The sequence below is a fragment of the Rana temporaria genome, chromosome 7, assembly GCF_905171775.1.
Source record: "Rana temporaria chromosome 7, aRanTem1.1, whole genome shotgun sequence".
Classification (NCBI taxonomy): domain Eukaryota; kingdom Metazoa; phylum Chordata; class Amphibia; order Anura; family Ranidae; genus Rana; species Rana temporaria.
Genome location: NC_053495.1, coordinates 35,623,783 through 36,199,128, shown reverse-complemented (window position 1 = coordinate 36,199,128; position 575,346 = coordinate 35,623,783). Strand labels below are relative to the sequence as shown.

Genomic DNA, 575,346 nt, shown 5'->3' with positions numbered 1-575,346 from the left:
ACGTCTATTGACGTCCTTGGGTCCTCCGGCCACTGGGGGGCGCGCGCGCACGGCGCGTCCCCGAGATGCCGATGCGCGTGCCTGGCGGTCGCGATGTCCGCCAGGTACCCACGATCGGTAATGACAGAGCAGGGACTTGGAGCTCTGTGTATAAACACAGAGCTCCACGTCCTGTCAGGGAGAGAGGAGACCGATCTGTGTCCCTTGTACATAGGGACACAGCATCGGTCACCTCCCCCAGTCACCCCCCTCCCCCCACAGTTAGAACACAATACAGGTATACATTTAACCCCTTCCTCACCCCCTAGTGTTAACCCCTTCAATGCCAGTCACATTTATACAGTAATTAGTGCATATTTATAGCACTGATCGCTGTATAAATGTGAATGGCGCCAAAAATGTGTCAAAAGTGTCCGATGTGTCCGCCATAATGTCGCAGTCCCAATAAAAAAATCGCAGATCGCCGCCATTACTAGTAAAAAAAAAAAAAAATAATAATAATAATAATTCTGCCCCATATTTTGTAAGCGCTTATTGCGATTTTTTTTTTTTTTTTTTTTTACCAAAAAAATGTAGAACAGTACGTATCGATCTAAACGGAGAAAAATTTTTTTTTGGAAAAAAAAATTGGGCTATTTATTATAGCAACAAGTAAAAAATATTGAATTTTTTTGTTTATAGCGCAAAAAATAAAAACCGCAGAGGTGATCAAATACCACAAAAAGAAAGCTCTATTTGTGGGAGCCACGTCGCCTGACCGCGCAATCGTCAGTTAAAGCGACGCAGTGCCGGAAGCTGAAATTTCACCTGGGCAGGAGGGGGGTATATGTGCCCGGTAAGCAAGTGGTTAAAGGAAAATTGTACAAAAAAACAAGATTGGTTAAACCCACAAGTTTTTTTTTTTTACCACTATTATTCCTTTATATTGGCTTTTGATATTTACAAATGCAGCAATTTAGAAATCAGATGAATAGTTTAGCACTGGGAAACACATTTTTTTGAAGAATAAAAAATGCATTTTATAAACAACTATATAGACCAGACCAAAATGAGGGACAGATGAGGAGGAATGAGTGACAGAGGGACATTGCTCCAAATCAGGGACAGTCCCTAGAAATCGGGGACAGTTGGGAGCTTGAAATGGGTTTGAACATTCCCTTCTCCACCCAAATATTTTTTTTAATTTTTTTTGGCTTTACATATGTTTATATGGAAGGATACACTATCAATTTAAACAAGGGGTTGCTCTATTTTCACCGATTCTTCTGACCTATAGCATGCAGTCACCATCATTATCCAACCTATATATACAGACCCCATGCTGTTGACGGATCACATAGCTCTACAGGGCTAACTGAAAACGTATTCACTAGATTCAATTATACGGTAACACTAAACTGCATTAGCCAATGAATAAAGAATGAAATAAATAAAACAAAAACCCAGATAAATAAAACAATAACCTAAAAAAGGTAAGAGCTATATTAAGGTGTCACTGGCTATGTGGCTTGAGTGCTAGGGTTCTATGCGCAGCTCCTTCTAATGCCTCGTACATACGACCGTTTTTCTCGGCGGGATTCCTCTCAAGCCTGCCTTGCATACACACGTTCAGGGCCAAATACCGCGGTGACGTACAACACGTACGACGGGACTATAAAGGGGACGTTCCATTCAAACGTCGCCACCCTTTTGGCTGCTGATTTTGTGTTAGTAAAAGTTTAGTGAAAGACGATTCGCGCTTTTTAGTCTTCGTGCTTTTTAGTCCGTTACAGCGTGACGAATGTGCTATCTCCATTCCGAATGCTAGTTTTACCACAACGAGCGCTCCCGTCTCATACTTGATTCTGAGCAGGCGTGTTTTTTTTCTCCTCGGGAAAGCATACATACGACAGGTTTTCCCAACGGGAAAAAGTCAGCCGGCAATCCCGGCGGGAAAAAATAAAACATGTTTTCTTTTTTTTCCCCCGCAGTTTTCTCGTCGGGAAAACTGCGATGGAGCATACACACGGCCGGTTTTCCCGGCCAAAAGCTGTCATGGCAGTTTTCCTGACAAGAAAACCGGTCGTGTGTACGAGGCATAAGAAACAGTGGGCCATATTCAGAACGGAGATACGACGGCGTATCTCCGGATACGCCGTCGTATCTCTGAGTGTGCGTGGTCGTATCTATGCGCCTGATTCAGAGAATCAGTTACGCATAGATTTCCCTAAGTTCCGACCGGCGTAAGTGTTTTATACCGTCGTATCTTAGGCTGCATATTTACGCTGGCCGCTAGGTGGCGCTTCCGTATAGTTACGCGAGGAATATGCAAATTAGGTATTTACGCCGATTCAGAAACGAACGACCGCCTGGCGTTTTTTTTTATGTCTTTTTCGTTAGGCTTTTTCCGGCTAAAGTTACCCCTGCTATATGAGGGGTATGTGCGGCGTATCCTATGTTAAATATGGCCGTCGTTCCCGCGTCAAATTTAGTAAATTTTACGTCGTTTGCGTAAGTCGTTTGCGAATAGGGCTTTGCATAAGTTACGTTCACGTCGAAAGCAATGAGGCTTTGCGGCGTAATTTCGAGCATGCGCACTGGGATTCTTTCACGGCCGTTCACAAAAAACTTAAAATACGCAGGGTCAAGTGTAATTTAAATATAACACGCCCACAACATCCCCATTTGAATTACGCAGGCTTACGCCAGATGAGATACGTTACGCCGCCGTAACTAAGGGCGCAAGTCCTTTCTGAATAAGGGACTTGCGCCCAAAATAACGGCGGCGTAACGTATCGGAGACAGCCACACTCTGAAAAAATCGTAGCCTTTATTAAAAGAAGGACAGCACTAATCACAGCAACATAAAATAAAACCCGACCCCTGACGCGTTTCGCACTGAAACTAGTGCTTAGGGGTCAAAGAATTCAAAAAGTAGTAAAGCCAAAAAAGCACGACAGCCAAGCCTCTAGCATTTTCAAAAGGAGAATTTAGCAATGGCAGCCTACATGTTTTTCTGTGACTCAGAGGATGGCCAGGTTTAAAAATGAGCTGTGAGAAATTTGTATTCTTCTTCTTGAAGAATATAAAAAAAATCAGAATGGCAGCTACTGTAATTGCTTTTTTCCCCCCTCAATAAAGCTTTCTTCATTTTTTTTTATCCATATAAGAATCAGGGAAAACTTAAAAAATATTACATCTACTATTATGGTTTGTTTCAATGGTGTTGTATAGCTTTACAAGTCTTTTATATGTCTGGGTACCCTCATATTTTTTATTCAGTGCAATAAAAGAGGTCATCTGTTGTGCTATGACCTGTACACAGCAAGCCTTCTCATGTCTACAGAATACACCATGTACTGTAAAATAAGATTTCTGTCTCCAGAAAGGATGCGCAGGAATGAGAGTTTTAAAAATGTTGCCAGCTCACCTATGTTTTGTAATATGTGTCATATTCTGCCTTTTTTTCCGTCTGAATTCTGTTCAAGCTGTCTTGCAAATTCCGACGAGTCGAGAAAAATTAAAGTGGAGTTCCACCCATAAATATAACATTACATCAGTAGTTTTAAAAAAATTTCATTAGTCCTTTACGAATTTTTATTTTTATTTTTTTGATGCCTTCATAGTGTTGTTGCTAGGCAGAATAGTTAATCTTCCCACTTCCTGCACCTAGGTGCTTAAGCTTCCTAACCTACACCGCACAGACTCCTGGGAATGTAGTGGGTGTAACTTTCCAGGAGTCTGTGCACTCCCCAGTCTCAAAGAATCATGTGACTTGGACAGCACAGGTGCTGAAACCTGATCTGACACTGCTTGTGCAGCACTGAGCATACAGTCTGGCTTCATGATGCCCACACTTAAGATGGCCCCAGTCAATTTCTATTTTATAAAGTGTCTAAATGCTGTAACAACCTAACAAAACGGACCTTAGTTTACAGACTAACTTTACTAGAATACATTAAAGCGGGGGTTCACCCGTACATAATACTTTTTCCCCTTACATGGATGCTCGTTTTGTCTAGGGGAATCGGCTAGTTGTTTTAAAATATGAGTTGTACTTACCGTTTACGAGATGCATCTTCTCCGCCACTTCCGGGTATGGGCTGCGGGACTGGGCGTTCCTATTTTGATTGACAGTCTTCCGAGAGGCTTCCGACGGTCGCATCCATCGCGTCACAATTTTCCGAAAGAAGCCGAACGTCGGTGCGCAGGCGCAGTATAGAGCCGCACCGACGTTCGGCTTCGAGTGACGCGATGGATGCAACCGTCGGAAGCCTCTCGGAAGACTGTCAATCAAGAAGGAACGCTCAGTCCCGCAGCCCATACCCGGAAGCGACGGAGAAGATGCATCTCTAAAACGGTAAGTACGGCTCATATTTTAAAACAACTAGCCGATTCCCCTAGACAAAACGAGCATCCATCTAAGGGGATTCTTTGAAAAAATTGTTTTATGGGTGAACTCCCGCTTTAAGCTTGTGTATTACAGGGATATTTATATTTAAAAAGTGAAATTGTGGCCGGAACTCCGCTTTAAGTTCAATGCTTCTGAGCATGCGTCGACTTGATTCTGAGCATGCGTCTTTTTTTCTCCGTCGGAGTTCCACACAGACGATCAGAATTTCATAACATAAAACATGTTCCATTTCTAAACTAAGGTGGGAAAAAAAGTCCGAAGGGGCCCACACACGGTGGGAATAACCAATGAAAAAATTCCGTCTGACTTTTTTCATCGGAAATTAAGATTGTGTGTACAAGGCATTAGTTGTGTTATGGAAAAAAAGGACCCAGAGGTCCCTGTGGAAGGGCCAAGGTGGTAATTTTTACTAAGAAGTTGGTGATCTGTTTCTAAGAGTCAATATGTGGGCATTGCCACCAAATATGGGAAAGGGTACTGGTTACCAGTCCACATCTATGGCACACTAGAGAAACTATAGGGTCACTCCCAGGGCTTTTTTTCTCAAACTATAGGTGTTGGAACTCAACCACGACCCTTCCTAGAAGCCTCCACCATTTTGTATGAACCGGCCAGGCCGCATTTGACTTCTCGTGACAGACGCTATCAGCACCCCTGAGTCTTCAATGTACTGTCTCGTGGCTGTTACAACTTGTGAGTGTTACCGGACGGGTTGCCTTCCTGTTGGGTCTGTTGTGTATTGCTGGACTTCTGTTACAATATATTCCTGTTACTGCACTTGGACTCCGTGGGCCGGATTCAGATAGGAGATACGACGGCGTATCTCCTGATACCCCGTCGTATCTCTGAGTCCGGCCGTCGTATCTATGCGCCTGATTCAGAGAATCAGTTACGCATAGATATCCCTAAGATCCGACTGGTGTAAGTGTCTTACACCATCGTATCTTAGGCTGCATTATCACGCTGGCCGCTAGGTGGTGCTTCCGTATAGTTGCGCAAGTAATATGCAAATTAGGTAGTTACGCCGATTCAGAAACGTACGTCCGGCTGGCCGGCGCATTTTTTTACGTCGTTTACGTTAGGCATTTTTCGGCGTATAGTTACCCCTGCTATATGAGGCGTAGCTAATGTTAAGTATGGCCGTCGTTCCCACGTCGAGTTTTGAAAATTTTACGTCGTTTGCGTAAGTCGTTCGCTAATAGGGCTGGATGTAATTTACGTTCACGTCGAAAGCAACAACGTTTTGCGGCGGATTTTCAAGCATGCGCACATGGTTTTTTTCACGAACGGCGCATGCGCCGTTCAAAAAAAACTTGAAATACGTGGGGTCAACTCAAATTTAAATAAAACACGCCCCCAACATCCCAATTTGAATTAGGCGGGCTTACGCCGCCACACATACGTTACTTTTACCAACACGCAGTAACACGAGTTTAGCAAAAGCAGCCCCAAGGGTGGTGCCAATGGAATGGAACTCCCCCTTTATAGTGCTGTTGTCCGTGTTGTACGTCACCGCGTTTGAGAACGACGAGATTTTGTCTTGACAGTGTGTACGCAAAGAAAGCTTGACAAGATTCTCGACAAGCCTGACAAGAAACTCTTTGAGGAAAATGGCGTTTCATTTACGATGAGATTCTCGGTCGTGTGTACGAGGCCTTAAGCCTCGTACACACGACCGAGGAACTCGACGGGCGAAACACATCGTTTTCCTCGTCGAGTTCCTTGTGAAGCCGTCGAGAAACTCGACAAGCCAATTTTCTCCATTCCCGTCAAGGAAATAGAGAACATGCTTTCTTTTTGGCTCGTCGAGTTTCTCGACAGTTTCCTCAACGAAAATGTACACACGACCGGTTTCCTCGGCAAAAAAATATCTCCCAGCAAGTTTCTTGCTGGATTTTGCCGAGAAACTCGGTCGTGTGTACGAGGCCTTACAGAACAGAAGGAAAAATCTCCTGCTTCTCCTATTGTATTCTGACAGCCACCGTTGGCAGCTGTCAGAATGCCCAAACAGCAGCTACAGTTTGGGCATTCTTGATTATCTTCAATCAAAAGATATCCGGCAGGAGGGTGGCGACAGGGTCACTCCACTCACGGAGCAAATTTTGGATGGTTCATTTTTTTTTCTTCTACTTTTTCTTCTCTCCCCCTTAAAGATAGAAATTTATAGTAGTCACATGAATTAATTAAAAGATAAGAGATGGGATAAATATGCACGTTGCACCTAAATAATATAGTATGGGTGGGTATGGGGGTTTCCCCCCTTACCCCCCCCCCCCCCTTCGTTTTTTTTTCTTTTCTCACTTTAAATTAAATTTAGAGAAGTCACAGGAGTTAATTAAAGGATGAGAAGTACACAACGCACTTTAAATAATATAGTATGGGTGAGTAGCGGGGTTTTCCCCTTCTACTCCCCCCCCTTTTTTTTTGTCCTTCTCCTTTGAGAGAGGCATATAGGTAATGGGGCAAGAGTGTTACTCTTGTCCCCTCATAACAGAAAATGAAGGGCACAGCCACTAAAGGACAAGAAAGGGGAATTGGGCACATAGGGCCAGATTCACATACAATTGTGGTGGCGTAACGTATCGCATTTACGTTACACCGCCGCAAGTTTTACGGGCAAGTGCTTGATTCACAAAGCACTTGCCTGTAAACTTGTGGCGACGTAGCGTAAATCCGTCCGGTGCAAGCCCGCCTAATTCAAATGGGGCGTGTATCATTTAAATTAGGCGCGTTCCCGCGCCGAACGTACTGCGCATGCTCCGTTTTGAAATTTCCCGCCCCGAAATGATGTTGACGTAATTTTTTGAACGGCGACGTGCGTTACGTCCTTTCCTATTTCCGGACGACTTACGCAAAAAAAATAAAAAATTAAAATTCGACGCGGGAACGACGGCCATACTTTAGCATGGCAAGTCTAAATATAAGCCACGAAATAGCAGCTGTAACTTTACACCGGGAAAAGCCGACTAGCGACGACGTAAGAGAATGCGACGAACGCGCGTACCTTCGTGGATCGCCGTAAACAGCTAATTACCAGCGGGCACCGAAGTATTACATCTACGATCCGAAGGCGTACGAAGAGAGAGAAAGATTAGGAGGATGCAGGATTGACCCATATTGTTGTTATTTATGTAGTTGTTATTGTTGTTATTTATGTGTATGAAATGTTGAATTCATTTTAAATGTGAATCCTTTTGTACGCTTATTGGCAATGAAATGTAAATTATGGGCCATATTCTCAAACAAGTTACACCGGTGTATCTACTGATACACCGGCGTAAATCGAATTTCCCACCGGCGTATCATTGTTTTGTATTTACAAAATAAGATACGCCGGATTTAGGCTATTATCTGACTAGTGTAAGTCACTTACACTGTCGGATCCTAAATGTAATTCGCCGCCGGCCGCTAGATGGCGTTTACGTTCAGGTCTCATTTGTTTATGCAAATGAGACTGATACGCCGATTCCCGAACGAAATCGCGTCGCGTAACCGTCGCTTACGTCAACGGGTCCGCGTCGTCTTTTCCCGTCGGGTACATCGTTTTACTAAGTCATTCTTGAATACGACTTTACGGCGATGACGCACACGTCGGCGTCATTGACGTTTTCCGTCGAGAACTGGAGCATGCGCACTGGGCTATTTTAAGCCCGGCGCATGCGCAGTTCGAACGGCACGGGGGCACGCTTAATTTAAATACAAGCCGCCCCCTTGGAATTACGCGGGGATACGCCGGACCAATTACACTACGCCGCCCCAAACTACGAAGCAAGTGTTTGGGGAATACAGCACTTGCTCCTGTAAGTTGGGGCGGCGTAGTGTAAATGGCTTACGCGACGCTGCCGCAGGATCTACGAGAATATGGCCCCTATATCTGTGTTTTAAAAAGTTGAATAAAAACAAATTTAAAACAAAAAAAAAGAAACCAACCAAAATTTGCATAGTGTATGGCCAGCTTTAGTTCCTGCACTGTCGGATTTTAACTAAATTCCAAATAAATGCAGCCAAAAGGGCATATTGCTGCCCATGCTGGGCTTCAGTAATAACAAACAAACAAAAAAATCAACAAAGAGTTAAATGAAAACCAACACCACAACAGTAGCACCTCAATACTGCTAATAATAAACATGAAGCAAAAATGAGATCTTAAAAAAAAAATAAGACTGTTTTGCTGTAGAGGGAAAAAATCCGCTGCATAAAAAAAAATAAAAATAACCAGGCCACATCCGTTTATATAGTCAATTTTACGGTAAATTTTTCCTGATGTTGACAGCGAAATAGGGTCGTGTACCTTATTACCTGCGGGAAATAAAACAACGGTAAACCTTCCAACACCAAATCTTCACTTGGAGGTTACACAAAACCATTCGTTCTCAAGAATTAGGACTGCATTCAGATTTAAACAATATATAAAATGCCATCTACAACCTCTCCAGGGAGATATCTATAAAAGTCAATACGCTATTATATGTCAGCCTCGTTTCTGGGATGTATTTTGCAGGTTTTTGTGTCGTATTGCAGGCAATTCTTTGCATAGAGAAGAAATATGCCCGTTAGCTGGGGGAATTGTATTTTAAAAGAGTTTTATTTCCATGCTAATCTTCTTTCTCTTTTGATTGATATGGAGCGAAGACAAAAAAAAAGGCTTAGGCTGTGATTGTGCAGGGCCTGGGTTTGTTTATTAAAGCTAGCCAAAGATGTGACATTGTGATTGGATGTGCAGTTAGGATCTGACCACCAAAAATATTGTTATCTCAAATGTCGATTGCCTTAATGTGCATATTAATGTAGACTTATCATCAGATTTACCTGTATTCTTTTCCATGGTGAATGCACATAGATTTAAGGGACTATTTATAACAAATTTGCAGACATTTGTTCTTTGCATTTGTTCTGTGAGAATTCTGTCAAAATCAAATGTTCCAAGGCTATTTTCCCTCCAGGTCAAATGTTTTTCATCCAAAAGAATAGTGCCTATCCGAAAAATACTGCAATATGGCCAGTAGATGGAGCTGATGTTCATAGTGGATAAGTATTTAGGGCCAGATTCTCGTAGACTGGCGTATATTCGTGGCGGCGTAACGTATCTGATTTACGTTACGCCGCCGCAACTTAGGCCCCGTACACACGACCAGTTTCCTCGGCAGAATTCAGCTTCCGACCGAGTTTCTGGCTGAATTCTGCCGAGAAACCCTGGCCGAGGAACTCGATGTGTTTGGCACGTCGAGTTCCTCTGCCGTGTGTACGGGGCCTTACATGGGCAAGTGCTGTATTCTCAAAGCACTTGCTCCGTAAGTTGCACGGCGTAGCGTAAATCGGCCGGCGTACGCCCGCCTAATTCAAATGTGGAAGGGGGGCGTGTTTTATGTTAATCAACTGTGACCCGACGTGATTGACGTTTTTCACAAACGGCGCACGCGCCGTCCGTGGAAATCTCCCAGTGTGCATTGCTCCTAATACGCCGTAAGGACGTATTGGTTTTGACGTGGACGTAAATGACGTCCAGCCCTATTCACGGACGACTTACGCAAACGACGTAATTTTTTTAATTTTCGACGCGGGAACGACGGCCATACTTAACATTGGCTGCGCCTCATAGACCCAGGGGCAACTTTACGCCGGGAAAAGCCTAACGTAAACGTCGTAACTTTACTGTGTCGGCCGCGCGTATGTTCGGGAATTTCGCGTATCTAGCTAATTTGCATACTCAACGGGGAAATCGACGGAAGCGCCACCTAGCGGGCAAAAAAAAAATTGCAGTTAAGATCCAACGGCGTAAGAGACTGTCGGATCTACTGAATATCTATGCGTAACTGATTCTATGAATCAGTCGCATAGATACGACGGCGCTAGGCAGAGATACGACGGCGTATCTGGAGATGCGCCATCGTATCTCTTTTGTGAATCTGGGCCTTATTTCCTATGAACATCAGCTCCATCTAGTGGTCATAATTCATGCATGATAAACATTCAACCTTGAGAGAAAATAGCCTACAAACACGTCCTAGTCATTTTTGATTTTGCAAGCATTCGAACAGAGCGAATGTGCATGCCGTTTTGCGGGACAGATAGCCAAGCAATTTTTTTTTAAAACACACACCTAAGTAATATGAAAGGGTAACACTTTCAGGTACAGTAATACCTCGGATTTTGTGTAACGCGGTTAACGAGCGTTTCGCTATTATTTAAAAAAAATCCTGAACCAGTTTGCGAGCGTTGTCTTGCAAAACGAGCAGTACCGCATTTGACCAGAGGTGCGGGGCCACCGGTGACACTCGGAGCCATTCGGAGCCTTTCAGGGTCCCTCGAAAACAATCATAAATAATCAGAAACACTCCGTTCCCAAGTGTTTTTGAGCCTTTCCAAAGGTTTCCGAGTGCATCTGAAGCCTCGTACAGACGACCGAGAAACTCGACGAGCGAAACACATCGTTTTGCTCGTGGAGTTCCTTGTTAGGCTGTCGAGGATCTCGGCGAGCCAAATTTACCCATTCCCGTCGAGGAAAAAGAAGACATGCTCTCTTTTTGGCTCGACGAGATCCTCGACAGTTTCCTCATCTAAAAGTGTACACACGACCGGTTTCCTCGGCAAAAAAAAAGCAAGTTTCTTGCTGGTTTTTGCCGAGAAACTCGGTCGTGTGTACGAGGCCTGAGCGGTCTCTGAGTATTTCTGAGTCTCTCCAGTGCCCCCCCACCTCTGGCCACATGTGGTATTGCATACAATAGAAGTCAATGTGGAACAAATTATCTTTGTTTCCATTGACTTCTATGGGGTAACCTGCTTTGATATGCAAGTGCTTTGGATTACAATCATTCTCCTGGAACAGATTACGCTCGTAATCCGAGGTTCCACTGTATTTACTACCTCTCCAGAGCTCATAGTGCTCCCAAGACAATGGGGGATATTTACTAAATCTGGTGCACTCCGTATCTGGTCTCTGCATGGTAACCAATCAGCTTTCAATTTCAACTTGTTCAAATAAGCTTTGACAATAAAACCTGAAAGCTGATTGGTTTCTCTGCAGAGCTGCACCAGCTTTTGCACCATGCATTTTTAGTAAATATCCCCCAATGTCTTCATCTTCTTTTCTGCATTGAAGGATGCAGCCACCTGTAATCAGATATCAGTCAGAATCCTGAACCGACATACTGACTCAAGGGTGACACAATCATGTAAATCCTGGTGCTTGTGCTTCGCTTTGTTCACGAATGTCCGATGAAGATCGGTCCCTGATGCAGCTGCTCACCATGTGACTTGCGACAAAGTTAGAATGTAAAAGTTTGATGATCACCGACAGAGGAGACCTCCTCATGCCTGCAGCAGGCCAATGACATCATTTCAGCCAAATCATCATTACGTGGTGGAAAGATAGCCGTGTGCTTCTTCTCAGCAAGCCCCAGCTTGGACCTAGTCCAGAAATGTCAGGGTAATGGACCATGAGAGTAGCTTATGCAGTGGTTCAGACTCAAAAACACTGGCAACCAATAACTCAATGCATGAATCTATCTATGGTCACTGCTGACACCCTCTATTCAGGTGTCCGGCCCCTTTTCGGGCTCCGGGCACCTGAATTAAAGCGGCGGTGATTTTTGGAAGCGCCTGATTAGAGCCATAGGCTCTAATAGGCGCCCAAAAATGTCAACAGCGGGTGCCATGCTGAGCGTGTGTTAGCCAAGCAAAGGAATTTGCTTTGCTAACACTGAATCCGCCTCTTTGCCAATCAGGTTTGCCGGGTCTGTTACCAGACAGCTGATTGGCTGAAAAATCGGGCGCTGTGATTGGACGCCTGAGATAGGACGGAAGAAGACATGGAGGACGTGCAGGAGACCGCCGCTGACCCACTCCGAGACAGGTAAGTGCCAGGCAGCATCTGATGGGGCACAGTAGCGGCAATTGATGGGCACACTGGCATTATCTGATGGGGCACAGTAGCGGCAATTGATGGGCACACTGGCAGCATCTGATGGGGCACAGTAGTGGTTTTTGATGGGTACACTGGCAGCATCTGATGGGGCACAGTAGTGGCAATTGATGGGCACACTGGCAGCATTTGATGGGGAACATTGGCGGCAATTGATGGGCACAGTGTCAGCAATTGATGGGGCACAGTGGCTGCATTTGATGGCACAGTGGCGGCAATTTATGGGTACAGTGGCTGTGTTTGATGGCACAGTGGTTGCAATTTATGGGTACAGTGGCTGCGTTTTGATGGCACAGCAGCTGCGTTTGGCACAGTAGCTGCGTTTGATGGGCACAGTGGCTGCAATTGATGTTTTTTTTTTTTCAGTTTGTTTGCGCCCCCCCAAAAATTTTGAGCACCATGCGCCACTGGTCCCCTTTGACATTAGAAAGTCTGACAAGCGGGTGTAGCCCTGAGTTTTAAGGTGATTGAATTTCCCACTGTGAAGTGAATTCAGGGTTGCCCAGTATAGGAATCAAAGGCGGGGTAAGTGGAGAAACTGAGAAGCTTTGGAACTCTTCCCGTGAGACCTGTAGAGTGTATACAAAGCTCCCTAGGCTGCAGTCCAAGGCCAACTCGTGGCTGTACCCTGAGAGTCCTTCAATTCTATGGAAACCCATATTTTTTTCCTCACCGTGGCAGTGCCAGTCGACTATCCTTGTGAGATGGATGGCCCGATAATAAGCTTAAATATCCAGGAGAGCAAGGACCCCATGGCTCTTTAGCTAATAAAAGCTGAGGATCCCAAAAGGGAGAAGCAACGCAAGGAACCAGTCATTCCATCTGACATGAAGCATGCTGATAAGTGGAGGAAGCAGAGTGACAGGGAGATGAGTATATTTTGTGCTTCTTCTCCTTCACTGGCCGGGGGCGGGTCCTTGACAGCCAGGCCTTAGAGCGAGTGGGTTGCAGGATGCTGGCCGTCATGCAACCTGAAAGAATAAGGACATCTAGTGGCAGTAAATGTGTTCTACAGGGAGCAGCTCTAGATTAACCGGTTAACGCCCGCCGCATGTACATATACGTCCACAGAATGGCACGTACAGGCATATGGGCGTACATGTACGTCCCCGTCTTTCCGCGGGTCGGGGGTCCGATCAGGACCCCCCCGGTACATGCGGCGGTCGGTAACCCACGGGGAGCGATCCGGGATGAGGGCGCGGCTATTCGTTTCTAGCTGCCCCCTCGCGATCGCTCCCCGGAGCTGAAGAACGGGGAGAGCCGTATGTAAACACGGCTTCCCCGTGCTTCACTGTGGCGGCTGCATCGATCCAGTGATCCCTTTTATAGGGAGACTCGATCAATGACGTCAGACCTACAGCCACACCCCCCTGCAGTTGTAAACACACACTAGGTGAAGCATAACTCCTTCAGCGCCCCCTGTGGTTAACTCCCAAACTGCAACTGTCATTTTCACAATAAACAATGCAATTTAAATGCATTTTTTGCTGTGAAAATGACAATGGTCCCAAAAATGTGTCAAAATTGTCCGAAGTGTCCGCCATAATGTCGCAGTCACGAAAAAAATCGCTGATCGCCGCCATTAGTAGTAAAAAAATAAAAAAAAATAAAACTATCCCCTATTTTGTAAACGCTATAAATTTTGCGCAAACCAATCGATAAACGCTTATTGCGATTTTGTTTACCAAAAATAGGTAGAAGAATACGTATCGGCCTAAACTGAGGAAAAAAAATGTTATATATGTTTTTGGGGGATATTTATTATAGCAAAAAGTAAAAAATATTGTATTTTTTTCAAAATTGTCGCTCTATTTTTGTTTATAGCGCAAAAAATAAAAACCGCAAAGTTGATAAAATACCACCAAAAGAAAGCTCTATTTGTGGGGAAAAAAGGGCGCCAACTTTGTTTGGGAGCCACGTCGTACGACCGCGCAATTGTCTGTTAAAGCGTTTAGCTGCCTAAAGGTCCGGGGCTTAACCGGTTAAAGGGAAGTATTACAGACAAAAGGTACTTCTTTTATTTTATCTTTTAATGGGCGACTTGAGTTCGACTTGAGTTCTGTGTTAATCCTTATAGACAATCAGACATGATTGGTCGTTATGGCCAATGACTCTAGTTCAGTTCTCCTTTTCTCTTGGGTTCCTAAATAAGCTTTTATTGACATGTCACTGGGGATGAAGCACAGCTGAATAAGTGTTGCTGACTTAATCCGACATATTTGCTATGCGCTACGCTATTGTAGCCTGCCAGTGTGCCTGCCACTGGGCAGATGGCAAGGAAAATGGCCATAAAAAGCAAAATCATGAATGTGTTCTTTACCTCTCATCGAAAACCTGTACAGCCTAAGTATCTATTTGTTAAAGTGATGTATGTCCTCTTTATATCAATGAGAAACTGACGTTGCTAATGTTGCAGCTATTAATAGTGAAAATACAGCTGTTTGTTTCTTTAGCCGCGCAGCTTCTCTACGACAGTATGATCTGATCTGATATTTGATTGGAGGATTGTCATGGGCATCAGTCAATTTTAAGATCTTTACGCTCTCGGCATTGATCAGGCTGCCTCGGCGGTGCCAAAAGTTGATAGAATAATGAATTTTGGGGCCCGTGACTCGTTCTGTCTTCATCAATTTTCCTGGATGTGTCTTTTTGCCTGTTTTAGTCGGGGTGATATAAAATGTAAAACAAACAAGATCTTTGCCAAGAGAAAAAGAAAGCCGCCTGAGGACCGCGTTGCATTAATGCGTGTTGACAAAAGTGAAGGTGTGTTTTGTGAGCAAATACATTCGTATCCTTACAAAAAAAAAAAAGTTTCGGTAGTAGATTTATTTTTTTCCCCAAATGTGGGAATGAGGGCAGTATGCATGGGTTACAAAGCAACCTTTGACTCCCTAACTTCAACTGAACTTAGAGAACGAGAGGGGCTGATTTACTAAAGGCAAATGCTCCAGAGCTTAGTAAATAGGTGAAGCTCTGCTGAGTTCCATTATCCATTCATGCACAAGCAAAAAATGCTGTTCTTTTTTATTTTCTGATTGTGATCGGGCATTCTTTGCAAATTGCCAATTTACCTCATTTACTAAGTTCTGGAGCCACTACACTTGCAAAATGCACAGCCTATTTTCCTTTAGTAAATCAACCCCTTAACTGCTTAAAGCAGGGTTCCAACCACAATTAGCATTTTTAAATGTATGTCCTTTCCTCATGCGTTTTTATAATATAAATCCGGTCACTTACTATTTTACAATCCGTCGCCGCTCTGCATAGTTATTCAAAAAAGATAGTTTATAAAACTATGTCCACACCGTTGTCATTTTGCTTGTGGGCATTGTGAAGTCTGAATGCGTGCTCATAGGCACAGCATAACCCCTCAGGATTTTTAGGAGTGTCTTTTGTACAGCCGATCAGGGATGTGGCGCGGCGGCCACATTGTAATTCCCACATTCCGGAGCCTGCAGTGCCTATGATGGATATCACACTGGTCCAATTCCGGGACCACGGGACGTGTGACATCTACCATAGGCGCTGCAAGCTTCTGAAGACGGAAATTACAATACGGCCGTGTCACTACGAGAAGATCCCCACTTGGCGCTCGGGCGGGCTGCTCTCCTCTCCTGTCTCTGGCTGCTGTCTACTGGGATGGGCACGCCAGCGCTGTATACTACCGCTGAGCTGCAGGAGAAGCCAGAGTTCACGGTCACCTGAAGTGTGACGTCACGTGTAATGGTCAGGTAGGTCAGTGCATGTCAGTGTGTGTTAGGTAGGTTAGTGTGGATCTGGGTTAGTGTAATGGTCAGGTAGGTCGATGTGGGTCAGGTAGGTCAGTGTGGGTCTGGGTAGTGTAATGGTCAGTGTATGTAAGGTAGGTCAGTGTGCGTCAGGTGGGTCAGTGTAATGGTCAGTGTGGGTCAGGTAGGTCAGTGTGCATCATGTTGGTCAGTGTGGGACAGGTAGGTCAGTGTGGGTCTGGATCAGTGTATGTCAGGTAGGTCAGTGTGCGTCAGGTAGGTCAGTGTAATGGTCAGTGTGGGTCAGGTAGGTCAGTGTAATGGTCAGTGTGGGTCAGGTAGGCCAGTGTGCATCAGGTAGGTAAGTGCATGTTAGTGTTGGCCAGGTAGGTCAGTGTGAATCTGGGTCAGTGTAATGGTCAGGTAGGTCAGTGTATGTCAGGTAGGTCAGTGTGGGTCAGGTAGGTCAGTGTGGGTCTGGGTAGTGTAATCTCAGTGTAATCTCAGTGTGGGTCAGGTAGGTCAGTGTGGGTCAGGTAGGTCAGTGTGGGTCTGGGTCAATGTGCGTCAGGTAGGCTAGTGTACGTCAGGTGAGTCATTGTGGGTCTGGTAGGTCAGTGTAATGGTCAGTGTGGTTCAGGTAGGTCAGTTTTTAGCGGTCAGCATTGATGGGCACTGGTAAGCCAGGCAGTAACCTACAGGTAAGCTGCCCCCCGCGTCGGGCTCTGACTTCGGGCTGAAGCCCCGGGTCTTTTCCCCACCTAGCAACGCCCCTGTTCTTCAGTTTTTACCAATAAGCAGATGCATACATTGCTCTGTATTTGTAAAGGTCCTGGCATTGTTTGCGCACAATTTCACGTACACTTTGTGAATTCAGTCTCGGCATGATATGTTCTTTATCATGAAATGAAGCTCTCACTGCATCTGCTCAGAGATGTCAATAATAAAAGCATGGCTCCCCTTGCTGATATTTTTTTAATCTTTCTGTTGGATATTGCTTGACGTGCGAAATGATTTTAGCAGGAATCTATAATGTTCACACTCCGGACCTTACACGGCAAGAACTCCACCTGCGTACTCTCATTTATTTCTGCTGTGTTCAAAGCCCATTGAGAAGGGGACAGGATGTTCACTTCCTTTTATTTTTTTATTTTTCATTTTTTTTTCTTTGGCATATGTGTCTCATATCTATTTATCTGTTTAAATTGGCACAATCAATTTCAGCTGCTAAAAACTGGCTTGGTACGTTTTGGCACAGCACCAGAAATCTTTTCACACCTGTGGCAGAGTCTAGGCTAAAATGGCAGGCAAGGTGGTAGAAAGACCAATTTTATGGCCAAGAAAACATATTGGGGCTGTTGTGGCCTCCAGAAAAGCCTGATAAGGAAAAGAGATCAGTCTCTCTGATCAGAAAAATGTAATGCCGGGAGTTTGGGCTGCAGAAGAAATTGGGTGGGTCCGCAAATCAGCTGCTAAAGTACCTGGCTGGTTATGAAAAAGCTGGGAAGCCTCACAGGAGGGGGCTGTGCTTTGGATTTTGTTAATAGTGGACTGGCAGACTGTTTTCCTAAGCCAAAGCGCTTTGAGGATTCACCAGGTGCCTATTGTATCGATAACCAACGGTACAAACCCCAACCTATAACTAGCCTTAACATCAAGGAGCACATGGAAGGGCGACACATGTCAAACAACAACAAATAAAAATTCCCAGCTCAACCTACCAGCCATCCTACAACAAACTGGATTGTCCTGTTAAGGAGTGTGTCTATGGGAATGTTTGACCATTCTTCCAGAAGCACATTTGTGAGGTCAGGCACTGATGTGGACAAGAAGGTCAGGCTCGCAATCTCCACTCTAATTCGTCCCAAAGTTGTTTCTTTCGGGTTGAAGTCAAGACTCTGTGCAGGCCAGTCAAGTTCCTCCACCCCAAACTAGCTCCTCCATTTCTTTATGAACCTTGCTTTATGCACTGGTCCAAATCATTTGGTGGAGGAGGAATTATTATTTTTCAGGGATTGTTATTATTTTAAGTGGTTTGGCTTGGTCCCTTAGTTCCAGTGAAGAAAACTCTTAAAGCGTCGGCATGCCAAGACATTTTGGACAATTTCATGCTCCCAACTTTGTGGGAACAGTTTGGGAATGGCCCCTTCCTGTTCCAACATGACTGCACACTAGTGCACAAAACAAGACATGGATGAGCAAGTTTGGGGTGGAGAAACTTGACTGGCCTGCACAGAGTCCCAACCTCAACCCATTAGAACACCTTTGGGATGAATTAGAGTGGAGGCTAAGAGTCAGGCCTTCTCGTTCACATCAGTGCCTGACCTCAGAAATGCACTTCTGGAAGAATGGTCAAACCTTCCCATAGACACACTCCTAAACCTTGTGGACAGCCTTCCCAGAAGAGTTGAAGCTGTTTTAGTTGCAAAGGGTGGGCCAACTCAATACTGAACCCTACAGACTAAGGGGCAGATCCATAAAGAATGTACGCCGGCGTATCTAATGATACGCCGGTGTAATTTCAAAATTCCTGCGTCGTATCTTTGTTTTGAATCCTCAAAACAAGATATGACGGCATCTGGGTTAGATCCGACAGGCGTACGTCTTCGTACGCTTTCGAATCTTAGATGCAATTTTTCGGCATCCGCTAGGTGGCGTTCCCGTCGTAATCCACGTCGAGTATGCAAATTAGCTATTTCTGACGATCCACGAACGTACGAGCCGCCGTCGCATTTTTTTTTACGTCTTTTCCGTTCGGCTTTATCCGGCGTATAGTTAAAGCAGCTATCCGGTGGCGTACTCAATGTTAAGTATGGCCGTCGTTCCCGCATATAGGGCCAGATCCACAAAAACCTGACGTAACTTAAAAAATCCAATTTAAGTTACACTGCCTTAAAGTTTCTACCTAAGTGCCTGATCCACAAAGCACTTATCTAGAAATTTCAGGCTGTGTAACTAAAATTCCGCCGGCGCAAGGCGTTCCTATTCAAATGGGGCGAGTCCCATTTAAATGAGGCGCGCTCCCGCGCCGGCCGTACTGCGCATGCGCGCCGGCCGTACTGCGCATGCGCGAAGTTACGTTACGCCGAGTTTTGAGGATCGCGACGGCTTAAAGTTGCGTCGGGGATAAAAAAAATGACAGCGGCATGCATTCCTGAGGGAGAACTCCATGCCCATTTTCAAAGAAAAAAACGGCATGGGTTCCCCCCCCAGGAGCATACCAGGCCCTTAGGTCTGGCATGGGTTGTAAGGAGACCCCCCCACGCCGAAAAATTGACGTAGGGGGTCCCCCTACAATCCATACCAGACCCGTATCCAAAGCACGCTACCCGGCCGGCCAGGAAGGGAGTGGGGACGAGCGAGCGCCCCCCCCCCTCCTGAGCCGTGCCAGGCCGCGTGCCCTCAACATGGGGGGGTTGGGTGCTCTGGGGCAGGGGGGCGCACTGCGGGCCCCCCCACCTCAGAGCACCCTGTCCCCATGTTGATGAGGACAGGACCTCTTCCCGACAACCCTTGCCATTGGTTGTCGGGATCTGCGGGCGGAGGCTTATCGGAATCTGGGAGTCCCCTTTAATAAGGGGGCCCCCAGATACCGGCCCCCCACCCTAAGTGAATGGATATGGGGTACATCGTACCCCTACCCATTCACCTGGAGGCAAAAAGTAAAAGTTAATAAACACACAACACAAGGCTTTTTAAAATATTTTATTATTCTGCTCCGGACGCCCCCCCTGTCTTCGTTATTAGCTCAATTACCAGGGGGGGCTTCTTCTTCCGCTCTCCGGGGGTCTTCTCCGCTCTCCGGGGGGGGTTTCTTCTTCCGCTCTCCGGGGGGGGGCTTCTCCGGACTCCGGGGGTCTTCTTCCATCTTCTCCCCTCTTCCGCTCTTGACTCGGCGAACCCCGGTTCTTCTGCAGCTCTCCGGTGCCTTCTTCTTCAGCGCTGGCTGCCTGCTATGTTTGTGTGTTAGCTCGATTTCAAACAGGCAGCCAGCGCGGTCTTCTGTGGCGTCAGGGTCTTCTCTTCCTTTCTTCCGATGTTGCCTCGTCGCCTCTTGTCGCTGTAATGATGGAAGCGCGCCTTGCATCACATTTATATAGGCATCACCGTCCCATCATGCTCCGGTAGGTACCCACGTGGTGGGTGCACGTGGGTAGGCACCCACCACGTGGGTACCTGCCGGAGCATGATGGGACGGTGATGCCTATATAAATGTGATGCAAGGCGCGCTTCCATCATTACAGCGACAAGAGGCGACGAGGCAACATCGGAAGAAAGGAAGAGAAGACCCTGACGCCACAGAAGACCGCGCTGGCTGCCTGTTTGAAATCGAGCTAACACACAAACATAGCAGGCAGCCAGCGCTGAAGAAGAAGGCACCGGAGAGCTGCAGAAGAACCGGGGTTCGCCGAGTCAAGAGCGGAAGAGGGGAGAAGATGGAAGAAGACCCCCGGAGTCCGGAGAAGCCCCCCCCCGGAGAGCGGAAGAAGAAACCCCCCCCGGAGAGCGGAGAAGACCCCCGGAGAGCGGAAGAAGAAGCCCCCCCTGGTAATTGAGCTAATAACGAAGACAGGGGGGGCGTCCGGAGCAGAATAATAAAATATTTTAAAAAGCCTTGTGTTGTGTGTTTATTAACTTTTACTTTTTGCCTCCAGGTGAATGGGTAGGGGTACGATGTACCCATATCCATTCACTTAGGGTGGGGGGCCGGTATCTGGGGGCCCCCTTATTAAAGGGGACTCCCAGATTCCGATAAGCCTCCGCCCGCAGACCCCGACAACCAATGGCAAGGGTTGTCGGGAAGAGGTCCTGTCCTCATCAACATGGGGACAGGGTGCTCTGAGGTGGGGGGGCCCGCAGTGCGCCCCCCTGCCCCAGAGCACCCAACCCCCCCATGTTGAGGGCACGCGGCCTGGCACGGCTCAGGAGGGGGGGGGGCGCTCGCTCGTCCCCACTCCCTTCCTGACCGGCCGGGTAGCGTGCTTTGGATACGGGTCTGGTATGGATTGTAGGGGGACCCCCTACGTCAATTTTTCGGCGTGGGGGGGTCTCCTTACAACCCATGACAGACCTAAGGGCCTGGTATGCTCCTGGGGGGGAACCCATGCCGGTTTTGTTTTTTACAAATTGCCGTGGAGTTCTCCCTCGGGAAAGCATACCAAATGCCGTCGCTGGAATGGGCCTTTACAAGGTGTTACTAACTTTACACTTTGTAAAACGAGCCCTAATTTTACACTTGCAAAATAACACTTACGGCGCAAAAAGGAAGCTAGAAAGCTTTGTGGATCGCCTTAAGTGCTAATTTGCATACTAGCAACGGCATTTCGACTCAAAATGCCCCCAGCGGCGGATGCGGTACTGCATCCTAAAATTAGGCAGTGTAATTCAATTACACATGCCGGATCTTCTGTGTAACTTTGGAAAAAGCCTTTTGAGGATCGTTTCCAAAGTTACACACAGACTGAACAGCAGTTAAGTCGGAGTATCTCTTTTGAGGATAACCCCCATAATTTCGAAAATTTTACGTCGTTTGCGTAAGTCATCCGTGAATGGGGCTGGACGCCATTTACGTTCACGTCGAAAACAATGACGTCCTTGCGACGTCATTTGGAGCAATGCACCCTGGGAGTTTTGACGGACGGGGCATGCGCAGTTCGTTCGGCGCCCACGCATATGTATGTGGATCTGCCCCAAAGACTGGAATTTCATTAAAGTTCATGTGTGTGTTAAGACAGTTGTCCCAATACTTTTGGTAATTAAGTGTATGTGCTCCTACTATGGAGGCTCTCAAAACTTATAGAGTTAGGACTGCAGATAATACTGGGGTGCCTTGTTTTCTTCTAAGATTGCCCTGTATTTGGCTCCCTCCATCTTCCCATCAACTATAACCAGTTCCCCTGTCCCTGCTGAAGAAAAGCATCCCCATGTTTTATGGTGGAGATTGTGTGTTCAGGGCAGGGGCGGACTGACAACTCATGGGGCCCCCAGGCAATAGAAGATTATGGGGCCCCTGGGCTTACAGATGGCCACCACGCCAGGAGGCAGTGCAGAGGCGGGGAAGCTAAAATCTCAGGATTTTCACATCGAAAGCATGTCGGTTTCGGACATATCAGGGACAGATGTAAAAAAAAAACACAGATTTTTACATTCTGTCCCTGGTTTTACTGAGCCTGGCAACCCTGATGGGGCCCCCTAGTGGCATGGGGCCCTCGGGCAGTGCTCGAGTGACTCAATGGTCAGTCCGCCCCTGGTTCAGGGTGATATGCAGGGTTCGTTTTCTGTCACACAAAGCGTTTTATTTTTAAACCAAAAGTTCAATTTTGGTCTCATCTGACCAGAGCACCTGTTTACTGTGTCCCCCACATACTTCTCACAAACTGCAAATGGGACTTCCTAGGCATTCTTTCAACAATGGCTTTCTTCTTGCCAATCTTCCATAAAGGCCAGATTTGTGGAGAGCACCACTAGTAGTTGTCCTGTGGACAAATTTCCCCACCTGAGCTGTGGATCTCTGTGGCTGCTTCTCTGATTAATGCTCTCCTTGCCCGGCCTGTCAGTTTAGGTGGACGGCCATGTCTTGGTAGGTTTACAGTTGTGCCATACTCTTTAGATTTTCGTATGATAGATTGAACAGTGCTCTGTGAGATGTTCAAAGCTTGGGATATTTGTTTATAACCTAACTCTGCTTTAAACTTTACACAACTTTCACAACTTTATCCCTGACCTGCTGTTTGTTCACTAAGGTTCTCTAACAAACTTCTGAAGGCTTCACAGAACAGCTGTAGTTATACTGACACACAGGTGGACTCTATTTACTAATTAGATGACTTCTGAAGGCAATTGGTTCCATTAGATTTTAGTTAGGGGTGTCAGAGTAAAGGGGGATGAATACAAATGCACGCCACACTTTTCAGATATTTATTTGTAAAAAATGTTGAAAACCATTTATAATTTTCCTTTCACTTCACAATTATGTGCCACTTTGTGTTGGTCTATCACATAAAATCCCAATAAAATACATTTATGTTTTTGGTTGTAACATGACAAAATGTGGAAAATTTCAAGGGGTATACTTTTTTAAGGCACTGTATTTTCTCTAGGTAGGGAAAGGGGAAGGCCAATTCCTGGGGGGGGGGGGGGGGGGGGCACTTATCTTAAACATAGCTTCCATATGCTAAAATTCCCCCCTCCCTTGTAGACCCCCACTTCCACCAAGCCAGGGAGGAGGCAACAAAGCGTTTATCCTATCAATAAGGGGCAAGGCCTTCTAATATTGAGGGCATGGTATAGTTAAGGGGGGGAAGTATGCACCTTTCATTTCTGGCCAACCAGGCTGCATGCCTGGATAAAGGTCTAGTACGGGGATATCTAATTAGCGGACCTTCATCTGTTGCAGAACTACAATTACCATGAGGCATAGCAAGACTCTGACAGTCACAAGCATGGCACCCAGAGGCAGAGGCATGATGGGACTTGTAGTTTTGCAACAGCTGGAGGTCCACTAATTGCATATCCCTGGTCTAGTATATTTATTGCGGGGACCCCACATCAATTTTTGTGGTAAGTAGTAAATTTTTAAGAATCAAGACCAGACCCCTATCTAGGATAAGGGTATGGTATGGATACGTCATTTGTTTTTGTGCATGAGGCACCCCTTAAATATCCATACTAGACCCTTATCCAGACATGCAGACTATGTGGTCAGCAAAGAAAGGGGCAGCGAGCATGCACTCCCAACCTTCTGGAGTAGAAAAAAAGGTAAGCAGAAGAAGAATGCCTTGGAGTCCAACTCCAAAACCCATACCAGACCCTTATCCAGGCATGTAGCTTTACTGACCGGGAAATAGAAGGGCAGCAAAAAATGTACAATAAGTGCAGTGTGCTTTGACATTAATCTTCATTTCTTTGTTCTCTTCTTTCTATAGCTTATCTTCATTCTTATCTCTCTCTACCTCTTTCATATCTGTCTACTCTACTTGCATCAACACGAGAACAATGATACATCCTGCATTGTACAGAGACAAGGTAATTAATTCCAATACTAATGTTGTTTTTTTTCTCTTATGTATTACAATTTATCTATTGCCACTGATCATTTAGCTGTTTGCTGTATGACCAAGCCTTATATTACTAAACATTATATTGATTTATTTATAGAATTTATATAGCGCCAAGAATTTCTACAGCTCTTTACAAAATAAAGGGAGACAGAACAGTTGTAATACAAATCAATTCAGGAGGATTAGGAGGGCCATGCTCATAAGAATTTACAATCTGTAATGATTGGTACAATACATGTGTGCTAGGAATAGGTGTTGCTTTAAGGGCACATATAAAGGTTGTTACAAAAGTAGAATATTACCCATAGCGAATGATTAAATTTTTAAACATTTTCCCAGAAAATAAACAAAAGCAAGTGTTGACTAACCACCGTTGCACATTGTCTGCCTAAACTCATATGGGCTAGATTCACATAGATTTCGGCGGGCGTAGCGTATCTCAGATACACTACACCGCCGTAAGTTAGAGCAGCAGGTCCTGTATTCACAAAGAAGTTGCGCTCTAACTTACGGCGGCATAGTGTAACTGGGCCGGCGTAAGCCCGCCTAATTCAAAATAGGCTGGTTGGGGGCGTGTTCTATGCAAAATACTATTGACCCCACGTATTTGACGTTTCTAACGAACGGCGCATGCGCCATCCGTGGACGTATCCCAGCGCGCATGCTCCAAATTACGCCGCAAAGACTCATTGGTTTCGACGTGAACGTAACTTACGCCCAGCCCCATTCACGGACGACTTACGCAAACTACGTAAAACGTGAAAAATTTGACGCGGTTCCGATGTCCATACTTAACATTGGCTGCGCCATGTTTTTGGTGGTTTATCTTTATGCCTGAAAACGCATTATGTAAACGGCGTATCTTTACTGCGACGGCCGGGCGTACGTTCGTGAATAGGCGTATCTAGCTGATTTACATATTCAAGACGTAAATCAGCGTAAACGCTCCTAGTGGCCAGCGTAAATATGCAGTTAAGATACGACGGCGTAGGAGACTTACGCCGGCCGTATCTTAGTAACATTTAAGCGTATCTCAGTTTGAGCATACGCTTAAAGTTGCGACGTCGCGGATTCGGACTTACGACAGCGTATCTACTGGTAAGTCTTTATGAATCTGGCCCATAGTAACTGCATAGAAAAACCTGGGAAGATATTTATAAGGCAGTCAATGATTGATATAGGGATCGTTTGCCACTGTTTCTCTAAAAAAGGACTTTCTACATTTATAAAAAGTATTTTCAGGTTTCTTCACTTGCTTGTTTTCGGCGTCAAATCTTTTTTTGCCACCAATCATCCAAAATGTGGTATTCCTTTTCTTCAGTGGGAATTTTAAATGTAAGTAAAGGTTTAAGAGTCCAATTGGTTTTAAAGCTTATCTCCAAGATAACCCCCAAACTCCACTCAATTACCCCCCAACTCTCTTCTTGCTAAGTGATGGATTTGATTTTGAAAAGACCAAACCAAAAGACTTAAATTGCAGTCACATGACAGGTTGGTCCCCAGTTGTTCTTTCTTTCGGTCTACTCTGTGGGAGGGTCCTTCTTTCAGTGCCCTGATGATGTGGATATTTCCCATGGGCCATGTAGTGCTACCCCTGAAGGATCCGCCTGGTTAAAATAGGTCCCCTGTTCTTTGCCTCGACTTCCTCAAGGGCCTTAGCGCCTCTGACACACCAGATTGAGTATAAAAGCAAGTAAACACAGTGAAACATGGGAAATAATTCCTATCACTCGATATTTTTGCTATTTTGAAAGCAGGCACTTAAGCAGTTAGCAAAGATAAACTTAAGATATTATAAGGTAACATACTTCAGAATACAGAATGACAGTGGGGTGGGGGCTAAGCATAAATGGCATGAATGCATCAATGGCAACACCCAGATTTGCTTAAACAGTAGTAGTGCCCCCTAAAACGCAACAGTAAGAATTAATCAGACTTGATCTAACAATGCAGGAGATACAGTATACTGCCAGTGTGCACTAATTGTGGCTGTGGTAGACCTAAACCAACTGGGTAGGCACTGTCAGAACTGAGAGACATAAACAGTGAAGAGGAATGTGGGAGATTTGCAAGACTGATGATAGAGGCAGTGCTTAAAGTTGATCTTCTGCCGGCTAACTTTGGGGTACTTTACTTAAGAATCGGTGCACTTATGATAGTCTGCTAAACCTGCATGCAGTGTGATGGCAAAGGGGTGCAATACAGTTCAGTGAAAGGTGGAGTAGAAGTGGGTCAAAGATAGTAATCATGTGGTACAACTGTTGCTCAGAGTTGGTAATGGTGCGGTAGGAAATTAAGGGTAATGAGATACTGAATTGCTATAGGGGTGCAGGTTGGGTACTCTAATTATCCTGCTCTTAGCAGCTTCACAACTACTAACAGAACAGAGCACACCAGCTGCTCTCTCACCAACTCCTGGAGGTAGTAATAGGCTGTTGAGGTACAAGAGGCCCCTTTGGTCCTGTTCTGGTGCGGCTGCAATTCATATTGCTAGAGTGTTAACCAGGTGGACAGTGCTGCTGGATGTCTAAGGGACCTCACTGTCAACCTCAAGCTCTTTAGGGCTTGCTCTGTCTCCTGCTCACACAGGCAGGTTCTGTACACACGGACTCCTGCAGCGCCAAGAGTGGGCTTTTCCTGGGGTAGGAAATAAAAAGCTCATTGAAGCTCCTCCTGCTTATAGAGAGTTTATTGGGGGCCTGTAGTTCCAAGACTAGACTAGACTCACGAGTCAGTGACTGCAGTTTCAGACTAGACCTCCCAGGATTCCAGGTGCTCTGCATTGAAGTTTATGGGCTCGCTTGACTTGGATCTCCCCCTGCTGGTAGGAGGAGGGTCTTGAGTACAAGCTAAAGAAGTATCCTCTACTGACATTTACCTATAAGTCTTACCTATAAGTAGTGAAAATATCTCCTAAACATGTATTGTTTAGGAGATATTTTCATTACATCACTAGCTCATGCGCTCTGAAGGGAACGGCTATGGGTGCTATTCCTTCCGAGCCCTGTGCCGTGAATGGTGGCTTCCAGCCAATCACAGTACCGGAGCCCGCGATCATGGAAGAAACTCCGGGGAAAATGTCAGCCGTCTCAGTGGTGTTTGTTTTCATTTGTTTTTATTCAAAGTTTTTTAAGAAACACAGATATACTTTACATACATTTCCAAAAAACATACACAAAAAAGAATCACATTTAAAATACAAACAACATTACATATACATAAATAACAAGAATAATTACAATAACAACATTAACAACATGGGTCTATCCTATACCTCCTGATCTTTCATCTCTTTTTCCTTTTCCTTTCCCTTTATCTCATGTGGTTACCCCTCCCTTGCTTTGTCCTCTGACCCCCACCTTCCTCCCCGGAGAGAGAGAGGAAGCGAGAGGGAGAAGAGAGAGAGAAAAAAAGGGGGGGGGAGGGAACTAAACCCACCCCCCCTCCCCTGCTATATTATTAAAGTGCTCCGTGCACGTTTACCCCATGTCTTATCTTTTAAATATTCCCTGTGACTTCTAAGTGTTACTATTTTAGGGGGACAGAGAAATATCCCCCTTTACCTCAAAATCTCCTCGTAAAAAGAGGAAAAAAACAAAAAAACACCCCACCAAAGAAAGGGGAGGGGAGGGGACTAAGCCCTCCCTCCCTCACTATATTATTTAAAGTGTTTTGTGCACATTTTCCAATGTCTTATCCTTTAATTGTTTCTTATTTTAGGGGGGCATAAAAAATCCCCTTTTTGCCTCAAAATGTCCTCGTGGAAAAAAAAAACACCCCCCAAACCCCTCCCCCTGCCCCTTCCCCTTCTCCTCCTCTCCTCTCCCCCCCCCCCCCCCCGGGGAAGGGGGAACCCACTACTCCTGAGTTAAAATGGACAAGCCGAAATTCCCTGAGTATTATCTTCCCTACTCATGTAATCTACATAAACCAGGGATTGTCTAAACTCCGCCCAACCCCTCCAAGTCCCAACCTCTTCCTGGTTAGGTTCCCTATATTGGGATATTTCCTCCTCCATATTTCTTGTCCTTTCTACCTCCCTCAACCATTGCTGTATCGACAAGGCTTGCTTTTCCTTCCACCTTTTTGGGATCACTGTCTTCGCTCAGTGGTGTTTGGACGCTGTTGGAACAGCTTTGTTCTAAGGTAGGTATTTCATAATGAGTTAGTATGCGATACATACTAGCTCATTATGACTTGTCTTACAGGTTGTTTTTTTTTGCAAAGTTTACAACTCTTTAACAACACAAAAATAGAAAATAAGTAAATAAAGAGCAATGTCTGCTTCTCTATACCAGTGTTTTTCACCTTTTTTTTCAGTCAAGGCACCCTTTAAAAATGTGCACAATCTTGAGGCACCCTAATCTAAAATGTAAAAAAAACGAAACTAACAGTTTTACAAAGCATAGCAACATACACACACATAAGACATCCAATGTTATAGGTAATTTATTTTTCCAAATCAAGCACACCTTTGCACACTGGTACCCCTTCTCTCCCTTACTCAGCTAATATGACCCCAGTGCTGATGGAGAGGGGCAAACAAGGATGTTGTGCAGATGCTCAATGTCCTCCTTATCAAATGATGTATTTGGTTGTTAGAATGGTTGTACGGGTGCACAATGAAAACATGTGGCTTTGTATAACTAAATGCAATAAAGATCCACCAGTTGGCTTCTGTACAATTTTTGGGCATTTTACCAAGGCACCCCTATAGATACCTGAAGGCACCCTGGTTGAAAAAGGCTGCCCTATACTGTTGTAGCCCTGTACCTGGCTACAGCAGAAGAGTCCATCATGTGGGTCCTTAAAGGGCCATGAAGACTTTAATTGGCCATGTTATTTTACGATGTGAGAGTTCGGCAACAAGACTGGATGCAAATCTGTAGGCTTGGATGCAGTCTCCGATCACCAGTCACCCAAACTCTTAAGCCTTGTAAACACGACCGAGGAACTCGACGGGCGAAACACATCGAGGAGGTCGACAAGGCAAGTTTCTCCATTCCCGTTGAGGAAATAGAGTTTCTCGACAGTTTCCTCGGCGAAAATGTACAGACGACTGGTTTCCTCTGCAAAAAAACTATCTCCCAGCAAGTTTCTTTCTGGTTTTTGCCGAGAAACTCGGTCGTGTGTACGAGGCCTTAGGATTTTTTTTTTTTACAAAAAATGTGAATGGGGAGCAGCGGGTAGTGTGTAAGAGATTGGGTTTACTTTTTGCTTGAAGACGGGCTCTAAATGTTGGCTGCTTTCAGATGTGGAATTGATTAATAACTCACTACTGATTACTACAGAGGATCCGTTGCTTTTGACTACACTTGTTCATTGCTTCACACATTTGACCACATCTTCAACATCCTGCCAATAAGGCATTTAGCCCAAAATCCTTATTTGCATTCACCACCTTATCCCAGTAAGTTACTGTCCGGCACTGGGAGATGGTAAAACATTACAGTACAAGAATTTTGGCACTGAGATGATGATCCGCAACATTGGCCAGCTACACACTGTGCTGCCAAATTTTAAATCTGCTGTGAACAGCCGGACAAATGCTGACAAATGACGATGAATTTGTCAGTCAGCCTGCATCCGACCTGTCCGTAAAGCAACATCAACCCCTTATATCAGGAAATGTCTGCATTATCCATGCTGACGGTGACTGCATAACAGAGCCATTATGATGGGGTTAACAGCTTGTTCTAAATCTAATCTCTACGGATGTAGCTATATTTTTTCCCACTGTAATAGCAGTTTCTATAGACAACTGTATACGGTTTAAAATAGATTGATAGGGATTAGTGATAGAGGGAAATATCTGCTCTCACATGTACAGTATCAAGGCAGCTTAAAGGGGGATTTTCAATGTGTGGATCAAGTGAATAATTAATTGGCGGCTGGACATCTTATCAGGAATTACCTGCGAGATGACACAAAAGAGAAGGGTCTGGACTGACCCGCTGCAAGAAGGTCAGATGAAGAACAGATAAGGTTCTACCTTGACACTGAACTGGTACCCTACTGATTATGTTTACATGCATGACCGTTATTACGTCAGGTCTCAGCATCCATTGGTGCTACAGTTAACAACAAAAGTTGACATAGGAGGCACAACAACCTAATTACAGTAGCAAATTGTAAAATGTTTAATAGAGAGTAGCTTGCAAGAACTGGTGTAGTGTCTCAGCTTTTCATGAGCTTAAAGTGGTTCTAAAATCCGAAAGAATGCATTCTATGTATTAGGGTCAAAAAAAACTTCTTGGTGGAGTTCCCCCACCAGCCCCCCCCAATACTTATCTGAGTCCCAGCTCAATCCAGCGATGTGCATGAGAGCAGCAGCTCTCCCAGTTCTCTCTCCTTATTGGCTCACAAAGCAGTGGGAGCTATTGGGTCCTGCTGCTGTCAATCACAGGCAGTGAGCCAATGAGGAGAGAGTGGAGGCAGAGACGAACCACGCTTTCTGTGTGAATGGACAATATCTTGGGAGACGCTGCCCTCGTGCCCTCAAAACAAGAGGCTTGCTAGGGGGGAGGAGCCAGGACCACCAGCGGGGACCCAAAAAGAAGAGGATCAGGGCTGTTCTGTGCAAAAACCACAGAGAAGGTTAATATAACATGTTTGCTATTAAAAAGAAAAAAAAAACACTCTTTACAATCATTAAATTCAAGGCAGAAGCAAACAGTGAAAGGCCAGTTGACTTTTGATTAAAAAAATAGTCCTCTCTAGGTCAACTCAATGCATTCCATGGACTTTAAATTAGATGGAAGCCTAGTCATTAAATTCTCATTTAACCTTTAACATTTAATGTAATTTCAAAAGTTATTTTCCATCTTGTTTAATCTGCAGAGTTCAATAAAATAATACCTGGTGATCCTGAAATTAAGGTTCTTGTTCAGGCACTACTTGTTATAGGGTGAAAACTGTTTCCCAATTCTACTTCTGCATTGGCACCCTATTATATGCACCCATGGTGTAGGCTACAAGTGGATTTCGACAGACATTGCACACGCATGGTCCACTGTTTTCACTATCAGAAAGCTGGTCAAGAGCGATGATGTGCAGTCAGTGCTGGAACAAGTCAATGTAGACAGGAAGGGGCTGTAAAATATCAGTAGTACTTAGATGCAAAGAATATGAAAAAACAGAATGGAAAAACATAACATGACAATCGTTTATGATACACAGTGCTTTACAAACTAAGGGGCAGATCCACAGAGAGAGTACGCCGGCGTATCTATTGATACGCCGGCGTACTTTCAAAATTCCCGCGTCGTATCTTTGTTTTGAATCTTCAAAACAAAATACGACGGCATCTGGGTTAGATCCGACAGGCGTACGTCTTCGTACGCCTTCGGATCTTAGATGCAATTCTTCGGCATACACTAGGTGGCGTTCCCGTCGTAATCTGCGTCGAGTATGCAAATTAGCTATTTCCGACGATCCACGAATGTACGAGCGGTCGTCGCATTCTTTTACGTCGTTTCCGTTCGGCTTTTTCCGGCGTATAGTTAAAGCTGCTATCTGGTGGCGTACTCAATGTTAAGTATGGTCGTCGTTCCTGCGTATAATTTAGAACATTTTACGTCGTTTGCGTAAGTCGTCCGTGAATGGGGCTGGACGCCATTTACGTTCACGTCAAAAACAATGACGTCCCTGCGACGTCATTTGGAGCAATGCACCCTGGGAGTTTTGACGGACGGGGCATGTGCAGTTCGTTCGGCGCGGGGACGCGCTTCATTTAAATTAAACACGCCCCCTACTCGCCGCATTTGAATTCCGCGCCCTTACGCCGCGAGAGATACACTACACCACTGTTACTTACGGTGCAAATTCTTTCAGGATTCAAACCAAAGCCAGGTAAGTTACGGCGGCGTAGCGTATCTCAGATACGCTGTGCCGGTGCAGATCTTTGTTTATCTGCCCCTAAGGGTGCACTCATACTGGTAAACTGAATCATGCTCAAGTTTGATTGTCCCCCCTACCCTAAGGTGACCAGATTTTTTAAATAAAATCCGGGGACATATTTTTTTCTTACAAGTATTGATGACAATCAGTAACTCTCTGCCCGTCGCCGCCGCCCACCTCACAGCCTGTCAAATCTTACTCTCCGGGCCCCGGATACTACTGGGTGGGGAGCGGAGGAAGATCACTCCGCCAGGGAAGGCAAGGAGATAGACAGGCAGGCGGCTGGCCGGGACTTGAGCCAAGGCAGAACATGCGAGCAGAGCTGAATGGGCATGCACCCGAAAATGAAGAAATATTCCCTCTGCTCCGACCAGCACATGATCCTAGAAAGGGGCACAGATAATGACACAAAAAACACACCCCTAATTTAATAGGAGCGGCGAAGCGGGGGGTGTGTTATTCAGATTATTATTTTTTTTAATTCTGCACTGACTGTCTTTGAAATTGCCCCAGCCCCTGTTTAAATCCAATCCGAGGACAAAATTGGGGACAGACTTGGTCCGGGGACAGTGTCCACAATCTGGGGACTGTGCTTAGAAACCGGAGGATGTCTGGTCACCCTACCTTACCCACTCTCACACTGGGCTACTTCACTCACACTGGGCTATAAGCAAGTGTTCCAGGGCACACTTACATCATCACCTCTGCTAAGCAGACCACAACAACCTCTGCGTCTGCGCTCAGTGACCTATGTAGAGTTGTGTGCTCAGGCATGGTTTGTGCTCACACTAAAGTGAACTGTATAAGACACAAAAAAACATGTTGGGGATCACCTCGGCCAAGTGGTCCCAGGCCTGGTAATCTTAATCGTTCCTGGGCATGGTTCAAAGCACTCACACTACACAGACGAACTGGACCAGGTGGGTGTTCATTATGCTAGAACAGACATGCAGAACCCCATAGAATTCTATTAATGTTAGACCATTCACGTCTCAGCTACGGATAATGTCCCATGCTAATGAGCTTGTGTTGTTACCTGATTACCTGTATTGCAGAGATGCTCTTGTGATTTACCGTTATCTGTCTGTCACTTTATTCTCGTTTCCACTGCAAGACAATTTCTAGGCATTTCCCTTGGGTCTACACTCCAAGTTCACAGTCCACTTGTCACTAATAAATGTTGGATTTCATATTGTCTGCAACCAGTACTTGGTAAATTTATCTTCTGCCCAAAGAATGTTAAGGCCACAAGAATCATTAAGTGCCCCCATGGGATTGTGAACCCCTTGCACCCCTTTTAGTTTAACTTAAAGCCAGCAGCTACAAATACTGCAGCTGCTGACTTTTAAAAAATGGACACTTACCTGTCCAGCGCGCCCGCGATGTCGGCAGCCGAGCAATCGCCGCTATCCTCGGTGACGGAATCAGGAAGTGAAGCGTTGCAGCTTCACTGCCCGGTTCCCTACTGCGCATGTGTCAGTAGCTTGTCTAATCTAAACTTCATACTTAGCTGTTTGGCAAGAGAAAAGTCACTGATATGAGAACTCATTCTAGTTCTGCTAACAATGAGTTTCTTTAGGAGCAGCTGAAAAGTAATTATGCTAATGATGTGAAAAGGAGACTTTAGCTGTACCTGCTAGCTGGATATAAAACTGCATACTGTTAAAGTTCAATATTTCACATTTATCTCACATAACATTTTAACTTTCTTCATGTTTTTTTTTAAATCCTGACAATAAAAAAACTCCAAATATATGAAAAAAAGAAACGCTACACATTACCTGCCAATAATGTCATTGCTGCTCTTTGCACTATCCAGATAGACCAGAGAATATCCAGTCACAAACAGCTGGATGATGGCAGAGACATATAGATACTGTCTGCGTCCTCTATTGATTGCATTATGAAATGCTTTCAAAGTCCATGTTTCCTACAGCCAATAATATAGAGCAGTCCTCTCTGGGAAACAAAAACTTATATAAAAACGCTTGTTACATCACTCGAAGCACTTACAATGATATTGAAGTATTGCTATAATTCCACTGAGTCAGCACCGATCCAGACACTGTGACGTTTTGTTTGTATTGGTTACTTTTTAGAGGTATATGTATGGTAATATTATTCTGAAGATTGTGTACGTAAAATTTTAAAACATTTTCTATAGGTTGCTGCTACCACAGTGATAGACCAGGGGAAGACAACCCGGGAGACCTACCTGAACACCATGGAAGAGATCAACGATAACCAGGATACAGTGCACGTTTTTTTTTAGTTCAATTAATTTGTATTGCTTTTTCCCAGAATCAAAGTAAAAACAATGTAGTATAGACAGACGTAGCATTCATTGCTAAGTGTATGATACTCTAACATTTTATATTCCTGATATGTGTTTGTGGTACCATGTACTTGTATTAAAAGTATCTTGTTCTCCTTATATTGCTTCCTTTGTGCTAAATAACTGATGATATGCCAGTTCCGCTGCTTTCCTATTTCAAATTGACAGCGCTAGGCATTGAAACACATGCATCTTCTCAGTGTAGTCCATTTGATTCTTTGCATTATACAGTATTTGGGAGAACAGCCTACCTGTAGTCCAGTGGTCAGACTTGTGCTGGCACGCTCCCCGGGATAGTTAATAACTGGGAAGATCAATGTACTGCTGTTTCTCTGGCTTCTGCTGACATTCTCACCTCTCTACCTGCCTTATGCAGATAAGAACTATCACTTATGAAAAAAGAGAAAAGGCATTTACAATTTATAAAAATACAATTTATATAAATATATATCTATTTGCACTAATCTGTCTTACAAATTAATTAAAACCTACCCCAAATGGAACAGTTTGATACCTGCTGGTAAAGCACTTTGTTACTTTCATGACCGGCTCCCCACTGGCTCTATACCACCGACCAACAATTATGTGTACAAGTGGGCAGCAGGTTTTAATATTATGATAGAACTGGAAAAATTTGGAACATCGCTAAATCATGTTTTCAGAATGTTCTAGCCTTGGAAACTAATTATAAAGCTTTATACCAATCATATTTAGTACTTACTTGCCTTGCACATTTCATCCAAGGTTGCACAGGGAACTGTTTCCCGGGCTGCTTTAGAATCTAAAATCAGCGTACATATTTGGTGGACTTTCCTGATAGCTCAGTCTTTATGGAAGAAAATGTATTTTGTTAGCTCCTTTGATAGGCCCTCATATCTCCAGGCGTCCAGGTGAAAAACGAGATGGCCACTGGAAACATAAATTTAAATGTATATGTTAAAACTAGACTTCATTGGAAATCCTCCAATGAAAAGTTGACAGCTGAACTCTTTGATACGATGTCCAGATACAAAACAATCTGGGATCAGTTGGGTTTCACACTTCTTAATGGTGGATTTTCATTGTCGCCTAGTAGGTGTGTGGTGTTGGTATACTTTGCTCCCTCCCTGGGCCTGAAACAACTGACCTTGGCTCCAAGGCACTCCTTCTTTGCGTTTCCCTCCCTATTATTTTTTTTTTTTTGATGACACATTTGTCTGCTTAGGTTTATAATATTTCCAAGTTTTTGAGTCAGTTATGGGTTAGGTTCTCGCAATCACCCAGAATACTTATTCTTTTATTTATTAATAATTTCTACAACTTAGTGATCATGTTCCAAGGGCTGTAGATGTACTACTTTTTAGCAAGGATTTTTTTGACTTGGAAATTATTTCAAGGGTTTCTATATAGTAAAAAGCTTGTCAATTACTTCCATAAACAGTAAGGCATTTAATAAAGAAATTTCACTTGGGTTTGCAAGAATCGTCTTTTAATAATGAAGATGAGTCTTTGCAGGATGCTAACCAACTTAGCAAATGTGCCGAGTATAAAAAAGGCAGTTTTTTTATATATTCTCTTTTTACTTTTATGAATTCTTAAAAACAAATCCAAACAGTTACAAAGCAGATACACAAATTTGAGCTTCAGTTCATATTATTTCATATATATATATTCCCCCTCCAAAAAATAAATAAAAAATCACATAGATAAACTCGCTAACTGCAAAGGCTACAGAAAGTGAGGAAGTTCCTCTTACAGTCACCAGAATCTACAAAACCTTAGTATATTGTTATGGTGGCAACTTTACTACTGAGTCTGCCACCCACATTTAAGGACCAATTGTTAGATGGAGATAGGCCTACCCTTGACTTTCCTTTCCAAAGTAGGTATTTGCTTATCAAAAGTCTCATGGATTGTGGGGAGCATAAGAACACTTTGTAAAATATTGGCAGCCAGTGGTACTTTCTTTTTTATTACAGGGTACTTTTCTGGGAAAAAACCCAAATTTGGGATTTTCTTTTACTTTCAATGATAATGGTAAACAGGACAAATAGAGAGGGTGAATCTCCCTAATGGGGGTATCGATGGCAATAAAAACTGACTAACGTTTGAATACCTTTGCACTCTATCCAAAACTAATTTAAAAAATGTTGCCTTTAGTTATACTTTAATCTAAAATTATTCATATTTATTATATTAAAAACGTAGAACATGTTGCTTCAAAGTGAACCTGTACCCAGATTTTTCACACTAAAGTATTACAATTTTCAAAAACACGCAACAAAAACACTTTAAAGCAGGGCCTCATTCATCTCTGTAGCTATAGGCACTATGGAGAAATACATTTTCAAATTTCACTGAGACACTGAAAATTAAGCTCCTTTCCACTTTTTCTCTGGTAGCCTGCCGGCCCTCTATTTTATTTTTTGCGCTACAAACAAAAAAAGGCAGATAATTTAGAAAAATAAAAACAATATTTTTTAATTTCTGCTATAGAACACATCTAATAATTAAAAAATTTAGGCCAATGTGTATTCTGCGTATATTGATTGGTTTGCGCAAAAGTTATAGCGTCTACAAACTATGAGATATTTTTATGGATTTTTTTTTTTTTTTTTACTAGTAATGGCGGGGATCAGCGACTTATAGAGGGACTGCAACATTGTGGTGGACAAACATTGTGGTGGACAAATCGGACACTAATACTTATAATCAGGAAGAAACAGCAAGAGGACATAACCTGAGAAAATGATTAAACTCCTCAAGAGACAGGATGATTAAACTAATAGACAGGAATCATTTAATATACTGAAAGTGATATACATATATATATATATATATATATATATATATATATATATATATATATATATATATATATGTATATATATATATACACAATATATATATATATATATATATATATATATATACAGTATATATATATAAAAAAAAAATATATATATATATATATATACAGTATATATATATAAAAAAAATATATATATATATATATATATATATATATATATATATATATATATAGTATATATTACACACCAATGGGCCATAACATATCTTTACAGCACATATCTGCCATAACATTATGACCACAGAGAGGTAAAGTTAATAAAATTGATTATCTTGCTCCAATAACATGTGGAAATGGGTGGGATATATTAGACAGCAAGTCTGGGCAAGCATAGGGATTTGAAGGACTTTGACAAGGGACAAATTGTTATTCCTAGATGGCTACTGGGTCAGAGTATCTCCAGAATGGTTTGTTTTTTCAATCAAATAATAAACTGGTATACTTCTATGTTATGTTAGAACACACCGTGCATCACATATAGAGCTGTGTAGCCGCAGACTGGTCAGGGTGCCCATAATGACCTGTGACCACAGCTAAAAGTGTCTACAATGGGCATGTGAGCATCAGAACTGGGTATATACACTGTATACAGGTAGGTATATACAGTATGAGTAGGCTCTATGTACATAGTTTACAGGTAGGTATATGAGTAGGCTGTATATATACACAATAAACAGGTAGGTATACATAAAAATATAACTCTATATACACAGTATAGATGTAGGTATATATGAGTAGGCTCTATATACACAGTATACAGGTAGGCATAACAGAGTAATTTTTATATACATAGTGATCAGGAAGGTAGACATGTGGGGGCTCTATACACACAGTATACAAGTAGGTATATTTTAGGGCAGTGATGGCGAAACTTGGTACCCCAGATGTTTTGGAACTACATTTCCCATGATGCTCATACACTCTGCACAGTCGCTGAGCATCATAGGAAATGTAGTTCCAAAACATCTGGGGTGCCAAGGTTTGCCATCACTGTTTTAGGGTCTCTATACACAGTATACAGGTAGGTATATATATTTTAGGGGGCTCTATACACACACAGGGTTATGTAGTACACACAGGGATGACGTGTAAACACTGTTGCTATGGTTACCGGGTGACACTCAGCCCTCTCTCAGACATAGAAGGGCTTAATCACCACACAATATGAAAGCCAAGCCTGCCTGCGGACAGAAGTGACCCGTGTCCCCTCCATACACAGTACTACACTCACAGAACACAGATATGTACTGACTGGATCAACATTAAGCCCAACTCCATTCATAACCCACTTCCTGGTTCCCCTACAGCCCTCAGAACCCCACAATGGATCCCCAGTCTGTCATTTTCACTGCCTGTTGCCTTATATTATGAAATTGTCAAACCCCAGTGTTTATTAAAATACCATAATAAAGCTTTAATTGTTCAATAACAATGGTATAAGTTCAATTTAATTTGGGTACTGTGTTGTGTGAGCCAGTATATTTCAGGCAAAGGATCGGGGCAGCCAGTGTGAGAAGGTTGGCAGTTGGTCTCTCTGCACAGGTGCAGATGTTTGGGGTCCTGACAGGCAAACAGAGAAGAGGATCTCCACTGAGACGCATCTCTGAAGCCAGACTCCAGCGATTATCGCAATAAACGGCTATTATTCTCAATTTGTTTTGTTTTTCTTCTCCTTATAGTGTTGTATATTATTATTATTAGCATTAATAGTAATTATTTTTAGATAAACCTTCATTCACCTGCAATACCATCTAGTACCACCAAGATGCCGCGGCGTCCACGACCCAACAACCATGTAATACCACCACGGGACCCACCAGGTATGACAATTGTACCATATTGACCCCTTCATGACCACATAACACATATATGAGGCATCCAGGAAGTGGGCTTTAAACCTGGGTGCCCCATATATGTGTTCTTACAATACATACTATTGTTTCTTGGCTCTATTATGGGCACAAAGAACAAATCACACACACATATGGGGTATCGCTGCGATCATCAGGAACAGGAGAATTTGTTGTGCAGGTTTTTTTGGTGATGAAACATTGTAATGTCATAAAATATACAGCTAAATGTAACTACTTCCTGCCTGTAGGACATCCATAGAAGTCCTCAGGTTGAAGTAGTTATACCCGGATGATGTCTGCACCTACAGGCCTTATCCCGGTATGGATTTTTTTCAGCCAGTGATTCTGTTTATGGAAGAAGGGATTTGAGTGGCTAAATAGCCACTCAATCACTTCTGTGGGTGGAGGAAAGGGGGTCCCCCCTCCCTCCCTCCACCTTTCCTGGGTTCTAAGTAAAAAAAAAAAAAAATGTTGTATAAAATAAATAATAATAAATCCCATCTCACCGTGTTTACGCTCACAGGTGAACGAATACATTACTCCCGCACAAACATGTGAGGTATTGTCGCAAACATTAGAGTGAGAGCAATAATTCTAGCACCAGACCTCCTGTGTAACTCTAAACTGGTAACCTGTAAAGGCGATGAAAGCATTGACTATGGGGGATTTTAAACACTAGTTTTCCGCCATTCCATAGCCAGATGCAATTTTAAAGCATGACATATTGGGTATCTATTTACTTGGCTTAACATCATCTTTCATATGAAACAAACAAATTGGAGTAAATGTGTATTTATTTATTTATTTATTTATTAAAGTGTATTTTTCCCCCAAAAAATTGCGTTTTAAAAACCGCTGTGCAAATTTTGTGCAGACATAAAAAATTGCAGCAATCACTTTATTCTATAGGGCCTCTGCTAAAATATATATATATATATATATATATATATATATATATATATATATAATGTTTGGGGGTTCAAAGTCATTTTCTAGAAAATAAACGTCAATAAGTATACAGACGCTCGGGTTTCTCGGCAGGAAAACACTGCCGAGAATCACAATGAGAAAATAGAGAGCAGGTTCTCTATTTTTCTCGTCTACATTCTGGGCAGTTTTCTTGACGAGAAACCTCAAAGTCTCCTACACACGCACGGTATACTTGGCAAGAAAGCTCTGCCAGCAGTTTTCTTGCTGGTTCTTGCCGAGAAAACCGTGCGCGTCTACGAGGCTTTACCTGTTGCCCTTGGAAACCTGTGCATGCTCGAAATGACTTTGACGCATGTGTGGTAGCTTCCAAGGCATAGGTGGGGTGTAGCAAGATGGCGGCATCGAATGTGACGAGCGCATGCTCGTCGTAGTCGATTACGGCACCGCATTCGTGCCATTCAAAAGAACGGCAGTTCTTTTGAATGGAGTGTGTGTACACTCGGCCGGCAAGAGAATCTTGCCAATAATCTCGTCAGGAATTTTTTTTTTTCCTGGCGAGATTCTGGGCAGTGTGTACAGGGCTTAATAGTCACTTCACACCGAATGTGCTTGTGTATTTATGAACTACTTTTTAAGTACATTCAGTTAATAACTCACTAAGGTTTTAGTGTTGCATGTGTTAAATTCAATACTGATTTATATATTTACAAGGTTGATTACTTTGGATTTTTATTTATACTTTGCTGCACATATGACATACTGGTTTTTAAATGTCACTGTTAGACAGCGCACTATTTATGTTTCACAATTATTTTGGATCCTAGTACTCCAAGGATTTTCTGTACAGCAGTCCCTAGATTATGAGAAGCTGAGAGCAACCTTACATAACTAATAAATAGGGAAACTGTATATCACAAAGAATGCACTTTCCACCACCGGGACATTACAGGCGATACAAAGAGAATGCTGGTGCATTTAGTAAGAAAAAGAATGCAAACGCACTCTGGACCAAATAGAGGGTGTGTATCAAGTTATTGTAATCACCCATAAGGGCGGGCACATGGGAATAGACACAATACTTTAATAGCTGTAAAAAATATAATATAGAAACAGTATGAAACCAACCAAGTATATAGAGAGCCTCTGCCAATATCTTGAATGGCACGAGTATCAATTCTGCCATCTATGTAGACATAACTATGTGGTAAGTAGTAAAGTGTCAGATGTAATCTAAGTAATCAGTATATAGACATCCGGAAATCAATAAATATGCATGAAACCTTTATAGGAGACACAAAGGGTGTAGAGGTGCGAAGTAAGGTAGAGGGGGAAGAGGGAAGGGGGGAATAAATGGAGAAGGGGCATAGGGGTTGGGACTCGAGCGCTATGGAGGAATGAAGCTGGTGCATCTAATCGAGACTGGCAGACAGTAGAGCAACAAATTATACAGAAGAGGCAAACTTTGGAGAATATCCAAATTGATTCCAAACTGACCATGTGAGGGTATATACCTTGTGCCTTTAAAACCACTTTCTTAAAGAGGAGCTTCAATTTGGGCAAAAAATATTAAGTCAGCAGATACAAGTATATGCTGACTTTTAATATAAGGACATTTATCTGTCGAGGGATCCAGCGATGACCGCAACCGAGCTGATATTTTACAGCCGGTTTCCTACTGCGCATACACGAGACGCGCTGCGATCTTCAGGGACCTGAGTGTGTCCCAGAAGGCTGTGGGTGGGAGGGGGAGGGGTCAAAGATCCTTGTAGATCGCCATGGCCAAAAAGTTAAACCAGGTCAAAACCAGGTACCTGTCCCCCAAAAAGTGCCAAGTGTGGTTGTGGAGAGGGGGAGGGTGCAAAAAAGGGTACCTTTCCTCATTTGGGTGGAGCTCCGCTTTATCCACTTCATCCTCTGGCCAATTCTGACATTCCTCTCCTACATTTTTTTGAATTTTTTTGCTAGAAAACTACTTGGAACCTCCAAACATGATATATTTTTTAAAAGCAGGGGCCCTAGAGAATAAAATTGTGGGGGTTGCAATTTTTTTATGCCACACAGTATTTGCACAGCGGTTTTTCAAATGCAATTTTTTTTTGGGGGGGGGGATTCACATTTTAAAGCGTAAAAACACAATAGAATATCTAATTGTTTGGTAAAATATAAATGATAATGTTACGCATAGTAAATAAACACCTAACCTGTCACACTTTAAAATTGAGGATGCTCATGGAAGAACGACGAACAACGGTACACTTAAAGTGGAGTTCCACCCATAAATATAACATTACATCAGTAGTTTTAAAAAAATGTCATTAGTCCTTTAAGAAATTTTTTTTTTTTTTTTAGATGCCTTCAAAGTGTTGTTGCTAGGCAGAATAGTTAATCTTCCCAATTCTGGCACCTAGGTGCTTAAGCTTCCTAACCTACACCGCACAGACTCCTGGGAATGTAGTGGGTGTAACTTTCCAGGAGTCTGTGCACTCCCCAGTCTCGAAGAATCATGTGACTTGGACAGTACAGGTGCTGGAACCTGATCTGAAACCTATTACACTGCTTGTGCAGCACTGAGCATGTGCGGGATCTGCAAAGCTGAAATCCAGGAAGTCATACAGTCTGGCTTCATGATTCCCACACTTAAGATGGCCCCAGTCAATTTCTATTTTATAAAGTGTCTAAATGCTGTAACAACCTAACAAAACGGACCTTAGTTTACAGACTAACTTTACTAGAATACATTAAGCTTGTGTATTACAGGGGTATTTATATATAAAAAGTGAAATTGTGGCCGGAACTCCGCTTTAATTATCTGTAGACAACACTTTAAAAGCCTTTACAGGTTACTAGTTTAGAGTTACACAGGAGGTCTGGTACTAACATTATTGCTCTCACTATAACATTTGTGGCGATACCTCTCATGTGTGATGTGTGGAGGTAATGCCATTTTACATATGGGTGTGTGACCTACGTATGCGTTTGCCTTAGTGCATACGCATGGGGGGGGGGGGGACGGACAGGGGCACTTTAAAAATGTTTCTATTTGAATCATTTTTATTTATTTAAAAAAAAATGTACACTTTACAAATTTTTTTGCTCATGTTTATGGCTATCACAACAGATGAAAAATATCCCTTATGATAGCCAGAACAGTGACAGTTTTTCTTTATGGAGAGATCTGCGGATGTTCTGATCCTCAGTCATCTATATGTTCAGCTGGCAGAATGGCTGGCTTCAGTCCCGGGTTCCCCGGGTGGGACAGGAGAATCCGGGAAGACTGCGGCGGAGGGGGAGGGGTTTGCCTCGTCCGCTGCCTATAAAAGAGATCCAGCGGCTAATTCGCTATCACTAAAGTAGCTCCTAGGATCACTTTTACATTAAAGAGCATTGCTGGCTAAAAAAAAATAGATACTGGGATGATGCCTGTAGCTGTAGGGATCATTCCGGTATAACCACTTCAATCTGGCGATGTGTGGGTACATTGGGGAGGCTGAAGTCAATGAATTATCTCCTATTTTCATGTTTACCTATGAGACAGTCACCTGTCACACTTGAAATCTGTTAAAAATGAGACACTTGCCTTTGTCATTTAAGTTTAAAATTGTGATAGAAAGGGTTACATGACAGAAATGCTGAAATCTCTGCCATTGTCATTACAGGCATGGATTCACCCATTGCTCACCGAACACGAGCCGCTCTTCGGCAGCAGCGAGAGAACGCCAGGGCCCATCGTAGCCGATCTCCAAGGGACCGCATCGTTGCTGAGGACCAGCCTGCACCAGCCAGACCACCGGCCAGGGAGTATCAGGAGGTGCCCACCTGTTCCATCTGTTTGAGTGAAATGGATGTGGGAGAGGACAATACAACTCTACTCTGCTCCCACCTATTTCACTCGACCTGCATCAGAACATGGAGGGCTCAAAGCAATACATGCCCTATTTGCAGAGCTTTGATTGATTTTGTTCCCTTACAGGTTGGAAACAGAAGAGTGCCCCGGAGGATCGAGTTGTGGGAGGTACCCAACATTTCTCTAGAAGATTTCATCAACCTTCAGGTTGTATATGAAATGGATGAATTTGGTCATTACCGTGCTGCCCTCTATGTGTAACATCTTTTTGTTGTTGTTTCAGGTGTACAGCAGGATAGTGAAGAGTGTTGTTAAAAAAAACAAAAAACAAAAAAAAATAAAAAAAATAAAAACAAAAAAAAGATGTTATTGTTATGTATAAAATGTATATATATCTTTATATATGATCCAGTACTGTAGATTAGGGCAGGGTGATGCAGTTAAGGGCAGGGTGGAGCGGATTAGGGCAGACTGGAGTGAAATAGGGCAGGGTGGAGTGGATGGAGCAGTGGCGTACTAAGTGGGGGGTGGAGGGGGCGGGCCGTACCAGGGTGCCACACACTGGGGGGTGTCAGGCCGGCACCCCCCCGTGACTGAAGCGGTGACAGCGCCGCGGACCCTGGAGTGACTTTAGGCAGGCAGCGCCGAGCGCCGCGATACAAGAGGAGGGGGGGTTGCGGGGTGACCCCGCGGCACCATCCATCCTCTCCTCTCATGGCCACGGGCTGTTAGCGGTGCTTTGCACACAGGCACAGCCGAGTGAAGCCGCCTCCCCCTCCTCTCTGTTTATGTGTACAGAGGGGGAGGGGACATTCTGTCCATGCGCCGTCGCTGTGCTGATCTGAGGTACTGAATGGGGGGGGGGGGGGGGGTTTCACTGAGGGGGGTGTTTGCACTAAGGGGGTTTTTCACTGAGGTGGGGGTTTGCACTGAGGGGGAGGGTTGCACTAAGGGGGGGGATTGCACTAAGGGGGGTTTGCACTGGGGGGTTGCACTGGGGGGGTTTGCACTAAGGGGGGGTTTGCACTGAGGGGAGGTTTGCACTGAGGGTGTCTGCACTGAAGGGGGGTGTGAACTAAAGGGGGGTCTGCACTGAAGGGGGTCTGTGTAACATGCAGGGGGTCCAGAGCTGTGGGGGCTGTATAATGTAAAGGGGTCCAGAGGTGCAGCGTGCTGTGTAATGTAAAGGGGTCCAGAGGTGCAGGGTGCTGTGTAATGTAAAGGGGTGCAGGGTGCTGTGTAATGTAAAGGGGTCCAGTGATGCTGGGTGCTGTGTAATGTAAAGGGGTCCAGAGGTGTAGGGTGCTGTGTAATGTAAAGAGGTCCAGAGGTGCAGGGTGCTGTGTAATGTAAAGGGGTGCAGGGTGCTGTGTAATGTAAAAGGGTCCAGAGGTGCAGGGTGCTGTGTAATGTACAGGGGTCCAGAGTGCTGTGTAATGTAAAGGGGTCCAGAGTGCTGTGTAATGTAAAGGGGTCCAGTGATGCAGGGTGCTGTGTAATGTAAAGGGGTCCAGAGGTGCAGGGGCTGTGTAATGTAAAGGGGAACAGTGATGCAGGGTGCTGTGTAATGTAAAGGGGTCCAGAGGTGCAGGGGCTGTGTAATGTAAAGAGGCGCAGGGGGCTGTGTAATGTAAAAGGGTGCAGGGGGCTGTGTAATGTAAAAGGGTGCAGGGTGCTGTGTAATGTAAAGGGGTGCAGGGGGCTGTGTAATGTAAAGGGGTTCAGAGGGCTGTGTAGTGTAAAAGGGTCCAGTGATGCAGGGTGCTGTGTAATGTAAAAGGGTCCAGAGGTGCAGGGTGCTGTGTAATGTAAAAGGGTGCAGGGTGCAGGCTGGAGTGAGGCCCGTCAGGGGACAGGCTGAAGCGAGGCCCTTTGGGCCAAAGACTGGAGCGAGGCCCTTTTCGGCACAGGCTGTTGGGGCATAGGCTGGAGCGAGGCCCGTTGGGGCAAATTGGAACAAATTAGGGCAGGGCGGGGCAGGAAAAAAAAAAAAAAAAAATTATATTTGTTTATATGCATTAAATGTACATTTTTATATGATCTAGTACTGTAGATTCGGGCAGGGTGGAGTGGATTGGGGCAGGGTGGAGTGGATTAGGGGAGGGTGAAGGGGATTAGGGCAGAGTGGAGGGGATTTGGGAAGGGTGGAGTGGATTAGGGCAGGGTGGAGGGGATTAGGGCAGAGTGGAGGGGATTAGGGGAGGGTGGAGGGGATTAGGGCAAAGTGGAGTGGATTAGGGGAAGGTGGAGTGGATTAGGGCAGGGTGGAGGGGATTAGGGCAGAGTAGATTAGATTAGATAGTGTAATGTAGTGTAGTGTAGATTAGTATAGTGTAGTTAGGGCCTGGCCAGAAAGGGATTACTTTGACGCACTAAGGGGTTTTTTCACTGAGGTGGGGGTTTGCACTGAGGGGGAGGGTTGCACTAAGGGGGGGTTGCACTAAGGGGGTTTGCACTGGGGGGTTGCACTGGGGGGGTTTGCACTAAGGGGGGGGTTTGCACTGAGGGGAGGTTTGCACTGAGGGTGTCTGCACTGAAGGGGGGTGTGAACTGAAGGGGGGTCTGCACTGAAGGGGGTCTGTGTAACATGCAGGGGGTCCAGAGCTTTGGGGGCTGTATAATGTAAAGGGGTCCAGAGGTGCAGCGTGCTGTGTAATGTAAAGGGGTCCAGAGGTGCAGGGTGCTGTGTAATGTAAAGGGGTGCAGGGTGCTGTGTAATGTAAAGGGGTCCAGTGATGCTGGGTGCTGTGTAATGTAAAGGGGTCCAGAGGTGTAGGGTGCTGTGTAATGTAAAGAGGTCCAGAGGTGCAGGGTGCTGTGTAATGTAAAGGGGTGCAGGGTGCTGTGTAATGTAAAAGGGTCCAGAGGTGCAGGGTGCTGTGTAATGTAAAGGGGTCCAGAGTGCTGTGTAATGTAAAGGGGTCCAGAGTGCTGTGTAATGTAAAGGGGTCCAGTGATGCAGGGTGCTGTGTAATGTAAATGGGTCCAGAGGTGCAGGGGCTGTGTAATGTAAAAGGGCGCAGGGGGCTGTGTAATGTAAAAGGGTGCAGGGTGCTGTGTAATGTAAAGGGGTGCAGGGGGCTGTGTAATGTAAAGGGGTTCAGAGGGCTGTGTAGTGTAAAAGGGTCCAGTGATGCAGGGTGCTGTGTAATGTAAAAGGGTCCAGAGGTGCAGGGTGCTGTGTAATGTAAAAGGGTGCAGGGTGCAGGCTGGAGTGAGGCCCGTCAGGGGACAGGCTGGAACGAGGCCCTTTGGGCCAAGGACTGGAGCGAGGCCCTTTTCGGCACAGGCTGTTGGGGCATAGGCTGGAGCGAGGCCCGTTGGGGCAAAATGGAACAAATTAGGGCAGGGCGGGGCAGGAAAAAAAATAAAAAATTATATTTGTTTATATGCATTAAATGTACATTTTTATATGATCTAGTACTGTAAATTCGGGCAGGGTAGAGTGGATTAGGGCAGGGTGGAGTGGATTAGGGGAGGGTGAAGGGGATTAGGGCAGGGTGGAGGGGATTTGGGAAGGGTGGAGGGGATTAGGGCAGAGTGGAGGGGATTAGGGGAGGGTGAAGGGGATTAGGGCAGGGTGAAGGGGATTAGGGCAGGGTGGAGTGGATTAGGGCAGGGTGGAGGGGATTAGGGCAGAGTGGAGGGGATTAGGGGAGGGTGGAGGGGGTTAGGGCAAAGTGGAGTGGATTAGGGCAAAGTGGAGTGGATTAGGGCAGGGTGGAGTGGATTAGGGCAGAGTAGATTAGATTAGATAGTGTAATGTAGTGTAGTGTAGATTAGTATAGTGTAGTTAGGGCCTGGCCAGAAAGGGATTACTTTGCCGCAGTTGGCCAGCTTAAACATGCATTGCAATGCATGTGAACTAAAAATCCCTGTTGATAAGCAAAGTATACAAAGTTAGAAGAGTATATAGCAGTGTGCAGAGGGTCTTAACATGTGGTCACACCCCACAGTATCTGGGTATATACAGTATATGCATAAGATATTTAGATTTGAGCACAGGTATAGTTTATTTCTATGGAATATATCGGGGACTGAATAGTGTTGCTATTTCACAGGTACATGCAATTTTAAGGCTTGACACGTTGGGCATTTACTTACTCGTGCAACCTTATCTTTTAGATTTTTCCAAATAAATGTAAATTAGAATATTGGATTTGTATGCCCCAAAATTTGTGTTTTTTACTGACATTTTGCATTTCAGAAACCATTGTATTAATATCACATGACATCAAATATGAAACTATTTTATTCTAAAGGGTGTCTACTCTCAGAAAATACTTTGGGCCAGATTCTCGTACGATCGCGTAACTTTGTGCGGGCGTAACGTATTTGATTTATGTTATGCCTCCGCAACTTAGACGGGCAAGTGCTGTATTCTCAAAGCGTAGCGTAAATCGTCCGGCGTAAGCCCGCCTAATTCAAATTTGGATCAGGGGGCGTCTTTTATGTAAATCTTCTGTGACCCGACGTGATGCGCCGTCCGTGGAATTTCCCAGTGTGCATTGCTCCAAAGTACGCCGCAAGGACGCAATTGGTTTCGACGTGAACGTAAATGACGTCCAGCCCCATTCACGGACGACTTATGCAAACGACGTAACTTTTTCAAATTTTGACGCGGGAACGACGGCCATACTTAACATTGTTACGCCGCACTTACGCCACCATATAGCAGGGGTAACAATACGCCGAGAAAAGCCTAACGTAAACGGCGTAACTTTACTGCGTCGGCCGGGCGTACGTTCGGGAATTCGCGTATCTAGCTAATTTACATATTTCGAAGCGTAAATCAGCGTACACGCCCCTAGCGGCCAGCGTAAAAATGCAGTTACGATCCGACGCCGTAAGAGACTTACGCCTGTCGGATCAAACAGATATCTATGCGTAACTGATTCTAAGAATCAGGCGCATAGATACGACGGCACAACGCAGAGATACGACGGCGTATCTGGAGATACGCCTTCGTATCTCGGTTGTGAATCTGGGCATTTATGTTTTGGGGGATTTCGTGTAATCTTCAGGCAAAACTGCCTCTGGCTGTTCAAGGGTTAATACTATGATATTGGAATCTATATATATTTATTCTTTTCCCTATTGAAAAAAATGGTGTGGCTGAAAAACTCCCAGAGATGGCGTCCCCCATCCTGCCTTGTTACTTGGATGTTGATAAGCTGATCCCAGTTCATATCCCTGCACATGTAGACTCCCTCTTCCCTGTCACAGTAACTCTGGGCTCAGCGCTCCTGTGACTGAGGAGCAGGGGAGGGCTGGCAGGGGGGGCAGGGTGGAAATCTCCCCCCGGGCTGGTGACACTATGCACAGCCACCGGACGCCACTACCAAATGCTGTTTTTGCAGAGCAGGAATATGCCTGCTGGAGTTAACACAGGTCACGGCCGCTGCTCACCTCCCACTGTGCAACCGTGCCTGTGTCAGCTCCGAGGTAGATGGCTGCAGAGCTGACACTCGTCTCACACATAGCTCAGCCTCAGCACACACCAGTGCAGACATCCCCTTCTCTCTCTGCACAGACATGAGGACTCTGATGTAAGGGGAGGCTCTGTGCGGACTCTGATGTAAGGGGAGGCTCTGTGCGGACTCTAATGTAAGGGGGGCCTCTGGGCGGACTCTGATGTAAGGGGGGCCTCTGTGCGGACTCTGATGTAAGGGGGCCTCTGTGCGGACTCTAAAGTAAGGGGGGCCTCTGTGCGGACTCTGATGTAAGGGGGGCCTCTGTGCGGACTCTGATGTAAGGGGGGCCTCTGTGCGGACTCTAAAGTAAGGGGGGCCTCTGTGCGGACTCTGATGTAAGGGGGGCCTCTGTGCGGACTCTAAAGTAAGGGGGGCCTCTGTGCGGACTCTGATGTAAGGGGGGCCGCTGTGAGGACTCTGATGTAAGGGGGGCCTCTGTGCGGACACTGATGTAAGGGGGGCCTCTGTGCGGACTCTTGTGATCATGAAAAATCTTAGACTGTTTTCCTCGATCCATCACTTTTCCACGCTCTATGGGCCACTTGACTGGACTTGCCCCCCAGGCCTAAGGCTGCCAGCCCTCCCCTACTGAGGAGACAGCAAATGACACATGCACATGGATCATTCTAGCAATCTCTAATCAATGAGTCAAGAAGGGATCGCCATCTCTGAGAGTTTTTCCGACAGGCTCTGGGATGTAGATAAAAAGGGCCTACCCCCGCAGCAGGGGCATTACTTATCTTTGATCACAGTGTACAAATGGTTTCATCTATGGGTGCCCCTCACCTACTTAGAATTTGGGAAAGGCGAACTAACCTTTTAAATTATAACTAAAGGTAAAACTTTTTTTTTAGTTTTGGATGGGGTGGAGAGGGATTAGAACACCTGTTAGATTCTGATTGCTGTCTGTGCCCCCGTTAGGAAGATTCACCCTCTCTATGTGGCTTGGTGATCACTATCACTGAGAGTGAAAGAAAATCTCCACTTTCGAGCTCCTCACCAGAACAGGAATAAGGGAGAAATCTTCCAGTGTTAATTTAGTCTACTAAAATGACTAAAACATTTTGGTCGACTAAATGAATACTATATTAGTCGACTAAAATACAACTAAAACTGCATTTTAGTCAAAAGACAAAAATGGGACTAAAACTAAAATGCCATTTTAGTCAAAAGACTAATGCCGCGTACACACGATCGGGCATTCCGACATCAAAACCATGGATTTTTTTCTGACGGATTGTGCGCTCAAAATTGTCTTGCAAACACACTGTCACACAAATGTTGTTGGAAATTTCGAACGTCAAGAACGCGGTCACGTACAATACTACAACGAGCCGAGAAAAAATAAGTTCAATGATTCTGAGCATGCGTCGAATTGATTCTGAGCATGCGTAGAATTTTTGTGCGTCGGAATTGGCTACAGGCGATCGGAATTTCCGTCAAGAACTTTTGTTGTCGGAAAAATTGAGAAACAGCTCTCAAACATTTGTTGTCGGAAATTCCAACAGCAAATGTCCGATGGAGCCTACACACGGTTGGATTTTCCGACAACTAGCTCACATCGAACATTTGTTGGCGGAAATTCCGACCGTGTGTAAGACTAAAACTAAATTTAAATTTGGCTTCAAAATTAACATTGGTCTGTAGCGCATGTTCATACCTCAATACCATAAATAATAACATATTAGGTATTTCACTCCAGCAGTATATAATAAGTTTGGAAATTGTAGAGAAATGCATTACAATTTAATTACACCCGTTTGATTTTAGATGACTAAAATTAGTTTTAGTTGGTCTGATGAGATCAAGATAAACTTATTTTGTTCAGATGGTGTCAAGCGTATGTCACGGCAACCAGGTGAAGAGTACAAAGACAAGTGTGTCTTGCCTACAGACAAGCATGGTGGTGGGAGTGTCATGGTCTGGGGCTGCATGAGTGCTGCCGGCACTGAGGAGCTACAAGTCATTGAGGGAACCATGAATGCCAACATGTACTGTGACATACTGAATCAGAGAATGATCCCTGCCCTTTGGGGACTGGGCCGCAGGGCAGTATTCCAACATAATAACCACCCCAAACACACCTCCATGACGACCACTGCCTTGCTAAAGAAGCTGAGGGTAAAGGTGATGGACTGGGAAGCACGGGAAACAAGCGCTGCTTTACAGGCATACTATACACCCCCCTAGGTACGAAATTTAAAGGAATAAATGTACTTTTTTTGTTTCACTTTAAGCATTATTAAAATCACTGCTCCCGAAAAAAAATACATTTTTTTTTAAAACTTTTTTGCATTGATACATGTCCCCTGGGGCAGGACCCAGGTCCCCAAACACTTTTTATGACAATAACTTGCATATAAGCCTTTAACCAGTTAGCAACCGCCCTATAGACGAAATACGTCTACAAGGCGGTTGCTTAACTCTGGGAGGGCGTCAATGTACGTCCTCCCAGAGTCGCGCTCCCGCGCGCCCTGTGGGGCACGCACACGGGAGTCTCCGTGACCGCCGGGTCCTCCGGACCCGGCTGATCACGGATCACGGTAAATCGCCGCTGATAGCGGCGATTTACCACGTGATCGCTCCGTCCAATGACGGAGCGATCACTAGTAAACAAACCGGCGTCATGTGATGCTGCTGCTGCTGCTGCGGGCTGGATCTGTGACACATGTAGTCACAGATCCAGCCATCCATCCATCCCTCCCTGTGCAATACTCTGCAATGCCCCCATACCCTGCAATGCCCCCATACTCTACAATGCCCCCATACTCTGCAAAACCCCCATACTCTGCAATGCCCCCATACTCTGCAATGCCCCCATACTCTGCAATGCCCCCATACTCTGCAATGCCCCAAAATACTCTGCAATGCCCCAAAATACTCCGCAATGCCCCGCAATACTCTGCAATGCCCCGCAATACTCCGCAATGCCCCGCAATACCCCGCAATGCCCCACAATACCCCACAATACTCCGCAATACTCCGCAATACCCCGAAATACCCCGAAATACCCCGCAATACCCTGCAATACCCCGCAATACTCCACAATACCCCGCAATACTCCACAATACCCCGCAATACTCCGCAATACCCTGCAATACCACACAATACTCTACAATATCCCACAATACTCTACAATACCCCACAATACTCTACAATACCCCACAATACTCCGCAATACCCCACAATACTCCACAATACCCTGCAACGTCGTCTATGGGGATTTTTAAGTTGCAAAGTTTGGCGCCATTCCACAAGCGTGTGCAATTTTGAAGGGTGACATGTTGGGTATCTATTTACTCGGCGTAACTTCATCTTTCACATTTAAGCAAAAGAATGAAGAAAAAATACTAAATGTGCCAAATTTTATAACAGAAACAAAGAAAAATTATTATTTTTTACAGAATTTTCAGTCTTTTTTCTCTTATAGCGCAAAAAATAAAAAACCCAACGGTGATTAAATACCACCAAAAGAAAGCTCTATTTGTGTGAAAAAAAGGACGAAAATTTCATTTGGGTACAGTGTTGTTTGACTGAGTAATTGTCATTCAAATTGTGAGAGCACCGAAAGCTGAAAATTGGTCTGGTTATTAAGGGGGTTTACGTGCCCAGTGGTCAAGTGGTTAAAATTAGCACTTTAGATTTCTCCCATAGACTTTTCCAGGGTGTTCTGCGGATTTTCGAATTTGCCGTGAACACCTGAAATTGTTCGCTGTTCGACTTGAAAGAGAAGCTCATCCCTAGTCCTTAGTCTGCTTGTCTTCAGAAAACTGTTTGCAGGCATCATGTTTAGAAGAGGCTTCCTTCTGAGATGACAGCCATGCAGACAAATTTGATGCAGTGTGTGACGTATGGTCTGAGCACTGACAGGCTGACCCCCCACCCCTTCAACCTCTGTAGCAATCCTGGCAGCACTCATATGTCTATTTCCCAAACACAACCTCTGGATACGACGCTGAGCACGTGCACTCAACTTCTTTAGTCGACCATGACAAGACCTGTTCTGATGGGAACCTGTCCTGTTAAACGGCTGTATGATCTTGGCCACCGTGCTGCAGCTCAGTTTCTGTGTCTTGGCAATCTTATTATAGATTAGGCCATCTTTATATAGAGCAACAATTCTTTTTTCCAGATCCTCAGAGAGTTCTTCGCCATGAGGTGCCATGTTGAACTTCCAGTGACCAGTATGAGAGAGTGAGAGCGATAACACACAAATGTAACACACCTGCTCCCCATTCACACCTGAGACCTTGTAACACTAAAACGTCACATGACACCTGGGAGGGAAAATGGTCCAATTTGGAAATTTTTACTTAGGGGGATGTACTCAATTTTGTTGCCAGCAGTTTAGACATTAATGGCTGTGTGTTGAGTTATTTTGAGGGGACATTAAATTTACACTGTTATACAAGCTGTACACTCACTACTTTACATTGTAGAAAAGTGTAATTTCTTCAGTGTTGTCACATGAAAAGTTATAATAAAATATTTACAAAAATGTGAGGGGCATACTCACTTTTGTGAGATACTGTAAATATATACATATATTTATTTATATATATATATATATATATATATATATATATATATATATATATATATATATATATATATATATATTTAATAGTTTTATTTTAATATTATAGAATATTATTTTTATTGTGTCTGAATAGGTTCCCCATATGTGACACTTTTAGCGGTCAACTGCACTAATTTCCTTCCAATGGGTTCCCAATTTACAATGCCAGACCTGGTGCACGTCTAATTAATTTTGATCGGATTGATTTTGGCGTCCTTCTTTGCGAGCGCGCACAGATGGGCACTTTGGTAAACAATACACACTCAGGTTTAATGCGGCATTAAGTTGTGCCATTACAGATTTGTCACTGGATGAATTATAGCGCACAAGGGGCTGATTTACCAATGCTGTGGAGGTGAATAATGACGAAACAGATGCTGGAATGAGGCAATTGGACATAACGCCAACAGAAAGTAAGAAATAAGACTTTTACCAAACAAATAAAATTAAACGCTGCTTGATAGCCTCATTTTGCTGTGCTAAAATTGATGCTGATGAACATAAACAAGATAACTTGTAAATATCCTCTATATATAGATACCCTCTATCCTCTATCCGTTGACGGATGGAAGAAAACAGATAGACGGTCCATTCGCGTGAAAGGGGCCTTACACATATTCTACTGGCAAGTAGTCTTCACAGTAGTTGGGGCCTCCACTACTCTCAAAAGTGCAGATTAAAGGTGTGACTTCTATATTGTTGGATGCACCTATTATTTTCTCTTTAACAGTGGCGGCTGGTGCTCAAAATTTTTGGGGGGGCGCAAACAAAAAAAAAATTGCAGCCTCACTGTGCCCATCAAATGCAGCCACTGTGTCATCAATTGTCACCACTGTGCCATGCCATCAAACGCAGCCACTGTGCCATGCCATCAAACACAGCCACTGTGGCATCAATTGTCACCACTGTGCCATGCCATCAAACGCAGCCACTGTGCCATCAATTGTCACCACTGTGCCATGCCATCAAACGCACCCACTGTGCCATCAATTGTCACCACTGTACCATGCCATCAAACGCAGCCACTGTGCCATCAATTGTCACCACTGTGCCATGCCATCAAACGCAGCCAATGAGCCATCAATTGTCACCACTGTGCCATGCCATCAAACGCAGCCACTGTGCCATCAATTATCACCACTGTGCCATGCCATCAAATGCAGTCACTATGCCATCAATTCGCACCACTGTGCCATGCCATCAAACGCAGTCACTGTGCCATGCCATCAAATGCAGCCACTGTGCCATGCCATCAAACGCAGCCAATGAGCCATCAATTGTCACCACTGTGCCATGCCATTAAACACAGCCACTGTGCCATCAATTGTCACCACTGTGCCATGCCATCAAACGCAGCCACTGTGCCCCTCAATTGTCGCCACTGTGCCAATTGTCACCACTGTGCCCTTTAATTGTCGCCACTGTGCCCATTGTTGCCACTGTGCATGTCACTGTGCCCTTTAATTGTTGCCACTGTGCCCATTATCACCACTGTGCCCTTTGTCACCACTGTGCCCATTGTTGCCACTGTGCATGTCACTGTGCCCTTTAATTGATTCCACTGTGCCCTTTTTCACCACTGTGCCCTTTGTCACCACTGTGCCATTGATGCCACTGTGCCCTTTGTCGCCTCTGTGCCCATTGTCACCGCTGGCTCTGATAGGCACTTCTGCACAGCCAACCAGCTGCCGTTATTCAGGTAGCCGGCGCCCAAGGTCCGGCCATCTGAATAGACCAGCAGCAGCTGGCCACAATAACATACATTCATGCAATGCATGAATTTATGTTATTTGCGAGAGCCAGAGGGGGCGGTGCTGAAGTCAATATTAGTAAAAATTACATTCTTAAATTCTTAAAGGGTCCGTTTTTTTTTATGACTACAGGAGGGGGGGGGGGGGTGGGGGGTGGCGCCCGTGCGCCCCCTATGGACGGGCCACCACTGCTCTATAATATAGAAAACACATTAGAGGAGCGTGACACCATCATTTGGCTTTCTAATGAGCACAGTGGGAAGGTGGGAGGGCCCGGCCTTTGTATTGCACAATGGCCACCTTTCACTCTCCTCTTCACTACCTTCCTCACTTTCTTTTTATTTATTCCTTATACGTTTTGTATTTTTGTGTTTGTACACGTTTTTGCACGTGTGACTGGTTGGATGTAGGTCCTCGGGCCTGCCTTGAAAGTTTTGGGAGGGGGTGGACATGGCCTTTTGGCTTAGTTCGCCCTCTCTCATGGGGTCTCCCTTCGGGGGAGCCCCACCTAGTGCTTGGGTGAGTCTGGTTCGGCAGACCCTCTAGAGCAGGGATATGCAATTAGCGGACCTCCAGCTGTTGCAGAACTACAATTCCCATGAGGCATAGGAAGACTCTGACAGCCACAAGCATGACATCCAGAGGCAGAGGCATGATGGGACTTGTAGTGTTGCAACAGCTGGAGGTCCGCTAATTGCATATCCCTGCTCTAGAGAAAGAGGTCATCTAGTTTCGGGCAGATGGACCAAGTGTAACATACCCTTGTCCCTGTCTGGAGCTTAAAGCGGAGTTCCACCCAAAAGTGGAACTTCCGCTTAATCCACTCCTCGCCCCCTTACATGCCACTTTTGGCATGTTATTTTTTTGGGGGGGAGAGTGGGGACTTCAGGAGGAGTGGGACTTCCTGTCCCACTTCCTCCTTTCCGCTGAGGGGCTGCAAAGGCGAATAGTCTAATCGCCTTTTGGCAGCCCCTCCTGTAGGCGATCGCCTGGGACACGTGACAGGTCCCAGGCGATCGCCTGTCCAATCAGATGGCGCATGCGCAGTGAGTGCCCGGCCGTGAAGCCAAAAGCTGTCATGGCCGGGTGCCCACAGTTAGGATGGAGACGCCGGCGGGGAGGGGGGGAGAGGAGCGGAGCTCCGTGCAGCGCGGCGCTGGATGGTGGAGAAGGTAAGTGTATGTTTATTAAAAGCCAGCAGCTACACTTTTTGTAGCTGCTGACTTTTAATAAACATAAAAAATGAGTGGAACACCCCTTTAACGCCCGGGGGATTCAGGGCAAGGCCCTCTGATTTTAAAAGGCTTGTGTAGACCCGTTGCACGTTTTTGTGTCACCTCTTTATGTGTGTGCACATTTTTTTTGGCACCGGGTGAAGTTTTTGAGTGTGTTTCACACGCCATGGGCTTTAAAAACAAACAAAAAACATGGGTCTTCTAGTCTTTTCCAAATAAGAAATAGGTTTTCAGGCTGACCGGTTTTGGATGAGCGTCATTTGCCAAAATCCCATAAGCAGAGACCAAGTGACCCATCCCTCCTTTACTATGCTTGTTCTTTAACCACTTGAGACCCGCGCTATTGACAAAAGACGTCAACAGCGCGGCTTTCAAGTGCCAACTGGACGTCTATGGACGTCATTTTAAAAGCATTACCTCGCGCGCGCCACTGGGGGGCGCGCAGCGGGTAAACACTGTCCCGGCGCATCACTCGGGAGCCGATGCGTGTACCTGGCGGCCGCGATGTCCGCCGGGTACACGCGATCGTCGGTAAGACAGCAGGGACGTGGAGCTCTGTGTGTAAACACAGAGCTCCACGTGCTGTCAGAGGAGAGGAGACCGATCTGTGTCTCTTATACATAGAGACACAGCATAGGTCACCTCCCCCAGTCACCCCCCTCCCCCCACACAGTTAGAACACACCTAGGATACACATTTAACCCCTTCCTCACCCCCTAGTGTTAACCCCTTCACTGCCAGTCACATTTATACAGTAATTAGTGCATTTTTATAGCACTGATCGCTGTATAAATGTGAATGGCGCCAAATTTGTGTCAAAAGTGTCCGATGTGTCCGCCATATCGTTGCAGTCCCAATAAAAATCGCAGATCGCCGCCATTACTAGTAAAAAAAAAATAAAAAAAAAAATCATAATTCTGTCCCCTATTTTGTAGGCGCTTTAACTTTTGCGCAAACCAGTCGCTTATTGGGATTTTTTTTTTTTTATAAAAATACGTCGAAAAATACGTATCGGCCTTAACTGAGAAAAAAAATATATATATTTTTTTTTAAATTGGGATATTTATTATAGCAACAAGTAAAAAAAATATATATATATTTTAAATTGTCGCTCTTTTTTTGTTTATAGCGCAAAAAAAAACAAAAAACGCAGAGGTGATCAAATACCACCAAAATAAAGCTCTATTTGTGGGGAAAAAAAGGACGTCAATTTTGTTTGGGAGCCACGTCGCACGACCGCGCAAATGTCAGTTAAAGCGACGCAGTGCCGTAAGCTGAAATTTCGCCTGGGAACGAAGGGGGTTTATGTGCCCAGTAAGCAAGTGGTTAAATCAAGGTCAACAGGTCCAACTTGTGCACAGGTTGCCTCTGTCACTCCCCATTCAGTACAAGATGAACTCTCTTAGATAAAGGTCCCCTTTAAATCAACCCAGCAGAATGTACGAATGTAAGGAGTTAACCGGCTGATCATTAAGAAATCATGGAGATGTCCACAATCCTCTTGTAATGGCATAGCTGGCCGCAAGCCAACATAAACCACAGTCAGAACGTTTCCCCGAGGAAGACTTCACAGCGTTCATCTGAAAATGTTTTTCTCTTCCTGGCTGTCTGTGGATGTGATCTGTTGCAGACAGTACTGAGTCTCTTACCAGCGAACTCATGTGAGACCGGAAAAGTACACATAATCAGATTGGTGACTCTGTCTCCCGATTTTGATAAATATCATGTCATGAAGTAGATAACCCCTTCTAAAAAAATGGAACTTAAGGCAAAAAAAAAGCAAAAAAGTTTTCAAACTTACTTCTTAGCTGTAAAATATTTTTCATGCAACTAGTCTGCTTGTTTTCCCGGAACAGAAGAGCTGCTTAAAGGGAAACCAGAAAGTAATTTCGCTAAGGGCACGTTTTGAGTTTTTTTTTATACATTTATGGATGAGTAGACAGATTTTGAAGCTGCTTACATTGCATAGCTGCTTAATTTGTTAAAAGCTGATTTTCTTTTTTGTTTTTTTTTAAGTATTTGGTGTTTTAAGGTTAGTTTTGTTTGTTTAATCTAAAAGTTTTCTTTGTATTTGTGTTTTTCCATTTTCGATGTGTATTTTACAAGCATGGTGTTACACAGATTTTAAAGTTGTAAACCCAATTCATGAAATTTGAGCTGGGCACATATATATCTGAAATGTTTTGTTATCTCTCTTCAATGTCCCTTAGCTTTCTCCTGAACTGTTCCTCTATTATCAGCCTGATAACTCCTGCCAAATTCTTAGGCCCTGTACACACGGCCGAGGAACTCGACGTGCCAAACACATCGAGTTCCTCGGCCAGTTCAGCCCTGAAGCCGCCGAGGAGCTCGGCGGGCCGAGAGCTCCCATAGAACAACGAGGAAATAGAGAACATGTTCTCTATTTCCTCGTCGAGCTCCTCGTCGGCTTCCTCGGCGAAATTGTACACATGGCCGGGTTCCTCGGCAGAATTCAGCCAGAAACTCGGTCGGAAGCTGAATTCTGCCGAGGAAACTGGTCGTGTGTACGGGGCTTAAGACTTTTTACATAGGCGATTCAGTTCGCATGTGTTGCGCTATACAAGTTTTTCACTCACTCACTCACGTAAAAGCAGCCTGAATCTTCAGTCCAGGGAGGTTTCTAAAATAGATTAGCAGGGAACAGGTCCTACTACAAAACACCTCTCAGTGTCTATGCCTATGAGGAGAGGGGGTGTGTGTCTTTCCTCCTATCAGCAATGCTAGCTATCTTGGCTGTATGCCCAGACATCACACTCTGTGTTAACCAGGAAGAGAAAATCTCTTAACACAATCTGAACTTTCTAAACAGTATATAAATGTGAAGACAGCAGATATACATGTAAAACCTATGTAGGGAGATTGGTTTCATCTCTGTGTATCATCTGAGGCTGTTCACTTCACTGGGTGTATGGAGGGTTTACATCCACTTTAAGCTATAGAGATAAGGGGCCAGATTCACATAGGTTAGCGGATCTTTAGATCCGCGTAACCTATGTGATTTAAGATCCGCCGCCGCAAGTTTTTGAGGCAAGTGGTTATTTCACAAAGCACTTACCTCAAAACTTGTGGCGGCGTATCGTAAATCCCCCGGCGGAATTCAAATTCCGCGGCTAGGGGGAGTGTAGTATTTAAATCAGGCGCGTCCCCGCGCCGATTTAACTGCGCATGCGCCGTCCGCGAATTTTCCCGGCGTGCATTGCTCCCAATGACGTCGCTAGGACGTCATTGGTTTTGGCGTGAGCGTAACTTGCATCCAGCGCTTTTGTGAATCGACTTACGCAAACGACGTAAAATTTCAAAATTTGACGTGGGAACGACGGCCATACTTAACATTGGCTGCGCCTCATAGACCCAGGGGTAACTATACGCCGGGAAAAGCCGAACGATTTTACAACCCTTGGTGGAATTCTAACATTATAGCCTGACAGCCCAAGCCATTTTAACTTGGGCTGCAGCGTTTCACAGATGGCACTGCTTGTCAAAGTCACCCATTATGATCAATGGGGCTGCATCGCAAACGCAAGCCAAATGCTTGGCTCACAGTTGTGGTGAAGTCCCACTCCCACAATGGATAATTGCTATTCGTCAACAAAAACAAACACAAAAAAATAAGGAGGTGACAGTAGAGCGTCTTGAATGCCTCTCAGCTTCTGCTATACCACCCTTTGAAAAGCGACCCACAGCACTTTTCAGAGAGGATAGCATTACTGCCTGTCTAAAAGAGCCGTTAGATTTTCCCTTTAACTCTATTTGCAAGATTTATATAATTGGCTGCATGTCTTGCTTTGAGAACCGGCCTGCAATATCCCTGCAGGCCATTTCAGTTTTCAATGCTGTGATACTTACTGATAGTCACTCCATCATGCTACATTGTCCCCAAATGAATTTCATATAGTTTTGTAAGACAGATAGAACTTGCTTTTGTTTTGTTTTGTATAAAGAAAAAGACTATATAAAGAAAAAAGACCAAAAATCGTTTCCATTACAGTTAAACCTTGGTTTGAGAGTAACTTGGTTTGAGAGCGTTTTGCAAGACAAGCAACATTTTTAAATATATTTTGACTTGATATACATGCAATGTCTTGATATACAAGTAGCGTCATGTCACAACTGAGTATAAAGAGGCGCCTCTAAGTGTAGCATTATGGTTACATTTAATGAAGGTACAACATTTAGCAACATATTGCTACATGTCATGGATATGCAATAAAGTCTGGCAGCTTACCTGTCTCCATCTGTTCATTAGAGGCCTGACTCTGTTCTGGTTGCCTTTTTATCACCTCTCCTTCCTGTATGGCCCCACCCAGGCCATCCCAGGAAGTCTATATTAACTGTTGCACTACAGGTCTGCAGTGCTGTTCAACAGTGTTGTTAGCTTAAGTTCCTGTCTGCAGTGTGCTACGATTACCTTCCTGTGTACCGTTTTTGGCTCGTCCCTGACTTCTCCTGTTTGCCTGTGACCCTGACCTTTTGCCTGTCCCTCGGTTACCCTTGTCTGCCTGTTGCCCTGACCTCGGCTCACCCATCACTGTTGCTTGTCCTGCTTGCTGCTTCCCCTCACTCCCTGCGGAGCGTGACCTAGGGGATCCCAGGGGTCGCGACCTGGATCCAGCTGCGGCGAAGGCCATCCTCACCACTAGAGGCTCTGGTGAACACAAAGCTGGGTCTTAGACTCGGCGCCCTGGGAAATCTTGGGTTCACGCTTCCTCTCTGATAGCAGCAGTCGGCTATAGGGTTCACTACCCTGTGGTGCATCCCTGACCCCAACGGGGTGCACTTGTCACCTGGCCACAGGTGACCTGACACTATACTTAGAGCTGCCTCTCTTCTCTTATATACTCTATAGCTCCTGATGGATTTTGCTTCTAATGCCCTTGTGGAGGCTTCCATTTGTGGATGGACATTTTATGGTTACACAACCTGGTCACATTGCTATAATATTTTTATATGGACTATAAACTGAAGAACCTACGAGTAAATGGTTGCGGAACGAATCATCTGAAATTCCATTATTTCTTATGGGGAAATTTGCTTTGATATACAAGTGCTTTGGATTACAAGCATGTTTCGGGAATGAATTATGCTCACAATCCAAGGTTTTACTATATTTCTTTTAAACGTGGAGCTTGATAATGGTGCACCAGATACAGTGCATGGATTATATAAAGGTCATACACAGACGAAGGAGCAGCTGTTTCATAATGGCTCAGATCAAAACCATCAAGAGGTGCACTGGTCAACCATGTGTGTTTTCTGAAGTAACGTTTATAAACGGCACTCCAGAAATACATGTACATCTCCCAACATATTTTTACAATATGACGGTAGGGAGGTGAGGGGTTAATAAGGTCCCCTTTCTGAAGTCTATTAGGACATACTTGCAAGCAAGGCTGCTGGAAGAAATCCTGGAGCCCAGTAAAGCCTTCCTGAAGAGGGCCCCCCAAACACACCAACACAGGGGTGCAGCGGAACAGCGGCACTGACTTTATCCACCTATGCTCTGAAAGAGCACCTTCTGTGCCCCTCTTTTGACCTGATGGGGTCCAGGTAAACGTAATTTAGGCCCTGGTTAGCAAGTAGGAGTGGGGATATGATCTAGTAAAAATCCATTTATTAATTTATGCAAAAATAAACAATAAGGCTGCCCTGGGCCCCCCTATTCAGCTGATGGGGCCTGGACCCAGTAAAACAGGACCAGTTGTACTGCCTTATTGGCAGCTTGCAAGCAGGTGCAGCTTCCTGGCAGTTGTGTCTGAAACCTTAGTTGGTCTACCTGACCGTGGTTTGGTTTCAACAGAACCCCTCATTTTCCACGTATTTATTAGAGTTTGAACACTTCTGATTGGCATTCTTAACCACTTAAGGACCGCCTCATGTAAATATACGTCAGCAGAATGGCACGGACAGGCACATGCACGTACCTATACGTCCTCTGCTTGACGTGGGTCGGGGGTCCGATCGGGACCCCCCCGGTACATGCGGCGGTCCTTAAGCCTCGGGGAGCGATCCGGGACGACGGCGCGGCTATTCGTTTATAGCCGCCCCGTCGCGATCGCTCCCCGGAGCTGAAGAACGGGGAGAGCCGTATGTAAACACGGCTTCCCCGTGCTTCACTATGGCGGCGCATCGATCGAGTGATCCCTTTTATTAGGGGGACTCGATCGATGATGTCAGTCCTACAGCCACACCCCCCTACAGTTGTAAAGACACACAAAGTGAACACTAAATGTTACAGCGCCCCCTATGTTTAACTCCCAAACTGCAACTGTCATTTTCACAATAAAGAATGCAATTTAAATGCATTTTTTGCTGTGAAAATGACAATGGTCCCAAAAATGTGTCAAAATTGTCCGAAGTGTCCGCCATAATGTCGCAGTCACGAAAATAATTGCTGATCGCCGCCATTAGTAGTAAAAAAAATAAAAAAAATAAAAATGCAATAAAACTATCCCCTATTTTGTAAATGCTATAATTTTTGCGCAAACCAACCGATAAACGATTATTGCGATTTTTTTACCAAAAATAGGTAGAAGAATACGTATCGGCCTAAACTGAGGGAAAAAAAATGTTTATATATGTTTTTGGGGGATATTTATTATAGCAAAAAGTAAAAAATATTGCATTTTTTTCAAAATTGTCGCTCTATTTTTGTTTATAGCGCAAAAAATAAAAACCGCAGAGGTGATCAAATACCACCAAAAGAAAGCTCTATTTGTGGGGAAAAAAGGACGCCAATTTTGTTTGGGAGCCACGTCGCACGACCGCGCAATTGTCTGTTAAAGCGATGCAGTCCCGAACTGTAAAAACCCCTTGGGTCTTTAGGCAGCATATTGGTCCGGGGCTTAAGTGGTTAATTCCTTGGATATCTTTTTATATCCCTTTCCTGTTTAATACAGTTCTACTTCCCCTTCCCATTACTCAGAATCCAGAAACATCAGTGAGGCAGTGGATGAAAGATGCAAGGGTCTGTCAGGAGTCCAAAAACTCATTGACCTTTTATACACACACACACACACACACACAAGCAAAAAAGGTGAGGATGGTTACCTTTAATAGCCATTCAAACCCCTTTGTGTCAACTTGTGTGCATGTTATCAGGCCAAAATCACCAGGGTATGTAAACTTTTGATCGGGGTCATTTGGGTAGTTTCTGTTTTCATTATGATTTAAAAAGAAACACAGTTAATTGATAATAAATGGCTTCAGCCAAACACTAACCATGAGTGAAAGAAATGTTTTTGTGTTATCATTCGTATTCTCTGAAAAATGGCCAAGAAATCATAAATTCTGCCAGGGTATGTAAACTTATGGTTGCGAGTCACGACTGTACAATATATATGTATAAAATATCTGCACAGTTCTCTATATAAACAGCTTTATTGACACTGTTGTCAGAAGGGATTTTTTTTCCCTTTTTATTAGAGTGTGTTAAAAAACACAAGCAGCTTTTATTAAAAACAAAAAAACAAATATTGATTCCGTTCGGATCAGCCATGTGTACCTACCGACCAGTAGAGCAATATTTATAAAGTACGGTCATAAATCAAAGAGCCCGTGTATGGCATATATGTAGGGCTGAACGCTATAACTGCTGATATTGGCGTGCTTAGATTAATGTTAACTTAACCAGGGGAGTCAATACTTAGAAATGTAGGCCGTGTCATTTGAAAAGATCAATATGTTATGATGTTGCAGAAAAAAAGGCTAATTTTGGATCTGGAGTTTATGTTTCTATAGGACACACTTTGATCTTATAAGGCAGATCATAATGTGCTCTACAATTTCCCCTAACTACTGAGCTCATAAAAGATAATATACTCGGTGTATGCTGCCATTGCTAAGTAAACAGCAGTTGAAAATAAGCAGGATTGCTGACTTTAAAGTGATACTAAAGGCTTATTTATTTTTATTAAAAAAAAAGCTAATAACTTCCTGCTCTGTGCAACAATATTGCACAGAGAGGTTAGTTTCCTCCTCTTCTGTCAGCCCGGGCCCATGCTGTCAGCTCCCCCCTCCCTGAATACCTCCTTTAGCAAGCTGGGTGCTGAGGAGGCACCTGTGCATGCACACTCCCAAGCTGTGTGTGTCCATAAGGCCCCTTTCACACTGGGGCGGGAGGTGCAGTGGCGGTAAAGCGTAGCTATATTTCGCTGCACTTTACCGTCGGAATTGCGGCGGTATTCGGCTGCTAGCGGTGCGGTTTTAACCCCCCCGCTAGTGGCCGTAAAAGGGTTAATACCGCCCGCAATGTGCCTCGGTGTCTCGTTGGTTTCAATGGGAAGGAGCGGTGGAGGAGCGGTAAACACACCGCTCCTTCACTGCTCCAAAGATGCGGCTAGCAGGACTTTTGGAGCGGTCCTGCTAGCGCACCGCTCCAGTGTGAAAGCCCTCTGCGGCCGCTGTTTCAGGTCGGGTTGCAGGCGCTATTTTTAGCGCAATAGCCTGTGCAAACTGCCCCAGTGTGAAAGGGGTCTAATGCCGCGTACACACGGTCATTTTTTGTCTTGTAAAAAAACGTATTTTTTTCTCATGAAAAAAAACGACGTTTTTCAAACTTCATTTTAAAAAACGACGTTGCCTACACACCATCGTTTTTTCAAAATGCTCTAGCAAAGCGCGGTTACGTTCAGCACGTACGACGGCACTCTGTTCCATTCAAGCTCGCGTCATAACTTGCTTCTGGGCATGCGCGGGTTTAAAAACGTTGTTTTAAATGTCGTTTTACCCACACACTATCATTTTAAATGACACAAAAAACGACATTTTGAAAAACGACATTTTGAAAAACGACATAAAAAATTGAAGCATGTTCGAATTTTTTTTTTTGGTCGTTTTTCAGAAGACAAAAAACAACGTTTTCCCCACACACTGTCATTTTAAATGACGTTTTTTAAAACGTTGTTTTATTTCATCACAAAAAACGACCGTGTGTACGCGGCATAAGTGTTGTTGACACTGCAAGGGGAACAATATGTGAGTGGGGCAGGGATACAGATAACAAAAAATGCTTTGACCAGGTGGGTGAACAATGTTTGTGCTGGAGACTCGCCAAACTTTAGGTGGAGGCACATCGATCGAACAAACGAAAATCGAAATTTTCATTAAATTTAACATACGGTAATGTTGTTTAGGAATTTGTGGAGCGAAAGGCCAATATTTTTCCCATTGTTTTCAATATAGATCGAATTTTCTCTATTGGTTGCTTAATAAAGGTAAGTGATACCTTAAAGACACTTCCCAACTTTAAAAAGTTATAAATTCTTCTTCTGCAGTGCATCTGAACATTCATTCTGAGCACAATGACCAAGGATTTCAGAGCCAGGAGAAAAAATGAATTATCTGTCGTTATGCTGAGCATCATAGCTATGGAGCTGGAGAAAAGAGAAAAGGTGCAAGGACTGGCTTCTTCAGCATAAGAAAAAAAAAAGCGGATCTTCACTGCATCTGACCATAACAATCCAAAAATGCTATTTAATACATTTTTATTCATCAAAGCAAACTCCCTCACCCATCCGAGGGCTTTCACACTGGAGCGGTGCACTGGCAGGACGTTAAAAAAAGTCCTGCTAGCCGCATCTTTGAGGCACTGTAGGAGCGGTGGATACACTGCTCATAAACACCCCTGCCCATTGAGATCAATGGGCAGCACCACCAAACCGCCGCTGTGTGAAAGGGCTCTTACTGCATATGCACCCCTTTTTGGTCGCCAGTGGGTGTTAAAAGCGCCCCGCTAGCGACCGAATAGCGCCGAATAGCGCAGAGAAAAGAACAGTAAAGCGCCGCTGACACCCCCACCGCCCCAGTGTGCAAGGGCTCTTACTGCATATACACACTGATTTTACTGTTGTGGGTTTAGTAACACTTTAACCAATTCCAACTTCCACTCAAGGGCATAGCCCATTACGGAAACTTTTTCCCTGGGAAGGTCCACAAAACCACTGATAATGCTATGACAAACCACACATAGGGAGTGTGGACAGCTCTTAAGCCCCATACACACTATCAGTTTTCCTGCAGGTTTTTCTGTTCAGGTTTACCAAAACCATCTAATATGAGGTCAAACCTTAAGAGTTTCAATTCGTATGCAATCAGGCAGGCCCTTGCACCATGTGGTTTTGGTAAAGCGATTCCTACAAGGCAAGGATTTACCCCAGGAACAACTTTTAAAGGTAACCAATTTGTTGCCATGCCCCCAACAGTCAAGGCTCCCTTTCCCTCTTAGAGTCAAGCAGCCTTCATCTGCCCTTAGCCCCTTAGAAGACAGACCGCGGCTACGGAAGAGGCAGATTACGAACTTCCGCATAGCAACAGGTATTTCGGGTGAGTATAATTTTTTTTTTCACATTTTTCTTTAATTTTTTTTAAGATTTTTGGGCAAATGTTTTTTTCCTGGGTGGAACTCCACTTTAAATCACATTGCTATTTGCCTAGCGTACTTGTTTGTAGCCTAAATACTGAAATTTGCACCTAAAAATTTTATTTAGTAACTTTTGTGAAATGCCAGTAAAAACGTGGCTGCGCCAGTAAATTTCGGGTGTCGTGCCAGTAAATTTCAATCTGGTAGGTTGGCAACACTGGGTGGAAGATGTGCAACACAGCCGAGCTGGAACAGAGACCCATAATTTGGCATAAAATTCTAAACCAAACTACAGCTCAAATAACTCAATTTACAAATAGCGCCTACTCAACAGGAGCAGGGCGCTACACAAGCAAAAGTAGTGAGCAGGGAGCAGAAGGCCTCAACCAGAGGTGGAGGAACTGAGTTCCACCAAGTTCCAGCTGATTAAAAGTAGTTATCGTTGAATGGGAGAGTGAAGTTCCATTTTAACCACTTGACCACCAGGCATGTAAACCCACTTAATAATCAGACCAATTTTCAGCTTTCGGTGCTCTCACAATTTGAATGACAATTACTTAGTCATACAACATTGTACCCAAATGAAATTTTCGTCCTTTTTTTCACACAAATAGAGTTTTCTTTTGGTGGTATTTAATCACCGTTGTTTTTTTTGTTTTTTTGCGCTATAAGAGAAAAAATACTGAAAATTCTGTAAAAAAATGAATTTTTCTTTGTTTCTGTTATAAAATTTAGCAAATTTAGTATTTTTTCTTCATTCTTTTGCATAAATGTGAAAGATGAAGTTACGCCGAGTAAATAGATACCCAACATGTCACCCTTTAAAATTGCACAGGCTCGTGGAATGGCGCCAAACTTTGATACTTACAAAATCCCCATAGGCGATGTTGCAGGGTATTGTGGGGTATTGCAGAGTAGTGTGGGGTATTGCAGAGTAGTGTGGGGTATTGCAGAGTAGTGTGGAGTATTGCAGAGTAGTGTGGGGTATTGCAGAGTAGTGTGGGGTATTGCAGAGTAGTGTGGGGTATTGCAGAGTAGTGTGGGGTATTGCAGAGTATTGTGGGGTATTGCAGAGTATTGCACAGTCTTAGTATGGGGCAGGGATAGCTGAGCAGGGATGGATGGCTGGATCTGTGACTGCCGTTGTCACAGATCCAGCCCACCGCACTCGTGCTGCATCCGCTCTCTCCCCCCCCTCTCCTCTCACACTGTACCGTTCGGTACAGAAAGGGGAGGGAGGAACTGGCGTCATCACATGACGCCGATTTGTTTACAAGTGATCGCTCAGCCATTGGACGGAGCGATCACGTGGTAAACCGCCGATATCAGCAGCGATTTACCGTGATGCGCCGGGTCCTCGGGACCCGGCGGTCACGGACATTCCCATGTGCGCGCCCCAGAGGGCGTGCAGGAGCGCCATTCTGGGAGGATGTCCATGGACGTCCTCCCAGAGTTAAGCAACCGCCTTGTAGACGTATATCGTCTATAGGGCGGTGAGTAACTGGTTAAGAGAAGGCATGTGCTTTCCATCAAAATCCTTTCCTGGTAGCTGAATCCTCCAGCAATAAAAGAGAAAGCCACAATCCCTTTTTATACCTCACAAGTTGAAAGTCTGAGACTCTCGTGTGCTGCGAGCAGCTGGCCACAACTGATGGCGGCTGTTCCAGGCACTTAGCACTCCGGTAGGCTCCCCAGTGAAGCTAGGCGTTTTTTTCAATCGCAATTTTTTTTTTCTAATACATTTGCCCCAGAGACAATGTGAGTGGGGGTTATTATAAAAGGAAGGCAGAGGTTTTTGGCCTAAGGCCTAGCACCAGCCCTGCACAAGAAGAGATAGCTGACCCTGTCAGTTATTCCTTTCAGTAGATAAATTCCCCTTTTTGATCTCTTTGATATTTGTCTAATACATTCTGTTCAGGATTCCATACAAAGAGATGTTTGCATTCCAAAGCCACTTTGAAAGGAGTGATCCTTTTAAAGACTTGGCGTAACTATCTTTGAAACTGATGTGATAAATATTTTAATAGTTTTAAGTCTGAGGGAAAAAGCTTCGGGATGATTTATTGTTATAAACAAAATGTTTTGTGGGATTTAATGTGTGAAGATGGACAGTGTTGGCTTCGAAGCCCTTGAGAGGTATACTTTGCATGATACATCCACTGATGCCTTTCACATAAAAATACTTTCTCAATAACCGCAAATTCCTCCTGCGATTTGCCTTCTAGCTGCTGACAACAATGAACTGAGTGTAGCGCTGTGTTTCACATCCGCTTTCCCCATGTTCAGCCAGCCAGCCGACTATAAACAATTAATGTTAATGAGCTATTCGCAATATCTTTGACATTTCATTAGCATAGCCCCAGTCAAATAATCCCATACACCATTAAAGTACATGGCCCAGGTCTTATATTAATTTTGGCAACAAAAGACACAGTAGGGCTTATTTTCGAGGTAGGTCTTACCATGTAATGTGCTGTCTTCTCTCCCCCTCTCTCTCCCTGCCTGACAGGAATCCATAGTGTAAACTGAGTTAAAATGCTTGTAAAATCCTATAATCCACTCTATTACAGTAGTATATAATGTACAATGTGTGTGTTTCTGTAATATAATTGTGCCAAATACCTTCATTATAGCGCCTGTGACCCGCCGGAGCTTTCTTCCCCGCAATTATATTACAGAAACACACACATTGTACATTATATACTACTGTAATAGAGTGTATTATATAATGTTACAAACATTTTAAACTAGGGCTTATTTTCAGGGTAGGGCTTATATTGCAGTCCTCCTGGAAAATAACGCTAGGTCTTATTTTCGGGGTAGGTCTTATTTTCGGGGAAACACGGTATATGTGATTTTTTTTCACTTGCTAATGTTGTTCAGCTAGTCCTCTAAATTTTATTCAAATCCATGTCACAGTATGCAAATAGTACAGGGAAACTAACAAAAAATCATGGCAGTCCTACTACTTCCTGTGTCCCCAACCTACTTCTAGCCTGCCCGAAAAAACTATGAGCAAATATCATAACGCTGGCCAGGTTATTCATAGTTACATGCTTAGGTTTATTGAAGCAGAACTATACTGCATCTAAGCATCACAAACCAAAAACACTATTTAATCCCCTCCCGCCTGCGCTATAGCCGAAAGACGGCTACAGAATTGGCCTTAATTGCCGGGAGGGCGTCCATGTACGTTTTCCCAAGCATGCACTGTTTGGGTGCCCCCTGTGGGGCGTGCTCTGTGATCACTGAGTCAAGGAGACTCGGATTATCACAGATCGGAGTAAGGGGCCGATCCTAACTCTTTACCACGTGATCAGCTGTCAGCCAGGGGATTACGCGATGTAAACAGAAGATCAGTAATCTGCTTTTTTTCCCCTCATGCTAAGAGCGTGAGGAGAAAAAAAAAAGCAGATCACTGACTTCTGTCAGGCCTCGTACACACGTCCGAGGAACTCGACGGGCGAAACACATCGTTTTCCTCGTCGAGTTCCTTGTTAGGCTGTCGAGGAACTCGACAAGGCAAGTTTGTCCATTCCCGTTGAGGAAATAGAGAACTTGCTCTCTTTTTGGCTCGTCGAGTTTCTCGACAGTTTCCTCGACGAAAATGTACACACGACCGGTTTCCTCTGCAAAAAAATATCTCCCAGCAAGTTTCTTGCTGGTTTTTGCTGAGAAACTCGGTCATGTGTACGAGGCTTCAGAGGGACATCGGTCCCGAACACAGAGTTTTGCCAACGCCTCATCTGTGCTCATCAGTGCCACCTGCCAGTGCCCACCAGTGCCACCGATCAATGACCATCAGTGCTGCCAATCAGTGACCATCAGTGCCTCATCATCAGTGCTGCCTATCTGTGTTACCTACCAGTGCCAATAAGGGCCACCTATCAGTGCCACTTATCAATGCGACCGTCGGAAGCCTGTCGGAAGCCTGTCAATCAAATAGGAACGCCCAGTCCCGCAGCCAATACCTGGAAGCGGCGGAGAAGATCTATCTCTAAAACGGTAAGTACTGCTTCGATTTAAAAAAAAACACCCGATTCCCCTTGACAAAACGAGCCTCAATCTAATGTTAAAAATTAACTTTTTGGGTGAACCTCCACTTTAATATCATACAACTCTGAACAATCCTCAGAAATAGGTTAGGTGCACAGCAGCAAAGTCACTAAATCAAGCGAAAAATGCACGGACATCAGCACATCACAAAGTGATCAATAATGTAAGTTTACATGCACAGAATTAAAACCAATGGCATTCTGGGGGCAACACCAAACCATCAAGGTGAAAATTAGCAGCAGCATTGGGCATCAACCCACTGTGCACTCTTTCAACAAATGATTGCGTTGTCTACCTGGTAGATCTATTGGGCAGCCCAATTGCCAACTGAAGGATTTCACATGGAAGGCTGCCAATGCTGCTTATTGCATGGCATTGGTTTACAGGTGTCAGCCTAAAACAGGAAGTACTGGTACTGGCAGGATATTCAGGTAAGAAACTTTTGCAGTAGTTTCCCCCAAAAAATATTTGCTTAAGAAAACTGCATACAGTGCAGCATAAAACATATTTAAAAATAGACTTAATTTTAATGATTTTTAGTTGCCTACATAAATACATTAAGGCCCAGATTCACGTAGACGCGCCTATCTATAGGCGGGCGTAGTGTATCTCAGATACACTACACCGCCGTAACTTAGTGAGGCAGGTCCCGTATTCACAAAGAACTTGCGCCCAAAGTTACGGCGGCGTAGTGTAACTGTGCCGGCGTAAGCCCGCGTAATTCAAAGTAGGCTGGTGTGGGCGTGTTTTATGGTAATGAATAGTGACCCGACGTGATTGACGCTTTTAACGAATGGCGCATGCGCTGTCCGCGAACGTATTCGAGTGCGCATGCTCAAAATTACGCCGCAAATAGTCAATGCTTTCGACGTGAACGTAACTTACGTCCAGCCCCATTCACGGACGACTTACGCAAACGACATAAAATACAACACTGTTTGTACGTTTCCGACGTCCATACCTAACATGACTTACCTCTGCTTTATGAGGGGTAACTTTACGCCGGCGTATGTCTTACGTAAACGATGTATCTTGATACGCCGGGCGCACGTACGTTCGTGAATCGGCGTATCTAGCTAATTTGCATATTAGACGTGGAAATCTATGGAAGCGCCACCTAGCGGCCAGCGTAAATATGCAACTAAGATACGACGGCGTAGGAGACTTACGCCGCTCGTATCTAAGCCAAATTTATGCGTAACTGATTCTAAGAATCAGGCGCATAGATACAACGGACTTACGACGGCGTACATGGCGATACGCCGTCGTAAGTCCTTTGAGAATCTGGGCCTAACTGTTTGTCATCTCTGCCTAGAGTCCTCCTTTAAATACAAAGCGTACATGCCTTACTTTGCAGACTGAGGTATGCAAAGATTGGAATTCAGCAGGGAGGGGGATTATTACTAAAGGAGTACATTTTTACCATTAGCTCAGTGAAGCCATGTGCAGCAATTTCCTTTGCACATGATTGAATGATTGAAGTGAATATGGTCTTACTTTGACTTAGGTGAAAAATGACTCTACAAAGTAATTTAGTGAATATGACAAGTAGGAGCAAATGTGTTTGCTGAGTGGTAACTGACAGATGAAAGCGTTGCTACCCGTGAAGATTTGCTCTCCGTCAAGATGTTGGCACCTGCAAACCATTAGTAGTCTGTCAAAAGCCTTAAAAGAGAAACTGTAGTGTTTTTTGATCAATTGTATTTAAAGGTAGTTTCACACTTTTTTACTGGGGTGTGTTGCATTAACACATGGGGGTTAACACACCTTTTTTTTTGTGTTAATGTACATTGTGTCAGGTAGACAGTCCAAAATGAATGGGCGAACGCACCACAATATCTCAGAAAATGGACATGCACTACATGTACTTTTTTTGGCAGTGTACTGTACAGTACAATGCCAGTACAGTACAGTGCAAAGCCATGCCATCGCCATGGTGTGTTAGGGTTCCATTCAGAATGAAACGCTTTGCATTGCCCCTCTACAAGTAACATGCTTTGTTGCACAGGTTAACGCATGCCCATTGACAAGGTGCAGAATGAATGGCACTGCACAGAGGTGTTACTACAACCTTCAGGGCCCCAGTGCAAGAAACCATGAAGGGGGATCAGTGGCAGAGATGGTGGTGAGCGGGGTGGGATTAGTCCACTGACAGTGGTAGGGGTATGGAATCAGTGGCAGTGGTAGTGATGGGGATGGGATCAGTGGCAGTGGGGGTGGTGAGGGGGGTGGGATCAGTCCACTGATGGTGGTGGGGAGATGAGATGGGATAAGTGGCAGCGGTGGTGATGAGGGGACAGGATCAATCCTCTTCTATATAATTTGTTGCTCTACTGTCTGCCAGTCTCGATTAGATGCCTTGGCTTCATTCTTCCATAGTATTCAAGTATTCGAGTACAACCCCCCTCCTCCATTTTCTCCCCCTTCCCTCTTGCCCCTCTTTACCTTACCTCACACCTCTACACCCTTTCTCTCTCCTATAAAGGTTACTTGCATATTGATTGATTTGCAGATGTCTATATACCGATTACTTAGATTACATCTGCCACTTTACTACTTACCACATAGTTATGACCACATAGATGGCAGAATTGATACTCGTGCCATTCAAGGTATTGGAAGAGGCTCTCTATATACTTGGTTGGTTTCATACAGTTTCATTGTTTCAATATTGTATTTTTTACAGCTATTAAAGTATTGTGTCTATGCCCATGTGCCCGCCCTTATGGCTGACTACAATAACTTGGTACAAACCCTCTATTTAGTCCACAGTGCGTTCGCGTTCTTTTTCTTACTAAATGCACCAGCATTCTCTTTGTATCCCCTGTAATGTCCCGGTGGTGGAAAGTGCATTCTTTGTGATATACAGTTTCCCTATTTATTAGTTATGTAAGGTTGCTCTCAGCCTCTCATAATCTAGGGACTGCTGTACAGAAAATCCTTGGAGTACTAGGATCCAAAATAATTGTGAAACATAAATAGTGCGCTGTCTAATGCCTCGTACACACGACCGAACATGTCTGCTGAAACTGGTCCGCGGACCAGTTTCAGCAGACATGTTCGGTCGTGTGTACAGCCGACCGGACAGGTTTCCAGCGGACATTTGTCCACCCGACCGTTTTCGAGCGGACAAATGTTTCTTAGCATGCTAAGAAACATGTCCGCTGGAATCCTGTCCGTCGGACATGTTCGGTCGTCTGTACAGACCCACCGTACATGTCCGACCGGCCGCCATCCCTCGCATGCGTCGAATCACTTCGACGCATGCGTGGAAGCATTGACCTTCCAGCGTCGCGCACGTCGCCGCATCATCGTCGCGGCGACAGCGCGGACACGTCACCGCGCTGTCTGTCCGCGCGGATTTCTGTCTGATGGTGTGTACAACCATCAGACAGAAATCTCCGAGGGGACATGTCCGCTGAAAACGCTTTTCAGCGGACTGTCCCCTCGTCTGTACGAGGCCTAACAGTGAGGCCTCTTACACACGACCGAGGAACTCGTCATAAATGAAACATCGTTTTCCTCGACGAGTTCCTTGTCAGGCTTGTCGAGAATCTTGACAAGCTTTCTTTGCATACACACTGTCAAGACAGAATCTCGTCTTTCTCAAACGCGGTGACGTACATCACGTACGACGGCACTATAAAGGGGAAGTTTGATTCCGCTGGCGCCACCCTTGGGGCTGCTTTTGCTAATCTCATGTTACTGCGTGTTAAGTAAAAGTTTGGTGAGAGACGATTCGCGCTTTTCAGTCTGTTACAGCGTGACGAATGTGCTATCTCCATTACAAACCCTACTTTTACCTAAGGCACGCTCCCATCTCATACTTTATTCTGAGCATGTGCGGGTTTCTAAGCATACACACGAACGTGTTTCTCGTCGTAAACCAGCCCGATGAGGAACACAACGAGGAAATTGAGACTCCCGACGGGGAAAAAGATAACTTGTTCTCTTTTTTTCTCGTCGAGTTCCACGGCAGTTTTCTCGACGAAAAACATACACACGACCATTTTCCTCTGCAAAAAAGCTCTGCCACCAAGTTTCTTGATGGATTCTGTCGAGGAAAACGGTCGTGTGTACGAGGCCTGACATTCACAAAACAGTATGTCATATGTGCAGCAAAGTATAAATAAAAATCCAAAGTAATCAACCTTGTAAATATATAAATAAGTATTAAATTTAACACATGTAACACTAAAACCTTAGTGAGTAAATAACTGAATGTACTTAAAAAGTAGTTCATAAATACACAAGCACAGTCGGTGTGAAGTGACTATTATACTCAGAACCCCTATTAAAAGGGATTAGAAATAGAGGGACAAGATAGAAATAGAGGGACAAGCTTTTCATGGGGACACTAGTTCTAGAATCCCCCCCACTATGGAGGGGTTTCCTCTTACTTTCTGCTTCAACTATTGAACAGGAAGTGAAGGGAAATCTCCCCAATGTATAATGTCAAAAAAATCCGGACAACCACTGTTCCAATGCAATTAACCAACATTACTGTGCAATGTGGTGATGCATAACACCCCCCCCCCCCCCCAGCTCACAACAATAGTGTGAGCCAATCTAAAGCTGAACGCCAGCTAAAAAACATTAAATGGCAGTCCTGTAATGTCAGACATAAAAAAAAACCACTATACTATACTTTACAAAAATACACATCTTCAAACCTAAAATATCCCCCCAAAATACAAAGTTTTACATCATTTTCTTGGACAATCAACATCTGCTTTCATATATTTCTATGGTGATTTGATAAAGGTGACTGCCTTATCCGTGTTGCTTTAAGTGCTGTGAAAGGGTTCCTGACACTTATTAGGGCAGAGGAAGCTCTTTGGATTAGTAAAACATCTTCAACATTGCAGAACAAGTCCACTTGAATGCTTCTAGTGATATCATGATCTGGATAATGAGAACCTTGACAGACAGTGGGGACATTTACCATTTTTTGTTCTAGTGAACCCCCCTGTGACAACAGGACAAAAAAAATAAAGGATCAGGATTTACAGGAATAGCAAGGGATTACTTAGAGCAATAAAGGCTTTATGTGATTATAAACTTTTCTGACTAAGATATGACATGCAGAGAAATTTCCTCAATAGCGGCAGTAATAAGAAAAAACAGAGAGAAAGAGAGAGATTACACATCGCTGAATAACTTTGAGAAGCACACACGCCTTACTTTAGCAGAGTAAGAGCAGAAGTCCAGTCTAAAACAATCTAAGGCCTCGTACACACGACCGAGAATCTCGTTGTAAAAGAAACGTTCTTTTCCTCAACGAGGTTCTTGTCAGGCTTGTCGAGAATCTTGTCAAGCTTTCTTTGCATACACACTGTCAAGACAAAATCTCGTTGTTCTCAAATGCGGTGACGTACAACACGTACGACGGCACTATAAAGGGGAAGTTCGATTCCACTGGCGCCACCCTTGGGGCTGCTTTTGCTAATCTCATGTTACTGCGTGTTAAGTAAAAGTTTGGTGAGAGACGCTTTTCAGTCTGTTACAGCGTGACAAATGTCCTATCTCCATTACGAACGCTACTTTTACCGAAGGTGCTCTCCCGTCTCATACTTTATTCTGAGCATGCGCGGGTTTCTTAGCATACACACGAACGTGTTTCTCGTCGTAAACCAGCCCCGACGAGAAACACGAATAGGAAATTGAGACCCTCGACGAGAAAAAAGAGAGCATGTTCTCTTTTTTTCTCGTCGAGATCCACGACAATTTTCTCTACGAAAAACATACACACGACCATTTTTCTCTGCAAAAATGCTCTGCCAGCATTTTTCTTGATGGATTTTGCAGAGGAAAACGGTCACGTGTACGAGGCTTAAGCCTAAATCTGCTTATACCGCCAAACTCATGCCCCATACACATGTGCGGGAAATCCCGAGGGGAAAGCCGAGAACCTGCTCGGTCAGTCTTGCCCCCCACACGCGGCCGGTTTTCCCGACATGGAGCTTTGGCCGGAATTCCCGGCCGTGTGTATGCGCCATCACAGTTTTTCCCTTACAAAAACTGCAAAAAACACAGGTTTTCCCGGTGGGAAAAAAGAGAACTGGTCCTTCCGTACCAGAGCACTTTTTGCGATTCGGCACTGCGTCGCCTTAACTGACAATTGCGTGGTCATGCGACGTGGCTCCCAAACAAAATTGACGTCCTTTCTTTCCCACAAATAGAGCTTTCTTTTGGTGGTATTTGATCACCTCTGCATTTTTTTTTGCGCTATAAACAAAAATAGATCGACAATTTGGACTTTTTATTTTTACTATAATAAATATCCCTAAAAATCTATAAAAAAACAAAATTTTTCCACAGTTTAGGCCGATACGTATTCTTCTACATATTTTTGGAAAAAAATCGCAATAAGCGTATATTGATTGATTTGCGTTATAGAGTCAAGACAAAATAGGGGATAGATTTATTGCATTTTTATTTTTTTACTAGTAATGGTGGCGATCTGCGATTTTTATTGTGACCGTGACATTGCGACGAACATATCGGTCACTTTTGGCCCATTTTTGGGACCATTCACATTTATACAGCTATAAATATGCAATGATTACTGTATAAATGTGACTGGCAGGGAAGGGCTTAACACTAGGGGGCGCTGAAAGGGGTTAAATATGTTCCCTAGTGTGTCATTCTAACTGTAGGGGGAGGGGACTCCTCACCTCTGACAGGACGTGGATCTGTGTGTTTACACACACAGATCCACGGTCCTGCTGTGATTGAGAGCAATCGCGGGTGCCTGGTGGACAGCGCGGCCGCCAGGCACGCAAACCAGGTTCTGAGCGATGCCGCGGGCCGTGCGAAAGAGAGTGTAACAGACACTCTCAGCTTCGACAACTGCAGCCATCAAAAACCCTTCTGGGAAGCCATAGTCCAGTCTGAATAATGTGTCCAGGTTTCAGGAAGCCATAGTCCAGTCTGAAACCCGGACACAATATTCCAAACCCGAACTGTCCGGGTGAATGCCGGACAGGTGGCAACCCTACTGCCAGGTAGACAGAGCAAGGACTCAGAGATAGGAGTAATATGATCACTTGCACTAGATTTAGTCAGGATTCTGGAGGCTGAATTTTTGGACATACTGTAGTAGTCTGTACCAGAGCTGAGATTCCATGCCTTTCTTCATCACCCCAGTATGAAATGGTGCAGTCTCTACAGGAGTGGTGGCCATTTAAAGGAAGCTTCATTCTCTTGCTGAATCTTTCACATTATTTTGCATTGTGGAGAATGCAGCCAGTAAACATCAAGTGTTCTTTAAAGCTCTAATATTTTAAATTATGCTACATATATAACCTAAGTAATCATATGTATATCATGTGCAGGCTTGTTCTTCTCCTTGTGAAACTTATCCCTTAAGAGCCTATAAATATACCTTATAAATAGAAATATGTTTCAGCTAATGGTACAACAGCACTAGGTAGACAGGTGCTTGGAACACTGTGACCTTCATACTCTTAAAAGTTTATGTGGTGTAATATTCACTAATGGCCCGTTAAAAGGTTTGGTATCCTATATGGTAAATGCTATAAAATCAACAACAGCTATTACCACCATATCACTGTAAATCTGACAATATAGGGTTCAAATTGTAATCTATCTATCTATCTATCTATCTATCTATCTATCTATCTATCTATCTATCTATCTATCTATTATCTCATGCTAGAAGTTTTGACAAAGACTGACGCCATTCCTCAAGAAAACTGATATCTAAGTCTGGCAAGGTAAATAGCGTGCTCACATCTTATATGTTTTTCTCACCATAGTTTTATGTAATCTGTCGTTTTTTTTTATAAAGCCAAGTATTACAGTCCCTATATCCATCAGTGACAGGGGTGTACATACAGGCCCTGCTTCCCCCAGGCCCCTGTTGCTTTCCTGGCTCTTTCCGCCTCCCCCCTGCAGCGTTGCTAGGCTTCCCTCTATACTCTCCCCCCGACTGCTCCGGGGGATGTTTCAGGATGGAAAGCGAGGTAAGGGGCTGAAAAATATGTAATTTACCGGCACTTTCCTTTTCTGAAAGGACAGAGTCAGTCTCCCTATTGAGAATGTTAGTTATGACGAAACACGTCTGAGGAGGTACGTGCTGACGTCACCACGCTGTCTCGTTGAGGAGGATGGGAGTTTTTGTATTAGCCGGCCGGCTTTGAAATTGTATGCTACATTTTATCATTCGTTTGTAAGTGTAAACCTTTTTTTTAACTTTACTGTAATAAAACACGGTAATGTCACGATAAAAATCGCTGATCGCCGCCACTACTAGTAAAAAAAAAATATATATTAATAAAAATGCCATAAAACTAGCCCCTATTTTGTAGACTCTATAACTTTTGCGCAAACCAATCAATAAACTCTTATTGTGTTTTTTTTTTACCAAAAATATGTAGAAGAATACATATCAGCCTAAACTGAGGGAAAAAAAATCTTTTTTTTATACAGTACAGACCAAAAGTTTGGACACACCTTCTCATTCAAAGAGTTTTCTTTATTTTCATGACTTTTGAAAATGAAAATTGTAGATTCACACTGAAGGCATCAAAACTATGAATTAATGTGGAAATTATATATAACAAAAAAGTGTGAAACAACTGAAAATATATTTCATATTCTAGGTTCTTCAAAGTAGCCACCTTTTGCTTTGATTACTGCTTGGCACACTCTTGGCATTCTCTTGATGAGCTTCAAGAGGTAGTCACCTGGCGCAGCACCCCATCACTCTCCTTCTTGGTCAAATAGCCCTTACACAGCCTGGAGGTGTGTTTGGGGTCATTGTCCTGATGGATGGAATAGCATGCCGCTGCAAGATGCTGTGGTAGGCAGCCATGCTGGTTCAGTATGCCTTCAATTTTGATTAAATCCCCAACAGTGTCACCAGCAAAGCACCCCCACACCATCACACCTCCTCCTCCACGCTTCACGGTGGGAACCAGGCATGTAGAGTCCATCCGTTCACCTTTTCTGCGTCGCACAAAGACACGGGGGTTGGAACCAAAGATCTCAAGTTTGGACTCATCAGACCAAAGCACAGATTTCCACTGGTCTAATGTCCATTCCTTGTGTTCTTTACCCCAAACAAGTCTCTTCTGCTTGTTGCCTTTCTTTAGCAGTGGTTTCCTAGCAGATATTCTACCATGAAGGCCTGATTCACACAGTCTCCTCTTACCAGTTCTAGAGATGTGTCTGCTGCAAAAGGTGGCTACTTTGAAGAACCTAGAATATGAAATATATTTTCAGTTGTTTCACACTTTTTTGTTATGTATAATTACACATGTGTTAATTCATAGTTTTGATGCCTTCAGTGTGAATCTACAATGGTCATAGTCATGAAAATAAAGAAAACTCTTTGAATGAGAAGGTGTGTCCAAACTTTTGGTCTGTACTGTATATTTTTTGAGAATATTTATTATAACAAAAAGTAAAAAATATCGCTTTTTTTTTTAAATTGTTGCTCTATTTTTGATTATAGCACAACAAATTAAAACTGCAGAGGTGATCAAATACCAACAAAAGAAAGCTCTATTTGTGGGGAAAAAAGGGACGTCAATTTTGTTTGGGAGCCACGTCGCACGACAGCGCAATTGTCAGTTAAAGCAACGCAGTGCCAAATCGCAAAAAGTGGCCCCGTCATTGGGCAGCCAAATCCTCCGGGGCTGAAGTGGCTAATAAACCATTGCTCATGCACCCGAGACTCTTTGTCTAGGGGTACTTGTTTTGAGTACCATTCTCAGTGTTCAGAGCTGGTCCTTCGTTGTTATTTATTGGTCCCTGTGTTTGGTGGTGGCTACTATGTGAAACAGTGGCCAGTCTCTTTTTATCCCTTTTGAGATATTTAAATATAATTCTCACATATCTCGTAAAAAAATACTATGAAGCGGTTGTCATATCGCGGGTGGTGGAGTGGGCCAGGGCCAATAAAGAAAAAAGATGGGTTAGTTTGGAGAATGCACTATCCAAGGTGAGACTAGACACAATAATATGGAACCCCCCCCAATACAGAAAATTAAGCACGAAAATACATATGATAACAAAAAATGCACTTAAAATATGGGACACAGTAAACAAAAAGATGGAGAAAAAATGTAACTCACCCCTTATAGCGTTAAAAAATAATGAATACTTTGCACCAGGGAAAACACAAGTGGGAGGAAACTGGATAAAGGAAGACACGGCACAATTAAGAGATATAATTAAAGATGGACACTTGGTAACATTTTTGGAATTAAAAAAAAAATAAAGTTTGATGGAAATTAATAAATGGAGGTACCAACAACTCAGTCAGTTTGTCCAGAAATTACCACCCCCATTGAGATCAGAGGAACAGCTAGCAGAGATGGAAAAATTATGCTCAACGGAAAGCGCTAAAGGTACCATCTCAAAGGTATATAGGATCTTATTGGAAGTTGACGAGCGGGAGGTACCACCATTTATTGAAAAATGGGAAAGGGAACTCAAAACACAGCATGATAGGACCCAACTAAAGAAAATGTTGAAACTGACACACTCCTCAGCAGTAGATAGCCGAACGGCGGAAATGAATTACAAATGTATTGCCAGATGGTATATAACCCCAAACAAATTAAGTAAATTTAAAGAGGGTCAATCAGGAAACTGTTGGAGGGGATGCGAGACCCCAGGAACTATGGCCCACCTATGGTGGGAGTGCCCCAAAGTAAAGAAATACTGGGAGAAGATCTTAGAGTTCGTAGAAGAGATAAAAAAAAAAAAAATGGACTCATGGATGGTGCTATTCCACGGAGGTGATGTAGGGTTAAAAAGATATAAAGAATCAATGGTTCCACACGTATTGGATGCAGCTAAGTGGCTAATTCCCAGAAAATAGCAAGAGACAGAATGCCCCATGATCTGGGAATGGATCGACGCCGTGGAAGAGACATACACGATGGAAGAACTAAGGGAAGGACTAGAGGGCAATAATATGAGTCAAAATAAGAAATGGGATGATTGGAGGACTTTTAAGAGGTCATGGAGCTATGCTGAAAATCTGAGGGCCGACATCAGTGTTTCTGGAGGAAATCCATAAAGTGGCTATATTTGGTGGGGGGGGGGGGGGGGGGGGGGGTGGAGGGTATGGGAAATTTAAAATGGGTAGAAATAGGATAGCACATTTTGTATTCTTTCATAACTAAATTTATAAAACTTTGAATATAATAATTTACTCTAAATAACAAAAAAAAAAAAAAAAGTAATGAGTATAAAAGAGTAAAAAGTTTACCTTTACTAATGATGTGAAACCAAAATAGAGACGCTAGGTGGGCTGGCAAAAAAAAGCTGAGCACTCTAAAGAAACTCTACGAGGCGGAACCTGAAGTAAAGGTTGAAAAAAAAATAAAAAAAAATAATAATTCTCACATATCTTTGTAACACTGTATTGCCACCGTACTTTACCAAATCCCAAAATGAGCTGTTATTATAACGAGATTTTTTATAGATCCATTCCATCATGTAAGCCTCTACATCATTCTTGAAAATAATTAAGAGGTTCATGAATAATCACAGATCCCCAAAACTCGCAGCCTGAAAGGGTCAACTTGTACCGGACCAATTAGAGAAAGGAAACACATGGACACATTTGGAGCAGAAGAAAATGTCTTCACTTGATGAAATTGGTTTTTCTTTCAATTGACTTGTTTTAAACAAGGGTCTGCATTCCTCAAGAAAAGATGCAAGTTGCAATTCTAAAGTAACCAATTATACTTCATTAGCAACCACCCTTTGTTCTTCTTGATTTAGGTGACTTCTGTGATTTATGTTCCCAGCTATGCAAGAAATGTTCCCTTAGCTTCTACTAGGCAACAGTAATTATGAAGCAATGACCAAGCTATTTGCTACCTGAATGGTGTGAGAACATTGGATAGACATTCCTGTTGCACAGAATATTATTGTACCTTCTAGAAAAGGCCCAGAGGTTCAATAACTGCACCAATCAAGGTGCTTTTTAACCGCTTAAGCCCCGGACTATTTTGGTGGTCAAAGACCAGGCCACTTTTTGCGATTCGGCACTGCGTCGCTTTAACCACTTAACCCCCGGACCATATTGCTGCCCAAAGACCAGAGCACTTTTTGCGATTCGGGACTGGGCCGCTTTAACTGACAATTGCGCGGTCGTGCGACGTGGCTCCCAAACAAAATTGACGTCCTTTTTTCCCCACAAATAGAGCTTTCTTTTGGTGGTATTTGATCACCTCTGCGGTTTTTATTTTTTGCGCTATAAACAAAAATAGAGCGACAATTTTGAAAAAAATGAATATTTTTTACTTTTTGCTATAATAAATATCCCCCAAAAATATATAAAAAAACTTTTTTTTCCTCAGTTTAGGCCGATACGTATTCTTCTACATATTTTTCGTAAAAAAAAATTGCAATAAGCGTTTATTGATTGGTTTGCGCAAAAGTTATAGCGTTTACAAAATAGGGGGTATTTTTATGGCATTTTTATTATTATATTTTTTTTACTACTAATGGCGGCGATCAGCGATTTTTTTTCGTTACTGCGACATTATGGCTTCGGACACTTTTGACACATTTTTGGGACCATTGGCATTTTTATAGCGATCAGTGCTATAAAAATGCATTGGATTACTATAAAAATGCCACTGGCAGTGAAGGGGTTAACACTAGGGGGCGGGGAAGGGGTTAAGTATGTTCCCTGGGTGTGTTCTTACTGTGGGGGGGAGTGGCCTCACTAGGGGAAACACTGATCCTCTGTTCATACATTGTATGAACAGAAGATCAGCATTTCCCTTGCTGACAGGACCGAGAGCTGTGTGTTTACACACACAGCTCCTGGTCCTCGCTCTGTAACGAGCAATCGCGGGTGCCCGGCGGCGATCGAGCCCGCCGGGCACACGCACGCACGCCCCTAGTGGCCGCTCAAAGAGCCGACGTTATACTACGGGCTCTCGCCCAGGAGAGCCGACCTGCCGCCGTAGAATGACGGCGGCTGGTCGGCAAGTAGTTAAGTGGAAAAAGGAAATATGGACAGCCACACTCCAAAAAACCTTGATGGTTGTCTTTATTTAAAAAAAGGAAAGATGTGCTACAAATCACAGCACGCGACACAGGGATAAAACAGCTGACGTGTTTCGCACTTTTAACTAGTGCTTAATCATAGCTATGATGGTATTGATGCGCTATAAACAAAAAAAGAGCGACAATTTTAAAAAAAAATCAATATTTTTTACTTTTTTACTTTTTTTACTTTTTTTTTTTACTTTTTTCCTTTCTTTTACTTTTTAACTTTTTTTGCTATAATAAATATCCCCCAAAAATATCTAAAAACATTTTTTTCCCCACAGTTTAGGCCGATACTTTTGGTAAAAAAAAAAAAATCGCAATAAGCGTTTATTGATTGTTTGCGCAAAAGTTATAGCTTCTACAATACAGGGGACTGTTTTATGGTATTTTTATTCATATATTTTTTTTTACTAGTTCTGGCAGCGATCATCGACAGACCCGAGTAGAGGAGAGCCGATCGGCTGCTCTCCTGACGGGGGGGGGGGTCTGTGCTGATTGTTTATCAGTGCAGCCCCCCCTCGGATGCCCGCCCAAGACCACCAGGATGCTGCCAGGACCACAAGAGATGGCCACCCACACTGGACCACCAGGTATGCCACCCTAGACCACCAGGGATATGCCAATCAGTGCCAAGGCAGCTGCCAATCAATGCCCAGGCAGCTGCCAATCAGTGCCCATCCACAATGCCTGCCAGTGCCAGTGCCACCAGCGATGCCTATCAGTGCCATCTATCAGTGCCGCATATCAGTGCCCATCAGTGCCACGTATCAGTGCCCAGCAGTGCCGCTTATCAGTGCCACCCATAAGTACCAATCAGTGCAGTCTTTCAGTGCCCATCAGTGTCGCCTATCAGTGCACACCTGTGCCACCCATGAGTGTCCATCTATCAATGCCCATCAGTGTTGCCTACCAGTGCCCTTCAGTGCCACCTATTAGTGCCCATCAGTGCCACCTCATCGGTTCCAACCTTATCAGTGCCCATCAGTGAAGGAGAAAATTTATTTATTTACAAAATTTTATAACAGAAACAAAATAAATTATTTTATTTGTTTTCAAAATTTTCGGTCTTTTTTTATTTGTTTAGCAAAAAATAAAAACCACAGAGGTGATCAAATACCACCAAAAGAAAGTTCCAACAAAATGATAAAAATTATGTTTGGGTACAGTGTAGCATGACCGTGCAATTGTCATTCAAACAGCGCGGAAAGCTGAAAATTGGCTTGGGCAGGAAGGGGGTGTAAGTGCCTGGTATTGAAGTGGTTAAACAGGGGCCTAGTCAACTCACCATTACATCTAAAATATCAGTTTAGGGAGCACTGACCTGTTTGAAGTGTGTTTGGAAAAAGATGGCATGTAGAAGGTTAATGTATTTGGTACACACTGCCGTTTCAGTGACACGGACACAGAATTGCCTGTAAGACCTATTTATTATGAAAGGGAAACAAGGGGCACGGGAGAGCCGAACACGAAATCATACAGGTAGAGTGTAGTGCTTAATTACGGTACTCAGCAAAAGGTCACATTGAAAGCCTTCTGCTATTATCACTTCCACCTTGCTATGTTTTTCCAGCCAGGACCCCCACTGCTAGTTCAGAGCCTCAGAGCAGCCAGAGTCTCCCTTCCCTCCATCTCTCCTGTTCCCCCCCCATCTAATTCATCACAGAAAGAAAGTTTCTGTCAGCAAATGACCTTTATGTTTTCTAATGCTTCATCATACTTTCCTCTGACAATAATGAATGCCAGGGGCTTTAATTGGAGAAAATGCCTCCTTAGTGCAAGCCTGTTTTTACACGCTGTTCCAATGGTTTTGGTATGGGAAAAAATTTGACTAAGGCCTCGTACACACGACCGAGTTTCTCGGCAAAAACCAGCAAGAAACTTGATGTTCTTTTTTTTGTCGAGGAAACCGGTCGTGTGTACATTTTTCGATGAGGAAACTGTCGAGGAACTCGACGAGCCAAAAAGAGAGCATGTTCTCTTTTTACGGGAATGGAGAAAATTGGCTTGTCGAGTTCCTCGACAGACTAACAAGGAACTCGATGAGCAAAACGATGTGTTTCGCCCGTCGAGATCCTTGGTCGTGTGTACGAGGCTTTACAGTAGAATTCTGGCCCAAACCATAGACCCCTCATGCTGAGGCAGTTTTCAGGCACTTTAGCACTAGAAATGGCGCCAGTAAAGCGCCTGAAAACTGCCACCCATGCCGCCGAATGTGAAACCCTTATTCCATTTACACATGATTGGAAGTTCCGACAAGAAAAGTTCGATGTGAGCTTTTGGTCAGAAATTTTGCCCGTGTGTAGGCTCCATTGGACCTTTTCTGTCGGAATTTCCGACAGCAAAAATTTGACAGCTGGTTCTCAATTTTTCCGACAAGAAAAGTTCTTGTCGGAAATTCCGATCACCTGTATGCAATTTCGATGCGCAAAAAAACACGCATGCTCAGAATCATTGAATTTCATGTTTCTCGGCTCGTTGTAGTGTTGTACGTCACTGCGTTCTTGACAGTCTGAATTTTGTGTGACCGTGTGTATCATAGGCGTGCGCACAGGGTGTGCCAGGTGTGCCTAGGCACACCCTAATTACCCTGTGCAGCACAGATTTCCCCTACTGTCCAGGTTCCCCCCTCCTTCCCCCCACAGCGCCTCCGGCTTCCCTCCTCTGCTCTCCCGCCGGCTGTTGCTGCAGTAATGTTTTTGGATGAGTGAAGGAAGGGGCAGTAAATATGTAATTTACTGGCCCCTTCCCTTTCTGAATGAACATTGTAAGTGATCGGTAGTGTGTGTTTGAGCTTTGGGGTGCACACCCTAATGCAATAGGCTGCGCACACCTAGGGTATTTATGCAACACAAGTTTGAGCCAAAATTCCGTCAGAAAAAAATCCATGGTTTTCTTGTCAGAATATCCGATCATGTGTACACGGTATTGGACCCCTTTCACACTGGAGGCATTGTGAAGCCCGAGAGCTTGCACACTGAGGCGCTGTGCTGTCAGGGCGTAAAAAAAAGTCCCGCAAGCAGCATTTTAAGAGCGGTGAATACACCTGGTTGGTTCTCTATTTTCCCGCCGGGATTCCCGACTGTTTTACTGATGGGAAAACTGCAAGGAAGCATACACACGTCTGGTTTTCCAAAAGCTCTCCTGGTAGTTTTTCTTGTGTACAAGGCTTTACTCTTGACTAGTGTTGCTCACGAATATTCGCATTTCGAATATTCGTTACGAATATGGCATATTCGAATATTCGCGAATAACTCGAATTTTGCGACCAACATTCGCTATTCCGAATATTCGTATTTTTTCAAATTTATTTTTAAAACAGATCACATCCTATCGACGTCTAAAAGCATTGCTGGTATGATTAGAGACCCTGGGCCGAGTAGCTAAGCTGAGGCGATCCTTTTATGTTGCCGAATATTCACAATCGCGAATATTCGATTTCCGAATATTCGCGAATACTTTCTCCGCCCTTCTTTTGCATCAGAGCCAATCAGAGTTCTCCTACCACAGTTGTCAAAATCTCGCCATCAATTTCGCATTCGCATTAGCAAAATTTCGCAATTTTTTTATAAAATATCACGAATATTCGATTTTAGCGAATATTTCACGAATATTCGTCTATATATTCGTGATATATCGCGAAATCGAATATGGCGTATTCCGCTCAACACTACTCTTGACTTCAGGAAAAGCAAGGACTATGATAAGGAAAGAGGTTACCCGATCAGACAAACAACGACAAGAGTGGCAGGGCTGGAAAATTTTTCATAGTGAAACATTAGAATATTTAAATGAAAACAAGCCACGTACTAAACTAGTAGCTTCCTAAAGGAGAAGGTAAGGATGTTTTTCAGGAGCATTAAATGCCCTCTGAGATGAAATGTACATTGGGCAGTGGTAAGCGGAGCATTCTAGAGAATAGGCTGTAATATTGTTTACAATTGTGGGTACCGATTTTAGTATTACACTATGGAATGTTCTCTTATATTTTCTTTTGGAACATGTTTTTTTTGATGATTTTTTTGAAATTTTAAAGATCATGATGAGTGGTGTGAGACAGAGGAGTGTATTGTTCCAGCTACCTACCTGGAGAACCATGTTAAGCACTGCCCTGCCTCTTAAACTGTGGGGTCTACTGGATCTGGTATGCGGTTTGGATATGTAGGTGGAGGAAACACTGGATGGACAGTTCTCTAAGTTCATTGATTGTTTATTATTATCAGTTTATTACTGTTGTTAAGCACCAATTCACCATAACAAAAGGCAGGGGAGGGCTGGCAGGGGGGGCAGGGTGGAAATCTCCCCCCGGGCTGGTGACACTATGCACAGCCACCGGCCGCCACTACCAAATGCTGTTTTTGCAGAGCAGGAATATGCCTGCTGGAGCTCTGTTAACAGTTCACGTCCGCTGCTCACCTCCCACTGGTGAACTCTGATGTAAGGGGGGCCACTGTGCGGACTCTGATGTAAGAGGGGCCTCTGTGCGAACTCTGATGTAAGGGGGGCCACTGTGCGGACTCTGATGTAAGGGGGGCCACTGTGCGGACTCTGATGTAAGGGGGGCCACTGTGTGGACTCTGATGTAAGGGGGGCCACTGTGTGGACTCTGATGTAAGGGGGGCCACTGTGTGGACTCTGATGTAAGGGGGGCCACTGTGTGGACTCTGATGTAAGGGGGGCCACTGTGTGGACTCTGATGTAAGGGGGGCCACTGTGCGGACTGATGTAAGGGGGGCCACTGTGCGGACTCTGATGTAAGGGGGGCCTCTGTGTGGACTCTGATGTAAGGGGGCCCTATGTGCGGACTCTGATATAAGGGGGGCCTCTGTGCGGACTCTTGTGATCATGAAAAATCTTAGACTGTTTTCCTCGATCCATCACTTTTCCACGCTCTATGGGCCACTTGACTGGACTTGCCCCCCAGGCCTAAGGCTGCCAGCCCTCCCCTGACAAAAGGTATAGTGCAAAAGTTTTATTGCATATGCTTTTTATTGTGTGTGTTCAGGCAAAAGTGGGTGTGGCTGTTTCAATCTGTTTCAACCTTTTCAGCACAGTTTTTCTAGCGTTTGTAAATAGTCAAAGGTGCATTGGGAGTGGACTGACTCAGGGTTTGAGCTGAACAACTCCACTTGAAGGTGACCCAAGGTTATCAGTACGAGACATCTGGCAATTTGCTTCTAGACAAGCTTTACAAACAAAAGGATGCTTAGCATTGTTCAAAGTGCAAGAATCAAGAAAACTGACCCTTTTCAAGGAGGATCTTCTTTTTTTTTTCAAATTTGTTTTTTATTAAGGAAATACAAAGATACAAATATGAGACCATTGACATTAATGCAGATTTAAGGAAATATATTTGATCAACCAATAGGATTGAGCAATAATACCAAGTAGAATGCATTTCTTGATGTCTGCGAGTCACCCCTCTGCCCACTGCACCCCATATGGGAGCAAGCTGTGCCATGGGCAGACAGGCCCCTCAGCCTTAAACCATTAAACTACTAAGACAAGACAAGTGAAAGATGATAGGCCAGGTAGAAACTCAAAACTAAAACTGCATAGTAACATTGAAAAGTAATATAAGAGAGGGTTTGTTGCTAGTATTATATTAATGTCTGCCTGCAGAGGCTTGCCTAAGTACTAAGAGCAAGAATAGACAGGGGAGTTTTAGAGGAAAAGGAAAGAAAGAAGGAGCAGAGAGAGAGAGAGAGAGAGAGAGAGTGTGAGAGAGAGAGAGAGAGAGAGAGAGAGAATAGGGGGAGAGGGGGTGGTAGTGATGGCTACAAGGAGGACAGGAAGAGGGCTTGGAGCCCGATTGTTTTTGGGTCCCAAGTATTGCAGAAAGGCCTCAGGTCTGTAATAAGACCCCAATATAATGGGCCCAGGGTTCCCATACGCGTTTGAGTTTCTCCATGGCGTCGAGTATGGTATTGGAAATTCTCTCTTGAGACATAATCCAAGAGATTTTTTGCTTAGTCGTAAAGAATGAAACAAGCCTGTGCCATTGTGATCTTGGCTCCAAAGAAAATAAAATGAATTAGAATCTGGGTGGTTTGGGGAATTTTAGGAATATTGTGGTTGAGGAGGGCTATTGTCGGGTCTTGGTTGACCGCAATCCCTGTGGTCCTCCGAAGTGAAATACTTTATTCCAAAAGCCTCTAATTCGGGGGCATTGCCACCGTGTGTAGGACAGTGCCTAAGTGGCCACATCCCCTGAAGCAGAAAGGTATGGACTGCAGGTAATATTTTGCTAGGTGTGTGGGTGCCAGGTACCAGCGGGACATGACCTTCAGGTTGGCTTTGACTGAGAATATATTCAGCATCCCCTTAGGCGCTAGAGACGTGGGAGTGCCAAGTATCTAGGCCCCAGTCAATGTCAAGGTCACGCTCCAAGCTCAGCATGTAGGACACTTTCCCCGACGGCTCAGCTCAAGGAGGATCTTCTAAGCATTCAACAATGGGGATACCAATAAAAAGCATGATTTAAGCACCTGAAATATTTTGTTTCGGGAACTTCGTTTTCGTCCAAAAAATACATTTATTTAGTTACTCCCAAAATGTGTTTTTATTTATTTTGTTTCGTTAAAAAATGCATTTGTCCAAAAATCCAAATTAATTAAGGTCAAATCTGTCAATTGAAGGCTTATGGCGTCTGTCGAATGTTTCAAGAAGATTCGACGAAGCAGCTAAACTGTACGACGCCACAATCGTACATTTCCGGTCGAATGTTCCACCTACAAGCTATAATAGAATTCTAATGTTGTATGACTAGTAATAATTATATTTATTAATTATTATTACTAATCAACCAACATTAGAATTCTTCTATAGCCTATGGGCGGAGCATTTGACCATAAATGTCCGCTCACCGCGATCGTATGTTTTTAGCTGCTTTGTCGAATTTTCATGTCTCTATAATGTCAAATATTTTTTCTCTATGTCGAATAATCTTGGACTAATAGAGTTAGGTTAGACACATTTGACCGCAGGTTCGATAGACACAGCTTGCTATTGTCACCGTCATGTCGAATCTTCATGTCTCCATAATGTCGAATCTTTTCTCTCTATGTCGAATAATCTTGGACTAATAGAGTTCGATTAGGCACATTCAACCGCAAGTTCGATAGACACAGATCGCTATTGTCACCATCATGTCGAATCTTCTATCTATATTGAACTGTTGTTGCAACAAAATGAAAATAAAGCATTTTTTATATAAAGCACGTTCATTATCGCTTGTTAAAACGAACGCGAAAATCCCTGAAATTCGGACGAAAATGCATTCGGACGAAAACGAATGCACATGTCTATAGCCTACCAAGAAACACATCTGGATGAACAGAGAGCTCCCACTTGTAATAGTGGGGGTGCACCTTCATGCAGAATTCAGAATAGAGGGGTTGGAACACCTCTGGTTTGTGAGAGAAAGCTTGGACTGTTTATGTGTTACTATAACTGTAGTAGACGAAGGAGAAGGGGTTCATTGCACTCCGGCCAATGACCTCTTGCACTAACGCAGGGATACACTTCGACCGGCAGTGGCATTGCTAAGTCTAAAGAGCAGGTCTGAAGAGACAACTTCACTTGAAGGACTTCCAGGTTAGATGTTCCTTGGATATTTCATTGGTATCCAAGGCACAAAGCCAGAGTTTCCTAATCATGTGAACAAACATTAGTGCCATGCAAGAAACAAGCATAAAAACTGCCAACAGACTGTCACAGTCAAAATGCAAAGTTCCAGACATTTGCTCCAAAGGTTCAATTAAATGAGGGCCAACCTTGGTGATGCCAGTGTGCTATTTAAAGATGTTAACCCAAAGTGACACAGTTTCATAAATCAAAGTCACCGCCATTACAGGGCACAGAGTTATTCAAGCTAATCAAAACTGGTATCTAAGTAGGGAATTCAGCTGTCTGTCAGTGAAATCCCAAAAGGTGAGAACATCATCAAATTCAGTAGTAAGTTTGTTAAGGTGGAGTATTGGATCAGCTAAGCTAGGAAAAGACCACAAGGAATAACTTCCCTTTCAAAGAGAAAAAGCTCCTCCACATTCTCTGGACGGGCCCAGGATGCTACAGTGTGTTTGCAGTCCTACATTCCCAGCAGTAGTTAGAAGACCAATAAATGCATTTATATTTTCAATAAAATAACGAAATGTACTATTAAAGCTAGTGTATGTACCTGAATTTGACTCAATGCAATCCTATTGCAGTCCCTGTACACTTTCTCATACTTGTCATATTTACTAAATTACTTTGCAGAGTCATTTTTCACCTAACTCCGTGAGACCATATTCACTTCAATCATTCAATCATGTGTAAAGGAAATTCCTATTTCCTTAATGTTTCTACACGTGATTGGATGTTCAAAATGAACACAGGATCATTTGGCTGAATGAAAAATGTACTCCTTTAGTAGCAATCTCTCTTCCCAAAAGAGTCTTTCTACACAGACTTGCACAATTGTATTTAAAGTTTGATACGGTGCAGAAATAATAAACAACAATTAATGCAGTTATTGAGACATTACGTAGGCAAATTATTAAATGGGTTGTAAGGGTTAGAATTTTTTTTTTTAATAACACACCATACTTACCTCCACTGTGCAGTTCATTTTGCACAGAGTGGCCCCGATCCGCGTCTTCTGGGGTCCATCGGCGGCTGTCTCAGCTCTTCCCCGCAAGCTATAACCCCCTCCTGGGAAGCACTCTCCCAAGGGGGTTAGTTTGCCGTCGCGTTCCTGTGTGATACAGTGGCGGCCATAGCCGCCAAGTGTATCACTCGACCCTGCCCCCCTGGTGCGCTGCGTCATTGATTTGATTGACAGCATTTTTCATGCCTGGGAGCTATAGTACTATTTCCATGAATGGAGGAGGGGGTGGGGGGCAGGCATAGTTGGCACTCCTAATGGTTGCTGAAGACAGGTCCAAAAGCTCGGCTTAACCTCTGCAGCACTGGAAGATTACCGTTACATGATGTTGGGGGGGACACTTCTCATTCAATGTCAATACCATCTGCTGTGTTAATTCCTTTCAAATAAAAATAAGCATCTTCCCCCCAAAAATGATAAAAAACAAAAAACTGCGCTCGTGTATATACCCATGAAATGATAACGAAGGAACAATATTTAAGAACGTGGATACCCTGGAAGACCTGTACGGACTCCAGAGGAGAGGCTTAGGAAGAGTCTGGTCGAACGTTATAGAAGAAGACCGAGAATGTTAAAGTGGTATGTGTATGGCTATTTGGGAAAATACAGAATTGTAGAGAGGGGTTAGGGGAGAGGAAACTTTTGATTTTTAACCCTTTTCCTTTATTTTTTTTATTTTATTTTTATTTTATTTTTTTGTTTTGTGTGTTAGTGTTTTGTGTTGGTTTTGTTCTTCTGGGATGCCCCTCCCGGGAATCCGGGGGGGGGGGGGGGGGGAGAAAGATATGAATGAAAGAGATATATGCCTGACTTTGACCAAAAGGTAATAGGGGATGCACAATAATAGATAGGATTGTGATTGTTGGGTTGTATTATTGTTTTTGTATTATGTATTGTATTATTTTGCCCTATAAAAAAATAAGAGTTAATTAAAAAAAAAAATGATAACGATAACGAAAAAGCCACAGCTCTACTATGGGATACTTGTCATAGTAAATCAAAGATTACAAAATTTCAATATCAAGCTGCGCTAAAAGCCATTCTCCAACCCCAAGTGCATATTCATAATAATAAACAAATGTGCAAAATATACCCCTACATATGAAACATAGAAGAATCAACATTTAAAATATAAAAGTCCAAGTGGGATAAATCCTCTTCTTAGGTGCTCATAATCTCATATCATGTGCACGTCCGGACAACGTCTCATATGATGAAACGCATGGGGCGGAGCTACTTGCTGAGGTCATCGCGTTCACCCATTTCCGGGAAGAGTGGGTGGTCTACTGTTGATGCTGGCAGTAGTTTGTTGTATTGCACAATACTTATGTTTTGGAAGTAAGTGCAATTTTATTCTTTAATAAATGTCATAAGAAGGTTTTACACTTTTATTTATTGGAGTGTCTGTTTACATACTTTTATGTGAACAGGATGTCATGCAGAGGACCAATAGAAGGATTCCTTGGAAGAGTACCTATAGCCGGGTGGTGATCTTCAATCCAGTTGTTATCTATGAGCCCTTTATGACCTATCTTTAGGAAGAAGGTCATTTTCAGCTGGTAAGCACTTTTATCATTGAGGTGGCGGCTTTTGCACTAATCCTTTATTCATTGGTGATGGGCATTCACTTTGATGATATGAGTTTATGAGCACCTAAGGAAAGGTATTACCACACATGGGGGTTATTTACGAAAGGCAAATCCACTTTGCACTACAAAGGCAAACTACAAGTGCAAAGTGCACTTGAAATTGCATTGAAAGTGCACTTGGAAGTGCAGTCGCTGTAAATCTGAGGGGTAGATCTGAAATGAGGGGAAGCTCTGCTGATTTTATTATCCAATCATGTGCAAGATAAAATGCTGTTCTTTATTTTACTTGCATGTCCCCCTCGGATCTACAGCGACTGCACTTCCAAGTGCACTTTCAGAGCAATTTCAAGTGCACTTGTAGTGCAAAGTGGATTCGCCTTTAGTAAATAACCCCCTAGGACTTTTATATTTCAAACATTGATTTATTTATGTCTTCTATTTGCATGTTGCATATGTAGGGCTTTATTTTGCACATTTGTTTGTTATGAATATGCACTTGGAGTTTGAGAATTGCTGTTAGTGCAGCTTGATGATTTGTCATTTCTCTTTCCCTATTGACTTTAAATTCACCAAAAAGTCACTTGGTTTTCAAAAAGACTAGAAGGAAATGAAAACTCTGCATTTCACCCATCCCCTGTCAATAGTGTGTCCCTGTAGCTCCTAAAGCCTCGTACACACGACCGAGTTTCTCGGCAAAAACCAGCAAGAAACTTGCTGTTTTTTTTTGCAGAGGAAACCGGTCGTGTGTACACTTTTCGACGAGGAAACTCGAGGATCTCGTTGAGCCAAAAAGAGAGCCTGTCTTCTTTTTCCTCGACGGCAATGGAGAAATTTGGCTCGCCGAGATCCTCGACAGCCTAACAAGGAACTCGACGAGCAAAACGATGTGTTTCACCCGTCGAGTTTCTCGGTCGTGTGTACGAGGCTTTAGAGACACCATACCTCCCAACATTTTGAGATGAGAATGAGAGACACCTACTAACAAACGTATGCATCCCCTTAAAGGAGAATTAACCCAAAAAAAGGTTATTTAAATCCACAAGGGCTTTTTTTTTTTACCACTGCTATTCCTTTATTATGGCTTTTAAAATGTACAAATGCAGCAATTTAGAAATTGGACGAAAGGTTTAGCACTGGGAAACACTTTTTGAAAGATAAAAAGTGCATTTTATATACAACTATATGGATCAGACCAAAATGAGGAGGAATGAGGGAATGAGGGCTGCTTCAAATCATCGACAGTCCCTCGAAATCAGGGACAGTTGGGAGCTATGGCGACATACTGATGATGCAGTGGAAATGGAGGTGGGGGTTCGGAAGCCATAGTGGGGGAATCCAAACATCCAACAATGATGTGATGTTAAATTAATATCACTGTATTAAAGATAGCGGAAAAAAACAAAACAGAATCTGTGATTATTTTCATTACAGTGATTAGAAACTGCTTTTAATCAGACATAATCACCCCGTTAGGGCGTCCCTCTAGTCAATGTGATCTCTCAGACAGAAAGCTCCTAATCCTTGGTTAACACAGCGAGGAATGAAGAGGGAGCAGATGGGAGTTGATTAGTCTTAACTCTGCAAAGAGGGGAGGAAGCGGCTACTGGGATCTTAGGGAAAGGCGGGTTGTCGTATTTCTAGACCATGACATTCCCCACTTCACCAGACACATCGACGAGGAAGCGATGTTACACGCGTGCACAAACACACAAACTCATTTCCATGATCATTTCACCTGCCTGGATTACAGGCTTCACCCTCTGTGCTTCCAACGCACCAATGTCACCTACTCAGTCACTTCCGATGAATTATAAAGTGTTTGTTTGGGGATGTAAATTGCATCTCAGCAGTCTTTGCGGCTCATCGAGGGCCGGAGGCAGAGCTCTGAGTGTCTGGGGGCAATGCAGTGACAGAGCATATGTTTCCTGCTTTGAGGTAATTGTAATCATGTAGGCACCTAATCTTCCCTCTTTACGTCCGCCGCACTCAACTTTAATCTCTCTGACTCAGATATCTCCGCAGCTTGTCCTGCATGTGCTATTTTTTATCTTCTTCTAGTCTGAATGCCATGTCTGCAACAAAAAAAATGGCTTAAGTAAAATACACACGTCCTTGTGTTTATGTTTTCTATATGTCTGTTATGCTGATACTTAAAATGTAGAGAAAAGGAGCACTATTGGCGACATGAAGCCAATGCAACTAAGTGGTTAATTAATGTGGAACTATGGTCTTCAGATAGATAGATAGATAGATACATAGATACATAGATAGATTGATTAGATTAATACATAGATATATAGAGATAGATATAGATAGATAGATAGATAGATAGATAGATAGATAGATAGATAGATAGATAGATAGATAGATAGATAGATAGATAAAATAAATCATACATTTTAATATAAAAAATAACTATAAATCATTATAACAAATAATAATATAATAATAATAAAAATCAGTTGCAGAATTGTAGCTGTCATTACTTTCAGTGTTTGATGACGAATTTCCCCACAAATCGCTATCGCTCAATTCTGCAAGTGATTCTAATTTATTATCGCTGTTTTCTAGCTGGCCTAAAACCACTTTCGACATAAAGGGACAGTTTTTGGTTGCTATGGACAATCTCCAGTTTCCAGGTAGAAAAAACTGTGGCCCGGATTCACGTAGCTCTTACGCCGACGTATGTGTAGATACGCCGCGTAAGTGTACAGATGCACCGTCGTATCTATGCGCCGGATTCTTAATTCAAGATACGCCTGAATTTTGGCTTCATCCGACCGACGTAAGTTTCCTATGCCGTCGGAGCCTGGGCCGCAAGGGGCGCTTCCATTGATTTACGCGTAGAATATGCAAATGACCGAGATACGCCGATTCACGAACGTACTTGCGCCCGTCGCAGTAGTATACGCCGTTTACGTAAGGCGTACGTCCGGCGCAAAGTTATTCCTCCTATAGGAGGCGCATCCCATGCAAAGGTATGGACGACGGAACAGCCGTCGGATTTTACATCGTTTACGTAAGTCGTACGTGAATGGGGCTGGGCGTAGGTTACGTTCACGTCGTAGGCATTGAGCCGTCGTATCTTAGGGAGTAAATTCAACGTGATTCTGAGCATGCGCGCGCATGCGCCGTTCGTTCGGCCCATCATTTGCATGGGGTCAAGCTTCATTTAAATGGATCACGCCCACTTCCTTCCTACTTTGAATTAGGCGGGCTTACGCCGGCCAATTTACGTTACGCTGGCGCAACGTAGGGAGCGAGTGCTTTGTGAATACTGCTCTTGCCTCTCAGAGTTACGTCGACGTAGCGCATATGAGAGCACAAAGATGCAGGAATCTACCTGAATCCGGGCCTGTATTTATAATATAAAACTGCATGCAGGGCACTGGACAGACCACTAGGGACAAAGGGGGTGTGTCATTTTTGTATACAGTACTGTAAGTACTGTATGTGTATTGTGTTTTTACGTTTTTGATTTTAGCGCCAATCTCCGCCCCCGTGCGTCGCAACGTCGCAGGGAACAGAGCTCGGCGGCACTCGGGCACTGTGTGAATCGAGTGAGATGACAGCTCGCAGACACAGCAGGCGAGACATCACAGGATCCAGGGGACAAGGTAAGTTGCTTTGCCTGGATACTGCAATGCGATCCCGAGTCTGTCTCAGGGTTACCGCTAATGGTACTGAAATCTTACCCCGAGCCAGACTCGGGAATACTGCAAGGGAGGTTAACATAGCTCCCAACTGTCCCTGATTTGGAACAATGTCCCTCTGTCCTTCTTTCCTCCTCATTTGTCCCGAATTTAGATCTGATCTATATAGTTGTATATAAAATGCACTATTTTCCTTTCAAAAAGTGTTTCACAGCACTAAGCCTTTCATCCAATTTCTAAATTGCTGCATCTAAATTTCAAAAGCCAATATAAAGGAAAAGAAGTGGTAAAAATAAAAGCTAGTCATTTTTTTGTATACTTTTTCTTAAAGGAGGTGTGGTAGTGGGGTGTGCCCTATGCCTGCATACTTTTGCTAATAGGTGTCCCTCGTTCCCATCTCAAAAAGTTGAGAGGTATACCTTAGGCCAGTGAGGCGAACCTTGGCACCCCAGATGTTTTGGAACTACATTTCCCATGATGCTCAACTACACTGCAGAGTGCATGAACATCATGGGAAATGTAGTTCCAAAACATCTGTGGTGCCAAGGTTCGCCATCACTGCCTTAGGCCCTAGACAGGAAGTGACACAAAAAACAAAAACAAAATTGAAATCTTTTGTACAGAAAATTTCAACAAAATGGAAAATCTCTGTGAGCAATGATGAGATCAAATTTTTTCACCAACTAGGGTAACTCGAACCCATGCATTGTATTTGTCATTGGATTGGGAGTGCATTTGTCTTATTTATGTCCTCCTTAACATTCTAATAAAAACAAGATGGAGTCTTGTAACAAGAATAACTTATGTGACTTGAGAACAGTTACTCCAGCTGAAGTATCTTATATATCCAAAGAATTGTGGACACCTGACCATTAAACCTACATGAACTTGTTGACATTCCATTCCAAACTCATGAGCATTAATATTCAATTGTCCTTTCTTGTAATCTATAAGAGCCCCCACTCTTCTGGGAAGGCTGTCCACAAGATTCTGAAGTGTGTCTGTGGGAATTTGTGCCCTTTCATCCAAAATAGTTTTTGTGAGGTCAGATAATGGACAAGAAGACTTGGCTGGCATTCCAAGTCATCTCAAAGGTGTTCGGTAGAGATAAGGTCAGAGTTCTGTGCAGGCCACTTGAGTTTCTTCAAATCAAACTTGTCAAACCATGTCTTTAGGGAGCTGGCTTTGTGTATAGGGGGTACAGTCATATTGGAACATAAAAGGGTTTTCCCCAAACAGTTACTGCAAAGTTGTAAACGTACAATTGTCTATAATGTCTCTGTATGCTGTCAAATAAATAGTACCCTTCACTGGAAACATCTTAAAGTGTTACTAAAGGTTCGTTTTAAAAAATAAATAAATAAATAACAAACATGTCATACTTGCCTCCGCTGTGCAGCTTGTTTTGCACAGAGTTGCCCCGATCCACATCTTCTGGGGTCCCTCGGCGGTTGTCTCGGCTCCTCCCTGCATCAGCTAACCCCCTTGGAAAGCTCTTTCCCAAGGGGGTTACCTTGCGGGCGCCCTCCCGAGTCCAGCATTTGCGTCCATAGACACGAATACCAGACTTGGCCCCGCCCCCGGAGCCGGCGTCATTGGATTTGATTGACAGCAGCGCGAGTCAATGGCTGCGCTGCTATCAATCTATCCAATGAAGACCGGGCCAAAATCGAGCGCGTTCTCGACGTGGGACTTTCGAGGGCTCAGGTACAGTAAGTAAACGGGGGCTGCGGGGGGCCAGTAATCATCGGATGTTTTTTTACCTTAATGCATAGAATGCATTAAGGTGAAAAAAACAGAACTTTGACAACCCCTTTAACTCAAAGATTTGGAGGGTGGGCCACAAGTGCTTAGCCATATTGTAAGTGAGATGTTCAGGTGACCACAGCCTTTTGGCCATAAATTCTAACTATAAAAAGCATCTTTATTACCATCTGTTAGTAATGTATATAAGGTTGGAATTTTGCAAGATAGTAAAGGACCACTTTAATAACAGTACAAAGAAGTAGTAATGTACAGAAGTCCTAGAAATCATCTAGAAGCCAGGAAAGTTTAAAGCGAAAATCCAATCCATTTTGGAATCAAAAATCAACGAATTGACTACTCAGCTAGACCCTATCAAAGATTCACAAGAAATTATTGATTTTAATACTAGAATCAGTAAACGCCTTGAGAAGGTTGATAAGGACACTCAAAAAAAGAAAGTTAAAAAGTACCACAGAGACATGGGTGACTTTAAGACTAACACTATTTTTGCATGGCAACAAACGCTACCAGATAGCAATAATCTTATAGAAAAACCACAACCGATAAAGACATTACTTCCAGTTTCAATATTGAGGGAACAAATGAATGTGTATGGAAATGATGAGATCACTATAGACACACCTGAACATTTTTCAACACCAATACCTAGAGGACGAGGAAGAAACAGAGGAGGTAGCACTAGAGACAATCAACACCAGCACCCACAAAATATGGGATACCAGGTTCCTATTCAAAACAAGTTTTTATCGCTGAGGACCTACCAAGAAAATTATGAAAATGCCCCACCTCCGCGTCCTTTTTTAGGGAGGGGTGGAGGGGGAGCACAAAGAAGGGGTCGGGGCCATCCACCACGAAGGGGGAAACCGCAACAATACCCCCCATCTCAATACCCACCAGGACAACATCCCCCACCTTATTATCCTCCATCACAATACCCCCCAGGACCATACCAGGAACAGGAATGGAAAGGATCACAAACAACAAACCAATGGGGAAAGGACCGCTTCCCTTATCCGAAAAAGGACGAACCAGAGGGTGCAGGGCCGGATGGAGGACGCAGAAAAAGAAGAAGGCAGCAGGAATAGGTGGCATTTTTAATTTAAGTCCGGTCGAACTCACACACAAAGAGCTTAATATTCTAAACCTGGGTTTGAAATGTGGTATGAAGAAACCTGTCAATAAGTTTAACGTCTATATAGACATTCATAAATATATCCGCAAACTAAATATGAAAAAATATTTTGTTGGAATCACTCCTCGTATTGACAACACAGTTAACAACACAAAGACTGTTGTAAATAGTGGACTTAGGAATAAATCACTTTTCAACCCTCTCAATAACCCAAATCACCAAGTAGAGGTATTCAAAGGCTTAGTGTTGAGAGATTTGGACCACTTGAAACCCAAAAGACAAGTCAACATAAAACACATTCAGGAGGGTATCGATATGCTAGAGAAACGTAAAGATATCGTTATAAGACCTGCTGACAAAGGAGGTGGAGTGGTTATTTTAAGCAAGACTTTTTATCATAACCAGATTTCGGATATGTTGGCTGATAAATCCACATACAGCCAACTTGATCAGGACCCCACTAAACCTTACAGAAAACAACTACTAGCATTGGTGGAGAAGGGCTCCCGATTGGGTGTCCTGTCATCTAAAGAAAAAAATTATCTGACACCTGCTAGTAGTAAGGTCCCAACCATTTACACTCTACCAAAGATACACAAAGATCCCCTGAATCCTCCGGCAAGACCGATTGTTAATAGCATTAACTCCATTTCTTCCAGAATGGGACAGTATCTAGACACCTTTCTACAAAAGAGTGTAAAAATGACCAAGTCATATTTAAAAGATACTAAAGACCTGCTATTATCTCTTCAGGAAATCACCTTAGATGTGAATGCACCCATTTTACTGGTTACCGCAGATGTATCGTCTCTTTACTCTATTATACAACATGATGATGCATTACTGGCCCTAAATTGGGCACTGAGTCAAAGAGACGATTTACCACATAATCAAAAAGTTTTTATTGGAAATGCTTTAGATTTCTGCCTATCACATAACTTTTTTTGGTATAACAGTCATTTTTATTCACAAAAAAGAGGAGTTGCTATGGGCGCTAAGTTCGCACCAAGCATCGCGAATCTTTTTATGGCTGAATGGGAGGACAAGGTGATTTTTAAAGACAGACGGAGTGAACTATTGTTTTATAAACGATACATAGACAATTTGTTTTTTATTTGGGCAGGTACTACCGACTCCCTTTTAAACTTTTTAAATGTTTTAAATAACAATAGTAACAATATTAAGCTCACCTCTGAATCCAACAACACTGAAATTAACTTTTTAGATGTAACTATTTACCGACAAGGAACCAAGTTGGCCACTAAGGTATTTTTTAAACCAACTGATAGAAACAGTTATCTTCCTACCACCAGTGGCCACCATCCTCTATGGATTAAAAATATACCCAAAGGACAAATCATGAGGGTTAAAAGGAACTGTACGGAAGAAGAAAACTTTACTATACAGTCAAAAATTCTAACTGAAAGGTTTGAAGCCAGAGGTTATCACCCTGACACCATGAACAAACTGGTAGAAGAAATACGCATTATCCCCAGAGAATTATGTTTACAAACCAAACAGCTCAGCAACGAACCAGTGACAAACACTAAGGAGTGGGGTTTCCTGTCTCAATTCCACTCCCAGTACAAAGAGGTTGAAGAAATCTTCAATCAACACTGGCATATATTATTGCTGGACAAAAAACTGGGACCGCTTCTACCCCCCAAACCTCAGTTTATTTATAAAAAAGCCCCTAATCATGGTGATCGAGTGGTAAAAAAGGTACTTGACCCGCCCGCTAAACCAGAAACCTTTTGGAATCAAAATGGATTCTTTGCATGTAGAAAGTGTAAGCCATGCAGGGAAGTCACACAAACCATGAGGGGTCTGGAAAAATTCAGTTGTCCAACTAACAACACAGAATTTGATATAGACCAGTTTATTACGTGCAACACTGATCACGTTGTGTATGCACTGAAATGCCCTTGTGGCCTACTCTATATCGGAAGGACCAAGAGAAAAATGAGAATACGGGTGATGGAACACATTAATAACATCAAGATAGGATATAAAGACCATAATGTGTCCCTCCATTTTAAATTGAAGCACAACCAGGATCCAACCGGACTAAAATTTTGGGGAGTCCAACATGTAATGCAAAACTGGAGAGGAAGCCATAGAGTTCGCGAATTATCAAAATGTGAAACAAAATGGATTTACTTGACCGAATCGCTGGCCCCTAAAGGCATGAACATTGAACTGGACATTAACTGCTTTATAAGCGACACCTAAGATAATATCTAAAAACAACTGATTCTCTTTAATTCTTATATTATGATATTGAGCATATTAAGCTCTTTGACTAGTCACTCATGTCTCTCTGGATTGAACATAACATATATACGCTTATATGGACTGGGCACCCTTCAGACTGGGGGGTCCCTTGTCACAGTGCTGCCATGTATTTTAATATTTTAATAATGTACTATTATTTATTTATTTTTATATATTTTAAGGAGCCCCTTTTAATATACTGATTTTTATGCCTATATTGATTTTATAGATATATTTATATATACTTCTCTGTATCATAGATTCTATATTTTGCCTATGTTTTATGTGGGCTTTATATATTTATCTATTCTATTTTTGAGTGCGGCTTGTGTTAGTATTAATGTCTTGGTTTTATATATATTTGTGATCTTCATCAATTATTTATTTATGATCCAATGACACAATTACAGGGTGTCCACACTTCTATGTGGATCTCTCGCTATGGCTTATACATTATAATAAGCAAGCATCCATGTACAATAGTGCATTGAGAGATTTTGACACCACAAGCCTACTGGCTGATGTGACAAGGATGGGCGCGCCTGCAGTTCTCGGTGTCGAGATGCGCGCGCATCCTGGCTGTCACAGCATTGTGTTAATATGCCTGGACCCACTATGGGCAGTGGCTTCAATACACAATGTGCGGCTGCGCGGGACAACGAGCCATTGAGCTCACTTCCGCCCGCTTGTTGGCTCTGGTCTCACTGACGTCAGCACGTCTAAGTGAAACAAGCGTCACTATGCTGCATCGAATGCTCCGGGTCCGGATTGGACAAGGAATGAAAGCACACGCCCCACTTCCGCCCTTCGCCTGGCATAGACCTCGCGATGCCTGATACGCACGCGCGGGTCAGATGCCTTGACGGCGTCAAGGTGGGCGGTACTAAGGGACGTGCTCCATTATTTAACAGGTCGCCGAATGTTGCAGCCACACCCTCAGACGAAGTCAGCCAATGACGAAACGCGTCAGGGTGTGGCCAACATCAGACGACCCAGAGACTGTCAGCCTGGTGGATCAGGAACAGAGGAACGCGCTGGAGCGCCAAAAACTGTTTTCAACAGGCACAGTACATTTAATGCTTATGTTTCACTGCATTGTGGTACGCATATTTTATAAGGGGACCTGTGGGTTTATTAATAAACTTTTTAAACGGTAATACACTATCCAAAGTTTATTCCTTTTATATGTACACAAGCAAGACACACTTAAGCAGGAGTTGAGGACAGTGCAAGGCTGGTGGCAGAGGCTGATGTATCCAATGCTGATTTTTATTCTTGGTCTGGTGAGTGCAACCCCATAAGGGGATAGTATCCCCCCACGTGGTGAAACACAACCCCCCTGGTGATAAGAAGCACACATTGATGAAGACACTGTTTATTGCCGCTGTACACCTGCACCATTATTTGGGATACCTATGTCACCATAGAACTTTTGATTCAGAGTTCACACTCTGTCCGTAGCGCTGCTACAGTACATATTGAACTGTTTTGACTATACAGTCATTTATTCATTTCCTTTGTTTACTGTCATTTGCAAGAAAATCCAACTTTAACCTAACTAGCCTTAAAACTGTCTAAAACATATGCTAACTTAACTGTGTAAGAAAGATGTACTGTATGGGCCTGATCCACAGCCGCCGAGCGCAACTTAACTTTTCAGAGTTAAGTTACACTGCCACAAATCTCCCAAGTTAGGTGCCGATCCACAAAGCACTTACCTGGAAATTTGCGGCGGTGTAACTTAACTCAATCCGGCGCAAGGCGTTCCTAATACAAATGGGCGATTCCCATTTAAATTAGGCACGCTCCCGCGCCGGACGTACTGCGCATGCTCCGTCGGGTAACTTACCCGACGTGCATTGCGCTAACTGACGTCGCTCCGACGTCATTTGCTTAGACGTTAACGTAAATGGCGTCCAGCGCCATTCACGAACGTCTTACGCAAACGACGTAGAATTTCAATTTCGACGCGGGAACGACGGCCATACTTAACATGGCTTAAGAGAGCTAGGGCTGAGCCCTAGTTTTACGCGGCGTAACTTGACGTAAACAACGTAGAATTAGCGCGACGGGCCCGTCGGAACGTTCGTGGATCGCCGTAAGTGTTAATTTGCATATTCTAGGCCGGCCGCAATGGCCTCACCACCTAGCGGCCGGCCTAGAATTGCATCCTTAAGATCCGACAGTGTAATTCAATTACACATGCCGGAACTTCTCCCTAACTATGGAAAACTGATTCTGTGGATCAGTTCCATAGTTAGGACCAGGGATACGACGGAGTAACAGCAGTTACTCCGTCGTATCTCTTTTGAGGATTTGGCTCCATATACCTATTTTCAGGCTACTCCAGTCCAGTCACCTAATCTGGATCCCCTTTGTCAGTCAGATATGGCTGCAGGAGTGAGGTGGGGGTGCCAACAATGAATGCACAGCCTATTGGATTATGGTGTACACCCCAGAGCTCAAAACACACATGCATGTGTCTGTGTGTGTATATATACTTACATGTCAGTAGAGAAGTGGGCAGTATCAGTAGGGCAGAGATTGTTGTCAGTAGGGCAGTTGATAGTGTTAGTATTTTTTATTATTTTATTTTTTATTATTTTGTACAATTTGTTTTACACTTGTTTTAATTTGTTTTGCTTTTGTGAAATATCAGGGGTCTAAACAGGGGGAATGTGCGCCACATAGGGTGATTAGGGTGTGCCCAGGCACACCTGACACACCTTGTGCGCACGCCTATGGATGAGCCATTAAAAGTCTATGTCACCACTCTAGGCTTTACCAGCTGCTGTCGGAGCACTCTCTCCCCCTGCAGCTGCTGGTGGCTCACTCAGGGGGGATCGCAGGACCAGACCACAGTGGCCTAAGAATAGTTATATACTGTACATCTTTCTTATGCATGTTAATTAGCATAGGTGTTATGGGGGGGGGGGGGGGGACAGTTTTAAGGCTAGTTAGGTGTAACCTGGAATTCCACTTTAATATCCACTTAAAAACTGATTTCTAATTGAATGCTGTGGGTCACTGTGCTGAACTCTTCTCTGCAATGTGCTGTTAAATAAACCTACGTGTAGTGGAACCCAGAGGTAAAAAAGCATGGGCACACAAAGGTGAGGTCTGTGTTTGTTAAATGATGATATCCGATTTGCCCTTTGAAACGCGATCCAGAGCATTGAACATAAAAAATAAATGCAGGGCTCTCTTGGAGGCAAAATCTGACTCCTGCTACATTGTGGCTGCGTGTAACTCTGGTAACACAAGATGAATGAAATGCACCGAATGTGATACAATGAGAGCAGTGATCAGACCCCGGCACCGACAACACAAAGCCTCAAACTGATTGCTAATATCAGTGGAAGCAATGAAATCCATACTGCTTTTACTTTTGTTACTGATAACGCAACTGCAATGAATATCTAATGCATAAACTGGTTCTAAAGACCAAGGCTTACTACAGAGATAGACAATGTTCACCAGAGCTGTGGCTGGTTCCTCAGACAAAGTTCTTTTCATGAAAATTAGCAAAAGTTGTAAAAAATGCCCTTGAAAGAGTCTGGTAATATTGAAGTGATTCTTCCAGTAAATGTTTATGTATATTGTATATTATTGTTCAATCATCCTAAAGTGTAGAAAAAGGAAAAAGGGGGTACCAGAAAATGGGATGGTAACGGCTGCTAGTACCGTAAACCAAAAATAACTATCACCCGTTACTGATGACACAGATAGATACAGTAAAAAATTAATTTATTGTACATAAAAAAATATACAATTTAAAAACAGCTATGACAATCAATCTCACACTAGTTACAGCAGTGGTACATAAACGGAAATCCGTAAGGTATCTATGGTTGTGAGGTGAGGTCAAAAGGAGACTTCTACCGGTTTTGCGGATGACCGCTTCTTCAGGAGGTAATCTGTACAACAAATAACATCATATCATGAAAAGCAAAAAACACAAATGATAACAAAACAACATTATTATACTGTAAGAGGTCAAGTATGCAAATTGATGTAGATCTGCTTACCACCAGAGGGTCAAGGACTGACATGGAGCGTGCCGGATATAATGCCTCAACGGCGGACAAGGGGGAAAAAATGTATTCTCTGATAGAGTAATAATATTTAGAGGTAAGTGGTCTTAATTATTGTATAGAGAGGAGGGCACCACGTGAGTGGAGGAAGGTAGTGTGTCACGAGCAACACCAAGGAAAGGAAGGGAGGGGAGGAGGAAAGGGGGAGGGAGGAAGGGGGAGAGGAGAGAAGGAAAAAGGGGGAAGGAGAGAAGGGGGAAGGGTAGACGGGAAGGGGGGGTATGGAGGGACAAGGAAGGGAAAAGGTGAGGAGGAAGGAGTAAGAAAGAGGGGGGAAGGGGGGAGGGGGAGGAGGGAAGAAGGTGGGAAAGGGGGAGAAGGGGAAGGGAGAAGGAAAGGAAGGGGGAAAGGGGAGGGAAAGGAAAGTAGGAGGGAAGGGGAAGGAAGGGGGAGGTAAGGAAGAAGGGGAGAAGGGGGAGAGGAGGGGATTTGATAGAGGAGAGAGAAGAGGAAAGCAAGGAAAGGGGGGGGGGAGGCAGGGGGCGGAAAGGGGGGGGAGGGGAAGAGAAGAACAGTAGGGTGGGTGGGAGGGGGGGAGGGGGTGAGGCAGTGAAGGAAAAGGGGAGAAAACACCCAAGTACCAAGTTGTATTCAATAGGGATGGAGGCGTGTGTTTTTCATACGCCTCATTTAAAGTCCCAACCCCAGTTTTCTAAGTACCAACATAGCAACTGCTATTAACACCAGGTAGTGAGGTAATATAATACAAAAATAAATAAAACTCTGACATCTTACCAAGGCTGGTATCATCCTAAAGTGTATGGAAACCCAACAACTAAACTTGGACTTATCAATGCACATGTACCCTGCAATGCCTAATATCTTTAGAATTCTAATATCTTTAGAATTTTTTCTTTGTATTTGTTACATTTGTTAATAAAGCTTCATCCCTAGCACATCCTTTTTAAGGGTGACAATGCTCGGCCACCATCTTTAAACGCAGCCAAGTGCAGCTTCAGATTGGATTCCATATACAGGGTGTGCCTGCAAACCTGTTGCGAGAAGGAAGAAGGCGTTGGACACAGGGATTGGTGAGTGAAGTCACCAGAACTGATGCAGTCATGAGAAGTCTTGCCACTTCCTACTCCAGTAGATGCATCTATGGTAAGCTAGAAATCAGTCACATGACAATATTAATAAAGCATCAGATTTAATTATGTTCCATGCATTATCCCCAAGCATTTAAAAGTGATCTGCTTTGAACCTCAACACCACTATCTTATCTACCCCAAGTCCTTTGCCTCCCCATGGTCCAAGACTATTTTTGGTTTAGTCATGTGATGTGTGAGATCTATTCTCTCCTACTTTTTTCTGGAGGTGGGTTGTCTTGAAAGATGCATGACAGGTGCTCATTTAGTGGCGTGGCCACCATTGTGCCTTTTCCAATGCAAGTCTATAATCTGGTAGACATGTGCATTTGTTTTCGTCCGAATTTTGGGTATTTTCATTATCTTTTTAACAAACGAAAACGAATGCACAGAATCCGAAATCCGAAAGATTCAACATAAATGCTTTATTTTTGTTTTCGTTGCTACAGCAGTTCGATATAGATAGTAAATTCGACATAGCAATAGCAATGTGTGTCTATCGAATCTGCGGTCGAATGTGCCTAACCTTAACTCTATTAGGCCAAGATAATTCTTCATAGAGATGAAAGATTCGACATAGAGAGAAAAGATTTGACATTATAGAGACATGGTTGGGGTAGACCATTCGACATGAACCACAAAGATTTGACGAAGCAGCGAAAAACATACAAACGTCGAATCTGTCATTGAAGGCTTATGATGTCTGTCGTAAGTTCTAAGGAGATTCAACGGAGCAGCTAAACTGTACGACGCCTCAAAAATAAATTTCTGGTTAAATGCTCGGCCCATAGGCTATAGAAGAATTTAAATGTTGGTTGACTAGTAGTAATAATTTATAAATATAATTATTGCTAGTTACACAACATTAGAATTCTTCTATAGCTTGTAGGCGGGACATTCGACTGGAAATGTACGATTGCGGTGCCGTACGGTTTAGCTGCTCCGTCGAATCTTCTCCGAACATTCGACAGACACCATAAGCCTTCAATGACAGATTCAACCTGAATTAATTTGGATTTTCAGACGAATGCATTTTTTAACGAAACAAATAAAAATGAATTTCGGGAGTAACTAAAATAAATTTTTCGGACGAAAATGAAATTCCGAAACAAAATATTTAAGTGTGCACATGTCTATAATCTGGTGCAGCTGTACATGGCAGCCAACCAGCTTGCAACTTCAGCTTGCTTTGACAAAAAAATAAAAATAAATGGAAGCTGATTGGTTTCTATGCAGAGCTGTACTCTCCAGTAAATCAACTCCAATGTGTTGGCTGGCTTTCTAAAAACAATGCACTCCCTAGGTGGCTCATTATTATTATCTCAACAGTTGTTTTGAAAACCTGTAGTGAGAAAGTATAGAGCCCGCCATTGCCGACCTCTACTTGTGAATATGCCTGGCTCTTAGGCCTCGTACACACGACCGAGTTTCTCGGCAAAAACCAGCAAGAAACTTGCTGGGATTTTTTTTTTGCAGAGGAAATCGGTCGTGTGTACATTTTTCGACGAGGAAACTGTCGAGGATCCCGTCGAGCCAAAAAGAGAGCATGTCTTCTTTTTCCTCAATGGGAATGGAGAAACTTGCCTTGTCGAGTTCCTCGACAGCCTAACAAGGAACTCGACGAGGAAAACGATTTGTTTCGCCCGTCGAGTTCTTCGGTCGTGTATACGAGGCCTTATGGTTATGTAATAGCGAACTTTAGGAAATACTTGCCCAGAATAAGTATGTCAATTAGAAGATCCGACTTGACTCCAACTTTCCTAATCTCCATGCTTGCTATGGTTAAGTGACTCATTACATATTAAAGCCATTGGATGATCAGCAAGGCAGTTGACGTTTACAGAAGTAAGTAAAAATCAGTAGCCTCAGTTTTTCTCTCAATCTAGTTTTCTCTTTAAAGCCTCCCCATGTATATGGGAGATTCAATGTTCAGCTTCTCATTGCGGCTAAGTTCAGGAAGCGGGATCAGGTGTGCTCGCAGTGGGTTAAGCGCAATGTACCGCAATGCAGCACGGGCGCATTGATAAAAAAAAAAAGCTATTTGAGTATGTAAATGCTATAGGGACATTTATGAAACTCACGCAGGCTGAAAAGCAGGCAATTTCTGGGCTTTGCTTATTTTTTTCCAAAGTATATTTTATTTTGAAGTGCATATAATTTACAATGTAGTTTTACTATTTTGCAAGGTAAATAGCAAAACTGAATATTATTATCAGCACAGAAATTGCCCGGTTCTCAGTCTGCTAGAAAAGTCCCCAATGTTATTTTGTACGGTATCCATACAGTGGCCATGTACTGCAACTGCATCCAGATGGACCACAGACATTCAAAGGGTCTTAACCAGACAGGTTATGGTGTGGTGGGCTGAAAGGACCCAAAAAGCCCTCCACTGAAAAAGTGCAGCCTTATTAAAGCATAATAAAGAAAAATACTTTAATATGTCTCACTTCAATCACAAATCCCCCCCTACACACGCACACTCAAAAAGATAATTTATTCCTCATTTAAGGTAGTGGCCGAATCCATGCAAATTATTCCTTGTTTAGCCTTGACCAACATCCAGAATCACTGCCTTACAGCATAGATGCAACCTAATATTTTAAACCCATTTATTCCGAAAAGCATACAGCTTCAGGCTTTTTGGTCATCATCAGGTCATCATTTTTGGTCATCATGAGGGTCCATGTACTAGCATGGAAGCATTGGGTTTTATGTTCTTGAAGGGCAACCCTCTTCAAGAAACATCAGAAAGTGTAAAGCCTCGTACACACGACCGAGCTTCTCTGCAAAAACCAGCAAGAAACTTGCTGGGAGATTTTTTTTTGCAGAGGAAACCGGTCGTGTGTACATTTTCATTGAGGAAACTGTCAAGAAACTCGACGAGCCAAAAAGAGAGCATGTTCTCTATTTCCTTGACGGGAATGGAGAAAATTGGCTTGTCGAGTTCCTCTACAGCCTAACAAGGAACTCGACAAGGAAAACAATGTGTTTCGCCCGTCGAGTTCCTCGGTCGTGTGTACGAGGCCTGAGGCTGGCATTCAGGGCTGCTGTCCTTTAGAAAAACTGTGATTTTTTTTGGAAGGTTTATCTTGATGGACTTATGCCCTTTTTGCAGGCTAAACATCTGATATGCGCAGCTCATGGAGTTCCAACTTGACAGAGGTAATTCGGCAAGTCATTTGCAGCCAGGTGAGAGGCCCTTCACTGTCGGAACTAGCGTGCAGATTGCTGGACCAGAGCTTAACAACACCCAACTTCTCCATAAAGTGGAACCTTGGATTACGAGTATAATCCGTTCCAGGAGAATGCTCGTAATCCAAAGAACTCGCATATCAGAGCAAGTATTCCCACTGAAGTCTATGGAAACGAAAATAATTTGTTCCGCATTGACTTCTATGGCATGCAATACTGCATGTGAACAGAGGTGGGGGGCGCCAGAGAGCCTCGTAAACACTCGGAAAGGGCTGAGGACACCTTGGCTGAACTTGGAAAACCTCAAAAAGGCTTGAGAACAGTATTTCTGAGATTTTCCAAGCATTTCTGAACGTGCTCACCCACCTCAGGCCAAACACGGTATTGCACACTGCTATGGCTTGAATCCTGCTTGTTTTGCGAGACAACACTCGCAAACCGAGTCAGGATTTTTTTAAATACAGTGCTTGTATTGTGAAACCCTCGTTAGCTGCGTTACTCTTAATCAGAGGTTCCACTGTACTTGAGGTTCAGTGGGGTGGCTCCCCTGTGTCATTGGGCCTTGGATCCCTCCAGTTGTTCACCTGTATTAGTAGAGCTACCCTGGAATTTGATGAGAACAAGTAATTTGATGAACACAAGTAACTGTTTAATTTAGTGTCATTTTTACATTGATCAGAAAATGCTTATAGCACTTATCAGTGTAATAATGTCACTGGTCCCCAAAAAGTGTCATTTGGGGTCAAATGTGTCCACTACAATGTCACAGTCCCACTAAAAATTGCAGATCGCTGCCATTACTAGTAACAATAATAAAAAAATATATAAAAGTCCTAAATCTATCCCTTGGTTTGTAGACACGATAACTTTTACGCAAACCAATCAATATACCAGTGGCGGCTGGTGGTCCAAATTTTTGGGTGCACAAACAAATAGAAAAATTCTTAAAAAAAAAAAAACGAAGGAAGTGGCACCTGTGCACCCTTATGGACGCACCGCCACTGCAATATACGCCTATTAAGTTTTTTTTTTACCAAGAATATGTTAAAGAATATATATCGGCCTAAAATGACGATTAAGTGTGTTTAAAAATAAAATAAAAAATGTGGATATGTATTATAGAATAAAGTAAAAAAAAAAATGTGTTTTTCCAAAAAAGTCTCTCTTGTTTGTTTATAGCTCAAAAAATTAAAACCGCAGAAGTGATCAAATACCACCATGAGAATTTTGTGGGGAAAAAAGGACGTCAATTTTGTTTTTGTACAACATCGCACGACTGCGCAAATGTCAGTTAAAACAACACAGTGCCGTATCGCAAAACATGGCCTGGTCATTAAGGGGGCAAATTCTTCCGGGGCTTTTTTAACTCTCCTGTCTCCCTATTTTTTTCTCCATCCTTCTGTCTCCCTCTCCATTCTACTCTCTATCTCTTTCTGTTTCTCTTGCCTTCAACTATCGCTCCCTCTTACTTTCTCCTTTCTCTTGTATCTCTTTTGTTGTCTCTCCTTGTTACTAATCTCCTTCTTTCTTTCTTTTTTCCCTTTCCCCCTTCTGCCCCCTCTATACTCTACTGGTAATCTTTTTCTTTCTTCTCTCCCCTCTCTATACTGCTAATATTTCTTTCTTTCTTTCTTCTCTCCTCAGCTCTATACTGCTAATCTTTCTTTCTTTCTTTCTTTCTTTCTTTCTTTCTTTCTTTCTTTCTTTCTTTCTTTCTTTCTTTCTTTCTTCTCTCTCCCACTCTATATTGCTTATCTTTCTCTTTCTTTCTTTCTTTCTTTCTTTCTTTCTTTCTTTCTTTCTTTCTTTCTTTCTTTCTTTCTTTCTTTCTTTCTTTCTTTCTTTCTTTCTTCTCTCTCCCACTCTATAGTGCTAATCTTTCTCTTTCTTTCTTTCTTTCTTTCTTTCTTTATTTATTTCTTTCTTTCTTCTCTCTCCCACTCTATAGTGCTAATCTTTCTTTCTTTATTTCTTTCTTTCTTCTCTCTCTCACTCTATAGTGCTAATCTTTCTTTCTTTCTTTCTTTCTTTCTTTCTTTCTTTCTTTCTTTCTTCTCTCTCCCAATCTATAGTGCTAATCTTTCTTTCTTTCTTTCCCTTTTCTTTCTTTCTTTCTTTCTGTCTTTCTTTCTTTCTTTCTTTCTTTCTTTCTTTCTTTCTTTCTTTCTTTCTTTCTTTCTGTCTTTCTTTCTTTCTTCTCTCTCCCACTCTATAGTGCTAATCTTTCTCTTTCTTTCGTTCTTTCTTTCTTTCTTCTCTCTCTCACTCTATAGTGCTAATCAATCTTTCTTTCTTTCTTTCTTTCTTTCTTTCTTTCTTTCTTTCTTTCTTTCTTTCTTTCTTTCTTTCTTTCTTTCTTTCTTTCTTCTCTCTCTCACTCTATAGTGCTAATCTTTCTCTTTCTTTCGTTCTTTCTTTCTTTCTTTCTTTCTTTCTTTCTTTCTTTCTTTCTTTCTTCTCTCTCTCTCACTCTATAGTGCTAATCTTTCTTTCTTTCTTTCTTTCTTTCTTTCTTTCTTTCTTTCTTTCTTTCTTTCTTTCTTTCTTTCTTTCTTTCTTCTCTCTCTCACTCTATAGTGCTAATCTTTCTTTCTTTCTTTCTTTCTTTCTTTCTTTCTTTCTTTCTTTCTTTCTTTCTTTCTTTCTTTCTTTCCTACTAATTTGTTTGTTTGTTTTTTTTCTTTTTCTCTCTCTCTCTATCTCTTCATTTCTTTCTCTCTTTCCCCTTCCCTCTCCATTTGTCGTTCCCTCCACCCTCCTATTCTTTTTTTCTGTCCTCCTCTCCCCTTTCTTTCAAAGGAGGTAACTGACACAAAGCAATCTTGGCAAATCTCCTGAGAAATAATAAACTTTAGATAGAGGTTTTACCACTAGAAATAAAGGATATATTGTAAAATATCAATTATGAGATGATTCACCATTGCCCAGGTTTTATAGGCTGATCCCTGTAGGTAGCATCAATCCTCTAGCACCATGACATAAGCCGAGCATTGTGCTTCAGGCAACATTAGGAAGAAGATGTTATAAAGTCCTTACAGAGGGCACCGCCACCTGTCACTCTGCATTTACTGACCGCTTCTACAGGAAAACAGCCGCATGCAGGGTGAAGCTAGATGTTGCTGTGGAAATCTAACAAAGTGGTACGGGAAACGCTTTTAGACTGGAATGTTAGTGTTATCAGATTGCAGACTCTGCTGTCATTAATAAGAATTATGGTACAAAATAACAATAAAATGTTTTTATATAGAAAAACAATAGTTTGTTTTTAGTAAGCATTTATACTGAAGTGTTGTAAAATTTACTTTGACTTACATACTTGCTGTGCCATATTTGTCCCCCCCCCCTCCACTTCTGCTTCCTTATATATAAATATTTTTTAGCAGGGAATCTAGAGAATAAAATGGCGATTGTTGCAATATTTTTTGTCACATGGTATTTGTGCAGCGGTCTTTTAAAGCGGAGGTTCACCCTAAAAAACAAGTATATACCATTCAATTCAGCATACTGAATCCCGTGGGAGTGGGTGTTCCTATTCAGAGACTAAGTGATTGACGTATGACAAAAGCTTCACCCCCGGCGCAAAAGACGTGTCACCAGTTTCCTGAAAAAATAATTATTTCGGAAACTGGTGATGCGCATTATGCGCCAGGGGTGAAGCTTTTGTCATACGTTAATCACTTAGTCTCTGAATAGAAACGCCCACTCCCACGGGATTCACTACCCGGAAGCCAGGGGGGAAATACCTATTCTACGGTATGTAAACCGAAAAAAATAAAAAAACCAGCATACTGTACATGTCGGCAGTATGCTGGATTGAATGGTATATACTTGTTTTTAGGGTGAACCTCCACTTTAAATGCAACTTTTTGGGGAAAAATACACTTTCATGAATTGGTTAGCCCAATTTGTTTTGTATAATGTGAAAGATGATGTTACGCCGAGTAAATAGATATCAAACATGTCATACTTTAAAATTTCACGCAATTTGCACATTCATGGAATGGTGACAAACTATGGTACCTAAAAATTTCTATAGGCGACGCTTTAAAAAAAAATCATGGTTACCAGGTTAGAGTTACAGAGGAGGTCTAGTGCTAGAATTTTTTTGTCTCACTCTGACGATCATGTGTGATTTGAACACCGTTTACCTATAGGGCGCGACTTCCGTATGCGTTTTCTTTGCGGCGCAAGCTCGCGGGGACGGGGGCGCTTTAAAAAAAAATGTCTACTTTTTTTTTTACGTTGTGTTTTAAAATAAAAATACAAATTTTGATCACTTTTATTGCTGTCACAAGGAATGTAAACAACCCTTGTGACAGTAATAGGTGGTGACAGGTACTCTTTATGAAAGGGATCTTGGGTCCCTCCTTTGCACTTCAAAGTATTCAGATCGCTAAAAATGGCGATTCTGAATACTGTATTTAAAAAAAAAAATGCCGATATTGGCGGCCGAGTAAACCGGGAGTGACGTTGTGGCGTCGCTTCCATGTTTACAGAGAGAAGACTGGAACGCAGCCGTTTTTTGCAGCTTCGTGCCAGCCTCTCTCTAGCCGCCGGAAGTGGCGGATCGAGGATCGGGTCTCCCAGTGGCATGGGAGGCCCGGTAAGAGCGGCGGAAGGCGACAGGAGGGGGGGATGTCCCCTCCCGCTCCTTCGGGATAACAACCGAGTGGCTTTTAGCCGCATCGGTTGTTATCCCTGAAAAGCTGACCGCCCACTGCGGACATCATCCTGGTATAACCCCCTAAAGCCGAGGCCGCATATATGCGTATGCTTGGCAGGAAGGGGTTATACTCGATCCAGATTTTGCACTAAAGCAGGGGCTCTCTCCATTCTCTTCCTCTTCATTGGGCAGATTGATAGCAGTGGGAGCCATTGGTTCCTGCTGCTGTCAATTGACCGCACATACTGCCCCAGTGTGAAAGGGGCCAATAGCCTAAAGTAGTGTGCATGGACACAGAGGATAACACTATTTAGCTTTTAGACCCCTTTCACACTGGGGCGTTTTTTAAGTCGCTTTAGCGTTAAAAAAAGCGCCTGAAAAATGCCCCAAGGGGCCTTAGGAAAAAAAATGCTAATAACAGCTTCTAGGAGCTTAAAAATAAATGCTAGTGTGCATGGAGCCTTAATATAAAATGAAAAAAAATAATATATATATATATATATATATATATATATATATATATATACCTATCTATAGTACTATTTTATATCTATATTATTTTGCAAGTAAAGCTTGGCTGAGCACATACTAAAAGACACAGTCTCTTTTATAACATACTACATATACAAATATTGTCCCTTTTTGAACGGACTGCAAACCAGCTTTCTCCAGCCCAAAGTGTTCAATGTAATGCAATATGATTGTTAGCAGAAAACAGAATTATGAGATGGGAGAGACACGTTAAGTAGAATAATGAGAAAGGTTGCTTTCAACAAAAGAAGCAGCACATTTTTAACACATTACCCTGAACGATCTACATCTTCAGAGTCAACTTATCTCCTTGGCTGACGCTAATGAGTTTGAATCCCAGAAAGGTGAATTGATTTTAAAATGATGAAATTAATTAAAACAGCAGTATGTTATTAATATTGCATGGGTAATTGAATTATCAGAGGTAGTTTACACCTACATCAGAGTCAAATTGTGTAATTTGTATGCTTTTAGGTTCATCTTTTCAGCTCTCCAATAAAAAAATGTAAAGATGAGCAGATACTAATAATTTACATTATGCTTTTTTTTTATTGTACAGTTATTGTTAAAAGCTGTATATAGACATAAGGATTAAAAAATAACCACATATTGATTTATAGTAAGCTGTCACTTTCAAATGTATGTAATTAAAATAAAAGACTACAGGATCCATTAAATAACACTTTAGTTCCATTATATTTTATTCTTAAGTGTTAATAAAAAAATCTGAGATACATTTATTTTGTGGCTAACATTAGTACTATTGTCCTTTTATTAAACCCCCCCCCCCCACCTTCTCAGAGTGCAGCCTGCAGTGATCTTTGTAAAAAAAATCTCTGTGCGCTACCAAAAAAGCAAAAAAAAACCTGGAACTTCAGAGCTTAATGCCGGAATCGAGGGTTCAAGCACGCATGCGCGGAGATGACATCATCACGGCTTCGGTCAATCACATAGTCTGAGTGGGCGAACCTGGAAGAAAGATGTCAGCCCTCTCAGCAGTGACAATACAGGTTCCAAGGTAAGTATTTCATAATGTGCTAGTATGGGTTGCAAACTAGCACATAATGCCATTGCCTCACAGGTATTTATTTATTTATTTTTATTTTTACAACATCTGTGGTTTACAATCATTTTAACACCTTCCCTACCGAGTCATTGTAAAATGACGTCAGCAGGAACCCTTCCTCCTTCAGACTGGACGTCATATGATGTCCTTGCATTCCCAGGCGGCTAGGGGGCGCGCACTGCCAGCGCCCCCGCAGCATTACTCGGGAACCGCTGAGCATGCCTGGCGGCCGTGATGTTCGCCGGGCACCCGCGATTGCCCGCAATCACGGCAGGACCATGGATCTGTGTGTGTAAACACACAGATCCATGTCCTGTCAGCGGTGAGGAGACAGATGTGTGTTCCCAGAACAGAGGAACACATATCGGTCTCCTCCCCTTGTGAGTCCCCTCCCCCTACAGTTAGAACACACTTTAGGGAACATATTAACCCCTTCAGCGCCCCCTAGTGTTAACCCCTTCCCTGCCAGTCACATTTACACAGTAATCAGTGCAGTTTTATAGCACTAATCGCTGTATAAATGTGAATGGTCCCAAAAATATGTCAAAAGTGTCCAATATGCCCGCCGCCATTACTAGTAAAAAAAAAATAAAAAAAAAAATGCCATAATTATATTCCCTATTTTGTAGATGCTAAAACTTTTGCGCAAACCGATCAAATACGCTTATTGCGTTTTTTTACCAAAAATATGTAGAATAATACGTATCGGTCTAAACTGAGGAATTTTTTTTTTTTAATTATGATATTTATTAAATCAAAAAGTAAAAGATATTGTGTTTTTTTTTTTTCAAAATTGTCGCTCTTCTTTTGTTTATAGCGCAAAAAATAAAAACCGCAGATTTTTGATCAAATACCACCAAAAGAAAGCTCTATTTGTGAGAAAAAAAGGACGCCAATTTTGTTTGGGAGCCACGTCGCAGCGCTGTCGCATTGTCATTCAAAATTCGACAGCGCTGAAAACTAAAAATTGGTCTGGGCAGGAAGGGGGTGAAAATACCCTGTATTGAAGTGGTTAAGGTACCGTACTGACCCTGAGCAAGTATGCAGAAATCAGGGTTCACCATAACTTGCTATACTGCATGCTTCTCCCAGGTCACTGCCTGAGAAAGTACTGAAGTCAGGGAACTAGCATTTCTTGGGGGAGGTCAGCAGTGGCAGCCTATGCATTTCTGTCAATGCAGATTTCCCTTAACCACTTAAGACTCGGACCAAAATGCAAGTAAAAGACCAGGCCCCTTTTTGCGATTCGGCACTGCATCGCTTTAACTGAAAATTGCGCGGTCGTGCGACATGCGACGTGGCTCCCAAACAAAATTGGTATCCTTTTTTTTCCCCCCACAAATAGAGCTTTCTTTTGGTGGTATTTGATTATTTTTTGCGCTATAAACAAAAATAGAGCGACAATTCTGAAAATAATGCAATATTTTTTACTTTTTGCTATAATAAATATCCCCCAAAAATATATAAAAAAACGTTTTTTTCCTCAGTTTAGGCCAATACGTATTCTTCTACATATTTTTGGTAAAAAAAATCGCAATAAGCGTTTATCGGTTGGTTTGCGCACACTTTATAGCGTTTACAAAATAGGGGATAGTTTTATTGCATTTTTATAATTTTTTTTTTTTTTTACTACTAATGGCGGCGATCAGCGTTTTTTTTTGTGACTGCAATATTATGGCGGACACTTCGGACAATTTTGACAAATTTTTGGCACCATTGTCATTTTCACAGCAAAAAATGCATTTAAAATGCATTGTTTATTGTGAAAATGACAGTTGCAGTTTGGGAGTTAACCACAGGGGATGCTGAAGGGGTTATGTGTGACCTGAAGTGTGTTTACAACTGTAGGGGGGTGTGGCTGTAGGTGTGACGTCATCGATTGTGTCCCCCTATAAAAGGGATGACACGATCGATGCTGCCGCCACAGTGAAGAACGGGGAAGCCCCGTTCTTCAGCTCCAGGGACCAATCGCGGGACTCCAGCGGCGATCGGGTCCACGAGTCCTGCGGTCCAGGTCACGGAGCTTCGGACCGGGTCGCGGGAGCGCGCCACGGCCGTGCGTCCGCGACCTATGGCTGGGTAATAGTACAGGACGTACCTGTACGTGGATGTGCCCAGCCGTGCCATTCTGCCGACGAATATGTGCAGGAGGCGGTCCTTAAGTGGTTAATAAACATAGAATGCCAAAAGCTGCTTTCACCATTGTGTCCATGCCTCCCCCATGCCTCCCAACTTTTTGAGATGGGAATGAGGGACACCTATCAGCAAAAGTATGCAGGCATAAGACAGACCCCTTGCCACGCCCCCTTAAAAGAGACTTGTACAAAAAAACAAGATTGGTTGAACCCACAAGTGCTTTTTTTTCCACCACTACTATTCATTTATATTGGCTTTTGGAATTTACAAATCCAGTAATTTATGCCTTGTTTCCACTGAGCGGATCGGTTCGGTACGGTTCAGTATGGTACGCTATTTTGGGTGTTTCCATTATGAAAGTGTGCCATAAAACCGAACCGTACCGGACCATTCTGGGTCCTGCTTCAGATGTGGGGCCATAGAAAATGGAACGGTTCCATTAGGGCGGAGATGCAATACATTCCACTGATTGGTGGACGCGCTAGGCATTTTTTCTAAATCCTGTATGGTCCCTGACGATCCGATTTGCAGTGGAAACGCTCACGAGAATAGACCGGTCCATTCTAACCGTTTCAAATTTACTGACCCAAACCATTCCGTTTAGTGGAAACGAGGCATTAGAAATCAGATGAAAGGTTTAGCACTGCAAGACACTTTTTGATAAAAGGTGCATTTTATATACAGCTATATAGATCAGACCAAAAAGAGGGACAAATGAGGAGGAATGAGGGACAGAGGGACATTGCTCCAAATCAGGGACAGTCCCTCGAAATCAGGGACCGTTGGGAGCCATGCTCCCCATGTGTACAGAAGGTGCGATCTCTGCCAAGATTGACAGGTGCTGTGCGGCAACAAGGGCATTCTAAAATCACACATGTAGACAATGAATCAGCCCCAGTCTCCAAACTGCACTTTTTTCTTCTGGATCATTAATTTAATTGCATTAGCATGCCTGTTAAAAAAATAAACGAGACAGGGGACAGTAGACGTCCAGCAATAGTCTGTGGAATCCTTTTGATGGAGTGTTTGGTGGTACAAATGGTTTGCATCCCCCAGGAGCATGCATGCCAGCTCACAGGCACATCAGCACTGGCAAGAGGTTGTGTATCTGAGCCTGAGATAGTGAAAGGGGGGAACATGACACTGTGTAGAAAGGGAGGGCAGGAGGCTGCAAGGAGGAGCCCTAACAGCAGACTGATCTTTGTCTAGTCCAATCATTCCTATGTGCACAGCAGCCTTGTTAGTGTCACTCTGGATTCAAAGCAAAGCATCTGTCTGTGTCTCTCTCTGCTGCTGGTAACTGACATCTCTGCTCCAGGAGCACAGGGGCAGCTTGCCTGATCTGCACCACACACTGAGGACTGTGACCGCTTCACTGCAAGGCTCCTTCTTCTCTTACAGCACAGAAACTAGTTCACACCTGCCTGCTATACTTCTTGGTGATCATCATTTAACTTGTCTGCCTGTGCCTTCTATCTGGACGCTGCATGCTACACCTGGGCTATACACCTTTATCACTTTTTTATTATTAATATTATCATCAGTATTGGGGAATGGAGGGACCACTTTGGATGAGCCCAACTTTCTGATCCACCTACAGCATGGACACCCCGATTATCTTCAGGAGAATTAAAGCCGGCAAATGAATTTCAGCACCACCTGGATGCTGGACAGCTCCGCTGAACGAGACTGATAGCTGGACGGGCTGTGCATGGCTGAAGGCTGCCTTTGTTAGGGATGAGGAGCAAAGCTCAAGCCCTTCATTGGTGAGTTTTGGGGGTCCGCAGGGGTGTTACTAGACCCTGACACCAGGGCACCTGCCTACTGAGAGCTCCAGGTCTTCTTTGATGTATGGAGATTATATATTCTATACAATATCTACTTTTTAATCCATCTGTTATTTATGTTGAACAGTGTTAAAATCAAATCATATTTTTGTTAAGATCATATTAGTTTTAGATTTAATCCAAAGTAGTCATCATGGTATTCCCTCAATGCGTGCCCCTCTTTTTTGTTTGGTTCATGTCTTCTATTGAGTGCTCCAGGTCTCCTTTGAGATATGGGCATGATGCATTCTATGCATTATACCATTTTGAATCTATATACCTACTTTTTAATCTATTTGTTATTTATGTTGCAGTATTGTACAGTGTTAAAATCCAATCATATAATCATATTTTTGTTAAGATTATATTAGTTTTAGATTTAATCCAAAGTAGTCATCATGGTATTCCCTCAATGTGTGCCCCTCTTTTTTTTGGTTCATGTCTTCTATTTGTTATTTATGTTGCATCATATATCATTTTAAATTAATTCATATTTTTTTTAAGATTATATTAGTCTTAGATCTGATCCAAAGTAGTCACCGTGGTATTCCAACAGTCCTTCAGCATTTTAATCTGTATGCCCCTGCTCTCCAAGGACCCCAAAAATGTCCCTGGGGATCTGTATATACTAAGGTATCCATACACCATCTCTAGAAAGTCTGCAGGGAGTTAAGATAAGTTTTATATGTCTATAAAGGACAGCTTGTAAAATCCACTTAACTCCTTCACTTCTGTAGAAGCAGTGTGTTGTAGTTAGTCACAGTCAACTGGACTTGTTCTGTAGATGGAGGAGGCTTTGTCTCTCATTAATGAGTATCAGAAACATACCCCAGTGTTTATAGCAAAAGGGTATCATTTATTCTATAGTAGTAGTCTGCCAAGGCAGTATGGCAATGAAGTGTGACCAATATGTTAATATATAGATAAATAGATTTGTGTGTGCCTAGGTAGATGATTTTTTTAATTTTGGGAATGTTTATTTTTGTTTACTCATTACAGTTACCGTATTTATTGGCGTATAACACGCATAGGCATATAACACGCACAGGCGTATAACACCCACCGGCGTATAACACGCACCCCTAACTTTAAGAGGGAAGTTTCAGGAAAAAAACTTTCCACAGCCCCCTGCGTATAACACGCAGGCACAGTTTACCCCTTTATTTTCAGGGTAAAAAAGCGAGTGTTATACGCCAATAAATACAGTATTTAGCGCTAACAATTAACGCAGCGCTTAACATATATATTGTACATTCACATCAGTCCCTGCCTTCAAGGAGCTCACAATCTAAGGTCCCTATCTCCCATACATGCATACACATACTATGGCTAAATTAGACAGGAGCCAACTAACCTAGCAGCATGTCTTTGGAGTGTGGGAGGATGCACAAGCACAGGAAGAACATGCAAACTCCATGCGTATAGTGTCCTGGTTGGGATTCAAACCGAAGACCCTAGTGCTACAAGGCAGAGTACATGCTTTGTGAAGGTACTTTATATTTGTTGCTGACTTCCATGCCCTTAAGTTGGTTCCCTTGAATCACAGACAAGCATATATATTCCATAGCAGGTAGAAGGCTAAGTAACCGTCAAGCTGTTTATGCTTACAGTCTGTTTGATCTGTGTTGCCCTGGTGCACTTATTTTATAGAGAAATGTGAAAAGTATTCAAACCCATCACAAAGCATCTTTTTTTTGTGTAGTGTAAAATCTGCTTGGCTGCTATGTTTTACTACAGAACATCATTATTGCCTGCTGCAGTTCTATATTATTTCAGCATGTTATCTGCACATTATATTTTTTTTATGTATATAGCTAGCAGTGGTTTGCAATTAAGGAGCTTTGCACTAAAGTTTAATGGACTACTGCTTGCGGTAACTACATCAGGATTTATAGTGGAATAGGAGTTATTTAACCCATTGTATAAGTTTAGCAATATACAAGGTGATGCCCCTTTAACTTGGGCTGGAGGTTGCATCCTCAAGTGCTGGGACCAGCTGTACAGTCCCTAGGTTGATGAAATGGACGAGCTGCTTCCAGGACAGCTGACCGATTCTCTGCGTTCCCAAGGAAAGTGCCTCTAGGATCACTTTCATTATCCCTTTATAGATCAACTGTATCTGTGGCAGCCTTGCAAGGTGACAGGTCTACTCTGCTATTGAGTCAGCTGGATAAAAGGGAATCAGATGGCAAGGCATGCTCTCTCAGGTCAGCTGCGCTCTGTTCATTGTGTTCTGATTTGCACTCTAGTCTATAGAGGTAGATGAAGTGCTCAGAACAGCTGCTGGATGAGGAGATTATATCTGTTGGCTTTGATATCTATTGTAATGGAGTAAGTACTGTGAGGTTTGCAGTAGAAGTGTACAGTATGGTAGATTGAGATAGACTGGTCGCTGACCACTAGCTAGTGCTGAAAGTGGTCCATTGCTGCCTAGCATCGACACTCAAGTATTTCCCAAAGGCTTGTAATAATAGTAAACAAGTTTGATCTGTTTTTCTTCCTCTCTCACTGTATCAAATTTGCTCATCTTCATGTCTGCCCCCCTTTTCACATTGGCATCCTTTCTCTCTTTTTATCTTCTTTTTCCTTCTTTCACACTCTGATACTTTCTCTTTCTTATGTCTTCTGTCCCCATCTCACTTTGGAGCTGTTTCTTTCTGTTCCCTTCTGGTCCCATTTTACACTACAGTACCACTCTTTCCCGTCTGCCAGTCCCCTATCCTCTCTACCCCCCTCCCATATTGGCACTCTTTCTCTCTATTCCCTTTTATAGCCCTCCCTTCCTTTCATTCTCTCTTTCACACTGGCGCCCTTTCTTTCTATTCCCATCTGTCCTCTTCTCTCACTGGCACTTTATCTCTCTGCTCCCTTCTGCCCCCTCCCCTCTGTCTTCCCCATGTCCCCCCCTCAGCTCATAGACTCTTCTTTTAGACAGTTTGGTTAAAAAATATATATTTTGTATAAATCCAGTATATATTACATTTGATTTCCAGCCCTGATGAAGGAGGTGTTCTCTGAGCCCTGAAATGAGTTGGCTTTGTGATAACGTTTTTTATCTTACCTTGGAATAAAGCAAATTTTTGGTGTGACGCTTCAATCTGAGATTCCATCAGTTACAAACCAAAGAGACAGTTGAAGTCCTTTGGCACGGAGAATCTGCCAGTATTAAGAATGCAGACACCCTAGTCATATACACCTATACCCCCTTATAGTATTAGGATAATCATAAGGTTCCAGTGCTCCCTTCTGTCCCCTCTAACACAGGCACTCTTTCTTTCTACTCTCTTTTGTACCCCTTCTTCTTCTTGGTTCTCACTCTACCTCTGTCTTACTACTTCTCTCTTTTGTACCCCTTCTTCTTGGTTCTCACTCTATCTCTGTCTTACTACTTCTCTCTTTTGACTCTCTGCCTTGTGTTATCTCCTCACCTCTATCCAATTCTCTCTCTTTGCTTGTTCTCTGTCCTACTTCCATTATTATTTTCATTTTTCACTTTACTCTTCTTGCTCTCACCCTTTATCTTTCTTCTTCTTTCCATTTCTTGCCTTTCTATCACTCCCTTAGGCTGCCTACACACGGTCGATTCAAACCGATGAGAATGGTCCAACGGACCGTTTTTATCGGTTCACCGCTGAAGTGGCCTGATGGTCTGATGTGCGTACAAAAACCGATCGGGTCAGAACGCGGTGACGTAAAACACACGACGTGCTGAAAAAAACGAAGTTCAATGCTTCCAAGCATGCGTCGACTTGATTCTGAGCATGCACGGGTTTTAAACCGATGCTTTTGTGTACTAACCATCGGTTTGGACCTATCGGGCAGCGGTCCATCGGTTCGATTTTAAAGCAAGTTCTAAAATTTTTGACTGAAGGACAACGGACCGATGGGCCGTACACACGGTTGGTTTGGACCGATGAAACTAGACTTCAGGCCGTTTTCATCAGTTTGGACCGACCGTGTGTACGCGGCCTTAGTGTTATCCTCTTATTGCTCTTTATTTTTACCTCTATTATCTCCCTCTTTTACTACCTCTTTCTATACCATGTATCCCTTTGTCTCTTCTTCTCTCACTCTATCGGTCTCCTATTCTCTATCCCTCTCTTCCTCTCGTATCTTCCTCTCCATCTCCCCCATTATCCTCTCTCGCTTCATCTCGCTCTCTCCACTCATCTCTCTGTCATTGTCATCCACGCTAAAAGGGACCAGCATAAAAAAGCCCACAATAGACTAGGTACACTCTAATTATAATATTCAATTTTATCTATGTGTCATTATGTAAATACAGTTTTAAAAGCAGCATTAAAACACATCGTCACCTACCGGTACGTCATTAGCCCTTACAGTGAACAAGTAGCTTTTTCAAGTATGCCCCATCCTTAAGACTCAAGGTCTACATTCAGTTACAGTGTGCCAGCTGGAGTCCACTAAGTATGTCTTTTCCAATATATAACCAAGCAGTATCTTAGCAACTTTTTGTGATATTTTGTGCAATGTAATAAAGACAAAGTTGTAGACACTGTGCACACTTCGATTGTCTCAGGTACAAACACTGATTATGACAGATTATGTCATAAGCACACATGTTAGCTTGCTAGATTTCATAATTAAATCAGATCGGCGCAGTGATAGATTAATGGCTTCAGTTAACAGGCTGATTAAACATAATTAATATTTTTAAGGCTAGCTTCTGAATGTGTAAGTCAATATTTGAATATGTGCTTTAGACTGTATGTAGAACAGAGTTGCAGGCTATTTGTGTCCATCTTATTAAAAGTCATATATTGTATTTGACTATTATTTGCATTGCATTAACATTTATGCAGGCATGTACACTATGGTGTATCTAATGTGCATGAGTGTGTTTTTTTTTTTTTTTAAATACACACAAAAATAAACGAACAGTATGAATGACGATTATAAATTTAGCTCTTTTTACATGTGTGCATTACAAAAAAACTTACATGAAAGTTTGTGCATTAACATTTTATATATACATACATACACACAAAACACAGACCCACATATAGGTATAATAAGTATATTTATTATGTGAAAATATTTATGCATTTAAGCTATTATCTAAAGCACCACATGTATATAAATAGGCATGGCTAAATCTTATAAAAAAATATACGTAATACTAGTAATGAACATGTGCATTTATATACTATATCTATCCGATATTATCTATATATCTATCTATCTATCTATCTATCTATCTATTTATGTATTTGAGATCTATCTATCTATCTATCTATCTATCTATCTATCTATCTATCTATCTATCTATCTATCTCTCTCTCTCTCTCTCTCTCTCTCTCTCTCTCTATATATATATATATATATATATATATATATATATATATAAATATATATATATATATATATGTCGGTTTATCTATCTATCTACCTATCTATTTATATATTTTAGATCTATCTATCTATCTATCTATCTATCTATCTATTTATATATTTTAGATCTATCTATCTATTTATATATTTTAGATCTATCTATCTATTTATCTATCTATCTATTTGAGATCTATCTATCTATCTATCTATCTATCTATCTATCTATCTATCTATCTATCTATCTATCTATCTATTTGGGATCCATCTATCTATCTATCTATCTATACATCTATCTATTTGAGATCTATCTATCTATCTATCTATCTATCTATCTATCTATCTATCTGTCTATCTATTTTAGATCTATCTATCTATCTATCTATCTATCTATCTATCTATCTATCTATCTATCTATCTATCTATCTATCTATCTATCTATCTATCTATCTATCTATCTATCTATCTATCTATCTATCTATCTATCTATCTATCTATCTATCTATCTATCTATCTATCTTTCCCCACTAAGTCATACACTAATAATTATATGGCTATACTTATATACATGAGCACCATGCATAAACAAACAGAATCCTTGAACATATATTTTGAAAAGTAGGAGCACACCTCATTATTAAAAAGGAAACGTGTTTTCTAATAGTTGAGCATAATGGGAAGCATGCCATTGGAAAGGTCACTACATATTCATTTTCCAGCGTGACACAGGCTGCTTGTGCAAGGTATTCATTTTGCAGATGTGGGCCAATTTATATTTAGAATTCCTATTCTCTCGGAATGTGTTTTGTTTTGCGGCAGGGAAAAAGAAAAAAAAAAAATGAAGCTATTGTTTGATTGATGTGGTTCAAGTGTATGAGCGGTGAAGGCAGCGCAGAATAGACTTGCTGTCCTTGAGTTTTCAGTCATTGACCCAGTAGTTTATGGGAAAAAAAGTGTACAGAAAAGGGAAGAAAAGGTATATTTTTTATTGCCTTTCATCAAGGTTGTCTTATGTGAAAATACCAAAATGTGGATAGATTGACATTTCCAATGTTATGTTTGCTGTCGGCGACTAAATTGGTTTGTCTGGCTTTATAGTGAAATTTAATTATGTAATAATTGTCTAAGTGTAGGCAAATATTGTCAAATATAGGAATGTGATCATTTGAAAATAACTTGTATACCTCTGATCAATCCATTCCTAACTGGACATTCACATCCAATATTTAAGGCATTTCGGGAAATGCTACACAACTGGTTCAAATGTTCTGTCAAATTCCATTGGCTGACAATGTTGATCCTCTAATAAGATAATTTGCTAAATCATCTGTCTACAATTCATTGACATGTATGGCCATCCTTGGACAGGTGTCTCTATGATGAAAGGCAATGGGCAATCTGCTTCTCTAAGCTGAGAATGGTTTACCAATGGATCTACTGTAGCTTTCCTTTCTAAGGCCCGGATTCAGATACGAGTTACGACGGCGTATCTCCGGATACGCCGTTGTAACTCTGAGTTTGCGGGGTCGTATCTATGCGCCTGATTCTTAGAATCAGTTACGCATAGATTTCCCTAAGATCTGCCCGGCGTAAGTCTCTTACGCCGTCGTATCTTAGTTGCATATTTACGCTGGACGCTAGGTAGCGCTTCCGTAGATTTACGCAAGGAATATGCAAATTAGGTAGATACGCCGATTCAGAAACGTACTACCGCCCCGCGAATTTTTTTACGTCGTTTACGTAAGGCTTTTTCCGACGTAAAGTTACCCCTCATAAAGGAGGGGTAAGTCATGTTAGGTATGGACGTCGGAAACATACGAACAGCGTCGTATTTTACGTCGTTTACGTAAGTCGTTCGCGAATAGGGCTGTACGTAAGTTATGTTCACGTCGAAAGCATTGACAGTTTGCAGCGTAATTTGGAGCATGCGCACTTGGAAACGTCAATTACGTGGGGTCACAAGTAATTTAAATAAAACACGCCCACATCATCCACATTTGAATTAGGCGGGCTTACGCCGACACATTTACACTACGCCGCCGTAACTTAGGGCGCAAGTTCTTTCTGAATACGGAACTTGCGCCCTAAGTTACGGTGGCGTAGTGTATCTGAGATACGCTACGCCCGCCGATAGATACGATAATGTATCTGAAGCCGGGCCTAAGTCTTGATGGTGGTACATACTGTATATGGTTCTAGAAAAGGAGAAAAGGTAACTTTCCTAAATCAGTCCCTTTTACCACCATACAGAAAAACCTTACTGGTCGATCATAGACAAGTGGTGATTGCATCAGTCATACTGCTGAGAATATTGGTGTAAAGGTCACTCATTCATAGGGGCCCTCTGTACATATATTCTATTGTTTCCCTCTGTAGATATATTCTTTTGTTTCCTACATAACAAAGTGCATACGTAGACAGCAAAATACTATAGAACTATAGCTTACGATTTCTTTCGCTCCATCTCTCTGCTCTCTGTATGGTTTCAATAGACGTATCCTTGCACTTTCCTGGTCTGTTGAAGAATGACCTAAAATCCCCAACTAGCTTGGTTAACAATGATTCCAACAATTCCATTATCATACCTTTTCTCACACATATACACAGTCAAATGATTGCCTAAAACAGTCCTACAAGTCAACATTAATAGATCTTTCATGGCCTTGTGAAGCTCTTCATAGACTTGAGGTGGCAGTCACCTGATCCAGATGTTTTTGGACAGATTGGTTAATGGCCCCACACCAAAGGCTCCAGCAGATGTCCATTGGCCATGGGGGGGACTGACTGATCGCATAGATTAGAAAAACTGTTGCGATTATTATTTTTAACCCCTACCCTTCTAGCACCTGCAGCATCTGGTTTTCCCTCCCCTCTCCTATGTATGGGCATCAATATTAAAAAGAATTAAAGTTTATAATAATAAATAATTTATTGACTTAGCTTACCCTACAAAGAACCCAGCAATGTGATTTTTTTTGCAAAGTTCACGCTGGGATTTTTTTTTGTAGTTCTCTCTAGTATTGCTCACGAATATTCGCATTTCGAATATTCGTTACGAATATGGCATATTCGAATATTCGCAAATAACTCGAATTTCGCGGCCAATATTCGCTATTCCGAATATTCGTATTTTTTCAAATTTATTTTTAAAACAGATCACATCCTATCGACGTCTAAAAGCATTGCTGGTATGATTAGAGACCCTGGGCCGAGTAGCTAAGCTGAGGCGATCCTTTTATGTTGCCGAATATTTTCAATCGCGAATATTCGATTTCCGAATATTCGCGAATACTTTTTCCGCCCTTCTTTTGCATCAGAGCCAATCAGAGTTCTCCTACCACAGTTGTCAAAATCTCGCAATCAATTTCGCATTCGCATTAGCGAAATTTCGATAAAATATCACCAATATTCGATTTCTGAATATTCGCGAATACTTTCTCCGCCCTTCTTTTGCATCAGAGCCAATCAGAATTGTCAAAATCTCGCAATCAATTTCGCATTCGCATTAGCGAAATTTCGATAAAATATCACCAATATTCGATTTCCGAATATTCGCGAATACTTTCTCCGCCCTTCTTTTGCATCAGAGCCAATCAGAGTTGTCAAAATCTCGCAATCAATTTCGCATTCGCATTAGCGAAATTTCGATAAAATATCACCAATATTCGATTTCCGAATATTCGCGAATACTTTCTCCGCCCTTCTTTTGCATCAGAGCCAATCAGAGTTCTCCTACCACAGTTGTCAAAATTTCGCAATCAATTTCGCATTCGCATTAGCAAAATTTTGCAAATTTTTTTTTTTTATATAAAATATCACGAATATTCGATTTTAGCGAATATTTCACGAATATTCGGCTATATATTCGTGATATATCGCGAAATCGAATATGGCGTATTCCGCTCAACACTAGTTCTCTCTACAAAAGCTTTATTTTGCCCCTTGCTGTGATATATGCAAGACTGGGTCATAAGGCCAGCAGTGTATCGCTAGGAGATGTGCTCATCCAAGCCAGATAACCCAATCACAATTTTCAAGGAAAGAGGCCTGTAGTCCAGCTATCTGTGTGCTTGCATCGTCTATCAGCTAGATACTGCACAATCGCTGGATCCTGCTAGACATATAGGCAGAGTCATTGCCAATATTTGTCTCCCAGCAGTGTTCAGTGAAGATACAGATTGTAACCTAATTCGGTCATCTTTACTGACAGCACAAATGAGTGAGCCACTACCTACAATGGTAAGTGGGTAGCTGTCAACTCTGGTCAATATACACATGGCTTATAATTTATTTAAAGTTTGGAATCACTAAATGTAGAATTTTAAACTGGCACTGAAGCATTAACTGCTGGAGAATTCTCAGAGGGACACAATCACTTGTTATCTTTCAAACTGTTAATTGGTAAATCAATGTTAGTAAAAGTGATTTTTTTTTTTATGAAAAGAAAATGATTGTAGAACAGTTTTTACTTTTATATATGTATTATGTATATTCCATGATAGTCCTATTTAAAAATAAATGTAACAGCTGTTATATAAATGTCTATTTTTTGATAGCCACTATGGTAACTTGAATTGTGTTGGTGACAAAAGGAAATGCACTTAAAGTGATCATGCCTTTAAAAGTACCCAAGCTAACAATACTGCCAAGCATGCAAGTAACATGCAAGTACCTCCTTTAAAGTGGATGTAAACCCTCCATACACCCAGTGAAGTGAACAGCCTCAGATGATACACATGGATGAACCAAATCTCTCTACATATGTTTTACATGTACATCTGCTGTTTTCACAATTATATACTGTTTAGAAAGCGCAGATTGTGTTAGGAGATTTTGTCTTCCTGTTTAACACAGAGGCCCAGATTCACGTAGATGGGCGCAAACTTGTGCGGGTGTAACGTATCTCATTTCCGTTACGCCGCCGCAATTTTTTCAGGCAAGTGCTTTATTCACAAAGAACTTGCCTGTAAAGTTACGGCGGCGTAGCGTAAATCACCCGGCGGAATTCAAATTCGGCGTGTAGGGGGCGTGTTTCATTTAAATGAAGCGCGTCCCCGCGTCGAACGAACTGTGCATGCGCCGTCCCTAAAATATCCCAGCGTGCATTGCTCTAAATAACGTTGCAAGGACATCATTGGTTTTGACGTGGACGTAAATTACGTCCAGCACCATTCACGGACGACTTACGCAAACAACGTAATTTTATAAATTTTCGACACAGGAACGACGGCCATACTTAACATTGACTGTGCCTTCCCCGTTCGGGAATTCGCATATCTAGCTAATTTGCATACTCAACGCGGATTTCGACGGAAGCGCCACCTAGCGGGCCAAAAAAAAAATGCAGTTAAGATCCGACGGCGTAAGAGACTTACGCCTGTCGGATCTAATGGATATCTATGCGTAACTGATTCTAAGAATCAGGCGCATAGATATGACGGCTCAACTCAGAGATACGACGGCGTATCTGGAGATGCGCCGTCGTATCTCTTTTGAGAATCTGGGCCAGAGTGTGAATTCTGGGCATACAGCAAAAATAGTTAAAAATGCTTGAGACGGAATTATGAATAAAATCATGAGCAAGTCTCTTGCTGTGGTTAGTCTGAAGTGGCAAAAAAAAAAAAAAAAAAAATGCTTGATAAAGGACACCCCCCTTTCATCATAGGCAGAGACTTTTAGAGGTGTTTTGTAACAGGGCCAGCTCCCTGCTAATCTATTTTAGCCCCCTTCCCGGACAGAAATTTCAGGCTGCTTTTATCTGATGTGTCCAAAAATTTGTCAGAACTTATCAGGCTAATAACAGAGGAACGGATCAGGAGAGAGCTACGGGACTTAGCTCTTTGAAGAGAGATAACAAAATACTGCAGATATATGTACCCAGCTCAAATTTCATGAATCGGGTTTACATCCACTTTAATCTACAAATCAACATATGTGTCCTTGTGAGGCCGCCTTAGAACCTGAGCTCAGTCCGTGCATAGGGTCCTCTGTCCAAGGCCATACCAAGCTCCTGTAATGGCAGAGCTACTCCCAGCCACTGATGATCTGCTGTTTGACAGCTGAAAGTAAGAAGCTTTGGCTTAGTGCTGACTTGACCAGAAGTCAATACCTGATTAGGCCATGTCAGTTTCACTTTAAGTTCTCAGTATTTACTTTGTTCATGCTTTAACTGTCTCCTTTTATACATGAATTCCAGATCTAGTCCAAATCAATTAATATAGATCTGTGCTGTGCTATGCTGAAATAACCATTATCTTAACCAAAGTGGAACCTACAGAACCATTATTCTGATCCTGGCTTCAGTACATAGTGAATCATGGGCCAAATTCTCAAAAACGCTGCCTAACTTAACTTTCAGCAGTTAAGTTACACAGGCGTTAAATTTCTACCTAAGTGCCCGATCCACAAAGCACTTACCTAGAAATTACACGCCGTGTAACCTAAGTGCCTCCGTCGCAAGGCGGTCGTCTCCTCGAGGGGGCGATTCCTATTCAAATGAGGCGCGCTCCCGCGCCGGACGTTCGGCGCATGCGTGTGACGTCATTTTTCCCGACGTGCATCGCGCGAACGTACTTTATGCCAGGCTTTGTGGATCGCGACGGGACAATAAAGTTGCATCGGGAAAAAAAAAAAATACGCGCCGGGAAAAAAAATTCGAAATTTAAAAAAAAACGCGGCGATCGAAAAAAAGGTTTGTTTTTACATGGTGTACTAACTTTACACATTGTAAAACCAGCCCTAATTTTACGCGTGCAAATCGTAACTTACGCAGAAAACACAAAGCTTAAAAGCTTTGTGGATCTGCTTAAGTCCTCATTTGCATACGCAAAGCGGCATTTCGACTCGAAATGCCCCCAGCGGCGGATGCGGTACTGCATCCTAAGATCCGACAGTGTAAGGCCCCGTACACACGATAGAATCCATCCGCAGATAAATCCCAGCAAATGGGTTTCTGCGGATAGATCCTATGGTGTGTACACGCCAGCGGATCTGTTTCTGCGGAGAAATCTCCTCTGGGATGGATTCCAGCAGATCGAATATTTAACACACAAACACATGAAATTAGCAAAAGCAGCCCCAAGAGTTTAGCCAGTGGAATCGAACTTCCCCTGCCGTTGTATGTGTTGTATGTCACCGCGTTTGAGAACGAGGAGATTTTGGCTTGACTGTGTGTACGCAAAGCAAGCTTGTCGAGTTCCTCGACAAGCCTAACAAGGAACTCGACGAGGAACTCGATGTGTTTTGCCCATCGAGTTTCTCAGTCGTGTGTACGAGGCCTTACAGACATGGGGCATATACCTTTTAAAACAAGGTCAAGAATACTAGCACCTAGTAGTGGCACCTATGTTTCTCTTCTCACAGGTTTGCTAAGTGCATAAAGGCAAAAATAAGTTTTGAAATGCTTTGCTGCAGAATCTGGTGTTAAGGGCTCTCTGTGGTATTGGTCACATGAGCATATGCCAAGGCAACGATCACGTGACCTCTTTAGAAAGGGATTTGAGAGAATGACATTCAAGCACAGATAGCCAATAGGGTAACTTTTATTAAACTAAAGAATGGTATTATTGTTTTACGGTAGTTCTTAAAGCTGAACTTCAGGAAACCTAAATATTCTCCCTTGCAGTGGGGTTGTGCTGGTTTAGGGGGCATAGAAAATTAGATTTACTTACTCCAATCCTTCACTCCTGTATGCTGCTAGACAAGTCCCTGCAGTGTCTTCTTCCTCATGATCCAGTGGTCTATAGTCCTCCTGACGTCATCCAGACTAATGCAGGATCCACACTCAATGTGGATGGGGGAATCTTCCCTGCTGAGCTATCCTTTTTAGAAAGTGGGGAGACTTCCCCGCTGTCGAAATACACTAATCAGCATTGCTGATAATAGCACTGATCAAACAGGGAAAATCTGACAGGCGTCAGGATACCAAGACATTTTAGACAATTTCATGCTCCCAACTTTGTGGGAACAGTTTGGGGATGGCCCCTTCCTGTTCCAACATGACTGCGCACCAATGCACAAAGCAAGGTCCATAAAGACATGGATGAGCGAGTTTGGGGTGGAGGAACTTGACTGGCCTGCACAGAGTCTTGACCTCAACCTGATAGAAACACCCTTTGGGATGAATTAGAGCAGAGACTGCGAGCCAGGCCTTCTTGTCCAACATCAGGTCCTAACCTCACAAATGCGCTTCTGGAAGAATGGTCAAACATTCCCATAGACACACTCCTAAACCTTTTGGACAGCCTTCCCAAAAAAGTTGAAGCTGTTATAGCCAACTTAATATTGAATTGTACAGACTAAGACTGGGATGTCATTAAAGTTCGTGTAAAGGCAGGTGTCCTAATACGTTTGGTAATATAGTGTGTGTGTGTGTGTGTGTATATATATATATATATATATATATATATATATATACACACACACACACACATATATATATGTTTACAATATATATAGTTCCAAATACTGGGTAAGAATAATTGAGCTAACTCATAAGCCAGGGTTGCTATGGAGAGAAGTGGAGTCTTCAGTGTAACCAGTTGAAATGTATGCAAGTACTGTCAAAAAAGGTAGTGTGAAGCCTCGTACACACGACCAAGGAACTCGACGGGCGAAACACATAGTTTTCCTCGTCTAGTTCGTTGTTAGGCTGTCGAGGAACTCGACAAGGCAAGTTTCTCCATTCCCGTCAAGGAAATAGAGAACATGCTCTCTTTTTGGCTCGCCGGGATCCTCAACAGTTTCCTCGTCGATAAATGTACACACGACCGGTTTCCTTGGCAAAAAAAAAATTCCAGCAAGTTTCTTGCTGGTTTTTGCCGAGAAACTCGGTCGTGTGTACGAGGCCGTAGAATAAACCAAAAGTCAATGTTTTTTCAGAGGTCAGGAAATACCTCCTTCATAAGAGCTACAAGAATCCAAGACACAAACAACACTTTCATAATTATGGATCACTTTACTACGTTTGGGCTGCTATTGAAGTTGGCTTTATAACCACATTTTATGTTAGTAGCATCAACAAATTGAATTTATTTATAATTTTTCTAGTTCTTGCAGCCCCGGGGAAGTGAGCTTTCTTCTAACCCCAGAAAAGTGTTGGCTTATTCGAAAATCTGCCTTTTTAAATCTGATCCCTCTCCTGATATCTATTTTGGAGTTCCTTATATACAGTATATTCCATTTGACACCACCATACAAGAAGTAGAAGTGAAGGATTTTTTCTTTATTTTGGATAGAGAAAGGTGGTTTATAAAATGTCAGTTTTTGTTTTTTGCCATCTGTATCCTATTGGAAAGATTTCGAATGGCTTCCCTTCCCATCGCCATAACAGGAAGTAAGAGAAAATCCCCCCAAAGTAAGGGAATCCAGGGTCAACTGAGCGTCCCCATTGGATGATTTTCTTTCTATTTCTGTTCTGGAGACAATTCAAAATTTTGGATTTTCTTTCACCATTGGTGATAACGGAAAACAGGATAAATAGGGTGGCACAGACAGCAATAAAAACCCGACAGGTGTTCTAATTCCAAAACTAAAAAAAAAGTTTGGCCTTTAGTTATACAATTTCAGGTGGTGCAGCAATGCAGATTCCTGTGTTTCCAGCCTACTCACCGAACAAATAAAAATCAACGCCATCACCTCTGTTCAGCTAGTAAGAAAAAGATCCAGGAAGCATAAACCCATAGCTCCCAACTGTCCCTTATTCCGAGGGACTGTCCCTGATTTGGAACAATGTCCCTCTTTCCCCCTCATTTGTCCCTCATTTTGGTCTGATCTATATAGTTGTGTAAAAAATGCACTTTTTATCTTTCAAAAATTGTTTCCCAGTGCTAAACCTTTCATCCAATTTCTAAATTGCTGCATTTGTACATTTTAAAAGTCAATATAAAGGAAAAGTAGTGGTAAGAAAAAGCCTTTGTGGATTTAATAACCTTTTTCAGTTAGTTCTCACTTAAGGGGGTGTGACGGGGGCGTGTCATATGCCTACATACATTTGGTAGTAGGTGTCCCTCTTTTCCATCTCAAAATGTTGGGAGGTATGTAAAGGTGGAGGCAACGCTGTATCCTGGCCTAGGCCAACAAGGCCCAGGCCTAGGGCAGCATTTTGCAGGGTTTGCAGGGGGCAGCATGGAAAGAGACCCCGCCGGCTTGTGCTACACTGTTGGTGTAACGCAAACTGCTTCTAATTTTGACTGTCCTATCATCCTGGACCACAAACCTTCCTCACTGTGCTATATGTTTTCTGCTGCACCATTGGCATGGCTATATCTTCTTAGTCCTCTCCATAAAATGATCAGAAATTTGTGCTTAAAGTAGAACTATAGGCAACACTTTTTTTTTTCATTTTGGATAGAGTAAGGGAGGGTTATAGCCCCTGTCAGTTTTTTTTTTTTTACCATCCCTGTCCACTTGCAGAGATTTGGCTTCACTTCCTGCCCCATAGCCAAACAGGAAGTGAGAGGAAATCTATGCAAATTAAAGCGGAGGTTCACACAAAAAGTGAACCTCCCCTTTTTGAGACAGGTTTTTGCACCACTTCTGGGTCTGATCCCCACGGGGAATCCAGCCTGTGACGTCACTCCCCCCGCTGTCTTCTGGGAAACACTGTTCCCGGGAGAGAGCGGGGACCAGTGACGGCGCGCCGCGATCCTTGCGCATGCGCAGTAGGGAATCAGGCAGTGAAGCCGTCAGGTTTCACTGCCTGATTCCCTCACCGAGGATGGCGGCGGAAGCATCCGAGGACTGAGCGATTACTCAGCCTCGGCTGCTGACATCACGGGCGCGCTGGACAGGTAAGTGTCCATTTTTTAAAAGTCAGCAGCTGCCGTATTTGTAGCTGCTGACTTTAAAAAAAAAAATGGCGTAACCTCCGCTTTAAGGGAATATATTGCAGGAGATGGTCGGCAAGCGGTTAAAAGATAACAGCTGGTAGGGGGAAGACTGGAATGAAAAAAAATATTTCACACCAAGTTGGCTAAAGGTAACAGTTCTTGACACTAAAGGACACATTTATTAACAGTGTGCAAATTGTAGAAGAGTGGAATGGTGATAGAGACCATAGAAATCTCATCTTACATAGTGAGCCCAGGCTTGAGACTCAGAAACAAACAGAACGGCTTGGATTTGAGAACAATCTAAGATCAGTTTTACTCCAGACAGGTATTAAAGACACAAATGCAGCTCTGTATTCATTTATACATCATTAAAGGTATTGTATTTTTTATTTATTTTTTGCAAGCAAATAAATGCCTGAACTTGAGTTTAGCAGGGAAAGGGCCCAAGTAGCACAAGGAGCAAATGAGTTCTGCTGCAGAGAAAAGAGAATGCTGATAGAGGGAGAGAGAAGACTAAAGAGGAGATGAGTTCATCAGTCTACCACTTTTCCTTTCACTGTCCAGTCACAGGCTGCAGGGTGGGGAGGAGACCTATAAGTACTACTGAGCTAGAGCAGAGGAAAAATTAGGTCTCCCTCCCTGCTAGCCAGGACATTGCTGTGCGGCAGAGCTGTATGAATTGAAGAAGTAGATGGACAGAAATGCAAATACTTTGGCGGGTAAAACATATGCATTGCATATATGTATCTAGCTTTTTGCCTGTAGTTCAGCTTTCCTTACATGTTATGCTGGGTTGAGTTAAAAAAACACACTCACCTACCCAGCGGGTTCAGCATAGTCCTGTAGCAATCCACTGTTTCCGCCATCTTGGTTCTCTTTAACCATGTACCTCCTTCAGGTTCAGGTAGCCCGCCCCCGATAATGGCAGAGGCCCCCCAGCCCCCCCCCCTCAATACTGTGAATTTGCTCCTGCAGCCTCTGGGATATGTGCCGGGGTCCCCCAGGGGGCTGCTGGGAAAAGAAACAGAACAGAACCCCCCCCCCCCCTAAAAAAAATTACTCCTATCATTATTGCTGGGGTAGATAAAGGAAACAAACGTATGGAGCTAAATTTCATCTGCGGTGCGTGAAGTGCCAGGGAAACCTTACCCGTCTTTGCGCGTGTAAGGAAAATCACCTCAACCTGCAGATGTGCAGACGGGTTCTTCCAGGCCCCCCGAAGGCCTGGGGTACATTTGTACATGTGCCATAATGGTGGTGCCCATAGGTGTGCACAGCCTATTGCATTAGGGTGTGCATCCCAAAGCTCAAACACATTCTATATGCATGTGCATATATATATATATATGGTGTCATAAAGGCACAGATTGGTGTCAGTAGGGCAGTGGACGGTGTCTGTAGTTTTTATTTTTACAATTTATTTTTATTTTTTAGAAAAAATAAAATAAATGATTATATATATATATATATATATATATATATATATATATATATATATATATATATATATAATTATGTGGTAAAATATCAGGGGTCTAAACAGGGGAAATACAGGTGATTAGGGTGTGCCCAGGCTACCAACATCCCTTTTTATTACATATGCAGTTTTTGCACACCTTCTATTTGGTCATGGGATTATTTAAATAAAAACACTAAAGATAGAATGTGTTATTGAATGCAGTATTGTGTCTACCTTATCCTTTTCAAGTGTACAGGCCACCAAACAAAAGATAGGAGATATGATTACATTTTTCCCGAATTATAAAGTGTCTCCTGATTCCCATTAGCTTCCTTTGCACCCACTTTCTCCCACAGTTCACGTGCTGAATTTAGCCATGCATATCCGGATGTGACCAGAAGAGGGAGCCAACAAAAAGGAAAAAACGATTTGAATTTATAAATTTTGGGACTGTGCTGCTCCCTAAATTCCTAATGTTCTTTGCACTAGCCATTAAGTGTCATTATGGCATTGGTAACTAAATTTGAGATGCATTCACATCAGCTTGCATAGCGAAATAAAAGCAAAGCAATGAGACACATATCAAAAGCAACAATAAACACCACATTCACCTTTCCAGTTAGAAATTCAAATGCTGTGTTTCACATCAGTCAACAATGCCTCACAAATGAATGTTAAAACATAAAGACAAAGCCCTAACGATCATGTACAATCCAATAACCATCTAGATGAATCGCATTGAGTGAATTATTAAAACCTGCTTAAAAGCAGAACTCGTGCTCGTGCAAGCTCAAGGATATCTTCAATCAGTGTACAGTACACTCCGTATTCAATTTTTGCATTGTGCGTTTTATTTATAGCTGCCATTGTTAAAAAAAAAAAAAAAACTTGCAGATCTATTTTAAAAATCTGCCAAGCTTAACATCTGGTACTGGAGTCAAGTATTTTTTTCAATGACTTGAGTGAGTGGTTTGAATTATATATTTAACCACTTAACCCCCGGACCAGACCAGAGCACTTTTTGCGATTCTGCACTGCGTCGCTTTAACTGACAAATGCGTGGTCGTGTGACGCGGCTCCCAAACAAAATTGGCGTCCTTTGTTTTCCTCAAATAGAGCTTTCTTTTGGTGGTATTTGATTACCTCTGCGGTTTTTAGTTTTTGCGCTATTAACAAAAATAGAGCTACAATTATGAAAAAAAATAATATTTTTTCTTTTTGCTATAATAAATATCCCCAAAAATATATAAAAAATATTTTTTTCCTCAGTTTAGGCCGATGCGTATTCTTCTACATATTTTTCGTAAAAAAAAATCGCAATAAACGTTTATCGATTGGTTTGCGCAAAATTTATAGTGTTTAAAAAATAGGGGATAGTTTTATGGCATTTTTATTAATATTTATTTTTTACTAGTAATGGCGGCGATTAGCGATTTTTTTCCGGTACTGCGACATTATGGCGGACACTTCGGACACTTTTGACACATTTTTGGGACCATTGGCATTTTTATAGCGATCAGTGCTATAAAAATGCATTGATTACTATAAAAATGACACTGGCAGGGAAGGGGTTAACACTAGGGGCGGGAAAGGGGTTAAGTATGTTCCCTGGGTGTGTTCTAACTGTAGGGGGGGGGGTGGCCTCACTAGGGGAAATGACTGATCGCTGTTCATACATTGTATGAACAGACGGTCAGGCATTTCCCCCCTGACAGGACCGGGAGCTGTGTGTTTACACACACAGCTCCCGGTCCTCGCTCTGTAACGAGCAATCGCGGGTGCCCGGCGGCGCACGCGCCCCTAGTGGCCGCTTCAAGAGCCCAACGTATAGCTACGGGCTCTCGCGCAGGGGAGCCGACCTGCCGCCGTATAACTGCGGCGGCTGGTCGGCAAGCAGTTAACAAGAAAAAAAGAAAAAATATTAGTGAGTAATTACCTGTGCACCCTTGCTAAAAATATTACTATATAAGGTAGTGCAGACTTTATTCCTAGGGTTGGATTTTCACTGATACCCTCTGATACCCTCTATGTGATTTTATTTAGAGTTCAATTGAAGTCTTACTGTTTAATTCATTCAATATTTCAGGTTGCAGCAAAATAACAGCATTTTATTGTCTTAGCTGTCATACCTGTGTGCATAGGCGTGCACACAGGGTGTGCCAGGTGTGCCTAGGCACACCCCAATTACCCACAGTTGCTTTGCTGCTCAGTCCCTTTCTCTGTCTCAAAAGTGAGACATCAGGGGCCAGGGGTTTAAACCCCTGATATTTCACCAAAGCCCCCCAATGGGGCACCTAAAATAAAATAAACGTTTTTTATAAAGAATTTTTTTTATTTTTTTTTTATAAAAACAGTTTGTAAATATATATATATATTGTAAAAAAATAATCCAAAAATAAAATTGTAAAAAAGTAATAATAAAAAATAATAAGAATAAACTACTTTCACCAATCTCTGCCCCACAACATCGTCCACTGCTCTAATGACACCATCCACTACCGTACTGCCATAAATATATATTATATATTATAAATTGGCTGCGCACACCTATGCCTGTGTGCATATGCCACATTGCCACCATTACTGCCAGTCCCATACCAGCAGACTTTAGCTAAAGGCATTTACTTTGTATGTAGAAGCAGTGGTCTATCTGTAGCAGTCAGAACCTTGATGGGTCTGACCCAGGGCTGTCTTAATGAGAGGGCACACCTGTGCACTGCCCAGGGGCCCCAGCTGCATGGGGGGCCCCTGCACTTTCCTCAAAGCAGCTGGTCCTTGAGCCCACACTGCCCTAAAATTGGGGACCCCATGATGGCACTGAGAGTGATAGATGCAAAGGGGAGGCAGTCTACCTCCTACCTACTTAATGTCTGTTTACCTACACTGTCATTGTAGTGGCCCCAGAGCATTACTTTGCCCGGGGGCCCATTATGCGATTAAGATGGCCCTGGTCTGACCTATGGCTCTGCAATTAGCTAAGCTCATGCTACCTGCTGGTTGCAGAGCTGTGGGCCTGTCTTATCAGGAGGCCGGTCGGACCATTGCAGTGAGTTTGCTGCCTCTTTACAGAGCAGAGGTCCTGAGCCGCAGGCTACCGGCAAAGGGACTAGCAGTGCATCTGTACACAGGTAAAACAATTAGGCCTTGTTTAGACTTGTGGCTGGGGGTGGCAAAAATGTGCAGTTAAGCCGCCCCCCCCTGCTATAGACAGGGGAGGGGGATGTTTAGATGCCATGGCTGCTATGCTTCGTGCGTCAAGTCAATGGGGAAGCAACGCAAACACCTCGTAATCATTTTCAGTGCACATGATTGAGTGCGTTTGTCTGCAAAAAATGGGGTTAAAAGAGGCGGTGAGGAGGCATTGCATTGCTTACTCCTTGCCTGTGAGTAGCCACTGGAGTACGATTCAAATGCAGTTTGGGTTTTAGAGGAAAGGGAGATTTAGATGCACATCTAAATCTACCCTAAGGCATTGGAAAGCTGTGATTTTGTGCTGCACCCAGAAATTATAATACCTATCGCAGAAGCATTAGGTGGAAGCCATTCGTTTTTGATTCATACTAGCACAAGGGTGGAAACATTATTTTTAGCAAAGCTCAAAAGGAAAAGTATAACCAAAGCTCTACTGGTCATACTTCTGCTATGGGTCACAGGAGTGCACTTAGTTCTCACTAAAATCACCCGGAAGTGGGATAAAGCCCACAGAACCTGGGATCCATCCATATTCCTAACCGGCGGCTGGCTCAGCCTCTCAGCGCACCTCTGAGAGCCTGAGCCAGCCATTCCCACCCCCTCCTCAGTCTGTTGCTGCAGGGGAAGAGCACAGAGCGGCGACTGGCAGTCAATGCTCTGTGCTCAGAATGGACCACAGAACTGAGAGATCAGCAGTGTTTGATCACTCTCAGTGAATAGCCAGCAAGGGACAGCTGCAGCATTGGATCGATGCTTCATCTACATAGGTGAGTATGTATGTTTATATTTGTACAGTCCTGCACTTCTCTTTTAAAAGCATATTCCCCCTGTGCCAATATTGCAAAAGAGCAAAAGTGTGCATTTATTTTATTTTTTTGCATTGGAGCCTGCAAAGCATTCAACCTGTGAGGAGTGGATTGCCAGTACAATGCTCAGGCTCCTGCAGACAATTGCTCCAGCCCTAGGTGTGTGGGGAGATATGGACCTTCAGTTATGGAGTTGGAGGAATAAAACAATGGACTACAAGTGTGATGACGTCACTGCACTGGTGATCCAAGGAGAACTAAGAGACCCTCTGCCACAGGGGCAGAAGAGACCTGTAGGCCTCAAATCACAGATCCGTGTGTTTCTAGCCATGCAAAGGCTAACCAAATTCTAAAATAAACAGAAGCCCGCAGAGAAAAGTACCCCACAATTCACGTTAAAGGGGTTGTAAAGGTTTACAGTGGTAAATGTCACACTTACCTCCACTGTGCCACTCGTTTTGCACAAAGTGGCCCTGATCCTCGTCTTCTGGAGTCCCTCTGCGGCTGTTTTGGCTCCTCCCTGCAAGAGCTAACCCCCCTCTGGGAAGCGCTCTCCCAAGGGGGTTAGCTTGCAGGTGCGCTCCTGTGATACAGTCGGTGGCCATAGCCGCCGACTGTATCACTCGGCCCCGCCGGCTCACCGTGTTATTGATTTAATTTGACAGCAGCGGGAGCCAATGGCTTCGCTGTTATCAATCATCCAATGAAGAGCCGAGAAGTCCGGGCTGACGCAGGACTTTCGAGGGCTCAGGTAAGTGGGGGGCCCCTGTAAGTATAATTTTTTTCACCTTAGAGGATAGGATGCCATAAGGTGAAAAAACGCAAAGCTTTAAAACCCCCTTAAGGGGGAAGGGGCAGTTTGAGGTTGCAGGTCTGAAGGATGGCACCAAGTGTCATATTACACCCTTTATATGAATGTAACATGAAAAGATTTCTGAAAGGTGGAATTATTTTGTGAAGAGAACCAGCTAACTCCAAGTGGCGGGCACCTCATCTACAGCACACATGATTGTTTGGATCTCATTTGGAAACCCAGGTCTCTCTTTTATGGAAACCGCAACCATTTCCTGTGGTCAGCCCCTTTGGCCTGCTCCCTACCACCTCCTATACTTTGGCCTTACTAACTAATAATCAAATCCAAGAGGAAGGAGGGAATGACCAGATCCTGCAACCACAAAGGTTGTCTGTGGCTTCCATCACAAAGCAACCTGGGATTCTGCTGCCCTAGGAGATTCAGACACATACCTAGAGGTGTCCACAAGTTGTGGTAAGTGTCCCTTTGTTAGCCTTTTGGGAAATCACAGTTCTCTTTACAGTAATAGGCTCAGCTTCACTGGCCTGGAAACATTGTGGAGCTCTGTGCAGCTTCTTTCAGAGGCTTCTGAGACAGGTGTATATATTTTTTGGGGATTTATGTAAAAAGATGAAAAGAGTTTTTCTTCATTTAGAGTGTGTCATTTTTTTAAGGGGATGTATTTTTTTTATTTTTTTTTACGACTCCTCTTTTTTTTTCTTTTTTTTTTTTTTACAGGGATGTATTTATTTATATAATTTAATTTAGGGGTTTATTTATAAATGTTTTCACATAAGATTTACACAACTTTTACCCAAGAATTACACATTTTTCCAATTTGATTCAACTGTAAAAAAAAGTGTGAAGCCTGTATAAAAGGTGTGTGGAAACTTTTATGAAAAGACGCCTAGGGGTCTATTTATTTAAAAATATGCTGTGCGAATGAGAGAAATATTCACTCAGCTTCAAAGACAAACTACTGTATTTTGTGTAATGTGATTATTTCCGATGATTGTAAGAGCCATCTAGTGGCCACAACGCTGTATTTTTCTTGAAATAGCGCAATCAGGAAACTACTGTATTATGGTCACCAGAAGACACTACCAATCAGAGGAAAAAATTATTTTAGACAAAATATGGTGATTTTTTTGTTGCAGTTGTGCAAGTGGTTGTCACATTTGTACAGCCAGGGCTAGATTCACGTAGCCCGCCGTAAGTTTGTGCGGGCGTAGTGTATGTTATTTACGCTACGCCGCCGCAACTTAGACGGGCAAGTGCAGTATTCACAAAGCACTTGCGCTGTAAGTTGCGTCAGCGTACCGTAAATCAGCCGGTGTAAGCGCGCCGAATTCAAATTTGCAAGAGGTGGGCGTGTTTTATGCAAATAAAACATGACCCCACATAAATGACGTTTCTCACGAACGGCGCATGCGCTGGCCGTGAAAGAATCCCAGTGCACATGCTTGAAATTCCGCCGCAAATCGTCAATGCTTTAGACGTGAATGGAATTTACGCAAAGCCCTATTCGCGAACGACTTACGCAAACGACGTAAACGACGCAAAATTCGACGCTGGCCCGACGTCCATACTTAACATTGGTTGCTCCTCATATAGCAGGAGCAACGTTACGCAAACGACGTAAAAAAAATTCCGCCGGGCGCACGTGAATCGGCGTATTCAGCTCATTTGCATATTTTACGCTGAAATCGAAGAGACTTACGCCAGTCGGATCTTAGGCAAATTTCGGCATATCTTGCTTTCTGAATACAGAAAGAAGATACGCCGGCGCAGATTTGAATTTACGCGGCGTATAAATAGATACGCCGGCGTAAATTCTCTCTGAATTTAGCCCCAAGTTTTTATCAATAAATAGACCCCCTAACGTTCTTTGTATTTTTTTTTTTTTTTGCAGCTGATTTGTTGATAATTATTTATTGTAAAGGGGGGCAGGCTCAACTGGCAGTGGCAAGTGGCAACGGTAAACTATGCACAAGACATGGATACCCAGAAAGAATCCAAGCAGGTTTGTCCTGCACTTTTACACAAACACAGTTTTAATGCAGAAAGTCTTTGTTCAGCAGGTCCATACTCAAAAACAAAGAAAACATCTTCTCCTAGCTACTAATAAAGCTCAGGGCAGTTCCTGACTAACAGAAAGAAAAGCCCAGAGCAGGGGAACGCAGTGGACTCGGTGGAGGGCTGGCATGACTGACGTCACAGGGGACAGCAAATTAACGATTGGCTGTCAGGTCCCGGGGGGCGGGGGAAGGGAGTTTATTTAAGGTTTGGTCCCCGCCCTCCCGGCAACACACAGCGCGGAAGAAAGTTTAGTGAGGATGTCTGAGGTGCAGCTCATGCTGGATCAGCTGCAGGCGGAGGCGGCGGCGCACGGCCCTGAGTGGCTTCGGGACCAGCTGCGGCCTATTTTCGGTAGGTCGGCAGCTATTGAGGACGCGGGGGGGAGGGACGGAGGACGTGCCAGGCGATCTCGCCCGCCGGAGCGCTTTTCCCCAGACACATCCCCCAGGGCCCAAAGAAGACAAGGGAGCCCCCGTTCGCGGGCCCCTCCGGGCCCCCCCGCCAAGCGCGCAGCTCTGCCCACAAAGGGGGGGAACGGGAGGAATCCCACTCGAGGCCGTGGCGCGGCAGCTGGCCGTTCGGCCAGCCCTGGAGCAGCACCTGGGCCCGCGCGGCGTACAGATGGTGATTCGGCGGGCCCCGCCCCCCGCGCCACCGCGGGGGGTGCGGTGCCTCAGCGTGGGAGATCTAGAGGCCCGACTGCTGGGCTTCCCGTTTCCTCGGCCCACAGCCTTGCTGCGATGCGGATTGAAGGGGAGGGGACCACCGGCGACCTAGTTGGGGGCAGCAGGGATGGGGAGACCCCCCCAGGCCCACGGAAAGCGGCGCAGAAGTCGGTGAACGGGTCGGGCGCGCGGAGGAGTGACCAGGCGGACGCCAGGCCCACGGCAGCCAGGGATCCTTCCCCTGGGGTGCAATCAGCGGAAGAAGAGGATCCATCCACGTTACGGTCGGAAGGGGAGCTGACGGATTCGGAGGATGAACAACCATCCAGGACGATAGCAGCAGCGGTGGAGACGGGACGATCGGCTGGTGGGTCATCACCTAGGCAGCCCGGTAAGTCAATTTTATCTTTGCCTCGTACTGTGGGGAGGGGTGTGATGTCTGCTGGGGGCAGTGGGGGGGGGGGTGTCAGCTCGGGGGGGGCGGATACACGGGCAGGTGGCTCTCAGTCTGTGACACCGGGCGGGGGGGGTGTCCCTGGGGGGGGTGGTTTTGCGGGTTTTTTAGCAGGCATAAAAGAGCTGGTGGGCAGATTTGAGGGCTCAGATGGGGCGGCGGCGGGCCCGGTTGCGGCTTGGGTCCCCCCTGCGGTTCCGGTGGGGGGGGGGGGTGGTCGCTACTGTTAACACTCTGCCGGCGGTGGTGACGGCTGGGCCGGTGGTGGCATCCGCCCCCGCGGTGAGCGGGGGTTCGGGAGCAGCCGCGGCTCCGGCGGCAGCAGCAGTGGAAAAAGGGGCGGTGGCAAGTGAGGTTGCGCGACAGGAAATAATCCGCCTCGCTGACGCGGCAAAATGTGAGGTGTACTTATGCTATGAGGCGTCGCTGGGGACACATTTGAAGGCAGAGGTCCGGGAGAAGATATGGAAGGGTGAGTATGTGGAGATTTTCGCGTTACTCCCATTAGAGAAGTTTAACCTGGACAGGGGGAAGCCGGATGAATCCAAAAAGGAGGAGGAGGAACGGCGCAGGTACCGCTTGATTCCACGGACGTTTACGAATTGGCTGCAGGCGTTCAGTATCCTAGCGTGTGTGGTAGGGGAGAAAAAGCCGGAATGCTGCTCAGGGCTCTTCATATATCAGAATGCGATAGGGGAGGCACACAGGATCTACGGAGGATCCGCTTGGCTGCGATATGATGAACAATTCCGACAGCGGATGGCGGTGCGGCAGGACCTGCGCTGGAATCAAAAGGATATGAACCTTTGGCTGTGTTTGATGACGGCGGCGAGGGTTCCGGGGCAGTCCTTTCAAGGGGGGGCCGGGGGTCCATCGTCCCTTGGACAACCGGCCGGTCGGGCAAAAGGGGTGTGTTGGCAGTTTAGCTCCGGCACGTGCAAATTCGGAGGCACCTGCAGATACAAACACGAGTGCTCTGGTTGCGGAGGCTCCCACCCGTTGTCCAAGTGCTTCAAGCAGGGGAAGGGACGTTCCGGAGATTTTGCGAACAAGAGGGACGACACCGGTGATGGTGGAAAGGATGCGGCCGTTCCTCGGTAGGTATCCGGACAGGGGGGCGGCTCGGGCACTGGAAAAGGGTTTCTCAGAGGGTTTTCAAATACCGTGTGCGCTGGGGGTGGTACCTCCGGTCCCGCGCAACTTGCGGTCTGCGCTCCTACATCCGGAAGTGGTTTCGGAGAAGCTGCGGAAGGAGGTAGCTCTGGGGCGCATGGGAGGTCCTTTTTCGGCGGCACCCTGGGGGGATCTGGTAGTTTCTCCGCTAGGGGTGGTGCCCAAAAAGGAACAAAACAAGTTTAGGCTGATACACCACCTCTCCTTCCCAAAAGGGGGGTCGGTTAATGACGCTATAGACCAGGAGGCTTGCACAGTGAGCTACACGTCATTTGATGCGGCTGTCCATTGGGTGCGACATTATGGGCGGGGGTCCTTGATGGCAAAATCGGACATTGAAGCAGCTTTCCGCTTATTGCCAGTGCACCCGGACAGCTTTCGGCTGTTGGGGTGTCATTGGGGGGGGCAGTTTTATGTGGACAAGTGCTTGCCCATGGGGTGTTCCATTTCGTGTGCACTGTTCGAGATGTTCAGCTCATTCTTGGAATGGGTGGTTAGGGACGTGGCCGGGGTGAGTTCTATCATCCACTACCTGGATGACTTCCTGTGCGTTGGACCGGCGGCGTCACAGACCACGGCGATTCTGCTGGCAACGCTGGAACACATGGCGGAGCGATTCGGGGTCCCCTTGTCTCCCGAGAAGACGGAGGGCCCAAGCACGGAGATGACTTTCCTGGGCATAACATTGGATTCCATGGCAATGGAATGCCGCTTGCCGGAGGACAAACTTGAGGCGATGAAGGCAGAAATCAGGGGTATGCTGGGGGTCAGGAAAGTGAAGCTGAGAGCGCTACAGTCGTTGCTCGGTAAGCTTAATTTCGCGTGCCGTATTTTGCCCATGGGGCGGGTGTTTAGCCGACGGCTGTCGGCGGCGACCGCGGGCGTGATTTCCCCTAACCACTTTGTCACGCTCGGCAGGGTTCTTAGGGATGATCTGAGGGTGTGGCACTCCTTTTTGGAGTCATTCAACGGCCGGGCATTGTGGATGGCGGGACCGGTCAGTAACTTTGACTTGGAGCTGTACACGGATGCTGCGGGCTCCACAGGCTTTGGAGCATTCTTTCAAGGCAAGTGGTGTGCGGGTCCTTGGCCGCAAGACTGGGTGGACGCGGGTTTCACTAAGAATTTGGTGCTATTGGAATTGTTTCCGGTGGTACTGGCGGTTGAGTTGTGGGGCTCGGAGTTCAGGGATCGGAAGGTCAGGTTCCATGGGGACAACCTGGGAGTGGTTCAGGTCATCAACAGGGTATCGGCTTCATCACCGCCGGTGGTTCGGGTGTTGCAGCATCTGGTTCTACGGTGCCTACAGTTGAATATTTTTGTTCATGCAGTTCATTTGCCTGGGGTTGAGAATGTTATTGCTGACGCGCTGTCTCGATTTCAGTGGGACAGGTTCCGAGAGTTGGCACCGGAGGCGGACCGACACGGAGAGCCTTGTCCGGATTGGCTGTGGAGGGTTGCATTGGAGTGATATCAAAATGGCTCAGGAGGTCGGTGAGTGAGGCAACTTGGGGGGCGTATAGCAAGGTGTGGTTGGAATGGGAGGCTTTGGCAAGAATGGTGGCTGTGGACCCGTTCGGGTCGGAGACACGATGGCTGGTGTTGTACTTCGTGGCTAGGAACATGGAGGACGGCACGTCTGTGGCCACGCTGAACAAAAAGATGGCAGGTCTTGCGTTCCTTTTTAAATTACGGGGGTGCCAGGACTTCACGAAGGATTTCTGGGTGCGGCAGGCGCTGAGAGGTTATAGAAAGGCAGGAACGACAAGGGACTCCAGGCGCCCCGTGTCGTTTGCTCTACTGGAAGGGATGCTGAACAAATTACCGGTTATTTGTTCTTCGGAGTATGAGTTTTTGCTGTTCAGGGCGGCCTTCACGTTGGCTTTCTTCGGGGCTTTCAGGATCAGTGAGTTGGTCAGCCCGTCGACCAAATGTCAAGGGGGCTTGCGCTCTCAAGATGTGGCTTGTGGGCAGGACAGGGTATCTATTTGGCTGCCGAAGTCAAAGACGGACCAGGGGGGACGGGGCAAGTCCATACAAGTATTTACAATTACGGGTTCTCCTTTATGTCCGGTGCAGGCGGTGCGGGCCTTCGGGGCCGAACGGCCTGAGGCGACGGGGTCGTTTCTGGTACATAGGGACGGGTTGCCGTTGTCAAAATATCAGTTCGGGGCTGTTTTTAGGAAGTGTTTGTTAGCCATGGGGTTGGATGGCAAGGGTTTTTCGTCACACTCCTTTAGGATAGGGGCGGCCTCAGAGGCGGCCCGTTGGGGATTGGGTACGGAAGCCATACAGCGCATAGGCAGATGGGAATCTAGGAGATTTCAGAGTTATGTCCGTCCCCACCTATTGGATGTTTAGGACGGTAACGTCAAGTGACGGTGGGGAGGGGGTCTGGGGTGTGGTGTGATCTGTTTGAGTGTTGCTGGGTTCTGCGGTGGATTACCTGGTGCAATTGTCTTTTTTCTTTCAGGTGGGACCCCGGCACTAGTTTGGATAATGGGACATTCTTATGTCTTTTGGGGGGCAAAACGGGCTGAGCTTAGACATAGCGGTCGGCAGTTGGGTTTCCCGAGGGAAGAGGCAAGCGTGCACTGGTTAGGGATTCCGGGAATGCTCTGGGGTAGGGTGGTTCCGGAAGTGCATCGCTTTGCGCGGCTGGACAGGCCCCCCGACGTCTTACTATTGCACGTGGGGGGCAACGACCTAGGGGTCAGAGCAATGATGGACATCACTCGGGATATCAAGTTTGATATATTGAGACTTCGGATGGCCTTTCCGGATATGATCGTCGTGTGGTCCGACATTGTGGCTCGGACTGCATGGCGTATGGCTAGGTCGGTAGCGGGAATCAACAGGGCCCGGAGAAAAATTAATAGGGACGTGGCCAAGTTTGTAGTGAGGAACGGGGGGTTGGTGGTACGCCATATGGAATTAGAGGAAGAGACCTGGAGGTATCTGCGAGGAGATGGTGTCCACCTTAGCCCAGTTGGGATTGACATGTGGGTATTGGGGTTACAGGATGGGATTCAGAGGGCCATTAGGGTGTGGAGGGGCACCCAAGGGTAAGGTTTTACCTTTGGGTGCTGGTGGCGTTGGTTGGTCCCTGCGGGTAAGGAATAGACTTTGAGAAGGAAATTAATGACCTGTCGGTGACAGGCGATGATGAGGGTGATGCCAGTTAACGGAGGTTAGCTGGAAGAATGGAGTATGGAGCACTACGGTCGTGAGACGCCTTTGAGCCTGTTCGGCTTGAGGCCTGCAGAGGAATCCGAAGACCGCAGTGCAGCAAAAAGGGCATATATATATATGTTTATATATATATAGATATTTTATGGAAGGATAGAGGCTTTGCCTGCGGGGACCAACTTCAGGTAGTTTTAAGTTAGCAGATGTTCTTGCTTAGTTTGTGTTAAAATATATCATGTTAATAAATCAGGCTGCTACGGCCTATTTTTCCCCAACAAGCAATGGTGTGGTTTCAATTTAATGGGCAGAGGTTGGGGGGATACTAAGGGTTTGGTTAAGGTGGTAAGTAAGTGAAGTAGGACATCTGTTGTACTAAAGTCAAGAAAAGCCCAGAGCAGGGGAACGCAGTGGACTCGGTGGAGGGCTGGCATGACTGACGTCACAGGGGACAGCAAATTAACGATTGGCTGTCAGGTCCCGGGGGGCGGGGGAAGGGAGTTTATTTAAGGTTTGGTCCCCGCCCTCCCGGCAACACACAGCGCGGAAGAAAGTTTCCCGCCCACCCACCCCTTATTGTAGTGGTAGAACATCATGGGGGTTGTAGTATGTGTGATTTGTGGTGTGTGTTTGTTTTTCTTGATATTTTGTTACAGGTTCAAAAAATGGGTTGTCGTGGCAGCGTTGGTTGGTCCCTGCGGGTAAGGAATAGACTTTGAGAAGGAAATTAATGACCTGTCGGTGACAGGCGATGATGAGGGTGATGCCAGTTAACGGAGGTTAGCTGGAAGAATGGAGTATGGAGCACTACGGTCGTGAGACGCCTTTGAGCCTGTTCGGCTTGAGGCCTGCAGAGGAATCCGAAGACCGCAGTGCAGCAAAAAGGGCATATATATATATGTTTATATATATATAGATATTTTATGGAAGGATAGAGGCTTTGCCTGCGGGGACCAACTTCAGGTAGTTTTAAGTTAGCAGATGTTCTTGCTTAGTTTGTGTTAAAATATATCATGTTAATAAATCAGGCTGCTACGGCCTATTTTTCCCCAACAAGCAATGGTGTGGTTTCAATTTAATGGGCAGAGGTTGGGGGGATACTAAGGGTTTGGTTAAGGTGGTAAGTAAGTGAAGTAGGACATCTGTTGTACTAAAGTCATGTCTTCTTATTAGTTCTTCAAAACAAAGAGGCAACTTATGTACCTTTTTACTGCTGTGTCAGAACTCAGCCTTTTCACCCAGCAGCAGGCATCCACACCAAAGAAAGACAGTCCTCCTGAGCATCAGTTATCTCACATACATAAAGACCGTGGACAGCTAAGACTAAGGCCCCATACACACGATAGAATCCATCCGCAGATAAATCCCAGCAAATGGGTTTCTGCGGATAGATTCTATGGTGTGTACACGCCAGCGGATCTCTTTCCGCGGAGAAATCTCCTCTGGGATGGATTCCAGCAGATCGAATATTTGTTGTGCTGCACAACGAATCCATCTGCTGGAATCCATTCCAACGGATGGATCCGCTCGTCTGTACAGACTTACCGGATCCATCCGTCCAAAGGGATTCCCCGCACGCGTCGTAATGATTTGACGCATGCGTGGAATTCCTTATATGACAGCGTCGCGCCCGTCGCCGCGTCATAATCGCGGCGACGGCGCGACACGTCATCGCCAGAGGATTTCCGCGCGGATTTCAATGGGATGGTGTGTACACTCCAACCCATCGAAATCAGCGGATATCTTTGAGAGGATTTATCCGTGGAAACGGTCCGCTGGACCGTATTCGCGGATAAATTCTCCCGTGTGTATGGGGCCTAAGGCCTTGTACACACAATAGGTTAACCAGAGGACAACGGTCTGAAGGACCATTGTCATAGGTTAACCTATGAAGCTGACTGATGGTCCGTCTTGCCTACACACCATCAGTTAAAAAAACTATTGTGTCAGAACGCGGTGACGTAAAACACAACGCATGCTGAAAAAAACGAAGTTCAATGCTTCCAAGCATGCGTCGACTTGATTCTGAGCATGCGTGGATTGTTAACCGATGGACGTGCCTACTAACGATCTTTTTTTTCCCATCGGTTAGGAATCCATAGGTTCATTTTAAAGCAAGTTGGCTTTTTTTTAACCTAAGGTTAAATAACCTATGGGGCCCACACACGATCGGTTTGGACCGATGAAAACAGTCCTTTGGTTAACCTATTGTGTGTACAAGGCCTTATAATGAGCTTAGGGTAGCACTTAAGATGTAGGCCTTTCCCATCCAAAGCTCTACAAAGCCTCTGGGTCTCATTTCCAATAGAATTGACCCCTGTGCATTTAATAAAAATTTTAATTAAATCTTCTACATTTTTACCAACATTTTCAGGAAATGAAAATTTAAATTTGATTCAAACCAGCAAACATTTCAACGTACCATACTCAGATAGGCAAGAGAAAGTCTCTGATTTGCTGTAGTGTATTGCTCTGGCCTATTGAAGAAGTCTGTTTAGGGCTTAAACTCACTTCCCCACTGGCACCATCTTTTCCCATCTCCTTCCAGGTTTGTGATCTTTGGCCATAATTATTGGCTGCGCTATGATGGTGTTATGATGGTGTACCTCACGCACATACACAAGGGAGTTATTTTTTTCTGCACATGCACAGCACTTTGTCATTACATAGTTTTTAACTACTTAACCCCCGGACCATATTGCTGGTCAAAGACCAGAGCACTTTTTGCGATTCGACACTGCTTCGTTTTAACTGACAATTGCGCGGTCGTGCGACGTGGCTCCCAAACAAAATTGGCGTCCTTTTTTCCCCACAAATAGAGCTTTCTTTTGGTGGTATTTGATCACCTCTGCGGTTTTTAGTTTTTGCACTATAAACAAAAATAGAGTGACAATTTTGAAAAAAAATTATATTTTTTACTTTTTGCTATAATAAATATCCCCCAAAAATATATAAAAACCTTTTTTTCCCTCAGTTTAGGCCGATACGTATTCTTCTACCTATTTTTCAAAAAAAAAAATTGCAGTAAGCGTTTATTGATTGGTTTGCGCAAAAGTTATAGCGTTTACAAAATAGGAGGTATTTTTATGGCATTTTTATTAATATTTTTTTTTTTACTAGTAATGGCGGCGATTTTTCGGTACTGCGACATTATGGCGGACACTTCGGACACTTTTGACACATTTTTGGGACCAATGGCATTTTTATAGCGATCTTCTGTTCATACCTTGTATGAACAGAAGATCAGCATTTCTCCCCCTGACAGGACCGGGAGCTGTGTGTTTACACACACAGCTCCCGATCCCCGCTCTGTAACGAGCGATCGCGTGTGCCCTCATGACCCCACGTAAATAAAGTTTCTCACGAACGGCGCATGCGCCGGCTGTGAACGTATCCCAGTGCGCATGCTCCTAATCACGTCGCAAATAGTCAATGCTTTCGACGTGAACGTAATTTACGCAAAGCCCTATTCGCGAACGACGTAACATTTTAAAAATTTGACGCGGGAACGACTTCTATACTTAACATTGGCTATGCCTCATATAGCAGAAGTAAAATCCGCCGGGCGCACGTACGTTTCTGAATCGGCGTATCCAGCTTATTTGCATATTCTACGCTGAAATCAACGGAAACGCCACCTAGCGGCCAGCGTAAATATGCAACTAAGATACGACGGCGTAAGAGACTTATGCCAGTCGGATTTTAGCCTAATTTCGGCGTATCTTGCTTTCTGAATACAGAAAGAAGATACGCCGGCGCAGCTTTGAATTTACGCGGCGTATCAATAGATACGACGTCGTAAATTCTTGCTGAATCTAGCACATTACGTTTTTGGTTGTAACATGACAAAATGTGGAAAATGTCAAGGGGTATGAATACTTTTTCAAGGCACTGTATATGGGGGTAACAGGTCCTATGATCAACATTTTTCCTTTTTACAAAAAAAAAAGTAGTTAAATCTGTCAGATGGTAATAAATATTGAATTCAGAAGCTTCCTATTTTGAAACATTTCCTTAGACATCCTTTAAAAAAATAAATGATAGTGATAGGTTAGGGGTAGTTTGTGACTTGTGTTCAACCCAATGCCTGTTTTCCATCATCTACTTCGGAATTCCTCTGTTCTAGTCACACGTAGTCTATTCAATCTCAGATGGGCCAGAAAAAAAATATTTAAATGCAAATTGTAAGCAAGATTACCATCAGTAATTTGCACGGCGCAGACGTAAGCCCTTAAAAAAAAAAAATCATTATTCAAGTTCACAGCTGGTTGTTTTTTTTAAGGGACTTGACAAATAACCTACAGTACAGTGTACATGTTGTTTCCTTAGTATTAGAAACTGATTATTAACACATTTCTTGTGCACGGTAAGCGCCCTTTCACACTTCTTAAAAGGGCATACATTTTGTCACATACATTTTTCAGTGGATTTTCCCTTGCGTTACATTGTGTTTTATACATTCAGAGGTACGTATTTCCATGCATTTTTTGAATGGCATGTTCCAGAGGAAAGGAAACCCTCCTGCATTGTGCATATGGATTCAAGTAGAGTAAAACCTTGGTTTGCGAGCATAATTTGTTCCAGAAACAAGCTTGTAATCCAAAGCACTTGTATACCAAAGCATTTTTTTTTACAAGGTATAAAAGAGAAGAGAGGCACCTCCAAGTGTAGCAATAAGTTGCTAAATGTTGTACCTTTATTAACCACTTAAAGCGGAGGTTCACAGAAAAAGTGAACCTCCGCTTTTTGGATCCCTCCCCCCCTCCGGTGTCACATTTGACACCTTTGAGGGGGGTGCAGATACCTGTCTGAGACAGGTATTTGCACCACTTCCGGGTTCGGATCCCCACGGGGAATCCAGCCTGGCACATCATCCCCCCGCCATCTTCCGGCAAACACTGTTCCCAGGAGAGAGCGTGGACCAGTGACGTCGCGCCGCGATCCTCGCGCATGCACAGTAGGGAATCTGGCAGTGAAGCTGCAAGGCTTCACTTCCTGATTCCCTCACCGAGGATGGTGGTGGAAGCAGTCGAGGACTGAGCGATTGCTCAGCCTCGGCTGCTGACATCGCGGGCGCGCTGGACAGGTAAGTGTCCATTTTTTAAAAGTCAGCAGCTGCCGTATTTGTAGCTGCTGGATTTAAAAAAAAAAATCGTCCGTACCTTCGGTTTAAGGACCAACTCCAATAGATATACGTCAGCAGAATGGCACGGACAGGCAAAGGCACGTACAGGTACGTCGCCTTTAAGATGCCGCAGCGCGGCGGCGCACTCTCGTCCCTGCCGCCTTCCCTGTGAGTCAGACCGCGGGTCCCGCAGACTCGGTTCGCCGCAGGGATCCCCGCGATCGTCTCACGGAGGTATGGAGCTGGGAGATGCTTGTGTAAACAAGCATCTCCTTGCTCTGCTTAGTGACAATGACACACAGCCCATCCCTACAGTAAGAAACACTCAATAGGGAACACTTAACCCCTACAGCGGCACCTAGTGGTTAACCCCTTCACTGCCAGTGTCATTTTCACAGTAACCAGTGCATTTATATAGCACTGCTCGCTGTAAAAATTACAATGGTCCCAAAAATGTGCCAAAAGTGTCCGATGTGTCCGCCATAATCTCACAATCACAATAAAAATCGATGATCGCCGCCAGCGATTAGTAAAAAAAAATTATTAATAAAAATGCCATAAAGATATCCCCTATTTTGTAGACGCTATAACTTTTGCGCAAACCAATGAATAAACGCTTATTGCGATTTTTTTTACCAAAAATATGTAGATGAATACGTATTGGCCTAAACTGAGGAAAATGTGCAGTCCTCCTTCACTTACCTCATCCTTCTATTTTGCTTTTAAATTTTCTTATTTCTTCTGAGAAATCCTCACTTCCTGTTCTTCTGTCTGTAACTACACACAGTAATGCAAGGCTTTCTCCCTGGTGTGGAGAAAGCCTCTTCAGGGGGAGGGGGCGAGCAGGAGAGTCAGGCCACTCTCTGCTTTGCAGATAGAGAAAAGAGCTGTGTGTTAGTGGGCGTCCTGACCCTCCTGCTCGCCCCCCCCCCTCAAGAGGCTTTTTCCACACCAGGGAGAAAGCCTTGCATTACTGTGTGGAGTTACAGACAGAAGAACAGGAAGTGAGGATTTCTCAGAAGAAATAAGGACATTTCAAAGCAAAATGGAAGGATGAGGTAAGTGAAGGAGGACTGCACTAAGGTAAAGGAAGCTATTTAGGGATTTTTTTTTTTAACCTTTACAACCCCTTTAAATATGTATTCCCTCACTGTGTCCTAACTTTATGGGGATAGGACTGAGTAGGAGAGGAGACATATCGCTGTTCCTACTTACTAGGAACAAACGACATGTCTCCTCTTCTCTGACAGCACAGGGATTTATGTGTTTACACACACAAATGCCTGTGCTGGCGCTCGTGCACGCAACCGCCGGCCACGCGCATTGGGTCCCCCGCCGTTCAGCAGGCACGCGCACGTGCCCTCTGCCAGTTCATATATACATGGGATTTTTCCCTGGAGAGTTATTGTGCCGCAGTAAATATGCATGAGCCGGTCGGGAACCGGTTAAGCATGTACTGTACATGCCGGCCGACGCTATTTTTCTCTTTTGTACACACTGGACTATAAGACCACAATTTGTTCCTGTGCTTTCCAATTACTATTCTACCACCCCGAGTGGATAAGCGAAGATCTATGCGCTAGCACTGGGGGTGATAAAATTCGAAGCGCCCTGCTTGGTAATTAAATACACAAATTCAATAAGAAATTATCCATATTTACACCACAAGTTTATTGTTGTATTGACTGAGTTAATGAAGTGTATTTGTGGAACGTGAGGCTAATTTTAATTTTTTACAAAGCTGAGATAATGCTGATTAGGCAGAAGCTGGTATTCTCCTCGTTAAGGCGTTCTGCTTGTTGTGCAGTGTGTTATTGGCCTACCAGACTTTCAAGTTTTCCTTTTTGATTTTTAGTTCTAAACATCATTTTCTTTCTTTAATTTATAAATTAAATGATTGATTACCTTTGATTTGGGAAGAGCTGCTTGTTCGGTATTTTGTTATTGCAATATTTTCTTTTAAAGTGGACTAAACTCACCTAAACAACATTGTCTTCCTTTGTCTCTCCCTCTTCCATAAATGTTTGTTTAAGCAATTTTTCTTTTCTTTTTTTTGGTGAATTTTCCTGTACTACCATGTTTTCGGTATAGGCTGGGCCCTGCTGCCTCCTGGAATTGCTATGTCACAGCTATCCCAGGGGGCAGTGTGTTAGTAAGCCACATTTTGTGCATATGTATGCTGAAAGTCTGCCCATGAGTACAAATGCCATGGGGCACTGTATGCCCATCCATCAAAAGCTAGGGGCATTTGTGTGCAAGCGTGTCCAGTTTCTGTAAGTTCCCTAATGACTGGAAGAGACCGGTGGCACATCTGCACACATGCTGTTTTTTTTTTTTTAAAATAGCAGCGCCTGTCAGGGGCAGGGGGAGGTCATTTGGGAATTCCAGTTAAATTTCTCAAATGCATGTATTCTATTATTAAAGGCTCAGGCTTTGAGAGCGGTGTCTGTGCTGCCATCGCTAATCCCTTTATGAAGATGCTCGTTCCCTGCCTGTAATGCTCATCCCCACTGTTTGTCCTGTTTACCATTATCATCGAAAATTGAATGAAAATCTCAAATTTTGGGTTGTCCCCAGAACAGGAATAGAGGAAAAATCATTCAATGGGGACACTAGTTTTGGTGACAACCAGGGATTCCCTCACTTTGAATGGACCTTCTCTCATTTCCTGCTGTGCCATCGGGACAGGAAGTGAAAGGGAATCCCCCAAAGGAACACAGATTGACTGACCCCTGTACCCTGCTCTACAGACTCCCTGTCTTCTGTCCTGCTGACCCCTGTACCCTGCTCTACAGACCTCATGTCTTCTGTCCTGATGACCCCTGTACCCTGCCCTACAGACCCCCTGTCTTCTGTCTTGTTGACCCCTGTACCCTGCACTACAGACCCCCTGTCTTCTGTCCTGCTGACCCCTGCTCTTCAGGCCCCCTGTCTTCTGTCCTGCTGACCCCTGCTCTTCAGACCCCCTGTCTTCTGTCCTGCTGACCCCTGTACCCTGCTCTACAGACCCTCTGCCTTCTGTTCTGCTAACTCCTGTACCCTGCTCTACAGACCCCTGTCTTCTGTCCTGCTGACACCTGCACCCTGCTTTAGAGACTGCCTCCTGTCCTGCTGACCCCTGTACCCTGCCCTACTGACCCCCTGTGTTCTTTTCTGCTGACCCCTGTATCCTGCCCTACTGAAGCCCTGTCTTTCACCCTACTGACTCCATGTCTTCTGTCCCATTTACCCTGCCCTACTGACCCCCTTTCCTCTGTCCTGTCAACCCCTATACCCTGCCCTACTGACCCCCGGTGTTCTGTACTGCTGACCCCTGTACCTTGCTCTACTGACCCCCTGTCTTTAACCCTACTGACTCCCTGTCCTCTGTCCTTCTGACCCCTTTACCCTGCCCTACTGACCCCCCTTTCCTCTGTCATACTGACCTCTGTACCCTACCCTACTGACCCCTGTCTTCCATCCTGCTGACCCCTGTACCCTGCCCTACTGACCCCCTATCCTCTGTCCTCTGCCCTTGTGATACCTCTTCTCTGCCCCTGTACACTGCCCTGCAGACCCTCCTCTGCCATTTCAGTCCACCACACTCCTTAAGCCCCTTCCACTATTAAGAGTTGCCCACATCCTCCCTCAAGTGTCCCAATTTCCAAAGTTCAAAATTTGGGAGGTATGTAGGATGGTAAATTGGTAAAATTTAGATGGGCCCTGTATTGGTCAGATGATGAAGGTGACAGGGTCTTTCTAATAAAAGAAGTACATGGAGCCATTCATAGTGATTTACTTCCTCTTATTTCACTTTCTGATTGGAAGCATTCAACTTTCTGCAGTTTCTAATGATGTCAAAAACACACAATGCACCTGTTAGAGACCGTGTCAGCAAGTGACATGTAGCGCCCTGCTCCTGATGACCAGGCGCTATGTTAAATTTAGTGGGTGTCTGAGCTGATAATTAGCTCAGACTTTGTTAATTAAGGCTAAATCAGCCTCTGTTCCGGCTCTGGCTGTGCTTGGAGGGATTTCCCGTTGTTTGCCTGTGGGTGGCATTGCCAACATAGGCCAATGTTGGAACTCAAGCAAGCCAGGGTGTATTGGGTGTCTTACTCCGGGAACAGCCCAGTAGGAGTGGTCTCCCCACTGGGCATGCTGGGGAACGATACTTAGGGGCAGACACCATGTTTTGGGGTCCCTTTTCCCACCTTGTGGCCCTCCTGGCGCGAGGTATGTACTGCATGATTTTTCGTCTTGGGGCCATGTTGGCCGAGGCTGCGTTCCTGCCAGGTAGACCCAGTCGTCCTGACTGGGGCCTACGCTCGGAAGGTGATCCTGTGCTGTTTGTCCTGCGGGAGGAAGCCGCTCAATGGAGGAAACCAGGGAAGGACCTGTCCCGGAAAGGACCTAGTGGAAGGCTGGTACTTTGGGAGAGGCCTGGTAACCTTATTGGAGGATGCACCGTAGTCTATGAAAACCTTATAGTGTGGCAGGTTGGCTTAAAGGCTCTAATACTGTAAGGCTGGATTTCCGAGTACCAAATGCTGTGGCAGAGGATTCCGGAATCGTTCACTTAAAGGGGTTGTAAAGGTAAAAAAAAATTCCCTAAATAGCTTCCTTTACCTTAGTGCAGTCCTCCTTCACTTACCTCATCCTTCCATTTTGCTTTTAAATGTCCTTATTTCTTCTGAGAAATCCTCACTTCCTGTTCTTCTGTCTGTAACTCCACACAGTAATGCAGGGCTTTCTCCCTGGTGTGGAGAAAGCCTCTTGAGGGGGGAGGGGGCGAGCAGGCAAGTCAGGACACTCTCTATTTTGCAGATAGAGAAAGGAGCTGTGTGTTAGTAGGGGCCCTGACACTCCTGCTCGCCCCCTCCCCCCTCAAGAGGCTTTCTCCACACCAGGGAGAAAGCCTTGCATTACGGTGTGTAGTTACAAACAGCAGAACAGGAAGTGAGGATTTCTCAGAAGAAATAAGGACATTTAAAAGCAAAATGGAAGGATGAGGTAAGTGAAGGAGGACTGCACTAACGTAAAGGAAGCTATTTTATTTTTTTACCTTTACAACCCCTTTAAGCTTGCAGCCAGTCTGTGGCAGAGATTGTGACTGATCATTGTTCGTGCTTCATTCTGGCTGCTAGGCCAGGTGAGAGGGGCCTATCCGGATGAACAATACCCATTTGAGAGGAAGTGGTAAGTGTAGGGTGACCACATTTCCAAACTACCATTCAGGGACACCATCCCTTCCTAAAAATCAGCTTGTGCTGTAACGAATCACAGCACAGTGATTGGACACAAGAGGCAAGATTTCTCCAATCACAAGCAGGGGGCGGGGATTGTGCTCCTCCAGGCATTCCCATCCAGGACAAGTACTGTTAGTGCGTAAAGCAGTGATGTGGCAGCCTTTTTTGGGGGCATCAGATTGGCGCAGGGGGTGTCTTTGTCAGTTTCATTCCGGGACATTGTATTGTCCTGGAATGAATGTGCCCGGGACAGACGTGCAAAATCCGGGACATGTGGTCACCCTAGGTGAGTGACTTTTTGGAACTTGGAAGTTTTCCCCAGTGTTCTCTACTATGCGCCTGAACCTTCCCCTGCTCCTCCATCCGTCTACTTTCCTGCAAGTTATGAGAAAAAAATAAAACCTAACAGCTAAAGGTTTTACAACTTGTGTGGACATTGGAGTTCTTTACAGACGTTCTTCTCCTAGACAATGAATGTTGAGGTAACGTGCAAGGCTCAAATCGAATCCAGCAGCTCCTACGGGGGTAGTGCTACAGACATAATGGAGCTCAGATTGTTTTTTATTTCCTTTTAGGCAATAAAGAAGTAGTTTTATACTCAGAACTATACTAGTGTGCTTTAGTAATGCTCACCTGCCTTAATGATTTATGTGAAATGTGTTTTTTAATGAAAGGTCCACTAAAAAAAAAAAAAAAATCATTTAGCTAAAGTGTTTATGAACTGCATCAGTAACTTTTAAAAAATTAAAGTGGTTCAGAAGAGTTAATTGTTTTCTGCTTCTCATCACGGCAGTTGCAAACTTGTCCTTAAAGTGAGGAAAAAAATATATTCCCTTGCTTGAAGAAACTGACAAGTATGAAATCAGCCCTGGCTGCCAGGACTCTGGAGAGGCTGCCTTGGAATCTGAGATTAGTACAACTGTCACTGTTGTGATTTCTAAAAAAAAACTGAAATCTCCTTGGGCATTTCCTCCTCTTGTGGTTTTATTGATCCCAGCTCTTCTATCACAACGGGCAAAGCAAGCCCAGAAAGACCCTGCTCTTCCCAATTCCTCCACCAGAGGGAGCAAGGAGAGGAACGCTGCCTCGGATTAGGAGACAAGTGACCTTTTGGAAAATCTCATAATACGATTTCTCCGGATACATATATAATACATATATATTAAAGCTGTGTAGTGTGGCCATATCCTGGAACCAATAAAACATCCCATTAATTATTAACTGGTACACCTAAGGTGTAAGAAAATGGAGTGCGTTCACATGCAGAAACACATTACGGAGCATATTAATAAAAAGGCAAATGATCGATTCGCCACATTTGCAAAAATAATTCCGTGCGTTCGCCCGTGCGTTTAACAAATTGATCCACATTCACCGCCATTAGCCCCAACATCTGGTTTTCCCATTTTCTTCAAAGTGGAATTAATAATGCAAACAGTGCTATGATTGCTGGTCATTACGGCTTTTTTGCATTTGCAGCTATACAATGACCAGTCGTGATTTTATTCGTTTTTGCTCATTGATTCCATTGGTGACCCCAAATGCGGAATACCCCTTAGTTGTCTTAAGCTCGCCACACACGTTATAAACTGACTGTACAATCTCCTTTAGATCTACCAACAATTATGTACTTCAAGGGCTTTTCTGAATGTTTGTTTGAATAGTTTAGGTAGGTTCTGATATTACATAGATTCAGTGGGCCGGATTCAGAAACAAGATACGACGGCGTATCTCTGAGTCCGGCCGGTCGTATCTATGCGCCTGATTCAGAGAATCAGTTACACATAGATATCCCTAAGATCCGACTGGTGTAAGTGTCTTACACCGTCGTATACAATCAGCATACGAAATGCCAACTCACCAGAACAATTTGCTGTCTAGATTATAGGACAGCAAGGAACGTATTCAATGATCAATAATCTTCCTTATGAGGATGCATAAGATGATTTATGGATGTGGACGATCTTCCAACCATACTGGTAAAGCCATCAGGAAAAACTGCTTATTCTCTCGTCCGGCCAGAAAAGACAGAAAGATCCCCCACACTGGAAAAAAATGCTCATAGTGTAGAATTAATTTCAAAATGTTTAAAAACCTTATCAGCCCATATAACAGGGAATGGCGATGGGACTTTCAATGTCCAACAATGGATACTAGAAGTCTATATAAAGATGCATACAAAAACATGAGGGGGAAGATCCACAAAAGAATTACGCCGGCGTATCTATTGATACGCCACGTAATTTTAAAGTTCCCACGTCGTATCTTTGTTTAGTATCCACAAAACAAGATACAACGGCATCTCGGATCGATCCGACAGGAGTACGTCTTAGTACGCCGTCGGATCTTAGGTGCATTTTTTCAGTGGCCGCTAGGTGGCGTTTCCGTTGAATTCCGCGTCGAGTATGCAAATTAGCTAGTTACGGCGATCCACGAACGTACGTCCGGCCGGCGCATTTTTTTACGTCATTTGCGTTCGGCATTTTCCGGCGTATAGTTACCCCTGCTATATGGTGGCGTACTCAATGTTAAGTATGGCCGTCCTTCCCGCCTCGCATTTTGAATTTTTTATGTCGAATGGATGTGATGGGGGCGTGTTTTATGTAAATACGTTGTGACCAGACTTAAACAGCGTTTACATGCGCCGTCCGTGGGGGTATCCCAGTGCGCATGCTCGAAATTAAACCGGAACAAGCCAATGCTTACGACGGTGACGTCATTCTACGTAAATCCCTATTCGCGATGACTTCAAAATGCGAGGCGGGAAGGACGGCCATACTTAACATTGAGTACGCCATCGTCATCGCGAATAGGGATTTGCGTAGAATGACGTCACCGTCGTAAGCATTGGCTTGTTCCGGTTTAATTTCGAGCATGCGCACTGGGATACCCCCACTGACGGCGCATGCGGCGTTAAAAATAAACACTGTTTACGTCGGGTCACAACGTATTTACATAAAACACGCCCCCATCACATCCATTCGAATTCCGCGCCCTTACGCCGCCAAAGATACACTACGCCGCCGTAACTTACAGCGCAAATTCTTTGAGGATTAAAAAAAAAAATAAGTTACGGCGGCGTAGTGTATCTTAGATACGCTACGCCCGGCGGAAATATGCGCCGAGGTACGTGAATCTGCCCCGAGGTATATAAACTTACATAATGTACCGCCAAACTAAACACAGGATGTCGGAAGCACCTCTCGCATAAAAAAAAAACAAGCTGCTAGTGATCCATATAAAGTGCATTTAAGGACATGAGATGAATAAACTTACATAATACGCTGCCAAACTGAGCACAGAATGGTGGCAGGACCTCTGACATATCAGTCTACGTACGTTTCGTGCCACGCGCATCATTAGGAGCATGACTTAATTAACAACTCTAATTGTTTAAATATGAAGCCCTCATGCCCCGTACACACGAGCGGTTTTCCAATAAAAAAAAATAAAACGATGGTTTTCCCGACGGAATTCCTCTCAAGCCTGCCTTGCATACACACAGTCACACAAAAGTGTGGTAAACTTTTGACTGCCAAGAACGCGCGATGACGTAAAAGACTACGACGAAGTTCTATGTTCTATGAATTGTTTTCGAGCATGCACAGGTTTTTTTTTCGCTGGAAAAGCATACAGACGAACGGTTTTCACGCTAGGTTTTTTTCCTGACGGGAAAAACGAGATCCTGTTCTCTTTTTTTTTCTGGCAGTTTTCCCGTCGGAAAAACTGCGATGGAGCATGCACACGGTCAGAATTCCTGGCCAAAAGCTCTCATCGCAGTTTTTCCAATGGGAAAACCAGTCACGTGTACGAGGCATCACAGGAAGCGCAGATTCCAATGATTGGGGACAGTGTTGATCACAGAAAATCTTTTCCAGTCCTGGCGCCATTTTCCTGTGATCCATGATGTCATTTCCAGTGTCTGCTCCATTTTCTTATAGGCTAATATGCCAATTCCTGTCTGGCACTATAACTGAATAGATCAAAAGGACAGGAATTGGTACAGGCGACATTTTAAAGAAGACCAGGAAGGGAAATTTTATTTAAAAAAAAATGATTATCACTGGATGTTAACTAAAAAAAAAATATATATATATATACCCCTCTATATACAAAAAAGGGGTAAATATATGTCTAACAATATATATAAAAAAATAAAAATCTAAGTACTTGCATAACTGTAACATCGTTCACATCCATAGATCATCTTATGCCGCGTACACACGATCGTTTTTTCTGATGAAAGCGGTCTGATGGACCGTTATCATCATACTAACCGATCGTGTGTTGGCCCCATCGGTTATTTATCCATCGAGGGTTAACAACTAAATTTTTTTTTACTAATGATGGCGGCAATCAGCGACTCTCTGCCGTCACCCCCACCTCACAGCCTGTCACATCTTACTCTCTGGGCCCCCGGCTACTACTGTGTGGGGAGCGGACAGAATTGGTCCGGGGACAGTGTCCGCAATCCGGGGACAGACTTGGTCCGGGGACAGTGTCCTCAATCCGGGGACAGACTTGGTCCGGGGACAGTGTCCTCCATACGGGGACAGAATTGGTCTGGGGACAGTGTCCTCAATCCAGGGACAGAATTGGTCTGGGGACAGTGTCCTCAATCCAGGGACAGACTTGGTCCGGGGACAGTGTCCTCAATCCGGGGACAGACTTGGTCTAGGGACAGTGTCCTCAATCCGGGGACAGACCTGGTCCGGGGACAGTGTCCTCAGTCCGGGGACAGAATTGGTCCGGGGACAGACTTGGTCTGGGGACAGTGTCCTCAATCCGGGGACAGACTTGGTCCGGAGACAGTGTCCTCAATCCGGGTACTGTCCCCGGAAAACGGGGATGTCTGGTCAATCTAATGTACACCTCTGGCCGCTGCCTCAATGGCAAAGTGTTACCACCCCCATCCGCTAGTGTGAACAAGCCATAAATGAAAGCCCTCTAAGCATGGAGAATCAAGATGGGGAATGTTGATCTACCGGTTGAGGTCGACAAGAAAAAAAAAGCAAATCTGACACTAATAAATATATAAATAATGTCAGTGTACATTAGTTATAGTCATGTACACAGCTCTATGCACACTACAAATCCCATAGTCCTCGGAAATGAGCAAGAGAGGGCAGCCATGTTCCTACATACAGAGGGACCAAGGAGAACTAAAAAAAATTTTTAATTTTGTTTTGAATTTGGTGGAGGCTGAAATTAATAGGATTAAGAAGTTGAGAATACATACTGGAATGCAAATAAAAAAAGAAACCCACAACCCTCAAACAAAATCAGGCAAGACGTAGCCACAGAGAGCTCCTCAATGTCAAAAACATTCTTCTATGCCAAAAACATTTGAGAAAAAAAGTATGGGGTAAACCTAAAATTTGTATTTCGAATTAACCTTGTTATTTTATGTGCACATCATTGGCCATTGGTCCTCTTCGATGATGGAGGAATACGCAATGATGTTTGTTGTCAGAGAAAGCCTTTCTCCTGCGCTCCTCTCACTTCCTCGGTGCATTCTCTGAGTGGCCCCCATGGCACATTACAGCAGACCATGTTCTTATCTAAGTGTGGGATAGGAAACTATCTAGGCCACAAAGAGAAAGCTCTAATCGAAGACAATCCCAACACAGAGTGCTCTTCTATAAATACATTTGTTTTAATGGTCCATTTTCAACAAGGAGATTCAGAAATGTACTAACTGGCTGAAGACGGGAGATATATTGATACAATTACCTCATTAAAATCAATTTGCAGTACGAAGGAGGCCTAGAAAATGTGGTATTGATAGAGTTAAATTGCTTGGCATTATTCTGTCTCTCTCACAAACACATCTTAAAGGATACCTATAATGGATTTAGATAACTCTTATTGTAAATTTTTAACAACAGTATATAAATATATATATATATACTGTTGTTAAAAATGTTCAATATATATTTTTATATATATAATTTTTTTAAATATACTGTATGTATGTATATATATATATATATATATATATATATATATATATACACACACACACACACACACAGTATAGTTAAAACAATTATATATCAAAATATATATTGTAAATTTTTAACAACAGTATATATATATTGTGACAGGAAGTCAGGTAAATATGTGGGTGTTGTCACAAACGGGAGATACATTTCTGCCTTGTTTAGACAATACACCAATTGTTATTAGGCACCGGCTGCAAAAGTAGCCAGAAAAGGTATAAGGGCATTGGAAAACTTCAGCTGTTCAGAATGAGGCAATTAAGACCTCTATAAGTAATCCAGAGGATTACCACTGATTTGCTGCATCCTGAGGCTTTCTGAGTGAAGGAGAGCAGTAGCTGAAAGTCTTCTAAAGAGGTGAGGAGGTGATTTATTTTTCTGTGTGATAAAAATCAAAAAGAGACTATTGTTTTTCTGCTGTATGACCAGCAATGTCTGCCCAGCACTAGGCTGTTCCAGACTCCCTAGATAGGTTCCTGTGTGGTGAAGGTAGACGCCCCAAGTGGCCAGGGTTTAATTTATGTTTTATTTTGTTTATGCTGTTTGGATGCTTGCACTTGTTTCCAGCAAGATGGAAGAATAAACCAAAATCTTTGTTTTCAACCGTCTTTGACTACCTGTCTGTATAAATTCAGTGTGTGGTGAACCCATCCAGGGGGTCACACACCCCGCTACCGAGCTAACCCCTTACAATATATATATATTACAGGGCTTTTTTTCTCAGACAATAGGTGCAGGAACTCCCCCTTTCCAAGTCACCCCCTTTCTCCGCCCCCTACCCACCTCCCAGTACTCCCTTTTAGACAATATAGGACCAAGTATTATTTTGTGGTGCTAAGTAATTTGTATTGAATTTGGTAATGATATCAAGAAAAGCAGTAAAATAGATCCCCTGCAGCCAGCAACAATAGATGCCCTAATAACAATGGACCACCCACAACAAAATTTCCCCACCAGCAACAATAGACTCCCGGCAGCATCAACAGATCTCCACACAGCCATCATTAATAGACTCTCTGGCTGCCATCAACAATAGACCCCTCCCCAACAGTAGATCTCTTTCAGCAACAACTGACCTCCCCAGCAACAATAGGTCCCCCACCAGCAACAATAGACCTCCCCGGCAACATTAGACCCCCCTGCAAAAATAGATCCCCAGCAGTGAGCATCAATACCCTGCAGCACACCCCAGCACGCCTTGTCATTACATACAGTCAGTCCAGTAGGTGCCGGAACTGCGTTCCCCTGTTCCCGCTGAAAAAAGCACTGTATATACACATATATATATATATATATATATAATCAGGGATGTTCGGTGAGGTCAGTGGCTTGTGAGGCCCTGGCAGTGGCTAGTATCAGAGCCAGATACACACAGGTCACATATTCACAAGTTACTTATTTGATTCTCATTATGCAGGTGAATGCAGTTCTACTAGTTATATAAAGCAACTTCATTAACTTCTTGAGACCGGGGCCATAGTAAAAAGACAGCCACAAGGAGGCTCTATAGATCCGGGAGGCTGTCTGTTTATGGCCACCTGCGACGCAGGTGGGGCACGCGCAGGCTCGGCACGTCACTGAGATGCCGATGCGCATGCCTGGCGGCCGCAATGTCCTCCAGGTACCCGCGATCGTCAGTGACAGAGCAGGGATGTGGATCTCTGTGTGTAAACACAGAGATCCATGTCCTGTCAGGGAGAGGAGATGGTGCGTCCCTTGTATATAGGGACGCACAAAGAAAGGATGGTGGGACTTATGAAGCAGTTCACAGGTGGGGAGTAAAAATGAAAATAATCAAGTTTAATGTATATATAAAATATTGATGTATTAATGTATGAAAGGTGACATGTGCCAGTGCACACGGTACAACCTACATGAATATATACATATAACAATAGATATAATTCATTAAACAAGAAAAAGGATTATAATCATGAATTAAATACAGATGTAAATTCAGCAGTACATGACAACATGATGTAGAGGTATAAAAACTTATAAATCATAACAAGTATAAAAGTGTATCGTCTTGCTGAAGCAGGTAACTGCATCCTTGGTGTCCGACGCATTTCTGTGTTTCTGTGAAAACACTTCCTGCGGTTCACGCTGTGCTGGATTCCTCCCCAGCTTCTGGGAGAGACATATCCCCCCTGGTCCCGTTTCCCATACTGTACCCCGGTGTGGTATACATTGTAAGTACCTGAATTGACATATGGGGGGTTATTTACGAAAGGCTAATCCACTTTGCACTACAAGTGCACTTGGAAGTGCAGTCGCTGTAAATCTGAGGGGTAGATCTGAAATTAGGGGAAGCTCTGCTGATTTTATCATCCAATCATGTGCAAGCTAAAATGCTGTTGTTTTTTTTTACTTGCATGTCCCCCATCTACAGCGACTGTCCTTTCAGTGCACTTGTAGTGCAAAGTGGATTTTCCTTTAGTAAATGACCACCATTGCCTTTTCTGGTGCACTTAGTCAATACTTTGACGCAATCATACTCTAATATTTCAGATATCCCCAGCATCTGCCCCTAAGAAAGTGTTAAGTATGGCCGTCGTTCCCGCTTCGAAATTTGAAAATTCACGTCGTTTGCGTAAGTCGTCCGTGAATGGCGCTGGACTCCATTTACGTTAACGTCGAAACCAATGACGTCCTTGCGACGTCATTTAGCGCAATGCACGTCGGGTAATTTGCCGGACGGAGCATGCACAGTACGTTCGGCGCGGGAACGCGCCTAATTTAAATGGTGCCCGCCCCATTTGAATTAGGCGGGCTTGCGTCGAGCGGATTTACGCTACGCCGCCGCAAGTTTACAGGTAAGTGCTTTGTGAATCAGGCACTTACGCTGTAAACTTGCGGCGGTGTAACGTAAATGGGATACGTTACGCCGCCGCAGCGTAACGCTTTTCTCTGTGAATCTGGCCCTAAATACCACCTTCATTCTGCCTCCCCCTAACTCCTATACATTTAACCAAATCTGTTGATTTTTCACAGCAATTTTGGGGGAAATTAAACCTCTCAGAGACCATTTACATATGTGGGTGGCATTTATCGCACATGCGTTGATGAACATTATTTTGGAAGTTAACATTCATAGTGTTAGGGCCATTTATCCATTTGAATGGGCTGTCAAATAAACCAAAAATGCACAAATATAGGATGTCTGTTTAAACCAAAATAATTTTACTCTAAAGTACGCAGTAAAGCAATGTACTCCACACACAAAAAAAAAAGAAATGTACCGTGCAGCTTGCCAGTGACAAGGTTACCCAGAAATGGTTGTCCTTCTCCAGCCTTCCATATGACAGCTGCGGTGATTGTGACTGGCACAGGCTCTGTCACTTGTCTAACACTCCACATCTCTTCACAACATCGACAAATCTGCTTTCTAACATGCCGTTACTGTCCTTCCAGCTCTCAGCCCTGTTTGTCATTAGGGCTTAACAGCAGGCAATAAAATTTGGATAATTTCAGTGATGTTCTTGACAGTAATTTGAGCAACTGCACAATTTTTCCGGACTCTCCCGTTAACACATATATACGGTCCAAAATTGGAAGTGAAGTGGAATTGGAAATGGATTTTAACATGCAAATATTATTTGAAGTACACCATAAAATCTACGAGGGGATGGCTGAAAAAGAAGAAATGGAGGGTTAAAGACTGGCCTAGTCAAAGCCCCAAATTAAATCCCAATGAAATGCTGTGAAAAGATGGGCCATGTTAAAAAATTGTAATGGGGTGTGCTGACTTTCTCACTTGACTTTAGAGTAGTGCTGCAAAGTTGAAGTGGAACTGTAAATGTTAGGCCCAGAGTAAATAAAAAGTTCAAAAAAGTCTCGGCTGGTTGAACGGACTCGATGTCCCGTTGCCGAAGGGGCAGCTTGGCCCCTTTTGGGGTCAGGCACTTGTTTTGCCACCTTGGGATGGGTATGTTGACCACTGTGGAGGTCGGTCGGGGTTGTTGCATGCGGGGAGGTAAGATGGAGGTCTATGGAGGCCCCCCTTTCCTCGTGCACACTCGGCCGGCTTACCTTCTATTCTGCACACTATTTACTGTTCCAATTGTTGTCCAGTAGACTGGCCAGTTTGGCCTCTGGTTCTTGCCCCCCCTTCGGCGAGTACTCATTTTTATCAACTGATTAGAGTCTTGAGATGTGTCATCCCCACGCTTTATTTTCCAGTTTTTGTGTCTTATGCGGTGGGGAGGACACCACTTGCGGCTCGTTGCCCGGTCCTTGGGCCTCAGTCATACTAATTAGAGTACTGGGTCCCGATGTGTTTTTATGCATCTTTGTTTTCAATGTCTATTTTGTTTTTATGTTATGTTGAAAACTGAATGGCTTTTTGTTTGCTGCAATATGCTGCTGACAACATGTGCTGTGATGTACTATTATGCCGTTCACAAATAAAGATTTTACAACAAAAAAAAAAAAAAAAGTTCAAAAAGCCAATGAAATTCCCAAGCACCAACATTCAGTTCAAGTAGTCAAAGGGTATGAAAAATTAGATGGACTTTGAAGGTGTCAACAATACACTCAATATAAAATCGATAAGCTTTTATTCTTTCAATATGCATACAAGGGGTGGGCTCAACAATGTGGTCAAGGGTGTGAATTATCTCTCCCTCCTGCCCCCAGGGAGAGATATAAATGTGCTTGACCAGATTGTTGTGCCACCCCTTGTTTGGTGCCGGACCACTCTGGATTTGGTGAGCATATTTTGTAGTTGTGTTGTTATTGATTAGATTTGTATGTTTTTGCTTTGAATTGTTATATTCTAATTTCCTAGCTCCCCTTACCTCCCGAGGAAATGGGGTGTTTCCATGAAATGCGTTGAGAGACCAAGAGATCACTCTCTTATGAAAGACACCTTTTTATGGCTCACAGCAGGATTCCGGTGCATCCTGACTCACCGTTTCAGGTCCGATTTCAGCCCGGATTTTGGGCTGAATTCGGACCTGAAACGGACCAAAAAACACACAGGGCGCCTGTGCAAATCACACCTGATCCGCTGCGGAGATATGTGAACTGGCTCCATAGATAGCTGGTCACAATCTCCTGCTATTGCAAATTATAATGCGGGGAACCCAGCCTAAACCTTGTAGCGCAGGGTCACATCCATTGCTGAGGGTGAAATTTTACTTTACTTTGAACGTATTTCCTCTTGAGAAGAGGAGATTAAGGGGGGATATGATCAACATGTACAAATATATAAATATATATATAGTGAACTTGGTGTTGAGTTATTCACTTTAAAGCGGAGTTCCGGCCACAATTTCACTTTTTAAATATAAATACCCCTGTAATACACAAGCTTAATGTATTCTAGTAAAGTTAGTCTGTAAACTAAGGTCCGTTTTGTTAGGTTGTTACAGCATTTAGACACTTTATAAAATAGAAATTGACTGGGGCCATCTTAAGTGTGGGCATCATGAAGCCAGACTGTATGACTTCCTGGATTTCAGCCTTGCAGATCTCGAACATGCTCAGTGCTGCACAAGCAGTGTAATAGGTTTCAGATCAGGTTTCAGCACCTGTACTGTCCAAGTCACATGATTCTTCGAGACTGGGGAGTGCACTGACTCCTGGAAAGTTACACCCACTACATTCCCAGGAGTCTGTGCGGTGTAGGTTAGGAAGCTTAAGCACCTAGGTGCAGGAAGAGGTAAGATTAACTATTCTGCCTAGCAACAACACTTTGAAGGCATCTAAAAAAAAAAAAAAAATCTTAAAGGACTAATGACATTTTTTTAAAACTACTGATGTAATGTTATATTTATGGGTGGAACTCCACTTTAAGGTCACCACAGAGGACAAGGGGGCACTCTTTACATCTAGAGCAGTGGTCTCCAAACTGCACCTCGAGGGCCGGATGTGGCCCTTTGCTTGCCTTTATCTGGCCCATGGGGCACTATCCCTCCCACTGATACGAGACACTATTCGGCCATCTGACACAACTAATAGAGCACTATTCCTCCCTATGATACCAACAATGGGGCACTATTCCTCCCCCTAATACCAGATGTTTACTAACAATGATGCAATAAAAATTTCCACTCCCGCTGGCCAAAGTCTGGCCCTCCAAGAGTCTGAAGGACAATAAACCGGCCCTTTGTTTAGAATGTTTGGAGACCCCTGATCTAGAGGAAAAAAGATTTCATCTCCAAATACGGAAAGGTTTCTTCACAGTAAGAGCTGTGAAAATGTGGAATAGACTCCCTCCAGAGATTGCTCAGTAGATTGTACATAATATAACTGGATTCTAAGGCCCCGTACAGACGTCCAAGGAAATCGACGTGCCAAACACATCGAGTTCCTCGTCGAGTTCTGTGTTGAAGCCGTCGAGGATCTCGGCGAGCCAACTTTCCTCATTGAACAACGAGGAAATAGAGAACATGTTCTCTATTTGGCCCGACGAGTTCCTCGTCGGCTTCCTCGCTGAAAAGTGTACACGCGACCGAGTTTCTCGGCAGAATCCAGCTCCGATCGAGTTTCTGGCTGAATTCTGCCGAGAAACTCGGTCGTGTGTACGGGGCCTAACATTTATAAGTAAAGGTGATCCAGGGAAAATCCTTTTGTCTCTCGGGGGATCAGGAAGGAATTTTTCCCCTGCTATAGCAAATTGGATCATGCTCTGCTGGGGTTTTTCACCTTCCTTTGGATAAACTGTGGGTATAGGATTGTGTATATGGGATTGTATTTAAAACATTTTTTTGGTTGAACTGGATGGACTTGTGTCTTTTTTCAACCTGACTAACTATGTACAGTGGAACCTCGGATTGTGAGTAACGCAGTTAACGAGCGTTTCGCAACACGAGCACTGTATTTTTAAACATTGTGACTCGGTTTGCGAGTGTTGTCTTGCAAAACGAGCATGATTCAGGCCAAATTGGTGTGCAGTACCGCTTTTGGCTTGAGGTGGGGGGCGTTGGAGCCGAAATGCACAAAAAGGCTGACCTCGGCAAATCTCGGGTAGGAAGGTTTGCCGAGGTCAGCCGACGTGTCCTCAGGTCATGTGGCCAGAGGCTCTCCGGCTCCCCTCTGGCCACATGTGGTATTGCATCCCATTGAAGTCAATGCGGAACTAATTATTTTCGTTTCCATTGACTTCAATGGAGAAACTTGCTTTGATATGCGAGTACTTTGGATTACGAGCATTCTTCTGGAACGGATTATGCTCGTAATCCAAGGTTCCACTGTATGTACTTCTCCTGTAATTCAGGTTTGACCTGGGTGTTATCAAAACAGACATTTTTGGCTCAATCCATCATGACGCCACATAATGCAATGCAGAATCATAATCACTACATAGGAAAATCTAGCCTTGACTTCCGATATTAATGTGTTTTACAGACAGTGACAGGTTTGCTTTATTTTTTTATTTTACAAGGTTTAAAGTTTTCTGGATGGGCATCAAAAATTTTCGGGCAAATACTGGGTATTGGATTGCTCTGGGTTTATATTAGTATAACACACATAGTGTAATAGCTGGATTCAAAAAGACGCGCCTAACGTTAGGCAGGTGTAGCGTATCTCATATACGCTACGCCGCCGTAAGTTAGAGAGGCAAGTGCTGTATTCACAAAGCACTTGCGTCCTAAGTTACGGCAGCGTAGCGTAAATGTGCCGGCGTAAGCGCGCCTAATTCAAATTGTGAAGAGGTGGGCGTGTTTTATGTAAATAAAGCATGACCCCACGTAAATTACGTTTTAATCGAACGGCGCATGCGCCGCCCGTGGACGTATTCCAGTGCGCATGCTCCAAATTAAGCCGCAAAGACTCATTGGTTTCGACGTGAACGTAAATTACGCCCAGCCCCATTCACGGACGACTTACGCAAACGACGTAAAATTTTAAAAATTCGACGCGGGACCGACATCCATACTTAACATTGGCTGGGCCAGCGTTTTGGTGGACTAACTTTACACCTGAAAACGCCTTACGTAAACGGCGTATCTTTACTGCGACGGGCAAGCGTACGTTCGTGAATAGGCGTATCTCGCTGATTTACGAATTCTAGGCGTAAATCAGCGTACACGCCCCTAGCGGCCGGCCTAAATAGATAGCTAAGATACGACGGCGCCCGCTGTCGTATCTTAGCTAGATTTAAGTGTATCTCAATTTGAGAATACACTTAAATTTACGACGGCGCAGATTCAGAGTTACAACGGCGTATCTACTGATATGCCGGCGTAAACCTCTCTGAATCTGGCTATAAGTCTCTCTTTAAGCTGAAATACTATCTGAATTCGCTAACCTTTTAACCACTTGATACCCGCACGCCGTCATATGACGTCCAAAACGGGGACCTGTTATCCCGGGTGGACGTCATATGACGTCCTGGGCTTTGCGGGGGGATATCTCAATGATGCCTGCACCCGGAGGCATCATTAAGATATAATTTTTTAGCGGCGGCGATCCTGCGCACCGTAAGAACGATCATAGCGGCGGTTCCGCCGCTAGATCGTTCTTACAGGCGGCGGGAGGGGACATCCCCCCTCCCGCCGCCATCCGGTGCTTCTCCGGGCTCTCCCGTCCCACCGGGGGCCCGGAGAGATGATCGCCGTCCGCCGGATGTTTGCCATAGAGAAGACTGGTGACCAGACGGTCACCAGTCATCTCTATGACCGTCGGAGGCCCGGGCGCGATGTGATGACGTCACGCCTGGGTCCCCGTAAGTAAACAAACCGCAATTGTGGCTAGTTTGAATGAGATCTGTGAATTTTTTTTCACGATCTCATTCTTTCCAGCCTGGAGGAGAGATGTGGGGTCTTATTGACCCCGCATCTCTCCTTAAAGAGGACCTGTCATACACATTCCTATTACAAGGGATGTTTACATTCCTTGTAATAGGAATAAAAGCGATTGAAAGAAAAAAAATTGTAAAAAAAAGTGTAAAAAATAAAGAAATAAGTAAAATAAAAAATAAAAAATAATAATAAAACAATTAAAATGCCCCTGTCCCCGGTAGCTCGCGCTCAGAAGCGTACGCATACGTAAGTCCCGCCCACGTATGTAAACGTCGTTCAAACCACACATGTGCGTTAGAGCGTGTGCAACAATTCTAGCACTAGACCTCCTCTGTAACTCTAAACTGGCAACTTGTAAAAATTTTAAAGTGTCGCCTATGGAGATTTTTAAGTAACGAAGTTTGGCGCCATTCCATGAGTGTACGCAATTTTAAAGCGTGACATGTTAGGTATCTAGTTACTCGGCGTAACATCATCTTTCATATTTTACCAAAAAATTGGGCTAACGTTACTGTTTTGCTATTTTTTAATTTATGAAACCATTTTTTTTTACAAAAAAAAGACGTTTGAAAAATTATTGCGCAAATACGGTGCAAGATAAAAAGTTGCAATGACCGCCATTTTATTCCCTAGGGTGTCTGCTAAAAAAACATATATAATGTTTGGGGGTTCTGAGTAATTTTCTAGCAAAAGAATGACGATTTGTACATGTAGGAGAGAAGTGCCAGAATAGGCCCGGGAAGGAGGTGGGTTGTAAAGCCCGGTATTGAAGTGGTTAAATAATTTTCCCCACTGTGATCTTCTCTCCAAAAGAAAAGATACCATATATCCAAATGGTTCCTGTTGCTGTAATTGTGGTGAAAATGCTAATAAAAGTTTATCAGCGTTTGCCTTGGTCCATCAGCTCGGATGTGACATTTTTATCATTACAGATAAATAACGCAGAGAATTAGGTTTTCATCATGTGTGTGCATTTCTGTAGGCTTTTCTCTGAATGTGGTTTTTATCATCTGACACATTGGGGCTTGACGGTGGATGTGAAAAACCTTGAACACAAGGTCATGTAGCGTATGCAGAAATAGATGCAGTACTCCATGAATTAACACCGGCTGACATGCCTTCATTACCTCCTGCAAGACACGCTGCACTAATTACATCCCACCCCAAACCGCAGCTGCTGTGATCTCAGGTCTCCCTGCTCTATAGATTAACTGCTCTTCTCACATTCACTCCTCACCTACTCCATTCCATTCATTTCCTTTCTTCATTACTAATTCAAATGAATTTTACTTGTAATAAAAGTAATTTGCTTGGACCCATTGGTATTGTAGTCTTGTACGCCCTCTAGTGGATGAGAACAAAATGCAAATCTAAAATACCGGTACAGTAAAACCTTGGATTGCGAGCATAATTCGTTCCGGAAACATGCTTGTAATCCAAAGCACTTGTATTTCAAAACGAATTTCCCCATAAGAAATAATAGAAACTCAAATGATTTGTTTCACAACCATTTATTCATACATTCTTTGGTTTAAAGTCCATATAAAAAGACCATAGCAATGTGATAAATTGTATAACCATATAATGTCCATCCACAAATAGAAGCCTCCCCAATGGGATTAGAAGCAAAATCCAGCAGGAGATACAGAGTATAAAAGAGAAGAGAGGCGCCTCTAAGTGTAGCAATATGGTTACATTTAATGACGGTACAACATTTAGCAACTTACTAAATTTTGACTTAATATACAAGCAATGTCTTGATAAACAAGCGATGTCTTGATATAAGAGTAGCGTCATGTCACAACTGAGTATAAAAGAGAAGAAAGGCGACTCTAAGTATAGTAATATGGTCAGGGGCGTACCTAGTGCATTTGGCACCCGGGGCGGAACCTATATCTGGCACCCCACCTTAAAATGTAAAAATACCCCACTGTGCCCCCTGCATACCTCTGTATCCTTAAATATCTCTTTGTCACTATTGTGTACATTACACACACCTCTGGACCCCTTTACATTACACAGCACCCTGCACCTCTGGATCCCTTTACATTACACAGCACCTCTGAACCCCTTTACATTACACAGCACCTCTAGACCCCTTTAAATTACACAGCACCTCTAGACCCCTTTACATTACACAGCACACTGCACCTCTGGACCCCTTTACATTACACAGCACACTGCACCTCTTTACATTACACAGCACCCTGCACCTCTGGACCCCTTTACATTACACAGCACCCTGCACCTCTGGATCCTTTACATTACACAGCACCCTGCACCTCTGGACCCCTTTACATTACACAGCACACTGCACCTCTGGACCCCTTTACATTACACAGCACCCTGCACCTCTGGATCCTTTACATTACACAGCACCCTGCACCTCTGGACCCCTTTACATTACACAGCACCCTGCACCTCTGGATCCTTTACATTACACAGCACCCTGCACCTCTGGACCCCTTTACATTACACAGCACACTGCACCTCTGGACCCCTTTACATTACACAGCACCCTGCACCTCTGAACCCCTTTACATTACACAGCACCTCTAGACCCCTTTACATTACACAGCACCTCTGGACCCCTTTACATTACACAGCACCTCTGGACCCCTTTACATTACACAGCACATTGCACCCCTTTACATTACACAGCACCCTGCACCTCTGGACCCCTTTACATTACACAGCACACTGCACCTCTGGACCCCTTTACATTACACAGCACACTACACCTCTGGACCCCTTTACATTACACAGCACCCTGCACCTCTGGACCCCATTACACAGCACACTGCACCTCTGGACCCCTTTACATTACACTGCACCTCTGGACCCCTTTACATTACACAGCACCCTGCGCCTCTGGACCCCATTACACATCACACTGCACCTCTGGGCCCCTTTACATTACATTGCATCTCTGGACCCCTTTACATTACACAGCACCCTGCACCTCTGGACCCCTTTACATTACACAGCACCCTGCACCTCTGGACCCCTTTACATTACACAGCACACTTCACCTCTGGACCCATTTACATTACACAGCACACTGCACCCCTTTACATTACAAAGCACACTGCACCCCTTTACATTACACAGCACCCTGCACCTCTGGACCCCTTTACATTACACAGCACACTGCACCCCTTTACATTACACAGCACCCTGCACCTCTGGACCCCTTTACATTACACAGCACCCTGCACCTCTGGACCCCTTTACATTACACAGCACCCTGCACCTCTGGACCCCTTTACATTACACAGCACACTGCACCTCTGGACCCCTTTACATTACACAGCACACTGCACCTCTGGACCCCTTTACATTACACTGCACCTCTGGACCCCTTTACATTACACAGCACCCTGCACCTCTGGACCCCATCACACAGCACACTGCACCTCTGGACCCCTTTACATTACATTGCACCTCTGGACCCCTTTACATTACACAGCACACTTCACCTCTGGACCCCTTTACATTACACAGCACACTGCACCTCTGGACCCCTTTACATTACACTGCACCTCTGGACCCCTTTACATTACACAGCACCCTGCACCTCTGGACCCCATTACACAGCACACTGCACCTCTGGACCCCTTTACATTATACTGCACCTCTGGACCCCTTTACATCACACAGCACACTGCACCTCTGGACCCCTTTACATTACATTGCACCTCTGGACCCCTTTACATTACACAGCACCCTGCACCTCTAGACCCCTTTACATTACACAGCACCCTGCACCGCTAGACCCCTTTACATTACACAGCATCCTGCACCTCTGGACCCCTTTACATTACACAGCACCTCTAGACCCCTTTACATTACACAGCACCCTGCACCCCTTTACATTACACAGCACCCTGCACCTCTTTACATTACACAGCACCCTGCACCTCTGGACCCCTTTACATTACACAGCACCCTGCACCTCTTTACATTACACAGCACCCTGCACCTCTGGACCCCTTTACATTACACAGCACCCTGCACCTCTTTACATTACACAGACCCCCACAGCTCTGGACGCCTGTATGTTACACAGACACACCCCGTAACAGTTCTGGACCCCCTGCATGTTAATCAGACACAGACGAACATGACTGCAAGAATGTTGCCTTGTTCAAGCAACCAAGAATAAAGATGACCTAACAGGTTGCCGAACTCATTAAGCATGGGGTCAATACACTCTAAAGGAGTGTTTCCACTCAGCTTGTGAAAAGGGTTATTGAGCAGTCCTCTTCAGACTCTCCTAAAGGGAAGATACGGATAAATATGACTGCAAGAATGCTGCCTTGTTCATTCAACCTAGGATAAAGATGACGACACCTAGCAGGTTGTCCCATTCATTAACATGTGGTCAATACACTCTAAAGGAGTCGTTTCCACTCATCCTGTGAAGGGACAGGATCCAGGAAAGTGGCACATGTCTCCTACCTAGCTCGTATTAAGGAAGGGCTGTCCACCCTGCTCTGCTGGGATGTGGTCCCTGTGTTCACATGCTAAAGGCATAGTTCAGTGATGGCGAACCTTTTTGAGCCCGAGTGCCCAAACTGCAACACAAAACCTAATTTTTTTTTGAAGTGCCAACACTGCAATTAAACATGAATACCAAGGTTTTCGTTTAGAAAAATCAACTCGTACACTTGTCCAAACTAATTAACAGCTTTTGTTTTAAAAGAAAAACACAATAACAGAGCTTTCTATTAAACATTTTTTTTTTATTGAAAAAGATTCTCAACAACTGTACTTGTGCATGTATTTTTGGATAAGGATACATTTGCAGATCGCTGGTAAAGATGCCTTTGCTGATCGCTGGTAAGGATGCCTTTGCTAGGCATTTTCAAAGATGGCTTTGCTGGGCATTTCCAAAGATGGCTTTGCTGGGCATTTTCAAAGATGACTTTGCTGGCCATTTTCAAAGATGACTTTGCTGGGCATTTTCAAAGATGACTTTGCTGGGCATTTCCAAAGATGGCTTTGCTGGGCATTTCCAAAGATGGCTTTGCTGGGCATTTCCAAAGATGGCTTTGCTGGGCATTTCCAAAGATGGCTTTGCTGGGCATTTCCAAAGATGGCTTTGCTGGGCATTTCCAAAGATGGCTTTGCTGGGCATTTCCAAAGATGGCTTTGCTGGGCATTTCCAAAGATGGCTTTGCTGGGCATTTCCAAAGATGGCTTTGCTGGGCATTATTAAAGATGCCTTGGTAAGGCATCTTTAAAGATGCCATTGCTGGGCATTTTTAAAGATGCCTTGTCTGGGCATTGGTAAAGATTGGTAAAGATGCCTTGGCTGGGCATTAGATGCCTTGGCTGGGCATTGGTAAAGATGCATTTGCTTACACAAGGGATAGAGATCTACAATGCTGTGATGGGTACAGGCACAGTATACTTTGCATAGCTAAAAGACATTATTGAACATAAGCAGAGGATGAGTCTAATGATCTATTGCTGGGCATTATTAAAGATGCCTTGGCTGGGCATTGGTAAAGATGCCTTAGCTGGGCATTGGTAAAGATGCCATGGCTGGGCATTATTAAAGATGCCATGACTGGGCATTTTTAAAGATGCCTTGGCTGGGCATTGGTAAAGATGCCTTGCCTGGGCATTATTAAAGATGCCATTGCTGGGCATTTTTAAAGATGCCTTGGCTGGGCATTGGTAAAGATGCCTTGCCTGGGCATTATTAAAGATGCCATTGCTGGGCATTTTTAAAGATGCCTTGGCTGGGCATTGGTAAAGATGCCTTGCCTGGGCATTATTAAAGATGCCATTGCTGGGCATTTTTAAAGATGCCTTGGCTGGGCATTGGTAAAGATGCCTTGCCTGGGCATTATTAAAGATGCCATTGCTGGGCATTTTTAAAGATGCCTTGGCTGGGCATTGGTAAAGATGCCTTGCCTGGGCATTATTAAAGATGCCATTGCTGGGCATTTTTAAAGGTGCCTTGGCTGGGCATTGGTAAAGATGCCTTGCCTGGGCATTATTAAAGATGCCATTGCTGGGCATTTTTAAAGATGCCTTGGCTGGGCATTGGTAAAGATGCCTTGCCTGGGCATTATTAAAGATGCCATTGCTGGGCATTTTTAAAGATGCCTTGGCTGGGCATTGGTAAAGATGCCTTGCCTGGGCATTATTAAAGATGCCATTGCTGGGCATTTTTAAAGATGCCTTGGCTGGGCATTGGTAAAGATGCCTTGCCTGGGCATTATTAAAGATGCCATTGCTGGGCATTTTTAAAGATGCCTTGGCTGGGCATTGGTAAAGATGCCTTGCCTGGGCATTATTAAAGATGCCATTGCTGGGCATTTTTAAAGATGCCTTGGCTGGGCATTGGTAAAGATGCCTTGTCTGGGCATTGGTAAAGATGCCTTGGCTGGGCATTGGTAAAGATGCAATGACACATTTTTGTTTTTTTCATTTTAGCCCTTTGGATTCTTCTTTGCAATTCTTGTAGATTATAATCTACAGCAGCTTCCAGACCCAGCAGAGCAGTGGGCATTTTTAAAGATACCTTGGCTGGGCATTTTTAAAGATGCCTTGGCTGGGCATTGGTAAAGATGCCTTGCCTGGGCATTATTAAAGATGCCATTGCTGGGCATTTTTAAAGATGCCTTGGCTGGGCATTGGTAAAGATGCCTTGCCTGGGCATTATTAAAGATGCCATTGCTGGGCATTTTTAAAGATGCCTTGGCTGGGCATTGGTAAAGATGCCTTGCCTGGGCATTATTAAAGATGCCATTGCTGGGCATTTTTAAAGATGCCTTGGCTGGGCATTGGTAAAGATGCCTTGTCTGGGCATTGGTAAAGATGCCTTGGCTGGGCATTGGTAAAGATGCAATGACACATTTTTGTTTTTTTCATTTTAGCCCTTTGGATTCTTCTTTGCAATTCTTGTAGATTAGAATCTACAGCAGCTTCCAGACCCAGCAGAGCAGTGGGCATTTTTAAAGATACCTTGGCTGGGCATTTTTAAAGATGCCTTGGCTGGGCATTGGTAAAGATGCCTTGCCTGGGCATTATTAAAGATGCCATTGCTGGGCATTTTTAAAGATGCCTTGGCTGGGCATTGGTAAAGATGCCTTGTCTGGGCATTGGTAAAGATGTCTTGGCTGGGCATTGGTAAAGATGCCATTGCTGGGCATTTTTAAAGATACCTTGGCTGGGCATTTTTAAAGATGCCTTGGCTGGGCATTGGTAAAGATGCCTTGCCTGGGCATTATTAAAGATGCCATTGCTGGGCATTTTTAAAGATGCCTTGGCTGGGCATTGGTAAAGATGCCTTGCCTGGGCATTATTAAAGATGCCATTGCTGGGCATTTTTAAAGATGCCTTGGCTGGGCATTGGTAAAGATGCCTTGCCTGGGCATTATTAAAGATGCCATTGCAGGGCATTTTTAAAGATGCCTTGGCTGGGCATTGGTAAAGATGCCTTGTCTGGGCATTGGTAAAGATGCCTTGGCTGGGCATTGGTAAAGATGCAATGACACATTTTTGTTTTTTTCATTTTAGCCCTTTGGATTCTTCTTTGCAATTCTTGTAGATTAGAATCTACAGCAGCTTCCAGACCCAGCAGAGCAGTGGGCATTTTTAAAGATACCTTGGCTGGGCATTTTTAAAGATGCCTTGGCTGGGCATTGGTAAAGATGCCTTGCCTGGGCATTATTAAAGATGCCATTGCTGGGCATTTTTAAAGATGCCTTGGCTGGGCATTGGTAAAGATGCCTTGTCTGGGCATTGGTAAAGATGTCTTGGCTGGGCATTGGTAAAGATGCCATTGCTGGGCATTTTTAAAGATACCTTGGCTGGGCATTTTTAAAGATGCCTTGGCTGGGCATTGGTAAAGATGCCTTGCCTGGGCATTATTAAAGATGCCATTGCTGGGCATTTTTAAAGATGCCTTGGCTGGGCATTGGTAAAGATGCCTTGCCTGGGCATTATTAAAGATGCCATTGCTGGGCATTTTTAAAGATGCCTTGGCTGGGCATTGGTAAAGATGCCTTGTCTGGGCATTGGTAAAGATGCCTTGGCTGGGCATTGGTAAAGATGCAATGACACATTTTTGTTTTTTTCATTTTAGCCCTTTGGATTCTTCTTTGCAATTCTTGTAGATTAGAATCTACAGCAGCTTCCAGACCCAGCAGAGCAGTGGGCATTTTTAAAGATACCTTGGCTGGGCATTTTTAAAGATGCCTTGGCTGGGCATTGGTAAAGATGCCTTGCCTGGGCATTATTAAAGATGCCATTGCTGGGCATTTTTAAAGATGCCTTGGCTGGGCATTGGTAAAGATGCCTTGTCTGGGCATTGGTAAAGATGTCTTGGCTGGGCATTGGTAAAGATGCCATTGCTGGGCATTTTTAAAGATACCTTGGCTGGGCATTTTTAAAGATGCCTTGGCTGGGCATTGGTAAAGATGCCTTGCCTGGGCATTATTAAAGATGCCATTGCTGGGCATTTTTAAAGATGCCTTGGCTGGGCGTTGATAAAGATTTGGGATGCTTTTGCACAATTAATGTGATTTTTGCTGTTGTATGCATGCTGATAACTTGTCAAACCTTGGCTCATACTCCGTTAGTTTGAGAGCAACACATACAGCACTCAAATCATCTGTTAGTCTATTTCTGGCATCACATTTGATATAATTCAATGCTGAAAACAGCTGCTCACAAGCATAGGATGACCCAAACAAAGTAAGGAAAGCAATCCCAAGTGTTTTCATTGCCTTAAAATTATTTGGCAGAGAATTCCACACTTTAAGTATTTCATTTTCTGAACTAGCAACTGTGCTGTCTTTGGTCATCCCTTCACACTCCATCTTTTCAAGAGTGGCACGCAGGTCAGAGAATTTATTTTTCCAGATAGAGCTTTCTTGAAATTCCAGTAGCTCCATTTCCAAATTTTCTAAATCTAACCAGTGTAAGCAGGAAAGATCAAGTTCTTCAAATTTGGCTTTATCTGGAGAAGTAAGAAAACTCAGGGTTGTAGTCAGAATCTTCACCCGTAATACGTAGTGACCCCAACCACCAAGGCCTGTGGCGTGCCTTGGCCTAGCTGGACGGTACGCCTAAAAGAGGGCATACCCTGAATATGAGAAATGAATAACTAAGCCTATACCTGAAAAAGGGGACCGGGAGGGTGGGTAACAGGAACGGAGGCCGACGCTGGACCCGGCAGAGAAGGGAGGATAAGTACTCCCCCAGACTCCGCCTACAAACACAGGCCGGCCTCCGTCCAGCCTTCCAACTTGTAGTCAGAATCTTCACCCGTAATACGTAGTGACCCCAACCACCAAGGCCTGTGGCGTGCCTTGGCCTAGCTGGACGGTACGCCTAAAAGAGGGCAAAAGACACAAGATAGGTAATGAAGCTTTATTGAAAACAGAGTACATTAATCCAACAGGGTGGCAAACGCCCTACGCACCTCCAAGTGAGGTTCAGGGATATATCTACTATAGCAGGAGGAACTCCAGCGACCCATGTGCTTGATGATGTATGACGGGACCCCTTGCTTGGATGCTGCGGACGCTGCCCCAATTCTAAAGGAATGTCCGGAAAAGCGCCCTGGATTCAGATGCAGTTTGGCAAGAAGAATCCTGACGTGCCCAATGAATTGTTTGGCGGTGATAGGATGCGCAGGAAAGGGGAGCAACGGACTATCCCGGGGTGAGTTTGAGAATACCCTGCAGAGAGAGTCGAGCACCTCAACCGGGCACCAGCGATTGTGAGTCTGATAGTACTTTACCACAAACCCCTGACCAATCTGCCTGGTCTTGTTGTTTGGGAGCTGTAGCTCGTAATGCTCGGGAAACCTGGTCAGACTCCCTCTGAGCAAAACTGGAGCATGGCAGCTGGCTCTGGCCACCTCCCCGGGACGGAGGAACCCAAAGAAGCTGAGGTGGATGGCAGCTTTAAGGACCAAGCTGGGTCCCATACCAAAAGGGGAAGAGGACAGAATATCCGACAGGTCGCGGAAAATCTGCCCGGTAATGGGTTGCCGGGATAACCGTGAGGACCCCTGAGTTCTCTGGATACCCCTCAGCACGGCTTTTAGAGGGTGAGCAGCAAAAATGGACGGCCTGTCCGGCACTTGTAGGGACCTGAAATGCTGAACCCCTGCCAAATATGTCTTGATGGTTCTGGCCGATAAGGTTAGCTCACTATGGCAATAAGCAGAAAACGACATGAAGTATGAAGAATCTGTGGGACCCTCACACGGAAATAGAGACATGAATCTGAGAAAAACCCTCCAACCCGTGGTATATGCCTTCAGCGTGTTCCTGGACAACGACCTGTTGGCCAGCTCGACCGCCTGCGACCGGAAAAAACTTAATCCATGACCAACAGTGCAAAGGGGGGAATTGGCTGGCCCGTCCGATCTGCTGCCGGATGCTGAAAGAAAAATTGTGGCATGTTGAGCCGAGATAAGGCATCTGCTGCACCGTTCTGATCTCCCCTAATAAACTCCCCCTGGAAATGAAATTTATACGACAAGCCCAGCCAAGTCAGCTTGCGCATAAATGACATGATCAAAAGGGATCCTGACCTGCCTTTATTGATAATTCTGGCTGTAGCCAAATTATCCGTAAAGAATATGACTGACTTACCTGCCCAGCCAGGGCCCCAAGTGACTGCCGCCGCCAGGATTGGGTAAATCTCAAACAATGCAGAAGTGAGAGCAAATTTTGGCAGATGGGACACCTCTGGGGGCCAGCGACTAGCTAACCATTGCTGACCAAAGATGGCGGAAAACCCGACCGAAGCGGCAGCATCAGAAAAAACTCGAGGGGAATTCTCTGAAGGCTGCGGGATGAACATGGAGATACCATTCCAGCGACAGAGGAACTGATCCCACATGATCAAATCGGCTTGGGCATCCCTTGGCAACCTGACCGGGGAGTCCGAATCCTGACCCTGGGGAAGCACAGCCAGTAACCTGGACACAAACGCCCTACCCTGAGGAATGATCCTCATGGCATGGTTGAGCATCCCCAAAAGAGACTGCAAGTCCCTTTTTGAACATACCGGGGAACGGACAAACTGATGGATGACCTGACGAATCCTGGCCAGCTTCTCCAAGGGCAGGCTAGCGACCATAAGCTCAGAGTCCAGCGTGATCCCCAAGAAGGTGATGACCTTGGCTGGGCCCTCCATTTTATGAGCTGCTAGCGGGACGTCTAACCCTGAAAATAAACCCGTAAGCACCTGCAGATCCCTGGGTGGGCGCCCAGGGTCTTCCAACAACAGGAAGTCGTCAAGGTAGTGAATGACCCTTTGACAACTACCGTAGTCCTCCAGGATCCAATGCAATGCCCGGGCAAAGGTGTCAAACAAAAACGGACTGCTTTTTGAACCAAACGTTAATTTGGTAGCGAAAAAATACTGCCCTCGCCATTTGATACCATGCCACTGCCAGAGGGCCGGACTAATGGGAAGTAGTTTAAAGGCGTCAGTGATATCCGCTTTGGAAAGCCAAGCACCCCTACCCAACTGTAGGATGTGTTGGATAGCCAAGTCAACAGATGCATATTTTAGTGAAAATTCCTCGGAGGGGATGAGTGAGTTGAGGCTAGGAATATGAGAGGAATGAGGCGCAGACAAATCGTAAATTAAACGGAATTTATTAGAAAATTTGCCGGAGACCACCCCGATGGGGCTCACCCTCCACATGGAAAAGGGGGACGATGAAAAGGGGCCGATGAGGAACCCCTTGGCCAGCTCTGCTAGAAGCAACTCGTCGACCATCACTGGGTTGTTCTCTGCAGACCTTAAATTATTACACTCGAAAGTTTCTGTTGGCAGGGTGATGAGGCCAGTATGAAACCCTGCCGAAAACCCTTCCAGCAAAAACTGCCTGACTGCTGGTGCTGGGTGGTCCTCAAGGAGATCCCCAAGCAAAGAAACGTTGACTCGGCTTAGTCAGGCTGTGCTAATTGGCTTGATCAAGCAGGCGGACTTGGGGTGGGCCCTGAAGCAGTTAGCGCAGACATGCAACAATCTACACTGGTTGAAATTGCAACCTGCATAATTGTAGTTGTTACACAGCTGCGCTTTCCCAAGGTATCGTATGGGTCTACCCAACTTGTCCACCTGCCCCAGGGTTCCAGCAGACCCCCCTGCCACTTGCCTGGAGGGCCCTACCTGACTGGAGGCTTCCACATTGGAGCACCAGGCCGTGGTATGAGCCGAGGACTGGCAGCTGGTACATACCGGGGATTTTTGACCAGCAAAGTGTCTGCAAAATAGCTCCATGTCAACGGCCCCCCACCATGACACCACCTGGAACTGAGCCCAGGTAGCTGCCACCTTAGCCGCAAAGGATCGGTGGTAATCATAAAAAATTGTGCCACCGTATTTATGGGCCAGATCCACAACCTTGTGAAGATAAAGGTCCAACTCCTCCCTTCTACCTGGGCTAACAGCGCAGATGATATCCCTAAAAATACCAAAAGCCAGCACAAATTCCGGTACACTGAGTTTCCGACTCAGCCTGGGGTCTTTGGTCTTTAGAACTACAGATACCTCCCCACAAGAAAAAGATTTGTTCTCCGACACATCCTGAGCCGCTATGAGCAGGGAGGCCAAGTTAACATCTTTCCCCTCCAAGATGTCCTTTTTGATGTTGGCCGGGATGAAATGGGCTGGAGATACCACAGGTGGGGCAGCCGACGGAGATGGTACCGCTGAAGGGAAAGTAGCGACATTACCTGCGGCTGGGCTTGGGAGCGCTAACGCTGGGGATGCTGCATCCACCACGGTAGAGGCTGGTATTACTGTACTAGCCACGGCCCGGGCCTCCATCACCTCCATCCTTTCCTGCAACTGGACCATGGAGGTAGCCATTGTGTTTAGCAGCGCATGGACCTGTACCAATGCGTTATGCACCGTCGCATGCTCAGCGCTGGTGGCGGGAGATGATTGTGACAGGGGTGGGAAGCATAGCCTAAACAGTTCTGCTTTCCTAGCCGAAGAGGGGAAAGGAATGCCTTTGCGGCGGAGTTCAGCCATGAGTCTGGGTACGGTCCAACTTCTCAAGGACGGTGAACTTCCGAGCTCCGAACCCCCGCGAGGCGGTGTAGGCGGGACGAACGAGAAGTCCTCGCTATCAGCCACTTGAGACATACCGAAATCTAAAGAGACAAACTTCAAAGAATAACATGAAAGCCCTCGCCCCTCAGCCAGCCCAAATGCGTGACAGCCTAGGTGGCCGGAAATAGCGCGTGATCTACCAAGCGGGACCCCGACCCTGAAATGATGAAACGAAATGAGCGAAATGAGTGAGCCCGAGCGACCTGCAGCGCGACAACAGGTAATTAAAACGAACACTCAGGGCTACGATACCCACAGGAGCGTGGTGGGTATGTATGAATGAGAAATGATGGTGCCATACCAGACATGAGATGTACGGCGAGAAGATTGTGGTCCAACAATCAATTAATGACCCTCAGCCTGTACGGAACTGTAGACGTGACAGAACCAGAAAGCAATATGGACCTGGAAAAACTAACTATACCCCTAAAAGCGAGCAAATACGTACCAGCTGACACCGGGAAGACACTGTAATCCGACCTGAAAGAGTTAATACCATGTACCGATGGAGAAATGAGCGCAAGAAATGTATAACCAGACAACAGAAATGAATGAGGTAACGATGTGAAATTGCCGCCCTAAGCGACCGCATCCCCCACCCGAAATGCCCAGTGAGGTGGCAACTGCCCTCTTTGTAAGATTGAAGCAAACGCATGACCGATTGATCAATGAAAAAACCGCACGTCCGACACACTGAAGATGACCGACCTATCAGTGAAGTCGCATGACAATTTACCATTGACAGATCGCATGAGATTACCCAAACCTAACTTATGACACGTACTGACGATATGTCGCCTGACAATCCCTGAAGACTAAAGTATGATGATCTGCCAAGCCAAAACGCAAGACCGTCCTGACCAGACAAATCGCATGGTAGTTAGTTCATGGCAACCGTGCAGTTACCCCCCCTTCGCATGACCGTTTGTCAGATAAATCGCATGACCATTTCATCAGACAAATCGCCTGACCGTTTCAACAGACAAAATCGCATGACCGTTTCAACAGACAAAATCACATGACGTTTCATCAGACAAAATCGCATGACTGTTACCTCAGACAAAATCGCATGACTGTTACATCAGACAAAATCGCATGACTGTTACATCAAACAAAATCGCATGACTGTTACATCAGACAAAATCGCATGACTGTTACATCAGCATGACTGACCAATCGCATGATCGATACATCGGACAAATCGCATGACCGTTTCGTCAGACAGATCACATGACCGTTTTCCGACAAATCGCATGACTGTTTACCAAGAAAACATGACTGTTTTAACAAGACAAACGCATGACCATTTATAAGGAAAATCGCATGGCTGTAGTAAGATGAATCGCCTGGTCGTGCCAGATGCCCATGATGAATTCCCCCCACAACTGATGTGACAGATTTTTCCCCCCCCCCCCCCTCCCAAGACTGGCAAATCTGCATGGAAAATAACATGACACAGGGTAGTCAGTTTACCAATGATACCAATGATAAGCCAGATGAACATGACACCAGCATGCAGGCAGATACCAGGAAGCCCCCCCCCGACCTCTAGCCCCTCCAGCCAGATCTGGCGACATGCCTGACCCCCCCCCCCCTTTGAGTTTATCCCCCTGCGAGGCTCCCGAGGGTTTCCCCTGTGGATGCTGAAATGAGCGCCCGGCCCACCCCCCCCCCCCCGCTGCCACGAGGCGCACCTGCGGGCGAATGTAAGCGGCGGACGCAAGTCCCCAATGCTGGACGCGGCCCCCCCCCACGATACCTGACAGCCCTCGAGGCCTGGAGACACACTGGAGCCGCGATCTCAGCTCCCTCCACGCTAGTCGGCGCACAGCAATGACGTCGGCGGTCGCGGCGGAAGTGACGCACATCAACAGGAACGGAGGCCGACGCTGGACCCGGCAGAGAAGGGAGGATAAGTACTCCCCCAGACTCCGCCTACAAACACAGGCCGGCCTCCGTCCAGCCTTCCAACTTGTTTCCATCTTACGGAACTGTACAAATCTGTTGCCAAAATTCTCCTTTGCAACTGCTATAATGCTAGAAAATTCTTTGTAGATTTCATGATGGTTTGGATTGTCTGTAAATGTTGTAGAATTTTCCAAATGCATTTTTAGATTGGGAAAATATTTCAGCTGCCCACTTTCAAGGTCTCTTTCAAAAACCTGCAGTTTTCTCTCAAATGTTCTGATATCACAAAACATTCTTTCTGCTGTTTTCCCTAAACCTTGCAGTTTTTTGTTCAGGACATTGAAGTGTATTGTAAAATCAGTAAAAAACATGAGATTGGTGAGCCAGGTCATATCAGTGAGCTGTGGATATTCCTGCCCCTTGTCATTCATAAACAGCCTAATTTCATCCAAACAGGCTACAAATCTCTCCAAGACCCGTCCTCTGCTTAGCCATCGTACATTATTGTACATAAGTAAAGTATTATACTGTGCCTGTACCTCATCAAGAAGTGCTTGAAACTGTCGAAAATTAAGAGCACGAGCCATGATGTAATTCACCATTTTTGTGACATCCTTGAGGATATCGTCTAATATTTTGCTGCTTTCCTTGGCACAAAGAGCTTCTTGATGTATAATACAATGAAATTGAATGACTGGGTGCTTTGCTTCTTTGACAAAAAACTGTATGAAACCAGATGTTACCCCCACCATGGAAGGTGCCCCGTCACTAGTAACTGAAACCACTTTTTCTGGCCTTATGTCTTGTGAGACAAAAGCCTCCATCACAGCATTGTAGATATCTATCCCTTGTGTTCTTCCAGGCAAAGACAACAGTTTCATGAGCTCCTCTCTCATGGTGTCACCAACAGCATAACGCAAAATTACTGCTAGCCTTGCATGATTATTTATGTCTGTGCTTTCATCCAAGCACATGGAGTAACAGGCTGCCTTTTGTAAGTCAGTGGTGAGCTGCTGACTAACATCACTTGCCATACGCAGGACTCTATCTTTAACAGTATTTCTGCTAAGTGGCATTTCAGAGATTCGTTGCTTAATTTTGTCCTTGTTTGGAAATTCATGAAAAAGGGAATTACTCACAGCCAACATGGCCGTTTTGATAAAATCGCCATCAGAGAGGGGCTTTCCATGTTTTGCTATGCACAGTGAAATTTCAAAGCTGGCATTTGCCAGATAATTTGTTTTAGAAAGATAGTTGCAAAAACTACGATACTGGCAGTGATATCTCTTCAATTTCCCATCAAGAAACTCTTTTCTTTCAGCTACACCAAGTTCGGCAACACTTTTGTGGTTGGTATCAAAATGACGTTTGACACTAGATGTGCGAGATACCACACTTTCACTACACAGAACACATAACGCTTTCCCATTGCGTTCAATCACTCCAAATGACTGTGTCCAGGTCTCTTGGAATGATCTTCCACTATCTGTTTTTAATTTTGCTTTTTTTGATGTACTCATTTTTGGTTGTTCATGTCTACAAAAAACACAAAATGTATAAAATAAGGATGGATGAAGCACCCAATACAAATCTATCCCTACCTACCTATACCAAAAATATTATTGCAACATTTCACAAAAAAGGTAGAACAACTCACGGTTTTGTAGACAGATATACATCGTCCAATATCCTGTGAAACAAGAAGTCGCGCTGTGCCGCTGCTGACACCGCTATGCTGGGTCTGGAAGCTGCTGTAGATTCTGAATTGCAAAGAAGAATCCCAAAGAGAGGGCTGTAATGAAAAAAAAAATATGTTTTCATTGTTGTCCATAGGGACACAGGAAACTACCATAGCCCGGGGGCCAGATGTGACCCTTAGCAACTTACGTTTCTGTAATGTAGACAGATATAAGCTCAAATCGTCCAATGTCCTGTGAAACAACAAGGCGTGCTGTGCCGCTGCTGACACCGCTCTGCTGGGTCTGAAAGCTGCTGTACATTCTACAAGATTTGCAAAGTAGAATCCCGGAGAGAGGGCTGTAATGAAAAAAAAAATATGTTTTCATTGTTGTCCATAGGGACACAGGAAACTACCGTAGCCCGGGGGCCAGATGTGACCCTTAGCAACTTACTTTTTTTAATGTAGACAGATATAAGCTCAAATCGTCCAATGTCCTGTGAAACAAGAAGTCGCGCTGTGCCGCTGCTGACACCGCTCTGCTGGGTCTGGAAGCTGCTGTAGATTCTACAAGAATTGCAAAGAAGAATCCAAAGGGCTAAAATGAAAAAAAAAAAAAGTGTGTCATTGTTGTCCATAGGCCAGGACACAGGCCCAATAACAGCAATGATGGGGGTTATATGTTTGCAAATGACACCTATGCCCAATAACAGCAAACATATTACCTCCCTCATTGCTGTTTTTGGGCCTAGGTGTCATTTGCAAACATATTACCCCCCTCATTGCTGTTATTGGGCCTAGGTGTCATTTGCAAACATATTACCCCCCTCATTTGCAATGAGGGGGGTAATATGTTTGCAAAGGACACCTAGACCCAATAACAGCAATGAGGGGGGTAATATGTTTGCAAATGACACCTAGGCCCAATAACAGCAAACATATTACCCCCCTCATTGCTGTTATTGGGCCTGGGTGTAATTTGCAAACATATTACCCCCCTCATTGCTTTTATTGGGCCTAGGTGTCCTTTGCAAACATATTACCCCCCTCATTGCTGTTATTGGGCCTAGGTGTCATTTGCAAACATATTACCCCCCTCATTTGCAATGAGGGGGGTAATATGTTTGCAAAGGACACCTAGACCCAATAACAGCAATGAGGGGGGTAATATGTTTGCAAATGACACCTAGGCCCAATAACAGCAAACATATTACCCCCCTCATTGCTGTTATTGGGCCTGGGTGTCATTTGCAAACATATTACCCCCCTCATTGCTTTTATTGGGCCTAGGTGTCCTTTGCAAACATATTACCCCCCTCATTGCTGTTATTGGGCCTGGGTGTCATTTGCAAACATATTACCCCCCTCATTGCTTTTATTGGGCCTAGGTGTCCTTTGCAAACATATTACCCCCCTCATTGCTGTTATTGGGCCTGGGTGTCATTTGCAAACATATTACCCCCCTCATTGCTTTTATTGGGCCTAGGTGTCCTTTGCAAACATATTACCCCCCTCATTGCTGTTATTGGGCCTGGGTGTCATTTGCAAACATATTACCCCCCTCATTGCAAATGACACCTATGCCCAATAACAGCAATGAGGGAGGTAATATGTTTGCAAATGACACCTATGCCCAATAACAGCAAACATATTACCTCCCTCATTGCTGTTTTTGGGCCTAGGTGTCATTTGCAATGAGGGGGGTAATATGTTTGCAAAGGACAACTAGACCCAATAACAGCAATGAGGGGGGTAATATGTTTGCAGAACAAAGTTTCCCAAGTCAGTCAGCAACTGTCAGAACACCCACCAGCGAGATTAGCTAAAGTAATTGTTCAGCAAAATTTTACATTTTAGATTGGGTGATGTTAGCAGGGCAACCCATAAAACGACCCAGGTATCCCATGTCTAAATAGTATTCGAGTAATAAGTATTCTTACCTTTGTCTGCAGCTGAATCAAACTGCGCAATGAAGAAGATGGCTTCACGAGTCTTGCAGCTCTTTCCCGCCGTGCGTCTTCTCCTCATGCTCCCAGTCACGCCCAGCAGCACGTCAGGCAGTGGATGATCTGAGAGCTTTCATTGGGTAGCAAGCTAACACGTGACCTCCGGGCGCTCATTCTAAGTTACGCCCACTCGGACACGTCACCGCTAGCACAGGGTAGTGTGGGAAATGTAGTTTCTAGTTGCGGTTGACGATTTAATTTTTTTTTCTTTGACATTTCTGCATTGTCACCGCGTGCCCACCAAAACAGCTTGCCGTGCCGGGAGCGGCACGCGTGCCACGCGTTCGCCATCACTGGCATCACCAGCAGAGGCAATCCCTGATAAACTATGCCATAGTTTATCAGGGATTGCCTCTGCCGGTCTCTGGGGCGGCATATGAGGTGTAAATTACTCTCAATGGGGAAGCAGTGCAATATCACGGCTGGATTGGACACTTGCCTTAATATTGCGGAGCTGCTGAGCTTCCTTATGGATGAGGCACTGAGCTTCAGCTTAATAGTGATTGAACAAGCTCAATGGGCCAGATTCACATAGAATCCGGCTGCGCTGCGGCGGCGTAACGTATTCCATTTACGTTACACCGCCGCAAGTTTACAGCGTAAGTGCTTGATTCACAAAGCACTTGCCTGTTAACTTGCGGCGGCGTAGCGTAAATCCGCCCGGCGCAAGCCCGCCTAGTTCAAATGGGGCGGGCACCATTTAAATTAGGCGCGTTCCCGCGCCGAACTTACAGCGCATGCTCCGTCCCTAAAATTACCCGACGTGCATTGTGCTAAATGACGTCGCAAGGACGTCATTGGTTTTGACGTTAACGTAAATGGCGTCCAGCGCCATTCACGGATGACTTACGCAAACGACGTGAATTTTCAAATTTCGACGCGGGAACGACGGCCATACTTAACATTGGCTAGACCACCTAGGGGGCATGCCTATCTTTACGACGCGTATCTCGACGGAAACGACGTAAAGTTACAGCGACGGGCAAAGCGTACGTTCGTGAATCGGCGTAACTAGTCATTTGCATATTCTATGCCGACCGCAATGGAATCGCCACCTAGCGGCCGGCCTAGAATTGCAGCCTAAGATCCGACGGTGTAAGTCACTTACACCTGTCGTATCTTAGGGAGATCTATGCGTAACTGATTCTATGAATCAGGCGCATAGATACGACCCTCGTATCTCAGAGATACGACGGCGTATCAGGAGATACGCCGTCGTATCTCTTTTGTGAATCTGCCCCAATATTTTTTGCCTGCCTTCTGCAGAAAAACAAATGCCAACCCCAAATAAAGACCAGCGCTAACACAGAAGGTAGGGGGCAGTGCCCATCTGCTTTCTAGGCAAGCAGCCCTTTCAGACTCTTCCAGAGAGAGAGAGAGAGAGAGAGAGAGAGAGACGCGGGTGAACATGATTGAATGAATCCTGCCTTGTTCAAGCAGTCAGTGATGGAAATGACGCAGACCAAAAAGTTGTCATAAGGGGTTGTAAAGGTTCGGAGGGGTTGTAAAGGTTTTTCTTTTCTAAATTGGTTCCTTTAAGCTAGTGCATTGTTGGTTCACTTACCTTTTCCTCTGAATTCCCTTTTAAATGTTTTTTTTTCCTTTGTCTGAATATCTCACACTGGCCCAGATCCACAAAGATCTGCCTATCTTTAGGCAGGCGTAGCGTATCTCAGATACACTACGCCGTCGTAACTTAGAGCGTATTTTCCGTATCCATAAAGAATTTGCTAAGTAAGTTACGGCGGCGTAGTGTAAATGTGTCGGCGTAAGGGCGCGGAATTCAAATGGCTAAGATGTGGGCGTGTTTTATGTCAATACATCTTGACCCCACGTAAATTACGTTTTTTTGGAACGGCGCATGCGCCGTCCGTGGGGGTATCCCAGTGTGCATGCTTGAAATCACGTCGCAAATAGTCAATGCTTTCGACGTGAACTTAATTTACGCAAAGCCCTATTCGCGAACGTTTTACGCAAACAACGGAAAATTTTACGCTGTCCCGACGTCCATACTTAACATTGCATACGCCTCATAGACCCAGGGGTAATGTTACGCCGAAAAAAGCCTTACGTAAACGACGTAAAAAAATGCGACGGGCGGACGTACGTTTGAGCATCGCCGTATCTACCTAATTTGCATATTCCTTGTGTAAATCTACGGAAGCGCCACCTAGCGGCCAGCGTAAATATGCACCTAAGATCCGACGGCGTACTAAGATGTACGCCAGTCGGATCGAGCCCACATTCAGTCATATCTTGTTTTGTGGATACAAAACAAAGATACGACGGGGCATCTTAGAACTTACGCCGGCGTAAGTTCTTTGTGGATCTGGGCCGTCCCGTTTTTCCTCTGTAAGCTTGCCCCCATGTACTGGCTGGGGGTTAGTCATTCAGAACAGCTTACTGAGGAAGAACAGGAAGTGAGAAATTCAGACAAAGAAAACAAAGACATTTTTTTTTAGAAGGGAAATCGAAGGAAAAGGTAAGTGAACCAACAATGCACTAGCTTAAAGTAACCTATTTAGAAAATAAAAAACAAACCTTTACAACCCCTTTAAGCATGTGGTCAAAACACTCTAAATGAGTTGTTCGAACTCCCCTTGTACAAGAGTCATCTGTTCTGGCAAGGTCCAGTTTTCCTTCAAAAACTAGTAACTGATCTCAAGAGCTTTCTCAGGCAAACCAACTTTCTTCAGACTCTTCCAAATAATAAGATGCAAGTGAAGACGACTTTTATCCACTTGTTCCAGTGAGATGCCTCAAGATAGAAGGAAAGCAGGGGAAGTACTGTATTTTTCAAGTGCCTCCGAAGGCCACTTTGCAATTTTCCTATGGTGACTGAATTAATGGAGCAAACAAGCATGTTTTCACAGCAGATGTCAAAATGATGCCTTTGTGAAGAGAGAGGTGTCCAGCATTTGGAGTCACCCCTTTTGCTCAGGGTGTCCCTTATGGGTTTGACCAGATACATTACTTTACCATTAGAAGATGATGTGGCCTTCAAGGAAGAACTCATTCACTGAATTTGTTCATAGAAAATTAAGCTTCAATTGACGGCAAGGTTCTGTGATTGTGGACAGTCTGGCTTCCTGCCTCAAGATATATGTCTGTATAGGGTATAAAGAACCCTATACACTAAGTCCTTCCTGGCGGACAGCGTTATTCTCCTCCTTCACTTGCCTTATCCTTCCATTTTTCTTTTAAATGTCCTTATTTCTTATGAGAAATGCTCATTTCCTGTTCTTCTGTCTGTAACTACACACCGTAATGCAAGGCTTTCTTCTTGGTGTGGAGAAAGCCTCTTGAGGGGGGAGGGGGCAAGCAGGAGTGTCAGGACACCCACTAACACACAGCTCCTTTCTCTATCTGCAAAGTAGAGAGTGTCCTGACCCTCCTGCTCGCCCCCTCCCCCCTCAAGAGGCTTTCTCCACACCAGGGAGAAAGCCTCGCATTACTGTGTGGAGTTACAGACAGAAGAACAGGAAGTGAGGATTTCTCAGAAGAAATAAGGACGTTTTAAAGCAAAATGGAAGGATGAGGTAAGTGAAGGAGAACTGCACTAAGGTAAATGAAGCTATTTAGGGGGGGAAAAAATCCTTTACAACCCCTTTAAGGCAGAAAACAAGTACTGCACAAAAGATATGAGTTGCCGTCAAAGCTTTTATTTATCTTTTACAGATTTTTTTTTTTTTTGGTGATGTTCTGCTTTAAAGTACACTTGTGACCAGTCTAAGGACCTCAACATTTTTACATATTAATAACACTGCAAAATAAGCTTTTCCTGAACACACACTTTGTTTAAATTATTTCACCAACAGGATGTATATGTCTTGAAAAATGTGGAGAATCTCTTTAAACTAATGGGCATACAAATCATGAGCTGTAGATCACTAGATCACTTGTAAATAACCTAATGATGCAATATCACCTTAATTCCCTTGTCTCCAGTGCTGAGTCCCATTAGTGTGGACACTCTTAGCAGCAGGCCATTTATTATCCAGCCCTTATCCAGTACAAATTATACACAGCTGAATGGAAATCTGATGCAACAAAGAGAATTGCATCAGCCACAATTAGAAAATAAAGGCAAAGTGGTTAGGACAACTTCTCCTGGGCCTAAAGGAACTAGGAGCAATTTGCAAAGAAACCCACCATACCCCCAAAACTTCTTAGGGACTTGTGCAAACAGCAGTCCAAGGCAGGTATGCCTCCTAGTTTGGTTTTATTAAAAAATTTCGAACGAATTCCACATTTTCAGAATGATTAGAAATAGACCGATTTAAATTCTATGTGAAGAATAGCTGGTTGTTAGACCGCTTTCACACTGACTTTTTCAGGCCCTTTAGCGTTAAAAAGAGTGCATGTAAAGCGCCTGAAAGAAGCTGCATCTGCAATCCCAATGTGAAAGCCTGAGTGCTTTCACACTAAAGCGCCTAAAAAACGCCCCAGTATGAAAAGCGTTAAAAAAAATCGCCTGTAAAGTGCCGGAAAGAAGCCTCATCTGCAATCCCAATGTGAATGCCCAAGCACTTTCACACTGAGGCGCTGCGCTGGCAGGGCATCAAAAAAAAGTCCTGCAAGCAACCTTCCCATTGAGGTGCTTTTTTTAACGCCAAAGCGCCTGAATAATGCCCCAGTGTGAAAGGGGCCTTAGTGGAGCTTTACCAGCATTTTTCGGGCGCTGGCAGTGTGAAAGGGCTCTGAAAGCACTCGGGCTTTCACATTGGGATTGCAGATGAGGCTTCATTCAGATGCTTTACAGACACATTTTTTTTAACGCCAAAGTGCCTGAAAAACGCCCCAGTGTGAAAGTGGGCCTAAGGAACGGCCTGCGAAGCCATCTGCCATGTCCTTGACAAGCAATGAACTGTCCGCAGGCTTTCCTACCGCGTGCCTGGCTTTGCGGCAGCTATTGGGGAAAGGACTCCTGGACACCTTTCTTCAGGGGGTAGCGCTGCATAAGATTTAAAGCCTAGCTTCAACTCAAAGTGAAAAGTTTAGGTATGAGTTTTATAGCATAGTTACTATAGTCTAGCTTGGACCAATGTAAGTATGCATATTTAGCACTGTCATCATTCACAGAGCACCTTGAATTTTATTTCAATACATACAAGTCCAGACAAGGTGAAGTGGCAGGCAGTGATGGCACGATCTCAACCTCATTGAATCAGAAAGTGCCTTGTATTCATTAGGGAAAATACAAGATGTTCCATTGGTTCAGCCTGGACCAGTGTAAAGCCTTGTACACACGTCCGGTTTTCCCAACGGGAAAACTTTAAGGAGAGCTTTTGGCCGGGAATTCCGGCCGTGTGTATGCTCCTCTGAGTTTTTCCGACAGGAAAACTGCCCAAAAACCGCCGGAGAACCAGCTCTCTCCCCCCCCCCCCCCAGAAAACCGGTGGACTTTTGCCCGGCGTTTTTTGGCAGTTATCCTATGGGAAAAACTGCGATGGCGCATACACACGGCCGAGATTCCCGACCAAAGCTCCATCGCAGTTTTCCTGTCTGGAAGACCTCTCGTATGTAGGAGGAAAGACTGACCGAGCAGCTTCTTGGCTTTCCCCTCGGGATTTCCGACGGGAACTTTTCCCGTCGGAAATCCCGCACGTGTGTACGGGGCATTAGGGTATTTTCACACAGGACAGACTCTGGCTGTGATCCACTTGCTCAGCAGGGGGGACAGCCTAGTGTGACGTCATCGTGCTACCTGAAAGTCTGGGAGAAACTATTTTGTACATCTGCCGCAGTTTGTTTACAAAGCGCTTTTGATACATTTTAAATGTAAGTTTTATTCTACTCTTAATAAAAAGTTTCACAGGTATACACTATCTGGAGTTTTTCATTTATATTTCTATGACCACACTTTTATTTATGATCGCGGACTCTGTGGTACCCTTCATGAGGAGTGGAGTATTTCTAAGGATCCTGTTTGGAAAGATTTTTATGAGCCCTTTGGGGTTGATGTGCCTTCTGAACTTTCTGTTACCAGAAGGTCATGACTGTCTGGTAAGCCTATAAGATATTACTTGGTGGAGGACCTTTTAATTTTTCTTTGAGACACCTTCATCTCTTAACAGCTTACCTGGGTCGATGCTGCCACTTTCATCACGTTTTCTGTTGGACATCCATTTATTTAGCAGGGATCTGTTTTCTTATTCCCGCTGAGCTGGCGGAGGAAATGTCCGTGTCCACTCTGCTTATGAAGAGGGGACACAGACACAGCCCGCTCTACTCCATGGGTGGTCGGATTTAAACAGACTGCTTGTCCGTTTACACCTGACTGCCATCCGTTCCGATCCCAATCTGTCTGTTTTTTGGCAGATAGGATCAGTTTGGATGCAGGTGGGTGTAAATAAACACCTGTTGCTTCATAGAGAAAAGCAGGGGTTCTATTCAGGTCTGCCCTAAAAACGAACAGGCGGGCCCGATTAAAAACGTTCGTGTGAAAGGACCTGTATTATGCAATACAATTTATGCCTAAACTTCAGCTTTAAAATAAAAAATAGAAAATGTGAAAATAGTGCGCATACCAAATATAAATACAAATGAAAAATGCAGCAAACTCAAAAATGTTATACAAACATAAATATCATAAGCCAAAAAGTGGAGTTGCGCTACAAAAAGTGAATATGCCTTATTAAGGTCATGTATGAAAAATTGTGTGAATAGGTTCACACAATTTTTCATACATGACCTGAATAAGGCATATTCACTTTTTGTAGCGCAACTCCACTTTTTGGCTCAAAATAAAAAATACATTGTCCAACAGGAAAAACATCTTACAATGCAATACTCACCTTAATTCTGACACTGTAAGAAGACCTATGATGTAAAAAGACAGCAGATTTTTGGAAAAAAGGTATGTCAGGGGTTGAGGTATGTGTACTTGTTCATTCATGGCTGTTCTGCTTTATTGCTCTTTTCACACTTTAATAGACGGGTCAATAAAAATAGATTAAATATCTGCTACAAGTTTACACAATTGCCAGATTTTAGGACGTAGCGTGTTCTATTTTCCACCTTTTTTAATTTGTCCTTTTTACCCTGGCAAAGTGATGTATTGGCGCTCATTCAGTATTAATCTGGATAATCTGGTGATCTAAGGATGTAGAGGAGCCATCCTATGATTAAGTCTTGGTCACATGACGAAACGCGTCAGTGAGCGGGGCCACGTGATGTCATTGTGCTTGTCGTGTTTTCCGGCCAACTCCGGCATCCATCCAGGGATGCTCATCCTTAAGGGGACCTTCAATTTTAAAATTTTCGCTTTATGTGAATCACCTGGTGAACTAGATGTCCCTAGTGCACAACATTTGTCAGTATTTTAACCCTTTTTTAAATAAAAAATGACATCTTTAATACTGCACCATGATGGTCTCCCCATTTTCTCATGCATTTGTGGTGATGGGAGTCTCGCCATTATATCGATACAATATATAATAACAGTGGGTCTGAAGATACCTGTGGATTTATTCCCAATATTGGAAGAAGCGCTATTAGACCGTACCAGTGTGTAGGTCAAATTGTGTGGTAAGGGGCCAGAGTGTGAGGTGGTGGCACACTGTGGTGCAAGATATTGTTTGGCGCATTCTCTTCACGCAAGACTTTGTTGAAGTTTTTGGAGCACTGTTTTCATGCAAAATCATTTTTTGTATATTTCACTTCGAGAACCTATGCACAAAGGATACTTATTGTGATAGTGTACTTATATTTTTGCTTATTTAAATATTTTACATATGTTCATGGACTGTTTTCTTTTCAGTCTGTATCGGTATATATGCATATATTTTTCACATACATTTTTTATTTGGAGAATATTATTACTTTTTGCTTGATTTATTTATGGTATTGTAGTACGCTTGTGATTGTGCTGCACTTTATTTAAGTTTTTCATATTCAGCTTAATTGCTCTTTTCACACTTTAATAAACAGGTCATTAAAAATAGATTAGATAACTGCTACAAGTTCACACGATTGCCCCCTAAAAATATCAACACCGTACTTGAGATTTTAGGATACAGCATGTTCTGTTTTCCACCTTTTTTAATTTGTTCTCATCACCTGGGCAAAGTGATGTATTGACACTCGTTTAGTATAAATTTGGATAACCCGGTGATCTAAGGTTGTAGAGGAGCCACATGCCGGTGTGCCCTCTCTGGAGCTGGACTTGTATTGGTGATGAGTGGCTGAGGAACACACAGCAGTCAATATCAACCCTAAAAAAATGCTATTGGAAGAGATTTGTAAGTCCCTTTTGCCAAAACATATTTTTATTTGGAATTTTTTGTGTGTGTGTACACTGCACAGTTTAGTAATGGCCCATTCCAGGCATTTTGCACATGCATGGGGTTTACATTGGTGGACCAATGGCTCAAAAAAGAAGATGCCTCGCACAGGAGAAGTGGTCCATATTACCCTTCCCGCAGTTAGCCATTGAATCCTGCTCTAAGAGGACTGATTATCTACTGATTATCTACAGAAAGGCTGTGACCCGCCTCTTCTCTGCTGCTGCAGGTGCATTCCCCTGAGTGGCTGCCAATATACACAATATTGTCAAAAATTTGGGGACTCCTACCTTTACACGCACATGAACTTTAATGGCATCCCGGTCTTCGTTTGTAGGGTTCAATACTGTGTTGGCCCTCCCTTTGAAGCTAAAACAGCTTTAACTCTTCTGGGAAGGCCGGGATTTTTATCCCCTGGGATGGATTTCCAGCGGATAAAAATTTGAAGACATGCTTTCAAATCTATCCGCTTGAATCCATCCCAACGGATTGATCCGCTGGTCTGTACAGACTCACCGGATCAATCCGTCCGAATCAATCCCCCACATGCGTCGTAATGATTCGACGCATGCGCGTCATCATCGCGGCTGACGGCGCGACACGTCATCGCAATGGGATTTCGGCGCGGATTTCGATCCGATGGTAAGTACACTCCATCGGATCAAAATCCCAGGAAATCCTCGAGAGGATTTTTCCGCGGATACGGTCCTCTCGTGTGTATGGGGCCTCAGAGTTCCCTTCACTGGAACTAAGAGGCCAAGCCCAACCCCAGAAAAACAACCCCACACCATAATCCCTCCTTCACCAAATGATTTGGATCAGTGCACAAAGCAAGGTCTATAAAGACATGAATGAGCGAGTTTGGGGTGGAGGAACTTGACTGGCCTGCACAGATTATGACCTCAACCCGATAGAACACCTTTGGGATGAATTAGAGCGGAGACTGTGAGCCAGGCCTTCCTGTGCAACATCAGTGTCTGACCTCACAAATGCGCTTCTGGAAGAATAGTCAATCATTCCCATAGACACACTCCTAAACCTTGTGGACAGCCTTCCCAGAAGAGTTAAAGCTGTTATAGCTGCAAAGGGTGGGCAAACTCAATATTGAATCCTACAGACTAAGACTGGGATGCCATTAAAGTTCATGTGTGTGTAAAGGCAGGCGTCACAATACTTTTGAGAATATAGTGTGTATGGTAGAGTGAGGTGGCAACACCATATATTCAGGATTGGAGCTAATCACTTTCAAGCGTTATATGACTTCTCATTTTGAGGGTCATACTGTTCCAGGAAACCTCTGATTTGGGCACCGGTGTGGAGTGTGTGTTTTTTTCATCTGGAGGAGTCTTCTACATTTTTTATGTGGATATTAATATGAAGACAATTTCATTTAGAATTCACGGTGGAGTTATTTTGTTTGCATATACATTTTATTATAAATACACATACTGGACTGATATTAGGTTTGTTTTTGTTTTATTAGTGCTTTTTTGGATGTTGGTGTCACTATTGGGAAGATTCAGCCTCTTTTTTCTGCAACCATTTTTTTCTGAGAAGAAAGTGATGGATAATTTAAAATGTTAAGCAGTCCATAAATGAATATATATATTTTTTTTCATTCAACCATTGAACAAAAAAAGGAAATGATCCGATTCCCCCTTCCTCGTATTCAATGTGGATGCAGAAATCACTCCCACTGAGCTATTGTGTTCTGAGCGCAAGAAGCCTTCCCCGCTATCAGAACACACTGATCAGTGTTGTCAGCTATAGCAATGGCACCGATCGTTCAGGAAAAAACAGACAGGCTTGTTGTACAGAAGTTGATTAGTAGAACAAGTAGTACAACCATACATGTGTAGCACCTATGTACTTTACAGTACTGGTGCTAGTTAAATTTAAGGGTAGATCAGAGTGTAGTTAAACTCTGATCCAGATTGTTAGTAGCAAAATGCGGTCTCTGTCTCAGCTTGGTTGTGCTGCGGGCTCATTCTGCTGTACTGGGGTGTTCTTCCAGCCCAGGTGCTGCAGGTGGCAGCAGTGGAGTCACGGTTTGGGTGCTCTTTCCCAGCAGCCAATCACAAGGGTTTGTCCTCGCTGTGCATGCTGGGGAGGGGTATTTATGGGGCAGACGCCATTGGTTCTGGGTTCTTCTTTGTCCAGTGTGGGACCCACCTTTAGGGTGGTCACATCACGGCGCCCCAGCGTTATGGCCTACCTGGCCGGGGCGTGCGTGCCAAGTGGTGTTCCTGGTTTCGGCGCCATGCTGACCCGGAGCATCTGAACAGTGGCGGGGACCCAGTGATCGACTGGGTTCCCATTTGAAGATCCCAAGCTGTACTGCTGTTCGGTGGGGAGTCAGTCTGAGGAGCGCCATTGAGAGGCTGGAGGTCCAAAAGGCCCTGGACAAACCACCGGGGATCGAGGTAGCCGGACACCGAGGGATTGATCACCTGTCAGTCGGTACCTGGGCGACAAGTTGAAGGAGATCCAGACGTAACTCAATTAAGGAGGGATATCTCCAAGAATTCAACACAGAGGGGACCTGTGGCAGAGGTATATTTCTGAGGCTCATTGATGTTTTCGAACATGCTGCATTTTTTATTCTGAGCACTTTCTTGGAACGAGGATCCTACTTGGCTGGGGGGGGGGGGGGGGGGAGTAATGCCGCATACACACGATCATTTTTCGGCATGAAAAAAACGTTGTTTTTCAAAAACGTCATTTAAAATGATCGTGTGTGGGCTTCACATAATTTTTCAGGTTCTGAAAAACGACAAAAAAAAAATTCGACCATGCTGCATTTTTTAACGTCGTTTTAAACAATGTCGTTTTTCGGGTTGTGAAAAATGATCGCGTGTGGGCTAAAACTACGTAAAAAAACTGCGCATGCTCAGAAACAAGTTATGAGACGGGAGCAGTGGTGTATTTAGGTTTTGTGCTGCCCTAGGCCTGACTAAACAGCCCCTAATTTAAATATGACCCACCCCTTCCTGTCAAGGCCACACCCCTTGCTGTTTAAGACCGCCCTTCCCTAAAAAAAAGTGTTGCCTATAGTTCTACTTTAGGCACAAAATTCTGCAAATTTTATGGAGAGGACTAAGAAGATATAACCATGCCAATGGTGCAGCAGAAAATACATATCACAGTGAGGAAGGTTTGTGGTTCAGGATAATAGGACAGTCAAAATTAGAAGCTCCGCCCTCCCACAGTTGTGGAATGCTGGCCGAAAGCAGTGCGGCTGCTTTATGGGGGCACTAGACTAATTTGTCTCTCTGTCCAGTACGCCCCATAAGACAGGCGCTACAATAACAGTATAGCGTTGGGGACTCTTTCCATGCTGCCCCCCTGCAACGTGCTGCCCTAGGCCTGGGCCTTGTTGGCCTAGGCCAGGATACAGCCCTGGACGGGAGCGCTCGTTCTGGTAAAACTACCGTTCATAATGGGGTAAAGGACATTCATCATGCTGTAACAGACAGAAAAGCGCGAATCGTCTTTTACTAACACGGAATCAGCTAAAGCAGCCCCAAGGGTGGCGTCCTTTGCATGGAACTTCCCCTTTATAGTGCCGTCGTACGTGTTGTACGTCACCACGCTTTGCTAGAGCATTTTTTTAAAACGATGGTGTGTGGGCAACGTTGTTTTAATGACGAAGTTGGAAAAACAATGTTTTTTCTAAATGCCGAAAAACGCTGTTTTTTTTTCATGCCGAAAAATGATTGTGTGTACGCGGCATCAGGTTTAAAAATTTGTTTGCTGCTTGTACAATTCCCAGTATAATAACTGAACCAAAAACTGAGATAAAAAAAAAAATACGCACAGAAATGACTCAAATATTTTGTGACAATAGTTTTAATTGACTGGGTTGGAGAAAACAACATTAGGGAAATGGTGATCAGTGCGGAGATCTCGCTGTCATTGTACATAACTAGAAAGTCTTGTTACACCAACCCCCAGCCCGCCACCTACACGTCAATAACGCCATGTACAAACCACCGCTGAACTAAATATGACTAACACCGCTAATGTGAGATGCTACAAACTCTGAAATGTGAAATAATATCAGACGGGAAAATTGAAAATAGTATGAAAATTGGCGTTTACCCGCTATCTAATTGCCGCGCTCCAGGCATACCGGGATTATGTTACTAATGAGTGTGTGTTTTTTAAATGTCAAGACATTGCTCCCTTCAGTAAAATGATGCAGAAAATAATGATATTCGTAATGACAAAGGGAGCACATCCAGTGATTATCTTCCCAAGCTAGGGGGAAATATTGTCTGGTCTATTGCAGAACAAGTCCTGTTACCGGCGGAGGAGGTTAATGGAGCAGTGCCTGTACGGAAATCAGCGCTTTATAGGATGGTGAACGGTAAGTGGAGCAGGGCGAAAAGACAAAAGTGAACATTTATCATGCAAAGTTTTCATTTTCTTTCTATTTTTGACATTTCTTGTACACTTATGCCGCGTAGACAAACGGTCGGAATTTCCGACAACAAATGTTCGATGTGAGCTTGTAGTTGGAAAAGTTGTGTAGGCCCCATCGGACATTTGCTGTCGGAATCTCCGACAACAAATGTTTGAGAGCTGGTTCTCAATTTTTCCGACAACAAAAGTTCTTGTCGGAAATTCCGATTGTCTGTGTGCAAAAATCCTTCCCCTTCCCGGGAATCATTGAACGTCTCTTTTTTCGGCTCGTCGTAGTGTTGTACGTCACCGTGTTCTTGGCGTGCGGAATTTCCGACATCATTTGTGTGACCGTGTGTATGCAAGACAAGTTTGAGCCAACATTCTGTCGGAAAAAAATCCACGGTTTTGTTGTCGGAATGTGTGTAAGTGGCATTAGTATTATAGCATTGTGGATCCCAGGTCTTTAGGGGGACATAGTCAGGTTCTGTACACAAATGAAATGGGCCTTGGTTCACAAATGCCATTGGTTGGTTGTATGCCTGCGGGGAGGAATGGTATAGGTAAGAAGGACTGGCTCAGCCCAACAATGGTCTTGTCTTTTGCCCCTTCATTGCTTAACCCCTTCACGCCGACGTAACGCAAATATGCGACCTTAGGCTTGAAGGTATTGTGCCGTTTTTTAGAGCCGACGGTCGGCTTTCTTTTAATGACAACTGATGCAGCCGCTCAGCTGTTATTACAAGCAGAGGGAGGGGACGTTTCCCCCCCTCCCGCCATCTTTCGCGTCTCGCCCGGGCTTCTCCTGTCCAACCGGGAGGCTTGAGCAGCCATCCGGTTCGTCCACCAGCTGGCCAGAGGCCGGAATCGGCTTTGATCGGGTCTCGGATCTAGTATCCCGGAAGCGCTGCCATGACATCACTTCCGGTTTACTGCAGACCTAAAGGCGCCAAATAAAAAAAAGTATTCAAAACTGCCAAACTTGGCGTTTTGAATGTTTTTAAAGTGGAGTTCCACCCAAGAGTGAAGCTTCCGCTCATTCATCTCCTCCCCCCCTCCGGTGCCACATTTGTCACCTTTCAGGGGGGAATAGGGACCTGTTTTTTGACAGGTCCCCTTTCCTACTTTCAGGGACGGTGCCGCGGATGAAGCTCTGCCCCCTCCTCCATCTGCCTTCAGGCCAATTAAAAAGCGCAGCTCTCTTTGCGCATTTGCAGTAGGGAACCGGCTGTGAAGCAGAAAGACTTCACTCCTGGGTTCCCTTACCGGCAATGAAGGCGGCTGCACCCAACAGCTGATTTAAAGATTGGCTGGGGTGCCGACATCGTAGGCTCCCTGGACAGGTAAGTGTCCATATATATTAAAACTCAGCAGCTGCAGTATTTGTAGCTGCTGACTTTTAATTTTTCCTGGGGTGGGCAGAACTCCACTTTAAGTGCAAAGGAGGGATTTGGGATCTTATAGACCCCAGATCTTTCCATAAAGAGCACCTGTCACTGCCTATTACTGTCATAAGGGGTGTTTACATGTTACATTTCTTGTGACAGCAATAAATGTGATCAGAATTTTTTATAAGGTGATAGTGTTAAAAAAAAATGAACTAAAATAAATACTATTTTTTTTTTAAGTGCTCCATCCCTCTGTGCTTGCGTGTAGAAGCGAACAGAACAGTGTTCAAACCACACATGTGAGGTATTGCCATGATCGTTAGAGCGAGATCAATAATTCTAGTGCAAGATATTCTCTGTAAGTCTTAACAGGTAACCTGTAGACATTTTTAAAACGTCGAATTGTTGTATTACCTGTCAATTGTAAATAGGCACCACATCCTATGATTAAAGGATTAACATAAGGAAATTGAATGGGATTTGTAAGGTGCATGAAAAATACAAATGATTTATATCAAAAATAAATGTTATTATACAAAAATAGATAGAATAAAAAATACATCATACAATGAGTTTCAAATATGCTTACAGACAAATCTCTCAACATGTTTCGCCATTCGATTTGGCTTCTTCAGGAGTTTTTTTTGTCAAGCACTACTGAAACACAAAAAGGCAAAATCACACAATATATACACAGGAAGTAAATAAATGGAAAACACATTTTGTACACAAAATATAAAGAATGATGGCTAGATCATAGTCCATATCATAATCAGAATGGCTTGGGGTATGAAATAAAATAAAACCCATTTTTTTATCTGTAAATATTGATAAACCCGCCTAAAAATATATTTATTAGGACTGCATCAGGAGGAGAACCTTTTAAGGTAGAGTCATGTGGTGTACTATAGAGAGGGGGGGGATGCTCTATTCCAAGCACAAATGTATAGAAGCACATTTAGAAGATGCTGGAGGTAGGCTGAAGGACCATCTGGAGGGGCAAACAAGGATATTATATGTAAATAACTATATGTATTTTTAGGATCATACTGATATTGCCATATCCATAAAATGAGAGATAGGCAAATAAAAGAAAATTACCTGGCCTCTCATACAGGAAGCACTCATACGTTTCAGAGTCTGGACAATCTTATTATAGCCTAGGCCATCTTTATGTAGAGAACAATTCTTTTAGATCCTCACAGAGTTCTTTGCCATGAGGTGCCATGTTGAACTTCCAGTGACCAGTATGAGAGAGTGAGAGCGATAACACTAACGAGTCACATGCAGGGTCGGACGGACAACTCATGGGGCCCCTGGGCAAGAGGAGATTATGGGGCCCCCGGGCAATAGGAGATTATGGGGCCCCCAGGCAATAGATTATGGGGTCACACTGTATACACACACACACACACACAAATACAGTATACATACACAGTATTCACACACTGTATACATACAAACACAGAATACACATACAAACACTGAAAAGGTACTGGAGAGACGGGGCAGCTATAATCTTGGAATTTTTTTAAAAACACTGTCCCTGGTTTTACTGAGGCTGGCAACCCTGATGGGGCCCCCTGGTGGCATGGGGCCCTCGGGCAGTGCCTGAGTGCCTGAATGGTCAGTCTGCCCCTGGTCACATGACACCAGGGAGGGAAAATGGTGTCATGTGACTCCATTTTTTTTTTCACTTAGGGGTGTACTCACTTTTGTTGCCAGTGGTTTAGACATTAATGGCTGCGTGTTGAGTTATTTTGAGGGGACACCAAAGTTACACTGTTATACAAGCTGTACACTCACTACTTTACATTGTAGAAAAGTGTCATTTCTTCAGTGTTGTCACATAAAAAGATATAGTCAAATATTTACAAAAAATTTGAGGGGTGTGGTTTTAATTGAAGACAGAGGCGGTAGATCCACATAGAATTGGATCCGCGCAGCGTATCAGAGATACGCTACGCCGCCGTACCTTACCTGGCGTTCTTTCGAATCCTCAGAGATTTTGCGCCGTAAGTTACGGCGGCGTAGTGTATTTCTGGCGGCGGAATTCAAATCGGCGATTAGGGGGCGGGTTTCATTTAAATGAAGCGCGTCCCTGCGCCTATTAAACTGCGCATGCTTCGTTTAGAAATTTCCCCGCCGTGCTTTGCGCGAAATGACGTCGCAACAACGTAGTTTTTTTAACTTAGACGTGAATTAGGTCCATCCCTATTCACGGACGACTTACGCAAAAAAAAAAAAAATAATCAAATTTCGACACGGGAACGACGGCCATGCTTTAATATGGCAAGTCTATCTATACGCCGTAAAATAGCAGCTTTAACTATACGCCGGAAAAAGCCGACTAGAGACGACGTAAGAGAATGCGACGGCCGCACGTACGGTCGTGGATCGTCGGAAAAAGCTAATTTGCATACCCGACGCGGAAAACGACGCAAACTCCACCCAGCGGGCGCCGAAATATTGCACCTACGATCCGAAGGCGTACGCCTGTCGGATCGAACCCAGAAGCCGTCGTATCTTGGTTTTAGGATTCAAACTAAAGATACGACGCGGGTAATTTGAAAGTAAGCCGGCGTATCAGTAGATGCGCCGCGTACTTGCTCTGTGGATCTGGCCCACGATTTCTTTGTAAGTGGGCAAAAATATTTTTTTTCCCCACTGTATATAACACATTATTAATACCTCTTTTCCCATTTTTCTATAAGTGATCACATTCCCTCTGTTCTCAGAGTGTCAGCACAAGTCTAATCATCATTGGAGGAGAGCAGGCTGAGTTCCCAGCATAGCTATAAAACCATCCACGCTGTTCTCTTGTGCCTAGTGTGGTCAATTTTTAATAGGAAAGCAAAGGGGATGGCAGGAACACCAGGTACTTTTCACAAAAAAAGCAATATAAACAGAACAGAATGCTTTTTCATACAAGTACATGAATATGAAATGTTGGGTTTACATACTCTTAAAGAATAAACCTTATTAAGTGTTCTTCCAGGTCAGCCCCAGGTTAGACCCCACAACTATATCAGATAATTTTTATTTATTTTTTATTTATTTAAAGTGGTTGTAAACACAAAAAAAAAATCTCTTACCTAAATGCATTCTCTGCACAAAGGTAAAAAACCTTGCACTGTGCTCCCCCTGAAAATGTTCTCAATCAACATCAACTATTTTTAATTCTTATTCTGCTAGCCTTAGTAAATAGAAAGTAAGGCATATTATATGTTTTTGTTTTTAACCACTTCCTTACTGGGCACTTAAACTCCCTTCCTGCCCAGACCAATTTTCAGCTTTCAGCGCTGCCGCACTTTGAATGACAATTGCGCAGCCATACAACACTGTACCCAAATGATATTTTTATAATTTTTTTCTCACAAATAGAGCTTTCTTTTGGTGGTATTTGATCACCTCTGCGGTTTTTATTTTTTGCGCCATAAACAAAAAAAGACAGACAATTTTGAAAAAAACTAAAAAAAAATTACTTTTTGCTATAATAATATCCCATTTAAAAAAAAAAAAAAACTTTTTTTTTTCAGTTTAGGTCGATACGTATTCTTCTACATATTTTTGGTAAAAAAAATGCAATAAGCGTATATTGATTGGTTTGCACAAAAGTTATAGCGTCTACCAAATAGGGGATAGATTTATGACATTATTATTATTATTTTTTTTTACTAGTAATGGTGTCGATCTGCCATTTGTATCGGTACTGCGACATTATGACGGACACTTCTGACACATTTTTGGGACCATTGGCATTTTTATAACGATCAGTGCTATAAAAATGCATTGATTACTGTAAAAATGTCACTGGCAGGGAAGGGGTTAACACTAGGGGGCGAGGAAGGGGTTAATTATGTTCCCTGTGTGTGTTCTAACTGAAAGGGGGTGGGACTGACTAGGGGAAATGGCAGATCGCTGTTCATACATTGTATGAACATGCGATCAGTTATTTCTCCCCCTGACAGGACCCCCTGACAGGACACACACAGCTCCCGGTTCTCGCTCTGTGCCCGTCGGTGATCGCGCCCAACGGTGATCGCGCCCGCCGGGCACTCGCATCGGCACCAGGAGAGAGCAGGGGGCGCGCCCATAGTGGCTGCAATGCAAAATAACGTTATATTACGTGATTTTGCGCAGCCGACCTTAATTTGAATGCTGCTAGCCGTAGTAAATAAATAGTAGGGCATACTGTATTGTATTTTTTGTTGTTTTCAACTTTTTTTTAGTTACGTCATTACTTCACCAATTTCTGGTTTAGGTCAAAATTATGTCATACATCCCAGCAGTATTGATGGGCATTTTTTCTCTTTCATCTAGAAGAGGGGAGGAAGGGCTTTCTCAGCTAAGCACACCCTCCTGTCTGCCCGAGCTAAGGGCAGATGGATTCCAGGAAGTAAATGCTACAAGAATCATCTATTCTTAATTAAGATGGCCACGGGCTGAAAAGCTAGGGGGTGTTTTTTCAAATGATTTCTCAACAAAATAAAGCATAGAGACATGGATAGATGGATGGGTGACTTTGCTGTGAATTTTAAAAATAAATTAAATTATATTTTCATTTTGTGGTGATCAGATACAATTTAGTTCTACTTTAAATTACAAAACGACTTGTGTAGAAATATTTTTTGCTACAGTATATATTTTTTCCCCCTGGAAGTGGAATTCATCTTTAACCACTTGACGACCGGCTGACGCCGATATACTTTGGCAGAATGGCATGGCTACGCAAAGCAACGTACCTGTACGTTGCTTTGAATTTGCCGCCATGTGGGCGCGCGCCCGCCACAAGCTCCGTGACCATGCCCACGGGATCTGCGGACTCGATGTCCGCCGGGTGCCCGTGATCATCTCACGCAGCGGCAGAAAGGGGAGATGCCTATGTAAACAAGGCATTTCCCTGTTCTGCCTAGTGACATGGCAGGGACCTACTGCTCCCTGTGATCGGGAGCAGTGATCGCTGTCATGTCACCGGTAGCCGGTAGCCCACCCCCCCATAGTTAGAATCACTCCCTAAGACACACTTAACCCCTTCATCGCCCCCCTATTGTATAAACCCTTCCCTGCCAGTGTCATTTACACAGTAATCAGTGCATTTTTATAGCACTGATCGCTGTATAAATGACAATGGTCCAAAAATGGTGTCAAAAGTGTCCGCCATAATGTCGCAGTCATGATAAAAATCGCAGATCGCCGCCATTACTAATAAAAAAAATTGAAAAAAATGCCATAAATCTATCCCCTATTTTGTAGACGCTATCGGCCAGATTCACAGCTGAGATACGACGGCGTATCTCCTGATACGCCATTGTATCTCTGAGATACGCTTGTCGTATCTATGCGGCTGATTCATAGAATCAGTTACGCATAGTTAGCCATAAGATCCGACAGGTGTAATTGAATTACACCGTCGGATCTTAGGATGCAATTCTAGGCCGGCCGCTAGGTGGCGATTCCATTGCGCTCGGCGTAGAATATGCAAATCACTAGTTACAGCGATTCACGAACGTCCGCGTTACCCGTCGCTCTAACTTTACGTCGTTTCCGTCGAGATACGCCACGTAAAACTAGGGGTGCCCTCTAGGTGGAGTAACCCATGTTAAGTATGGCCATCGTTCCCGCGTCGAAATTTGAAAATTCACATCGTTTGCGTAAGTCGTCCGTGAATGGCGCTGGACGCCATTTACGTTAACGTCTAAGCAAATGACGTCCTTGCGACGTCATTTAGCGCAATGCACGTCGGGTCATTTTCCTGACGGAGCATGCGCAGTACGTTCAGCGCGGGAACGCGCCTAATTTAAATGGTGCCCGCTCCATTTGAATTAGGCGGGCTTGCGCCGAACGGATTTACGTTACACCGCCGCAAGTTTACAGGTAAGAGCTTTGTGAATCAGGCATTTACGCTGTAAACTTGCGGCGGTGTAACGTAAATGGGTTACGTTACGCCGCCGCTGCGTAACGCAAATATTTGTGAATCTGGCCCTATAAATTTTGCGCAAACCAATCAATATACGCTTATTGCGTTTTTTTTTTTTTTTACCTAAAATATGTAGAAGAATACATATCGGCCTAAACTGAGAAAGAAATTATTTTTTTTATATATTTTTTGGGGATATTTATTATAACAAAAAGTAAAAATTATTGCTTTTTTTTCCAAAATTGTCGCTCGTTTTTGTTTATAGCGTAAAAAATAAAAACCGCAGAGGTGATCACATACCACCAAAAGAAAGCTCCATTTGTGGGAAAATAAAGACGTCAATTTTGTTTGGGTGCCACGTCAGTCAATTGTCAGTTAAAGCGACGCAGTGCCGAATTGCAAAAAGTGCTCTGGTCAGGAAGGGGGTAAATTCTTTCGGGGCTGAAGTGGTTAAACGTTATTCAAGTCTAGAAAGTATCATAACCAGAAACAATTTTTTTTTTTTTTTTGCATATAACCCACTAAATTACTGTAAAAGCTAACCTGACGTGCAAGCCTCCCATAAACTCAACCGTCCACGGAGAGCCATGAAATTCAGTAATCGATTAGGTCATCTTGAACAATTCCTGGCCCAGCGTTGCTTTGCAAAAACGTTCATATTGAGACATAAAGCTGAGCTTGAAATGTAGTTTTAATATAACTGTGATTAGAGAAAGCACAACAAAAAAAAAAAAAAAAATCCCCCAGCATCTCATAAGCTTATTCTGCGATTGATAGTAGACCCACGTCTTCATTCCAAACTGGAATTAACAATTGATCAGCAATGTTAGAGCTGAGCGTGCTTTGGTTATTCATTACAGTGATTACATCTTACATCAAATCACCGATACCTCCAGAAACACTGGTGACAATCACAACATTAAGTTATTCAAATGTTTAATTTGTCTGTTACGCGGATAAAATAATCTTTCTGTTTAATACGCGGGATCTCTTTATCCATAAATAAATATCAATTCGGAGGGAGTGCAGCCAATTTAGTCGCTCCCCCTCTCTTACTTAAAATCTTTCATTCTTCGCAGATTAACAGGGGGGGTTACATTCAGTTGTAATCTAGCTAATTATGTTTGTTCCAGTGCTAACGAAATGAGTTGGCTGTTATCTTGCAGAAGGAGGTCTGTTTAAAAAGAAAAGCCTTGTATGAGGATTTAAAGGGAAATAGCATATTTTCACTAACCCTAGGTTCTCACCTATGTGTTTGTTTTTAGTGCATTTTGCATAAACACACTGCAGTCCATCTTACATGGTTTCCTACGGTACACATTTACGTCTATGTGTTTTTCAGCCGGTGTGTTTTTGGAAAGGGTCAGGTACAGTGGCGGCCAGGGATGGACTGGCCATTGAGACCACATGGAGTTTCCCGGTGGGCCGATGGCTCAGTGCGCCGGCTTCAGTGACAGCGGACTGCTGCCCCCTCCGCTCCTCTGTCTCTCCCTCCCTGCAGCGCTCACCTGGGGGGAACAAAGAAGCAGGGGGAGGACCAGAGGAGCAGGGGGGACGACAGAGGAGCATGGGGGAGGGGACAGACAGCTGACTCAACAGCTATGGCCTGGGAGACATGGAAAACATGGAAATCGATGGACAGCCGCACTCCGGATAAACTTGAGAAAGTTGTCTTTACTGATAAAAGTAAGACATGTACATCCAAAGATACAGTCACATAAGGGGACAGCCGACGCGTTTCGCACACAGTTAATGCTTAGTCATGGCTATTAGCTATGGCCTGGGAGTTTCTCACTTCTGCCTAATCTTGTCCCATAAGGGGGGCACCGAACTGATTCTTTGCCCCGGGTGAAATAATGTCTAGCTTCCCCACTGGTACTGCCTATAAGAGTACCAGTACCAGCCGTTCTACTCTAATAAAGTAGAACGGCTAGTGAAGGGGGAGAGGGGGCTTGGGTGGCCGGGGGGGGGGTGCGGGAGTTGTCCGGCTGCCATGGGAGAGACCTGTCAAAGTGGGCCAGTCTGGATGAAGTCCAGGGCCAAATTTTGGTCCCAGTCCATCCCTGGTGGCGGCTGGTGTTTTTTTGTATGGGGGGGGGCAGCAAACAACTGAACCCCCCTGCCACATGGCAACTCAAACCAACCCCCCCGCTGTCTGCCAATCGGTCTACCGGTACTAACCTCATCTAGGCAGCGGGCACTGGCCATCGGCGGTCATCCAAGGAGCAGCAGGGATCGGCAGCTAGGCATCGGTGGGGAGGATCAGAGTTCATTTGCTGTTGCAATACACCTGGATGGGCTCCGGTCGCACTCTCTGCATCCCAATCCCACCCTATTTTGAAGCCTATTAAAGCCTCTGGCTCTAATCAGGTGCTTAAAAAGAAACTGCCCACTGTAATTCATGCACCCCGTGCCCTGAAAGGGGCTGGACGCATGAATAGGGGTGGCCGTGGGGGCCATGGCTAGATTCATGCTAGGCATGAATCTATTCATTGTATATAGGGGGTGGCCTGGAGAGAGGTGCAGCTCCCGGGCACCCCCAATGGATGGGCCGTCCCTGTTTTTTTTCTGCAGCAGGTTGCATTTTGCGTGTAATAGACTTCAATGGAATGTTGCATTTTTTATTAGTTTTTTTTCTTTGATGAACTGTGATTTGCTGGTTATTAAGGAATGGCCCGGAGTTGCCAGCAAAAAATATATCGGTAAAAAAAATGGGGTCCCCCCCCCATCCATACCCCAGCATACAAAATATTTTTTACACTTTTTTTGGTGAATGAGTAAGGGTCAATATACCCCATTACTCTTTCTTTTTATTTAAATAGCCGAACCAGCAATTGCAACTGTGAGTCAATTTAAATGTGATTTGACTCGTTTTTTTTTTTCTTTTTATAAATTTTTGCTGCAGCAGGTTCTATACATGGTACAGATGCACCACTTTACAGGCAGACTAAGAGGTCCCCCCAGGCACTATACTTTTAATATTTTAAGGAATTTTTCATTTTTATTGTTAGGCCTCGTACAGACGAGGGGATCTCCGCTGGAAACGGTCCGCCGGACCGTTTCCAGCGGAGATTTCTCCTCCGGATTTTGATCCGATGGCTTGTACACACCATCGGATCAAAATCCGCGCGGAATACATCCGCGGTGACGTGTCGCGCCGTTGGAAGGTAAGTACTTCCACGCATGCGTCGAATCATTACGACGCATGCGAGGGAGGGGAGCGGACGGACTGATCCGGTGAGTCTGTACAGACGACCGGATCAGTCCGCTGGACTGGATACCAGCGGATACATTTCTTAGCATGCTAAGACATTTTTATCCGCTTGAAATCCGTCGGCTGGAGAAATCTCCGCCGAAAAATGTCCGCTAGGCCGTATACACGACCGGATTTGTCTGCTGGAACTGATCCACGTATCAATCCCAGCGGATAGATCCGGTCGTGTGTACGAGGCCTTACACTTTAAGTGGGGTTTCCGCTCGCTATTCCCCCCCTCTTTCCTGGCCTGGTATAGATGTTGGTGAGGACCCCACACAGTTTTTTTCCACAGAATATTCTGTTGCTGGCATTGTTTAGTTTACATTTCAGCTGGGGGAAGCCCGCTGACAGTTGATGAGTCATCGGTTGTTAAGGACGCGGCGGCTGGCTTCCAGGCCCGCTGCTTAACAACCAGCTATTCTTCACATCGGTCGATCATTTTTCGACTGATACGTATTCTAATCATTCTGAAAATTTGAAATTGGTTAGAAAAGTAATAAATTTAACAAATTTTAAAGAATTTCAATGAAATTCGTTACTATTTTATTCAGATAACCAAAAATTCATCCGAATTTGTATTCGGACCCGAAACTAATTGCACGTGTCTATTAGCTACCTACCTGCCAGTAGAGGAGATATATGTCAACATTATGCCAATCACCTTTGCATTGGCCTTCCTTACCCATATATGCATTTGGTACTGGCACTCAGGTTGTCACATAGATCTGAAATTTGCAGGAGATAATTGACATGTAATAAGAAGGAGTGCAGTTAACAAAGCAAGGCCTAGTAGCTGTTTAAAGAATATATATAGTTTTAGCCTATCGAACTGAAATTTTCCCTCTAGTCAGGGCCAAAGATCACCAAAAAAAAGTCCATAAGTGGAAAATACCAGCAGAAAAATTGAAGTTTTCCTTCAACATCGTCTTCTGCCCTAGAAAATAAATAAATTAAAAATCCCTTTCTCAGCACATCTTGACATCTATGAAGAAAAATCATGACATTTCCCAGTAAACAGGCTTAGTAATCGGACTTGTCGCTTGGCCAGAGAGCTCCTATTTTAATGAGGCCTCAGAGACATGGCGCATCCCTCAAGGTCTCCAGCCACATGTCCCGGGCTTATGATGTGGCTGGCTATTTGTGTATGTACATCTCAGGCTCCACGCTTCAAAAGGAACCCTGTGGGGTTTCATGAGTTTTTCTGCCTCGTCTCTTGCACGGATGTGGCTTATTCTGCACCAGATCAGGGGCACTAATGAACATCTTGTCTAAAATAATGTCACAGACGTACTTGTTGCCTGGACTAGGTTGTCCCCCCTGATTTAGAGAAATCTCACAAAATATTAAACACATAATACCATTGCAATATATTTTCTCTTTTTTCTTTTTCATTTTTTTGTGCCTCTCCACTGTGACTAGCAAGCATTTCTACAAAATAGCCAGCCTTACTAACAATTGTGCCTATCCTACCAATGGCCTAAAGTCAATACCATTTAGTGGAATAATAGTGCTGGACCCGAAGGGTTATCTCATTGGTATTGCTATCCCTAAAGTATTGATGTTGATGATTTGGTTCCCTGGCAGGCAGATTCTACATCCCAGAGGATTCCCACGCTTTCCTAGGCTTGTAATATAACAAAAATCGAAATAGAAGCACCACACCGCTGCTAAGAGCCGGTTCACACTGGGGCAACCTGGGATCCGACTTGACGTCTCCCCAAGTCGTCCCAAGTCGTGCAGTTGAGAAAATCAATGGAAGTGAATGGAGCCGTCTTAATGTACACTACTGAAGTCGCTCCGACTTCAGGACAGGTTCCTGTACTACTTCAATCCGACTTGTAGGCAACTTGTACCCATTGATTTCAATGGAAGTTGCCTCAGAAGTCGGATCACTGTCTTAATTGAAGCAACAATACAGGAAGATAACATACATTTCTCAGGCAAACCCCTCCCTCCCACAGAGCTGATTGTTGTTTGATTGGCCACTGGAAAGCCTCCTGTCCTGGAGGCAACTTGAAGTTGCCTTGTAAGTTGCCTGATGATTCATACTCAAGTCGTGTCCAAGTTGCCTCCCAAAGTCGTGTTGCCCCTGTGTGAACCAACTCTAAGAAATACAATTTATACAATATAACATTAAGGTCCAGTTCACTTCTACTCTTTTATTGAAATAACGTTGTATTTGGACCTTTTAGCGGTGGTGTGGCCAGGGCTTTTTTCCTCAAACAATAGGTGCTGGAACTCAACCATGACCCCCCAAAAGCCCCCCCCCCTACACACACCCTCCAAATCACATCAAATAGTGGGTGTGGTCAGTCAAATTTCATGAACAGTAGGAGAGTCATAAAGGGGCATTAAATATCAGGATTGCATTACATACAGAGTGCAGAATTCAGGGGGGGTTACACAGAGTGTAGAGCTGTCACTTGTAAACACAGAAACCAGACTTCTGTGTTTACAAGTGATTATGGTGAGCAGCCCCCTCCAAGGGTCTGAGACAGAGGTGGTGGAATGAGTTCCACCAAGTTCCCCCTACAAAAAATCCCTTGGTGTGGCACTTTAGTTTGCATTTAGGTTCTCTTGATAGGCTTCAATCCACCCACTGATATTAATCTTCTCCATACCTCTGCACTATTTTTATTCAGGTGCCCTAAGTCTAATGCCTCTGTAACTCGTTCGGTCTGCGTCGGATTATTGACCTCTTCTACAGGTGATGGTGTTTAGGGCTAGAAATTGGCCATTTAGGTCCAAGCCCCATCCTAAAGAACAGAGAAAAAGTTCTATGCTCCCCCATACCCTGAAAATTTCATTGAGCCCCATCAAATGAACAGATTGGCAGGGTAACGTGATAAAGGGAGTATTAGTAGGGTGTCTACGTGTTCTAAAGGAAGAAGGTGGTTTGCCCATTAAGGGCAAATCGTTAAAGTGGAGGTTCACCCGAAAAGTTAATTTTTAACATTAAATTGATGCTCGTTTTGTCAAGGGGAATCGGGTATTTTTTTTTAAATCGAAGCAGTACTTACCGTTTTAGAGAGAGCGATCTTCTCCGCCGCTTCCGGGTATGGGCTGCGGGACTGGGCGTTCCTATTTGATTGACAGGCTTCCGACAGGCTTCCGACGGTCGCATACATCGCGTCACGATTTTCCGAAAGTAGTCGAACGTCGGTGCGCAGGTGCCGTATAGAGCCGCACCGACGTTCGGCTTCTTTCGGCTACTCGTGACGCGATGTATGCGACCGCCGGAATCCTGTCAATCAAATAGGAACGCCCTGTCCCGAAGACCATACGGTAAGTACTGGTTCGATTTTAAAAAAACTACCCGATTCCCCTTGACAAAATGAGCATCAATCTAATCTTAAATTTTTTTTTTTCGGGTGAACTCCCGCTTTAAGTTGCTTTTTTCAAAGTAATGTACAGTAGGTACCCTTTTAATGCATGTGCTAAATGAGCATTAACTACGTCGTGCACTAAGCCTTCATCTCAGCTGTAACCACTCCTCATTCACCTTCTCTATTCTGTGCAAGAGGCAAGATGGTGCACTGAATGGGTGATTAACTGGGTCTCTGAGGACAGACGGGAGTCTGTGTTTACTGATTATGCACCAAGAAGTTTATAATTGTTTCTGAAAAACATTTGCAAAGAAAAGACTGCTTTTAAGTTCAACCTCACTAAACATTGAAATATCAGTTTAGCTAGACCCCATTGGCTCTTGTCATCTTTTCGATGAAGAATCCCTCAGGAATGCCTAATGCCATCCTTTGGCTTTGTAATGGCAATAGCAGTTTGATGGAGCTTGATGGAGATAGGAGTACACCTATCAGTTTGTATTGCTGTCTGTGCCCCCATTAAGGATAATCACCCTCTCTATTTGTTCTGTTTGCTATTATCATTGAAAGTGAAAGTAAAAATCCCAAATTTTGGGTTGTCCCCAGAAAAATAGAGGGAAAATCTTCCAATAGGGACACTAGTTCTGGTGAACTTGGGGTTCCCCAAGGAAATCCCTTATAATTATCAGGAATCTCCTCTCACTTCCTGTTTGGCTATGGGACAGGAAGTGAAGGGAAATCTCCGCAATGAGACACAAATGGCAAAAAAATGTAAACCTGATGATATATTAGAAAAAAAACGTTTTGCTTAAAGTACTACTTTAAATGTATTTAGCTAATATAAACTGAGGGCTTTAAACGTCATTGTACACTATGCTCGTTTAAAGGGTTGGTTCACCTTCATAACAAAATTGTTCATACATTCAGGAACAAGGAGTAGAAGTTGAGGAATGTGAAAAATACTAATAAGATCACCTTATGGGTCCTGAGCTATCTTAAAGTGGAAGTAAGCTGCCACTGAATTAAAAATGAGGTGGGCCCCCCTACAGGGTAAGTCACAATGTACCAGTATGCACCGCATACTAGTACATTATGACACATACCTGTGGAACCCTTCCACAAAGTGCTGTCATGGATCCCTGGTGCTGCCATCTTCACCTGGTCTTCCTTCTAGGTTTGCAGGCTCTGGCTGTATGAGTGGCTGGAGCCGTGGTGATGTCACTACCGTGCACGCGTGCAGGAGCCCTCGGCTCCGGCACAGAACTCTAAAGATGCGGCACGGGTATGCTGTCCCTTTAGAAATGCGCCACTGACGTCACCAACAGCATCGCTTGTGAATATCTTCTTAACAGTGCAAGATATTCACTGTACCTACAGGTAAGCCTTATTATAGGCTTACCTGTAGGTATAAGTTCAAAAGGGGCATTTACCTCCACTTTAAAGTGTTGATGTGGCTTTTTCTCCCCCCTCTTTTTTCTCCCTACTTTTTTCTCTTTTTTTTTACGCCCCCCCCCTCTTGGAGAGCCCACAATTAATCTGACAGTTCCCTCTCTTATTTGCAATGCTGCTGTTATTCTTGCACTATGTTTTGACACATGTAACTTTGCAATTATGTATTAACATTACTGCTTCTACTTATTTCTACTTATTCGCAGCCACGTTTTTACTGGCATTTCACAAAAGTTACTAAATTACATTTTTGGTGCAAATTTCGATAGGTGCGCTAGGCAAATGGCAATGTGATTTAAGGTAGATATTAAGGTAAAAAACATATTTTTGTTATTTTCGATATAATAAGGGCAAATTATTTAGTCTCATCACCCCCTGTCTCCATCCCCCTCTGCCACCAACACCCCCTGCCTTCACCCCCCTCTGCGGTGCCACAATCTTCCCCTGCCTCCAATAATCGTCCCCTGCCTCCATCCCCCTCTACGGTGCCACCAACAACCCCTGTCTCCATCCTCCACTCTCTGCCGTGCCACCATCCACCTCTGTGGTGCCACCAACACCCCCTGCCTCCAATTACCCCCTGCCACTAACACCCCCTGACTCCCATCACCCCCTGCCTCCAATCACCCCCTGCTTCCAATCACCATGCGCAGTTCCAAGCCGAACCGATCTCGGCTATTTTTACTGGCACATTCCAGCAACCACGGACATTTACGAACGGGGGGAAAAAGTGCCCGTTTTTACGAACTGTCCGTAAAAATACGGATGGTTGGCAACACTGTACCTGACACATACACTGACCTACCTGACCCACGAGAGAGAGAGAGTCCCAGGCGGCCGTTCTATTCTCCCATAAACACAGCAGCGTGACTCTGGAGGTGGAGGGAGAAGGGGGCGTCACCGTGACGGCTCCGTACAAGGAGAATCGAGCACCGCCGCCGTTCTCCTGATCTCCTGTTGCTTTCCACAGGCGGCATATCACTCCGCCAGGATGCAGTTGGTGGCGCCCCAATGGCCAAATTACACAGATGGTAAAATGCGGCTGCCGGCGTTGCTGTCTGTCCTTTCTCCCTTTCTGAGAAGCTGGACCCGCTTAGACACTCGGGGCTATTGAGCCCACATTCCGGGCTCCAGCCTCAATAGCCCCCCCTTAACGATGCCTATGCTTCCAAGTATGACATTGAAAGGAAGCTAGTTATTCAAACCTTAGCAGGGATTTTTAATGTTCTGGGGCACTGGAATGTATGGGAATTTTTCTAGTAACCTTTAAGTATTCTATTCACTTCCATTGGTTGGAATTTTCCAGCTTCAGCTCTTCTGTGTGTTGGGAAAATTAAGGTCACAACTGACACTTTATGAGCATATGGGAGTTGTGCCAGGATCACATTAATACTGCTGCCTGTTGGAGTTTTTGCCGTCACCTCAGTGTCAACAGGGACCAAGAGTTGGATCGATAGAAACAAAAGGGACATCTTTGGCGATCGTAGGGAGGGAGCCGCAGGCTAGCTTGACCCAGACCTCCTTGACATTATACCTTAAAATGGTAGACCGGGGGACTCAAATGTGATTGTTGTGTACACATTACACTCAGCTCCACCCTCTGAACGCCAGTTAGTCAACCTGCCCTTTAAAAGTTGACAAAGCTAAGCAGACAGTCCTGGCATTTAGCACACAGCTACCGGCGACAAAGAAAGAAGTGGTTAATGCTGGCTGTTGTGCAGCGATGACAGCGTAAAGTTTTCTGGAGACCGCGAGTCAAATCCCAGTACCCGCAACTTGTGAAAGCAGATAAATCACTTTCCTTGTCTGCATTCCTGGCTTAGAGATGTGCTATATAATAATAATAAAAGTGATCTTGACCTTGGCCTGTACCCCTGAGTTTCCAAGATGTCTCCTGCAGCTGGTTTTGTGGAATGCAAACTGTCTTTACTCCTGACATCGGTTATAGGAGATGTGTTGCTCCTTATTACTCTGCGCTGTCACATCTGTCCGTTATTGCAGAAAAACAATAACGTTCCAGTCATAAGCAGCAACAACGGCAATGGTGTCAAGAGAATCAACGGAAGCTGGCATAAAGTGACGCATATCGCCCTCTACAGGACCTAAGAGTGACACGTCTGAAGGGAATTATAACAGGCGTCCTTATATACCTAGGTATATTTTTTTCTTAACGTAATTATAAACCTTAACTGATTTACATTAAGTTTGCCAAAAGACAGACCTGCAATCAGGGACATGTGGTCACCCTATGTCGATCCTCTTTGGAGCCACTATATGTGTCCTTAGACTGCATAGCAGTGGCGGTTCGTCCATAAAGGGCGCTGGAGCGCCGCCCCCTCTGGCTCTCACCGCCACTGAGTCTAATAACATAGATTCATGCATTGCACGAATCTATGTTATTGTCACCGCTGCCGCTGTTCTATTCAGATGGCTGGATATGAGGTGTCGACCATCTAAATAACGGCAGCTGGTTGGCTGTACGGAAGTGCCTATCAGAGCCAGCGGGTCGAGTACAGCCTTCGGGTTCCCGGAAGCTTATCCTCGGAACGCACGGGGTGTGCGTTCTTTGGATAAGACTGACAGGCGTCTCAGCCAATCAGGTTGGCCGGTTCTGGCTACCGGTAACCTGATTGGCTGAAGCGTCATCGAGGGCAGGAGAAGACATCGAGGCGAGGGTCGAGGACGTGGATGGCTGACTCCAGTAAAGATAAGTGCCGGGCAGGGGGGGGGGGGGGGCACAGCGGCAACGAAGGGCACAGTGGGGACAATTGGCACAGCGGCATGAATGGGCACCGTGGCAACAATTAAAGGGCACAGTGGCAACAATTAAAGGGCAAAGTGGCAACAATTAAAGGGCAAAGTGGCAACAATTAAAGGGCACAGTGGTGACAATTGATGTTCGCACAGTGGTAACAATTGAGGGCATGGCACAGTGGCTGCGTTTGATGGCACAGTGGTGACAATTGATGGGCACAGTGGTGACAATTGATGGCACAGTGGCTGCGTTTGATGGCACAGTGGCTGCGTTTGGCATGGCACAGTGGATGTTCATGGTCAGATCACTATTCACTAACTCGTATTTTTAAGAAAGCTGCCGATTTAAAAAATATAAAAAAAATTACACTGATTAAAAATATAGCACCCTCTAGATAGGTGCTAGTGTACATACAGTAGCTATTAGTGTAGGAAAATTTTGTCTGGCTCAGAGGCAGGTCTGGGTTTAATATGGGTCAGGGTTGGGTGACTTAGAGAGGCTGGAAGACTCGGCAATCAGCACCTCTGGAACTTTGGAGAAGCTTCCAGAAGCAGAAGGTGAAATCTAGGAGCATCTGCTTGGAGTATTGATGAGGGGCCCCCTGCCAATCTCCAGCAAAATGGTCTGACCGGGGGCAGGCACTTCATAAATTCTCATGGCTCTTTACCATGTGATCAGTTGCGATCAGTCACAGCTGATCACAGCAGTAACCAGAAAGTGCTATTAATCGCCTTTCCTCGGTTTGCGCTGACGAAGTGCGAGCAAAGGAGAGACGATTATCGGCTTTCCTGACAGGGGGGGGATCTGCACTGATAAGCAGCGCATTGATTATCAGCGCAGCCCCCATCAGAGGTGCCCACCACAGATGCAAATCAGTTCCCATCACAGATTCTAATCAGTGGCCATAACAAATTGCAATTAGTGGCCATCAGTAATGCCTGTCAGTGCCTTCACAGATGCTAATCAGTGCCCCTCAGTAATGCCTGTCAGTACCTCCTCATTAGTGCTACCTATCAGTGTCATCTATCAGTGCCCATCAGTGCCGCCTGTCAGTGCCACCTATTAGTGCCACCTATCAATGCCCATCGATCCTGCATATCAGTGCCGCCTATCAGTGCCCATCAGTGCTGCATATCAATGCTGCATATTAGTGCCTCCTCATCAGTGTCCATCAGTACCCATCTGTGCTGCTTCTTCAGTGCCCGTCAGTGAAGGAGAAAACATACTTTTTTACAAAATGTTACAACATAAACAAAGAAAACTCTTTTTTAATTTGTTAATCAAAAAATTTAAAACTCACTGCTGATCAAATACCAACAAAAGAAAGCTCTATTTGTGGGGGAAAAAAATATCTTTTGGGTACAATGTTGCATGTCCACGCAATTGTCATTCAAAGTGTGACAGCCGCGAAAGCTGAAAATTGGTCTGGGCAGGAAGGGGGTGAAAGTGCTCAGTATTGAAGTGGTTAAAAAAAAAATTGCCTTTAATGTCACTTTAACCGGTTAACGCCCGCCGCATGTACATATACGTCCACAGAATGGCACGTACAGGCATATGGGCGTACATGTACGTCCCTGCCTTTCCGCGGGTCGGGGGTCCAATCGGGACCCCCCCGGTACATGCGGCGGTCAGAAACCCGCGGGGAGCGATCCGGGACGAGGGCGCGGCTATTCGTTTCTAGCCGCCCCCTCGCGATGGCTCCCGGAGCTGAAGAACGGGGAGAGCTGTATGTAAACACGGCTTCCCCGTTCTTCACTGTGGCGGCTGCATCGATCGTGTCATCCCTTTTATAGGGAGACTCGATCGATGACGTCAGACCTACAGCCACACCCCCCTACAGTTGTAAACACACACTAGGTGAACCCTAACTCCTTCAGCGCCCCCTGTGGTTAACTCCCAAACGGCAACTGTCATTTTCACAATAAACAATGCAATTTAAATGCATTTTTTGCTGTGAAAATGACAATGGTCCCAAAAATGTGTCAAAATTGTCCGAAGTGTCCGCCATAATGTCGCAGTCATGAAAAAAATCACTGATCGCCGACCATCAGTAGTAAAAAAAAAAAAAAGAATAAAACTATCCCCTATTTTGTAAACGCTCTAAATTTTGCGCAAACCAATCGATAAACGATTATTGCGATTTTTTTACCAAAAATAGGTAGAAGAATACGTATCGGCCTAAACTGAGGAAAAAAAATAATTTTATATATATTTTTGGGGGATATTTATTATAGAAAAAAGTAAAAAATATTGCATTTTTTCAAAATTGTCGCTCTATTTTTGTTTATAGCGCAAAAAATAAAAACCGCAGAGGTGATCAAATACCACCAAAAGAAAGCTCTATTTGTGGGGAAAAAAAGGACGTCAATTTTGTTTGGGTGCCACGTCGCACGACCGCGCAATTGTCTGTTAAAGCGACGCAGTGCTGAATCGCAAAACCTGGCCTGGGCATTTAGCTGCCGGGGCTTAAGTGGTTAAAATAAATTGTTTTCTATAGGACCTGTCTCCATTGCCAGGCTGATTTGCAATATCCTGTAAAGGACTTCTACATGCATTTTTTTAGTACATTGCCCTGCATAATTCCATTCAGTTATAAAAATTAACGCAAAGCCTGGCAGTGTGTAAGGCCCCGTACACACGACCGAGTTTCTCGGCAGAATTCAGCCAGAAACTCGGTTCAGAACTGAATTCTGCCGAGAAACCCGGCCGTGTGTACACTTTCGGCCGAGGAAGCCGACGAGGAGCTCGGCGAGGAAATAGAGAACATGTTCTCTATTTCCTCGTTGTTCTATGGGAGAACTCGGCCCGCTGAGCTCCTCGGCGGCTCCAGGACTGAACACGCCGAGGAACTCGATGTGTTTGGCACGTTGAGTTCCTCGGCCGTGTGTACGGGGCCTGATACTGCAATAAATGCTGCTGTAAGGGTTTCAGTGAACTGCTTTTTCTCAAATTCCTGTTATTGCTCTGTCACTGTGCACTAGATCATTGTGAAATGTCCAGTATGGGGGAGGATGCAACTCTCTTCTTCCCTTCGCAAAGCAGCACTGACTGCCTAAGCAAGCAATTATCAGGCCCCAGTGCTGTCACATAGGGGTGGGAAAAGTCACCAGACCTGTGAAAGCTCCAAACAGATTTACTTCTGTGTACTTCAATGTGTGGAGAGAGGAAGTGAAGCAAAGTCGGGTATAAACAACACGTTAGCAAAGTAAAGGATCACTTTTATTGGTTTACTAATGAGTAGCATGCTTGCAATACTGGGCTTTTTTTTTTTTGAAAGCCCAGTGTCCTCTGAGAACTAAGTGCTATAAATGAACCCTGCAAAATGTTTATTTTTTTAAATTGATCTTTATAATTTAAATGTACATAAACTTGTAACCTTTAAAAAAATGAATAAAAAGTGGTTGTAACCCCCTGCCATGAAATACAAACAAAGTATATCCTCTATAGTGTGAACTTGTTTCAATTCTGAGCACTGCCATTTCTCTCTGCTGCTTTGTTCCTTTGCTATCTGCATGAATCACTTCTGGCAAGTCTTCCTGGCACCAAGAGATAAAAAGATGACAGGGGAGGAAGCTCTAGCACACAGCCTGTGATTGACAGTATCAGCTCTGTTATTGTGTGCTGTGTGGAGGAGGTTGTGTCCCTTTCCTCCAATCAACTCTCACAGTACCCCTTACTGAACGTGAATTTATTCAAGTGTATTTGTTTTTTAATAATTGCGTTTGGAAGACCATTGCACAAATACAGTGTGACGTAAAATATTGCAATGACCACCATTTTATTCTCTAGGGCCTCTGCTAATATGTTTGTTTTTTTTTTGTTTATAGCGCAAAAAATAAAAACCGCAGAGGTGATCAACATGTTTTAAACACTGCCTGTTAGGAAGAGTCAGTTATATATATACTTCTATCTAAAGTATTTGGTTATATTAAGTTGCACAGTGTTGCTGTTAGTGAGAGCTGGGTGAGGCCTGGTGAAGAGGTGCTTCAGTATTGGACATATCTTACTGAAGGAATCCCTTTGCTGTGTGCTTACACAGGTCTATCTTAAGTGCAATAATCAAACCTGTATTTATTTATTATTACTAGGGCCCTGTAAGCAGTCCACTAACTGTTTTACTTTGTTCTTTTACTTTAATTGCTTACCAAGTAAAGTTTCATAACATATAACATGGTGGACATTTTTTCAACTTGTTGTAATGCAACATATAATTCAGAACCGGTCCAACTAAAATCAATGGGGCAGATCCTCAGAACCATTACGCCGGCGTATCTGTTGATACGCCGTGTAATTTCAAATTTTGCGCGTTGTATCTTTTGGTTGGTATCCACCAACCAGATAAGACGGCATCTGTCTTAGATCCGACAGGCGTATGCCTTAGTACGCCGTTGGATCTAAGATGCAATTTTCCGGCGGCCGCTGGGTGGCGTTTCAGTAGTTTTCCGCGTCGAGTATGCAAATTAGCTATTTCCGACGATCCACGAACGTACGATCGGCCGTCGCATTTTGTTACGTCGTTCCTAGTCGGCTTTTTCCGGCGTATAGTTAAAGCTGCAATTTGGTGGCGTACTCAATGTTAAGTATGGCCGTCGTTCCCGCGTATAATTTTAAATATTCTACGTTGTTTGCGTAAGTCATCCGTGAATGGGGCTGGACGCCATTTATGTTCACGTCAAACCAATGATGTCCTTGCGACGTCATTTAGCGCAATGCACGGCGGAAAATTTAGGGACGGCGCATGCGCAGTTCGTTCGACGCTGGGATGCGCTTCATTTAAATGAAACACGCCCCCTACCCGCGCCTCATTTGAATTCCGCGCCGTTACGCCGCGAGAGATACACTACGCCGCCGTAACTTATGGCGCAAATTCGTTGTGGATTCGAACCAAAGCCAGGTATGGTACGGCGGTGTAGCGTATCTCAGATACGCTGCGCCGGGGCAGATCTTTGTGGATCTGCCCCAATGTATTTTGGAAAACTACACAGACTTGACAAGGCAATGAAAATTAGCACGGACCCAACCCATGCTTGCTAAGGGCTACTGCACATTGCACACTGATTTTACTAAATGTACCAGTCTGTCTTCATCACCGTATATAAGAGGATATATAATGTGCCAACATGGAGGACCAGAAAGCAGCAAAAACATTTCCAGGGACTGGACAAGATTGCCAAATGTAATTTAGGGACAGTCTGCAGGTATAAAATATTCTGCCTTGCATCCTCTTCTTCATACAGATGTAGCACCCTGATGTTTAGGCAGGGCTGCTAGTAAATTTACCTGCCCTAATGATGCTGACTATCAGACTGAAGACATCTAGCGGTGGAAAAGAAATAAAGCGAGAGGTGCTGTGGAATGGTTGTAAATATTTAATCAAAAGCAGAAAAGACATTTAAAGTGTTACTAAAGTCACGACAGTAAAATCAGTCTGTATAATCAGTAAAGAATGCTTGTAAAAAACGGGCTGAAAAGCCAGTATGCACGCCAGGAAAAAAGCGGTGTTAAAAACTCAATTTTATCCGCGTTTTGCATTGAATTCAATGCACGTTTAGCCGTGCTGGCTTTCAGCCGCGTTTTGCTGTCTCTATTCAAAATCAATGGTTCCCTATGGGAGCACATTGATTTGAATAGAGGTCGCACCATAAGTCGGATCAAGAGGATCGGACTTGCGGTGCGACTTGTGTGCTGAGAATCTTGAGGGGGAACCTCGCAAAAATTTAAAAAGGAATTTGCGTGAGGTTCCTCCCTAAGATGATACCAAACCCTTCGGTCTGGTATGGATCTTAGGGGAACCCCCACACCAAAAAAATGGTGTGGGGGTCCCCCAAAGATCCATATCAGACCCTTATCCGAGCACGCAGTCCAGCAGGTCAGGAAAGTGGGGGCGAGCAGGCGCTGTAATGCCATGTGCGCGGTGCGCAATGACTTATATAGGCATGAGGCGGGTCACCGGGTGATGTCACCTGGTGACCCTGCCTCCTTATGACATCACCGTCCCATCATGCCCTAGGTGGTGACATCATAAGGGGGCAGGGTCACCAGATGACATCACCCGGTGACCCTGCCCCCTGCTTATATAAGTTGTTGCGCACCACGCACACAGCATTACAGCGCGAGAGAGCATTGAGTCAACATCGAAAGAAGAGCGGAGGGAAGAAGATGACGGAGAAGACCAGGCAAAAGCTAGCAAAAGAGCTGGCAAAAAAGCAAAAGATAGCGGAGGAGCCCAGCAGAAGACACCAGACAGCGGGAGAAGAGGCCGGAGAGAGCGGAGTCAAAAGAGACCCCCAAAGTCGTTAGAGACCCCCTGGAGTAGGAAGAGATCCCCGGAGCTGCCTAATAAATTACTTTAAAAACCTTTTTGTAGTGTGTTTTTTTATTGACACTTTTTCCTCCGGTGAATGGGTAGGGATACGATGTACCCCATACTCATTCACATAGGGTGGGGGGCCGGGATCTAGGGGCCCCCTTATTAAAGGCCAGGGTTGTCGGGAAGAGGACCTTGTCCTCATCAACATGGGAACAAGGTGCTTTGGGGTGACCTGCCAGGCTGCGTGCTTGGATAAGGGTCTGGTATGGATCTTTGGGGGATCCCCATGCCATTTTTTTTTAGTGTGGGGGTTCACCTTAGGATCCATACCAGACCGAAGGGTCTGGTATTGTCTTAGGGGAGAACCTCACATAATTTTTTTTTTTTAATTTTCGCTCATTTTCAAGATTCTCAGCACACAAGTCGGATCCTCTTGATCCGACTTCTGGTGCGACCTCTATTCAAATCAATGGGTTTCCATAGGGAACCATTGATTTTGAATAGAGACAGAAACGCCGGACGAGGCTTAACATAGCGTTAAACCTCGTTAAATCACGTTTAACACCTTTTGCCGGCGTCTGACGTTTTTACAGCTCTAGCGCTGAAGCCCCAGAACGCTCTGGTCCTGATTTTTTTTTTGCAGCTTAAAAACGGCGATGCCATTTACAGCTCAAAAATGCCATGGTGAGCAAAAAATGCTCATAAAAGCGGCTGTAAAAACATCCGTGGTCATGAGGTCTTATACTCACTGTAGAATCTAAGGGGTAATCAGTTTAAAGGGGCTGTTTGATCCTGTCTTCTCTGATCCTCCCCTTCTTTCAGAGTCCCCAATCCATCTCCTGATAGAATAGAGCCTTGGAGACACTCTGCACATGCTCAGTTTGATGTGTGTTGCTAGAGAGTTTTTTGGGGGGGAAGGGTACATGTGATTAGCACACGGCCAATCAGCACCATCCAGACAGGAAGTCAGGGGTCATGCAGCCTCATAGGACAGTCAGAGGAGAATGAAAACTCCTCCTTCAAGCTTCAACAAGTGCTTGGCCAGACACTGAAAGTCATGAGACTGCTCTAACTGTTGATGAGAAAAGTTTTTTTAGCAGTTTATATTTAATAAAATAATTGTACTTTCATGTTCTGTGTACAGTGGGAGATCAGATGTAGTGAACTAAACGTTGCAGCCAAGGGTGCTTATTTGTATTTTTTCTTTTAATGGGCTATTTCTGGGAAATGGGGTGGGATGAGACGAAAGTCTCATGAGACATGTGAATAACCTCTGTCCTTGGAAGGATCTACTGTGCTGTGAACTGGTTCAGTGGGGCATTCTGGTATCTCGAGTCCCTTGTCACAGGTTTCTGGATTAATATTTTCAAGTAGAAAATGGAATATAATAATAAAAAATATGAAACAACAATCAAATAATTCCAGGCAGCAAAAACTTTTATAATAATGGTATAATAATAGTTTATTCATAATAATGGTATAATAATAGTTTATTATGTATAGTTGCACTTTTTAAAATCCGCTTTCAGTGCGGTGAAGGAAAAAAATAAATTGCGGGTTCCTTCAGCTGCATTTCACCACAATTATTTTCTATACAAAATACTATGATTAAAAATATGCAACAGCAAACTAATAATCAGGGCAAAAGTTATTACGAATAATGTTATAATATCCATTCAGTCTTCATAGTTGCCCTATAAAATCAGCATTTATCGAGTTAATTATTTATTATTATTTTTTGTACTTTTTTAAATGTTGATATATATCACTTAATATATATATATATATATATATATATATATATATATATATATATATATATATATATATATATATATATATATATATATTGAGATATATCAATTAATATAAATGTATATATATATATATATATATATATATATATATATATATATATATATATAATATATATAAATATATATATATATTTTTTTGGAAAATTATTTTTATTAAAGTTTTTGCAACACTTATACAATACAAGGCCGCAACATGCGACCGACAATTACCGGTCAAAACACAAAAGCCGGTTTGAGAGGGGGAGAAGAAAAAAAAAAAAAAAAGGGGGGGGGGGACAGTAACAGTATATATCAAATTTACATACCCCAAATCAAAAGCAGTAAAATCTACTTTAGTCAAATCAAAGTAAGAACCTTCTGCCCAAGTGTGGTCTCAATGTTGGTATGATAAATCACGCTAATTTCTTTCTACACTCGAGGCCTCTACTGAACCTCGCTCAATCCGACACCATATCCACCGAGGCCATCCAACCTCCCCATACCTTATCAAATTTCTTCAAGGCCCCCCTACTCAGATAGGTAGCCTTGTAAAATGGAATGGCCTTATTGACCAGCATCTTCCAGGCCTCCACCGTTGGGGCCGAGGAGCTCTTCCAGGAAAGGATAATCCGCTTTTTAGCATAGAAAAAAAGAAGAATGAGGAGCGTTCTAATCGCCCTGGTGGTAGCCAGGGGTTCCACCAAATGTAGTAAACACACCTCTACATTGATGGGAACCGAAATGGAGGTGACCGACCGTATACAGTCCACCACCCCCTGCCAGTATGGCTGAACCTGGGGACATTCCCAAAAGATGTGCATAAAATTTACGGAGGGCATGGAACACCGCCAGCATACAGATCCCTGGTTCCCAAACATCTTAGCTAGCCTAGCAGGCGTCAGGTAAATCCTGTGTAAAAATTTGTAATGGATGAGTCTATCCCTGGTAGAGACCAAGGCCTGGAAAGCTGCTCCCCAAACATCATCCCAGTCATCTCTGTCTAAACCTGAGGTCACTGTCTCCCAGGCCCGTCTACATGGCGCCAGCAGTTTAGTAGTTTCCTGGAAAAGGTCCCTATATAGCACAGAAACCGCTTTAGACAGCGATTCTCCGCGAGCCAATAATTCCAAATCACTGAGTTTAAAGACAAGAGGACCCCCCCTGAATTGGGCCTGAAATGCGTGTCTTAGCTGCAGGTACCTAAAGAAGTGCGTGTTGGGTAGGCCATAACATGCTTTCAGGTCGTCAAATGGGATGAGAGTGCCATTGGCCACTATATGGCGCAGGAGTTTAATTCCAAAGTTAGTCCACACCACTGGATCTGGGTAATCAAGAAAATGTGACAGTTTGGGATTCCTCCACAGGGGAGTCTCAGGGGAGAAAGTGACACCATCCTGGGGTCTCAGCTCATGGGCCACAGACCATGCTCTGAGTACCGAGCGCATAGAGGACGTCAAGGGGTAGGGAGCCCTCGGCCCCCTATAGACCAGAAGTGAGAGTGCCTCATAGGAGCCCACACAGGCAGCCTCCAGAGAGACCGCGGCATCATCCGGAGCGGTAATCAACCAGCGATTAGCCACCGCCAGCTGGCCGGCCAAAAAGTATTTATGGAAGCTGGGTACTGCCAGTCCTCCCTCCCCCCATGGTTGCTGAAGAATGGCCAGTTTGAGGCGAGGGAGCTTCCCCTGCCACAGAAAAGAGGAGATCAAACTGTCTATGGACCTGAAGATCGACTTTGGTATCCACACCGGTGAATTCCTAAGGGTATAGAGTAGAAGGGGAAGAATCTTCATTTTAATTAAACTCACCTTCCCAATGAGGGACAAGGGGAGGTTTTTCCAGGAGTGGAGTTTTTTGGATACGGTGGCCAGTAAAGGAGTCACATTGAGACTAATGAAATCTGTCACTGAGTTCGTGATTTGTAACCCCAAGTATCTGATCTGAGTCACCCACTGTAAGGGATTGGAAGGGTCAACCCGCCCGGGCGTCCCATGGGAGCGTAGCGGAAGGATCTTTGACTTAGTCCAGTTGACCTTGAGACCAGAGACCTCAGTGAATCTACCCATCAGCGAGAGTGCTGCATGCAGGGAAGGGCCCGTGTCCCCAAGAAATAGAACCAGGTCATCAGCATAGAGGGCCACAGTCTCAGTCAGGGAGCCCACCTCAATCCCCCTAACCTGCAATGAGGAACGTAATGCAATCGCCAGGGGTTCCATAACCAGAGCAAATAAACCCGGGGACAGGGGGCATCCCTGCCTGGTGCCTCTGGATACCGGAAAAGTGTCAGATACCCCGCCGTTCAGGCGTATTGCCGCTACTGGGCGGTCATAGAGCATTGTTATCCATTTGAGGAACACAGGGCCGAAACCCATGCGCTCCAACACCTGGACCATGTATCCCCAGTCTATGGAGTCAAACGCCTTTTCCAGGTCAAAAAACACCAGGGCACCCCCATGGGACAGCTCCCCATCAATTTGCGTATGTGTATACACCCTGCGCAAATTAATATCGGTAGCCTTCTTGGGCATAAACCCCGTCATATATATATATTTAAATAATAATAAATATATATATATACAATATATATATATATAATATATATATATATATATTTAAATAATAACACATATATATATATACATATATACACACACATAATTGTTGTTATTTTTATTAATCTGAAAAAAAGCTTTTTATTTAACTTTGCATTTTTTTTAGATAAAAAAATAATAACAATTATACATATATATATATATATATATATATATATATATATATATATATATATATATATATATATATATGTATGTATGTATGTATATATATATATATATATATATCAACATTTAAAAGATTTCTTGTTACATTATTTTATTGTCGTACACATGTTAAAAAAAATTTTTTTTGCAGAACTAAGAATTTTTTTATTTTCTTTGCTATATAAGTAAAATATTTGCCTAGAGGTCCTCTTCATAAGCCATATGACTTTTGGCAGGCTCCTATATCTCAGCACGTCCCTCTATATACATACCTACATGCACCACTGACCACCCTTGACCTGGCCCTACTTGCAGCTCTGTTTACCATGAAAATAACACCCAGCAATTTATGGACTCCAACAGCTCCAAAAAAAAAAGAAGAAAAAAAAAATCCCTTTCTGGCGGCTTCTAGCGCGTTCCCTGCTGGTGGTTTTACACGTTTGAACTGAAGTGATAGAGATGACATTTTTTTTTCTTTTTTTGCATGGCAAAGTGTTAAGGTCACCCTGAGATGATGAGGAATAATAAAACAGGATCCCGAGGAAATCTGGGTTTGCAGAAGGAAATGCAAAGTTTACTCTGTTCAGTGTATCAGCAGAACAAAGACGCCGGTTCCCCAGTGTAAACTACAATTCAGTTCTGAAGTGCAAATATTTTAAAACTATATAAGATTTGACAGGCAGCAAAGCAATATAGTATGCAGCGGCGTTACGGATCAGCGATTTGCTGGTGAGTCCTTTAACTCGTTACATGCCAAGTAAAAGCTTTTTGTTAACGAGCAACTACATATAACATGTCATTTCAAGCAGGGGATTATTAATACTTTTTAGTAGACATTTAATTTTTCTTAAAGTGTATTTCCACTTCTGCAACCACACTGGGATAATACCTACTTTATATTTGTTAGTTTGCCAATGACATAGTCTAACGTAAAAACAATTGCTGGTTACCCATTTAAGTGCTTTTTACTTGCTCTTCCGTCTTTGTGACGTTAGGAGGGTACTATGAACTTTGGAATATTGCCAAAAGTATTTGGAACACCTGACTTTATACGCACATGAACTTTAATGGCATCCCAGTCTTAGTCCGGAGGGTTCAATATTGAGTTGGCCCACCCTTTGCTGCTATAACAGCTTTAACTTTTCTGGGAGGGCTGTCCACAAGGTTTAGGAGTGTTGGATGAGAAGGCCTGGCTTGCAGTCTCTACTCTAATTCATCCCAAAGGTGTTCTATTGGGTTGAGGTCTATTGGGTCTATTGGGTTGAGGTCAGGACTCTGTACAGACCAGTCAAGTTCCCCCACCCCAAACTTGCTCATCTATGTCTTTATGGACCTTGCCTTGTGCACTGGTCCAAATCATTTGGGTTATAATGTGGGGTGTTTTTTCAGGTGTTGGGGATCAGCATACCAAGACATTTTAGGCAATTTCATGCTCCCAACTTTGTGTGAACAGTTTGGGGATGTCCCCTTCCTGTTCCAGCATGACTGCACACCAGTGCACAAAGCAAGATCCATAAAGACATGGGTGGGTGAGTTTGAAAACTTGACTGGCCTACCCTCAGTCCTAAACTCAACCGATTGAACACCTTTGGGATGAATGGGGATGAATTTTTTTTATTTATTTATACAGGATTTATATAGCGCCAACAGTTTGCGCAGCGCTTTACATCAAATGGCAGAGACTACGAGCCAGGCCTTCTCATCACATTCCCATAGACACACTCCTAAACCCTGTGGACAGCCTTCCTAGAAGAGTTGAAGCTGTTATAGCTGCAAAGGGTGGGCCAACGCAATATTGAACTCTACAGACTAAGAGTGGGATGGCATTAAAGTTCATGTGCGTGTAAAGGCAGGTGTCCCAATACTTTTGGCAATAAACTGTGCATACAGTATATGTATATATATATATTGATATGTATCATGTAGTATTTTTAATGCAGCCATCATAAGAAAATCTACTATACATTTGCTAGTCAATGGATTTCTTTGTCAATAAGCTGTATAGTAAATGGGTAAAATAAGGACACGATGAGTGGCTCACCATATAGTATAACTAACCCTGTCTGTACTGTGTTCACAGTTCGTTATTAGCTGTAAACTAGATTTGAACACTGTCTGTCCTACGAAAGGGTTAAACATTATAAACTGCCCCCCTGCATAGTATGTTAATGAAGAATATCTCAGTCCCTGTGGGGGCAAAGACACTGTGAGACTGTCCAGACATTCTTCGAAACTTAAGCACCATACCACTAAAGAGGCCCAGATACAATTTTATTCCAATAAAAGTCAGGAAGACAGTTTGAAGAGTAGCCAATTTATTTTTTAGGGGTCCAAAAGCAACCCCTACATCACGGCTTGATTTAACACAATGAGGGTTATTTACAAAAGGCAAATCCACTTTCCACTACAGGTGTAAACTACAAGTGCAAAGTGCACTTAAAATTGCACTGAAAGTGCACTTGGAAGTGCAGTCGCTGTAAATCTGAGGGGGACATGCCAGGAAAATAAAAAAACAGCATTTTAGCTGGCACATGATTGGATGATAAAATCAGTAGAGCTTCCCCTCATTTCAGATCTACCACACCAGGTATTGGTACATTTGGCAGTGTGGGCAGGTGCCAAGTCCTGCTTGAAAATGAAATCAGCATCTCCATACAGCTGCTCAGCAAGTGGAGTAAAGCATGAAGTGCTCAGGAATTTCCTGGTAGATGGCTGCGCTGAATTTGGACTTGATAGAACTACTTTTGGGTGCCAGGGAAAACTAGAACTCTCAAGTGTCAGGGAGGACTAGTGCTACTCTCAGGTATCAGAGAGATCTAGCACCATTCTTATGTGTCAGGGAGAACTAGCACTACTCTAAGATGTCAGGGAGAACTAGCACTACTCTAAGATGTCAGGAAGAACTAGCACTACTCTAAAATGTCAGGGAGAACTGGCACTAATCTAAGATGTCAGGGCGAACTAGCACTACTCTAAGATATCAGGGAGAACTGGCACTACTCTAAGATGTCAGGGAGAACTAGCACTACTCTAAGATGTTAGGGAGAACTAGCACTATAAGATATCAGGGAGAACTGGCACTACTCTAAGATGTCAGGGAGAACTAGCACTACTCTAAGATGTCAGGGAGAACTAGCACTACTCTACGATGTCAGGAAGAACTAGCACTACTCTAAGATGTCAGGGAGAACTGGCACTACTCTAAGATGTCAGGAAGAACTGGCACTACTCTAAGATGTCAGGAAGAACTGGCACTACTCTAAGATGTCAGGGAGAACTAGCACTACTCTAAGATGTCAGGGAGAACTAGCACTACTCTAAGATGTCAGGGAGAACTATAACTACTCTAAGATGTCAGGGAGAACTATAACTACTCTAAGATGTCAGGGAGAACTAGCACTACTCTAAGATGTCAGGGAGAACTGGCACTACTCTAAGATGTCAGGGAGAACTGGCACTACTCTTAGGTGTCAAGGAGAATTAGAACTTCTCTGAGGTGTCAGTGGGAAGTAGAACTACTTTCAGGTGTCAAGAAGAACTAGAACTACTCTTAGGTATCAGAGAGAACAAGAATTACTTTCAGGTGTCAGGCAGAAATACAACTACTCTCAGGTGTTAGGGAGAACTAAAACTCAGGGCCGCCATCTGGAATTTTAGGGCCTCTTACACAGCTTCAGGCATGGGCCCCCTGGAGCAGAGAAATTGAGAAGCAGGGGGGTTGCTGCAAATTGAGAAGTAAGTGGGGGGGGGGTGCCGCGGATTGAGAATCGGGGGGCCGCAAATTGAGAAGCGCGGGGGGTGCGAATTGGGGTTCTGTCGCAGTGAATTGAGGTGGGAGGGGGGGGCTTGGGGACTTATATTTATAAAAAAGGGGGTATCCATCTGGGGACCATCGGGCACCTTACAGGTGTACTGCCTGTACCCTCCTGATGGCGGCCCTGCTAAAACTACTCTTAGTTGTCAAGGAGAACTAGGGCCATTCTCATGTGTCAGGCAGAACTAGTACTACTCTAAAGTGTCAGTGGGAATCAGAACTACGTTTGGGTGTCAAGAAGATCTAGAACTACTCTAAGGCCTTGTACTCACGAGCAGACATGTCTGATGAAACCGGTCCGCGGACCGTTTTCATCGGACATGTCTGCCCGGGGACTTCTGTTCGATGGCTGTACACACCATCGAACAGAGGTCCGCGCGTAAACAATACGCGGGGCGTGTCCGCGGTGACGCCGCGTCGATGACGCGGTGTCGCCGCGACAATGACGCAGCGACGTGGGCCTGCCTTTAAAATGCTTCCACGCATGCGTCAAAGTCATTCGACGCATGCGAGGGATGGCGGGCGGCAGGACATGTACGGTAGGTCTGTACAGACGATCCGCCAGAAAATGGTCCGCTCGGGCCTACACACGGCCAAACATGTCTGCTGAAACTGGTCTGCGGACCAGTTTCAGCAGACATGTTTGGTCGTGAGTACGGGGCCTTAGGTATTGAAGAGAACTAGAATTACTTTTAGGTGTCAGGCAGAACTAGAACTACTGTCAGGTGTCAGAAAGAAATAGTTAACTAGCACTTCTCTTAGGTGTCAGGGAAAACTAGCACTACTCTAAGGTGTCAAGGGTGACAAGAACTAATCTCGGGTATCAGGGAGAACAAGCACTACTCTAAGGTCTCAAAGGGAATTAAACATACTCTCAGGTGTCAGGGAGAACTATTGACAGGTGTCAGGCAATACTAGAACTACATTCAAATGTCAGGCAGAACTATCAATACTCTAGGGCGGGGATATGCAATTAGCGGACCTCCAGCTGTTGCAGAACTACAAATCCCATGAGGCATAGCAAGGCTCTGACAGCCACGAGCATGACACCCAGAGGCAGAGGCATGATGGGATTTGTAGTTTTGCAACATCTGGAGGTCCGCTAATTGCATATCCCTGCTCTAGGGTGTCAGATAGAATTAACACTACGTTTGGGTGGCAGGCAGAACTAGAACTACTACTAGTTGTCAGGCAGAACTAGCACTGCTCTCAGGTGTCAAGAACTGGCCTTACTCCCAAGTGTTGGGCAGAACTAGCAGTAGTCTCAGGTATCAGGCAGAAATAAAAAATACTTTCAGGTGTCAGGAAGGATTAGCACTACTCTCAGGTGTCAGGAAGGATTAGCACTACTCTCAGGTGTCAGGCAGTACTAGAACTACTCTTGGGTGTCATACAGAATTAGTAGTAGTCTCAAGTATTAGGCAGAACTAGCTCTACTCCCAGGTGTCAGGTAGAACTAAAACTACTCTCAGGTGTCATGTAGGACTGAAACTACTCTCAGGTGTCAGGTAGGACTAAAACTACTCGCAGGTGTCATGTAGGACTGAAACTACTCTCAGGTGTCAGGTAGGACTAAAACTACTCTCAGGTGTCATGTAGGACTGAAACTACTCTCAGGTGTCAGGTAGGACTAAAACTACTCTTAGGGGTCATGTAGGACTAAAATTACTCTCAGGTGTCAGGTAGGACTAAAACTACTGTCAGGTGTCATGTAGGACTAAAACTACTCTCAGGTGTCATGTAGGACTAAAACTACTCTTAGGGGTCATGTAGGACTAAAATTACTCTCAGGTGTCAGGTAGGACTAAAACTACTCTCAGGTGTCAGGTAGAACTAGCACTACGCTCGGATTGCATAGAGAGCTGGAATTACACTCAGGTGTCAGCCAGCAGCGACCCCCAGCACTAGTCGGGAGTATTAGCTGTTCCAGGTGACAGCTTTTATGACAACTATCATGGTAAGGAAGCTGCTCTTAGCTGGTAGTTGTGGGCACTGTTGGGAGACATGCCGCTCATTCAAATTAGTACAGACCCAGTTTCCTAACAATGGATTGTTCATTCGTAATAAAAATGAAAACTGACACACCACTTTGTCATAACAAGTCTAAGAGGAAAGCCTCATAGTCTGGCATGTAGGGGAGAGAACATTTGAGAGTAACATTTTATCACATGTGTATAGAACTGAATGCATCTGGCCCTATATAAATATAACCCACATCCATTTACTTGCCCATGACTTTTCACTTAAGCTGCAGTATCAGTTGTTTCCACAAGGTGGCAAACTTGGCACACCAAAGAGAATCCTTTCCAGTACATACCATACATCTCCTGAAGTCTAACTTTACGATTTGTCTACAAAACAGAGAAAAGGCCATAAATTCCAATAAAGATTCATAGAAAGGAAACCTTATTCCTCAGTTTTGCTGATAACCCCATTACTATTTTTAGATGCGCTGTTCCAAAAAGAAGAGAACAATACTGCTGGATGATGTCCGAAGCAGCTTCATGCTTTCTCTGCCTATCCTTGAGGCACTAATTACATGTGACTGGCGGTGACACCATGAGCCGGGCTGGGGACACTGGTGTGTGTGCCAGGATTAACTCCTTGTGGTCTGCAATGCTAGGGAAATAAAATGCAATCTATTTCTCCTTTCTGCAGACAAAGTAAATGTCACATTTCACAGAGGCCGGCGTATATGGAAGTGCCGGGGTTACGGCCCTCCGAGTCCCTCCGACAAACAGGACCGAAATTTCCTACAGCAATTTATCTGTTATAGTCTCTTTATACTTTGCAAAAGGAGCGTTGAGAGCACTGGTTGCAAATGGGAAAAGCATGTTTAACCGCTTAAGCCCCGGACCATTTTGGTGGCCACTTTTTGCGATTGAGCACTTTGTCGCTTTAACTGACAATTGCGCGGCCGTGCGAAGTGGCTCCCAAACAAAATCGACGTCCTTTTTTCCCCCACAAATAGAGCTTTCTTTTGGTGGTATTTGATCACCTCTGCGATTTTTATTTTTTGCGCTATAAACAAAAAAAAGAGCGACAATTAAAAAAAAAAAAATTATATTTTTTACTTTTTGCTATATTAAATATCCCCCAAAAATATTTAAAAAAATGTTTCTCCACAGTTTAGGCCGATACGTATTCTTCTACATATTTTTGGTACAAAAAAAGTTATAGCTTCCACAAAATAGGGGACTGTTTTATGGCATTTTTATTAATATCTTTTTTTACTAGTTATGGCATCGATTTTTATCGTGACTGCGACATTATGGCGGACACATCGAACAATTTTGACACCATTTTGGGACCATTGTCATTTATACAGCGATCATTGCTATAAAAATGCACTAATTACTGTAAAAATGACACTGGCAGTGAAGGGGTTAACCACTAGGTGGCGCTGCAGGGGTTAAGTGTTAGGAAGTGATTCTTACTTTTAGGGGGCGTGGCTACACATGACACGTCACTGATGACCTTCCCGATCACGGGGAACGGTCATCAGTGACAGTGTCACTAGGCAGAATAGGGGAATGCCTTGTTTACAAAGGCATTCACCCGTTCTGCTCTTGCCGACCGCAATCGCGGGACTCCCGGGAACATTGAGCTCCCGAGACCCGCGGTTGCACTTGAGAGGCACGTGGTGAGCGCGCGCGTGCGCCCCCGGGACGGCAGATTCAAATGGACGTACCTGTACACCAATCTGCCTGCCCGTGCCATTCTGTCAACGTAAATAGGCGTGCAGTGTTTGGCAAGTGGTTAATTGCCAACTCCAAAGAGGCACAGTTATGTAGGACAGTGGCATACCTCACAACTTTCTGAGATGGGAATGAGCGACACCTATCAGCAAAAGTATGCAGGCATAGGACACACCCCATTGCCACACCCCCTTAAAGGAGAATTGTACAAAAAAACAAGATTGGTTAAACCCACCAAGTGCTTTTTTTACCACTATTATTCCTTTATATTGGCTTTTGGAATTTACAAATGCAGCAATTTAGAGATTGTATAAAAGGTTTGGCACTGGGAAACACTTTTTAACAGATAAAAGTGAATTTTATATACAACTCTATAGATCAGACCAAAATGAGGGACAAATGAGGAGGAATGAGGGACAGAGGGACATTGCTCCAAATCAGGGACAGTCCCTCCAAATCAGGGACAGTTGGGAGGTATGGCGGTAGGGGCAGGAGGGAGAGGAGTAGATCGAGCCCTCTCTCCTCTCCCGTCTGTGTGTGTGTGGGGAGGAAAATTGTTAGTGCTGGGTTAGGGCAGTGTGAAAGAAAGTGTAACAGACACTCATGGCCAGTGGTGTATTTAGGTTTTGTGCTGCCCTAGGCCTGACTAAACTCGTGCACCCCATAATTTAAAAATGACCCACCCCTTTCTATCAAGGCTACACCCCTTGCTGTTTAAGACCCACCCTGACATTTTTGAGTGGGGACACTAGTTCTGAGGGCCCGGGGAGGGTTGGGAGGCAATGAATTTCCTTAATTTGCATAGATTTCCTCTCACTTCCTGTTTGGCTATGGGACAGGAAGTGAAGGGAAATCTCTGCAACAGGACAGGGATGGTTAAAAAATAAACTTACAGGGGCTATAACCCTCCCTTACTCTGTCCACAATGAAAAAAAAAGTGTTGCCTATAGTTCTACTTTAAGTACAAATTTCAGATAATTTTATGGAGAGGACTAAGAAGATATAACCATGCCAATGGTGCAGCAGAAAACATATAGCACAGTGAGCAAGGTTTGCGGTCCAGGTTGATTGCACAGTCAAAATTTGAAGCAGCCACCTCCCAGTTGCAGAATGCCAGCCATCCACATACTGGAAGCAGTGCGGCCACTTTATGGGGGCACTAGACTAGTTTGCCTCTCAGCCCAGTCCACCCCTTAAGACTGGCGCTACACTAAGAGGATCGATCCGCTGAAATTGATCCGCGGATCGATTTCAGCGGATAGATCCGCTGGTGTGTACGATCCAGCGGATATTTATCCGCGGATATATTTCGGGCCGACCGATTTCCAGCGGATACAAATTTCTTAGCATGCTAAGAAATCTATCCGCTGGAATCGGCTCCAGCGGATCGATCCGGTGGTCTGTACAGACTCACCGGATTGATCCGTCCGAACCCATCCCTCGCATGCGTCGTAATGATTCGACGCATGCGTGGATATCCTTATATGACAGCGTCGCGCACGGCGCCGCGTCATCATCGCGGCGACACATCACCGCGTTGTGAATTCGGCGCGGATTTCCATCCGATGGTGAGTACACTCCAGCGGATCGAAATCCTCAGAGGATTTATCCGCGGAAACGGTCCGGAGGACCGTATCCGCGGATAAATCCTCTCGTGTGTACCCGGCATAACAGTTTTGGGAATTTATCTTAGATAAAATAGCTGTCCAAAATACTAAGCCATTGACTCTGATTTAAAGCACCTGTGCAAGATAAAGGGAAACCTGCAAACATGGCCTGTTGGGGATACTTGAGGACTGAGGTTGAACCACTGATGTAGGGTATACCTGTGCTTCCTTGGAATATCTAAGCAACATGTAAAAGGATGAGAGTGCCGCAGGTTAGTGCAAGTCCTGTAACAGTTGATACTGGGCTTTATCTTGATAAAAGCTCAAAAGACAAGGCCAACGCATTTCAGAGGCTCAATGCTCATCAGGGTTTGTAAGCTTACTGCAATAGAGGCCTATACAGGACACACAATTGTACGGCAACAGTCAGCTGGAAATTAAAGCGCAGTCCTAGTAACTTGTGTTGCCTTAAAATTGCCTTACGTTGGCTTTTTCCTCTGACCTTCCATCAAGAGTAATAAACTTTTCCTGGAACTGCACTAACCTCTGGTGCTCTCCCCCATTTACACGTTGCTTAGTCTCTCTATACAAAGACATAATAGCTATTGACCAGAAGACCACCACTACTTAGCCTATGTCTGATGAAATTGAGCAACTCTCCTCATCCCATTTGAAATGTCAAAGCTGTTCTATAATACAGGGGGGGGGGCATACCTTGTAACAGGGCGCATAAAGTTGATCTAAGACAGAAACACAATACAAAACAGTTATGCCGCGTACAAACGATCATTTTTCGGCATGAAAAAAAACGATGTTTTTCGGCATGTAGAAAAAACGAAGTTTTTCCAACTTCATCATTAAAACGACGTTGCCCTCACACCATCATTTTAAATGACTTTAAAAAAAAACACATTTTTTTCATGCCGAAAAATGATCGTGTGTTCGCGGCATTATGGTTGAATAGCTGGTAACTAGAGATGTGCATAATTGGGAGATTCCCTTTTGCTCAAATTTATGGCCCCTGTTATTAAAATTTTGACTTTTTGGTGAAATACATTGATCATAACACTCAGGCCCCGTACACACGACCGAGGAACTCGACGTGCCAAACACATCGAGTTCCTCGGCGAGTTCAGTGTGGAAGCCGCCAAGGAGCTCGGCGGGCCGACTTTCCTCATTGAACAACGAGGAAATAGAGAACATGTTCTCTTTTCGGCCCGACGAGTTCCTCGACGGGTTCCTCGCTGAAAAGTGTACACACGACCGAGTTTCTCGGCAGAATCCAGCTCTGACCGAGTTTCTGGCTGAATTCTGCCGAGAAACTCGGTCGTGTGTACGGGGCCTAAGTAGAGCCCTAACGCTTTGTCTATAAACAAAACAAGGTGATTGATATGTCATTATATATGTGGTAATATGGTGATCATTGGCTTTGCTGATAAACAGGGCTTTTTTCTGCGGGAACGTGGGGGAACGCAGTTCCGGCACCTCCAGCACTAAATGTACGTAATGGCAATTGGTGCTGGGGTGTGCTGGAAGGTCTTTTGATGCTGGCTGCTTGGTGATCTATTGTTGCTGGGGGGAGGCTCTATTGTTGTTGGGGGTGTATTATTAGTGGGGGATCTATTGTTGTTGGTGAGGGTTCTATTGTTGATGGGGGTGTTATGTTGTTGGGGGGGTCAATTGTTGCTGGGAGGGATCTACTTTTGTGAGAGGAGTATACTGATGCAGGTTGATGGAAGATCTTGTTGCTGTGGGGAGTGAGGCTCTCGTGTTGTTGGTGGGGTCTGATGTTGTTGATCAGGGATCTTTTGTTCTTGGGGGGTCTATTGTTGCTAGCCTTTCTTGTTATCATTGCTACAAATTACAAGGATACTTCTGTATTCTCTAAAAAAGGTGGTACTGGGAGGTGAGATGTATTGTTGCTGGGGGGTGTCCATTGTTTGGGAGTCTATTATGTTGTTGGAGGGGGGTCAATTGTTGCTGGGAGGGATCTACTGTTGAAGAAGGAGTCTACTGATGTCGATTGCTGGGAGATCTGTTGTTGCTGGGAAGCTGTCTTGTTGTGGTTGCTGCAAATAACCTCACCACTAGAAAATGCATGGAGGGGAAATCTAAGAACTCAGAATTTAGGTTATGATTGAATATGCAGAAAACAGTCTGAGGCTGGGTTCACACCATCCACGCTTCTGTCTCACAGCAGGGGTCCGCTGCGTCCTGGTTCACCGTTTCTGGTCCGATTTTGGACCTGAAACAGACCAAAAGACGCACAGCATTTTTATGAAAAACACACCAGATCTGCTGCAGAGATATGTCAACCGGCTCCATAGAGAGCCAGTCAAAATCTTCTGCTATTGCAAACTGGATGCGGAGAACCCGTTAAGTAATAGATCAGTGCAGCCTTTCTGGTAACCAGGGCTACAGTATTGATCTTTCAGTTAGGGTTAAAGCATTGTGTGACTTTGTCATTTACTGTATATGATACAAGCTGGTCAGTAATCTCCTATGATCAAGGGATCTCAAAGCTTGGAAATGGGACATTGCAGCCTAATTAGCATTAAACACCCATTATTGGGTCCATGAATTTCCCTTTGTCACTGTAGGCATTAAAGTCTATCTAATCCTGTGTAGATGGACCTGTTAAAAACGTTGTGAAAAAATAGCATGTTCGAAATTTTTAATGCCCATTTTTTAGATCGTGAATAATGCTCTGGAGCCCACACACAATCGTTTTTAACCACTTAAGCCCCGGACCTTTAGGCAGCTAAATGCCCAGGCCAGGTTTTGCGATTTGGCACTGCGTCGCTTTAACAGACAATTGCGCGGTCGTGCAACGTGGCTCCCAAACAAAATTGGCGTCCTTTTTTCCCCACAAATAGAGCTTTCTTTTGGTGGTATTTGATCACCTCTGCGTTTTTTTTTTTTTTTTTTTGCGCTATAAACAAAAATAGAGCAACAATTTTGAAAAAAATGCAATATTCTTTACTTTTTGCTGTAATAAATATCCCCCAAAAACATATATAACATTTTTATTTTTTTCCTCAGTTTAGGCCGATACGTATTCTTCTAGCTATTTTTGGTTAAAAAAAATCGCAATAAGCGTTTATCGATTGGTCTGTGCAAAATTTATAGCGTTTACAAAATAGGGGATATTTTTATTGCATTTTTATAAAAAAAAAATTTTTTTACTACTAATGGCGGCGATCAGCGATTTTTTTCGTGACTGCGACATTATGGCGGACAATTCGGACAATTTTGACACATTTTTGGGACCATTGTCATTTTCACAGCAAAAAATGCATTTAAATTGCATTGTTTATTGTGAAAATGACAGTTGCAGTTTGGGAGTTAACCACAGGTGGCGCTGTAGGAGTTAGTGTTCACCTAGTGTGTGTTTACAACAGTAGGGGGGTGTGGCTGTAGGTCTGATGTCATCGATTGTGTCTCCCCTATAAAGGGGATGACATGATCGATGCGCCGCCACAGTGAAGCACGGGGAAGCCGTGTTTACATACGGCTCTCCCCGTTCTTCAGCTCCGGGGAGCGATCGCGACGGAGCGGCTATAAACGAATAGCCGCGCCGTCGTCCCGGATCGCTCCCCGAGGGAATCCGCCCGCCGCACGCAGCGGAGGGGGTCCCGATCTGACCCCCGACCCGCGCAAAGGCAAGGACGTATATATACTCCCATCTGCCTGTCCGTGCCATTTTGCGGATGTAAATAGTCGTGCGGCGGGCGTTAAGTGGTTAATGACATTAAAAAAAAAAATTTTTAGAACCCGAAAAACGGGTTCTAAAAATTTTCCTCGTGATCCAGAGCTTAGGGAGAAAGGTGACCATACACTCTGGGACATCTGAATTGCCCAAATGTAATTGTTCACCTTTACTCAGTAAGCAAGAAGGGTGGGACCAAGCTTGACTTTAACCGGAAAAGTCATGATTTGCATTTAAATTCAGCAAGCTATATTACTGGGTCTGCTAATCCTTTTTTTTTTTTTCTCTTGCAATTTTTATATCATGTTCTCAGTCTGAATTGCTCAGGTTTATGACAGATTTTCTTTAATATGACAAAGGAAATAGCAATGGTATTGTACTACCAATTAATGACAGGTGTCCTTTAATGAAAGTTTACCAGCAAATTTATCTTCCTGGGAGTAGTGTTGCTCACGAATATTCGCATTGCGAATATTCGACTCGAATATAGCATATTCGAGAAATCGCGCTATATTTCGAATTTCGCGGTGAATATTCGCAATTCCGAATATTCGCATTTTTTCAATTTGATTTTTAAAACAGATCACATCCTATCGACGTCTAAAAGCATTGCTGGTATGATTAGAGACCCTGGGCCGAGTAGCTAAGCTGAGGCGATCCTATTATGTTGCCAAATTGAAAAAAAAAAAATTGCGATTTTTCGCTATTGCGAATGCGAAAATGATTGCGAATTTTCGATAACTGTGGTAGGAGAACTCTGATTGTCTCTGATGCAAAAGGGGGGGGCTTTGTGTATGTGTATGTGTATGTTATGAATATTTGTATGTTTGATATTATTATTTTTTGTAAGAAGGAAAAAATTGCGCATACCTTAAAAAAGGGGAGAATACAGCAGCAACTCAAAAATGTTATACAACATAAATTAATACAAGACAGAAAATGGAGTCGCTCTACAAGAATAAAAAATATGTCTAGTGACAAGACATGTGGGCAAATTATAAAATAAGCAAGCGCAAATAACTTGTGAAATACACAGTGAAACAAATATATAAAGAAATATAGTCCCAATAATAGAAAAATAATCTTTCATAAAAATGTCTTTGATATGTGAAGTGAAAAAAAGTCCAAAGCATGCAGCATGAACGTGTTCAATCTTCAAGGTGTTTGATTGACAAACGGCTGTGACAGATGGATAGAGTAAAGAATCACCACCAATGCAAAACACTTTTTATTTTCTATTGTAAAATATCAAGAATATTCTGAGCCAATCAGAGTGCTCCTTCCGCATTTGCCGAATATTCGCAATTATTTTGTATTGTAAAATATCAAGAATATTCTGAGCCAATCAGAGTGCTCCTTCTGCATTTGCCGAATATTCGCAATTATTTTGTATTGTAAAATATCAAGAATATTCTGAGCCAATCAGAGTGCTCCTTCTGCATTTGCCGAATATTCGCAATTATTTTGTATTGTAAAATATCAAGAATATTCTGAGCCAATCAGAGTGCTCCTTCCGCATTTGCCGAATATTCGCAATTATTTTGTATTGTAAAATATCACGAATATTCTGAGCCAATCAGAGTGCTCCTACAGCATTTCTCGAAATTGCGCAATAAATATCGCATTCGCATGTTGCGATATTTCGATAAAATATCACGAATATTCTGAGCCAATCAGAGCGCTCCTCCAGCATTTCTCGAAATTGCGCAATAAATATCGCATTCGCATGTTGCGATATTTCGATAAAATATCACGAATATTCTGAGCCAATCAGAGTGCTCCTACCGCAGTTATCAAAAAATCGCAATTATTTTCGCATTCGCAATAGCGAAAAATCGCAATCATTTACTTTCGATAAAATATCACGAATATTCGAATTTAGCGAATATATCTCGAATATTCGAATATATATTCGAGATATATCGCGAAATCGAATATGGCATATTCTGCTCAACACTACCTGGGAGTTTTCCTTTAAGGATATTCATTATAGAACGGCCTTAATCTATGAATATATTAAATAGCATATGCCCAGCTAATGGAGTAACCTTAAAAGTTTTATCTATACTTAAATATGGATGGCAATTATTTCACTTTTTACAATAGTAAACAAATATTATCCGTACATAATGCCAGGCTCAGTCTAATTATCACTGTTTTGACTATTACAGAAGAATATGAAAGCATAAGGCCAATTAAAATGTGTCCTAATTAACTCTAAAGGCTCCAGTGACAGTAATTGGTCCTTTAGAGATTTGGTACTAAATGGCCATTAACTTGTTTTTTTTTTTGTAGAGCCAGCAAAGGTCTTGTTTGTGTCTGCAAATAAAAGCTATTTATGGACACATTATAATTCAAATTGACAAATATCTTCGTAGGTCAATGTAGACTTTACGGATTTAGAATTGGAAGGGACTAGCCACAAGTTTTGCTTACTCAGGTGTGATTATTTAGAGTAGGTGGGTATTACAGCAAGCCGATCAAAAATATATGGGGGCTGCCATAGTTGGCCTTTTTTCTGAAAATGATAGCTAAAGCATACCTACCAACATTTTGAAATGGAAATGAGGGACACCTACTAGCAAACGTGTGTAGGCATAAGACATGCCCCTGCCACACCCGCTTAACCACTCCTTACTGGGCACATATACCCCTTCCTGACCAGGTGAAATTTCAGCTTGTGGCACTGCGTCATTTTAACTGACAATTGCGCGGTCGTGCGACGTGGCTCCCAAACAAAATTGACGTCCTTTTTTCCCCACACATAGAGCTTCCTTTTGGTGGTATTTGATCGCCTCTGCGGTTTTTATTTTTTGCGCTATAAACAAAAATAGAGCGACAATTTTGAAAAAAAAAACAATATTTTTTACTTGTTGCTATAATAAATAGCCTAATTTAAAAAAAAAAAAAAAAAAATTCTCAGTCTAGGCGATACGTATTCTTCTACATATTTTTGAAAAAAAAAAAAATCGCAAGAAGCATCTGGTTTGCGCAAAAGTTATTGCGCTTACAAAATAGGGGACAGAATTATTATTATTTTTTATTATTTTTTTTTACTACTAATGGCGGCGATCAGCATTTTTTTTGTGACTGCGACGTTATGGCGGACACTGCGGACACTTTTGACACATTTTTGGCGCCATTCACATTTATACAGCGATCAGTGCTATAAATATGCACTAATTACTGTATAAATGTGACTGGCATTGAAGGGGTTAACACTAGGGGGCATGGAAGGGGTTAAATGTGTACCCTGAATTGTGTTCTAACTGTGGGGGAAGGGGGGTGACTGGGTGAGGTGACCGATCTATGTCCCTATGTACAAGGGACACAGATCGGTCTCCTCTCTCCCCTGACAGGACATGGATCTCTGTGTTTACACACAGAGCTCCACGTCTTGTCCCTGTAGCCGCCGATCGCGAGTCCCTGGCGGACATCACGGCCGCCAGGCACTCGCATCGGCATCTCAGCGATGCGGCGAGCACGCGCGCCGCCGTCGGACGCGCGCCCGCGCCGCTGGATGCGCGCGCAGGCCGTGTTTTTACGGCCTGTTAGAGATTGAGAACCACCCCGCGGCCGTATAAAGTCGTACGGCCGTCGGGTAGTGGTTAAAGGAGAATTAGGCCCCTTTCAGACTGGGGCAGGAGCCGCGGTGTCGGTATAACGTCGCTAAAAATAGCGGCGCTATACCGCCGGGATTGCCGCGGGAATCAGCCGCTAGTGGTGCGGCTGATGCGCCTCTATAGAGGCGCATTGCGGGCGGTATTGCCGTGGTTTCCCATTGTGTTCAATGGGAAGGAGCGGTGAAGGAGCGGTATACATGCCGCTCCTCTCACCGCTCCAAATATGCTGCTGACAGGAGATTTTTTTGTCTCTCCTGCCAGCGCATCGCCTCAGTGTGAAAGCCCTCAGGCTTTCACATTGAGTCTGCAGTGAAGGAGTTTTTCAGGCGGGATAGCAGCGCTATTTTTAGCGCTGTACCGCCTGAAAAACTCCTCAATTTGAAAGGGGTCTTAATGGTAACCAAAAAAAGTTTACTAAATCCACAGGGGACTAATTTTACCACTACTATTCCTTTATATTGGCTTATAAAATTTACAAATGCAGCCATTTATAATTTAGATGAAAGGTTTAGCACTGGGAAACACTTTTTGAGAGCTAAAAAGTGCATTTTTATATACAACTATATGGATCAGACCAAAATGAGGGACAAATGAGGGGGAACAAGGGACAGAGGGACGTTGCTCCGAATCAGGGACAGTCCCTCGAAATCAGGGACAGTTGGGATCTATGGCTAAAGCCCAATTGAACAACCAATTAAAAAAAAAGCCAAATACATTCTAGGTGAATCAAAACAAAAGGTATGCATAGTCTAAGAGCCGGTTCACACTGGAGTGACCTGGGATCCGACTTAAATTTGCGCGGTCGAGAAAATTAATGGAAGTGAATGGAGCCGTCTTAATGTACACTACTGAAGTCGCTCCGACTTCAGAAAAGTTTCCTGTACTACTTCAATCCGACTTGTAGGCAACTTGTACCCATTGATTTCAATGGAAGTCGCCTCAGAAGTCGGGTTCACTGTCTTAACTGAAGCAACAATACAGGAAGATAACATACATTTCTCAAGCAAACCCCTCCCTCCCACAGAGCCGATTGTTGTTTGATTGGCCACTGGAAAGCCTCCTGTCCTGGAGGCAACTTGAAGTTGCCTTGTAAGTTGCCTAATGATTCATACTCAAGTCGTGTCCAAGTTGCCTCCCAAAGTCGTGCTGGAAGTCGTGTTGCCCCTGTGTGAATGGGCTCTTACAGTTCATTTTGTTTAGAAAGCAGCCACAGCCTGAGTAAAAAAGCTTGTCCTCTGCCAGCATGTCGTAGAAAAGGACTTATTCAGTCTATAAAAAACGATCTATTGTTTCAGAGTGCAGTTCTGCAGCTACTATCAGGTCTTCAGGAAACGAGACTGATACCTTCTGAAACCGAAATTTCTTTTGGAATTGTTTGGCTTGCATTTGTGATGTGGCCCCATTGATGTGCAAGGAAAAGTTGGACAGGTAGTGCTGTATGTAATTTCGACATGCTGCATTAAATTTAACGCAATGCAAAGCATCATGGCCTCATGTGAACAGAGCCCTCAGGCTGTATGGTGGACTCTATAGAACCCACAAACCCGCCTGTTGAATCAAAGCTTTACATTCAGCTGGGGGTGTAAAGCCTCGTACACACGATCCGATTGTTGGCAGGGGATTGTCTGTTGTCCTAAAATCTGACCGTCAGTACGCTCCTTCTGACAATTGTTGTCCAACTTTTGGCCAACAAATGGTGGATGGCAGGCTAGTAAATTTTCAGTGGATAACAGTCTGTTGTCTGATTTTCGTATCGTCAGTACACAAGTCCGTCACACAAAAGTCAAAAGTACAAACACGCATGCTCTTAATCAATGCTCACCAAACACGAAATTAGCAGAAGGGGCCCAAAGGGTGGCACTCAAGAGCTAAAATTCCTTGTAGTACGTCACTCCATTTTATGTTTGTTGGCTGACAATTGTGTACCGCTAGTATGCAAGACAAGATCTAGGCACACGCCCTTTGGACAAAAATCAGACGCTCGGTTGGCCAACAATCCGATCGCATGTACGAGGCTTAAGCTTTGCTGATTGCACAGCTATAGGTGTAGCTCAACAAAAATTAAGCTAGTGGGAGCCACAAGGAGGGATGGTTGATTGAGAATGGGGGCACAGAGCCCAAAGTTGGACTTTACGGCAACTCAATTATCATAATTTGCATTTAATTTTTTTGATCGATCAAAATTATTTTGATTTGTAATCACCTCTCCGCCGGCTTCAGGGAGTTCCGTCGGAGATCCGGTGACATCACGGCCACCGGCTGGGCTTGCTGTGTCCATCTGAAGGGCTCCTTTGCTCTGCCTTCATATCTGAATGCCGGCGGGACCTTACTATCTGCCACACGCAAGGGCTGTTACACTTCCCTCTATCAACCTGGGATTCTACAGCCATCCACTGGGAGTTGTGATAGTTCCCTTCATGGGACATCTACATGCCGACGGACTGATGTTAACTTCTCCTCATCTGGATCTAGCAGTGGTATCGTTGTACACATTTTTATACCAGTATCATACTTGGCTACATGTTTTTATGACTGCTTTTGTTACCGTTTGGTATTACTCGCACCATTTTTACAGTTTATGTAGCTACATCGATTTTATCTCCAGTGCAATATTTATTTTGTTACCTACTTGAAGACTATAACATTTTAATGCTATTCCCATCGAGCGCTGCCTTTGTGTGTTTATGTATCCTGCTATCTATTTTTCCAATGGTTGGTAGCTGCATTGGGAATCAGCCTGCAAGGAGATCAGCTAAAAGGAGTTGGATCTGTATGTGCGTTATAATTAATCGAAATTAGTCGATTAATAGATAAAAAAAAAATCGATTAATCGAACACAAAAATTTTGATCAGTAACAGCCCTAATATATATATATATATCGTATTTATCGGCATATAACATGCACTTTTTCCCCCTTAAAATCAGGGGGAAATCGTGGGTGCATTATTATACGGGAAGGAGGGAATCAGCTGCACTGAAATAGACAGAGCCGAATGTACTGTGTACTCGGCTCCGCTCGCAGTCATGCCCAGTCCCGCCTCCTAGCATTTATGTCCCGCCATTGGACCGGTGTTATGTCCATCATAGAAGCGGGACTGCGAGACGAGCCGAGAGGAGCCGAGTACACAGGACATCCGGCTCTATCTATCTCGGCGGCACAGATGAACACTGATAAGGCTGCATTGATTGGCATTTAAAATATAATTTTTTCCCTAAACTTTTCCCTAAACTTCCCTAAATTTGGGGTGCGTGTTATAAGCCAATTAATACGGTATATATATATATATATATATATATATATATATATATATATATATATATATATATATATATATATATATATTAGGGCTGTTACTGATCAAAATTTTTGTGTTCGATTAATCGATTTTTTTTTTTAATTGATTAATCGACTAATTTCGATTAATTATAGCGCACATACAGATCCAACTACCTTTATCTGATCTCCTTGCAGGCTGATTCCCAGTGCAGCTACCAACCACTGGAATAATGGATAGAAGGATACAAAAAACACACAAAGGCAGCGCTCCATGGGAATAGCATTAAAACTTTTATAGTCTTCAAGTAGGTAACAAAATAAATATTGCACTGGAGATAAAATCGATGTAGCTACATAAACTGTAAAAATGGTGCGAGTAATACCAAACGGTACCAAAATCAGTCATAAAAACATGTAGCTAAGTATGATACTGGTATAAAAATGTGTACAACGATACCACTGCTGAATCCAGATGAGGAGAGGTTAACATCAGTCCGTCGGCATATAGATGTCTCATGAAGGGAACTGTCACAACTCCCAGTGGATGGTTGTAGAATCCCAGGTTGATAGAGGGAAGTGTAACAGCCCCTGCGTGTGGCAGATAGGAAGGTCCCGCTGGCATGCAGATATGAAGGCACAGCAAAGGAGCCCTTCAGATGGACACGGCAAGCCCCGCCGGTGTCCGTGACGTTACCGGATCTCCGATGGAACTCCCTGAAGGCCCAGAAGCCGGCGGAGAGGTGAGTACCAATCAAAAGAATTGTAATCGATCAAAAAGATTTTGATCGATAAAAAAAATTAAAGATTAATCGATTAATTAAAAGTTAATTTGCACAGCCCTAATATATATATATATATATATATATATATATATATATATATATATATATATATATATATATACCGTATAAGTGGAGTTCCTCTTGCAGACCTTTCGGTCTATACAATTCCATTCAGCGCAATGGCATTAAATAGGTCATTCAAATACACAGATGGTTTATGTGTCATCATATTCAAGTACCTCTGCTCTCTCCATATTAATTAGGGATTATTAAATGCGTGGTATGATCAATGATCTAGTTAATTTACATTCTCTCTTTCATAAGCAGCCATCATGACAGCGAAGCCCTTAAAAGCACTTAACAAGCCCTTATGCAACCATCTAATTGTGAAGGGCCTCCAGATCACAAGGTCACAATGAGTGTGAATTATTATATCCACAGCTGACTGGGGGATGTTCTGAAAGAAGAGCAATCCCTGAGTTTCCTGGGCTTGGATGAGTTATTGCTTGACCTCACAATTAGTGACAATTGTATGTATAGGCAAAACATTTTTTTTTGGTCTTGAATGGAGTAGGGAAAGATAAGAACCTGCTGCCTGTTTCCCCTCTGCCATCTCTTTATTTGTCCTGGTGATCATAGTCCCACATTTTTGGTTAATCCTCGAATAGGGCCACCTGTTCGGATGACAACAGTCTAATCACTTTGTAGACATGTTCTCCACCTTTCCAATTCATCTCATACACAGAAATAAAAATTTCCCCAAATCGGCATAGACAGCAAAAAAAATAAAAAAAATAAAACTGTCTGGGGATTTATCTATTCCCTACTCTATCCCAAACTGAAACAAATGTGGTCTACACATAGGGGCAGATTCACGTACATCGGCGCATATTTGCGTCGGGCATAGCATATCTAAGATACACTACGCCGCCGTAACATACTTTTTTTTTGCAATACTCAAAGAATTTGCGCCGTAAGTTACGGCGGCGTAGTGTATCTTTGGCGGCGTAAGGGCGTGGAATTCAAATGGATGTGATGGGGGCGTGTTTTATGTAAATACGTCGTGACCCGATGTAAACAAAGTTTTTTTTTAACGGCGCATGCGCCGTCTGTGGGGGTATCCCAGTGCGCATGCTCGAAATTAAACAGGAACAAGCCAATGTTTTTGACGGTGACGTCATTTTACGCAAATCCCTATTCGCGAACGACTTACGCAAACAACGTAAAAAATTCAAAAGGCGACGCAGGAATGACGGCCATACTTAACATTGAGTACGCCTCATAATAGCAGGGGTAACTATACGCCGGAAAAAGCCGAACGCAAACGACGTAAAAAAATGCGCCGGCCGAATGTACGTTCGTGGATCGCCGTAACAAGCTAATTTGCATACTCGACGCGGAATTTGACGGAAACGCCACCTAGCGGCCGCCGAAAAAATGCACCTAAGATCCGACTGCATACTAAGACGTACGCCTGTCGGATCAATCCTAGATGCAGTCGTATCTTGTTTTGTAGATACAAAACAAAGATACGACGCAGAAAATTTGAAATTATGCGGCGTATCAATAGATACGCCGGCGTAATTCTTTGGTGGATCTGCCCCATACACTTTAATAAAATTGCTTTTATGTTGTATATTGACCTAATTGTTGTTAGCTATTTTGTTTGGTGGTTATAGACATGTGCACACTGAAATATTTTGTTTCGGAATTTTGTTTTCGTCCAAAAAATGTATTTATTTAGTTACTCCCGAAATTAGTTTTTATTTATTTTGTTTCGTTAAAAAATTGTTTTAAGAAGATTCGATGAAGCAGCTAAACTGTACTATGCCGTAATCGTACATTTCCAGTCAAATGTTCCGCCCACAAGCTATAGTAGAATTATAATATTATATGACTAGTAATTAGGGTTGTCCCGATACCGATACTAGTATCGGTATCGGGACCGATTCCGAGTATTTGCGGGAGTACTCGTACTCCCGCAAATACCCCCGATACCGAAATAGAATACTCCCCCCCCGCCGCCGCATCCCCGCTTGGATAATACGGGCGGGGAACATTACAGCATTCATTTGAATAGCTGTAGTCTTTCCCGCCCCGCCGCGTATAGACACTCCCCCTTGCTCAGGTAAACTGTCCAATCCCGAGCAAGGGGGAGTGTCTATACGCAGCGCGGCGCAAATCATTACAGCTATTCAAAGCTGTAATGTTCCCCGCCCGTATTAACCAGTCGGCGGCAGCGGGAATGCAGCGCGATGCAGGTAAGGGGGACATGGCTGCATATGGGGAGACATTGCTGCATATGGGGGACATGGCTGGATATGGGGAGACATTGCTGCATATGGGGGACATGGCTGGATATGGGGAGACATTGCTGCATATGGGGAGACATTGCTGCATATGGGGGACATGGCTGGATATGGGGGGAGACATGGCTGCATGGGGGGGACATGGCTGGATATGGGGGGGGACATGCCTGCATATGGGGGGGACATGCCTGCATATGGGGGGACATGGCTGGATATGGGGGGAGACATGGCTGGATATGGGGGGAACATGGCTGGATATGGGGGGACATGGCTGCATATGGGGGGACATGGCTGCATATGGGGGGACATGGCTGCATCTGTGGGGGGACATGGCTGCATCTGTGGGGGGACATGGCTGCATCTGTGGGGGGACATGGCTGCATTTGGGGACACATTTAAAAAAAAGTATCGGTATTCGGTATCGGCGAGTACTTGAAAAAAAGTATCGGTACTTGTACTCAGTCCTAAAAAAGTGGTATCGGGACAACCCTACTAGTAATAATTATATTTATTAATTATTATTACTAGTCAACCAACATTAAAATTCTTCTATAGCCTATGGGCGACGCATAAATGTCCACTCGCAGGGACTGCTTCGTCAAAACTTTATATCAAATCTTTTCTCTCTATGTCGAATAATCTTGGACTAATAGAGTTAGGTTAGGCACATTCAACCACAGGTTCAATAGACACAGATCGCTATTGTCACCGTCATGTCGAATCTTCTGTCTATATCGAACTGTTGTCACAACGAAACAAAAATAAAGCATTTTTTATGTCGGATCTTTCAGATTTCGGATTCTGCACATTCGTTATCGTTTGTTAAAACGAATACGAAAATCTCCGTAATTCGGACAAAAACTATTTCCCTTTTTATCCTGTACTATTGAATATACTATTGAATATGTACTATACTTAGTGCAATATCTCTTTTTTGGCTTCTATGACCATGTTATTGTGATATTTTATGTTTAATCTAATACATTTAGATTAAACATAAATCTTAGCTCTTATCTTATCTTTGGATGTCTTGGAAATGGTTTCGATAACACTTTATTGTTGTCTATGTCCTGGTTTGGGGTATTTCTCTGCACTTCATTTTTTATGTGAACGCTTATTTATACACTATATATTTGTGTAATAAATGTATAAAATATTACAGTGGAACCTTGGATTACGAGCATAATCCGTTCCAGGAGAATGCTTGTAATCCAAAGCATTCGCATATCAAAGCGAGTTTCCCCATAGAAGTCAATAGAAATGAAGATAATTAGTTCCGCATTGACTTCTATGGCATGCAATGTGGCCAGAGGTGGGGGGCGCAGGAGTTTTTTTCTTGGCACTACGATGAAGTTGCACAATGCTGCAATACACACTGGCCCAGATTCAAGAAGCAATTGCGCCCGTGTAACCATAAGTTACACGGCGCAATTGCTTACTTGCTCCGGTGTAACGAGTGCTCCTGATTCAGGAACCTCGTTACACCGACTGCAGCCTAAAATCTGCGCGGCATAAGGCTCTTATGCCTCGCAGATTTTAGGCTGCATTCTTGCGTGTGCCGCTAGGGGGCGCTCCCATTGTGATCAGCGTGTAGTATGCAAATTGCATACTCCCAACTGATTCACAAACTTGCGCGGGCCCCGTAAGTGATTCGTGAATGGCGCTGGACGCCATTCACGTTCACTTTGAAGCAAATGACATCCTTGTGACGTCATTTGCTGCAATGCACGTCGGGAAAGTTTCCCGACGGAGCAAATGCGCTGTACGCTCGGCGCGGGAGCGCGCCTAATTTAAATGATTCCCGCCCCCGGCGGGATCATTTACATTGCGTGCGCTTACGCCGGGCAATTTAGCCGGCGCGCCCTTGCAATTCACGGAGCTACTGCTCCGTGAATCGAGGGCAGCGCAAAATATTTGCGTGGGCGCAGGGCAAAATCGTTGCCCTGTGCCCGCGCAAATATAGCGCAATTCTACCTGAATCTGGGCCACTGGTGACAGTAAAGTGACCCTGTCTCAAATACAGATGATTTATACGGACAATTCATTCATGCATACGCAGAAGTCTCCTTTGAAAACCATATGCACATCTCAACTCTTCCTTCTAAAAAAATCAAGCTTTGTTACAAACCTGCATATTGTTGCTGAGCGTCCCTAGTGGTCAGTAAAAGAAGAGTCAAGAAAGACTGCCAAGCGATTGTCTCAATGGCACAAAGTCCTTTATTACAATGACAGTTAACAGTGATTACATAGTAGAACCATCTCTATGTAGACCGTAAGATATTCATGATACATGCCAGCTGGCCAGCCGTTTCTTTTGCTTGGCTTAAGGTGATGTATTGATTATTCATGGTTTGTATTTCCCTTTCTTTTAAATAAAGAATAAAAAAAAAAAACAGTGATCACTTGCTTAGTGACACAGGCATAATGGGCCAGATTCAGAGACATCTGCGGTGGCGAAACGTATCGCATTTACGTTACACCGCCGCAAGTTTTACGGGCAAGTGCTTGATTCATAAAGCACTTGCCTGTAAAGTTGCGGCGGCGTAGCATAAATCCCTCTGGCGCAAGCCCGCCTAATTCAAATGGGGCGTGGATCATTTCTTTCTTCAACACCTTCTTACAGTTCTAGGGGGGGGGGATTGCCCCCCTTGCCCTATGCTGCAGACACCCATGGGCCCGACCAATGTTTTAGTTCTACAGGTTAAAGATCTGCATCCAGCACCTCACCTCCAGCTCTCTCTGGACTATTAGTCAGTTAAGTCAGTCATCACATTAGAGGACCAGTAGGTAGGCTTGGCAGGTAGTAAAGGGCTGGACCTAGTTTGACCAAGTCAAGAGTTGTCTATGATTTTAGCTACCTATATCTTCAGAATTTACAAATTGTTTTGAAATGGGATATTTACAAATTTTTTTTCATCTGCACTGTTTGAATTGCTTAGGCATGTCAACAAATGTAGGATACCACTCTGGCCATTAATGGCTGAATTAGCAAAAAATGATCATATGTTTATCAGTCACCTCCAGTGGCGGCTGGTGTTCCAAATTTTTGGGGGGCAAAAAAAAACAGAAAAAAAAAATTGCCGCCACTGTGCCCATTAAACACAGCTACTGTGCCCATCAAACGCCACCAGTTTTCCCCCAAATGCAGCCAGTTTGTCCCCCCCAAATGCAGCCAGTTTGTGCCCCCAAATGCAGCCAGTTTGTGCCCCCAAATGCAGCCAGTTTGTGCCCCCAAATGAAGCCAGTTTGTGACCCCAAATGCAGCCAGTTTGTGCCCCCAAATGCAGCCAGTTTGTGCCCCCAAATGAAGCCAGTTTGTGCCCCCAAATGCAGCCAGTTTGTGCCCCCAAATGCAGCCAGTTTGTGCCCCAAAAATGCAGCCAGTTTGTGCCCCCAAATGCAGCCAGTTTGTGCCCCCAAATTCAGCCAGTTTGTGCCCCCAAATGCAGCCAGTTTGTGCCCGAAAATGCAGCCAGTTTGTGCCCCCAAATGCAGCCAGTTTGTGCCCCAAAAATGCAGCCAGTTTGTGCCCCCAAATGCAGCCAGTTTGTGCCCGAAAATGCAGCCAGTTTGTGCCCCGTACGTCATCTGTGCTAGAGTAAGTGGTCCTGGGACCCACTGGGACAACAGATATGTCACAGACAGCAAGCTGAAATATCAACCCCGCACAATAGGTCCTCACTAAAGCGGTTCCTAAGCTGGACAACAGTGTTGTAAACTTTATAGAAGGTGTCATATGGCTGAAAAGAGATGTCGTCTGTGTCCCAGGGTGTACACAAGTATAGCACCTATTGTTGAGTGACGGGTGCGTGCAGGAGAGAGGGGGCAGCGCTCCTGCGCCAACTATGGACGCACCGCCACTGGTCACCTCCAGCCTTTGCAGATATATTTGGGTCAACTGATGACAGGAGAGCAACTGGCTGTTCAGTATGTCTTTTCATAGACATAAACCTAAACATGGGCACAAAAAGAAGAAGCATTATGGGGAAAAGGGAGAAACTTCAAGAAAATAAAGCATGCTCATCCATTAGGCCACAACCAATACGGGATTGGTAGAAACATTTACAATGAATAACTTTCATTCAAGAACAGAAACTCTTGATATTGATTCTAAACAATGATATTGGGAAGGAAAGCTGTGCAAACATTACAGTTTAAGCCTCTAATTGCCGTCTGTTCTATTTTGTTTTGTAGGTCTCTTCGGAGGGAAGATATTTTATGAGATGCAGAGCTTGTTACCTGTAACTGCAAATGGGAATTTGGAGCAACTTTGAAGCAGATACAAAAATAATTGTGTTTGACTGGAATAAAATTCTTGCAAAGCCCCCAAGGTAAGAAGTTTCTGGAATTGTAGATACAGAGGTGGTGAAGGAGATGGATTCTCCGGAGTGACAGACTGGATAGGGGTTGTGTCTGTTGCGGGCTGGAAGATTGTTGTTTGTATTCACTGCAGGATAACGTCATGCATTGCCAAAGAATATACGTCTGTAGCCGTTACACCAACTCCTGGAAGCAGTTGCTGTCGGTCAGATTTAAGACTAAGCAAAATGTGTCACAAACCTAAGCAATTCAAATAGTACATGATGAAAAGGTCACCTTCAGTAAAAAATAATCAGAAGACGTAGAGATAACGAAAGCTAAAAGAATATGTAAATTTGACCTTTCTTGCAAAGTTCGAGTTTGGCTCTGGTCCTTGCCTAGCCTCTAACTGACCAATGAGGCCACCATAGGCGTGTGCACAGGGCTTGCCGGATGTGCCTGGGCACACCCTAATCACCTGGTGCGCATTTGCTCTGTTTAGCAGCAGGGAGATGAAAAAGCTCTCCTTCTTACCGGCTCTGCCATAAGAGAAGTGATTAAAGGGGTTGTAAAGGTAAAAAATGTTTTCCCTAAATAGCATCCTTTATCCTAGTGCAGTCCTCCTTCACTTACCTCATCCTTCCATTTTGCTTTTAAATGTCCTTATTTCTTCTGAGAAATCCTCACTTCCTGTTCTTCTGTCTGTAACTCCACACAGTAATGCAAGGCTTTCTCCCTGGTGTGGAGAAAGCCTCTTGAGTGGGCAGGCAGGAGGGTCAGGACACTCTCTACTTTGCAGATAGAGAAAGGAGATGTGTGTTAGTGGGCGTCCTGATACTCCTGCTCGCCCCTCCCCCCTCAAGAGGCTTTCTCCACACCAGGGAGAAAGCCTCGCATTACGGTGTGTAGTTACAGACAGAAGAACAGGAAGTGAGGATTTCTCAGAAGAAATAAGGACATTTAAAAGCAAAATGGAAGGGTGAGGTAAGTGAAGGAGGACTGCACTAAGGTAAAGAAAGCTATTTAGAGAAATGATAGGGATCTTACACGCTTGTTATGATATAAATCAGCTGCAATGTTCCCCTCCTGAAAATTCGATAAGAAAGCTCCTACCTGGTAGGATATTAACTTTGCCTGGATACGAAAATATCTCATACACTCCCGGCTCCACTGATCATCCTGCTGTTAGTGCTCTCCGGCACAAAAGTATCAAGTTCCCACTCGATGTGTCATACGGGGAAACGCGTTGGGAGGAGCTGTGTTCTGTGAAGACACCACGCACCAGCCTGCAGGATGAGGTCCGTGGCTGTGCAATCGGTTATCTTTCAATAAATGTAAATTTTTACACACTACACTATGAAGTTTCTCCCTTTTTGATACTTTTGTGCAGGAGAGCACTAACAGCAGGATGATCTGTGGAGCCAAGAGTGTATGAGATATTTTCGTATGCAGGCAAAGTTATTATCCTACCAGGACGGAGCTTTCTACCGAAGTTTCAGAAGTGGAACATCGCAGCTGATTTATATCATAACAAGCATGTGAGATCCCTATCATCTGGGATCCATTACTTCTGGTAAGAGGCGCATAATTCCCTGTGTGTGGGGGAAAGCTCAGTTTTAAGCACAGATGTGTATGAACTCACACAAAGAGCAAATTTTTGGACACATTTTTTTATTATAAGATTTTAATGACACCTTCAAGTGAGGACTTTTTTTTTGCTGAGCTTTTTGTTACAATAGGTTGCACACTTATTTGTTATATATAAAGTAACTTTGTCACGTCTATTACAAATAAGCCTTATGTTGAGTATCAGGGTACTTCATTGTAGACATGTGCACAGAATTTTTTTTCTTTTTTTTTTGTTCCGCTTCGTATAGTTTCGTAGGTTCGTTTCCGTTCGTTTTTCGTAAGACGCCCGTTTTCCTGTTCGTTCCCGTTCGTTTTTCGTACGACACGATTTTTTCGTATTCCGATCGTTTCGTATTTTGGTTACCGTTTTATTTTCGTACATGCGGGATGGTTCGTTATTCTGTTTAATTCATGTTCGTTACTTGTTAGACAATATTTTTCGCGAATTTTCGTTGTTTTGTACTTTCGTAAATATATCGCGGGATTCGCTGCACTTTCAACACGCGGCTCATCCATATTAACTTTTGTTAAGCCCCATACACTTGGTCAGACTTTTTTAACAACAAACATAAAAACGATCGTTTTACCGAACGTTCGTTCGTTTTTAAACTCCATCAGAAAAACATTTTTGGGTTCCAGGTTCAAAAGTCTAGCCAACTGATCTCTCCCTTCAGACGAAAATCCACAGAAAAGTTTATTTGGCTTTACTGTACTACTGTACTCAGCACAAAAGAGAAGCTGCTTCACTAACTAACTACACTCACTGCCAATTCAAAAAAACGAAAATTGCATCTATAACAAAAGATTTGTATTCTGTATTTTGAAACCAAATTACGAACAGAAAAAAGGAATTCAGAATACAGAATACAAATCTTTTGTTATAGATGTCATATGAACATACGAACAGAAAAAGGATTCAAACAAAATACAGAATGAAAATCTTTTGTTAGATGTCATATGAACATGCGACTAAAAATCAAAATACGAACAGAACAAGGATTCAAACAAAATACAGAAAGCAAGTCTTTTGTTATAGATGTAATTTTCGTTCTTTTGCTGTTTTCGTTTTGTTGTATTTTCGTCAGATCGTGCGTTCGTATTTGCGGTTGTTCGTTATGCGGCTCATTCGTAATCCCGTCGTTTTCGTATTTTGGTGCTTTCATTTTTTCGTATGTACACATTATTCTGCGGGTACGAAAATGAACATTTTCGTACGAAAATAACATTCGTACGAACGGGAATGCACATATCTACTTCATTGTACACTTTTTTGGTTGCCCAAACTGGCTGCTGCCCTTCCACTAACTTTCCTCAACCTTCTGCTTCCAACTTCCCATGTCTCCTGCTTTACCAAGTTCTCTTTTCTTTCTTCAGATGCCTTGTTACCTTCCATATAGAACACTGCCTTTTACATTGATTGGCTGTAGAGTAAATTCATTGTTTTATTTTCCCCTTTCAGGATGAGGTTTTATGCCAACTCGATGCTTCTGCCTCACTGGCTCATTTTGGCCTACGTCTTAATGGTGTGCTGTAAGCTCTTATCTGCCTCAAGCCTCAATTCCCGAGGGCAAACAGGTAAGGTAGTTAATCTCATTGTCTGACGCTCACACCAATTAATAACCAGTCCAGCATTTAGCCACAAGCTTGCTGACAGTGTCTTCGAATAACATCACCTGATATCGTGCTGTACATTTAAAGGGAAGCACTAGTGGCTTTTGGTCATATTTCTAAGGTTATAAGCTAATTGTTGGTTTCATTTTTTTATTATTTGTAAGAAATTCTTCAATCAAATTTTAGAAATACATTTTTTTCAGGGAGTTTCCATTCTGCAGTGGTGGAATACATGCTGACCTTTAAAGTTAGAGAGACTAGCACTAGTTCCGCACTATTTGACTGTTCCCACAGACTGAGGATTCGAGGGACACCATCCTCTGTGCCATTGAGCTCTGTATACATTCAGATTGAGAGGAGAGTGCCCCTCCTCTGAACCACTGAGCTCTGTATAAACTCAGAATGAGGGGAGAGTGCCCTTCTCTAAACAATTGAGCTATATATAAACTCAGATTGAGGGAAGAGTGCCCTCCTCTTTGCCATTGAGCTAATTATAAACTCAGATTGAGCGACGAGTGTTCCTCCTCTAAACTATTGAGCTATGTATAAACTCAGATTGAGGGGTGAGTGTCCCTCCTCTGATCCATTGAGCTATGTATAAACTCAGATTGAGGTGACAGTTTCCCTCCTCTGAACCATTGAGCTATGTATAAACTAAGACTGAGGGGCGACTGTCCCTCCTCAGAACCATTGAGCTATGTTTAAACTTAGATTGAGGGGCGATTGTCCCTCCTCTGAACCACTGAGCTATGTATAAACTGTGATTGAGGGGAGAGTATCCCTCCTCTGAACCATTGAGCTATATATAAACACAGATTGTGGAGAGAGAATCCCTCCTCTGAATTTAGAGCTATGTATAAACTCAGATTGAGGGGAGAGTGCCCTCCTCTGACAATTGAGTTATGTATAAACTCAGACTGAGGGGAGTGTGCTCCTCCTTTGTGCCATTGAGTTAAGTATTAACTCAGATCCTAATATTCATGTCTGTATTTTAACCACAGCAGTAACCTGGGTATTTGAATCATTGGATTACCAGACTTATGTCTTGTAACACGATCAGAATTTCCATCGGGATAAACTTTGATGGATTTTTCCGGCGGAATTCCGCTCAAGCTGTCTTGCACACCAAATTTCGACCATCCAAAACGCGGTGATGTACAAACTACGATTAGCCGAGAAAAATGAAGTTCAATGCTTCCGAGCATGCGTCGACTTGATTCTGAGCATGCGTGGGTTTTTTCTCCATCGAAGTTACACACAGACGAACGGAATTTCCGATTTTTTTTATCGGGAAAAAAAGAAAACATGTTCTCTTTTTAAGTCCGTCGGAATTTCCGAAGGAAAAACTCAGATGGGGCATACACACGGTCGGAATATCCGATGAAAAAATTCCGTCTGACTTTTTCCATCAGAAATTCCGATCGTGTGTACAAGGCATCACACTTATCACTTGTGGACTGCAAAAGGATACTTTTTTTTTTCTAATAGGTAGTATTTAATACTTCAACCAGGAACTTACAATATACACATCTGCTAAAAACTCATTCCTACAAAATGGACCATCATGGATTTATAGAGTTGCTCTAGGAAGAGTCCTTCCTAGAGAAAAATACGACCACAGAGCAGTTTCATGTCAATACATTTCAGCAGAGGATTAACAATACATAGATCACAAGAATGTTACAGAGCTAAATAGCTGCTACATACAGTAGATGAAGTGATGTCTGTCACACCTCTATTTGTTAAAGGGGTTGTAAAGGAAAACATTTTTTTTCATAATAAGCATCCTTTACCTGCAGACATTCCTCTTTTCACTTCCTCATTGTTCGTTATTGCTCAGAAGTTGCTCTATTTCTTCTCTGTTCTGTTCACTTCCTGCTTGTCTGATTGTTACTCACCACCGTGAAGGGAGGCTTTACTGCGGTGGTCAGTGACGTGCTCACCCCCTTTCTTGTTTCTTGATTTTAAGCTCCCACCTGGGGCTATCCAACAATATTTATTTAGCGCTGTTTTATCATTTGAACCACGGTTCTATGTACACTTGATACTTTGTTTAATATAAATACATTCCCATAATACAAATAATACACAAGATATAAAAAAAAAATTGCAAACTACTAAATATGTACTAGACAAAAAAAAATACATACATTGTAATAATGTTTTTAATACTAATTATTTTCATTTTTTTTTAAATTATTATAATTTTTTTAAATTAATACATGACGAAAATAGTAAAAATGTGTGTACATACTCTTCAGAATGTAATAATCTATTTTTATTTCCTATTATTGAATTTTTTTTTCTTTCCAGCTTATTTTATTATTCTTCATTTTTTTCTTTTTTTTTATTCTTTTATCCAACCAAAAAGATGTAAAAGGCTCATTGTTGTTCTGCGTATTTTCTGTATTAGCCGTTACCTGTTTGTTTAGTTTTATTTTGAAGCAGGAACTCTATCATGGCTGTAAAATGGAGCCTGGAGCTGAATTATTTAGTATAATTTCTTACAGTGTAATGATCTCTGCTACATACTGTAGTCGGCTTTGCTCCCAGATGGGGAATGACTTAGCATAATGCATGTGTAGTAGGGGAAGTGAGGACGGTATTACATTTACACAGTTTTCTTCACAAGTTTTTCCAGAGCACAATGGAATGATGCATTTTTTTTATTTATTTTTTTATTATTATTATTATTATTACTTATTTTGGAAAAATTCGCATTTTACTTTTCATTACTAAATAATTTTTGTGCTTTACAATTCTAAGGCTAAATTCCAGGAAGGCAAAAAACATGAATGAAATAAGTTATATGTTTATTAAAATGTATTACATCTATTTTTAAATGCAACGGGCCAGATTCACAGAGCAAGTACGCCGGCGTACTTTCAAATTTCCTGCGTCGTATCTTTAGTTTGAATCCTCAAACCAAGATATGACGGCATTTGGGTAATATCCGACAGGCGTACGGCTTCGTATACCTTCGGATGTTAGATGCAATACTTTGGCGCCCGCTGGGTGGAGTTTGCGCCGTTTTCAGCGTCGGGTATGCAAATGAGCTTTTTCCGACGATCCACGAACGTACGCGCGGTCGTCGCATTCTCTTACGTCGTCTCTAGTCGGCTTTTTCCGGCGTATAGTTAAAGCTGCTATTTTGTGGTGTATAGATAGATTTGCCATGTTAAAGTATGGCGGTCGTTCCCGCGTCGAAATTTAATTTTTTTTTTTTTTGCGTAAGTCGTCCGTGAATAGGGATGGACGTAAGTCATGTCAAAGTTCAAAAAATGACGTCGTTGCGACATCATTTCGCGCAAAGCACGGCGGGAAATTTCGAAACGGAGCATGCGCAGTTCAATCGGCGCTGGGACGCGCTTCATTTAAATGAATCACGCCCCCTACCCGCTGATTTGAATTACGCGCCGAGAGATACACTACGCCGCCGTAACTTACGGCGCAAAATCTTCCTGGATTCGACTTAAAGCCAGGTAAGATACGGCGGCGTAGCATATCTCTGATATGCTGCGCCTTTCTAAATCTATGTGAATCTGCCCCAACAAGTGTAAAGACCTGAATTTGACTTGAGAATCCTGTATTCCCTTATCCAGTAGCACTGAGATGGCGGGGAGCCGCGCCTGGGGCTGGTAAAGTGCACTGCATGCTCATGTGTCGGTGTCCTGTTGAGAAATGCCCCCTGCCGAATAATGCCCGCCCTGTACTGCGCACGTGCAGTACAGCGCCGCCGAAAGCCTTCGAACATCGGAATTGACGACCATCATGAAGAAATACGCCACTTGCAGACTTGCACTAGCATCGGGAGCATCTGGCACAATGTCGGCTATTGTGCGCAGGCGCCGTCTACAGCTGATCGTCAATTCCGATGTTCGGAGGCTTTTGGCGGCTCCCTACTGTGCAAGCGTTGCACAAGCCCATTACTGGGCGGGCATTATGCGTCAGGGGCATTTCTCGTCAAAACACCGGCAAATAACATACTGACAGGAGGAAAGAGCAGAGAGATAACTACATCTGCCTATTGCTACTCCCTCATTGTCCAATCACAGCCTGAGGCACGGAGGTGACTTGTCTTTTTTGCTCAATGGCAGCAGATAAAAGTCAGTACACCAGCCTGGCTGTGCTCTCCTTTAGGGCTGTTTAAACATTGTACTGTGCAAGCAAGAACACAGCAGTTGCACTACTGTATAAGCAGGGCCGCCATTAGGGGGTACAGGCATTACACCTGTAAGGGGCCCGGCTGGCCCCCCTCCCGTTGTTTTTTTTTTTGTTTTAAATATATATATATTTTTTTTGCATTACACCTGTTAAGAGCCCCTTACAGGCCCGGCTGGCCCCCCTCCCGTTTTTTTTTTTTATATATTTCTTCCATTACACCTGTAAGGGTCCCGATGGTCCCCAGGGCCCTTATAGGCCCAGCTGCCCCCCCTCCCGTTTTTTTTTATTTATTTTATATTTATTTATTTTTTGCATTACACCTGTAAGGGACCCAATGGTCCCCCCAGGGCCCCTTACAGGCCCGGTAGGCCCCCCTCCCGTTATTTTTTATTTATAAATTTATTTTTGCATTACACCTGTAAGGGGCCCAATGGTCCCCAGCCCCCCCCCCCGCTTATTATCTCGCATTAGGAGAGAAGAAATTGCCTAAAGCTGTGTAAGGGGCCCCAAAATTAGTGATGGCTGCCCTGACTGTAAGGACGCCAACCCAAAAATGGACTGCTGGTGCCATTTATACATACGCTGCAACATACAGTGTGGGGTGCATTTATTATTCACCCAGTATAAGTGCATGTAAAAAAAAATTCTGCGTGAAAGGGGCAAAAAAACCAAATATTATTAGGCTTTTTTCCTGTGCTGTTTGAATGATTCAAAATTGAAAATATCGCATTTGGCCACTAGATGGAGCTAAAAAGCATAGGAATTTCCCTGATCTGTTCTGTGATCAATGAACACAGAAGCACTCAGTTCTGAGTATTTCCAGGTTCAGAGCTGTCAGAATCCCAGGTGAAAATTTGAGTTTACAATAAGATAAATAAAACTATTTTTTTTAAAAAAAAAAAGCAACTCCTACACACACACACACACACACACACACACACACACACACACACATGCAAACAGTAATTGCGCAACACGACTTTTGTTCTGCGTTCTGGGCTTTTGTTCCAGGGCATACACTACCCCAGACATTCATATCGCTGGCTGCACTGTCCTGCCGCAGCATTTTTCAGCCTCTCATAGAGTTTTACAGGCTGCTGGCAGTTGGCATGGAAGGTGCGCCTGTGCCTTACACCCACACCTAATCGCCGGAGTCTCATACATCAGGGCTAAACACCCGCTGTGCATGAGGCTTAAAGAACAAATCTGATTGGTTATCTTAGGCAGCTGCTCCCATTTTGGAACTCTACTTGTCTCTACTTTGACATCCGTTTAGCTATTTTGTCAGTGGTGTAGCATTAGGAATAGCAGAAGTAACAGGCGCAGCCAGGCCCCAGGGTGGTGTAATGAGAAATTACCTTATTTTACCTTGTTTTACCAACAGGAAACATCACTGTCATGTTTTTATTAGAAGAGGCTTTCATGCATGCAGCTTTGTTATATTGGACCTGATTTGTCAGCATTAGTATTAGTATTTAATGTACCCTAAAGTGCACTTAAGACACGCAAAGCTGAGAACTCAGGCAATAGTACTGCAGGTCATTTTAGCATGCTTTAAGTGCTTTTAAAACCTTGTGAGTGAAATTCGTGTTCTCTATATGCAGGAAAAAAAGTTACAATGGCTACTGCCTGTTTGTAAAAATATTAGTTGTTCTCTACAGCCAGTCCTTGTTACAGTCAGTGGCCCAGATTCACGTAGAATCGCGGCGGCGTAACGTATCGTAGATACGTTACACCGCCGCAAGTTTTCATCGCAAGTGCCTGATTCTCAAAGCACTTGCATGAAAACTTACGCTGGCGTTCTCCAGTGTAAGCCCGCGTTAATTTAAAGGGGCGTGTGCCATTTAAATTAGGCGCGCTCCCGCGCCAGACCTACTGCGCATGCTCCCTTTTGAATTTCCCGCCGTGCTTTGCGCGAAGTGACGTAATTTTTTCGAACGGCGACGTGCGTAGCTTACTTCCGTATTCCCGGACGTCTTACGCAAGAAGAAAAAAATGTTAAATTTCGACGCGGGAACGACGGCCATACTTTATACAGCATATACGTGTGCTGTGTAAAGTTAGGGCACCTAAAACGACGACTAACTTTGCGACGGGAAACTAGACTAGCAGCGACGTAGCGAACGCAGAAAACCGTTGTGGATCGCCGTAACTACTAATTTGCATACCCAACGCTGGTTTACGACGCAAACTCCCCCAGCGGCGGCCGCGGTATTGCATCCTAAGATCCGACAGTGTAAAACAATTACACCTGTCGGATCTAAGGGCTATCTATGCGTAACTGATTCTATGAATCAGTTACGCATAGATACTCTGAGGCCCCGTACACACGGCCGAGGAACTCGACGTGCCAAATACATCGAGTTCCTCGGCCAGTTCAGCCCTGAAGCCGCCGAGGAGCTCGGCGGGCCGAGAGCTCCCATAGAACAACGAGGAAATAGAGAACATGTTCTCTATTTCCTCGATGAGTTCCTCGGCGGCTCCATCGGGCCGAAAGTGTACAGACGACAGAGTTTCTCGGCAGAATCAGGCTCTGACCGAGTTTCTCGCCGAATTCTGCCAAAAAACTCTGTCGTGTGTACGAGGCCTGAGAGATACGACGTCGTATCTCTGCTGTGAATCTGGCCCAGTATCTCTGTAATATTGTGTGTGAATCATGAAACCAAGACTTATCGTAATTTAAATTAGGCTGCATTGTTTTCCCTAGTGGGTGCCAGATCTAACTACAGAATGTATTGTACTTTAGTGGAACTTAGAACTGACCCCTGCACTCGTTAATCCTGACCTCAGTACTATTTGCCGTACTTACTTCTAACCTCTGCTCTCTGTGTGTAACCCACACCTGACTTTTATACTCTGTGCATACATTTCTCCTGACCCCTGCACTCTGTGTGTTACTTACTCCTCCTAACCCCTGTACTCAGTGTGTTACTTACTCTTGACCCCTGCACTCCGAGTATTACTTGCTCCTGACCCCTGCTCTCCGTGTGTTACTTACTCCTGTACTCAGTGTTTTACTTACTCCTGATCCCTGTACTCAGTGTGTTACTTACTCCTGACCCCTGTACTCAGTGTGTTATTTACTCCTGGCCTCTAGACTCTGTGCATTACTTACTCCTGATCCCTGCACTCCTTGCATTACTTAATTCTGACCTCTGTACTCTGTGTGTTACTTACTCCTGACCTCTGTACTCTGTGGGGTTCATTTACTAAGACTAGAAAGTGAAAAATCTGGTGCAGGTGTGCATGGTAGCCAATCAGCTTCTAACTTCAGCTTGTTCAATTAAGCTTTGACAAAAAAAAAACTGGAAGCTGATTGGTATCTATGTAGAGCTGCACCAGATTTTGTACCATCCAGTTTTAGTAAATCAACTCCTGTGTGTTACTTACTCCTGACCTCTGTACTCTGTGTGTACCTTACCCCTGACCACTGCAGTTTGTGCGTTACTCCTATCCTCAGCACTATTTACATAACTTACAGTACTCTGCACTCTGTGCATTACTTATTTCTAACACCTGCACTCTGTACATTACCTACTTCTGATCTATGCACTCTGTATATTGCTTACTCCAGACCTCACACGCTGTACATTGCTTACTCCAGACCTCTCACGCTGTACATTGCTTACTCCTGACCTTTGCACTCTGTGTATTGCTTACTCCTGACCCCTGCACTTTGTGTGTTACTCACTCCTTCCTCCTGCGCTATGTGGGTTATGCACTCTTGGCCCAGAGCAAAGTAGTTTTTTTTAACCATACCCTTTTAAGCCCCTGCCACTGAAATTGGCAAAACCCATAATACACCACAGTGTGTAGCCTGTCCTCAGGATGTCCAAGGCATTATATTTTTATATGTTGAAAGTCAATGACCAATTGTTTAAAGGGCGTGTTTAAAATATAGGCATGATTTTGTGGGTATAGTTACTATTAGGAGCAGGGTTTGTGGGTGTAGTTACTAACAGGGGCAGGGTTTTGTGGGTGTAGTTAATAGGAGCAGGATTTTGTGGGTGTAGCTACTCATAGGGGCAGGTTTTGTGGGTGTAGTTACTAATAGGAGGTATAGTTAGTAGGGTGACCCCAAATATAATTTTGAAAATCTGGTAACCTTACCTTAACTACAAATATTAATGCTATAATAGTTTTTTTTTTAAGTTCTACCTTTTATCATTAAAAAACACTATTGAGCTCCAGTTCACAATGTACAGTAATGTACAAAAAAAATGAATGTGTGGCATGTGATCCTGCGTATTGCACATAAAGGTGCCTCTCATACAATTTAAATATCATCAAAAAGTTAATTTATTTCAGTAATTCAATTCAAAAAGTGAAACTCATATGTTTTATATAGATGCATTACACGCAGAGTGATATATTTCAAGTATTTCTTTATTTTAATTTTGATGATTATGGCTTACAGCTAGTGAAAACCCCAAATTCAGTATCTCAGAAAAAAAAAGGATTTTTAATACATGTTGGCTTACTTAAACGTATGTCCATGTACAGTATACTATAGTATGCACTCAATACTTGTCGGGGGCTCCTTTTGCATGAATTACTGCATCAATGAGGCGTGGCATGGAGGCCTCTGGCACTGCTGAGGTGTTATGGAAGCCCAGGTTGCTTTGATAGCGGCTTTCAGCTCATTTGCATTGTTGGGTCTGGTGTCTCTCATCTTCCTCTTAACAATACCCAACAGATTCTCTATGGGGTTTTGGTCAGGTGAGTTTGCTGGCCAATCAAGCATAGTGATACCATGATCACTAAACCAGGTATTGGCACTTTTGGCAGTGTGGCCAGGTGCTAAGTCCTGCTGGAAAATGAAATCAGCATCTCCATAAAACTTCCCAAATCTTTACGGACTGTGAAAAATGTTGCATCTCATTTGGAAATCAAGGTCCCAGAGTCTGGGGTAAGAGTGGACAGGCACAGAATCCAAAAGTACCAATACCAGGTTTAATTATCATGATATCACTGTCCTTGATTGGTCAGCAAACTCACCTGACCTAAACCCCAAAGAGAATCTGTGGGGTATTGTCAAGAGGAAGATGAAGGGCACAAAACTCAACAATGCAGATGAACTGAAGGGGCTGCCATCAAAGCTACCTGGGCTATCATAACCAGGGCAGTCATCAGAAATGTTGGGGACCCTTACACAGCTTTAGGCCTGCCCCCCTCCGCCCTAACCACCAAAGTTCCCCAGGGCCCGCTCCACTGGTTGTCCCACCAAATCCACCCGCTGGCTATTCCATAGAGGCCCATCCTATGTCATCCTCCTTCTCTATCCTATGTCATCCTCCTTCTCTATCCTATGTCATCCTCCTTTTCCACCCATGTTATCCTCCTTCGCATGCAATCCCATCTCCTCCATTCCATTCCTCCCCCAGTCCCATATCCTCCATCTCATGTGTCCTCCTCCATGCCATGTACTCCTACTTCAGTCCCATCTTCTCCATCCCACATCCTCCTCCTCCAGTCCCATCTCCTCCATCCCATGTCCTCCTCCTCCTGAAGTCCCATCACCTCCATCCCATGTACTCCTACTCCAGTTCCATCTCCTCCATCCCACATCCGCCTCCTGCAGTCCCATCTCCTGCATCCCATGTACTCCTACTCCAGTTCCATCTCCTCTATCTCACATCCTCCTCAAGTTTCATCTCCTCCATCCCATGCCCTCCTCCTTCTGCAGCCCCATCACCTGCATCCAATCTACTCTTACTCCAGTCCCATGTCCTCCTCCTTCTGAAGTTCCATCACCTGCATCCCATGTACTCCTACTCCAGTTCTATCTCCTCCATCCCACATCCGCCATCTGCAGTCCCATCTCCTGCATCCCATGTACTCTTACTCCAGTTCCATCTCCTGCATCTCACATCCTCCTCAAGTTCCATCTCCTCCATCCCATGCCCCCCTCCTCCTCCTGCAGCCCTATCACCTGCATCCCATGTACTACTACTCCAGTCCCATCTCCTCCTCCTCCAGTCCCATCTCCTCCTCCTCCTGCAGTCCCATCTCCTGCATCCCATGTACTCCTACTCCAGTCACATCTCCTCCATCCCACATCCTCCTCCTGCAGTCCCATCTACTCCATCCCATCTTCCTCCCGACCTCTTCCTCCATGGGGCCCTCCACTGGCACCAACCCCCCCCCCCCCTCCTGCACACTGTAGAGCAGAGCCTGCCTGACACCGGGCCCCGACCTGCACACACGAAAGAGCGGGGGTAGCTCCTCCACCCCTACCTTCACCTCCATGGGGCCCTCTGTTGACACCAACTGGCATAGGCGTGCGCACATAGGGTGTAAGGTGTGCCTGGGCACACCCTAATCACCCTGTACTATGCAGATTCCCCCTGCTGCCTGGCTGCAGAGAAAGGGACTGGGGAATCTCTGTCCTCAGTCCCTTTCTCTGCCTCAAAAGTTAGACATCAGGGGTCTGTTTAGACCACTGATATTTCACCAAATCCCCCAAACAGGGCTCCTAAAAAAAAAAAAAAAAATATTTAAAATAAATAAATAATAAAAATAAAATTGTAAAAAAATAATAATAATAATACTAATAATAATAATACAAATAAAGATAAACTACTGACAACAATCTCTGCCCTGCTGACAAAGCCCTACTGTCTTGCCCACTGCCATATATGGTATATAACACACGCATGTGTCTTTGAGCTTTGGTGTGCACACCCTAATGCAATAGGCTGCGCATACCTATGCCAACTGGCCTCACCCCCCAACACTGCCCGGTGCACACTGTAGTACCAGAGCAGAGCTTGCCTGATGGCCTGATGGCAGACCCCGACCTGCACATGATACGTGGAATCTGCCCACCTCTCCATCCTGGCAGCTGGTCCGCTCTGATGGCAGCTGCCATGTGGTAAAGATGGCCCAGGTTGTGATCCGTGCCCCTCGGACGCCCGAGCCTTTACTTGTGTACTGGCTGTTCCTCCCTGACCATAACACCTCAGCAGTGCCACAGGCTGATTGTCTTCATGCCACACCACGTTGATGCAGTAATTCATGCAAAAAAGAGCCCAGACCAAGTATTGAGTGCATACTATACTGTACATGGACATGCTTTTCAATAAGCCAACATTTCTGTATTCAAATTTTTTTTATTAGTCTTATGTAATATTAAAATTTTCTGAGATACTGAATTTTGGGTTTTCACTAGCTGTAAGACATAATCATCAAAATGAAAAGAAAGAAATGCTTGCATCTATATCAAATATATGAGTTTTACCTTTTGAATTGAATTACTAAAATAAATGAACATTTTGATGATATTGGGCCAGATTCTCGTAGAATCTGCGGCGGCGTAGCGTAAGCCATTTACACCACGCCGCCGCAACTTACTGGAGCAAGTGCCGTATTCTCCAAGCACTTGCTCCGTAATTTGTGTAAGTGTAATTGGCCCGGCGTATGGCCGCGTAATTCAAAGGGGGCGGCTTGTATTCAAATTAAGCGCGCCCCCGTGCCGATTGAACTGCGCATACGCCGGGCTGAAAAATAGCCCAGTGCGCATGCTCCAGCTCACGACGGAAAACGTCAATGACGCCGACGTGAGCATCATCGACGTAAAGTCGTATTCAAGAACGACTTAGGAAAACGACGTAACCGATGGAAAAAGACGACGCGGACCCGACGCCATACTTAACATGGCATACGGCGGACTGGCTTAAGGTTACCCCTCATATAGCAGGGGTAACCTTACGCTAACGGAAATGACGTAAGCGACTAGTACGCAACGCAAATTAGTTTGGGAATCGGCGTATCAGGCTCATTTGCATAGTCAAATGAGAACTGAACGTAAACGCCACCTAGCGGCCGGCGTTGCATTACATCTAAGATCCGACGGTGTAAGTGACTTACACCTGTCGGATCTTGGCCGTATCTATGCGAAAATGATTCTAGGAATCGCTCACATAGATACCCGGGCTCAGAAACAGAGATACGACAGTGTTTCCTGAGATACACCGTCGTAACTCTTCTGAGAATCTGGCCCCCTGTAATTTTAAGAGATGCGCCTGTATGTGAACCTAGCTTTGTATATTTTCCCTGAACGCTTTCTGTTTTCTTTCTTTCCACTAGAGGGCTCTGCAAGGCAATAAATGGTCCCAGCAATCTCTTCCGCCAGCTTCTTTCATTCAAGTCATAATTCTGCTCTTGCTAATGAAAATTATGAGTCATTTGTATTTTTATGAAGCACAATATGTCTTATCACCGGGTGCTTTAAGTACAGTGCGGCTTTTTATTTCATATATTATTTAAACCTGTGTAAATTTAATGGGAAAAAATATGATCACTCGGCATTGTGAAAATCCTAGCAGCTAACTGAGGGGGGCCTCTACTTAAATACGGCAACAGGTTTGCTGTGGAGGTCTGCTGAAAGAAAAGAAAATTGACACTGATGCAAGCTAAACATCCAATGTGACACTAAATAATCTACTGTCAATCCTACAGCATGCAAAAGCAATGGCAATAAATACCCAATGCAAGTTAAAAAACCTCCTTTTTTTTTCTGTAGAAAATTGCAACGCATTATGCAAAAAGTGTACATAGTGTGATCATTCAGGGCCAATCACAGGGATGCAATTCATACTGCGCTGGAAAGTTTATCATTGGAACAATTTATTGTGTAATCAGAGTATGTAATGAATTATAATACATTATGATGCAGTTTGGAATCTAGACACTTGAGGGCTTTTGTCAAAAGCCAAGAAATGCCTAAAATTCTATACTATAAAGTTTTCATCCAAACTCTAAATTATTGATTGCTATTTTGTAAAGGAAAAGCAAAAGTTCTCCGCTAGAACTGCCGATGTGATTGGTAATGTGTATGAGTGTACTCACAGATCTGCTTTCTCGCGTGACAGCTGGATGGTTGTAACTATGGCAGTCCTCCAAAAGGTTGCAATACACAAGGTAGCTGAATGGAGATGATAGAAACAGCTATCCCATGGGTCAGGCAGCAGATAATGTGGGCTAGATGGTAGTTCTGTGTAAATCCTGCAGGTGCATTGGGCCAAATCTTCAAAGGAGATACGCAGGCGGAACTGCTGTTCCGCCTGCGTATCCCTGTGGCTATCTTTGGAAACGATCCTCAGAAGGATTTTTCCAAAGATAGTCAGAAGATCCGACATCTGTAATAGACTTACACTGTCGGATCTTAGGATGCAGTACCGCATCCGCCGCTGGGGGCATTTCGAGTCTAAATGCCGCTTTGCGTATGCAAATGAGGACTTAGGCAGATCCACAAAGCTTTTTAGCTTTGTGTTTTCTGCGTAAGTTACGTTTTGCATGCGTAAAATTAGGGATGCTTTTACAAGGCCTAAACTGTTTAGACCTTGTAAAAACAAATCTTTTTTTAGATCGCCGCGTTTTTTTTAAAATTTCGATTTTTTTTTTCCGGCGCGTATTTTTTTTTTTACCCGACGCAACTTTATTGTCCCGTCGCGATCCACAAAGCCCGGCGTAAAGTACGTTCGCTCGATGCACGTCGGGAAAAATGACGTCACACGCATGCGCCGAACGTCCGGCGCGGGAGCGCGCCTCATTTAAATAGGAATCGCCCCTTCGATCAGACGACCGCCCTAACGACGGAGGCACTTAGGTTACACGGCGTGTAATTTCTAGGTAAGTGCTTTGTGGATCGGGCACTTAAGTAGAAATTTAACGCCTGTGTAACTTAACTGCTGAAAGTTAAGTTAGGCAGGTTTTTTGAGAATTTGGCCCTCTGTTCCCAGGGCTTTTTTTCAGCAGGAATGTGGGGGAACGCAGTTCCGGCACCTCCCGAACTGAATGTATGTAATGTAAATAGGTTCTGGGGTGTGCTGGAGAGTCTATTGTTGCTGGGGTATCTATTGTTGCTGGAGGGGATCTATTTTGCAATGGAAAAGGGGCTATGGGGAATCTGTTGCTCGTGGGGAATCTGTTGCTGGGGGGGAGGGGCTTGTCAGTCATTGCTAGGAAAGATGTACTGTTGAGGGAGGGGTCTTTGTTGCTTGCTGCTGGAGGGTCTATTAATGCTGGCTACTGGGGAATCTATTGTTTCTGGAGGGGATCTATTTTTGCAGGGGAGGGGGGTCTATTGTTGCTGGTGGGGAATCTATTGTTGCTGGGGGTGTGTCTTATGTTGCAGGGGGTCAATGTTTGCTGGGAGGGATCTGCTGGCTGCTGGAGGGTCAATAATGATGGTTACTGGGGAAGGTATTGTTGCTATTTGACTGCCTTTCTTGTTGTCATTAATAAATTCTATACAAAATACTTAGCACCACAAAATGATACTTGTTTCGGCATTCTCTAAAAGGGATGGTACTCGGAGGTGAATAAGGGGTGGAACCAAGGAACGGTACTTAGAGGTGGGTAGGGCAGGGCTCGACAAATCCCGGTCGCCAGGGCGACTAGAAATAGTGTCCTGGCGACTTGGCTTGGAAGGTGGGCTGGCGCCATCTGGTGGTGAGCCGTTGGTATTACCACCAGATGTGAGCTGGCGCCATCTGGTGGTGGCCGTTGGTATTACAAGTTAAGCATTACAAGTTAAAGCGGATGTGCCACTAAACAAATATATTAAAAGCCAGCAGCTACAAATACTGCAGCTGCTGACTTTTAATATAAGGACACTTACCTGTCCTGGAGTCCAGCGGTGATCGCAGCAGATGACGAGCCGATCGCTCGTCACCCTGCTGCTCCCCCCTCCATCCACGGTGAGGGAACCAGGAAGTGAAGCGCTCCGGCTTCACTGCCCGGTTCCCTACGGCGCATGCGCGAGTCGCGCTGCGCCCGCCGATTGGCTCCCGCTGTGTGCTGGGAGCCGAGTGTTCCCAGCATACAACGGGGGGACGGACGGGAAGGGGAAAAAAAACCCGTCCTTTGCCCGTATCGTAGGGCCGGAAGTGGGTGCAGATACCTGTCTGTAGACAGGTATCTGCACCCCCCTCCCCCCTGAAAGGTGTCAAATGTGACACCGGAGGGGGGAGGGTTCCGATCAGCGGGACTCCACTTTAGAGTGGAGATCCGCTTTAAACAGCAATTCTAATGTCATTTTTCACTATTTTCACTGCCATCTTTTTCCCTCTAATTAGAACCCCCAAACATTATATATATGTTTTATCCTAACACCCTAGAGAATAAAATGGCGATCGTTACAATACTTTCTGTAACGCCGTATTAGCGCAGCAGTCTTACAAGCGCACTTTTTTGGGAAAAATTACACTTTTTTTAATAAAAAAAAATAAGACAACAGTAAAGTTATCCCCATTTTTTTTAATATTATAAAAGATAATGTTACGCCGAGTAAATTCATACCCAACATGTCACGCTTCAAAATTGCGTCTGCTCGTGGAATGCCGACAAACTTTTTTTCCCCAAAAAATGACGTCACTTCGCGCAAAGCACGGCGGGAATTTCAAAACGGAGCATGCGCAGTACGTCCGGCGCGGGAGCGCGCCTAATTTAAATGGTACACGCCCCATTTGAATTAGGCGGGCTTGCGCCGGACGCCTTTACGTTACACCGCCGTAAGTTTACAGGCAAGTGCTTTGTGAATCAAGCACCTACGCTGAAAACATGCGGCGGTGTAACGTAAAAGGGATACGTTACGCCGCGGCACAGGTACCTGAATCTGGCCCTATATGCGTTATAATTAATCTAAATTAGTCGATGAATCGATTAAAAAAAAATCGATTAATCGAACACGAAAATTTTAACCAGTAACAGCCCTAATGAAAAAGTATATCTTATGGGGGGAAAAAAGGCGCTCCTAGAATTAACCTTTTCTATATACAGTACCTTTATGAATGGGCATTGCATATTTTGCGTATGCATATGACACTGTGGAATAAGGACTCCCTCAATAATTAACATCATTATTTCATTGCAAGCTATACAGTGTGTCAAACAATTTGCTGTTTTTAAAATTTATGTATGAAGTTTTATATTTGAGTGCTTTTTTAGTCTGAGGCTTCTTGAATAACCCCTTTAACACCACTGGGGCCATAGGGACACTGGTTACAGTGGAGGTCAGATGCATAGTACAGACTCTTACTATGAATAAAGCACAAAAGGCAATTGTGAATACATAAATTTTAACCTTGACTTGGTTTACTCCACTCCATGCTCAGCAACCTATTACCATTATGTTGTCTTTTCACAACCCATTGCTGTAACTTTTTCAGTCTTGTAATTATCTTATTTTGATTTAAATTATTATACTTATATTTTTTTTAAAAATGCAAGCTTTTATAGACTTTTTATTATAGTGGTGTGACCCTGAGGGATGTTGGTCATAGACGCATGTGCAGTTCCTTACTATACATAAACGAAGGTCACTGTTCTGAATACACAACATATGCCTTTATGGTTTACTTTTAATAGTTCTTCAAATATAAATTGATGGTTTGCCTGTGCATGTACTGACCCATTTGCATTATGGTTTTATTACAATAAATAATGATAATGATGTTAATATAGGTTGCCATCTTCAGATTACTTGACCCTGAAAGCATGCATATGTCCAATGCATGTAAACAGTTGTGTCCTTGTTCTTTCCAATGAGACAGTGGTGTCAAGTAACTCAATTGTAGGTTCTCTTTGTCTCTTTCTTTGCCTTCCCTATCCTCTGCTTTAGGCTCACTCTTCCGTGGACCTTGAACAACCTTCTTCTAGGAAAGAAAAGGGGCCATGAATAGTCTTATGCCGCGTACACACCATCACTTTATGTGATGAAAAAAAATGACGTTTTTAAAAACGTCACTTTAATTGACCGTGTGTGGGGGAAAACGTCGTTTTATGTCTTGTAAAAAACGACCAAAAAAAATTGAAGCATGCTTCAATTTTATGTGTCGTTTTTCAAAAGTGCACTTTTTACTTCACAGAAATTGACCGTGTGTAGCAAAAAACGTCGTTTTGTAAGACGTTTTTTCATCCACGCATGCCCAGAAGCTACTTCAATGGAAAAAGTGGTGAGAACGTAACCTCACTTTGCAAGAACATTGTGAGAAAAACGATGGTGTGTAGGCAACTTCGTCTTTGAAAATTGAAGTTTCAAAAACGTCATTTTTTACTTCACAGAAAGTGTCGTTTTTTTTCATCACATAAAGTGATGGTGTGTATGCGGCATTAGGTGTACATATGCATATTTAGTCTCGGCAATCAGCATTTTGCTTTTAAAGCTGTTATTCAAATAATTGGAAATTCTTCACAGATCAGCACAAAAACTCACCTGTAGAGGAAAATATGCATATTTATATTTTATACTTGGAGAATTTTAACTATGCTTTTAATATGGCGGTGCGTCTATAGAGGGCGCCGGAGCGCCGCCCCCTCTGGCTCTCGCACCACCACTGATTACAATTCATGCATTGCTTGAATCTATGTTATTGTTGGTGCTGCCGCCGATTATTCAGATGGCCAGATGGTGAGTGCCGGCCACCTGAATAACGGCAGATGGTTGGCTGTGTGGAAGTGCCTATCAGAGCCAGCGGCTCTGATAGGCTTTCCGAGTACAGCCCTCAGGCTGTAGTCGGCTTCCAGGAAACTTATCTTAGGGACGTACGGGGGGTGCGTTCCTTAGATAAGACTGACAGGCGTCTCAGCCAATCAGGTTCACCGGTTCTGGTAACCTGATTGGCTGAAGCATCATCAAGGGATGTGGAAGGAGGATGGCTGACCCCCAGAAAGGTAAGTGTCGGGTGGGGGGGGGGGGGCAGGATTTTACAGGGCACAGTGGCGACAATGGGCACAGTGGCGACAATTGGCACAGTGGCTGCGTTTGATGGCATGGCACAGTGGTGACAATTGAGGGCACAGTGGCTGCGTTTGATGGCATAGCACAGTGGTGACAATTGATGGCACAGTGGCTGTGTTTGATGGCATGGCACAGTGACTGCGTTTGATGGCATGGCACATTGGTGACAATTGATGGCAAAGTGGCTGCGTTTGATGGCATGGCACAGTGGTGACAATTGATGGCACAGTGGTTGCGTTTGATGGCATGGCACAGTGGTGACAATTGATGGCACAGTGGCTGCGTTTGATACAATGGCACAATGGTGACAATTGATGGCCCAGTGGCTGCATTTGATGGGCCCAGTGGCTCCATTTGATGGACACAGTCTCTGCATTTGATGGGCACAGTGAGGCTGCAATTGTTTTTTTCTTTTTTTTCTTTTGCGCCCCCTCAAAAATTTTGAGCACCAGCCACCACTGATGGCGCTTCTACTACTGGTTAAACACACAAACAAGTGGATGACAGGGTAAGACATGTGGGTGGGTTCCGTGTGGTGCAGCGTCAATAACACACAGTCCAAGTGCAAATAATGAAACTTGTATTGAAGTAAAGACAGAACAGGAAGACGCTACTTTACCAGAAAATACATATCTCCCTATCACTCCAGTGTTATTTCAAGCCCACAAATTAATTTCTCAGAATTGGTTATCCTCCTATTCCCCCACCTTGGAGGAATTGAAAACACAAATAAATCATACTTTATCTAAAGAATTTACCAACACGGAATCTGCCCAAATAAGTTAGAAAAAAATTGGAATAGGTGGCTTGTTACCCCGGGTTTAGATCCGACTTCATTAACCACCTCAATACCGGGCCTATTGGCACTTCTCTTTTTCATGTAAAAATCATTATTTTTTTAAGTAGACACCCTAGGGAATAAAGTGGCGGTCATTGTAACTTTTTCTCTCACACGGTATTTGCGCAATCATTTTTCAAACGCCTTATTTTGGGGAAAAAAAACGGTTTCATTAATTAAAAAATAACAAAACAGTAAAGTTAGCCCAATTTTTTTAAATAATGTGAAAGATGATGTTACACCGAGTAAATAGATACCTAACTTGTCATGCTTGAAAATTGCACCCACTCATGGAATAGAGCCAAACTTCGGTACTTAAAAATCTTCATAGGTGTCGCCTTAATTTTTTTTTACAGGTTACCAGTTTAGAGTTACAGTCTAGTGCTAGAATTGTAGCACACGCTCTAATGCACGCGGCGATACCTCACCGCGTGCATTAGAATGTGGTTTGAATGGCGTTTACATATGTGGGCGGGACCTACATGTGTGTCAGCTTCTGAGCACGAGCTACCAGGGACAGGGGCATTTTACTTTATTTTTTTTACTTCATTTTTCTTATTTTTGCACCTTTTAAAAAAAAAAAAAAAAATGAAAAAATGATCACTTTTATTTCTATTATAAATAAAGTAAACATCCCTTGTAATAGGAATCAATGTGGCAGGTCCTCTTTATGGAAAGATGCGGGGTCATGTAAGACCCCACATCTCTCCTCCAGCTTTGTTTACTTCCGGGTACCTGGGCGTGACATCATAACGTCGCGCCCGGGCCTCCGGCGGACATAGAGATGACTGGTGACCATCTGGTCACCGGAAATCTCTATCGCCGTAAGCCGGCACCGGCCGATTCGTTCTCCAGGCCCCCGATGGTACGAGAGAGCCCAGAGAAGCACCAGATGGCAGTGGGAGGGGTGTCCCCTCCCACCGCCTATAAGAACGATCAAGCGGTGGAACTGCCGATATGATCATTTTTATGGTGCGCGGAATCGTCGGCTGAAAAGAAGACTATCTGATTGATGCCTGTAGTTGCAGGCATCATTCAGATATCCCCACCTCAATACCATGACGTCATATGACGGCGTGCAGTATTGAGGTGTTTAAAAGAGAAGTATGGGGTTATGTTTTTTTCCCCGAATCACACTTACCTAGCTGGATGCAGCATCAGTCCGATGCTGCATCTGTCCCCCGGCGCCTCTAACATCGAGAGCCAAGCGATCAAACCCCACAGATCACACGGTTTTCACAGCTCCCCGAGCAGAGAGCTGCTGACTGTCAGTCACCGCCTCTCAGCGGCTGAAACTTTTCTGTCACAACCAACAATATTTTGTTTAGCAATTTGAGCTACAGTAGCTCTTCTATTGGTTTGGAGTACACAGGCTAGACTTCGCTGCCCACATGCATCAATTAGCCTTGGCTGTCGATGACCCTGCCACCAGTTCAGTGGTTTACCTTTCTTGAACCAGACCTTGAAGCAGACCGGGAACATCCCAAAAGACCTGGGGCCAGATTCAGAGACATTTGCCCTGGCGCAGTATCAGAGATACGCTTCGCCGCCGTATCTTACCTGGCGGAATTTCGAATCCAGGAAGATTTTGCGCCGTAAGTGTATTTCTCGGCGTGAGGATTCAAACTAAAGATACGACGCGGCAAATTTGAAAGTACGCCGGCGTATCAGTAGATACGCCGGCGTATTCTCAGTGTGAATCTGGCCCCTGGAGTTTTGGAGATACTCTGAACCAGTCATCTAGCCATACAAAAGTTGCCTAAAGGGGAGTTCCAGCCATTTGTATGTTTATTAAAAGTCAGCAGCAACAAAAAGTGTAGCTGCTGGCTTTTAATAAACAGGCACTTACCTGCTCCAGCGCTCCAGCGACGCGCCGGCCGGGGCTCCGCTCCTCTCCCCCCCTCCCCGGCCGGCGTCTTCATCTTCAGTGTGGGCACCCGGCCGTGACAGCTTTCGGCTTCACGGCCGGGCACCCACTGCGCATGCGCGAGCGCGAGCGGTGCGGCACTGCGCATGCGCGAGCGGCCCGGCGCCGCGCCCTGTAATTGGCCAGGAGATCGCCTAGGACCTGTGACGTGTCCTAGGCGATCGCCTACAGCAGCCACTTCCTGAAGGCGACTAAGCTTAGTCGCCTACAGGAAGGAGGAAGTGGGACAGGAAGTCCCACTCGTGCTGAAGCCCCCACTCCCCCCCAAAAAAATTACATGCCAAATGTGGCATGTAAGGGGGAGAGGAGTGGGTTAAGAGGAAGTTCCAAATTTGGGTGGAACTCCTCTTTAATAGAGATTGGGAAAACGGTACCTGGTCTGATGAGTCTCGATTTCAACTGCGACATTCAGATAGTAGGGTCAGAATTTGGAGTAAATAACATGAAAGCATGGATCCATCCTTCCTTGTATCAACATTTCAGACTGGTGGTGGTGGTGTAATACTGAAGTGGATATTTTCTTGGCACACTTTGGGCCCCTTGGTACCAATTGAGCATCGTTTAAATGCCACGGCCTACCTGAGTATTGTTACTGACAATCCCCATCCCTTACAGCGTACGCATCTTCTGATGGCTACTTCCAGCAGGATAATGCACCGTGTCACAAAGCTCAAATCATCTCAAACTGGTTTCTTGAACATGACAATGAGTGCACTGTACTCCAATGGCCTCCACAGTCACCAGATCTCAATCCAAGCACCTTTGGGATGTGGTGGAACGAGAGACACCCATCCATGGATGTGCAGGCAACAAATCTGCAGCAACTGCGTGATGCTATCATGTCACTATGGACCAAAATCCCTGACACCTTGTTGAATCTATGCCACGAAGAATTGCATAGTTACATAGGGCCAGATTCACAGAAGAGATACGACGGCGTATCTCCTGATACGCCGTCGTATCTCTGAGATACGATTGTCGTATCTATGCGGCTGATTCATAGAATCAGTTCCGCATAGATAGCCCTAAGATCCGACAGGTGTAATTGACTTACACCGTCGGATCTTAGGATGCAATTCTAGGCCGGCCGCTAGGTGGCGATTCAATTGCGGTCGGCGTAGAATATGCAAATGACTAGTTACGGCGATTCACGAACGTCCGCTTTTCCCGTCGCTCTAACTTTACGTTGTTTCCGTCGAGATACGCCGCGTAAAACTAAGGCTGCCCTCTAGGTGGACTATCCAATGTTAAGTATGGCCGTCGTTCCCGCTTCGAAATTTGAAAAATCACGTCGTTTGCGTAAGTCGTCCGTGAATGGCGCTGGACGCCATTTACGTTAACGTCATAACCAATGACGTCCTTGCGACGTCATTTAGCGCAATGCACGTCGGGAAATTTTCCCAAAAGGAGCATGCGCAGTACGTGGGAGCGCGCCTAATTTAAATGGTGCCCGCCCCATTTGAATGTGCCGAGCGCATTTACGTTACACCGCCGCAAGTTTACAGGTAAGAGCTTTGTGAATCAGGCACTTACGCTGTAAACTTGCGGCGGTGTAATGTAAATGGGATACGTTACGCCGCCGCTGCGTAACGCAAATGTCTGTGAATCTGGCCCATAGTTAGTCAGGTTGAAAAAAGACCATCTAGTTCAACCATAAAATAATTAAATAAATGAAAAAAAATATATCGTACAATCCCATATAACCAAATTCTATACCCACAGTTGATCCAGAAGAAGGCAGTTCTGAAGGCAAAAGGGGGTCCAACCTAGTACTAGCAAGGTAAACCAAGGTGTACCTAATAAAGTGGGCAGTGAGTGTATATATACACAGTGGGGCACATCCTCGTAGAATTGCATGGGCGCAGCGTATGGGAGATAAGCTACGCCGCTTTAACTTACTTTTTGAAGCTTCGAATCCACAAAGAATTTGCGCCGTAAGTTACGGCGGTGTAGTGTATCTCTCGCGGCGTAACGGCGCGTAATTCAAATCGGCGAGTAGGGGGCGTGTTTCATTTAAATGAAGCGCGTCCCTGCGCCGAACGAACTGCGCATGCGCCGTCCCTAAATTTTCCCGCCGTGCATTGCGCTAAATGACGTCGCAAGGACGTCATTTTTTAACTAAGACATGAGTTACGTCCATCCCGATTCACGGACAACTTACGCAAAAAAAAAAAAAAATTCAAATTTCGACGCGGGAACGACGGCCATACTTAACATGGCAAGTCTAACCATACGCTGCAAAATACCAGCTTTAACTGTACGCCGGAAAAAGCCGACTAGAGACGACGTAAGAGAATGCGACGGCCGCGCATACTTTCGTGGATCGACAGAAATAGCTAATTTGCATACCCGACGCGGAAAACGACGAGAACTCCACCCAGCGGAAGCCGAAGTATTGCATCTACGATCCGAAGGCGTACGAAGCCGTACACCTGCCGGATCTAACCCAGATGCCGTTGTATCTTGTTTTGAGGATTCAAAACAAAGATACGACGCGGGAAATTTGAAAGTACGCCGGCCTATCAGTAGATACGCCGGCGTACTCTCTTTGTGGATCTGCCCCAGTATGTTCTTTACACTGACACTTAACCACTTGCCGACTGCCGCTCTGACTATGTATGTCGACAGAATGGCACGGGCAGACAGATTGGCGTACAGGTATGTCCCTTTAAATCTGCCGCCCAGTGATCGGGAACGGTCATCAGTGACATGTCACGTGTAGCCACGCCCCCTGACAGTAAGAATCACTCCCTAGGGAACACTTAACCCCTGCAGCGCCACTTGGTGGTTAACTCCTTCACTGCCAGTGTAATTTTTACAGCAATCAGTGCATTTTTATAGCACTGATCGCTGTAAAAATGACAATGATCCCAAAATGGTGTCAAAAGTGTCTGATGTGTCCGCCATAATGTCGCATTCACGATAAAAATCACTGATCGCCGCCATAGCTAATAGAAAAAAAAATATTAATAAAAATACCATAAAACAGTCCCCTATTTTGTAGAGGCTATAACTTTTGCGCAAACCAATCAATAAACGCTTTTTGCAATATTTTTTTTACCAAAAATATGTAGAAGAATGTGTATAGGCCTAAACTGTGGACATTTTTATTTTTTTAATAGATATTTTTTTGGTGATATTTATTATAGCAAAAAGTAAAAAATATTGATTTTTTTTCAAAATTTTTGCTCTTTTTTTGTTTATAGCGCAAAAAATAAAAATTGCAGAGGTGATCAAATACCACCAAAAGAAAGCTCTATTTGTGGGGGGGGGTGGGGGGAATGACGTCAATTTTGTTTGGGAGCCACGTCGCACGACCGCGCAATTTTCAGTTAAAGCGACGCAGTGCCGAACCGCAAAAAGGGGCCCGGTCATTGACCAGCAAAATGGTCCGGGGCTGAAGAGGTTAAAGTAGATGTAAACGCAAAACGTATCAAATACACAGAGGCAAGAGAATCCTAAATATTAAACTGAATTAATTAAATAAATAAGTAAATAAAATACTATGGGCCAGATCCACAAAGAAGTTACGTCGGTGTATCTATTGATACGCCGCGTAACTTCTAGGATGCTCCGGCGTATCTTTGTTTTGTATCCACAAAACAAGATACGCCTGAATGGGGTCTAGATCCGACTGACGTACGTCTTAGTACGCCGTCGGATCTTAGGTGCATATTTTCGCCGGCCGCTAGGTGGCGCTTCCGTTGATTTCCGCGTAGAGTATGCAAATTTGCTAGATACGCCGATTCTCAGAACGTACGTCCGGCCAGCGCATTTTTTTACATCGTTTACGTAAGGCTTTTTTCGGCGTAACGTTACCCCTGCTCTATGAGGCGTACGCAATGTTAAGTATGGACGTCGGGCCAGCGTCGAATTTTCCGTCGTTTGCGTAAAACGTTCGCGAATAAGGCTTTGCGTAATTTACGTTCACGTCGAAAGCATTGACTATTTGCGACGTGATTTCGAGCATGCGCACTTGGATACCCTCACGGACGGCGCATGCGCCGTTAAAAAAAAACGTCATTTACGTGGGGTCAAGTTGAATTAACATAAAACACGTCCACATCTTTGTCATTTGAATTCCGCGCCCTTACGCCGACACATTTACGCTACGCCGCCGTAACTTTAGACGCAAGTGCTTTGTGAATACAGCACTTGCCTCTCAAAGTTGCGGCGGCGTAGCGTAACTACGAATAAAATGACGCCGTTCTACGTGGATCTGGCCCTATATTTTGTTGATTTTTTTGGTTTTCTAAACTCCTTTGTTGCTCAGGCTGGAGCAGTGGGTGGCAAGAGTCTTCAGGAGCATGTAATTTCCATTGAAGTCAGTCAATTGTCCTGTAGTTCAAGTCCTTCCTCTGCCATTTAGTTGAATGAGCTTGAGTGCATTGAGTTCACGCTATTTGTCTACAAGTCAGCCTGAAAGTGCACAGTGAGATCAAATCTTGAGGTATAAGAATACTTAGCTGTATTGTAAAGCAACAAGTTGTCACCCCTGAAAAGTAAGTACCTGGGCTGACAAGACAACATAGATTGTTCTTTTCAAATGGAAATAGCAAAACCAAGCATCCTATAACAATGAAGGTTAATGGGTGCATGGGCAGCAATATATTATAAGTTTGATTTTGAGGAGTTTACATATACTTTTGCGGGCCAGATTCACGTAGCTGCGCGGCGGCGTAACGTATCCCATTTACGTTACACCGCCGCAGGTTTACAGCGTAAGTGCCTGATTCACAAAGCTCTTACCTGTAAACTTGCGGCGGTGTAACGTAAATGCTCTCGGCGCAAGCCCGCCTAATTCAAATGGGGCAAGCACCATTTAAATTAGGCGCGTTCCCGCGCCGAACGTTCTGCGCATGCTCCGTGTTAAAATTTCCCGACGTGCTTTGCGCGAAATTACGGCTCCCCGACGAAATTTGACGCGGGAATGACGGCCATACTTTAACATGGCTGTTCTAAAGATAAGCCATGTTAAAGCAGGTGTAACTTTGCGACGGGAAAAACCGACTAGCGACGACGTACGAGATTGCAACGAACGCGCGGATCTTCGTGGATCGCCGTAACTAGTCATTTGCATATTCTACGCCGACCGCAATGGAATCGCTACCTAGCGGCCGGCCTAGAATTGCATCCTAAGATCCGACTGTGTAAGTCAATTACACCTGTCGGATCTTAGGGCTATCTATGCGTAACCTGATTCTATGAATCAGCCACATAGTTAGGACGGGCGGATCACAGAGATACGACGGCGTATCAGGAGCCGTCGTATCTCTCGCTGTGAATCTGGCCCCATATCTTCAGCAGCCAGCGCTGGTACTCCCATCATCAGCCTGAAATTAAACTTCAGTTAGTATGCATAAGCTGTTAAGGATCTAATATGATGAAGGCTAAAGGATGCCCCCCCACCCCTAAATCATATACTTTTCTGTGTTGTTCCAGTAAACAGGCTCTTGTGTTAGATTTATTTAGCCATGGAATAGGTGTTAATTAATATCCCCTGTCTAATTGATTGCTCTTAAGTAAGAGCAAATACGTTATTGATCAGTCACCGAGGAAATGGAAGTAAGATGTGACTGCTGGAGGAACATTAGCAAGTCCCATATAATGACCTAATAAATTACCAAGCATTATTATTATCTGAAAATTCACTTTAATGTCTTTTGAAATGGCATGCAGCATTGGCTTGGGGAACCTTGTTTCATGACTATTTTATTTTTATTCTCTTATATATAGAACCACCCTTGAAGGCTTTTGCAAATAAATAAATAAATAAAATAAAAGTACCGTACCCATATTGATTGATAAAAAATAAGCATCATTTTTTTTTTTGCATTGGAGCCTGCAAAGCATTTCAATTGTGATCAGTGGATGGTGGGTGCAATACTCGGGCTCCTACAGAATTTTACCCCAGATGCAGGTCTGAACCTCAGTGTGGATCTTCAGTTATGGGGCTGTATGAAGTATCAATGGATTAAAAGTGCCGTGATGTCACGGCACTTGTACTCCTTTGAGAACTGCAAGATAGAACTACCTAAAATCACAACTCTAAGGCCCTGTACACACGACCGAGTTTCTCGGCAGAATTCAGCCAGAAACTAGATGGGAGACGTATTCTGCCGAGAAAACTGGTCACTGTACACTTTTCGCCGAGGAAACCGACGGGCCAAAAAGAGAACATGTTCTCTATTTCCTCGTTAGTCAATGGGAAAAGTTGGCTCGTCGAGATCCTCGGCGGCTTCTAAAGGAACTCGACGAGCAAAACGATGTGTTTTGCCCGTCGAGTTTCTCGGACGTGTGTACGAGGCCTTAGAGAGAGAGTTGATGGCAGATGTGACTGTGGTTATGTCCAAAAGAAGTCCAAAAAAATGGTTGCGGTATGGAGAAGGGGGAGGGGGCAGTTGGCCCAATCTTATAGCAATTTGAAAACTAAATTTCTCCATCATTACCACCATCTAGTGGCCAAAATGCAATATATTTCTTCACTGAAGTGTTTCAAACACTATACCGCATTTTGGGCACTGGATGACTTTGGTGATACCAGAATTAACATATTAGAAAAAAATTGTGACATTTTGTTCAGTTTCCACTCCAATGTTTCTAACATTTAGCCAACTAAGGTTTCATAAATAAACCCTATGATATGAATGAGGTGGAGGATAAAATGGGGGCACTTGACGTAATGTGTAGGTATGTAGGATATATTTTCACAATATGACAAACTAATCTCAGAACCCCGCTCCCCCCTTCCCTTCGTGTTGTGACATTTCTGCGGTCTCCTTTGCCACGTCACAGGTATTGGTGCCATCTTTGCTTCATCTTCTTCCTCCTTTACCTATTGGACAGCCAGTATGATGCAACTCCTCCACTATTTAGTGGTCATATATTTCTGGTAAGCCTCCAACTGCTGCACAAAGGTGGTGTGCTTTTTCTATCTTGGATCTTTGGATGGTCTTGAACCCTTCCAACTGACACTTGTGAGTTGAATAGCTATAAGGACCTCTTTCCCCTATGAATTGACAATTTTTTTAAGTAGTCAAGTTTTCTAGCCAGTGTTTTGCAACCTTTCTGAGCCCAGTGCCCAGTAAATTCTTTCAAAATGGAAAAGTATGGGAAATAAAAACATGTATTAAAATACTTGACGCCTCTAGATGGGTCTGGGTGTCACTGTAGGGCAAATGGGGGTTCTGGAGTGTGTTAGGGGACTCTGCAGGAGACTTGGTGACCCTGTAGGGGATGAGGTTTTTGGAGGAGTCTGGGTGGCATTGTGGGACCCTGTTGGGGGTACTATGGGAGGGCTAGAGGCTCTGCAGCAGGCTGATGGCACCGTGGACCACTATGTAAAGTTGGGGGGGGGCACTATGGGAGCTGGGAGGCACTGTAGGATGTTCAAGGATTGGCAGCTGGCTGGAGGCCGGGAAGAAAGCTGACCACAGGCTGGCAATGGTCCATGACCCAGCAGTTCAGAATCATCAGTCTAACAAATTTAAAGGAACATGCAAGGGAACAAAAATAATTTATGGAAAAGAAAAATGCTACAAGTAAGCATTTAAAATGTTGTATTTTTTCTGTGCTTTTATCTGTACTTTTTGTTGGTGACAGGTTCTCTTTAGAAAAAACTGTTGGGCAAGGAAGTGAACCAAAAAAACAAGCTGTAATCCAAAGCAACAAATTAGATTTTGTTTTCTAAACTGCAGTAGAAAATCATAAATTTCATTGGTATGGATTTTGGCATATGCATGTGCCTATTGGTTATAAAATTACTTATATTTCAATATAGGGGAATGATTTATTTGCTTTGATGTGGTAAAATTGTAAAATGCAGTCAATGGATAAATATGATAGATCTTTTGAGATGTTGACTTGAATTCCTTTTGGTATGTAATTCTAAATATGACAAACGACTCTCCTTTGTGTCAGAAACACCAATTTTGTTCAATTTTTTTTCTTCCAAATACAAAAATTATGTTGGCTTTATAGCACTATGTAATATAGTTTACACTGTAAACTTTTGTACATTGTAATAAAAAAGGAATAATAATAATAATTTGAATGTGACAACACTGAAGAAATTGCACTTTGCTACAATGTAAAGTAGTGAGTGTACAGCTTGTATAAATTTGCTGTCCCCTCAAAAAAACAAATGGCACCTCATGGCAAAGAACTCTCTGAGGATCTGAAAAAAAGAATTGTTGCTCCACATAAAGATGGCCTAGGCCAGGGGTCTCCAAACTTTCTAAACAAAGGGCCAGTTTATGGTCCTTCAGACTTTAGGGGGCCAGACTAGGGCCATTGGGAGTAAATAATACCATATCTTTGGTGACAGTGGGAGGTCTAGTGCCCCATCGTTGGTGTTAATGGAAAGAATTGATGGTGTCAGTTGAAGGAATAGTGCCCCATTGGTGTCAGCAACAAGAATTATGCCCCATTTAAATTGGATAGAATAATGCCCCAAGGGCCGCATTAAAGCAAGCAAAGGGCCACATCCGGCCCCAGGGCCGCAGTTTGGAGACCCCTGGCCTATGCTATAAGAAGAAAAATGCCAAGACCCCGAACTTGAGCTGCAGCACGGTGGCCAAGACCATACAGCAGTTTATCAGGACAGGTTCCACTAAGAACAGGCCTCGCCATGGTCGACCAAAGAAGTTGAGTGAACATGCTCAGCGTCATATCCAGAGGTTGTCTTTGGGAAATGGATGGATGAGTGCTGCCAGCATTGCTGTAGAGATTAAAGGAGTGAGGGGTCAGTGCCCAGACCATGCAAGGGTTTACAAGCCCTTTAAGACCCTGTACACACGGACGGACCGTTTTCAGCGGACATGTCCGCCCGGAGATTTCTGTCTGATGGTTGTACACACCATCAGACAGAAATCTGTGCGTAAACAATACGCGGGGCGTGGCCACGCCGTCGCCGCGACGATGACGCGGCGGCGTGGGCGGCCTTGAAGTTCAAAGCTTCCACGCATGCGTCGAATCAGTACGAAGCATGCGAGGGATGGCGGTCGGTCGGACGTGTCCAGTCAGTCTGTACAGACGACCAAACACGTCCGATGGACAGGTTTCCAGCGGACAGATTTCTTAGCATGCTAAGAAATTTTTGTCCGCTGGAAACTGTCCGATCCGCCGGACAATTGTCCGGTCTGGCCTACACACGACCGAATCTGTCCGCTGAAACTGTCCGTCGGACAAATATCAGCGGACAGATCCGGTCGTGTGTACGGGCCTTAGGCATCCTGCCTAAGGCCCGTACACACGACTTAGGCATCCTGCCTAAGGCCCGTACACACGACTATCTTAAGCAAGATAGCTCAAGATAGCTCATGTATTTGATTGACATTGAAAAGGACTACAATAAACACTGACATGCCTCACCATGTGCATTGTCTGTACTATACTGGTCCCTTCCTGTCAGACACCAACAGTCTAGATGTCTATCCTCCCCGGTCAAATGACAGGTAAGTGCACAGCTTTGACCAATCTATCCACATGGTTTACTGCAGGAGCAGCAGTTGGGCCCCATGAACATCTGTTTGTCTCTAGGCTCCTGCCTACGTTGTCTTGAGGATGATCCTGCTCTGTTTAGGTGCAATCCTCTGTACAATTAACAATGGTGTCTGGAATTTCACTGATTTGTGTTCATCTCTTTATCCTTCAGAAACACCCCCCCCCCCCTCTGACGTATCTGTAGCCTCCATACATAGCTTTAGGATGTGCACAATTAAAACTAGATTGACGGATCACACTGAAAACTGCTCCTGCCACCGTTAACCACTCTTGTCTAATAGCCTGTAGAAGGAGAAAGTGACAACAGTGGCAGAGCTTTGAATTCTAAACGGTGAGATTAAAGATGTCTTGTAAGTTTCAGCCAGACAATCTCTTCTCATCAGCAGAGCGATGATATATCAGTGCCGAGATGTAAGCAACAATTCTCAATTTTTCCCATTTACGGCAGCAATCTTTACCAAAACTGACAGCCGGGGAAGAGTTATTAGCGGGAAACTTCGGGATGTGAATTTTTTTTATTGTTTAATAACTTAGAGTCTGAAGGGGTGTAAAAGATTGCTGACTATTCCGAGGCAGGATGGTTTCAATTTATTAATATACAGTTAGAGTGCAAGATGTGCATCTGCTAGCAAGAAAAGCAATTCCTCTCCCCTCCACTTCTACATTGAAAAGATAGTCTGAAAACCAAACGAAATTTTGATGTTTTTCAGCAGGAAGTCAAGGTCTGTAGTTATGTTTTCACTAAGGGGCATAGTTAAAAGCAGCAAATGATTGACTTGACTATTGATTGACATTTGTTATGAGCTTATTGCAGTGATCAGATTTGGGTCTTTGCCATCTGCTGGTCATTAATCAGCACTACAGCACATACCTGCTCTTATCAAGAAAAGTTAAGTACACTGCTGGACATACAGGCCCGGATTCACAAATCACTTACGCCGAGGTATCTCGAGATACGCCGCATAAGTGTAAATATGCGCCGTCGTATCTGTGCGCCAGACTCTGAAACCAAGATATGCCTGAAAATAGGCTTCATCCGACCGACGTAACTTTTCTACGCTGGCGTAGAGTGGGCGCATATTTACGCTGGACGTATTTGGTGCACCCGTTGATTTTCTATTCACATATGCAAATGAGGGAGATACGCCGATTCACACACATCTAAAGTCAAAATTACACACATAGCTTAAATACCATAATTTTACACATGTGGAATCAATTATGTGATTAGTAATCGATCGAATACAAATAAGATCCCTTTCTTATGTATCCTTATCACAAGTGGGGAAATGGTTAGCAAAGCGTAGAGCCCACCCACATTTCAACAGAAGCCTTCAACTTTTTTAATCTGTCAAAAAGAAACATGTATACACACTATCTGGCCTTCACATCAAATGAATTATCACCTAAATAAACAAATATAAATCCAGATCTGTATTCAACCCCTTGGGAAATCGAATATCCTTTCTTAAAAAAATGTGTCGCTAAAGGCAACTTTACCAATTTGTCTCTGATTGAATATTTGTACCTTGCTATCCTATCTTTAACTTTCTGAATGGTCTCTCCTATGTAAAGTAACCCACATGGACATTTTATTGTATATATTACAAATGACGATTGGCAAGTGTAATAACCTTTGATTTCAATATCATACCCCTTATGTGGATGGGATATACTCTTGCCTTTTATCATTTTACATTGTATACACGATAAACATGGGTATGACCCTGTTTTACGGGATCCTATAAAAGTTAATAATGGGCTAGGAGGGGTATATTAGTCAGATCTGACCAATCGATTCCTTACTGTTCTACCTTTTCTATATGAGGATAAGGGGGTAACTTGGAATTCACTAATATTATGGATACAAAGTGAATATGGATGAGCCTGCTTGCCCTCTTTTATCGGCTTGTGACTCTCTGCCACTCCTTGTTGTCCTTCCAGACATACTAATGGCCTGCAGGGAGATGTAGATGCACAAATACTGACAATATTTGCTGATCCCTGCCTGTGGTATTAATATGAGAACACCAGCAAATCTATTGATGTAGCTTTAGGTGCACACTGTGCAGAGGACACAGTACACCACATGAAAATACTTGCAGAATGATCTCCTGCCTGTGGTATTAATATGAGCAGATCCCTGCCTATAGGAATTAATATGAGAACACTAGCAAATCTATTGACGTAGCTTTAGGTGCACACTGTGCAGAGGACACAGTACACCACGTGAAAATACTTGCAGAACGATCCCCTGCCTGTGGTATTAATATGAGCAGATCCCTGCCTGTAGGAATTAATATGAGAACACCAGCAAATCTATTGACGTAGATTTAGGTGCACACTGTGCAGAGGACACAGACAGTACACCAAGTGAAAATACTGCAGCTAGCACAATCGCCCGTCTGCCTGTCAGTATATTAGAAAGAGCGGATCTAGCTGAACTCAATACAGTGTATAAATATATATACAACACCTGGGATGCATATATATCCTCTACACACTGTAACTCTAACTGACTCGCCTGCCTGCCTGCTCTATCTAACTCAAAAAATGACACTCTCTCTATCTGTCTCTCTCTGTAACCACCGCAACACACTACACAAGGCCGACTTCCAGGCGGCCTTATATAGTGTGGGGCGTGTACTAAACCCCCTGAGCCATAATTGGCCAAAGCCACCCTGGCTTTGGCCAATTATGGCTCCCTGTTTTTTGCAAGCTGTGATTGGCCAAGCGTGCGGTCAAAGTGCATGCTTGGCCAATCATCAGCCAGCAATGCATTTGGTGCGAACGGCCCATAACGTTCATAATTAGACGAACGATCAAACATACGATGTTCGAGTCAAACATGAGTTCGACTCGAACACGAAGCTCATCCCTAGCCAGGACACATGATTGTTAAAATGACATATATTTTGTACCTACAAACATACACATAGCTATAGATTTTTTTATATAACTGGTTTCAATACAATCACAATTAAAACAAGAAATGGAAACCAGACTGTCTTGCTTTCCTAATTCCTTAATGTTTTAAATTAATTTATTTCAGCCTTGCCTGATTAATATTCTTTTTCCATCTGGCTGCAGTTAAGAAGCAGCTAATACCTCTGTGACTTCCCTGACCACAGGTCAATCCAGGATTTAGCAACTAGAACACAACAGTGTGTGCAGCGTGCTGCTGAATATTCTTGAAGTTTTGCAGAAGGAACACTGATACTAGGTTTATAAATAATTAGCAAACAGCAGCAACGGTGAAAATGATCCTGGGCCCTGATAAAAATCGACAGGGAACTTCACAAATTCAGCAAAATGTTGAGCACGTTGAGTGGCCTCTAGCAGCTCACAGTCACCCAGCGATACAATCACAGAGGCAACCCTTCTGGAAAATGCCAGATTAACAAACCCAACCGGACATCTTCAAGTTCTGCAGAGCCCTTAACTTCAGCGGGCAAGCAAAGATTTTTTGTTTAAGGATTTACTACATTTGAAAAGTATTTATACTGTTTTTTACGAAGTACTGTGGATAGATATCCTAACCTTATTTTAAAGCATTACTCCAGGCAAACAGATACATTTCCATTTAAATACATCTATGAGGCCGCGTACACACGGTCGGTCAAAACCAATGAAAACGGACTGAAGGACCTTTTCATCGGTCCAAACCGATCGTGTGTGGGCCCCATTGGTCAGTTATCCTTCGGTCCAAAAATTTAGAACTTGCTTTAAAATTGAACCGATGGACGCCTAACCGATCGGTCAAAACCAATGGTTAGTATGCAAAACCATCGGTTAAAAATCCATGCATGCTCAGAATCAAGTCGACGCATGCTTGGAAGCATTGAACTTCGTTTTTTTCAGCACGTCGTTGTGTTTTACGTCACCGCGTTCTGACACGATTGTTTTTTTAACCCATGATGTGTAGGCACATCAGACCATCAGTCAGCTTAATTGGTTAATCGATGAGAGCGGTCCAAGCGCGGTGACATACAACACGTACGACAGCACTATAAAGGGGAAGTTCTATTCGGATGGTGCCACCCTTTGGGCTGCTTTTGCTGATTTCATGTCAGTAAAAGTTTGGTGAGAGATGATTCGTTTGCTCGTTTTTTTCCCGTCGTTAAAGCCTACATACGACCGCTTTTCACGTCGTGAAAAACGACGATGTGAAAAACAACGAGAAAAATTAGAGAATGTTCTAAATTTTTAATGGCCATTTTTTATGTTGAGAAAAATGCTCTGGAGCCTACACACAATCGTTTTTAACGACCAATTTAAAAAACTGCATTTTTCACGTCATGAAAAACGGTCATGTGTACACGGCATCACTTTTGTTCCTATTACAAGAAATGTAAACATCCCTTGTAGTAGAAAAAAAAGCATCACAGGACCTGTTGAATATGAGATCTGGGGTCAAAAATACCTCAGATCTCATATTTACACTAAAATGTGATAAATAAAAATGTTGTTTGAAAAAAATAAAATAAAAAAGATGTCTCTTTAAGAGCCGGTTCACACTGGGGTGTCCCATTCTATGCAATGGAACCGTTCTAATAGGAGCGACGCAAGTCACTCCGACTTAGAAAAAGGTTCTTGCACGACTTCGGGGGCGGCTCGGGGCGACCTGCATTGACTTCTATACAGAGGTCATTTTGCAGGTCGTCTCTGAAGTCGTATTCAGGACGCCTTGCGGAGTTGCCCCTGAAGTCGTTTCGCCTAAGTGTGAACCGGCTCTAAGGCCGCGTACAGACGAGCATACATGTACGATGAAACCGGTCCGCCGGACCGTTTTCACCGTACATGTCTGCCCGGGGATTTCTGTATGGTGGCTGTACTCACCATCATACAGAAATCCGCGCGTAAACAATACATAAACAACGATGACACGGCGACGTGGGCGGCCCTGCCAGTTCAATGCTTCCGCGCATGCGTCAAAGTCATTCGACGCATGCGAGGGATGGCGGGCGCTCGGACATGTACGGTAGGTCTGTACTGACGACCGAACATGTCCGAGGGGACAGGATTCCAGCGGGCTGTTTTAAAACAAGTCTGGAAATATTTGCCCGCTGGGAAAAGGCCCGGCGGGCAAATGTATGCTGGAATCCTGTCCGCTCGGGCCTACACACGACCGAACATGTCTGCTGAAACTGGTCCGCGGACCAGCTTCAGCAGACATGTTCGGTCGTGTGTACGGCCCAAGAGTTATGGTTGGAAGTGATGTTTTGACATTGCTTCCCACCCTGCAATGATATGGAGATGGGTGGCCATCTTCCCCTCACTCATTTCCATACCAAAGAGGAGAAAGGACTCGATCGCCTCTGCCACTGCCGGTGGCTCTGGAAAGCGACAGAGGGCACCAGAGTGCAGCGGGAGGGGGGCCCTCTCCCACCACCGATAAAAGTGATCTCGCTGCAAATCTACCACAAAGACCACTTTTATCTGAAAGTGGACCACCTATTGAAGAACAGGATACCGCGGTTATGGTAGCTAGCTGCTGCCATAACAACGACATCCCTCTTCAAAGTGCCGACGTATAACTACGGCGGGCGGTCCGTAAGTGGTTAAGACAGATTTGGGTACTTATATTAGCTATACTTAAAATATTTCTAGCCTGGATTTATACTGTTCCCTATGCATGTAACAAGTATGTTAGGGCTCTTTCAGGCAGGTTGTCCCGTGGGGGGCGTAAAAACAGGCACCTGAGTCACAGTTTTTGCTGCCTCCTGGTTGCCCCGCCTGAATTATAACAATACAGCTGGATTGGGCTGCAGCATCACAGCAGTATGATTATTTGCTTCACCAAAGCAGAATTTGTAACTTGGGTTATCGCCTTACAAACGCTCCCATTGAGTTCCTTGGGGGTCCATTGCAACCATGAGCCGTAATCCCCCCCCCCCCCAAGAAAAATAAATAAATAAAAAAAAAACAGGTCATTGAGGAGGTGAAAGTAGTGCCTGCTTGATGTCTGTCAGCTGCTGCTATACTACCCCGGATGGCTTTGCAGAGGGCGGTAAGCAGTATCACAAATCTAGAAGAAGCCTAACATAGACAGTTAGGTATGACTGAGCCAGAGTTCCCCTTTACCTTTCACACTGCTCTTCAGTGAATAGATGTGACCCGACCACATAGGAAAGTTTAGGATTTTTACTTGACAAAATGCAAGAGTTTTGTTTCATCAAAACAGACATGTGTGATTAGGTCATTAATTATTCTTTAATGGCTAAAAATATATTTAATCATTTTATAATGACTGTATAAATTCATCACATTTTTTACAGAATCTCTCTGGAATTCAATTAAATTTTTTTACTTACAGTGAAGAGAGGCTGAAGAAGATTTTTTTGGGGAGGTTTTGTTAAACTTTTATTACCACATTTTAACAGTTTTGTGCCTTTTTTAGCAGTTGGTTTATCTTTCATGATTTTTTACACTTATCTCTACTGCTTTCTTTATGTGGAGGGCCTCAAGTGTGGCCCTTGGCATCACGAAAAGGGCCACACATAAAGCTCAGAGTGAATATTCACTATTGGAGACCACAGACACACAACAGGATATAGTAAAAAAAACATGGACATGATACAAGAGATGATCAGAGAAGGTGGACATAATACAGGAGATGGTCAGAGACAGTGGACATGATACAAGAGATTGTCAGAGACTACAGACATGATACACAAGTTGGTCAGAGATTGTGGACATGATACAAGAGATGATCAGAGACTGGAGACATGATACACAAGTTGGTCAACGTTTGTGGACATGATACAAGAGATGGTCAGAGACTGTAGACATAGTACACAAGTTGGCCAGAGATTGAACATGATACAAGAGATGGTTAGAGACTGGAGGCAAGATACACAAGTTGGTCAAAGGTTGTGGACATGATACAAGAGATGGTCAGAGACTGTAGACGTGATACACAAGTTGGTCAGAGATTGTGGACATGATACAAGAGATGATCAGAGACTGCAGACATGATACACAAGTTGGTCAGAGATTGTGGACATGATACAAGAGATGGTCAGAGACTGCAGACATGATATATAATTTGGTCAAAGGTTGTGGACATGATACAAGAGATGGTCAGAGACTGTAGACATGATACATAAGTTGGTCAGAGATTGTGGACATGCTATAGGAGTGGGAAAGGCATCCGGGGGCAGTAGCAGACTGGAGAATGCATTACATGAGACTGCTAGAAATCAGTGCTATAACAGGGCTATAAGGAAAAACAGAGTCATGTCTACAGGGGCACCAAAGGCCAACATGCCAAAGGGCCACATGCAGGCCCCGGGCCACAGGTTGCACTCCAGGGCTCAATGCCACAAATTTTGTGCCACACTTTTATAAATTATTTTTCCATTCTTTAGAAACAAGATTTTTGTGATCAAAGACCCTTGTATTGACAAATGCATTGCTTTGGTTGTAGATTGCCGATCATAATAAAGAGGTGAAATAGCCTGTATGACTGACATTGTACAGTTGGAAGTAGATGAAGGCCAATTATGGGGATCATAATATTGGGGTCTCAACACGAATGTCAGAGATACAATTGCTTATCTGTTTGAAAATTCCTTGCTGACCTCCTCACTGTCAGTGACTAACAAATTCTTTGTTACTCGATAAACAGGTCAACTGTGGTGAATTCACAAAATGAGAGCACAGAGGGACTAGGACTGACCATGTCTATCCATTGAAGTCAAACTGTAGCCAGAATATATTTGTTAGTTTTGGATAGTGTGTTTTTACTGTGTACACCCCTGTTGGAGGGATCTTTTTCCGTGTGGTCACAGAAAAAAGGCGTAATGGGAAAAATTCTTAACATAGACACAGATAGAAGTAAACAGATAACAGAGGTTTTAGCCTTTCCTCGTTATATATTCAATACTAACAAATGAATGTTTTGTCTCAATTTGGGCTTTCAAAGGGGGCAGATTTTTTTGAAGTAGCCCTGAGCATTGGAATGGAGGCTTCCGCTGCAGTTGCAGAACATGCATCGTGTTGGCATGACGAACGTGTGGGGGTTTCGAACCAGAAACACTTATCACCTTCCACCCCAGGGGGAGTTTTCAGGCATTAAGTTGCTAAAGGGCTGCCCTAGTACATGTATTGGCAATGTTAAATGGGGTGATACAGAGCCAGCATCCTTTTGGTGGAAAGGACTGCTTTAAACTGGGAACTGGTCAAATATCCACTGAATCAGTTCAAGTTGACTTCAGAGTTCACCGGTCTATCATTATTCCTTTCTATCACATAGAAAACAGTTCCAATATAGTTGGTGCAGTAAATAGCACATTTCTGTTTCATTGGGTCTTTCATGTTACTATTTCATGGAAGACTACTTCTCTGGCACATTTTTCCTACACACAAGATTTGATAAGCTATGACATAATTTGTTATAATTTGAATGTATGCAGAAAAGAAAGCAATTCACCAACTGCCAGCTGACATTATTCCCTTAGGTTGGAAAATTGAACAGTTTCTTGATTTATGCTGAATAAATAGAGATAATGCAGCGCGGCACATATAGTGTTTGTTTGGCATGCAGTGTCCAGTGGGGAAACAAAGCTATTATCCTAGTTCTTTTGTGTTTGGAGGCCCACCATGAGTATCTTAAGAATGCCATCTTTTGATTTCGGCTGAATAAATAAAGATAATGCAGCACGGCATATATAGATTTCTTGTTGGGCATGTGATGTCCAGTGGATGAACAAAGCTATTTTGCTATGACCTTTGTGTTTGGAGCCCCACGATGAGTAAGAACGCCATCCATGCCACAATAAAAATGACACGGTAGGAATGCAGTTCATTCTCTAGTTAACATGCCACAAAATAAATATAGCTGCCTTTGAATATAATCCTTATTAGTATGCAAAATGTAACATGTTCACACCTGCTATGAAAATTAAAGCCCCTGAATCAAGAACCTGAATCAGGAAAATCGTCCAGCCCTTGTTAGCCTATGCCAGATTTGAGAACTTGCAAAAGTGACCCAAAGGAAGCAGTTTCCTTGTATCTGAATTTATGCATAGACAACCTCCCTCAAAGGGAGGTTTGAGTAAGCGCTGACTTTAGCACGAAACGCGTTACCTTTCTTGTTCCTGTCATACCTGTAATGTGATTTTAATGCTTCAATAAAGATACCAAGGAGTGCAGCAATATTCTGGATTTTGCATGCTACTGAGTTTCACAGATGAGCTGTGCAGCACCCTGGGTTCCAGTTCACAACATGTGAGAGAAAAGCCTCATACTTGAGCTTGGTTTACTCGGCGAAGAACCAGCAAGAAAACTGCTGGCAAAGCTTTCTTGCAGAGTATACCGAGCCTGTGTATGAGGCTTTGGCCCCGTACACACGAGGAGACATGTCCGATGAAAACGGTCCGCGGACCGTTTTCATCGAACATGTCTCCTGGGAGCTTTTGGTCTGATGTGTGTACACACCATCAGACCAAAATCCCCACGGACAGAGAACGCGGTGACGTAGAAGACACCAACGTTCTCAAACACGGAAGTGCAATGCTTCCACGCATGCGTCAAATTGGGGTTTCGGGACGCTGGTTACACGTCATAACCAGCTGACATGTCCGATTAGGTGTACTAACCATCGGACATGTCCGACGGATATGTTCCAGCGGACAAGTTTCTTAGCTTGCTAAGAAACTTTTGTCCGCTGGAAACCTGTCCACTAGGCTGTACACACGGTCGGACATGTCCGCGTAAACTGGTCCGCAGACACGTTTCAGCGGACATGTTTGACCGTGTGTATGCGGCCTTTCAGGTTTCTCGACAAGAAAACTGCCCAGAATCTAAACGAGAAAAATAGAGAACATGTTCCGAGAGTGTTGCTTACCTGTTGCTGTGGAAACCCACGCATGCTAAAATTGACTTTGACGCATGCGCGGTAGCTTCCTAGGCATAGGCAGGGTGCAGCAAGATGGCGTCGACGGCATCAAATGAGACGAGCGCATGCTCGTCGTACGCGATGACGTCACCGCGTTCTTGCCTTTCAAGAGAACCGTGGTTATTTTGAAATGAGTGTCAGTCAGTACACTCGGGCGGCAAGGCAAGGTCAAGGTCATTGCGGAGGTCTCCTGAAAGTTAACGCAGGATTTAGAAAGAAGCAAGTTCTTTCTAAATTCAGCGATAACTTGCGGCAGACCTCCGCAATGTCTCCTGGGAATAATGACAAAAGCTCCCAGGAGACATTACGGCATCGAGGAAGTGACGGAATACCCGCACACTGCCTGATGAATCCATATACAGGAAGCGGCCAGAAACATAAAGGATTACTAAGGTTCGCCTGCCCCTGACAGTTACTCGAGCTGGGTATCGCCGCTTAGTGAAGGATTGGCTACGGCAGCTCGGCTGCTCTCAGCTGCTATAGTCCTGCAAAGGGAACTGAGTTCCTGCTGTGAAAAAAGTGCAGGAACTCCGTTCCCACGCGTTTCAGCAGGACTTGAAGCCCTGTTGCACAGGGACCTTTGTTGGCTTTGTCCACCTCCGGTCCATCCATTATGCCTAAAAAAAAAAGCTATTAGCAAAAATGTGCCCAACTTTTCTATTTTTACTGGTGCAGAGTGAATAAATTGTCATATCTTGTGTGATACATAGGGCCAGCAGTGATACTTAGGGCCAGTGGTGATGGACTTTGGACTGCAAATGCAGCATGCCTTTAACATCAGTTTGAAATGCTATTAGGATGATTCGGAATTCATTGAAGGCACATTAGTCTTATGCCCTGTACACGCGACCGGTTTTCCTGACATGCCAAAACCCAACGTTTTTCCCGACGTGATTCCTCTCAAGCCTGCCTTGCATACACACGTTCAGTCAAAAAAACGTTCGACCAAAGCGCGATGACGTCCAACACGTAGGATGCCATTATAAAGGGGATGTTACATTCAAATGGTGCCACCCTTTGGGTGGCTTTTGCTGATCCTCGTGTTAGTAAAAGTTTGGTGAGATACGTTTCGCGCTGTGTGACGAATGTGCTATCTCCATTACGAACGCTAGTTTTACCAGAACGAGAGCTCCCGTCTCATACTTGATTCTGAGCATGCGTGATTTTTTCCCCTCGTAAAAGCCTACACAGCGAGAAAGAGACTGACGGGAAACACAATGGGAAAAATTAGAGCAGGTTCTAATTTTTTTGCGGGCAGTTTTCTCGTCAGGAAAACTGCTATGGAGCATACACACGACCCGTTTTTCCATCCAATCTAAAAAAATGCAGTTTTCTCGTCGGGAAAACCGGTCGTGTGTACGAGGCATAACAGTTGACCTTCTTCTGACCTGAATTTCACCTGCTTCTAGCTGATTTTGCATTCTCATTGACTTGTATGAGTAGAGAAGAAGTTCTGACCTGAACAAAAGTCTACTGACAATGTCACTAAAGATAGCCAATGGACTGGGTTGGAAGAAAAACAGAAAAGGGCTTGTGTCGATGGGCTTTGGGATTGAGTTGATGGCATCAGTTTGACGTCAATTTGAGATGTCTCTGAGATCGGTCCATTTGGTCTGCAGTTGACATTCTTCTGACCTGCATTTGACTGGCTTCAAGCAGGTTTTACATTCCCAAAAAAACCTGCACAAGAAAGCAAAACCTATATCATAGAATTGAAAGCCCAATAATAAGTCCCTAAGACAGTTGTCCTAGGAAAAGGAAGTATAAATCAATTATTATTAGCCTTTTTTCTTATATCCTTACTTTGATTTTTAGGATGACAATTTCCAACATATATCAGATTCTAAAAAGAATTCTAACCATACTATATTGGTCTATTTTCACAGATAATAGCTGAAGGAGAGCACTGAGAAATCTCATACATACAAAAATATATACGTCACGTTCAGATGACACAATTTCCTTCAACACCATCACCATTATCCCCAACTGATGGAGTCACCTGTCAATAATTCTATTAGTGACTGTTTCCTATCAATACTCCTATTGGAGAAATAATTACTTTTCAATATTCCCCTTGGTAGAAGATTTACATATCAATATTCCTATTAGTAACTGAGGAACCCTTCAATATTGCTGATGGGGATGAAGTCACTTATTGCGATTCCTATTAAGGACAGGAAGCTATCAATATTTCCTGTTGGTCAAAGAGTTACAAATGAATTCCTTTTTTTAGTGAAGGGATACTGGGGCTCTTTGGGATTATATTAGCACAAACCACTGGTGTATTTGAGGTCACTAACAATAAGAAATAGAACTACTATGGGGCTGATTTACTAAAACTGGAGATTGCAAAATCTGGTGCAGCTCTTTATAGAAACCAGTCAGCTTCCAGGTTTTTTTTTGTCAAAACTTAACTACTAGCCGACCAGCCACCGTCATTATACGGCGGCAGGTCGGCTCTTCTGGGCGAGAGCCCGTAGCTATACGTCCGCTTTTCGAGCGCCCCCCGCTCGCCCCCGACTCCTGTGCGTGTGCCCGGCGGGCTCGATCGCCGCCGGGCACCCGCGATTGCTCGTTACAGAGCGGGGACCGGGAGCTGTGTGTGTAAACACACAGCTCCCGGTCCTGTCAGGGGGGGAAATGCTGATCCTCTGTTCATACAATGTATAAACAGTGATCAGTCATTTCCCCTAGTGAGGCCACCCCCCCCCCCCACAGTAAGAACACACCCAGGGACATACTTAACCCCTTCCCTGCCCCCTAGTGTTAACCCCTTCACTGCCAGTGGAATTTTTATAGTAATCCAATGCATTTTTATAGCACTGATCGCTATAAAAATGCCAATGGTCCCAAAAATGTGTGAAAAGTGTCCGAAGTGTCCGCCATAATGTCGATAAAAAATCGCTGATCGCCGCCATTACTAGTAAAAAAAATATTAATAAAAATGCCATAAAAATACCCCCTATTTTGTAAACGCTATAACTTTTGCTCAAACCAATCAATAAACGCTTATTGCGATTTTTTTTTACGAAAAATATGTAGAAGAATACGTATCGTCCTAAACTGAGGAAAACATTTTTTTAATATATTTTTGGGGGATATTTATTACATCAAAAAGTTAAAAATATTAATTCTTTTCAAAATTGTCGCTCTATTTTTGTTTATATCGCAAAAAATAAAAACCGCAGAGGTGATCAAATACCACCAAAAGAAAGCTCTATTTGTGGGAAAAAAAGGACGCCAATTTTGTTTGGGAGCCACGTCGCACGACCGCGCAATTGTCAGTTAAACCGGCGCAGTCCCGAATTGCAAAAAGTGCTCTGGTCTTTGGGCAGCAATATGGTCCGGGGGTTAAGTGGTTAATTAACCACTTGACGATCGTCGATTTATGCTGGCAGAATGGCACAGTTAGGCAAATGGGCGCGATCGTGACACGGAGAGGCAGAACGAGGAGATGTAAACAAGGCATTTCTCTGTTCTGCCTAGCAACATGACAGGGATCTACTGTTCCCTATCATCGGGAGCAGCGATCCCTGTCATGTTGTAGTGGGCCCATCTCCCCTACAGTTAGACCACACTTAACCCCTTGATAAACACCCTAGTCTTTAACCCCTTCTCTGCCAGTGTCATTTATACAGTAATCAGTGGCTATTTGTAGCTCTGATCGCTGTATAAATGTCACTGGTCCCAAATTAGTGTCAAAAGGGTCCGATGTGTCTGCCATAATGTCACAGTCCCGATAAAAATCACAGATCGCCGCCATTACTAGTAAAAAAATAATAATAATTAAAATGCCATAAATCTATTCCATATTCTGTAGACGCTATAATTTTTGCGCAAACCAATCAATATACATTTTTTTTTTACCAAAAATATGTAGAAGAATACGTATCGGTCTAAACTGTGGACAATATTTTTTTTATATATATTTTATGGGGATATTTATTATAGCAAAAAGTAAAAAATATTGCTAGTTTTTCAAAATTGTCGCTCTTTTTTTGTTTATAGCGCAAAAAATTTAAACCGCAGAGGTGATCAAATACCACCAAAAGAAAGCTCTATTTGTGGGAAAAGAAGGATGTCAATTTTGTTTGGGTTCAACGTCGCACGACCGTGTAATTGTCAGCTAAATCGACACAGTACAGAATCGCCAAAAATGCTCTGGTCAGGAAGGGGGTAGATCCTTCCGGGGCTGAAGTGGTTAAACAAGCTGAAGATAGAAGCTGATTGGCTACTATGCATAGAACTTCCAGATTTTGCACTCTCCAGTTTTAGTAAAATCAACCCCTATGGGTTCCAGTGTTGCTAGTACTTTTTGTGAATTAAAAAAAAAATCTGTTAAAATCGATGTAAATGCAGCTGCTGAAATGCGATATTTATTTTTTACATGTAATCTCATTTTTAAAGTTGTTTTCAGTCTTCAAAAATGATGCACACAAAAAATATTTATTCATTTTTCATAAATCAAAATTGATAAATTTTACCTAAATTTTTCAGAACCTGATGGAGCTGATTTTCTGGACCATTTTACAAGCAAACAATGAAGTGGGAAAGTAAAAAGTGACATTACTGTTTTTCCTGACGAGATTCTTGGCAAGAATCTCTTGCCGGCCGAGTGTACACACACTCCATTGAAAAGAACCGCCGTTCTTTTGAATGGAACGAACGTGGTGACGTCATCGACTACGACGAACATGCGCTTGTCACATTCAATGCCGTTGCCGCCATCTTGCTACACCCTACATATGCCTAAGAAGCTACCGCGCATGCGTCAAAGTCATTTTGAGCATGCGCAGGTTTCCACGGCGACAGGTAAGTATACAGGCGCTCGGGTTTCTCGGCAGGAAAACACTGCTGAGAATCACGATGAGAAAATAGAGAGCAGGTTCTCTATTTTTCTCGTTGAGATTTTGGGCAGTTTTCTTGACGAGAATCCTCAAAGCCTCGTACACACGCTTGGTTTACTCGGCAAGAAAGCTCTGCCAGCAGTTTCCTTGCTGGTTCTTGCCAAGAAAACCGAGCGTGTGTACGAAGCTTTACAGGATGGATGAGGATAGGAATGCATCATATGTATAATGAGGGGGATCCAGCATCATATGGTCCCAGTTTATGTCAAGAATTCCCGGAGAAGTCACTATGCAGCAGAAGAACCTCCCAGCAGGGCCAGCAGGAAGATGCCACAGCTCTGGAGGCAACAATGGAGTGACCATCTTGTCAGAATCAGCGTTGGACGTGAATACCGGAAGTGACGTCAGCGGAGGGGGACCTACAGCCAGCATGGACTGCAAACAGGAAATGAGGTCATCAAAAAGGGACGTGTTTCAGAACTTGTGATTGGTTCCTTCTGATTCTGACAACGCGGCTGCTCCATTTGTGCCTCCAGAGCTGTGGCATCCTCCTGCTGGCCCTGCTGGGACGTTCTTCTGCTGCATAATGAATTCTCTGGAAATTCTTGATATAAACTGGGACCATATGATGCCGGATCACCCACCTTATACATATGATGTATTCCTCTCATCATCTGTCCTGTAAGTGTTCTTAATCCCTTTTGAGATATTTAAAGTTTTTTAATATTGCATTCAGAGGCGCCTCTTTTCTGTTTATTTAGTTGCGTATTAGTTGTTATTTAAGCCTCTTGTCTTGTCATGCTGTTTGAAAGCTGGTAGTGAACTAGTAAGTGGTCTTTACAGGGAATTAAAGGGATTATAAAAGTTTGTTTTTTATTTTCTAAATAGGTTCCTTTAAGCTAGTGCATTGTTGGTTCACTTACCTTTTCCTTCCATTTCCCTTCTAAATGTTTTGTTTCTTTGTTTTCTTTGTCTGAATTTCTCACTTCCTGTTCCTCCTCAGTAAGCTGTTCTGGCTGACTAACCCTCATGGATGATGGGGGGCAAGCTTACTGAGGAGGACAGGAAGTGAGAAATTCAGACAAAGAAAAAAACATTTAGAAAGCAAATCAAAGGAAAAGGTAAGTGAACCAACAATGTACTAGCTTAAAGGAACATATTTAGAAAATAAAAAACAAACCTTTACAACCCCTTTATGTGTCGCAGTAAAGCACCATTTACAAATGTTCCCCAGCCCAAAGCAAACCATCTGAATATGCAAAAAATTCTGACTTGCGCAAATTGGTTCATATAACCCCAGGCAATTACCATAGAGGATCAAGATTTATTTTTTTCTACTAATGCAAATCAAACTACATTATAGTTGGGCGTTGCCTTTCTATAGATCAATTTGAGTCTATTAGCTGGATTCAGGTATGCGGGCGCATCCTTGCGGCGGCGTAGCGTATCGTATTTACACTACGCCGCCGTAAGTTAGCAATGCAAGTACTGTATTCACAAAGTACTTGCCTGCTAAGTTAAGGCGGCGTAGCGTAAATGGGGCCGGCGTAAGCGCGCCTAATTCAAATCAGGATGTGGGGGGCGTGTTGTATGTAAATTAACTGTGACCTGACGTGATTGACGGTTTTTAAGAACGGCGCATGCGCTGTCCTTGTACATATCCCAGTGTGCATTGCGGCAAAGTACGCCGCACGGACGTATTGGTTTCGACGTGGACGTAAATTACGTCCAGCCCTATTCATGGACGACTTACGCAAACGACGTAAAATTTTCATACGCCATACTTAACATTACTAGTCCAGCTATTTGATGGAATAATTATACGCCTGAAAATGCCTTACGTAAACGGCGTATCTGTACTGCGTCGGCCGGGCGTACGTTCGTGAATAGGCGTATCTAGTGATTTACATATTCTACGCCGAACGCAATGGAAGCGCCACCTAGCGGCCAGCCTAAAAATTACACTTTAAGATACGAGGGTGTAAGACACTTACGCCGCTCGTATCTTAGCCTAATTTAAGCGTATCTGGTTACCAGAATACGCTTAAATTTGCGTCGGCGCAGATTCAGACTTAGGCTGGCGTATCTACTGATACGCCGGCCTAAGTCTTTCTGAATCTGCCTATATATCACCGGTATATTTTTTTTTGTAGGTTTAACTTGATGGTCATCTGTCCTTTTTTCAACCTAACTATGTAACTCTGTTTCAAAAGTTTCTACTAATGTACGATTGGCCGCTGTCAATCCATTTTCTCCAGCATGAGCTTTAGAATTCGCAGATCTCATTTCAGGATCTCCAGTTGACTTTAGACGTGTTACTTTATCACTATATCCCGCAGGTTACGAGGAGAATAGATTGGACAGGGACTCGCTGACTTTATGGTTCTATTAAGTATTTCACAGCATTATTGTTATGGGCTGGAAAGGCCACGCAGTGAAAAGGCTGCTGTGACACTGTTGATTTGTCATTCTATACCCTGGTGTACCACGCACCATCTAGGCTCTCCACCAAACCGGAGAGGGAAAATGGAAACTGCATGCTACGTGCTCCATGTAATGTCCACTGGGGAGCCCATTTCCTATAATTCACCTCAATATTTTATCCTAGTTATTGAGGCAATCATTACGCAGCATAACTGGCCACATTTGAATGCAGAATTATTATGCTGAGCAGTTGCTGTTCATTTGTGCTTTACATTTTGCACAATGAAGCTTTGGAAAAGGACATAACATTTCAGCCTGTACTGTGATATGATCTTTGGTCAGTATGCATATTTAACCACTTCACCCCCGGGGACCATATTGCTGCCCAAAGACCAGAGTACTTTTTGCGATTCGGGACTGCGTCGCTTTAACAGACAATTGCGCGGTCGTGCGACGTGTTTTCCAAACAAAATTGGCGTCCTTTTTTCCCCCACAAATAGAGCTTTCTTTTGGTGGTATTTGATCACCTCTGCGGTTTTTATTTTGTGCGCTATAAACAAAAATAGAGAGACAATTTTGAAAAAAATGAATATTTTTTACTTTTTGCTATAATAAATATCCCCCAAAAATATATAAAAACACATTTTTTTTCCTCGGTTTAGGCCGATACGTATTCTTCTACCTATTTTTCGTAAAAAAAAATCGCAATAAGCGTTTATTGATTGGTTTGCGCAAAAGTTATAGCGTTTACAAAATAGGGGGTATTTTTATGTAATTTTTATTAATATATTTTTTTTATTAGTAATGGCGGCGATCAGCGATTTTTTTCGGTATTGCGACATTATGGCGGACACTTCGGACACTTTTGACACATTTTTGGGACCATTGGCATTTTTATAGCGATCAGTGCTATAAAAATGCATTGGGTTACTATAAAAATGCCACTGGCAGTGAAGGGGTTAACACTAGGGGCGGGAAAGGGGTTGTATGAACAGAAGATCAGCGTTTCCCCCGCTGACAGGACCGGGAGCTGTGTGTTTACACACACAGCTCCCGGTCCCCGCTCTGTAACGAGTGATCGCGTGTGCCCGGCGGCGATCGCGCCCGCCGGGCACACGCACGGGAGTCGGGGGCGGGCGGGGGCCGCGCATGCGCGCCCCCGGCGGCGCGCGCGCGCCCCTAGTGGCGGCTGAGAGAGAGGACGTTATACTACGTGCTCTCGCCCAGCAGAGCCAACTTGCCGACGTAGAACGGCGGTGCGCGGTCGGCAAGTGGTTAAAGGAAAATTAGGGTGTTTATGTAAAGCATATGTTTAGATTAATAAAAAAAAAAAAAAGGAGCACAAGAAACAGTACTTCTGCTGGTGGTTGAAAATGCCAGTCCTCTGACCCCCCCCCCCCCATACCCCCACAGCAGTAATCTTGTGGTGCTGCTGGGGTTATTATGAGCCACTGAACCTGTTATAGGTACCCGCCAAGAGTGCTGACTATGCCTGTCCTCTCTGCCACCCCTTCTTTATTCATAGACGCTGTATATAGCTTCCAGCAGTGAATGAATAGAGGAGGAGGACCTTTCATTCATCCACCTGTCCTCCATTCATAGACCATTTTAGTTGCTGGAAGCTATAGTCAGGGGCGTCTTAATAGCATTATGGGCCCCTAGGCAAAGTAATGCTCTGGGGCCCCTGCAATGACAGTGCAGGTAAACAGACATCAAGTAGGTAGGAGGCAGACTGCCTCCCCTGTGTATCTATCACTCTCAGTACCATCATGGGGCCCCCAATTTTGGGGCACTATGGGCTCAAGGACCAGCTGCTTTGGGGAAAGTGCAACGGCCCCCCATGCAGCTGGGGCCCCTGGGCAGTGCCCAGGTGTGCCCTCTCATTAAAGCGGGGGTTCACCCTAAAAAAAAATTCTAACATTACAATGAGCTGACCTGTGACACGGACATTATGCTGGTTGTTTTTTTTTTCTTTTTCCGTACATACCGTTTTATCTGTATTTTTTCCCCGGATTTCCCGCGGGAGTGGGCGTTCCTATTCACAGGGTAAGTGATTGACGTTCTTCCGACCGGCGCATACAGCGCGTCACGAGTTGCCGAAAGAAGCCGAACGTCGGGTCGGCTCTATACGGTGTCTGCGCACCGACGTTTGGCTTCTTTCGGCAAATCGTGACGCGCTGTATGCGCCGGTCGGAAGAACGTCAATCACTTACCCTGTGAATAGGAACGCCCACTCCCACGGGGAATCCGGGGAGAAAATACAGATAAAACAGTATGTACGGAAAAAAAAAGACCAGCATAATTTCCATGTCACAGGTCAGCTCATTGTAATGTTAGAATTTTTTTTTTAGGGTGAACCCCCGCTTTAAGACGGCCCTGGCTATAATACAGCTTCTATGATTAGAGAAGAGTTCAGAAGGGGAAGGCATGGGTAGGACTTTGATGAGTGCCTGTCACAGGTCCCGCAGCTTGTATTAACCCCCACAGCATCAGAAGAATACCGCTGTGGAGGCATTGGGGGGAAGGGGTTTGAACATGGAAGATTTTCAAGAGAGCAGCCACCAGCACAAGGGACAATTCTCATTCAATGTACAGTATCTCACAAAAGTGACTTTTTTCCATCGGAAATTCCGATCGTATGTACGGGGCATTACAGTGTAAATTTACTGTCCCCTCAAAATAACTCAACACACAGCCAATAATGTCTAATCCGCTGGCAAAAAAAAGTGTGTACACCCCTAAATGTCCAAATTGGGCCCAATTGCCCCCCCCCCCCCGGTGTCATGTGACTCGTTTGTGTTACAAGTTCTCCGTAGTGAATAGGGAGCAGGTGTGGTAAATTTTGGTGTTATCGCTCTCACTTTGTCATACTGGTCTTTGGAAGCTCAACATGGCACATCATGGCAAAGAACTCTCTGAGGATCTGAAAAAAAGAATTGGTGCTCTACATAAAGATGGCCTAGGCTATAAGAAGATTGCCAAGACCCTGAAACTGAGCTGCAGCACGGTGGCCAACAGGACAGGATCCACTCAGAACAGGCCTCGCCATGGTCGGCCCAAGAAGTTGAGTGCACGTGCTCAGCGTCATATCCAGAGGTTGTCTTTGGGAAATAGACATATGAGTGCTGCCAGCATTGCTGCGGAGGTTGAAGGGGCGGGGGGGTCAGCCTGTCAGTGTGCAGATCATAATGTTTTTTCAAGGGTTCCTCTGTGTTAAAAAGGTTGAGAAAGTCTGATCTACTTTATGAACCAAGACACCACTGTTATAAACATTCTATCCTAAAACATTAGTACCGATTACAGATGTTAGCAATACAAAGTCTGGCAGCATGCTTATCTTGACCGGTTTCTTGCCTCAGCAGACCGGGGGACACCAATCAATGCTAATCAATATACAATGAAGATGTTTTAGGATGCGGTGCTCTGGGAGTTTATTAAATGGTGGTTTGATACAACTTACACATTGAAACTGGTTGTTTTATTTGAATGCTCTCCAAGGATTCTAACAAGCTTTATTACAGATCCTTACTAGTCTGTAGATGTCATTGTTATGCCAGTAATCAAAGGTTATGCTTCAAAATCATTCAAACTAAGTGCTAAGTAGACCATCCTATCTTTACCACTATCGGTCTCAGTGATGTAACAAATATTACATTCTGTCCAAATTTTCAACCAATTCTTCCAGTGCAGAAAATGTGAAGAGTTTGTCAGGTATGCCATTTGTCATTTCGGGATGCTGCCTGTAATTTGACTTTAAAGCGGAGTTCCAGCCTGTAAAATAATAATAAAAATAAATAAATAAAGGTCAGCAGCTACAAATACTGCAGTTGCTGACTTTTAATATAAAGACACTTACCTGTCCAGGTATCCCGCAATGTCGGCACCCCTAGCTGATTCGTTCATCGGCTGTGGGTGCAGGTGCCGGCATCTTTACTAAGGGAAACAGGAAGCGAAGCCTTGCGGCTTCACAGCCTACTGCTCACACGCGAGTCGTGCTGCGCTTTCTGAATGGTCCCTGCTGAACCGGCTGAATATCAATCCATATATGGCCGGCCTACCAGTACTTTTTGTAGTCAGATCCTACAATAATCCTCCCGCCCTTGTAAACAGCTCATTATGTCTACCTGAAGTCTTCACAGAGCTTAAAGCAGAGCTCCACCCAAAAGGGGAAGCTCCACTTATTTGCTTCTCCCCACCCCTGCTTCATCTTCCACCTTTTGGGGGGGGGAGCAGATACCTGTCAAAATCAGCTACCCGCTCCCACTTCCGGGTAAGATCGCGGCAATCTAGGACATTTTCGGCTGCCTTCTGGTAGACACACAAGTCCCAGAAGGCAGCTGGAAATGTTCTAGATTGCCGCGATCTTACCCGGAAGTGGGAGCGGGTAGCTGATTTTGACAGGTATCTGCCCCCCCCCCAAAAGGTGGAAGATGTAGCAGGGGGGGGGGGAAGCAAATAAGTGGAGCTTCCCCTTTTGGGTGGAGCTCTGCTTTAAGCTCTGTGAAGGCTTCAGGTAGACATAATGAGCTGTTTACAAGGGCGGGAGGATTATTGTAGGATCTGACTACAAAAAGTACTGGTAGGCCGGCCATATATGGATTGATATTCAGCTGGTTCAGCAGGGACCAGACGCATTTCGATCCATGTATGGACAGGGAGGTTGTACAGAAGTTGATCTACTGAATAACTTCTGTACAACTGCCCTGTCAGATTTTCTCTGGTCAATTAATATAGCCAGCAGTGCTGATCAGTGTATTCTTACAACAGGGAGGTCTCCCCGCTGTCAGAGTACAATAGCTCAGAGAAAAGTATTTCCCCATCCACCTCGAGTGTGAGGATGGGGGGATCAAGTCAGTTTTTTTTCGCTCAGCCTACTGGTTGAATGAAGAACAAAATGGCTGCCTTACTGTGGTTGCTCACTTGGCTGTACTTCTCCTGTGGATCACAAGAGTGCAGTTTGTTCTGCACTTCTGTGACCTGTTTTCAGCAGACAGCGGGCTGAAGCCCACTGTCGGCTCATGTCACAGAGTGTCAGGGCACAGACCTTTCACGGTCACATTCCCCAGTTGGTTCTGGGTAGAATCGAACCTGGGACCTCTCCATTTTCAGGTCCGGCTCTTTGTCTCTGAGCCACTGCTCAGTTCTATTCTGTGTGCTGTCCGTTGGAGCCTGGTTCTGAACCTGTACTTCTGTGGACCAATCAGTGGCCAGTGCGGCCTATTTAAGCCAGCCCCTTCCCCTTTGCTAATTGCTGGTTCGTTGTCAGCTTTACCCTGTGAGAGAACCTTGAAACCTGAATACCCTGACCTGTTTGACCCGGATTGGACCTTGACTATTCTCTGCCGTCTCCTACACTTGACCCCTGCCTGCTTATCGGATTTGCTGTTGTCTCCTGCCCCTTGACCTTGGCTTGCTCTCACGGACTTCCTCTGATCTCTCCAACTCCTGACCCACGGCCTGTGACCCGGATTTGCCTTGTTTCCTGTTGGTCCCTTCTGGACTTACCTGCCTGTTCCTGCCTGATCAACGACTGTCTCCAGTCCTCTGCACCTGCCCTGTTTTCGTCAGCTGCACCAAGTCTGCCTACCAGTTCCTGGCACCGGTGCCTCCTTGTGCCGTCCCTCCTCTGTTCTAACTCCAGGGAGTGGTCTGCACAGGGTCGCAAAGGTGAGCCGCCCTCAGCATCTCGGCCTCGGTGAGTACTTACCTTAATGGTCCTGACACAGAGCCAGTCCAGGCTGTGGCAAGATTGTGACCATATGGTCGGGATCCATCTAGAACACTGAACCGGCACCTGGCTCAGCCTCTCAGTGAGATGCTGAGAGGCTGAACCAGGAGCTTTGGTCCCCTCCACAGCCCAGCGCTCCAGTGAGCTGACTAACTAACTGTCACCGGCTCTCTGCTCAGGGAGCTTTAAGAACTGAGCGATTGCTTGGTTCTCAGTCTTGGTGCCGACAGGGGACAGATGCAGCATTGGACTGACGCTACATCCACCTATGTTAGTATGATTTAAAAAAAAAAAGCCAAACTCCGCTTTAATTTTTTTTACTACGGGTACTTATATAGCGCCATGAATTTATGCAGCGCTTTACACATATATTATACATTCACATGCTATGCAAATTGTTTATGAATACACCCTTATTAGTATTTATTTCTAGACAGACTAATGTGATACATTGTGTATACATTGTATAAGTGATAGTATACCAATCAGGATACTTTTAATGATGCTCATCATATAGTCAAGTTTTTTTTACACACATGAACTTTAATGATGTCCCAGTCTTAGTCCGTAGGGTTCAATATTGAGTTGGCCCACCCTTTGCAGCTATTAAAGCTTTAACTCTTCTGGGAAAGCTGTCCACAAGGTTTAGGAGTGTGTCTACGGGAAAGTTTTCATTATTCTTCCAAAAGAGCATTTGTGAGGACAGGCACTGATGTTGGACAAAAAGGCCTGGCTCACAGTCTCGGCTCTAATTCATTACAAAGGTGTTCTATCAGGTTGAGGTCAGGACTCTATGCAGGCCAGTCAAGTTCCTTCACACCAAACTCGCTCATTCATGTCTTTATAGACCTTAATTTGTGCACTGGTGCGCAGTCATGTTGGAACAGGAAGTCGCAATCCCCAAACTGTTCCCACTAATTTGGGATCATGCAATTGTCCAAAATGTCTTGGTATGCTGACGCCTTAAGAGTTCCCTTCACAGGAATTAAGACTAACCCCTGAAAAACTACCCCACACCATAATCCCCCCTCCACCAAATGATTTGGACCAGTGCACAAAGCAAGGTCCATAAAGACATGGATGAGTGAGTTTGGGGTGGAGGAACTTGACTGGCCTGCTCAGAGTCCTGACCTCAACCTGCTACAACACCTTTGGGATGAATTTAAGTGTAAAAGGCAGGCATCCCAATACCGTTGACAATATAGGGCTAGATTCAGGTAGGGGGACGTAAGTTTGTGCGGGCGTAGCGTATGTTATTTACGCTACGCTGCCGCAATTTAGAGAGGCAAGGGCAGTATTCACAAAGCACTTGCTCCGTAAATTGCGGCGGCGTAGCGTAAATCTGCCGGCGTAAGCAAATTGTCAAGAGGTGGGCGTGTTTTATGTAAATAATACATGACCCCACGTAAATGACGTTTCTCACGAAACTGTCTGTGAACCTATCCCAGTGCGCATGCTCCTAATCATGTCGCAAATAGTCAATGCTTTCGACGTGAACGTAATTTACGCAAAGCCCTATTCGCGAACGATTTACGCGAACGATGCAAAATTCGACGCTGGCCCGACGTCTATACTTAACATTGCCTATGCCTCATATAGCAGAAGTAACGTTACGCCGGAAAAAGCCTTACGCAAACGACGTAAAAAAATCCGCCGGGCGCACGTACGTTTCTAAATCGGCGTATCCAGCTCATTTGCATATTCTACGCTGAAATCTACGGAAACGCCACCTAGCGGCCAGCCTAAATATGCAACTAAGATATGACGGCGTAAGAGACGCCAGTCGGATCTTAGCCTAATTTCGGCGTATCTAGCTTTCTGAATACAGAAAGAAGATACGTCTGCGCAGCTTTGAATTTACGCGGCGTATCAATAGATACGCCGACGTAAATTCTTGCTGAATCTAGCCCATAGTGTATAAGAGAATGCGCCCACCTTGTAATTCCTGCTCTATGAATAATGAGTAAAAATATGTTAGAAGGTGTAGTTTAGGTCGTCCAACTTGCACCAGATCATTCAACAAACCTTGTAGGCTTGTATCCTTTTCTCTCTTTCGCTACAGAACTCGTTCCCCAAAAGGCAGCACAAACAACTTTCAAACTCTTTATACATAACCTCGGCTTTCATCGCCTCCGTTAAAAAAAAAATAAAAAAAAATCACAGTTGACAAATGATTTGGAAGGTTCATTCAAAATAATTGCCACTTATTTCTGAATCCCCTGTCTATTAACACACTTGGCCAAAAGGGCATGTAAAGAATATCATCCTTGAAATATTATCCCCTTTTCCTTCCTAATACTAAGTACTTTGCATTTACAGACGATTAGGCCCCTGCTTGCAATTTTTTATTCCACGATGTGACAGAAAAGCTCTTTGATAGAAGTTCTGTTAAATAATATATAGTTTTAGCAAGGTCATTTTCTTCATGACCAGAGGGGGGAAAATTGCACTTTGTAGTAATGAATTTCACAACTAGCAAGGCTCAACAGTTCTCCGAATTCTCAAAGTTGCCTGTTTTGTCCGGCTCTGCGGATGAGTGATAGTAGTATCTATCCCAATCCCAAAATCACATTTTTAGAAACAATAGGGCTAGATAGATATCAATCAGTATAACAATCCAACTTAATTAACCACTTCAATACAGGGCATTTTCACCCCCTTCCTGCCAAGGCCAATTTTTCGTTTTCAGCTCTGTTGCACTTTGTATGACAATTGCGCGGTCATGCAACACTGTACTCAAATGAAATTCATGTTTCCCCCCCCCCACAAATAGAGCTTTTCCTTTGGTGGTATTTGATCACCTCTGCGGTTCTTATTTTTTGCGCTATTAACAAAAGAAGAGTGACAAGTTTGAAAAAAACACAGTGGCCCAGATTCACAAAGGACTTACGACGGCGTATCTCCAGATACGCCGTCGTAAGTCTGAATGCGAGGCGTCGTATCTCGGCACCTGATTCAAAGAATCAGATACGCCAGAATTTGTCTAAGATACGACTGACGTAAGTCTCTTACGCCGTCGTATCTTAGGTACATATTTACGCTGGCCGCTAGGGGCGCTTCCGTATATTTCCGCGTAGAATATGCAAATGAGCTAGATACGCCGATTCACGAACGTACTTGCGCCCGGCGTATTTAAATATGCTGTTTCCGTAAGGCGTACGACCGGTAAGTCATGTTAAGGTATGGACATCGGAAACGTTGGAACATCGTCGTATGAGCGTAGGTTACGTTCACGTCGACTAAACATTGAGCCGGCGTAACTTTGTGAGAAAATTCGACGTGATACTGAGCATGCGCACGCATGCGCAGTTCGTTAAGCGCGTCATTTACATGGGGTCACGATTCATTTCCATACAACACCCCCCCTACCAGCCTACTTTGAATTAAGTGGGCTTACGCCGGCCCATTTACGCTACGCTGCCGTAACTTAGGGGGCAAGTTCTTTGTGAATACGGTACTCGCCTCTCTAAGTTACGGCGGCGTAGCGTAAATAGGATACGCTACGCCCGCACAAAGATACACCCTCCTACGTGAATCTGGCCCAATATTTTTTACTTCTTGCTATAATAAATATCCAATTATTTTTCTAAAAACAAACTATTTTTTTCTTCAGTTTAGGCCGATATGTATTCTTCTACATATTTTTGGTAAAAAAAAAATCGCAATAAGCGTATATTGACTGCTTTGCGCAAAAGTTATAGCGTCTACAAAATGGGAAAGATTTATGGCATTTTTTTTTTACTAGTAATTGCGGCGATCTGCGATTTTTATCATGACTGTGACATTGCGACGGACATATCGGACACTTTTGACACATTTTGGGGACCATTCACATTTAAACAGCGATCAGTGCTATAAAAATGCACTGATTACTGTGTAAATGTGACTGGCAGGGAAGGGGTTAACACTAGGGGCGATCAAGGGGTTAAATGTGTTACCTAGGGTGTTCCTCTGTACTGGGGACACACCATCGGCCTCCTCTCACCTGAGATCAACGGTCCTGCTGTGTTAACGGGCAATCGCGGGTTCCCGGCGGACACCGAATCCCGAGCGCGGCAGTGCAGAGAGAAATGACACATTTAGAGCTTTGGAGAGAGAAAAGTAAACACTACAGATATATGTGCTTTGATTTCATGACTGAGGTTTTACACCCAGTTTAAGCTGTTAGATCAACAGTTTTCATTTTCCTTTTGGGTCTTTTCACATGGGTGTTCCATCTGTCTATTTTTCATTAGTTGATGGATAAAAAAAGAAGCAAACAGATGTAAAGATCATGTAGCCAGAGTCTGAGCATTTGTCCAAGTGTCCAGCTATGGAAGGGTCAAGGAACATCTAGTTTCTTTGATTTGGTAAGGTTAGTATTCAATGGTCAATGGACTGGTTCTGTAATGCAGAAGACACTTATTACAACTGACCAGGGTCGGACTTACCATTGGGCTTGACTGGGATCAAGCCCATGGGCCCCGCTCAATAGGGGGCCCCTATTGGATGCAGCACAGGAGGAGGAAGCAGGAAGAGGAGGTAAGAAGTCCGTCCAGTTTCTTGTGAAAAAAAAAAGAAGTCCGTCCAGCGATCGCCCCCCCCCCCCCTGCTCAACAACTTTGATGGATGCATTAAAAAAAGCACCTGTAAAGCGCCTGAAAGTAGCTGCATCTGCTTTCACACTAAGGCGCCTGAAAAACGCCCGAAAAACGCCCCAGTGTGAAATGGGTCTAAAGCCTCGTACACATGATCAGTCCATCCGATGAGAACAGTCTGAAGGACCGTTGTCATAGGTTAACCGATGAAGCTGACTGATGATCCGTCGTGCCTACACACTATCGGTTAAAAAAACGATCGTGTCAGAACGCGGTGACGTAAAACACAACGACCTGCTGAAAAAAACACTTCCAAGCATGCGTCAACTTGATTCTGAGCATGCGTGGATTTTTAACCGATGGTTGTGCGTACTAACGATCGGTTTTGACCTATCGGTTAGGAATCCATCGGTTAAAATTTAAAGCAAGTTGGCTTTTTTTTAACCGAAGGTTAAATAACCTATGGGGCTCACACACGATCGGTTTGGACCGATGAAAACTGTCCATCAGACCATTATCCTCTGGTTAACGGATCGTGTGTACGAGGCCTTAGCCTTAAAAAAAGTGTCTGTAAAGCGCCTGAAAGAAGCTGCATCTGCAATCCTGCAAGCAGCTTCTTTGCAGCGCTTTAGGAGTGTTGAATACACCGCTCCTAAAGCCCCCTTCCCATTGAAAAATGCCCCAGTGTGAAAGTTTTTTTGGGGGGAACTGGCAGTGTGAAAGGGCTCTGAAAGCACTCAGGCTTTCACATTGGGATTGCAGATGAGGCTTCTTTCAGACGCTTTACAGGCTTTTTTTTTAACGCCAAAGCACCTGAAAAATGCTTGAATAACGCCCGAAAAACTGCCCTGCAACTGACATTTATTAAAACTGAAGCTGTGGCTTGGAAAAGCTTCCAAACGTCTTCAATATTACAGAAGGAGTCCAGTTGAATGTGACTTCCTACTACTAGCTATGCCAGGACCTGGATAAATGAGAACCTTCACAGACATCTTTGATAAGTATGTTTTTAATGTGTTTGCTTACCGGCGTAGTGGGGAGTGAAGGTCAGTGAGATGTGATGGTGATTTTAGAATACAGTTCTGCTTTAATGAGCTTAAAGCTGTGAATCACTAAACAGTTCCCCGCTGTTGATAAGTGGAGAACCTCCTTAATATCGCTGATTAATAAATTCAATAAGAAAACAAAACAGACCTTGTATACACTTGATGGATGGACTTTGATCCCCTGCATGTCACCGTTTTTATATATATATATATATATATATACAGTATAAAGAGAGAAGTGGATTTAGCATCTTTGTACGTATAGATAATGTTTATGCATGAAGAGCTGCATGTGATGAATTGTTCTGAATTATATAGCTGAGGATATAAATCAGCCTAACGACAACACAGTTTCTCTCCATTCTGAGGTAGAGAACATTTTAATTGGGCTCGTGTGCATGTACATGGCGAGGAAAACAAATAAAATGATGAAAAGTGATATTTCTTCCCACGTTGTGACTGTTTTTCATCTGTTCACCTTTGTATAAAATGTGTTCTCGACGCATATATTAAATGCCTCTTTAATTAAAGAACGTGAACATGTCTGCTCCAGGCAAAAATAAATAAAAAATAGGAGAAAATGACATGCCTACGGGTTCGTCTCTGTGCTATTTATTTCGCTCAAAAAGCTTACAGTCTAATCACTAAGATGTTGAAAGTGAATTTGTGCAGACTGGGATACTGTCAGTTAAAGTATATCTAAAGCTCAGTTTTTTATTCTAATCCTTCACCGTTCTATCCAAATTTAATGAAGAACTTCAGGAATTTATATTTTTTAAATAGCATATACCATTTCTGTTTGATGCCCCTGGAATTCTACATGGCTCTCTGGGTCTTGTGCTGAGCGATGGGCCTGATGAATTCCGAACATATTTTCTGAATGACAAAAGAAGGTGCACACTAAAAGGGGCCCAAAGTGCACTTCTCGGCGCCAGAGGTTCCAATAATGGAATAAAGAAATGATCATATAATAAATAAATACATATCAAATATCAAAATAATGATATGATAAAAAAGATGCAGCAGCTGTTTAAAATAAATGAAAACTCATCTATAAATAAACATAAAATGTATCAAACACATAGGGCCGGATTCATATACATCGGCGCATATTTCTGCCGGCGTAGCGCATCTCATATGCGCTACGCCGACGTGACACAGAGAGGCAAGTACAGTATTAACAAAGCACTTGCTCCCAACGTTGCGCCAGCGGAACGTAAATTATTCGGCGTAAGCCGGCCTAATTCAAAGTAGGTGGAAGTAGGCGTGATCCATTTAAATGAAGCGTGACCCCATGCAAATGATGGGCCGAACGAACGGACGTATTCTAGTGCGCATGCTCAGAATCACGTCAAATATACTCCCTAAGATACGACGGCTCAATGCCTACGACGTGAACGTAACCTACGCCCAGCCCTATTCACGTACTACTACGTAAACGACGGTCCATACCTTACCATGACTTACACCTGCTTTATGATGCTTAACTATACGCCGGACGTAAGCCTTCCGCAAACCACGTATATTATGCGCCGGGCGCACGTACGTTTGTGAATCGCCGTATCTCCCTCATTTGCATATTTGCAATGAGGCGGCCAGCGTAAATATGCGCCCAAGATACGCCGGCGTAGGAAAGTTATGTCGGTGGGAGGAAGCCTATTTTCAGGCGTATCTAGTTCTATGGGCACGGCGCATAGATACGACGGCGCACATTGACACTTACGCGGCATATCTATAGATACGTCGGCGTAAGTGCTACGTGAATCCGGCCCATAGACCCTAAAATAAAGTCCAATTGATTAAACAGCGCTAATAATGGATGAAGTCCAAAAAAACACATAAATATATAAATAAATGAATGATAATAGTCCCATAGTATCAAAACACAGAAGTATCAAAAAGTGGTAAGAAGAACAGGAAGTGAGGATTTCTCAGAAGAAATAATGACATTTAAAAGCAAAATGGAAGGATGAGCATGGGCGTCCGCTGAACTTTAATCAGGGGGGGGGCATCATTTTAAGGTCATCCATGCTCGGTCCCTTTTTGACAATGTCATGAAGGGGAGGGGCTTAGTCATTATCACATAAAGCGCAGGCATGCAAAGGTTTGAGAAACCTGATGCAACTATCAAGCAACTAGCAACTTTAAATAACACTTAAATTTAATATCATAAAAAATGGTGCGGGTACAGCGTGACTCCCTCTCTGGTTGGTGCGGGTACAGCATGGCTTTCTGGTTGGTGCAGGTACAGCGTGGCTCTCTGGTTGGTGCGGGTACAGCGTGGCTTTCTGGTTGGTGTGGGTACAGAGTGGCTCTCTGGTCAGTGTGGGTACAGTGTGGCTCTCTGGTTGGTGCGGGTACAGCGTGGCTCTCTGGTTGGTGTGGGTACAGCGTGGCTCTCTGGTTGGTGCTGGTACAGCGTGGCTCTCTGGTTGGTGCAGGTACAGCGTGGCTCTCTGGTTGGTGAGAGGTACATCGTGGCTCTCTGGTTGGTGCGGGTACAGCGTGGCTCTCTGGTTGGTGAGAGGTACATCGTGGCTCTCTGGTTGGTGCGGGTACAGCGTGGCTCTCTGGTTGGTGCGGGTACAGCGTGGCTTTCTGGTTGGTGCGGGTACAGCGTGGCTCTCTGGTTGTGCGGGCACACCGTGGCGCTCTCTCTCTGGCTTCCCCCAGCATGAGCACAGTATTCTCTTTTTTCCTCTTGTAACCCCCCCCCCCCCCCAACAGAGTGCTTGCATGCTGGGGGCTTAAGCATGGTGTCTGTGGACACGCTGGGGCCGCCACTCTTAAGGGACTACATTTCCCATGATGCCCCCAGTCCCCAGAATCTTCTGATTGGCCGCTGCTCCATTTACCAGAGGACTCGGCAGCGTCGCTGTGACAGGGAGAGGAGTGCCGCGGGCTAGCTGTACTGTATATCTCCCCCGATCACCCCCCTCCCCCTCTCTGTCATCTGGGGCTAGAAGAGAGAGAGAGTGGCTCTAATTGGATTCGCCGTGCCGCTGCCTTGCTTCCTGCCCTCTGTTTTTCTCCCCGAGGATCATGACACTGGTTTCTAGGGGGGGCAAGCGCCCTCCCTTGCCCTATGGAGTGGACGCCCATGAGGATGAGGTAAGTGAAAGAGGACTACACTAAAGTAAAGGAAGCTATTTAGGAAAACAAAATTGTACCTTTACAACCCCTTTAAAGTCTGAAGACTCAACTGGGAAGGCAGAGTGTCAAGGATCCACCCCCCTGATGAGCAATACCAAAGCACTGTTTGTTCACAGTATTTTGGTGCAGAAAATGGTATTGATGTCATCATGTCAACACTGTTCTCTGCATCTTCTGCCCAGCCTGGACAAAAGAATAAAAGAGATAGGGACTCTGCAGCAACAAAAAAGATGAGTATACAAAAAACAAATATAGCACTAAATACAGAGGACTGTTTATGGAGATAGGGTGGTTTAGGGGTGCAAGTGCAAAGGTCGGAGTTGTGCTTTAAATCGCCAGCATATATAATGCTATAAGAACTGTGTTGCGGTACTTATGGGCTGCTATGTGCAAATAAATAAATTAATTGCTGCAACCATTAAATAGTTAAACGCTATAAACTAGAACGTAATAAATGTGTAAATGGTGCGCTAATTCAAAAGATATGTGTATTAATAATCCACAATAGATAAATATTGTATGGATCAATATTGTATTATATATATTATTTATTGTGGATTACACATATCTTTTGAATTAGCGCACCATGTACACATTTATTACAATATAACACATGTTTGTAACAGTAAAATATGCCCATGTGACAGTAACCTTATTATTTTCACCCTAAATGGAGTAATTTAACTTGACAGAAAGCATTGCGCTGTACGGTCAAGACTGACCGCTATCAGGCTTTGACCTCTGACCTTTTAACTTGATACATTTTCTCAAGGTATCTTTGGACTAACAAGAACCTCAGCATTTTCAGCTCATGCTCTGACCCTCGCCAGTCTCTATTAATAATTACTGCCAGGAAACCTTGAAGCAAACTTCATATTTTATTTCCTCTGAGTTTGACTGGTATGTCCCCGTTACAACAACCCAGCTAATTTACAACAGCCATGCACCTCTGTAAAGGCAGAGCCTGTGTCAGGAGACCGGGCCGAATGCTTTAAAACCAGAACTAGAAGGGTTAAAAATACTTTGAGAAAATATTCTCTTTTAACTGCATTGCCAGCATATTTCTTCTATCTGTTTCAGATGAGGACTGTAGTGTTTGACCCTTAAAGGAAGTCCACAAGCCTGGCTGACATTTCTGGGTGAAGGTGAATCCCATTCAAACTTTTTTTTTAAGTTTGGATAGAGTAAGGAAGCTTTTTAAACTCTTTCAGCTTGTATTGCTCTTCGAATCCCTGATCCGAATCCTCACTTGACCACAGACAGCAATTAAAACCCGACAGAGATGCTAGTTCTTTTAAATCTTCACTATAAAAAAAATTCTCATTGCCTAGTCTCTTATTAAGCCTCGTACACATGATCAGTTCATCCGATGAGAACGGTCTGAAGGACCGTTGTCATAGGTTAACCCATGAAGCTGACTGATGGTCCGTCGCGCCCACACACCATCGGTTAAATAACCGATCGTGTCAGAACGCGGTGACGTAAAACACAACGACGTGCTGAAAAAAATGAAGTTCAATGCTTCCAAGCATGCGTCGACTTGATTCTGAGCATGCGTGGATTTTTAACCGATGGTCGTGCCTACTAACGATCGGTTTTGACCTATCGGTTAGGAATCCATCGGTTACATTTAAAGCAAGTTGGCTTTTTTTTAACCGATGGTTAAATAACCTATGGGGCCCACACACGATCGGTTTTGACCAATGAAAACGGTCCATCAGATCATTGTCCTCTGTTTAACCTATCGTGTGTACGAGGCCTAATACTGAGTTTGGAGGAGAAACCAATACAAAAGTTCATATCACTTGAGGGTACATTTATATTGTATTTACTTTATATATTTATTGATCAAAAACAGAAAAATTCAACGTGCTTCATGTGAAATGCCTATGTCTTCCTCAGGTCTGGGATCATGGATGTAGATGTGAACAGCAAAATTGCACCCGAACACTAATGCAGTCTGCAATTGTGAGATTTAACAGTTTAAAAAAAAAAAAAAAAATCCTAGCACATTTTTGCTGTTCTCATTTACATCCATATACCATATCCTATACCTCTTTGACCCCCGACATCAGTAGCAACTGTACAATTCAAGCTTAAGTTCCACAAAGGTTTGCCAACCAGCACTTCCCATTCCTCGCTGTAGGTCCCCTTAGGTGGGTACTCCAATGGAGCTTTTTTTAAAATAACAAATATCTTTATACTCACCTGCTCTGTGCAATGGAATTGCACAAAGCGGTCCCAAACCTCCTCTTCTCGGGTTCCCCTCTGGCACTCCTGGCTTCTCCTCTTTGTCCAGTGTCTCCAGGGAAAGCCACTTCCCATGGGGGCACTTGTGCTGCTTCCTTTGACACAGACTGCGGGACTTGGCCCTGCCCCCATCCCCCTTGTCACTGGCTTTGTCCCAGCAAAGCCAGTGAGACATGGAAGTGAGGGGAGAGAAGAGCTGCAGATGTGTACAGCATTGGATCAAATAAGGGTTCAGGTCAGTATATGGGGGGGGGCAGAATTGATGCCTAAACCTTTTTTAGCTTAATGCAAGGAATGCATTTAGGTAAAAAACGGTTAGGCTTTAGAACTTCCTGAGGCTATACGCTTACGTAGCTCCACCCAAAATAGCCACTTGGGGACTGCGCCCCCCCCCCCCCCCCATTGCTCTGCTCTCTGCACATGCTAGGTGTAGTAATTTCAAAGGTACTGTAATATCAGGTTTGCAAATGTATTTGTTGTACATAGAATGGGTTCATATCCTTTGTGGCTATTGAGTAATATATTTTTATAAATATTTTATTGACCAGCGTTTGGCTTTAAGTTGAGATTTGGCAGCTCCTCTTTAATCAGCCATAACCTACATGCAATTCAGGTATATCAGTAATAAAAGGGACAAAGTAGAAACTCTTCTTAGGTGTAATATTAGAATAGCATCATTCTGTCCACATACAAGAATACTATAGTAAAAGGTAACTGTGCTTGGAACATACAATGCAAATAAAGTGTAGTCATCATTTTCAATGGGCATCACAGCTTGTATGGTGGATCTGCATTTGCATCTTATTTTGTGAACCCTACAGTGTCGCCTGGGACTGCAGCCTTGACAGAAAAGACTGTTCAGCAATCCAGAGGAAAATTTCAAAGAGAATTTGCTTGTTTGAGGCATCCTGTCTCCATCTCCTGTGTGGCAGCCTGGAGATTATTAAGAAGTTAAAAAAAAATTACAAATGAGAAAGTTTCTTTTGCTTTGGGGAGTTTCTTGAACGCCGTCTGTGGCACTAAAGATATTCTGCGTTACGCCGTGTCATTTTCTGTTTGCCTAATTAGGGAGCGAGACACGGCGAGTTTCTACCCAGGAACATACATTGAAGGGACATGAAATAACAGTTCAAACATTGGAAATCTCATCAGTAGAATCAATACATTCATTTTTTGCTCTGTCTGTACGGAACAAAAGTCACATTTCATTGCTGGCGGCGGAAAAGAACACAAAAATAAGGGGGAAATGGGAAGAAAATAGAGCTTATAGAGGAAAATACAAATCAATATTTTTGGAATTATCATGTGGTATGGAGTATAGTGGTGCTCAGAGCCCTGAGTTCAAGTAGGTCAGAGGGTGGTATATCAACAGCTGATAGATGTACGGGAAATGTTACTGTCGCTGCCTAGCGGCTCTCTTTTATTTGCTAATAGTCAATTTTACATTATGGGGCCACACTGGAATTGCAAACAATATTCTTTACATTGTGGGACCACGTGAGCCAGATGTTTTGCTTGCAGCGCAGCACCATTGATTTCAATGGATGAATTAACAGGCGGTGACACCATCAAACTCTGCAGCACGAGTTAAAATTGCTGCAGCCACAAAATGTGTACAGCCCCAGCAGAGTGTAATGTTGGAGTTCAGCTAGGAAGCAGTAAAACTGTAAAACAGACCCCATTATTTTCTATGGGCTTAGAACAGATTTGCTTCTGTTCCAACTGCAACTCACAAGGTAGGGAGTGAACCCATCAACACAGCTAAATACCCAGCAAACTAATATGGATAGAGAGATCAAGTTGGGGGAGGCTTTTCGGAAAAAAACACAATGGCCGGGATTCACGTAGATGCGCGTATCTTTGTGCGGGCGTAATGTATCCTATTTACGTTACGCCTCCGCAACTTTGACAGGCAAGTGCGGTATTCTTAAACCAAAGTTGTGGCGGCGTAGCGTAAATAGGCCGGCGTAAGCCTGCCTAATTCAAATGTGGATGATGTGGGCGTGTTTTAATTAAATTACATGTGACCCCGCGTATTTGACTTTTTTATGAACAGCGCATTCGCCGTTCGTGAAAGAATCCCAGTGCACATGCTCGAAATTACGCGGCAAATCGTCAATGCTTTAGACGTGAACGGAACTTACGTACAGCCCTATTTGCGAACGACTTACACAAACGATGTAACATTTTCAAAATTTGACGCAGGAACGACGTCCATACTTAACATTGGTACGTCTCATGTATGCCGCATATAGCAGGGGTAACTTTACGCTGGGAAAAGCCTAACGTAAACGGCGTATCTGTACTGCATCGGCCGGGCGTACGTTCGTGAATTGGCGTATCTAGCTGATTTACATATTTCTAGGCGTAAATCAGCGTACACGCCCCTAGCGGCCAGCGTAAATATGCATTTAGGATACGACGGCGTAAGAGACTTACGCCGGTCGGATCTAATACAAATCTATGCGTAACTGATTCTGAGAATCAGGCGCATAGATACGACGTCTCGGACTCAGAGTTACGACGGCGTATCTGGAGATACGCCGGCGTAACTCGTACGTGAATCCGGGCCAATCTGTAGAAATGAAAGTGCCAGTATCGGACAAAATGAATCAGCATAACAATGAGAGAAGAAAGCTTATTGCGCAACATCCAGTAAAATCAATGAAGGTTTTTTTAAGTCTTTCAGTATACATTTTAAAACCTGGCAGATATTCTAGCCCTTCCCCATTTCTGTCCAAAACATAAAAAAAGTTATGGGTACACACTTTGGGTAGGTTCAACAGTTCTGCGTGCTTTGCAAATCATTTCTTTATCTATCAATGACCTCTTTCTTTCTTTTTTGCAATCACTGTTGCTTAACCTGATGTCACGCTTTGGTACTTCCAATCTCTCTCTCTATGCCTCCAAGTTACCCAGCATTTTCATGGGTTCTCCAGCTCCTTTCTGAGGCCATAGATTGCCACACTTACCAAGGCCATTCAGGAGATCGGCATACAGATGCGTACAAAAATAGAACCTATAAAAAAACAAGAGAAATAGAACCCATTTATCTCCTTAGCTGGAAGGAGTTAACTGCATTCCACAGGACACCTCCATGAACCCCTTTTTTGTTACAGTTAAATTGTATGTAGGTGACAGACAGAACCAAGGACTGGCTACCCAGAAAAAGAGGACATTGTATTGTACAATATACCCGGTAAGTCATTATAACAGCTCAAAGAAGATAATTTTCTTTATTTTTGCCTTGTGTTGCTATTTATGGACACAAATTAAGAAACAAAAGGGTTCTTTAGAGATTTTTCTAAAGCATCTGCTCCCAGTTACCCAATTATGTCACTTGCAAGGCTCGCGACTTTACACTTAATCACAGCAGCCAAAAGGCGTATGTGCTTTGTGTTGAAATTCCACTTAAATTGGATTGTATCAGTCTCTTTAGTACAAGATGCTGACTTGGCCAGTTTATCCAAGGCTTTTCAAAGGGCAAAGATACACAGTGAAAACTCATTTATGGGTTAAGGCTTGACATTGTCCTCTAACTGTTTCCTGCAAATGTGTGCTTATACTTTTTACAATGGTCCCCTGGGATCAAACAGGACAATATCAGTGGGGCCCATTGAAACCAGTATGATTTCATCTGTCGACTTTCTTGTATAGGAGAGGAAATGATAGGAAGAATCGGATTGGGTTCTGTGGGCAATGCAAGCACTTTTAAGGCTAGCCATATGGATAAAGATTTCTCTCCAATAGATTCCTTTCTCCAGCCTAAACAGCATGAATGAAGGAATCTCCCCTGCTGACTATTGTATTCTGACGGCCCGCACCCAAGGTTTTGCGAATACCTAAACAGTAACTGCATCTGATTTAATGTGTTCACTGTTCCGTCAACATTTTTCCAGCTCCTTCACCAAAAGTCAAACGAAAAATCGACTTTTATCTGTGTGCTGCAGACAGAGCAAACAACACCTTAAAAATTCAGCAGCAATTGGTCCAAATTCAAGTTGTGTACGATAGGTTTTAGAAACATATAAATGATGACAGCAGAAAAACACTAAATGCCCCCTTTAGACAGTTTCCGTTGTAACATTTGTTCCATTGAAGTTTTTTTCCTTGTTTTTATAACAACGCTAACATTGAGGATTTCCCCTTACTTTCTATCTAAGTGATAATGGTCACCAGGGCCAATATAGAGTGAAATCTCTTTGGGGGGGGGGGGGGGGGGAGACTATAACCTAAGCTTTTCTCTCCTATTCGAAAAATGAAAAAAAGGTTTGCCTTTACATACACTTTAATATGTTATTTTATGATATAAAAGATAAAAAATATCAAATAAAAATAAAATAATCTATGGAAGATACAAATTGGAAACTGAGCTGTTGAACCTGACGTTTGTATTCTATCTTTAGACCCAGAGCTTTACCAAAAAATAATAGATCTGTAGGTCTAGATTTTCGAGGACAGGGCCACCGGCATGAATCGGTCAAAATTTGAGCCATGTATGACAGGCTTTAGAAACATAAAGATTGACAGCAGATAAAGACTAATGCCCCGTACATACATTCGGAATTTCCAATGGAAAAAGTTTTCCGATCGTGTGTAGCCCCATCTGAGTTTTTTCATCGGAAATTCCGATGAATTCCATCGGAGTTTAGATATAGAACATATTCAATTTTTTTCCGATGGAATTCCGATGTGATTTGGCCTGGCAAAAGCCTGATCGTGTGTAAGTAGTCCATTGAGTCAATCCCTTTTTCGACAGTTATCACTGTAATATTTTTTCCATTGGAGGATTTTTTCCCTGTATCACCCAGCCTTCCCTGTACCACCCCAAACAGCCCTATACCACCCCAGCCTGCCCTGTACCCCCCTAAACAGCCCTGTACCACCCCAGCCTGCCCTGTACCACCGAGCCTGCCATGTGCCACTACAGCCTGCCCTGTACCACCCCAGCCTGTCCTGTACCACCCCAAACTTTCCCATGCCACCCCAACTTGCCCTTTGCCACCCCAACTTGCCCTGTGCCACCCTAACTTGCCCTGTACCACCCCAATCTGCCCTATGCCACCATAACTTGCCCTATACCACCCCAACCTGCCCAATGCCACCCTAACTTGCCCTGTACCACCCCAACCTTTCCCATGCCATCCCAACTTGCCATATGCTACCCTAACTTGCACTATACCACCCCAACCTGCCCTGTACCACCCTAACTTGCCCTATACCACCCCAACCTGCCCTATGCAACCCTAACTTGCCCTATACCACCCCAAACTACCCTATACCACCCCAACATGCCCTATACCACCTTAACCTGTCCTATACCACCCCACTACACCAACCTGCCACTATACCACTCTATACTACCCTAACCTGCCACTATACTGCCCTATACTATCATTTACAGGGGCTGGTTTGGGGTGCGCCCCGTGCCCGTGCGCTGCCTGCTTGATGCTGGGCAGCCTAGACAGAGGGGGGGGTGACACCATGTTTTACTGCACCGGGTGACACCAACCCTAGTGACGCCACTGGTGTTGTCAAATTACATCTAGGCCTGTCACCCACTACTCCTAGCCTGTTTTTTTACTGGGGAATGGGCGCACTAACCCAGACACTATAAAGTACCAATGTTCTGGGGCAAACATTTTCAAGATCACAAACGCAGATTAATCAAAAGATGCCTACACTGTACAGTAGTTGAAATGTGTGCAAGGTGCTGCACATCTGAAGTTATACCTACTTCATTGTTAGCTTATGCTATTCCAAATATGATGAGCTTCAGTGCTCAGGAACTTTGTAGTGTGCGCTTCTCCATTGTGCATTTTCCTCCACACACACAGTCACTGAAGTCCCTGGGTTCTTTTTCTTTTCTTACAAATTGAAGTAAAACTTTCCAGACAGAAGCTGCATCAGTTTGGTTGCTGTATGACCACTTGGCAGCCCTTAATAAATTATTCAGTTAGCGGGTCATTTACAGATCACTACTGAGTTACAGATCTAAGCTGTATTCATCTGCTAAATGGGGCTGAAAATTGCCCACTAATGATCATTTGCAAATATTGATAACCTTGTCAGGCGAGGGGTTTCTCACTTGGGAAATGTGTAAAAATCTCACAATCTGGAAAATCTCTCATGAGCATATTTCAGCATTATCTTGGCATTCAGCGTGCGAAGGAACTGCACCAGTGGCTGTCACACATAGGACAAAGACAAGACAAAAAAAAATAGCAATGTTGGCTCTAGCAACTCGTCAAGTCAATTTTCTGCCCTGCACTAGAAACTACTCCTTGGCTCCTTAAAGAAAAACAATTGTGAAAGATAAGATGTTAGTAAAACTTTCTGTACTTGGCTACCTAGCTAGCTGAGAAAAAAAAACATACAGTGGAACCTCGGATTACGAGCATAATCCATTCCAGGAGAATGTTCATAATCCAAAGTACTCGCATATCAAAGCAAGTTTCCCCATTGAAGTCAATGTAAACGAAAATAATTAGTTCCTTCAACAGCATGCAATACCGCATGCGGCCAGAGGTGGGGCGCCGCAGAGCATCGGAAACATACGAAAAGGCCTGAGGACACCTTGGCTGACCTCGGCAAATCTCGGAAAGGCTCGGGAACGGAGAATTTCTGTGTCTTTTTCGAGCATTACCGAACGGCGCCGCGCCCCCCTCAAGCCAGTGGTGATACTGCATCCTGAATCCTGCTCGTTTTGCGAGACAACACTCACAAACCGAGTTCAGATTTTTTAAAATACAGGTCTCGCATTGCGAATTGCGAATTGCCGCAGTGCCCCATTGATTTCAATGGGCAGGAGTGGTGGAGGAGCGGTATACACACCGCTCCAAAGATGCTGCTAGCAGGACTTTTTTTACCGGCTTTCAGACTGGAGAGATAGCAGCAGCTATTTCAGGTCGCTTTGCAGGTGCTATTTTTAGCATTATAGCACCTGCAAAGCGATCCAGTGTGAAAGGGGTCTAATAATAAAAGGAAAACAAGAGCATTTCTGTACTGCTTATTGAGCTGAAGAGTGACTGTGACTGAGGGTCTGGCTGCAGGTCAATTCTTGGGAAAAGGAACTTTCTGTCCTCCTCAAGTCCTTATTGGCCACTAAGTTTGACAGGTTACCTTAAAGGTCAAGCTAAATATGTATGCAAGCATCTAGACTTATATTTTATGTCATCCTGTAGTCAAATTACAGATATGGAATGTGTGTGTATATATATAGTTAAAGTGGTTCTAAAGGTTGAAGGTTTTTTACCTTCATGCATTCTATGCATGAGTGTAAAAAACCTTCAGTATGCAGCTCCCCCAGCAGCCCCCCTAATAGCTCGATAGCGATCCAGCGATTTGCACGAGAGCGTCTGTCTTCCCAATGACTCAAGCCCTGTACACACGATGAAAACAGACCGATGGACTGTTTTCATCGGACAAACCGATCATGTATGGGCCCCATAGTTTTTTTCCCATCGGTGAAAAAAAATAGAACATGTTTTAAATTTTTCCTATGGATAAAAAAACGATAGAAAAAAACGATCGTCTGTGTGGAAATCCATCGGTCAAAAATCCACGCATTCTCAGAATCAAGTCGAGGAATGTTCAGAATATTGAACTTCATTTTTTTCAGCACGTCGTAGTAGTTTTTTTTTACGTCACTGCGTTTTGGCACAGTCGGATTTTTGACTGATGGTGTGTAGGCAAGACTGATGAAAGTCAGCTTCATCGGATATCTGACAAAAAAATCAATTGGACTGGATTCCATCAGATATCCGATCGTGTGTATAGGGCTTAAGAGACAGCAGCAGGATCCATTGGACACACAGAGCGGGGCTCGGGAGCGAGCACACATGTGCCCCAATAGCAAGTGGCTTACTATGGGGAAACTCAGAGAAGAGGAGGAGCCAGGAGCGCTGACGGGGGACCCGATAAGATAATCATTGCACAGAGCAGGTAAGTATTAGACATTTGTTTCGTTACAAATTCTTTTTTTTTAACAAATTTTGACAGATTAGTAAATTCATAAATATCTTCATAAAACGAAAACCCATTTAACAAATAAATTCGTAAATTTGAATATTTGAAAGTTTGTTCATTCGTACATTTCTAAATTCGTGAATTTGTAAATTCAAAATTCGAAAAAATCCGAAAATTTGAAAATCAGAAAATCCGGAAATTTGAAAATCCGAAAGTCCGAAAATAAACGAAAATTTAAAAGAATAAAAATCTGAAAATACTGTAGGAACTAAAATTTGAAAGTTCGAAAATCTGAAATAATAACTAACTAATAATAACTTAACTATTACTAGCTATTAAATTATAGGTATTGGAATTTCATTTCAAATTTGGCTGTTAGTGAACGTAACAAATACGAATTTATCCGAAGCTACGAATTTTCGGAAATAAAGAATGCCGTATCTAAACGAATGGAACGTAGCAAAATAATAATAATCAATAACAATAATAATTTTATCTTTTTATTCTTCTTATTACTATTAATTAGTTCAGTTCCGTTCCATTTGTTTAGATGCAACATTTGTTATTTCGGATAATTCGTAACTTATAAATAAATTCGTATTCGTTACGTTCACTAAAAGACAAATTTGAAAGGAAATTCCAATACCTATAATTTAATAGCTAGTTATTATTATTAGTTTATTTTTTTTATTTTTTTTATCTTTAATAAGAGATTAGAGGAACTTTAGATCATGCAGGTACGAAATGATGTGTACATACTGTACTGTATATGTATTTTATTGAATATAAATTATAATATGTGACAGTGAGTTATAAACTATTAGTATAAAAATTTTCAGGACTCCTGAAAAAAAGACAGTTTTTAAAACTTTTTTTCCATTGATACATGTTCCCTCGGGCAAGACCCGGGTTCTCAAAGACGTTTTCACAGGCATACTATAGACACCCAGCAGGTACAATATTTAAAGGAATTTTTCATTTTTTTTCTTTAATTTAAGCATCATTAAAATCACTGCTCCTGAATCTTTAGGTGCAAACTACAGAGCACACGGCCAGTACACACCAAGTAGCTTTAGGTGCAAACTACAGAGGACACAGGCAATAAACCACGTAAGAATACTGCAGCTAGCACAATCACCTGCCCGCCAGTAAATTAGGAAGAACTGATACAGTGTATAAATATATGTACAACACCTGGGATGTATATATATCCTCTACACACTGTAACATTAACTGACTAGCCTGCCTGCCCTCTCTTAACCACCGCAACACACTACACAAGGCCGACCTGCAGGCAGTCTTTTATAGTGTGGGGCGTGTACTAAACCCCCTGAGCCATAATTGGCCAAAGCCACCCTGGCTACAGTGCGACCTACTGACAAAAGGGAAAAGCCACAATTGAATGGAATTAAACAGAAGTCATGTAATCACTAAACACTACAAATTAACCAGGCTGGATAACACCCAGCATAACTAAATTTAGCTGTAGCCCTATTCTAGGGAAAGGGGTGCTACACAAAGGAGGTGAAGCCTCCATAAATCTACATGTAATATCCAACCCCCATTGTGTTTAGCTGGTTAGTGGGCATGGAGGAGGAGGGAATGGGCTGTCATTTACCACTGTGTATACACCCACATGCGTGACTCTATAGTCACATGGGCTGCTCATAAGTGATAGGAAAGAAATGCTCAGCATAGAAACTCACTGAAAACTGGGCATGTGCAGAGTTGCCACCACAGATGCAAAATCCCTTGCTGAATTGGGGAACATGGACAGAAGATGTAGATAGAGAGCAGCAAGACCAACAGGCTTTTTGCAGAATACAAATCTCACAGTGACTACGTGACTATGAACAGCATGTAATATTTATTTATTTTATTACAGGTACTTATATAGCGTGGTCAAGTTATGCAATACTCACATATATATTGTACATTCACATCAGATCCTGCCCTCAAGGAGCTTACAATCTAAGGTCTCTAACTCACATTCATACATACACATACTAGGGACAATTTAGACAGGAGCCAATTAACCTACCAGCATGTCTGGAGTGTGGGAGGAAATCGTAGTACCTAGAGGAAACCCACACAGGCACAGGGAGAACATGTAAACTCTAGGTAGGCAGTGTCGTGTTTGGGATTCAAACCCAGAAGTACTTACCACTTAGCCACTGTGCTGCCCTGATACAGCATTCATTGATGTTTTTTTTATGATGTGGGTTTAGTGACACTTTAATAAATAGAGAGCTACATCCATTTGGGTCTTTTATATCTGCCTGCAATTCAGTATTACGTATTTTGTATACCTAGTATGAGAAAGCAACAACCATGTTCATAAGTCATGCAAGAGACTCTAGTATAATGCTAATTAGACCTCTCACTACAAAGTCGTAAAGTCCTTTACTTACGGTAACTACATCAAGTATTCATGCTCCTGGAATTGCCGAAAGGCATGGCGACCAATTACACATGTCCTATAGCACTGTGTTTTATCTTCTGTAACATCAGTGAGGCGTTATTAAGCATTAATACATTTTTAAAACAACAGGTCTAAGTTACTATTACCGAGAGATATGTACAATTATGAGTCGTATTCCTTTAAGGAAAATGCCAACATTAACCAAGTTTTACAAAATAACCTTTCATTTTTTCTATGACCTTTTAAAATCAATTAGTATTTGTAGCCAATTGTAAAGATGATTCTACTTTTTTATATATAGTTCTAGGGTGTCTAAGATTTTTCAAAGATTTTCAAATCTGAAGTAGACAGATCAGGTTGTACAGTCCAATGAAGTGCCACGACAAGGTCCTAAACTGCCCAGGGCAAAGATGGCAAACTGTGCCCCCCTTTTCCGAGTGAAGGAGGGAATGGGCCTAAAAGTGGCACGTGCAGTGAAATTGGATATTAGGAATTAAAAAAAGGCAGAGAGGAGCTGACATAATGCCTGTTAAACACCTGTGGATCACTCTTCCGAAGGCTAACACAAGTGTAAATGAGCCCTAAAGGTGGGAGAAAGTTAAAGGGCTCTTGGGGGAAATTCTGAGGAGGAAAAGGGAGGTCTAGGGCTGAGTTGCCCCACCACTGTATGTGTACTTACAGTTCACATCTCAATTTCAGCGTGACACCCAGGGGGATTGAAGGCAGCTTCTCCTTCTTATCTCAAGTCATTTGAAATGTCACATGATAATGAGAGACAAGAGGAAGGAGAGACTGCCCTCACTCCTCAATGGCTCTGTGCCTGTTCTAAGAGACAGTTAGCAGGGAGAGATTCAGGCTGCTGCAGAACACTGTGCCTGGGGTATGTCCGCCTTCTTCCCTCCTCCCACCCTTGTCCCAGCCCTGGTCCAGTGCATCATGTTTTAGAAAGTTAGTCAATTTGCACATGTACATGTATAGTCTGCAGTGCAATGCTTACTCAATAGAGAAGGATCAGCACTAGCCAGACTTGTATAGTAACCAACTTTAGTTTTTATTAACCTTTTGACTCTCGTGTTACACATGTGTAGAGGCAAAAGGGTGGGGGTGTATCTCCCACACGCCACACATATGCATTACTGGGAGGCCAATGATTGAACTGTCAAAAACAGCTCTTCGTCCCCACTAACGATCAGTATCTAGCAGGACTGGCTCCCGATCCTATGACCATTATGATAGCCAATCACAGTTTCCACATGATTGCTTATCCTTCTCGCCCTGGCATTCAGAACTTTTTAAAGAGATGCAGGGGCAGGTAGGAAAGGATTAAATGAATCTTGATGTGACAGTAAAAAGGGCTGCCAATTCCATCTGAAAATGTTAGTTGCCTGGTTTCCTTGATGTCTGATTCATGGAACAATCATTCAACCACCAAAGTCAAAACTTCTAATCTGAAGCATCCCCCGGGAAAGGTTTCCTTTAGCTCTTTCATGACCAAACGTTATTGTTATGTAGATGCTCAGGCAAAATGTAGCAGTGTTAGCATGTGTTGGTTAACTTGACAATAACTATATGTCTAGCTTGCATACCTAAATCATATTTATATATAGTTTAAGGTCCTTTAAAAAATTTAATTGGTACACCATGTTAATAAAAACCCTGTTCAGACTTTCTTCTTATTATAAGCATACACAATCATAAAAATGTAAATAAACATCTATTTATTTTAGGTATTATAATTTTTTATAAAACACTGCAATCGTATCTGACAGTTACAGTATTAAAAAGATGAAGCTTCCAGCCTGTATCTGATCATTTTGTAACAGATTACATGGCGATTAAATGATTAAGAACCACTCTAATTGGTTTACAGTCATCATTTGGGACTGGAGATGTCAGCTACCTGGGATTTAGAATGCCAGCTGGACAAATTGTCAGCTGGTTGCTCTCAATGTGGGATCGCTGAACATTAATATACAGATTGCAGGTGAATCATAAAGAGTTACTTTTCTGTCTGAAACATATATCTAGCTTGCATCTGTATTTTATGTGATTTACAGTAAACCTCTCCTTATGAGAACATGAACGGTGCCATTGTCATCCAGATGGCTGTAAACAGATGACTTAAGAAAACATGTCATGTGTGCAGGATGCAGCCATTGTCCGAGATCCTTTTTATTGTTTTTTTACCTTTTGTAAACAGGAATAATGAGACATATGCCAAGAAGAGCCTTGGCGTACATCTACTGTATGTCAGTTCTATAACAGAACACTTAGAGTCAAACTTGTGTAAGGACTGTGGGAGTGTGATCTCCTGCGGCAACCTCAATATTACAAAGGCAGGTGTCTGCTACATCCCCCAAGACAACTGTGAGTGCCACACACCTATGATACTTTTATCAGATATATAACTATCGTTGGCTGTCAGGCTGTCCCTCTGTCTCCAGCTACATTTGATTTTGACACTGTGCCTTGGTGAGCAAAACTGCCTGTGGAGTCATCACACCACTATATTCTCAATCTAGGCTGGGTCTCAGGAGGTATGACTTGTGCATACAGCTACATTTCATCCTTTTAAAAACGTTTAAAGGATTTTTTATGAAGTTAAAAGTTAAACATGTCTATCAATTTTTTTGCTGTCCATGGGTAAATTTTGAATCAGATTTCAGATCACTTTTTACAGGAAATTAAATCTCCAAATGGGACACAACCACAGACTGAACTTGGGCTGTTCAGTTGTTTATCCGAACCCTGAACATTTTGCTTATTCGCCAGGAGCCGAATATCCTTTATAGTAGCAGTATTTTTACCACTACTATATATGACAGATTAGTGCTTGTCAATGGTTGCTAAGGAAGCAGTGGGTGCAAGCATTCACCATGTCCTTAGAAACCAATCACATCATGTGGTACTATTCTGTTACTGGTTGGAAATCCCCACCCATGTAAACAAAGAGGCGAGGATACTGTGACATCACTGACCAAATATGGCCACATCGTCATATTTGGGCAATGACATTGATTAAATACAGCCATGGTTGTATTTGGTCAATGATGCCATGCAGGAGACCCTGCCCCATTGTTTGCTTTTCACAGCAGTGCCCTGGAAGATACGCAACATGTAGGCAGGTGCAGTCTACTTTCTCTTCTGCAAGTGGCGCTCTTCTGTAGTGCCATTGCAGCTGGAGAGGAAATCAAGAGGAACATGGCTCATCAATAATTTACTGGATCACTGGGAAAGCTGATTGGATGCTGAAACCCCATGTGACTCTTGAAGCCTTCTTGGGTCAGGCAGAGCCCATTTTAGGCCCTAACTCCCAGGCTTGGCATGTATTTTTCGAGTTTGTAGATTTTTTTTATCGCACTTGCACTTATTGCCGCCACACCACGCTGCACTCCACCAACAAACAGGATTTGCCATTCGTTTGACAATCTCTTGCTTATTACCTATAAAATGGGCCTTATGCCGCGTACACACGATCGATCAAACCGATGAGAACGGTCTGATGGACCGTTTTCATCGGACCAAACCGATCGTGTGTGGGCCCCATCGGTTAATTATCCATAGGTTAAAAAAAAGCAATCTTGTTTTAAATTTAACCGATGGATACCTAACCGATAGAAAAAAAACGATTGTTTGTAGGCACGTCCATCGGTTAAAAATCCACGCATGCTCAGAATCAAGTCGAAGCATGCTTGGAAGCATTGAACTTCGTTTTTTTCAGCACGTCGTTGTGTTTTACGTCACCGCGTTCTGACACGATCAGTTTTTTAACCGATGGTGTGTAGGCACGACTGACCATCAGTCAGCTTCATCAGGTTAACCGATGAAAACGGTCCATCAGACCGTTTTCACCGGATGGACCGATCGGGTGTACAGGGCTTCACTGTTTTTAACATTTGGCTTCCATTGACCCCAGTGGAGTTTTGAATCCGGAATACAACTTTCGTCATGTTCTGTGAACCCACCTCAAACCGAACTCTGGTACATTGGGCTCATCCCTATTCACTATGAATGTGACAATCAAAGAGGAAAGAAACCTAAAATAAATCTATGGTCACTTGGCTTACAGAAAGGAACTGTTATTGGATAGGAAAATCTTCAGCGAATTCAATGTGCAAAAAGACCTGATGCTAAAACTTTTTCAACAACAAAAGTTTGTGGAAATCTGAGGTACACGCAAAACTACAAAAACAAGATGGACAGCCGTAGAGGTAAAAAGTAGAGGTAAAAACGATATTTTGATTATGCCGAATCTACTCCTCAACACTTACTCAACTATAGAATATTCCTCTAAATCTCTATAATATGGCGTATGGTAGATATCTTTTCCACTCCACTAACCTTCCAGTATAATTCTAAGAGAACTTATTTGTACTCTGCCACGCATCTTCAACCTTCCTTCCTCTGACGATATTGCTGCGTTAGGCAAATGTTCAGCACAACTCACCCCAGATCAAATCAAAGGTGACAAGTGCTTTGAAACGGTATTAATTTCACCACCTCATCCGGAGAAGTCATTTTCTTGTTATAAATGGAAAAATATAATGTTTTGTGTTCCAAACTGTGCAAAAATAATGTGATGTTCTTGAGTCAGAGAAAATGTTAAGGGACGATCAGTGTATCTGACATTTTATCATTTCTGTGCTATCTTCCCTTTGCTCTTTCTTAGCTCCATCTCATAACTGAGTATCAAACTAGATGCACATACTGGAGAGTTTGTGAAAATTGCTTTTACTGGAGGAAAATGCTGTGTTTACTGGAATATAAGATCTCTGGGGTAGGCAAGTGATTCAAACTTAACTTGAGTTTGCGGCAAATTTTCCAGCACCTGAATTATATTCAAACTTGTAAATTTGTTTATAAAAACCACCCCATCATTTTTTGAAAGTAAGACCCTATTGTCTATAGAAATGACTCCCACATTTAAAAATGTAGGCACATCATTCATGAATATAACACTAGGGTTCAATTTATTAACAATGGGGTCAATTTTAACCACTTGCCCTCCGGAAGATTCACCCCCCCCCTTCATAACTATGAAATGTTCTGCTTTTTGGCACTGCGTTAATTTAATTGACAATTGCGCGGTCATGCAACACAAATGGAAAGAAAACCTTAAAAAATAAAACGAATGCAGCCTGATTATCACTTCTAAAAATTGGTAAGCTGCAGTATATTAACTGCTTGCCGACCAGCCGCCGCAGTTATACAGCGGCAGGTCAGCTCTGCTGGGCGAGAGCACGTAGCTATACCTCATCTCGCCGAGCAGCCAATAGGGGCGTGCGCGCACGCGCGCCCCCCGCTCGCTCCTGACTCCTGCACGCGTGCCCGGTGGGCACGATCGCCGCCGGGCACCCGCGATCGCTCGTTACAGAGCGAGAACCGGGAGCTGTGTGTGTAAACACACAGCTCCCGGGCCTGTCAGGGGAGAAATGCAATGTATGAACAGCGATCAGTCATTTCCCCTAGTGAGTCCAACCCCCCCCTACAGTTAGAACTAGGGTTGCCACCTCATCCCTTTAAAAAGGAACACATCTGAATTACACAGGTTCTGTGGCTGATTAAGGTGGTAATTAAACTCACTTGGTGCCTTATCTGCATTAAATTAGCCTCAGAACCTGTGTAATTCATATGTGTTCCTTTTTAAAGGGATGAGGTGGCAACCCTAGTTAGAACACACCCAGGGAACATACCTAACCCCTTCCTTGCCCCCTAGTGTTAATCCCTTCCCTGCCAGTGGCATTTTTATAGTAATCAATGCATTTTTATAGCACTGATCGCTATAAAAATGCCAATGGTCCCAAAAATGTGTCAAAAGTGTCCGCCATAATGTCGCAGTACCGAAAAACAATCGCTGATCGCCGCCATTACTAGTAAAAAAAAATATTAATAAAAATGCCATAAAACTACCCCCTATTTTGTAAACACTATAACTTTTGCGCAAACCAATCAATAAACGCTTACTGTGTTTTTTTTTTTACGAAAAATATGTAGAAGAATATGTATCGGCCTAAACTGAGGGAAAAAAATAGTTTTTTATATATTTTTGGACAATATTTATTATGGTAAAAAGTAAAAAATAATATTTTTTTTCAAAATTGTCGCTTTATTTTTGTTTATAGCGCTAAAACTAAAAACCGCAGAGGTGATCAAATACCACCAAAAGAAAGCTCTATTTGTGGGGAAAAAAGGACGCCAATTTTGTTTGGGAGCCACGTCGCACGACCGCGCAATTGTCAGTTAAAGCGACGCAGTGCCGAATCGCAAAAAGTGCTCTGGTCTTTGACCAGCAATATGGTCCGGGGCTTAAGTGGTTAAATGTTTTCTCTTGGGTAGAATACCACTTTAATATTGGATATACCAGTTACAAGGTCCTTTTAAACATACTAAACCTTACATGGGATTTTACTCACTGGGTTTACATCTGCGACTTGCGCAAGACGATTAGTTTGAAATGTTTTTTAGCATTGCCACAGAGCCAGTCTATATGGACACACATATGCCAGGTTTCTAGGGTAACACATAATTATGCTGATTGGCCTAATTAGAATCATAACACCAAAGCTACTTATATGTAAATGATTTGCAGGACTGCGTGGAGTGTTGCGGTGGTAAATTCCGCTCTCCCTGTGTGACTCCCCCATAACGCACTGATTTGTGAAGTGTTTAACTCCCTAATAGCTTTAGCGTGTGTAGCGAGCCCGAGGAAGCCGTATATCCGCCTGCTTATAAAAATGAAGAATAATCAGACAGCCGAGTCAATGTCGAGTTCAAGTTCAACCAAGGCATCTCCTGGATATGTTTCAACCACAGCCACTTCCAGGTGTTACATATTTATGATCGCCTCGGGCCATCTGCTGATCTCTTACGGATCTGAGAACGCAGGAGAGAAAAATCATCTTAAAGAGACGCTCGTTTATTGCGGCCCATTTTTAGACCTTGTCATCTCGCCAGAATTCGACGAGGGCCGATCGTTTCACAGCAACGCAGCTCGTCTTATAAACGATACAAGGGATGTTGACTTTTTATAGCTATTTTCTTTTTTTAGGATAAAGACGTTAACCGCTTGTGGACCGGCCCATGTAGATATACGACGGCAGAATGGCACGGACAGGCATTATCACGTACCTGCGTGGCAATTTAAATGCCGGCCGTGTGGTCGCGAGCGTGCTGTCGCTGCCTTCCCCGTGAGTCGGATCGCGGGTCCCGCGGACTCAATCGACGCGGGGATCCCCGCGATCGTCTCACGGAGGTATAGAGCGGGGAGATGTTTGTGTGAACCAACACCTCCCCGCTCTGACTAGTGACGATGACACTGATCTCGGCTCCGTGTACTCGGAGCGGAGATCAGTGTCATGTGACACAGAGCCCATTCCCCCTACAGTTAGAAACACAATGCAGGGAACACTTAACCCCTACAGCGCCACTTAGTAGTTAACACCTTCACTGCCAGTGTCATTTTCACAGTAACCAGTGCATTTTTATAGCACTGATCGCTGTGAAAATGACAATGGTCCCAAAAATGTGTCAAAAGTGTCCGATGTGTCCGCCCTGATGTCGCAGTCACGAAACAAATCACTGATCGCCGCCATTACTAGTAAAAAAAAAAAAATTATAAAAATGCCATAAAACTATTCCCTATTTTGTAAACGCTATAACTTTTGCGCAAACCAATCAATAAACGCTTATTGCGATTTTTTTTACCATAAGTATGTAGAAGAATACGTATCGGCCTAAACTGAGGAAAAAAAATGTTTTTATATATTTTTGGGGGATATTTATTATAGCAATAAGTAAAAGATATTGAATTTTTTTCAAAATTGACGCTCTATTTTTGTTTATAGCGCAAAAACCTAAAACCGCAGAGGTGATCAAATACCACCAAAAGGAAGCTCTATTTGTGGGAAAAAAAGAATGTCAATTTTGTTTGGGAGCCACGTCGCACGGCCGCGCAATTGTCAGTTAAAGCGACACAGTGCAGAATCACAAAAAGTGGCCTAGTCTTTGACCACCCAAATGATCCGGAGCTGAAGTGGTTAAAGGGACGTCAGCAGAAGGAAACATGCATTCTGTATTTAGATTGTGTTATAGTTGATTTCTGATATGTGCATGCACATTTTTTGTTTAAACGTATGGAATGATTTAGCATGTAGGTCTTAAAGCTGAACTCCAAAGAAAGGAAAAAGTGGTCCCTTGCATTGTGGCCGCCCCCGGCACTGCCAGGGTTAAACGCTCGTTTAGGTCTAGGGTACAGGAAAAATATGTTTTATCTATTCGATCGTCCTCCCGTAGGCTCCCTCCAGGCGGTAAGACTAATCGCTGCAGCCTCTTCTCCCTTATGCTCTGGCAGTCACAGATCCTCTGACATAATAAAAGGTAACTCCAGTTTTGTAAGGCCAAATATAGCAAAACATAAATAAATGATGATAATAATAAAAATATAACACATACAATTGCTGCACAAACCATATTGTAATTTACTGTTTTTCAAATGTAATTTACTGTTATTTACTGTTTATTAAAAAAATGCTTTTCAATCTGCGGTGCTGTTAATTTCTGTAACATTCAATGCAATATGGCTACCTGAAGGCGTTCCGTACACAGTTGGTGGACAGAACTTCCCCAGAATTGAAATTTTCTGCTTCTGTGATTGGCTCACTGATTTTCAGAAGTCTGTACTAGGATACAAGTCAGGCCCCGTACACACGACCGAGGAACTCGATGTGCCAAACACATCGAGTTCCTCGGCGAGTTCAGTGTGGAAGCCGCCGAGGAGCTCGGCGGGCCGACTTTCCTCATTGAACAACGAGGAAATAGAGAACATGTTCTCTTTTCGGCCCGACGAGACCCTCGACGGGTTCCTCGCTGAAAAGTGTACACACGACCGAGTTTCTCGGCAGAATCCAGCTCCGACCGAGTTTCTGGCTGAATTCTGCCGAGAAACTCGGTCGTGTGTACGGGGCCTCAGATTTGAGGCATCCTCTGCAACAAAAAGTTCAGTTTTGGTGAGATACTCCCAGGAGGGTGAATTACATCTAAAGGGATGCATGTAGCTTTCCTCTTTAGAATACTGCATGCTCATCAGCTGATGATATAGAAAAAGTCACTCCCATTCAGATTCACTTTGCACTCTGCCATTTTTATCGGGACTGCGACAGGTCGGACACTTTTGATACATTTTTGGGACCATTGACAATTTTACGGCTCAGTGCTAAAAAAAATGCACTGATTACTGTGAAAATGTCACTGACAGGGAAGGGGTTAACACTAGGGGGCGAGGAAGGCGTTACCTGTGTTCCCTCTCAGTGTTCTAACTGAAGGGGGGATGGGACTTACTAGGGGAAATTACAGATCGCTGTTCATACTTTGTATGAACACACAATCATTTATTTCTTCCCTGAAAGAACTGGGATCTGTGCGTTTACACACCAGCAGATCCCGGTTCTCGCTGTGTCACGAGCGATCGTGGGTGCCTGGCGGTCATCGTGCCTGCCGGGCACTCACATTGGCTCCGGAGGCGAGCAACGACGCACTTGCTCCCCTAGTGGCCACAGGGAGCGAAGCGGCGTAACATAACATTGTTTCGCCCCGGCCGAGCCATGTTGTAAAACTGCAGCAGCTGATCGGCAAGTGGTTAAAATCCTTGCAATGTACATTGATTGTTTCTTGATTTATTGTTTTTTGCTCAACAAAAGTGGTGTTACTCTTTAAGTTCTATGCAGAGCCCATAGCCCTGCATTTGATGACACCAATGGACAGTCAACAAGCCAGAGCGTAGGGGAGAGGAGGACAGCGCTGGCTACTGGGGAAGTGGAGGGTCAGGTAAGTAAAAGTGATTTTCCTGTCCCCTAGACCTAAATGAGTGCCTGTCTGTTAAAGCCCAGCCCCCTGACTCTATCAGCAAGCTGTATTGGCTGGAAAATGCAGGCTCCTTCTGTCTGACTGCTGCCTAGGAGTTCTGAAACCACAGAAGAGGAACTTCTCCATCAGATTTGTGTCCAGATGTGACGTGGTGAGTATTTCCGTCTATTCACAGAGACAGAAAACACGGGCGCGGGCTTCACAGCGATTAGGTGACCTGGAATCATACGTTCCTGTTTGTTCCGGTTCCCGATCATTGGAATGGGCCTGCAGGCTCTCGGTGAGTCCCGGGTCTCTGTGCTGGTACAAAAAGAGATACGCAAATATGCAGCCCCACGGAAAAAGCCCAGTTCAGTGGGGCCACATATTTGTGTTACATTGGCACCAAAGGGTTAAATAATGCATTACAATTTATCTAAACCCATTTGATTTTAGTGAAAATTGGAATTGATCGTCAACTGACTTAACTACTTTTATTTTCGTCTGTGAAATTAACACTGATCGAATCGTGGTTTTCATGTGCTTTTATGGCTGGTTCAGAATAGGCATGCGCACTGCCAAAAAAAATGTTCGTTTTCGTTTCATTCGTTTTTTTTTTTCAGGTCATTTGTTGTGATCGCAGTTCTTAAATTAAAAAAAATCCGAAAGTAAGAAAGAAAATCCGAAAATTCTAAAGAATAACTAACTAATAATTAACTTACTATATTTGAATTATAGGTATTGGAAATGCCTTTCAAATTTGGCTGTTAGTGAACGTAACGAATACAAATTTATCCAAAGTTACAAATTATCCAAAATAATGAATGCTGCATCTAAACAAATGGAACAAAACAAATTAACATCAAATAATAAGAATAAAACATTTTTATTATTTATTATTATTCATTTTTTACGTTCCATTTGTTTAGATACGGCATTCGTATTCATTACGTTCACTACCAGCCAAATTTGAAAGGAAATTCAAGTAACTATTATTTAATAGTTAGTATTAGTTAAGTTATTATTAGTTAGGTATTATTTCAGATTGAAACATTTTTGGGTTTTCAAATTTCTGAATTTTCGAATTAACGAATATTTGGAAAATGTGTTAATCGGGGATTCGTCGAAATTCGTTAAAAAACAAGGGGTAGATCCACAGAGCAAGTACGCCGGCGTATCTACTGATACGCCGGCGTACTTTTAAATTACCCGCGTCGTATCTTTAGTTTGAATCCTCAAACCAAGATACGACGGCATCTGGATAAGATCCGACAGGCGTACGGCTTCGTACGCCTTCGGATCTTAGATGCAATACTTCGGCGTCCGCTGGGTGGCGTTTCTCGTCTTTTTTCGCGTCGGGTTTGCAAATTAGCTATTTCCGTCGATCCACGAATGTACGCGCGGCCGTCGCATTTTCTTACGTCGTCTGTAGTCGGCTTTTTCCGGCGTATAGTTAAAGCTGGTATTTTGCGGCGTATCGTTAGATTTGCCATGTTAAGTATGGCTGTCGTTCCCGCGTCGAAATTTGAATATTTTTTTTTTTTTTTTTGCGTAAGTCGTCCGTGAATAGGGATGGACGTAACTCACGTCTAAGTTAAAAAAATGACGTCCTAGCAACGTCATTTAGCGCAATGCACGGCGGGAAATTTCGGGACGACGCATGCGCAGTTCATTCGGCGCGGGGACGCGCTTCATTTAAATGAATCACGCCCCCTAATCGCCGATTTGAATTCCGCCGCCAGAGATACGCTACGCCGCCGTAACTTACGGCGCAAATTCTTTGAGGATTCGAACCAGCCCAAAGTAAGTTACAGTGGCGTAGCGTATCTCACATACGCTGCGCCGATCTAAATCTCTGTGGATCTGGCCCCAAATTTGTAGAGAAACAAATTGCACATGTCTATTTCAGAATATGAAAATACTTGTGCGTACATAGTCTGGGCACAGGCTCATCTGAGGTTCCATACAGTACAGTGTAAACCCCAATGACAAAAAAATGCTTAACCATTTGAAATCCTGAAGGTTTTACCCCCTTCATGATCAGGCCATTTTTTGCTATTCATCACTGTGCTACTTTAGCTAGGTGTAATTTAAAAAACGCAAAAAAAACACTGAAAAACGCGCATAAACGCGAGTAAAAGAAACACTGTTAAAAGCACATTTTTAAAGCAGCGTTTTCCTGCCAGCAATCCGATGTCCAGAAAGACTTCTTTGAATGTCCTGTGTGCATGGAGCCTTAAAAGAAAACCTAGTGATCCTGACATGAAGGGCCCAGCTACTGAACTTTTACTGAACTGATTGAGACTTCAAGCCGATGTGTTGACACGCACCGCACAGGCATGGTTTACCATTAGGGGTGCCACCTTTTCTTCAAGCCAAACCCCAAACACTTTAGCAGCCTGGGACACCTTTGGGTGCCCCAAGGACAGTAGTACTGTGGTGCGCATAGAATGCCGCAGTGAACAGTGGGTGTGGTCAAATTTCTCTCTCTGACATCATCACCCTGCCCCCCAGTGATGCCAAACTGCCCCCAGACTCCCGGGTGGCAACAGATTTGTGTTCGACTATCTTGGCTACTTGGGAAGCCACAGTGCAGTCTGAAAAATGTGTCCGGGGTTTCAGGCAGACTGAAACCTGGACACATGATTCAAGTCTGTCCGGGTGAATCCTGGATAGGTGGTAACCCTATCTACGATTGGCACGGTTAGAAATCCAGTTAAAAATAATGACGTGCAGGCAATGCTAGAATGCATGCCGAAGACAGGAAGTGACTAAAGGAGGCTGCAGGAGATAAGCAGCAGTAAGATGCAAAAAGTATAGAAAAAAGGTGAAATTCAAAATGTTATCCATTTCGAGTCGGTTCACACTGGGGCAGCACGACTTCGGGGGCGACTCGGCAAGGCGTCCTGAAGACGACTTCAGAGGCGACTTGCAAAACGACTTCTGTATGGAAGTCAATGCAAGTCGCCCTGAGTCGCCCCCAAAGTCGTACAAGAACCTTTTTCTAAGTCAGAGCGACTTGTGTCGCTCCTATTAGAACGGTTCTATTGAATAGAATGGGACGCGACTTGTCAAGCGGCTGAGCCGCCTGACGAGTCGCCCCAGTGTGAACCGGCTCTTAGGCCCCGTACACACGGCCGAGGAACTCGACGTGCCAAACACATCGAGTTCCTCGGCCAGTTCAGTCCTGGAGCCTCCGAGGACCTCGGCGGGCCGAGTTCTCCCATAGAACAACGAGGAAATAGAGAACATGTTCTCTATTTCCTCGCCGAGGTCCTCGTCGGCTTCCTCGGCCGAAAGTGTACACACGGCCGGGTTTCTCGGCAGAATTCAACCAGAAACTCGGTCGGAAGCTGAATTCTGCCAAGGAAACTGGTCGTGTGTACGGGGCCTTAGAGTTTAGATAACATTTTAATGAGTTAAAACTCCTCTTGCATGACATAAAACTCACCATGCCCACCCAAGTGGCTGCTATGAGGTCCAGAGTTGTAGTTTGCACAATCCACATCCTAAATCTTTGTCTTTATTTCCTATTTTCCTGCTTGCAGATGATTGCACCAGTAGGGTTAACAGTGTAATAGCCCGAACCCTCCTGCAAATAGATTTGTCCAAAACAGGATGAGATTGCCACAACGCTGATGAGTACTTAAATGGTGTGCAGGACTGAACAGCAGTAATTCCACGAGACAGTGGAGAGCAGCGCCAGGAGCGAAACTGATGTTCACCGAGTGTCATAAACCAATAAAATAATGTTCCACAATGTTTCAAGTTTGTGCTCAGCGGTGAATGGCGTCCTCATAATGGTTCTTCTAAGTGCCACGCTCAACCACGGCAGGGGAAAATAAATACGACTCTACATTTCCCCCCCAGTGCAGACAGAACAAACTCTGCGATTTCCCTTGGAAGACTTCATTATAGATATTAGGAATTCATTGTAGATTTTATAGCAACGTTTGGACATATTGCAATCATAAAGATCACCCAGCAGAACCTTTTTTCTGCATTGAAATGGCACGAGAGTGAGCTACTGTCACTAGGGTTGCCACTTTTCCTTCAAGCCAAACCCAAACCCAATCACTTTAGCGGCACACAGCAGCTTATTTTTTAACATACGCTGTAGCAGGGGCGGCCCATCAATTAAAGGGGTTGTAAACCCTAATAAAAAATAAATAAAAAATAAAAACCCTGCAAGACAAAGGCATAAAGAGCTAGTATGCATAGCATACTAGCTCATTATGTATTACGTACCTCAGATCGAAGCCCCTGCAGCAGTCCTCGTCTCCCCCTCTGGCTGCCGACATCTCTCCCGGGGCTTACTTTCAGGTAGTGCGGATTCGGCGCTGTGATTGGCCGGAGCCACGATGACGTTAACGGCACACGGACTGAAGCAACAGCACCATTGCTTCAGTTTGCCCTAGTGTGCATGTACTGATGACATCAGCACATGCAGGGGACAGGGGATATCTAATAAAACCGTGGAGGTTGATTTAGGAGATATGAATGAATGAATGAATGAAAACTTATATAGCGCAGCACATGCGAATTTAATCGCCTCTGGGCGCCTGTTGTTCCTGTCTCCTTTGGTATCAAAAGTGATGAGTTTTGATCTTTCTCCTGAATGCTAAGTGATTCTCCTCCAACCGAATGCTGGTTGGTAAAGCGTTCCATAGTCTAGGCCCTTGGACCGCGAATCTCCTTTCTCCTTTGGACTTGTATCTGGCTTTGGGTATCTGGAGGAAATTTTGACTGGTGGAACGCAGAACGCGATTGGGTTTATGAGCTTTCATTTTTTCGCATAGATTATGGGGAGCATTCCCATAGATACATCTATGCGTTAGACAGAGTGCTTTAAAAGTGATTCTGTCTTTTACCGGTAACCAGTGAAGGGCTCTCAGTGAAGGTGAGATTGATTCCCAAGGTTTTTTCCCAGTCACAAGTCTAGCGGCCGTATTTTGAACGACTTGTAGACGAGCGATTTGGTACTTGGGGAGTCCGAGGTAAAGGGCATTTGCATAGTCCAATCTTGAGTTTACAATAGCTCCCACCACGACCGCTATGTCTTCCTTGGGAATAAAAGGAGTAAGTCTGCGTAGTAGGCGCAGCAGATGGTGAGATCCGCTGACTACTGACCCTATTTGTGCGTCCAATGTCATGTGAGAGTCAAAGATGACCCCGAGACTTTTGACTTTGGCGCTAGGGGTGATGATTTTGCCCAGAATGGGCGGGGGGGTCCAAGTTGTTGTAGGTTGATTCATACACTTGGCGTGAAACAAGAGAAGTTCTGTTTTCTCTCCGTTGAGTTTAAGATAACTCTTTGTCATCCAGTCCTCTATCAAAGAGAGGCATGTCTCTAGATTGAGGTGATGATCCTTTTTATTGCAAATGCGGAAATATAGTTGCGTGTCGTCTGCATATAAGTGGTAGAGCAGTTTTTGACTGCTAATAATCTCAAAAAGAGGGCGAAGATAGATGTTGAATAACACCGGCGACAGGGGGGATCCGTACGATACCGTGCGTTTCTCAGAAGTGAAAGGTCCTAACTTCACTATTTGCGATCGGTTTTCCAAAAAAGAGGAGAACCAAGATAAATCGCCTTCTGCGACTCTGGCTACTTCAGCTAGCCGAGTCAATAAAAGCTTGTGGTCTACTGTGTCGAAGGCTGCGCTCAGGTCCAACAGAACCAGAAGACAAGATTCTCCTTCATCTGCGGCCTCGAGAGCGTCGTCCCATATTTTGAGCAATGCGGTTTCTGTCCCGTGTCCAGGCCGGAATACCGATTGAAATGGGTCAAGTAGGTTGTGGGTATCTAGATGATGTTGCAGCTGTTGTACCACTACTTTTTCCATTACCTTTGAGAGTACATTTAGACCTGTTATTGGACGACGGTGGAGTGGGTCCTTGGGGTCCAGGTTGGGTTTCTTCAAGATGGGTCGAATTATACCCTCCTTCAACTGGGAGGGCACTATGCCTTCCCTGAAGGATTGGTTGATAAGCTGCGTGATAGGAGGTGCCAGGATGTCGGCGCATTCCTTCAGCAGTTTAGTGGGGATGATATCATTCGGCGCGGTGCTGTTACGCAGAGTACCGATGATATTTTTAGTGACATTGATAGAGATAGGTTCCAGCGTGAACTTACCTGGTTGTGGTGAATTACTGCAGGTATTGTGTAAATCATTACGGGGAGAGTTGAGGGGGGAATTATTTTGCTGAATGCTTTGTCGGATCCCCTCGATTTTATTAATGAAGTAATCCGACAATTCACTGCAAAATTCTTGTGAGTCCGAATTGGGGGCTTCAAGACATCTTGGATTCATGGTCTGAGTGACCAATTTAAAGAGTTCGCGTGGGCGATTAAGGGCGCTGTTGATAGCCTCGGAAAAATAGTTTTTCTTGGCTTTGAAGATTTCTTTGTGGTATTTTCTTGTTGTTGCTTTGTAGACGATAAGGTTCTCATCTGAAGAGCTTCTTTTCCAGGCGGCTTCCGCCCTTCTACGCTCTTGCTTCAGTAATGCCAGTTGGTTGTTGAACCAGCTGGAGTTATTTTTTTTTCCGGATGCGGGTTTTACGTTTCGGCGCTATTAAGTCGGCTGACTGTAATAGGGCTGTGTTTATGGTATCCAGCGTTTCTTCAGCCGTTTGATGCGGCTGAATTGTATTTATTTTTTCTGGTAGATATCCTGGGTAGCTACAGGTAAGCCTTAATATAGGCTTACCTGTAGCACCTCTATCCACGCTACCCCCCTATATAATTAATGGATAGATTCATGAATACCATGGCCACCCCTATTTATGCGTCCGGCCCCTTCCAGGGAGCCGGGCACATGAATTACAGCGGCGGGGTGTTTTGTTTTTTAAAGCACCTGATTGGAGCCATAGGCTGGGTGGACTCGGATCCCACCCAGGTGTGTTAGAAAAGCAAATGAGTATTCCCTTTTCTAACACTGAATAGCCTCTCTGCCAATCAGGAAGCGCGGGTCTGATACTCGTTTCCCAAATGGCTGAAAGGGCAGGTGATCCTATTGGACGCATAGGAGGAGAAGGGGGATGCACGGCGGAAGGCACAGTGATCCACACCACAGGACTCCTCCTCCGAAGAAAGCCACCAGAGACAATGCCCGACCGCTTCCTAGATAAGTGCGGGCTTTGATATCCCGGCTGTCCACCCATGAGGGAGTGTTCAAGCTGTTTGCCGCCCCCCCCCCCCAAAAAGAAAAAAAGCCGCCACTGTGCTGTAGGATTGTAACAGACCCGGGACACCTTTGGGTCCTCCAAAGAGAAAAGTAATGTGGTGCACATAGTGCCCCCTCAGTCTCCTTTCAGGCCCTGTTCTGAGCCACATTCCTGTCTGTATACTGTGTTCGGGTTTCAGACGGACTGAAACCCGGACACATGATTCAAAACCCAGACTGTCCAGGTGAATCCTGGACAGGTGGCAAACCTGTCACCCACTATCAGGATGACAGTTCAATGGACACCCTCCCCCCACAATTAAAGAATAACAAAACCCAGTAACAAAAAAATTATGTGATATTGTAGCTTGAATTCTGCTTGTTTTGCGATACAACCTCGCAAACCGAGTCAGAATTTAAAAAAAAAAGTTGCTCGTCTTTTCGCGTTACTCGTAAACTGAGGTTCCACTGTACCCTATATGCGCCCTATATTCCAAAATTTAAAGTTAGGATGACCAGCGTGAAAAAACCTGAGGCATGGGGCATATTCAGTATGAGGGTGGGCATGGCCAAAGGCTGAATCAGCAAGGCCAAGGACTAAATGATAAACGTTGGTGTTAACTGTCATATCACCTTTAAATTCAAAATGGCTGCCTTCGCTGAATGTAGCCCATGAATACACATCAAGAATAGCTTTTAGGTGTAACTTTTGTCATGCAGACATAATCCAGTTTGATTTTCATCCAATCGTTTCTGCTATTCACCAACCAAGAGCCTCAAGAGGCATTTTTAGCTCTAGAGAGCAAAGGTTCCCCTGACTAAGCTATTGTTCCCTTTATGCTGAGGCTGATTGACTAATTCCTCCTGTGCTTCAGTTCACACCATACCCCTCACCTTCTTTTAATCTTAAGTGTATTCTCTTCGTCTTCTCATTTGCAGCAACGCACTCCTGTCACTGTGTTTTGATTTATCGACCACTCACGTTTAATGCTTTATTCCGCCATGAAGTCTCTGCGCTCTCTTCTGATCCCGGGTCACCTCCAGTACTTATTCCAAGAGAGACTGATTTCCATATGGATGCGACCTATGACTCTAAGCAAAGGATACAGTGTATTACATGAATCCCTTCTGCCGAGCTGGCTCTCTTGTTCCAACGCGCAGTGAAGGTCACAGATCGGTTTTATTTTGCTCTTTGAAATTCTCATTAAAAATGGTGCGGTGGATTGTTCTCTGGCTTCTTTGTCACCCCTATGGAAAAAGTTTTACAAACCGAATAAAGGTAGATTATTCACTTTTTAATTAGGAGGTTCCATCCAACCATTTACATATTACGATTTTAATAGATTATAAAAATATGAGGAAGGACTGGTTCACAGTGCAGCCATGGTATATATTTAAGTCACTATATGGCCAATCCAGGACAAGTGATTGAGGGCTCATATCACTTTGCAGGTTTTAAAGCTACCATGGAAACACAACTAGCTGCTAAGCAACCAAAAGTATGGATGTATTTACTATTATGGCACTCATGGGCCAGTGCCTAGGGCAGCAGGGATAAAGGAAGTGGCACCAAGCCTATGATGTACACTAGGGATGAGCCCAATGTTCGAGTCATGCACAATTTTTTTTCCACATTTTGGTTCAGGGCTCCCCTAATATTCATACCAGGCTCAAAGGGCCTGGTAATGTACTGGGGGGGGAACCCATGCCGTTTTTTTCAATGATTCTTATCTGTATTGCCAGGACCCGACAATTCATTACAGCCACGATCAGTTTTAAATGACTTTTTTTTCCCTTTAGAAATGTAATTTTGCTGTGGGACTGTTATAAACATGGGAAAAATGTGCCACTTTAAGCATTATTAAAATCACTGCTCCCGAAAAAAATGCAATTTTTAAAACTTTATTTTTGTCCCCTGGGGCAGGACCCGGGTCCCCAAACACTTTTTATGGCAATAACTTGCATTGAAGCCTTTAAAATGAGCACTTTTTGTTTTTCTTGTTCGTGTCCCATAGACTTTAACATTGTTCGTGCGTTCAATCTAATTTTTTGCCTGTTTGCAAGTTCTGGTGCGAACCGACTCATTCTTAAATGTACACATTATGGTAATTTTGCCTTCATTTTTTACCTTGTTTATCCATCTCTGGATATTTGTGGCCAAATTCAGCATTAGAATTGTAGCAGGACAGAAGTGTCAGGAATGGTGAGAACATTCCGAAGGCTTATTATCATTTAGGATACATGAAACCATCTTTTCTATCTCATGCTTCGCGGTCTGTACAGTTGAACTTAAGTTCTTTATATAAAGTAGACCCAATGGTCTCTACAGTAACAAATTTGAGAGCAGCGTCCTATTAAAAAATGTCTCTTAACAAAGGGAACAGCATGTGTCAACATGGCCAGCCAAGAAGCTGTCAAGTTTTTTTCCTGATGGGATTTCATTGCATGATCAAGGTGGTCATAGCCCAAGCTTTTGTGTTGGCAAGCAGGTGCTTGAATGGAGTGTCTTGAAAACAGAGATACAAAAGAAATGGGCACAAAGGCCTAGTGCAGGGGTAGGCAACCTCGGCCTTCCAGCTCTGGTTTAGCTACAAATCCCATCATGTCTCTGCCTCTAGGAGTCATGCCTGTGATTGTTAGGGTCTTGCAATGTCTCATGGGGCTTGAAGTTTCAAAACAGCTGGAGGGCCTAGGTTGCCTACCTCTGGCCTAGTGCATTACGAGATATAACTTTATTAGAATACTCACAATAGCCATAGGCAAGTACTGCATTATTGACCAGAGTCAATACTCTGGTGTCACTGAGACTCTTCAACTAATGTGTTTTGGGAGGCAAACCCTACGCATCAGAGCCAAATAAACCACTGACTGCATTGACGTCAGTCGCTTAATCAGGTGGTGCACTTCCCTGAAAAAGGTAGAAATGTCAGACATGGCAGCTTTAGTCACTTTTTGGGGATGTGTGATCCATAGGGAGCTCTGTATGTTTGGGTGACAACCCCTAAGGGCACATCATGGTGCTCAATGATGACACAGGAGAATGCTGACATGAGTGCCATTCCAGGCAGTATTTAGGACCACAAACAGAAGAAGAGAAGCCTTTATGTCAGGTAACCAGATTGAAAATCTTGAGGTACGTATACAAAAACAGGGCGGTGTGTGTGGGCAAAGGGTTTGCTCTCCCCCTTCTGGTTCACCTGCCATAAAAAAAACATAAAAGTCATGTGGTAGCTCCATGTCACTTTGGTCAGAGCTCATGCAGAACTCCCATGTGATAACACTCAGGCTTGATAATTGGCCACCAATCTTGAACGTAAGGGCAGGGTTTGTCTTATGTTAAAGGTCCCCTCTCATCTCTGCCATCCGCTACATATATGTTCACATACCTGGTTGAGGGCGAGTTGACGATAGGGTTTCCCTTGCACCTCTTGTCAGCTTGGAGTTGACGACAGGGTATAACAGGGCACAGAGTGGCACAGGTGCCTGTTGGAGATACGGCTGGTAGATCTTGTAGTGATACAGAGCTGGATACTGTGAAACTGGCAGCTGGCCGATGCAGGATCTTGGATGCATGGTCAGGTGGGAAAAAATAAGCAACAACTGGGTGGCAGAAGTACAGAATTAGGAACCAGGAGCAGAGTCAGAGCCAGGCCAAGGTCAATATCAGGCAAGCAGAGAAGGTACCTGGGCATCAGGCAGGAGTCAAGGTCAGGTAACAAGTGGGAGTTAGCAACATAGTTTCAGGAGTGAGTGGAGTCAAATAGCCTGGGTCAGAACTCAGAAATAAACATGGGATCACAGGCAGAGTGAGCTGGTGACCACAAAGCAATGATCCTAAGTCTTGCAGTACTTTAAATAGGCCACTGGGCACCAAAGTGCATTTAAGTTTGCATGCTCACGATCATGAAAACCCTAAGGCCGCGTACACACGGTCGATCCATCCGATGAGAATGTTCCGACGGACCGTTTTCATCGGTTCACCGCTGAAGTGGCCTGATGGTCTGATGTGCGTACACACCATCAGTTCAAAAACCGATCGGGTCAGAACGCGGTGACGTAAAACACACGACGTGCTGAAAAAAACGAAGTTCAATGCTTTCAAGCATGCGTCGACTTGATTCTGAGCATGCGCGGGTTTTGAACCGATGCTTTTGTGTACTAACCATCGGTTTGGACCTATCGGTCAGCGGTCCATCAGTTCGATTTTAAAGCAAGTTCTCTAACTTTTATCCGAAGGACGAAAGACCGATGAGGGCGTACACACGGACGGTTTGGACCGATGAAACTGAACTTCGGTCCGTTTTCATCGGTTTGGACCGACCGTGTGTACGCGGCATCATGCTCATTATTATGTGCATACACACATGCATATGTAGATGCGTGCTTGGCACTGACTGCACAGTTCTGTGGACTGTTCTGCGTGCATGCGCATTTCTTTAAACAAGGCCATGAATTTTTATTTCCAGAAAATATGCCCCACCAACTTTAGTTCAGCATGTCCCCCCCCAGTAGGTCCAGCAGCTTACTCTAGGGCAGGCTCAACTACTTCCACCTGCATTCCACTGAGTTCTGGAATATAGTGGTGGGAGAGGCAGCTCTTGGTCTGAATATTCATAGAGCCTCAGCCAATCTCTGGTCAGGAGAGTGACCAGCAGGGGGCTAAGAGGTGTATAAATAGTATGGGGCCTAGAACATCAGTCCCTTGTTCCTGGGGGAAGAAGACCCAGTCTGAGGGCTGAGGCTTGTGGGTTGTCAGCTACAGGGCAGAAGAAATTCTCTTTGGGGTCTGAGTTTCAGCTAGAGCTTAGAGAACCTTGTCCAGAGCACCCTGAAGCAGTGCAGGAAGTCACACAGAGCATCTAGGATGGAGGCATCTCGTACAGAGGCTGGCTGGTACTACAGGAAGCATTACAGTACCCAGGGCACAGTGAGTACTAGCCTCAAACATCCTAGAGACTGTACTGTCCTTGTCACCCTTGGGACAACGAACTACAATTCCTTTGATTCAGGTTATATATCTACTAAGGGGTCCCCCTGCATTGTAGTCGGATCAGACCCCACGCTGAAGAAGTCCCACCCACGGACGTAACACGTACGGAGGAGGAGCTACGTCTGACGTCACCCGGGGCCATCATTCCGGTTGGAAATCACTACACGCTGTGTTTTGCTGGCACTGGCATAAGAGTGCTGTTAAATGTGAGTCTATTTCTTGCCACTCTATTATTTTATTAAATTGTTCTATACAGAGAGCACTAGACTGTTTATTTTGTATTCTATATGCGGTGAACTCGTCAAGAGGTGCAGGATCTCGATCACTACCCTGAGTGTGGGTTTACTACCTATTAGTGTGACCTATTATATTTCGAGCAGATGAGGTGAGAGGCCAGTCTGTCTGAGGTGGAGGTTTCACTGTCACCAGTCAAACCGTCTTGCTCGCCACTGCATCCGTTTTGATCACAATTTTTTGTGCTCTTTCTATCTTCATATATGGACTCTATATGATCTTATTTTAGTTTATATTTTTGCGCTGCACTGCTCTTTGTTCTATATTTAAGTCAGATTCCTTAGCCTTTTGTTGGGAGCATTGCTCTGTTTCGAGCACAGAGATAGTGATAATTCCAGCAAGCTCGCCTGTAACTCACCCACATCATGCTTGGCTGGCTTCTACTTAGTTCTGTCAAGCGTGATGTCAGAATACCCAGCCACGCTTATGAATCTCTGCAGCAACAGAATTTCTTGTGCAACTACAAATAAAGGCAGTTTTGTCTCTAGCAGCGAAGAGAGAAACGAGGAGGCACGCAATATGTCAGAAGATTTGATTTGTTGTGTGTGTCTGTTTAAAAAGGCAATAAGAAAGAACTGTTCTGTTAACTGTTTGTATCTATAATAGCCACATACCCTGATTCCTTTACATTCTGAAAGTCAGTATTACCATAAGGCTACGCCTTCCTCCTACCCACCCACTGTGGCAGGGTGGTTGGCCACTCCTCAAGGCACTGAGTACTAGGGATGGGCCAAACACCCCCAGTTCGGTTTGCACCAGAACACCTCGAACAGGCAAAAAGTTCTAGCGAACATGTAAACTATATTAAACTCCTTTAAATATCATGCCTGGGGGTCCCCTTAGTCTGCCTGTAAAGTGGCGCATCGGTCAAATTTTCTAAAGGATAAAATGCCATTTAAACTTGCTTGCGGCTGTAATGTATTGATGGCTCCCAGCAATATAGATGAAAAATCAATGAAAAGAATGGCGTGGGGTCTCTCCCCCAGTCCTTACCAGACCCATTTGTGTCTGGTAAAGATTTTAGGGGAATGGTAAGATGTTGGCATTTCTGTCACGCACGGAGTATGTGGATCGGACGATTCCCCACATCCGGCTGCTGGACGGCTCTGTCACGTCGGACCCCTTAGCCATAAATCATGCTTTTAGAACCTTTTATGAGGACCTGTACACTGCCCCTCCCCCCCCAGACGAGAGGGAGACCATGGGATTCCTTGAATCCCTTCAGTTTCCAGTCCTGGAAGAATCGCATACTACAATACTAGATAAACCCCTTACGGTAGAGGAGGTCACTGAGGCCATTTTTTCACTTCCTCCCAATAAGGCACCCGGGTTGGATGGCTTGCCCGCCGAATGGTACAAAAATTACGCGGAAGAAATGGCACAAAGGCTACACTCCCTGTTTGGGCGTGCTCTGCAGGAGGGTGAGCTTCCCTCTTCTATGAGGGAGGCCCTAATTGTGGTGCTCCCTAAGCCCGACAGGGATAAGTTGTTGTGCGGGTCGTACCGCCCCATATCTCTATTGAACAGTGATGTTAAAGTGCTCGCCAAGATTCTGGCCCTAAGACTACAGAAGGTTATTCTGCACCTCATTCATAGGGACCAGGCGGGGTTCATGCCTGGAAGGAGTACGTACGATAACATCCGGCGACTATACTTGCACATCCATGGGGCGGAGGCCCTCAAGCGGGGTGGGCTGGTGCTGTCTCTGGACGTGTTAAAAGCCTTTGACACAGTCAATTGGTCATTTTTATGGGAGGTCATGCATCGCATGGGCTTTAGCACTCAATTTATAAAGTGGGTCCGATTGTTGTATACCAGCCCCAGAGCCAGGGTCAGCACTAATAAAGATGTTTCGGATGTATTTCCTTTGCAGAGGGGTACCAGGCAGGGCTGCCCGCTCTCGCCACTCCTGTTCGCGTTGGCCATTGAGCCCTTGGCTCTGGCGGTGCGGCAGACGGCGGAGGTGGGTGGCATCTGTTTTGGTTCCCTTTCTGAAAAGATTTCTTTGTATGCAGATGACGCCCTAATTTACCTGGATGGCTCTGAGCGGTCCTTTGTCTCTCTGATGGGAGTGGTGGAGGAGTTCGGGGGGGTCTCTGGGTTGAGGGTGGGCTGGGAAAAGTCGGTGGCATTTCCTATAGGTCCTGCACTTGATTACTCATACCTCTCTAGATCTAAATTGTCCATTCACCCTACTTTCAAATATCTGGGGATACATATTAATGCAGACCTGTCTTCCTTTGAAGCTCTCAATATTGCCCCCATTGTGACACATATGGAGACCAGGCTTAAGACCTGGGCTTCTCTACCGCTGAATCTCATGGGCCGTGTAAATATTTTTAAGATGATATACCTACCCAAATTTTTATATGTATTCCGGGCATCCCCAATTTTTTTGTTAAAAAAGCTATTTAAGAAACTTAATGCGATTCTGTTTGGTTTTCTTTGGCAGGGGTCGAACCCACGTATTGCTAGGGCCTCTCTCCAGGCTGCGAAGCTGGATGGGGGTCTGGCATGTCCTAACCTGAGACAGTACTTTATAGCGTCTCAGCTCACGTATGTTTATGATTGGTTCTTGGAGGCCTCCCCGTCCTGTTCCACCGCTCTCTTGACCGCTCAGTTGGGCTCCAGGGACATGTTGGTTGACGACCTACTCAGGTCAAGGGCCGGTAAATGCTCTCGTAACTCCCCGATAGAGGTTAGCTGGTCAGCTTGGCACGAGGGTAACGGGGTGCTTACAATCCTGGAAGGGGTGTCCCCTAGGGCCCCCCTGTGGCAAAATGCTAATTTCCCTGAGCTCCTGGGTCATCCGGACTCGGGGTGGTGGACACGGATGGGTGTCACGCGTGTATCTCACATTTTTGTTCATGGCCAATTTATTTCTTTTGAGGAACTGAGGGCACGCACTGTTATATTACAGCAGAGCTGTCTGTTCAGATACATGTCTCTCCGCCATGCGGTGCGGACTCAATTTGGGGGCCTGACCCTGGAGCTCACGGAATCGCCTCTAGAGGCGCTCATGTCATATTCAGATATCGAGAAACTGGTCACAACGTTCTACACTCGCCTCCAGGCGGCGGGGGTTAAACCATTTCAGGTCGCCAGACGGAAGTGGGAGGTGGACATTCCGGGGCTGTCTGAGGAGGGGTGGGAGGAGGCCTCGGAGGCGTGCTTCCTTGATCTTGTGGGATTAAGTGATCAGTATGTACAGTTCAAATTTATCCATCAGCTACACTATACTCCTGCCAGATTGACCCGCATGGGTCTGATGTCTAGTGCTTCCTGTCCCAGGTGTGACTCCACTGAGGCTGATTATCTACACATGTTCTGGTCATGCCCTGCTGTTGTACCGTACTGGAGGGACTTGTTCTCTTTTTTTAAGGACAATCTACATGTATCGGTTTCTCTTACTCCGGAAACTGGATTGCTGGGGGTGCTTAATGACTCTGTACCTACAACTCATGCTCGAATTCTGATAAGAATTGTATTGTTCTATGCCAGAAAGTTGATATTGTTGCATTGGAAGAGCACCTCGGCACCGGACATCCAAATGCTATACCGTATGGTCAACAAAGTTTTACCCATGTTTAAGTGTATATATAAGGGCAGGGCTTGTCACAAAAAGTTCAGCAAGATCTGGCAACCCTGGCTGGATATAGCGGACTCCTTCTGGAAGGACACCCCGCTATCCCAGTCATAAACGGCTGCGGGTGGGGGGTGGGCGTGGGGGGCTCTGATGGTCGCAGGGGGGTGAGAGAGGAGCGGTATGTGGACTGAATGTGGGGGAGGGGGGGGGGGGAGGGTAGGGATGTCTGTATGAGATGTAGGGGTGTGTGGGTGTGTATGGAGGTGTGTGCTTGGAGGGGTATGCATGGTTGGGGGTTCTATCCGTTATCTCCAGAGGTTGTTGGTTTCTTATGACCGTGGGGCAAATTTGGCCCTAGTAGGGTGCCCCGTAGTCATTGTCCCTCCGTTGAGGGGATGGGGGGTTTAAATCTCAGGAAGGGGTAATGGCTTATTGTGTAAGAATGTTTGACCTTGTTTGACCTGCGAGTCATCCTACGGCGATGCTGTAGCGACATTTGTACATCAATATTTGTTGAATGTGAATGTTGAAAATCAATAAAACATTTTCAAAAAAAAAAAAGATTTTAGGGGAACGACACGCCAACATTTTGGGCCCCCCAACCACAAGTTGCAGGAAAGAAATTGCTTGATTCCCCCTATTAATGCAGTCTGTGTTTATTTGGGGTATCCCTACTGTAGAGCCATTGTGTTCTTCCAGCAGGGGAGCGCAGGGAGCCATCCCGGGTGGGAAACACAGTGGTTGTTTCTAGCAGGTAGAGCCACTGGAAATAATTGCACCCTAAAAATCCGACATGCTGGTTGCACCCTAGTCAATTGATGGATCAACTTGGGTACAATCAGCCTGTCCATACATGGTTTTGATTCTCCCATCCCGGGTTTAAGCCCCTCCATACCCAAAATTTTGAAGATCCCCTACTCTGCCCCCGATCTCAGGAATTCTAATTTCCAAAAATCCTCCAGTATATAGGTCACCGTATTGCTGACATATGTGTATAGGGTGCTGGTACATTACAGCAGTACCTGTATATAAAAAAAATGAAATTCGGAGCAGTTCTGCTTTGTTCTGTGTTGGTATTTCAAAGTTTAATTTCAATTTGACTGGCGTGTGCCTTTAAACACCAGATCTGTATTTCTTTTCCTTCAGAAATTATTGCGTTTTGTTTTTGTTCTCACTACTTAGCCCCACTTTGTTTCTTTATTCAACTCCATAGTGTGTGTTTTTTTTTTCTTCTCTCAAAATAATTCATTTTCTCTCGTCGGCAAAGACCAGGTCTGCACTGATAATAATTCCTGCTGTTATTACAATGGGGAGCTCGTAGATAAAGTTTCCGCTGCACTGCCTAATGTAACATAATTCTGCATTCTCATAACAAGAGCTGATTGTCTGTATATTGAGCTGGATATTGGATACATTTTTGCGAAAATGACTTGGAGACGGTGTAAAAGGTGATTTTCTGCTCATCTTAGTTCTCATTAAACATTTTTTATAACAGGGAGAGACACAATAAAAATAACAAAATGGAAATGGCATATTTTATTTACGCATGAGAAGACAGAAGCCGAAATGGCAATCGGTACTGTAATTGAGGGTTTAAAATGGAACTCCAACCACAACTTTTTTTTCCTGTTTTTCTATTTCCATTTCTTGTTTGTCATTGATTGCTAGGAAGATGGCAGCCTTGGTTGCTGTAGGCAAAACTCATAGCCGGAGATCAATGCGCCACACCATAAAGTTATATTCAGAAAGAAGTTTATTGTGTGTAGTAGCCAATGCGCTTTTTAAGGCCCGAAATCAGCCCTACATCAGGGTAGGATGTAGGATTACCAACCTGGAAATCTAGACATATATAGTGATTTAGCTGGTGAGTTTGCACACTGCAACACAGTGCCATTCAGGTGCTGGTCTTTCAACCCTACTTTTTAGGTCCTGATGAAGGGGCTATTTTGGGCCCCTGAAATACATTGGATACGGCTCACAATCAAACTTCTTTCTAAATATAACCTTATGATGTGGCACTTCAGTCTCTGGATCAGAGTTTTGTCTACACAAACCAGCATAGCGCCCAACTGTCCCTGATTTCAAGGGATTGTCCCTGATTTGGAGCAATAATCCTCTGTCCCTCATTCCTCCTCATTTGTCCCTCATTTTGGTCTGAACTATATAGATGTATATAAAATTATAAAAATATTTTTAAAAAAGTGTTTCCCAATGCTAAACCTTTCATCCAATTTCTAAATTGCAGCATTTGTAAATTCCAAAAGCCAATGTAAAGGAATAGTAGTGGTAACAAAAGCACTTGTGGGTTTAACCAATCTTGTTTTTTTTGTACAATTCTCCTTTAAGGGGGCGTGGCAATGGGTGTGTCCTATCCCTGCATACTTTTTCTGATAGGTGTCCCTCATTCCCATCTCAAAAAGTTGGAATGTATGCAAACCAGGCTTATGGTGGTGTCCCCTTTGTTTGCGGAAGGGCCTACCTACCAGATGCTCCATAGGGATCATATTGACATAACAGCGCCAACAATTCGAACACAAGACTATCACCTACTTCTAGCTTTAGGTTTCCATTGCCATCTACCTAATTTCTGAGAGCCCAACATGTTTGTGTCAGAGTCCTAGCAACCTAAGGTGGAAAGCTGCAAAAATGGAGTGGTCAAGGGTCTACAGGTCACGGTATATCAGGGATCAAACTGGCTTTTAATTCTGGAAGGGTGCCACAAAAAATGTCCACCTCCTAACCTAGGCACACTTCTGGCTCTAGTGTCTAGGGGGAGGCCACCAAAATGTCCATCTCCTAACCTAGGCACGCTTCTGGTCCCAGTTTCTGGGAAGATGCCACAAAAATGTCTGCCTTCTAATTCTAGGCACATTCCTGGCCCCAAGTTCAGGAAGAGGCCACAAAAAATGTCCGCTTCCTAAACTAAGCACACTCCTGGCCCCTGTTTCTGGGAGGAGGTCACAGAAATGTCCACTATTTAACTCTAGGCACATTCCTAGCCCCAAGTTTAGGGAAAGGCCACACAAATATCCGCCTCCTAAGCTAAGCACACTCCTGGACCCAGTTTCTGGGAGGAGGTCACAAAAATGTCCACTATTTAACTCTAGGCACATTCCTGGCCCCAAGTTTAGGGAAAGGCCACAAAAATATCCGCCTCCTAAGCTAAGCACACTCCCGACACCTGTTTCTGGAAGGAGGTCACAAAAATGTCCACTATTTAACTCTAGGCACATTCCTGGCTGCAATTTCTGGGGGAAGCCACATCAATGTCTGCCTCTTAGCCTAAAAAACACACCTGGCCCCATGCCTCATTACACAAAAATAAGTGGGTTATTGTGTATGTTAATGCAATGCTAAAGTGTGAATGGGTTCTTAAGGTTCTAATTTATGTGGGCATATTACGATGTGATTAACAGTTGGTGCAGTTATTCTTTAAACATAGCAGTTGAGTTTCAAGGTTTTGTGTGTGAAATTGTCACTTTTAGGAAATTTGCTTGTCTGTAAAACTGCTACTATTCCATCTGTTACCCTAGCATGATAACAAGGAGGAATTTACCTTCAGCTGTAATAAGCTTTTTACCTCTTGTGCTTGAGTGAGACACATTTGACGATAGCGGCAATTGTGTGATATGGCAATCTAAAAAGATATTGCAGTTCTGTAAATGGAATGAGCTCTCTCCCTATGGACCAGGAAAGCAGGCATACACGCTCTGTGCATTCAGCGGATTTCAAAAGTCACATTGTCTGGAAGGGGTGCAAGTCACATAAATCATACCTTAGATGGTTTACAAGATGCATTGAAGAATTCTTCTTGCATTGACTCCGCAGGTGACAACAACAGGCGAGGCACACAAAGACACAATGATGGCCATTGTGCTTGTGCTGTAGGTGATGGAATCCTGCGCTCTGAAGCCAAGGGTGGTTTTGTGCTCAAGGTCATCGAGGCTGAGGGTTTAAATTCTCATGGTCACCCTTTGTGCGAATGAATGGGCCAAGCTTTTCAAGTTTACATCATACCGTTACAGAGAATTCAGTGTAGAAAAATACGGATGAGCTCTGAGTAAAGAATAAGTGTTCTAAGAAATTTTCATTCTTACCCTTAAAACGTAATGAATTCTGTACTAAAAAACGTCTTGACCTTAAATGTGGAAGGGAATGCGTCATTCAGGAACAATGAGATGCAAGGAAAATGGAAGAGGTTACATGTAATGCCGCGTACACACAATCGATTTTCGGCATGTAAAAAACAAAGTTTTTCGGCCTCTAGAAAAAACAACGCTTTTTCCAACTTCATCGTTAAAAAAAATGCTCTAGCAAAGCCCGGTGACATACAACACGTACAACGGCACTATAAAGGGGAAGTTCCATTTGGATGGCGCCACCCTTTGGGCTGCTTTAGCTGATTTTGTGTTAGTAAAAGACGATTCACGCTTTTCTGTCTGTTACAGCGTGATGAATGCGTTTACTCCATTACGATTGCTAGTTTTCTGAGCATGTGCAGGTTTTTCACGTCGTTTAAGCCCACACACGATAATTTTTTACAACCCGAAAAACGACATAGTTTTAAACGTTGTTAAAAAATGCAGCATGTTCAAATTTTTTTAGAACCCGAAAAATGATGTGAAGCCCACACACGATCGTTTTAAATTACATTTTTTAAAAACGTCATTTTTTACATGCCGAAAAACGATCGTGTGTACACGGCATGAGGGTGTGCTATATTCATTATTAACCTGTCATGATAGAAACACAGGTGCTTCCATTGTTACCTTTTTTTTTTTTTTGCATGAACCTGTGCTTTGCTGATGCAGATAAAACAACAGGTTCTTAATTTCAGCAATATATGCTCACATTTTCTTCACTGGCCCGCTGCTCTTTTCAGCTGGTGCTTGGTGATTTGCCATTACATACTCCTCCACACCCTGGCTGCACTGCTGGGAGAGGGACTGCTGGGAGTGCGGCTAAGCAGTCGCTGTCAAGCATTCAGAAGGGGATCCTGCTGCTTCCTGATCACCTGTTTATTTGTATTTTATTTTTTGCCAAACAACAGTTTTTAGTGGGGCTAATGCACCTCAATGCAAGCCAAGAATCTGGCTTGCAATTACAGCGCTGCCCCATTGACTTGCATGGATTAATTTGAGAGGTGGTGCTGCCTATAAACTCAACATGCTGCAACATGTGGACCACCCCCACTAGCTGGATTTTAGGATTGAGACCCATTTTTCACTGAAGTGCTGCTATAACAGGGCCAGTAATTTTTGCGGTGTTTTTGCAGCGCTTCTTGGGCGCCAGTGTTTTTTTTTTGTTAAGGTCACATGACAACGTGACCTTAAAAAAAAAAAAGTTTTGCAGCATTTTCAAAGCGCTTTTAAAGGCGCATTAATTTCAATGGGCAGGGGTGTTTTTGAAGCGATTTTTACAGCACTCCAAACCTGCCCAAAGATGATGCTTGCAGAACTTTTTCTAACATCCCGCAAGTGCACCACCCGAGTTGAAAGCACTAATGCGAATGAATAGAAGGAATGTTTTCAGGCACTTTTCAGAGGGGGGGGTGGTAAACTGCTCAACCACCTGCTTCTACAACTTGCCTCCCTGCCCCATCCCAGCCACCCATGTGAAAAAGGTCCTACTGGGTCATTGCTTTGGAGATGGGAGCAGGGTGAGACGAGCTGCTGAATACCTGCTGGGAGTTGAGAGCAAGTAGAGCTACTGTGTCATAACTAGGAATGAAAAGCGGGGGAGCTGAGTTACTGAGTCCCTGCTAGGAAGAGGGAGCCGGAAGAGGTGAGCTGCTGAGTCACTATTGGCAGGGTGGAGCAGGGTAAGCTTAGCTGCTGATAGAAGGGCTTAAAGAGGAGCTCCAGTCATAGTTGTGTTTAGTCAGCAGCTACAAAAACTATCAAACTGACACTCACCTGTCCAAGGATCCAGCGATGTGCTCACCCAAGACGTTTGTTCCATCTGTCTTCTGTCCCCGGCATCACCATCTCAGCTATTGCCACCTGGCTATGACAGATTGTGGCTTCACAGCTGGGTGTCAACTGTGCATGCAAGAGCTGTGCACTCGGAACGGTCCTGCAGTCTTCCCTAGGCGATCCGAGCGAAAGAGCGAGCAGGTACCTGTTAAAACCACGTACCCTTCTCCCCTCCCCCTGGAAAAAAAGTACCATTTATGAAAGAAGAGGGGGGGAAAGAGGCCTTAAAGCAGAACTTCCCCTTTTAGGTGTAGCTTCGATTAAAGCTGTGAGCATTTGAAATTAATTAGTCCACGGTGCCTGTAGCTACAAAGGTCATAGAGGGTTTGTTGTAAAGCTCAATTACTAATAATTAAATAACTGAATTTACCTTGTGTGGCCACTTTACTTAAATTACCGGCCTGACTTTTTACAGGGGGGTTCTACTTGGGATAACTCTTTTCAGTAGTTGAAGCAAAGTTCTAGGTTAAAATGTGCAGCTTAGTAAGTGTAGCACCCTCTAGTTAGGTAGAGTGAGCATTTTTCTGGAGAGTAGGAACATTTAGGCAGGCCTAGATGGTGGCTAGGCCTGTTTGTTTTCATTCTGGGCTAGGAGTGGCTCAGGGTAGCAGCTGGTGACTCACAGGGAGCATCACTGATACCTCTCTTTTCTTTCTAGAGCTTGCTAGAAAGATCTGAAAAGAGATGAGAGGAGAGGTGGAGCTGCCTGGGGTATTCGAAAGAGCCCTGAACAATCCCCAACCTAGATTGGCAGGGGGAGGCATCCTTAAATACTCAGGGGTCAGCCCAGCTGAGTGAGCGTTGTCAGGTGGAAGAGCTGGAGTGAGAGAGTGTGAAGACTGTTGGGGCCCACGGGGAGCGCCCCTGTCTGGGGGATGACCCTGGGCCAGGGCTTGGGTGCATCCGGGAGGAGTGAAGAGATCCTGAAAAGAGAGGCACATAAAAGAGCAAGGAGAGGACAGCGGGAGAGAACACTGAGTCTCCAGAGAGCACAACTGGTTGCAGCCAGGAGGGCTGATGAGTGACTGGGAGTACTGGGGAGGAATGCCTAAAAGAACTGGGAGATTGCAGTTTGAGATGGGTGCAGAACCAGAAGTGAGGACTGTGGGAAGGGCAGTGGAGAGAGGAAATCGCAGCCAGGCTGTCGTACAGGGCCTAAAGAGGGCTATCTGGGATTGGTAGCTAAACAGAGTACAGTTAGTACCTGAACTATTTCTACACCACAGGGGCCCGAGGTCCCTGCCCGTAAAAGGCAGTTCACTGAAGCCTGGCTAAGTTAGTGTCAGGCCTAACCTAGCTAGTCTGGAGGAGTTACACTCTTTAGCAAGTGAAGTGCTGGAGGAGAGAAGGATAAGAAGTCTTAAGCAGGAGTTTGTGCTGGAGAGAAGACTGGAGTGTATATAGAAGTCCCAAGCAAGTTTGCACTGAATATTCCAGGGCATCCCATAATTCCCTATTTTCAATCCCCTCAATAAAAATAAAATAGAAACAAAGCTTATGGACTGTTCTATGTCTCTGAGTAACTGAGGGATGGATGTCTGGCTGGGTAGGGTGACAAGGTGGCAGGTGAACCACTACATTCAGCAACCCCCTCAGGGGGCACGGCTACATAAACATCTAAAATAAGAGAGTTCATTCTCGTTTATTCTTTTTCTTCCTATGTGATTCTAGACGTCTCCGATTGTTGACTCTCTTTTCTCTTATTGAGCTATTACATGAAAGGCGAGGGAACAGAATAAACAAGAGCCTTGCATGTGTCATTGATAAGCTGTGAAAGCAGTGGGAAACTCGCAGTCTTTAACCGGCAGATGATTATTTGGCCAACAAATAAGGCATTAGCAGGGGAAAATGGATTATTATTATTAGAAAAACGAAATGACGTTGTTTAGCATTCAATTGTTTTGTACAGAGAATCCTGAGAATTGCAGGGTGATTCCAAGTGACATGGCACTACGAACGCACTTCACTTTATTTAGCTCAGAAATGCCATACACATTTACTTTGTTTACTTTCTATAAAAGGAATAGGCACTTATGGAGATTGAGAGGTTATCCTTCTCACAACTGCGTGCAAGAAATTGTTCAATCTTTGTCCACTAAATTCGAAACTTTCCGATAATGTTGTAAATAAAACACATTTGTAGTTGAGCGGTTGTTTTTTAAACCCCGGGTTTCACCAGTAGGCTAGGTTATATCTACAATTGCTACTCCGTATCCTTATAAAACCCTTATGCCGCGTACACACGATCATTTTTCAGCATGTCGAAAAAACGATGTTTTCCCAACTTCATCATTAAAACGATGTTGCCTACACACCATCGTTTTAAAAAAATGATCTAGCAAAGCGCGGTGACGTACAACACGTACGACGGCACTATAAAGGGGAAGTTCCATTCGCCTTTGGGCTGCTTTAGCTGATTCCTTGTTAGTAAAAGACGATTTGCGCTTTTTTGTCTGTTACAGCGTGATGAATGTGCTTACTCCATTATGAACGGTAGTTTTACCAGAACGAGCGCTCCCATCTCATAACTTGCTTCTGAGCATGCGCAGGTTTTTTACGTCGTTTTAGCCCACACACGATCATTTTTTACAACCCTAAAAATGACATTGTTTAAAACGACAATAAAAAATGCAGCATGTTCGAATTTTTTTTTTGTCGTTTTTCAGAACCTGAAAAATTATGTGAAGCCCACACACCATCATTTTAAATGACGTTTTTGAAAAACAATGGGCCAGATTCAGATAGATCAGCGGATCTGTAGATCCGCGTAATCTATCTGATTTAAGATCTGACGCCCCAAGTTTTAGTGGCAAGTGGGTAATTCACTAAACACTTACCGCCGGCGTATCTTAAATCTCCCGGCGGAATTCAAATTCCGCGGCTAGGGGGAGTGTAGCATTTAAATCAGGCGCGTCCCCACACCGATTTAACTGCGCATGCGCCGTCCGTGAATTTTCCCGGCGTGCATTGCTCCCACTGACGTCGCTAGGATGTCATTGGTTTCGGCGTGAGCGTAACTTGCGACGAGCAGTTTTGTGAATCGACGTACGCAAACAACATAAAATTTTTTTTTTTTTTTACGTGGGAACGACGGCCATACTTAACATTGACTGCGCCTTACAGAAGCAGGGGTAAGTATACGCTGGGAAAACGCTTACGTAAACTACGTAAAGTGACTGCGTCGGGCCCGCGTACGTTCGTGAATCGGCGTATCTTGCTGATTTGAATATCGTCACCGTAAATCAGCGAGAACGCCCCCAGCGGCCATTTTTAAATTGCAGTTAAGATCCGACGGTGTAACACAGTTACACCTGTCGGATCTTAGGCATATCTATGCGTAACTGATTCTATGAATCAGTCGCATAGATACGACCGGCCTAACTCAGAGATACGACGGTGTATCAGGAGATACACCATCGTATCTCTTTGAGAATTTGGCCCTATGTTTTTTTCATGCTGAAAAATGATCGTGTGTACGCGGCATTACATTCCTAGTCTTGTTACTACAGGGAGCTGCATGGTGGGGACACAGGCAGACAAGGAGATTCCATTTAAAATGGGACTTCCAATTGATACCATGTTGACTTTAAACGATACAAAAAAGCCTAAACAACAATTGTATTATAAATTGTATTAAGCACAAAATAGAAAGTAGTGATAGAATCTGCCCATCATGCTGTGTGCATGTAAGTTGTACGTGACCATCTGTGCTGCTGCTGTGTATGTGTGTTAGAGATAACACCTTGATTAGTATTTTATCATTTTATTTGCTTAAAGGGAATTGAAAAGGTTTTTGTGAATGTTTTTTCTTATTAAGCCCAAAAAAAAAAAAAAAAATATATATGATCAATATTTCATGTTTACTACTTCCAGGTGGTGACCTCAATGCTGTCCACCATCTTTTCTACAGGCTGATATACAGTAAAACCTGGAACTGGGAGCATAATTTGTTTCAGAAACATGCTTGTAATCCAAAGCACTTGTATATCAAAGCGAATTTCCCCATAAGAAATAATGGAAACTAGGGTTGTCCCGATACCACTTTTTTAGGACTGAGTACGAGTACCGATACTTTTTTTTATGTACTCGCCGATACCGAATACCGATACTTTTTTTAAATGTGTCCCCAAATGCAGCCATGTCCCCCGTATAACAGCCATGTCCCCCCACATATTCCGCCATGTCCCCCCACATATTCCGCCATGTCCCCCCACATATTCCAGCCATGTCCCCCACATATTCCAGCCATGTCCCCCACATATTCCAGCCATGTCCCCCACATATTCCAGCCATGTCCCCCACATATTCCAGCCAAGAAACTAGTATTTTCAGAAGGGAAGTCAGTAAAAGCAGACTGGCTTTGCAGTGCAGTAATGCAACACACATTGGCGCACTTTGTACGTATTAATGTTTGCACTGACATTTTTTTAATGGCTCCCCAATGCACTAAAGGAACACACCTGCTGCATAGTAATACACTTGGTAATCATACACTTTGATTTTTACTATATGAATTTGTGATTGTTATTATTTGAGTTACTCGAATGATAACAATCACAATTTCAAATAGTAAAAATCAAAGTGTATAATTACCAAATATTACCATGCAGCAGGTGTGTTCCTTTAGTGCATTGGGGAGCCATTAAAAAAATGTCAGTGCAAACATTAATACTATTAATGTTTACACTGACATTTTTTTAAATGGCTGCCCAATGCACTAAAGGAACACACTTGCTGCATGGTAATATTTGGTAATTATACACTTTGATTTTTACTATTTGAAATTGTGATTGTTATCATTCGAGTAGTGAGCCATTTTACAAGTGTGTGTGGTGTGTGTCTGTGTGTTAAACTTGCCTAAACAGCGGCGCTGGCTCCTCTTGGTACAGCTCTCTACGCTCCTCCCATCAGTTCCACGATGATCCCCTCCCGGCGTGAGTGACGTCACGCCGCCAGGACGAGCACTGGACTGGCCTGGACTGTAGGGGGAGTGAGCGATCATCTATTGGCTGGCCGGAAAATAGGGGCGGGAGCGGAGCGTAAGGAAAACAAATGACTGACTTGATATGCCGCTGTCCCGCTGACATACATGACAGAGAGACAGTGACAATCGCAGGTGCGAGAGGCTGCCGCGGCTAAATGTGTGTCACTGATTCCAGGGGGGGGGGCGAACGCCCAAGCTTGCCCTATGGAGCGGACGCTGTGCTGGGAACATTTAAGCTTTTGTTTGAATAGCTGTATCCGCGCCGCGTATAGACACTCCCCCTTGCTCTGGATCCGTCCAATCCCGCGCAAGGGGGAGTGTCTATACGCAGCGGGGATACAGCTATTCAAACGAAAGCTGTAATGTTCCCCGCACGCTGATTAACGGCGGCGGCTTTGCGGTTTGCGGCGACGGGTTTACGGGGGGGGGGGGGGGGGAAAGTATTCTATTTCGGTATCGGGGCTATTTGCGGGAGTACGAGTACTCCCGCAAATACTCGGTATCGGTCCCGATACCGATACTGGTATCGGTATCGGGACAACCCTAATGGAAACTCAAATGATTCATTCCACAACCATTTATTCATAGGTCCTTCAATTTATAGTCCCTATAAAAAAAATTATAGCAATATATAGCAATGCAATAAAATGTCCATCCACAAATGGAAGCCTCCACAAGGGGATTAGAAGCAAAATCCAGCAGGAGCCACAGAGTATAAAAGAGAAGAGAGGCGCCTCTAAGTGTAGCAATAAGTTGCTAAATTTTGTACCTTCATTAAATGTAACCATATTACTACACTTAGAGGTGCCTCTCTTCTCTTTTATACTCGGTTGTGACATGACGCTACTTGTATATCAAGACATCGCTTGTATATCAAGTCAAAATGTATTAAAAAATGTTGCTTGTCTTGCAAAACGCTCTCAAACCAAGTTACTCTCAAACCAAGGTTTTACTGTACTGCTATGTTATGAACAGACTAGCAGAAGATCAAATTATCAATACAGCTGAATGATTCGGAGAAGGGATATCCCCTTTCCACCTTTTCTAGCAGAAGTGGACCCATTTGATTTTTCAGTCTGCAGAGGTGGTTAACAAGCATTTAGTAAGAACTGGCACGTGTGGCACTCTCTACCTCCCCTCTGAAATGTGATCCATGGTGAATTTCTTTTCAGAGGGTGGTAGAGAAGCAGCTGCCTGGCATTCAGGAGACGCTACTACCCCCTTCTAATGCCCTTTTTTAATTTGTAAAATATTTTTTTTACAAACAAGCCGTTTAGACATTAATGGCTGTGTGTTGAGTTATTTTGAGATGACAGAAAATTTACACTGTTATACAAGCTGTACACTCACTACTTTACATTGTAGCAAAGTGTCATTTATTCAGTGTTGTCACATGAAAAGATAGAATAAAATATTTACAAACATGTGAGGGGTGTACTCACTTTTGTCAGATACTGTGTTTATATATATATATATATATATATACAGGGAGTGCAGAATTATTAGGCAAATGAGTATTTTGACCACATCATCCTCTTTATGCATGTTGTCTTACTCCAAGCTGTATAGGCTCGAAAGCCTACTACCAATTAAGCATATTAGGTGATGTGCATCTCTGTAATGAGAAGGGGTGTGGTCTAATGACATCAACACCCTATATCAGGTGTGCATAATTATTAGTCAACTTCCTTTCCTTTGGCAAAATGGGTCAAAAGAAGGACTTGACAGGCTCAGAAAAGTCAAAAATAGTGAGATATCTTGCAGAGGGATGCAGCACTCTTAAAATTGCAATTTTTCTGAAGCGTGATCATCGAACAATCAAATGTTTCATTCAAAATAGTCAACAGGGTCGCAAGAAGCGTGTGGGAAAACCAAGGCGCAAAATAACTGCCCATGAACTGAGAAAAGTCAAGCGTGCAGCTGCCAAGATGCCACTTGCCACCAGTTTGGCCATATTTCAGAGCTGCAACATCACTGGAGTGCCCAAAAGCACAAGGTGTGCAATACTCAGAGACATGGCCAAGGTAAGAAAGGCTGAAAGACAACCACCACTGAACAAGACACACAAGCTGAAACGTCAAGACTGGGCCAAGAAATATCTCAAGACTGATTTTTCTAAGGTTTTATGGACTGATGAAATGAGAGTGAGTCTTGATGGGCCAGATGGATGTGCCCGTGGCTGGATTGGTAAAGGGCAGAGAGCTCCAGTCTGACTCAGACGCCAGCAAGGTGGAGGTGGAGTACTGGTTTGGGCTGGTATCATCAAAGATGAGCTTGTGGGGCCTTTTCGGGTTGAGGATGGAGTCAAACTCAACTCCCAGTCCTACTGCCAGTTTCTGGAAGACACCTTCTACAAGCAGTGGTACAGGAAGAAGTCTGCATCCTTCAAGAAAAACATGATTTTCATGCAGGACAATGCTCCATCACACGCGTCCAAGTACTCCACAGCGTGGCTGGCAAGAACGGGTATAAAAGAAGAAAAACTAATGACATGGCCTCCTTGTTCACCTGATCTGAACCCCATTGAGAACCTGTGGTCCATCATCAAATGTGAGATTTACAAGGAGGGAAAACAGTACACCTCTCTGAACAGTGTCTGTGAGGCTGCGGTTGCTGCTGCACGCAATGTTGATGGTGAACAGATCAAAACACTGACAGAATCCATGGATGGCAGGCTTTTGAGTGTCCTTGCAAAGAAAGGTGGCTATATTGGTCACTGATTTGTTTTTGTTTTGTTTTTGAATGTCAGAAATGTATATTTGTGAATGTTGAGATGTTATATTGGTTTCACTGGTAAAAATAAATAATTGAAATGGGTATATATTTATTTTTTGTTAAGTTGCCTAATAATTATGCACAGTAATAGTCACCTGCACACACAGATATCCCCCTAAAATAGCTAAAACTAAAAACAAACTAAAAACTACTTCCAAAAATATTCAGCTTTGATATTAATGAGTTTTTTGGGTTCATTGAGAACATGGTTGTTGTTCAATAATAAAATTAATCCTCAAAAATACAACTTGCCTAATAATTCTGCACTCCCTGTATATATATATATATATATATATATATATATATACAGGGCTTTTTTTCTTAAAAAATAGGTACAGGTACTCTCTCCACCCTGACCTGTCAGCACCGTCCCTTGTCTCCACCCCCTATAAACCTCCTAGGGCCATTCCATTCAGCGATTATACAGAGCCAAGTATCATTTTGTGGTGTTAAGCCATTTGCATGGAATTGGTTAATGATAATAGACCCCCCTCCCCAGCAGCAACAGATTCCCCAAGCAACAATAGACCCCCCCCCAAAAAAAGTCCCTCCCCTCAAGAACAAAACGCACCCCCCAGAAACAATGGATCTGCCCCAGCAACAAAAGACTCCTGCTGACAGCAATAAATCCTCCAGCAGCATAATAGACCCTCCCCTTTCAACCCCCCCCCCCGACAGCATCATAAACTCAGAGTCAAAGATCCCCCACCAGCAACAATAGACCACCCAGCAAAGGTAGATTCCTTGGGCTACAATAAACACCAAATAGCAACACTACATCCCCCTCCCAGCTACAATAGATCCCCAGAAGTCAGCATCAATAGACCCTTTAGCACACCCCAGATACATTCTCTGCTGAAGGTGCCGGAACTGCGTTCCCCCACGTTCCTGCTATAAAAAAAAGCCCTGTGTGTATATATATATATATATATATATATATATATATATATATATATATATGTACACACACTGATCAGCCTTAACTTTATGACTAATCCACCCAATTTTGAATAGGTCCCCTTTTGCTGCCAAAACATTGAGGTCACATTTGATATCTCATACATAGAGATGTTGGTTATGAATTAACACAGAAAACCTGCATTGCCCATCACTCACTAAAGACTCTTCTCTTGCCTTCTTCTCTTTTAGGTTATCATCAGGTCAAGCAAGGAACATGTGAGGTGGTCGCAGTTCACCGATGCTGCAATAAAAATCGTATTGAGGAGAGATCACAAACTGTGAAATGTTCGTGTTTTCCTGGACAAGTAGCGGGCACTACCAGGGCAAAGCCATCTTGTGTAGAAGGTAAGTCAGGTAGCGTGTGGGTTAAAGTGGTTGCAAACCTCTGAAATTAAAAATGAACAGAGCATATCCTTCTATTGTGTGCAGGGCGTCTTTAAGGCAGAGCAAAAGGGGAAGCTGCCCTGGGCCCTGTCATTGATGTGGGGCTTAAAGCAGCTGCCTCATACCTGCCAACTATCCCAGTTTAAATTCCCTTGTCCCTTGAAGTCCTTTGCTGTGTCCTGATATCTCAGTGTGAAGTGCTGCTACTAATGCTGCCCAGCTCTGCCCTATTGTTGTGTACAGATGACTCACCTGCAGACCCTGGCCCGGATTCAGTAACGAGATACGACGGCGTATCTCCAGATACACCATCGTATCTCTGAGTGCGGGCGTCATATCTATGCGCCTGATTCAGAGAATCAGTTACGCATAGATTTCCCTAAGATCCGACCGGCGTAAGTGTTTTACACCGTCGTATCTTAGGCTGCATATTTACGCTGGGCGCTAGGTGGCGCTTCCGTATAGTTACGCGATGAAAATGCTAATTAGGTATTTACGCCGATTCCGAAACGTACGTCCGGCCAGCGCATTTTTTTACGTCGTTTACGTTAGGCTTTTTTTGGCGTAAAGTTACCCCTGCTATATAAGGCGTAGCTAATGTTAAGTATGGACGTCGTTCCCGCGTCGAGTTTTGAAAATGTTACGTCGTTTGCGTAAGTCGTTCGCGAATAGGGCTGTATGTAAGTTACGCTCACGTCTAAAGCAATGACGACTTGCGGCGTAATTTCGAGCATGCGCACTGGGATGCGCCGTTCGTAAAATACGTCAAATATGCGGGGTCACCATTGATTTAAATAAAACACGCCCACATCATCCCCATTTGAATTAGGCGGGCTTACGCCGCACAACATACGTTACGCCGCCGTAACTAAGGGCGCAAGTCCTTTCTGCATACGGAACTTGCGCCCTAAGTTACGGCGGCATACCGTATCTAACATACGTTACGCCGCGCCGGCAGATACTGCAATGTATCTGAATCCGGCCCCCTGTGTTTACATGTAAATAACCGTCATTCATATGTAAATAGCGGCAGCATTCATATGTAAATAGCTGAGGCCGGCGGCATTCATATGTAAATAAAGTTGCAGTGAAAAGACGAAGTGCTGAAACCTCTAGCAACCAATCAACCAATACGCTACAATAATCTCTAGAAACCAATCAACAAGAAGAAATCATGTGATGTAACTTCTAGCAACTAATCAGGGAGCTGTAATGTGTGCTATAACCTCTAGCAACCAGTCAGTAAGTGGTAATGATATTCTGTAACCTCTAACAACCAATTGCAATCACTGCCTGATCTGATTTTAAGTCTATCTGATATTTATTGTATGTCTCAGAGCAGGTGGAGAGCAAAATTGCATGGGGGGGGGGGGGGGGGGGGGGGGCCCAAGAATTTTTTGCCCAGGGTCCAATCAACATTAAAGACGGCCCTGATAATGTGTACTAGTGTGAACAAACCAAAGCACCTAGTGTGATTTTTGTCTCCTCTCTCTTTCCTCTGCTATCTGCATGAGTCACTTCTGAAAGGTTATGGTGACACCACGGAATCCAGGGAGATGGCCCTGCCCCCCTCCAGCACACAACAGGTGATTGACAGCCTCAGCTGTGCATGTTTCTCTATGAGGCTGTGTAGAGGGGGGGTGTGTCTTTTTCCTCCACTCAGGCCCCAGCTTACACTCAGCTCCCTGCTCTATGTTGTGCAGTGTGTGACCTCAGATGCTTACATCCTGCCTGCTGGAGCTTAGAAATGTGTGCTTTAGAAGGCTGTAGAGGAGACAGTGCTGCAGATAGACAGGTACAACTTCTGCAGGATGATTTGTTTCATCTCTCTGTATCACTTGAATAGTCACTTTACTGGGTATATGTAAAGGTTTACAACCACTTTAAGGACTCATAGCTGACACGTGTCACAAATTAGAAACAATTGAAAAACATTTCATTTTGTATATATGCTGCACTCTTTTGTGTAGTTTGTATGAAGACACAGCAGAGTCAGAGCTATCAAAATGTTTCCTCAAAAAAGTTCATGCCATTAGATGCAAGGGAATAAACTTTGCTGAAGGCAATATCATTATGCTTATAGCAAGGCTATACCTCAACAATACATTTACATGAACCAAAAATAAAGAGCCTAATTACTGCCAATAGATTATGGCCCAGATTCACAGAGACTTACCCCGACGTATCTAATGATACGCCGCGTAAGTCAACGGATGCGCCGTCGTATCTATGCGCCTAATTCACAGTACAAGATACGCCTGAATTTTGACTTCCTACGACCGACGTAAGTCTCCTACGCCGTCGTATCTTGGGTGCATATTTACGCTGGCCGCTAGGGGCACTTCCATTAATTTACGTGTCGAATATGTAAATGAGCGAGATACGCCGATTCACGAACGTACTTGCGCCCGTCACAGTAAGCTACGCCGTTTACGTAAGGCGTATGTCCGGCGTAAAGATAAACCACCAAAAAGCTGGTCTTAGTCATGTTAGGGTATGGACGTCGGAACTGCCTTCGGATTTTACGTTGTTTATGTAAGTCGTACGTGAATGGGGCTGGGCGTAGGTTACGTTCACGCTGTTGCCATTGAGTCGTCGTATCTTAGGGCGTAAATTCGACGTGATTCTAAGCATGCGCGCGCATGCGCCGTTCGTTCGGGAATTAATTTACATGAGGTCACGGCTAATTTTAATACAACACGCCCACTACCTTCCTAATTTGAATTAGGCGGGCTTACGCCGGCCCATTTACGCTACGTAACTTAGGGAGCAAGTGCTTTGAGAATACTGTACTTGCCTCTCTATGTTATGTCGGCGTAGCGCAAATGAGATGCGCTACGCCGATCTAAGATACGCCGCTCTACCTGAATCCGGTTACAAGTGTGTATCTATTTACAGTTGAACCTCGGATTACGAGCATAATCCGTTCCAGGAGAATGCTCGTAATCCAAAGTACTTGCATATCAAACCAAGTTTTCCCATTGAAGTCAATGAAAACGAAAATAATTTGTTCCGCATTGACTTCAATGGGATGCAATGCCGAATGCGGCCAGAGATGGGGGGCGCCAGAGAGCGTTGAAAAAGGCCGAAAAGGCCAGAGGACAATTCAGCTTGTTTGCTGCGCCCCCGTGCATCAGGCCAAATGAGGTACTTCAGGGCAATGTTCGGATTTTCTCGGCTCCTGCGCCCCCGTACCTGAGGCCAAATGAGGTATTGCAGGCTTATTTAGCTTGAATTCTGCTTGTCTTGCGAGTCAACACTCGCAAACCAAGTCAGAATAAAAAAATATAAAAATGTGGCTCGCAAATCAAAATGCTCTCAAACCAAGTTACTCCTAAACCAAGGTTCCACTGTATATGTTTGTTGCCCTGCATCCTTCTAGGGTGGAGGTGATCAAAAGAGAAAAAGGAAGGACAGCATAGAAAAAATAAGAGAGTGTGAAAGAAATAAACTAAACCATTTTTTTTGTGTTGTGTTAAGGCCCGGTCACACGATCGGATTTTCTGACGGGAATTGTGTGATGGCAGGATGTTGTCGAATAATCCGTCCGTTTGTTCGCTCCATCGGACAATTGTTGTTGGAATTTCCGACTACAAATGTGGCATAGCATGCTTTCAAATTTTCCGACAACAAATGTGAGATGTCGGATTACCCGATTGTCAGGGGCGTTGCTAGGTTTGCAAAAGATCTGGGGCTAGAGCCCATAGCAGCGGTCACCAAACCTTTTAAAGACCCGGAGGGCTCCAATCATCACGGCACCATGGTTGATATGGTGTCAGGGTGATTAAAGTTCATTATTTCTATATTTCTATTGTTACATTGTAATATATAATGAAGTGGTTCAACTCACAATAATGCAGAATCAGTGGGAGCCCTGGGTCAGTGTCACTTGGCACATCTCCTGTCACCAGATGCAGCTTGTTACTTGCCAAAAATCGCCTGGCACCAGCTGTGGATTTTTAATTGCCACTTCACCTGCCACCAGATGTGGATTGACACTTGCCACATCACCTGCCACCAATTGCGGATTGTCATTTTACACATCGCCTGCCACCAGATGCAAATTGTCACTTGCCATGTTGCCTGCCACATTTGTGGATTGTTACTTGCCACGTTGCCTGCCACATTTGTGGATTGTTACTTGTCATGTCAGCCAGTGCCACCAAATGTGCATTGTCGCTGCATTGGTGGCAGCACTGGTCCATTTAGCACAGGCAGATGCAGTTGTTGGTTCTGAGTGAGGGCAGGAGAACGGTCATGCGGGGCGGGCTGTGAGAGATGATGTCATCTCGCTGCTCCCCACTGCATCTCCGACATTGAAGAGGCCTGGCTGTGAGGGCAGAAGATCAGTGATGCGGGGCAGGCGGAGAGAGAGCCACTGCCCGGTGGTTAGAGACTCTGGGCTATAGCCCCAATAGCCACCCCTTAGCGACGACACTGCCGATCGTGTCTACACAAGTCAGTCGGAAAAAATTACAAAGTACAAACACGCATGCTCAGAGGCAATGATAGCCATAACACAACATTAGCAGAAGTTACCCAAAGGGTGGCGCTAAAGAGCTGAAAAAACAGTCAGCCAACAATTCTTTGTCGTTTGTATGCAATACAAGTTCACGGCCAAGGCCCTTCAAATAAAAGTCCTAAACTTTGTCCACGGAAAATCAAATCATGTGTACCAGGTTTTAGCCAGTCCAAAGAATATTTTCTACTTCTACTGCTGCCTATGTCTTGCCAAAATGTAAATTAAATAAAAATCTCAAAGGGAAAGTGAAATCCTGATAGTAGATAGTAGACCTAGAAAAGCAAACCCTGGTTTAAGTCTCTGGCATCTGTCAATTTTGGCCCGTGTGGCCACTTCCACACGGGTGATCCGATCGGGTCTGCCTGTCAGTTATTCAGGCAGACCTGATTGGACCCTCCAGTCTCTTCTATGGAGCAGTGGACGTCAGCTGACACGTGTTCACTGACACCCACCGCCACCCGATCCAATCCTGTCCGCCAAAAACAGACAGATGGTGGTCCTATTCCCCATCTGTCTGGTGGATGGAATCTGATGACATCGGATGGAAATGTAGAAGCTGTCTGTTTCCACCCGATTGCCCCATAGAGGAGACCGGTCATCCGCCTGCTCAGTAGGGATCATCGGAGGTGTCCGTGTGAAATAGGGTGACCACATTTCCAAGCTACCATTCAGGGACACCCCTCTTACTAAAAAATCAGCTTGTGCTTAAACGAATCACAGCACAGTGATTGGACACAAGAGGCAGGATTTATGATTTCTCCAATCACAAGCAGGGGGTGGGGATTGTGCTCCTCCAGGCATTCCTGGCCAGGACAAGTACTGTCAGTGAGTAAAGCGGTGATGTGGCGGCCTTTTTTGGGGGCATCAGATTGGCTTGGGGGGGTGGCTGTGTCAGTTTCATTCCCGGGACACTGTATTGTCCTGGAATGAAAGTGCCCGGGACAGACCGGCAAAATGTGGGACTGTCCCGGGCAATCCGGGACACATGGTCACCCTAGGGTGAAAGGGGCCTTAGTGATGGTTCTTCCTAATAGTCATCCCAATACTAAGACAAAAGCAATTCTAAAACAGCATTATCCTTACTTTCACTGTTTCATCAATGGTTATTTACCGAATGTCTTTTCTGTCTGGATAAGTTATTGGGTAGCCACATATAATTGGGCTTTTGTTCCACTGCGGTCCTTAAGCAGTTTCATAGCCTGTTATGGCAATAATTATGCCCTTGGTATCCAGATCACAAGTCTCACTCCTTTGCCAGCTGGGAACTCCTGTTCACATCCCTGACACCCGGCCAGACATGAATTCCAGTGAGGAGATTCTGCTGCCAGACAGAGAAGCCAGCTGTCCAAAAATTCACAGAAGCCATAAAAATGGAGGCAAATTAAGATTTCCTTTAAGTCTATAAATAAGAAATATATGTTAAAAAGTATGGTGATTTTTTTTAACTGCATTTGAGCACCTGCCAGTATCTGTGCTCAAATAATATTTATTTGGTGGTAAACTCTTATGCCGCGTACACACGATCGGAAATTTCCGACAAGAAAACCGTGGATTTTTTTCCGATGGAATGTTGGCTCAAACTTGTGTTGCATACACACGGTCACACAAAATTCTGGCTATCAAGAACGCGGTGACGTACAACACTACAACGAGCCCAGAAAAATGAAGTTCAATGATTTTGAGCATGTGTCAAATTGATTCCGAGCAGGGCCGGCCCTACCATGGGACCCGATGGTACCATTGTACCAGGCAGCACTTTCAGGGGGGCAGCAAATTTCCTGCCTGCACACCATCCCATTCCGCCAGCTCCACTCTCCACTCCACTGTGGGGTTAATTGCCGCCCGACCTCTCCTCCCGTTCCGCTCTCCGCTCCACTGTGGGGTTAATTGCATGAATAGAGCCATAACAGGTCCTTTTTATACTCCTATATACATGTATAGAGCCATGATAGGTCCACTTTAGTTATCATGATATAAAATAATGGATGTGGGGGCATTTTGGTGGGCGTAATTTTTTTTTGGGGGGGCAGCATTTCATTCTTGGTACCAGGCAGCACAATGTCTTGGGCCGGCACTGATTCCAAGCATGCATGGTTTATTTGTGCATACAGACGACCAGAATTTCCGACAAGAACTTTTGTTGTCGGAAAAATTGAGAACCAGCTCTCAAATTTTTGCTGTCGGAAATTCCGACAGAAAAAGTCAGATGTAGCCTACACATGGTTGGAATTTCTGGGCCAAAAGCTCACATTGAACTTTTCTTGTCGGAAATTCCGATCGTGTGTACGTGGCATTAAAGCTGAACTCCAGGCAGATATAGAAGGCAAAAAATGATGTAGCTCTTATTTCATTAATATGTCATTACATGGAATTTTTTTTTAATTACTGGCCTTTTAACAGTCCTTGTACCACTGGAGGTGGGAAAAGAAGCACAAGGAGTTGTGTTGCAGTCAGGTGATTTTGGAATGTAATTATGTGCTAGCAAGCAATATTGCTGATAGGAAGAAAGCAGACAGAGAGAGAGATGAACTCATCAGTCTGGAGATTTTCCTTACATTTACTAATCACTGGCTGGAGGAGGCACTAAACCTGTAACCTGTAGTTTAACCACTTGAGCACCACTAGATTTCACCCTCTTCATGACTAGGCCAGTGCTGTATGGCACTATGCTAGTGTATTGTCCTCATCCCTAGAATAGGGTTAAAGGTAAATTTAGTTATGCTGGGAGGTAGCCAGCCTGGCTAATTGGTAGTGTTTAAATGTCAAATGACTTCTGTATTAATTCCATTTGAGTGTGGCTTCTCCCTTTTGTCAGTAGGTGGCACTGCTGCCTTCGACATTAGTATGGTGAGCTACAGTATATGCAAGTTATGAATAAACATACTTTTCTCAGCCAATCATATTTTCTGCGTTGCATTCGGGGAAAAGCAGGGATGAGAACTGACAGATTGATCCTCGACACAAAGCTCCGTATTGTTTACCAACACAGAGCTCAGGGCTGTGAATGGACACAGCTAATCAGCAGGTCGTGGTCATGGGCCGCGACTTGCTGACAGGCTCCCGTTGTGCACAATCACAGCAGGAGCTGGGTGGGGGGGCGTGCATGCATGCGTGCTAAACCCAGAAGTAGGCAGCGACATACGGGTACATCACTTTGCCTACACTCGCCACTCACCCGCAGTACATTGCGGGTGGGCAGGTGGCAAGTGGTTAAGTGGGAGTATGGGCTTTTGAAAAAATAAATAAACATGCTCACCTCCATGCTGCAGCTTTCCAATACCATCTCTCAAACTGAAAACTGAGCAATCACATGACAGCTGATTACTCAGTTCCTGGTCTGCTCAAAGCTGAATCAGTGACTGTCATTCACCTTTCTATGCTCTGCTCCTACAACACACACTGGAGTGCCAGGCTGGGGAGGGTACAGCTGGCTCTGGCTCTCAGCTGCGTGCTGAAAGGTGGAACTGCTGTCAAACAACTAGCAGTTGGGTGGCTCTTGACAATATTGTTGGGATACTTCCCCGTGCCTGGAGCAATAACTCGCTATCAACTGACAAACGTAAATGCACTCCTGTGACCCACAAAAGAGGTACAGCCAAAAAAGCCTTGACCATACTTCTCTGTTAACTGCAGCAAAGAAAAATCAGGTCTTCTGCCTTGACAAACAGAACTGTGCTGGGAGGCAGAGCTGCGTAAATCTCAGGACTGGATCACGGTTCACACCCCTCCCCCATGATTTTTTTACTGACAAAACATAGAAAATTTACTGACAGGCCACATTTTGTTCTATGATGGAAAACTATTAAAAACAAAGACAATTGACATTTGAAAAAAATACATAAACATTAACAATACCCATAACAAGTAATCTGCCTGGCTTTACTGGCTTTACAATTAAGAAGTCAGCATATAAAAATGTGAATGTAACATGAAAGACCTGGGGAAATTTGGGACAGGGAACAAAAACACATATAGTGCTGCAGTGCTTTTAGCACACTGTGGCAAACCGTTTCTATGGTCAGAACCTGAGCCTGACGCAGTCCCTTTACCCACAAAATACCCACAAAATACTCTTAATTACTTTCACAGATGCACACATAAACCTCAGAACAAGGGATCATTAAAAAAAAAAAAAAAGATCTATTACATTTGCTTTTCTGCACAGATAATGATATTACTTTGTCTGTCTGAGACTACCTTAAAGAGGAACTACATCAAGACCAGGAACTGTTGAGTGCAGAAGTCGAGAGAGAGAGAGGAGAGAGAGATCCCCCCCCTCCCAGGCTGGTTTCCCATAGGGCTGCTCAGGCCATGGTAGCTGGTGACCATTATTTCAAATCTGCCACCCAGCTGCCCACAGAACCCCTTTCAGAGTACAGTGAGTGCAGTGCATGCTGGGTGGTTGGATTGTAGGTGTGGATGGGCAGACACAAAGGGGAGGTGGAGTGTTGGCTGGACAAGTCGTAGACCCTTACCTCCTTTTCTCTGGACACTGTGATCACAGAGCACGCCGCTTGTGCCACGCCATGGGTGTACAGCGGGCGCGATCACGGGAGGCCATCATATAACGGCCACCCAGAACCAGGCGTGCGTGTTGTAGCCGTCATTTGGCTATAGCGCGGTTGGCAAGTGGTTAAATAAAATTTGAAAAATCGTGTTTTCAAAATGCTACTGATGTACCAAAAATGGCCAAAAGTGACTACCACACCTATATAGACTTGTTAGTCATCCAAATCCAAAACCAATCATGGGAATAAAAATGATTGTAAAGTCTTTTTTTTTTGTTATAACAAGCATGCTATACTTACCTACTCTAATCAGACCCTTACCTCCTTTTCTCAAGTACCCTGCTGATGCTTCTGGCTCCTCCTCCCTTCCAAGTGGGGATCCTCCCGATTTTAAACCGCACTGCCTGCGTCCAAAGACACAGACTGTGGGGCTTGGCCCCACCCCAGTTCCGTCAATACAGGATATGACTGACAGCAGCGTGAGCCAATGGCTTTCACTACCTCAGCAAAGCCTGTGGGAGTAGAGAGAGGAGAGAGATGCTACAGATGGGTACAAAGCTGGATCGAGTAAGGACTCAGTATAAGGGGGTTGAGAGGGCAATACTGCTACCTAAACATTTTTTTTACCTTAATGCAGGAAATGCTTTAGGCTTTAAAACTTTTTTTAATAAAGAGTTAATTGTGGCTTTAACTGCACTTTTCTGGAGAGGCTTTTGTGGGAATTTGCAACATAAGCGCACTTGTAAGGTCAGATACTGATATAGAACAGGAAGACCTAGTTTGCAATCAATGTCTCAATTAACCCCAGATGTATTCAATATGGTCAAGGTCAGGGCTCTGTGCAGGCCAGTTCCTCCGTGCCGAACCATGTCTGTATCGAGCTGGCTTTGTACAGTAAAGGGTATTCCCAAAATGGTTATTATGTAAAATGTCTTTACATGCAATAGCATTATTCACAGGGGGAGACACCTGAACTCATTTGGTGGGGTGTCCACATACTGTTGGTCAAGTAGATGTGATGGTCAGATGTCTACAAACATCTATTCCCCAGGGAGTGTAACTTGAGTTATATTTTACCCCAATAGAGTATGGATAGTGTGACCTGTAAATATGTAAAAAAAGAAAAAGGCATGAAGCTATCTGTGAGTCTCTGGGGTAATTGTCTATATATATATATATATATATATATATATATATATATATATATATATATATATATATATATATATATATATATATATATATAAAGTAATATGCGAAAATTCCTGACATTGAAGTGATAGGCATGCATTCAAAACACAGAAAAAGGGTACAAAGGTGCAACATATAAGCCCAGAAAATATATCAGCTTTGCCCACCTGTACAAAAAGGCTTTTTCTCTATCATGTGATTCACTTATTAGCCAGTAGAGGGAGCGTCGCCTTTGTAAAAATGAAACCACACTTTAATATGAAGAGGTTTTGAATATTATTCCTACACTAAGGCCCGGTACACACGATCAGAAAATCGTACGAAAAATACAGTTTTCAGATCGATTCGATCATTAGTACAAAGCTTTTGAGAACCCATCAGGACAGTTTATCTGATATTATGATCTGATATTTGATCGGACATGCACAATTATGTTTTTCGGACGGTGCCAGATCGTACGATTTTCATTTAATCAGTACAGCTGTCGTTCCAAAATGCAATACAAATGCATTACAACACATGACATCACTTCTGAATTTTTATTCAGTCGTACGCAAATTTTTGTGACTTTAGTCAACTTGATCTGGGATTAGCATGCAAAAAAAACAAAAAAAACGATCATTCGTCTGATAATCTCATTGGGCCAGATTCAGAAAGATCAGCGGATCTTTCTGCTGGCGTAACGTATCTCATTTACGTTACGCCGCCGCAAGTTTTTCTGTAAAGTTGCGGCGGCGTAGTGTTAATCACCCGGCGGAATTTAAATTCGGCGGGTAGGGGGCGTGTATCATTTAAATGATGCGCGTCCCCGTGCCGAACGAACTGCGCATGCGCCGTCCGTGGAATTTCCCAGTGTGCATTGCTCCAAATGACGTCGCAAGGACATCATTGGTTTAGACGTGAACGTAAATTACGTCCAGCCCCATTCAGGGACGAGTTACGCAAACAACGTAAAATTTTCAAATTGCGACGCGGGAACGACGGCCATACTTAACATTGGCTACGCCACCTAGGGGGTATGTTTATCTTTACGCGGCGTATCTCTTACGGAAACTGCGTATCTTTACTGCGACGGGCAAGCGTACGTTCGTGAATCGGCGTATCTACTCATTTGCATATTCTATGCCGAACTCAATGGAAGCGCCACCTAGCGGCCAGCGTAAATATTGCACCCTAAGATACGACGGCGCAGGCAGGTTTAAGTGTATCTCAGTTTGAGCATACAATTAAACATACGGCGGGCTTAGATTCCGAGTTACGTCAGCGTATCTACTGATACGCCGACGTAACTCTCTGTGAATCTGGCCCATTGTGTGTACCGGGCATAAGGGCCCTCTTAGATCTTTGCATTAATTTGAATGCCCACACATTAACATACACTGTAACATGCTAATAAGCATTGGTTTACAAAGGTACATTTAGCATCTCTGCAGTGGGGTCGGTGTCACCTGGTGCGGTAAAATATGGTGTCACACACCCCCCCCCCCCCCCCCCAATAACATTTTTCAAATATTTTTTACCCTACTGTTTGCTCTCTGTTCTCCTTTCTTCCCCTTTTCTCTCTCTCCCTATCCATCTTTCTTGTTCGTTCTATTCCTTCTTCTTTCTCTCCATTTTTCTTTGTCCCCTCCCCCACCTCTCTTTCTCCAGAACCGGAATTCACATCTCAGGAGCCTATAGGCCAGGGGCGTACCTAGAGCATTTGGCACCTGGGGCGGATCCAATATCTGGCACCCTCCCCCACGTTAAAATGTAAAAACACCCCACTGTGCCCCCTGCATACCTCTGCATCCTTCAATATCTTTTTGTTACTACTGTGTACCCCCTCTCCACAACTGCACCTCTGGACCCCTTTACATTGCACAGCACCCTGCATTAGTGCACCCCTTTACATTACACAGCCCCCTGCATCACTGGACCCCTTTTACATCACATAGCCCCCTGCACCTCTGGACCCATTTACATTACACAGCACCCTGCATCACTGCACCCCTTTTACATTACACAGCCACCTGCACCTCTGGACCCCTGCATGTTACACAGACCCCCTTCAGTGCAGACACCCCCTCAGTGCAGACACCCCCCCTTAGTGCAACCCCCCTCAGTGCAAATCCCCCCCTCAGTGCAAACCCCCTCGGTGCAACCCCCCCAGTGCAAACACCCCCAGTACAAACCCCCCCTTAGTACAACCCCCCTAGTGCAAACCTCCCTAGTGAAACCCCCCTCAGTGCAAGCACCCCCTTAGTACAACCCCCCCTCAGTGCAAACACCCCCCTTCAGTGAAATCCCCCCAGGTGCAAACACCCCCCCTTCCCATTCAGTACCTCAGATCATCGCAGGCACATGGACAGAAGGTCCCCTCGGCCCCTCCCCCTCTGTACACACAAACAGAGAGGAGGGGGCTGTGCCTGTGTGCCGACTGCCGAGCACCGCTAACAGCCCGTGGCTGTGAGAGGAGGGGATGGATGGTGCTGTGGTGTCACCCCGCAACCCCCCTTCCTCTTGTACCGCGGCGCTCGGTGCTCCGATTCCGCGGCGCTCATCGTTGCGTTCGCAGGGGGGGCGGCCCCCCCCCACATGTCAGCTAAAAAAATAAAAAAAAATATATATTTTTTTTTTAATCGGGATGGTGTCACCCCTCTAGTGGGTGTCACCCGGTGCGGACTGCACCCCCCTAGCAACGCCTCTGCATCTCTGACAGTGCACTACAATGCTTGTTGCATGCTGCACTGCATCACATATCCTGAGTTTTGGGGTGCAGTATTAAACCCAAAGACAATTTTTTTTTTTTTTCTGTTTAGCGATTCTTATATCTGGTGGCTGCATTCATTTTAATATTTTTTCCTTCTTCACATTGGGGTCCAGCCAGTAAATCTGTTATTTTTTCAGCATCCTTTTACAGACCAAGATGTTCTGCGGATTTAGCAGTTGAGAATGAGGAATGAGAAAAACCTTTTACCACTGACAGGGGTGCTTACAATGGTCAGTGTTTATTCATTAATTTAAAGCGGAGTTCCGTCAAAAAATTAAAAGCCAGCAGCTACACATACTGCCGCTGCTGGCTTTTAAGTATCGGACACTTACCTGTCCTGGAGTCCAGCAATGTTGGCACTCGTAGCTGATGTTTTCATCAGCTGTCGGGTGCTGCCGCCGCCATTGCGGGTAAGGGAACCCAGCAGTGTAGCCTTTTGTCTTGAGGCCAGGAACCCTTCTGCGCATGCGCGAGGCTCCGCTCCTCTCTTCTACTGGCCCCGGCAACAGGGGGAGGAGGAGGGAGCCCCGCGGTGACGTCACGGGCCGTGGCCTGGACTCCCGGAAGTGGGAAAGGATACCTGTCGAAGACAGGTATACTGTCCCCCCTCGCCCCCGAAAGCTGCCAATTGTGGCTTTTCCTCAGAAAAGGAAAGTTGGGCCCAGAAATTTTAAGTTCACCAGCCTCAGATACATCAGGATGAGAGGTGCTGACTGCCAAGGGGTTAGTAGTGAGCTCACCATCTATCTCTGTCTAAGACTGAATTCTCCCCCCTTCTCTCTCTTGCCTCTGAGTGAGTACATCAAGGTAAATCAGAGTTCTCAGAGCACCCCTTATATCAGAGTTGCCCTTTACACCAGAGGTCACAGTGTTCCCCTTACATCAGAGATCTCAGTGTTCCCCCCTAAATCAGGGTTCCTTGCAGTGGCGGTGCATCCATAAAGGGAATCTAACTATGGTCGCCGCTGCCACCCCCTATTGAGATGCCCGGACCCTTTTCGGGCGCCGGGCACCTGAGTTACAGCGGCAGGGTATTTTGTTGGAAGCGCCTGATTAGAGCAGTAGGCTCTAATAGGCGTCCAAAAAGGTGGACAGCGGGCGTAATGCTGGCCGCTCGCAGTTCACTCAGCGTTGTATTAGGAAAGCGAATGTACATTCGCTTTCTTAACACTGAACCACCTCTCAGCCAATCAAGTGCTCGGGTCTGTCACCGGATTGGCTAAAACGACAGGCACTGTGATTGGACGCATATCATGTGTCCAATCATAGCAGAGGACGGGAAGAGAGGACGGGAGAAGACATTGAGGAGCATGAAGGACATCGCCACCGTGACTCGCTGCCCCACCGAGACAGGTAAGTGCCAGGCAGGCAGGGGATGCACACTGGCAGCTATTGATGGGCACACTGGCAGCATTTGATGGGCACAGTAGCGGCAATTGTTCTCCAAACCAGTAAAACTAATGTGATAGGACTGTTTTTGACACCTTCTACCTAAAGGGAAACTTTGGGGAGAAAGAGAAGATAAGACATTTCTCTGAACTTTTCAGCTGTATGTGTAATCTCAGCTTTAGGTATTGAGCTATGTAAAAAAAGCACGAAAAAAAAAAGCATTATTTTCAGCAATGCCATTAAAGGGGAGTTCCAGCCTTTTTATGTTTATTAAAAGTCAGTAGCTACAAAAAGTGTAGCTGCTGACTTTTAATAAACAGACACTTATCTGCTTCACGGTCCATCAATGCGGCCGCCCGGAGCGTCGCTCCTCTCCCCCCCTCTACGATGTAATAGATTTCTTCCGGCCCAATACCAGAATATAGTTTCTATTCTGCCGCTGATCCAAATTCAAGGTGATGTGAATGCATGCATTCAAAATAATCACACTGGCACACACTTGTCAGTATGAGCTCTCTCTCATCAACAGACCTCTATTCAGGGTTACAGCCCCTTATATATACAAAGTGACATAATCAAACGTCATCACATATGTATGTATATGATTGGTTCATCTGTATATGGTTCTTTTCCTGTCAACATCTGTTTTGCCCCGAGGTAGTACATTCCACAGTACAGCAGCCATCTTTCATTACACAGTGAGAGGGGCGGAAAGGAGGGGGTAAAGGAGTGGGGAGAACATCTGTTTCTCGTTTTGATTAAGGAAATTACTGCTGGCTTGTTACGTGATAACTAAGATATATATATATATATATCACAATAAGAAAGAAAATAAATAATAATAAGGATATGAAAGAAAATAATAATATTAGAGAGAGGGAGACATAATATAGTAATTTTATCAACTCCATCACAACGCCGGCGCCTCCATTCACACTGTGACAGCTTTCGGCTTCACGACCGGGCACACACTGCGCATGGCGAGAGGAGGAGTCACCTAGGCGGCCCATAGGTGGAGGTAGGAAGTGGGACATGAAGTCCCACTCCTACCGAAGCCTTTACCCCCCCCCAAAAAAAACAATTACATGCCAAATGTGGCATGTAAGGGGGTGAGGAGTGCTTAAAGCGGAAGTTCCACTTTTGGGTGGAACTCCGCTTTAAAGTAGTAGGAATGGCTAAAATAGGCATAGATAAGTTCATATTTGGAACATGTTACACATTACACTAATATTGAGGGTGTTAATAAAGGGGGTGTAACATGTAACATGCTTCCGGGCTCCTGGGCTGCACAGTCAGTTTTAGACTTCTTGCATGAGAAAGTGGAAATAGCACTAGGAAAATGCTGGTTGTAGCACAAAGTCTATCTGATTGTTTCTCTAAGGCCGCGTACAGACGAGCAAACATGTACGATGAAACCGGTCCGCCGGACCGTTTTCACTGTACATGTCTGCCCGGGGATTTCTGTATGATGGCTGTACTCACCATCATACAGAAATCCGCACGTACTCGATACGCGGCGACGAGGCCGCGCCGTCGCCGCGACGACGCGCGGCCCTGCCAGTTCAATGCTTCCACGCATGCGTCGAAGTCATTCGATGCATGCGAGGGATGGCGGCCGCTCGGCCATGTACGGTAGGTCTGTACAGACGACCGAACATGTCCGACGGGCAGGATTCCAGGCCCGGCGGGCAAATGGACGCTGGAATCCTGTCCGCTCGGGCCTACACACGACCGACACGGACCAGTTTCAGCAGACATATTCGGTCGTATGTACGGGGCCTAAGAGTTGATGGCCCAAACCTAGATGAGCCATGGTTACAGTAACCTGTGCCCTGCCACCCTGGCACTGCGTAAGGTTATGACAGATTTATCTGTGTATTTACATCATTGCCTACATAACACTCCTTATCACTGACATGAGTTTCTAGCACAGTCTGCCCCAGTAAATAGGAGATGTGGAGTGCGCTTCACTGCTCTCTATGTTATGTTTGTATTAATGATGTTTCCTGTTGCTCCTCAATCTGTTCCATTATAAAACAAGGCAATTTATCTTTTTTTTCCCTTTACTGTTCTTTTTGTTAACGGCTGTTTAAATCATCTCAATAAGATTCCTGGGGACAGGTGTTGGTCCTTCTGAGCGAATTATACGTTTCGGCGGGTGTGTTGCTTTGTCGTGAGACGCTAATGCAAGCGACGTTGGAGGTTTAACCCCTTGTTTACTACGATGGCTTAAAATTACAAATTTTAGCTTCAATGACCCAAAATTATAAGCCCTGCTTTCATTAAAGACCAACTTCATTCTTAAAACATAAGCCCCCCTTCCCCTACACTGCTAAATGCTCATTATGTCTAGGGGTGCCAGAATAATATGACGGTGCTCCAGGAAGCTGCCTCCGGCGGTAAGAGACATACAAAGTAGTTTATTTAATTTAGTGTTTTTTTGTTTGTTTTTTGTTTATTTTGTTTTTGTTTTTCAGCCCCCCTCCTCCTTCCCCCACCACCGTGCCATAAAGTATGTGTAGCTGCTGACATTAATTATTTTGCTGGGGGGGGGGGGGGAACTCCGCTTTAAGGGGTTGATTTACTAAAGGCAAGTAGACTGCACTCTGCAAGTGCATTTGCTCCGGAGCTTAGTATATAAGGTAAAGCTTCACTTTGCAAAGATTACCCAATCACGTGCAAGGAAAAATAAAAACAGCATTTTTGCTTGCACATAATTGGATGATGGAAGTCAGCAAGCTTCTGCTCATTTACTAAGCTGTGGAGCAACTGCTTTATTTGCCTTTAGTAAATCAACCCCTAAAAGTTTGTGGCATCCTTAAAGCATCCTTAAAGTAGTATTAAACTGAAAAACAAAGTAGTATTATATTGCAGCTTATCCATAGATGTGATGGCTGTATTTGTTTTCCTTTTTTAGGCTTTTTTCCCCCCTTTATTTCACCTAGTGATCTTGCCAGTAATAAACTTACTGTCAAATGCCGCGTACACACGATCGGAAATTCCGACAAGAAAAGTCCGATGTGAGCTGTCAGAATTTCCGCCAACAAAAGATTGAGAGCAGGTTCTCTATTTTTCAGGCGGAAAAAGTTCCTATCGGAAAATCCGCTCGTCTGTATGCAATTCCGACACGCAAAAAAAAAACACGCATGCTCAGAATCAAGCAGAAGAGCCAAACTGCCTATTGAACTTCATTGATTTTGGCTCGTCATATGTCCTGAATGTCACCGCGTTCTTGATGGTCGGAATTTCCGACAAGATTTGTGTGACCGTGTGTATGCAACACAAGTTTGAGCCAACATTCCGTCGGATAAAAAACACGGGGCCAGATCCTCAAACGAATTACGCCGGCGTATCTATGGATACGCCGCGTAATTTCAAAGTTCCCCCGTCGTATCTCTGTTTTGTATCCACAAAACAAGATACGACGGAATGAGTGATCGATCCGACAGGCGTACGTCTTAGTACGCCGTCGGATCCTAGGTGCATATTTACGCTGGCCGCTAGGTGGCGTTTCCGTCGAATTCTGCGTTGAGTATGCAAATTAGCTAGATACGGCGATCTACGAACGTTCGTCCGGCCGGCACATTTTTTAACGCCGGCTTTTTCCGGCGTATAGTTACCCCTGCTATATAAGGCATACCCTATGTTAAGTATGGCCGCTGTTCCCGCGTCGAATTTTGAAAATATTACGTCGTTTGCGTAAGTCGTTCACGAATAGGGCTTTGCGTAGAATGACGTCACCGTCGTAAGCATTGGCTTGTTCCGGTTTAATTCCGAGCATGCGCACTGGGATACCCCGACGGACACGCCCCCATCACATACATTTGAATTGCGCGCCCTTACACCACCTAAGTTACACTACGCCGCCGTAACTTACGGCGGGAAATCTTTGAGGATACAAATAAAAAAAGTAAGTTACGGCGGCGTAGTGTATCTGAGATACACTACGCCGGACGGAGAGAAGCGCCACGCTTCGTGGATCTGGCCCGCGGTTTTCTTGTCGGAATTTCCGATCGCGTGTACGCGGCATTAAAGTGCCTTCATTCTGGAAGAAGTAATAACTCAGACACCCTTGGACAGCAGCATTATCAGTCTGGGAGAGGGGGAGTTTTAGCCTAGCAGATTTAGATGAAACTGAACTCCAGCTAACACTTTTAAAGCATTACCGGCAACTATTTTTTTTCTTTTGGGATAAAGGTTTTACATAAATGAATAAAAGCTGATTATTGTAAACTCCCCTAACATTGGTTAAAGGTTTGTCTCAATTCTCTAATTGCCACTTTTGCTAGACAACTTGGTCTGTTATAGGAAGTTGAAAAACAACAGATTTGCAGGCTGGATGACCAAGTGAAAAAATAAATGCATCCACCACACTACATCTAAGCTAAGAAATAAAAAGCTGCAATGTATTTAATTGTTTGGGGGTTTAATACTACTTTGCCATACACCATAAAATGTATGTATATTTACTTTTTTTAAAAATTATAGATTACAGAAGATTTAGAACTCACTATTATTATTAGACATGTGCACACTGAAATATTTTGTTTCGGAATTTTGTTTTCGTCCGAAATTTTTTTTATTTAGTTACTCTCAAACTTCGTTTTTATTTGTTTTGTTTCGTTAAAAAATGCATTTGTCCGAAAATCCGAATTAATTGCGGTCGAACCTGTCATTGAAGGCTTATGGTGTCTGTCGAATGTTCTAAGAAGATTAGACGAAGCAGCTAAATTGTACGACGCCGCGATCGTACATTTCCGGTCTAATGTTCTGCCTACAAGCTATAGAAGAATTCTAATATTGTATGACGCTAGTAATATTTATATTTATTAATTATTATTACAAGTCAACCAACATTCAAATTCTTCTATAGCCTATGGGCGGAGCATTTGACCAGAAATGTATGATTGCGGCGTCGTACAGTTTAGCTGCTTGTCGAATCTTCTTAGAACTTTCGAAGACACCATAAGCCTTCAATGACAGATTCAAAGTTTGTATGTTTTTCGCTGCTTCGTTGAATCTTTGTCGCTCATGTCGAATGGTCTACCCCAACACTATCTCTATAACGTTGAATCTTTTCTCTCTATGTAGAATAATCTTGGACTAATAGAGTAAGGTTAGGCACATTCGACCACCGGTTCGATAGACACAGATTTCTATTGTCAGCGTCAGGTCGAATCCCCTATCTATATCGAATTGTTGTAGCAACGAAAACGAAAATAAAGCATTTTTTTATGTCGGATCTTTTCGGATTTCTGTTTCTGCACGTTAGTTTCCGTTTGTTAAAACGATAACAAAAATACCCGAAATTTGGACGAAAATGCATTCGGATGAAAACGAATGCACATGTCTAATTATTATTTGTATTGCTGTCTATTAGCCAGATTCAGAAACACTGGCATAACTTTGAGGCGGCGTAGCGTATCGCATATACGCTACGCCGCCGTAAGTCAGAGAGGCAAGTGCTGTATTCACAAAGCACTTGCCTCCTAAGTTACGGCGGCGTAGCGTAAATGGGGCCCGCGTAAGCGCGCCTAATTCAAATGTGGAACAGGAGGCGTGTTTTATGTTAATCACTGGTGACCCGACATGATTGACGTTTTTAACGAACGGCGCATGCGCCGTCCGTGTACATATCCCAGTGTGCATTGCTCCAAGGTACGCCGCAAGGACGTATTGGTTTCGATGTGAACGTAAATTACGTCCAGCCCCATTCACGGACAACTTACGCAAACGACATAACATTTTTAAATTTCAACGCGGGAACGACGGCCAACATTGGCTAGGCCAACTATTTGTTGGAATAACTTTACGCCGGAAAACGCCTTACGTAAACGGCGTATCTTCACTGCGACGGGCGCACGTACGTTCGTGAATCGGCTTATCTAGTCATTTACATATTCTACGCCAAACTCAACGGAAGCGCCACCTAGCGGCCAGCGGAAGAATTGCACCCTAAGATACGACGGCGCAGGCTGTGGTATCTTAGCTAGGTTTAAGTGTATCTAAGTTTGAGCATACACTTACACTTACGACGGCTTAGATTCCGAGTTACGTCGGCGTATCTACTGATACCCCTGCGTAACTCTTTGTGAATATGGCTATATGTTTCCACTGGGGAGATTCTATTTTATTCTCAACATCACAGACACCAAACATGAGAGAAAAAAAAAACAGTTTGATTTACTGGAACAGGAAAATAGTGGAAACCTTTCAATGGGGACACTTGTTCTGCTGATGTCGCTTTTGTAGAATTTTTTTCTTACTTCCTGTTACATCTTTGGGAGTCTTGCCAGAATCACGGAATTTCAACAAAATTTCCCCAATTTTTTCCCAAAATTTCCCCAATTTTTTCCCAAAATTTCCCCAATTTTTTCCCAAAATTTCCCCAACTTTTTCCCAAAATGTCATGAAAATTAAAACTCAATTTTGCTCATTTATCATAATAGTAAATAGGTCAGCGAGGAGCATGTACAAACAATGTGGTCTGACATTTAAATGTGCTGTCTACACAGATGTAATGTACAGGAAGTAATATAGGGATTTTATAGGGGAATGAGTTAATTATAACTAAATTATATTTTGAATATCATGTCTTTCTAAAGGTCTTCTTGAACAATGCACATCATCAAATCTTTTCAAAAATGGAATGCCCAGTAAGTTCTTTATAGAAAACACTAGACTTTCTCCTAAATATATTAAATATATCTCCGCTTTTTTTCTGTGGAAGATACATTAGGCCAAGGTTCTCTGTTGTGATAAGGTAATTTATCATCCTCTTGTTCTTCGGCACAGCATCTACTCAGACATGCTCTTTCACACTTCTGTCCTCTTTCATCTAGCTCTTCTTTCATACTTTAGTAATTCTCCTGGATCTTTCCTGACTTTCTTGCTCCAGGATTTCTTTTCAGTAGATGAAAAGATCTGTCTTTAAGTGGAACAACAATGATCTTTTTAACGTATTAAGGGTTTTTCTAAAGCTGCTTTATTGGTTGTTTAGTAAAAAGAGTTGGGCACCTACCGGCAGGAGCATAAGGTTAATGTTTGATGGAAGCTTTCAATGGCAGTTTTGGCAATTAAAAAAAAAATGCATGGTTCAAAGATTTCAAGAGCATATGACAAGCATGGGTTTGATGGGCTACATCCAAACCTATGGGCTGTAGTGTGTGATAATGTTCTGGAAGTTTCCTCTTTCATACAGTTAGCTGGATTCAGAAAGAGCGCCGCATCTTTAAGGCGGCGTAGCGTATCGTATTTACGATACGCCACCGTAAGTTAGATAGGCAAGTACTGTATTCACAAAGCACTTGCCTCCTAACTTACGGCGGCGTAGCGTAAATGTGGCCGGCGTAAGCGCGCCTAATTCAAATGAGGATGGGGGGGGCGTGTTTTATGTAAATGATCAGTGACCCGATTTGATTGACGATTTTTACGAACGGCGCATGCGCCGTCCGTGTACATATCCCAGTGTGCATTGCTCCAAAGTACGCCGCAAGGACGTATTGGTTTTGACGTGAACGTAAATGACGTCTAGCCCCATTCACGGACGACTTACGCAAACAACGTACATTTTTTACATTTCGACGTGGGAACGACGGCCATACTTAACATTGACTAGGCCAGCTAGGGGGCAGCTTTATCTTTACGCGGCGTAACTCTTACGGAAACGGCGTATCTTTACTGCGACGGGCGCACGTACGTTCGTGAATCGGCGTATCTAGGCATTTACATATTCTACGGCGAACTCAGCGGAAGCGCCACCTAGTGGCCAGCCTAAATATTGCACCCTAAGATACGACGGCGCAGGCTGACGTATTTTAGCTAGCTTTAAGTGTATCTCAGTTTTAGAATGCACTTAAACTTACGACGGCGCAGATTCAGAGTTACATCGGCATATCTACTGATACGCCAGCGTAAATCTTTCTGAAACTAGCTAAGTATGTCAGACCTTAGAAGAAAAGGAGAGACCTAAACACTGGGAAAGATTCCTTATCCGTTGCTCAACCTATTTGCCGTTGACCTGTGATTTCAGGTCCATCTATTACAAGGGTTCTGAACCTTTTTATGATTACAAACCTCCAATGGATTTCCAAAAATGTCTCTATAGCCCCTTCAGCAGACTGTCAAAATATGAATCATTAACAGTTGGATACCAGTAATACTTCAAAAGATTTCACTAGATTATTTTTATTTTTATATATGGATAGCTAGGAAAGAAAATCAGAAATGTATCCCATATACAGTGGAACCTCGGATTGCGAGTAACGTGAGCGTTTCGCAATATGAGCACTGTATTTTAAAAAATTGTGACTCAGTTTTGCGAGTGTTGTCTCACGAAACGAGCACGATTCAGGCCAAAGCTGTGTGCAGTACCATTTTTGGCCTAAGATGGGGGGAGGCGCCGGAGACGAGTAGAGCCGAACGTTGCCGATCACAGTCGATCGGCGCCGTTCGGAAAGGCCTAAGGACAGCACAGCTGACCTCTGCAAATCTCGGGTAGGAAGTCTTTCCGAGATTTTCTGAGGTCAGTCAAAGTGTCCTCGGGCCTTTTCGGCCGTTTCCAAGGCTCTCCGACGCCCCCCAGCTTCTGGCCGCATGAGGTTTGGCATCCCATTGAAGTCAATGCGGAAAAAATTGTTTTCGTTTCCATTGACTTCAATGGGGAAACTCGCTTTGATATGTGAGCACTTTGGATTACTCCTGGAACGGTGTATGCTCGTAATCCGAGGTTCCACTGTATTTAAAAACAGCAATCAGAAATGCACAAGCTAGCTACAATTAGAGATTGTTTCTGCTGTTTATGTGCAGTCAAAACACAGAATTAAGGCAAAGTCCCTGAAAATTTCATTTGCATGTCATCTGACACATTGGGGGTTATTTACTAAAGGCAAATGCACTTTGCACTACAAGTGCAAAGTGCACTTGAAATTGCCCTGTACATTTTTCGACGAGGAAACTGTCGAGGAACTCGATGAGCCAAAAAGAGAGCATGTTCTCTATTTCCTTGACGGGAATGGAGAAAATTGGCACGTCGAGTTCATTGACAGCCTAACAAGGAACTCGACGAGCAAAACGATGTTCGAGTTCCTCGGTCGTGTGTACGAGGCCTGAGAGCTCTGCCTGTATAAACTGTTGTGATGCAAATAAAATGCAGCACTTGCATTTCACTTACAACGCATTATACAGTGAAACCTCAGATTGCGAGTAATGCAGTTAAAGCGGGAGTTCACCCATTTATTTATTTTTTTCTCTTTTCCCCTTAGATGGATGCTCGTTTTGTCTAGGGGAATCGGCTAGTTGTTTTAAAATATGATCCGTACTTACCCGTTTTCGAGATGCATCTTCTTCCGTCGCTTCCGGGTATGGGTCTTCGGGAGCGGGCGTTCCTATTTTGATTGACAGTCTTCCGAGAGGCTTCCGACGGTCGCATCCATCGCGTCACTAGTAGCCGAAAGAAGACGAACGTCGGTGCGGCTCTATACTGCGCCTGCGCACCGACGTTCGGCTTCTTTCGGGAAAATCGTGACGCGATGGATGCGACGGTCGGAAGCCTCTCGGAAGACTGTCAATCAAAATAGGAACGCCCAGTCCCGCAGCCCATACCCGGATGCGACGGAGAGGATGCATCTCGTAAACCGTAAGTACAGGTCATATTTTAAAACAACTAGCCGATTCCCCTAGACAAAACGAGCATCCATCTAAGGGGAAAAAGTATATTGTACGGGTGAACCTCCGCTTTAACGAACGTTTCGCAATACGAGCAATTCATTTTTTTGAAAATCCTGACTTGGTTTGCGAGTCTTGTCTCGCAAAACAAGCAGGATTCAAGCCACAGCGGTGTGCAGTACCGCACTTGGCCAGAGGTGCGGAGCTGATCAGAGCCGATTGGAAATACTCCGTTCCCGAGCCTTTTTGAGTTTAGCCGAACTGTCCCTGAGCCTTTCTAAGTATTTCCAAGGCTCTCCGGTGCCCCCCACCTCTGGCCACATGCGGTATTGCATGCCAAAGAAGTCAATGCGGAACAAATTATTTTAGTTTCCATTGACTTCTATGGGGAAACTCGCTTTGATATGCGAGTGCTTTGGATTACAAGCATTCTCCTGGAACACAAGCTCCCCCCACACACAAGTTTCTGATTTGACAAAGACCCAATTTTGGGGTATGGTTTCCCCCCTCATACGGTAGCACCATGCAATTTACCATTAAATTACACGGCACAGGTGCAGTCCTCCTTTTGTGGGGATTTTCTGCTTATGTAAAAAAAAGTATTATTTTATTTTTATTTGTAAGATTATTAAAATGATAGTATGCTGGCCAATGTTGATGGCAGACCATCAATTTCATACATCAGAGCTTGTTCCCAAAGTAGTAATTATTTTGTGTAACAACATGATGTTTGGTGTAATTTTCCACTGAGTGCCATCAATGCCTGAGTGATTTCACCATAGGTACTATTACTGTTATTTAAATAACTTGCCAATGACAGTGGGTGCCTTTATCATTCTTTATTTCTGAAGGCAATTTAGTCCCAATATATATTTTTTTTTTCAAAACATGAACACAGTAAATTAGTTATTTGAAGAAATAGGCAGGGAATGTATTCTCATACACAATACAGCTGGTTGAGTGGCTCCTCGCTAAAGCAACAAAAAAAATGTCCCTCACATAATATAGCCAAATTAGAGAAGAATTCAGCAAAGCAATAACTGCAATTTTATCTAAAATAAATAAAATATTCTTGCTCGCAAATTGAGAGCGGTGGGTTGTGCAAGTGAAATGATTAAACTATATCTAAATTCACAACATTTTATATTTTGCAGATTACCAGCTGTTATGCCCTGTACACACGATCGGTCCGTCTGATGAAAACGGATGGACCGTCCGTGGGGGTATCCCAGTGCGCATGCTCGATATTACGTTGCAAATAGTCAATGCTTTTGACGTGAACGTAATTTACGCAAAGCCCTATTCGCGAACGTTTTAAACAAACAGCGGAAAATTTGTCGCTGGCCCGACGTCCATACTTAACATTGCGTACGCCTCATAGACCCAGGGGTAGCGTTACGCCGGAAAAAGCCTTACTGAAATGACGTAAAAAAATGCGCCGGGCGGACGTACGTTTGAGGATTGGCGTATCTAGCTAATTTGCATACTCTACGTGGAAATCAACGGAAGCGCCACCTAGCGGCCAGCGTAAATATGCACCTTAGATCTGACGGCGTACTAAGACGTACGTCAGTCGGATCTAGCCCCCATTCAGGCGTATCTTGTTTTGTGGATACAAAACAAAGATACGCTGGAGCAAACTAGAAGTTACGTGGCGTATCAATAGATACGCCGACGTAACTTCTTTGTGGATCTGGCCCAACATGTTTTAAAAATTTCTGATGGTTAAAAAACCGATAGAAAAAAGCGATCGTCTGTGGGGAAATACATCGGTCAAAAATCCACACGTGCTCAGAATCAAGTCGATGCATGCTCGGGAAAGCATTGAACTTCATTTTTCTCAGCACGTCATTGTGTTTTACGTCACTGCGTTGGACACGATTGGATTTTTAACTGATGGTGTGTAGGCAAGACTGATGAAAGTCAGCTTCATCGGATATCTGATGAAAAAATCCATCGGTCCGTTTTCATTGGATGAACCGATCGTGTGTACGTGGCATAAGATTTAGTGGCTGAATTTGTTTTCTATTCACCTGGTGATCCTGCCAATAAGACATGTAGGGGCAGATCCACAGAGCGAGTACGCTGGCATATCTACTGATACAACGGCGTACTTTCAAATTTCCCGCGTTGTATCTTTGGTTTGAATCCTCAAAACAAGATACGACGGCATCTGGGTTAGATCCGACAGGCGTATGGCTTTGTACGCCTTCGGATCTTAGATGCAACACTTCGGCGTCCGCTGGGTGGAGTTCTCGTCGTTTTCCGCGTCAAGTATGCAAATTAGCTATTTCCGACAATCCACGAACGTACGCGCGGCCGTCACATTCTCCTATGTCGTCTCTAGTCGGCTTTTTCTGGCGTATAGTTAAAGCTGGTGTTTTGCGGCGTATAGTTAGACTTGCCATGTTAAGTGTGGCCATTGTTCCCGCGTTTATTTAATTTTTTTTTTTGCGTAAGTCGTCCGTGAATCGGGATGGATGTAATTCACGTCTATGTTAAAAAAATGACGTCCTTGCGACGTCATTTAGCGCAATGCACGGCGGGAAATTTAGGGACGGCGCATGCGCAGTTCATTCGGCGCGGGGACGCGCTTCATTTAAATGAAACACGCCCCCTAATCGCCTATTTTAATTACCCGCCGTTACGCCGCCAGAGATAGACTACGCCGCCGTAACTTACGGCGCAAATTCTTTCAGGATTCGAACCGAGGACAAGTAAGTCACGGCGGCGTAGCATATCTCTGATACGCTGCGCGGGTGCAGATCTCTGTGGATCTGCCCCGTAGTGTTTACCAGTAGTGTATTTAGGTTTTGTGCTGCCCTAGGCCTGACTAAACTCGTGCACCCCCTAATTTAAATATGAGCCACCCCTTCCTGTCAAGGCCACACCCCCTTTCTGTTTAAGACCTGAACCCAAGGTTGTCTGGACCCCAAAGTTAGCTGTCATTGCTGGACCCAGGAGTGGGAGATTCCTTGCCTTGGGTGGGAGCTGCCACACAGCTGGTGTATAAAAAAGGGCAGGGATTCTTTCTGTAGTTCACAGAAGTGAACTGATGAGAGGTGATAACATTGTTAGAGATTATAGTTCAGTGCAAAGGAAGTTACAGGTATACTGTATTTCTTGCAGGAACAACAAATATTCTTCTGCATGTCTAAGGCCGGCCATACATGGTTCAAATCTCAGCTGATTCTACAGGAACCAGTCGATATTCAAACCGTTAATGGGTAGGCTGAATGTACCAAGTTGATCGATCAATCCACTTGGGTACAACCAGCCTGCCAGATTCTCTTGCAATTATCGCTAGCGGCTACAGCAGTACTGTAGCTAATCACTGTCTTCTTCCACCCTCCTCTGCCTCTCTCCTGGGAGAAGACAATTGCCGATTCCCCTGTCGGCACTGCCCAATGATTGCAGGAAAGAAATTTGCACCATGTAGGCCTGACGAAGGTCTTGTAAGCTCCAATATATTAACATTTTTCCTTTTGGTGTGGATATGCTTGAAATTGTGTGTCAAGCCCAAATCCTTTTTTTTACTACCCTGTTTCCCCAAAAATAAGATCTACCCTGAAAATAAGACCTAGCGTTATTTTCCAGGAGAGCTGCAATATAAGACATACCCCAAAAATAAGCCCTAGTTAAAAATGCTTGTAAAATCCTATAATCCACTCTATTACAGTAGTATATAATGTACAATGTGTGTGTTTCTGTAATATAATTATGGGGAAGAGAGCTCCGGCGGGTCACAGAAGCACAGAATGGCGCTATAAAAAAGGTATTTGGCACAATTATATTACAGGAACACACACATTGTACATTATATACTACTGTAATATAGTGGATTATAGGATTTTACAAGCATTTTAACTCAGTTCTCACTGGGGATTCCTGACAGGCAGGGAGAGAGAGGGGAGAGAAGACAGCATATTACATGGTAAGACCTACCCCGAAAATAAGCCCTACTGTGTCTTTTGTTGGCATAATTAATATAAGACCCGGGCTTACTTTCGGGGAAACACGGTATTGAATTTTTACTATCTGTGGCTCCATTAGAGAGATTCTTATTTACCTTCTGTCCCAGTGACATTTGTTTCTCCAGTCAGGAAGCAAGGGAAATCTGCAACATGGACAAGACAAAAATATAAATTAGGCTCAACAGATTGAATAATGGCCTTGGTAGGATTGTCTTTTCCAGGAGTCTTAGCGAAAAGCTTCAATGCTACCTCCCTACCCAAGCGTTTGCAAGCGACCGCCATCTTGCCCCACGTGGTCCACCACTGCCTGCCATGTCACAGCCAGGAATCACTGACATTATCCGATGGGGCTGATCATTGAGACCACAAATGGTTAGGTGAGAGACAGTTAAATGTTCTCAGGAGTAGTATATCAGGATAAATGTGGAGAGCTTTGGCAGAGAGAGCAAGTCGAGCGTGAAATATAAAGCTCTAGCCTTCCCCTACTCTTATAAGAAAAATCATTTTTATTTCTGTTATAAAGTTCTCATATACTTCCAGTCTGATAAAAGTTTATTAGCGGGACAGGAAGCAGGGCCATCCTAATAACATCATGGGCCCCTGGGCAAAGTAATACAATGGGGCCCCTACCAGCCTGCCCAAATTTGCACCCCTTATAGTATGAATAGTTGATAGAATTAAAAATATATTGATTAGTACTTTCGATAAAATCTATTTTAAAATCAAAGACTAATAAACACAAAGGGCACAGTACAGAGGGAGGTAGAAAGGCACAGTACAGGGTAGGTCGGGAGGGCACAGTACTGGTTCTGGGAGGCTGCCCAGGACACAGCCATCCTGGGACAGCTTAGTAAAATCATGACTGTCCCAGAAAATCCAGGACCGCTGGCAAGTATGATGTAATGCAAGATTATCATGGGGCCCCTGGGCAGTGCCCAGGGGTGCCCATGCAATAAGATGGCCCTGACAGGAAGCAAGGGTTTATCTCTCTAATGGAGTCCCAGATAATACTAAAAACCCAACAGGGGTTCAAACTGTTCCCAGGGCACAGTACTGGTTCTGGGACGCTGCCCAGAACACAAATAGAGCTTTCTTTTGGTGGTATTTGATCACCTCTGCGGTTTTTAGCTTTTGCGCTATAAACAAAAATAGAGCGACAATTTTGAAAAAAATGAATATTTTTTACTTTTTGCTATAATAAATATCACCCAAAAATATATAAAAAAACTATTTTTTTCCTCAGTTTAGGCCGATACATATTCTTCTACATATTTTTCGTAAAAAAAATCGCAATAAGCGTTTATTGATTGGTTTGCGCAAAAGTTATAGCGTTTACAAAATAGGGGGTATTTTTATGGCATTTTTATTAATATTTTTTTTTTACTAGTAATGGCGGCGATCAGCGTTTTTTTTTTTCCGGTACTGCGACATTATGACGGACACTTTTGACACATTTTTGGGACCATTGGCATTTTTATTGCGATCAGTGCTATAAAAATGCATTGGATTACTATAAAAATGCCACTGGCAGTGAAGGGGTTAACACTAGGGGGCGGGGAAGGGGTTAAGTATGTTCCCTGGGTGTGTTCTAACTGTAGGAGGGGGGGTGGCCTCACTAGGGAAAATGACCAATCCTCTGTTCATATATTGTATAAACAGAAGATCAGCATTTCTCTCCCTGACAGGACCGGGAGCTGTGTGTTTACACACAGCTCCCGGTCCCCACTCTGTTTTGAGCGATCGCGTGTGCCCGGCGATCGTGCCCGCCGGGCATGCGCACGGGAGTCGGGGGCTAGCGGGGGGCGGATTGCACACACCCCTAGTGGCCTGCGCGAGAGCCGACGTATAGCTACGGGCTCTCGCGCATGGGAGCCGACCTGCCGCGGTAAAATGACGGCGGCTGGTCGGCAAGTAGTTAAAGCTCAAATACAGCTTTCTAATTATCCCCCCAAGCCTAACCCCATTGGTCTTATGCTGCGTACACACAATCAGATTTTCCATCGGAAAAACTTTGGATGTTTTTTCAGAGGGAATTCCGCTCAAGCTTGGCTTGCATACACACAGTCACACAAAAGTTCTCTGAACTTTCGTCCATCAAAAACGCAGTGATGTACAACACTACGACGAGCCGAGAAAATGAAGTTCAATGCTTCCAAGCATGCGTCGAATTGTTTCAGAGAATGTGTCGGAATTTTGCGCGTTGGAATTGCTACAGACTAACGGAATTTCCGATCCGGAAAAAATTGAGAACCTGCTCTCAATCTTTTGTTGGCGAAAATTCTGACAGCAAAAGTCCGATGGAGCATACACACGGTCAGAATTTCGGACCAAAAGCTCACATCTGACTTTTCTTGTCGGAATTTCTGATCGTGTGTACGCGGCATAAAAGTCTGTTATTCACATGAAAGGACCAATAAGGAAGCTTGGGAGGTGGCAAGGGATGGAGCCAACCACAGGCCTCGTACACACGACCAAGTTTCTCGGCACAAACCAGCAAGAAACTTGCTGGGATTTTTTTTCTGCCGAGGAAACCGGTCGTGTGTAAATTTTTCGACGAGGAGACTGTTGAGCAACCCGTCGAGACAAAAAGAGAGCATGTCTTCTTTTTCCTCGACGGAAATGGATAAACTTGCCTTGTCGAGTTCCTTTTCAGCCTAACAAGGAACTCGACAAGGAAAACGGTGTGTTTCGCCCGTCGAGTTCCTCGGTCGTGTGTACGAGGCTTCAAAGAAAGAGTAGACATGTTCTTAACATTGTACTGCCTATATCTCAGGATCTATGCAATATTTTTACTGACATTTGCATATGTTTATTTTTGTCAGTTGATACGATTGAATTTCTGCTTTTTAAACTGTGATTAACAGCTAGCAGATTGAACAGCAAGCGAGACCTGCTAACTGCAGAAGGTGCAAGCAGTGGTGGAGCCTTGCTGTGTGCCTTGTTATTGGGTTTTGCAGTGTTATTGTAGAGTGTTAGCGATCTGTTAAGACTGTCTAAAAACGTTGTGAATGTCTAGTGAGTAAAGTATTTTTTTTTAGGGTGCATTCACACCACGATTTTATCATCCTACTTGTTCTCACGATTTTTAGGTTTGAAATCGTACAAATCTGTATGGCAAAACGTATCCATTCACTTCCATTCATTAATGTAGGTCCCCAAGTGCATCCGATTTGATCCGCATCAGATTTGATAAGATTTAAAATCGCATCAAAAATCGTGTTTGACCACGATTTTTGGTCCTGATTTGAAATCGTATTAAAATCGTGTCCGATTTTTTTTATATTGTGGTCAATCTAAATCGTAATAAATCGGATGACTGTGCGTTTTTATCCGATAAATCGTACCCGATTTTTTATTACGCATGCGCACTAGACACTGGAACGAGCTAGAAACTTCAAGAATTGTACAAAAGAAAAAAAAAAACATTCAAATAGCCAAAACTTTATGGCCATTGCCAGACATTATTTAAAATCAGGATCCGATTTTTTAGTGAAAATCGGATGGAAAATTTACATACGATTTTGTCATATACGATTCCATCCGATTTAACGGTCCGATTATCGGATGTAAAAATCGTGATGTGAACCTAGCCTTATTGTTTATAGGGTTACTTTATACCGTCATATGCATCTAGATGAAAAAATTAAAACCGTAATAAACTCCAAACCAAAAATGTAATATACTGCAACTTAACAATCATTAGTTTTCTTTTTTTAGGCTTTATTTTCCCACTGTTTTCACCTGGTGATCTGGCCAGTAACACTTCTCCTGTATTAGAATGCCCCCACTGTGAATGAAGGAGCACAGGGGCACATTTAGATAGCAGCACTGTTAATCTGGGAGGAGGGGAGTGTTAGGCCTCTTCCACACAGATGGACTCCGTCGCTACGGAGACGGCGGATGACAAGTCCCTCTCTGCTCACTGAGAAGGGAGGGGCTTGTGCAGCGCCGCTGTCTCCTACAGGGAGATCTGATGAAAACGCACAGCATGTCAGTTTTCATCAGATCTCACCCGATCCGCCATGGACGATTTTGGCATTGTTGGTTCAGTTACCTTTTCCTTCGATTTCCCTTCTAAATGTTTTTTTTTCTTTGTTTTCTTTGTCTGAATTTCTCACTTCCTGTTCCTCCTCAGTAAGCTGTTCAGTAAGCTGTTCTAAATGACTTTGCACCGCTCAGATGAGGAGAAACAGGAAGTGAGAAATTCAAACAAAGAAAAAAAAACATTTAGAAGGAAAATCGAAAGAAAGGGTAAGTGAACCAACAATGCACTAGCTTAAGGCCCCTTTCACACTGGGGTGTTTTTCGAGCGTTATTCAAGCGTTTTTCGAGCGTTTTTCAAGCGTTTTTCAAGCGTTATTCGAGCAAAGCCTCATCTGCAATCCCAATGTGCTGGTAAAGCACTGCTAAGACCCTAAAATTTTAGGGCGTTTTTGCAGTGCCTCAATGTGAAAGGGTAAGGCGTTTTTACAGCTCTTTCAATTCATTTCAATGGAGAGAGGCGTTTTTGGAGTGTTTTTTTCAGCGCCCAAAAGCTGCTCCAAAGATGCTGCTTGCAAGGGTCCATTGAGATGCATGGAGAGCATTTTATGAACGTTTTAATAGCGCTATTTTTAACACTAAAATGCTGTAAAAACGCTTCAGTGTGAAAGGGGTCTAAAGAAAATAAAAGACGAACCTTTACAACCCCTTTAACTAATATATATATTTTTTTTATAATTCTCCTTTAGGGGGCGTGGCAGGGGGTGTGTCCTATGCCTACAGGCTTTTGCCTTACATACCTACATAGGTGTCCCTTGTTCCCAAAAAGTTGGGAGGTATGGACTATTAGATTTTGATACATAACAAATTAAAGCCATACTCCAGCTCACACTTTATAAGCAGTTACAACAACAGGTTTTTTTTCTCCTTTTAGGGTAAAGTGTTTTTTTTTTATAAAAAAATAAAAGCTGATCATTGTAAATACCCCTGACATTGGTAAATGGTTTGTCTCATCACTTGCACTGCCATATCTGTGGATATAATTATATGCTTATCAATCTAAGGATTGGTAGTCTGCAATGTATATTATATTTCTGGTTTTAATATCACTTTAACCATCTATTAAATCCTTGTACCCATTCAAAAATGAATTAACTTAACCCTGACGCTTCAAACATTTCTGACTTTTATTAAATGACTTCACTGAACACTGAGAAAAAAAGTTTTCTGACCCATCAAACTCCATTTCTCTTTCCATTATCCAGCATCGATTGTTATCCAGAAGTGGTGGTGTCACATGCATCCCTGTATGGAGTGGGAAGAGTGTAAAGTTTTGCCAGATCTCACAGGCTGGTCCTGTAGCAGTGGAAATAAAATCAAAACTACAAAGGTGAGTGATGGCTGTCTTCTTCCTGTTTGTATGATGTTTCTTATCATGACATCATTGCAACGTTTGCCAGGTATCTTGGTCTAATGGGTTAGTTGGCAAGGCACCTTCTTCCTTAAAGTTGCCACTACCTTGAGGATCGTTGACATGAAAGTGGTATTCTTCGGCATGTTAAATTATGGCAAAGACAAAAAGTGGCCAGTTTTTGCTAAATTTTTTCTCCATCCTTAAAATTTATTAAAATAAATTAAACAGAATTTTCAGTTTCAAAGCAGAATTCTGACATTTAAAATGTAGTCCATTCTAATTCTGAGTTTTAACTTCAGCATTCTGAGCTTCAAGTCAGGAATCTAAGAATAAAAGTCAGAATTCTGAGTTTACAAATGCAGAAATTGTATTAAAAAACACACACACACTGCTAAGAAAAGTGCATACTTCTGACATGGTAATCCTTTCCAATGAACTCTGGGTTGTGATTTAATATAAGCGTTGTGACATAATTATGTCATTATAGTTACATAGTTACATAGTTAGTCAGGTTGAAAAAAGACACAAGTCCATCCAGTTCAACCACAAAAAAAATTAAAAATAAATAAACAAACAAAATAAAAAACACAATGCAATCCCATACACCCAACTCCATACCCACAGTTGATCCAGAGGAAGGCAAAAAACCCCAGCAGAGCATGATCCAATTTGCTGCAGCAGGGGGAAAAATTCATTCCTGATCCCCCGAGAGGCAATCGGATTTACCCTGGATCAACCATACCTATAAATGTTAGTACTCAGTTATATTCTGTACATTTAGGAAAGAATCCAGGCCTTTCTTAAAGCAATCTACTGAGCTGGCCAGAACCACGTCTGGAGGGAGTCTGTTCCACATTTTCACAGCTCTTACTGTGAAGAAACATTTCCGTATTTGGAGATGAAATCTCTTTTCCTCTAGACGTAGAGAGTGCCCCCTTGTCCTCAGGGTTGACCGTAAAGTGAATAACTCAACACCAAGTTCACTATATGGACCCCTTATATATTTGTACATGTTGATCATGTAGTTGTACGTGGAACTCTTTTGCCAAGTTCATAAAAGATGTGTGACAATTCCATAGTTCCATAGCTGATAACGAGGCATGCGACAGTAGTTAAGTGCCGGTTCACACTGGGGCAACACGACTTCCAGCGCGACTTTTCAAGGCAACTTGGAGACGACTTGAGCGCTACTTGGAGCAACTTACAACGCAACTTCAAGTCGCCTCCAGGACAGGCGGCTTTGCCAGTGGCCAATCACATAATAATCTGCTCTGTGGGAGGGAGGGGTTTGCCTTAGAAAACGATTTTCACTTCCTGGAAAGTTGCTTCAGTTAAGACAGGGGATCCGACTTGGATCCGACTTCCATTGAAATCAATGGGTACAAGTCGCCTAGAAGTTGCCTTGAAGTAGTACAAGAACCTTTTTTGAAGTCAGAGCAACTTCAGTAGTGTGCATTAAGACGGCAGTCATTCAATTCCATGTAATTTGTCATGTAGCGCGACTTGGGGCGACACAAGTCGCCCCCCAGGTCGCGGTAGTGTGAACCGGGTCTTAGAATAAATTTCTTATTTGCAACACTTTTCCAATATTACACTTTAGTTAAAATTCGCTGATAATGAAACTGGAGGTAAATAGGACCTATTTTACCTAGGAGTAAAGGAGCTATTCATTTTTCTTGCGCAAATGCAACTTTCCCTGTGTAGAAAATGATTCATTTCATTACAGATGCACATGATTTTAATATGCCATTCACCTTGTATGAAGAAAAAGCATAATATTTGATATGACAAGAAATGTGCCTAAATTCCGCTGTCATTCCCTTACTATCTGATCACACTTCTCAAATGTATGTGAATAGATGCAACTGAATCTATATGAGCTCAGTAAACCAGATTAATACATAATAAGCAAGCATATCTGCAGAAAAAGACAACTATTTATAAGTTCCCCTGTCAATGACAACTCCTAAATATTTGGATCAAAGTTTGCCTTATTTCAAACTCCTTTTGCAGTAAGGAGTTTTCTTAAAGCTAAACATCAAGCATAAATTAGGACACCAATAATTTTTTTTTATATATATATAATTAGATAAAACACCTAAGGTGCAAGGTCCACTTATTCAGTGTGGTCCCGCTCCCCTTCCTTAAAGAAGAATTATCACCAGCAGTCGAAAAGCCTTGCTGAGTCCCCCAGGGGTCCCAGTGCACATAGGACTTGTTTAATAAAATAATGTTTCTGAATGTGTTGCAGCTGTAGTCTTTCCCCAGGCTGAAGCCCCATTTATGGGCAGTTTTATGGAAGAGCTACATCACAGCACTGAAGCTGTCTACCTGCTATTATGGTAGCTGTCTACCTGCTATTTTTTGGAAGAGAGACTAGTAGTAGCTGTCGTGATATCATCATTCTTAACTACACAAGCCCACAACAACACATGTATATTTCAAGTGCTGTACTAATCCAGTAGTCAGAATTGTATGAGTGTCCCTTTAAATGTGTACAAACCCCACATGAGTCTAACCTCCTCTTGAACTTAAACAATGGGTACATGACTACTCACTCTGATGGCAACACACTTGACCTTGTATTCTCCTACATATGCACTCCGTGTAACCTTTCCAATAATCATTTTCCTCTCTCTGATTAATGCCTTATTACTTTCACTCTCCTCTCCCTCCAACCCTTACCCCTAGAAACCTTTGGCACATTAACCCTTCTCTCCTCTATTCTGCTACTGACCACCTTTGACAAAATCTCACACCTCTCCTGCCCCAAACTAGTCTCTGTCATCCTCCCTGGACACACTCTCACCCCCCCCCCCTCACTACACACAGAATCAGGCCCCAACCCCTACAACCTTGGCAAACAGATGACACTAGAAATCTCAAAAAACGTAGCCGCACTCTGTGGCGTAAGACTACGTTTCAAAAAGATTTCAACCAATATAAATTCTGCCTCCACATTTACCCTCTACTTTGTCCTCCACCTCCTCCACTAATTCACTCACTGCCCAGGAGATTGCCAATAAATTCAAACGATTGATACAATTTGTGATGAGATCTCCACTGTATAGATATCTCCCCCACTCAACACTCCATGTCCACAGGTACACTCAATACTTCCCTCATGTAACCCTGCTACTATAGACAAGGTTGCTAAACCTTTTTCTAATGCCCACCTAACCACCAGCCTCCTGGACCCTGTTACTAGGTAAATACTATGGTCACTGTCTGGCTCTATCCTACACTTTATAACTCACATCTTCAATCCCTCCCTCTCTTATGGCATCTTCCCCCACTCTCTAAAACAAATACTAGTTACTCTTATATCCCATTGTTGGATCCCACCAATCTTAACAACCTACAACCCCTCTCATTGCCCCCCTTTACCTCCAAACTTACTGAAGGCCTGGTCTACATCCAACTCAGCTACCACCTCACTGAGAATCTCAGAGTCTGGACTTCTCCTCAACACTCCACAGAAACTGCTCTCTTAAAACTCACAATTTACTAACGGCTAAAACCAATGGTCACTCTTCTGTACTCCTACTTTTGGACCTCTCTGCTGCCTTTGCTGTTTTCTCCTAAAAAAAATCCACTCCTTTGGTCTCCATGATTGTACTCTTTGTTGCCTCTCATCCTATGTATCCCACTGCATCTTCAGTGTCACTTACAGTTCTACCTCCTCCTCGTTTCCTCTTCCTTTAGTCCCCCAATTTACTGTTCTTGGACCGCTCCAATCCTTGATCTACACCTCCTCCCTGGGTCAGCTGTCACCTCCAATGGCTTTCAATACAATTTAAACTTTATGACACCCAAATCTATTTAGCTACACCTCAGCTCACAACATCAGTCTCCTCACACATCACTAATGTACTAGCAGACATATCCGTCTGGATGTCACACCACTTCCTCAAACTCAATCTGTCCAAAACCATGCAAACTCACAATATTTTTACACAACTAACAACCTGTCCCCACATGCTAGGTTGCTAGGTGTAATCCATGGACTCTGAACTCTCCTTTTGGCCCCACTTTCAATCACTGTTTAAAGCTTGCCACCTCAACCTCCACAACAGCTCTTCCCACTCCCTGGTTATCTCTCGCCTCAACTACAGCACCTCCCTCATTGGATTACTTTTACATAGGCTATCCTACCTTTAGTCCAGCATGAATGCTGCTTCCAGACTCATTCACCTTACCAACCACTCAGTGTCTGCCACCCCTCTCTACCCATTCCTCCACTGGCTTCCACTTACCCAACAAATTAAATTTAAAATACTAACAACAACAACCTACAAAGCCATCCACAACACCTCCAGCTGCATCACTAACCCAGTCTGAAATTACCAACTAAATCATTCTATTTGTTCTTCCCAAGACCTCCTGCTCTCTAGCTCCCTTGTCACCTCTTCCAATTCTTGCCTCCAGTCTTTCCCCTGAGTCTCTCCCACTCTGTAGAAACTCCCTACCCCAATCTGTCTGATTATCTCCAACTCTGTCCACTTATACACAATCCCTGAAAACCCTTCTTTTTAGAGAAACCTATCCTGCCTCAACCTAACAACTGTGCTTTTGTTTTCTCCATCAGTGAATCTCCCACAGATATTAACTTTTGTATCCCTTTTAGATTGTAAACTCTAATGAGCAGAGCCCCCTGTATTGAATTGTATTCTAATTACTGTATACTGTCTGCCCTCATGTTGTAAAGCTGTTGGCGCTACAAAAATCCTGTATAGTGATAATACTATTGTGTAAAGAATTATATCTCTAATTGTGCATCATAAAAAAAGGGGGGGGACCCCACAATATGATACAAGGCTAAAAAACAACCTGGAAAAAAGGTATGTATAGAAATAAAAAAAATAAAAAAAGATAAGGATGCAGGGGAGGGGAAGCAACAAATTGGGGGAGCTGGAAAACTATAACAATATCTGGTGAAAAATCCAACCTGGCAAATCTACTCTAATCATAAAAGCTTGCATTGGGGATGTCTGTTGTAGTTGGGTAGGGTCTACAGACATGCAAACTTTCCTTAATCCGAACATAACCAGCTAGATGGGAAGAACATTTTCGGATAGCTGTAGGCACTTTTGAACATCTTGTATCCTCAGAACATTTCACAGACACTTCTAAAAATATGTTACTGAAACATTGTGCATGTCAATGGGGCTTATTTAACGGATGAATAAACTTCAAAGTGGAAATCAATCAATTTTAGCTTGGAAAATGTATGTTTTATAAGATAACTGTCAACCTTCACTGTCATCCTCCATTACACCATACCTAAACATCCCAAATGTTCAAATTTAACATGTCTAATTCATCAGCTGTTTCCATTTCACAAGCGATAGATCCCATAGAACAGTAAATTATCTTCTGATTATTGGTGAATAATGGACTTCCATCAAGTATAAAAATGAGGCATTGTATCTTGAATACCAATTAAATATTATAGACCAGCTTCTGAAACAAAATCAAAATAATATGAGGCAATCTCTCAAAAAAAAACTATGTATAGAGTGGCTTTTTTTTTTGGTATTCATTTTCTGCTACTTGTTGCCCCACTAAGATTGCTCATTTTATAAATGTCCTTGAATCTGAGACATAAATACAGAAATAATTATGGTTCCTGGACAGTAACACTGGTATACTGATTACATTTAGGTTGCCTTTCACTCTTAATTTTTTGTTCTAAGCATTATAATAAACTCTATTTATCTCATTGCAGGTAACACGGTAGCGAACATCAAAATGTGATTATGGAGCAGAAGTAATTGTAGCACCTCGGTGAAAATATGTGCACTCAATTTCCTTTGCAGACTTCTGACTAACTTTTTAGGAACCCTGCTGAAGATAAACAACATTTTCAACCTATTTTGTTGTATTGTTCCGGGGATTCTGTAGAGGCTTTAAATAAACTCTTGGTGAATTAAATTTCTGCACATACTGACTTGAAGTCCCTTTGATCGTCTTGGAAGTTAACTTTGGATTACAAAAAAAATAAAAAATTCTACTATAAAGAAAACTGGATTCTGGATTATCGATATCTTGAAGACAAATTTGGTGGAACAGCTTTTGGGTTTTACTTCATTTAATAACTTGGAACTGAACAAAGATTATAATATATATTCAAGATGAAACTGGTCATTTTCCTAAACCAAAATAATTAAAATGCTAAAAGCATCCAAAATGTATATTTTAGTTTTGGGTATATGCAGGTGGGTTCTATCAATAAATCTTGTATCCCTCAGGGACTCCACTGGTAAGCCAAGGGGACTCCACACTCCTGCTGCGTTCTATTTATTGTAAAAAAATATATATATACAATTTACAATGATAGTTAAGCCTCGTACACACGATCGGACTTCCAACCAACTTTTCAGTGGATTTTGGTCCGAAGAGCATTGGCAGTGAACTTGTTCTGCATACACACGGCACAAATTTTCAGCCAACATTCACCAAACCCTGTGGTTTTTCAGCTCTTTACCACCAGCCTTTGGTCAACATCTGCTATTGTTGGCTGATGTTTAACATTCGTTCTGAGCATGCATGTTTGTACATTGGATTTTAGTTGGACTAACTTGCGTACACACGATCGGATAAACCGATGTAACAGATTTATTGCCCAACAATTGTAATTCAGCCAATAATTGACTGATGGAGCAAACACACGGTCGGATTATCCGACCCAACACATCCGTCGGATAATTATGGCAATAAAAATGTATTGTGTATACGAGGCTTAACAGAGACTCTTATGATAATTATGGCAGTTGGGTGGAGCTGGGAACTCAAATGTCAAAAACCAACATGAGTCCCCGAGAGATACAGAAGTCCACAGGTAATTTAGTTTTATATTTTTAATTGAATCCCTCACCTGTAAAACTATGGAGGAGATCTTTGTTAAAATGAAATAAAAAAAGTATTGACATTCAGTTCACCGAGAGCCCGTAGTACCACCTAGGTAGAAAATCTAGCAATTTGTACTTTATAATTAGTTGAATTCTTTTTATAGAGTTGACACTTTCTGCAGTGGTTTACAGAGTACATGGAGCCATTCGTTCACAATCAGTCTCCGGCCTTGAGTAGTTTACAGCCTATTATTACAACCATAGATATACAATCACTTGCTTACAATAGGGACCTTTTTATAAAGTGAATGTATTATGGCTTTTGGTTTATATTATTTCACTTACAAGATTATAAACTGTTATTTCATAGTGTTTTTAATTATGCTAGTTAAACTTTGTTTTGCAAACAAACATCAGTGGCACTAGTTTGCAAATGATGGGCTTTCTAAGCCCAGAATTGTCTGTAAGCGTGGAAACACCCGGTGTAACCTAAGCCAGACACACGTCTCTCTTTCCCAACTGAACTTGAAGGTAGGGAAGGGGATATGTCCCTTCTCTTTGAGTCATTGAGCAGTCTGTATAATCTGATTTCACCGGTTTTACAGGTCTATTTCATAATAGCAGCTGACTTATGAACCTTTGGTAGGCTGTCCTTCTCCTTCTGTGTAGCAGGTGACAGCTCATGCACTGTTTATATGTACTCTTTGATTAGAGCAAGGTGCACAACAACTCAACATTCTTAAGTCCACAGTCCTGTATAAACACACAAAGAGGGGAGCCCTGTGTAAAAGGACCATTCCTTGGTTAAAACACCTACTGTATGCTTTACTTATGCGTTTCAGGCTACATACGTTTTTGTTCAGAACATCCTCATGATTGCTGTTAGTCAAGGGTTATACAGCCCAAAACGCCTAATATCTGGCATTAGAGGGTAGTGGTAGAAGGGCAAGGATAGAGGAGGATCTCTTCTAAATGAAGAGTCAGCAAGCAGATCAGATGTATTCTGCTGACTGTAAGTTGATTTCTTTGTTTATTTATTTATTTATTAAACGGGGTGAACGGATTTCTGCGCTAACTTACGAACACAATGGTTTTGAAACAAAGCAGCTATCACAGTTTGTAGATAAAGCAAACAAAAATAAAGTTCAATAGTGCAGCGCTTCAGTGAATAAAATAAATAATAATATAAAATGATATAGTCCAAATGAGTGAGTATGATCATCAATGAAGTAGAAATAAAAGGACCTCCACCTTCAGTGCGCAGACAAGGAAACACACCACACCACCTGTGCAATCAATCTGCTTACCAGAAAGACATCAATATGGGCATGGAAATCAAATAATGCATAAGGTCAGTGGCAGTCCCCCTCTCCAACTCGACGGGTAGATGAAACGGATGTCCACAAAAAAGCATCAATGGTAAGGAACGTCCAGAACTCACAAGGATCCAAAGGTGTATATTGCAATCATCAACAGGAGTATGACCAAAAATGCAGAGAGGAAAGCAACAATAGTGAAGCCCATAGGTAAAACAACACACAGTTTATTGTATGATACTTACAGGAACAAACAGGCATCAAAACATAAAGGAACTCCGCGGCTCATAGCGTGCTTGTATCGGCCAGCCTGACATGTTTCATCCTATGTGGATATCATCAGAGGCACCTGTGACGCATGCGCATGCGCTATGCGTTCCAACATGCGGTCCATGGCTCTATGCGTTCCAAACACTTCATGATCTGACAGGTACAGTAGTGGTAATCTGATAGAACACCTATGTGGACATCTTACTACACCCACCTACGTCTTGAATTTCAGAGTAATTTTAGCAATAACGTGAGTGTATATACTATATTTATTTATGTGCGCTCACTTTGTTGCTAAAATTACTCTGAAATTCAAGACGTAGCTGGGTGTAGTAAGATGTCCTCATGGATGATCTATCCGATTATCGCTATCCGTCAGATTGTGTAACGGAAGTGAAGGTCTGACCAAAAACGTCTTACTGCGCTTACGCTATGCATTCCATGGCGCTATGCTTTCCAAACACTTCATGAGATGACAGGTAGTGGTAATCTTATAGAACACCCATGTGCCCATCTTACTACATCTTGAATTTTAGAGTAACTTTAGCAATAAAGTAAGTGTATATACTATATTTATTTATATGCGCTCACTTTATTGCTAAAATTACTCTGAAATTCACGTTTAGAGCAGCCAGGAAAAAGTGAAAGCAGGTCAACAAAGGCAGTTTCCATATCATCATAGGTTCAGTTTTTGACTCTTATGCCCCATACACACACGATTGGAAATTCCGGCAGCAAAAGTCCGATGTGAGCTTTTGAATGGAATTTCTGACCGTGTGTATCCTCCATCGGACTTTTGCTGTCGGAATTTCTGCCTGCAAAAGATTGAGAGCTGGTTCTCAAATTTTCCAATGGAAAAAAATCCTGATCGTCTGTAGCAATTCCAATGCGCAAAATTCTGACGCATGCTCGGAAACAATTCGTCGCATCCTCGGAAGCATTGAACTTAATTTTCTCGGCTCGTCGTAGTGTTGTACGTGACCACGTTCTTGACGGATGAAAGTTCCGAGAACTTTTGTGTGACCATGTTATGCAAGCCAAGCTTGAGCGGAATGGATGTTTTTTCCGACGGAAAATCCGATTGTGTGTACGGGGCATTATGGTAGATTTGGTCATGGTTTTAACCACATTTTAATAGTTCATAATATAATTTCTTTTGTATTGTTTTTAGACACTTTCTTTACTCTGCTACCCAATTAAATAGATTACTGTTTTCCATCTCCCATCAATCAGATTCAATGTTCTTCAAATGATTGTGCCGTGCATGGACTTCGAGGTTGCCCTTAAGAAAACTCTTTAGGAAGAAGATAAAATGTTAATTAGCTTGTGAAGAATTACATGTGTGTTTTCATGGCTCAAATTACCTCACAGATAACATCATTCGAAAATAACCTTGGAGAGTAAAACCACAGAGATCAAATCATAGAAGGAAGAATAAATGATTGTTACTCATTCTGCTCATTTGCATAGAGGATTTAGAGACTTTACAATGGTATAGAGACCCTGTCACCATTTTAAAAGTAAAAATAAAAATAACCTATAAAAGGAAAGCATACTCATTGGTCTTGCAGAGATTACATTTTTGTTCTTGAGTTTAGATACGATTTACAGTAAAACTAAAAGAAAAAAGATCTTGGCATATCCGATGTGCCCTGTTTGGGAGGCTCCCATCAACTCTGCTGGATTTTTAATTATTTTCTATAATGAAGAATGAAATCAGAGGAGCTGGAACACATAATGGTGGAAAGCAGCACCCAAAGCTTTCAGGTGTACAAGAACTGAGTCATACATTTTTGCAAGGAGCTCCCACTCTTGGAGCACCCAAGACAAATAAGAAGCCAGAGGTTAATTAAACCCACAAAGCAGGAAGGGGGCATTGCAATAATCATTTTGTCCTGAGTTTAGCTTTAACTATTGCCTAGTACACACAAACAGGATTCCCGACGGTCAGTCGAAAATCCAGAGGGGAATACAGAGAACCTGCTCTCGACTTTTCCCCCGTACAGACGTTCGGCTTTCCCGTCGGGAAAACTCTGATGAGAGCTTTTCCTTGGGAATCTCAACCGTGTGTATGCTCCATCTGAGTTTTTCCCCACAGTAAAACTGACAAAAATGGCCTTTTTTCCACCGGGAAAAAGTTAGCCGGGAAAAAAGAGAGCAGATTTTGTCCGGTGGGTTTTGGGCAGTTTTCTCATCGGAAAAACTGTGAGAAGCATACACACGGCTGGGATTCTCGGCCAAAAGCTCTCCTCGTAGTTCTCCCCTCGAGAAACCCGGTCGTGTGTACGGGGCATATGGCTTTTGGGTGACCATAGCCAAAGGCAAACATGTATTATGTTGCAACTTACCAATTCTTAGATGTGGTGGTTGCATTAGTTTTCATGATTATTGTATAACAGCTGTTCATGCTATCATCTACTGCTAGACCAACCCCCAGCTCCCCCTTTCCTATACCTTTTACCCATAAATGGAGACCACACCAGGCTGGAGTAAATATTGGCCGTAGAAGCCATTTTATTAACAAAACTCAAGAAAATTAACATTAAGTGTATAAACATCATGTTACAACACCCCCATCAGACAAATACTCGCGTTGGTCTTTGCAGGAAGCAACCCCACTCTTGCTACACGATCCAATCCGGCACTGTGGTACCTTAACTGAACTAGGCCCAAACTTACCCCATCTAAGTCGCGGGCAGCTTCCCCTACGTCTCCTCCTCTTGAACGGTTTCCTCCTGCGTCTCTTCCTCCTACCACGCACAGCTGCACCAGATTCTTGAGTGCACCAGTTTTAGTAAACTTCCCCCTAATTTACTATGATCGCTAACTCCATCTAATGGTCATCATGCTGTATTTTCTGATTCACTCTATTTTGTAAGAATGAATTACATTTGACCTGGAGAGAAAATAGTTTAGTAACAATGACTTTTCTTCCCATTCACAAAGAATGAACACACATACAGTTTCCCAGAATGATTAGCTCTGCAATTGTTTTTTTAAATATAGAGTACTTTTTTTATGTAGCTGTTTATACCTCACATGTGGAGGGGAAATTTGAGAAGCAACGAGGGACAGAGGAATTTGGTTACAATATAGGGACAATCCCTTTAAATCAGGGACAATGTGGAGGAATGGTAATGGGGGCTGCTAGGCCAGGTTTGTGTGTTTCAATAATGCATAGTAAAACAGAGGTCTGAATTGAATTTCTCTGCATGTGTAAAATATATTTCAAATCCAGCAGGCAGAATGGGAGCTTTTGTAATGGTCACAAGCAAGCAGCAAGTAGAGAACTCTTACTACAGGCGGTCCCCTACTTACAAACATCCGACTTACAAACAACTCCTACTTACAATCGGACAACAGGAAGTGAGAGGAAATCTACCCCTAGGAAGAGAAATTCTTTCCTGTAAGAGTTATTATGGGAAAAAGGTGTCTCCACTGATGCCTTATCACCAATCTTTGTTTCCCTAATAATCCAATTTTTTTTGTAATTGAGACAGAAAGTGAGGTGAGATCTTCTGAACAGGGGCACAGACAGCATAACAAATGTTACAGGGGTGATAACCCTTCCCTATGCTATCCAAAAAGCTTAAAAAATGATTTTTTTGTCTGGAGTTACACTTAAAAAATTTACCTGTTCCAACTTACAAACAGATTCAACTTAAGAACAAACCTACAGTCCCTATCTTGTTTGTAACTCGGGGACCGCCTGTATTGGAATTCTTGAGAGATACTGTACAGTATAAGATACTAATGCGTGATTCTGTCCATAGGTCTCCATCCACCACGCCAATATCATGATAGTAGCCTTCAAAAGGTTGTTTAAAAAGCACAGATTTGAGGCCAGGATTTTAAAATGATATGTAAAACTATAAGGCTTAGGCTATCCTGCTGCATTATGAATGGAGTTTTAATGTATTTCATTTCCCATGAAGGTTGTTTTCAGGGCCTCTACAGAAACACTTGGCCAAGAAATCAGGCCATTCCGCTATTGCTCAGCCTCTCTACTCCTCTCTCTCCTGATGCCTCCGAGCATAGTACTGACCCTGGGTCTGTTTTATTTGTTCCAGAGGGATTGTTTTCTTCAGTCTTGACCTCTAAGCAGAAAAATAGCCGGCAGCGCACAGTTTGTATCACTGCAGGCTCAGAGCTCCTCCTGATGTATCATTGTCTACTGAGTTTAAATTATTCAAAATGCTGGTTCCCAGTTTTCACAGACAGGTGGAAAAGATTTTAAAAAAGCCAAACGTATTTTTGAGTCATTAAAAAAATCCAGAAGGTTTGTGTTGTTATTGAGTTGATAACCGAACAAAATGTCACCGGTCCTCTTTAAAGTAAACCTGTTAACATTTTTTTAACTAAACAAGGTGCTGTTAAAACCTTTGTAAGCTAAGTGCCTCTCGGCACCTCTTAGATTCTGTTTGTCAATTTGTCATTAAGGGCTCGACTTTCTTGACTTTGAGACTAAGCCCTGTCTATCTGCCATCCCTGTGTCCAACCAGTGGCCAGAATTGGTTCTCTTTCTGGACAGATACAGTGTTTGGATGTTGTGTGTCCCTGAAGTCAGGAGTAGCAAAAGTAAACTAGTTTCAGAAGGGTGCCCAGAGGTCTTATGGCTAATAAAATATTGTGCACTTTGGGGGGCCTCTCTCTCTCTTGGGGCCATGTCAAACTATTGATCCTGAGGGAAAATTAAGAAAAGGAGCAGCACACCAGGAGGTTGGAGTCCAAAGTTGTTTTAGGCCCCATGCACACTAGGCCTTTAGCTTCGATTCATGAGGCTCTGGTGTTTAAATGTGGGTGGAAGGTACAGGCACACTGTCTGGTCCAAGTACCTATAGCCTGTCAAATCAGCTGACAGCTGGATGCATGCTCAGAACACAGACTTCTTGGCTAAACACCCAGTGTACACAGGACATTATTCTCACACATTTCAAGGGCCCAAAGCTGTTCATCAGGGCTTGCGTTCTGTATAGAAAAACAAATGTGTACAGTAGACTCATAAATTCATGGGGATGCTCAACAGAAGCCAGTGTAAACAGCAAGTATAGATAGTGGATCAAAATATTTTTTAACCTCCTCCTGATGTGGTGCTCCTGTTCTTTTCTTTTCCTCCAATTCCCCCTGATGCTGCTTTGGAAGCCATTGCTGCATATGAGAGCTGCCTATCCAACATTAAAAAGCTTCATATCACTAACTCTACATCAACTGTGGGAAGTGCCCATAGGTGATCAGCGCCATTTGTTCATCAACTAAACGAGGGATCCTGCCACTGACTGCAAGAGGAACTATAGTAAGTGAATAGTCTTGCTGCTTTTTTGATAGTGACAGAATTGCTGGTCTGACATGGACCTTAGACATGACTTTTTACCCAACTAAGAGACTCAATGAACAATAGACATGGGTACATCCGATTCTCAGTGCTATGCCAATGCTGTTGACCATATGAAAATCAGCTTAATACATTACAAGTTTAATGGAGGACACCAAAAAATGTCTACTGGTGTGACGAACCCAGGACTATGTCCGCTGTCAGTGCTTCCTTTGTCCAGAACCAGCACCATCCAAGACTCTTTAACCCACCCAGTAACCAGACAACACCAGTCTTGGAGTACATCAGGAATAGCCTCTTTATTTGAGATCTCACACAAATATATACACACGGATGACAATACAAACTGTAACCAGAAACCTAATTAACATGAGCTAATTATCTAATCCTTTAGACAGCCTAGGTGACTCAGAGACATGACCTTTAGGACAGACTTGCCGTCTTGTAGCTCAGAAGACACAATTAACATCATAAATAGAACACAGAAAACCTTTTCACAATAGCAGTGTTAATTGACACAAACAACAATGGGTGAAAGACTTAGATCCCACACTAGCCTTATTTACGATAAACACATTATAGCAGACAACAGACAGACAGGTAGCTGGAGTTGATGGCATCAGCATCTTCTATGAGCCCCAACATTATGAAGCCATCATTATAATATGGCATATACAGGGTTCCCAGAGTCTGTATGTGTTGGGGGGACATGGACTTGAATCCAAAGTAACATTACTTCAAGGTCCCCAGGCATACACCTCGCAAAGAGTATTGTTCCCTTAAAATCCAGGGCCCATAATCAGAAGGCAAGAGGCTAGCATTCAGTCCTCTCCAAAAGCCTCTGTCTCGGCTAGGTCTGTCACAACTGGTATTATCAAAATCAGAATAAACCAGTGTGTCTACTTTAACCACTTAACGCCCGCCGCACGACTATTTACGTCCACAGAATGGCACGTACAGGCAGATGGGCGTATATATACGTCCCTGCCTTCTAGCGGGTCGGGGGTCCGATCGAGACCCCTCTGCTGCGTGCGGCTTACCTTCTGGAGCAATCCGACTCGAGGGGACGGCTGTTCGTTTCTGTCCGCCCCCTCGTGAACGCTTCCAGCCAATCCTGTGAGCCGCCGCCGTGTCACTTCCTCTGCCTGTAAAATGTAAACATAGGCAGAGGAAGTGATGCAGCTCTCATCTCGGCGGTATTTTCAAACCGCCGAGATGAGAGAAGAGTCACAGTAAGTTGCACCTAACACTACACCAGTGTTTATCAATTCCAGTCCTCAGGCCCCCCCAACAGGTCAGGTTTTCAGGATTTCCATTATTTTGCACAGGTGATTTGATCAGTTTCACTGCCTTAGTAATCACCACAGCCTTTTCATCTGAGGGAAATCCTGAAAACCTGACCTGTTGGGGGGGCCTGAGGACTGGAATTGAGAAACACTGCACTACACTGACACCAGTACACATAGGCACATTTAACCCCTTCCGATCACCCCCCACCCCGATGTCACACTGTGACTGCATTTAGTGTCAGTGTGACAGTTAGTGTGACAGCCAGTTAGTGTTAGGTCCAGGGTAGCCCCGTACCCCCCCTTATAAAGTTTTAACCCCTTGATCACCGCCCTAGTTAACCCTTTCACTCCCTATTGCCAGTGTCACTAAGCGATCATTTTTCTGTATTAGTGTCACTGTTGCCGCTAGGAAGCTATTTTTTTTTATTGCGATTTTTTTTACTAAAGACATGTGGCTGAATAAATGTTGGCCTAAATGTTTGACTAAAATTTAGTTTATTCAATTTTTTCAACAAAAAGTAAAAAATATTGATTTGTTTTCAAAAATGTCGCTCTATTTTTGTTTATAGCGCAAAAAATAAAAATCGCAGAGGCAATCAAATACCATAAAAAAAGCTCTATTTGTGGGAAGAAAAGGACGCAAATTTTGTTTGGGAGCCACGTCGCACGACCGCGCAATTGTCTGTTAAAGCGACGCAGTGCCGAATTGTAAAAACGCCTCTGGGCATTTAGCAGCATATTGGTCCGGGGCTTAAGTGGTTAACTATGTTGCTACATTCATGGATTTGTCTATCAACTCTACTATTGCTGTGGATGACCATCTACTGACAATGCTTCCCTAAAAACCATCCATGTTACTCGTCTCGAAAAACTGGAGACATAAGAATGAACTGAGTGCTGTATCTGAATGATTCCAACATGGAAAGATTGTTGCTGACATGATATGTATGTGTACCCATTGTTCAACACATGTTAAGCTCATTAGGAGAACAACAGGGTACAGTATGTAATATCCCAACCTGCCAGGTCTTCTAACGTCATGTAGTTTTACTTACATTCTATATTATGATTACTAGTGCTACATGCGCTGTGACATTGTCACATGACCGCTTCCAAATGTCTTGAACTCCCAAAGTGGTATTTCCAGTAGAAGCTTGACTGCTGTATTTCCCATAGGCTTTCAGCTCGTGTCATGCCTAGCTTCACCTTTCTTGAAGTCCCACAACTCATACTACAGAAGAGTCTCAGGCCCCGTACACACGGCCGAGGAACTCGACGTGCCAAACACATCGAGTTCCTCGGCCAGTTCAGCCCTGAAGCCGCCGAGGAGCTCGGCGGGACGAGAGCTCCCATAGAACAACGAGGAAATAGAGAACATGTTCTCTATTTCCTCGTCGAGCTCCTCGTCGGCTTCCTCAGCCGAAAGTGTACACACGGCCGGGTTTCTCGGCAGAATTCAGCCAGAAACTCGGTCGGAAGCTGAATTCTGCCGAGGAAACTGGTCGTGTGTACGGGGCCTCACTCCTCCTACTGAATGTTCTATAGTAGAAAATAATAAAATATCTCCAAGAATAATGGGACCTGTTTAGAATGGCTGCAATAAGTGGGCAGGCCTGGCTACTCAGGGGCTGAGATCTGTCACTGTGATTCAGTTCAATCACGCATAATAGAAATATCACCTTCTGATAGACAGACCCTTTAGCAATGGAAAATAATGAATAGTGAGTGTGAATGTTCTTTATATCCCTGATTAACAAAGGTTTCAGAATTGATTGACTGCTTTATTGATTGCATACCAATCTGCTGAGGACTGATTTGGACCACTTAAAGAAACCGATAGTAAAATTTGCATAAATTGTAAAACTCAGTTTTTTTAGGTTATTTGTTTTACATAGAATGTAATTTTCATAAACTATGTTTTTGACTTTGTTTTGCTATGGGAATAAAATTCTTCATGTGCTATGCTTAGTGTTACTATTTCATCAAGTGCTTTAAGGAACACCTTGGAGAACTGAAATGGCTTAAAAATGTAAAGCAATTTCCATTTAAATTTGTAAGTGAACCCAAATTGTAGGCTTATATGGAATTGCCTCAGTCCTTTCACAATGCGTTTGCGCAGGAGTGCCGTCTCTTCTTAGGTAATTCTGTGCTGTGTAACCTCCCTCTCATGCTCCAGTGTACATGGATTTAACTGCACCAGGACTAGAACCAACCTGCAAAGACCAGTTTGATCTTCTTGCTGGCTTTAAAGGGGTTGTAAAGGTTTGTTTTTTATTTTCTAAATAGGTTCCTTTAAAGTGGATGTAAACCCAATTTTTTTTTCCTGTCACAATGTAGAGTAAAAGATTTCCTATCATCTGTGCCCAGTCTTGCCACACATAGTTAATCCAGCTCCGAGCAATCCACTTTTATTGTTCAGTGAGATAAAACTGACTAACAGAGAAAAACCTTGTTCCGTTCCGCCCCCTTGCTGTGAGTGACAGGTTATTTACATATCTCATGCACTAGCCTGGAGACAGGCATTATTTTTTAATTCCCACCCCCGCTCCTTTTCTGAAGTCACGTGGTTACTTTTCTGGATTTTGACTGGATGTTAGTGATCATAGCAGAATTCAGTGTAAGTAATACACAGGACAAAATGCATGTTGACAAGGGGAGTGTTGAGGTGGGTGGGGAGTCTACTGACATCACGACTCCACCCACCGAGCTCCAGACAACAGATCCACCCACAGAATCTGTAGTTTTTCAGTTCTTATAACAGACAGAGGGGAGACATTTGACAGGTAAGGATACATGCAGGAGTTATCTCAATCCTTATAGATCAGCACTATGGCAGTAGTTTAGAAAGGATGAAAGTGGGTTTACATCCACTTTAAGCTAGTGCATTGTTGGTTCACTTACCTTTTCCTTCAATTCCCCTTCTAAATGTTACTATTCACATCGTATCCCCGCAGGGATGTAGTCCCAAGGGAGTTGACGAGCACGCTGACTAACCCCCAGCCAGAACGGCTCGGATGATGGGGGCAAGCTTACTGAGGAGGAACAGGAAGTGAGAAATTCAGACAAAGAAAAAAGGGAAATCGAAGGAAAAGGTAAGTGAACCAACAATGCACTAGCCTAAAGGAACATATTTAAAAAAGATAAAACAAACCTTTACAGGTTTACAGAGAGACTGCAGCACAATGTGAATACCAAATTAAAAACCAGAGCCATTTAGCAGTTTAAGATGTGTCCTCCACGCTGGTCTACAGGACATTTAAAGGACAACGTCACTAAAAGTTAAAGCGGTTGTAAACCCGCATTGACATTTTATTTATTTTTTTACACCTGCAAGGCAAAAGCCATAATGAGCTAGTATGCACCGCATATTAGCTCATTATGAAATACTTACCTCGGAATGAGGTAGGGAACTTACCTGGTCCACGCCGAGCCGAGCCGAGTGTGTCTTCCTGGTATCGCCGCTCCAGCGCTGTGATCAGCCGGGTATCGCCGCATGTGCGCGGGAGATTTCCTTTCCGGCATGGGTCGGCGGGGCTGGCCCTTCAGCCGAGGATCCCCCCTGCGCATGCGCCGCTGCAATCAGTGGCGCATTGCGAGGGGAATATCTCCTAAACCGTACAGGTTTAGGAGATATTCTTTATACCTACAGGTAAGCCTTATGATAGGCTTACCTGTAGGCAAAAGTCAAAAAAGTGGGTTTACAACCACTTTAAGTTGTCCTTTGAAAGAGTCAGTCTACCCAAAAAGGCATTTCAGTTCCTGGTAAATGCTAAAGAGTTTAAACCTGTTTTAATTCTCCAGCTTCTTCTATCTATCAGGGACTTTGAAAATGATGCTGATAAGATGTCTGCTCTGAGGTTCTGGGTCCACACACCAGCTATGCCCTTTATGAGGGATTCTCACCGGGGCTCCTGGTTTATTATTTATTCTATATTATGTAGACATGTGCATTTGTTTTCGTCCGAATGCATTTTCATCCTAATTTCGGGGATTTTCACGTTTGTTTTAACAAACGATATAGAATTCGCAGAATCTGAAATCCGAAAGATCCGACATAAAAAATGCTTTATTTTCGTTTTGTTGCGACAACTGTTCGATACAGATAGAATTTTCGAACATGACAATAGCGATCTGTGTCTATCAAACCTGTGGTTGAATGTGCCTAACCTAACTCTATTAGTCCAAGATTATTCGACATAGAGAGGAAAGATTTGACGTGAAGATTCGACGAAGTAGTCGCCGCAAGCAGAAATTTATGGTCAAATGCTCCACCCATAGGCTATAGAAGAATTCTAATGTTGGTTGACTAGTAATAATAATTAATAAATATAATTATTACTAGTCATACAACATTAGAATTCTACTATAGCTTGTGGGCGAAGAATTCAATCAGAAATGTACGATTGCGGCGTCGTACAATTTAGCTGCTTCGTCGAATCTTCTTAGAACATTCAACAGACACCATAAGCCTTCAATTGACAGATTCAACCTTAATTCGGATTTTCGGAGGAATGCATTTTTTAACAAAGCCAAATAAATACAAATGAATTTCGGGAGTAACTTAATAATTTTACTTTTCAGACGAAAACTAAATTCTAAAATGAAATATTTCAGTGTGCACATGTCTAATATTATGTATAATTTAACAGGAGCAGCTGGAAAACACAAAGGTGGCCAGGAAGATCCAAAATTCAGAGGTGGACAATGACAAAAGTCATTACTTACAGCAGTTAGATCTCACTTTTGGACTACTGTATATAGGAAGCCAAGAGCTGACTCAGCCCCACCATGCTCCATTTATAACTTTATATAATTTTATTGCAGACACATACTAATCTATTAAAGATTTTTAATGTTTGACTGGAGTGTGTCTTTAAATTGGCCTATTATTATACTCAATATTTGAGCAGGTCTACCCCCTAATGCTGTATGACACCCGCACTTTTAAATATTTGCTCAGGTAGTTTTGTCTTCTGTGATTACAAAGGAGTGATCCGTGAAATTAGATTTTGCGGCTATTTAAAACATATTAACGTTATGCCCATCAATCAATACAAGTAGCAGGAGCTCTAGATAATGTCACTGTCATCAATTTCAGACTTCAGTCTGGTCAGGTATATTTATTTTTTCCCTAAAGAATATAAAGCAGGACTTCATGAAAACGCTTAATTATCTGAACAGCCACGAGCTGATGGTGCCGTCAGTACACCGAAACCCGGTGATGAAAAATATTAAGGAAAACCAAGAAATACATTCATGGTTTGACAGAGCATTGCTGAGCTCTGGAGAATCAAAAGCAAAGCAGCGTATGAAATCCGTAATATTCAAAGAGAATTTATAACCCTGTCAAAGTATTTTTTTTAGCAAAAATATATAGCCATAAGTTTGTGATGAACTGACCACAACATCCTACTATATGGCCAAAATATGTGAACACTCCTCCAAAGTATTGACTGCAGTTGTTTCCCCTGAAGGGTACTGTTAACGTTGCAATATACAAAGATAGTTTAGCAGTTGTGCACTTCCAAACTTCTGCCAACAGTTTGGGGAAGGTCCTTCCCTGTTTCATCATGACTGTGCCCATGTGTACTAAGCCAGCTCTATAATAATAATAATGATGATTTAGTGAGTTTAGTGTGGAGTAACTCTAGTAGCTTGAGACCTCACAACAGCTCAGTTGGCTGAATAAACATTAATACCCACAGACACAATCCAGAATTTTTTGGAGGACCTTCCCAGATAAGTTAAGGTTATTATAGTCGCAACGATTGTGCCAATTTCATATCATGCCCATGGTTTTGGAATGGGATGTCAAAAAAGCTCCCACAGGTGTAATGGTCAGTAGGAATGGGTTTTGCCTGGCAGATTGGCAAACAAGCTATCCATATTTGGGTGGTTATGACCGTATGTAGTCAATGTCACCCAGAATTCCTGAGGCCTCGTACACACGACCGAGAAACTCGACGGGCAAAACACATCGTTTTGCTCGTCGAGTTCCTTGTGAAGCCGCCGAGGATCTCGGCAAGCCAAATTTTCCCATTCCCGTCGAGGAAAAAGAAGACATGCTTTCTTTTTGGCCCGACAAGATCCTCGGCGGTTTCCTCGTCGAAAAGTGTACACACGACCGGTTTCCTCGGCAAAAAAAAAACCCAGCAAGCTTCTTGCTGGTTTTTGCTGAGAAACTCGGTCGTGTGTACGAGGCCTGAACCATTTGTATGGCCAAACAGATGCTGGGGATCTGCCATTTAGTGTTGCTACTACTGCCACTAAATGACAGATCCCTGCCTCCACCCATCATTGGTTGCTAGAAATAAACAGCTGCACTACAATAATGGCTCTGTAATGACACTCCACCCTCCATTGAGGATGGAGTGTGCACTATTGACACTCTGGCCTCAGTGCTGCCACAAACCGTGTCCCACGAGTGCCACCTAAACTGGCCGTCTTACTTGGCCTCATAATCAGCAATCAGCATAGCCCTGTAATCATTAATTGTTTTAGAAGTTTATTTCCCTTAACTAGTTAAATTAAAGAGGCACTTTAGTTCCCTGATATTTGTACCCCACCCCCCCCTCTCCTGCACCTCCATCTTTGATTATCTTGTACATGCACAAATGTGGTGAATGTCCCTGCTAGGTTCTCCTGACACAGCAGAGACCTGTGCCCATGTGCACAGGTGCTATCAGACCTTGATACTTGCTTTGTCTACTCTACCCCCATGCACCGGAATGTCTTCTTTAAGCTTGCGCTTTTAAAGCTAAATTCAAGCCGTCTTTTTTATTTCATAACGTGAGCGTTCTTGAATAGAACACTGTGCAGGGGGCATGTTAGACCACTGGAGACCTAAACCAGGTCCGCCATCAGAGGATATTTTAAACCTAACTGCGGCACCAAAGAACTTTAAACAACATTTTTTTTAGCGTTAACCCTTTAAGCAACGTTAAGGCATCAGCCAGAGCAGGATTGTTGGGGGCTGATAATAACTCAATAACACTCAATAATAACAATAACTAAATTCTCTGCTTTTGAAACTCTTACACTTTAAAAATTAATTATTAGTTCTGAAATGCCTTTGAAAAAATCAACATCCCGGCTCCTCTGGGAAGAAAAACAACATATTTTCTTTTTAGTTTTAAAAAAAGTTCCTTAGCACAATAAGTTCCTTGGATTTTCCGGCATAACTGCTGAAATGTGGCCATTTAGTGAGCTAATTAGGGATAATTTGCTGAGCCTGGAATCTATAAGCTGGCACTGAAATAACTTAGGACACTGAGAGACAGACGCTACATGCCGAATGACTAAATTAATAGATTAAATGAGGACAAAGTATTGACGAGGATTAGAAGAGTTGGATCAGTTATGTTTCTTTCCACAATGCGTTGTTATTCAAAATACTAATGAGTGGGACATTCAACATTGGGAATAGAATAAGGCAATTAATGCTCAGCATAGCTGAATTAAAAAAAACGTTACCATAGATAAGGAAGATCATTTTTTGCACTAGCCAAAAACTGTACCAGGGGATACAAAGAAATTAAAAAATAAAAGAAACAAAATACAGTAAATGAAAGGAATGAAAGTTCATGAATAATGAGCGATCCTGTGATCTTCAAAGTCTTCCACCACACCACAAGTGTTCAGTGATTTCCTTCACCCATCAAATTGGCCACTCACCAGATCAATATGCCTAACACTCGCATGCTTTGGCACTCAAAGTGTGACCACGCCCTGACATGTGGTCACACTTTGAGTTCTTGAACCAATGTGATACGCCAAGACGTGCTATGCGTCAAGCTTGACGAGGAATTAGGAGAAGGATCTTTCGAAATTGAGTATGTTGCAGTGCCGTGGAGTGGATTGGTGAGATTACCTCTGGCTAATCGTAGGTCCGCCGTGACCATTTTTACACCAGTTGAGGATCTATAGAAAACTGTGTTGCTGTGATTCACTGCTGGAATTTTTAATTTGTTTGTGAGTGCAACCTTTGAAGTTTGTGCGTGGTGTTTTATTAAAACTGTTTATACGGTATCACACTATTGTGCACTTCCTTTTTTCTTATTATTTATGTGGAGTCATTTGGATCACTCTATTGGAAACGGAATCCTGTATATACACATTGGAGAGGTTTTACTAAGCTTGTTTGCCAAAGCACGCGAGTGTTAGGCATATTGGGCCAGATTCAGGTACAATTGCGCCCGTGTAACGTAAGCCGTTTACGTTACACCGCCGCAAGTTTTCAGTTTTAGTGCCCGATCCACAAAGCACTTACCTGGAAACTTGCGGCGGTGTATCGTAAACACGTCCGGCGCAAGGCGGTCCAAATCGAATGGGGCGGGTACCATTTAAATTAGACACGCTCCCGCGCCTGACGTACTGTGCATGCTCCGTTCGCGAATGTCCCGACGTGCTTTGCGCGAAATTACGACGCGCCGACGTGTTGAGAATTGCGACGTGCGTAACGTACTTACGCCGGGAAAACAAAAAAATTCAAAAGCGACGCGGGAAAGACGGGCATACTTTAACATGGTGGAGTCATTTTACACCATGTTAATAGCAGCCCTATCTTTGCGACGGGAATCTAAGACTTGCGCCGACGTAACGACGGGAAAAACCTTTGTGGATCGCTGTAACTGCTAATTTGCATACACGACGCTGGTTTACGACGCGAACTCCCCCCAGCGGCGGCCGCGGTACTGCATCCTAATATCCGACTGTGTAAAACAATTACACCAGTCGGATCTTAGGGATATCTATGCGTAACTGGTTCTATGAATGAGTCGCATAGATACTCTGAGAGATACGACGGAGTTGTGAATCTGGCCCATTGATCTGGTGAGTGGCCAATTTGATGGGTGAAGGAAATCACTGAACACTTGTGGTGTGGTGGAAGACTTTGAAGATCACAGGATCGCTCATTATTCATGAACTTTTTTTGCTTTTCACATTTAGTTTTTCACGGGTTCATTTATAGAAATGTATTCATTACTCACTTTACGTTTTTTGTGATTATAATTTTGCACAATTTTTTGCACTTTGTGATTCATTGCTTATGGTCATTGTTTAGAGGAGTATACACATATTCATTTAGTGCTGTTAATATTGTTGACACTCCTAAGAGGGTGCAGTCACTTTATTATTTTTTTTCACATTATATATCTGTAAGCAGCAGCTAGGTTTATTCAGTTACCTCCTTCCAGCCAGCGCAACGGTGGGCAGTCAGAAGGGCGTTTTCTAGATTACCTAGAGTTAGATGATGCTGGATATCCCTTTGCCAGGAAATAAAACAGACTCTATCTGACTTGTTGCAGATGCACAGTACGAGAATCTCACAGTGTGCACTGATTTAGAGTAAGCAATTTCAGAACAGAAGAATAAGACTGAAGGAAAGGCTGGAGGTTAACTTTAATTCCCCACTCAGAAGACCACATATAAAATGAAGGGAGGGAGGTGCAAAATGGTGTGGCGGCAGTAAACACTCAGAGCCCAGTTGCAAAATTTGTCAATTCACAGTCAGCCTGGTGGGAAGACACCTGACTGGGAGCACTCACAGAAAGCAACTGATTTGTAGCAGAGCAGGTCTCGGATGTGCAAACAGCGTCTGTCTTAAGATTCTGCCTGACACAAGATGGCCGCCAGGGTCACATGGGATGGTAGCATCCAATCAGGTAGCTTCCCCAGTGACCCAGGAAACCATAGAGGAAACATTTTCCTCTTGACTTACTCTCCGTCTGCAATGCCGCTGCGGTTGAGTGCCACCTGCAGTGGGGAAAGTAGACTGCATCTCCCTACATACACAATAATAATCTGGTACTTAGACTTCATTACATGGCTCATGATTTGGTGTTGTACTTTAAATTTTAGGTATCTCACAAGTTCAATCCTTGGGGTCACATTGAGCAGGACTGAGAAGTCTGCAGGAGTCCTGCATGGCACCCATGATCTGCTGATCGTAGGTGTAATGCTTTCCAGGCTCCTACTTTACCTGCAAAAAGATGCACATTTTTTATTTTTTTTTAAAAGATGAACTTATTCCTTGAGTCCTGTTAGTTGTCAGGTGGGGTCCTCATCTATCAGACTTGTTTTTCCAGAAAATCTCACCGATGCTCAATTGGATTGAGATCTGGAGAATTTTGAGGTCAAGTCAACACTTTGAAATCATTGTTGTTTTCCTTAAACCATTCTGGAACAATTTTTTCAGGGTGCTGAAAGAGGCCTCTGCCACCAAGGAATACTATTTCCATGAAGGGATGTACTTGGTCAGCAACAATGTCTAGGTAGGTGTTACGTGTCAAGTAACAGCCACAGTTTTGCAGCAGAACATTACCCAAAGCATCAAACAACCTCTGCCGGTCACACCAGAGTGGCCTGAAAATAGGTAAGAGTATACATCATTCTTACACAAGTTGGTTAGCATAGGCAGTGCCGTGACAAGGCCATCCAGCGCTCTGGGCAAAGATGGCAAACTGCATCCTTAGGGTTATAGTCAGGGTGCCCACATTTCTGCAATAAATTATTGCACTCAGGCAGCTGACCCTCCGGCCCAACCCTTGTCCTGGCCCTGAGCATAGGTATTTGGTGGGAAACAGGAGTCAGTTTTTAGGCCCCTTTCACACAGGCTGTCAGATTAGGTCTGCCTGTCCATTTTGGACAAACCATTCACCTCTATGGAGCGACGGATGTCAGCCGTGTCCGATCTGTTCTGGAGCGCCAAATCCAGACGAAGGGTGGTCTTGTTTTCCATCCGTCTGGCAGATTAGAACGGATGGTTCGTTTTCATCCGATCTCCCCATAGAGGACTCTGACAGGTCCCTCTCTGCACTGTGAGCGGAGATTAACTTTTTATACGCCTGCTCAGGGGGGGATCAACAGATTGATTCCTGCTGAGCAAGCGGAGTATGTCAAAATGGGCCTGCCCCCTGTGAAATAGGCTTAAGTCTAGTTAGGTGAATAGCTGGAATTCCATTTTTAAATAGCTGAACACTTTCCAGATACATTAAAAATACAAGGGAGTTTATTTACTAAAACTGGAAAGTGCAAAATATTGTGCAGCTGTGCATGGTAGTCAAAGCGTTATCGCCGCTCCTGTTCAACATCTATCTGAGGCCTCTGCTATATATCATCCGCCGCCACAACCTATCTTTTCATGTCTACGCTGACGACACCCAGTTCTACATTCCTCTGCCCAGGGATGGGGGGGCACAGATAACTCTGGCCACCTGCCTGGAGGAAATTCAAGCCTGGATGGGGGCCAATTATCTTATGCTCAATGGCTCCAAGACTGAGTGCATGGTTTTATGCAATCAGCCATGGTCGGGCGGTTTCCCTACCTGGCCGGACTCGTTTTCATCGGTCCCAGTGCCAGTCACCCAGGTCAGGAATTTGGGAATCATCTTGGACGAGAGATTGACGCTACGACCACAGGTAAACCAGGTGGTGAGTTCTTGTCACTTCCACTTGAAACTCCTGAGGTCGACTTTTCGCTTCATTGAAGAATCGCATAAGATCTCCATGGTCAATGCCATTATTGGAAGTCGATTAGATTATTGTAATGCTTTGTACCTGGGTTTACCTAATAACATCATGCACAAATTACAGCTTATTCAGAATGCCGCTGCGAGGCTACTCACGGGTGTTGGTCGTCGTGACCACATCACGCCATCGCTGAGAGCCCTGCATTGGCTACCCGTGAAGGAACGGGTTCTGTTTAAGACTGGATGCATGGTGCACAGGGCTACCCATGGCAAGGGGCCAGTGTACCTGCAGGAAAAATTCACCAAGTATGTGCCCAACCGTACCTTAAGGTTGGCTAATTTGGAAACTTTGGTGATTCCTAAATTTCGTAAGAAAAAATGCGGAGGGAGGACGAGTGCGGTCCAGGGAGCACAGTTTTGGAACTCCCTGCCGCTAAAATTAAGGCTTGAGAATGATCTTTTTAAGTTCAGGAAGCTTTTAAAAACTGAGCTTTTCAGTCTAGCCTATGGAATTACATAGGTTTTTATAGTTCTTTGATCTGCTACCATTTTAAAGTGCTGTATTGTTGTTCTCGGCGCATCGAGGCCTACGGGTAACTGACTGCGTTTTGTACTTTTTTTGTACTTTTAAGAATTTTAATAAATAAATAAATAAATAACTTCAGCTGGCTCAACTAAGGTTCTGGTGCGAACCAAACAGGGGGGGGGGGGGGGGGTGTTCGGCTCATCCCTACTTGCATGTAGAACAGATGCCTTGATATCACGGATGGACTACAAGAGGATAAAAAGCCCCTGCCTAGCCTTCTGACTTTAGAGGCTAAAGTGACAGATGAACTGTCAAAATCTCCATCTTTCAGCTTTATCATGACTATCCGTGCAGCTGCTGTGCAATAGACATGTAATGAGAAGCAAAACATTTCCAAGTTACAAAGTAACCTTGTCAACAGGAACTTTTTACAAAAGACTTACGTTAATAATATATGATTTGTAACTGGATCGTGCAGGGCAGGGTACTTAACATCGATTTCTTTTAGCTGTGAAAGATGATGAGGTAGGTTTCATTGGTCCCATGACGCAGAACGCAGTTTTAATGTTTACTAATATCAATATTCATGGGATTGCATGTGGTAATTTGGAAATGTGTTTTCTTTCTGCTATTTATTCTGCCTTTCTGGGTAAACAAATGAGTTTATCCTATCTGGTGCGGATGGGAATGGTAAAGCGGAGGGAGAATATAATGAGGTACAGGACGCAGGGGTCTCTGAAGGACCGTCTTTATGTTTTATTTGAACCTTCTGACCTTAAACGGTGGCCTTATGATGTCTCGGCTTTCATCTCCTAACAGACAAGTCGTTTGCTGCTATTGAGGAGAAGAGGCTTCTGGGAAAAAGCAAACGACGAAAAGGACAAGCATGTAAACAGCATTTACTAGAATTCCATTCTCTTGAATAATGGGGACTTCTTGCATAATGTCTCCGGAGATCGTGGCTTTACAGCACGCTTTTCATTAAAAACAATAACTCTTCCGCTAAAATCGTTTAAAGAGGACATGACTCTTTGTAGCAGACAGAGTCCAATGAAGAGGGCAGCCAAGCACAATATTGAGCTTGTTTTCATTTCACCCCCCCAATAGGAGGGCTGAAGGACGTCTACTCAATGCATTCATAAGTGCCATTGGTCTGCGCTGCTTATTTTACATGCATTAAAGTGATACTAAAACAAACATTTCATACTTACCTCCACTGTGCAGTTCGTTTTGTACAAAGTGGCCCCGATAGTCCTCTTCTGGGGTCCCCTAGCGGCTCTCGCGGCTCCTCCCCACAAGAGCTAACCCCCCTCTGGGAAGCTGTCTCCTGAGGGGTTACCTTGAGGGCATGCTCCTGTGCCATACAATCCGCGTTTATAGACACCAAATGTATGACTCGGCCCTGCCCCCCCGGGGGCCCGCATCATTGGATTTGATTGACAGCAGCGGGGGGAAAGCAACGCGGGATCACGCCCACTGAGATTCGGGGGTCAGGTAAGTAAAACAGGTAATATCAATTTTAGCGCTGTACTTTATATATATAAAACACGTTTTTAATTTTGTATCCACATTTTTTTGGTACTGGCAGCTTTTCTTTAAAGTGGAGGTTCACCCAAAAAATCTATTTTTAGCATTAGATTGAGGCTAATTACTGGAGGCAGAATCGGGTGTTTTGTTTAAAATCAATGCAGTACTTACCGTTTTAGAGATAGATGTTCTCCGCCGCTTCCAGGTATGGGCTGCGGGACTGGGCGTTCCTATTTGATTGACAGCCTTCCGACCGTCGCACACAGCGCGTCACCAGTTTCCGAAAGTAGCCAAACATCGGTGCGCAGGCGCCGTATAGAGCCGCACCGACGTTCGGCAACTCGTGACGCGCTGTATGCGACCGTCGGAAGGCTGTCAATCAAATAGGAACGCCTAGTCCCGAAGACCATACCCGGAAGCGGCGGAGAACATCTATCTCTAAAACGGTAAGTACTGCATTGATTTTTTTAAAAAACACCCGATTCTGCCTCCAGTAATTAGCCTCAATCTAATGTTAAAAAAAAAAAATTCGGGTGAACCCCCGCTTTAAGTCACTTTGTATGGTTTACTGCAGTGTTTTTGCAAATTTTTGTTTTTTTTACTAAGTAAAACAGGGGCTTGGGGGGGGCTTGTGACTGCAAGGTGTTTTTTCACCTTAATGCATACGATACATTAAAGTGAAAAAACACAAAGGATTACAACCACTTTAAGGCCCAATAGAGCATCAGTTTAAATAAACTAAATACAATTTTAGGATGAATCAAAACAAAAGATGGGCAGAGTTGATTTCAGTGGTATAACTAAAAACTTCAGGGCCCCGGTGCAAGAAACCATGAAAGGTCACCCTGACCCCCAGCTGGGGCCCTTTCTTCCGAGCCCGGTGACGGAACGCCAGGGCTTGGTTGCAAGTGTGATCTTTGTGACCCTGGTAGTTCCGCCACTGGTGTCGGTAATTTTAGATTTTTGTGCAGCGCTAAATGATGTGCACAATGGTTATAAAGGCACAAAAGAGAATATAAACAAAATATATATAAAGTCTGTGTAAGGACCCTAAATCACAATATATGGGACACTGGGTTAATGAATGGATCACACAGTTCAGTGTACAATTAAAATTCCATAAGAAAGGTGATGAATGAGTACATTGACATGATCGTTGAGTATATAGTTGTCTGAAGGGATCATCAAGGCATCACATAGAAGAGGTAAGCATGGTAGGGTACTCTTACCGAGGGTGTGGACTTAGCTGTTTTTTTAGGACAGTAAGTCTCGTGAGCGTGGTGGTCTCAGTGGACCTAAATCTCTGCGTAGAAGAACTCCCCAGGCGGTGATGGCTGAAGACGTCAGATGAGATGAGTATCACCGATCACAGGAACTGGACGGACGTAACTTTAATTGCAGGACATAAATGGAAAGCCCCAGTGGGCTCGTAGGGCAAAATGGAAAAAATGGAAAAGAAAAAAGATGCTCCAGATGGTGCAGGTCAAAACAAACCGTGACAGGTTTTATTTTAAATGGTATACAAAATATAAAAGTAGGATCACGTGAACAGTACAAATAAAAGCAGTATGGGGTGCTATAACGCAAACCCGACGCGTTTTGGCTTAGAGAGCCGTCAACAGGGTGCTAGCTGCTGTTTGTGTGCTAGCTGCTTTTTTTCACATATATGTTTGGTTTAGAGCAGTGTTTTCCTTTTTGTTCAGGGTTCTAAATAGACCTCTGGTGTTTTACCTCTGAGACAGGAGAAAGGTGATTGAGGCATTTAATCTCCATCTCTGCAGCCTCTGCAGCACAGTATTAACGGATAGGAATAGCTCTGTACAGAGCTCCCCTTTATTCACTGAAGCATAATAAACACACCTTCGCATGAAGGTGTTGAGTTCTTGCAGGGAGGAGCCGAGACAGCCGCCGAGGGACCCCAGAAGTCCAGGTTCGGGGACACTGTGCAAAACGAGCTGCACAGTGGAGGTAAGTATAACATGTTTGTTATTAAAAAAAAAACAAATGTAACTTTACAACCCCTTTAATTCTCTTACAAATCTTATTCTTGTATCTATCTATCTATCTATCTATCTATCTATCTATCTATCTATCTATCTATCTATCTATCTATCTATCTATCTATCTATCTATCTATCTATCTATCTTTCTATCTATCTTTCTATATATCTATGCAATCTGCCTATATACCGTATTTATCGGCGTATAACACGCGCCGGCGTATAACGCGCACCCCAATTTCAGAGGGAAGTTTCAGAAAAAAAAACTTTTTTTTAAATTTTGTGGTCATCTGCAGCCTCAATGCAGCCTAATCTGTGGCTAAATGCAGCCTATGTGCCCATCTCCAGATACGCCACCGTAATTTCAAATCTGCGCCGGCGTATCTTTACGCCGATTCTCAAAGGCAGATACGTTTAAAAAAAGGCTTCCTCCGCCGACGTAACTTGAATACGCCGGCGTATAATTGTGTGCAATTTTACGCTGGCCGCTAGGTGGCGCTTTCGTCATTTTCGGAGTAGAATATGCAAATGACCTAGATACGCAGATTCACAAATTTCCGTACGCCCGCGCTATTTTTTTACGTCGTTTACGTTAGGCTTTTTCGGCGTAAGGTTACTCCTGCTATTAGGAGGCGCACGCAATGTTAAGTATGGCCGTCCTTCCCGCGTCAAAATTTGTATGTTTTACGTCGTTTGCGTAAGTCGTTCACGAATAGGGCTGGACGTAATTTACGTTCACGTCAAAACCAATACGTCCTTGCGGCGTACTTTGGAGCAATGCACACTGGGATATGTACACGGACGGGTCACCAAGAATTTACCACCAAGGGTCACCAAGAATTTACATAAAACACGCCCCCTCATCCGCATTTGAATTACGCACGCTTACGCCGGCCCCATTTACGCTACGCCGCCGAAACTTAGAAGGCAAGTGCTTTGTGAATACAGCACTTGCCTCTCTAACTTACGGCGGCGTAGCGTAAATACGATACGCTACGCCGCCGTAACATTGCACGCCCCTACCTGAATCTAGCCCTATGTGCCCATCTCCAGCCTAAATGCAGTCTATGTGCCCATCTCCAGTCTATGTGCCCATCTCCAGTAATCTCGTTGTTTTAATAAAAAAGGCAATTCATATAAAAGTGTCACTCAGTGCTCTGTTGGTCCAGATGGTGGTGGACCGGGGTCGCTGTTGTCCCTACCTCTGTCAGCGGCGGTGGGAGATCGTATTCCTCCGGTGCTGTGGAGAGGGGGACAGCGTTCCGTGAAGCACAGTGGTGGAACAGCGTCACTTCCGGGTACGGATCGCGGGAGGATACACAGTCCCGCCTCCGCCATCGGCATTGGACCAGCTCCTGTGATTGATAGAACACTGGTCCAATGCCGGTGGCGGAAGCCGGACTGTGTGTGTGACGTTGGAGCTGAGTAAACTGGAGAGACGGCTCGTGAATTCCGGCGGCACTCGGCAGCGCTCGTCCCCCTCCTTCCCCTCCGAGCCCAAAGTACACTATCGGCGTATAACACGCACCTGTCATTTCCCCCCTATTTTCAGGGGAAAAAAGTGCGCAGTATACGCCGACAAATACGGTATGTATGAATGTATGTATCTATCTGTTTATTTTTACAATATAATAAAATAGTCTAACTAACAATAGCAACAACAGCAATATCAACATTCTATTATTAAAGGTATCACAGCTTCCTCTTGTCGGAGTCGGGGTGGCAGTGAATCAGTTAATTCTCGGCGTCATTTCAATTCAGTCATCTATGTAGTCACCACTATCACACAAGCCCTGGAAATGTTTAGTCTACAAGTAATTACTTGTCAATCCAAATCATGAACTGGGTATTTATGGGGATAAATTGTCGCTCACAGCTCCTGCAAGATGGTGAAAACCAATAAAAGCCCAAACACTGTTTATTAACATAATAATATCTCGCAGTATCTCAATTGTATTTATGGCATGGGTACAAAGCACTCCTGTTTTACATGTCATTAAAATGCCGCCAGTGAGCGACAGTCTGCTCGTGCTGGGGCATCAAAAAAAAATGTATGGAGCTAAACTACTAAAGAGTACCTGTCTCCTGAATGACTGCCATAGGTAGCTGTTTTGTGGGCTGAACTTACAAAGTGTCACATGATGGGTGATGTCACTCATTTCATGTTGTTGACAGGGCTCATCAGAGAGAATAAATAAATAATGACATTCTTCATATTGATGTGCTGGTAACCGGTACGGTTCGCATCAGAACATGCGAACAGACACAAAAATGTGTGCGAACTTCGTTGAAGTCTATGGGACACGAACGTGAAAAATCGAAAGTGCTAATTTTAAAGGCTTATATGCAAGGTATTGGCATAAAAAGTGTTTGGGGACCTGGGTTACGCCCCAGGGGACATGTATTAATTTAAAAAAAAAAAAGTTTTTTTTTTTAAACATTTAATTTTCTAAATAGGTTCCTTTAAGCTAGTGCATTGTTGGTACACTTTCACTTACCTTTTCCTGTGATATCCCTTCTAAATGTTTTTTTCTTTGTCTGGATTTCTCACTTCCTGTTTCTCCTCAGTAAGCTTGCCCCCATCATCTGGCTGGGGGTTAGTCAGCCAGAACAGCTTACTGAGGAGGAACAGGAAGTGAGAAATTCAGACAAAGGAAAAAAAAGACATTTAGAAGGGAAATCAAAGGAAAAGGTAAGTGAACCAACATGGCACTAGCTTAAAGGAACTTATTTAGAAAATGAAAAAACAAACCTTTAGAACCCCTTTAAAGTGAAACAATAAAAATGTTCTTTATATTAATATATATATATATATATATATATATATATATATATATATATATATATATATATATATATATATATATATAATATTCCTTTAAATATCGTGCCTGGGGGGTCCTCTTAGTCTGCCTGTAAAGTGGTGCATTTTCCCCATGTTTATAACGGTACAGCAGCAAAATTACATTTTTAAAGGAAAAAAATTCAATTAAAATTGCTTGCGGCTGTAAGGAGCTCCCAACAAAAAATCACCCAAACCTAACATGTTTCACTCTTCAAATAGAGCTTCATCAGAGGTAAGAAAGAAAGAGGAGGGTGCTTTGGGAATATTAAACCCAATACCAAAAATGTAATATATTGCAGCTTACCAATCATTAGATGTGGTTGACTGCATTCATTTTTTTTTTCTTTGGCTTTTTCCCCTCTGTTTTCACCTGGTGATCTGGCCAGTAACACACCTTCTGTATAAGGAAAAAAATGTAATTTAAAATTGCGTGCAGCTGTAATGTATTGTCGGATCTCGGCAATATACATAAAAAATCATTTGTAAAAATGGCGTGGGTTCGCCCCAATCCATTTACAGGCCCTTCGGGTCAGGTATGGATATTAAGGGCAACTCCACGCCAAAATGTAAAAAAAAAATGGTGCCCACCGAAAAATCCATACCAGACCCTTATCCGAGCACGCAACCTGGCAGACCGCAGGAAAAGGGGGGGACGAGAGAGCACCCCCTCCTGAACCGTACCAGGCCACATGTCCTTAACATGGGGAGGGTATTGTATATTACTCAGTACTGTCTTTTTTGACATTCTGGGGAGTTTACTTTGCATACTTCATTACAGTAATTCCTCGGATTGCAAGTAACGCGTTTTGCAATACGAGCTATTACTTAAAAAAAATCCTGACTCCGTTTGCGAGTGTTGTCTCTCAAAACGAGCAGGATTAAAGCCTCTGCGATGTGTAGTACCGCATTTGGCCAGAGGTGTGGGGACTCAGGTGACACTTGGAGCCGTTCGGAGCCGTTCAGATGCACTCAGATACACTTGGAAATACTTTGATCCTGAGTGTTTCTGAACCTCTCCAAGGGTTTCCTAGTGCATCCAAGCGGTCTCCGAGTATTTCCGAGTCTCTCCGGCGCCCCTCCCCCACCTCTGGCCAAATGCGGTATTGCATACAATAGAAGTCAATGTGGAACTAATTATCTTTGTTTCCATTGACTTCTATGGTGAAACTCGCTTTGCGAAAAGAGTGCTTTGTATTACAAGCATTCTCCTGGAACAAATTATGCTCGTAATCCGAGGTTCCACTGTAAGTTTAAACAATAAATACCCTGTTTCCCCCGAAAATAAGCCCTACCCCGAAAATAAGACCTAGCGTTATTTTTGGGGATGGCTGCAATATAAGCCCTACCCCGAAAATAAACCCTAGTTAAAGTCATCGTAAAAACATGTAATCCGTTTTGTAAAAAGATTATATAATGTGCAGTGTGTCTCCTTTTTGTAACTTTGTTTTGGAAAATACCTTACTTACAGTGCCGCTGGGCGCTCACGTGACCGGCTGGAGATCTTCTCCTCTCCAACGTCAGTGGTCCCTTCCTCTGCAGTGCTCAGAGTGGAGAAGAGCTACGCCGCGTCACTGTGCTGGCTATCATGCTTTAAAGGATCAGGCTATATTTTATTTCTTTTTGGGGTTACAACCACTCTAAGATCGTCGTGATGACATGACTGTATTTGAATAAATGTAGATTATTGTACATATCGTAAAGAAATAAGACATCCCCTGAAAATAAGCCCTAGTGTGATTTTTGTAGCCACAATTAATATAAAACCCGGTCTTGAATAGCTTTACCACCCACACTTTTTGTGCCCACTTAATAACGACAGGTCTTGTCCAAGATTTAACGCACTAATTGACTCTGACACTACAAACAAGGCCTGCCCGGGAAATATTGTTTCATTTCATTATTACAGCTGAATTCCCTAAAAGCAATGCATCATTCAATTAAATGCAAAGTAATTACACGAACGAAGTGGATATAATTTGATTTTTCTGCAGTATTTTGGTATTGTAATTAACGTCTTGGCACAAGTACTGTAATTTGATGATGCCCAGGAATGGGGAAATTAGTGGTGTAAGGCAAATAGCAGGGTTCATGAGAGATGCTTTGATTACAATTAGCTGTTGTATGAGAATTTCCATTATGTATGCAGTGATGGCTTAAAATAACATTCCGTTCCTAAAATATCTATAGAAAGACGTAGCTAGATCAGCACCTTAGATCATAGCATGGCGTCCCTAATCGTAATTAATACTGAAACTTTTCATGTGCTACAGTGATAGATTGTGCATAGACAATGACATATACAAGAATTATTTTGTTTTCACAAATATCATAACATACTGTACACAGATAAACAAAAAAAGGGCTTATCTGTAAGTTTGACATAAAAGGGGGTGTAAAAGCGAAAACAAATAAATAATAAATTTTAGCGTACCAATCCTTATATGTGGTGGCTGCATTTGTTTTCTTGTTTTTTTCCTTTGTTTTTACCTGATGATCCAGGCAGTGGCTGCTGTTGGTTTTTGTTTGGGGGGGGGGGGCAAACAACCACCCCCGCCCCCCACTGTCTGCCGGTCCACCAGCACTTACTATATCTAGGCGGTGGGCACATCGGGCAGTGGCGGGGATGAGGCACTGCTGGACACGTCGGCGGGGATCGGGGCATCAGCGAGCATCACAGGCTGCGGCAAGCATTGGGCAGCGGCTTCTGTGTCTTATCCTCCTCGCTTCCTCTGTGCATCTCTTCCCCTCCTCCTAGGAGGCTGGGGGGGAGAGACATGCTGGACGCTGGGAGGAAAGACCCACTGAAGGCTGGGGGGAAAGACCTGCTGAAGACTGGGGGGACAGACACGCTGAAGGCTGGGGGGAGAGACCCTCTGGAGGCTGGGGGGAGAGACCCGCTGGAGGCTGGGGGGAGAGACCCGATGATGGCTGGGGGGAGAGACCCGCTGGAGGCTGGGGGGAGAGACCCACTGGAGGCTGGGAGGAGAGACCCGCTGAACGCTGGGGGGAGAGACCCACTGGAGGCTGGGAGGAGAGACCCGCTGAAAGCTGGGGAGAAAGATCCGCTGAAGGCTGGGGAGACAGACCCTCTGGAGGCTGGGGGGAGAGACCCGCTGGGGGCTTGGGGGAGAAACCCGCTGGGGGGAGAGACCCGCTGATGGCTGGGGGGAGAGACCCGCTAAAGGCTGGGGGGAGAGAGACATGCTGGACGCTGGGGGGAGAGACCTGTTAAAGGCTGGGAGGAGAGACCCGCTGAAGGCTGGGGGGACAGACCCGCCGAATGCTGGGGGGACAGACCCGCCGAATGCTGGGGGGGAGACCAGCTGAAGGCTGGGGGGAGAGATCCGCTGAAGGCTGGGGGGACAGACCCGCTGGACGCTGGGGGGAGAGACCCGCTGGGGGCTGAGGGGAGAGACTGGCTGAAGGCTGGAGGGAGAGACCCGCTGAAGATGTGGGGAAAAAAGCCATTGGAGATGCAGGAGGAGCCCAAGCCCAAACCCGTCATGCAGGGAGGTTGGGGGGAGAGACCCGCTGGACGCTGGAGGGAGAGACCCACTGGAGGCTGGGAGAAGAGACCTGCTGAAGGCTGGGGGGAAAGACCCGTTAAAGGCTGGGGGGACAGACCCTCTGGAGGCTGGGCGGAGAGACCCGCTGGGGGCTGGGCGGAGAGACCCGCTGGGGGCTGGGGGGAGAGACCTGCTGAAGGCTGGGGGGAGAGATCTGAAGAAGGCTGGGGGGAGAGAGACACGCTGGACGCTGGGCGGAAAGACACACTGGACACTGGGGGGAGAGACCCGCTGAAGGCTGGGGGGACAGACCCGCTGGAGGCTGGGTGGAGAGACCCGCTGGGGCTGGGGTGAGAGACCCGCTGAAGGCTGGGGGGAGAGATCCGCTGAAGGCTGGAGGGAGAGAGACACGCTGGACATTGGGAGGGGGAAAGACACACTGGACACTGGGGGGAGAGACCCGCTGAAGGCTGAGGGGAGAGAGACACGCTGGACGCTGGGGGGGGAAAGACACACTGGACACTGGGGGGAGAGACCCGCTGAAGGCTGGGAGGACAGACCCGCTGGAGGCTGGAGGGACAGACTCGCTGGAGGCTGGGGGGAGAGACCCGCTGAAGTCTGGGGGGAGAGATCTGCTGAAGACTGGGGGGACAGACCCGCTGGACGCTGGTGGGAGAGACCCGCTGGGGGCTGAGGGGAGAGACTGGTTGGAGGGAGAGACCCGCTGAAGATGTAGGGGATAAAGCCATTGAAGACGCAGGAGGATCCCAAGGCCAAACCCGTCATGCAGGGAGGTTGCCCGCACCATTCCTTTGAGAAAATCACAATTTTTTTCACGCTTTGGGAAACCAAATGTGATTCGGGCAGGAACCGCATCGCATTGCTGTTCAAATTGGATGCAATTATTTGCAGTGTGATTTGCGCACATTAATTTTGTATGGACGCAAATCGAACCACAAAGTATTGGTACTCAGTATCGGCGAGTACTTGTCTGAAAGTATCAGTACTCATACTCACCGATAAAAAAAGTGTATCGGTGCATCCCTAGGAGAATGCAACCTTAGTGATCATTTTACGTGCATTATTCCGGGTTCACACCATCCCGACATTCGGCTCACAGCAGCGGTCCGGTGCATGCTGGTTCACCGGTTCAGGTCCGATTTCAGCCCGAATTTTGGGCTAAGTTAAACCTGAAACGCACCAAAAAAAGGCACACGTTTTTCCTGCACACCGCATTGGACCCTCTGCGGACATATGTGAACCGGCTCCATAGAGAGCCAGTCACATTCTCCTGCTGTGCGAATTGAATGTGGCGCATTTAATTTGCGTAGCTGTGAACCCAGCCTCAATTACATTTTATGACAATCAAATCCTCAATAATACCTTTTACATTGGAATAGAATTGGTCTTTAACATATGAATATGAATCTTTTCCTACATGTGATAGGATGGCTTGTAGAACGCCAAGATTCCCTTCCTCCTAATCTGCATTCAGCTGCCCACTCTGACCAGCTGCTCCCTTGCAGGGTGTTTAGCCTGTGCCTACACAGCTGCGGGCCCACCACAAGCGGCCTCAGCGCACAAGACTCTTAGAAGCTGCCAGCTACTGAAACACCTCCGGAGAATAACCAAGTCTTTATTCCAACCTCTGAGCATTTGGGAGCGAAGAAAAAAAAAAAACATTTCATGTTTAAAAATAATACGGGTACATTGATCTCTATAGGAGTAGCATGCTCAACATTGACTGCAAGGGGCTGACTCTCTGACGAGAATAACAAGTAATGTGGAAAGGGGAATGGATGTTGCTCATGAGCCAAAATGTATTACCAGGCATGCCGTTCCTAAAGGATGCACTCAGTATGGGGCTGAAGTGTTACAGGCAACTACATCCGCATTTCATAAAGGCACGCAAAGCGTTAAATTGGTTTTAGAGCCGAATGTCAGGCAAACAGCGAAATACACAGATACAAAAACATAGAAGAGAATTGATCTATCAAAGAATTTGAATTTCTGTTCAACCAGTCCTGAGATTTATACAGTGCAGCCACACTACACAGCCAGGTAGAGGACACAACTTTCTCTGCTCCAATTAAGAAATACATTGGTGTCATCTCCCCACCCCCAGCCTGCTCATCGGACAGAGAAGGAGCAGTGAGAATGTTGTATCCATCCTATATTTTCTTACAATCTTGTATTGAACTGTATGGATGCTGACTTTTAGGGGTTGTTTAGTGCCACTACAACTTATTTACTTATGTAATTTGGCATCTCCCTCTGAACTGCCCCCCTGTTTAGTGCTAGTTAGTTCAGTCTAAGCTAGACCCTTCCTGTTTTTTTCCATGTTCCCTCAGGAAGTGTTAGTTCTTCCCAGTGAATGAGTTTAGGAAGGTTATTGTCTACTTACACTATAAAAGACTGGAAAAACACCCTCTGTACATCAAGTATTGAAAGTAAAATTGCACTGGACCTCTGTGTTTTTTTAAAGAGTTAAAGTGATTGTAAGCCCAGGTTCAGACTGGGCTGCGGGAGTGAAGCCGTGCGAGTTCTCTCTGCTGTCTTAACACAGTGGACCACCTCCTCCTCAAAAAAAAATAAAAAAACTCCATGCCTTTGGTCTCCATGACTGTACTCTTCACTGGTTCTCATCCTACTCATCTAAGCACACCTTTAGCAGTTTCTACAATTCTACATCCTCCTCTCCTCCTCCTTTGTCAGGGTCCCCCAAGGTTCTGTTCCTGGACTTCTATTCTCGATATCCATTTCCTCCCTAGGTCAGGTCTCCCATGGCTTCCAATACACACCCAAACCCAAACACGACACCCAAACTTATCTCTCTACCCCTCAACCCACTCCTTCGGTCTCCTCACATATCACTGATTTACTAACAGACATATCAGCCTGGATGTCACACCACTTCCTCAGCCGCAATCTATCCAAAACCAAGCTCATAATATTTCCTCCCCCACGTGCCCCTGATTTCTCTGTCAAGAGAAATAGCACAACATATTGACCTATCTCCGCATGCCAAGGTTCTAGGTGTAATCGCGGACTATCCTTTCGGCCCCACAGCCAATCACTGTCCAAATCTTGCCACCTCAACCTACACTAACCAATGACACCATAAAGCTCCTAGTTAATTCCCTAGTAATCTCTGGCCTTGACTACTGCAACTCCCTCCTCAATGGATTACCGTTACATAGTCTATCTTCGTTCAGTCTATCATGAATGCACCAACCATTCAATGTCTGCTGCCCCTCTCTCTCTGTCAATCCCCTCCACTGGCTTCCACTCACCCAACTAATTTAATTCAAAACACTAACAACAACTTACAAAGTCATCCACAACTCAGCCTCCAGCTACATCACTAAGCTAGAGAGTAGAAGGTCTTGGGAGGGACGTATTTGGTTGGTATTTTGAGACTAGCTTAAGCCCCATACACACTATTAGATTTTCTGAAGATTCTTGTCTTCAGATTTACCAAAACCATGTAGTGCAAGGGTCTGCCCGAGTGCATACAAATTGAAACTCTTAAGGGTTGACCTAATATTATATGGTTTTGGTAAATATGAAGACAGAAAATCTAATAGTGTGTACAAGGCTTAAGCTAGTCTCAAAATACCAACCAAATCCATTCCACCCAAGACCTTCTGCTCTCTATCTCACATATCACCTCCTCACATTTTTGCCTTTAAGACTTTTCCCAAGCCTCTTCCATCCTATGGAACTCCCTACCCTAATATGTCCAACTATCTCCTACTCTGTCAACTTTTAGACAATCTCTGAAAACCCTTCTCTTCAAACATATCAACATATCACATTGAGAAGCAATATTTCTGGACTACGCAAGGATCCTTTATCTGGCAAAAAGGAAATCATGGCTTAATTGCTTGTTTTGGAAGGCCCTACGGCTCTATTCACACTTAAAAGTAACATGAACGTGTATTTTTGCACGCTTATTTGCGCATTTGTACTCAACGCTCTTAGGGCAGTCCATTCACTTGAATGCCATACGTGCAACAAAATAAATACGCCAAAGAAGCTCCTTCACCTTTTGGGTATAGAGTTTAGCATTTTACATATTGCACATTTATTGTATACAGAAATCATGTCTGCTGGCCCCATTTGGGATGCCATAAGAATTATTGGCACCGCAAGCACGATGTGATTTTTTGCTGCTTTTTTGCATTCCAGGAATGCATGCAGAAATGGCCATTTCTTCCTATGCTCCTGAATTACACAGGTGTGAATTGGGCCTAATCTGCACCATCAGAGATGCAAGATGTTGCATTGCCTAGTTTTAAGCTCCACCCTCTGTAATTCTTAAAAAGAAAAGCTGCTGACCCTGATTTCAATAGACTATATTAAGCTCAGAGGCATAGGTGTTGCATTAGGCATACCTCCCAACATTTCGAAAATCCACTGCGGGACATTCTTGTTGAGTGGGGGGGTGCCGGGATCAAAGTTGTTGAGCGGGGGGGGTTGCCGCGATCGAGGTTGTTGAGCGGGGGGGTGATTACCGTGATCAATGTTGTTGAGTGGGGGGGGGGGGGCGGGGGGTTGGGGTTGCCGCTGATTGATGAAGTTGTTGTTGTTGTCTCCTACCTGTGCACACAGCCTGTCAGGTTCTCCTCTTCCCTTCAGCTGCCGCAGACCATACACCGCTCAGGTAAGCATGTCTCCCCTATGACCTTCTTCTTCTTCCTGTGCGGAAAAATTAACCCCTCCGCGGGACTGCGGGAAGATGCAGTCTGTGCAGGAAGTTCCCGCAGAATCTGGGCGGGTTGGGAGGTATGCATTAGGGTGTGCACCCCAAAGCTCAAACACACCAAAGCATAGTAAACTGTGCTTCAGTTTGTAAATGAACACAGTGAGTGAGTGTGTTAACTGTGTTCATTTAGAAAGGGAAGGGGCCAGTAAATTACATATTGACTAGGCCTTTCCCCCACTCTCCATCCTGAACATCCCCCAGGAGAGCCAAGGGGACAGGGGAGAAGCCTTGGCATTGGGAGAGTTGGCACCGCCTTGAGTGATTAGGGTGTGCCCCGGCAAACGCCTATGTTCAGAGGGGTAATGGTAAGACCGTTCCCCGTAACACGCTGTAGTCATTTATAGACAAAATTAGCAGCTGCCCAATTTTACTTTAACTTTTGCCCTTTAATTCAAATGAGAAAAAAAAATACTATAAAATTTATAGCGGATAAGTCTTTTTATGCGATCTAGCATCACTTTGCATTAGGCGCATTTGCATTTCAGACATTTAGGTAAGTATTGACTCAGGACACCTGTGACAAAGTGTAGAAGATTCACTGTCATTCTAACTAAATGTTTTACATGATCTCCCCTTTAATCTGCAACTATTCTGTAGCCGGAAACAAGGAACTTCAAAGGAAAGCACAATGCTGATGATTTTTCTAGGTCACCTCTTTGAATACTTCTTGTAATAAAAAAAAAAAAAGCAAAAAAAGAATCTTGTTTGATCCAGTTCCATAGTCTGAATGAGCTGCCGCCATGCTGTCAAGACAGCCTCTAATGCATTCTATGCTGTGGTCCAATCTTGAGTATAGGGCGCATTTAGCAAGGTTACAGATCTCCGAGCCCTCAGCTTTACATTAACCTTGTTGCAGTGTGATTGCCTGCAACTGAAGCCTGCTCGATATGTCACAGCCTCCGTAATGCTGATATTAGGCTTTCTGCTTCCAAGTGACCAGTAAACATAACCCACTGATTGAAAAAGTGAACTCCAATACATAGAGTTCTTAGCCTGCCACTTTAAACCTTGAAGACACTTACAGCCTGTTCTTTAACCCATTTAGAGGTTTGCTCGTTATCTATTTAATCCTCTGTGCTGGTTCATTGCCCATGTTTTTTTGTAAATGTTTCCTTTTTGATTTATTGAACTTAAGCCCTCATTCACAAGGGCATACCAATCCGTACACCCGAGTGAAGGGTCATCTTCACTTGCATAGGTGTGCAGGTGTTACGTGCAGCTGTATGCAGGCAGCCTGTTGAAATCTATGACGGGCAGAATCTGCATGTATAGGCAGGTGCAGTTAGCTGCTATGCCACTAGGTGGCTCTGTATCAGAATAGTGCTTGCTACAGCTGATAGTGACACTAGGTGCTAGGCCCTTTTAGGTAGAACCCTTCCACGCAGGGCCGATCCTAGGCAGGGTGCGCAGGGTGCTTTGCACCCAGGCGCCTGCAGAGGTGGGGGCGCCGATGTGTATACACACACGAAAGTGCCTCAAAGAAGCTACTTGCAGGACATTTTTGGACGTCCCGCAAGCGCACCGCTCCAGTGTGAAAGCACCTGGGCTCTCACACTGGGATTGCAGATGAGGCTTTTTCAGGTGCTATTTTTCCGCTAAAGCGTCTGAAAAACCCCTCCAGTGTGAAAGAGGTCTAATGGACCATCTTCTGTACTATTGTCTGCAGTCTCTGACCATCTCCTGTACTATGTCTGCAGTCTCTGACAATCTCCTATATCATGTCTGCAGTCTCTGACCATCTTCTGTACTATGTCTGCAGTCTCTGACTGTCTCCTGTACTATGTCTGCAGTCTCTGATCATCTCCTGTACTATGTCTGCAGTCTTTAATCATCTCCTGTACTGAGGCCCAGATTCAGAAAGATCAGCATGTCTGTAACAGACATTCATGGACAAATGCAACAATTATGGATTTTACAAACTGTTTGTAAATTTACTGAAAGTAGGCAACCCTGCATGGGAGTCAAACACCTCACAGGGGTATGAGCATATCTCCCAACTTTTTGAGATGGGAATGAGGGACACCTATCACTAAAAGACTGATTGTGACACTGAGCTGCAGACGGGGAGATGCCTGTGTAAACAAGGCATTTCCCTGTTCCACCTAGCAACAGGACAGGGAGCTACTGCTCCCTGTCATCGGGAGCAGTGATCTCTGTCATGTTCTAGTGAGACTACCCCCCCCCACAGTTAGAATCACTCCCTAGGACACACTTAAAGCGGATGTGCCACTAAAAAAATATATTAAAAGCCAGCAGCTACAAATACTGCAGCTGCTGACTTTTAATATAAGGACACTTACCTGTCCTGGAGTCCAGCGCCGTCCGCAGCAGATGACGAGCTATCGCTCGTCACCCTGCTGCTCCCCCCTCCATCCACGGTGAGGGAACCAGGAAGTGAAGCGCTCCGGCTTCACTGCCCGGTTCCCTATGGCGCATGCGCGAGTCGCGCTCCGCCCGCCGATTGGCTCCCGCTGTGTGCTGGGAGCCGAGTGTTCCCAGCATACAACGGGGGACGGACGGGATGCCAGGAAAAAAAACGTCCTTTGCCCATATCGTGTGGCCGGAAGTGGGTGCAAATACCTGTCTGTAGACAGGTATCTGCACCCCCCTCCCCCCTGAAAGGTGTCAAATGGGTGGAGATCCGCTTTAACACTGAGTGTCACAAAATATAAATTGCTTGGATTTCACTATATGAGTGTGCAGGCAAATCTGGTAAAAGATCAAGACCAAGCAGAAGGTATTACTTATAACTACTCTTTCTGCATAGAAAGATTAAAGGCCAGCCACAACAGGCTTATAGCTTCCACCACTGTAAGAATAATACACGTAATAAAAGATAACATTTGCGCCTTTGAGGAATCATTGTGCCTTTTTCAGGCCAATAATTGGGAAGCGTTCAAAGAAAGATAGCGATCTCTCACCAACCATCAGCCACCCTGATGGGAATTTTGCACGTGTGCTGAAAAACAGGTCATGGCGATAGCCAAGTCGAAATCACAAGAACATTAGTACAAAATGATATGTCTAGAAGATAAAAAAGGAGGCTTAATATACATTATATCTGCACAGATCTCAAATATACAGCGTAACACTGAACTTCTACTAGATGTACTATCCAGTGAAGCGAACTGCAGTTTTTCTCATTAATAATGATTTATAAACAGTAAAAAGTCATATGCAAACATAAAAGCTAAAAAGTAAAAGATCAACAGCGCAATCTGTGCTTGGCTCATTGCACAATATCTAATTCAATTTTATAGGAAAGGAATGTATTTATTAGTATTATCGATCTTGTTAATGATCTACCATTTATGGATCAGACTCTAAGTACATCTTAAAGGGGAACTCGAGCACAGAAAAAAATAAGATTTTCTTACAGTAAGGCTCCATTCACACCTAGGCGTTTATACGCCTGAAGCACTACGCTCACAAACGCCAGAGGGATGAAATAACATTATTTGCTATGGTGACTGTTCACACCTGAACGCCGAACGCCCAAACGCCTGTCGCGCGAAGCTCAAACAAGTCCCGGACCTTTTTTTGTCGCGCGTATCGTGCGGTTTGGGCGTATTTGAGCGTTTCCATTTCCCATAGAAAGTAATGGAAACGCTCGATTCAAGCGACTTGCGCGACAACGGGCGTTTCGTCGCTTTAATCAATAGAACTTGTCGCCCATGCAGAAGATTAAAAAAATCTACCAACATAGCAACAAGTGATGAAAAGATGATCATTTTTCCTATTGGCTAAAATAAAAAACGTCGAAGTACAAAAACGTCGGACAACGCTGTATGCAAACGCGCAAATAAGCATGAATACGCGCAACAAAACGCCGGAAAAAAATGCCCAAAAAAATGCCCGAACGACCGACGCTCAGGTGTGAATGCAGCCTTAAACCGCAACTTTAGGCAACAACTAAATATTTCTGCAAATTGCTACTGCTAAGCAGAAAATATATAAACAGTGTTAAAATCTGAAGGTTAATTCTAGAATATTTTAAAGGGGTCACTTCACCCAAAACGGATATCTCAATAAATCTTATATTTCTTGGGCAATCTATTGGTGGGATCTCTGCACTGAGTGTTCCTGGGTATACACATTTGTGTCCACAGACTGCGATTCCTACTACCTTTGGTGGACTTTTACATTTATTTTTTTCTTAAAGTGTTAAAGTGTTCACCTTTTCAGAAAAAATAAAATGGTGAACTAACACCCTCCCCACTCCAGTCCTCCAGTGCCCACTGTACTTACCTCCATGGATTCTGAGCTGTCAGTGCCCACACAGTTGAACAGCGGTCCAGGATTTGAAATCTACCATTTATCTACCTACGTGCCTCAAGTTTGAAATGGACATAGGCACCTTTATTCATGTATTCTGGGCATGTCTCAAGTTACAGGCTTTTTGGAGAGGTGTGATTCAGATTGTTAATGCTGTTGGACGCTGATCCTTTCATTTTTCTCCTTGGCATTACTAATGATATTGGGACCTTCTGCTATCTTAAACTGTTGATATTTTATACTGCCTTCTATGCAAGGATGGAGATTCTGTTAAAATGGAAATCTCAATATCCTTTTGTGATTGGGTTGAAGACTGCAATTAATGAGGCGCTACCTCACCTATGCCAGCCATAACCCCCCCATCAGATTCTATAAAATTTGGACCAGTTGAGTTGATGCCCAAGGTTTGACTATATAATGCGTTGATATATACCCTATATTGTCAGCGCCTAATCCAGGTATGTTGCATTGTTCTAACTTTCCCTTCCAAAGTAACTGTTTACTTATTGATTTACAATACACATACCGGAATACAAATACTGGACATATCCAGGGTTGCCAACTTTCAGTAAATTTAAGAACAGTTTGTAAAATCTGTACTGTTTGCATCATTCCTTAATTGTCCATTACAGACATGTAGGCTGCATGTCCGTAATGGACATTCATGGACAGATGCAACAATTATGAATTTTACAAACTCTTCGTAAATTTCCTGAAAGTTGGCAACCCTGGACATATCTCCTTCCCCCTCACTCTGTCAATGTTATTTTTTGCTTCTTTCCCAATCTATATGTAGGTCGTTTGGAACAGTTAATGGGTGCTGTCCTGGATGAGAGGGTTGGGGTTAATGCTTGGCCTGCTCTCCTGGTCTTTTGGTGGGTTTTTTGTCTAGGTCCAGCCAACTTGTCTGTGTGGTATAAAGGGGGCAGTGGTCCTGTCTGAGGGAGTCCCCCCGTGGAAGTCTGGGGAGTCGACAGTGGTACCATAAAAGACAGTTTGCGAGCACAGTACAGCCTTGGGTTGTGAGACCTGGAGAGGATGGATACAGAAGAAGAGATCTACAGGAGTAGGAGAATGTTGTTTGTTATGACCTGCAACAGAGACTTTTAACTTGGGGTTCGCCCTGAAGATACCAGAAGAGTACTTTGCCCCTGAAGGAACTACACTTGCATGAAAGAACCTGTAAAGGACTATGGACACTGAGATGCACTTTTTCAGGTATGCTGGGGCAGCACTCCAGCCTTTATTCATAGTTGGAGAATTAGGGAAGTATTATGTCTAGCCTGTTGGACTGTAAAATCTATCTTTGCACCCTTATTAACCACTTAAACCCCAGACCATTTCGCTGGCCAAAGACCAGGCCACTTTTTGCGATTCGGCACTGCGTTGCTTAAACTGACAATTGCACGGTCGTGCGATGTGGCTCCCAAACAAAATTGATGTCCTTTTTTCCCCACAAATAGAGCTTTCTTTTGGTGGTATTTTATCACCTCTGTTTTTTTTGTTAATATACAATATTCTGCTAATATACTATACCCATTCTCTTGGTGACCCTGAACTTCCTCCACCATCCTAATCTTGCCAACACCGGGCTCCGTACTCACAGGGCCAGATTCTCGTCCAGCGGCGTATCTTTGCGGCGGCGTAACGTATCCGATTTATGTTACGCCTCCGCAACTTAGACGAGCAAGTGCTGTATTCTCAAAGCACTTGCTCCGTAAGTTGCGGCGGCGTAGCGTAAATCGGCCGGCGTAAGCCCGCCTAATTCAAATTTGGAACAGGGGGGCGTGTTTTATGTAAATGTTCTGTGACCCGACGTGATTAACGTTTTTCACGAACGGCGCAATGCGCCGTCCGTGGAAATCTCCCAGTGTGCATTGCTCCTAATACGCCGCAAGGACGTATTGGTTTTCATGTGAACGTAAATTACGTCCAGCCCCATTCACGGACGAGTTACGCAAACGACGTAACATTTTAAAATTTTGTCGCGGGAACGACGGCCATATTTAACATTGGTACGCCGCACTTACGCCACCATATAGCAGGGGTAACTATACGCCGGGAAAAGCCTAACGTAAACGGCGTAACTTTACTGCGTCGGCCGGGCGTACATTCGTGAATTCGCGTATCTAGCTGATTTACATATTTCGACGCGTAAATCAGCGTACACGCCCCTAGCGGCCAGCGTAAATATGCAGTTACGATCCGACGGCGTAAGAGACTTACGCCTGTCGGATCTAACAGATATCTATGCGTAACTGATTCTAAGAATCAGGCGCATAGATACGACGGCACAACGCAGAGATACGACGGCGTATCTGGAGATACGCCGTCGTATCTCCACTGAGAATCTGGCCCCTAGACTTTAACTTTCTGGTAGTTTTATTTGACAAAATAATCACAGTCCATTTCAAAATTAAAAAAGCCCTGAAACCATTGCTTATCGTACCAGTTTACAAACCTGTGCTCGCTTGTAAAAATGTGACAACATTTCCAGCACCTGCAAAATTTATGGCACGTCCAGGAACATTGCTGGAGACGATAGTGCCCACTAAAACGAGTGTATGATATATGACCAATATCATTTACTGTTCCTCCAACCATCTGTGTAATACACAACTTTTATCAACATTAAGTCTACTCCGAGTTGAATAACTTTGATTTAATTTAGCATAGCCAGGCATTGCCGTCTAGTGCGGCGTAGATAATTCATATAGATCGTTTTTCCATGTGATCGCATTTTAAAAAGAGAGCTTGCAACGGAGATGCTTTCCAAAATGCTGTACGTAGCAAGACAATATAATTACAGCTGGGTCTCCAAGGGATCAGTGAGTTGTTTGGTTTTGCACAAATAAAGCACACTGCAGGAAAATTGCATCTCGAAATGTGCCAGTGTCTTCTATTATATTAAACGCAACATGCATTCGCTGGGAGAATTAGATTATTGTACATCGAAATGAATGCACAGAGTATCAATTTTCGCGCTAAACTATACTACTATTCTATTTTCCTACAGAGGGAAAACATGCTGCTGTCTGCTAAAAAAAAAGTTTTTAATTAACTTATTATGTGTTCTATTCCAAAACTGAACACAGAGCAGCATGGTGGATAAATGGTTAGAACTCTTGCCTTGCAACAGTGGGGGTACTCCTGAGTTTGATTTCCACCAAAGACATTATCTGTGTGGGGCTCTCAATGGGTTTCCCCCACAACCCAAAGGTATACTAGCAAATTTGCTTTCTTCTGCCCAAAGCTAACACTACAAGTGATAGGGGCATTAGGCTGGGTGCCCATTTTGGATCAGGGATTAACGTGAACAGTGTTCTCTGTAAACTACTCTGGAGCAAGTATCAGCACTGTATAAACTAAACGTCTGGTATAATTATTTTATACACTGATCAGCTGTTTCAACAAATAACCATGTAGTTACAAAGGGCCAGATTCACGTAGAATCGCGGCGGCGTAACGTATCCTAGATACGTTACACCGCCGCAATTTTTCATCGCAAGTGCCTGATTCACCAAGCACTTGCGATGAAAAGTACGCCGGCGCAAGGCGGGCCAATTTAAATGGGCGTGTCCCATTTAAATTAGGCGCGCTCCCGCGCCGGACCTACTGCGCATGCTCCGTTTCTTAACTCCCGCCGTGCTTTGCGCGCCGTGACGTCATTTTTTTTTACTGCGACACGCGCGTAGCGTACTTCCGTATTCCCAGACGGCTTACGCAAACAACATTACATTTTGAATTTCGACGCGGGAACGACGGCCATACTTTAGACAGCAATACGCTTGCTGACTAAAGTTAGGGCACCAAAAAAAACGACTACCTTTGCGACGGGAAACTAGACTAGTGGCGACGTATCGAACGCGAAAATCCGTTGTGGATCCGCCGTAACTCCTAATTTGCATACCCGATGCTGGTTTACGACGCAAACTCCCCCCAGCGGCTGCCGCGGTACTGCATCCTAAGATCCGACAGTGTAAAACAATTACACCTGTCGGATCTTAGGGATATCTATGCGTAACTGATTCTATGAATCAGTCGCATAGATAGAAACAGAGATACGACGGCGTATCAGGAGAAACGCCGTCGTATCTCATTTGTGAATCTGGCCCAATGTCCCAAACCTTGCATTTCTTCTTCTCTGAGGCATACCTCCCAACATGAGATGGGAATGAGGGACAGCTACTAGAAAACCTATGTAGGCATAGGACACGCCCCCTGCCACAAAAGAATTAACAAAAAAAAAGTCTATTAACCACTTAAGACCCGGACCAATATGCAGGTAAAGGACCAGGCTCCTTTTTGCGATTCGGCACTGCGTCGCTTTAACTGACAATTGCGCGGTCGTGCGACGTGGCTTCCAAACAAAATTGGCGTCCTTTTTTTCCCACAAATAGAGCTTTCTTTTGGTGGTATTTGATCACCTCTGCGGTTTTTATTTTTTGCGCTATAAACAAAAATAGAGCGACATTTTTTAAAAAAAAACAATATGTTTTACTTTTTTCTATAATAAATATCCCCAAAAAATATATAAAAAAAAACTTTTTTTTTCCTCAGTTTAGGCCGATACGTATTCTTCTACCTATTTTTGGTAAAAAAAATATGCAATAAGCGTTTAACGATTGGTTTGCGCAAAATTTATAGCGTTTACAAAATAGGGGATAGTTTTATGGCATTTTTATTAATATTTTATTTTTACTACTAATGGCGGCGATCAGCGATTTTTTTCATGACTGCGACATTATGGCGGACACATCGGCCAATTTTGACACATTTTTGGGACCATTGTCATTTTCACAGCAAAAATTGCTATAAAAATGCATTGATTACTGTGAAAATTACAATTGCAGTTTGGGAGTTAACCACTAGGGGGCGCTGAAGGGGTTATGTGTGACCTCATATGGGTTTCTAACTGTAGGGGGGCGGGGCTGGACGTGTGGCATCATTGATTGCCTTTCCCTATATCAGGGAACAGACGATCAATGACACTGCCACTGTGAAGAACGGGGAAGGTGTGTTTACACACACCACTCCCGGTTCTTCAGCTCCTGTGACCGATCGCGAGAAAACGGTGGCGATCGGGTCCCGCGGCCGTGGTCATGGAGCTTTGGACCGTGTCGCGGACACGTGCCCGCGACCCACGGCTGGGCCTAAAGAAACACGTACAGGTACGTGATTGTGCCCAGCCGTGCCATTCTGCTGACATATATTGGTGTTAGGCGGTCCAAACAAAAATGGAACCTCCGCTTTTCGGAACTCCCCACCCCCCTCCGGTGTCACATTTGCCACCTTTCAGGGGGGAGGGGGTGCAGATACCTGTATAATACAGGTATTTGCACCCAGTTCCGGGCATAGACTCCCACGGGGGTCACGCCCCTTCCCCCCGCTGTCTTCTGGGAAACACACAGGTCCCAGAAGACAGCACAGACCAGTTAGGACGCACAGCGCGACTCGCGCATACGCAGTAGGTAACCGGGAAGTGAAGTCGCAACGCTTCACTTCCTTATTCCCTCACAAGTATGGCGGCAGGGGCAACCGAGAGCCGAGCGATTGCTTGACTTCCGCTGCCAACATCGCACGCACCCAAGACAGGTAAGTGTCCATTTATTAAAAGTCAGCAGCTGCAGTATTTGAAGCTGCTGGCTTTTAATATTTTATTTTTATTTTAGGTGGAACTCCGCTTTAAATGTACAAGGGATTTTTTTACCACTACTATTTGTTTATATTGCCTTGTACAATTTATAAATGCAGCAATTTAGAATTTGGATGAAAGGTTTAGCACTGGGAAACACTTTTTGAAAGATAAAAAGTTCATTTTATATACAACTATATGGATCAGACCAAAATGAGGAGGAAAGAGGGACATTTCTCCAAATCAGGGACAGCATAAAATAAACCCCCGAAATATCACCCTTGGAGGGAGGGTGGGAACCCATGCTCATATATGGTGGCAGTGTAGTGTAATTCAGCCATATTGGGTAGATGTGATAGATTTAATCAAGAAGATCAGTGGGATTGAAGTGGAACTGGACCCCTGAAAGTGTTTGATTCATGTGATGGGGGATTCAAGGAAGAAGTATAGAGTAACAATTATCGCATTTCTGTTGAATGCAGCGAAAGCATTGATCCCCCTTTGCGGCTTACATTTTTGTTCTTATTATCAGGTGCTATTTGTTTTGTCCGTGCGAATGGACTTTACGCTGCTAACTCCGGCCCGACGTGTTTCCTCTCAGAAGACTTTGACCGGAAATGTTCCTCTATTTCCAGTCGAAGTCTTCTGAGAGGAAACGCGTTGGTTCAAAGCTAGCTCACGTGGACATTTCTGCAGGCGGCCATGCCCGACTATACTATACATTGCTCAAATTTAACGTCTTCTATGTAATTCTCTTTTTTTTTTTTTCAATACATCAGTACAGCTAATCCTGTTTGAAGTTCATCAGACATGATATTAGCAGAAAATACCAATTTAAACTCATGGGGGAATGAAATGTATTAGTAGATACTAACAATTTTTAGGGATAATAGGTAAACTACTGTCAAAAAAAGGCATGGAAGCTGGTCACTGGTATAAAAGTATAAACAAAAGGACTATAGAGCAGGTAACAAAAAAAAGGCAGCCCCAATAACAGACGATTAGTAAAAAGCGAATGCTGCTCTTTGAGTGTGCCACATATAAAAAAGGGTTTTATCAAAATAAAATACAAATCAAGTACCCCAAAAGATAAGAAAACCCCAAAATTACACACCTGAAACAAACACCCACTTTTTTAGGTAACCCTTGCTGCAAAAAAACGCTTAACCTAAAAAAAAGACCTGTTAACATTAAATAATTAACTATATATATATATATATATACAGTCCTGATCAAAAGTTTAAGACCACTTGAACAATTGCAAAAAATCATATAACATGCAACAAGAAGAAATGAGAGTGAGACAAAAGATTTTTTGAGCATTCAATTAATTGAAAATAACGATTAAACTGAAACAGGCTGTTTTTCAGCTGATCAAAAGTTTAGGACCACATGCCTTTAAAAGGCCAAATCTGTGCAAAGATGTGGATTCATTGTCATTCTCTGTCAGGTAGTCACACGTTGTGATGGCAAAGGCAAAAAAACTCTCCCTTTTTGAACGTGGTCGAGTTGCTGAACTGCATAAGCAGGGTCTCTCATTAAGACACTGGACGATCCTCGACCCAAATTAAGGCCCTTACTGGAGCTGGCTGCAGCCCCATAACCATCAGACGGCATCTGAGACTGAAGGGCTTCAAAAACAAAAAACTTCTTCAAAAACCTTGTCACCTTGAACGCCACAGAACTGCTCGTTTGGACTTTGCAATAGAGCACCAAACATGGGACATTCAAAGGTGGAAGAAAGTTTTATTCTCTGATTAGAAAAAATGTAACCTTGATGGTCCTGATGGTTTCCAACGTTACTGGCATGACAGGCAGATCCCACCTGAGATGTTTTCTACGCGCCACAGTGGAGGGGGCGCCATAATGGTCTGGGGTGCTTTTTCCTTCAGTGGAACAATGGAGCTTCAGGAAGTGCAGGGGCATCAAATGGCCGCTATGTCCAGATGTTGCAGAGAGCATTCCTCATGACTGAGGGCCCTCGTCTGTGTGGTAATGACTGGGTTTTTCAACAGGACAACGCTACAGTACACAATGCCCGCAGGACAAGGGACTTCTTCCAGGAGAAGAACATCTCTCTTTTGGTCCATCCTGCAGGTTCCCCTGATCTAAATCCAATTGAGAACCTTTGGGGGTGGATGGCAAGGGAAGTTTACAAAAATGGACAACAGTTCCAGACAGTAGATGGCCTTTGTGCGGCTGTCTTCACCACTTGGAGAAATGTTCCCACTCACCTCATGGAAACGCTTGCATCAAGCATACCGAAACAAATTTTTGAAGTGATCAACAATAACGGCGGAGCTACTCATTACTGAGTTCATGTTTGGAAGTTGGATTTCTGTTTTGGGGGGGGTTTAGTTTTTTTTTGGAGGTGTGGTCCTAAACTTTTGATCAGCTGAAAAACAGCCTGTTTCAGTTTTCTCGTTGTTTTCATTAAATTGTTGCATGTTGAAGCTCTACTTGAAACCTTGTTAAAGATCCAACAATGTAAAATATGATTGTTTGCCATTTTTCAAGTGGTCTTAAAATTTTGATCAGGACTGTATATATATATATTATGTTATATATATATATATATATATATATATATATATATATATATATATATATATATATATATATATTTGATTAAGCGTTTTTTTCAGCAAGGGTTACCTAAAAAAGTGGGCGTTTGTTTCAGGTGTGTAATTTGGGGGTTTTCTTATCTTTTGGGGTACTTGATTTGTATTTTATGTTGATAAAACCCTTTTTTATGTGGCACACTCAAAGAGCAGCATTCGCTTTTTACTAATCGTCTGTTATTGGGGATGCCTTTTTTTGTTACCTGCTCTATAGTCCTTTTTTTTATACTTTTATACCAGTGACCAGCTTCCATGCCTTTTTTGACAGTAGTTTACCTATTATCCCTAAAAATTGTTAGTATCTACTAATACATTGCATTCCCCCAGGAGTTTAAATTGGTACCGACGGACCGTTTTCATTGGTTCACCGCTGAAGCAGACTGATGGTCTGATGTGCGTACACACCATCGTTTCCAAAACCGATCGGGTCAGAACGCAGTGACGTAAAACACACGACGTGCTGAAAAAAACGAAGTTCAATGCTTCCAAGCATGCGTCGACTTGATTATGAGCATGCGCGGGTTTTGAACCGATGCTTTTGCGTAGTAACCATCGGTTTTGACCTATCGGTCAGCCGTACATCGGTTCGATTTTAAAGCAAGTTCTCTTTTTTTGGACCGAAGGACAACAGACCGATGGGCCGTACACACGGTCGGTTTGGACCGATGAAACTGAACTTCAGTCCGTTTTCATTGGTTTGGACCGACCGTGTGTACGCGGCCTAAGGCCCAGTACACACGACCAAACATGTATGCTGAAACTGGTCCGCGGGCCAGTTTCAGCATACATGTTCGGTCGTGTGTAGGCGCGAGCGGGCCGAATTCCAGCAAACATTTGCCCGCCGGGCCTTTTCCCAGCAGACAAATATTCCTGGACGTGTTTTAAAACCATCCGCTGGAATCCTGCCCGCTAGGACATGTACGGTCGTCAGTACAGACCTACCGTACATGTCCGAGCGCCCGCCGTCCCTCGCATGCGTCGAATGACTTTGACGCATGCGTGGAAGCCTTTAAATGGCAGGCCCGCCCACGTCGCCGCGTCATCATCACGGCGACGACGCGGACACGCCCCGTAGTACAACCATCGTACAGAAGCCCTCTGGCAGGCATGTACGGTGAAAACGGTCCGACGGACCGGTTTCACCGTACATGTTTGCTCGTGAGTACCCGGCCTAAGAGGGTAATTGTTCCTAATGACCACAAGTGTAAGGAGCATTCTTCTCACAGACCATCACACCAATGTATCATAAGTTGTAGCTATAATAATTATTAACAGGGGTTCCCTGAAACCAGAAAGTTATATCAAGGGTTCCTCTGTGTTGAAAATATTGAGAAAGGCTGATCTAGGGGGAGAGATTGTCCTTATATGCATTAAAATGATGCCAAATTTGGAAAAGTTGCCACTGTCCGATCAATCTGCATTATTATGTGTAATATCTGGTTTGTACAGACAGAAGGAACACTTTACTAGAAGCATGGTTTCCTGTTGCTGCCCCAAACAGAAAAGTGGATTCTAGTAAGCTATCGACTTTGCATTACAAATGACTACATTTTGTTTCTCGCCTGCAGTAAAGTGAGCAATCCTCCAAAGTTATCCATTCTCCATTCTCAATTACACTTTCACTGAACTTGCTACTTTAGAACATTAAATCAATATTTACCTTATAAGCCCCCAAATGATTGCAAATAATATAAACCTTTATTACCAAATTGTCCTTCACGTCTGTGACAATTTGCATTTAAGCTGATGAAAATTCTGTACATTAAGTTTGAAATCATTTGCAGTTCACAAAACGGCGACGTATTGTTGCAATCACAGTCAAATAATAAAAAGATATTGCGAAACTGGATAGACATTGTTATATTTCTATAGGGCTAGAGGAGAAAACTTCAAAGTCTCATGTCTTAAAGTCATTTACTATAACCATCCCGAAGACTGTTCCATTTTTCCCTAGGAGCAGTAAAATTGCTTTTAAATTGGCGGCCGGGAGACGACATGATTACTAAGCCAGTTTATTCCATTTCAATAGGCAATTTTTAATGCATTTCACAATGCATTATCTGCCCATCATTTATTTCTCTGTGTTTGGTTAAATAGTAGGAATATGTCCTTTAAAAAAAATACAATTCTTTAACATGGCGTGCTATATTTTGAGAGCAAGTGACCTGGTTATTGCCTAAAGGAAGCCGTAAAGATGTACAGCTTGGAAAATGGGAGAAGTACATTGCATGAATAAATATAAATGCAGAGTGTAGACTGTGCAAATAAATGTTATTTCTGCAGTGCATACACACAGCGTGCTACACACAGCGAACACGTACATACACACAGCGTGCTACACACAGCGAACACGTACATACACACAGCGTGCTACACACAGCGAACACGTACATACACACAGCGAGCACGTACATACACACAGCGTGTTACACACAGCGAGCACGTACATACACACAGCGTGCTACACACAGCGAACACGTACATACACACAGCGAACACGTACATACACACAGCGAGCACGTACATACACACAGCGTGCTACACACAGCGAGCACGTACATACACACAGCGTGTTACACACAGCGAGCACGTACATACACACAGCGTGCTACACACAGCGAACACGTACATACACACAGCGTGCTACACACAGTGAACACGTACATACACACAGCATGCTACACACAGCGAACACGTACATACACACAACGAGCACGTACATACACACAGCGTGCTACACACAGCGAGCACGCACTGTACATACACACAGCATGCTACACACAGCGAACACGTACATACACACAGCGTGCTACACACAGCGAACACGTACATACACACAGCGTGCTACACACAGCGAACACGTACATACACACAGCGTGTTACACACAGCGAGCACGTACATACACACAGCGTGCTACTAGGGTGACCACATTTCCAAACTGCCATTCAGGGACACCCCGCCCCCCTCACCGTTCCCCAAAAAAATATGAAGGGGGGCGGGGGGAAATGTAGTCTAGGGGTTGAATTTGATGCTGGGTTATTTGTCAGCTGAATGTGCCACTTGCCATCAGATGCAGTGCCGCTTGCTACCCATAGCCTGCCGCCAGCTGCAGTGCTGCTGTCACTCCCTCTGCATGAGTCACATGCATTGAAGGAAAGGAGTGGAGTCACTATCTGGAGAGTGAAGATCACAGCTGTCCCTTCTGCTTGCCGCTAGGTGCCGGAGAAGGAGGAAGTGCCGAGGCGGGTGGGGACAGCAGCGCTGCACTAGGCGCAGGCCTTGCTCCCGGCCTCACTGTCTGAGAGTAAATTGTCTCTGGTTGCAAGACGCCAGGCAGCGCTGGCCCTAGCAACCAGTTCCGGAAATGTAGTTACTAGTTAGTAGGGGGTGACTGTGTCCTCTATTTCATTCCGGGACACTGTATTGTCCTGGAATGAAGGTGCCCGGGTGTTAAGACCTGCAGTGGTTATGGTACTGCGGCCTTCTTTCCGTCCCTCAATCGCCGAGCATAAGTGATTATCGCTACCATAGAAGGTAGGGGGATAGTGGAGATGAATGCAGTTTCCAAGATGAATGTTCCCCCCCAAACATGAGCCAAGACTTCATGAAGGGTGTCCAGATATTCAATAGCTTTAATGAGAGGCAGGTCTTATATACAGCAAAAGGAATACTTGAAGTAATCAGATGAACAATGACAATCTCCTCACACAACATCATACAATGGTTTACTAACGACCTCTAAGGAAACAGACGTCCTGTCTCCGATGTAATCCACATGTGTTAATTACTGGTCAGTTACCCAGACGAGGTGATGCAGAGATAAGCTCTTCTCATCTGCTAAACAATAGAAATTCACACAATGAACGCTTCTTGAGAGACAGACGAAAGTTCATTTACATGACACCGCAGACGATATTATCACAGCAAGCTCTGCCTGGGAGATATTGATATCAGTTAAGGAATAAACCAATTATCTCCAGGCAGAGAGCACCCCAAGTCTCCCAAAAGTTGGAGCACCCCTTTCCACACAAGGTATCCCTACAATTACATATCCCCTGATAGCTCCGATCTGGGGGATCAACATATCCAAATTTCACCCAGATCGGTCCAGGGGTTCTTAAAAAACAAACAGAACCTATGAGAAAGTCCAGAATAAAGTCTATTTTCTTCACAATACTCCCCCTTAGTTCCATGGGTCGGCATACCCGCCTAGACCCTGCCGGGTTGGCTAGGGGATGTCCGGGTCAAAATTATACTTCCAAGTCGGTTTGGCGGGAAAGCCCATCCGCATTGCCGTTCTGCTTGCCCGGGCGGTATTGCAGTGTAAAATTGTAGGGCTGCAACGCTAGACTCCAGCGCAGCAACCGGGGATTGTCTCCAGAGACTCGGTTGAGCCAGATGAGGGGGTTGTGGTCAGTGAGTAGGGTAAAGGCACGGCCATAAAGGTACGGTTGGAGCTTCTTTAAGGCCCATACTAGAGCTAGGCACTCCTTTTCCACGGTGGCGTAGCTGACCTCCCGAGGTAATAACTTGCGGCTGAGGTATGCCACCGGGTGCTCCATGCCGTCTTCCCCCACTTGGCTCAGTACGGCTCCCAGCCCAAACATGGAGGCATCTGTATGGACGAGAAATGTTTTGTTAGGGTCTGGGGCCGCCAATACTGGAGCTTCACTCAAAGCCGTCTTAAGTCCCTGGAACGCTGTTGCACACTCCGGGGACCAGGCTACCTGCTTGGGTAGGGACTTTTTGGTCAGGTCGGTGAGGGGCTTGGCTAGGGTGCTATACTCCGGGACAAACTTTCTATAATACCCTGCAGTGCCTAGGAATGCCAATACCTGCGTCTTGGTGCGGGGCTGGGGCCAATTGGCTATGGCCTCTACTTTCGCGGGTTCGGGGCGCTGTTTCCCAGACCCTACTCTATGCCCTAGGTATTGAACCTCTGCCATGCCCACATGGCATTTCTCGGGTTTCAGGGTGAGACTGGCTTCTTGTAACCTCCTAAATACCAAAGCCAAGTGCGTCAAGTGCTCCTCCCAGGTGCCGCTATAGATGGCAATATCATCCAGGTAGGCACATGCGAAGTCCTGCATTCCCTCCAGAAGTTGGTCTGCCATCCGTTGAAACGTAGCCGGGGCATTTTTCATCCCAAAAGGCATAACCCGAAATTGGTATAGCCCGAATGGGGTGACGAATGCCGACTTGAGGATGGCGGCCGAGTCTAGCGGAATTTGCCAATACCCTTTGCACAGGTCCAGGGTAGTTAGGAAGTGACCGCTGGCCATGCGATCGAGCAATTCGTCGATCCGTGGCATGGGGTATGCGTCAGTGATAGTCCGGTCGTTCAGTTTCCGGTAATCAATACAGAAACGAATCGTACCGTCTCGCTTCGGTACTAAAACCACTGGGGATGCCCAGGGACTTTGGGAAGGCTCAATAACTCCTAACTCCAACATTTCTTGGATTTCTTTCCACATGCTGGTCCGTACTGCTGCCGGGATACGGTACGGCTGCTGTCGTAATGGGGTCTCCCCCTGCGTCTCCACCCGGTGTACTGCGGCGGAGGTGTATCCGGGTCGGACCGAGAACAGCCCATCGTGTTCCTGCAGCAGTTGTTTTGCGTCCGTCTGCTGTGTGAGATTTAGTTTCTCCCCCAACCCAACTTGCTCTAGGCTACCTTGGTTAGCTGCCAGCAGGTTGGGTAAGGGGAGTCCTTCAGTATCGTCCGTGGACGGGGCACAGATAGCGGCCACGTCCTCGGATCGCTCGAAGTACGGTTTCAACATGTTCACATGAAAAGCTCGTCTGATCCTTTCATCCGAACATTTGGCCACAATATAGGTGGTGTCGCTAATCCGTTCCACCACTTTAAATAGCCCCTGCCACGCTGCCTGTAGCTTGTCCTTTTTGGATGGTCTGAGGGCTAATACTTTTTGCCCTACTTCCAGGTTCCTATCTCGTGCTCCCCGGTCATACCATTGTTTCTGTCGTTTCTGGGCCGCCTGTAAGCTCTCCCGAACTGATTCGGTCAGTGCCCGCAGGCGGTCCCGGAATTCCAGCACGTACGGCAAAACCGGGATCCCTTCCTCTCCTGTGTTGCCCTCCCAGTGCTCCCGTATGAGGTCCAGGGGTCCCCGGACTTTTCTCCCATAAAGGAGTTCGAAGGGGGAGAACCCAGTCGACGCCTGGGGCACTTCCCGGTAGGCAAACAGGAGATGGGGTAGAAATTTCTCCCACTGACCGCAGGACTCTGTGAACGCTGTAAGCATCTGCTTAAGCGTGCCGTTGAATCGTTCACAAAGGCCGTTGGTCTGGGGGTGGTAGGGGGAGCTAAATAACGGTTTCACCCCGCAGCTCTGCCACAACTGTTGAGTGACAGTTGCCGTGAACTGGGTTCCCTGATCTGAGAGTATTTCCCGGGGGAATCCTACTCGAGAAAAGATCCTGACTAGAGCCTCTGCTACCGTCTCCGCCTCAATGTTGGAGAGCGCCACAGCCTCAGGGTACCTGGTGGCATAGTCCACCACCGTGAGGATGTAGCGCCTTCCGGAGGCGCTGGGTTTGTTGAGGGGCCCTATCAGATCTACTGCCACTCTGTAGAATGGTTCCTCTATTATAGGTAGGGGCCGTAACTTGGCCTTGGGGTGGTCCCCCCTTTTCCCTATCCTTTGACACGTGTCACATGTCCTGCAGTACGTCTGCAAGTCTTTTGATATCCCTGGCCAGAAGAACGTCTGGGTAAGGCGATCCTTAGTTTTCTTGATACCCAGATGTCCGGCTAGCGGGATATCATGGCTGAGCTTTAGAAGCTCTGCTCTGTATTTGCGGGGTACAATTAGCTGCCTTTTTATAACTTGTGCTGCCCCACTTCCCACTCCCCCTGTGACCCTATATAGCAGTCCCTTGTCCCAGTGGAAGTTCTCTTGAGCATTACCTTCCTTAGGGGTACCTACGGCCTTCCTGTAACCTGCTAAGGTGGGATCTGACTGCTGGGCTTGGCCAAAGTCTTGTGGAGTGCCCCAGAAGGGTATAGGGTCAGGGCATACTACAGGGTTTTCGGTTCCTACCTGTGGTTCCTCGGAGTGCATCTGTCCAGCTCGGCGGGCTTGCGCCCTGGTAGTCACAGGGCAGGTTCCAGCGGGATCTGGGGTAAGCAGCTGTGAAGTTAGGCACCCCAAATCGTTCCCCAACAATACTTCCGCAGGTAGGTCCGACATAATGCCTACTTCCATCTGCTTGACTCCGGTGCCCAAATTTAACTGCACTTGGGCTGTGGGTAGTTTGTGGATGGCGCCTCCTGCCACTCTTACTGCAACAGTCCTGTTGGTGCGTGCCTTCGCAGATACGGTGTGAGGCTGCACCAGCGTGAGGGTGGCCCCAGAGTCTCGTAGTGCCTCAGCCTCCTTTCCATCTACTGTGACCCATTGTCTGTGGTGCATCCGGTTGTCCCCCTCGGCTTGTGCTAGGTTCACCTCATGTAGTACGGTCCATTTCTCAGATTCAGGACTGTGGTCTTCCAGCGGCTCATGCTGATAGTGATGGGCGGCTGCCCTTGGTGGTGGTGGTGATGGCCGCTCCCAATTGCCTCTGCTCCGCTGAGGGCAATGTATCTTGTAGTGCCCTGGCTGATTGCATTGGTGACATACCAATGGCGGTCTCCGGTTAAAATTAGGGGGTGTCGTGGGTGGTACCGCGTTCGGTCGGTGGTGGGTCACAGGACCTGGCGTTGGGGTGCTGGACCTTACCAGAGGGCGGTTTCCACTAGCCTCTCCTTTTCTTCCCTCGTAATGCTCGTCTGCCAGCTTGGCCGCTTCCTCGATTGTGGCCGGCTTCCTGTCTCTGACCCAGTCCTTGGTGTCTGCAGGTGTGTGGTCAAAAAATTGTTCTAGCAAGAAGAGTTGTAGCACCTCCTCTAGCGTTGTGGCCTGGCAGCCCTGTATCCAGTTTTGGGCCGCCCGATACATCCTAAAAGCCCATTCGGTGTAGGAGTCTCGGCCCCCTTTCCGTAATGCCCGAAACTTTTTCCTGTAAGTCTCTGGGGTCACGGCATACCTGGCTAGCAGAATGTCTTTTACCCTGGCGTAGTCGCGTATGGCTGTATCAGGAACTGCTCGGTATGCCTCTGCTGCTCGGCCCGTGAGTTTGCTGCTTAGAATCGTGGTCCACTGCTCCGATTCCAGACCCTCCAAAGCGCATTGACGCTCGAAATCTTGTAGGTATGCGTCAATTTCCATTTCTCCATCCGAAAAACTTTTAAACGCAGCATAGTTGATCTTTCTCCGCTGCCCTCCATTTATAGATCCGGCTAAGGAAGCGGAGTCTCCCTGGTTTACGCTTGCCTGTTGTGCTCTGCGTTCTGCGCTCACCTGCTCCAGGACTTGCGTCACCATCTCTGGTGGGGGATTTGGCCCATATAGGTTTAGCCTCCACATCACCTTCTGTTGGAACTCTGCTTCCTCCTGGCTGACATTTGCCATGCTGCTGGTTTGGTCCCCCTCCATAAGTTCTGCTATGAGGGTAGCTTTCTTTTTGTTGCTTGCCACCTGACCTCGGGCTTCCAGCAGATCCTTTAGCGTAGTCCTCTTCAGTCTCTCGTAATGCTGGGCCATTCACCTGCTGTCTTTATGCGTCCCATTCAACCCCGCTGCTTGCCACCAGTTGTTAAGACCTGCAGTGGTTATGGTACTGCGGCCTTCTTTCCGTCCCTCAATCGCCGAGCATAAGTGATTATCGCTACCATAGAAGGTAGGGGGATAGTGGAGATGAATGCAGTTTCCAAGATGAATGTTCCCCCCCAAACATGAGCCAAGACTTCATGAAGGGTGTCCAGATATTCAATAGCTTTAATGAGAGGCAGGTCTTATATACAGCAAAAGGAATACTTGAAGTAATCAGATGAACAATGACAATCTCCTCACACAACATCATACAATGGTTTACTAACGACCTCTAAGGAAACAGACGTCCTGTCTCCGATGTAATCCACATGTGTTAATTACTGGTCAGTTACCCAGACGAGGTGATGCAGAGATAAGCTCTTCTCATCTGCTAAACAATAGAAATTCACACAATGAACGCTTCTTGAGAGACAGACGAAAGTTCATTTACATGACACCGCAGACGATATTATCACAGCAAGCTCTGCCTGGGAGATATTGATATCAGTTAAGGAATAAACCAATTATCTCCAGGCAGAGAGCACCCCAAGTCTCCCAAAAGTTGGAGCACCCCTTTCCACACAAGGTATCCCTACAATTACATATCCCCTGATAGCTCCGATCTGGGGGATCAACATATCCAAATTTCACCCAGATCGGTCCAGGGGTTCTTAAAAAACAAACAGAACCTATGAGAAAGTCCAGAATAAAGTCTATTTTCTTCACACCGGGACAGACATGTCAATTGTGGGACAGTCCAGGGCAATCCGGGACACGTGGGCACCCTACGTGCTACACACAGTGAACACGTACATACACACAGCGTGTTACACACTGCGTAAACGTACATACAGGCAGTGAGACAGACAGGGAACATAGTGACAGACTGGCTCTCGTAAAAGAGCACAGCCTCTGGCAACCATAAAACGGGTGCATAGCTCCCAACTGTCCCTGATTTCGAGGGACGGTCCCTGATTTGGAGCAATGTCCCTCTGTCCCTCATTCCTCCTCAATTGTCACTCATTTTGGTCTAATCTTTATAGATGTATATAAAATGCACTTTTTATCTTTCAAAAAGTGTTTTTCAGCACTAAACCTTTCATCTAATCTCTAAATTGCTGCATTTGTAAATTCCAAAATGCAATATAAAGGAATAGTAGTGGTAAAAAAAAAATCACTTGTGGGTTTAACCAATTTTGTTTCTTTTGTACAATTCTCCTTTAAGGGGGCGTGGCAAGGGGTGTATCCTATGCCTGCATACTTTTGCTGATAAGTGTCCCTCATTCCCATCTCAAAAAGTTGGCAGGTATGCAAGTGTATCTTTAGTAGGATCATTTCTTTCATAGATACTAATCTTCCTAGCAGCTGGGTAAACTATTATACTGAACCTTTGCTAAGGTCTAAGAATTACATTTTGCTGTATAGCCTCTCGGGTTGTGCTTCCTTGGGCCTTGTATAATGTAAGTGAGACCCCGAATTGAGATAACCTTGTCTCAGGGCATTGTACTCACTTGGATCCAGAGCGACTTCAGTAGTGTACATTAAGACGGCTCTCATTCACTTCAATTGATTTTCTCATGTTGCGTGACTTTGGGCGACACAAGTCGGATCCCAAGTCGCGGTAGTGTGAACCGGCACTGAGTACAGGGTTGATGACCACTGCCATAGGAGGACAGAACTGTAAAGTTCAAATTGTAAAAATAGACTTTTAAAGCCCAATTCCAGGCTCAAGAAAATAAATACCCTTGCAGTGGGACCCCCACATTGCAAAAGTCAAATGTTATTTTTTAATTTATGTGTAGCTGTAATACTTTTTTCTTCCAGCCCACAGTTGGCCTTTAACTGCAGCAGAGAAAAAACAGGGCCAAAGGGCACCTGAAGGACTCCCAGACATTGAGAAACAAAATTCTCTGGTCCGATGAAAAAAAGATTGAACTCTTTGGCCTAAATGCCGATTGTCAAGTCTGGAGGAAAGCAGGCACCGATCATCACCTGGCCAATACCATCAATACAGTGAAGCATGGTGGTGGCAGCATCATGCTGTGGGGATGTTTTTCAGCACCAGGAACTGAGAGACTAGTCAGGATCGAGGGAAAGATGAATGCAGCAATGTACAGAGACATCCTTGATGAAAACCTGCTCCAGAGAGCTCTGGACCTCAGACTGGAGTGAAGGTTAATCTTCCAAGCAGGACAACTACCCTAAGCACACAGCCACAATAACAAAGGAGTGGCTACGGGACAACTCTGTGATAGGCAGATTCAGATAGACTTAGGCTGGCGTATCAGTAGATACGCCAGCCTAAGTCAGAATCTGCGCCGACGCAAATTTAAGCGTATTCTGGTAACCAGATACGCTTAAATTATGCTAAGATACAAGCGGCGTAAGTGTCTTACACCGTCGTATCTTAAAGTGTAATTTTTAGGCTGGCCGCTAGGTGGCACTTCCAAATTCGGTCGGCGTAGATGTATGTAAATCACTAGATACGCCGATTCACGAACGTACGCCCGACCGACGCAGTACAGATACGCCGTTTACGTAAGGCATTTTCAGGCATATAGTTATTCCATCAAATAGCTGGACTAGTAATGTTAAGTATGGCCGTCGTTCCCGCATCGAAATTTGAAAATTTTACATTGTTTGCGTAAGTCGTCCGTGAATAGGGCTGGAAGTAATTTACGTCCACGTTGAAACCAATACGTCCGTGCGGCGTACTTAGCCGCAATGCACACTGGGCTATGTACACGGACGGCGCATGCGCCGTTCTTAAAAAACGTCAATCACGTCAGGTCACACTTCATATACATAAAACACGCCCCCCACATCCTCATTTGAATTAGGCGCGCTTGCGCCTGACCCATTTACGCTACGCTGCCGTAACTTAGCAGGCAAGTACTTTGTGAATACAGTACTTGCCTTGCTAACTTACGGCGGCGTAGTGTAAACATGATACGCTACGCCGCCGCAAGTATGCGCCCGCCTACCTGAATCCACCTATGAATGTCTTTGAGTGGCCCAGGCAGAGCCCAGACTTTAACCCGACTGAACATCTCTGGAGAAATCTGAAAATGGCTGAGCACCGACGCTCCTCATCCAACCTGATGGAGCTTGAGAGATCCTGCAAAGAAAAATGGGAGAAACTGCCCAAAAATAGGTGTGTTAAGATTGTAGCATCATACTCAAAGAGACTTGAGGCTGTAATTGGTGCCAAAAGTGCTTCAACAAGGTTATTTTTTAATTTTTTTGCTTTTTTGTAAAGATTTCAAACAAACTTCTTTCACATTGTCATTATGGGGTATTTTTGTAGGATTTTGAGGAAAATAATGAATTCAATCCATTTTGGAATAAGGCTGTAACATAAAATGTGGAAAAAGTGAAACGTTGTGAATACTTTTCGGATGCACTCGATGATACCATTCAATGTCAGGAGCACCTTGCAGTAACAAGGGATAATAATGTTCATCTATATCAATGATAGAACCTAATATTAACAATAATAACACTCTATAGATTTGGCGGAGTCTTTTTCAAAAGTCTTTTCCTGATCCCATCTAACTTAATTTCAGCAATGTCATGAGTTGGAACAGATCACTATCAAATCTGTCAAGCTTGTCATAACATGGCTCTTAAATAGGAGCTATCACTACCCTAGAGATACTTCTGCTAAGGAGCTCTTCTGTTTAATGGTGTTTAACACATTCCTCCACATTTCCGCAGCATGCTTTTATGGCAGAGACAACTGTCACTGTTTGCTGGGTCTCACTGTCAAGACTGATAAGTGCTCATTTGCCTTCACACTTCTGAACTTTTATTCTTGCCGTATGCAAATGGAGATAATTAACACCAATACTTGGGATGGGAAGAGGAGCGTGCCTGTGTGTCGCAGAAAGCTGATGCACATTAGTTACATGTGATAGGATTCTGAGCACTTTCTTGGAACGAGGATCCTACTTGGCTTGGGGGGGAGTAAGGCACAGAGTTCTATGGCCATACCCGCTAGCACTGCGCTCCACATTACTTCCGAGAGATCGACAGCTCAGATCATCAATGGATATTTTACGGAAAAGAACACTGAATAAATTATGCTGAAATTCAGTGCAGTGCAAATATGGGCCCAGATTCTCAAAGGAGATACGACGGCGTATCTGCAGATACGCCGTTGTATCTCTGAGTCCGAGCCGTCGTATCTATGCGCCTGATTCTTAGAATCAGTTACGCATAGATTTCTATTAGATCCGACCGGCGTAAGTCTGTTACGCCGTCGGATCTTAACTGCATATTTACGCTGGCCGCTAGGGGCGTGTACACTGATTTACACCTAGAAATATGTAAATCAGCTAGATACGCGAATTCATAAAAGCGTACTACCGGCCGACGCAGTACAGATATACGCCGTTTACGTTAGGCTTTTCCCGGCGTAAAGTTACCCCTGCTATATGAGGCGTACATGCGGCGTACCAATGTTAAGTATGGACATCGTTCCCGCGTCAAATTTTAAAAATTTTACGTCGTTTGCGTAATTCGTCCGTGAATGGGGCTGGACGTAATTTACGTTCACGTCGAAACCAATACGTCCTTGCGGTACATTGGAAAAGAATAACCCGCCTGTTTATTGCTATCTATGGGATTCACGCCTCTTTTTGTCCAGCTGAACTTGAGAGAGAAAGTGGGGGAAAATCCAACATTGTAGGCCTCGTACACACGACCGAGGAACTCGTCGTAAATGAAACATCGTTTTCCTCGACAAGTTCCTTGTTAGGCTTGTCGAGAAACTTGACAAGCTTTTTTTGCGTACACTTAGCTGGATTCAGGTAAATGGGCGCATCTTTCAGGCGGCGTATCGTATTTACGCTACGCCGCCTTAAGTCAGAGAGGCATGTGCTGTATTCACAAAGCACTTGCCTCCTAAGTTACGGCGGCGTAGCGTAAATGGGGCCCGCGTAAGCGCGCCTAATTCAAATGATGATGAGGGGGGCGTGTTTTATTTAAATTACTGGTGACCCCGCGTATTTTACGCATGCGCCGTTCGTGAAAGAATCCCAGTGCGCATGCTCGAAATTCCGTCGCAAATCGTCATTGCTTTCGACGTGAACGTAAATGACGTCCAGCCCTATTCGCGAACGACTTACGCAAACAACGTAAAAAATGCAAAATTCGAAGCGGGAACGACGTCCATACTTAACATTGGCTGCGCCTCCTAATAGCAGGAGTAACCTTACGCCGAAAAAGCCTAACGTAAACGACGTAAAAAAATAGCGCCGGGTGTACGTACATTTGTGATTCGGCGTATCTAGGTAATTTGCATATTTTACGCCGAAAACGGCGGAAGCACCACCTAGCGGCCAGCCTCAATATTGCACCCTAAGATACAACGGCGTAGGAGACTTACGCCGCTCGTATCTTAGCCTAATTTAAGCGGATCTGGTTTCCAGAATACGCATACATTTACGACGACGTAGATTCAGAGTTACGACGGCGTATCTACTGATACGCCCGTCGTAACTCTAACTGAATCTAGCCCATTGTCAAGACCAAATCTCGTCGTTCTCAAACGCGGTGACGTAAAACACGTACGACGGCACTATAAAGGGGAAGTTTGATTCCACTGGCGCCACACTTCTGAGCATGTGCGGGTTTCTAAGCATACACACGACCGTGTTTCTCTTGAAAACCAGCCCGACGAGGAACACGACAAGGAAATTAAGACTCCCGATTGACTCCCTGTCGAGTTCCTCGACAGTTTTCTCGAAGAAAAACATACACACGACCATTTTCCTCGGCAAAAAAGCTCTGCCACCAAGTTTCTTGATGGATTCTGTAGAGGAAAACGGTCGTGTGTACGAGGCCTTACAGTTTCCCCTGGAAGTGAACATTCACCCTGCTCCTTCTCCCAGTAGAGACTCAGCAGCTCAGCTCCCCCTGCCCTCTCCCCCCAAAGCACCTACTCCATACCTACCAACTGTCCCTGATTTTGAGGGACTGTCTCTGATTTGGAACAAAGTCCCTCTGTCCCTCCTTCCTCTTCATTTTGGTCTGATCTATATTGTTGTATTTAAAATGCACTATTTATCTATTGAAAAGTGTTCCACAGTGCTAAACCTTTCATCCAATTTCTAAATTGCTGCATTTGTAAATTTCAGAAGCCAATATAAAGGAATAGTAGTGGTAATTAACCACTTGCCGACCACCCACCCCAGTTTTACGGCGGCAGGTCGGTTCGGCTGCGCAAAATCACATAATATAACGTGATTTCGCTTTGAGCCCCCTGCTCGCTCCTGGTGCTGATGCGAGTGCCCTGCGGGCGCGATCACCGCCAGGCACCCGCGATCGCTCGCTTTCTTTGTACTTTCCAGGATGTCTGCAGCCACCCCCTGAATTTTTTCCCACTTCCTTGTAGTGAAGAATAAACATGCCCTCCACCTACAGTGCCTGAGTGACCCATGTGTAGGCTTGGGCACTGCCACTTTGAAAAGAATCGTTATTGCATTGTCACTATGAGATGGCTGGGGCCAGTACTGGAGGGACAAATCAAAAAACAAAAAGGTACATGCTGATCCGACAGCTAGCTTGCTAGGCTATTGTTGTTCACTTCTTAAAACAAAGCAAAGACAAAACAATACACCAACATCTATGTAGCTGAGACACAATCCCCGTCACACTTCAGTTTTGTCTTCGCCAGCCAGATAAATGCTGTCTGAAAATGCACAAAAAAATTATCCTTCTTTCTGCAGTTTTGTGTCTCCCTCTTTCTCCTTTGTCGTATGCCAATTTATATATATATATATGTATATATATATATATATATATATATATATATATATATATATATATATATATATATATATATACACACAGTATCTCACAAAAGTGAGTACACCCCTCACATTTTTGAAAATATGTTATTATATCTTTTTATGTGACAACACTGAAGAAATTATACTTTGCTACAATGTAAAGTAGTGAGAGTTCAGCTTGTAAAAGAGTGTACATTTGTTGTCCCCTCAAAATAACTCAACACGCAGCCATTAATGTCTAAACCACGGGCAACAAAAATGAGTACACATCTAAGTGAAAATGTTCAAATTGGGTCCAGTTAGCCATGTTCCCTCCCATGTGACTCGTGGTGTTACAAGGTCTCAGGTATGAAAGGGGAACAGGTGTGTTAAATTTGGTGTTGTCGCTCGCACTCTGTCATGCTGGTCACTATGACGTTTAACATGGCACCTCATGGCAAAGAACTCTCTGGGGATCTGAAAAAAGGAATTGCTGCTCTACATAAAGATGGCCTAGGCTATAAAAAGATTGCCAAGATCCTGAAACTGAGCTGCAGCATGGTGGCCAAGAACATACAGTGGTTTAACAGGACATGCTCCATGCAGAACAGGCCTCGCCATGGTCAACCAAAGAAGTTGAGTGCATGTGCTCAGCGTCATATCCAGAGGTTGTCTTTGGGAAATAGACGTATGAGTGTTGTCAGCATTGTTGCAGAGGTTGAAGGTGTGGGGGGTCAGCCTGTCAGTGCTCAGACCATACACCCAGAGGCGATTCAGTTTGCATGTGTTGCGCTTTACAAGTTTCTCACTCACTCATACGCCGCACCCTGCATCAAATTGGTCTGCATGTCGTCCCAGAAGGAAGCCTCTTCTAAAGATGATGCACAAGAAAGCCAACAGTTTGCTGATGACAAGCAGACTAAGGACATGGATTACTGGAACCATGTCCTATGGTCTGATGAGACCAAGATAAACTAATTTGGTTCAGATGGTGTCAAGCGTGTGCAACCAGGTGAGGAGTACAAAGACAAGTGTGTCTTGCCTACAGTCAAGCATGGTGGTGGTGGTGTCATGGTCTGGGGCTGCATGAGTGCTGCCGGCACTGGGGAGCTACAGTTCATTGAGGGAACCATGAATGCCAACATGTACTGTGACATACTGAAGCAGAGCATGATTCCCTCCCTTCGGAAACTGGCCCGCAGTGCAGTATTCCAACATGATAAAGGACCCCAAACATACCTCCAAGACGACCACTGCCTTGCTAAAGAAGCTGAGGTTAAAGGTGATGGACTGGCTATACAGGTCTCCAGACCTAAACCCTATTGAGCATCTGTGGGGCATCCTGAGACTGAAGCTGGAGAAGCGCAAGATCTCTAACATCCACCAGTTCTGTGATGTCATCATGGAGGAGTGGAAGAGGACTCCAGTGACAACCTGTGAAGATCTGATGAACTCTATGGTTAGGGCAGTGCTGGAAAATAATGGTGGCCACACATAATATTGACACTTTGGGCCCAATTTGGACATTTTCCCTTGGGAGTGTACTCACTTTTGTTGCCAGTGGTTTAGACATTAATGGCTGTGTGTTTAGTTATTTTGAGGGGACAGCAAATTTACACTGTTATACAAGCTGTACACTCACTACTTTACATTGTAGCAAAGTGTCATTTCTTCAGTGTTGTCACATGAAAAGATATAATAAAATAATTACAAAAATGTGAGGGGTGTACTCAGTTTTGTGCGATACTGTATATATATATATATATATATATATTTTTTTTTTTTTTTTTTTTTTCTAAGAAGTAAAAGACTTCTAGTGACTACGTTCATTCAAGACAGCAATGATCCGCATCCTGCTGATGCATCTCATTGCTTTGAGCTATGTCTACACACAAACAGGCATTGAACAGGATTTCTTGCATGAATGACAGGTAACACGGATCTCTACGGATGAATGGAGCCGTCATTCAGACAGTGCAGGCTTAATTAGTGGTCCAAAATGCATGGAAACATGTTTACCAGCACTTTCTGTTTCATCACCATTTACAGATTTTTTGTGGAAAAGCTAAATCCATTGTCAGGTTTTATTATTAAAGTGATATTAACCACTTGCCGACCACTGCACGCCGATATACGTCGGCAGAATGGCAGCGGTGGGCAAATGAATGCGTGCGACTCGATTTCCGCCGATGTCCCACGATAGGGTCACAGAGAGGCAGAACAGGGTGATGCCTGTGTAAACAAGCATTTTCCTGTAATGCCTAGTGACAGGACACTGATTGTCTGCTCCCTGTAATCGGGAGCAGTGATCAGTGTCGTGTCACAGTGAGCCCCGCCCGCGTGCAGTTAGAATCACTCCCTAGGACACACTTAACCCCCTTCCTCGCCCCCTAGTGGTTAACCCATTCCCTGCCAATCACATTTATACAGTATTCAGTGCATTTTTATATCACTAATCGCTGTATAAATGTGAATGGTCCCAAAATAGCACCAAAAGTGTCCGATGTGTCCGCCATAATGTCATAGTCACAATAAAAATAGTTAATTTAAAACTATATATACATCCGGCATATACATTTCTCCTCCTGCACATTGCTTCCTCTCTTCTGAGTATCACTCTATACTCCTGCTGCACATCGCTTTCTCTCTACTGAGCATCACTCCATACTCCTCCTGCACATCGCTTCCTCTCTTCTGCTTTCCAGACTAGCTGGCACTGATTTGGTAGGCCTGTCACTGGCTCAGCCAGGCCCAAAGTAGATGCCCTTTGCAGGCAGAGACCAAAGACCCCTAGTAGGGTAGTTCTTTAGTGCTAGCTGTCCGCTTGACTACTGAGCCCAGCACATCTTCATGCTGGAAAACCAGTGGTGTGTATGCTTTTCCGAGGGGAAAAAAACTTGCATGCTCAGAATCAAGTATTAGACGGGAGCGCTCATTCTGGTAAAACTAGCATTCGTAATGGAGCACATTCACCACGCTGTAACAGACTAAAAAGCATGAAGACTAAAAAGCGTAAATCGTCTCTCAACAAACTTTTACTAACACAAGGATCAGCAAAAGCAGCCCAAAGGGTGGCACCCTTTAAATGGAACTTCCCCTTTATAGTCCCGTCGTACGTGGTGTACGTCACCTCGCTTTGGACAGGCGGTATTTGGCCTGAACGTGTGTATGCAAGGCAGGCTTGAGGGGAATCCCGTCGAGAAAAACGGGCAGTTCTCTTTTTTTCCCCTGCAGTTTTCCTGTCGGAAAAACTGCGATGGAGCATGCACGCGGCTGGGATTCCCGGCCAAAAGCTCTCGTCGCAGTTTTCCTAATGCCGCGTACACACGATCAGACATTCCGACAACAAAACCTTGGATTTTTTTCAGACGTAATGTTGGCTCAAACTTGTGTTGCATACACACGGTCACACAAATGTTGTCGGAAATTCCCGAACGTCAAGAACGCGGTGACGTACAACACTACAACGAGCTGAGAAAAATTAAGTTCAATGATTCTGAGCATGAGTAGGATTTGTGTGCATCGTAATTGCATATAGATGATTGGAAATTTAGACGGAATTTTGGCTGAAACTTGTGTTGCATACACACAGTCACACAAAATTCAGACCGTCAAGCAAGCGGTGACGTACAACACTACAACGAGCCGAGAAAAATTAAGTTAAATGATTCCGAGCATGTGTGTTTTTTTGCACATTGGAATTGCATACAGACAATCGGAATTTCCGTCGGAAAAATTGAGAACCAGCTCTCAAATTTTTGCTGTTGGAAATTCCGACAGCAAATGTCCGATGGAGCACTGATCGGAATATACGACCAAAAGCTCACATCGAACACCACATCCCCACAGTTTTTGCTGCCGGGAAGTGGTGTTAAAATGACCCCATAGAGGGGCACACATCTCTATGTATACTTGGGTTTAGATATACAGTACTTGAATTCCAAAGAATTGCAGTCTATTGTTTTTATTGAGAATGGAGTTGGTAGTCAAAGTTCATTACTGATGGATTCTTCAGCCATGTAATATCCAGATACGTCAGACAAAGCCAGAAACAATATTTACATGGCCATTACATATTTTATTCAAGAAACAAAAATAATAATATTGCCTCGGAATGCCATAATAAATACACTAAATGTTACTCATGTGCCTATATAAATTTATTACTCCTTGCAGAAAAATATGCAGCTTGAAGAGCAAAGCATAAAGTCAAGTTGGTACATCATACCGCGCCACCTCTGATAATTAGACTGACATTCAGTATAAATCACATTCCGGAGTTTTAAAACTGCTCATAAAGGCTACTTTCTATTCTGTCACCAGCAGCGCCTACTTTTTTTCCCCTTTCTAAATTATGCCCTATAATGGCTATTTCTGTACATTTCTGCAAGCCTACGAAAATTGTAGAGCCTTAGGAATAAAGGGCGGCTGATTTATTGTAGCGGAGCAGAACTTTTACTACTTGACAGCAAGAAAAGTTTCTGGGTATGAACTGCAGGCCTCTTGACACTCGTGTTGGAGGAGATTTTGTACCAGCAGTTAGCTGGGGGTTGACAATAATGTTTGTATACGGTTTTGTTGACAGGGCCGAAGGACAAAGATATGGGAAGATAAAAACAAGAACAAATAGAGTCATTTCCATTTTTGTGGATGGTAGATGGATGTTGGAGAGATGTTATGCCTCTACATGTTGAAAGAAAACTGATAGCAATAAAGTTAAAAAAAAAAAAAACGAAAAAACGTAGTGCCGGTTCACACAGGGGTAACACGACTTCCAGCGCGACTTTGCGAGACGACTTCAGCTCGACTTGGAGCGACTTACAGCGCAACTTCAAGTCGCCTTCAGGATAGGCAACTTTGCCAGTGGCCAATCACAGAATAATCAGCTCTGTGGGGGGGAGGGGTTTGCCTGAGAAAACTATTTTCTCTTCCTGTAAAGTTGCTTCAAGCGGAGGTTCTGTGGGAAAAAGTTTTTTTTTTTTAAGACAAATCTGCTTCTGTTCCTATACTAATTCTTTTACTCACTAGTGCCGTTCTTGCAGCCGCCAGGATCCTCGTTTCCAAGAAAAGAATATTTTATAAAATATTATGATGGACATTGCCATCTTAATTGTGGGCTGAAGCCATCCTGTACCCTCTTCCGGGATGCGGCGAATGCTGATCTCCCAGCATTCACCGCGTAATCCTGCGCATGGGCAGTGTTGACGGCGAGCCGCGCCGTCAACACTGCACAGTTACCATCACAACGACGGGCGGCGTCCTGAAAAAGACACGCCCCGCTGTGTCCATCACACTAGTGCTTCTCTATCAGCGCTTCGCGAGTCATGTGACCCGCGTCACGTGACAGCCCAGCTAGCGCGAGACCAGACGCCTAGCTATTTCTGAGGATGTGCTGTGATTGGCCTGCACGTCACTCCCTGGACACCATACAATCTGCTCCCACAATGCACAGAGCGGTCGGGGAAAAGAGCAACACGCCCACTCCCCGTAGGGATGAATACCCAGAAGTGGAGCAGATTAGAGGTAAGGGAGAATCGTGGACAAAAAATGTAAACGCCATCAATCTTTAATGGCCTGAAGTGTATAAATGCAGTAAACTTCGTTTTGAGGGTGAACCTCCGCTTTAAGTTAAGACACTGATCCGACTTTGGAGGCGACTTCCATTGAAATCAATGGGTACAAGTCGCCTAGAAGTCGCCTTGAAGTAGTACAGGAACCTTTTATGACGTCGGAGCGACTTTAGTAGTGTACATTAAGACGGCTCTCATTCACTTACATGTAATTTCTCATGTCGCGCGACTTGGGGCGACTTGGGGCAACACGGGCACTAAGGGTAAGCCCACCTGAAAATTATATTTCTGTTTTGGAGAGATGCAAAGTCCCCTTTTTTCAGGAAGATCACATTTCAACATAACAATTAAAGTTTTTGTAAACCCTTTACAACCACTTTTACCTACAGGTAAGCCTAGATTAAGGCTTACCTGTAGGTGCTCGGAATATCTCCTAAACCTCTACAGCGCCAATAGATAGTAGACAACAGCGCGGGCGCACTTTAGAAACCTTTAGAAATGGCGATTGTGATGTTTGTAAAGGAGATTGTGCCGTAACTGGTGGTTCCCACGCGCATGCAGCGACGTCCTTGCGCCGGAACCGCGATACCCAGAAGGAAGAGGGTGAAAGATGGACGCTGCATGGAACAGGGGACAGCAGTGAAATCGCAGGCTTCGGTTTCAGGTAAGTGACACATAATGGGCTACTATGCGATGCATAGTAGTCCATTATGCTTTACCTTTGTAGGGAAACAAAGAGGAAGTAAAACCCATCAGGGTTTACTTCCTCTTTAACATGACCAGAAATTAGCGAAATTTCGATTTTTTTATTTGACTAAAATACTGAAAAGATGCCTAAAGCCCTGTACACACGATCATCGGACAAACCGATCGTGTGTGGGTCCCATCGGTTTGTTTTCCATTGGTGAAAAAAAATAGAACATGTTTAAAATTTTTCCTATGGATAAAAAAAAATAGAAAAAAACAATCGTCTGTTTGGAAGTGCATCGGTCAAAAATCCACGCATTCTCAGAATCAAGACGACGCATGTTCGAAAGCCCAAAAGCACTAAAAAAGTTTTTTCACCTTAATGCATTAAGGTGAAAAACCATGAGGGCTTACAAACCCATTAACCTACCAGCATATCTTTGAAGTGTGGGAGGAAACTGGAGTACATTGAGGAAACCCATGCAGGGAGAACATGAAAACTCCAGGCAGGTAGTGTCAGGGTTAGGGACTGTTGTCAGCAGTTTCTTTTTATTATTTTTTAATTATTACTTTTTACAATTATTCTTTTTATTATTTTTTAGAATACTTTTTTACAATTATTTTTTTATTATTTTCTCTTACAATTTTTAGGAGCACCATTGGGGGGCTTTGGTGAGCTATCAGGGGCCTAAACAGATCCCTGATATCTCACTTTTGAGACAGGGAAAGGGACTGAGGACAGAAATTCCTGAGTACCTTTCTCTGCAGCCAAGCAGCAGGGGGAATCTGTGCAGCACAGGGTGATTAGGGTGTGCCTGGGCACAACTGGCACACAGTGTGCACACGCCTAAGATTATAGGACAAAACTCCGGAGGCCATCTAATTTTTTATTTCATTTTTTGGCGAAAGGGTTTAAATCCACTTTGAGTTATGCTTTAGGGGTTGGTTGAGGCCGATGGTAAATTGGTTACTCAGCAAGAGTTTTTGGGACTGATAAATTGGCCTTTTCGGATGCAATAAATCAGTTAATGCCTAGATTTACCATACCAAAAACATACCACAATCGGAGGTCATTTTTAACTTTCCATATTTATTGCTTTTTTTTTTTTTAATCTTAAGGAAAAATTCTCTTTATCCTCTCGGTTATCATACCACAGGCATTCAAATGAGTTTTCTTAATAGCGCCGCCAAAGCGATATATTATGATTCAGGGCATGACACATAATTGCAGAATATGTTTGCCATCCACACTATAATGCTTTAATTCCAAGTGATGCTGTTGATAACTAAAACAATAAAATATTTAACACACACCTGGCACGCTGATGCTGGGAGTCACTCCGCAGCCGCATCATTACTAAGTCTGTAAAATGTGTTCCTGATTTTCCAATGACTTTTTCAGAGAGATAATGACTAGCTGAAAATCTACTAATTATTTTTTATTCTTCCAAATCTAATTTTTTTTTCGCGGTTTGCAATTAGCAGCGAAACGTGGCTCTAAAAATAAAGTATAGACAAACGCGCCGACGCGACGACAGGAGATCGACATTGGGAATAATGGCTTCATTTTCTCTGCTTATATGCAAGATAGTCTGAAGGTGACTTTAGTTGTCAGTCTTCTGGTTAACGGTGACATGGAGGGGAGACTTAATAACCGCTCTTATATTCACAAGCTTTACATGATGAAAATAGCAGAAGATGAACTTACAGATTGCTGCCTGCGATCAATATGCAGAAAGATGCGCCTTTGGCCGTGAGCTGAGGGATCTGATTCAAGGAACATCCCCCATATGGACCGGATTTAGGAGAATGTACAGTGGTTGCTTCAGTGCCCATCTGTGACATAGTAATTGGTTTGAATCATGTGTACTGTAATTAGAGGATTGCTTCTGCTGGAACGATAATTAGAGATACAATTTGTAACTCCTTCTTAGATATCAAATTTAAGGGTGAACTCCAGGCAGAAATAAAGTAGAACTAAAGACAAAACTGTTTTCATTTTGGATAGAGTAAAGGCCTCGTAAACACGATGGGCTAGATCCACGTAGCTCGGTGTAATTTTAAGCAGGCGTAGCGTATCGTAGTTACGCTACGCCGCCGCTACTTTGAGAGGCAAGTGCTGTATTCACAAAGCACTTGCGTCTAAAGTTACGGCGGCGTAGCGTAAATGTGTCGGAGTAAGGGCGCGGAATTCAAATGACAAAGATGTGGGCGTGTTTTATGTTATTTCAACTTGACCCCACGTAAATTACGTTTTTTTAACGGCGCATGCGCCGTCCGTGGGGGTATTCCAGTGCGCATGCTCGAAATCACGTCGCAAATAGTCAATGCTTTCGACGTGAACGTAATTTACGCAAAGCCCTATTCACGAACGTTTTATGCAAACGACGTACACAACGGAAAATTAGACGCTGGCCCGACGTCCATACTTAACATTGTGTACGCCTCATAGAGCAGGAGTAACGTTACGCCGAAAAAAGCCTTACGCAAACGACGTAAAAAGATGCGCCGTCCGGACGTACGTTCTGGGAATCGGCGTATCTAGCTAATTTGCATACTCTACGCGGAAATCAGCGGAAGCGCCACCTAGCGCCCAACGTAAATATGCACCTAAGATCCGACGGCGTACTAAGACGTACGTCAGTCGGGTCTAGCCCCCATTCAGGTGTATCTTGTTTTGTGGATACAAAACAAAGATACGCCGGAGCAGCCTAGAAGTTATGCGGCGTATCAATAGATACGCCGTCGTAACTTCTTTGTGGATCTGGCCCGATCTGATTTTCCGACAACAAATGTGTGATGGCAGGCTTTTGTTGGAAAATCTGACCGGTTGTACGCTCCTTCGGACAATTGTTGTCGGATTTTCCGACAGTAAATGTTGGATAACATGCTTTAAGGTTTTTCGACAATAAATGTGTGCTGTCGGATTATCCGATTGTGTGTACAGAAGTCCTTCAGAAAAAAATTCAAAGTACAAACACACATGCTCCGAAGCAATGCTAACCATAACACAACATTAGCAGAAGTTTTTCAAAGGGTGGCGCTGAAGAGCTGAAAAATCACGGAGTTTCGTATTTGTTGGCCAACAATTCGTTGCCGTTTGTAGGCAATACAAGTACACGGCCAACGCCCTTCAGGGAAAAGTGCTACGCTTTGTCCGTGGAAAATCCGATCGTGTGTACCAGGCTTAAGAGAGAGTTATAAGCTCTGTTAGCAGTGGCGGAACTGCCAGGGTTGCAAAAGTCGCTCTTGATACTGGGTCCTGTCCTGGCACTGTGGGGGCCACTGTGGGACTCTAAAGGCCCGCGCACACGATTTTTTTTCGACGGGAATTGTGTGATGGCAGGCTGTTGTCGGAAAATCTGACGGTTTGTACGCTCCAACGGACAATTGTTGTCGGATTTTCTATGAGCTTGCCACATCTTACCACTGGGATTTTTGCCCGTTCCTCATTGCAAAACTGCTCCAGCTTCTTCAAGTTGGATGGTTTGCATTTGTGAACAGCAATCTTTAAGTATGATCACAGATTTTCTATTGGATTGAGGTCTGGGCTTTGACTAGGCCATTTCAATGTATTTACGTTTCCCCTTAAACCACTCAAGTGTTGCTTTAGCAGTATGTTTGGGAGTCATTGTCCTTCTAGAAGGTGAACCTCCATCCCAGCCTCAAATCACACACAGAGTGGTACAGGTTTTGCTCAAGAATATCCCTGTATTTATCACCATCCATCTTCCCCTCAAGACCAGTTTCCCAGTCCCGACTGCTATAAAATATCCCCACAGCATGATGCTGGCACCACCATGTTTCACTGTTCTTTGGGTGATGTGATGTGTTGGGTTTGCACCAGACATAGCGTTTTTTTGATGGCCAAAAAGTTACATTTTAGTCTCATCAGACCAGAGCACCTTCCTCCATACATTTTGTGAGTCTTCCACATGCCTTTTCGCAAACTCAAAATGTGCCATTTTTTTTTTTGCTGAAAGTAATGGATTTCTTCTGGCCACTCTGCCATAAAGTCCAACTCTATGGAGCGTACGGCTTGTTGTCGCCCTCTGTACAGATACTAGACATGTGCATTCGTTTTCGTCCGAATGCATTTTCGTCCAAATTTTGGGTATTTTCGTTATCGTTTTAACAAACAAAAACGAACGTGCAGAATCCAAAATCTGAAAGACCCGACATAAAAAAATGCTTTATTTTCATTTTCGTTGCTACAACAGTTCGATATAGATAGGAGATTCGACACAACGCTGACAATAGCAATCTGTGTCTATTGAATCTGCGGTCGAATGTGCCTAACCTTAACTCTATTAGTCCAAGATTATTCTACATAGAGAGGAAAGATTCTACATAGAGAGAAAAGATTCAACATTATAGTGACAGTGTTGGGCTAGACCATTCGACATGAATGGAAACGTCGAAGATTTGACGAAGCAGCGAAAAACATACAAACTTTGAATTTGTCATTGAAGGCTTATGGTGTCTGTCGAAAGTTCTAAGAAGAATCGACAAGCACCTAAACTGTACCACGCCGCAATCGTACATTTCTGGTCAAATGCTTGGCCCATAGGCTATAAAAGAATTCAAATGTTGGTTGGTCAAATGTTGGTTGACTAGAAATAATAATTTATAAATATATTTATTACTAGTCATACAACATTAGAATTCTTCTATAGCTTGTAGGCGGAACATTCGACCGGAAATGAACGATTCGACGTAGAGTTTAGCTGCTCTGTCGAATGTTCTTAGAACATTCGACAGACACCATAAACCTTCAATGACAGATTCGACCTTAATTAATTCGGATTTTCGAACAAATGCATTTTTTAACGAAACAAAATAAATAAAAACGAATTTCGGGAGTAACTAAATAAACAAAATTCCGAAACAAAATATTTCAGTGTGCACATGTCTAACAGATACTCCAGTCTCTGCTGTGGAACTCTGCAGCTCCTCCAGGGTTACTTTAGGTGCTGCCTCTCTGATTAATGCTCTCCTTGCCCGGGCCGTGAGTTTTGGTGTGCTGCCGTCTCTTGGCAACTTTGCCGTTGTGTCATGTTCTTTCCATTTGGTTATGATGGTTTTTCTTTGAAGAAGGGGCTACATGAATCATCGGCCCTTACTGGTCCGGTCTCACCTGGAGTAGGCTGCCTAGTTCTGGGCACCAGTCCTCAGGAAGGATGTACTGGAAATGGAGCGAGTACAAAGAAGGGCAACAAAGCTAATAAAGGGCCTGGAGGATATTAGTTGGACATGTGCGATTTGGTTCGTAACTAATGGATTTTCGTACGAATTTGTTAGTATTCGTACATTCGGATCAATTCGAACATCCAAATAGCTGAAAGAACCAAAATACGAAAATTACGAAATTACGAATAAGCAAAATAAAGAACATGCGAAAATACAAACTTACAAAAAATACGAAACACCAAAACAGTAAAAGAACGAAAATGACATCTATAACGAATGATTTGCATTCCGTATTTTCAATCCTTTGTCTGTTTTTTTCATTCGTGTGTTCTTAATTTTGTTTCTTTGTATGTTCGTAATTTCATTTGTTTGTGTTCTCGAATCATTCTTTTGAATGGACAGTGTAAGAAAGTGTATCTTATATCTGTTCCTAATTTCGTGTTCTCGAATTGTTCTTTTGAATTGCTGGTTTGTCTTCAGCTTCCTGTACCTGAGTTCCTGTTTCCTGTTGATTGATTACCTGCTGTGACCCGGATTGACCCTGACCTACTCTGATCTTCTCCTGGACCCGACCTCGGCTTGTTTTACGGACTTTGTTCCTGCCTCCTGTGTTTGACCCTCTGCCTGTGACCCGGATTCACCTTCAGTCTCCTGTGCTTTGACCTTCTGCTTGTGATCCAGTTTTGCCTTCTGTCTCCAGTGCCTTGACCCCCAGTCTGTGACCTGGATTGTCTTCTTACCTGTGTTTGAGCCTTAGCCTGCTCTGGACTTTCTACCTGTCTTCTTCTACTGGACCCTGATACCCATCGGTCCCTGCTCCAGTTCTACAGGACTTCCATGCAGGCTCTACTCTGCCTGCTGGTAGCTTGTGCCTCTTGGTGCCATCCACCCTCTGTACCACCCTCTGTACCACCTCCAGGGGGCGGGCTGCACTTAGTCGCAACAACGAACCGCTCTCGGCATCTCGGCCTTGGTAAGTGCCCTATTCTGAATCTCAATCATACAGAATGAGGCACTCTTAGTTGTCTGGCAGTGCCAGCAGGTCCCATCCTTCTATGGCTGGTAGATTATTATTTTTTTTTAACAGAGGCTGGTAGACTTTTTAAAGGAAGTGCCTCATTCTGTATGATTGAGTGTATCAGAATAGGGTACTTACGAAGGCCGAGATGCCGAGTGAACCACTCTCTGCATCTCGGCCATGGTAAGTACCCTATTCTGATACACTCAATCATACAGAATGAGGCACTTCCTTTAAAAAGTCTACCAGCCTCTGTTAAAAAATATATAAATATCTACCAGCCATAGAAGGATGGGACCTGTTGGCACTGCCAGACAACTAAGGGTGCCCAGGCAACAGCAAAAGACGATATAAGGTAAAAGAAGCCTGTGGTCCTTTTCTCCACAAATCCTATTGGGAATCCCAACTGTCAAAATAACACTGAAATCTGGATTTGGCTTGGGGCATCCAAATTCGTAATTTTTTCCCCCTGAATCTAATATCATTTGAAATTCATGATTAACTCTAATTACTACTTATTTGTACTTTGGCTGCACATTGTCGGCCTATTGCAGCACAGACATATCTGTGCTGCAAGGATAAGTACACTTATCCCTTAAAAACTGATTTCTCCAGAGATTCTATTTTTTTTTTCTAACAAGCTTTAAGCAGCATTTGAATAATTGACCTGTTCTATGGTCTTAATGTCAGCAGAAAGAGAATATATAGCGAATGCTTCTGGGCATTTGAGATAATGAAAATATAAAAGTGAAATGCTATCGTGTAGGCCTAAATGAATGGTCAAATGCTTTGGCGCGGTGTATCAGAAGATCATTCATTCACGTGGTAATGGCACTTTTCTAGAAATCATTTGCATTAAACAACAACCAATAACCCTATGTTTAATGTATACCTGTAAATCTTCTTGGCCCTGCTGGGTTTCGTTTCATAAAAGCACTTAGGAGCACTTAAAAACCTGACGCCATCCTTGAACTGCTGAAAAGCAAATATGTACAGCGGCTCATCAGTTGTGTGTTGTTAACGGGAATCTTCCATGTAGAAGAAATTTGTATTATTCACAGTCAAATAACGTTTGCCCTTTGTGTTGCGGTTACATATTTATTAACTCGGACTGCCTGGACTTGTCTCTCAAATGCTGTCATTCCCTGGGAGCCTCAAACATTGGAGTTTTAACGGGAAATAAGCTGTGGGTGAGAAGGCAAATTGTTCCCTGAAAACTGATATTTTAGGTTTTGGTAAATGCTGGAGAGTTATCGGATTTTCCGTCGGAAAAACCTTGGATGGTTTTTCCGATGGAATTCTGCTCAAGCTTGGCTTGCATACACACGGTCACACAAAAGTTCTCTCTTTCGACCTTCAAGAACGTGGTGACAGACAGCACTACGACGAGCCGAGAAAATTAAGTTCAATGCTTCTGAGAATGCGTCAAATTGTTTCCAAGCATGGAAACATCGGAATTGCTACAGACGATCAGAATTTCCGATTTTTTCTGTCTGAAAATTTGAGAACCAGTTTTCAAATTTTTGTTGGACGAAATTTCGACAGGAAAAGTCCAATGGAGCCTACAATTCCGACCAAAAGCTTACATCAGACTTTTGTTAATGTAAATTCCGACCGCGTGTACTGGGAATTAAAGAAAAGTCCACATATCCACCCTGTCCCCTTCCTCAATCTAAACTGCCTACCCTCCTCTCCTTCAAATGAATACCTTACTTCCCAATTCCCAATTCCCTCAATTTTCCAGAAACAGCTCCATAGGAGTCTCTGCGACTAGGCCCATCAGTGTGAAACGTGTCATACGGGGGGGGGGGGGGGGGGGTCTCAAAGTGGGGCTCTGCAGCATGTACTTTGTAGTGAAATAATGCTGTTTTTAAGAGTGATGTCATTGCCTGTGACATGCTAGTTTGACACGTGGATACACAAGAGCATAGATGAGCTTCGTTGGTTAGCACCTACCATGCCCTTCAGTGGAAGGATTGACCTTAGCCTTTGGAACAGTGGGATCTATGTGACTCTTCGGTCTATTGGAATCTACTTTGCAGGTACAGACATAACACTGAAGACATGTGGTGCTGGATGTAAACATGGCGATACCTCTATCTGTGGACTCTCCCACCTGGATGATCCTTGTTTCTAACTTCATCTTTGATGGGTCACAATCTCTGTCCTTCTCTGATGCCCTTGTGCCCTAAAACTTTAGTGTTCTCTCTTCTAAGAAGCCTGTTATGATTAGCTTCTCTCTACCAAATATTGTATGCTCGGCATAACCATTGCCATTATAATTCATATTATCCTGTGTAGCACTATCCCCGGAGGAGCTGCTGGTTTGTTTTGGGTGGCATGTTACCTCTGTGACTCCACCGTCTAAGGTAGTAATGGAATGTCTTTTTCTTGTGCTTTTATTTACCCAACAAGGTAAAACAGATGAACTTGGTGAAGAGTAGAGGAATAGCAGAAATGGAGAACACAGATTCAGGTGTATGCAAAAGGGAAACAGTCCTGCTTGCAACGACACACTTTCACTTCGCCACTCCAGCCGGAATGAGTATAGCGCACCTGGACAGGCCTCTCTCACAAGCCTGGCAGCCAGAATGACACTCAAACTTGGGGTTAAGACTCTGCCACAGACCCTCCCAATGGTTGCAGAAAATGGTGGTCCGAAGTCCTCTTGACTGGACTTAACACCTGGATCTCCTTCAGGTAGTTTAGATTAGGTTACCGACTGATAGGCAACCAACATCCAGCCTCTCAGTGTCCGGTTCCCCTGGTCCTCGATGGATGGTCAGGCCCCTGTTGGAATACCAGCCTCTCTTGGCACTCCTCAGGCAGACTCTCCACCGAACAGCTTCCTCCAACAGGACGGACAGCCCAGGACCTCTTTAAGTGGGGACCCAGTCGATTACTGAGTCTCAAGCGGCAGATCAAATGCTCCAGGCCAACGTGGTCCCAAAGCCAGGATCTCTGCGTAGCACGTGCACACCTGGCCCAGAAGGCCATTTGCCGGGGCGCTGTGGAATGACCACCAAGGCTCTGAGGAAAGGGGTACGCCCCTGAAACGCGCCAGCCATACCACCGGTCGGATACGACTTGATCCGTGTTGTCACCGTGTTCGTCTGGCATTGCTGTGTACCGGTTGTACTATTTTCCAAAGCGTGTTATACAACTCATTTTGTGAGTATAACCATTGTGTTAATACATTTAATAAAACCCTTTTATACAGTATCACACTAGGTCGGTGCGCCCTCCTTTCTTTTTTTTTTTTTTAGCCGTATGAATTCCCATGAATCTGAGGAGGGCTGCAAGACCGTTGAATATACCCTGTAATTGGAACGTGTTACCCTATAGCAGGAGATACCAGAGCCCAGGAGAATTTTCTGTTTACCCTGAAGGTGGGCGCCACATGAGGAGAAGACCCAGGAAGATGGTGTCTCCCCCATAAATACCCCTCCCCAGCATGCACAGCGAGGAAGCCTCCTTCTGATAGGCTGCTTGGGAAAAGTATCCAGTCCTTGACTCCACTGCTGCCACCTGCCGACCTGGGATGGAACTGCACCCCAGGAACAACAGCATGAGCCCACAGCAGAGCCAAGCTGGGACAGAAGCTCCAAATTTGAACTAATTAGCATGGTCAGAGTCACTTAACTCTCTGACCCCCTCTAAATTTCAATAGCACTGGCTCTGAAAAGTAACCAGGCGCTATACCTGGATTACCTGCCAGATGATAACGAGTTACCACTAAAGCACACTTTAATAGCCATATTCAGGTAGAGTTACGCCGGCGTATCGGTAGATACGCCGTCGTAACTCTGAATCTGCGCCGTTGTATATTTAAGTGTATTCTCAAGTTGAGATTCACTTAAATCTAGCTAAGATAAGACCGCCGGCGCCGTTGTATCTTAGCTGTCTATTTACGCTGGCCGCTAGGGGCGTGTACGCTGATTTACGCCTAGAATGCATAAATCAGCGAGATACGCCTATTCACGAACGTACGCTAGCCCGTCACAGTAAAGATACGCCGTTTACGTAAGGCGTTTCCAGGCCTAAAGATAGCAGCCAATGTTAAGTATGGACGTCGGAACCGCATGAAATTTTTACGTTGTTTGCGTCAGTCGCCCGTGAATGGGGCTGGGCGTAATTTACGTTCACGTCAAAGCCAATAAGTCTTTGCGGCGTAATTTGGAGCATGCGCACTGGGATACGTCCACGGACGGCGCATGCGCCATTAGTTTTAAAACGTAATTTACGTGGGGTCATGCTTTATTTCCATAAAACACACCCACCTCTTCACAATTTGAATTAGGCGCGCTTACGCCGGCACATTTACGCTACGCCGCCGTAACTTAGGACGCAAGTGTTTTGTGAATACAGCACTTGCCTCTCTAACTTACGGCAGCATAGCATATATGAGATACGCTACGCCTGCCTAACGTTAGGCATGTGTACCTGAATCCAGCTATAAGACTATAACTAAAGGCCCCCATCACATGCTACAATTAAATACGTTTAGTCTCTAAACATTTAATGCTCTTGGCTAAGAAATTACGCTAGCTCCTGAAGAAGCGATTCTCTCAAAACATGTAGAGCTAAAAATTCTTACATCATAGTCCAGTCATACACGAATACATCTATGACCAATTTTGGAGGGTTTTAATTGTCACTGTATTTACACTGCATTTTTTAAATCTATTGTTCTTTTTAGTTTTTTAATGATATATTTTTTGTATTAAATTCATAATAAAATTGTCTACCTTTATGTAATTGGTGCCTAAAAAGTACATTTTTTTCACTTCCAATATTCAACTAACTAACGTTAGGACGCGGCACTTGGTTACCTTAGGCACCCACAGTTCCTTCCTGTGTTGGTTCTTTGATAACTTTTATTCTGCGTACACACGCTCGGAATTTCCGACAACAAATGTTCGATAGGAGCTTGTTGTCAGAAATTCCAACCGTGTGTAGGTTCCATCGGACATTTTCTGTCGGAATTTTCGACAACAAAAATTTGAGAGCTGATTCTCAAATTTTCCAACAACGAAATCCGTTCTTGTAAATTTCAGATCGTGTGTGGACAATTCCGACGCACAAAATTCCACGCATCCTCGGAATCAAGTACGAGACAGAAGCGATCGGTCTAGTAAAACTAGCGTTCGTAATGGAGATAGCACATTTGTCACGCTGTAACGGACTGAAAAGCACAAGGCTGAAAAATGCGAATCGTCTCTCACCAAACTTCTACTAACGACTGGTATTGAACTTCCTTTCCCTTAGTGCTGTTGTATGTGTTATACATGACCGCGTTCATGGCATTTGGAATTTAAGACAGCATTTGTGCGACCGTGTGTATGCAAGACAAGTTTGAGCCAACATCCGTTGGATTTGGATCCTTTTATTATATAACTCTCTCTATTTTGGACCACGTGCACTCCTTTATTATCTGACCCTCTCTATTTCGGTGTGGCGTGGGCAATCCGCGCTACCCCCAACAAAACAAAGTGCACATGTGCAAAAAAGGGAAAAATAAATAATAAATAAAAAGCTTATAAATAATTTGATCATTTAAATATGTGAAGGTGCTGCACCTGACTTAAGAAAGCCTAAATATTGGGCTTGTGAAATATGTAAGAAAAATAAAGGTGAGTGTGCAACCAAAATGAAACAATAAAAATTGTTGTGCAAGTGTCCTTATTCCAATGACAGAATATTCGTGTTAAAAATTAATGAGAGTGTCCTTGTGGTATCACACCGATGCGGAGGCTTTGTCCTCTGTCTGTTAGTAGGGATGAGCCGAACACCCCCCTGTTCGGTTCGCACCAGAACTTGCGAACACACCAAACGTTCATGTGAACTTTAGAACCCCGTTAAAGTCTATAGGACTCGAACATTTGAAATCTAAAGTGCTAATTTTAAAGGCTAATATGCAAGTTATTGGCTAATATGCAAGTTACATGTCCCCTGCCCCAGGGGACATGTATCAATGCAAAAAAAAGTTTTAAAAACGTCAGTTTTTTCGGGAGCAGTGAATTTAATAATGCTAAAAGTGAAACAATAAAAGTGAAATATTCCTTTAAATTTCGTACCTAGGGGGGGTGTAAAGTTAGCATGTGAAATAGCGCATGTTTCCAGTACTTAGAACTGTCCCTTCACAAAGTGTCATTTCTGAAAGAAAAAAAGTCATTTAAAACCGGACTTGCGGCTATAATGAATTGTCGGCTCCCGGCAATTCAGAGAGGATTCATTCATAAAAAAAAACAAAAAAAAACGTGGGGGTCCCCCCAAATTCAATTACCAGGCCCTTCAGGTCTGATATGGATTTTAGGGGGAACCCTGAAGTCAATTTAAAAAAAAATTATGTGGGGTTCCCCCCAAATATCCATTCCAGACCCTTCAGGTCTGGTGTGGATTTTAAGGGGAACTCCACCCCAATTTTTTTTAAAAAAATGGTGTGGAGTTCCCCCAAAAATCCACACCAGACCCAAGCACGTTAACCTGGCTGGCCACAGAAAAGAGGGGGGTCAGAGTGCGGCTCCCCCTCTTCTGAACCGTACCAGGCCACATGCCCTCAGCATGGGGAGGATGTCCCCATGTTGATGGGGACAAGGGCCTCATCCCCCACAACCCTTGCCCGGTGGTTGTGGGGGTCTGCGGGCGGGGGGCTTATCAGAATCTGGAAGACCCCTTTATCTTCTCATCACTGGACAGGGAAGGAGATCGCCCGTCGCTGGATACAGACAACGTTGGAGCAGGGACCGGGGACCGAGTGGATTACCATCGCTCGATTTTTTCTCTTTTTTTTTATTAATAAAGGACTTTTTTCTACGGTGTGTGTGTGTTTTTTTTACAATTATTTACTTTGTGAAATGGTAGAGGTACAATGTACCCCATTACCAATTCACATAGGGGGGCCAGGATCTGGGGGTCACCTTTGTTAAAGGGGTCTTCCAGATTCTGATAAGCCCCCCGTCCGCAGACCCCCACAACCATCGGGCAAGGGTTGTGGGGATGAGGCCCTTGTCCCCATCCTCCCCATGTTCAGGGCATGTGGCCTGGTACGGTTCAGGAGAGGGGGGGAGTGCACTCTGCCCCCCCCTCTTTTCTGTGGCTGACCAGGTTAAAGGATCACTAAAGGAATTTTTTTTTTTAGCTAAATAGCTTCCTTTACCTTACTGCAGTACTGGTTTCATGTCCTTATTGTTCGTTTTTGCTTTGAAGTTGCTGTAAAACTGCTCTGATCTCCACACTTCCTGGTTGTCCGTTTCCTTATAACCATCATACTGGGAGATTTTCACTGTAGGTCTAAGCTGTCATTACTGTGTGTCTAAAACTTAACAGAACCAATCAGATTCATTTTAAAAACAAAACACTGCCCTGGATTTGTTTGTTTTTGTTTTGTGGGTCTCTCTAGTTCACAGGAACATGAAACCAGTTTAAAAGTGAAACTAAAATGCAGGCACATTATATGATTGATTTTTTATCTATTTGTAATCATTTTTAAAAGGAATCAGTTAACTTTTATGTCTCCCTGTAAACAAATTTTTTTTTTCCTTTAGTGACCCTTTAACGTGCTCGGATAAGGGGTCTGGTGTGGATTTTTGGGGGAACTCCACGCCATTTAAAAAAAAAAAAAATTGGGTAGAGTTCCCCTTAAAATCCACACCAGACCTGAAGGGTCTGGAATGTATATTTGGAGGGAACCCCACGTAATTTTTTTTAAAATTGACGGCGGGGTTCTCCTTAATATCCATAACAGACCTGAAGGGCCTGGTAATTGAATTTGGGGGGACCCCCACGCATTTTTTTTTATTTTTTATGAATGAATCCTTTCTGAATTGGCGGGAGCCAACAATTCATTAAAGCCGCAAGTCCGGTTTTAAATGACTTTATTTATTTCAGAAATTACACTTTGTGCAGTGACAGTTCTAAGTACTGGAAACATGCGCTATTTCACATGCTAACTTTACACCCCCCTAGGTACAAAATTTAAAGGAATATTTCACTTTTATTGTTTCACTCTATGCATTATTAAATTCACTGCTCCCGAAAAAACTGCAGTTTAAAAAAAAAAATTTGCATTGATACATGTCCCCTGGGGCAGGATCCAGGTCCGAATGTATACAAAAAAATACTGCGCAGGTCCAAGGACAAGTGAATAGTGCTGAAACTATACAAAACTAAAATAAAATATAAAATTAAAAATAAAAAAATAATAAAAATACTGCTGCAGCTTATATGTCAGATATACATAAATAATAAACAGAAAAAGGTAAAGCTGCGCTGTAACATGAATCAGCATAAATATCAATTATGCTTATAAGTGATGCACACAAAACACCAGTGTAATAAATGAATTTTGTGAAAAAATTAAGTGCAAAAGTTCATGAAAAGGATGTATCAGAAAAGTTCAAATGAGTGACAGAACGTTCTCCGAATGGGTGATTAAAGATGTCCAGATGATATTGTGAATCTGTATAGCAGATGACAGAATCCTCCACCACTTATAATCTAACTGCTTACCAGAGCAAGAAGTTAGTCAGGCATATAAACATGTGAGCCATTTAAGGGATCCGGGAAATGCTGTCAGTCTCTCTCCAATCTCACCAATCCTCTACATCAGACCCAACTCTCTCCATAAGTACAACCCAGAGGAGAAAAACACTAATATAGCGTAATACCGTTGAGAATGGTTTTAATAATAAAAAGTAGTGCACTTACAAGTATGCAGATAAAAAAGTGCGTGTATCGATAATAGCCGGCCGGCTCTACTGTCCGCTCGTCCTTCCGGGTAGACAGGGGCCCCTGGAAGAAGTCATTATTGTGACGAAACGGCGTGGGGAGGAGCGACGTGCTGACGTCACCACGATTCGTACCACGCTGTCTACCCGGAAGGACGAGCGGACAGTAGAGCCGGCCGGCTATTATCGATACACGCACTTTTTTATCTGCATACTTGTAAGTGCACTACTTTTTATTATTAAAACCATTCTCAACGGTATTACGCTATATTAGTGTTTTTCTCCTCTGGTTGTACTTATGGAGAGAGTTGGGTCTGATGTAGAGGATTGGTGAGATTGGAGAGAGACTGACAGCATTTCCCGGATCCCTTAAATGGCTCACATGTTTATATGCCTGACTAACTTCTTGCTCTGGTAAGCAGTTAGATTATAAGTGGTGGAGGATTCTGTCATCTGCTATACAGATTCACAATATCATCTGGACATCTTTAATCACCCATTCGGAGAACGTTCTGTCACTCATTTGAACTTTTCTGATACATCCTTTTCATGAACTTTTGCACTTAATTTTTTCACAAAATTCATTTATTACACTGGTGTTTTGTGTGCATCACTTATAAGCATAATTGATATTTATGCTGATTCATGTTACAGCGCAGCTTTACCTTTTTCTGTCCAGGATCCAGGTCCCCAAACACTTTTTAGGACAATAACTTGCATATTAACCTTTAAAATTAGTACTTTAGATTTCTCCCATAGACTTTAACAGGGTGTTCCGCAGCTTTTCGAATTTGCCACGAACGCCTCAAATTGTTCGTTGTTCGCCGAACAGGCGAACAGGCAATGTTCGAGTCGAACATGAGTTTGACTCGAACTCGAAGCTCATCCCTATCTGTTAGCAAGGTGGATGCAGGTAACTTCAACACAATTCCATGGACAAGTGTAGTAAATGGCCGCTTACCAGATCCGTCGGATCCCCGAGGGGATCAAAAGGGCTCTGTACAGAGATGTCCTCAGCTGGCTCCAAGTAATCCCTCCCGGTCCGCTCCTCTGCTGGAAATCCGGAGACAGTGCTTCTACTTTCTCAGAGAGTGGGATCAGCCTCAGGAGATGGTATGGGAACGTGTGGATAGAGAGGAAAAAAAGTGCTTCATAGTGCAGTATTTTGGTAAAAAATGTTTACTTTATTCCACTCAATAGATATAAAGTGTCAACTTGGAAGCACAAAAATCAAACCAGCTTCGGCTCAGGCCTCTCTATTTCGGACCACATACACTCCTTTATTATCTGACCCTCTCTATTTTGGACCACATGCACTCCTATATTATCTGACCCTCTCTATTTCGAACCACATGCACACCTTTATTATCTGACCCTCTTTATTTTGAACCACATGCATTTCTTTATTATCTGACCCTATTTATTTCGGACCACACATACTCCTTTATTATCTGACCCTCTCTATTTCGGACCACATGCACTCCTTTATTCTCTGACCCTCTCTATTTCATACTACATGCACTTCTTTATTATCTGACCTTCTCTATTTCGGACCACATGCACCCTATTTATTTTGGATCCTTTTATTATACAACCCGTCTTTATTTCGGAACCACACGTACTCCTTTATTCTCTGACCCTCTCTATTTCGCATTACATGCACTCCTTTATTCTCTGACCCTCTCAATTTCGGACCACATGCACTCCCTTATTATCTGGACCTCCCTATTTGGGACCACATGAACTCCTTTTTTTATCCGGCCCTTTCTATTTTGGACCACATGCACTCCTTTATTATCTGACCCTATTTATTTTGGATCCTTTCATTATACAACCCTCTCTATTTCAGACCACATGAACTCATTTATTATCCGGCCCTCTCTATTTTGGACCACATGCACTCCTTTATTATCTGACCCTATTTATTTTGGATCCTTTTATTATACAGCCCTCTCTATGTCAGACCACATGCACTCCTTTATTATCTCACCCTCTCTATTTTGGACCACATGCACTCCTTTATTATGTGACCCTTTTTATTTCAGACCACATGCACTCCTTTATTATCTGACCCTCTCTATTTTGGACCACATGCACTTCTTTATTATCTGACCCTCTCTATTTTGGACCACATGCACTTCTTTATTATCTGACCCTCTCTATTTCGGACCACATGCACTCCTTTATTAGCTGACCCTCTTTATTTCGGACCACATGCACTGCTTTATTATCTGACCCTATTTATTTTGGATCCTTTTATTATACAACCCTCTCTATTTCGGACCACATGAATTCTTTTATTATCTGACCCTCTTTATTTCACACTACATCCACTCCTTTATTATCTGACCCTCTCAATATTGAACCACATGCACTCCTTTATTATCTGACCCTCTCTATTTCTGACCACATGCACTCCTTTATTATCTGGACCTCCCTATTTGGGACCACATGAACTCCTTTATTATCGGGCCCTCTTTATTTCAGACCACATGCACTCCTTTATTATCTGACCCTATTTATTTCGGATCCTTTTATTATACAACCCTCTCTATTTCAGACCACATGCACTCCTTTATTATCCGACCCCCTTTTTTTAGACCACATGCACTTCTTTATTATCTGACCCTCTTTATTTCAGACCCTTTTATTATTCAACCCTCTCTATTTCGTCCACATGCATAGTGCTTCATAATCATCTGCTGAATACTCTGAGATATCTTCATAATAAGCGGTGCTGTTTTCGCAGAGGGAGCAATTCTACGGCAGTGACTTCACAGATCTATCTTGGCATTAGTTGCTGATTTCCCTGGGCAACAACTGATTACTAGAAACATATAGAAGGTTAGATCTGCTCTCTTCACGTCTGCAGTGTTTAAATTCTGATCACTTTCTCATTTTGCTTTCATCGCCAGGGACTTGGTGATGTATATTGTAGAAATCTAAAGCCTTAACAAGCAGCCGTCGTGCTGGAGGCTTCCCAAAGGTTAACACAAGCTATCTGATTGTCAAACTTTATCCTCACATCCCGTTTTTTCTCCTTATGAGCGTAGTCATGAGTGTTACACATCATTTAGGATTAAACGTCCGAGCTGGTGGCATTTATGTTTCTTCGTGTGAAGAGTGTGAAGTTGAAAAAATCCACAGGAAGCAGACATTTTTTTGCACATAGATTTTGCATAATGGTGTTTATTTTCTCAGAGGGTGTCCTTTTTTTTTTTCATTTTCAAAAATCACATAAAAGCTGTTGGTAGTGCTTGTGGTCCTCCCTGCATTAAGATATAAAGCCTTCTGTATGCAGCAGACCCCCTGATATTTACCTGAGTCCATCTATATCCAGCGATGTCTATGAGTGCCTCAGCAATCTAGGACTCTCCCTTCTGATTGGCTGAGACACAGCAGTGGCACCATTGGCTCATGCTGCTGTAAATCAAAGTCAGTTAGCCAATGAGGAGAGACAGGGGGCAGGGGGGCTGAACCACGGCTCTGTGATTGAATGGACTTACAGAGCTGTGACTCAGCTTGGGTCGGTGCTCCCATAACAAGCTGCTTTCTGTGGGGGCACTCAACAGGAGGGAGGGGCCAGGAGCACCGAAGGGGGGCCCGACAAGAAGAGGATCCAGGCTGCTCTGTGCAAAACCACTACACAGAGCAGTTAAGTATAACATGTTTTATACTTAACCAGGGAGGTTGTGAGGGGTTTCTCCCATGGCTGTGTGCTCTTGATTCGTCTCCCCACTCTATGCTGCACAATGGTGGTCTTTTCCATTATCCACGTGATTACAGACACACTAATTTGAAATGTAAGTTTATGTTCTTTGAATTTTTTTCTACTTGTGAAGGCTTTGGAGGGGTCCTGGTGCTCTTGCATGCATGCGTTCTGTGCCATATGTAACAGTTGTCAATCTGTTGCTCTTGAGAACCCCCAGACGAAGACCCTTGAGTCGAAACGCGTAGGAATACCCACAATTCTTTTTGGGATCTAGAGCCATTACTTGTTATGAAGAAAGTCCTATTATTCTGTTCAAAATTTGCATTCACTGTTGCACGTATTTTATTATTGTCTTAAGATTGTATTTAATAAATAATATATTTGTATTTTTTTATATATTTGTCATAGTGGTGCCTTTCCAAAAGTCCCTCCCATAAACCTTCTTTCTGTATCTACTTATCTGGATCTGGCACCATCATGGCTACCAAACTAGGCATTCAGATAAGAATTTTTGAAGCTGCAATATATTACATTTTTGGTTTGGGGTTTAATACCGCTTTAATGATGATTACATAAAAAACTCAACATATTCATTCACATAAATTTGATTAATAAACTTATAAAACAGTTTTTTTTTTTCAGTTACACAATGTAAATATTTGTAAAATGTACATTGTGTCCCTTGTAATAAAAAGTTTGGAGTCCCCTGCTGAACACAATGGGGGAAGATCACACTAGTAAATGTACATTGCTGCTTAGTTACCTTTTATACTTTGTAAAGTATAGTAGTAAAAGTGTTTGATTTCTCTGTTGCTCGGGGAAATCCGGCAATAATGGTAAGATATATCTGTGTAGTTAGGACCTCTGGAATGCTTTCGCCTCAAGAACAATTTTGCTTATTCCGAAGATAAATAAACCACTAGGACCTGCTGACAGAGGCTGAGAGCTCAATACTGGGTTTGCCCCCTTATACAGAGCTGAGAGCTCATTACATTTACTTTCATTTTAGCTTTTTTTTTACCCTTTTTAGACTAGTATATTATTGTGTAAAGCTAAACTCCTGGACAAGCTAATAGACCTCTGTTATGGCTGTGTATATTTCTGCTTCTGCCAGACGTGGAAATGTGAGCTGTGGGACAAAGTGACATTTTGGGGATCGGAATCCAGATTCTTTAACATTTTAAAGCTAAACACCCCACTTCCTTTCAGTCTTCACAGTTGTAGAGGTTCCCTGAACTAAAATAGCTGACCTCCCTCTCTCTGCACTCCCAATGCCTCCCTCTGAGTTCACAGAAGAGTCATTGGGTATCAATGCGCACTGACAGTAATGACAGTAATGACTGTCAACGCCAGGGGTGGCCCGTCCATTAAGGGTGCACGGGCGCTGCCCACCCCCTGTCCATCTCCACCTCCCCTATCCAATGCGGAGGGGCTGTTTTTTTTAAGCACCGATTAGAGCCAGAGGCTCTAATAGGCTTCAATTGAGGGTGGGCTGGGGTCGCAGAGAGTGCGCTCCAAGCCCACACAGTTGTGTTACAACAGCAAAGCAATATTCACTGTTGTAACACTGATCCTCCTCCCGGCCAATCAGGAAGCGGGTTTTGACACCGGTCACCCGATTGGCTGAAAGGACAGGTGATCCTATAGGACGCCTAGGAGGAGGAGGAGAGGAGCTGGAAGCCGCCATGGAGGAGAGGACACTGCACTACGCTGCCTGCCACCTTCCACGATGGGCTAAGTGACAGACCAACCGAAAAACAGCAGACTGGTCAGTGTGCAATGAGCAACACTGGAAACGACATTGGGCGGTATACATCCGCTACAATTTTGATTTGCAGTAGAACCCCTGGGGACCACCAACATTTTCTCATGGACCACTGGTTGGTGACTGCTGCATTAGAACATGCAGCAGGTCATAGCCTGCCTCATTTCCTGGGTGGAGGACATCCAGCACCATGCAGCGCCCTCCTGTCCCCCCATCCCTGCCTGACTGTCCCTGGCCCTCCCCTTTCACTCATTGGATTTCCGTTTTTTCAATCATAGAGGCTCGGCATCACATGTGAATATTACTTATGGTGGTCTGTATGCAACTACATCCTGCCAAGGAATGCCCCCTCCTCCAGACTGACATCCACTCATCTACGCATTTTGGTAATTGCATAAATGCTCCCAAGAGCCAACGCACTGCTTCCATCAGGTCTGAGGGCCCCCGAGAGAAGTACAGAGGCAGGTGCTGTGATGTTTTCAGGAAGCTATGTACAGACAAGAACAGCACTCGGCAGGCCACTTCTTCCATTCATGATCTGCCTGCATGGCAGAGAAGCACAGAGACCCAATAAAAGCACCACTGGGTGTAAAATAATGTAATGTAAAATTGAAAAAAAAAATGTTGATGGGGTGGAGTGGGAGCAGATCCGGGATGGGCAGGAGGGATAGCTTCCCTGGGCACTGTGGTATCATGTGAAGTGGGGTGGCACCACAAGGAGATTGGGGGAGGGTATTTGTGTTAAGAAGGTGGAATTCGAATTGAGATGTGATTCGGGGGGATTTGTGTTGAGAAGGGGGGGTGGGGGAAGAGAGTTTGTTCTATAAAAGTAATATGGTAGAGGGGAATTTTTTTTATTGGGGGGGGGGGGGATTTGTGCTGGTAGGGATGATTGGGGGTATTTGTGCTAGGAGGGGAAATTTGTGGGGGGATTTGTGCTAGGATGGAAGGTTGGGGGAAAATAATTTGTGCTGGTGGGAGGGTTTGGAGTGGGCAGGCCCGTCGCTACAGGACAGGCAAAACAAACAATTGCTTGGGGCCCCGAGTCGGCCTGGGGCCACCAACTTCCCCTTCCCAGGCTGTAGCGTGGCCAAGCTCCTCTTCCTTCCACCTGGAGTCCTGTCAGTCTGACCGGGTATCGTGCGTGGTACAGGAGATTCAGTTTCCTGTTCCCGGCCGGACTGACAGGAAGTGCACACTGAGTGCTCACTTCCTTTCAGTCCGGCCGGAAAGACAGGAAACTGAATCTCCTGTACCACGCGCGGTACCCGGCACTATCTGATAGGGGACTGGGGAAGAGGAGCTCGGCCACGCTACAGCGGCAGCATACAGAGAAGAACGGGAGGTAAGAATAGAAAAAAAAAATTGTGTAGCGTTAACCTAGGCTTTCCATGCGGGAGGGGGGTGCTTGGGGGTCCCATTTTGCTTGGGGCCCCCAAATTCCTTCAAACGGCCCTGGGAGTGGGGAGAGAAGATTTGTGCTTGGAGCGGAAATTTGAGGGGTAGAGGCATAGGCGTGTGCACATGGCACACCCTAATCACCATTTGCAGCAAAGATTCCTCCTACTGCCCTGGCTCCCATCCTTCCCCCTGCAGCGCTTACAGCTTCCCTCCTCTCCTCTCCCATCGGCTGTTGCTGCAGGGATTTTTTAGAAGTGGTGAAAGGGGCCAGTAAATATGTAATTCCCCCCTTCCCTCTCTGAATGAACATCGTGAGTGATCGGTAGTGTGTGTTTGAGCTTGCAATAAGCTGCGCACACCTATGGTTAGAGGATTTGAGCTAGGAGGGGAAATTGTGCGGGGGGCATATGTGGAGAGAGAAAACTTGACAAATATTTATGCTGGGAAAAGGGATTTTAAAAGGGGGCAGATTTGTACTGGGGGAGGGGGGATTCATCATGCTTAGGGGTGAGAATGCAGATTAATGCTCTTTTTTTTCGGGGGGGGGGGGGGGTTTACTGACACATATTGCTCATACATCTTTGACATATTTGCCCTGGGCCCTACATGGCCTTGTCCCGGTGATCTGCCGATATGGTTTCCGGCTAACGAGAAAGTTCCTTTAAGGTCTGCGCAGGCGAAAACTTGCCGACGGAAATCTCAGAACCTCGGCCGGCATCCAGGGCGACGTGGATTTTGAGGAAAGTGGCCAGTAGGCCTCACGTCTTCGCTTTGCTCGGACGGCTCGCTCCGCTCGCTTGGCCTCCTGGCTCTTTTTTTAACATCTTCCAATCCACGGGGATGTTAAAGAATGAGCCTGGATGCCGGACGAGGTTCGGAGATTTCCGTCGGCAAGTTTGCGCCTGCGCAGTCTTTGAAGGAACTTTCTCGTTAGGGGAACCTTAAGGACAAGTCACTGGCACTGAATGGGAGTGACCATCTTTAATGACTGTACAGCATAGACAACCATACGAAATAGATGCATTTTCTAACCCACCATATACCATAAATTTCCTGTACATATTAATGCTGAGTGTAAACGGTTTAAAGTACAGGAGCCCATCACTGTGGGAATATGGGGTGAAGTGTGCATGTGAACATGCACTGTATTCTTGCTGTGATCAGGCTCTTGCTAACGAGCATGATTACACTGAAGGTGTCAGGAGTCAGATATGTTGGCTTCCAGCTGGTGATTGCCATCATTTGACTGCAATTGCCTGGCAGAGCAGTGCTGCAAAAAGCATTGCATTGTAATGAAAGCCTCCCGCTGCCCTTATTATCAAGAGGCAGATAGATAATGGACCTCTTTACCACGCTGGAGCATATTTTAGCTGCTTTAAGAAAATAAAGAAGTACCTTTCAGTAACATTATAAGTCTCCATGAATAGATTTACAATGTACGGTAACACTATCATTTTTCCCCATCATTCTCAACCTTTTTAAAAAACGATTCATGAACGTAGTTGCGTCCGGCGCATAATATACGCGGTTTGCGTAAGTCGTACGTCCGGCGTAAAGTTATTCCCCATATATGAGGCACAACTCATGCAAACGTATGGACCAGGGAACACAGCCATCGTATTTTACGTTGTTTACGTAGTACGTGAATAGGGCTGGGCGTAGGTTACGTTCACGTCGTAGGCAGTGATCCGTCGTATCTTAGGGAGTAGTTCCGACGTGATTCTGCGCATGCGCACTGGGATGCGTCCACGGGACGGCGAATGCGCCGTTTGTTTTAAGTACGTCTATGGCGCCTGGCCCATCATTTGCACGTGGTCACGCCTCATTAGCATGGCTCACGCCCACTTCCACCTATGCTGGCTTACGCCGAGGAAACCCAGCGTAGATTTTAGAGCGAGTGGGAGCACTGGATTCCTGAATACTGTGCTTGCCTCTCTGCTTTGCGTCGGCGTATCGTATATTAGATACGCTACGCCCGCATAAATATGCTTCGATGTATGTGAATCCGGGCCATTGTGTCTACAAACTATGGGAAATATTTATGGCATTTTTTTGTCATTTTTTTTTACTAGTAATGGCAGTGACCTGCGATTTTTATTGGGACTGCGACATGGTGGTGGACAGATCAGACACTTTTGACACATTTTTGGGACCATTGATATTTATACAGTGATCAGTGCTATAAAAATGCACTGGTTACTGTGTAGATGTAACTGGCAGGGAAAGGGTTAACACTAGGGGGCAATCAAGGGGTTAACTGTGTTCCCTCTGTGTGTGTTCTAACTGTGGGGGGAGGGGACTGACTAGAGGAGATGACAGATCATTGTTCCTAGCTAGTAGGAACACACAATCTCTCTCCTCTCCTAACAGAACAGAGATTTGTGTGTTTACACACACACACGTCCCTGTTCTGCCTCTCTTGCCCGCGATTGTGCATGGCCGGCGGTCATCGTGACCGCCGGCCACACGCACCGGTTCACCCACAGTGCAGCGGGTGCGCGTGCACCTGCTATCCCTGCTTAAAGTGCCAACGTACAGCTACGACGAACTTCGGGAACGTGCCAACCTGCCTCAGTATAATGACGGCGGCTGGTCGGCAAGTGGTTAAAGAAGTTTCACCAAATATTTATAAAATTTCCCAGGGGATCAATGTCACTGAGAAAAACACAAGGTTGTACCCTTATGCTGTCTTTGAGGCTGCATTCACACCTGAGCATTTTGTCGCCTGAAGCGCGATGCCCCAAAACGCTAGAGGGGAAAAAATACATTATTCTCTATGGAGATGGTTCACATCTCCACTACAAAACGCCTGATGCCGAACGCCTGAAGCCCAAACAAGTTCTGGACCCTTTTTTGTCGCTCGAATTGAGCGTATTTGGGCATTTTACATTGGTGACCCTAGACCTGTACAAAATCGCGGTAAAAAACGCTGCATTTTGTCGCGGCAAATCGCGGTAAAAAACGCCGCAAAACGCTACGCTCAGGTGTGAATGCAGCCTAAGTCCCTGGTGCCACCATATTGATTGCAGGAAGCTGGTGTTCTATCGAATAGTGCCCTCCATCAAAAAATGCCTCCGCCGGGCTTTGCATGCGCAGTACGGAACAGCACTCCAGCTGATTTCCCGATCAGCTGTTGTGACGGCGTGAAGACGCATGCACAGATCGTAGGAGGCAGTATTCGACGACCTGCTAAGTGTTCAATACAGGAAAAACCTACCCTGCAACAGCAAGGCAGAATCTACCAAGTATGTTCTCCCTCCGCTGTTTACATAGCGTCGGATAATGCCTCCGACGATCAGCGCATGTGCTGTGTTGACGTCACATCAGCTGATCTACATATTATCTGGCATGACCTTTTTTTACTGCGCATGCGCAGACCCATCAGGGACATTTTTTGACAAAGGGGGGGGGGGGGGGGATTTCTCAATAGAACACCGACTGTGACGTCCTGCTGTTTCACAGCCTGGCCAGAAGAGCGAAATTGGGAGCGGGTACCTGTCAGAAATACTGTAGCCACCTGCTCCCTGGAAAAAGAAAAAGTTTTCAATACGGACCTTCTATATATTTTTTATGTATTTCAAGTTTCTATTTGGGGGGGGGGGGGGATTATTTTATTAAGGGGCACATTTATAAGCAATTATGACATTTATCAAACATATACTGCAGGTGAATCTTCCCAGTGAATGTGTTTTAAATTATCACCTCCAGTAAATGTTTGATGAATGTCATATTATACAGCTTGGGGTTATTTTTGTTTTTTAGGGTTTTTTTCAGAAAATTTTCTGTGTGTGTGTTTGATCATTGTTTGAAATTGTCTGCATGCTTTTGCTTTACATTTTTTTTTATTTAACTTTTTTTTTTCTGTTTGTATTTGCTTTCCTTGAAAAGTAAAATAATGAGGCTCATTAGGGGAACTTTCCTGGCACAAGAGCAGGTCTAAAATAGTTTAAAGAAGCTGTTAAAAAAAAAAAGCAAAGCACATTTAGAAAGCATTGCTCTCCACTTGCTCCTGGATTTGTGTGCTCTTACATACCGTATTTATCGGCGTATACCGCGCGCCGCCATATAACGCGCACCCCAAGCTTAGATGGGAAGTTTAAGGAAAAAAAAACGTACATTTTGAATGCTCGTCGGTGCAGCCTTGTCAGTGTCCATCTGCTGTCTTGCCCGGCGTCCATCGGCGGCCTTGTCCGGCGTCCATCTGCGGCCTTGCGCAGAGTCCATCCAGCCTTGTGGGTGTCCATCTGCGGCTTTGGAGGTCGGTGCAGCCTTGTCGGTGTCCGTCTGCTGTCTTGCCCGGCATCCATCGGCGGCCTTGTCCGGCGTCCGTCTGCGGCCTTGTGGGTGTCCATCTGCGGCTTTGGAGGTCGGTGCAGCCTTATCGGTGTCCGTCTGCTGTCTTGCCCGGCATCCATCGGCGGCCTTGTCCGGCGTCCGTCTGCGGCCTTGTGGGTGTCCATCTGTGGCTTTGGAGGTCGGTGCAGCCTTGTCGGTGTCCGTCTGCTGTCTTGCCCGGCATCCATCGGCGGCCTTGTCCGGCGTCCGTCTGCGGCCTTGTGGGTGTCCATCTGCGGCTTTGGAGGTCGGTGCAGCCTTATCGGTGTCCGTCTGCTGTCTTGCCCGGCATCCATCGGCGGCCTTGTCCGGCGTCCGTCTGAGGCCTTGTGGGTGTCCATCTGCGGCTTTGGAGGTGTCCATCTTGCCCAAGGTTGCAGCATTGTATTTTTGAGTTTGGCGCCGGATTTCCTGTGCTGTGTGTTCGGCTCCTCTCGGCTTCTCTCGCGGTCCTGCGGGCGGAGGTCTATGTCGGCGGCGCTCAGAGACAGCAGGGATCGGCGTATAACGTGCACCCACGATTTCCCCCTGATTTTAAGGGGAAAAAAGTGTGCGTTATACGCCGATAAATACGGTATATCTTTCTGGCAAATACACAAATAGTATCAAACTTTTTGTACATTAAAGGAGCATGTGCAATAGCAAATTTGGTTATTGGTTAATTTCTTCCCCTCTTCTGGGCTAAAAAATGAAATAAAAAAAAAAAACAGTACTCACTCTCTCCACACTTCAGTGTTGCCCTCCGCATCTTTCTTCAACATTGGCTGATGGCCCTCTTCTGGTCTAAATGACACTCATGATTAAGGGGGCCGCTACCTGTGAGCCCAGGCTGTCATGGATTCAGGAAAATTTAAATAAAGAGGGGGCACCAGCCTAGTGCATTATCCCACATGTATTTAATAACGAATAAAATGCTAAAAACTTTTCACAAGCAAGAGATTTGCAGTGCACTTGGCAGGCCACCTTTCTATAGCTCCATAGTCCTAGAATTAACAGCCTAGAATCAACATCAATCAATCATTCTAGGACTTTCGAGCAAAGGAAAGGCGGCTCGCCTAAGTGCACTGAAAATATCATGCTTGCAAGTAGTTTTTATGATTTTATTCTTTATTAACCACTTCAATACTGGGCATATTCACCCTCTTCCTGCCCAGGCCATTTTTCAGCTTTCAGCGCTGTCACACTTTGAATGACAATTGCGCGGTCATGCGACACTGTACCCAAATTTATTTTTTGCTCTAAAAACAAAAAAAAGCCCGACAATTAAAAAAAAACAACAACAATATTTTTTACTTTTTGCTATAATAAATATCCAATAATAAAAAAAAAAAAATAATAATTTTTCCTCAGTTTAGGCCGATACGTATTCTTCTACTGTACATATTTTTGGTAAAAATCGCAATAAGCGTATATTGATTGGTTTACGCAAAATTTATAGCGCCTACAAAATAGGGGATAGATTTACATCATTTTAATTATCAATTTGTTTTTACTACTAATGGCAGCGATCTGCGACTTTTATCGTGACTGTGACATTGCGGCGGACAAATTGGACACTTTTGACACTATTTTGGGACCATTGACATTTATAAAGCGATCAGTGCTATAAAAATGCACTGAGTACTGTATAAAGGGGCGATCAAGGGGTTAAATGTGTGGCCTAGGGAGTGATTCTAACTGTGGGGGGAGGGGACTGATGAGAGGAGATCAATTAGTGTTTCTAAGCAGCAGGTCTGGACAAAATTTAAAAGTGGAGTTCCACCCTTTTTTTAAAACGGGTGTTCACCCCCAAAAAAAATGTTAACATTACATTCATCCGAGTTGTCCTAATGACAATTGGCTGTTTTTTTTTATTTTATCACCGTACATACCGTATTTTCACTGCCGCTTCCGGGTATGTCTTCTGCGGGACTGGGCGTTCCTAATTGATTGACAGGCTTCCGACTGTCGCATACAGCGCGTCACAAGTTGACGAAAGAAGCCGGACTGCGAGTCGGCTCTATACGGCGCCTGCGCACAGATGTTCGGCTTCTTTCGGCAACTCGTGACGCGCTGTATGCGACGGTCGGAAGCCTGTCAATCAATTAGGAGCCCCCAGTCCCGCAGAAGACATACCCGGAAGCGGCAGTGAAAATACGGTATGTACTGGGATAAAATAAAAAAAAAAACAGCCGATTGTCATTAGGACAACTCGGCTGAATGTAATGTTAATTTTTTTTTTTTTTGGGGTGAACCAGTACAAGTAAGTAACAAGTAAGCTCCTATATTCTCAATGCCCCCAGTGTACAGTGCTAAATGGATATTTTTTTTGTTTCTATATACCATTTTTATACCTCCGGGTGTCCCAGCTGCCTAGGTGATGACGTCATTAGGTGATTCCCATTGACTCCTGGGATATCGGCTTCATCTATTCCAGGAGTCTTCAGAAAGCCTAGTAATGAAATCCGGGTTGTGTTGATTGACAGGTTGCCATAACAGCAGGGTGGGCACTTCCGTCATTGCTATGGCAAACTGCAATCTACACAGTGTTCTGCGCTGTGTCCTGACTGCGCATGTGCGAGATTGGGAGGTGCTTGCTGGGTAGCCAGCTGCCCTAAATCCTATAAAAGAAATGTGAGCGGCCTTCAGATGCCCACAGTAGCAATGGGTGCTGCCTGCATACCTAAGTAATTGTAGATTCATAATCAACACGAATGATTACATTTATAACATTATCCAATTTAGATTGTACTGCTAAAGAGAATAACAGTGTGCTATTTAAAAAAAAAAAGACAAGGAGACTGGAACTCAGCTTTAAGGGCTTTCTAACAAAATTAGTTGACTCAATGGTGGCAAGATCAAATGCCCTGACAAATTAATGAAATTCTACTGCGATATGGCCATCTTTAGTTCTATAATGTAGCCTATTTCAACCAGGGTGCCCAAGCACCCTGGGGTGCCTTGAGGTTTCTTCAGGGATGCCTTGGCAAAATGCCTAAAAATTTCTCAAAAACTGTATACAAGTGGGCGTGTGGAGCAAGCTTACTGTAAGAGTCCAAGGCTTAATACTGTGTTTCCCAGAAAATAAGACCTACCCCGATAATAAGACCTAGCATGATTCTTGGGGAGGGCTGCAATATAAGCCCTATCCCAAAAATAAGCCCTAGTAAAATTAGTTTAACATATTTTCTTTTAATCCACCTTTCAGAATGATTACACCCTATTTGCAGACTCATCGGAGGTCTTCTCCTCTCCTCTCCTCCTGGCTGACACCCGCGGCCCCCCTCCCCAGCGCACTGCTGGCACTGCTGGATATAAAATCAGTGATCTTTATTGTATCACTACAAGGAGCTGGCTGACGCCAGCTGGACAGCGGCTCCCTCTCTCCTCCTGCTCGATGCCCGCAGCCCCTCCCTTCTCAGCGCATGGAGCGGGCAGGCGCCAGCGGGACACCGACTTCCCCCCTCCTCCGCTCTCCTCCCGCCCGATGCCCACGGCTCCCTCCCCCATGCACAGAGAAGGCCGATGCCAGCGGGGATCCCGGAGCAGAGAAGAGCTCAGGCAGACCATGCGACAGCCAGGGAAGCTGCAAGAAAGGTACCGTATTGCCCACAAAACAATAAAAAAATCACAAGCTGCACCCCATTCCTACAAATTTAATTGAATTGGATTTGATTTTAAGATGCTATTTACATCAAAATACTGACTCCTGACCTGACAGGGAGGGGGAGGGGAGAAGACAGGGGACACAGGAGATCTATCATGCTTTAAAGGAAAAGGATTTTTTTCTTTTTTTCTCTTTAGGGTAACAACCACTTTAAGATCATTGTACATACCGTAGTTAAATAAGAAATCTCCCGAAAATAAGCCCTAGTGTGTTTTAGGTTGCCAAAATTAATATAAGACCCAGGCTTATTTTCGGGGGAAACACGGTATGCATGCACCAATGGCGCGTTGCTGCAAGAGGAAATCTGTGCCAACTGAGCCTGTGCCAAAGACGCCAACCCGGGGTGAGGGGTGGGGGCCCACAATGCACCCATAGAGGCCCTAGGGCGCCAAGATGGGGGAGTGGTAACATGGTGGTATGTCATATAATTTTGCATATAGACAAGGTGCTGTTGCATGAAAATCTGACTTACTGATTAATGTAATTTTAGTTTGAATTATCATGATATAAAATCATGGATGTGGGTGCCTTTTGGTGGGCGTGATTTTCTTTTTTTGGGGGGGGGGCTGTATTTCATTCTTGGATCCAGGCAGCACAATGTTTTGGGCCAGCCCTGACCAGTGTGCAAAAGTGTATTTTCTTGGAAGAATAAATCCCCTCTAACGTTGGGTGTTCTATGTGTGGATGTTGTCGCATTATGTAAAGCGATTAGAATTTTTTTTTTACATTTTAGAATGAGGTGCCTTGAGATTGTCTATTAATTTTAAAGGGTGCCTTGACTAAAAAAAAGTTGAGAAACATAATGTAACGTGGGAAATATTTTTACACATTTCACCGACTTTGCCGAAGGAATGTACAGTTTTTTTCCCACAGCTAGGTCCGTTTTCTTTCACCAATTGTGGAGTGTACCTTTAATGCTCAAAAAAGACATGTTAATTTAGCCGGAAGCCCTACATCTGTCAGCTGTAGATAAAGCACATTCTGTGTCTGTATTTTCTTCTTGGAACTTACCGAGATGTTTGCTAATATGAAAGATGAGATCCAAAGGAATGTCTAAGTGTTTTTTTTTCTGTATGAGCAATTCAAAGACGGCCGATCACAGGATTTACAATGTACCATATGCATCAGTAGCATAAATGTACTTCTGCATTCAGAACCCTGACATACCACACTAAAATTAGTACATCCATCTGATAGGCTGGGTGCACCCGTACTCTAGATCAGCAAGATGAAACGCTTTGTGCTTTTGCGTGGCATTAAATCAAAGCGTAAAATTAGCAAATATACTCAGACAGAGAACACCGTTACCTTAGTACAAATGTTAATTTGTTATGTTTTTTTGTTTGAATACATTTCATAGAAATACCATTATCTGTAAATGTTACAGAAGCCTGTGGAGTTTTAAGTAGCATCTGTCCTTTACAATGGAAGCAGCCATTTTCCTGGCAAAGATACCTCCAAATGTCTCCAAAGCCTATAGAAAGTATTGACCCCACTCAAGGCATTTATATGCCCCACTTTGGCTGCTGGCTTCCTGGAGTTGGTCCCAGGCCTCAATGAGTTCTGTGTACCGTACATAAAGATGGCCGACGCACACTAAATCCAGTCATGCTTGGCTTTGTTGATTTCTGGTACAATATTTTTATTAAACTAATACAAAAAGATATATCGCTATAATAATCCCTTGCAGGGGATATGAGCGATGGCCCGGATTCAGATAGGAGTTACGACAGCGTATCTCCGGATACGCCGTCGTAACTCTGAGTGTGCGGGGTCGTATCTATGCGCCTGATTCGTAGAATCAGTTACGCATAGATTTCCCTAAGATCCGATCGGCGTAAGTCTCTTACACCGTCGTATCTTAGGCTGCAAATTTACACTGGCCGCTAGGTGGCGCTTCTGTAGATTTACGCGAGGAATATGCAAATTAGGTAGATACGCCGATTCAGAAACGTACGTCCGCCTGGAGCATTTTTTTCCGTCGTTTACGTTAGACTTTATCCGGCGTAAAGTTACCCCTGCTATATGAGGCGTATCCTATGTTAAGTATGGACGTCGGGCCAGCGTCAAACTTTCCGTCGATTACGTCGTTTGCGTAAGTCGTTCGCGAATAGGGCTGGGCGTAATTTACGTTCACGTCGAAAGCATTGGCTTTTTGCGGGTTAATTTGGAGCATGCGCACTGGGATACGTTCACGGACGGCGAATGCTCCGTTAGCCAAAAACGTCATTTACGTGGGGTCAGCCTTCATTGCCATACAACACGCCCACTGCATGGAGAATTTGAATTCCGCTGGCTTACGCCGGACCACATACGCTACGCCGCCTTAACTTAGGGAGCAAGTTCTTTCTGAATACGGAACTTGCGCCCTGAGTTACGGTGGCGTAACGGATCTGAGATACGTTACGCCCGCCGATAGATACACAATTGTATCTGAATCTGGGCCAGTGAGCATAACATAGTGCAACATAGTGTAGTCCTGGGCCCCCTGAGGCCTAATGGTGACCTCCAGAGTTAGGGACAGGTGACATCCTTCATTGTAGACAGTGTTGCCAACCTACCAGGTTGAAATTTACTGACACAACACACAAAATTTACTGGCACAGCCATGTTTTTACTGGCATTTCCAAAAGTAAAAAAAAATACAGTTTTAAGTAAAGAGTATTTAGGCTACAAACAAATTAAATAATGCAATTAGCAATATGATTTAAGGTCGATAATAAGGCAAAAAACATATTTCTTATTTTGTTTTCAATATAGTAAGTAAGTAGCTCAGGGACGGGCCTCGGGAGGGCAAGAAATTATAATGGACGACACACACACATAAAATTGACACTCACAGTGTGCAGGAGCACAGATGATGAAGAGACCTCTCCGACACGACACGTCCCCTCCTGAGTCACAGTGACAGTCTCTCTCCATGCCAGGTGGTCTCTTCAGTCCACTCCAGTCTAAACAGCACTGACAGTTCCGGTCCCAGTCCCAGCCTGCCTTGCTCCCATACCACAGACCCGCACACAAGGTTTGGCTCCATTGCACCATGACATCACACAGGTATATGCCAGATCACACTGTAGCAAGCACTCAGATGGTCTCAGCCGGCTAGGGACCAAGCTGAGCGTCACAGCCATATTTTTTACTGTCAACCTTTTACTTTTACTGGCATTTACAGTGGTAGGCGGTGGCAATGATGAGGCATTGATTGGTAACCCCTGGTGGGCATTGATTGGCACCACTGGTGGGCATTGATAGGTGGCACTCGTAGGCATTGATAGGTGGCACTGATATACACTGGCGGGCACAGATTGGTGGCATTGATATGCACTGTAGGTACTGGCAGGTGGCAATGGCAGGCGGCACTGATGGGAACAGATGAAGTGGCTGTGCCTCTTCCTCTTCTGGACCAATTTCCCTTACACAAAAGCCTGTGAACGGCTATTTTTTTCTCCTCCCGCTATCAGCGGGAGGAAAAAAAAACATTACTGATTGTTAGAATGTTTCTTTAATCTAATATCTAATATACATCAATTAACAAATATTAACAAATTGTTATGACCCTGACAGTGAGAGAACTCTATATGAGATTAGACCGCAGCTGTAGAGGCTTATCAGAAATGAACCACCAGATCACTCTCACTGAACAATAAGAGTTTGGGGTTATATCATCATATCCTCTATGGAACAAAACACAAGAGTAATAGCTTAATTCCTCTTAAGCTTAACTAATGAGAACAATATGGATACTACAAGTATAAGTCTTTGTGTAAGTAAATTCAACAATCAGGGTAGTAGTATTACTAGTAGGATATCTCCACACTGGTACCAATAAAGTGTAATATGTCTGCTGTATCTGGTGCTAGTATATAGTAACAAGTATAAGGTAAGAGACACAGTTCTGGAATATACTAGGAATCACTGTTATTGTAATAGCTGGTTTCAAGTATACTTGCGGTTTAGGAGGTAGTCTGTACCGGGAATGTCTGCACAGGTGGTGGTGGTATCTTTATACAGCAGTAGTTTGGTATTTAAGTATACTTGCAGTTCAGGAGGTAGTCTATATCAGGAAGTCCGCACAGGTGGTGATGGTATCCAGCAGGTTAGTGAAACACAGAAGACTTTGGAGGAGAAAGTTGTGGAGAGAGGTGCTACAGCGAGTCTGTAGCTTGTCCAGGGTTTCCCAGATGGCGGCAGGGTCCAACAGGAATATCCGAACACCCTGCCGCCATTCCCGGGAGTTTAAATAGCCCGGGCAGTGGCTGAGCTGAGCGCCGCACGTTGGAACGCACTTCCGCGTTCCAACGTGGAGCGCAGACGTCCGCGCACCGGAAGTGACGCGGACGTGTATCTGAATGGAGCGCAACTGTCATAAGTGACAAGTCTGCGCTCCATGAGGAAGAAGTAACGCTGACGGCGTTACATACCCCCCTCTTCAAGGGGGCACCTCTGGAGCGCCCAGTGAGACATGGTTTATCAGGATATTTATGATGAAACTGCTTAATGAGCCGAGGAGCATGAATATTTGAAGAACATTCCCAGGAATCATCTGTGGGAGAATAGCCTTTCCAACGAATCAAATATTGAATAGAGGATCCTCTTTTCCTAGAATCAAGAATCTTCTCTACCTGATATTCAGTTTCACCAAAAACTTGAATTGGAGGAGGAGGTTGTGGATCTCTATTTGGAAAGGGGTTAGATTTATAAGGCTTGATTAGTGAAACATGAAAAGATGGATGAATCTTCCAATCTGGAGGTAGAAGTAATCTAACAGCATTTTTATTTATTACATGAGAAATTGAGAAAGGTCCTGTATATTGACGACCAAGCTTTTTTGAAGGAATATTAAGTCGTAAATTCCGAGTGGATAACCATACCAAATCTCCAATCTTGTATGGAGGTGATATTGTTCTATGAGAGTCGTAATATTTCTTTTGTCTAATTTGAGCAGTCTTTAGATTAGAACGAAGAGTGTTTAGAGTGTTTTTTATGGTTGAAAAGAAATTCTCAACAGCCGGAACATTACTTGGAGAAAAAGTAGAAGGTAAACTATTAGGATGAAACCCATAATTTGCGTAAAAGGGTGAAAACTGAGAAGATGAATTGGAAGCATTGTTATATGCAAACTCTGCATGTGGAAGTAAGTCAACCCAGTCATCTTGAAGATGGGTGCAATAACAGCGCAAATATTGCTCAAGAGTTTGGTTAACACGTTCCGTTTGCCCATTTGTTTGGGGATGATAAGCAGTAGATCTACGATGATCTATTTGTAAGGTTTGGCAAAGGGCTCTCCAAAACTTGGAAATAAACTGTGACCCACGATCCGAAATGATTTGGGATGGAAGGCCATGCAATTTAAGAATATTGGATACAAAAGCCGTTGCTGTTTCTTGAGAAGTAGGTAACTTTTTCAAAGGTATAAAGTGGGCCATCTTGGTTAATATGTCAACAGTGACCATGATGGTGTTAAATCCATTTGATCTAGGAAGGTCTACTATGAAATCCATGGATATAACATCCCAAGGTCTATCAGGTATTGGGATGGAGGTTAATAACCCATAGGGTGGTTTCCTCGAATGTTTGTTGATTGCACAAGTGTGGCAAGAACTCACATAGTCATGAACAGTCTTTGTCATATGGGGCCACCAATAACTTCTCTTCAGTAAAAGAATGGTTTTACTAATACCAGGATGACCTGCAAGTGGGGCATCGTGGAGTTGTTTTAATAGTGTGAGTTGTAAACTTGGTGGAACGTAGATCTTGTCGTTGAAAGTAAATAGTCCATTAGACTGCTGTTGTAGACCTTTAGGGAGTTGAGATTTATCTTTAGAAAGAGTTTGAATGAGCAATTTATCGAATGTCAAAGTTGTTCCAATAATTCGGTTGGAAGGAATAATGGAAAGTGGTGGAATGTCCATGGATTGATCTTCATTCATACGAGATAGAGAATCTGCTTTGATATTTTGAGTACCGGGGAGGTATGAGATGACAAAATCAAAACGATCAAAAAATAAACTCCATCTGACTTGACGGGCAGAAAGAGTTTTACAAGTTTTGAGATGCTGTAAATTACGATGGTCAGTGAGGATAGTGATAGGGTGTGTAGAACCCTCCAGAAGGTGTCTCCAGTTTGCGAGAGCGTCCTTTATTGCTAACAGTTCCTTTTCTCCAATCGGATAGTTCTTTTCAGCTGGTGATAAAGTTCTGGAATAAAAGGCAACAGGATGTAGTGGGTGTGATAATGTGGGTCGTTGGGAAAGTACAGCACCCAAGGCAAAATGTGAAGCATCAACTTCCAACGTAAAATGAAACATTGGATTGGGGAGTTGGAGAATGGGAGCTGAAGAGTAACTAAGCTTAAGTGTTTCAAATGATTTCTGTGCTTCCTTGGACCAAATGAAAGGTATCTTAGAACTGGTTAGACTAGTAAGTGGTCTCACAATTGATGAGAAATTTTTAATGAATTTTCTATAATAATTAGAAAATCCAAGGAATCTCTGAAGGGCCTTTCTGGTCTGGGGAGAAGGCCAAGACAAAATGCAATCCACTTTAGTATGGTCCATCTGAACTCCATCTGGAGTGATCTGATAACCAAGAAAGGAGATAGTAGTCTGACTGAAGACGCACTTCTCAAGTTTTGCATATAGAGAGTGAATTCTGAGTCTCTCCAGAATCCAACGCACATGTTTGTGATGTTCCTCGAGAGTATCAGAATAAATTAATATGTCATCTAAGTAGATAACAACACAAATGTCAAGCAGATCATGAAAAATATCGTTAATAAACCACTGAAAAGTTGCTGGGGCATTACATAAACCGAAAGGCATTACACAGTACTCGAAAAGCCCGTATCGAGTTTTAAAAGCGGTTTTCCACTCATCTCCAGAGCGAATCCTTATAAGATTATAAGCACCTCTAAGGTCCAGCTTTGTGTAGATCCTAGCTGTCTGTAACCTTTCAATAAGCTCTGGAATGAGTGGTAATGGATATCTATTCTTTACTGTGATGTTATTGAGGGATCGATAATCTATTATCGGTCGAAGTGATCCATCCTTATTTTTTACAAAAAATAGAGCTGCACTGGCAGAAGAAGTGGATGGCCTTATAAATCCTTTTTTAAGGTTCTCATCCAAGTAATCTTTTAGGTGTATAAGCTCTGGTTGTGAAAGGGGGTAGATCCGAGCAGTAGGGATAGGACTGTCAGGAATTAAGTCAATAGGACAATCGTAAATCCTATGTGGAGGGAGTTTCTCCGCGTTAGTCTTACTGAACACATCAGCAAAATCTTGTAAGTAATCTGGTAAATTAGTAGGATGAATCTCTGAGAAGGAGATGATACATGGAGGATGACAAATTTCTGTACAGTAAGGAGACTGTAAAGAAAGAGATCTTGTGGGCCAAAGAATAGTAGGCTGATGAAGATGCAACCATGGTAAACCTAAAACTATAGGGAAAACTGGAGATGAAATAATATCAAAATTGAGAGTCTCTGTGTGGCCATTGGCACAAGAAACTATTAAAGGAACTGTCTGAGATGTAACTGGACCGAAAGAAGAGTTAGATCCATCAATAAATGTGAGTGACACAGGAATCTGCTTTAACACACTGGGAATTTTATTTGTTTTTACAACATTTGAGTCAATGAAGTTGCCACATGCCCCGCTGTCGACCATTGCTTCAATGGAAATCTTTCCTTGATCCCACTGTAGGGTGAGAGGGACAAAAATATAATGATTAGATATGGTTCCGGGTGAATTTAATTTATTAATGTGGGAGAAATTACCTTCTGAATTCTTCTTGAGAAGAGGGCAGGTGGAAACGATGTGGTCAGGAGCAGAGCAATATAGGCATAGATTGTTAGCTCTGCGACGCTGTTTCTCTGCAGAGGTTAAAGGTCCTTTAATAACACTAAGATCCATTGGAGAATCTTTGGGAGGTGATCTAGATCTCCTGAAGGGAGTGACAGAATAGGTAGTGGCACGTTCGGTCTTTCTTTCGCGAAGGCGACGATCAATAGTGACTGAGAGGTGCATAAGATCTTCCAAAGTAGTGGGTAGGTCAACACGAGCTAACTCATCCTTCATAGCTTCAGATAAACCCAAACGAAACTGGTTTCTGAGAGAAATATCAGACCATTGAGTTTCTCTGCACCAACATTTGAATTCTGAAATAAAATCTTCAACAGGACGCCTTCCCTGTCTAAGACTCCTGATTGAATTCTCAGCTGTTAACTGTTTGTTGGGATCTTCGTATAACAAAGACATCTCATCAAGAAATGTGTCAAAATCTCCTAAGAGATCTCCGTGTTCTTCTACATAGGTGTCAGCCCATACCCTGGGCTCACCTTTAAGAAAAGAAATTAATGTAAGGATCTTTATTCTATCAGAATGATAAGTACGTGGCTGTAGTTCAAACATCAATCGACAAGAACTAATGAATTGTCTGTAATTTTTTCTATCTCCAAAAAATGGTTCCGGTGAACAGGCCTTTGGTTCAGGTCTTTGCCTGGCTTGTGCCAGATTTTGATCTCTTAAAACATCATTCTGCATACGTAACTCATTCATGTTGTTAGTAAGATTATCAACTCTTTGAGAGAGTGCAACTAAATGATTTGCAAGGTCAGCTGGATCCATTTAAAAGATATATGTAATTATATCCTTTATCTTTTTTGGGTTCGGATATTATGTTATGACCCTGACAGTGAGAGAACTCTATATGAGATTAGACCGCAGCTGTAGAGGCTTATCAGAAATGAACCACCAGATCACTCTCACTGAACAATAAGAGTTTGGGGTTATATCATCATATCCTCTATGGAACAAAACACAAGAGTAATAGCTTAATTCCTCTTAAGCTTAACTAATGAGAACAATATGGATACTACAAGTATAAGTCTTTGTGTAAGTAAATTCAACAATCAGGGTAGTAGTATTACTAGTAGGATATCTCCACACTGGTACCAATAAAGTGTAATATGTCTGCTGTATCTGGTGCTAGTATATAGTAACAAGTATAAGGTAAGAGACACAGTTCTGGAATATACTAGGAATCACTGTTATTGTAATAGCTGGTTTCAAGTATACTTGCGGTTTAGGAGGTAGTCTGTACCGGGAATGTCTGCACAGGTGGTGGTGGTATCTTTATACAGCAGTAGTTTGGTATTTAAGTATACTTGCAGTTCAGGAGGTAGTCTATATCAGGAAGTCCGCACAGGTGGTGATGGTATCCAGCAGGTTAGTGAAACACAGAAGACTTTGGAGGAGAAAGTTGTGGAGAGAGGTGCTACAGCGAGTCTGTAGCTTGTCCAGGGTTTCCCAGATGGCGGCAGGGTCCAACAGGAATATCCGAACACCCTGCCGCCATTCCCGGGAGTTTAAATAGCCCGGGCAGTGGCTGAGCTGAGCGCCGCACGTTGGAACGCACTTCCGCGTTCCAACGTGGAGCGCAGACGTCCGCGCACCGGAAGTGACGCGGACGTGTATCTGAATGGAGCGCAACTGTCATAAGTGACAAGTCTGCGCTCCATGAGGAAGAAGTAACGCTGACGGCGTTACACAAATGCATGAATGGATTGGGTCTTAGGCCTCGTACACATGGACGGACATGTCCGCTGCCGGATTTTGGTCTGATGGTTGTACACACCATCAAACCAAAATCCCAGCGGACAGGATACGCGGTGACGTGGCCTCGCCGTCGCCGCGCCGATGACGCGGCGACGTGCGCGACCCTGGAAGGTCAATGCTTCCACGCATGCGTCAAATCACTTTGACACATGCGAGGGCTTTCGGCCGAGCGGACATGTCCGGTAAGTCGTACAGACGACCGAACATGTCCGACGGACAGGCTTCCAGCGGACATGTTTCTTAGCATGCTAAGAAACATTTGTCCGCTGGAAACCTGTCCGATCCGCCGGAAAATTGTCTGGTCGGACGTACACACGACCGAACATGTCCGCTGAAACTGGTCTGCGGACCAGTTTCAACGGACATGTTCGGTCGTGTGTACGAGCCCTTAAGGATAATTGACTTATAAATCATTATATTTTTCTAAATATGGAAAACTGAAATAGTATCAATAGTTTAACACCGATCTTCTGTTTACATCACATGATCAGCTGTCATTGGCTGACAGCTGATCACGTGGTAACGGGACGGGATCGGCCCCTTACTCCGATCTGTGATCACCCGAGTCTCATTGACTTGGTGATCACAGCCCGTGCCGCATGCCCTGCAGGGGGAGCGCAGGGAGCGTGCAAAGGAGAGGACGTCTATTGACGGCCTCCCGGCAATGTAGGTCCACTCTGTAGCCAGGGCCGCCATCAGGGGGGTACAGGCATTACACCTGTAAGGGGCCCGATGGTTCTCAGGGCCCCTTATAGGCCCGGCTGGCCCCCCTCCCGTTTTTTTTTTCTGCATTACACCTGTAAGGGGCCCAATGGTCCCCAGAGCCCCTTACAGGCCCGGCTGCCCCCCCTCCTGTTTTTTTGCATTACACCTGTAAGGGGCCTTATGGTCCCCAGAGCCCCTTACAGGCCCGGCTGGCCCCCCTACCGTTTTTTTATTTTTTTGCATTGCACCTGTAAGTGGCCCGATGGGCGTCAGGAGAGAAGAGATTACACTTGTTTTTTTTTTCGTCAGCACCCCCCCCCCCTAGTTCTCTGCTCCAGGGGTGCCCTGCCTAAAGCTGTGTAAGGGGCCCCAAAATTTGTGATGGCTGCCCTGTCTGTAGCCATCATCCGGCTATAGCAAGGACGGAAAGTGGTTAAAAAGGTTGCAGTGGAGGGAGATTTCTGCAGCATATTTGGCAAATACAGAATCACAGTATATATAAAATAATATGCACACAGTAAGTGGTTGGAGGGAAGCTTCAGAATGGCAAAGATGTTTTTATTACAAATGATGTGAGCAGACTGCAGTTCCTCTTTAAACTGTCATAAAATAACACAGAGCCATCCTATGGGCACAAATCATGTGTTTCCTTTCTTTTCTTTTAGGGGGAAAAAAAAAGCATCTCATTTTGACTGATCAGCTGAAGTTTTTAAACATCCAAGTCAGTTCCAAGAAAGAATAAAAAATAGGAATTTCAAATTTAAACAGGTCAGCGCTGCTCCTGAGGGTGCAAAGCTTTTATTGTAGCAAAGTGCATGATTGTTTTGACAAACGAACAAATTCGGAGTCTTCAGCATCGTACAAGAAGCCGCACGCTCTTGCGGATGTCTGCAGCGCTCTGTCACTTCGGCGAGACTCTTCGCTTTACTTACACTCCAAAATTTGTCATTTACAGATGTTTGGGGGGAGAAAGAGACAAATGGGAAGATTAAATGTACAGAGACAATCAGGACCTTAGAAAAGCATTATCTGCGTCTCCGCTTCGGTTTTCCAATGTTATATAGATCAAGGTCACATGACTCACAGCTTCTGGATTTTTAGTTACATTGTTAGGTTGATAACAGACACACTTCTATGGAGTTTAACCATAAAAATAAAAACATAAGATGGAAAAAAATAAAACCTTCAATACTCTGAACCCTAAAACCTCAGCTGATCAAGGGGAGGCGAAAACCCCTTATAAAACACGGTCCAATTTCCTCTAAGGCCCTGTACACACGGTCGGACAAAACCGATGAGAATGGACCGCGGTTCAGTTTCATCGGTCCAAACCGACGGTGGGGTAGATTCAGATAGGTCAGCGGATCTTTAGATCCACGTGATCTATCTTATTTACGTTCCGCCAGCGCAATTTTTTAAGGCAAGTGCTGTATTCAGAAAGCACTTGCCTCTAAAGTTGTGCCGGTGGATCGTAAAAAATCCCCCGGCGGAATTCAAATTCCGCGGCTAGGGGGAGTTTACTGTTTAAATCAGGCGCGTCCCCGCGCCGATCGTACTGCGCATGCGCCGCCGGCTAAATTTCCCAGCGTGCATTGCTCCAAATGACGTCGCTAGGACGTCATTGGTTTCGACGTGTACGTAAATTACGTCCATCCGTATTCGCGACCGACTTACGCAAACGACGTAAAAAAATCAAAATTCGACCCGGGAACAACGGCCATACTTAACATAGGATACGCCGCATATAGCAGGGGTAACTATACGCCGGAAAAAAAGCCCAACGCAAACCATGTAAAAAAAAAGCGACGGGCGGGCGTTTGTTTCTGAATCGGCGGATCTCCTCATTTGCATATTCATCGCGAATACAAACGGAAGCGCCACCTAGCAGCCAGCGGGAGAATGCAGCCTAAGATCCGACGGTGTAAGTCACCTGTCGGATCTTAGAGAGATCTATGTGGAACCTGATTCTATGAATCAGGCGCATAGATCCGACTGTTGTATCTCCATCTGAATCTGCCCCGGTGTGTATAGCCCATCGGTCTGTTTTCCTTCGGTCCAATTTTAAAACATGCTTCAAAACCGAACCGATGGACCGCTGCCCGATCGGACCAAACCGATGGTTAGTACAGAAAAGCATTGGTTCAAAACCCGCGCATGCTCAGAATCAAGTCGACGCATGCTTGGAAGCATTGAATTTCGTTTTATTCAGCACGTCGTGTGTTTGACGTCACCGCGTTCTGACCCGATCGTTTTTTGGAACGATGGTGTGTACGCACATCAGACCATCAGGCCACTTCAGCGGTGAACTGATGAAAACGGTCCGTCGGACCATTCTCATCGGTTTTGTCCGACCGTGTGTACGGGGCCTAACAGGTAAAAAAAAATCCTTCCCAATCCCAGAAAAAAACAAATGTCCCGTCAATCAACAATCTACTGTGTTATTTCTTATAACTTTAATAGCCACTTACATTTTGTGTGTTTAGAAACACGTTCAGACCTTTCTTAGAACCAGCTCAAGTGGAAGACTGGCTTCTCCACCATCAATATTTTTTACTCTTTGTCATGTTTGGTCTGTTCCCAATCATTATATGAAAAAACACATATCTGGCATCCCTGTAGATGTGCATGCTTTACACTTTGTCATGTGTGGTCTGTTGTCAATAAATATTTGAAAGAACACATATCCGGTGTACCTTTAGATATGCATGCTTCTCCCTTCAGGCCACTGGGTGCTATAGACTTTAAAGTAAGATGACCAGATTTTTAAAATGAAATCCGGGGACATATTTTTTTAATTTACTAGTAATGGCAACAATCAGCGACTCTCTGCCCGTCGCAGCCCACCTCACAGCCTCTCAAGTCTTACTCTCTTGGCCCCCGGCTACTACTGGATGGGGAGCGGAGGAAGATCACTCCACCAGGGAAGGCAAGGAGATAGGCAGGTGGCTGGCCAGGATTTGAGCCAAGGCAGAAGAACATTCGAGCAAAGCTGAAAGGGCATGCGCCCGAAACTGAAGAAATATTCCCTCCGCTCCGACTAGCACATGATCATCAGAAAGTGGCACAGACAATGGGAAAAATACAACCCCCTATGCTAGTAGGCACGGCGGAGCGGGGGTGTGTAAGGCCGAGTACTCACGACCAAACATGTTCGCTGGAAATGTCCGACGGGCTGTTTCCGGCGTACAAGGCTGTTTTTTCATTTGGCCCGCTGGCTTGTACACACCAGCGGACCATATTTCCCTGCGGACCTGAACGCGTGCACGTAATCCACGTTTGACGTCACTATAAAGGGAAAGGCCAAAGTCAATGGCGACGCCCTCTGTTCCGCTTTTGCTAGTTACGGCTTTGCTCGTGTTAGTGAAGGTTTGGTTAGAGCTGATTCGCGCTTCTCGGTCTCCAGGCTTTAGCTTTATTTTCTCGTTCAGTGCGTGTGCTTGTGGGTACGTAGTTGGCATTCGGGTACAGGCGTGCAGTTCGTTCTGCTTTGCAGTTTCGTACTGTGCGTTCGTATCTGTGTGTCGTGCGTTCTTTGCAGGTACCGCTGGATTTGATTGTGCTTTCTGTTGGAGTGTGTTCTTGACTGACCAGCCGGCCGGTTTGAAGCCATGATGGAGCAGCAGCGTCAATTTTCGCGAGTTGGTGCTGTTTATGGGATGGCTGCTGGATATGTTCATTATTCCAGTACTTTGGCCAGAAACAGGGGGCGGAGGCGTTTCTGGACCAAGAATTGGTTGCGCCAGCGTGACCAGTTCTCACATATGCCTCTGCTTAGGGAAATCCAGGAGAATAATCCTAATGACTATAGGAATTTTCTCCGCATGACGGACCCCGTATTCAACAGTCTGCTGGATCTTCTGTCCCCCTATATCATGAGGCAGGACACTGTGATGCGCCAAGCCATCACGGCCGAGCAGAGGCTTATTGCCACGTTGCGGTACCTGGCGACTGGGAGGAGCCTGCAGGACCTCAAGTTCTCGACAGGCATCTCTCCGCAGGCGCTTGGGGTCATCATACCGGACACGTGTGCTGCCATCATCAAAGTTCTGCACGAGGAGTATATTAAGGTAAGTTTCCTCATTTGAACCTCACAATGTGTCTTTAATAATCTTGGCAACTAACATTTTTTTTTTATTCCCAGATATGCTGTGTGTTTAACTAACGTTCCCTTTTCTCCCTATGCATGTTGATATCAGCTTTTACATGTTCTTTTTATTTTGGCCTAACTGCATATTTGGATCTTACCCAATATTAACCTGTCCAGCATGCTATCTTCGGGCCAACCCCCACCTTGCCACTTTATATTTTTTTTGTTTTGTTTTCTAAAAACAGTTTAAACACCCCCCACCCCCCCTTCAAAGTGTTTTTGTCCCCATCAGAGGGCTGTGGAGTCTCTTATTAATTAAGTGGGCCTATCTATTTGTGCCCCGAATTTCTCCCTTCATAATTTGAAAATGCTATTTTAAAAATGTAAAGTTGCACAAGGATGCTTGTAGGATTATGTTTGCAATGTTTATGTGCCAAAGTACTAAATCTCTTTTTTTGTTTGTCCCCACAGCTACCCTCCACACCACAGGAATGGCAGTCTGTGGCTTCCCAATTTGCCGAGCGGTGGGATTTTCCTAACTGCGGTGGAGCAATAGATGGGAAACACGTCCGCATTGTGCCCCCACCCCACTCGGGGTCCTACTATTATAATTACAAGGGTTATCATAGTATCGTGTTGATGGCGGTGGTGTCGGCACAGTATGAGTTTCTATATGTGGACGTGGGGAAGAACGGCCGGATGTCTGATGGGGGAGTGTTCGCACGGACTGATTTCTGTGATCGTCTCCAAACTGGTGGTCTGGCATTGCCACCAGATGAAGATAATGTGGAAGGACTTCCGTTTGTGTTCCTAGCGGACGAGGCTTTCGGGCTTGGACCTCACCTAATGCGGCCTTTTCCCCAGAGGACCCTCACCTTAGAGAGGAAGGTGTTCAAATTTCGGTTGTCCAGGGCTCGGAGGGTAGTCGAGAATGCCTTTGGGATACTCTCCAACCGGTTCCGCCTGTTCCTGACATCGATATATTTGGCGGAATATAAATTGAACACCATTATATTTGCCTGCTGCATTTTGCACAATTTTCTATGCAGGCACTCCCAGATGTACCTAGCCCCCATGGGCTCTGAGGCAGGACTACCCTCAGAGAACATTCCTGGCCTGGACACTGGTCGCGCTGGCTTGGCCCCCCAATCTGCTCGTGAGGTACGCGACAAATATGTTGAGTACTTCATGGGTCGGGGGGCCATTGCTATGCCAGATCATATTTCTTTCTAATTCGGCCCCCAAAAGAAAGGAATATTCTCAGAACTAATAAATAATTAGACCATTGGACTTTATACAGTTGTTTGTCATTACTGCTTTTTCTCTATTTTTCTGTCTTCCAGGTTCTCTCCAAAAATAGTGCACTTCTAGTGCCAAATTTACTTACTCAGATGTATTAACTAACCACATTTGCACATTATTCACTCATCTACAAACTGGGTATTCAGTCTAGAAATAAGAAGCCACTCATTTTTCTGCTTTTGATGTCACAACTATATATTTTTATTTTAGTCATTTTTCAACAAGAAATGTGTATTTTTTGGCTGAAAAGAGTTTTTGGTAATTTTTTTGAGAAAATATTGGCTTTGAATTATTTAGTTTTTTGTCTTTATTGACAGTGATTAGCAATAATACTGATCGAAACACAATGTAATAATAATTTCACTGAAACTATACGCCAGAATTTTTTGGCTTGTCTCCTATATATCTATCTCTAGAGATATATATATATATATATATATATATATATATATATATATATATATATATATATATATATATATATATATATATATCTATATATATATATATATATATATATACACTTCTAAACATATATTTTTTCTACTTTTGTTCAAAATTAAAGGTATTATTTAGTTTGGTTTTCAATAACCCAGAATAATTTATATGTTTCATTTTTTTTGGGTATTTTTTCAAATATTTTTCTTTTTTAGTTTTAAAATTTTTTTTTTTTTTAGAAGACATTTATTTACATTTAGAAATGTTTGGGTATTGTTTTTCTACAAAACATTTTTTTGCTTTGTATTTGTTTGTGTATATTTTTTTTTTTACATTTTAACACAACAAAAATTTTTTAGATTTTTTTAAGATAATTAGTTAACTTATTTCTTTAGGTGAGATTTCTTGTTCGTTTTGTGATCTGAAACTGTAAACATTTACAAACAAAAAAAGATCAACACCAAACAAAAATATAAAAAAAGAACAGCAGTCAGTCATGGATGGTGTGCTTTCACACTGGAACACGCCAAAATTTCTAAATGCACACATTCAGTGAAAAATCGCCAAATGTCATTGGTTAAACAGACAAATGGCCACATGTGCTATCTGACATCATGGGTGATCAATGTCTGTGTTTTGTGGGAGCAAACCCTTCTTCCTCTCAACTACTTGAGGATCGAGGAGGGGTTTGTACCCACAAAGCACAGACAATAGATAGTCTGTGATGGCAGATAGCACATATTGGCACAAATTTTGGCGTATTATAAAGTACAAAAATTAAAAATGGTTTTGTGGGCGGGGGATGGGCTTTTGTGTTTCAGTCTTTGACACGGCCCATCATGTCAATGATATTTTTGTAATTCTGTTCGATGACTAGCATCCTTTGGCGCATGTTGTCCATTTCCGTGCTGCACTCTGAAATGACATTTCGAACATTCTGCTCCATGACGACCATCCTTTCCCGCATATTGTCCATTTCCGTGCTGCACTCCATTACTTGCTGTACAATTATAGAAGCACTTGCACGTGAAAAATGTGCTACACCATCTTCATCCCCTAAAAAGAAACAAATTGGCATTCAAAATATGTAAATAGTTTCCGGCCTATCTGCATATGTTTGTCCCTATTAATATTGGGGTGACACTGACCTGATGGCCTGATAATTTCCACATCCCCAATTTCTTCATCTTCTATCACTCCTCCTTCTTCCACCACCTCCCCCTCATCCTCCACGACTCCTCCATCTTCTTCCAGAACTCCTTCTTTATCCATCACTACCCCTTCTAAATCACGCAATTCTGCTTCGTCCAGTTCCGCCTCATCTTCACCGAATTCTAAATCCAGAGTTAAGTCTTCCTCCTCTCTTCCTTCCACATCCTCCTCTCTTCCTTCCACATCCTCCTCTCTTCCTTCCACATCCTCCTCTCTTCCTTCCACAGCCTCCTCCTCCTCAACATGTGGAGGTGTTTGATTTTGTGGGTGTCTGGCCCTCTCTGCCTCCTCCAATTGCTGGCGTCTTCTTTCCCCTATAAGAAATAAGAAAAAACAAAAGGTATACTCATCAGCACACTGATATTGGATATCATAAATCGCACACATTGCATAGACGATACATTTATGATGATTTTTGTTTGTTTATTCTTTCAGCAATCCTCCATTTTTGGCGTAGTTCTAGGCCAAGCTCTGATCCTGCCCCTTTTTTGCAAAGAAGTGACACACATGGATGTCCCCCCAAAACATTAATTCTCGTCGACCCTCCAAATAAATATCCTTTGATTGTTGAGACACAGGTGCTTTGCATTTCCAGATGTTAAAACATCAGCTTTATTTGCATTTTGGAGAATGAATCTTGTTTGCCTGTCACATGCACTCAATTTAATTTCTGTGATTTTGCTATTCAACAATGTTTGAAAACAAAGTTTGGGGCCAGTCAGCCATGTCCAGGTGTGTTGTTCCTGGACTAACCTCGCTTTTTTGCGAAACAATGTCATATTACGCGTGTTTACTATTTCACGAAATTTGGTAAAGGTTGTTATTTTACATAAACACAATACAGTATCTACACGTGTTCAAAAGTACAAGCAGGCCAAGGAGGCAGATGTGAAAAACTACATGTCAACACATTATTGCAGACATTCCCCCCCCCCTTAAATAATATGGAGTTACTTTTCCGCAGAATTTTGAGTATCTTCGTCATGTGATGTGGCTCCCTCAATTTTAAATCGGACCAACGCTTCCGGAGTTGCTCCTTGGACCTGGTGACACCAAACATTCTCCTCATTCTCCTTGCAACCTTGTCCATTATGTGTGACTTTCTACGGTTCGGTGTTTTGTAGGGCCCACATTCACCATCATAATCCTTCCTCCTCATGATGTAAACCAACTCCACCATTTCTTCAAACGCCATATTAGTGGCTTTATATCTTTTAGGCCTGGATCGGGACGGTCCTGCCTCTGTCCCTTCACTTGCGCCATGAGAGCTCCGTGCCCGCTCGTGTGACATCGCCATCTTTCCTTCCCACAGAGATTAGGGGCGTGGAAACGAGGAAATGTCCCGTCAGGGGCGGAGATGAGGGCGGGGATTCTTGCATATGCGGAGTGTCGCGAATGCCAACAACGTATTGACGTAGGTTACACGGAGAATATTCGCGCGATTCCAGAACCTACACAGTTAACGCCATATTTACTTTTTCAATTGATTAGGGGCATGGCAAAGGTGACGAGGGCGGCGTTTCATACATACGCGGAGTGGATAAAAGGCGCTTGACGTGATTACGTAGGTTACGTGTTAATTCATCGAGCGTAACAAACGAGGATTTTGAGAGAGGCAGGTAAGAAATTTAAACATGGGATCAGCAGCGGGCTATAAAATGTAGAGCCATGGGATGGGGGTTTGGTCTGTTGGTTGCACAGTTTTATTAAGCTATTATGTCTCTTGGATACCAGAATGTGATTTTCGTACCCAAATGCTTTTGTAGACATCACAAAATAGAGATGTCAAAAATGCTGTGACTCATTAGCAATTATGTAGGGTGTATTCAGATCAGGCCAAGTATTGTTCTGTGTTGGTTGGACAGAGGTCATTAGGAAGTTTCTTTCATGTAATCAATGCTGAGGGGCAGGATATCTACACATGCAATAGTGCCTTGATGAATGCTGTCATTTGTAATAATTGTGTATGGTTGTACATTTCTATTATTTCCTGCAATGTAACCAAAGGGGCGGCATGTATTAAAAAAATGATAGCTACAACCAACCAATGGGGCCGAGCTGGCCAGCATTTTGTAAACAAGAGACACTGTGTTTGTATTTCTATATAGGTCCTACTTTTTTAACAACAGATTCTATCAATGTAAATGCTGAGCCTTTTTTAAATCGTGTTTTTGGTTTATTTTTCTTTTTGTAATCTAGAATAAAATTCGAAAAATCAACATTTAACAATGGATCTCCTGCAGACCCAAGACATTATCCAGCACTTGCTGGATAAATTTAGGGAAATGCCCATCCTGTGGGATTCAAAGCAGCCCACCTACCATAACAAGGACGTACGAGCGGCAGCACTTGAACAGCTAGCAGCATACATGAGGACATGGGTGCCAGAATGCAGTGCCAACATGGTGAAGGATAAACTTGCCAACCTCAGGGGCACATATAGGAGAGCATACAAAGCTCACCAAAAGCAGCTAAGATCTGGAGCAGCAGCAAGACCACCAAAGGAACCCAAGCTGTGGTATTACAGCCAGATGTCATTTTTGCGGGATCAACTGGAAGGCAGGCCATCTATGTCAAGTCTGAATCCCAACATTCCCTCCACGCTACCTCCCAGTGGGACTTCCCCAGATCAGCACAGCCCTGCAGAGTCGGATGAAGAGGGCCTGGCTGACAGAGAGGCAGATCTGCGCCTCTACGATGATGAGGTATAGTAGTTTCATAACTATTTATGGAATAATATTAATTATTGTTTGATTCTTGACTTGATATTGGTTAATAAAATACAAGCTGGGAAGCAAAAATGAAAAGTCGTGGGCAAACAAATAGGTGTCAGGGATGACAACTGCAGGGGTCAGAGGGTGAGTCTGTTTTCAAGTTTAAATTCACGGCAAAAAATAAGATTCAAGCATGAAAATGTGAGTGATTATATTTATAAATATATTACAACATGTCCCTTTTTTTTACACAGGAAGAAGAGACCAGCCAGGAGGTGGCAGATCCTCTCCTCACTGACGGCCAGGCCGAAGGGGTCAGTGGCAGCCAGGAGGAGGCCGGGCCCAGTGGCGTTCAGCAGCTCCCCAGGACAACCAGCACCAGCCAGGCTCCTCCCCTTTATATTAGGCCACCAGGCCGTAAGAAGAAATTGGGGGCAGTGGAGGAAGCCAGCCTCCAAATGATTAAGGAGGCGAGTGCCATCATGAGGGCCCCCCTCAACCCCACTGAGGCCTACAGTGCCTCCCTGGCACATGATCTGAATAAAGGCACGGAGGAGCAGAGGCAATTGGCCAAGGGCATCATCAACCAGGCCCTTTGGTGGATGGAGAGGGAGCTGCTGACCCCAGACACTGGGCTATGTGACCCGGCCCGGCTTGCTGAACATCATACTCCTGCTGCCACATCATCCCCACCTGCAAGGGCCCAGGGAAGACCCGCTGTAAGGCAGCCTGGAAGGAAGGTTGCAAGGAAGAGGAGACGTTGATGCCCTGGCTTCCATTTGATCCCCCACAAATGGCATCTTGTTTGGACTACCACAGCTTGGGTTCCTTTGGTGTTATGTGCTGCTGCTTCAGATTTTAGTTTGTGTGCCTCCTGAGGTTGGCTAGTTTAGCCTTCACCATGTTTGACAATGCAAGTTTGCATGTATTTTGCTAGCTGTTCAAGTGCTGCCATTCTGTTTTTGTTCCTTTTTATCATTTGCTAAAATAAAAGCCTTTTTGTTGAATTTAAAAACGTGCCTATTGTTTGGAATACTGTGGGTATTATTTTAGGCATCAAACATTACAAACAAATAAAATGTTTCATCTAAAATATTCACTAACTCATGTGGGGGGGGGGGGGGGCATTTGGTGTGCCAACATGGTAGACAATTTAAACAACCTTCAAAATAATCCAGTTAAATATACAAACAAAAGCAAAATCCTAACAATTTGCTAATAAAAAATTCTAAATGGTGACATAACTATAAACACATAAATAAAGTGGGAAAGATAAACATTAAACATTAAAAGCAAAAAATTATACATGTGGAGGACCACTAAAAATATGATACGTCGGGCCAATAAAAGATTGCTAAAATCTTACTACATCACAGCTAACAAATGTCACTTTTCAGTATGGAACAACTCAGTTGAAATAACATGAGCTAAATAACTGATTATTTCTAGCAAGAGAAGAATGAATAAAACGACGGCATCAAGCGTTGTTTATTGTGTGGTTTGCTTCAGTGTTCTATTGCTAGAATTAATCTTTCTATTGACGAATGTGCCATATCCCAAACAAACGTGAGTTTTACCTGAACGAGCGCTCCCGTGGCCTCATTTAGTCTGAGCATGCGCGGGGTTTTTGTACGTTGGTTTTGTGTACTCACCACCAAACATGTCCGTTCGGACAGGATTTGAGCGGACGGTTTTAAAACAAGTTTGCAAATAAATGTCTGCTGAAAAACGGCCCGGCGGGCAAATGTACGGTGAAATTCTGTACGCTCGTAACTACACACGACCAAACATGTCTGCTGAAACTGGTCCGCGGGCCAGTTTCAGCAGACATGTTTGGTCGTGAGTACGGGGCCTAATTCTAATTTTTTTTATTTAATTCTGCACTGATTGTCTTTGAAATTGCCCCTGCCCCCTATTAAATCCAATCTGGGGACAAAACCAGGGACAGACTTGGTCCGGGGACAGTGTCCTCAATCAAGGGACTGTCCCCTGAAACTGGGGATGTCTGGTCACCCTACTTTAACCACTTACCCCCCGGACCATATTGCTGCTCAAAGACCAGAGTACTTTTTGCGATTCGGGACTGTGTCACTTTAACAGACAATTGCGCGGTCGTGCGACGTGGCTCCCAAACAAAATTGGCGTCCTTTTTTTCCCACAAATAGAGCTTTCTTTTGGTGGTATTTGATCACCTCTGCGGTTTTTAGTTTTTGCGCTATAAACAAAAATAGAGCGACAATTTTGAAAAAAATTAATATTTTTTACATTTTGCTATAATAAATATCCCCCAAAAATATATAAAAAAACATTTTTTTTCCTCAGTTTAGGCCGATACGTTTTCTTCTACATATTTTTCGTAAAAAAAAATCGCAATAAGCGTTTATTGATTGGTTTGCGCAAAAGTTATAGCGTTTACAAAATAGGGGGTATTTTTATGTCATTTTTATTATATTTTTTTTTACTAGTAATGGCGGCGATCAGCGATTTTTTTTTCGGTACTGCGACATTATGGCGGACACTTCGGACACTTTTGACACATTTTTGGGACCATTGGCATTTTTATAGCGATCAGTGCTATAAAAATGCATTGGATTACTATAAAAATTCCACTGGCAGTGAAGGGGTTAACACTAGGGGGCGGGGAAGGGGTTAAGTATGTCCCTGGGTGTGTTCTTACTGTGGGGGGGGGGTGGCCTCACTAGGGGAAACACTGATCCTCTGTTCATACATTGTATGAACCGAAGACCAGCATTTCCCCTGCTGACAGGACCGGGAGCTGTGTGTTTACACACACAGCTCCCGGTCCCCGCTCTGTACCGAGCGATCGCGTGTGCCCGGCGGCGATCGCGCCCGCCGGGCACACGCACGGGAGTCGGGGGCGAGCGGGGGGCGCGCGCGCCCCTAGTGGCGGCTGGGAGAGAGGACGTCATATTACGTGCTCTCGCCCAGCCGAGCCACCTTGTGGACGTATGCGCGGTCGGCAAGTGGTTAAAGGGGTTGTAAAGGAAATTTTTTTTTTCCCTAAATAGCTTACTTTACCTTAGTTCAGTCCTCCTTCACTTACCTCATCCTTCCATTTTGCTTTTAAATGTCCTTATTTCTTCTGAGAAATCCTCACTTCCTGTTCTTCTGTCTGTAACTCCACACAATAATGCGAAGGGTTTCTCCCTGGTGTGGAGAAAGCCTCTTGAGGGGGGAGGGGGCAAGCAGGAGTGTCAGGACCCCCACTAACACACAGCTCCTTTCTCTATCTGCAAAGTAGAGAGCGTCCTGACCCTCAATCAATCAATCAAGAGGCTGCGCTAATCACAGCCAGGGAGACATTTCCCGATCTCTGCAGCCGAGCATCGGGACAATGTCTCCCTGGCTGTGATTAGCGCAGCGCCGTGCAGACTTCCTGGCGGGCTCTGCACATGTACTATGCGAACACGCTGGAGCTCATCCTTATTTACAAATCATTGTAACCATACAACCTGCTGATCGGTTGCTTGATTAGATGATAATCAAGCATTTGATCAGCAGAATGTACAGCTAATCAGGAGCAATCATGTCTAAGGGGATATCTTCCTTCTTATAAAGCTCGGGAATAGCCCACACATAAGGAAAAGCAAAAATGATTGATGGCAGAGAAAGCTGATCTCTGTGAGCCAATAACTTTCTCTGCTCACTGCCTGTGTTAACTATTCAGTTACTTGTTCCCAGTTGTCTCCGAGGACCAGAGAAACATGTGTGAGTGAGTATTGCCACCCTAAGAACAAATGCACGTTACTGGCAAAATCATTGGATGAAAAAAATAATATATATATATATATATATACCGTATTTATCGGGGTATTGCGCGGTCCGGCGTATAGCGCGCACCCCTAAAGAAGACCCGCATTCCTGTAAAAAAAAACATTTTAGTACTTACAGTTTTGGTGTTTTGCGCGGCGTCCATCGGCGGCCTCGTCGGGTTCGGCGTCCGTCTGCGGCTTCGGGTGTCCTCTTCATCGGGTCCGGCGTCCTTCTGCGGTATCCTCCCCGCTCGATCCCCGCTTTCCCGCGCCGAGTTTGAACACTGCGCCGGCATATACCGAGCGCAGTACACTCGTGTATAGTCGGGCAGGCTTGGCTCCTCTCGCGCTCACGTCCTGGACGTCCTGTACGTCCAGGACGTGAGCACCAGTTTGACACCCTTAAGGGTGTCCTAGTCCTAACCCTCTTTCCCCCAAAATATATCAAAAGGACTATCAAAAGAAATAAAACCTCTTTTACATCCAAGAAGTGCCTGGCGCCCAATGAATTTCACCATCTTTTCGCCCACTATGACTCACAACATATCGAAGGATAACAGCTATCTTTGGCCTTGGAGGTTCTTATTAGACCAAAAGAGGTAAAAGACTTTGCTACACATGAAACGCACAGATGTGAACTACATCCATAGGAAACTATATTAATAGGACTGTAGTGTGTTTCTGCAAAACTGAAAACTCACAAAAAAATGCATAGGTGCAGTGGCAGTGCGTCCATAGTGGGCGCAGGAGCGCCGCCCCCTCTCTCCTGCACCCGTCACTCAACAATAGATAGATTCATGCATTGCATGAATCTATCTATTGTCACGGCTGCTGCCCACTATTCAGGTGGCCTGCCCCCTGTTGAGCGCCGGCCATCTGAATAACAGCGGTGGGTGTGTTTTAGAGGTGTCTATAAGAGCCAGCGGCTCTGATAGGCTTCCCCGTTAACAGCCTGTGGGCTCTAATCGGCTTCCAAATCGTCTCTAAAAGGCTTCCAAATGTTAAGCAGAGGGCGCTCAGGGTGTGCGTTCCCTGGTTAACACTGACACGTGTCTCAGCCAATCAGGTTCACCGGGTCTGGTTACCAGTCACCTGATTGGATGAAGCAACATTGAGGGAGGGAGAAGACATCGAGGGAGTGTGGAGGAGGATGGCTGACCCGAGAAAGGTAAGTGCCGGGCGGGGGGGGGGGGGGGGGGGGGGAAACCGGTGGTATTTTGGGGCAATCTTGCGGCATTTTGCGAGGAAAACTGGCATCATTTTACGGGGCTAACTGGCGGCATTTTATGGGGCAAACTGGCTGAATTTGAGGGGGCAAACTGGCGGCTATTGATGGGCACAGTGGCGACAATTGATGGCACAGTGGTGACTATTGATGGCACAGTGGCAACAATTGATGGCACAGTGGCTGCATTTGATGGCACAGTGACAACAATTGATGGGCACAGTGGCTGCGTTTGATGGCACAGTGGCGACAATTGATGGGCACAGTGGCTGCACTTGATGGGCACAGTGGCGACAATTGATGGCATAGTGGCTGCATTTGATGGCACAGTGGTGACAATTGATGGGCACAGTGGCTGCGTTTGATGGCACAGTGGCAACAATTGATGGGCACAGTGGCTGCGTTTGATGGCACAGTGGCGACAATTGATGGGCACAGTGGCTGCACTTGATGGGCCCAGTGGCGACAATTGATGGCACAGTGGCTGCATTTGATGGCACAGTGGCGACAATTGATGGGCACAGTGGCTGCGTTTGATGGCACAGTGGCGACAATTCATGAGCACAGTGGCTGTGTTTGATGGCACAGTGGCGATAATTGATGGGCACAGTGAGGCTGCAATTGATGTTTTTTTTTCCACTTGTTTGCGCCCCCCAAAACATTTTGAGCACCAGCCGCCACTGCATAGGTGTGAACCAAACCTAAATCTAGCCTTACTGTAAACACTTGAACTCAATAATTTGTCTTCACATACTTTTGATCGTCTAGTGTAGAGATGATGGTCCGACGTCCACAATTGGTCTAATAGTGTATAAAGCAGAAAGATTTTAGCTTCTGGTCCTCTGCACTGCAGTACCTGTTACTAGGAAAGTGTTAATATTGCATGTGGGCAAGCAATCATCTGGTTGTTGTCAGGCCTCATGGGTCAGCAGCTGAGCAAATGCTTTTCACAAGTTCTGCCAAGCTGGTATGCATTTGGCAGAGGAGACAAAGCCTTTGGGTAAATATAGTGTTTTTTTTTGTATCGAGCTAGCAATTCTCATGTAACACAATCTAACATTAGGGGTGATCTCAGCGCTCCAGGGTGGGGGTTGCAGGTGCACAACGAAGCCTTACGAGGAAGGAATAGTAGGAACAAAACACACCATGGCTTTTCATCATACTATTCTAACTAGACTATATTACTAGGTTGTAACAAATATGCCTGAACGTTCCAACTGATCTCCATTGTATGCTGTGCACCTGACAACTGTGTTTTCATATCTCCCCTTCTGGCTTTCATTTGATCTCTCCTCTAAGTGGGGGAGCTTGGTGAGCCATAGGAGGCAATTGGTGTGGCAGGGTGAGTGCCTGGCAGATACTGCAGGAGACATTCATTCTAATGAGATGAAGCGAGCAAGCAATATTTCACTGATAAAAAGTGTGTACTGAGCAGTGGCGGCTGGTGCTCAAAATTTTTTGGGGGGCGCAAACAAACGGAAAAAAAAAAACATTTGCAGCCTCACTGTGCCCATCAAATGCAGCCACTGTGCCCATCAAATGCAGCCACTGTGCCCATCAAACGCAGCCACTGTGCCATCAATTGTCACCACTGTGCCATGCCATCAAATGCAGCCACTGTGCCATGCCATCAAATGCAGCCACTGTGCCATCAATTGTCACCACTGTGCCATGCCATCAAACGCAGCCACTGTGCCCATCAATTGCCCCCCCCCCCCCCCGTGCGTCCCTGGATAAGTATTTGGAAGCCTATTACAGCCTGAGGGCTGTAATCAGAAAGCCGCTGGCTCTGATAGGCACTTCCACAGCCGACCAGCTGCCGTTATTCAGATGGCCGGCCGCTGAATAGTCGGCGGCATCAGCAACAATACATAGATTCATGCAATGCAGTCAGTGTGTCAGTGGCGGTGCGAGCGAGAGGGGGCGGCGCTCCGGCGCCCTCTATGGACGCACCGTCACTGGTACTGGCAAAGGAAGCTATTTAAGATAAAAAAAATGTTTCCTTTACAAACCCTTTAAGGCATCCTATGCATTTCCAAACACACTATGGCTTGATCAGCGCATAGACATACTTAAAGTGGAGGTTCACCCAAAAACCTTTTTTTTTTACATTAGATTGAGGCTCGTTTTGTCAAGGGGAATCGGGTGTTTTTTTTACAATCTAAGCAGTACTTACCGTTTTAGAGATGCATGTTCTCCGCCGCTTCCGGGTATGGGCTGCGGGACTGGGCGTTGCTATTTGATTGACAGGCTTCCGACAGGCTTCCGACGGTCGCATACATCGCGTCCCGATTTTCCGAAAGTAGCCGAACGTCGGTGCGCAGGCGCCGTATAGAGCCGCACCGACGTTCGGCTTCTTTCGGCTACTCGTGGCGCGATGTATGCGACAGTCGGAAGCCTGTCAATCAAATAGGAACGCCCAGTCCTGAAGACCATACCCAGAAGCGGCGGAGAAGATCGCTCTCTAAAACGGTAAGTACTGCTTCGATTTAAAAAAAACTACCCGATTCCCCTTGACATAATGAGCCTCAATCTAATGTTAAAAAAATGTTTTCGGGTGAACTCCCGCTTTAACGTATTGCTCAAATACAATTATGGAAAACATTTTTTTTGCAACTATGGGCCAGATTCACAGAAGAGATACCACAGCGTATCTCCTGATACTCCGTCGTATCTCTGAGAGTAACTATGCGGCTGATTCATAGAATCAGTTACGCATAGATAGCCCTAAGATCCGACAGGTGTAATTGACTTACACCGTCGGATCTTAGGCTGCAATACTTCAGCCACCGCTGGGGGGAGTTTGCGTCGTTTTCCAGCGTCGGGTATGCAAATTAGCTTTTACGGCGATCCACGAAGGTACTCGCGTGCGTTACGTCGTCGCAAGTCGTTTTTTCCCGTCGCAAAGTTAGTCATGCTTTTTCATGCCTTAACTTTACACCAGCCATGTTAAAGTATGGCCGTCGTTCCCGCGTCGAATTTCCCAAAAAAATTTTTCGGCGTAAGTACGTTACGCACGTCACCATTCACAAACACGTCGGGGAGCCGTAATTTCGCGCAAAGCACGGCGGGAAATTTACAAACGGAGCATGTGCAGAACGTTCGGCGTGGGAGCGCGCCTATTTTAAATGGTACACGCCCCATTTGAATTAGGCGGGCTTGCGCTGGACGTCTTTACGTTACACCGCCGCAAGTTTACAAGTAAGTGCTTTGTGAATCAGGCACTTACGCTGAAAACTTGCGGCGGTGTAACGTAAAGACAATACGTTACGCCGCCGCGATTCTTTCTGAATCTGGCCCTGATAATGGCCAATCCAAATTCAGATCAGGAATTGTAATAGTGCTGCAAGGTACATAATTTCTTACCCCCCGCACACCATTCTTTTACTTCCAGGTTTTCATTACTGTCAGTATCTCAGTTTAAAAGATTCCCCAAACTTCTTGCCTCAATCTTTACCCAGAAATACAGGGAAATCTTCCCAGGTTAAATACACCAATAAAAAATTGGCATGTTTTTACTGCTTTCTTTAATCCTTTGGAGATAATAACTGAAGGATAATCTCCCAAGTATTGATGCTCACATTACTAAAGACCTGAGAAAGGTAATAATTTCATTGGGTAGAAAAGAAAAAAAAACACTGGGGGAAGAAAATGAATGCAGCCTCTAATGCCCCGTACACACCATCACTTTATGTGATGAAAAAAAACGACGTTTTTAAAAACGTCACTTTAATTGACCGTGTGTGGGGGAAAACGTCGTTTTATGTCTTCTAAAAAACGACCAAAAAAAATTGAAGCATGCTTCAATTTTATGTGTCGTTTTTCAAAACGTCGTTTTTTACTTCACAGAAATTGACCGTATGTAGCAAAAACGTCGTTTAAAGCGACGTTTTTTCATCCGCGCATGCCCAGAAGCTACTTATGAAGCAAGCTTCAATGGAAAAACGTGGTGAGAACGTAACCTCACTTTGCTAGAACATTGTGAGAAAAACGATGGTGTGTAGGCAACTTCGTCTTTGAAAATTGAAGTTTCAAAAACGTCATTTTTTACTTCACAGAAAATGTCGTTTTTTTTCATCACATAAAGTGATGGTGTGTACACGGCATTACATCTAAACACTGCTAAGTTACAATATATTATATTTCTGTTTTTGGGTTTTTCGATGGTCAACTGAAACCTAAAACCCAACCCAGGGCCGAACCCTACCTCTACAGCTATGGCCTTTCCCACAAATCCAGACCTCAAGAGAAAACCGTGAAGCCAGGTCTGATGACCTACATTTTTTTCAACTGATTTCTGTGTTCAGTACTGACCAGGGGCGGACTGACAACTCATGGGGCCCCCGGGCAATAGAAGATTATGGGGCCCCTGGGCTTACAGATGGCCACCACGCCAGGAGGCAGTGCAGAGGCGGGGCAGCTTAAATCTCTGCATTTTCACATCAAAAGCATGTCAGTTTCGGACATATCAGGGACAGATGTAAAAAAACACAGATTTTTACATACTGTCCCTGGTTTTACTGAGCCTGGCAACCCTGATGGGGCCCCATGCCACTAGGGGCGGACTCAATGGTCAGTCCGCCCCTGGTACTGACCTTTCCCAGATGGCATTAAAACAAACAAAAAACTAAATATGGAGACAGATGTACAAATTTTGTATAAACTAATGAATTCATGGAAAACCACAAACAAAGAAACCTGCAAAACTGTTAACAAGGCCGATCTGTGTAAATGTAGACAAAGGATTTGCAGAGTTACACTCAATCAAACATAGCAACAAATAATAGCTAAATAAACATGATCCCTATAAATCCTCCTAATTTGAGGCACGGCAGTATCCTGCAGCTGTTGTGCATCAGTAATTTACTCTCGGGAAAGAAACTGCTGATAGGTTTGGGCAGGCAGCTAATGTGAATGTAATGCCGCGTACACACAATCATTTTTCGGGTTGTAAAAAACGAAGTTTTTCATGATCTAGAAAAAACAATTTTTTTTTAACTTGATCATTAAAACGGTCTTGCCTACACACGATTGAGAAAAAAAAATGCTCTAGCAAAGCGTGGTGACGTACAACACGTACGACGGCACTATAAAGGGGAAGTTCCATTCGGATGGCGTCACCCTTTGGGCTGCTTTAGCTGATTTGGTGTTAGTAAAAGACGATTCGCGTTTTTCTGTCTGTTACAGCGTGATGAATGTGCTTACTCCATTACGAACTGTAGTTTTACCAGAGCGAGCGCTCCCTTCTCATAACTTGCTTCTGAGCATGCGCGGATTTTTCACGTCGTTAAAGCCCACACACGACCATTTTTTACAACCCGAAAAACGCAGATGATCAGTGTGTAAAAAGCTGTAATCAACAGCTCATACTCACTGATCACCGGCCGGCTCCAGCGATCAGCTCTCCTCACTGACAACTTCCGTGTGAGGAGAGGAGAGCCAATCACCTAGCAACCGGCTCTCTATTTACATCACATGATGGCTGTGATTGGACACAGCCATCATGTGATCTGGAGGGCCAATCACAGAGCCCTCCTGCAGACGGGGTGTAATGAGCGTATCGGGATAGCGCCGCTCAGCGGGCACGTACGCGCGTGTGATCCCGCTCCTTCAGAGGGACGTTCCTGAACGTTCACTCAGAAGGAGGAAGCACCCACCCGGCCGTATATATGCAGTGGCCGGGTGGAAGGTGGTTAAATAATGACACCAAATCCAGAGTGGAGTTAAATGACCGGTTCAGCCTTTTATTAAACAAATGTCAGAAGTAACAGAAAACATAAGACTGTCATAACAATCCAGATCCCAGAATGGTTGCAAATCCTTGATGACACCATCTCCCACAACTTTGCAGTCTGTGGTAACATTGAGCTAGATTCTGTCCCCAGCTGCCAAACACTGCCAAACACTGACACAAGGACTATCCTAACTGGCCTCTACCACCTTATAGTGCTCCATCATTGGTATCGGGGGGGGGGGTGCCCCAAGGGTCAGATAAAAGCAAGTAAAGGTCCGCATTTGCCCCCCCTGGCTGCAGTTTGCAGATCACTGTTATAAATAGGGTTGTCCAGATACCGATACCAGTATCGGTATCGGGACCGATACCGAGTATTTGCGGGAGTACTCGTACTCGCACAAATACCCCCGATACCTAAATAGAATACTTCCCCCCCCTTTCCACCCCCCGCCGCATCGTGCCGCCGCATCGAGGGACATGGCTAGAGGGACATTGCTGCATATGTGAGGGACATGGCTAGAGGGACATTGCTGCATATGTGAGGGACATTGCTGCATATGTGAGGGACATGGCTGCATATGTGAGGGACATGGCTAGAGGGACATTGCTGCATATGTGAGGGACATGGCTGCATATGTGAGGGACATGGCTAGAGGGACATTGCTGCATATGTGAGGGACATGGCTGCATATGTGAGGGACATGGCTAGAGGGACATTGCTGCATATGTGAGGGACATGGCTGCATATGTGAGGGACATGGCTAGAGGGACATTGCTGCATATGTGAGGGACATGGCTGCATATGTGAGGGACATGGCTAGAGGGACATTGCTGCATATGTGAGGGACATGGCTAGAGGGACATGGCTGCATATGTGAGGGACATGGATAGAGGGACATGGCTGCATATGTGGGGGACATGGCTGCATATGGGGGGGGACATGGCTGCATTTGGGGACACATTTAAAAAAAGTATCGGTATTCGGTATCGGCGACTACTTGAAAAAAAGTATCGGTACTTGTACTCGGTCCTAAAAAAGTGGTATCGGGACAACCCTAGTTATAAACATAAAACATGACTGTGACTGGCTACCACATACAGCAGAACATCTGTGCTTTGCTCCAGCATCTATGGAACAGGACAATTTTTTGGTCCTGATACATTTTTCTGAACACGGCAGTCCTTCATCACTGTACTGTCTCTGTCTGCATTTATTAAGAATTGAGATTTGCCACTGCATTAGCATAAGGATGAAAAACGTGTGTGGGTTGAGTTTAATTTAAAAATTGCTTCACACTTATGTCATTCAAAATGAATTAGTGTTGGAGAAAGTCATATTTATCAAACTTTCATTATTCCCAAAATGCAGTATAAACAGATAAAATTCATTCTCATAGTTTTTGACCAAACTTTCTTTAGACAGAGGAGGGAAAGGGGGAGAAAGGCAGCAAGCGTCTACCTGGTGTAACACAGTGTCAGAAACCATGAATCAGACCGTGACAGAAGTACAGTTAAAGCCGAGTTCCAACCAAAAGTGGAACTTCCGCTCATCTTATTCCCTCCCCCCCCTGGTGCCGCAATTATTATTATTATACAGGATTTATATAGCGCCAACAGTTTGCGCAGCGCTTTACAATTGGCACCTTTCGGGTGGGATGGGGGACAGGATACCTGTATTTGACAGGTATCTTTTCCCACTTTCAGGAGTCCCTGCCGTGGACCTGTGACATTACCGTGGGGCTCCCTACTCCCCCGCCCAGCCGCTCAGCCAATAGCACAGTAGGGTTCCTGTACCCACAATGGCGGCGGAGCACCCGACAGCTGATTGAAACATCAGCTGCAGGTGCCGACATCGCTGGACTCCAGGACAGGTAAGTGTCCAGTTATTAAAAGCCATCAGCTGGAGTACGTGTAGCTGCTGGCTTTTAATGTTTTTTTTTTTTTGATGGAACACCGCTTTAAATCACACTTGTTTAATAATAAAAGTAAATAGATCAAACATAGTCAAAACATAGCCAAATTTTGGTAACCGGAACGGATAGTCAGACAAGCCAAAAAGTCAGGAAGCCAGGAATCAGCGTAGTGGAAAAGCAAGCAGGATCTGGAGCCAGAAGGAATGTCAGCAAGCAAGTCTTTAACAGGAACGCAGGAGAAAGTCTTTGTGATGTTGACTAGGTGAAGACAGAGATCATCTGGGCTGGATGGCTTAAGTAAGCAGGACTGACGAGCAGGAAATCATGAACAGGTGAGTTACTGTAAAGAGATAGGAGCTTGCAATTAACTGACAGCTAAACTGCCAGCTCAGAGTAGGAAGGGCTGAGCCCAGCCCTGACACACAGTTTATTATGAACAAGTGAAAAATGCACATAAAAGGTTCCACACACCAAGGTGTCAGGGGTACAGATGTTTGTGGCTGGAGAGAGTTCAGAACAACATCCGGGCTAGGAATCTGCACCGCTGTTGCGGCTCCGATGGGAGCAAGCCATGCCTCCTTCTTCAGCCACTTGGACTTGAATTTAGTTCAATGCCCTCAATATTTATGTGGACAGAGCACCATACTACTTTGTGGACATCAATTTTTAGTCTTTTTATTTTTTAGCAATTTTTTGTGAAAAACGGTCGTGTGTAGGCTTTAACCATGGGAAAAAAACGCGCATGCTCAGAAGCAAGTTATGAGACTGGAGCACTTGTTCTGGTAAAACTAGCATTTGTAATGGAGATGGCACATTCGTCACACTGTAACAGACTGAAAAGCACGAAGACTGAAAAGCACGAATGGTCTATCACCAAACTTTTTTACTTATCACAAAATCAGCAAAAGCAGCCCAAAGGGTGGCGCATCTAAATGGAACTTCCCCTTTATAGTGCTGTCGTACATGTTGTACGTCACCGCGTTTGAGAATGACGAGATTTTGTCTTGACAGTGTGTATGCAAAGAAAGCTTGTCAAGATTCTTGACAAGCCTGACAAGGAACTCGTCGAGGAAAACGATGTGTCTTTTACGATGAGTTCCTCGGTCGTGTGTACAAGGCCTGAATCTTTGTGCGTGATCAGAACAGCATATATTGCTGGGTTCAGCAGTTCTGCAGTAGAAGAGCACAGGCCATCCACTAACGCCCAGACTGTTTAATCGTTTTACTGTTCCTCGTTCCACAGTTCATGTTGAAATTTGATTTTGTTTTGAAGAAGAGTTAACTTACATGGAGATGGAGTCACTTTTTAATTACTCGCTCTGTTGAGCCTTCTCTGACCTCCAAGGAAAGTATTTTCAGACAGTCTCCTCATAGAGATAAGGACTACTGCCAAAGCTCTAATCTGCTGCGTAGACAACTGCCAGCCTGGGACACCGGAACTCACCGGCGCTGCCGAGCCTGACAGGACCGCGCTATATGGAGCTACCCTGGACTCCTGTGAAAACGGACAGTGCTTGCTAAATTCATGATGTGCCTACTTACTACCACTTTCTAGTGAGTTTAATCATTTACGATTAAAGTCTGTTACCTTTAAATACTACACTTAGATTGGCGCTGCTCTGTTTGTCTTGTCTGTTCTCATTTCACTCAACTGCTTAAACTTTGCCACCTATTTTTTTTTTTCTTTAGAGTGTATTTTTGTGCGTGAGAGGAGCCGGAACGGAAGGAGTTGGGAGTAGGCAGGCCTCCCCCAGAGGCAATCTGCCACCTTTCTCCATGCCCCGGGTGGCAATGGCGGGTGTGTGAGGGGGTCCTCCCACATAGCCCGCCCTACCTGCTCCGCTTTGAAGCCCAACGGGGCAGAGGGACTCCCTATAAGGGAGTGAGAAGATCTAGCCCGCTCAACCAGCCCCGTTAGTCCTTCGCCTCTCTTTTTAGAGACCGCGTGGTCAAAGTGCGTGCATGTTAACCCAATTTCGAGTGCGTGTAAGTGTAGTGATTTTTGTGGGAGGGGGGTGGGCGTACTAAGCGCAGGCTTACCTCGCATAGCACACCCACCGGGAGCCGGGCTGAGACCACCAAACTCAATTCACATGTAGCTGAGACCGGGATCCGAACCCCTAGCTGCAGAGGTGAATGGCTTGTCAGCGCAGTGCCAATCACGTTGAGCCACCGCAGCTCCCTTCTTTGCCACCTATTAAAGACGTTCCGCCCCCCCAACAAAATAATTTAAGTCAGCAGCTACACACACTGTAGCTGTTGACTTTTAGGCTGCATTCACACCTAATCGCGGCGTTTTGTCCCGCGAATTACGGCGACAAATTGTGGCGTTTTGTGCCGCGATTTGCGGCGACAAAACGCCGCGATTTTAACCCCCCCATTAACCCCCAGGTCCACATCTCCTATGCCGAACGCCGAAGCCGCCTGAAAAAAAGGGTCCGGGACTTGTTTTGAGCTTCAGGCGTTCGGCGTTCGGCGTGGAGATGTGAACCATCTCCATAGAGGGCAATGGTATTTCTCCCCTCCAGCGTATCGAGCATCAGGCGCCTAGGTGTGAATGGAGCCTTAGGCTTCATTTCCATGGACGTTTTTACAGCCACTTTTTTTTGCCTTTTTTACAGCTTAAAAACATGGACATTTTTTTTTTTTTTCTTTTGAGACGCAGCGTTGGCATTTTTTAGCGTTTTTGCGTGTTTTTTTAATGTTTTTGAGCGTTTGTGGCCGTTTTTTTGCGTTTTTGAGCGTTTTTTAACGTCTGGCGTTTTTACAGCTCTAAGGCTGGAGCTTCAGAACGCACTGGTCCTGTTTTTTTTTTGCAGCTTAAAAACGGCTCAGCCATCTACAGCTCAAAAACGTCATGGTGGGCATGAGGCCATAGACTAACACGGAGAGCTGTTTTTAAGCTACAGAAAAAGCTCAGAAAAGTGGCTGTAAAAACGTCCAAAAACTTCCTTAATATTAGGACACTTACCTGGAAACCACGGGATGTCGGCACCCCAGCCGATGATTCCATTGGCTCTCGGGTGCTGCCGCCGACATTCGTAGTAAGGGAGCCCGACAGTGAAGCCTTTTGGCTTCAAAGCCGGTTTCCTACTGCTCATGCCTGAAGCGCGCTGCGCTTTCTGAAAGGTGCCAAATGTGGCACCGAAAGGGGGGAGGAGGCTGATAAGCGGAGCTTCCACATCCACCATTTTTCTTCTCACATCTAACGATGTAAGTTTTCTCCAGAAAGTGTTAAAACCTTTCCTTGTCATAGTATACAGTTAAAATGAAATGATAACTCCTTGAAGAAAAAAAAAAAGTAGCAGTTTGTAGTAATTCCACATTCAGCAGAGCATTAAATTATTCAGTGAAGTGTGCAAAACATCTGAACAGTTTGAGCCTTGAAGCCTTTTCGCTAACAACCAAAAAGTGCTAAAAACAGGCGAGTTTGGCCCAGCATTTCATCTTCCAAGCAGCTTATTGAATTAATAAGACAAGTCAATTAATGTAATGCTCTGTTGCTCCGGGATAAAGCAACGGCATTGAAAATATAGTTCCATTTATTATTATTGCACAATAAGGCGAAGGAAAATAATATTTTTATGCCAAGTGAAAAAAAAAGAAGTTCCTAAACAAGCCTCAGAGAACAAAGACGCTAATTAGTAATGATCATCAATTTGTTCCGCATTCGCTGATGTATCTTGATGACATTGAGTATGTAGCACACCCAAAGGAAAAGCTTTGATGAATAGACTGTTATGGCCACTACCCGACAGCTTGGTTTCCCCAATGTATACCCGCAGGGATGGTATGGAGATGGAAAGCCCAAAGCATTTTGTCTAGATTTGGGCTAAAAAGGAGACTAAACAGTTACAGCTGAACTTCAGGTATATATGAGACCCACTTTACCTGCCAAAATTTGGTAATTCTGTGCAGCGGGTCTTGTGATTTGTAGAGCTCGTCCAGACAATACAGAAAGCCTAGTGATCTGATGCAGATATGAAATACAGACTGGTCACCACCATACCTCCCAACTGTCCCTGATTTCGAGGGACTGTCCCTGATTTGGAGCAATGTCCCTCTGTCCCTCATTCTCCTCATTTGTCCCTCATTTTGGTCTGATCTATATAGTTGTATATACTAGGGTTGTCCAGATACCGATACCAGTATCGGTATCGGGACCGATACCGAGTATTTGCGGGAGTACTCGTACTCGCGCAAATACCCCCGATACCTAAATAGAATACTTCCCCCCCCCCTTCCCCCCCCGCCGCTGCCGCCGCATCGAGGGACACGGCTAGAGGGACATTGCTGCATATGTGAGGGACATGGCTAGAGGGACATTGCTGCATATGTGAGGGACATGGCTAGAGGGACATTGCTGCATATGTGAGGGACATGGCTAGAGGGACATGGCTGCATATGTGAGGGACATGGCTAGAGGGACATTGCTGCATATGTGAGGGACATGGCTGCATATGTGAGGGACATGGCTAGAGGGACATGGCTGCATATGTGAGGGACGTGGCTAGAGGGACATTGCTGCATATGTTAGGGACATGGCTAGAGGGACATTGCTGCATATGTGAGGGACATGGCTAGAGGGACATGGCTGCATATGTGAGGGACATGGCTAGAGGGACATGGCTGCATATGTGAGGGACATGGCTAGAGGGACATTGCTGCATATGTGAGGGACATGGCTAGGAGGGACATGGCTGCATATGTGAGGGACATGGCTAGAGGGACATGGCTGCATATGTGAGGGACATGGCTGCATATGTGAGGGACATGGCTAGAGGGACATGGCTGCATATGTGAGGGACATGGCTAGGAGGGACATGGCTGCATATGTGAGGGACATTGCTGCATATGTGAGGGACATGGCTGCATATGTGAGGGACATGGCTAGAGGGACATGGCTGCATATGTGAGGGACATGGCTGCATATGTGAGGGACATGGCTAGAGGGACATGGCTGCATATGTGAGGGACATGGCTAGAGGGACATGGCTGCATATGTGAGGGACATGGCTAGAGGGACATGGCTGCATATGTGGGGGACATGGCTGCATATGGGGGGGACATGGCTGCATTTGGGGACACATTTAAAAAAAGTATCGGTATTCGGTATCGGCGACTACTTGAAAAAAAGTATCGGTACTTGTACTCGGTCCTAAAAAAGTGGTATCGGGACAACCCTAGTATATACAATGCACTTTTTATCTATAAAAAAGTGTTTCCCAGCGCTAAACTTTTATCTGATTTCTAAATTGCTGCATTTATAAATTCCAAAAGCCAATATAAAGAAATAGTAGTGGTAAAAAAAAGCACTTGTGGGTTTAACCAATCTTATTTTTTTTGTACAATTCTCCTTTAAGGGGGCGTGGAAAGGGGTGTGTCCTATGCCTGCATATTTTTTTACAATTGGCACCTTTCGGGTGGGATGGGGGACAGGATACCTGTATTTGACAGGTATCTTTTCCCACTTTCAGGAGTCCCTGCCGTGGACCTGTGACATTACCGTGGGGCTCCCTACTCCCCCGCCCAGCCGCTCAGCCAATAGCACAGTAGGGTTCCTGTACCCACAATGGCGGCGGAGCACCCGACAGCTGATTGAAACATCAGCTGCAGGTGCCGACATCGCTGGACTCCAGGACAGGTAAGTGTCCAGTTATTAAAAGCCATCAGCTGGAGTACGTGTAGCTGCTGGCTTTTAATGTTTTTTTTTTTTTGATGGAACACCGCTTTAAATCACACTTGTTTAATAATAAAAGTAAATAGATCAAACATAGTCAAAACATAGCCAAATTTTGGTAACCGGAACGGATAGTCAGACAAGCCAAAAAGTCAGGAAGCCAGGAATCAGCGTAGTGGAAAAGCAAGCAGGATCTGGAGCCAGAAGGAATGTCAGCAAGCAAGTCTTTAACAGGAACGCAGGAGAAAGTCTTTGTGATGTTGACTAGGTGAAGACAGAGATCATCTGGGCTGGATGGCTTAAGTAAGCAGGACTGACGAGCAGGAAATCATGAACAGGTGAGTTACTGTAAAGAGATAGGAGCTTGCAATTAACTGACAGCTAAACTGCCAGCTCAGAGTAGGAAGGGCTGAGCCCAGCCCTGACACACAGTTTATTATGAACAAGTGAAAAATGCACATAAAAGGTTCCACACACCAAGGTGTCAGGGGTACAGATGTTTGTGGCTGGAGAGAGTTCAGAACAACATCCGGGCTAGGAATCTGCACCGCTGTTGCGGCTCCGATGGGAGCAAGCCATGCCTCCTTCTTCAGCCACTTGGACTTGAATTTAGTTCAATGCCCTCAATATTTATGTGGACAGAGCACCATACTACTTTGTGGACATCAATTTTTAGTCTTTTTATTTTTTAGCAATTTTTTGTGAAAAACGGTCGTGTGTAGGCTTTAACCATGGGAAAAAAACGCGCATGCTCAGAAGCAAGTTATGAGACTGGAGCACTTGTTCTGGTAAAACTAGCATTTGTAATGGAGATGGCACATTCGTCACACTGTAACAGACTGAAAAGCACGAAGACTGAAAAGCACGAATGGTCTATCACCAAACTTTTTTACTTATCACAAAATCAGCAAAAGCAGCCCAAAGGGTGGCGCATCTAAATGGAACTTCCCCTTTATAGTGCTGTCGTACATGTTGTACGTCACCGCGTTTGAGAATGACGAGATTTTGTCTTGACAGTGTGTATGCAAAGAAAGCTTGTCAAGATTCTTGACAAGCCTGACAAGGAACTCGTCGAGGAAAACGATGTGTCTTTTACGATGAGTTCCTCGGTCGTGTGTACAAGGCCTGAATCTTTGTGCGTGATCAGAACAGCATATATTGCTGGGTTCAGCAGTTCTGCAGTAGAAGAGCACAGGCCATCCACTAACGCCCAGACTGTTTAATCGTTTTACTGTTCCTCGTTCCACAGTTCATGTTGAAATTTGATTTTGTTTTGAAGAAGAGTTAACTTACATGGAGATGGAGTCACTTTTTAATTACTCGCTCTGTTGAGCCTTCTCTGACCTCCAAGGAAAGTATTTTCAGACAGTCTCCTCATAGAGATAAGGACTACTGCCAAAGCTCTAATCTGCTGCGTAGACAACTGCCAGCCTGGGACACCGGAACTCACCGGCGCTGCCGAGCCTGACAGGACCGCGCTATATGGAGCTACCCTGGACTCCTGTGAAAACGGACAGTGCTTGCTAAATTCATGATGTGCCTACTTACTACCACTTTCTAGTGAGTTTAATCATTTACGATTAAAGTCTGTTACCTTTAAATACTACACTTAGATTGGCGCTGCTCTGTTTGTCTTGTCTGTTCTCATTTCACTCAACTGCTTAAACTTTGCCACCTATTTTTTTTTTTCTTTAGAGTGTATTTTTGTGCGTGAGAGGAGCCGGAACGGAAGGAGTTGGGAGTAGGCAGGCCTCCCCCAGAGGCAATCTGCCACCTTTCTCCATGCCCCGGGTGGCAATGGCGGGTGTGTGAGGGGGTCCTCCCACATAGCCCGCCCTACCTGCTCCGCTTTGAAGCCCAACGGGGCAGAGGGACTCCCTATAAGGGAGTGAGAAGATCTAGCCCGCTCAACCAGCCCCGTTAGTCCTTCGCCTCTCTTTTTAGAGACCGCGTGGTCAAAGTGCGTGCATGTTAACCCAATTTCGAGTGCGTGTAAGTGTAGTGATTTTTGTGGGAGGGGGGTGGGCGTACTAAGCGCAGGCTTACCTCGCATAGCACACCCACCGGGAGCCGGGCTGAGACCACCAAACTCAATTCACATGTAGCTGAGACCGGGATCCGAACCCCTAGCTGCAGAGGTGAATGGCTTGTCAGCGCAGTGCCAATCACGTTGAGCCACCGCAGCTCCCTTCTTTGCCACCTATTAAAGACGTTCCGCCCCCCCAACAAAATAATTTAAGTCAGCAGCTACACACACTGTAGCTGTTGACTTTTAGGCTGCATTCACACCTAATCGCGGCGTTTTGTCCCGCGAATTACGGCGACAAATTGTGGCGTTTTGTGCCGCGATTTGCGGCGACAAAACGCCGCGATTTTAACCCCCCCATTAACCCCCAGGTCCACATCTCCTATGCCGAACGCCGAAGCCGCCTGAAAAAAAGGGTCCGGGACTTGTTTTGAGCTTCAGGCGTTCGGCGTTCGGCGTGGAGATGTGAACCATCTCCATAGAGGGCAATGGTATTTCTCCCCTCCAGCGTATCGAGCATCAGGCGCCTAGGTGTGAATGGAGCCTTAGGCTTCATTTCCATGGACGTTTTTACAGCCACTTTTTTTTGCCTTTTTTACAGCTTAAAAACATGGACATTTTTTTTTTTTTCTTTTGAGACGCAGCGTTGGCATTTTTTAGCGTTTTTGCGTGTTTTTTTAATGTTTTTGAGCGTTTGTGGCCGTTTTTTTGCGTTTTTGAGCGTTTTTTAACGTCTGGCGTTTTTACAGCTCTAAGGCTGGAGCTTCAGAACGCACTGGTCCTGTTTTTTTTTTGCAGCTTAAAAACGGCTCAGCCATCTACAGCTCAAAAACGTCATGGTGGGCATGAGGCCATAGACTAACACGGAGAGCTGTTTTTAAGCTACAGAAAAAGCTCAGAAAAGTGGCTGTAAAAACGTCCAAAAACTTCCTTAATATTAGGACACTTACCTGGAAACCACGGGATGTCGGCACCCCAGCCGATGATTCCATTGGCTCTCGGGTGCTGCCGCCGACATTCGTAGTAAGGGAGCCCGACAGTGAAGCCTTTTGGCTTCAAAGCCGGTTTCCTACTGCTCATGCCTGAAGCGCGCTGCGCTTTCTGAAAGGTGCCAAATGTGGCACCGAAAGGGGGGAGGAGGCTGATAAGCGGAGCTTCCACATCCACCATTTTTCTTCTCACATCTAACGATGTAAGTTTTCTCCAGAAAGTGTTAAAACCTTTCCTTGTCATAGTATACAGTTAAAATGAAATGATAACTCCTTGAAGAAAAAAAAAAAGTAGCAGTTTGTAGTAATTCCACATTCAGCAGAGCATTAAATTATTCAGTGAAGTGTGCAAAACATCTGAACAGTTTGAGCCTTGAAGCCTTTTCGCTAACAACCAAAAAGTGCTAAAAACAGGCGAGTTTGGCCCAGCATTTCATCTTCCAAGCAGCTTATTGAATTAATAAGACAAGTCAATTAATGTAATGCTCTGTTGCTCCGGGATAAAGCAACGGCATTGAAAATATAGTTCCATTTATTATTATTGCACAATAAGGCGAAGGAAAATAATATTTTTATGCCAAGTGAAAAAAAAAGAAGTTCCTAAACAAGCCTCAGAGAACAAAGACGCTAATTAGTAATGATCATCAATTTGTTCCGCATTCGCTGATGTATCTTGATGACATTGAGTATGTAGCACACCCAAAGGAAAAGCTTTGATGAATAGACTGTTATGGCCACTACCCGACAGCTTGGTTTCCCCAATGTATACCCGCAGGGATGGTATGGAGATGGAAAGCCCAAAGCATTTTGTCTAGATTTGGGCTAAAAAGGAGACTAAACAGTTACAGCTGAACTTCAGGTATATATGAGACCCACTTTACCTGCCAAAATTTGGTAATTCTGTGCAGCGGGTCTTGTGATTTGTAGAGCTCGTCCAGACAATACAGAAAGCCTAGTGATCTGATGCAGATATGAAATACAGACTGGTCACCACCATACCTCCCAACTGTCCCTGATTTCGAGGGACTGTCCCTGATTTGGAGCAATGTCCCTCTGTCCCTCATTCTCCTCATTTGTCCCTCATTTTGGTCTGATCTATATAGTTGTATATACTAGGGTTGTCCAGATACCGATACCAGTATCGGTATCGGGACCGATACCGAGTATTTGCGGGAGTACTCGTACTCGCGCAAATACCCCCGATACCTAAATAGAATACTTCCCCCCCCCTTCCCCCCCCGCCGCTGCCGCCGCATCGAGGGACACGGCTAGAGGGACATTGCTGCATATGTGAGGGACATGGCTAGAGGGACATTGCTGCATATGTGAGGGACATGGCTAGAGGGACATTGCTGCATATGTGAGGGACATGGCTAGAGGGACATGGCTGCATATGTGAGGGACATGGCTAGAGGGACATTGCTGCATATGTGAGGGACATGGCTGCATATGTGAGGGACATGGCTAGAGGGACATGGCTGCATATGTGAGGGACGTGGCTAGAGGGACATTGCTGCATATGTTAGGGACATGGCTAGAGGGACATTGCTGCATATGTGAGGGACATGGCTAGAGGGACATGGCTGCATATGTGAGGGACATGGCTAGAGGGACATGGCTGCATATGTGAGGGACATGGCTAGAGGGACATTGCTGCATATGTGAGGGACATGGCTAGGAGGGACATGGCTGCATATGTGAGGGACATGGCTAGAGGGACATGGCTGCATATGTGAGGGACATGGCTGCATATGTGAGGGACATGGCTAGAGGGACATGGCTGCATATGTGAGGGACATGGCTAGGAGGGACATGGCTGCATATGTGAGGGACATTGCTGCATATGTGAGGGACATGGCTGCATATGTGAGGGACATGGCTAGAGGGACATGGCTGCATATGTGAGGGACATGGCTGCATATGTGAGGGACATGGCTAGAGGGACATGGCTGCATATGTGAGGGACATGGCTAGAGGGACATGGCTGCATATGTGAGGGACATGGCTAGAGGGACATGGCTGCATATGTGGGGGACATGGCTGCATATGGGGGGGACATGGCTGCATTTGGGGACACATTTAAAAAAAGTATCGGTATTCGGTATCGGCGACTACTTGAAAAAAAGTATCGGTACTTGTACTCGGTCCTAAAAAAGTGGTATCGGGACAACCCTAGTATATACAATGCACTTTTTATCTATAAAAAAGTGTTTCCCAGCGCTAAACTTTTATCTGATTTCTAAATTGCTGCATTTATAAATTCCAAAAGCCAATATAAAGAAATAGTAGTGGTAAAAAAAAGCACTTGTGGGTTTAACCAATCTTATTTTTTTTGTACAATTCTCCTTTAAGGGGGCGTGGCAAGGGGTGTGTCCTATGCCTGCATATTTTTTCTGATAGGTGTCCCTCATTCCCATCTCAGAAAGTTGGGAGGTATGGTCACCACCACCATCTCCCCCCAGGCTATGATTGGAGAAGCATGATGCAAAATGCGAGCTGTGTCAAAATACCAATCCCGCTAAAGTGAATAGCCTCGGGTGATACACAAATTCTAAAAAAAAAGTTGTGTCTGTTTATCTGCAGCCTGTTACAGCCCTTTAAAGTTCAGAATTTACTTAGCATTCCTGAGCTTAAAGGGTCACTAAAGGAAAAACATTTTTTGCCTAAAATTAATGTCTGCAAAGTAGACAGACAGAATAGTGCAATGATTCTGTTAAAAAACTAGTAATTACCTATTAAATTCCTTCATCTATATCACCTCCGGCATTCTAGTTTCTGTTCTCTCATTCACTTCCTGGTTTGCATCGCTCGTTAATGTAAGAACTACATTTCCCAGTATGAATTGCGGCACGCCCAGTAATTCACACCTCCTTGAAGTCTCTAACACGTAGAGAGCGTCTTGCCACACAGATGTAGTTCCCAGGAGGGGGTGAGCACGTTACTGACCACCGCAGTAAAGCCTCCCGGTGGTCAGTAAAATCAGACAAGCAGGAAGTGAACAGAACAGAGAAGAAATAGAGCAACTTCTGAGCAAAAACGAACAGTGAGGAAGTGAAAAGAGGAATGTCTGCAGGTAAAGGATGCTTATTATGAAAACAATTGTTTTCCTTTACAACCTCTTTAAAGGGGTTGTAAAGGAATTTTTTTTTCATAATAAGCATCCTTTACCTGCAGACATTCCTCTTTTCACTTCCTCATTGTTCGTTTTTGCTCAGAAGTTGCTCTATTTTTTCTCTGTTCTGTTCACTTCCTGTTTGTCTGATTGTTACTCACCACCGTGAAGGGAGGCTTTACTGCGGTGGTCAGTAACGTGCTCACCCCCTCCTGGGAACTACATCTGTGCGGCAGGACGCTCTCTACGTGTTAGAGACTTAACGGAGGTGTGAATTACTGGGCGTGATGCAATGCATACTGGGAAATGTAGTTCTTACATGAACGAGCGATGCAAACCAGGAAGTGAATGAGAGAACAGAAACTAGTACGCCGGAGGTAATATAGATGAAGGAATTTAATAGGTATTTACTTGTTTTTTAACAGAATCATTACACTATTCTGTCTGTCTACCTTGCAGACATTAATTTTAGGCAAACATTTTTTTTCCTTTACAACTCCTTTAAAGAGAAAGCCAAAAGTTCAACAGTTTGTGGGGGAGAAAATAATTTATTGGCAAAGTTTTCTTGACCTTCCAAATTAATCTTGGGAGATTCATACCCCAGGCTTCCTCTCCATGCCCCAATGTGCATTTGGACAGCAAGCTGTGACCAGAAGGTGCTGGACTTCCATTTCATTTGTATTTATGTTTTCTTTTTGACCTCTTGTTGGCACTACGAACTCTTCCACATTGGGGACCCATTTCTAGCTATCAACCATTCTTCAAATTTCACTTATTCTGATTGACTAACCCTACTCTGTTCCTTCTAAACAATTTGGTAGGGTAGTCCCCACATCTATTGTCACAATCTAATCAAGTGCCATGTCCATTCTCCAACTGATTAGTAAATAAGAAAAAAAGGTTTCATTATCAGCCATTGAACAGTCTCAGTGTTGTAATGAGAAACTTTGTTGTTCAAGTTCCAGCATGAACACTGACATTCCAACAAATTCTTTCCTCTTACTGTATGCCGCGTACAGACGATCGGAAATTCCAACAACAAAACCGTGGATTTCTTTCCAACAGATGTTGGCTCAAACTTATCTTGCATACACACGGTCGCACAAATTTTGTCGGAAATTCAGAACGCCAAGAATGCGGTGACGTACAACACGTACAATGGCACTATTAAAGGGGAGTTCAATACCAATCGTGTTAGTAGAAGTTTGGTGAGAGACGATTCAAGCTTTTCCGACAGCAAATGTCCGATGGAGCCTTCACACGGTCGGAATTTCCGACAAAAAAACTCCCCATCAAATATTTGTTGTTGGAAATTCTGACCGTGTGTATATGCCATTAGGCTTTTCACCCCTAGAGGATCTAAATTGTAGAGCTCTATGATGAAACTCCACTGGGGGGTGAAACACATCAGAGGGGAAAGAGAGATTGGAGTGTCGGTGTTTATGTTGAGAACTGAATAACAAAGTTGTTTTTACCCTGAAGTAGTGCAGCCTTGTATGCAAATATGTATATCCATTTTTTGTAGAGAAAATGGAGTGTTCCTTTAAAACATATTAAGTTTATAAGGCATGCTAACTTTATATTTCTTTAAATAATTAAAAAACTCTTGGCTTGGGTACAAAAGATTCTTTACTTTGATTTAACTGCCTGACCACCACTCCACCGACCACTTAAAACCAATAAATTGACCAGACATGGCAGCGATTGGAGTTTAAATGGCCATAGCAGCCTTTTATTAACCAAATATAAATAACATATTAAACATATCAACATATGAACATACAGACTGTATTCAATGGGGCCCAAAGGTCCTTGTGGGCATGCACTACATGTACCTGAGTAACCACCAATTTTAGGCCTCCAGCCGCACAAACACAGACTCAGATACAAACCAATATAGCAGGTATCACCAGCCGAATAATGGGAGCCCTACCCAAGACGGGTCCCTACAAATGTACTTGTTTTGCCTCTAATCATAACACATTCAAGGACCTCGTGCCCCGCCAGCCGCTATGACAGATGTGCCCAGACCTCTTGACCTGCAAAATATAAAAACAAAGACCAAAAGAATAGTAAAAAACCCTTAACCCTAAGGGAGGCAGGGTGGGAAGTTGTCCCGTCCAGGCTCTCCTCTGACTCTGCTCTACCCTTTCTACCAATCCGTTGAGTACCACCTTCCTCCTATTTACTTTTAATCTCAGTCATGTTGGCCCTGCTCCTATGCTTCCTTTCTCTTTACTCTGGGCCTCCCTGTTCGCCCTAAAAACTATTTTCTAACATTACATTGAGCTCACTCTCGAGATTGACAGTATGCCGATTTTTGTTTTTTGCTGTACATACCTCGTATAGCTATTTTCTTCCCCGGCTTCTGGGTAGTGGCTCCCGCGGGAGTGGGCGTTCCTATGCAGCAGTTAGTGATTGACGTGATGACAAAAACTACCCCCCCCCCCTCCGTCGCATAAGGAGTGTCACGAGTTGCCGAAAGAAGCCGAACGTCGGTGCGCAGGTGCCGTATAGCGCCGACTCGACGTCACGAGTTGCCGAAAGAAGCCGAACTTCGGTGCGCAGGCGCCGTATAGCGCCGACTCGACGTTCGGCTCCTTTCGGCAACTCGTGACGCTCCTTATGCGACGGGTGGGTAGTTTTTGTCATCAAGTCAATCACTAACTGCTGCATAGAAACACCCACTCCAGCGGGAGGCACTACACGGAAGCCAGGTAAGAAAATAGCTATACGAGGTATGTACAGAAAAAAAAAAAAAAATCGGCATACTGTCAATGTCGAGAGTGAGCTCAATGTAATGTTAGAAAATCGTTTTTAGGGTGAACCCCCGCTTTAAGTAAGCTGCATGTTTGCTGTTAGTTTTAAAAGCTCAGCTCCAGGTTGGACTCGTCTTTGGAGTCTTCTTGCCACTATTTTTCTTGAGTCTTCAGTCTGGTCACATGTCATGGTCCAATTTCTACTCTTCTTCCTCCACTGGTGAGCGTGTTCTGAATTCTACAGAGAATGGCACCATGTAATGATGTTGGCACCACTATCTGCAGACTTTTCTTGTGAGCCCTGGGTAGCTTAATAACCTACTTTAAGAAGGCAGGTCCTTGACACTCTGGACTCACAGGAAGTAAGTTGGATGACACCGATGCTAAATATGTGATTCAACCCAGAAACTGACCACTGCTAACTCAGCAGAGCAGCGCATCTGTGGGGACAGCAATGCAGATAATGTCAATATTGCAATAAGAACTAAACTTTTTTTATTTTAAATGTTGTAGGTAAATTATTTAAATTTTTTGAAGCTGGAGTTGCACTTTAAATACATCTCTTTATTTTGTAGAAAACGATTAATCTTTACAGGACTGTAATGTACAAAAACTTGAGTCAAACTTGGACTTTTAGCTTTGTTTCTCAAGAAATGTTCACATAATTAACATTGTCACTACAACAGGATCAGTGCTGGCGAATCAATGCATGGGTCATTTGATGTGCATTAGTTTTCTCGCTTGCTTGCAGAACTGCAGCAGAACCTAAATGTCACATTCCGATGTTCTTTCCAGCATCCTCGATCAGTGTTAAAAGCTGCAGACAATGGCATTTCACAGTGAGGTGTATATGTGGAGTCTAGACATTGAATAGGGTTTAAAGAGATACTAAGCCTCGGAAAGGAAACCGTTTTCAGTAGCTTTCAGGTCTTAAACCTAAAAGAAAAGAGAAAACATTGATTGAAGTAAAGTCTTCTGTGCTACTATGAAACAAAATGTATTTGCCCGCCCAGCAAAAAAATAAATAAATAAATAAATAAACGAATTACTGTCTTACAATTTGTGTTAAAAACACAAAAAACACAAACCTTTGCAAATACTGTATACAGTATCTCACAAAAGTGAGTACATCCCTTACATTTTTGTAAGTATTTTATTACCGTATTTATCGGTGTATACTACACACTTTTTTGCCCTTCAAATCAGGGCAAAATCGTGGGTGCGCGATATACGCCGATACTCGCTTCCCGCGCTGTGTTTGAATCTGCCGCCGACATATACAGAGTGCAGTACACTCGGGTACACTCGGCCATGCTCGACTCCCCTCGCGGTTATTCGAGAGAAGCCAAGAGGAGCCGAGCGTGGCCGAGCGTGCCCGAGTGTACTGCGCTCGGTATATGTCGGCGGCGGCGTTCAAACACAGCGTGGGAAGCGGGGATTGGCTCAGAGACAGCGCGGGACAAGCGGTGAGGACACCACGAAGGCCGCAGACGGACGCCGGACCGGACAAGGCCGCCAATGGACGCCGGGCAAGACACCAAAACTGTAAGTAATAAAATATTATTTTTTCAGGAATTTCACGTCCAGATCAGGGGTGCGCGCTATACGCCGGTGCGCGCAATAGGCCAATAAATACGATATATCTTTTCATGTGAAAACACTGAAGAAATGACACTTTGTTACAATGTAAAGTAGTGAGTGTGCAGCGTATATAACTGTAAATTTGCTGTCCCCTCAAATTAACTCAACACAAAGCCCTCTGAAGACGAGAGCCAATCACAAAACTTCAGAGCGTGGCTACGCGACGGTACTCTTGCACTGGAGCCAGCATCTACCCGGGACTCACGGAGCAGTCAATTCAGTTCTTTGAAGCCTTTTACTGCAAATGCAGTTCTTTAACTGCTTGCCGACCGTGCACCGCCGTTCTACGTCGGCAAGCTGGCTCTCCTGGGCGAGAGCACGTCATTCTACGTCGGCTCTTTCAGCCGCCACTAGGGGCGCGCGCGCCCCCCCCCGCTCGCCCCCGACTCCCGTGCGTTTGCCCGGCGGGCGCGATCGCCGCCGAGGGCACACGCGATCGCTCAGTACAGAGCGGGGACGGGGAGCTGTGTGTGTAAACACACAGCTCTCGGTCCTGTCAGCGGGGGAAATGCTGATCTTCTGTTCATACAATGTATGAACAGAGGATCAGTGTTTCCCCTAGTGAGGCCACCCCCCCCCCCACAGTAAGAACACACCCAGGCATACTTAACCCCTTCCCCGCCCCCTAGTGTTAACCCCTTCACTGCCAGTGGCATTTTTATAGTAATCCAATGCATTTTTATAGCACTGATCGCTATAAAAATGCCAATGGTCCCAAAAATGTGTCAAAAGTGTCCGAAGTGTCCGTCCTAAGGTCGCAGTACCGAAAAAAAATCGCTGATCGCCGCCATTACTAGTAAAAAAAAAATCTTAATAAAAATGACATAAAAATACCCCCTATTTTGTAAACGCTATAACTTTTGCGCAAACCAATCATAAACGCTTATTGCAATTTTTTTTTATGAAAAATAGGTAGAAGAATACGTATCGGCCTAAACTGAGGAAAAAAATTTTTTTTTATATATTTTTGGGGGATATTTATTATGGCAAAAAGTAAAAAATATTCATTTTTTTCAAAATTGTCGCTCTATTTTTGTTTATAGCGCAAAAAATAAAAAACGCAGAGGTGATCAAATACCACCAAAATAAAGCTCTATTTGTGGGAAAAAAAGGACGCCAATTTTGTTTGGGAGCCACGTCGCACGACCGCGCAATTGTCTGTTAAAGCGACGCAGTCCCGAATCGCAAAAAGTACTCTGGTCTTTGGGCAGCAATATGGTCCGGGGGTGAAGTGGTTAAGTGACAAGCTTCATTTAATTTTAATTGTGTAAGCATATGTGGGTAGCAGGGGTAGTTTTTTCATAATAAAGGGTTTTACACCATATGCAGTCTCCTTTTGCTTCCCTGCATGTCCGCTGTTCTGCACGCATACACCCAACGAATATCACCAACACACACCTGGAGCTCAGGCCGGTTACATTGGCAGAACCTTCTCAATGCTGGTAACATCTACAATCTGGTGAGTACAACACCATAAATCCTCGTACACACGACCGAGTTTCTCGGCAAAAAACAGCAAGAAACTTGCTGGGATTTTTTTTTTTCGCCGAGGAAACCGGTCGTGTGTACATTTTTCGACGAGGAAACTGTCGAGGATCCCGTCGAGCAAAAAAGAGAGCATGTCTTCTTTTTCCTCGGCGGGAATGTAGAAACTTGCCTTGTCGAGTTCCTCGACAGCCTAACAAGGAACTCGACGAGGAAAACGATGTGTTTCGCCCGTCGAGTTCCTCGGTCGCGTGTACGAGGCTTAAGGGGAGCACAGCAGGATTTGAATGTGCACCTTGAAAAGTCCACCTGAGATGTGTGTAGTGTGAACTGTCATTCAAAGATATATGGATTCATATTGGACTGAGCTTTGGAATGAGGCTCTGAGTGACTGATACTACTGGAAAAAGATTACTAACAGTGATCTATATTTATCAGTATTTCTACTAGCAGGTTATGAGCTAATTAGCTCATGAGTCGGTACACGTGGCTCTAGCGCTGTTAATGTTTTATTAATAATTTTTAATAACACATACGATTTTTTGTACACAGCCATTAATGTCCAAACCGCTGGCAACAAAAGTGAGTACACCCCTAAGTGAAAATGTCCAAATTGGGCCCAATACCGCGCACTATTTTGCCCTGAAAATCAGGGCAAAATCGTGGGTGCGCGGTATACGCCGATACCCTCTTTCCCGCCACGAGTTTGAATACTGCGCCGGCATATACCGAGCGCAGTACACTCGTGTATCTTCGGGCAGTCTCGGCGCCTCTTGCGCTGATGTCCTGAGCGTACAGGACGTCAGCGCGAGAGTTGCCGAGCCTGCCCGACGATACACGAGTGTACTGCGCTCGGTATATGTCGGCGCAGGATTCAAACTCGGCACGGGAAACGAGCGGGGAGGACACGAGGACGCCGCAGACGGACGCCGGACCCGACGAAGAGGTCACCCAAAGCCGCAGACGGACGCCGGACCCGACGAGGCCGCTGATGGACGCCGCGCAAGACACCAAAACTGTAAGTACAAAACATCTTTTTCCCTTAGGAATTCGGGCAACTTTAAGGGTGCGCGCTATAGGCGGGAGCGCGCTATACCCCGATAAATACGGTACCCATTTTCCCTCCCCAATGTCATGTGACTTGTTAGTGTTACAAGGTCTCAGGTGTGAATGGGGAACAGGTGTGTTAAATTTGGTGTTATCGCTCTCACTCTCTCATACTGTTCACTGGAAGTTCAACATAGCACCTCATGGCAAAGAACTCTCTGAGGATCTGAAAAAAAGAATTGTTGCTCCACATAACCATGGTCTAGGCTATATGAAGATTGCCGTCTATGAGAGTCTGCATGTTGGAGCATTTTATAACAGTGGATGCTGGGCTTCTAATGTGTTCCTGCACCTTTAAGACCCTTTTCACACTGAGACGCTTTGCAGGCGCTCTAACGCTAAAAATAGCACCTGCAAAGCGCCCTGAAAGAGCAGTTCCATTCAGTCCAGTGTGAAAGCCCGAGGACTTTCACACTGGAGCAGTGCGCAAGCAGGACGGTAAAAAAAATCCTGCTAGCCGCATCTTTGAGGCGCTGTAGGAGCGGTGAATAAACCGCTCCTAAAGTGCCCCTGCCCATTGAAATCAATGGGCAACGCTGCAAACAGCGGTGCTTTGCGAGCGGTTTTAACACTGCTAGCATCTGAATAGCGCCCCGAAAACAACAGTAAAGCGCCGCTAGAAATAACGGTGCTTTACCACCGACGCCCCCACAGCCCCAGTGTGAGAGGGGCCTAAAGAGCAACGGGCTCCCTCCAGACATATTCCCCTAAATTGATTGTAAACGACCACCTTGTAAAACAACCCATTCAGTTTAAAACTGAAATAAAAGGTAAAACTTGATGAAGGACGGAGTTCCTGTCCACAACTGTGCAGTCTGTATATGCATGAAGATTGAAGTAAAAACATGTCTGAAACTTATATATATAAAATGACCTCTGTTTTCAGCTGTTTAAGAGCTGGGATTAAGGAGAAGCAATAGCACACTGAGCTTCCCAATGAGAGGCTTTGCAGAGGACAAGCCTGATCATTGGAGGAGAACAGGATGAGTTCCCAGCAGAGCTAGATTACTGACCACAGTGTGTTGACCTGCCTAGCGTGGTCAGTTTATAATAGGTAAGCAGGGGGCTGTCAAGAATACCAGGAATTTCACACAAAGGAAGCAATACAAAGAGAGCTGGATACATTTTCAAACAAGTACATGGTACAACAGGCACATATCAGGAATATAAAAAGGCCGGTTTTAATGAACACTTTAATTTATCCTTTGCAATCAGAGTAAGCTATTTCAGTACAAGAGAGGAGCCTTTAAAAATGTGCAAGACTGAACGGAAGGCTGGCGTTCAGCTTTAAGCTTGAGCTATTGAGTTCTGTAAACAGATTGGCCCGGATTCACAAAGCACTTGCGCCGACGTATCTCAAGATACGCCGTCGTAAATACAAATGTGCACCGTCGTATCTATGCGCCGACCCACAAACTAAAAATAGGCTTCATCCGACCGACGTAACTTGCCTATGCCGACGTATCGTGGGCG

The 575,346-nt window shown here is 44.0% G+C and overlaps 2 protein-coding genes across 2 annotated transcripts; one reads left to right on the top strand and one right to left on the bottom strand.

Annotated features, from left to right (window-relative positions):
• The first annotated feature begins 121,346 nt into the window (after window positions 1-121,346).
• TAFA4 (TAFA chemokine like family member 4) lies at window positions 121,347-422,832 on the top strand. The gene is made up of 6 exons (XM_040359200.1): window positions 121,347-121,932; window positions 264,447-264,583; window positions 267,640-267,755; window positions 383,050-383,205; window positions 416,493-416,617; window positions 422,370-422,832. The coding sequence occupies exons 2-6, from the start codon at window positions 264,504-264,506 to the stop codon at window positions 422,379-422,381; spliced, it is 489 nt and encodes a 162-aa protein (XP_040215134.1). The 5' UTR covers window positions 121,347-121,932; window positions 264,447-264,503; the 3' UTR covers window positions 422,382-422,832.
• LOC120945212 (general transcription factor II-I repeat domain-containing protein 2B-like) lies at window positions 185,546-192,678 on the bottom strand. Its single transcript, XM_040359199.1, has 2 exons — window positions 192,168-192,678; window positions 185,546-186,089 (listed from the first exon to the last, which is right to left on the bottom strand). Exons 1-2 carry the CDS (start codon window positions 192,613-192,615, stop codon window positions 185,620-185,622), a joined length of 918 nt encoding a protein of 305 aa, XP_040215133.1. The 5' UTR covers window positions 192,616-192,678; the 3' UTR covers window positions 185,546-185,619.
• Window positions 422,833-575,346: the final 152,514 nt, after the last annotated feature.

Bases quoted from the DNA above. Each gene is read 5' to 3' on its own strand.
- LOC120945212 (XM_040359199.1), bottom strand. From the start codon at position 192,615: ATGTACAATAATGTACGATGGCTAAGCAGAGGACGGGTCTTGGAGAGA. The intron at 186,090-192,167 runs GTTGGAAGGCTG...TTCTGACTACAA, and splicing joins GTTCCGTAAGATGGAAACAA to CCCTGAGTTTTCTTACTTCT.
- TAFA4 (XM_040359200.1), top strand. From the start codon at position 264,504: ATGGGAATTTGGAGCAACTTTGAAGCAGATACAAAAATAATTGTGTTT. The intron at 264,584-267,639 runs GTAAGAAGTTTC...TTCCCCTTTCAG, and splicing joins ATTCTTGCAAAGCCCCCAAG to GATGAGGTTTTATGCCAACT. The intron at 267,756-383,049 runs GTAAGGTAGTTA...CTTCTCTTTTAG, and splicing joins CAATTCCCGAGGGCAAACAG to GTTATCATCAGGTCAAGCAA.